This window comes from Gigantopelta aegis, chromosome 11 (assembly GCF_016097555.1).
Source record: "Gigantopelta aegis isolate Gae_Host chromosome 11, Gae_host_genome, whole genome shotgun sequence".
Lineage (NCBI taxonomy): Eukaryota > Metazoa > Mollusca > Gastropoda > Neomphalida > Peltospiridae > Gigantopelta > Gigantopelta aegis.
Window position 1 is genome coordinate 5346821 of NC_054709.1, and position 442952 is coordinate 5789772.

General features: G+C 37.7%; 8 protein-coding genes and 1 long non-coding RNA gene across 15 annotated transcripts in view; 4 read left to right on the top strand and 5 right to left on the bottom strand.

The window, feature by feature from the left end:
- Nucleotides 1–31718, top strand: part of LOC121385512 (motor neuron and pancreas homeobox protein 1-like) — a 37742-nt gene extending 6024 nt beyond the window's left edge. Inside the window, 2 exon segments of the mRNA XM_041516217.1 lie at nt 22302–22462; nt 31347–31718. Coding sequence (XP_041372151.1) covers nt 22302–22462; nt 31347–31718 — 533 coding nt within the window.
- Nucleotides 31719–65954: 34236 nt separating this feature from the next.
- LOC121385645 lies at nt 65955–73582 on the top strand. The gene is made up of 5 exons (XM_041516404.1): nt 65955–66163; nt 66871–66990; nt 67729–67852; nt 69351–69427; nt 73312–73582. The coding sequence occupies exons 1-5, from the start codon at nt 65992–65994 to the stop codon at nt 73503–73505; spliced, it is 687 nt and encodes a 228-aa protein (XP_041372338.1). The 5' UTR covers nt 65955–65991; the 3' UTR covers nt 73506–73582.
- Nucleotides 73583–76390: 2808 nt separating this feature from the next.
- On the bottom strand, nt 76391–89476 carry LOC121385585 (coiled-coil domain-containing protein 12-like). Its single transcript, XM_041516323.1, has 5 exons — nt 89328–89476; nt 86631–86710; nt 83400–83461; nt 79272–79383; nt 76391–76688 (listed from the first exon to the last, which is right to left on the bottom strand). Exons 1-5 carry the CDS (start codon nt 89468–89470, stop codon nt 76597–76599), a joined length of 489 nt encoding a protein of 162 aa, XP_041372257.1. The 5' UTR covers nt 89471–89476; the 3' UTR covers nt 76391–76596.
- A 9479-nt stretch (nt 89477–98955) lies between these two features.
- On the bottom strand, nt 98956–102055 carry LOC121385389. Its single transcript, XR_005959533.1, has 2 exons — nt 101984–102055; nt 98956–99749 (listed from the first exon to the last, which is right to left on the bottom strand). It is a non-coding gene; the product is annotated as an uncharacterized LOC121385389 (long non-coding RNA).
- Nucleotides 102056–106860: 4805 nt separating this feature from the next.
- LOC121385670 (tax1-binding protein 1 homolog) lies at nt 106861–142992 on the top strand. Its single transcript, XM_041516436.1, has 17 exons — nt 106861–106986; nt 107665–107972; nt 109044–109270; nt 111339–111548; nt 113090–113233; nt 120754–120984; nt 121381–121518; nt 122527–122655; nt 124336–124521; nt 126866–127007; nt 130368–130448; nt 131669–131958; nt 134001–134066; nt 135202–135449; nt 137519–137724; nt 138556–138625; nt 139289–142992. Exons 2-17 carry the CDS (start codon nt 107681–107683, stop codon nt 139488–139490), a joined length of 2862 nt encoding a protein of 953 aa, XP_041372370.1. The 5' UTR covers nt 106861–106986; nt 107665–107680; the 3' UTR covers nt 139491–142992.
- A 2259-nt stretch (nt 142993–145251) lies between these two features.
- Nucleotides 145252–330574, bottom strand: LOC121385360 (histone-lysine N-methyltransferase 2C-like). 6 transcript variants are annotated; one of them, XM_041516011.1, is made up of 78 exons: nt 330443–330574; nt 330031–330209; nt 297459–297948; nt 296047–296100; nt 294417–294622; nt 293907–293976; nt 292506–292721; nt 291621–291748; nt 288792–289003; nt 287260–287317; nt 286014–286191; nt 285181–285295; nt 283988–284178; nt 281775–281892; nt 280204–280273; nt 276568–276692; nt 275922–276044; nt 274468–274575; nt 272307–272411; nt 271338–271442; nt 270847–271028; nt 268286–268450; nt 263061–263173; nt 261948–262049; nt 261021–261236; nt 256451–256606; nt 255582–255674; nt 252722–252837; nt 251322–251535; nt 248785–248871; nt 247824–247970; nt 246422–246541; nt 244709–244919; nt 243205–243404; nt 241053–241126; nt 238610–238660; nt 235056–235076; nt 229541–229700; nt 227725–227859; nt 224226–225388; nt 217813–217893; nt 212870–213071; nt 212031–212132; nt 209937–210091; nt 209055–209352; nt 207649–207864; nt 204079–205736; nt 203380–203473; nt 202041–202107; nt 201150–201376; nt 200091–200245; nt 199264–199419; nt 197924–198538; nt 197221–197347; nt 195843–195920; nt 194447–194731; nt 189389–189550; nt 180529–186087; nt 177522–177643; nt 176918–177056; nt 175342–175650; nt 173973–174140; nt 172070–172232; nt 170431–170948; nt 168865–169001; nt 167757–168137; nt 166915–167019; nt 165233–165387; nt 164527–164770; nt 163969–164084; nt 162729–162855; nt 162259–162421; nt 161096–161232; nt 159686–159816; nt 152529–152721; nt 151041–151157; nt 150372–150554; nt 145252–149271 (listed from the first exon to the last, which is right to left on the bottom strand). In XM_041516011.1, exons 2-78 carry the CDS (start codon nt 330035–330037, stop codon nt 149179–149181), a joined length of 20343 nt encoding a protein of 6780 aa, XP_041371945.1. In that variant the 5' UTR covers nt 330038–330209; nt 330443–330574; the 3' UTR covers nt 145252–149178. The 6 variants fall into 6 exon arrangements, with proteins under 6 accessions (XP_041371945.1, XP_041371946.1, XP_041371944.1 ...); XM_041516012.1 differs by having other exon boundaries at nt 152529–152703; nt 176918–177071; XM_041516010.1 differs by having other exon boundaries at nt 176918–177071.
- Nucleotides 330575–351487: 20913 nt separating this feature from the next.
- On the bottom strand, nt 351488–381211 carry LOC121384974. Of its 2 annotated transcripts, none has more exons than XM_041515480.1 (11): nt 381162–381211; nt 378271–378326; nt 376317–376457; nt 372714–372845; nt 369255–369499; nt 364765–364910; nt 363879–364033; nt 361490–361571; nt 359808–359973; nt 359295–359400; nt 351488–352391 (listed from the first exon to the last, which is right to left on the bottom strand). In XM_041515480.1, exons 2-11 carry the CDS (start codon nt 378311–378313, stop codon nt 352156–352158), a joined length of 1452 nt encoding a protein of 483 aa, XP_041371414.1. In that variant the 5' UTR covers nt 378314–378326; nt 381162–381211; the 3' UTR covers nt 351488–352155. The 2 variants fall into 2 exon arrangements, with proteins under 2 accessions (XP_041371414.1, XP_041371415.1); XM_041515481.1 differs by having other exon boundaries at nt 378271–378338; nt 381162–381203.
- Nucleotides 381212–395631: 14420 nt separating this feature from the next.
- Nucleotides 395632–397873, bottom strand: LOC121385513 (E3 SUMO-protein ligase ZBED1-like). The gene is made up of 3 exons (XM_041516218.1): nt 397422–397873; nt 396674–396903; nt 395632–396062 (listed from the first exon to the last, which is right to left on the bottom strand). The coding sequence occupies exons 1-3, from the start codon at nt 397871–397873 to the stop codon at nt 395632–395634; spliced, it is 1113 nt and encodes a 370-aa protein (XP_041372152.1).
- A 22263-nt stretch (nt 397874–420136) lies between these two features.
- LOC121385472 (EGF-like domain-containing protein 1) lies at nt 420137–435215 on the top strand. The gene is made up of 11 exons (XM_041516170.1): nt 420137–420238; nt 422805–422860; nt 425227–425373; nt 425845–425967; nt 427263–427513; nt 428099–428238; nt 428874–429025; nt 429972–430053; nt 431095–431263; nt 432667–432772; nt 433693–435215. The coding sequence occupies exons 2-11, from the start codon at nt 422818–422820 to the stop codon at nt 433926–433928; spliced, it is 1449 nt and encodes a 482-aa protein (XP_041372104.1). The 5' UTR covers nt 420137–420238; nt 422805–422817; the 3' UTR covers nt 433929–435215.
- Nucleotides 435216–442952: the final 7737 nt, after the last annotated feature.

Sequence of the window (442952 nt, forward strand, 5' to 3'; positions counted from 1 at the left end):
ACAAATTACTTGATCTACTCTTTAAAACTCTATTTGGTTTCCTAATATATAAATAAATACGTAGTGTCGCCTCCGTTATCAAGTTAATGTCGCCGTCATGTTTTACAAATATGTTATCTTATTTTGTATATAAAAGGAGAATATTTATTTAAAGGGACTGTCCCGAGTTTGTTAGTACTGATAAGATATAGCCAACTAACAGAGACGTTTTAAGGACTAATATTGCATATTAAAAAAATAGTTTCTGCATATAATATCAGTGGCTATATATTAAATGTATTTCTGATCTTGCTAGTAGTGTTTGTATAATGTCAAACTTCAGTTTGTTACCAAATACATGTAAATGATTTATTTGTTTGTGTCGCCATGGTTTTATAGCTAAACACATGTTCATGAATGTATAATTACATAGTTTCCGCTTTTATACGATTTCCTCAGTTCTGATTGGACAATGTCGAAGAAAAACTGAATGCTATCCTTCGATAAACCTCAGGAAATGACGTCATTACGCCAACTGGGGCGAGACGCAGCCCAGTGGTACAGCGCTCGCTCGATGCGCGGTTGGTGTTGGATCGATCCCCGTCGGTGGGCCCATTGGGCTATTTCTCGTTCCAGCCAGTGCACCACGACTGGTATATCAAAGGCTGTGGTATGTACTACCCAGTATATGAGATGGTGCATATAAAAGATCCCTTGCTACTAATCGAAAAAGAGTAGCCCATGAAGTGGCGACAGCGGGTTTCCTCTCTCAATATCTGTGTGGTCTTTAACCATATGTCTGACGCCATATAACCGTAAATACAATGTGTTGAGTGCGTCGTTAAATAAAACATTTCTTTCTTTCTTTCATTACGCCAGCTTGGACGTTATTACGTTAAAACATGTCATGGAAAGGACGCTAGAAGCTGATTTATGTGTATTTTTAACTAAATAATTTTATGATGTGTCCAGGCGCTTGTGCAGACATTTTAGAAGACGGTGTGGCTAGCGAAATTTATGAGTAGTTAAGACATGCTTCCCGGGAAAAGTATTGTAAAAAAAGAGAAAAAAATTTGCTTGATCAAGAGGAGGGTTCGACTGCCATAACCCACCCTTCGCACAAGTTCCAGTCTTTGTAAATATACAAAATCTGTTTGTCATTTTTAAAATTAATTTATCGATGTACAACTGTCACAAAGTTGAAACTGCATACAATTGCGTAGCGTAGTGAAGGATTTTAGACTGTACACCTCAGAAAATGACGTTATTACATCAAATGGGACGTCATTGTGTAAAGCAGATCATGGGAATGGACGTTAGAAACTGATTTATGAATCACGTGCTGTTTAACTAAATAAGTTGTGCTGTTTCTAATTATAAGAACTGTTCGTCATTTTTATTATAGTACACAATGTATAACCGTCACAAATTTAGTATAACACTGCTTCGCTATGCTACGCGATTTTATACAATTTGTGACTGTTATACATCGATAAATTCGCAAATAAAATGACGAACAATTCTTATATAAATACTGTAATAAATCTGTCCAGTTATTTGTATCTTCTGATGATGCAAACTATTGTAGTATTATTTAAATCTTCATCTATTAATGTCGTGTGTTTCGGTATATTTAATATCATATATTAGGAATAAAAATTGTATTATGCGAGCCTCTAATTTATCAAATTCTGAAAGTATGTGATGTGAAAAATATGTATGTATGTATCTGTATGTGTATGTATGTGTGTGTGTATGTGTGTATGTGTGTTTGTGTGTTGTGTATGCCTGTGTGTGTGTGTGTGTGTGCGTGTGTGTGTATTTCGTACGTACGAAATTATTGTGATACCAAATCCAGTTTGGGCCACTTACAAACATCAGGACGACCAAAAACACATTGAATATACAGACACTGATATTGTAAACAAGAAAATATTTGTTTAACATGTAATATTAATCGTTAAATGATTTTATTACTGGACAATATCTTACAATGGCAGCAAACTCAGGAATGTCCTTAATGTATTTGAGTTATAACAGAGTTTTATTTTGTAAGTTCAAATGGAAAATATACTGAGGTATGTATGCGCGTCTTATAGACTAGAAATATGCGAAGACATGTTCAAGATTTTTATTGCGTTATAGTTTACAACTTATCGGCATTATAGCAATAAAAACATTAATAATGCGGAACTGTTTAAAGGTTAAACAAGGTATGTAAAAATTACATAAAATAAATTTTAAGTAAGGGTATGTAAAAATTTACACATTTTTAACACCACCACTTGAGCATAATGATTTATTAAGCATCAGCTATTTATGTCCAACATAAGGATATACTGATATATAGTATTATAGGAAACCCGCTACGTTTTCCATTAACAGCAAGGGATCCTTTAGATGTATGTTTTCCCACAGATATGACAGCACTTACCACGGACTTTAATATTCCAGCCGACTGCCAATGGTTGGGACGGGGTGGATCTTCGTAAAATGCAATCACTTAGTTATTAAAATTACAAGTGTTTAATATTTTAAGTTAATACGGTTTTTTTTTTTTTTTTTTTTTTAAGTTACACATTCTTTACAACTTGTTGCTTCAGTAATCAATGTTGTCAAATTTAATGTATTGTGGGCTACATTGGTGTATGCATTAGGTCAAAATATATTTAGCGGGAAATAAAAAGGTATGTAGTACGTACTATGGAAACTAGCCATGTTAGAGCCAGTTCCACTCTCAATACTATGTTATTTTTATTTTTATAATGGACTTTTTTCATTATATTATACATGTACTTAACCATCAGCAAAACAGTTTGTTTTCGATTAACACTATTAGAGTACATAGATATTTAAGGTGCGGATTTAGGTCTAACAATATATATTTTAAAATACGCACACACACCACACACCACACACACACACACACACACACACACACTCACCACACACACTCACCACACACACACACACACACACACAAAATGTAACCATCTGTCAAGGACCTTTAAATTCTATTTTCAAAAACAACAACAGGTTTTGGGCTCTCTTTATTTTATTTTTTTAAATCCTGTTTTTGTTGTTTGGTATATATATAAATAATTCGACCAAATATAATATTTAACATTACATCAAGCATGACAACAAGACACACAAAAAGATGATTTGAAGATCAAAGTGTGTTCACCTGATAAAACCGTTTGTTCATGATGTTATCCTAACACTTCGGCCGTTATAGCAATTACCGTTCCCTTTCATTGTTCTTGTCATTTCCCCGATTCTGTTTGCTTTAATAATCGTCCGATTGGATGATATAGTCTTAAAGCCACATTATCGCCGGCAGCACATTGACGCCTGTAAGGTACCACGTTTTTATCTATACCACCGGTGTAATCTTTTATTAGACCCGAATTTCATTGGCATCATTTGAGTATGGCACAATCTGCATTCATCCAGTAGAATGTGTACATATGGTCGTAGCCGCTTATCGATAGTTGGGACTTTCTGTTAATACGACCGTAATTCCATTGGCTTTGAATGGTCGCTACCTTGATTAACCAGGTGCGAATTTAAAGCCGTATTGCCCCCTGTATACTTTGGATTGCATGTGTGGTGGAAACGTACGGTTTAGAAAAATTCATCTTAGAACATCTCGGTCTTCTTGGTTATTCCAATGTCTTTATAGTTCATTAGCTTGAAGACTTTCGGTCTATAGGGATACATTTCTTATACAAATCAATAACATTTGACAAGTGGTGCATATGTGGAGGATGGACAATAAAATATGCTGAGAACGTAGGCTTAATGTATTTTTAAGATATTTACCAATATTACATAATTCTTCTTCTTCTTCTTTTTTTTCTTTTTTTTTTGTTTGTTTGTTTTGAACAAACAATTATTGAACAAATTTAAACATAGATGGTTTGCTCCAGTAGTATTTCCTAATATATATTGAACGTAATTTCATGTACAGTGGACATTTTAAAATAAAGTTATATTCCTCCTCTATATCATTCTGATTACACATCTGACGTGTATTAATTCCAAATACAATTTGTAAAAACAAACTAAGTAATGCATAATCACATTAAACCATTTGTTACTGCAATTCTTTCTACCATAGCTATAAACTCATTCCATGAATTTTCACTGCTTTTTTGCATAATTAAAAAAAAAAACCAGAGAGAGAAAGAGAGACAGACACACACACACACACACACACACACACACACACACAGAGAGAGAGAGAGAGAGAGAGAGAGAGAGAGAGAGAGAGAGAGAGAGAGAGAGAGAGAGAGAGAGAGAGAGAGAGAGAGAGAGAGAGAGAGAGAGAGAGAGAGAGGGAGAGAGAGAGAGAGAGGAGATGGAGAGAGAGAGAGAGATTGAGAGATAGTAGGGAGAGGAGAGAGAGAGAGAGAGAGAGAGAGAGAGAGAGAGAGAGAGAGAGAGAGAGAGAGAGAGAGAGAGAGAGAGAGAGAGAGAGAGATACATATACATATACATATACATGTATATATATATTATTTGGAAAACTAATAAAATAAAGAATAATAAAGAAACTAATAAAATATACAAACAAAAACCAAAACCAAATATTAATACACCTCATATGAATATGTTACAAACATAATATATAACAGAGACTTTTTAAATTAATGTAATGCACATGGAGTATATCTTTCTGCATAAAATATTAAAGGCTGCACATTAAATGTATTCCTGGTCCTCCTACTCTTTGTATTAGGTCAAACGTAATTTTAATTTCTCGTTCCAGCCAGCGCACCACGACTGGTATATCAAAGGCCGTGGTATGTGCTATCCTGTCTGTGGGATGGTGCATATAAAGATCCCTTGCTACTAATGGAAAAATATAGCGGGTTTCCTCTCTATTCATGTGTCAAAATGACCATGTTTGATATTCAATAGCCGATGATCAATAAATTAATGTGCTCTAGTGGTGCCAACAAACGAACGTACAAAATTATCGCAAGATCATATCCAGTTTGGGCTACTTACAAAATATACTTGTATATACACTGAAGAAAATATATTTAACGTGTTATTTTGGTCGTTAAAAGATATTATTTGTCACAAACATCTTACAATGCAGCAGGCTGTATAGCGGTGCTTCATGTAATGGAGAATACATGGTTGACTGTCGATTCTTGAAAAATCAATCTAATTAAAATTAGCTCCACTATTACATGTGGATCTAACAGCAGCCCGTTGGAGCTCATGTCCAGTTGACCTTTCATTCGACCAATCAAAACCTTACTTGCAAAATCATGCCAGTGATTTGAAAAGAATTTGAAAACATTCGGGATTATGCCGAGGGTATACGAAATGATTCGGGTGAATTACGAAGTATGCTGAAAATCGGATAAAATTCGTTTCAAGACGAAAAAAAAAACCCGTGATGGTATAGCTATAAAATCTGTTTATACTAGTATACAATCCAAAGTTTATTACTGCACTTTTCCCCCTGTTTTCTCAATGTTAAAATAGACCAACAAATTCGCCTATTGCATAAATAGTCTCGCCCGATATTTTTAGAATTTGTATGCTCCCGAATAACGCTATAAAAGGCGAAGTGTAATTGGTCGCTATTTAAATTGTTGTTTATAGATGAAATGTCACCTGGACATGGGAGTCCACGCAATGCTGTTAGATCTACTGGCTAGACCCAGTAGAGCTAATTTTAATCAGATTGTTGAAAAATAATCCACGAGCCCCTCGTGGGTTATTTTTCAAAAATCGACAGTTAATCATGTATTCTCCAATTTAATCCAGTATTCATTTAAAAATATTATGTGACTGCTAAATTAACTTCTATTTGATCTTTTTTAATGAAAATATTGGTTAAAATGGCAAAGAATATTTACCAAACTAATAACCCAAAATGGTAGGATCCTTGCGGACCTAACCTGAACGACCTAAAACCTCAACAGTGGATAGCTGGCATTCAGCGTGATGCACGTGCTAAACGTGTAACCTGTGATTTTCGATTTAGTTTCCAACAATCTTCGTTGTGTTCCGCCAGAATACATTACTATCATTATAGTACTGTCGGAAATAGAATTAAAATTATTTTCGTCGATTATTTTTTACATATTAAACAGACAAGTAAATATTTTGTAAATATCTATTTAATGATAGTGTACCTAATTTAGCATTTACTTATTTTTGCTCTCATTTATGTACAAGGTGGTTTTAACTCTTGAAATTAAAAGAAAGATGTCAGTAAACACGTGATTTGTGCACTTTATTGGAACAGACTATAACAAATTTTGGTCACCATGTGTCAATTTCATTGCCGTTACAATATGTGAGGGACTGTTTCCGATGACGGTTTACCCCTATCCCTCTCCAAAACAAAATATTTGTAGACATTTATAAGTACCTTCTGAGCAAAACTGTGAAGAACCATTCTGAGATTGTGATATATTATACCGGTATTAAAGGTGCTATCTCAAAGTTGCATAATGACAGCTAATGCAAATCATGTTTTTATTAAATTTTGCTTAAACATTTAAAGACTACACCTTTAACTATATGTCCATAAATGATTATAGGAAATAATTTTACTAGTAGAAATACATTTTTATTGGAGAATCTTTATCACAAACAGATGTTCATATATAACTATGATATAGCACCTTTAAGTGGTGCAAGATTGCGTAAATTTCTAATGCATTTATATTGAATTTATATTCACTAAATATGCTGGTCATAATTAATAATTTATGCTGCAATTCAAAATAATCAGTTAACTTGCAGTTTTAAATTAAAAGTTTGTGCGAGGGTAAATGAAATTGACACAATGTCATATCGATCAAAATGTGTTATAGTCTGTTCCAATAAAGGTCACAAATCTCCCGTTTACTGATATCTGTATTTTAATTTCAAGAGTAAACACCACCTTGTACATCAATGAGAGCCCAAACAAGTAAATGCTAAATTAGATAGAGTATCATTAAATAGGTATTTACAAAATATTTACTTGTCAGTTTAATATGAAAGAAATAATTGTCGAAAATCATTTTTATTCTATTTCCGACACTACTTTAGTATCAGGTTTATAAGGCTTAAATTACAAGTTCATCTGATGATGCAGATGATTGGTCTCGTGGGCTAATACGTTGTAGTTGTTTACAAGTTCATCTGATGATGCAGATGATTGGTCCCTGGGCTAATACGTTGTAGTTGTTTACAAGTTCATCTGATGATGCAGATGATTGGTCTCGTGGGCTAATACGTTGTAGTTGTTTACAAGTTCATCTGATGATGCAGATGATTGGTCTCGTGGGCTAATACGTTATAGTTGTTTACAATGCGGGCGGGACGTAGCCCAGTGGTAAAGCGGTCGCTCGATGCGCGGACGGTCTCGGATCGATCCCTGTCGGTGGGCCCATTGGTTTATTTCTCGCTCCAGCCAGTGCCCCACGACTGGCATATCAAAGGCCGTGGCATGTACTACCCTGTCTGTGGGATGGTGCATATAAAATATCCCTTGCTGTTAATCGAAAAGAGTAGCCCATGAAGTGGCGACATCTGGTTTCCTCTCTCAATATCTGTGTGGTCTATAACTATATGTTTGATGCCATATAACCGTAAATAAAATGTGTTGAGTGCGTCGTTAAATAAAACATTTCTTTCTTTTTTCTTTCCATATAACCGTATAAAAATGTGTTGAGTGTGTCGTTAAATAAAACATTTCTTTCTTTTTTTCTCTCTGTTTGCTGTTTACAATGTACAAGTTCTGTCGGTAGTGGGTTCGAATCCCTGTCCCGAACTCATAAAAAAAATTGAAATTGATTGTTTCACAGGTGTTGATTCTTGAAAAATAATCTACACCTTTAATAATAGTGTGACGTCACAGATATGGATTAATTTTAGTGAACGATTCTAAATATGTCTCAAGATTTTAATACAAGAGCACATTATTATTATTATTATTATTTTTTTATTTTTTTTTGGAGGGGGGTAATTAAAATTTACCTAACATATTGTGAAGTTCAACCCAATCGAATTCCCCCTTCCCTTCCATCGCTTACTGTTGGAACAATTCCTGATAGTAATCAGATGACGTGCACACGGTAAGCCGGTTTGAATCATCCGACCGGCCTCGGTGGCATCGTGGTTAAGCCATCGGACTACAGGCTGGTAGGTACATGGTTCTCAGCCCAGCACCGGCTCCAACACAGAGTGAGTTTTAACGACTCAATGGGTAGGTGTAAGACCACTACAACCTATTAACCACTAACCAACTAACCTACTGTCCATATAGCTGAGGTATGTGCCCAGGACAGCGTGCTTGAACCTTACTTGGATATAAGCACAAAAATAAGTTGAAATGAAGTGAATTATCGGGAAATACGCAAGTTGGTATCTACCAAACAAATAAATAAACCAATGTAGCCGGTTTCCTCTAAGTTTATAATAAAAAAAAATGTCAGAATTACCAAATAAACAACCGAAGATTGATAAACCAATGTGCTCTGCTGGTACCGATGATGTTAATAAAATCAAATTTTTAACTTTTAACATTCAACGAAAAGTATCGTGCATTATTTTAGAGGACTGGATCACATTGATATATCTATCATGGATGCAAATATTTGGTAATTTTACCATATATTCTTAGAGAGAAAACCCGCTACATTTTGCCATTAGTAGCAAGGGATCTTTTATATCACCTACCACAGCCTTTGATATACCAGTTGTAGTGTAGTGGCTGGAAAAGGAAATAGCCCAATGAGCTAATCATGGAGGATCGATCCTATACCGACCGCGCATCAGCCGAGCGCTTTAACACTAGGCTATACCTCGCCCCTTGGTGAACTATATACCTTTAGGGTGTAAAATTCGGATGCTATTCTTTACTATGAAGATTCAGCGCTAATTTTATCACACACCATTTCCCGTGATAGGGAATCATCAGCGCTGTTTGAGCCTCCACATACGGGAAATAATTCCGCCAAATCCAGCGATCTCGGCGTAAAAACAGACCGAAATACGTCTAAATTAGCTACAAGTCGGGTGTAATATGTGCATAAGAAAACACTGATGGGACGCGATGAGCCGAGTTTTCCAATCCAATTCAATTTAACGATTTGCCTGTTCCCTCCAGTTTGATTGAGATGAATGTTGTGTTGTCGTCTGGCGCGGGAACCAATTTTCCATTTAGCCCAAATTGATCTTCGTTCGTCCTCTTTATAGGCCCAAAATGACCTCCTAATTCGGCTTTGAAGCGCTGTAGAGAGAGGCCATTGGTGTCCGTTATCTCCCGTTTAAAGACAATTTAACCCGCGCGTGCCCATCACGTCACGCGATGTCATCTTCCCGGCATTCATCTTTGCACGAGGATTCAGCCAGAATCTATAAGCGTATCTATATAATAATATACATGTAATATGCAAGACCGTTTTAACCGATTCTGATCGCTTCTCTTCTTTTCATCTGCACTGTCGACTGAATTTTTTTTGTACTTATCCGATGCCCCACTTATTAAGGATGGGTTGTTTTGGGGGTTTTGCACTTAGGTTCAGTTGAATGCCGTACACACATCGTGCTAAATATTACGCGCCATGATGAATTTCATATGGACATCGCCATCTTTGCAGTGTCGGCCAATGAGGGCTGGCTGAAAACAAAAGCGTTAAACAAACTCTTCCATGAGTTTGAGGTCATTGTAAGATGTTCCCCACTAGTATGATATACAATTACAAACTACCCCTTTTTTCTTAAATATAGTTTCTTGTTTAGAATATCTGTGTCTGGATATTAAGGTAGTAGACCACAGTTATTTGTGAATCTTCAGCCCATGGCATCCTAAATGCCCACCTGTGGTTTAAAAATAATGAAAGATACAGGGATTTTTAGTGTCAAGGAAATTACAAAAAGGGTCATAATTATAAAGAGGACTCATTTTAAATATTTTTAGTTAAATACGTGTGTTACTTTCATCATCATGTGTCCAAACTGCATGATTTTGGGTGCATTTTTGACACCCATACAAACCACATCCAAGCGGGAGTTGGTGGATATCACAAATATATTTATGGAAATTTTGCTCATCAAACCTTACAAAACCCCTCATTTTAATAAAGGTTTAGCTGTTAATTTTTCACAAAATCAGCTTGTTTGAAAATTACCCAAAATTATCGCGCTCCACTTTTGTGACAAGGAAAACCCGGTGTATGAATACAAAGCCGCATTACAACTAAACCGTTTACACTGCTGGTGACAAACTAATTGTCATTTATAAAAAAAACACAAAAAACCCCACCTCTATTTATATTAGGAAACAAAAAGTTTTACATAGTACAAGTACTAGGACGATCAGAAAACACTTTTGGTATACAGCCACCGATATTTTGTGCAGAAATCAAATGTAGCTAATATGCAATTGTTGTTCTTAAGACGTCTGTGTTAGTTAGCAACATCTTGACAATGTTAAAAAAAAACTCGGGACAGTTACTTTAACGCTCACTCTTATTTGTTTATGATGTAGGTGTCTGTAATGTACTTGTGGTCATCCCAATGTCTGAATTGAAGAACATCTTCCTATAGCTTCTTAATAAATAGTCCAAGCATCTTTCAATATTTGTTTTAAATAACAAAGTTGTAAAACGGCCTTTATCACCGATCGCGACATCGTGTTCTGATCAACAGGAAGTAATGGCATAGCAATGGCGTACGTTCTCTAAGCGCATGCCGGCGTTACACTCATTCTGTATCCATATTAAACCTGAAAGTAATCTTCCAGGCTTTATTCACAAAGTTCTCTTAGGCTCTGCTAGACAACAAAGCATACTCTTTGCAAGTATTTTAGCATTGCACTGCGAGATCGCAAAATTGCGAGAGTTTAGTGAATAAGGCCCCAGTGATATTTAATTTTTCATTCGAAAATATTGTAAAACGGCTGTTTTCACCGATCGCAAAAGAGCATAGTGACCAACAGGAAGTAATGGCGTACATTCTCTTCTGCGCATGCCGGCGTCACACTCATTCTGTGTGCATGTTAAACCGGAAAATAATCTTGCAGATATTTAATTTTTCCATTCCAAATACTATAATGAACCGTTGTCGAGACGATGTTGACGATGCGGACACAGGGTGCTCACAGGACATGAAATCATCTCAGAAAGTCATTTCAAAGTGTTTAGTTTGGATTCAAGCGAAGCACGCCACGCGTGCAATCCGTCATCCGTCTTCAATCGGGGCATTGTTCCCGCCAGCGGGACAAGCAGCCTATAAAAACATTGTCGTGTGCGTAACGCAAAATGTCTCCCAGCGAAAGATGTCAATGTTGTTTGTACAGTTAGTTGCGACTACCTTGTGAGAATGGCCGTGCGCGCCGAATAGTCGACGGGGACAATGCCCCTCACAGTCGTATCCCCTCGTAAGATAAATTTACACATCTCTGAAAGCAGCTGATATGAAATAAACGCCCATTTTGAAATTATTCTGCGATTTTGAATAGTGATATTAATGTGGAATATTCCAAATGTTTCAACTGTGGTAACCCTCTCCATTCACGTGGGCTGGCACTGCCCCCACAAACACACAAAAGGAACTTGTCACGCGGTACACGGCGGTTAATCTCTTTGATGTGCCAGAACGGTACGCCCCTTGCAGATTACGTGCGCTCAATTCGCGTTATTCAAGCTCGCACCTTGCACAAAATGCGCCTGTCTTGTATAGAACTCTCTGGCGAAGTCAGAGGTTATGCCCACGACAGGCGTACTTGAACAGTTCTCTGATGAAAAGCATGCCAAAAAACTACCCGCACCCACAAAATGCAGCACCGGTCTCGGTGGCATAAAATAGTGGTTATACATATACTTATGGGTTTTAGTTTTATTTCCTGTAAATACAATACTTTTTAAAATATTTCTGATAGTATTTTAATAGTTTAAAAGCCTCTGTTAACTCCATAGGTGTGGATTGTGTGTTTGTATTGTTGTGTTATTGTATTATTATTGTTTTTAAAATCTGTACACAAAGTGAGACGTAAATAACGAATTTGACATGTCTTTTCTACCCGTAAAGTGATATTTCGTCATCAGGTTATATCACGTCATCAGATGATATGGTATGATGACGAGATATGACATGATGACGTGATGTGATCTGATGACGTGATATGACCTGATGACGAGATATGACCTGATGACGTGATATAACCTGATGACAAGGTATAACCTGATCACATGTCGCCATCAGGTCATATCACATCATCAGGTCATATGACGTCATCAGGTTATACCCCGTCATCAGGTCATATCTCTTCCATCAGATGTCTTCATTTAAAGTAATATGTATTAGCGTAGGAAATCGGTTGGAATTGCATTATCGATCATCAGCTATAATCGATTTTCACCAACCGACAAACTTTCGAATAAAATTCAGTTAGAGCTATATGAACTCAAGAAAGAATACTACAAATCGCTAAGTTTTGCCTTTAATACCTAGCTAGTCGATATGTCGTTTACTTACCAATGAACGCAAACCAAAACCACAGAATATTTACATCAATTTTATCATCTAAACTGCAGAAACAGTTAATATTTTCCACAATCGATTATAACATTTTATAATGAACATCGCACTGGTAGGTCCAAACCAACCAATTTACATTGATCATTGGAACAATAACCGGCCTCAGTATTTCTCTCCCTCTGTCTCTCTCTCTCTCTCTCTGTGTGTGTGTGTGTGCGTGTGTGTGTGTATCTCTCTGTATCTCTCTCTCTATATATATCTTTCTCTCTGTCCCTCTCTGTGTCCCTCTCTCTGTGTGTGTCTCTCTGTCTGTCTCTCTCTCTCTCTCTCTCTCTCTCTCTCTCTCTCTCTCTCTCTCTCTCTCTCTCTCTCTCTCTCTCTCTCTCTCTCTCTCACACACACACACACACAAACACACAAACACACACGCAACTCATATACAAAACACACACATACATTCATATCTGTTATGTGTAATGTGGTTATATTTGTACCTTATGAAACAAACTTCTCATGTTCCCGTTTCAATATTTAATTTTACAGTATACATGATGTATATATTCAGTGTTACATAGCTCTTCATAAAAAAAATGTATTTGTATGCGGTTACAACATGTAGTATTAAAAAACCAATTTGACATTTTGATTCTATTTTATAAATTGCGAACATTATTTTCAATGAAATACATGCAATATCTTATGCAATAGTCCTGAGTTTGTTGCTGTTGGTAAGATGTTGCCGACCAGGACAGGCGTGCGCTGCAACAGCCTACTCTGAATGTGCACGTAAAGCCCTATGACATGACACGACTAACAGACACGATTTAATGACTCGGACCTTTTTTCTACAGAAAACATTAGTGGCTCTATATTAAATTTGTTTTTCTGATCGACCAAGAGTTTGTACTAGATCAAACTTCATTTTATTTCCGTTTTCCAACGTACGAAATGTTTGGGAGCCAAATCCAGCTCTTTGCTGCTTACAAACATAACGACAAGAAACACATTGCATATAGATACAGATACAGATATTACACACACACACACATACACACACACACACACACACACAATTATATATATATATAAGTATATATTTTTATTTATATATATATATATATATATATATATATATATATACTTATATATATATATATAATTGTGTGTGTGTGTGTGTCGTTTGTAATTTTAGCGGTTAAAAGATTTGTTTTTTATTAGTCAAAAGCATCTTACACTGGCAACAAACTGAGGACAGTCTCCTTTTCAGGATTACACAATCCGCGAAACTTACATTTTCATTTCACAAAGAAAAAACAAAAACCAAAAAGCGACAACTAAAAATTAGTATTTGATAGAAATCAATAAAAGACCATCACAAATTGTTTTGGGTTTTTTAATTTATTGTATTCAATAGTTAACTTTGTTTTCTAAACATCAAAAAAACAAACAATCTCAGAATAAAATATATTTAGGTTTTTCAGTGTATTTTATTCATGTATTTAAATTAACAGTTGATGCTGTTTCCTATTTAAGTAAAGTTAGTAAAGATATGTGTTAGTATATTTATACACAGATCCCTTTCCACAAAGACAAACTAAGTGCACTACATGTTTACTGTATCATTAAATCATAATATCTAAACATCCAAAAATGGTAATACACTAAATACACATGTATGTATTATTATATTTTCTAACTAAACCACCGAAAATCAATATATGTCGATTTAATATTTAACTAATAATCGATCGCATACTTATTGGTTATAGCCATACGAATATAAATGAAGAGAAAATAAATTCAAATATATCTACTGTAATTTCCGTTATGAAAATGCAGTTATCCTATTTGGTATAAAAAATTATCTAAATAAAAACACAAATAAATATTTTCTTGTAATAGTAAATAGTTATTGGTCCTCATCTCCTAACCCCTGCCTCGCACCCCCCAACCCCAACCCCCACCCCCAATTTTGTTTTAATCAACATATTACTAAGCAAAAATATTAGTGGTGTTTTGTTTTGTTTAGTTTTTTTATACATATATATCCTTTAGTTTAGCATGAAACAGCTTTTACAAATTAACCAAATTATTCGAAGTCGATACATTGATGAATTCGAATATCACAGTTATATTTATAGAAAGCCTCACTACAATTCTGAAAATTCCACGATTAAATTTGCAGTTCGCATTAAACTACTCCGGTTATATGAAGTCAAACTAGGTCAATAAATCATTATACTATTAAAGCCGCACACCCTAGTTCCATCCAGCGAAAATAAATTATAATTTGGTTAATCTACAAACCTGTAACACACTTAGATTACGTTTTTATCAAATGGAGTAAAAAAGCAGGTTTTATATCGATAAATACCATGGGAATCCCCATGTCCCAATTGCTTGAAATAATTTTGAAAGTTAGTATTCTGATGTCACCGGTAGATGTCGCTCGAAGCACAACAATGCCTACGTCACGACAAATTTCACAGAGTGCGCACAGACTTGGGGTGCGTTCTTTTCACCTCTCCTGGACATGTTCCAACTGTTCTGTCCTGGTTGTATCCCCTCTCCAGATATCGTAAGACTTAGCAAAATTATTGGTTTTAAGGGTTTGTAACGTTTTGTATTGAGACACTTACTTGTCTGAACTTTATTGTTACTGAAAATGTTCACGAACTGTGAAGAAAAATCTCACAAATGAACAGCAACAAATCGGATGTTGATTGCGCGAACCGTGCACGAGAAAACAAACCGAACCAAAATGATAACGGTCACGTGGTATACCAACGTCTGTGACATTGAAATGGAAATATCCCGTCTAAAAATAGATTAGACCTTGTCTGCTCAACGATTTTTTCTCAAACGTGAGTCCGTTTTTAAGAAATACGAAAAATGCATTTTGTGGTATTACAAAAACCAGGATTACCAGGATTACCAAAAAACACTTCAGGTGAATGGAAATGTATATTCTAAATAATAAACGGTAAGTAAAGTGCAATTTTATTTGTGAAAAAATGGGTTTAATAGCGAAAAACAACGCCGTAATGGTTAACAACTAGCCGTAACTAGGGTGTGTCCCTTTAATAATGTCCGAAATTACAGTATGCGTTTGTAGACCGTAGACCGGCATAGGGCAACATACGGAAATAATATCACCTTTTAATTTACAGCCGATGACTTATTCAAATAAAATGCACTAACAATTATTTTAGGCAACCATAACTCCACTAAAAGTGAGATAATATTGTAAATTAGATACTGTTAACAATAAAAATTTAAGGTTAAGGACCACACAGACATTGAAAGAGGAAACCCGCCGTCGCCACTAAATGGGCTACTCTTTTCGATTAGCAGCAAGGGATCTTTTATATGCACCATCCCATAGACAGGATAGTGTATACCACGGCCTTTGATATATCAGTCGTGGTGCACTGGCTGGAGCGAGAAATAGCCCAATGAGCCCACTGACGGGAATCGATCCCAAACCTACTGCGCATCAAGCGAGCGCTTTACCATGGGACTACACATTTAGTTTGAAGTCCGAAAATACAGTATGCGTTTGCAGACAAGTAGACCGACATAGAGCAAAATTGGGAAGTAATATAACCTTTACTGCTGATGACGTATCAAATAAAATGCACTAACAATTATTTTAGGCAACCATAACTACTCTACAAAGAAGATAATATTACAAATTAGATACTGTTAATTACTAAGCAATACATATATAAATTAAAATCTAAAAGTCAACAACTAACGTCAACTGCATTTCAAAATCGTCTGAAGATGTATAATCATATAGATAAGTACATTTCCACAATAAAAGAGTGAGACGTAGCCCAGTGGTAAAGCACTCGCCAGATGCGCGGTCGGTTTAGGATCGATCCACAACTGGTATACCAAAGGCTGTGGTATGTGCTATCCTGTCTGTGGAATAGTGCCTATAAAAGATCCCTTGCTAATAATGGAAAAATGTAGCGGGTTTCATCTATAAGACTATTACATAAAAAAATTACCAAGTGTTTGACATCCAATAGCCGATGATTAATAAACCAATGTGCTCTAGTGGTGTCGTTAAACAAAACAAACTTTTAATTTCCACAATAAGTAATCAGATATGAAGAAAAGTGGAATAGATGGACAAATCTAAGTGTTAGAGTACTGTGTGTATCACAGTTATTTACCAGTATGTTATATGGCAATGATATACAGATTCATGATAGCATATATATATATATATATATATATATATATATATGTGTGTATGTGTGTGTATGTGTATATGTATGTGTATATGTATATGTGTATATATATATGTATATATGTATATACATGTATATATGTATATATGTATGTGTGTGTGTATATATATATATATATATATATATATATATATATATATATATATATATATATATAATATTTTAATGGATGTTCCATAATTTCCAAGAGTGCAATTCCACAACTGGTTTAACCAATATTTAGTTCTGTTTATATATTAACAGATGAGGTTGATCAGCACCCGTAGCTTATACAAAGACCTTTCCCTACATTAATAACTGGTCAACTTGGACATGTTGAAAAATGTCAAACTATTGTATTTTTAACCTGTCAGTTCCGCAATTGACTTTACATGTTCAGGCAATTTTGTTTTACTTTCAAATACTTGCGTTTTGGTGTCGTGAGATCACTACGCAGACTTCTAACCAATAAATAAATTAATAAACTGTAGAAGTTGGATGCATACTGAATTCCAAAAGAAACTAATAAATAATAAATAAATTAATAAATAATTTTTAAAAATAATAATTAATAAAATAAATAAATAAATTTAAAAGTTTCATTTCAACTTGTTTTCTTGCTCATATCCAATTAAGGTTGAATCACGCTGTCCTGGGCACGCCCCGGAGCTATCTGGGCTGTCTGACCAGGATAGTGGGTTAGTTGTTAGTGGTTAGCGGTTAGTGAGAGAGAAGAGGGTGTAGTGGTTCACACTCGCTCTGGGTATAAATAAATAAATTTAAAATTGGATGTATGTAGTTATGACCTTTATTAAACTGACTTCTGGCCCACCCCAAAGAGTGCGGCTGTTTGGATAATTGTTGGCATACGTCCATCAGAAAACTGTTCAAGCACGTTTTCCTGGGAACAACCTCTTACTTCGCGTTAGAGAGCCATCCTAAGATGTCAATGCAAAATCATATTAATGTTCTCATAGTCAATCGAGGTTCAAGCACATCCACCCTGGGCAGAACATCTGACTTTGCACAGGAGAGTCGTCCTATGATGTATGTCAATGCCAAACCATATTAACGTACCCCTATCCGATTAAGGTTCAAGTACATCCACCCTGGGCACAACCTTTGAATTTCGCACCAGAGAGTCATGCTAAGATGTCAATGCCAGACACTATTAATGTACCCATATCCAATTAAGGTTCAAGCACATCCACCCTGGGCACAATCTTTGAATTTCGCACAAGAGAGTCATGCTAAGATGTCAATGCCAAACACTATCATCGTACCCCTATCCGATGATGATTCAGGCACGTCCACCCTTGGCACCATCTCTGACTTCACCAGAGAGTGGGTGTGGGTAATTTTTGGCATGCGTCCATCAAAGAACTGTTCAAGCACGCCTGTCGTGCGCACAACCTCTGACTTCGCGAGAGAGATCTGTCCAAGGCGGTAATCTTCTACGATTGAGACATCAACAGTTAAAGCAAGCGTCTGAAACCAAAAAAAAGTGTAGTTCATTCAGTAACTAAATTTCATAATCTTAGACAAGTGGACGTGTAGTCTATTGTGTGGATGCGATTATAAGTCTCCTGTGGTTTACTTTCCCCAAATGGAAGCACGATCGTAGCACCGGGGCATTATGCGCTCTGATAAAAGTAATTGGTCGCTGAAACTGATTAGGGTAGTTAAAAGGAAGCGGGCAGCTGCACGCAGTCCATCTCATCCGGTATGTCAACACATCCAATCATCAACCCGAGATTAAAGCCGCATTTTTCCATGAAAAAGATCGCAATTTGCTAATTTAATTTTCAATTTGCCCGCCATTAGCCAGCCCGGAGTGTGATTCTGCTCGGCGTTTAGTGTCGATTTGTATTCAAGCGGTCCACGCGGAGAAGGCTGCTAGATTAATACGATTACCATATCAATACCTGGAAGACGAGAGGTCCCGTTACTCTATCAAATGAATGGCTTCCCAGAATAGGGCATGTTTCCCCTACTGTAGAGGGAACAAGAGCGGATTTGTCTGGTGCGCTTTTGGCCGGCGATGATGAGAGAAATTAGAGAAGCGACAAAGCCCCCGGTGGCAAATTTCGGTGATCTCGCAAATTAAAAACTTTTTCTTGATTAGTTGTCGAGTATTGGAGCTATCATACTCACAAGTCGAATTGTCGCCTATTACAAGCAATATGGCCGCGCCGAATTCCCGGCCTTAATTTGCGCCTTTTCATCGGGCCCTATTCACCGAGATCAATCAACTATCCATATATATTTCTGTCTAATCTAATAGTGTTCACTTTTGCCATCCACTGAACCTTCCAATTTTCGTTTCCTTCTATTCCGTTTTTGGTGGACTGGCGTTTTTGTGATCTGGGGGAGGGGGGAGGGGGAGGATTCTAATAACAGCATCTTTTAGCTCTTATCGATCCCACATCCGCTTAATCACTAACCGTCAAATTGGCGCGTTTGCCGGCAACGCCAGTAAATGGGTGATTTTATATTAGTGTTTGGCGTTTAAAAGGCAACTTATTTAAGAGTTCGCCGATTGCACTGATGTCGTCGATAATTGAAGATTTTGCCAAACAAACACTTGTTTCCTGAACTGACCGAGCCGCACATTTCGCTGATTAGGCCATGGATATTTGACTGGTGCAGGGCCTGATCTCGACACGCTCCTATTGTCGGACGGATCGTAATTGATTGAATCCGTCGAGGCGCGGCACTTAAACACATAAGTAAATGAAATAGCGAGTTGGAATCAAACGAATATCGCTCTAATAGACCTTGTGACGTGGCTCCCGCGGGCTCCTCTATTCATTCAATTTGAAGTATTCGATAAATACGGCCGAATTAATATGGTAGTTGACGGGGATAGAGAAGACGGCGAGAAGCAATGCCGCACAGAAAACAAATATGGCCATTCATCAACGCCGCGAGTAATCGAGCGAAAAATTGCTTGAGCGGCCGGAAAACAAGTCGATGAAAGGTAAAACTAATAGACGATTTTCCGGCGTGATTTGTATGCATCTAAACAGTGACAACCATCTTATAATAAGATGTCAGCTCGGCGAAATGATATTAAGTCATTAGGGAACATAAAGGAATAACGTGATTAAATTATATTGGAACTTAGTGCGTCCCCAAGGGGCAAAGACGAGACGTCTTCGGGAAAGCCAATTTTCCTCTCTATTGAGGAATTTCTTTATATTACTGTAAAGAGGAGAAGTTTTTACAATGATTAAATGGAGGCGCACTTGGCTTTCACAATTCACACTATGTCACGGAGGCAACTGTGAATTAATCATTGCTCTTAGCGAAGACGGATAAATCAGTGTTAAGTGGTTGAAAATAATTGGCTAATAGTTGCCGCGATTTGGAGATAAACCTAATTTGCCACATCAAGTCTCGGCTCTCGCGGAGCGCGAATCTCGCACCAGATTGCGCACTTCATGGCATTACGTGCTAAACAGAGTGCGGGAATTTCCCAACTGGCCTCGTATCGGTGGCGTATGGTGGATAAAGCCATCGGTCTTAAATGTCTGGTAGGCAATGGGTTCACCTCCCGGTAGACATAAGCGTACGAGACAGAGGGCAAAACCTGAAATTCAGGCAAAAATGATATAGATATTCGGGCAAAATATGCTAACCGGAGGCATTTGTATCATGTATTTCCATCAAAATTAGTGGTAATCCATGAAAAAGAAAAGCGTTATGATTCGTTTGTAACCCGATATAGCTGTTTGGTAATAATGCTAATAATTATGAATAAATGCGCATATACGTAGTATATTGCAGGTATAATATATTTCAGTATTTAATTATTTATTAAAAAAAACAAAACAAACAAAAACAATAATAATTAAAAAAAAAAACACTGTCCTGGACAGATAGCCCAGATAACTGAGGTGTGTATGCCCAGGACAGCGTGCAGGAACCTTATTTGGATATAAGCACGAAAATAACTATACACGAATGAATGAATAGCATTACATGGTAAACAGAGTGCGGTATTTTCCCTGCTGGCTTCGTTGGCCTAGTAGATAAAGCCATCGGACTTAATGGCTGGTAGATATTGTGTTCGCACCCCAGTACCGGCTCCCACCCACAGCGAGTTTTAACGACCTGGTGGGTAGGTGTAAGGCCATTACTACACCGACTTCTCTCTCACTAACAACTAACTACTAACCCTCTGTCCTGGACAGATAGCTGAGGTGTGTGTGCCAAGGACAGCGTGCTTGAACCTTACTTGGATATAAACACGAAAATAAGTTGAAATGAATGAATTAATTGTATTACGTGCTAAACGGAGTGCGGGAATTTCCCAACTGGCCTCGGTGGCGTACACTGTGGATAAAGCCATCGGGCTTAAATGGCTGGTAGGTACTGGGTTCGTATCCCAGTAACGGGTCTCACCCAGATCGAGTTTTAACGGCTTAATAAGGGTGGTGAGACCACTTCACCGAATTCTCTGTCTAACCACTAACATCTAACATTTAACCAATGTCTTGGACAAACAACCGTTACATGTAGCTGAAGTATGTGTCCAGGACAGCGTGCTTGAATATTGAATATTTATGCACAAAAATAAAACTGATGTGTGTGGGTTTTTTTGATAACATTCTGTTATCCGAGGCTGTCCTTAAAAAGACGAATAATAATTTGTAAATAATATATATTTGTGATCTGGAGTATTTAGGTTATTATAGAGGTTTAATATATATATATATATATATATATATATATATATATATATATATATATATATATATATATATATATATATATATATATAAACTCCAATTCATTTAATTAATGTAAAATTATTGTATATAAATCATTTTACGTAATATATATTTATTTATTTTTAATTAATGTTTATTTATTTGTTTGTGTATTGGTTTATTTGTTGGTTTATTTATTGGTTTGTTAATATGTTAAATTATTCCAAGACAGTAAAGCAAAGGAATTTCGAACAAGTTCATTGCATTGACACCATTGATTATTGCTAGTTTTATTTGATTGTTTGTTATTGTTTGTTTAGTGGTTTGTTAACACGTTAAATTGTTTAGGTATAGTAAAACTAAACAAAAATTAAAACCGCCACTATTATTTATTTATTTATTTGTTTGTTTATTTATTTAATAATTGTTTAATTTATTATTTATTTATTCTTGCACTTGTTATAGTGTGAATGTAGTTAATAGTTATATACAATATTGATAAGTACACCTGCTAGAAATGTGTTCTGGCGTTCACTTTCCACTAAAACAAATATTCTGAATTGTTCCTCTTTAAATTTAATCATGAAAAACAATTTGGTATTTGGGACATATCTGTTAATATATTGAAGTTAATCTTTTTTCGTTTTGTTTTTCTGTTTTTCTTTTTCTTTTTCTTAAAAAAACCAGGGTCAGAAACGAAAGGAGATGGGGGGCGGAGGGTAAAAAAAAGTTTATGCGAAACATTAAACAAATAAAAATACTGAATTGACTGTTAAATAAAAAAATTATACAATGAATTTAAAAAGGGTTTATGCAAAAGGTTAAAAAAAAATGAATTGAATTGAAATGTTATTAATTACAGGTGGGAGTCCAGCAGGTGCACTGGGGAAAACGAGGCGACCGAGAACAGCGTTCACCTCACAACAGCTGCTGGAGTTGGAGCGGCAGTTCAAGATGAACAAATATCTGTCGAGACCCAAGAGGTTCGAAGTCGCCACGTCGCTCATGCTCACGGAAACACAGGTTTGTTTTCGTGGGTTTATTTGTCTGTTTGGTGGTTAGGTAATTGGTTGTTTGTTTGTTTATTTTCTTATACGTGTATCTGTATTTGTATTTCGTTATTTATTTATTTATTTATTTATTGGTTGGTTGGTTTATTTGTTTATTTTATATATTTATTTATGTATTTATGTATGTATTTATTTACTTATTTACTTATTTATTTATTTACTCGTGTTTACTAATTTGCTCGTATTTTATTTATTTTTTTGTTTCTTTGTTTATGTTTTTTTTTATTACATACTATGTATTTTATTTATTTATTTATTTATACATTTATTATTTTTTATAAAATTATTTATTTATTTATTAAAATCGAATACAATACTGTTATTAATTAATTAATGCTAAAAGTCACCGATTTATCTGATTTATTAAATATGTTATGCTTAATGTTGAAATGCTATCCATCTGTTATCACCACCAATAACATTTTCCATACACCTGTAGCGTGTCATTAGTTTTGTCCGAAATTTTTTAATTTAGTTATACTCAATATTTTAAAACCAGATTTAATTAGATCTTGTCACAATATTTTCCGAGAATTTTAAGTAGTTTACAAAATATTTCTCTGAAACTTTGAAAACTTTAAAACATTATTCAATACACTCAGGTCGTCCGACGACAGAATATGAGGAGAGTTTGTCCAGTGAATATTTACAATGACAAGACTGCAACAGTTCTTCGAAAAACATAATTTATACATACACACGCTTCTGAAGACATGATGGGGGATTGTACTACATATATATATATATATATATATATATATATATATATATATATATATAATAGAGAGAGAGAGAGAGAGAGAGAGAGAGAGAGAGAGAGAGAGAGAGAGAGAGAGAGAGAGAGAGAGAGAGAGTTTTAAGAATTAATGTTTCATTTAGAAATAAATTATATTAGAGGTTTGTGTTTATGGTTTATTCAATTTGCTTGTAATTTTAGAAATGAATTTTTTTAGCCTTTTTATTTTGGTTTGGTTTGGCTTTGGGTTGGTTTTGTTTGGGTTCTTTTTTGGGGGGAGGTGGGTTTTTATTTTGGGGGGATTGCCCTTTTTTGGGAGGGGTGTTGATTGGGGGTTGGTTTTTGTTTTTGGTGTTGGTTTTGGATTGTGGGTTGGGTTTTTTTTCGTTTAGTTTCGTTTTATTTCATTATGGTTTATGGATGTGGGTTTTTCGTAGATTAAGTTTTTATTGTTTTCATGAGGGGGGAGGGCGACAATGTTTTTTTAAAACATTAACAATATTCGTAAAACAAACCTGAACTAGAAACGTTAACCGAGAGCACACTTATGGACGAGCTTATTCAGTTAATAGGTAAACATTATTTAACACAGAAATTAAAAAAACAAAACATAAAAACAACCTCAAACAACAAAACCAAACCATCAACGGTAACTGACGGCGTCGTCTAATAGCAGGAGCGGGTTTCTTCTTTATTATCAAGTGTAGTGTGGAATGTACGATATCTCGCCGGTTTGATACCAGCCGACCGAATACTGTGCTGTGTTGGGCTATTTCATTTGACTGATTGTAATGTGTGAGGATTCTTTTTAAAGACATTTGGTTCATGAAAAATCATTACATCAACGTCATCGTTTGGCAGTCTTTATTTGTTTAAAAGATAAACCGATATCCGTACGTGCGTCATATAATTATACACATATAACTGTACAATAATATAACTGTTGAACTCCTTGATCATCAATTCATTCATTTATTTAGGTTTGTTTGACGCCCAACAGCCGATGTATTTTTGTGCTGATGTGTCGTTAAATATCAATTCGATCATTCATTTTAATTCTTTGTAAATTGCTTAAATTTGAGTGAATGAGTTCGGTATTATGCTGTATGCATATTTCACATTTTAAAAGAGGTAACAAGTGGCACACGAATATGTTCGACTCATACAAGTGAGAAAGTAATTATGTTTATAAACAAGTGACAGTTGCGCATAGGGTGTGATATAAATGACATGACGCATGATTTTTAAACACGTGTCATATGACGCACGATTACGCACGTTTAACAATTAAACAGGTTTTAAACATGTGTCAGCTGACGCATACTCGAAAATCGGCGTGTTTCTAAAACAATTAACTAGTGACGCCGGCATATACTTTTGCTTGACTCTAAAACTAGTGGCAAGTGAATTAATAAAGTGGAAGGAAAGAAGGAAATGTTTTATTTAACGACGCACTCAACAAATTTTATTACGGTTACATGTATATCGCGTCGGACACATGGTTATGGACCACACAGATATTGGAATCAAGTCAACCTATTTGCATAGAAAGTTATTGCTATGGATTATGTATTGCGGACTACGGATACTTATACATTAACAGCATACGGAATACAGACAAGTTACGCACGGCGACTTTTGGAATCGACATTTTCCGCTGGTCACATGGCGTCGCCTGTGTATATTTTTTCTGTAACAATTGGCCACAGATCACAGTTATCTTCCCATTTAGTTGGCCGGACATATCCTGAAATATATCCGCACAGGTAGTTTGCTTTTTCACTGTGATTATTGTATGGCGGAAAGCTTTGTTGTGGCAACTATTAGACTGAAGTTGAATGGGGAGAGCATAAAATGTTGTCAACATTGAAGACTTCTTCGAGTTAATTCCGGCCCATGCATATATAGTACTGTTAGTGTAGAATTGGTTAACTCCGGCCAGGTGTCGAGGGTGTGTCTGTTCAAACCAATATCATGAGAGAAAGAGCTGGAGCTCGTTTTATGAAGCGATCTTGGGTGATCTTGGCGCTAAGATCGCTTCGTAAAAATGGAGCCACGGATAATAGTTGTCCTTTTCTGGACATGCATGTTTTTAAAAATCCATGAGTCTGCTGATATTAATAAAGGTTCTGTACCCACTAACGCTGCATCATCATCATCATCATCATCATCATCTATACTTATTTTCCCGCTTATATCCAATTAAGGTTCAAGCACGCTGTCTTGGGCACACACCTCAGCTATCTGGTTTGTCTTTCCAGGACTGAGGTATAGGGATTAGTTGTTGATGATCAATGAGAAATGGGTGTAGTGGTTGTTCAAACTAGCTCTGGGTGGAAGCCGGTACCGGGATGCGAACCCAGTACCCACTATGCCACCGAGGCCGGTAACGCTATACAAATTTCATTTCATTTCAACTTATTTTCGTGCTAATATCCAATTAAGGTTCAAGAACGCTGTTCTGGGCATACACCTCAACTATCTGGGCTGTCAGTCCAAGACAGAGTGGCGCAATATAAAAAAAAAACATACAATAGTTTAAATAATCGTTGCTTGTGACAAGTGTCAAACGAAGATCTCGCGCGGAGCTGATCTCTTTAGTTTCGTAAACGTGCCAGACGTCCACTGATGTTGTTGATCGAACCCTTAACTTTGTGTCTTCTGCATCAACTCTTCAATTAAATCAACTTTAGCCGTCCCTCGTTAAATTTCGCGAGAACAATGAGTCTTTGGTGTTTTGTCCAGTGTGTGGATCAAATAAGCACTCTGCTAGATAATAGAGAAATAAACGAGTGTAAATGGTGTCTCAATGGGCTCCGACCGCGCACGCGCAAGTTAATAGAAAGTCACGTCTCGTGGTCCAGCGAATTTACCCGACAAACATTGTGTGGAAAACAGGCACACGGAAATCTCGAACAATAGACGTCGTTGTGTTGCAACTCGATTATTACCTTGTCAAAAGCCGCGAACAGCATCATGGGAAATATTTGAAGACAACGTATCTGTTTGTAATTGTTTTAAATTAGAATTGCTTTGTTCGTCATCTTATTTTTTCGCTGTATATCACCTACCTCTTTATCTCTCTCTCTCTCTCTCTCTCTCTCTCTCTCTCTCTCTCTCTCTCTCTCTCTCTCTCTCTCTCTCTCTCTCTCTCTCTCTCTCTCTCTCTCTCTCTCTCTCTCTCTCTCAATACAAACAAAATGTCTTCAACTTTCGTAAAATAAGGATCATTAATTCAACATGGCTCTCCCGCCCCATTATTAAGGGAAGCAATTCAGTTAAGAAGAACATAGGTATGATTAGTTTTTCTTTGGATATGAGTCCTTCACTTTTATCAGCGCATTCAAAGTGTTCCTCACTTTTTATAATTTGGAACAGACTTCCTTGCCAGAACCATTCTTTGACATCCAATAGAAGATGTATGTTTGTGCTGGGATGTTGTTAAACATCTATTCATTCATTCATTCATTCTTTGCCAGAAGACTCATGCTAGTACTACATTTGGAAATTCTCTCCATTTATAAGAACCATAAAGTCCGTATGTTAGGTGGTATTTCAAGCCAACATGTACAGTTCAAACTGGGTCGTATTGTAAAAATAAGTTTTAGAATATTCTCATACCATAACTTACGGTAATACTGTAATTGTAATAAAGGATAGATCCAGTATGCTGATGTATCTCAATGTAGCATATTCCGCCATATATATATATATATATATATATATATATATATATATATATGGGGCGGGGTATGGCCCAGTCGGTAGATCGCTCGCCTGAAGTGCTTGGGTCGAAGGATCAAACCACGTCAGTGGACCCATTCTCTGATCGTGTTTTTTCCAGTCTCAATAAGTGTATCATGGTATATTAAAGGCCGTGGAATGTGATGTCCTCTCTTTAGGAAACTGCATATAAAAGATATCTTGCTGCTAATGAAAAAATGTAGCGGGTTTCATCTAAAGCTGTATCCTGACCGCACGCGTCCGGTTAAGATAAAGCAATTGAAATCAATGATTTCTAAAATAATCACTCGCATCGCTTGTGTCCGGTCAGGATACAGTTTTAGATTACCAAATGTTTGACATCTATTAGCCCATGATAAATAAATCAATATGCTCAAGTTGTTGTTGTTGTTGTTGTTTTTGGGGGTTTTTTGGGGTTGTTGATTTTTTTTTTTTTTTTTTTTTTTTTTTTTTTTGGGGGGGGGGTTGGTGGGGGGGGTCGGTGGAGGGTTTACAATCGAAACTGAATGTGGGGAAAATTTCGTTACCATTTCATAAATCTGTATCACTATATTAGGTAATTTGTGTCGTTGATGTAGAAGTCATACACAACGATCGAAATCGTCCAACTATACACTGACACGGACCCAATGTCAAACTGAATAACATCTTAAATAAAGCTAATTTTAATACCCTTCCAGTTACATCTCCCGGCGGGGAAAGATGTACTCCCAATGAAACGTTGAAGACAAAAGCAAAATGGCATTAAATTGATGAATTTCTTCCAATTTAACAATTTCAAGAAAACCGAAAACAAATTGGGCTATTTCTAGGATAATAGTATCGCATAATGTCAAACGCAAACACAATTTTGGTCAGACTTTCTTTTGTTATCGAAGATTTAACCGACACGAAATCGGAATGCTAATTACATAAAACGTTCCAGGGATGTGACAATATTTACAAAGCTAAATTAATTTCAAACTGCTGAAGTCTCGAAAGTCCACACGTTTGCAATACACAGCTCTTCTGCTTTTGTCGGTTACACGGTTTGTCCAAGAGTAACCACCCTTGTCCATTTTAAAACTACAAATTTAACTTCATATTGTAATATTTAAAACTACAAATTTAACTTCATGTTGTAATATTTAAAACTACAAATTTAACTTCATATTGTAATATTTAAAACTATAAATTTAACTTCATATTGTAATATTTAAAACTGCAAATTTAACTTCATATTGTAATATTTAAAACTGCAAATTTAACTTCTTATTGTAATATTTAAAACTGCAAATTTAACTTCTTATTCAAATGTAATATTTAAGACTACAATTTTAACTTCACATTTCCTGTCCTAGACGGAGGAGCGGTGCGAGTGGTGCGTTAAAACCATATTTTCACTCATTGCTTCGCAATTCGTGAAAATATAGTTTTCACACATCACGAGTTGAAATAAAACTCGTATTCGACAAACCACAATGAAATGGTCTATTTATTATATACATCTTTCCTAATTTTTGACAATATATTTCGTTTTTTTTATTAATATCTTTCTCTTATCCTATCGAAACCATTAACGCTATGATATATTTCTTCCGATGGAATTTGTCCAGAACATTTACTTGACCATAGACTTTTTAAAAGAAATTTGAATAAAAATTACATTTATTTAATTATTAAATTAACATTTATTTAATAATACTGCTGTGCAAATGTACCTGACAAAGCGATCCTCCACCCCCACCCCCCTCCACCTCCCAAAAAACACAACAACAAACAAAACAAAACGAATAGAACGCCGTTAAATTTTAATTTACACTCAATGACAAGACATTGTGTCATCATTATTTAGCTTCGTATTCAATTCGTTATATATATTTTATCGTAACTGCACTTCATATCCCTTTTTGATCCCTTGCTGCCTGTCGTAAAAAGAGTAGCCTATGTGGCGACAGCGGGTTTCCTCTAAAAACAGTGTCAGAATGACCATATGTTTGACGTCCAATAGCCGATGATTAGATAAAAAAATCAATGTGCTCTAGCGGCGTCGTTAAATAAAACAAACAAACTTTTTTTCATATCCCTTTTTTATAGGTACAATTGTTTAAATTACCTTCTTTCTTTTTTTAAATACGATCAGATGCAAACTTAAATACGAAGAAACGAGACAAAGGGAGATAAGTTAATCATGAACCATTACCAAAAAAGTAAATACGATTTCTATATTTTCACTGTAGCTAAAATACAGTAAAAATATGACTTTTCATCGGATATCACTTTTATGGTTTCTGTAGATCTATATATTTCATTGCCATGTATATAATAAATACTTTTTATCATACATTAAAATTGCAATCCATCAGCTCGTTGGATAAATAGTAGCCATTTTGTTTCGTTTTTAACTGTAAATTTCACAGTATACTTGCTATTATTATGTACATAAACTGGATTCGCTGAATTGTTAATAACAATGATTTCAAGTAAGTCAGTTCTACATCTGACCTGTGAAAATAAACGTTCGAAGCAGTAAAGTATTTTATCACCAGCAGTCAAATCAATCGGTTAATAGGGTGACAAAAGTGACATCCCGGAGTGACCAGTTATCCAACTTTGGGATAAGCATCGGTACACTCTCGGCGGCTCTTTTAAAAGTTAATTTCTTTGCGATAAACATCTGTGAAGCGATCACTAATCTGACTTTGTAGCTAGATTAACACCTGTGGCTGTTGTCAAGCAGGTACCTATAACGCCAGTGCGCAAACTCCAACTGCTTACCCATAATCCTCTGATTAAGCATGTGCACACGTCTGCGCAAATTAGCGATAATTTTCAAAAGATTTGAGATCTGCTTTATCACGGCGATCTGTCGTAACGACAGTGTTAGCAAGATTAATGGGGATTAATTAAATCAAGTACTCCAGTGTTTAGTCAATATATCAGAAGGGGATTAAGGTGGGATTACACGAATCAAAACCGGTGATCGTCTGGGGTCGCAACTAGTAGAGTAATCAAACAATACACAGCCACGCTCGCGCGCGCACACACACACAAACACACACATCCATTGATAGAAAGGAAAGAGGAGATGGCCAATGACTTGTTTAGTTGCTCTGTAACATCGCCAGTGTTCCAGCTTGAGTGGTGTACGTGCTGGGTTCGCATCTCAGTACCGGCTACCGTCGTTTTTAACGGCTAAATGAGTGAAGTATACCATCAATACGCCCGCTTTTCTCTCACTCTCCAATAATAACTAACCACTAACCCACCGCCGTATACAGACTGCCATCATAGCTGAGATGTGCATCCATCAAAGCGTGTTTCAGTATAGGCCTATATAAGCAGGAAAATTAAATTAAATTCAGTGAAAAAATAAAACACGTTTGTCAGTATGTGCTGGAAGCACAAAACGTGAAGACATATTTATTTTTGTCTGGATATATCCGACTCCTAGGAATGATATATGTGAACAGAGGAGGGGGAACGCTATTATGGGGGACGCTATTATGGGGGCGGGCATAGGCACATGTTTAAACACACACACAAAAAAAAAGAATAAAACAAATGTCTTGGGCCTCACGTGGGAGGCATCCCCCCTCGCCACCCCCGTTCTAACGGGCCTGTATATTTATACGTTTTATCTTGAGAAACATTTTACAAATATTTAACACCTGTGTTTGTCTGTGAGGGCAGGAGTGCCTCGTTGTGTGTCCTTCACAGCTCGTTTGACCAAGTACCCGATAGTCAGCCTGGTTTCTCTGCCTACCAGTGGAATGTTGTATATGAAAGAAAAAAAGACTGAGAGAGAAGGAATACTCGTTTAACACATAAGCATACCCGATGGGGGTGGGGCGGGGGGAGGGGGGGGGGGCAAATATCTACCTAGTGCTAAAATTTGGGCAAAATTTATAAGGGATATTCGAGACCTTTTTGCCATGAATTTTCAACATTCAACCCGTAAAATTAGTTGTAAGCCATGTAATAATGCGTAGTGATTCGTTTGCAACTGTTTGGTAGTAATGCTAATATGAATAAATGTTGTTATCCAGATTCGGGACATTTTGTTCTTAATTCGGGCTAAGCCCAGTCTAAACAGCCCCCACCCAACCCTTGCAACGTCCCCATCCAAAAATGGGAGCGCGTACGCCTGTGGTTTAACATATGTTTATTTCGACGCTAAAGGTGACGCCACAGGATAGGAGTGCCTTTCGAACCGAGCCTTTTCGAATGAACGCGAAACATGACGAAACATAACGAAATGTATCGATAAATGTTCACTTTTATCACACTTCTCCCTTTTCTTCTTGGAAGGGAGAAGTCACTTCTCGTACTTTTCTAGATTAGGGCCTGAATTCTATTTAATTTTTTTAATTTTCAGGTGAAGATATGGTTTCAAAATAGACGAATGAAATGGAAGAGAAGCAAAAAGGCTTCGTTGGAGCCGAAACCAAAAGACGGAGAGAGTTCATGCGTTATCGGAACGACCAGAGACAAAAACGAAAACGTGTGCAAGAAATCGGCGGAACCGGCGGAGAACTTTAGTTTCGATTCGGCCGACGAAGAAGTTAATTCTGAAAATATCGACGTCACGGCGTTAGATCTAAACGAAACCGAAAAGGCTAAATCCGACCACCGAGAAGGTCATTTGGTGACTATATCTCACAATTCACCAGACGCAGACGTTGTACAAGGTGGTGTCCAGTTGCATTCGTCTGGACATTGCAATATTGCTCAGGCGGCGCATGCGTGACACAAATAGCATTGACGTTGTGTGTTTATTTTGTTTTGTTTTTTGTTTTTTTTCTGACAGAAATTCTCATGAGAAGGGTGAATATTTAGCAGTGAATCTCATCTATATAGTGTTATTGTGTAGATCGTGACTATTATTAGGTTTAAATGCAGACAGTGTGTGTGTGTGTGTGTGTGTGTGTGTGTGTGTGTGTGTGTGTGTGTATGTGACACAATGTTTGTGTGTGTGTGACACAATGTTTGTGTGTGTTTGCTCATATACTGGATGGGACGGTGTTACAAATGTAAGACGTGGTATACTAGTATTAACAAACTATTCTCTTTTTTTCGTCAGTTTTTAGGTTTTCAAAAAACATGCTTGATGTCTTTAGCCCTCCACAATTTGCTAGGGACTTAATTTGAGTACGCTAGCAGAGGCGGATCTAGGGGCCCCCGCCCCCTCCCCCCCCCAACCTCAATTTTGCGACAGTTATTATTTTATTATATATTAATTTTCATTTGTTTTTGACGATCCCCCTTCAAACCACACCCAAAGTTCCCTTGGCATTCCGCCTCATGACATTGCCCCCCCCCCCCCCCCCGAATTTTCTGTATCCGCTAGCCTAGGGGCGGTTCAACGAATATGTAACGGTATAAGAAGGGAACGTGTATTATTCAATTCGTTATAAAACGTTATAGGGTGAGGGCAGGGGATGTCTGTGAAGACTCTTTTAAACCAATGTCTGATTTAATTCATAACGTAAGTGTAGCTAATGGTGGTCATGGCCAGTTTATGTTTTATCTAGTATTTATTATCACTGAAATCGATGAAATGGCAAAAACGTAATACGTGATCAGGGCCGTATCTGCACAATGCAGAGACGAATGGGCATTTGACAAAATGGTAGCTTATTCCATTTATCTTTATCTAGTGCCTCGTCTATAGGAGGACAGCCACTCCAGAGGAGATCCTTTACTGCAGATGCCATCCTTGTTGCTCCGCCACGCACTCGTGAACCACTGTCATAACAGATGATATCAGGTGTTTGCGAAAGATGGGCCTATTTTGCCACACCGGTGGCACCCGTCATGGGTACTGCCAATACAGCTGTCAAGTCTGTCACTTCTAAACATGTCCCACCGGTGGCACCCGTCATGGGTACTGCCAACACAGCTGTCAAGTCTGTCACTTCTAAACATGCCCCACCGGTGGCACCCGTCATGGGTACTGCCAACACAGCTGTCAAGTCTGTCACTTCTAAACATGCCACACCGGTGGCACCCGTCATGGGTACTGCCAACACAGCTGTCAAGTCCGTCACTTCTAAACATGCCACACCGGTGGCACCCGTTATGGGTACTGCCAACACAGCTGTCAAGTTTGTCTGACAATAAAAGAAACGCCATTGTAACATGTTTCCGACAGAGAGCTTTCTTCACCACTAAAATGACACATTCAATACACTTACTGGTTTACATTATCAATGTTCATAATTATGTGAAGGTATTTCTCGTTGCACTAATGTAAATAAATTAATGAATGTTTAACGACTCCCTCGCACGAAAACTATATCGGCTATTTGGTGTTGTACTGTGGTAAATGCGAAAATGTAGTAAATATCAACATCAATATAAAAATTCACCAGTATTGCTCCAATGTTTGTAATAACCCAAACTGGATTTTATCTGCTGGAAATTTCGTTAACTTTGTACATACAACAATGCAATATTATTAGAAAGTAAAATATAGTCTGAGTTACTACAAACATTACGTGAATAGAAACACTGATATTTTAAAAGGACATTCCTGAGTTTGCTGCACTTTTTAAGATGTTATCGACTAACAAAGACTTTTTAACGATTGTAATTACATAACAAATATATTTTTCTGCATAAAATATTAGTGGCTGTATATTAAACGTTATTAGGATCGTTGTAATATTTGTACTAGGTTAAATTTCATTTTATTTCCAAAAATATAATTTTTTCGTACGTACGAAATTATTTGAAGACAAAATCCAGTTTGGGCTTCTTACAAATATTAAAACGACCACATTTAATATACAGACACTGATATTCTAAACCAGAAAATATATTTAATATGTAAGTTTAATCGTAGAAATATTTTATTAGTCGGATTCATCTTACAATGCAGCAAACTCAGGAATGTTCCTTTAAACGGGAAGATTTACTTTATATGTAAATTACATTGTAATTTTAATCTTTTGAAACAGAACAACTCTTATTGGTCGGGGGTTCATGTTATGGTTAATATGGAGATATTATTCATCAATCTCCACTTTCCAATTCTAAACATTTCCATTATGGTGGAGGTGGTGGATGGGACGGCCTAGGGAAATGAATTAAAAATGGGGCAGACCTTCCCGTCTACTCTCCTCCGACATAAATACCAGATTAACCAGACATATTTTATTGTCAATATTCTACTTTTTACCTAATCATTTGTAGAAACCCTTTTTAACCCTTTGTATAAACACTTTTTAACTTCCTTGTAAATAAAGTTTATTTAACCATTAATTAGTACTTTTATCTAATCAAATGTATAAACGTTTTTTTTTGTTTTTTTTTTTGTTTTTTTTACTAACGCTCTCCCCACCCCTCTCGTTGTGAGCACAGTTTCTGGCCCTAGTCAGAAATCGTGCTCGCAACGAGCGTGCTTGAACATTAAATTGATATAAGCACGTTAATTCCCGACATCTGACCTGACAGTCATTTGTGGGTATACATACATACATACATACATACATACATACATACATACATACATACATACACCACTGAGGTTTCGAGCATGTCTGTCCCGGGTCCCGCCTCTGGATAGCCAGAGATCGGATCCGGGACAGAAATTATAACCGGGTCAATGTAGACATTTACGGCCTAAATAAATATGGACTTTATGAATTTATGTGCGCATTTCCAAATTAATAATAAATAAAAAAATATTTAGGATTTGACGTAATTTATGATCGGGCTTTCTAAAATAAAATCTACTGTGTGAGCGAACAATATTTTGTTACTTTACCACGTGTTTGTATTGTATGTGCTCACGGTACATGTGTGTCTGTGCAATAAAAAACGTATTTCATGATGTGGAAAAGCGATGTTTCTTGGTTGTGTTGTTAGTACTAAAACCAGTAATTATGTTTTGTACATTAAAAACTCCTCCAGTTCAGTACAGTCATTAAACATTGTCAGAAAAAGGTTTGTCAATGGATTTTGTCATTTTGATACCTCTACATGACAACTGAAAAAGTTTACCAAAATCTGATCTGGGAAAATACCTCAAATTAGGTCAAATCCAAGATGGCCGCCTCAAAGTTTGGTGAGGTTTTTATATTTTCTTTTTGGAGGGGGGTGGGTGGGTGGGTATGGCGTTTTGGGGGGATTTGACATAATGTGAGGTATTTCCCCAAATAAAATTTTGGTAATATATATATATATATATATATATATATATATTCCTGTAGATATGAAAAAGAACTAAAATCAATCAATAAAACTTTTCTGACAATTTTGTTGAACCTTCATCATTTAATGACTGAACCCATCATCGACAGGAATGCACTATGTATTGTGTTCATTAAAAAACACCCACAAAGTACGTGTTCATATCAATTCACTGAACATAGCAATACATTTTTGGTACTAGTTAAGAAAAGGTATACCCCATGTTGTACAAAATACAATTAATTCCCTCTAAACCAGACACCTACGGAACAAGTAAGAAAAGTCATTTTTTATGTGTTGTCCGGTCTAGAGAGGTTACGGCCTCACTACACAGTTTACGTTCGGGTGACAGTTCATTCATCACGGTCCACTATAGCTCCCAATTGTGACACATGTTATTGTTCTCATATTCACTTCTAGAAAACGGTGAAGGATTAAAACAATATGTATATTTAATGGTAAGCCTTCTGGCTGTATTTTGCACATGTTATTTTGTAATATTGTGCATTGATCTTTTGGAACATGAGTGTATAGCGCAAGAGACAACCGGAGTTAATCGGTTAATGAACCACCTGTTCAGACCGGTACTACAGCCAGATGTGGCCATATAGCAAAAAATTGAGACGGAAATATGTTCAATATTGGGGTGAAAATAAATGCTTATATAATGTATCTTCACAATGGTGTATTTTGTTACTGTCAACGAGAACCCGTCTATTGGCAGTCGTAATTTGAAGTTGGACAATTTAACATATGGTTCAGTGGCAAATGACATCTGTGTAGTGAGACCTAAGGCCTACATTCAGTCAGCCATTTTTCGCTAAACGTATGCAAATTAGTTGGACTGATTCCCAAAGCGGTCACTCGATTTAATGTATTTAGCAAACGTTTATATATGTAAACGTGTGCCGTATTGGTTTTTACGCTTTACATTAAACTGAGTGACCACTTTGGAAAATCTAAGTTAAATGCAAAAGGAATTAATAATATTATACAAGATAAGTTACAAATTTAAAAATAAATATTGTTTCTAGATTGTCAGTAAATTGTGAGTACAAGAAATGTAATAAAAAGAAATTACAGCTAATGCGTGTAAAATGCAGGTTTCGAAATTGTTGGGGGGGGGGGGGGTCTTCTCATTTTCATTTCTATTCTCTTCTGGATCTTTATTTGTCTTCAAATTCCTATTCTATCGTTGGATCTGTCCGCACATCGCCCTAAAAAATAAATATCGCTTAATAACATGAAAAACTAAAAATATTCATAAAATATTTTCATGCTTAAACACTCAGATTAGATATAAAGATTAATTTTCTTCCAGTGTCTTGTCACTTTTCGATGTAAATTTATTACTGAGTGTTTCGCTTCCAAATTGTCTACCTATATACGGACGAGATTGCAGCTTTAAAAGTAAAGACAATTACAATTTTACTTAATGTTCAGTATGTTTAGTATCATTTATTCAACTTTATGTCCACGACTGGTATATCAAAGGTGTGGTATGTGCTATCCTGTGTGGGATGATGCATATAAAAGATCCCTTGCCACTAATGCAAAAAAAAAAAATGTATCGGGTTTCCTCTCTATGACAGTCAAAAATCATCATATGTTTGATATCCAATAGCCAATGATTAATAAATCAAATGTGCTCTAGTGGTGTCATTAAACAAAACATGTACTTTATGTGTCTTATTTTTACAACAATTATAGGTATGGAAATGATTCAAAGCTCTCCAATCTTAACGTTACCGTATTATTTTCTGGGACAATAAGTAATTTTTAAAACGGATAGCAAACGTTAGCGACAAACGGTTGGCTGAACCTACCCTTGTTATGTACTTGTATTTAAAGAGAGACAGTGAAAACCGTCCGGTTTTAGGGATGTCCTGTTTACTGAGGGTCTCAGTTTTGCGGGATTTCACTGTGTGTACTTATTCAGTTCAGTAAGAACATCCAGGTATCACAGTGTGTGTATTTCAGGAAATGGATTCACACCATATCATTTGAAAAACGATAACTACTGACATATCACTTTGAATCAATTTAAATAGCAGTTGGACATTTGCTTTATTTATTTGTATTTATTGTATCATTATTTGAATGTAAATAAATGCTGTTAAGGATAAAACTATGTGAACTGTTTACACATGTATGTATATTTTGTACAAGTTAAACATTGTTTTGTATATCATGCACGTGCTAATGATAGTAATAAAGACATGTAATCCATGCAAATATTTAGTTTCGTTGCCTTCTAGATTTGAAATGAGTTAAAGTTTGTTTTGTTTAACGACACTACTGGAGCACATTGATTAATGAATCATCGGCTATTGGATGTCAAACATTTGGAAACTCTGAACTCTGACACGTAGTCATCAACTTTTAAGTTTTGCATTTACAATAGTTTGTCACCCAATAGCAGATGTATTTTCCGTGCTGGGGTGTCGTTAAACATTCATTCATTTATTCATTCATTCATTCATTCATGTAGTCGACTATATTTTCCCATTAGCAGCCAGGGATCTTTTATATGCACTTTCCCGCAGACAGGAAAACACATACCACTGCCTTTAACCAGTTGCACTGTTTGGAACGAGAGAAAGGAAAAACAAATCAGCTGATTGGATCCACCGAGGTGGTTCGATCCTGCGACGCAAGCACCTCAAGCGATCACTCAAATGCAACGACTGAGCTAAATCCCGCCCTATTACAAAAGAAGCATGATTAATGTTTATTAACTAATGTTGGACTCCATTTATAAAGTACTGCTACTCGGGACCGGATCCAGGATTTTTGTTGGGGTTTTGTTTGTTTGTTGTTGTTGTTGTTGTTTTTGGGGAGGACTAAGAGAAAAGGGGCACATGGACTAACTCGTGAAAAGGGCAACTCAATGAAATTTTAAATTACAATTTAGGTACATGTAAATTACAATAGAGAATGATTAGAAGTTTAAAAATATATATTTTGAATTTCTTACATTTTACTTAATGTACGTAGAACCAAACAATGAAAAAAACCCACGTTTGTTTTGTTTAACGACACCACTAGAGCACATTGATTTATTAATTATCGGCTATTGGATGTCAAACATATGGTCATTTTGACACAGGCATAGAGAAACCCCGCTACATTTTTTTTTCATTAGTAGCAAGGGATATTTTATATGCACCAGCCCACAGGCAGGATAGCACATACCACGGTCTTTGATATATCAGTCGCACTGGCTGGAACGAGAAATAGCCCAATGGACCCACCGACAGGGATCGATCCCAAACTGACCGTGTATCAAGCGAGCGCTTTATCACTGGGCTACGTTCCGACCCCGCCCCGACCCCCAAACAATGAAGGGGAAATTGATGACAATTTCGATGATTAAAACCAGAAATCATATTAAAGTCCTAAAATTAACTAAGATGTAGCTCTAAGGTGGAAGGGAAGGGAACTCTATTTACGTGCCCATATATCGGAGGCTCAGGCACGACCACTCTGGACTTAGCCTCTAACATCGCCTTTGACCGGCCTCGGTGGCGTCGTGGCAGGCCATCGGTCTACAGGCTGGTAGGTACTGGGTTCGGATCCCAGTCGAGGCATGGGATTTTTAATCCAGATACCGACTCCAAACCGTGAGTGAGTGCTCAGTGGGTAGGTGTAAACCACTTGCACCGACCAGTGATCCATAACTGGTTCATCAAAGGCCATGGTTTGTGCTATCCTGCCTGTGGGAAGCGCAAATAACAGATCCCTTGCTGCTAATCGGAAGAGTAGCCCATGTAGTGGCGACAGCGGGTTTCCTCTTAGAATCTGTGTGGTCCTTAACCATATGTCTGACGCCATATAACCGTAAATAAAATGTGTTGAGTGCGTCGTTAAATAAAACATTTCTTTCTTTCTAACATCGCCAGTGACTAATTCCGGGGCAGGTGGGTTTAAGATGGTTCGCAATTCCTCACAACACAGTCTAGATTCAAACAACAGGTTCATGGGAAATATTAATTTTAAAAGATATATTATATGTTAAGCACACAGAAAAGAGGAACTTTGCTATATTTAGGTTCCAGCTCTGTTCCTTTAGGTCGGGACGAAGCTCAGTGGTAAAGCTCTCGCCTGATGCGCGGTCCGTCAGGGATCGATCCCCATCGATGGGCCCATTGGGCTATTTCTCGTTCCAGTCGACCACGACTGGTATATCAAAGGCCGTGGTATGTGCTGTATTGTCATGTGAGATGGAGCATATAAAAGATCCCATGCAACTAATGGAAAAATGTAGCAGGTTTTCTCTCTAAGTCTATATGTCAAAATTACCAAATGTTTAACATCCAGTAGCAGATGATAAATAAATCACTGTTTTCTAGTGGTACCGTTAAACAAAGCAAATTTTAAAGCTTACAGATGCAGTCTCTCGATCACCATATCCATCGTAGGTCTAGATACTACAACCCATTATCGTTAAAATAAATAATAAAACATTGACCTTTATGCGATTACCGTCTCCTGGAAAATGTATCCTATTGTAGTGACACCCTGAACATTACAGTTCAAATTAAACAGTACAGGAATGCACTGGCCAAATAAAGCAACACTTCATGACAACAACTTTTATCAAATCATATCTCATTAATGACAGGTTAAAGTTTGCTTGTTTTGTTTAACGACACCACTAGAGCACATTGATTTATTAATCATCGGTTATTGGATGTCGAACATTTGGTCATTTTGATATTATAGTCTCAGAGGAAACCCGCTACACTGTTCCATTAGTAGCCAGGGATTTTTTATATGCACTTTCACACAGACAGGAAAGCACATACCACGGCCTTTGACCAGTTGTGGTGCACTGGATGGAACGAGAGAGAAAAAAACCAATCAGTTGAATGTATCCACCGAGGTGGTTCAATCCTGCGACGCAAGAACCTCAAGCGAGCGTTCAACCGCCTGACCTAAATCCCGCCCCGTACTGCAGATTGGATGTTGGTTGTTTTTGTTTTTAGAATCACTGAATGAATGAATGAATGAATGAATGAATGAATGAATGAATGAATGAATGAATGAATGAATGAACGAACGAACGACACCCCAGCACGAAAAATACATCGGCTATTGAGTTTCAAACTATGATAATGCAAACAAATAAAGTGATGATCAACATCAATATAAAAATTCAAGATTTAAATAAAAACAGTGTAAAGAACTGTGCAAAAATACAGATATCACAGATAGATACTGACTTTCACTCAAAATTTCAATTGTATTTCGAAGAAAACAAGGGGATTTGTGCTGTATTGACCATTCTCAAAGAGAATGTTACACCCCTGCACCACGGTGAGGTCATAGCACGCGCAGGGGCAGAATCACTGAGTGCGAGGATACTCGTCTGGAAGAGTACAAGTTAGTAGTTACAACTGTATTGTATTAATATTCATCCATGTTATGTGGAAATCATGATTCCCATAAGTGTGGCCATGAGTGGATTTCATAAACAGATAAAGTTAAAGTTTGTTTTGTTCAAAGACATCACTAGAGAACATTCTTTTATTAATCATCGGCTAGTGGATGTCAAACATTTTGGTAATTGTTCATATAGTCTTAAAAAGGAATCCCGTTACATTTTTACATTAGTAGCAAAGGATCGTTTATATTTCCAACAGATTGGCCGATTTAAATAATTAGTCATCGTAATTAATCAACGAAGACAAATAAAAAAAGAACAACAAAAATACATTATATAGTATCAGTAGAAAAGCAATAACTTTTTTTTATTAAAGTGACAGACCCTAGTTTCAACCCGTGAAAATTAACAGGAAGTTTAGTTAATCTACAAACCTGTAACACATTTGGATAAAGTTACAAATGAGTTAAACCTGAGTCTGTGACTTTGGAATGGTGAATTACCCTCTAAAAATAGACTAAAACTCGACTCCATAACTATCACTTCTCAGACGCACGTGCGTTTTTGAGACGGTACATGCTCTTAATTTTTTTTCGCCTGTGGCGATATTAATTGTTTTAGAAGGCCGTGTGCAGTTCCAAATGCACTTAGCCAGGTGGCAACTTGTTACGTGATACCTTTGCGCGACGGTCGTCTAATACACACCCAGCCAGGTGCGGAGGCCATGTGGCCAGTAGTTACGTAATACCTCCGCGCGACCATGGAATCTCTAGCGAACTGGCGACATTAAGTCTGACGATCAGAGAAAAATATACCGACTCTGGGAGAGGTGGAATATCAGATGATAGGTGAGGTACCGCGTTGTACCCCCAGGCGATATTCGCTGTCTCTGAGAGTTTTTGAATAAATAGCTAGGGTTTAGAGATATCGAGGAGAACCATAGGAAGGTATCCCGGGGGAACGTTGTCCGTCCGGACTTTGGTAAATATATTATTTCTGCTCTGTTGTATAACCTTGATGTGATTGATGTGACTTTAAATAGTTTAATACTGTATTATACCAATATTCTTTAGACAGTGTCTTCGGTCATCTGACGAAGTAAAACGTAGACTTTTTGTTCTAACATTATACGAGTATTTGGTAAAATAAAGCTTAGCCAGTCATCCTAGAAGACCTAGGTAAACTGTAGGTTATTGTCTTTATTGTGATAGGTACCAGTATTAATTCTGTGTTACTAGGTTACTGAATGAGTAGTTAGGGTTAATTAAAAATTAACCAGTTAGGAATAGAGCTGTAATTCCTTTATTAATTAAGTTCCCCTGGAAGCGTTTCTCTATTATCACACGTGCGGGTGTTGTGTCAAGGTGAAGTGATTAGCATATTGTGTAAACTAGACACCTAGAGATTAACTAATTAAGTGATCAGTTCTGGGTTGTTATTATTGTTGTTATTAATTAACTACTGCGGCAGTACATTTGTCAGCGTAGGTTAATACAGATTCCAAAGTGTATTGTGTTTTTGTTGTGTTTTCTAGTGAACTAAACGTGCTATAATAATAAATTATATACTTTATATAAGATCGTATCTCTGATCATACCTAGGCGAGCCACACTCGGGTAAATACTGCTCGATACAGAGAGATCTAATAGATATACAGTTAGGAGAGATATTTGGATAATCGTGTTTTATTCGGTTACGGGTTTTATAGAATCCCCGTGACAGTTTTCAAAAATATGACAAATGCATTTTGTGATATTAAAACACCATGATGACAAAAAACAGTTCGAATGTACGGCAATGGATAATCTAAATAATAAAATGTAAGTAAAGTATGATTTCAGTTATCAAAAACGGCTCTAATAGCCTTAGTGTTTAAAAACTAGTGCATGTACCTTTTAATATCATGTTACAAATAACTGTCCCAATTCAGGGAAACAGAGACAGGTGGTAGATATGATCAAGGAATGATGTGGGTTTTTTTAACTAATAACAATTTTAAATAGCATGGTGTTACAAGAGTTAATAATTGTTGTTTTTTAATTAATACATACTTTCATACAAGACAGTCGCACACTCACATACAAAAGCAATAACTGTTTTTCAGGTCAAGGAATCGGCCGATTCAAACAATTAGTCATCGTAATTAATTAACGAAGACAACTGAAGCGGGTCAATAAAAATACAGTAGACAGCATTAGCAGGAAAGCGATAATTGTTTCACTGATTACAGTGATGGGCCGCAATCAAAAGACTCGCTGGTGTTTACAAAGCATTAGCGTCCTTCCATTTCGTGATGAAATGCTGAACTTGTGGAGCAGACACGGACCAAAAAGCAGAGAACCGTAATCGTCCACGTTTAATATCTAACGACACTGAGCTCATCAGCTAATGACGGTGTAACATCACACAGACGAATTGCACTTCCATTCAAGTTAATTAAACGCAGACTGGAAACGTGTCCGAGTTCGATTCGAGGGCCATTCCGAGATTTATAAGAACCCGTCAAAAGAAAATTAACATTAATCAAAGATAGTCGATCGCCTAAGTCATCGTTAGGAGTTCTCTCTCCCACCTCGAGGAGGAAACAGGCGCAATTTGTTTGTTTGCAGCTCTGTTGTACGACTGACAGGACGAATTAGGTACTTAACTAATGGAACATTTGGCGAGCAAATACAAGATCGTTGATGCTATTTTTTTTCTTCCAAGGACCGAGAGAGCGCAACCAGATCGGAGGTCATTAATCACGGGCCGGATTTAATACAGAAGAAATCTCTGTTAATATAAATAAGCAATAGCCCGCGAAAGCAGCCAAACTATGGTTCGATAATAGACTTATTTAGTGTAATGCATTTCCATTTCCTCTTCAATTGGCTTGTACTTCAGGCTGGAAGCGCCTGTCAATATGTTTTCTTAGTCACCGCCGAGTTACAAATTGCAGATATTACGTTTCACAATTTGCCAACGTCATAGGCGGCGGACGATACAACGGGCTGCATGATTTTTTTTTTCTGATTTTTTTTCTTTTCAATTTTGTTCATGCTTATATCCATTTAAGGTACAAGCACGCTGTCCTCAGCTATCTGTACTGTCTGTCTGGAACAGTGGGTTAGTGGTTAGTGAGTATAAAATAATGCAAACGTTTCAATTAACGATTTATTTTGTTACACACATTTTTTATCACAAAATAAAACATTTCTCCATCACGATAGAACACATTTTTCCACAAAGTTCGAACGAATAATGCGAATGTTTTTATAGCCTGAAGTCATGTTTTCAAAACCGGATATAATTAATGTTTTCGTCTGTTGTAACTTCGTCCCTCAAAAAAAAAGCATTAAGGAATAGTGAGAGAGAATATGGTGTAGCGGTTCTTACACCTACCCACTGATTCATTAAAACTCACTCTGGGTGGGAGCCGGTACCGGGATGCGAACCCAGTACCTACCAGCCTTATGTTCGATGGCTTAACCACGACACCACCGAGGCCGGTTCAAGTAATTTTCCTGTGTATGTATTGCACAAGAAACATTTTACCGGTAATGGAGGATAAATCAAATAATTGTTTCCAAGAAATTGTTTATCGGTCAGTCGTAAACATTATGATACATTTGCACAGTTATAGCGTGTCATCATCTTTGTGAAGCTTTAACCATTTATAAACTTTGCAGTTCTATTGAGATCATTTTATTTGGTTCACAGGAACCTTTTTCCTCGAGTATATTTAAAATGGTTACTAAACAATGTCTGCCGTTATGTTGAGATATCCAGTATCTGACTCACCATTTACGTTCCCCTGCGCGTGCTGTAACCTCACCGTGGTGCATGGGTGTAACATTCTCTTTGAGAATGGCCAATACAGCACAAATCCCCTTGTTTTTTTTAGATAAAATAGAAATTTTGAGTAAAGGTCAGTATCTATCTGTGATATTTGCATTTTTGCACAGTTCTTTACACTGTTTTTATTTAAATCTTGAATTTTTATATTGATGTTGATCATCACTTTATTTGTTTGCATTACCATAGTTTGACACCCAATAGCCGATGTATTTTTCGTGCTGGGGTGTCGTTAAACATTCATTTATTCATTCACCATTTACGTTAGAAGTTTGTTTTGTTTAGCATCACTACTAGAGCACCTTGATTTATTAATCATCGACTATTGGATGTTAGATATTGAGTAATTATGATATAGTCTTAGGTAAGAAACCCGCTACATTTTTCAAATTTTAGCAACGGATCTTTTATATGTACCATCCTAAATACAGGATAGCACATACTAGCTGGAACAAGATATAACCCAATGAATCCACCGACGGGGATCGATCCTAGACCTACCGTGCTTCATGCGAGCGCCTTACCACTGGGCTGAGATAGTGAAATAAATTCAAATTCCGGAAGCATTAAATGTTTCACCTTCCTTGGTGAGACACTTGATTACGGTTCTTTGTTCTAATCTGGTCCAATTCACCGGTAGGTCACCGTTATGCAATAATATGTAAATATACAAACCAGAAAGAGTCATGTTATTGACAATTCTATGAAAGAACAAGATTTCAGAAAACAACCATACATGTAATAGTGTAGGTCTACCAAACTTTGGTTTGTACGAAATGTTTTACTGCCCATCGTATGTCCAACACAGGGGTTGGGTGGGGGTGGTGGCTCATATAATGGGCGTGTACACTGTTGGGATTTCTTCTCGACGTGCTATTTATAGAATAGTTGTATCAAAGAACAAGCTTTCAGAAAAACGCAAACATACTGTCACATTGTAACATTTACAACTACACGTATACTAAAAGGCAAAATTTAATGTGACACACAAAAGACAAAGATAATTGATGATAAGTTTTTACTGCCGTGTATGAACCGTTATAACATGGAAAGAGAAATGTCCGAAGGTATGGAAACGAGCAATAGTCCATAAAAAGGGCGAACCTGCCATATACAAATGAGCCACATCACTAGAGGGGGTCCAGAGCGAAGTTCACACTGTCAGTAGCGAGTGTGTCCATTTTATCACAGACATGTTCGATTGGTGACAAATCCGGGGACCTGGCAGGCCAGGGTAGCACATCAACATTGTTCTGATTCAGATACTGCTGCACAACTCTAGCAATGTGTGGTCTGGCGTTATCGTGTAGTAATGTCATCCCGGGGCCGTTCTGTTGCAAAAACAGTAACACAGTTGTTTGAAAAATTTCATCTCGGTACCTCACAGCATTCAAATTGCCTTCGATCACAACCATCTGGGTCCGGCCTGTGGCTGTAATTCCACCCCATAACATAACGCCACCACCTCCAAAACGATCCCCTTCAAGAACACATGGCGTGACGTAACGTTCATCTTCACGTCTGTAGACACGTGTCCTAACGGGATTCATCAGTGCAGAGGACACGTCTCCAGTCACGTGCTGTCCATCGCAGGTGTTGTCTGCACCACTGGAGACGTCGACGTCGATGTTCTGGCGTCAGGATTGGCCTTCTGACTGGGCGTCTTGCACGGATGCCGTAGATGCGTAGACGTCGTCGGACTGTCCTCGATGATACAACTCTGTTGCCAGGGATGGTTCGGGCTGTGAGGGTTGCTGGCTGGAACCTGTTTCGCAGATGATTGGTTCGGATCCATGTGTCTTGGCGAGGGGTTGTCACGGGTGGTCGGCCGCTACGGGGGCGGTCCCTGACCTGGTTGTTTTGTTGATATCGTTGCCATAAGTGCCATATGGTGTTTCTGTGGACGTTGAATTGACGTGCGAGGTCTCAGATTCAAGCATCCCCATGACTCGCCATCTATCCTTTTCACTGAGACGTAGCATGACAAAATTGCATCAAACAGTTCACTAATGGTGTTTTTCTGACGTCTGGACTCCTGAAGGCTGCACAGAGTGGCGATGATTTGCGACTGAATTTCTGGCCTTTTATGATGAACACTGGACAGGATTTCTCCCGAATATTCAATGTTTCTTGCACGATGCATGCAATCGCTGCAACAACTGTTTGGTTGCATTTCTTCGAGGTGTTTCATGCACATTTTCTCTGGTTTACATTTATAAATCCATTTACAAATGTATTACTCTAAACAATCCATGTCACAATAACTTTTGCCTTTTAGTATATACTAAAATTAAATTTATATATTTAGCTGTTCGTGTACGATTCAATTAATTGTTATTCTGTCATTTCCCATTTACGCAATAACTTAGACCGGCCTCGGTGGCGCAGTGGTAACGCCATCGGACTACAGGCTGGTAGGTATAGGGTTCGCAGCCCGGTACCGGCTCCAACCCAGAGCGAGTTCTTAAAGGCTTAATTGGTAGGTGTAAGGCCACTACACCCTCTTCTCTCTCACTAACCACTAACCAACTAACAACTAACCCACTGTCCTGGACAGACAGCCCATATAGTTGAGAGGTGTGTGTGCCCAGGACAGCGTGCTTGAACCTTAATTGGATATAAGCACGGAAATAAGTTAAAATGAAATGAATTAAATGAACAGTGTCGTACAAAAGCTGCCATCATTTGTAAAGGTAGGTAAAATAGTGAAAGGAGAACACTGCAGCGAATAACGCTAACCTTATTGAAATGAAATAACTTGATATTTAGTTAATTAGGGGCTAGCTATTAGATCATCTAGTGTCAAATCAAATTGCTACAGTCAAGGACATTATGGGTTGTTTTTATAATTTCCCCCAGCTTAACAGCTATGGGTCATAAACCATGGCAATTACGTGTCAACAAATATATGTATCTTATAAATATAGGTTTTCCTATACTTGAAAGGGAGACCCCAGGAGAGCAGCTCTGCTGTTTGTACCCTTGAGGTTCTCAGACGCAATGTCAACTCTATCAGTCATTCACTCAAGAGCTGAGACCTATATTATCTGTATTACTATATTTCACGTTGGAAAGAAAACTACACCTACAATCCATCAATCTGATTAAAATTATCTCTACTGGTCTACCAGTAGATCTAACAGCATTACGTTGACTCCCAAGTCCAGGTGACATTTCATCTATAAATAATAATTTAAATATCGACCAATTACAATTCGCGTTTTATAGCGTTATTCGGGAGCATAAAAATTCTAAAAATATCGGGCAAGACATTGAAACAACAGGGGAAAAAGTGTAGTAATAAACTCTGGATTGTATACTATATAGTATAAACAGATTTTATGGCTATACCACCACGGGGTTTTTTTTCGTCTTGAAACGAATTTTATATTGAAATTAGTTTCCGGCATACTTCGTAATTCACCCGAATTATTTCGTATACCCTCGGTATAATCCCGAATGTTTTCAAATTCTTTTCAAATCACTGGCATGATTTTGTAAGTAAGGTTTTGATTGGTCGAATGAAAGGTAAACCGGACATGAGTTCCAGCGGGCTGCTGTTAGATCCACATGTAAAAGTGGAGCTAATTTTAATTAGATTGGTGACACTTAACATTTAATCTACCTGCAAGAAAACAGGATGTTACATGACATTTAAAAGAAAATCGCTTGTTTTAATTTTCACATTGTAAATGTACCATAACCTGCTGTATTTAGTTGGTATAAAGCCCATTCGACGACAATAATGCGTCCATGTTTTAAAACAACTTTAGTTTTCTTTTGGAAATCGAAACCATGATGTTGGCCGTTTCTTGGGATGCATTGCTGTTACTGTTGCAGTTAAACACTGCGCAGTTAACCATCATATAATTACGTCGACAGTATATAATAACACTAATTATCTTGTAAATTAAATTTCCGATAAACCTGGAGACAAAAAAACAAAAGACGACTAAAAGGCACAACCAAAGAATCAACACGTGTACCGGTATTGCTTGGTAACTCTCACCGATGACGTATTGCCTCGCTTTCGTTCAGATATATGCATAATCCCGCCCACTTCTGTTTTTACCCCAAACCTATGGCGCGCAGCTGACCGGTGCCTCGTAGCGAGCCAGACGTTAGAGTAATGCGGTCTTTGACACTAACTTAATCCATTACACACTACAAGTCTTTTGGTGTCCGGTCTCCTTTAACAATCCACATTGTGACTGCTGTTGTTCATTCAATATACATTCGCCAGAAAATAGGAAAGAAAATGTCATGTCATGTCATAGGGTTTTCGTGCACATTCAGAACAAGCTGTTGTAGCGCACGCCTGTCGTGGGCACAAGAGCCGGCCTTGGCCGGCTCCTCCGTCCATGACAGGAAAGGTGGGGGAGGGGAGAGGAGGGACCGCCTGCACTGGCAGGTGCAAGGGAGCACCAGCAGCCCGATCAAATCGGTAGCAGGCGGGTGGTGGTGGTGGTGGTGCTATGGAATTTGAATGGAGCAGTTAAATGCCAAAGAGAAAAGGGTGCGCAATTTTGATCGAGGGAATTTGGCGCAATTTTGAACGGTCGGTCGAAAGGTAAATGGCCGAGCTAATATAGGTTTTGATATTAGTGAATCGAGAGTAAGGAAAGAAAAACTTACACCGTGTTAATATCATGATGGACCAAACTTTAGTGTCTAGGTCTGCGAACGTTTTGACTGCCCCTCGTATGTCCAAACCAGGTGGGGTGTGTGTCTTATAATGAATAGAAAGGGGCGTGAATAGTTTTCTCCAAAACCCTGTTGGGATTTCTTCACGCCGTTAACCTCCCAGAGACCATTTTACCAAACTACGAAATGGGTCTTTCGGATTTGATCATTTAGTTTGAAAGATTGCGTTAAATGAACCGAAAAATCATGTCGTTTGATTAAATTAGTTTCTGTTTGCTCCACGTGTGTATTTTATCCCTGGGGTTCGGCGAACTGTCAGCTCCTAGAAATCTCTTTATTTGCCCATGTGTTTATTGGTTATTTGCGTTGACCTTTGCAGCGTTAATTTACCTGCTTCGATCGCCTTAACGAGGCCATTTAGTTAATCATTGTTTTAGGTAACCACTTTCAACAGGCGCGGGGTGGAGTTTGTTGGTAGATCTAGAGGCGCGATGGGTCTTAGGATCAATCCCCTCGGACGGCTTTTTCTCCCGTTCCGACTAGTGCTTCACGACTTGCATCAGAGGCTGCAGGGTCGAAGAAGAAGATCACTGTCGATGGACACGGTTTTTTTCCCATTCCAACGAGTGACCCACGTCTATGTAAGTCCTATGTCAAAGGCAATGGTATGTACTGTCCTGTTTATGGGAAAGTGTACATAAAAGATCTCAAAATAACCATATGGTAGACATTAAATAGCAGGGGGCGGGACGTGGGCCATAGGTAAAGCGCTCGCCTGATGCGCGGTCGGTCTGGGATCGATCCCCATCGGTGGGCTCATTCTGCTGTTTCTCGTTCCATCCAATGATCCACAACTGGTGTAACAAAGGCCGTGGTATGTATTATCCTGTCTGTGGAATGCTGCATATAAAAAGATCCCTTGCTACTAAACGGAAAGAGTAGCCTATTACGTGGCGGCGGCGGATTTCCTCTCTCATATGTCTGACTCCATACAACTGTACCCCTGCGTGTGCTGTAACCTCACCGTGGTGCAGGGGTGTAACATTCTCTTTGAGAATGGCCAATACAGCACAAATTGAAGTTTAGAGTAAAATTCGGTGTCCGTAAAATTCTGTGATATTTGTATTTGTATTTTTGCACAGTTCTTTACACTGTTTTTGTTTAAACCTTGAATTTTTATATTGATGTTGATCATCACTTTATTTATTTGCATTACCATAGTTTGACACCCAATAGCCGATGTATTTTTCGTGCTGGGGTGTCGTTAAACATTCATTCATTCATTCATTCCATATAACTGTAATTGAAATGTGTTGAGTGCGTCGTTAAATAAAAACATGTAGGACTTCCTTACATCTAGTAGCAGTAGTTTAAAATGTGCTGAGGTGTCGTTAAAGAAATATACCATTCTTTTCTATTTTAAATCTGAATGATAAAACCCTATTCTGTGATCAGATTCGTATTTCTGCACAAGACATATCGAGGTGGCGTTTTAGGCAAAATCGTGTAGCTTGTCCTTAGGAGGACCGCCACTCCTCTAGGCGATCCCACCGCCTGTAGGAGGACTGCCACTCTCACGTCTTGTCAGATTTGATGAAGAAGCGATGTTGTGATTTTTCGTTGACTGTATACAGTGGCTGGTGATGTGGCACTGTTAGGTAGAACATATTTGAAAAAATATTTATTGTAAAATTACCATATTGTTTTGTTGTTATGCGTTGCACTACTGAGAGCCAGGACATAATGCGATAGGGTGTTGTTGTTGTTGTTGTTGTTGTTGTCTTATTGTTGTTTTGTTGTTGTTTGTTTTGGAGTGTGACGGAACATGCTCTTAATTTTGTTTTCGCCTGTGGCGATATTAATTGTTTTAGAGGGCCGTGTGCAGGTCCAATATGCACGTAAGCCCAGATGGGCACTTTGTTACGTAAGACCGTTTTTTTGGCGACTAGGCGTCATCAAGTCTGGCCATCTAAGAAAAATATGCCGGCTTGATCGCTGTGGAAATATCACTTGATGGGGGAGGACCGCGTTGTACCCCCAGCGATATTCGGATTTTTTTATAAATAGCTAGGGTTTTAGAGATATGGGAGAAACATATTGGAAGGCTTCCAGGGAACGCGTCCGTTTGGACTACTGTTCTATATATATAAAGCTTAACCAGTCATCCTAGAGGACCTAGGTAAACTGTAGGTTATTGTCTTTATTGTGATAGGTACCAGTATTAATTCTGTATTACAAGGTTACTGAATGAGTAGATAAGGGTTAATTAAAAATTAAACAGTTAGGAATAGAGTTGTAATTCCTTTATTAAGTAAGTTCCCCTGGAAGCGTTTCTCAATTATCACATTGTATAAACTAGACACCTAGTGATTAACTAATTAAGTGATCAATTCTGGGTTGTTACTATTTGTTGTTGTTAATTAACTACTGCGGCAGTACATTTGTCAGCGTAGATTAATACAGATTCCAAAGTGTATTGTGTTTTTGTTGTGTTTTCTAGTGAACTAAACGTTCTATATTATATATACTTTATATAAGATCTTATCTCTGTTCATACCTAGAGACAAGCCACGCGGGTATATACTGCCCGATACAGAGAGATCTAATAGATATACAGTTAGGAGAGATATTTGGATAATCGTATTTCATTCAGTTACGGGTATTATAGGATCCCCGTGACATGGAGGTTTCTGGGGGGCTTTTCTTATTGGTTTTTTGTATACTTTAAATTTATTTTGTTTGTTTATTTGTTCGTTCGTTCGTTCGTTAGTGCAATCATTCATTTTTTTTTCTTTGCTGGGCCCCTACGCGTGTAGTAACCTCACCGTGGTGCAAGGGGTGCAACATTCTCTTTGAGAATGGCTAATACAGCACAAATCCCCTTAGGTTTTTCGAGATATAATTGAAATTTTGAGTAAAAGTCAGTATTTATCTGTGATATTTGTATTTTTGCATAGTTCTTTACACTGTTTGTATTTAAATTTTGAATTTTTATATTGATGTTGATCATCAGTTTATTTGTTTTCATTACCATAGTTTGACACCCAATGGTAGATGTATTTTTCGTGCTGGAGTGTCGTTAAACATTCATTCATTCATTCATTCAAGCTTTGCTGGGGGGGAGGGGGTTTCTCCTTTTTTTACTTTCTTGCTAATGATTGATTGATTTATATAATTATTTATTTATTTATTTATTTATTTATTGCTTTGTTCGTTTTCTATTTTTCCCTCCTCTTTTACTTTCTTACTAATGATTTACTTCTTACTAATGCTTGTTGGGTTTTTTGGGGGGTTTTTTGGGGTTTTTTTTTTTTTTTTTTTTACCGGCCTCGGTGGCGTCGTGGCAGGCCATCGGTCTACAGGCTGGTAGGTACTGGGTTCGGATCCCAGTCGAGGCATGGGCTTTTTAATCCAGATACCGACTTCAAACCCCGAGTGAGTGCTCCGCAAGGCTCAATGGGTAGGTGTAAACCACTTGCACCAACCAGTGATCCATAACTGGTTCAACAAAGGCCATGGTTTGTGCTATCCTGCTTGTGGGAAGCGCAAATAAAAGATCCCTTGCTGCCTGTCGTAAAAAGAGTATCCTATGTGGCGACAGTGGGTTTCCTCTAAAAACAGTGTCAGAATGACCATATGTTTGACGTCCAATAGCCGATGATAAGATAAAAAAATCAATGTGCTCTAGTGGCGTCGTTAAATAAAACAAACTTTACTTTTTCTTTTTTTGTTCTTTTTTACTTTCTTATTAATGATTTATTTATTTATTTGTTTATTTACTTACTTATACTTACTTACTTACTTACTTATATTTACTTACTTACTTATATTTACTTACTTACTTACTTACATTTACTTACTTATATTTACTTACTTACTTACTTACTTCTTACTTATTCATTCATTCCAATTGCAATTCCAATTCCAATTCCAAATTGTTTAGCATGCACCATCAGGGCAAGCTGTCCTCCGTCCAGGACAGGAAAGGGTTGGGGAGGGTGAAGGAGGGACCGCCTGCACTGGCAGGTACAAGGGAGCACCAGCAGTCCAACCGTAGTTGGATTCATTCATTCATTCATTCATTTAATGCATTGTTGGTTTTCCTTTTTTACCTTTTTTTTCTTACTAATGATTAACTATTAACCATTGATCTTTAACTTACTGAACTGATTAAACTAAATTTCAAATCCATAACCACGAGAGCTCCACTCTAAATTAATCCTTGATAATAATTTCAAAAGTGCGTCATAAATTAGATTAGCCCGGATTGGTAATATGAGACAACGTTTATTTATCAGCACACAAAACGTGGCGCTATGGCGTCAGCCGACTCTAATTTAGTGAAGTTTACATCAGTGCGGTTCGGCTCGTTTAACACGAATGGATTAGAAATCTCAAAATGGCCGTCGAGTCATTATATAGATATTGGATATGGGATGTCGAGGCATCTCGAGAGTTTTTAGAGTGAAATCAGGCAGATATTTTATCTGAAACGCAACCATAAAAACGTCTCAATTGCCCTGGGAGTGGCCATTTATGGGTTTGATTGATAGAGGTCCGCCATTCTGGAATTAGCAATAATCTAACTAAGTGAAGCACAAGGAAAATGCAATATATTTGGCCGATTCTTACAATAATCACTAGCAATTCCCCTGTCGATAACTGTACAATAAACTTTCTAAAAATTTCTAAGAATACATACGAAAAGAAGTAATTTCAGATTTTGTGAGAAAATAACCAATTGCTTAGTTTTCTGTCAAAAGAGTTAAGCCACTATTTATCCACACTGCCAAGTTTATCCAAGTATCTTCGATTTTCTAACTTATCATTATCATTTATTTATTTATTTATTTATTTATTAAAAGAAGTATTTTCAGAGTTTGTGACAAAATAACCAATTGCTTAGCTCTGTATTAAAAGAGTTAAACCGATGTTTAATTACACAGCCCTATGTCAAAGAAATTTCGATTTTCTCAATTTTATTTTATCTTTCTCATTTCTTTCTTTCTATATTGAATTCATTCATTCATTTTTTATTAATTTATTTATTCATTCATTCATTTATACATTTTTTATTAATTTATTTATTCATTTCATTCATTCATTCATTCATTCATTCATTCATTCATTCATTCATTCATTCATTCATTCATTAATGTTTTAAATGATACATCTATCTATCTGTCTATCTCTGTCTGTCTGTCTGTCTTTCTTTCTATCTATATATATTAAATATCTTACATATTAAATATATTTTCTTGTTTAGAATATTAGTGTGTGTATTTTCATTGTGTTTCTGGTCATTTTAATATTTGTAAGAAGCCCAACCTGGATTTTGTCTTCAAATAATTTCGTACGTACGAAAAAAATATTTTAGGAAATAAAATGAAATTTAACCTGATACAAATATTAGAACGATCAGAAACACGTTTAATATACAGCCGCTAATATTAAACAGTCTCTCTTAGTCGATAATATCTTAAAAAGTGCAGCAAACTCATGAATGTCCCTTTAGACTGAATATTATTTATATGTTTAATTTATTATTCATCGAAATTGCGATATTCAGGAATCTTCTTCTTTTTTTAATTGAAGACACGATGTAACAACCCTATTCTTGTTTTAAATTGAAGACACGGCGTAACAACCCTATCATCGATATGAATCTAACACCAACCTGTCTAAAACTTATCTTCTTGCTGAAAATGGTCATTTTTTCACATTTAGTCAGGTGAATTTTATCCTTAAGTGTTTAATCATTTACAATTTTGTTCTATCTGTCCACAACCAAAAATATTCAAATCTTAAAGTGACAGACCCTAGTTTTTAAACATTAAGGTATATTTCGCATATCTCCACTCTTGTGGCAATTTTTTTTGGTATTCCAGTTTAATGTTTTATAAATCGATAAATGGTTATTTTTGCCAGTGAAATTAAGCATTCCCGGATTTCTGTCTGTTACGCATTACGCTAAGTATTACGCATTTATCGTTTTAATTTCTAGGATATGGCAATTTTTTGTACATCATTTTAATGTCTTATAAATGGTCATTTTTAGATGTGGCAAACCTCGGATTTCATACTTTTATCAACTCGTGCAGATAAATTATGATATCACAAGATACCCGGGGAGTATCCTCTATATCTCCAGTTTTAACTTCTAGGATATGGCAAAAAAATTGGTACATCATTTTAATGTTTTATAATTCGATAAATGGTCATTTGTATATGGCACATTTGCCAATGGAAACAGGCCTCTCCAGATTTCTCTCTGTTAGCTCATGGCACGTATATATTATGTAAATATGCATAATTTATCTCCAGTTTCTACTTCTAGGAAATGGCCATATTTTTTGGTATTCCATTTTAATGTGTTATATTTCGATAAATGGACGTTTCTACATGCCAGTGATATCAAGCAATTTCAGATTTTTTTCTGTTAGCTTATGCCACGTACATATTATGTAAATATTACGGATATCCCGAGTTTTTACTTCTAGGAAATGGCTACATGTTTTGGTATTCCATTTTAATGTGTTAAATTTAGATAAATGGTAATTTCTACATGCCAATGAGATCAGATAATTTCAGATTTCTTTCTGCTAGTTCAGCCTCGTGGTACGTAAATATCACGCATATCTCCAATTTTAACTTCTAGGATATGGCTAATGATTTGGAATTCCATTTTAATGTTTTAAAATTAGATAAATGGACGTTACCACATGTCACCAAGATCAAACAATTCCAGATTTCTCTCTGTTAGGTCAGGACACGTACATATTACGTACATATTACGCATATCTTGAGTTTTTACTTCTAGGAAATGGATACATTTTTTGGTATTCCATTTTAATGTTTTATAATTCGATAAATGGTCATTTCTACATGCCAGTGGGATCAGGTAATTGCGGATGTCTTTCTGCTATCTCAGCCTCATGGTACGTAAATATCACACATATCTCCAATTTTAACTTCTAGGATATGGCTAATTTTGGGGGTATTCTTTTTTAATGTTTTATAATTCGATAAATGGTCATTTCCACATATCACTGAGATCTAGAAATTACGAATTTGTCTCTGTTAACTCATGTTACGTAAATATCATGCATATCTCCAATTTTCACTTCTAGGATATCGGTAATTGTTTTTCGTACACCATTTTAATGTTTTATAATTCGATAAATGGTCATTTCCACATGCCAATGAGATCAAGGGTTGTGAATCTCACTATGTTAGCTCATAGCACGTAACTGCCAGGCGGCCGACATAACACGACAGGCCAAGCCATCATGCGCAATTCCCTGATTAATTTTCCGCCATTCATTGGTGTAAATTTTACAGAATGGCTACAAATTGACATGGCGTCAGCACTTAGAGCGCTGGTAGCGGGAACTCATCGCCACTTCGACTCTCAGCTGTGGCGATATCGGCGAGAATTTAGCGATGTTGTCATTTGCTGCTGATCACTATATTACGAATAACAGAGTGTTTCGCCAGTTAGGCCCGACAGGACAGGATCGCAGTAACACTACATCATTAGGCGAGTGGTCGATGCACATCTAGAAAAACGTTTTCTGTGGGGGTTTTCCTCGTTTGATTAAAAGATGAGAACCAAGTTTATACAGCCGTTAAATTGCTTCTTGAAACTGGACAATAACAGGAACGTGTGCAGTGGGGGAGGGGGTAACACCCCCTCTAGCTCAAGCAATTTTTTTTACCGGCCACGGTGGTATCGTGGTTAAGCCATTGGACATAAGGCTGGTAGATAGTGGGTTCGCAGCCCGGTACCGGCTCCCATCCAGAGCGAGTTTTAACGACTTAATGGATAGGTGTAAGACCACTACACCCTCTTCTTTCTTTCTCACTAACCACTAACAACTAACTCGCTGTCCTGACAGTCAGTCCAGATAGCTGAGGTGTGTACACAAGACAGCGTGTTTGAACCTTAATTGGATATAAGCACGAAAATGAAATGAAATGGGGGGGGGGGGGGGGTCAATATATTTTCCAATAGCTCAAGGAAATTTTTTCAATATATTTTTCGGTGATAATGCTCAGCTATGTAAAAAGAATACAATCAAAATTGGTGCGATATCTGAATTCTGTATTCTGCATTTCCTCATACTGAAGTCAAAGGCCGTGGTATGTGCTTTCCTGTCTGTGGGAAAGTGCATATAAAAGATCCCATGCTGCATTAGGAAAAATGCAGCGGGTTTCCTCTGGCGACTACGTATCAGAATTACCAAATGATTGATATCCAATAGCCGATGATTAATCAATCAATGTCCTCTAGTGGTGTCATTAAACAAAAACAAACTTTTCATACTGAAATTAATGTGCGCAGTAGTTAAGAGGAAAATTCCAGTCTTGACATCTGTTCGAGAGTAAGTGTCCAGACTGATCACTTTCGTGACGCTCGGCACCCTGTACAGATGGCGTATTCAGATCGGGGAGACATCACAAATTCATTAGTCGTGACGCTGGAACTATCACTCTGTTGCGGTCACATCTAAACCATTCAAGAGACATTTAACAGGCTCACGCCTTTCCAATCGTCAAGCCAGCGGCGCGTGCTCTTACCAAAGTGCGCGTGCATCGTAAAACTTGCGCGTGAAACAAGGGTCACGTGGTGTCGGCTTCGACAGACGACTCGGCAAATTAAATGCTTTCAGATGAGTGCCAATTTGCATGCAAACCGGTTAATTAACGTCCGCGATACTTTGTGATGAGTCTTAATTAATTGGTCCGGAGAAGAAAAGAAATAATGGATAGTCGGTGGCAACAACGATTGATTTTAAATTCCAATTAGCTGCGATACTTGACGGAAAGCTGGTCACAGCAGGTTTGAGAAAACGATGATGACGGCAATTTACGGTTCGACTTCGAAACCGTATTATCCTTTCTATGTCCGACTTTGGTTAAGCACGTCCATCCAGGGTCCGATCCCAGGGCAGAAGGGATAGTTAAATGGAGCGGAGCGAATAATTTTATCATGCTCATATGCCACGAAGGTTTCGAGCATGTCTCTCCCGGGTCCCGTCTCTGAACCGACCCGGGACAGAAGTTGAATGGGACAATTTTGATATTATTAAAGTATTAAAAAAAAAAGTTAAATGGGACAATTTTGATACTTTAATAATGGGGGTGGACATTATTAATATACAGAACTTCACATATGTTGTTTTGCACGAGTGCAATAAATAGGAAGCGAAAACAACGTACGTGAAGATCTGTATTTATTACATGCCTTCTTTTGGGTTTTTTTACAAAAAAGGTTTTCAATTTGACGTCATAACTACATTTTCAATACTCATTTCATGAGTTTATTTAACGTTAAGAATCATACTTCGCGGACATCTTGTGTGATGTTTCATATACGATGTGACGTAATTTGTAAATCATTGATTAATTAAAAACATATTTTATTGTGTGTGTGTGTGTGTGTGTGTGTGTGTGTGTGTGTGTCTATATATATATATATACACACACACACACACACACACACACACACACACACACACACACACACACACACAATGACAGCACAAGTTATCCAACTTACGAGGCCTTCTCTTACAATAATGACGATTGTAATGGTCAATAAATAAATTAAAATAATAAAAAAGGCGATAAATCCAGTTAAAATAAAAAAGGTAATTCCCCATTTACAAGTCCTGGTCCAAATCACACATATGTGTGATACAAGATAAATTTATCACACGGTTTGAAAATGTCTTTATCACTATAGTAAGATTGCACAGGTATGTAATAAAATAAATTTCATATAGTATTGATGTATGAATATCTATATATATTTGTATGTATGTCGACTGTTACATACATATATATTAACGCACTGGCACAGGGGATAATTAAATCCTTTTTGGCCTCACAAATCGTCTCATATAGTATTGTTGTCACATACATTAACATTGTCGTCTATGGCATTGTATTTCCTATAGTTGAACCGTGTATATGAATTATTGTTACTAACCCTACAGACGGCGAACAAACGGTTAGATGTCAATTAGATTTCACGACCATTTTATTTCAACAATATGCTGGTTGTAAGATTAATGAAGAATTAGATCGCGCACCTGTTATCAGATAATCGTTTAAAATACAAATATAGTGAAACCACGTTCTGTTAACAAGTAATTAATCACAACTTAGCACTACAGATCTCATAAGCGCTTATCGTTGCGATAAGCAAAGGGGAATACAATCGTGAATTTCCATGACCAGTAACAAGGACTGATGCTGGATGTCTCTAGGTGGAGTGAGGGGAGGGGGGCGCACACTGTTTAAAAAAAGACATCTAGAGTATTCTCATGTACATTAATGTGCATCATATGCATTAAATGAAGTGTATACATGCAGCGTTTCAATCAACATATACACACTATAGATAGTTATCCTATAACTTACCCATAATATCCATGTCAGAAACCTATTTGATATTTACCAGTATTATCTCAGTTAATAATGTTTTGCTGTCAATGGATCATTTGTTTACAGTCAACAAGACTTGTATACCTGAGCGTAACGTTTTGACGAGATTTAGTTAATACTGCGTGACATCAACTACATTGGTGTTAATCGCGATGACGGTGAGTTTGACTGACTAAATATCGAATTAAAATGTTATTTTAGAAGTGTTGTAGGATAAATAGAATTCGTTACTCGTGGGTTGTTTTTTAATATACTCTTCAAAAAAGTAGGGGAACTCTAATAAGAATTTACAGTTGCCAAAATTGTAAGGTATATTAGCTGTGGGGAATGGTTATATGATAATAGTGAATTAATTGGGCAAACATTACAACCGGTAGATCAGTATTACAGTAGGTTTTATGACCACCAAAGATCTTGAAGGACGATTGGGGTTAGACATGAAATTTGAAAGTTGACGTTGTTTATCAGTAAATCGCAAATTCAAACAATAAAAATTACTAAGAGAAAAGATTGACAGAAATAATCTTCCACAGTGATTAATGGACCTTCCTGGAAATTGTCAAAATCGAGAATGACACCTCACGCACGTATCATATCAACCTCGTCTTGGCATAGCCTCGACAAATATGATTAACGTTGACTTGATATTTTCCATATTAAAAAACACTCGTGACGAATCCTCACTACTCCCCTCACCCTTAAAGTAAATAACAGAAACAAACTTGTTTGAGACAAAACGACGAGCGTTTTTGACTATCCAAGTTCCGCACAAAAATTGTCATGCTGTTTTTAGCAGGACCCCCGCACATGTTTAAAGCACAACAGTAGCTGGTACATTGGCACTAGTGCAAATTAATTTTCATAAATTTACTGGCCAGATTAAAGAATATTTTAGCATTACAAACCCTCTCACATTTATCACCAATGGCATGACTGGTAGTGTTAACTGTGGAATGAAAAGTTGGGTGAACTTCGAACTTTGACCCGCTGACATACTATTTGGTGTACTCCAACTAGAAACACCAAATCGACCTATAAATTGCATGTTCCTTGACAAAAAACCAAACAGATATAAATTCATTGTATTCATTTGCTAACAAACACTAGCTGTTTCATTTCACTTCACGGAGCGTGACGTAGCCCATTGTTAAAACGTTCGCTTGATGAACGTTCGGTCTAGGATCGATCCCCGTCAGTGGGTTCATTGGGCTATTTCTCCTTTAAGACTATATGTCAGAATTACCAAATGTTTGACATCCAGTAGCAAATAATTAATAAATCAGTGTGCTCTAGTGGTGCCGTTAAACAAAACAAACTTTAACTTTATGTCTCTTTGAAATGTGTGTGTGTGTGTGTGTGTGTGTGTGTGTGTGTGTGTGTGTGTGTGTACCTCCAGCGACCTCATCTGGAAGGCATCGTAACACAGGGACAATATTTAAAATTCTTAGGTAACCGAAAGTCGGTTCATGTGATTTTATCCAAGGTAAACGATTATTTGGTTACGTGAATTCTACTTATGTGACCAATCAATTGCCTAATCGGTTCCCCACATAACCGACTGGTGGTTCGCGTTAATGTAAAGTCTCGTAACCGACACGCGAACAGAACGATAGTTCGCGTGAAATATTGTGCGCTGTAACAGATGTCTAGGGCTAATAGAGAACTTTATATGGTAATATTTTATATTTAGAAACGCCCGATCAAAAATGGCGACCAAATTTTTTATAAATATTTAATTTATCTTTATTAATTTTATTAGAAATGGCGCATTTAAAATAAAAGCACAAAGCCCCATACCCCATTGGATTAAGTTCAAAATTGACCTAAGTAATTTTGCCCCGGATTGGGCCCTTGGCCTCCAAAGGTCGAACCCGAGGTAGACATGCTCGAAACCGTAGTGGTATAGGAGCATGTTAAAAACATTATGTTATGTTATGTAACAGATGGACAACAAGAGCACTTTTAAACTCAAATTGGGCATTTTTCATATTTTCTGGGGTGACTACTGTTTCGTACCCACCCCATAATTGATACACTGGCGTAGCCAGGATCTTATATTGAGGGGAACACACTATTGAGGGGGGGGGGGGGGCAACCCACATTATGTATGTATGTATGTATGTATTTATGTATAATTTTATAAAATTTGCGAAAAAGTTTGATTGAGGGGCATTGCTCCCGTGCCCCCCCCCCCCCCCTCACCCTCGCTACGCTACTGAGTAGATACGGCCCTGGATATTGGCGAAGTTGGAGTCTGCTTAACAAATTGGTTTCGAACGGGACTTTAATTAGCTAGCAATAGGCAATTTGTCTGGCCTATCCGATAAGCCTTATCGTGCAACCTGTTGCTTGGAATAGAACGAATGTACAAGCATATCGCCAATATGGCGTCTTTCACGATATATCTGTCGAAAAGATTCATGAAATATACGTAGGAGTTAATTTTAAACTAATATGAAAATAAATTATGAGTTTATGAGAAGGCCAGAATAGTGTTGCTGGGCATATAATAACATTATGGGCAGAAAATAGATTTTAAAATCGTGTGTTTTAAAAAATATATATATAACATAAACTTATCTTACACATTGTTACTCCAGTACTCTTATTTAACTCAACTAAAGAAATAAATTAAATAAACATACTTTGTTTTTTGTTGTTGTTTTTATTGTTTGGGGCGGAGGGGGGGGGGGGGGGGGGGGGGCGTTCGTTTTTTGTTTTGTTTCGGTTTTTTTACTCATGTATAGTATTCTTTATTTATAAAAATTTGCATACAGTAGAAACGATGGACAGAAATTTAGTAAATGAAATAACAAATCCTTGTTGAAGGGAAATAACTCTTGGCGATGCTTTATCCACACTTGAACCCATTGCCGATTGAGGCGGAAGGTTGTCCACTGATAAAGCACTCGTGTGATGCGCGATCGATCCAGGACCGATCTTCGTCAGTGGGCTATTTCTCGTTCCACCGATTCCTCCACAACTAGTGCAACAAAGGCCTTGGTATGTACTATCCTGTCTGTGGGATGGTGCACATAAAAAAATCATAGCTGCTAACTGCCGATGGAAGGTTTTCTCTCATTATTTTTGGGATCATTAGCCATATGTTCGATACAGTATAATCATAAAAAGCATATCTCTGCTTTTGTCTGTCTGTCTGTCTGTCTGTGTTTCTCTATCCCCCCCCCTCTCTCTCTCTCTCTCTCTCTCTCTCTCTCTCTTCTCTCTCTCTCTCTCTCTCTCTCTCTCTCTCTCTCTCTCTCTCTGACTTCGTTTTGTACACTTGTGATAAACGATGCCTTTGTATGAACCATAAGTACAAGTCTTGCAAAATAAAAAGCTAAGGTCACCCGATACATTCCCTGGTAATCTGCAAGCTGTTGACCTTCCCAGGTACCTCAAGACATGTTCGTGTTGCTGGTATCTTATCACAGGTATATATTTAAAGACATTACCTGTATGATATGTATAATATAATTCGGTATCTCATCTCTCTCCCTCAAGGCCGTAAGAAGCGGTAAGGCCAGTCAAACTTCGGCCTGATCTATATACCTGGTCCCGGACTAAATAAATAAAGTTTGTTTTATTTAACGACGCCACTAGAGCACATTGATTTTTTTATCTTATCATCGGCTATTGGACGTTAAACATATGGTCATTCTGACACTGTGTTTTCGAGGAAACCCGCTGTCTCCACATAGGCTACTCTTTTACGAAAGGCAGCAGGGGATCTTTTATTTGCGCTTCCCACAGGCAGGATAGCACAAGCCATGGCCTTTGTTGAACCAGTTATAGATCACTGGTCGGTGCATGTGGTTTACACCTACCCATTGAGCCTTGCGGAACACTCACTCAGGATTTGGAGTCGGTATCTGGATTAAAAATCCCATGCCTCGACTGGGATCTGGTCCCGGACTAAGTCACTGGCGAGGTCAGAGTTTAAGCCCGAGATGGGCGTGTTCGAAACCTTCGTGGTATATGAGCACGTTAAACGCACAGACCCTAGTTTCTACTTCTCAGACGCACGTGCGTTTTAAAAAAATATAAAACAAAAATGCATTTTATGGTATTAGAAACGCCAGGATGACAAGAAACAATTCGGTTGTTCAAAAATGGATAATGTAAGCAATAAAATATAAGTAAAGTTTGATTTCAATGATCATAAACGGCTCTAATAGTTTAAAATATCCCTTAGTGCTCAAACACTATGGTCTGTCTCTTTAAACAAGTTACCTTACCTTATACCTGATTTTTTTTTTTTTAAATCATGATGTCATTAATCCTGCTCGAAATATAATATCGTCAAACACTGTCGTTCAAAATACCCCCAGAATATAGAAAAAAATACATCGTCTTAAAACAATGTATGGATGTGGAGGTTTTATCTCATATAATCTATATACTAGTATGTCGTGGAGTCAAAATAGACCTTACTAATAATTTTAGGCTTCTCTCTCTCTCTCTCTCTCTCTCTCTCTCTCTCTCTCTCTCTCTCTCTCTCTCTCTCTCTCTCTCTCTCTCTCTCTTCTCTCTCTCTCTCTCTCTCTCTCTCTCTCTCTCTCTCTCTCTCTCGCTGTTTTTAGAGGAATAAATATTATAAATCAAATAATATTTCTTTACCTATAAGCTGTGATGACTCACTTCCCGATTAAACATATAAAACAATTACTTAGGTACATCATCTTATCCCTCGTTCTTCAGTCGGGAATTGATCCCCGTCGGTGGGCTCATTGAGCTATTTCTCGTTCTAGCCAGTTACACCACGACTGGTATATCAAAGGCTATGGTATGTGCTATCCTGTCTGTGGGATGTTGCATATAAAAGATCCCTTTCTACTAATGGGAAAATGTAGCGGGTTTCCTTTCCTCTCTAAAATTATACGTGATAAAATGACCAAATGGTTAACAGCCAATAGTCGATAATTAATAAACCAAATAAACTTTAACTTTTGTATACGGAAGTTATTAAAAAAAACTACATTTTGGGGCTCCCGTTACAAAGTGGCAGTCCTCTTATAAATGGAGTGGGAACTATATAACGTGAACAAATCCAGCTTCTTTTCTATAGACAAATCATCTGGCAATGATTCATGTTGGAAATCACCCAAGACTGTCATAAGTTGCTTTGGACTTTGTCTTGTGCAGAAATACGATATTAAATATGAAAGAAAAAGAAAGAAATGTTTTTTATTTAACGACGCACTCAACACATTGTATTTACGGTTATATGGCGTCAGACATATGGTTAAGAACCACACAGATATTGAGGGAGGAAACCCGCTGTCGCCACTTTATGGGCTACTCTTCTCGATTAGCAGCAAGGGATCTTTTATATGCACCATCCCACAGACAAGATGGTACATACCACGGCCTTTGATATACCAATCGTGGTGCACTGGCTGCAATGAGAAATAGCCCAATGGGCCCACCGACGGGGATCGATCCCAGACCGACCGCGCATCGAGCGAGCGCTGTACCGCTGGGCCTGGTCTCGCCCCTATATTAAATATGCTAATCATGAAAGATTCGTAATCGTCATGGCACGGATTTTGGTGCACACATTTTAAATTATATATGTTGTCTATGTGTATTACTGGTCAATGGAGGAATCAAGGGAGGGGACAAGTAGTACCTCCCCCCCCCCCCCCCCCCAAAAGATTAAAGTGCCATTTAAAAAAACACAAAACCCCCCACCTATTTACAATGTTATTGATGTGCCATTCTCAGGGAGTTGTTTTTAATTACCAGTCTCAACAAGATTCTCACGACTCCTACATCTAACGACATGGGTCATATAAAAGATCATTTAAAACTTTAAGCTGGGTTTTTTCGGCAGGACTAGCCTATTGGCAACGGGTTTCTTCTATCTTGATCTGCCAAGTGTCGAAGTAAACATTAATAACTTCATCATCTTAATTAACTTGATACTAAACAACCAGAGCTTGAGATGTGCTGACGTGTCGTTAAACAAACTTCCCTTTCCTTTCCTCTCAACCAAGTGTATAAATAACCAAATAATATGGTACACACACCGATACAACCGACATTTGTCGAAGGTAGCAATCGGAATGGACGAGCCTGAATCTGCAGTGGATATAGGCACGTAAATAGAGTTTTGGTTGTTAGGTACTAGGTTCGCAGCACGGTACCGGCTTCCACCCAGAGAGAGAGAGTTTAACTACTCGGTGGGTGGGTTTAAGATCACTACACGCTGGACAGACAGCCCGGATAGCTGAGGTGTGTGCCCAGGACAGCGTGCTTGAATTTGAATTTGATATAAGCACGAAAATAAGTTGAAACGAATGAAAGTTAAGACACCAAAATAGCCGTAGATACAAATGTGCCGAGACGTCGTTAAACCAAAATAACAACCAGTTTCCTTTTTAAGCAATGCTAGCTGTTGTTTCTCATATGACGTCAAAGTTCACAAACCGTTATCTTAACGTCTATATCCGTTTGCCCTTGTTACATAAGCGTTGTTCTTCGGGTACGATGTGTAGTGAAGAAAATAATGTTTCTGCAACTAGTCGCAATTTCCGTTGTATGTTCGCTGGCCCACGCCATCGTCTGCCCACCCAATGTGTGTAGCATGGTGGACTGTATGTCCGTAACAAACTGTAACGGACGCGTCGTCTCTGGCGGAGGATACTGTGGATGTTGTGATACGTGTGTTACCGAGTTAGGTAATTACTAATACTCATATGGTGGTTATGATTGGTAGACGAGAGAGGGAGGGAGAGAGAGGGGGTGGAGGTAAGGAGGAAGAGAGAGGGAGCATAGAGGAAGGGAGAGAGAGGAGGGAGAGAGGGGGGGGGGGCAGTGTCACAGAGGCACACAGAGAAACCTACAAAAAGACAGACACAGAGAGGCAGACAGAGACACACACATAGATACAGACACAGAGAGGCAGACAGAGAGACACACATAGATATAGACACACAGAGGCAGACAGAGAGACACATAGATATAGACACAGAGGGAGAATATTCAGTTTCACAGTCAAATAGACAATAGTTTATCCTTCAAAATGTTTTTTTTATTTTTACTATCATTTCGTAGCAAGCAGGGGAGGGCATAGCTCGAGTGACCTCCAGTCCTGTCTCCCTGACAACATGTAAACAGGGCAGGGTTAGAGATAATAAACCCCCACCCCGTTGAAAGGCACATTAATATCATATATTGCTGCCCCTGCAACTGATGGCATCTTCCGACACCTTTGGCAAGGTAAACTCGTACAAAAATAGCCACAAAAATAGCCGATTGCATAGGAACCGTTGAAGTCGTAATGTTTGTCTTGTAAATTGGCTATTCCCGTGGCTGTTTGGCTATTCCCGTGGCTGTTCTCGTGTCGTGTAGTATCGCGTTATTTGATATTCGAATTATCTTGTAGCTGAGGGAGAGAGATGTGGCTCCATGTTTTTGCTGGGAGTACCTTCTCACGTGGCCTGTGAATCGCACCTGATTTGTGACGTCCATACGATGACGTGTCAGAAACCGCATACTAAAAGAGGTAAGCTTTGAACCTGATCACTTGTAAGTTAAAGCAATGTTACACACGATTTTTCTTTAGGGATGGGTTGCAGCTTTACAAAATGGCACACAAGGCTAATTATAGTCACTGTATTAAATAAACAATTCAAACGTTCATTTACTACACAGACCTGGCCAGACAGCCCATATAGCTGAAGTGTGTGTCCAGGACAGCGTACTTGATCCGTATATAAATGGATATAAGTACGAAAACAAATTTAAATTAAAGTACATGTATACTTAAATGCAATCTGCCAAACGACTATCCTATTGACCAAAATGTTGTTTCACCGACCCCTTTCCTCCCCGCACACTCACACACATTCACCACCCACCCCCACCCCCCACCCCCACCCCACCCCACCCACACACTCACACACACACACACCTCGGATCAAAACATTAATTTAATTGTATTAATTTCCATCAGTTTGTTCGGAGAGAGACAGAGAGACAGACAGAGAGACAGACAGAAACAGAGAGACACAGACGCACGCACGCACGCACGCACGCGCGCGCACACACACACACACACACACACACACACACACACACATCGTTGACTAAAACAATTTTTACAGTGCAATATTACACTATTCATATAGGTGTTAATGAAAATGTAGACGAAGAAGAGGTCCGCTATGTTAATATTCGTATCCCTTCCCAGACTCAGACCCAGCTATGTCCCTGCAATCACCATTGTTTCCTTTGATTTCAGACACCCTGACATGCGCGGAGAAAAAAGCTCAGCTTCAAGGAAGCTCTTCGTCACTTCTTGGAGTACAACATCTGGAGTGTAACTTTGATGGAACCTACAAGGCTAAACAATGTCAAGGATCGCAGTAAGCAAAATGAAAAAGAAAGAAAGACATGTTTTATTTAACGACGCAATCAAAACATTTTACTTACGGTTATATGGCGTCCGACATATGGTTAAGGACCACACAGACATTGAGAGAGGAAACCCGCTGTCGCCACTTCATGGGCTATTTCCGATTAGCAGCAAGGGATCTTGTTGTAAGCAAAATGATTCGCAAGACAAGTACATTCCGTGAAGTATACTGCTTTCCGTAATGGTTACCGTGGCTCGCTTGTCACTAAACTAAGTTGTGTTATTGTTTCACGACACCAATAAAGCACATTGATTTTGAAATATAGTCTTAGAGAGAAAACCCGCTACATTTCCCCAGTAGTAGCAAGGGATCTTTTATATGCACCATCCCACATATTTGAAAGCACATAACACGGCCGTTAACATACCAGTAGTGTTGCACTGGCTGGAACGAGAAATAGCTCAATGGGACACCGACGGGGATCGATCCTAGAACGACCGCGCGTAATTGGGCTACGTCCCGTCCCTCCAGGAATGAAAACATGAAAATGTATTATATACCGAACAACAAAAGTAAATATATATATATATTTTTTTTTTTTTTCATTATTATTTATTTAAATTTAATCAGTTTGTATCTCATTAGTGTTTGTGTGTATTAAAATTATCAGTGTCTGTTGAACATTGTACGCCCATTTTGACAGTCTGTTTACTGAATTAATTTTATCATGAATTTTTTTTATATATATATATATATAGTCAAACCTGCTGCAGCGGCCACCTGTTTTAAGAGACCACAATTTTATTTCCACATATCACCTTGTATAGTATAAACTGGCCCACTGGATTTTATATTGGGGAGGGGGGGGGGGGGGAGGAGGAGGAACAACCCTCACTATGTATGTATTCATGTATGATCTTATCAAATTTAATACAGCGAAAAAAAATGATAACGTGCCCCGCCACCTCACCCCCACACCTTGCTACGCCACTGAACTGGTATGTATTACGCCGCAACCTGTCTTAAAAGACCACCTCAGGACACGCCCTTTGGTGGCTGCTTAACAAGTTCGACTTTGTATTAAAATATTCGCGTTTTGGAGGTTTACGAGTATATTTTCGTGAAACTGAATAAATGTTTGTTAAGTGTTTTACACAGTTAACAACATAGGCGTACGGGCTCCCATTATTGTTTGGGGGTGGGGGTAGGGGGCAGGCTGGTTTTTGCCCGAATTAAACAATAATGCCTAATCTGGATAACAACATTTATTCATATTAGCATTACTATTAAACAGCTATGTAGGGTTGCAAACGAATCACTACGCATTTTTACATGGATTACAAGTAATTTTGAGAGTAGAATGATAGAAATGCATTTTAAAAAGGTCTCGGGTTAACACATTTTTCCTGAATATCTCTATCATCCCCCCCCCCCCCCCCCCCCGCGCCCCACTGTGTCGTACGCTTATGGATGACGACTATAAACGAGTATGTGTATTTTTTTCCAGGTGCTACTGTGTCGACTCTGAGGGCAACGACATTGGGTATCACACCAACATTGGAAAATCTCAACCAATGAACTGTCGTGAGTTAAAAGTCTTTACAAAAAAGTTAAAACTTAGTTTTGTTTAACGACAACACTAGAGCACATTGATTTATTAATCATTGGCTGTTGGATGTCAAACATTTGGTAATTTTGACGTATAGTCTCAGGGAGAAAACCCGCTACATTTTGTCCATTGCTATCCAGGGATCTTTTATATGCATCATCCCACTGACAGGATAGCACATACCGGTAACACAGCTTTTGATGTAACTAGTTGTGGTGCACTGGCTGGAACGAAAAATAGCCCAATGGGTCCACCGACGGGGATCGATCTCAAACCAACCACGCATCGAGCGACCGCTTTACCACTGGGCTACGTTCCGCCTGAGTTGCAATTCTTAGATAGCCTACTCGCCATAAACAGAGGCGTGTTCAGGAGGGCCAACGATTGCCATCGCTCGCTATACTGTTTTGGGGTGTTTGTTTTTTTGTTTGGGTTTTTTTTGGGGAGTTGTTGTGGGGGGTTTTTGGTTCGTTTTCTTTCTTTTTTTTCTTCTTTTTTTTTTTTGGGGGGGGGGGGGGGGGTACAGCTAACGTTGAAGAGACTTCTGAGTTTGCTGTCATTGTAACATGTTTTTGACACAACATTTTAGAATTGGAGCACACTGAGTAATTAATTATTCTAGAGATAAATAAGAAAATATGTTTAATGTGTAATTTTATACTGTTAGTCAGAAATTATCTCACAATGGCAGCAAACTCAGGACCGTCTCTTTAGACGAATATAATGTGATAGGGTTGAAGACGATGGTAGGCCTACCAGTCATATTGTTCGCGAGAGCTCGGCCTCCTGAACACGTTTCAGTTATAGTGAGTGCGAATGCGAATACTTTTTACATGCTCATATACCACTAGAGTTTCGAGCATGTCCGTCCCGGGGCCTGTCTCTGGATAGCCAGGGGCTTGTCACGGGACAGAAAAAAATTAAGCGGACAATTTTGAAATTTATATCCAAAAATTAAATAGTGGGCCTTTAAAATTTTGATGCGCATCTCTAATATAATTAATAAAGAAAATTCTACTCATTAAATTTGGTCGCTAGATTAGATCGGGTGGTCAAAAAGAAATTAGATAAGATCGGTGGCCCGACTCGGGATGGGGTGGGGTGGAGGGGGGGGGGGTAAAGTTGAAAATGGGCAGAATTTTGAAAATAGCAATTAGTAAAAAAGTTAATAGAATTTAAAAAAAAAAAAAAAAAAAAAAAAAAAAATTACAAGGCAAAAATAAAAAGAATTGACTGCTCGGTCGAATATTTATATAATTTGGAGTATTTTAGGACAGTCTAAAAATAAATAAGAGAAAGAAGAGAGGATCGGACTATTTAATAATATTTAAAAAAGAAAGTAATTTCGACATAAACTTTTGAACGAAGGTCTAAAAGTTTTAAAGTCCGATCTATATGTCCACGTGAGTGGCCTCGTTAAGGCCGTTAGGGTGCACAGCTTGTTGGGACGAGATGGGTTGCATTCCGTCAAGAAAACCCCTAAATTGACAGTCAATAGACGTTGAAGGTGTAGTGCTGAGCTGAAATACAGATCTTGAGAAGCAGGATCCGTCTGAACGAGAGAGAGAATCAGTCTAGGGTGTAGTCCAGTCGTCATGGGTTGGTATAGTGGTGCGGACGGGTCCGACTCCGGACGATACGAGATGGCATCACAATAAACAAAGTAAATAGTAGGGGCCGACCCCGCTTCCTATTTCTTCTTAGAGTGGGGAGGTCAATCTTCCAGTGCTGCTAGGGCATGTAGAGACTAAACGCGAACAACCCTGGCGTTCTGCAGAATGGCCGTCATACGAGTCACAAAAAAAGAAAGTCAACATAGTCAGACGGAGAAATGACGTGGAGGCAAGGAATCTCGCTAAAAAAAAGAATACATCCTGGTGGTGCAGACTGTCGAAACGAGAAGCATTCCAGCGTTCAATCAGTTCCAATGGTCGCATACATCCCAGTCCAAAACTTGACAAAAACAACAAAAGTGAAGGATCCCCCAAGTCGAGCCGCGAAAGCACGTGCAATGTGCACAAACACATCTTACCGCGACGAGCTCCAGACTGGGAATGTTCAGTTATATGTGATACGTTATTACGACCTAAAGGTTGGCGCACACATACCAATTAACGCCGACTCGACTGTCGAGTCGGTAGTAGTCTGAAAATGTGTACCTGCACACACCAGCCGACGTTACGGTCTAATCGAGACAAAACTGGAGATTAGACGCGACTGTCACGTCTTTACCTTGCACACACATCGCGATTAACACCGACGAGACAGTCGAAACGGCGTTAATCGGTAGGTGTGTGCCAAGCCTTATTAGTCTCTTTTATGTCCCATCTTGTACACTCCTAGTCCTACTGTAAATATAAGAATACATTTGAAAACTGTAGATACCAAAAAGCTGTATCACTGGCGTAGGAAGCGCGGGGGGGGGGGGGGGGGGGGGACATGTGCCACCCACCCACTTTTCAGATATTTTGCTTTATATTTGCTTTATAATGGTGTGTAAATATAAAAGTGCCCCCCCCCCCCCCCCCACCACCACCACACACACACACTCTTTTTGGCACCTTTCTACGCCACTGTGTATATAGCACTAGGCCTAAGAATATTTACAAAATTACACAATCATGATTTAATTTTTAAATAAACAAAGAGTACTCCGGACGGGACAAAAAGAAGACTATTAATTATATTAAATGCCCCTCCCCAGGTGCGTGTGCAGAGTTGAGGGTGTGTGGTGTGTGTGTGTGTGTGTGTGTGTGTGTGTGTGTGTGTGTGTGTGTGTAAGGTTCGGGGCTCGAAAGTCCTCTTTACAAAAGCAAATTTTTTTTCTTTCTTAATATATTTTCCGGGGGAGCACGTCTCGTCTCCCCCCCCCCCCCCCCCCCCCAAATTCAGTTTATAATCTGTGTAAGCATGGGTTTATGACTATATTAACATAGGCATTTTAAACGACGTTATAACATTTACATGTAATGCTACAAGAGAAGAAGCATCCGTAATCTCAGATAGATTCAGAGGAATAGAGCAACTGTTAAACCAGTACTAATCCGCCTAGTGCAGGGCGCACATTAAGTCAATACCTTTTTTCTTTTCTTTTTTTCATATTCTACTGCCCCCTTTCCTTTCTCTCCTTTAAATTCTATCTCATTTCTTCCCGATCTGGCAACTGCTCCTATCTTTTAACTTCTTTCGCTGTCCACCTCCACATCCCAGTTCTTGTCTCTCCAACCGTGACACGTACTTGTCTCTTGTGTCTATCTGTGCTACACACCTGTCATTCCTCATCAGCTTTTAGCCGTGGGCTTAGTCTGACCACTTCTTAATGTGCAGGCCGAGTTGCTTCCCTCTATTTAGCAAATTTAAAATGGCGGGGACATTTTTTATGTTGTTGTTGGAAGATTTATTTTGTTAATAATGATACAAGTAGTTCTATCGGGATTTAGTGAGTACGGTAGGTTAATACATGTTTGGTTTGTGAGTCCATTTGTTGCACTATTTCAGCTGAGAAACGGTTGAAACATGGCGCCACAGGTGTTGAATACCAGCTATATATAGGGTATGTGACAATATCCGAACGTAGAAAGAACCACAATTTTTACGTTCCTTCGGACAACAATCAGCCTTTCGGTGGCTTCAAAATGCAGCCCACTGTGATAAGCGACCATCTTGTTACTTAGGCAAGTTTATATAATGTTTTAAATTCCTCAAATAACGTATATTTATCATGTTTTTGTGTTTGTTTGTTACGTATTAATATGCTTATAACACGCTTACTGTGGCGCACCCTCTGGTTAAAATCAGGCATTGTTCCCGTATTAAGAAGGGTATATTTAATTTTTTTTAAATAATATGCTATTTTTAGAATGCGCCCGGGACTTTGACGCCTACAAGAAATCTGGTCTGATTGGTCGGTTGTTCAACTGTGCGCCCAATGGGAACTATCAACAGTACCGGTGTTTGGGATCAGTGTGTTACTGCGTAGACGACAACGGCAATCATATTGGAACCAAATCCGTCAACATTGGACTGATAAACGACCTTGACTGCAGTTCCTAAATATCTGATCCCCCACTTGAGGAAGAAAATGCACTCTGTTTGTCCTACTTCATAAAAATAAAGATTTCCATAACAAACAAGCATTCCGAGAGTACTAAAGAAATAAATGTCCCCTACCGGGCCCCAACAAAATTCGTATCTCCTAAATTCAAGGGACATAACTCTTTTGAAAAATAGCCATGAAGTTGTACATGGTCTATAACAGAACAGCTATATAAAGTACAAAATTTCAGTTCAATATGTGCTGAGTCATTGCCAAAACAAATTTTCATATCTACTAAGTTCAAGGGCCATAACATCGTCAAAAAAGGTAAATCGCCACGAAAGTGAAACTTGATCTGTAACAGGTTGTCATAAAGCAATAAGTTAAATTTCAGCTCAGTATCTTAAGGCATTGCAAAAACAATTCCGAAAAACAAATCTGTTTTTATCTCTCAAGTTCAAGGGTCATAACTCGTGTGAAAAATGGGTAAATCGTCATGATAGTCAAACTTAATCTGTCACTATACATGATAAAGTCATATACAAAATTTCACTACAATATTTCAATGCACTGTGAAAAAACACATCCGTCCGGACGGAGATGAAACCTATAGTCCTCCTCCGGTTGGACTGGTAGGGGACTAATAATATTCTGGCTTGTGATCCCTCCCCCCACCCCCACCCACTTCAGATATCGTTCCTGCGAACCTGAAAAATATATGTCATATCCATGTAGTTACTACAGGTTTATCGTGCAACCATACTTCCTGTTGTGGCCCGATATGCCCTATATGATAATTCTAAGTGTTATTCTTTCTATATTTTACTTATTTTCGTGCTTATATCTTACGGTTCAAGCACGCTGTCCTGGGTACACACCTCGGCTATCTGAGCTGTCTGTCCAGGACAGTGGTTACTTGTTAATTGTTCGTGGTTAATGAGAGAGAAGAGGATGTAGTGGTCTTACATCTGTCCAGGACAGTGGTTAGTTGTTAATTGTTCGTGGTTAATGAGAGAGGGTCTAGTGGTCTTACATCTGTCCATCGAGTCGTTAAAACTCGCTCTGGGTGCAAGCCGGTACCGGTCTGTGAACCCTGTACCTACCAGCCTCGTGCCTGATGACTTAACGACACCACCGACGCCAGCTTCGCACAAATATCTCACATTGCATGGGAGGCAACTCCACATACATTAGCTGCAGTGTCATTGTTTGTAGATATAAACCCCCCACAGGTCAGGTCACAGGCCTTAACGTGCACATTCAGAGCAAGCTGTTTCAGTGCACGCCTGTGACAGCCGGCTCCTCTGACCAGGACAAAACCCACCACTGGCATAGCCAGGTTTTTATATTGGAGGGCAGCCCACACTATGTATGTATGTATGTACATGCATGTTTAATTTTAGAAAATAAATTTAAAAATTGATGAGGGGGTCATGGCCCCGTGCCCCCCTCCCACAAATTCCACTGAAACTCAGTCATGGTCATGTAGTGGCTATGCCATAAAGCTTAAGACTGGTGGGTCATGAGTTCGCATCCCATTACAGGTTCCAAGTGAGTTTAAAGGCTTATTGCTGTACCGTATAGCCACTTTTCTCTCACTAACAATTAATAAATAACTCCTGTCCAAGAAAGACAGCCATGACAGCTATGTGCCCAGGTCAGCCTGCTTGAATCTTAATTAGGATATAATGCTAGTCTCAGACTACCAACTGCCAACATTCTGCCCTCACGACTTTCACAACTGTCTAGTTGCTAGTCCGAGCACTCTTACAACTTGATTCTCATTGTACAACCCATTAGTTGTTAATCCGAGTGCATCCGTATAAGTCGGGAGTTGGGGGAATTACAACGTAATCATCGAGTTTGCCAACTTCGTCATGACCGTCGACAGTTTGTGCCTAGCATTAGCACAAAAAATAAATGGAAATTAAAAACAAGTCTAAAAGTGAGATTTACAGTTTTATTAACTCAATAATCCCAGATGACCACCTCTCAATGTCATAAAAAGTGAAATGAATTCTGTGATAAAACTAAATTTAGCTTGTATCCATGGTCACATTTGGGCCAGAAATCTCAGCTGGCTAAAATACATATGAATGAATATCATGTCTGTTCACAAACTCTAAATACATACACATTCACGCTACTCACATATTCCAAGTTCATTCATCATGAATACACACTATTCAACACAGTGGCGTATCTTCGGAAAATAGTGTCCTATGGCAAGCACTGAAACTGCGCCCCTGTCCAAACATCTGACACCAATCTTTTAGATAACGTCCAACTTTAATAGAAACTGCTCTGTGGCGCCCCCCTTCAAGTGGCTCCCAGGGCAGATGCCATTTCTGCCATACCCTAGGTACGCCACTGATTCAACCCACACCCACTAGTCGTGTGGGTAAATCTGTCCCCTATGTGACGCTGTCTGTGGAACATCCACTGGTTCGTGGTTATTCTGCGAGGCTCCAAGGTTACCCATGAGGCTTTGCTTTCAAGCAGCAAAAAAAAATAAAAAAGTTTTGTTTTGTTTAATGACACCCCTAGAGCACATTGATTTATTAATCAGCGGCTATTGGATGTCAAACACTTGGTAATTCAAATAGTCTTCAGTTAAAGATTGTTTTGTTTAATGACACCACTAGAGCACATTGATTTATTAATCAGCGGCTATTGGATGTCAAACACTTGGTAATTCAAATAGTCTTCAGTTAAAGATTGTTTTGTTTAATGACACCACTAGAGCACATTGATTTATTAATCAGCAGCTATTGGATGTCAAACACTTGTTAATTTTGACATACAGTCTTAGAGAGGAAACCCACTTCATTTTCCATTAGTAACAAGGGATCTTTTATATACATTTTCCCACAGACAGGAAAACACATACCACGGCCTTTGACCAGTTGTGGTGCACTGGCTGGGAAAAAAAATAAAATAAAAATCTGTTGAATGGATCCACGAAGGTGGTTCGATCTTGTGACACAAGCACCTCAAGCGAGCACTCAACCGACTGAGCTAAATTCCACCAGGAACAGTTTCAGGGCATCACAGAAAATCTGGAATTGTGGAAACATCCTGCAGACTTTCATCTCTAGTATACACTGATTAATCGGCATCTTCCGCATCAACTCTGGCCATCAAGTCACTAGCATTAACAACACACGCAAGATCTTCCTGGCTGGCTTTCAAACGTTCTCCTGAAACAGATATATAAAAATAAATTAGATAAATGATTAGGCCTATTAAAAAATGTGTCTTTTAGGGGAAAACCCTGACCATATCCAGAAAAAAAAAGGGCTGATCTTATTTTTTTCCCCATGATTTTTAAAAACATTTTTATTAATGGTTAAAAATCTGGACTCGTAGGAATTAATGTAGTAAAAAAAATAAAACACAAATTTGTTTGAGCATTATTTAACATTTAATTTACATTACAGTTCTTAAGTGGGCTATTTATGGGGCACTGGTTGGAATGGAAAATAACCTAATGGGCACGCCAAAGAGGATCGATCTTAGATCTGGTCCTGCATTACATAGCCTACTCTAAAACAGCCAGTCGATTCTGGACATATGACACATGTGCATGGAAGAAGTAAAATTAAGTATGAAATAGAAGTATAAAAAGTTTGTTTTGTTTAACAACACCACTAGAGTACAATGGTAAATTAATCACAGATTGAATGTCAAACATTGGATAACACACTGCTCTTTTTTCCATTAGTAGAAAAAAGATCTTTTGTATGCAATTTTCCATACACAGGGACAGCACATACCATAGCTTTTTATTTACTAGTTGTGGGGCATTGGTTAGAATGATCAAAAAAAACCTAAACAATTAGAGAGTTGGTCAACCAAGGAGCTTCAATCTTGTTATCAAAGCATTGGTTGGAACGAACAAAAAAACCCTAAACAATTAGAGAGTTGGTCAACCAAGGAGCTTCAATCTTGTTATCAAAGTATTGGTTGGAACGAACAAAAAAACCCTAAACAATTAGAGAGTTGGTCAACCAAGGAGCTTCAATCTTGTTATCAAAGTATTGGTTGGAACGAACAAAAAAACCCAAAACAATTAGAGAGTTGGTCAAACAAGGAGCTTCAATCTTGTTATCAAAGCATTGGTTGGAACGAACAAAAAAAACCTAAACAATAAGAGAGTTGGTCAACCAAGGAGCTTCAATCTTGTTATCAAAGCATTGGTTGGAACGAACAAAAAACCCAAAACAATTAGTGAGTTGGTCAACCAAGGAGCTTCAATCTTGTTATCAAAGCATTGGTTAGAACGAACAAAAAAAACCTAAACAATTAGAGAGTTGGTCAACCAAGGAGCTTCAATCTTGTTATCAAAGCATTGGTTGGAACGAACAAAAAACCCAAAACAATTAGAGAGTTGGTCAACCAAGGAGCTTCAATCTTGTTATCAAAGCATTGGTTGGAACGAACAAAAAACCCAAAACAATTAGAGAGTTGGTCAACCAAGGAGCTTCAATCTTGTTATCAAAGCATTGGTTAGAACGAACAAAAAAAACCTAAACAATTAGAGAGTTGGTCAACCAAGGAGCTTCAATCTTGTTATCAAAGCATTGGTTAGAACGAACAAAAAAAACCTAAACAATTAGAGAGTTGGTCAACCAAGGAGCTTCAATCTTGTTATCAAAGCATTGGTTGGAACGAACAAAAAACCCAAAACAATTAGAGAGTTGGTCAACCAAGGAGCTTCAATCTTGTTATCAAAGCATTGGTTGGAACGAACAAAAAACCCAAAACAATTAGAGAGTTGGTCAACCAAGGAGCTTCAATCTTGTTATCAAAGCATTGGTTGGAACGAACAAAAAAACCCAAAACAATTAGAGAGTTGGTCAACCAAGGAGCTTCAATCTTGTTATCAAAGCATTGGTTAGAACGAACAAAAAACCCAAAACAATTAGAGAGTTGGTCAACCAAGGAGCTTCAATCTTGTTATCAAAGCACCTGAGGCAAGTGCTCTCCAGCCATTTTAGTAAAGACAGGATAGTACATCCCACAGCCTTTGATGTACCAGTCACGGAGTATTCAATGGGATGGATTCCACACACCCCACAACCCCAACTCAAGCACACTGAGGGAAATCGATGTTGGACCCATCAAATCATTACCACTGTGTGTACAGAAGAAAACATTAAAAAGTTTGTTTTGTTTAACAACACCACTAGATCACATTGATTTATTAATTATCGGCTATCGGATGTCAAACATTTGGTAATTTTGACATAGAGCCCTGTGGGATACCCACCACATTTTTGCATTAGTAGCAGAAGATCTTTTATATGCACATTCCACAGGCAGGATAGCATATACCATGGCCTTTGATATACCAGTCTTGGTGCACTGGCTGGAATGAGAATTAGCCCAACGGACTCACCGACAGGGATCAATCCCAAACCAACTGCACATCAAGCGAGAGCTCTACCACTGGGCTACGTCCCACCCTGTGCATGGAAGAAGCACAATGATGGCACTGACATCAATTGCTGTAGTTGCAATATGATTTGATGTCAGTCAGGGACTTATGCAACAAATATAAAAACCAATGGCAGTTCTTTGCGGACAGATAAAAATTATTGCCGTCAGTTGACGAGACTACTTTTGTTTTTTTATATTTGTTACATAAGTTACCGATTTCAAATTGTCGTAAACAGGCTTAAAACTGCCGTTGGTGAGCATTTTACAGATGGCAGAAACATTTGAAAATTGCTGTAGGTAACAAATTATTAAGTTCTAGCCCTGGTTTTGCATCTACTTACTAATGAGCTCAGCTATGGCTCTCTGAGTGTGTCTGTCCAGTTTCTCCAGTTTCGGAGCAATATCTCTCTTCAGATCCCAGTCTGGTTTTCGCGGTGCAAGGTTCAACAGATCCTGCAAGTAACAACAATAAAACAACAAATGAGTTCAGAGCCCACCGGCAGGGAATGATCCCACATTGACCACACACCAGGGCCCACTGACGGGGAACGATTCCACAATGACTACACATCATGCAACAATAATGAATGAGTTCAGGGCTACCCAATGGGTCCATCTATAGGGAACGATCCCAGACTGACCGCACATCAGGCTATGTCCCAACCCTACCATTGCTAAAAATACCAACAAAACCCCCCACCGTATTATATGATTACCAATTATGAAAAAGGCAGGCCCATAGGAATTGTATGTCAAATGGAGGATTGGCACATTCTATTTAGGGAGTGTGGAGACAAGCTCATTGCAAAATGAATTTGTTCGATAGACCCAAACACAATTGCTGAGCATCTAAAAAAACTAAATGTTTTGTGTGTCCATTTTCAATAGTTTTAATGATTATTGTTTTTTAATATACTCTTCAAAAGAAGAAACGCAAAACCACATTGTCGTAACATTGGAGAATTGATTTAATTATTGAATGGTGAGTCCGATAATTACCAAATGTTGCAGGATTGTTCACAATTCACTCTAGTCCATTGTAAGTAAGTGATAGGACACACCACCAAGGTCAAGGTCATCTGGAGTCAATACCGGGTGTGGCCTCCGCGTGTGTTGACAACTGCCTGGCACCGCCTGCCCATTGAAGCAACCAGAGTATGGATGACGTCACGGGGGATGGTGGCCCACTCGGCCTGCAAGGCTGCTGCCAGCTCGGGCAGGGTCTGGGGCTGTGGTTGTCGCTGTCGGAGGCGTCGGTCCAACTCGTTCCATAGATGCTCAATTGGGTTCAAATCCGGTGATATCGATGGCCAAGGAAGGACATTAATGTTGTTGTTCTGTAGGAAAGCCGTTGTGAGACGTGCTGTGTGAGGCCTGGCGTTGTCATGTTGGAACACTGCGTTGGCGTTGGCCATAACTGGAACGATGTGTGGCCGGAGGATCTGGTCAATGTAGCCCTGTGCATTCAGGTTGTCCTGCACGTGGACCAGGTCAGTTCTGCCAGTGTGTGAGATGGCTGCCCACACCATGACACTACCCCCGCCGAATCTGTCCACTTCCTGCACGCAGTTTGCCGCATAACGTTCACCACGACGCCTATACACGCGACATCTTCCATCATGACGTCGGAGCAGAAATCGGGACTCGTCACTGAACCACACCTGTCTCCATCGCAGTTGAGGCCATTGTCGATGAATCTGGCACCACTGCAGTCGGAGTCGACGGTGTTGTGGTGTTAAGATGACACCTCGAACTGGACGTCAGGCACGAATTCCTACCTCACGTAGGCGGTTCCGTACGGTCTGGTCGGATATCCTGAGCAAACCTGGTATTGCTGCGGCTATGGAGGTGGCAGTAGTCAATCGTTCCCGAAGGTGGCGTACCCGGATGTAGCGGTCCTGCCCGGGGGTAGTGACCCGTGGGAGACCGGATCTAGGGAGGTCACGTGTTGATCCATGTTGCTGGTAACGGTCCCACAGTCTGGAGATGGTGCTTGGGGACACATGGAATGCCCTGGCAACGGCCGTTCTGGATTCGCCTGCGTCTAGTCGGCCGATGGCATTGTTTCTCTGCGGTTCACTGAGACGTGGCATGTCCTGGATTGTCAACTGTCGGCCAGATACAGAGGCCAGGCAAGCGAACACCCTGCACTTTTATACTGTCGGTGTTCATGTTGCACGTGCAGACAACGCACGTGCAGTGGTGACATGGTTTGCACGTGGCTGCATTTTTGCGAATATTCACATTTTGGAACTTTATTGTACAGTAGCTGCGTTTTATCGAATGTAACCGTGGGAATGTGTTTGGGACATGCAATGACCTTATATTCACAAAGCATGAACCGGTAGGAAACATAAAATCGGAGTTATAACCCATTTGTACCCTTTTGCGTTTCTTTTTTTGAAGAGTATATATACAACAGATATTAAAAACAAGTAAATTCTGTGGTCATTTAAACTGAAGAAAAAAAGTTTAGTTACAAACCATTATATTTATAATATACATACAACTGGTTTATATAAAAGATTGTCCTAAAATGCATTCAGGTATTCTATACTTCATTTTGGACACAACTCTTTGGTTGCATAACTATATTTAATGGTTTATTTAATGATGCACTCAACACATTTTATTTACGGTTATATGGCGTCGGACATATGGTTAGGACAACACAGAGATTGAGGGAAAAACCCGCTGTCGCCACTTCGTGAGCTACTCTTTTCGATTAGCAGCAAGGGATATTTTATATGCACCATCCCAAAGACAGGATAACACATACCATGGCCTTTGATATACCAGTCGTAGTGCACTGGCTGGAACAAGAAATAGCCTAATGGGCTCACCGATGGGGATCAATCCTAGACCGACCACCATCAAACGAGCGCTTTACCACTGGGCTACATCCTGCCCTCGCATAAATATAATTCTCATAACAAGACAATAGGTCACCTAGATAAACAAATCACTTCGAAGAACCAAATTCTTGTACCCTGACATAAATATAATTCTCATAACAAGACAATAGGTCACCTACATAAACAAATCACTTCGAAGAACCAAATTCTTGTACCCTGACATAAATATAATTCTCATAACAAGACAATAGGTCACCTAGATAAACAAATCACTTCGAAGAACCAAATTCTTGTACCCTGACATAAATATAATTCTCATAACAAGACAATAGGTCACCTAGATAAACAAATCACTTCGAAGAACCAAATTCTTGTACCCTGACATAAATATAATTCTCATAACAAGACAATAGGTCACCTAAATAAACAAATCACTTCGAAGAACCAAATTCTTGTACCCTGACATAAATATAATTTTCATAACAAGACAATAGGTCACCTAGATAAACAAATCACTTCGAAGAACCAAATTCTTGTACCCTGACATTTTGAAATGCCATACCAGGGTTTCTGCCAGAAAGAATCGTTTGGGTACGGCCCTATGGAACTGAATATTTACAATGTGTGTGCTGAATACAACCACAGATGACAGGGGGTATTTGGGGGGGGGGGCTCCTCAAGAATGAAAATGGGTTAGGTTTAGGGTTAGGGTCAAGAAAATCATATAGTAATGCTAAGTAATAATTTTGTCAAACAGTTAACTTTAAAAAAATATAATCTGTGGGAAAGTGTTACTAATACCATACTCATTTCATCCTCTGGCAGAAACCCTGCATACTCTGCAAGGACAGTTTAATGAAAACACCACAATCTTATGAATTTAAAGTAAATATAATGATATAGAGAGATTATTACCCTCGTGTATTTTGGTATCGTCAATATTATATATTAGGAATAAAAATTGTATTATGCGAGCCTCTATACATTTTTTTATTCCTAATATATGATATTGACGATACCGAAATACATGAGGGTAATAATCTCTACATCATATAATCTCAAGCTTAATACGTGTTTTTGTAAACTGTACATGTAACTTTAATTCCAGTCCGCCATTACTAGATATTCAAATGACGTAAGAATATGTGGCGGTGTATTTTTGAATGGAAATGAGGTCAAACTCGAATGACATCATTTTGGATGTCCTTACATCAAAACAAACTAGGGCTTAACGTTGTTTTGTTTTCTGAACGATAGACAGCTTTCAGTGTCAAATTGCCATTGAAATGTTTTTATTCGATGACTATGAATGCATGTACGTCAATTATTGAGTGTTACACAAGTACGTTTGCTTAAATGTCAATAAACCTAGTGCCGTGACCTCAATTAATTTACATCTAATTTGCAAAGTTATCCAATTCTTAAAATATCCCATACCTTGATTGCACTGAAAATGTAAGATATTATATGATAAAAAATATTATGTTAATCTTACCACTTCCTCAAACATGTGTTTTGACTTCCCAGCTTCACAATCATGTGAATTTAAATTAAATTACAGGGGAAAGTCTAACATGAAATATAAAGATATAAAATGTTCATTATTAATCTTACCACTTCCTCGATCATGTGTTTTGACTTCCCAGCTTCCAGTTGATCTTTAACTTTGTCTGAAACTATTAAAAACAAGCCAACTCAAGTTAAGGAAGGAAGGAAATGTTTTATTTAACGACGCACTCAACACATTTTATTTACGGTTATATGGCATCAGACATATGGTTAAGGACCACACAGATATTGATGGAGGAAACCCGCTGTCGCCACTTCATGGGATACTCTTTTCGATTAGTAGCAAGGGATCTTTTATATGCACCATCCCATAGACAGGATAGCACATACCACAGCCTTTGATGTACCAGTCGTGGTGCACTGGATGGAGCAAGAAAAAGCCCATTGGGCCCACTGATGGGGATCGATCCAAAACCGACTGTGCATCGAGCGAGCGCTTTACCACTGGGCTAAGTCTAGCCCCCCCCCAACTCAAGTTAAAGACAATTAAAAAACTATAATCTATTAACCTGGTCTAATCGCTGTGATTACAATATTTCTTTCTGGGTGTAACAGACTTTTAATATATATAAAAGATAATAATTAAAACAAGTTAAAAGTGCATTTTGTTTGACATCACCACTAGAGCACATTTTTGCTATTGTATGTCAAACAGATATGTGATTATCAACATCAATTAATTTTTTTTAAATAAAAACATTATTAATAAAAATAGAGTACAAATGTTAAACGTGAAAGAAAGAAAATAAACACTATGGTCAGACCATAAAAAGCAGTGTAAACAAACTAATATTGCACCAAATTATCAACATAAAACGAAAAACATTTGAAATCATTATCACAATTGCTTATGGAAAACTAACCGTAAAATGTTCAAGAGATAGTATTGACACAGGGGTGCGGAACCAACTAAAATTTACTAGCCTGCAAGAATTTCTACTAGTCCGCCAATCTATAGAACTATACATTATTATCACTATTATAATATATAGTGTCTTCACTTCCAACGGAATAAATAGATATATTGATAAAACATTACTAATAATACTTTGTAAGTGATCAACATCACATGTCAAAGGAAGTCAAAAAGACAGATAGACCGATGGACTGGTAGTTGCATTTTTTAAATCATCCGTAAGAATTTTTACTCGCATTTGGCGAGTATTTTCTACAGCTCTGTTGACAATGGGTAATATAACTCACATATTCGATATCTGATACTGAATAATATGTGCTGATACTGAATATGTGAGCTGTATTACGCACTGTCCAGTGTTCAAGATTAACGGTATCCCAATATCCTGGGGATACCAGAATTTAATTTTGGATACCAGACTTCAAGAACCCAGTATCCCATTGGGATACCATATAATGTTGTTGGGTTTTTTAATCCTGGGTTATTATTTTTCACTGAAACAATGAAAGTCGTCATTTACTGGTGAAGTTAAGTAACAGTATTTTTAAGCTCGTACCCAGTCTAATGCTATGCCGTAACAATATCTCCTCCAACTCATACCCAGTCTAATGCTACACTAGAGCAATAGGGAACAATAGTGGCATAGCAATAAAATGGGAATCCCTAAGTCACTATTGTTTTTGTTGTATGTTTCCTCCCGTAAAATTTTATTTGAGATGTTGATTCCACATCTGCAGAAAATTGATACAGGAAGGTTTATCATTAGTGATGTCAGAAACACTACTGCTAAATATTAATTTATGTCAGTATTACTCAAAAATAGATGCAGTAAATATTTTTGCTGATTCTGTTTGATTACGAATTTCACACCATCCACGATTCCGACGCAGAAATAGCATGGGAACGAGGATAGTGTCATTCAAGTTTGTTACAATGTTATTTATGAATTTCATTTAAGTGGGATACTAAATTCTCAGGTGGGATACCAGATTTTGAAATGTTAGTATCCAACTGGGATACTGCCCAAATATTTTAATCTCGAAAACTGCTGTCACGGACACCCATGAGAATGTTGCTGCACCGGCACCACAATGAAGAACTAACGCAGGGGAAACCTGTCACAGTTTTCCATTAAATATATTGTCAACTAACACAGCCTTTTTTATGACTGTAATTACATATCAAATATATTTTTCTGCATAAAATATTAGTGGCTGTATATTAAACATGTTTCTGACTGTTCTAATATTTTTACTAGGTTAAATTTCATTTTGTTTCCTAAAATATTAATTTTTTGTACGTACGAAATTATTTGAAGACAGAATCCAGTTTGATCTTCTTACAAATATTAAGACACTGATATTCTAAACAAGAAAATAATTTAATATGTAAGTTTAATCGTAGCAATATTTTATTAGTCAGAAACATCTTACAAGGCAACAAACTCAGGAATGTCCCTTCAACAATACGAGATCTTTTATAATTAGGCTCTTTTCAATAGACAGGACAGAACAAACCATGGCTTTTGATATACCAGTCATGGCACACTGGTTAGGATGTGGAAAAAACACAATCAGAGAAAGGTTGACCAATGGGAATCAATTCTCCACGTTAGATCCCACCCTTAATTAAAACAAATAAACCACACAGTCATTTAGCAATGCAGATATGTCATGTCTGCATGTATATGGGATATATAAATGTAACATTAATTAACATAGCAAGATAAATAAGTACACATTATGGTCTAGATAATTAAAACAATGTCCATGAAAATACTCACATTACCATTAACACATATGTATGGTGTGAAAAACTAAAATAATAAATTATGGTTTCACAATCACAAGTAATAATAAAATATTTACCAGCTGGCTACTTGTTAAATTATTTTTACAAAAAAACCCAGTTGTTAAAGTAAAGTAAAGTTTGTTTTATTTGACGACGCTACTAGAGCACATTGATTTTTTTTATATCATTATTGGCTATTGGACATCAAACATATGGTCATTCTGACACTGTTTTTTAGAGGAAATCCGCTGTCACCACATAGGCTACTCTGTTATGACAGGCAGCAAGGGATCTTTTATTTGCGCTTCCCACAGGCAGGATAGCACAAACCATGGTCTTTGTCGAACCAGTTATGGATCACTGGTCGGTGCAAGTGGTTTACACCTACCCAATGAGCCTTGCAGACCACTCACTCAGGGTTTGGGTTTGCCTCGACTGGGATCGGAACCCAGTACCTACCAGCCTGTATACAGATGGCCTAACCACGACGCCGGTAAACCAGTTGTTAAAAGATATTATAAAAATGCTGAATAAAACCTGAACATGAGGTATATTACAAATTCAAATACCATCAGGGCGTTTCATATCCACTTGCATGGAGTCTTCCTTCAACTTTTCATCCTGGGGTTTGTAACTTCGGAAAACTGGTCTATATTAAAAACAAAATTATGCCATGTTAATATTTATACTTTAGAATAAAATACTTTTCAAATTTATTGTGACAGCTGAAAATTTCAAAATAAATTATTTCACACGAAATCATTACTTTCTTGTCAACCACAAAAATACATGTAGGCCCTAGAACATACACAAATATTAAAGGGACATTCTTGAGTTTGCTGCATTGTAGGATGTTTCTGACTAATAAAATATTTCTACAATTAAACTTATATATTAAATACATTTTCTTGTTTAGAATATCAGTGTCTGTATATTAAATGTGTTTCTGGTCGTCTTAATATTTGTAAGAAGCCTAAATTGGATTTTGTCTTCAAATAATTCAGTACGTACGAAAATAATATTTTAGGAAATAAAATGAAATTTAACTTAGTACAAATATTAGAACAATCAGAAACAAGTGTAATATACAGCCACTAATATTTCATGCAGAAAAATATATTTGCAATGTAATTACAATCGTTAAAAAGTCTCTGTTAGTCGATAACATCTTAAAAATTGCAGCAAACTCAGCAATGTCCCTTTAACATGGTACCATGTTGTCAACGCCCTTAACTGTATTAGGCTTCAAATCCTGTTTAGTTTGGTTTCCCCTGCATGATTCGACCAATCAACATCTGATTTATTGTTGTCTGCTTGTCGTTCATTTGTGATGTCTATATTCACAAGTCCGGAACATTTTTATTTATAATATAGCTTCAAAAACCCTAAAACAATTAATTGTTATTTTTTTTATTAGGTCTTAAAATTACAGATATCACATCCAACTTGACTCATATAAATTGAGTTAAAAATGTTACATGACATCATACATGCCAGATCAAGAAGGTCAAATCATTTAATTTTATGATTTTCATCCCCCGTTATAATTTTGTTTAGTTATTATATCTGATTCGCAAAAGGTATTCTGCAGTTGAGTGTCTCCACTGTAGTTAGTGTTTCCCCTAGCTTGTTTTAGCATGGTACGGCACCATGCCTCAACAGTCTAGCACCATCTTGCCTTAATAAGCACCATGCTGCCCTGAGATTAAACAAACCTTTTTCAATAATTATTAATTAATAAAATATGCCTTTTATATCTTTTGCCATTCATTTATTAAAGCAAGCACACAAATTACATTAATGTTCATTGCATTTAATTTTTGGGTATTTTTAATGAAAAACAAGTGCCCCTAAAATGGTTAAAATGCCCAAAAAGTCTTTGGTCTAACATGCCTTGCCAAATTTCTAGGGAAATCACTAGTAGTAGTATGGCAGGCTGTACATTTTTGGTTTGTGTATCCATTTGTTGCACTATATCCGTTGAGAAATGGTTGAAACATGGTGCCACAAGTTTTTAATATCAGCTCAGGGGTGGAAAATTATTTTATAAATGTACTCGCCCTCAGGCAAGTAAAAACTAAAAGGTTACTTGCCCTGAATTGTACAATACTTGCCCAGATTTTTATGTGATGAATGTTGAATTTTTAAGTGAATAACATATATAAAGAAACTTTTTTGATTTGCATGATCCTTATTTGTTTACTTTAATCCACTGGTTTTGTTTAAGTTCTTCAGCCGTATCAGATTTTAAAGACAGGATATGGCGTGTACCCTGGGCACTTTGAATGCACTCCCTTACAGCAACTCTAGGGCAGAAATCTTGGGTCCATGTGTCATTATTGTCAGAGTGTTTTCAAGTGTCTCTTGGTTTAGAACAGTCCCGTGGTTCGTCTTGACTAAGTTCATAATAGAGAACATTCTGTCACATATAGCTGTGCACGGGTCATTACGAACATCAGTTAAACTAATTTGCAGATTTTTTTTTTTGCATTAACGCTTGGGAATTTACAGCAAACAGAACATGGGAGACTACTCTAACACTATTGATAGGTGGTTGCACGTAACTAATTAAAACACGTTATCGATCTTTCGTTATTTTGTTGAGTAAGTTATGCACTTTACTAGTTAAATGTATTTTAAGACATAAATACGGGTGAGCCACAGAAATTTTCCTAGCTTAAGGTAAGTATTTTTCCACCCCTGCCAGCTATATATAGGATAATGTAACCATTTTCGGACATAGAAAGAACCACACTTTCTACATCCTTTGGGACTATTTTGTTTACTAACTTAATGGATTTGTTTTACTTCAACGTTGTTGATTTTTTTATATTTACCGAGTGATTGGAATATATTTTACTTCACATACTGTAACTCAAAAATATAGAATATTCTTTGCATAGGTATCGCATACATGTTTGTGACAGTAGCCAAATGCAGTTTCGGATGTATAGATATATATCTTAAATTTAATGTGCAAAAATAAAATGGGTTAAGCAAAACTAGGATTGTGCAACCACCAAGCAGAATTCGTAACGGTAGGACTTTCCTTTGGCACTGTCACGTATATAAAAAAAAAAAACCATTATAAATACTTATCATAGAGTTAGGGTTATTGATAGTGCCAAAGGAAAGTCCTTCCTTGGTAACATTATTGTCATCAGTGGCAATATTGTAACGTGATGACAAACTGGGACGAGATGTTAGGAGCGAGTCAGATTTGAGGCCAGTTGCCTACCACACATGACAGTTTTCTCTGTACAAACCTAGGCAGTTTTTGTTTAGTTTCACTGTCACAGTCCATTGCAGAATGGCTACCATCTTGTCTGCCGGTATGTTTCTCCCTCAATGCTCTTAATCGTTCTTTTCTTTTTCTCGCTTCGTCTTCTAAACTTGTAACGGAAGTCATGCTTGTTTTGTATTAGGTTTTATTACCTCCCTTGGCATTTATTTCTTCTTTAAATTCCGCCTAAGAACTTTTGTAAGATACTTTTGTTTGTTTGTTGGTGGGATATTTTTGTTTGAAGGGGTGGGGGGTGTAGGGGTTTTTTGGTTTGGGTTTTTTTTGGGGGGTGTGCTGTTTTTGGCGATTATAATTGTACATTAAATACATTTTGTTGTTTAGAATACCAGTGACTGTATACCCAGTCTATTTGTGATTCGTGTGCCAATGTTTGTAACTCATTTTTACTTTAATTTGAAGTAAATAGAAGTCTGTTTTGTTTAACGACACCACTAGTGCACATCGACTGTTGGATGTCAAATATTTGGTAATTTTGACATACAGTCTTATAGAGGAAACCCGCTACATTTGTCTATTAATAGCAATTAAGGGATCTTTTATATGCATTCCATAGACAAGATAGCACATACCACGGCTTTGATGTACCAGTCGTGGTGCACTGACTGGAGCAAGAAATAGCCCAATGGACCCACCGACGGGGATAGATCTCAGACCGACCGCGCATTAAGCGAGCGCTTTACCACTGGGCTAGCCTACGTCCCGCCCCTTGTTTGAATATCAGTACAACTGATATTGTGAGTAGAATGATGGAAATACACGGTGGAATGTTTTCGGGCCAGCACACTGTGCCCGAACCATGCGAACGTCTCCATCGTTTTGTCAGAATGCGAAGATTTGCTCTGTACAGTAGTGGGTATATGTGTATGTGTACGCGTGTGTACGTGTGTGTGTGTGACGGTACATGCTCTTAATTTTGTTTTCGCCTGTGGCGATATTAATTGTTTTAGAAGGCCGTGTGCAGTTCCAAATTGCACTTAGCCAGGTGGGCAACTTGTTACGTAATACTTCTGCGCGACGGTCCTCGATCGGTACGCCTAATACACACCCAGAGCAGGTGTGGAGGCCATGTGGCTAGTACTTACGTAATATCTCCGGTAGTGCTGTTTATGGCCAGGGGATTGCTCGCGGTTGGCGACAGCCAGTCTGGCGATCTAAGAGACAGATATGCCGTCTTGGTCGCTGTGGAAATTCAGATGATACGTGAGGTACCGCCTTGTACCCTCAGGCGTTTTCTGATTTTATAATAAATAGCTAGGGTTTAGAGATATCGGAGAGAAGCAAAAAGGAAAGAACGATAGGAAGGTATCCCGGGGGAACGTTAGTCCGGTTGGACTTTGGTAAATATTTTATTTCTGCTCTGTTGTATAACCTTGATGTGATTGATGTGACTTTTAAATATTTTAATACTGTATTATACCAATATTCTTTAGACAGTGTCTTCGGTCATCTGACGAAGTAAATCGTAGACTTTTTGTTCTAACATTATACGAGTATTTGGTAATATAAAGCTTAGCCAGTCATCCTAGAAGACCTAGGTAAACTGTAGGTTATTGTCTTTATTGTGATAGGTACCAGTATTAATTCTGTGTTACAAGGTTACTGAATGAGTAGTTAAGGGTTAATTAAAAATTAACCAGTTAGGAATAGTGTTGTAATTCCTTTATTAATTAAGTTCCCCTAGAAGCGTTTCTCAATTATCACACGTGTGGGTGTTGTGTCACGGTGAAGTGATTAGCATATTGTGTAAACTAGACACCTAGAGATTAACTAATTAAGTGATCAGTTCTGGGTTGTCATTATTGTTGTTATTAATTAACTACTGCGGCTGTACATTTGTCAGCGTAGGTTAATACAGATTCCAAAGTGTATTGTATTTTGTTGTGTTTTCTAGTGAACTAAACGTGCTATAATAATATATACTTTATATAAGATCGTATTTCTGATCATACCTAGACGAGCCAACGCGGGTATATAACTGCCTGTTACAGAGAGATCTAATAGATATACAGTTAGGAGAGATATTTGGATAATCGTGTTTTATTCAGTTACGGGTATTATAGAATCCCCGTGACAGGAGTAGAAAATTGGGGCGCTCGTCCCGGATCTGAAACGGGACATGCATATTTAAAAAAGTATTGTTTGTAAATGGGGGCTTTATAAATTATTTTTACAAATTAACTAGAAGTAGCAACGTTGTTCACTAGAAAATTAATTAATAATAAGTGCGTCATATCTAAACATGGATAAGAATTTGCTGGATAGGCCTACGCTCAGTGTAGTGGAGATTAAGCGAGCACGTAAGGCCGAGTTAGTTGAAATCGCGGGTGAGCGAGAAATTGATTTAACATCAGCTAAAACCTTAGGTGATATAAGGACAATTATTATACAGGAAGTTTTTGGTGATAGTCCTGTTATGGAAGACAGTGAGATTGTTCCAGAGATAGAGATAAATGAGTTAAGTGTGGAACAACAATTAGCTTTTAAAAAGCTTGAGTACGAAAGAGAAGAACGTGCATTAGATAGAGAGAGATAGAGAAGATAGAGAGAGAGAGAGAAAAAAAGAAGATAGAGATAGAGAAGACAGAGATAGAGATGGGGAAGATAGAGAGAGGGATAGAGAGAGAGAGAGAGAGAGAGAGAGAGAGAGAGAGAGAGAGAGAGAAGAGAGGGATAGAGAAAGAGAGAAGAGGGGTAGAGAAGAGAGAGATAGAGAAAGAGAGAAGAGGGGTAGAGAAGAGAGAGATAGGGATAGAGAATTCCAGTTAGAAAAATTAAAAGTGGAACATGAGTTAAAGTTGAATACTGATGAAGTTAGACGTGAGGCAGGAAATGGTTTTAACATGTCGGAGGCTTATAGGTCAGTGCCTGTATTTGACGAACAGGAGGTAGACATGTTCTTCCAACTTTTTGAACGGGCCGCTAAGCAGCTAAATTGGCCGCAGTCTAAGTGGACATTGTTAGCCGTGTACAAGTTTAAGGGGAAGGCTAGTGTAGCTTATAATTCAATGAGTGATGAGCGAGCAAGTCAGCACGACCTAGTTAAGGCGGCAGTGTTGAGGGCGTATGAATTACGACCTGAGGATTATCGTTTACGGTATAGCGAGTTGAGAAAAACGCAGGGTCAGTCTTATAGTGAGTTTGTGGCTAAGAAGGCAGAGATGTTTGATAAATGGGTGGTGTCTTATCAGGTAGAGTCATATACCGAGTTACGGGAGTTGTTGATCTTACAGGACATTAAAAATGGATTACCAGTTAGCTTACGGATTCATTTAGAGGATTGTGATGTCAAAAAGATAGAGGAGGCAGGCATAGTGGCAGATGATTACGTGTTAATACACAAAGCTCAGGCAGTACAGGGTAGCTCTTTACAACAGGGTGATAAGAAGAAATTTCAGCCAGGTTTTCCCCGGGAAAGTAGCTATCGGGGAGAGTCATCTAGTTTGTCAGCTAGTCAGGCAAGGAATGCACCTGGTGGGCAAAGTAAGGATAAACCTGCATTATCAGCCAATGCACGAACTTTTCGTCCACATTGCAGTTACTGTAAAAAGGATAACCATCTTGTCGGGGACTGTTTTAAAAGGAAACGCGATAATGCGCACGTGGTCGGTTTAGTGAGGTCAGCTCCGTTAGCGAGAGAGTTAATGGTTAGTCCCATGGCAGAGAAAGTAAACCCGTATGTGTCCACTGGTATGGTTTGTGATGTGAAACAAGAACTGAGTCCTAAGGCTATATCAATCTATAGAGATACCGGGTGTAGTCAGAGTTTGATCACGCAAGAGTGTTTAGCTGGTATTGAAAATTCAGATTCAGGACGTAGTTTGGCTTTAACCTCGGTTACTGGAGAAAATTTGGTTGTCAGGTTACATAAGGTTTTCTTGTGTTCGAAGTTTGTAACGGGACCAGTCATTATGGGTGTTGTGAAGGACTTGCCTGTTGAAAACATAGAGTTTTGTTGGGAAATGATTTGACTAGTCAGTGTTGTCAGCCGAAATGTGACCAACTGTTAATTAAAGACAGCACTTTATCAATAGAAGAGTGTGAGGTTAATGAGATTAAATATCCTGCGTATGTAAAGACTAGGGCTATGGCCAGTAGGTTAGCACGAGACCCAGAGGATATTTGTGATTTGTCTGATACGTGTGTGAGCCATGAAATTGGAGTGGATGAGGTTGTCAGTAAAATGGTAGATAAGTCAACTGAGGAATTAAATGTGGTGGAACCGGTTGATCTCCCGCAGAGGGGAAATGAACCAGTTGTGTTTGATAGAGGGGCCTTACCTGGTAATAGACAAGAGTTAATCCTAGAGCAGGGGGCTGATCCAAGTTTGTTGGCAGCTCGCACTACCTTGTTAACTGTGGACAAGGGGAGTATTAATGAATAAGAGAGTTAGAGATAGAAAGGATAGGAAGCAACTGAGCTATGCTCAGAGCAAAATAAAATCAGTGTTTGATAGGAAGGCTAAGAGTCGGGAATTTAAACCAGGGGATAAAGTGCTGCTGTACCTTCCCATTAAACGGGGTTCTGTGCAGAACAGGTATTTCGGGCCTTATGTTGTGCACAAACGGGTTAATGAGACAGGGTATGTGATAAACACTCCTGATAGGGTTAGGAAAAGTAGGTATTGTCACATCAATTTGCTAAAAGGTTATTTTGACAGACTGTCGATAGTTCCAGAGTTACCGGTCCAAATTGAGAGTCACTCAATTTCCTGTGATGACGGCAAGACTGCAGAGGTCAAGTTGGCCAACAGCCAGATTCTAGCAGACTTGAACCCCCGGCGAGAAAAGTTGACTACGCTGATACAAGACAATGTTTCCATTTGTCAGAACCTTCCAACGGTTACCAATACCTTAAGCCAGGATGTGCGCTTGGAACCCAACGCTACACCTATTCGACAGCATGCCTATCGGAGAAAACCTGGAAAACGTGCGCCACTGAAAAAGAAGGAAACGAAGTCCCAGTGGTCAGATGAATGCGAGAAGCCATTCAACCATCTCAAGCAGATGCGCTACTCGTCTCCCGTGATGGCAGCACCAGACTACCGAATGCCGTTCAAGCTAGCTGTGGGTGCCAGTGACGTGGGTGCTGGAGCTGTGCTGTTCCAAGAAGACGAAGACGGACTGGACCATCCTAATGAAAGCCACCAACCAGAGAGTTTTGAGATGGAGTCTTCTCCTGCAAGAATACCCAATTACCATTGAACATATCAAGGGCACATCCAATGTAATCGCTGATGCCCTGTCCCGAAGTTGAACGTTATGATAATGTGTTGACATTCTTGATTTCTGTTTTCTTTATATATATTTTATTTTGTATACCAGGGACTCAGAGACTCAGTGTGATTACTGGTAGTCACCTTATTATTACATGTGTTATAAATGCCCGTATGCGTCGGTTAACGCATCATTTTGTTTTATTGTAGTATATTTCCCTATTCCTAGAGTAGAGGAAATATCCCTTTTGAGGTGGGGGTGTGTGACGGTACATGCTCTTAATTTTGTTTTCGCCTGTGGCGATATTAATTGTTTTAGAAGGCCGTGTGCAGTTCCAAATTGCACTTAACCAGGTGGGCAACTTGTTACGTAATACTTCTGCGCAACGGTCCTCGACCGGTACGCCTAATACACACCCAGAGCAGGTGTGGAGGCCATGTGGCTAGTACTTACGTAATATCTCCGGTAGTGCTGTTTATGGCCAGGGGATTGCTCGCGGTTGGCGACAGCCAGTCTGGCGATCTAAGAGACAGATATGCCGTCTTGGTCGCTGTGGAAATTCAGATGATACGTGAGGTACCGCCTTGTACCCCCAGGCGATTTTCTGATTTTATAATAAATAGCTAGGGTTTAGAGATATCGGAGAGAAGCAAAAAGGACAGAACGATAGGAAGGTATCCCGGGGAAACGTTAGTCCGGTTGGACTTTGGTAAATATTTTATTTCTGCTCTGTTGTATAACCTTGATGTGATTGATGTGACTTTTAAATATTTTAATACTGTATTATACCAATATTCTTTAGACAGTGTCTTCGGTCATCTGACGAAGTAAATCGTAGACTTTTTGTTCTAACATTATACGAGTATTTGGTAATATAAAGCTTAGCCAGTCATCCTAGAAGACCTAGGTAAACTGTAGGTTATTGTCTTTATTGTGATAGGTACCAGTATTAATTCTGTGTTACAAGGTTACTGAATGAGTAGTTAAGGGTTAATTAAAAATTAACCAGTTAGGAATAGTGTTGTAATTCCTTTATTACTTAAGTTCCCCTAGAAGCGTTTCTCAATTATCACACGTGTGGGTGTTGTATCACGGTGAAGTGATTAGCATATTGTGTAAACTAGACACCTAGAGATTAACTAATTAAGTGATCAGTTCTGGGTTGTCATTATTGTTGTTATTAATTAACTACTGCGGCTGTACATTTGTCAGCGTAGGTTAATACAGATTCCAAAGTGTATTGTGTTTTGTTGTGTTTTCTAGTGAACTAAACGTGCTATAATAATATATACTTTATATAAGATCGTATCTCTGATCATACCTAGACGAGCCAACGCGGGTATATAACTGCCTGTTACAGAGAGATCTAATAGATATACAGTTAGGAGAGATATTTGGATAATCGTGTTTTATTCAGTTACGGGTGTTATAGAATCCCCGTGACAGTGTGTGTGCGTGTGTGTGTGTGTGTGTGGGGGGGGGTGACCCAGGGACAAACAATATAGGCTATCACGGAATACGTTGCGTTACAAAATACGGGGGGGGGGGGGTGTTAAGAGTTATGTATTGATTTCAAAAGCAATTATTATCTTATTTTGACATATAAAGTAAAATGCAGTCAACCATATTTTATGGAAATGAGAATTAAGACTTGATTGATTTTCTATCTATTTATCTATTTATTACCAAACCAAAACAAACATAATGCAAAAAAAAAATGCAAAAGATATTAGTCTAATTATGTCATAATGTCAGGGTAATTGACGGGGGTATTGATAAACTACTAGTATGCGTAAAACCTAGCACTCTTAAATTCAAAGAACTGTTTAATTGTAATAGAATTAGCACTCTCCGTAAATTGTCAAAATTAATCTCTGAAATTACAAGTAAATTTAGTAAACCATAGATAAACCTCTTCAATATCATTTTATACTTTTAAAAGTACTGACTTATAAAACTTTATCTGCTTTATTTAAAAGTTCTGTCACCATGTGTCTTCTTTTTAAAATGTGTATATAGCTATTTTAAATTATGTCTGTATATATTCTATGAAGAACTCCAGGGCTCGCGCTGTCGGTAGCCAAATTAGCCATTGACTAATTTTTACAAAAAATGGCTAATAAAATTTGCAAGTGGCTAAAATTTTGGCTAAGCCATTTTCTGTCTTCTGATGTGAACAAATGGTTACATAATCTATCCGACACCTCAAACATAATAATACTAGTAATACTACCAAATATTCAATTAGCGTAATAGCCATCTCGCTTCTGGTAACGAGAAACGGTGTCATGCAGAATACAGCGTAGGCCTTATAATGTTTGCTTATGTTAATAATCACGGTTATTAATTTTAACGGCATGCATTCAACATGTATGACAGCAATGTCTGGAAGATCTGTAACTTGTTATTTTCACTTTGTAAAAATCCTTAAACCAAAGTAATAAAAACAGACCGACAATGCGTGTCAATTTCAATACACATGCCAGTTGAGGGCCGAAAGATATGTAGGCCGTCTCAAGGGCTCAGTTCAGCCAGACCGAACGAAAACAAAACGTTCGCTAGACTTCTTGTCACTGTAAATAACTATTGTAAAATATGTCCTCATATGCTGTCGTTTGACGGCCTGAGTGAATCGAAATAAAGTTTGAAAGTAACTTAATTTTAGAGAGAGGAATGCGTTACAAAGCTCTACATGGATGGGAGCGAATATTTAAACAAAATGTTTTTTTAATTTTACGTTCATTGTTGAAAGACTTAGAACATGTCCGAAATTATGAGGATTTTCTTGATGGTTTTCGTGTTATTTATGTTCTAAACTGAATTATGCAGTCAACATAAAGTAGAGGTGTTGGGATTCATAAATTAAATGAAAATTTCGCTTCGCCAATCGACACTCGATTTTGCTTCTACAACTTCTTTTCTTTTCTTTAATGAAAGCTTTGCGTTAAAATTTTACCGAAACATTGGTTAATCGTCATTATGGTTTAATTTGAAGAGTAATTTAGTTTAAAAAGTATTTGTTGCATATAGCCAGAGAAAATAAATGTTGTGTTCCACAATCGGGAATATCCATCATGTGTTTAAGCACAATTTTCTCTTTATCAAATTTCAAACTTGAAATTCCTCTGACTGACAGACTGACTAACTGACTGACAGACAGACAGAATACCTGACTGACTGACTGACTGGCAGACAGATAGACTGACTGACTGACCTGACTGACTACCTGACTGACTGACTGACTGACTGACTGACAGATAGACAGATAGACAGATAGACAGAAAGACAGACTGACTGACTGACTGACTGACCTGACTGACTGACTGACTGACTGACTGACTGACTGACTGACTGACTGACTGACTGACTGACTGACTGACTGACTGACCGGCTGACTGGCTGACTGACATACTGACTGACTGACTGACATACTGACTGACTGACTGTCTGTACATTACACTAGATTTGTATTTTAATAGGAGGTAGTTCTTCTTCAGATATACAAAGTTTGTTTTGTTTAACGAAGCCACTAGAGCACAATGATTTATGAATCATCGACTACTGAATGTCAAACATTTGGTAATTTTGACATATAGTCTTAGAGAGGAAACCCGCTACATTTTTTTTCCATTAGTAGCAAGGGATATTTTATATGCACTATCCTAGATACAGAATAACACACACCACAGCCTTAGATATACCTGTCGTGGCACACTGGCTTGAACGAGAAATAGTCCAGTGGGCCCACCGACGGGGTTCGATCCCAAACCGACCGCGCATCAAGCGAGCGCTTTACCACTGGGCTACGTCCTGCCCCCTCTTCAGGAAACAAAATGAAAAGATCAAAAAGGTTTTATATGTACATATAAGTGTATAAAGCTATGATTTAATTTTAAAGGGACTGTTCTGAGTTTTTAGCTCTAGCAAGACTTCCGTTTGTTCCCTCAAAAATAAACATACATATTGTATTTATTAGGGTTTTTTTAAAGACACTGCCTTATCTTGAAATGTTTTAAATATAAAGCATAATACGGAGAAATACATTTGAAATGACATTTAAAAAAATTATTTCAATTTTTTTTTATCCTTTTGAAGTAAATAATAAATTCGTAGGAACGACATTAGTAGAAGATATTAAGATACAACAATTACGATGTTCAGAAATGTATATTAATTGGTTATAGAGATACAAAATGTATTCATATTCTAAACAAGGAAATTGAAAGAAATTGTAATTTTAACAATGTAAACGATATTTTATTTGCAGGAAGACTTTCAAAATGGATACAAACTCAGACTAGTCCCTTTAATATAGGCCTGTAAGACTAATACTTTTTGTTTGTTCTGTTCAAGAATAAATTAAACAACTGAACACAATATAACATGATCTCTTTAATATACATATCACGATACTATATATGTAGTCTTTCTGGGCTTCTGGCGAATTTTTTTTTCATATCACGATTTTTTACATTCCTGTGAATGGATATGGAAGTACTGAGATGTTATCGGGCTTCGCCAGACACCTCGACCCCCCCCCCCCCCCCCCACCCCTGCAAAATTTCCTGCGCACGCCCCTGTAACACAATGGACTGATATTAAAATACGTGTTCTGCTGTTTGGAAACCTCTTGTGTTGTTTTAACTTTTGTGTATTTATTGTTTAATCCATTTTTTAGTCTACATCAAGAACAAAATTAATTGATTTTAACACCTGCATGCCTTCCGCTCTGTTTGGAACCTTGTTATATTTTCTTACTTTCATGTACGTTATTGTTTGACCCACTGTTTAGTCCAGAACAAGAACAAAATCATGATATGAAAGTGCATCGTCCGCAGTGTTTGGAAGCTTCTTGTATTTTCTAACTTTCATGTATGCCTACTTATTGTGTGATCCACCGCTTAGACCAGGACCAAAATGGGTTTTTTAAAGCGCATCTTCCGCAGTGTTTGGAACCTTCTTATGCTTCCCGATGTTCGTGTATTTGCTGTCCGAGCCGCTGTCTGTTCGACAGTGGAGAATATTTAGAATCTGTCGTCGTTTGATGTAGCACAGGAGGACCAGAATGACGAGAATCGCGATCACCATCCCAGCAATGAGACCCTCCATTGTTGATTTATCCTCCATGACAAATGGCAGACTTGACACACGCCCCGCTGATGCTCTCCGATCTGTTACGAAAAGAAAAGAAAGGAAAACAAAAAAGTATTTATATAACGACATCTCAGCACGATTCAAACTACGGCTAGCCATTTGTCAGACGCGGATCCAGAATTTTGTAATAGAGGGGGCACAAAACCCGTTGTTTTTGAAAATAGACTTTAAAGGTCCTTGACAGGTGGACTGGATAAGTTTGCATTTCTCGTGTATTCTGTGATATCTATTTTTGACCAAACATGGTGTGTGTGTGTGTGTGTGTGTGTGTGTGTGCCTGTGTGTGCCTGTGTGTGTTTTTGTATGTATGTGTTAATTTCGAATTAGCCGATAACTACTGTTTCACATATTAATCACTGATACACACACTACAGGAAGAAACCCGCCATCACCTACGTATTTAAAGGGGGTTGCATTGTTGAAATGGTGTGTTTCTTCCCGCAGTGTGTGTATTATTGGACAATATGTGAAATATTTATAATCGGCGAACTCAAAAATGACCTATGTAATTCCATATTGTCGCTAAACAGTTATATCTGACGGCAGAAAGCGATCGTAACCATTCAAATGTCCGTCTTGATATTGTCAATATTTAAAATTTGTTTTTGTTTTAGTCGTTTTTTGTCCATTAGGATCAATTTCTCATTCCAGCTAGTGTCCCACAGCTGGTGTAACTAATGATGTGGTATGAAATGATCCTGTCTGTGGGATAACGCGATATAACCATAATCTCTCTAGTTTTTTGTTGTTGTCTTTTGGGGGTTTTCTTGGTTCGTTTTTCGTGTGTGTGTGTGTGTGTGCGCGCGCGTATGAGTGTGTGTGTGTGTGTGTGTGTGTGTGCGTATGAGTGTGTGTGTGTACGCATGTATATGTGTGTTATGTGTGTGTGTGTGTGTGTGTGTGTGTGCGTGAGTGTGTATGTATGTGTGTGTGAGTGTGTTTGTGTGGTTTTTTTGTTTTGTTTTGTGCCTTGTGTTTTGTTGTTTGTTTTTCATTTGTTGTTGGTGTTGTTTAAAGAAAGAAAAGGGGAACATTAAAAGGATATACCCTAGTTTTTAAACACTAACGCATATTTTTTACTATTATAACCGTTTTTGATAACTTAAATCAAACTTTACTTAGATTTTATTGTTTAGATTATCAATTTCCGTACATTCGAAGTGTTTTTGGTCATCTTGGTGTTCTTAATATCACAAAATGCATTTCTCATATTTTTAAAAACGCACGTGCGTCTGAGAAGTAACATTTATGGAGTCGAGTTTTAGTCTGTTTTTCAAGGGTATTTTACCATTTCAAAGTGACAGACTCATGTTTCACTCAATTGTAACTTTATCCAAATGTGTTACAGGCTTGTAGATTAACTAAACTTAGTGTTAATTTTCACGGGCTGAAACTAGGGTATGTCCCTTTAAACAAGAAAACAAGCTTGGGGGCTTCTGCGTACTGTCAGTACTGGTGTGGAGGAGGGGAGCAATGAGCAGTTGCACTTTCAGTTCAAACGTGTCCTTTTTATACCTGGAGACAATATTCTATTATTGTGCCCTGGATTCTTTTTGTACTGCCGTATCCTACGTTTTAGGTCCTGCCAGCGTGTGGAGGTACTTAAGGTTTTAGGTATCATGGACATAATTTAAAGTCGGCGAAAAGAAGACCTTGGAAAATGTGTCAGCTAACTTCAGTATTTATTGTCCGCTCTGTGAACGTCGCACTGGTTATCAACTGAAGCCGAACGGAGAAGGGGAGGACAACTCTGTTAGCGTGCCTGTATTCACTGAAGGTTCACGCACGTCTATCCTGGGAGCGAGTTGCGACAGAATTCCTGTACAGGAGTAAAAAGGGGGTGGGGGAGGGGGCGTGGGCGAGGGCGAGGTGGGGATATAAATATAACTGAAATACACATTTCACACCCAAACACTAAACAAAACACCTAGCACAAAATCTTATCACAAAAATATTGTGATGACGATATACAAATCATAATACAAGTTGAAGTGGCTGTCAAAATAATGTATAACTAAACATCTGCTCTCGGGGAATGTTATTCAATATACATATATAAATAACAATAACAATAATAATAAAAAAGAACTAAAACTAATAAAGCAATAATTAGGCTACAAATATCTTTGAGCGGGAATGGAAGTCATCCCCTACCCACCCACCCCCCCCCCCCCCTTTCCGTTATATATGCACACTGTGAAACAAGCATTGAAACTTCAATCACTATTATGCAGTGATTTTCTCATCCTACCTTAATAGACGAACAACTTGGAATGACCTAAAACTGCGTTTATTCATCGACGCTGAAATTACACGGTGTATTGTGTTACATCAACTAAGACACGAAGCTACGTATATATGTGTTTTACGTGCATATATCATGTGTGCTCCTTCAATGAAGTTAATGACCCGATAACCGAGGCGGGAGGGACGTAGCCCAGTGGTACAGCGCTCGCAATCGCCTGATGCGCGATCGATCTAGGATCCATTCCCGTCGGTGGGCCCGTTGGGCTATTTCTCGTTCCAGCCAGTACTCCACAACTGGTGTAACAAAGGCCGTGATATGTACTATCCTGTCTGTGGGATGGTGCATATAAAAGATCCCTTGCTTCTAATCGAAAAGAGTAGCCCATGAAGTGGCGACAGCGGGTTTTCTCTCTCAATATCTGAGTGGTCCTTAACCATAATATGTCTGACGCCATATAACCGTAAATAGAATGTGTTGAGTGCGTCGTTAAATAAAACATTTCCTTCCTCCCTTCCCAGTGGTAAAGCGCTTGTTTGATGCGCGCTTTACCGGCCTGGGTAGTGTCGTGGTTAAGCCATCGGACCTAAGGCTGGTAGGTAATTGGTTCGCAGCCCGGTACCGGCTCCCACCCATAACAAGTTTTAATGACTCAATGGGTAGGTGTAAGACAATTATGTACACCCTATTCTCTCTCACTAACAACTAACAATTAACCCTTTGTCCTGGATAGACAGCCCAGATAGCTGAGGTATGTGTGCCCAGGACAGCATGCTTGAACCTTAATTGGATATAAATACAAAAATAAGTTGAAATGAAATGATACGCGGTCGGTCTAGGATCGACCCCCGTCTGTGAGCCCATTGGGTTGTATCTCGTTTGAACTAGTGCACCACATCTGGTATACCAAAGGCCGTGGTATGTGCTATCCTGACTGTGGAATGGTGCATAAAAAAAAATATCTTGCTACTTATGGAAAAATGTAGCGGGTTTCCTCTCTAAGACTATTTGTCAAAATTACCAAATATTTGACATCCAATAAACATCCGATAAACAAAACAAAATTTCGATAACCGAGATGAGTTCAGGAGGGCGAGCTATCGCGGCCTCTCGCTACAGACTGGTTTTTGCTCCTAACATTAGATGAATTTGATATGATAGAAGACGACGGTATACTAGTCAAACTGTTCGCGAGCGCTCGTTCTCCAGGACCTGAAAACGTCACTGGTGTATGTGGCACTCTGGTTGACCAACCTCTCGGCCTTGAGGCGGTGTAATGCGGTATTTTGACCTGGCGCGATTCCAGAAGTTTGTGAAAGGCAGGGCTTTTAGATTATGGTAGCCCCACTCACATGGCTAGTGATATTCAATGTTGGGCTAATAAATAACTATTATTACCATGCCCGATGGCTAATGAAAACTTTTTTTTTGGGGGGGGGGGGTCAAGTAAAATAGGCCTAGTGAATTATTAATCGTTAATGTTAATTTTTTAAATCACTGATCCCTGCTAGTGGATTTTATAACAATTCTAGAGGCCCTGGAAAGGGGGTGCACCGAATATGATAAGAGGTGTTTGAATATATTTTTTATTATTTTGATGTCGGCTAAAGAGGCGGGGGGAGGGGTGGGGGGTGTTTCCAGGCGCATTCCCCTGCTATCCGTGCATATTGACTTCAGTACAATACTGACTAGGCGTCGCTTTTGTTATGGTATAAGAATAAGTTTTCTTACAGTAGAAAAACAGAATAATCCTCTACGACAGCGGTCTCGCTACATGTCATAAGCAATGGCGGGCCTGCCATCTCTTCAGACTAATTTCCAATACGCCCGCCATCCATTGGCAACGATAGTAATATCCGCCATCCGTTTATTTAGGCCCCCATCCAAAATCACAAGTCATGCCATCGTCTTGAACTACCAGAGTAATCAGGTTCATCGTCGTTTACAAGACATTTTCGAAGTACTTGTACCCTGCAAATCTTAGGTACCATCCCTTCCTATAAGTGGAACCAGCTCTTCCGATTCCCTCTCCTGAATACTGAAGAGACGACTGCTATGACATTGCCCTCCCCCATCTCCAGCCACAAGTTGCAAACTAACCCCATGGAATATAGGCCTATATAGCCTATAACTCCTGTTAAGAGCATGTTCCCAAATATATTAAACAGACACAACGATTTGGCTAAAAAAAAACCTTTTATCTCGTGGTGCGGATTGATTTCATCTTATTTTCGTGCTTATATCCAATTAAGGTTCAAGCACGCTGTCCTGGGCACACACCTCAGCTGTTAGTTAGTTGTTTAGTGAGAGAGAAGAGGGTGTAGTGGCCTTACACCTATCCATTGAGCCCTTAAGAACTCACTCTGGGTTGGAGCCGGTACCGGGTTGCGAACCCTGTACCTACCAGCCTGTAGTCCGATGGCTTAACCACTGAGCCACCGAGGCCGGTCTCGTGGTGCGGAATAATTTATTTTGTTGTTAGTTTTACTATTAGGCCTATATTGCTATTACTTTCCAGATAAAATGTTAATAATGAATACTGTTAAACCATCGATTACTTGTATGTTTTTTTTCCCTTTTCTGTCCGTTCAGTTTATTCAGTCGTGTTTCACAAACATGTACTTTGATTGATTGCTTGATCGATTGATCGACTGATCGCTTGATTGCTGTTTGAAAACTGCAGTCGCCATTAGCGTCCAATTTAGTGTTTGTAATTACGACAGGGCCTCATAAGTTGGACAACCTGTGCCGAATCTCCTTTTGTATACATACAGGGCCGGTACAGTGTAAAAAATAGTGGTACGGCTCGTGGTTGCCAGACTCGCCCGTCAAATTACTTGTAAGGACATTTTCACAGTGTCACTCCTGTCACGGGGATCCTATAATACCCGTAACTGAATGAAACACGATTGTCCAAATATCTCCCCTAACTGTATATCTATTAGATCTCTCTGTAACAGGCAGTTATACCCGCTGACTCGTCTAGGTATGATCAGAGATAAGATCTTATATAAAGTATATATTATTATAGCACGTTTAGTTCACTAGAAAACACAACAAAAACACAATACACTTTGGAATCTGTATTAACCTACGCTGACAAATGTACTGCCGCAGTAGTTAATTAACAACAACAAATAATAACAACCCAGAACTGATCACTTAATTAGTTAATCTCTAGGTGTCTAGTTTACACAATATGCTAATCACTTCACGGTGACACAACACCCACACGTGTGATAATTGAGAAACGCTTCCAGGGGAACTTAATTAATAAAGGAATTACAACTCTATTCCTAACTGGTTAATGTTTAATTAACCCTTACTACTCATTCAGTAACGTGTGATAATTGATAAACGCTTCCAGGAGAACTTAATTAATAAAGGAATTACAACTCTATTCCTAACTGGTTAATTTTTAATTAACCCTTAACTACTCATTCAGTAACGTGTGATAATCGAGAAACGCTTCCAGGAGAACTTAATTAATAAAGGAATTACAACTCTATTCCTAACTGGTTAATTTTTAATTAACCCTTAACTACTCATTCAGTAACCTTGTAACACAGAATTAATACTGGTACCTATCACTATAAAGACAATAACCTACAGTTTACCTAGGTCCTCTAGGATGACTGGTTAAGCTTTTTATAATTATTTAGGACAGTGAGCCTACAGATTACTGCGTCAGATGACCGGCAGCACCGTCTAAATACTATTGCTATAATACAGTATTAAAATATTTAAAGTCACATCAATCAATCAAGGTTATACACAGAGCAGAAAATATATAATTACCAGTCCGGACGGACAGCGATCCCTGGAAGCCTTCCTATGTTTTTTCTCGATATCTCTAAAACCCTAGCTATTTATCATAAAGCCGAATATTGCCTGGGGGTACATCGAGGCACCGAATACCTACAAGTAATATTTCTACAGCGACCGAGACGGGAATTTTCCTTAGATGGCCAGACTTGCTGACGCCTAGTCGCCAAAATCACGGTCGTCGAAACCGCACTCGCAGAGGTATTACGTAACTATTGGCCACATGGCCTCCACACCTCGACTAAGTGCATATTGGATGCACGGTCGCGCGAAGGTACATCGCGGCACCGAATACCTACAAGTGATATTTCTACAGCGACCGAGGCGGGAATTTTCCTTAGATGGCCAGACTTGCTGACGCCTAGTCGCCAAAACTACTGGCCACATGGCCTCCACGCCAGTGTCATCTATAACAACATGTTTCAAACCAAAAATGTCAATATAACTAAGAACATTTTAATTTTAATTTAGATTATTATCATAGTCATTTTAATAGAATACAAGTTTTGTGTCTACGTCTGGCCTGACTGTACATTCAAATTATTATTATTAATCGTTGTTGTTGATGTTGTATAATTTGTATCCCTGTTTGCTGACACCAGATTGGGAAATCAATTGAAATGAATTGAATGTCATCAAGTTGCAACCGGGATTGACCGAACGATTTCCGAAATAAGAACGTGTTCAGCGTTAGCGGGGAACGCTAATCGTTCGTGAATTATTTGACAGGTCCCAAATGTAGTCATTTAGTTTACCACGAAGTACATAAACCAGTTTAGCGAACGTTTTTTCTCTTCAGTCTGCCTGAACTCAACATTGACGTCCAATCAAAATAACTTCCGTGTTAGTGATACTAATAGTAAACTAACAACTGTATTTTAATTCATATTTAAACATTACTTTAAATAAAATAAAATAGTGCTTGGTCTGAATTAACGACAGTGATATATTTTTGAGGACTCTATGTAAAAATATTGCAAATGTAGGACTTTCAATTAATTTTATAATTTACTAAACAAGTATCACTGTATAGCATGTAGTATCTTGACATCAGTAAACAAAAATAGAAACATTGACGATTTCACTAGTCCAAAAGTTGATTGTTATTTGCCAATTTTTGTTACTACGCAGATAGATTGGTTAACCAGGTCATGCATTTTGATAATTAGACAAGGATCCAAGAAGTAGGTGGTATATTTTCACATTAAGACTTTCTGTCATTAATATGTGTTGATAAATTTTATCTTAAATGACAAATCAGCAAATATGGCCACCATTTTAAATGACATTTTGTTGAGTTTCGGTTTCCCTAGACAGTCACTAGTGATCATTAATACTGTGAAACTGTCATTAGGCCCTCTTTTTCAGGATCTTATGTAATATTAAAATGGTTAAATCTGTTGAATCTATGTATTGAGTGTAAAGACTTGAAAACAGTTGTCAGGTTTTGATAGTTTCAGTTTGTTTGTGTTTTCAGTCTTGTGACCAGTATTTACACTGACTCACTTAGTACATTTCCATATATCTATTGCATTTACATGCAACTAGTAGATACCCCAAAGTGGAACTTCAAACATTTATCTCCAATTTGATTAAGGTTAGTTATTTGTAATGATACTTTTTTTTTCTTTTTTACCTCAGCCAGTGCTCCACAAATGGTGTAATAAAGTCTGCAGTATCTGAGTATGTATGATGGCGGCAGATTTTGTTTCTCATTATATGTGTAATCCTTTTAAAACAATGTGTCAGACGCCATATAACTAAATAAAAATGTGTTGTGTATGCCATTTAATAAACATTTCTTCCTTCCATGTAATGACTTTACCTATAAGATAAAAATAAACAGTTTGTTTTATTTTTAGCTGAATCATATCAGAAATGGCGGACAACCAGAATATTGAAATAATTCCATCTTTGTCGGAGGCAAAGTTCCACCGATCTGAGTTTGCTTCTGTAGTATTCCACAATGTTGCGGAGGTGTATCCGGCTGATGCCCATGTAGATTGTATGTACACAATCACTGCAGACATAACTGCCACCTCGCGAGACTGGGTCGGCCTTTACAAAGTTGGGTGGATATCCCCCAAGGATTACATCTACTATGAGTGGGCACCTATGCCCAAAGACTACAAGCCTCAAACAGAAGCAGAGGGAGAGATTTTGTTTCAAGGTATGCCTACTTTAATTCATTTTATGAACCATGTGAAATAAAAATGAAATAAAATTAGTGGGGTATGGCATAGGGTTCATACATCTTGTGCAAATCCTGGAAAGTCATGGAATTTTGATTGGGTTATGAAAAGTTATAAATGGAATAATCAGTCCTTCACATTTGAAAATATCATGCGAGTGATAAATCATTCGCCTTATAAGCTCTAGTTTAGTGATTAGCATAGGAAACATGTATATAATATGCCATTGACAAAAAAATCAAAAACAAATCGACTAGCTAGCACAAATTAAAAATCTCTGTATATATCAGTATTTAATGATATTCAAGCAATATTTCCCCATATAAAAGTTGTCAATTCTGGAAATTTAATTTACAAACAAATAAATACCGACTTCAGCCTAATATTTAAATTAATTGGTGCATCGTGAATTTTAAGGTTTACAAATTACAAGCTGTTAATTAAAGGGACTATCCTGAGTTTGTAGCGATTGATCAATCTACTCAGATGTGATACCTGCTGTGAAATACACAGTGCTCACTGTCTTAATAAATGTTCAAATGCCCATTCATTCATTCATTTATTCATTCATGCAATCAATCACACTCACTCACCCAGTTATTAATTAATTCATTTTATAGCTCACACTATGAAATATCCAGCAGTCTTAATACATTTTCCATTTTCATTGATTGATTGATTGATTGATTCATTCATTCATTCATACCTTCATTCAATCACTCATTCATTTATTCATTTATTTATTCTGTAGCTCACACTGAAATATACAGCACTGTCTTAATAACATTTCATTCATTCATTCATTTATACATTCATTCATTCATTTATATACATTCATTCATTCATACCTTCATTCATTCAATCACTCACTCATTCATTCAATCACTCATTCATTTATTCATTTATTTATTCTGTAGCTCACACTGAAATATACAGCACTGTCTTAATAAAAAATCAAACATTCACTGACTCACTCACTCACTCACTCACTCACTCACTGGCTCGCCTGCTCACTGACTCACTCATTAATTAATTCATTCATTATGTAGCTCACACACTTCCCAAAGAGGATGGCGAGTTCTACCAGTTCTGCTACGTGTCGAGCTCCGGCCAGGTGCGGGGCGCTAGCACCCCGTTCCAGTTCAAGGAGCCGTGTGCCGACGACTTCGTGGAGTTCGACGAGGAGGAGATGGACATGCTCGTGATCCGGTCGAAGACGGTTGTTCTCATGGAGAACCTCAACAAAGTGGAGGACGAAAACAAAAAACTCAACACGGTACGGACACAATCAATTGTTATATACACACGGTTCGAAACTCGCCAAAAAATATGGTGGCCCAAAATATAATGATGCATATTGGCAAATTATGGTAAGCGAACCACGAGCAAGATTTTAATGTGGAATACAAATATTAATAGTGGCCCATATATTATAGCTCTAAAGAAGATAATATTATTTGGGCGACTAGCTCCCATTATATTTTAATATGTAAGTCTCCCAACTAGGATATTGGTCGCATTTGGCAACCTGGCCACAGACTGTTTCGAGCCCTGTATATATATATTTTTTTTTTTAAATTTTTTATTATTATTATTATATTTTTTTTTTTATCCCACTGTCCCCTTTCCTTTTACTCCTTTTAATTCTATCTCACTGTCTTCCTGATCTGGAAACTCCTGACAATCGTGTCTGTGACGCATAACTCGGCTACAAGTGCAATGGCTGTAAATAACTTTTAGTAAAAAAAGATGTTAAAATTTGCTTAAAAGCTTGTTTTTGAGGATATGTAAGAGATAGAATAATACATTTGTGTCCGTTAGATACCATTTATCTCACAACTTGTTGTTTAAAACATATTCAACTTGCTTTTGCTCGTTAGATACATTTTAAAACAGCTCGTTGTGAGATAAATGGTATTTCGGCCACTCATGTATTATTCTCTCTCTCTCTCTCTCTCTCTCTCTCTCTCTCTCTCTCTCTCTCTCTCTCTCTCTCTCTCTCTCTCTCTCTCTCTCTCTCTCTCTCTCTCTCTCTCTCTCTCTCTATATATATATATATATATCTATCTTTTTTGCAATTATTATTATTATTTTTTATCCCACTGTCCCCGTTCCTTTAACTCCTTTGAATTCCATCTCACTGTCTTACTGATCTGGCAACTCCTATTTTTCAGCTTTTTTAGCTGTCCACCTTGTCATCCCAGTCCTTGTGTCTCTTATGCAACAGGTGCTTGTCTCTTGTGGCTATCCATGATACACGTACCTGTCATTCCCTATCGGCTTTTAGCTGTGGGCTTAGTCTGACCACTTCGGGGAGTGTTCAGTAGTTACTTCTGGCATTATTAATAGGCAATTGTAACCACTTACTATACACCCCTACTATCGGCAGTGATTAGTTAGTGCCGTGGGTCAGACCAACTTTATTAGTGGCAGAGGATGAGGATACCAGGTGGGCGCAGGGAAGCACACAAAGACTGCACCCGTGGAGGAAACCTCAGTTATTACCCATAATATGGGCAGAGAGAAGTGGGGGGAAAAAATCTTTCCGTATGATAAACTATTCTCCTACCTTTACTTTCAATCAATTTTTTCCATATTTTGTCCTTACAGAAATCATGAGAAAAACCCATTACAATGACACAAAATCCACATACTGGATGATAACATGTCACCTATCTCAAATTTGCTAAGATCTCCTAGGACAAAAAGCATGCAATGTTTTCGCTGTCTGCCATTTTACTTTTTTTTTAATGGAATATACTCTTCAAGAGGGGTGGGTCGCTCTGAAGTATGTGGCGTAATTAATATGATTGCTTTTATAGTGTAGTGCATGTTATGACATTGATAGATTATGTCACATCCTTTCACCCCTTTTGAAGAGTATAAGAGTAAATTCAACTTAATTCACCAGGCTCACCCTGCTCATGCCAAATTAACCAAATGCAAATGTTTATACAAAGTGGCTACAACATTTAGTGGTTGGATAATAAAATGTTGGATAATAAAATTAGCACTTTTTCAAACACGTACAAGGAAATACTCAATCAGGGCTAGTAGCTCTGGCAGTCGGCAAATTTATTTTAAAAACAATTGACGAAATAATTTCATGTAATAATTTTATATTTTGTTAGAAAGTAACTGGGTTTCTGCACATTTTGAAGTTTAATACCTAATTTGGCAAGCTTTTCTGCTTACCCAGAGCTAACCCTGCTTTATATATTTAAAAAATTGGCTAAAATTAAATAATTTTCAGTGTGAGCTCTTGTTCATGCATTTTTTGTGTGTGCGAAAGACAGTTTTATCATGTTTTAATGGGGTTTTTTCTCCCCCCTCCCCCCATGCAGCTGAAAGAGAAGATGGAGGAGGAGATAAAGAGCCTGGTGGACAAGGTGCGGATGTTGAACAAGTCTCTCGATAAGGAGAAGAAGCAGAGGAAGAAACTGAACGACGCATTGCACGCCAGCGAGGCAAAACTCGAGGAGATGCTGTCCGAGTCGAACGACATGACGCTGGTGCATGACGAACTCACGGCCAAGATCAACGCTCTCACAGAGGTCAGGCACACTTTCAGTCCTGGGCCCCGTTCCACCAAACGATCTTAGCACCAAACTCACCTTAGTGCTGTGTAATGTAGCTATGCACTTAAGGTGATCTTAGGGCTAAGATCGCTTTGTGGAACGGGGCCCTGGTTTTGTTTTTGTCGGACATGTGGTTCAGGCTGGTGCACGACGAACTTATGGCCAAGATCAACACTCTCACAGAGGTCAAGCACACTTTCATTTCCTCAAGTTTTGTTTCGGTCTGATTGAACAACTCTTAATCCTAGGGCTAACCTCGGTACCCGATCACAAATATTAACATTTCCAAATGTGTGTTTTATAACCTTCCATTTCTGGCTCCATATCACTCTCCTAAGACTAGTTCAAGGAGATTAATTTTTAGCTCCCCTTATGATCATAATGATGTAAATTTAAAAAAGAAAGAAAAATAAGTTATACAAAAGTAATAAATATCAGTGCTCATTATGGTGATATCTGAAATGGCTCTGCATAATGTAAAAAAAAACACCACTGAAGTACATTGATTAATTAATTAATCATCGGCTATTGGATGTCCAACATTCTGACTCGGAGGAAACCCGCTACATATTTTTTAGTGCAGCAAGGGATCTTTTATATGCACTTTCCCAACCGTCTGAGCCAAATCCCGCCCCAGCATAATGTAAGTGAAGAGAGCAGATAATAATTCCCCTCAATTTGTTTTCACAGTGAGATCTTTTATTTTCGAAAAAAATAATATATCCAATATTTGGGCCCATACAGTTGTTTTTATTCTAAAGATTGAAAGTGGGGACAGTATGTAGCTCAGTTGGTAGAATACTTCTGTGAGGCACTTGCATCATATGTTTTTTTCCCATTCCAACCAGTTCCGCATGACTGTTTTACCAAGGGTTGCGGTATATGTTCTCCTGTCTGTCAGAAAGTGCATACAAAAGATCCGTCGCTACTAATGGAAAAATATAGCGGGATTCCTCTAAGACTATATGTCAAAATTATCAAATGTTTGACATCCAATAGCCAGTGATTAATAAATCAATGTGCTCTAGTGGTGTCATTAAACAAAACAAACTTTAACTCATAGACAGACAGTTTCTCATTCTTTTGTATGTATGTATGTACAGAAGTTATAGATAAATGTTTGGTGCCCATTACAGTGGCAGTCCTCCTATATGTGGAGTGGGAACCAAATAATCTGAACAAGTGTAGCCGTAAACGCATGTCCGACGCCATGTAACTGTAAACAGGGCTACCTCTGGGTGAGAATTTATTTTTGCCATATCAAATATTAAAAAATTGCAAATCCCCAGTTATTTTGTAATAAAATAACAATTATTACATGAAATTTATTCGCCGAATTAAAATAAAATTCACAGATTGTTTTTGAAATTCGCATTTATCGAATTTGGGGAGTGCCAGAGCGAGCCCTGGTAAATAAAATGTGTTGAGTGCGTCATTAAATAAAACATTTCCTTCCTTCTTTCTCTTCTACAGACAAAGCACCTGGCAGTGATTCATGTCTAACGTTTAACTTTCAGAGTAAAAGCGAGGCCGACAAGAGTGTTGAGAAGACCCAGGAGGAGCTGTTGATCCTGCAGGTGAAGGTCAAGGTTCTCCAGAGTGAGAAGGACGAACTGGATGGGAAGAATCGCACCATCACCGAGGAGATGGAGCTCTACAAGGTGAGTGGGGTCTTTATGATCGGTCTTCATCATGGGCTAGATGAAACTCTACAAGGTGAGTGGGGTCTTTATGATCGGTCTTCATCATGGGCTAGATGAAACTCTACAAGGTGAGTGGGGTCTTTATGATCGGTCTTCATCGTGGGCTAGATGGAGCTCTACAAGGTGAGTGGGGTCTTTATGATCGGTCTTCATCGGGGTCTGGGCTAGATGGAGCTCTACAAGGTGAGTGGGGTCTTTATGATCGGTCTTCATCGTGGGCTAGATGGAGCTCTACAAGGTGAGTGGGGTCTTTATGATCGGTCTTCATCATGGGCTAGATGGAGTTCTACAAGGTGAGTGGGGTCTTTATGATCGGTCTTCATCATGGGCTAGATGGAGTTCTACAAGGTGAGTGGGGTCTTTATGATCGGTCTTCATCATGGGCTAGATGGAGTTCTACAAGGTGAGTGGGGTCTTTATGATCGGTCTTCATCATGGGCTAGATGAAACTCTACAAGGTAGTCTTCATCATGGGCTAGATGGAGCTCTACAAGGTGAGTGGGGTCTTTATGATCGGTCTTCATCATGGGCTAGATGAAACTCTACAAGGTAGTCTTCATCATGGGCTAGATGGAGCTCTACAAGGTGAGTGGGGTCTTTATGATCGGTCTTCATCATGGGCTAGATGAAACTCTACAAGGTGAGTGGGGTCTTTATGATCGGTCTTCATCGTGGGCTAGATGGAGGTCTACAAGGTGAGTGGGGTCTTTATGATCGGTCTTCATCCTGGGCTAGATGGAGCTCTACAAGGTGAGTGGGGTCTTTATGATCGGTCTTCATCATGGGCTAGATGGAGCTCTACAAGGTAGTCTTTATGATCGGTCTTCATCATGGGCTAGATGGAGTTCTACAAGGTGAGTGGGGTCTTTATGATCGGTCTTCATCATGGGCTAGATGGAGTTCTACAAGGTGAGTGGGGTCTTTATGATCGGTCTTCATCATGGGCTAGATGGAGTTCTACAAGGTGAGTGGGGTCTTTATGATCGGTCTTCATCATGGGCTAGATGGAGCTCTACAAGGTGAGTGGGGTCTTTATGATCGGTCTTCATCATGGGCTAGATGGAGGTCTACAAGGTGAGTGGGGTCTTTATGATCGGTCTTCATCATGGGCTAGATGGAGCTCTACAAGGTGAGTGGGGTCTTTATGATCGGTCTTCATCATGGGCTAGATGGAGCTCTACAAGGTGAGTGGGGTCTTTATGATCGGTCTTCATCATGGGCTAGATGGAGTTCTACAAGGTGAGTGGGGTCTTTATGATCGGTCTTCATCATGGGCTAGATGGAGTTCTACAAGGTGAGTGGGGTCTTTATGATCGGTCTTCATCATGGGCTAGCTGGAGCTCTACAAGGTGAGTGGGGTCTTTATGATCGGTCTTCATCATGGGCTAGATGAAACTCTACAAGGTAGTCTTCATCATGGGCTAGATGGAGCTCTACAAGGTGAGTGGGGTCTTTATGATCGGTCTTCATCATGGGCTAGATGAAACTCTACAAGGTAGTCTTCATCATGGGCTAGATGGAGTTCTACAAGGTGAGTGGGGTCTTTATGATCGGTCTTCATCATGGGCTAGATGAAACTCTACAAGGTGAGTGGGGTCTTTATGATCGGTCTTCATCGTGGGCTAGATGGAGGTCTACAAGGTAGTCTTCATCGTGGGCTAGATGGAGCTCTACAAGGTAGTCTTCATCGTGGGCTAGATGGAGCTCTACAAGGTAGTCTTCATCGTGGGCTAGATGGAGCTCTACAAGGTAGTCTTCATCGTGGGCTAGATGGAGCTCTACAAGGTAGTCTTCATCGTGGGCTAGATGGAGCTCTACAAGGTGAGTGGGGTCTTTATGATCGGTCTTCATCATGGGCTAGATGAAACTCTACAAGGTAGTCTTCATCATGGGCTAGATGGAGTTCTACAAGGTGAGTGGGGTCTTTATGATCGGTCTTCATCATGGGCTAGATGAAACTCTACAAGGTGAGTGGGGTCTTTATGATCGGTCTTCATCGTGGGCTAGATGGAGGTCTACAAGGTAGTCTTCATCGTGGGCTAGATGGAGGTCTACAAGGTAGTCTTCATCGTGGGCTAGATGGAGCTCTACAAGGTAGTCTTCATCGTGGGCTAGATGGAGCTCTACAAGGTAGTCTTCATCGTGGGCTAGATGGAGCTCTACAAGGTGAGTGGGGTCTTTATGATCGGTCTTCATCATGGGCTAGATGGAGCTCTACAAGGTGAGTGGGGTCTTTATGATCGGTCTTCATCATGGGCTAGATGGAGCTCTACAAGGTGAGTGGGGTCTTTATGATCGGTCTTCATCATGGGCTAGATGAAACTCTACAAGGTGAGTGGGGTCTTTATGATTGGTCTTCATCATGGGCTAGATGGAGCTCTACAAGGTGAGTGGGGTCTTTATGATCGGTCTTCATCATGGGCTAGATGAAACTCTACAAGGTAGTCTTCATCATGGGCTAGATGGAGTTCTACAAGGTGAGTGGGGTCTTTATGATCGGTCTTCATCATGGGCTAGATGAAACTCTACAAGGTGAGTGGGGTCTTTATGATCGGTCTTCATCGTGGGCTAGATGGAGGTCTACAAGGTAGTCTTCATCGTGGGCTAGATGGAGGTCTACAAGGTAGTCTTCATCGTGGGCTAGATGGAGCTCTACAAGGTAGTCTTCATCGTGGGCTAGATGGAGCTCTACAAGGTAGTCTTCATCGTGGGCTAGATGGAGCTCTACAAGGTAGTCTTCATCGTGGGCTAGATGGAGCTCTACAAGGTGAGTGGGGTCTTTATGATCGGTCTTCATCATGGGCTAGATGAAGGTCTACAAGGTAGTCTTCATCATGGGCTAGATGGAGTTCTACAAGGTGAGTGGGGTCTTTATGATCGGTCTTCATCATGGGCTAGATGAAAGTCTACAAGGTGAGTGGGGTCTTTATGATCGGTCTTCATCGTGGGCTAGATGGAGGTCTACAAGGTAGTCTTCATCGTGGGCTAGATGGAGCTCTACAAGGTAGTCTTTCATCGTGGGCTAGATGGAGCTCTACAAGGTAGTCTTCATCATGGGCTAGATGGAGCTCTACAAGGTGAGTGGGGTCTTTATGATCGGTCTTCATCATGGGCTAGATGAAACTCTACAAGGTGAGTGGGGTCTTTATGATCGGTCTTCATCATGGGCTAGATGAAACTCTACAAGGTGAGTGGGGTCTTTATGATCGGTCTTCATCATGGGCTAGATGGAGCTCTACAAGGTGAGTGGGGTCTTTATGATCGGTCTTCATCATGGGCTAGATGAAACTCTACAAGGTGAGTGGGGTCTTTATGATCGGTCTTCATCATGGGCTAGATGGAGCTCTACAAGGTGAGTGGGGTCTTTATGATCGGTCTTCATCATGGGCTAGATGAAACTCTACAAGGTGAGTGGGGTCTTTATGATCGGTCTTCATCATGGGCTAGATGAAACTCTACAAGGTGAGTGGGGTCTTTATGATCGGTCTTCATCATGGGCTAGATGGAGCTCTACAAGGTGAGTGGGGTCTTTATGATCGGTCTTCATCATGGGCTAGATGAAACTCTACAAGGTGAGTGGGGTCTTTATGATCGGTCTTCATCATGGGCTAGATGAAACTCTACAAGGTGAGTGGGGTCTTTATGATCGGTCTTCATCATGGGCTAGATGGAGCTCTACAAGGTGAGTGGGGTCTTTATGATCGGTCTTCATCATGGGCTAGATGAAACTCTACAAGGTGAGTGGGGTCTTTATGATCGGTCTTCATCATGGGCTAGATGAAACTCTACAAGGTGAGTGGGGTCTTTATGATCGGTCTTCATCGTGGGCTAGATGGAGCTCTACAAGGTGAGTGGGGTCTTTATGATCGGTCTTCATCATGGGCTAGATGGAGTTCTACAAGGTGAGTGGGGTCTTTATGATCGGTCTTCATCATGGGCTAGATGGAGTTCTACAAGGTGAGTGGGGTCTTTATGATCGGTCTTCATCATGGGCTAGATGGAGTTCTACAAGGTGAGTGGGGTCTTTATGATCGGTCTTCATCATGGGCTAGATGGAGCTCTACAAGGTGAGTGGGGTCTTTATGATCGGTCTTCATCATGGGCTAGATGAAACTCTACAAGGTAGTCTTCATCATGGGCTAGATGGAGCTCTACAAGGTGAGTGGGGTCTTTATGATCGGTCTTCATCATGGGCTAGATGAAACTCTACAAGGTAGTCTTCATCATGGGCTAGATGGAGTTCTACAAGGTGAGTGGGTGGGCTAGATGATCGGTCTACATCATGGGCTAGATGAAACTCTACAAGGTGAGTGGGGTCTTTATGATCGGTCTTCATCGTGGGCTAGATGGAGGTCTACAAGGTAGTCTTCATCGTGGGCTAGATGGAGCTCTACAAGGTAGTCTTCATCGTGGGCTAGATGGAGCTCTACAAGGTAGTCTTCATCGTGGGCTAGATGGAGCTCTACAAGGTAGTCTTCATCGTGGGCTAGATGGAGCTCTACAAGGTAGTCTTCATCGTGGGCTAGATGGAGCTCTACAAGGTAGTCTTCATCGTGGGCTAGATGGAGCTCTACAAGGTAGTCTTCATCGTGGGCTAGATGAAACTCTACAAGGTGAGTGGGGTCTTTATGATCGGTCTTCGTCATGGGCTAGATGAAACTCTACAAGGTGAGTGGGGTCTTTATGATCGGTCTTCATCATGGGCTAGATGGAGCTCTACAAGGTGAGTGGGGTCTTTATGATCGGTCTTCATCATGGGCTAGATGGAGCTCTACAAGGTGAGTGGGGTCTTTATGATCGGTCTTCATCATGGGCTAGATGAAACTCTACAAGGTGAGTGGGGTCTTTATGATCGGTCTTCATCATGGGCTAGATGGAGCTCTACAAGGTGAGTGGGGTCTTTATGATCGGTCTTCATCATGGGCTAGATGAAACTCTACAAGGTGAGTGGGGTCTTTATGATCGGTCTTCATCATGGGCTAGATGAAACTCTACAAGGTGAGTGGGGTCTTTATGATCGGTCTTCATCATGGGCTAGATGGAGTTCTACAAGGTGAGTGGGGTCTTTATGATCGGTCTTCATCATGGGCTAGATGAAACTCTACAAGGTGAGTGGGGTCTTTATGATCGGTCTTCATCATGGGCTAGATGGAGCTCTACAAGGTGAGTGGGGTCTTTATGATCGGTCTTCATCATGGGCTAGATGAAACTCTACAAGGTGAGTGGGGTCTTTATGATCGGTCTTCATCATGGGCTAGATGGAGCTCTACAAGGTGAGTGGGGTCTTTATGATCGGTCTTCATCATGGGCTAGATGAAACTCTACAAGGTGAGTGGGGTCTTTATGATCGGTCTTCATCATGGGCTAGATGAAACTCTACAAGGTGAGTGGGGTCTTTATGATCGGTCTTCATCATGGGCTAGATGGAGCTCTACAAGGTGAGTGGGGTCTTTATGATCGGTCTTCATCATAGGTGAGTGGGGTCTTTATGATCGGTCTTCATCATGGGCTAGATGGAGCTCTACAAGGTGAGTGGGGTCTTTATGATCGGTCTTCATCATAGGTGAGTGGGGTCTTTATGATCGGTCTTCATCATGGGCTAGATGGAGCTCTACAAGGTGAGTGGGGTCTTTATGATCGGTCTTCATCATAGGTGAGTGGGGTCTTTATGATCGGTCTTCATCATGGGCTAGATGGAGCTCTACAAGGTAGTCTTCATCGTGGGCTAGATGGAGCTCTACAAGGTGAGTGGGGTCTTTATGATCGGTCTTCATCATAGGTGAGTGGGGTCTTTATGATCGGTCTTCATCATGGGCTAGATGGAGCTCTACAAGGTAGTCTTCATCGTGGGCTAGATGGAGCTCTACAAGGTGAGTGGGGTCTTTATGATCGGTCTTCATCATAGGTGAGTGGGGTCTTTATGATCGGTCTTCATCATGGGCTAGATGGAGCTCTACAAGGTGAGTGGGGTCTTTATGATCGGTCTTCATCATAGGTGAGTGGGGTCTTTATGATCGGTCTTCATCATGGGCTAGATGGAGCTCTACAAGGTGAGTGGGGTCTTTATGATCGGTCTTCATCATAGGTGAGTGGGGTCTTTATGATCGGTCTTCATCGTGGGCTAGATGGAGCTCTACAAGGTAGTCTTCATCGTGGGCTAGATGGAGGTCTACAAGGTGAGTGGGGTCTTTATGATCGGTCTTCATCGTGGGCTAGATGGAGCTCTACAAGGTAGTCTTCATCGTGGGCTAGATGGAGCTCTACAAGGTAGTCTTCATCGTGGGCTAGATGGAGCTCTACAAGGTAGTCTTCATCGTGGGCTAGATGGAGCTCTACAAGGTAGTCTTCATCGTGGGCTAGATGGAGCTCTACAAGGTAGTCTTCATCGTGGGCTAGATGGAGGTCTACAAGGTAGTCTTCATCGTGGGCTAGATGGAGCTCTACAAGGTAGTCTTCATCGTGGGCTAGATGGAGCTCTACAAGGTAGTCTTCATCGTGGGCTAGATGGAGGTCTACAAGGTAGTCTTCATCGTGGGCTAGATGGAGCTCTACAAGGTAGTCTTCATCGTGGGCTAGATGGAGCTCTACAAGGTAGTCTTCATCGTGGGCTAGATGGAGGTCTACAAGGTAGTCTTCATCGTGGGCTAGATGGAGCTCTACAAGGTAGTCTTCATCGTGGGCTAGATGGAGCTCTACAAGGTAGTCTTCATCGTGGGCTAGATGGAGGTCTACAAGGTAGTCTTCATCGTGGGCTAGATGGAGCTCTACAAGGTAGTCTTCATCGTGGGCTAGATGGAGCTCTACAAGGTGAGTGGGGTCTTTATGATCGGTCTTCATCGTGGGCTAGATGGAGCTCTACAAGGTGAGTGGTGTCTTTTTATCTTGGGGCGGGATGTAGCCCAGTGGTAAAGCGCTCGCTTGATGTGGGGTTGGTTTGGGATCGATTCCCGTCGGTGGGCCCATTGGGCTACTTCGTGTTCCAGGCAGTGCGTATATCAAAGTCCATGGTATGTGCTATCCTGTCTGTGGGATGGTGCATATAAAAGATCCCTTGCTGCATTAAGAAAAATGAAGCGGTTTTCCTCTGATGACTACGTGTCAGAATTACCAAATGTTTAACATCCAATAGCCGATGATTAATTAATCAGTGTGCTCTAGTGGTGTTGTTAAACAAAACAAACTTCTTTTTCTTTATCAGTCTTCATCATGGGCTAGATGGATCTCTACACGGTAAGTGGTGTCTTTATAGTCAGTCTTCACCACAGACAAAATCAAGACAAGCTGGCCCTTGAATTTAGAAGATACGAAAATCTGTGGGGCCTGGTAGGGGGACATGTTATTGCTTCAGCTGTAATGCTTGTTGAATCACCTTTTCTTGCCCAGTCCTATCTGTCAAAGTCTGAGAACTCTGCATCGGAATATGTGCACGAGATCGATGTTCTGAATTACTGTTTCAATAATCTTCTTTTCCTCCCCAGTCTCATCTGTCAAAGTCTGAGAACTCTGCGTCAGAATACGTTCACGAGATCGACATACTGAAGGCGCGCCTCGACGAACACAGCGCGACTGTCACGGAACTTCGTGGCCGCCTGGAGCAGAACGAACAGCTGGTGACGAAATACACGGAGGAAATCTGCTGCCTCAAGTCTCAGCTTCTCCAGGAGTCGCAGAAAGTGGAACATCAAGTCAACGTCACTCAGTCCGAGAAGGTATTTTTCACTCAAATCTGTTTTTCATTCAGTCAGCTGGTAGAAAGGTGCCCGCAACATTTAGTGCAGCACCATGCCGTCGTCTAGCACCATCTTGCCTTAACCTGTGCCATGCTGCCCTGAGATTAAAAAAGCCTTTTTCAATAATTCTAAAATTGCCTTGATGAAAAAATTTATTGTTAATTAATAAAAATATCTGTTATATATTTTGCCATTCATTTATTAAAGCAAGAGCATTAATTACATTTATGTTTATTTCAATTTTTTTTCATTGTCTTTAATGCAAAAAACGTGCCCTGAAACTGGTGAAAATGTCCCCAAAGTCTACCATGCCTTGCCAAATTTCTAGGGAAAACACTAAGTTAAAGAGAACGAACGTTTTGTTGCATGTTTCAGGAGAATGTTCGGTCGTTGGTGGAGAAACTGCAGAACGTAGAAGACCAGCTGGAGGCGGCCGAGGGAAGGAAGGAGATGATTTGCAGCGAACTCGTCTCCTACAAGGATGCGCAAGACAAGATGTCTTCCGATCTCGCCGTAAGTCGGAACTCGTCACGGCCTACACAGATTTATCCAGGCAGTCTGTGTGTCCGAATATAGGGCCTTTTCCCCCCAAAAGTGGCACAGAAAATTCCCAATTTGTATGCTAAAAATGTCCCAATATGTGTGTGTGAGTGTTTAATATATGTCTGTTGTAATAAATTAATTTAACAGTGGTGTACTGCATCATTCATTGGCCTGAAAAAATAGTGTTGTTAATTCTCAGCCACATGGATTTGAGTAACGCCACAACATACTAATTATTACTTTAGTGTTATGTAACAGTGACACGTTATCAACCTCTTAATAATATCACGTTTTTAATAAAACATACAGTTGTTTCGTTTAAATTTTATTTCTGGATGTAGTAGTGTTTTATATTAAAATATTATAAATGGAACCAGAATTTGAATGCGGAATATGGTGTTCAAAAAGTTAAGAAATCTACCAATAAATGTTCTTTTCACCTGTTTTTACCAAACTTCTTACTTTTCCGCAGGGAAGGAAGAAGTCGGTTTTTCTACATTTTGAATTCTAGATTAGGGCTTGAATTGATTGTTCATTCCTCAAAGATTATGGTATCATATGCTACTCTACATTAATGTTTTAATCTAAGAGCCAGATGGCATTTACTACTTTTTTTGGTATAGATTGTATGAAATGTTTTAGTTGCCAAATGAAAAAAAATGGTCGTATATGCGACCAAATCGGTCGGATTACTATACATAATTTTACGTTGTCGGAGGGTACTGTAAGCTGAAAAGTAAAAGCATCACGTTGTGACATCACCACACTGAAAAACTTGCATGCAGAAAAATAGCTCATTGATCAACCTTTTTTTTTTCCCAGGGTGCTGAATACCCACACCTGATTCATAGTTGTTGACAGTATCTGAGTATGGTCAGTTTTGTTAAAACTGGTCACCCTTCGTTAATTAGCCGTTAATTACATCAGTGTGCCGACGTTTCGTTAAACAAACATACATCCTCTTCTTGCTGTTTGCAGTCCAGCCGGTCCGACTGTTTGAGCATGAAGGAACAGATGGTGAAAATGGAGCAAGACTTTCTAACAGAGATCGATGTTTTGCAGAAAGAACACAAATCTGTGGAGAGAGACCTCGGGAATGTTCTTAAGGTAGCTACATGTTTTGGGTGTGTCTGTATGTATGTAGTGTTGAGAGAGAGAGAGAGAGAGAGAGAGAGAGAGAGAGAGAGAGAGAGAGAGAGAGAGAGAGAGAGAGAGAGAGAGAGAGAGAGAGAGAGAGAGAGAGAGAGAGAGAGAGAGAGAGAGAGAGAGAGAGAGAGATAGAGAGAGAGAGAGAGAGAGAGATATATATATATATATATATATATATATATATATATATATATATATATATGAAGGGAGGGAGAAATATGGAGAGAAGGAGAGATTAATGATGTACAGATTATGTAGTTGCATGTTGATTATGGAAAAATGGATTTTGCACCTTACATAATTCACACAATACAGAGTTTTATTTCTAAAATTTTGACTTGATGCCCATGGCTTTGACTTTGAATTTAGTGTCTTTTTACTTTAATACATCTTATTAAGCTGTGTTAGAGTAATACTATACATATACTTGTATTTATTCAAATTATTACTTTCCAAATAGCTGTAGTTTAACATGTGCTGAGGTGTCCAGTAGTCCTTTCCAAATAGCTGTAGTTTAACATGTGCTGAGGTGTCCAGTAGTCCTTTCCAAATAGCTGTAGTTTAACATGTGCTGAGGTGTCCAGTAGTCCTTTCCAAATAGCTGTAGTTTAACATGTGCTGAGGTGTCCAGTAGTCCTTTCCAAATAGCTGTAGTTTAACATGTGCTGAGGTGTCCGGTAGTCCTTTCCAAATAGCTGTAGTTTAACATGTGCTGAGGTGTCCGGTAGTCCTTTCCAAATAGCTGTAGTTTAACATGTGCTGAGGTGTCCGGTAGTGCTTTCCAAATAGCTGTAGTTTAACATGTGCTGAGGTGTCCGGTAGTCCTTTCCAAATAGCTGTAGTTTAACATGTGCTGAGGTGTCCGGTAGTGCTTTCCAAATAGATGTAGTTTAACATGTGCTGAGGTGTCCGGTAGTCCTTTCCAAATAGCTGTAGTTTAACATGTGCTGAGGTGTCCAGTAGTCCTTTCCAAATAGCTGTAGTTTAACATGTGCTGAGGTGTCCAGTAGTGCTTTCCAAATAGCTGTAGTTTAACATGTGCTGAGGTGTCCAGTAGTCCTTTCCAAATAGCTGTAGTTTAACATGTGCTGAGGTGTCCAGTAGTCCTTTCCAAATAGCTGTAGTTTAACATGTGCTGAGGTGTCCAGTAGTGCTTTCCAAATAGCTGTAGTTTAACATGTGCTGAGGTGTCCAGTAGTCCTTTCCAAATAGCTGTAGTTTAACATGTGCTGAGGTGTCCAGTAGTCCTTTCCAAATAGCTGTAGTTTAACATGTGCTGAGGTGTCCAGTAGTCTTTTCCAAATAGCTGAGGTTAACATGTGCTGAGGTGTCCAGTAGTCCTTTCCAAATAGCTGTAGTTTAACATGTGCTGAGGTGTCCAGTATTACTTTCCAAATAGCTGTAGTTTAACGTGCTGAGGTGTCCAGTATTACTTTCCAAATAGCTGTAGTTTAACATGTGCTGAGGTGTCCAGTAGTCCTTTCCAAATAGCTGTAGTTTAACATGTGCTGAGGTGTCTAGTAGTCCTTTCCAAATAGCTGTAGTTTAACATGTGCTGAGCTGTCATTAAACAAACATTCCTTCTCCTTTTGTACACAACCCCCCTCCCAAAACTTCCTCTCTTTTCTTTGTTTTTAGGAGAAAGAAGAGCTGCAAGCAAAGGTTTGCCAGCTACAAGATGACCTTGAGAAGATGCAAGATAACCTTGACAGCACGTCGGCTCCGATCTATGCACTGAAGAAAGCGAATGATGTGTTAAAGGAGCGACTGGACAGTGCGAAAAGGATTATTAATGAAAAGAATGCTGAAATAGTTAAACTGCAGGTACGACTTTAGTTACTTATGGAACTTGTGTTAATTAATAGTAACGTCACACAGTAATCAGAGCTTTTAGATTATGGTAGCCCCACTCCCATGGCTAGTGATATTCAATGTTGGGCTAGTAAATAACTACTATTGCCATGCCCGACAGAGCTTCTAGATTATGGTAACCCCACTCCCATGGCTAGTGATATTCAGTGTTGGGCTAGTAAATAGCTACTATTGCCATGCCCGACAGAGCTTCTAGATTATGGTAGCAGCACTCCCATGGCTAGTGATATTCAATGTTGGGCTAGTAAATAACTAATATTGCCATGCCCGATAGGGCTTCTAGATTATGGTAGTCCCACTCCCATGGCTAGTGATATTCAATGTTGGGCTAGTAAATAACTACTATTGCCATGCCCGACAGGGATTCTAGATTATGGTAACCCCACTCCCATGGCTAGTGATATTCAGTGTTGGGCTAGTAAATAACTACTATTGCCATGCCTGACAGGGCTTTTAGATTATGGTAACCCCACTCCCATGGCTAGTGATATTCAATGTTGGGCTAGTAAATAACTACTATTGCCATGCCTGACAGGGCTTTTAGATTATGGTAACCCCACTCCCATGGCTAGTGATATTCAATGTTGGGCTAGTAAATAACTACTATTGCCATGCCCGACAGGGCTTCTAGATTATGGTAGTCCCACTCCCATGGCTAGTGATATTCAGTGTTGGACTGGTAAATAACTACTATTGCCATGCCCGACAGGGATTCTAGATTATGGTAACCCCACTCCCATGGCTAGTGATATTCAGTGTTGGGCTAGTAAATAACTACTATTGCCATGCCCGACAGGGATTCTAGATTATGGTAGCCCCACTCCCATGGCTAGTGATATTCAGTGTTGGGCTAGTAAATAACTACTATTGCCATGCCCGACAGGGCTTCTAGATTATGGTAGTCCCACTCCCATGGCTAGTGATATTCAGTGTTGGACTGGTAAATAACTACTATTGCCATGCCCGACAGGGATTCTAGATTATGGTAACCCCACTCCCATGGCTAGTGATATTCAGTGTTGGGCTAGTAAATAACTACTATTGCCATGCCTGACAGGGCTTTTAGATTATGGTAGCCCCACTCCCATGGCTAGTGATATTCAGTGTTGGGCTAGTAAATAACTACTATTGCCATGCCTGACAGGGCTTCTAGATTATGGTAGCCACTCCCATGGCTAGTGATATTCAATGTTGGGCTAGTAAATAACTACTATTGCCATGCCCGGTGGCTAGTGAAAACAATTTGTCAAATGTTGCAGTTAAGTGTATTTTGTAAATATGAATATCCTGACCTCACCCCAAACTCCCAATGTTGGTGTTTTTAACCTCTTACCTCCCTCTTTAGCTGACATAACTGATTATTAGTATAATTGAGTAAAATTGTATTAACTTAAAGTAGGGCTAGTGAATTTTTAATCATGGCTAGTAAATTTTTTAAATCACTGATCCCATGGTTAGTGGATTTTATAAAAATTCTAGAATCCCTGGTAATTAACAAAATGTTATCTAAAAATGTTACTATGGGAAAGATGTGGCCCAGTGGTAAAGCGTTTGCCAGATGTACGGTCGGTCTTGGTTGGACAGCCATCGGTGGACCAATTAGGCTTTTTTTTTCATTCCAGCCAGTGCACCATGAATAGTACAGTATATCAAAGGTTGTGGTATATGTTGTTCTGTCTGTGGCATGGTGCATATAGATAATGCCTTGCTACTAAACGGAAAAATGTAGCAGGTTTCCTCTCTAAGACTGTCAAAATTACAAAATGTTTAACATCCAATAGCCGATGATTAATAAATCAATATGCTCTAGTGGTGTCGTTAAACAAAACAAACTTTAACTCTACAAGTAAAATTCATCAAGTGTCTATGCATGTTTTTTTTAAAAAATTGCTTTGAGTGGGGACGTGGGTTCGACCCTCAAATGCTACCCTCTGTATATTCAGTTAGTATCTCTAGGCGTTTAAAATACAAATACTGAGGCAAAGTCTGTTATCTAAAACAAACTATTTTTGCCTCAGCATTTGTCCTGAATTGCAAAGGCTGTTATGATTTTTCACACAAAAACTAAAAAATTCTTTCTACAAGGGGCTGGATTTAGCCCAGTCGGTTGAGCACTCACCTAAGGTACTAGTGTCGCAGGATCGAACTACCTCAGTAGATCCATTCAACTGATTTTTTTTCTTCTTATTCTGTTATTAGCTGAAATAAACTACTTTTGCCTCGGCGATTGTGTATGCATTGTTCTGAATTGTGAGGGATGTTATCATTTTAAAGTTTTTTTGTTTTTGTTTTTTAGAAGTATCACACCCGTAGTCATCATGAGTTGACGCGAGAGGTGGAAGACTTGAAGGAGAGGATCCAGATGTGTACGGAGGAATACAAACGCCTGTATGTCGAAAACAAGAAGTGTCGAAAACGATTCGACAAACTGCTGCAGAGTAAGTGGTCATCCTTTAGGAGATAACCATATGGAGTTTTTTTTAGATTTGCAGGTGTTATTGTCTATTTGATCCCACAAATATTCATTTTTGACCAACTGCATTAGCCTGAGGTAAAAAAATGAAACATTTGGGGGAGGGGGGCATCAGATAGACAATAACACCCACAAATCTAAAAACTCAATATGGTTATGTCCATTGTAAACTGAATCGTTTTTCTACGGAACTAACTGTATATTTGATATATAACGGGTGCAGCCATTTTGTACCATCCCAGTGAATACGCCCTCTGGCGAGCTGGTGGTTATTTAATACCTAACGTGTCACGTCAGGAATTAGTCTTCGAACTGAAGAAACCAAACACACCTGATTTTTTGCGGATGCATCGCAATGTTCTGTAATAATATCCATCCCAGTATCACAGCAACGTGTATATGTGGTTTATTTTTCAATACAAAATAAACCACCATTGTCAAAGTGTTGAAATAACTATTACGTTTTGTACATAAATTAACCCACGTACTGAAATAATAGTTGGAGTGTTTTCTTGGTTAATTGGTCTTTTCTTTCCGTGGCCTGTACCTGTGGTTCTTGATTGGCAGGTGTATATTTAGACGGTCCCCAGACACTGTGTCTAGACACACTAAAAAGACGTGCCTCTTTTATTAAGATCACAGGTTATTGTGTGATAATCTCAAATCGTAATGGACATTACCAGCTGTGCTGCTTTATTACTGTAAGTAATTCTGTAAAACCCTTGATTAAGTTGACTTTCCCATCTAAAATCACAAAACTGACCAATTACGTAGTCACAAAGAAAAGAAAATTATCACTTGGGTATCGTGAGTGGTCGTTTTTGCTAGAATATATCCTACCAATAGGCCTAATAATGTGCATTTTTTCTTTGGATTTTTTAAAAGAAAAAAATATGATAACTCCATTTCATTATATTGATGCAAATTGAAATATATTTAGTTAAATAGTTTATTATACTATCAAGTCATTTATTTTGTTTTACAAGTTAGGTTGATGAAAGCGAAGCGCCCTGTTGTAAATTAGAGCGTTTGTTTACACTGTGTTTAGAGAAGTTGGACGGAGCTGACGTCACTTCGCTCCAAGCTATACCACCGGACGTCACAAAAACAAAACAAAATGGCTGCCCCCAGTTAGCAGGAATAATCATGTTTTTTTTATTAACTTTAAAATTACGCGTGTTTCATTTGTTAAAAGTGTCAGTATGTGTTGGTGGTCTGGGTATGCATCTTTCCAACACATAAGGCTCTTGTTGGAGTTTAGTCTACCTTTAACTATAATATGAATTTCCTAAATTGAGACACATTTATAAAATGAAAAAACAGAGAGAAAAATGCGCGATCATTTTTATCAAGGGTCCATGATTTCTAAACTTAAAACCCCCCAAACTGCTGCAGAGTAAGTGGTCATCCTTTAGGAGATAACCATATGGAGTTTTTTTTAGATTTGCAGGTGTTATTGTCTATTTGATCCCACAAATATTCATTTTTGACCAACTGCATTAGCCTGAGGTAAAAAAATGAAACATTTGGGGGAGGGGGGCATCAGATAGACAATAACACCCACAAATCTAAAAACTCAATATGGTTATGTCCATTGTAAACTGAATCGTTTTTCTACGGAACTAACTGTATATTTGATATATAACGGGTGCAGCCATTTTGTACCATCCCAGTGAATACGCCCTCTGGCGAGCTGGTGGTTATTTAATACCTAACGTGTCACGTCAGGAATTAGTCTTCGAACTGAAGAAACCAAACACACCTGATTTTTTGCGGATGCATCGCAATGTTCTGTAATAATATCCATCCCAGTATCACAGCAACGTGTATATGTGGTTTATTTTTCAATACAAAATAAACCACCATTGTCAAAGTGTTGAAATAACTATTACGTTTTGTACATAAATTAACCCACGTACTGAAATAATAGTTGGAGTGTTTTCTTGGTTAATTGGTCTTTTCTTTCCGTGGCCTGTACCTGTGGTTCTTGATTGGCAGGTGTATATTTAGACGGTCCCCAGACACTGTGTCTAGACACACTAAAAAGACGTGCCTCTTTTATTAAGATCACAGGTTATTGTGTGATAATCTCAAATCGTAATGGACATTACCAGCTGTGCTGCTTTATTACTGTAAGTAATTCTGTAAAACCCTTGATTAAGTTGACTTTCCCATCTAAAATCACAAAACTGACCAATTACGTAGTCACAAAGAAAAGAAAATTATCACTTGGGTATCGTGAGTGGTCGTTTTTGCTAGAATATATCCTACCAATAGGCCTAATAATGTGCATTTTTTCTTTGGATTTTTTAAAAGAAAAAAATATGATAACTCCATTTCATTATATTGATGCAAATTGAAATATATTTAGTTAAATAGTTTATTATACTATCAAGTCATTTATTTTGTTTTACAAGTTAGGTTGATGAAAGCGAAGCGCCCTGTTGTAAATTAGAGCGTTAGTTTACACTGTGTTTAGAGAAGTTGGACGGAGCTGACGTCACTTCGCTCCAAGCTATACCACCGGACGTCACAAAAACAAAACAAAATGGCTGCCCCCAGTTAGCAGGAATAATCATGTTTTTTTTATTAACTTTAAAATTACGCGTGTTTCATTTGTTAAAAGTGTCAGTATGTGTTGGTGGTCCGGGTATGCATCTTTCCAACACATAAGGCTCTTGTTGGAGTTTAGTCTACCTTTAACTATAATATGAATTTCCTAAATTGAGACACATTTATAAAATGAAAAAACTGAGAGAAAAATGCGCGATCATTTTTATCAAGGGTCCATGATTTCTAAACTTAAAACCCCCCAGAAGTTTTCTTTATTTATGCCTGCCCATCATGGACAAAAGTTCTCAAATACGTTCCTGATATATTTCATGTGATAAGAACAAGATTTATTATCCACATAACTGGGTTAACAAAAATCATACAAAGCACCGGTAATAATACATATAATGATGTAATCTTGGGAAGCGACGTCATAACATGCTCAGACTGTGCATATGAAATATGACGTCTTCTTCTGGTTGTGGTTGAAAACAATTTGAGACAGCCCTTGTTATTCATAAAAAAATTACAATAATAATAATATGGATAATAAAGAAATTATGTGTGAACGAACTGATTTTATGAATTCAGGATTCGCTCGGGCAATAAAAAGTCAATATGACATATAAGCTTGTTTAATAGTAATCTATGTATGGTGTCGATTATTTTTTTTAGTTTTTCATTTCTATGTTTGAAGTATGTATTAGTGTTGACCACAAAAGAAGTTTAGCTTGACCTGTTAAAGAATCTGTTTGTGTTTTGTTTTTATCAGGGAAGCCCAAAGGGTTGCCGGAGGGTAGAGAACCAGCGATTCACAAGGAGAAACTACTGCAGTCGCCAGCTTCAGAGTCAGGTAGGCGGTCACAGCACCTAGTGAACTAATATTCGGTATACCAAGTTGGTGCACCTCAACTGGCAGATCAAAGGCTGTGGTATGTGCTGTCCTGTCTGTGGGATGGTGCATATAAAAGATTCCTTACTACTAATGGACAAATGTGGGTTTTCTCTTTTAGACTATATGTCAAAATTACCAAATGGTTAACATCCAATAGCCGATGATTAATTAATCAATATGCTCTAGTGGTGTCATTAAACAGTTCCTTTCTTTTCATGGAGTGGGGGCAGGATTTAGCTTAGCTTGTCTAGAGTGCTAGATGGAAGTCCTTGGGTCCAAGGATCGAACCTTCCCAGTGGTCTCATTGGTTGTTTTTCTTTTCATCCTAACCAGTGTTCAAGGACAAATTTTAAAGGTTTTTTTCTCAAAAGACCTATGAGGATGATCATCATCTTGGAGCAGTAGTGTGCTCTAGTGGTGTCGTTATACGAAACAAACTTGTTGAAGAAGAAAAACAGTCCTTTCCTTTTCATGGCGAGAGGGCAGAATTTTGCTTAGCTGGATCGAACATTTGGATTTGTCTGTCCAACCAGAATCCCAGAACAAAGTATAAAGTGGTTTTTTTCACAGAGTGTCGTATTCAGACCCATTGGTTTTTTTTTTTCATCTCAACCATCCTCTCAGAACAAACTTTAACAATTTTTTTTAAACAAAGTGTCATATTCAGACTTTTTTTTTTTTTTTTCCCAATACCATCCAGTGTTCCAGGACAAACTTTTACCTCTTTTTTTCTTTCTTTCTTTCTTTCTCCCCCCCCCCCCCCCCCCCCACAGAGCGTCTTATATGAGTGCTGTTCATTTAATAGCAGCATCGAGATCTAGTGATTTTGTTAAACAAATAAAAGTTACAACTTTTTTTCCACATTGAGTTATAATCGAGAGCACCATTCATCTAGTAGCAGAAGCGTGTTCGAGTAGTGTTTTATTTAATGACGCACTCAACACATTTTATTTACGGTTATATGGTTAAGGACCACACAGATATTGAGAGGAAACCCGCTGTCGCCACTTCATGGGCTACTCTTTTCAATTAGCAGCAAGGGACCTTTTATATGCACCTTTCTCAACAGAGTCATATCTTGTAGCAGCAGCAAACTAGTGTTGTTAAATAAAACAAACGTGGGGGTTTTCCATCCCACAAGAACAAACTTTTAAAATATATATATATATTTTTTACAGAGAGTCGTATCCGAGATCGCCGTTCATCTAGCAGCAGCTGCAGCGAGGCTGCCCTCACCTGTGCAGAGCTGGAGACGCAGGTGTGTGAGCTGCGCGGAGAGCTGGAGAGACAGATGACGAAGAAGGAGAAGTACAAGAAGATGTGTGTGGAGGAGAAGGAAAGCCAGTCGGCGCTGCGCCAGCACTATTACGAGCAGCTGCAGGCCCGAGATGACCAGATCAAACAGCTCACACTGGGCGGGAAGAGCACCGACCACGCGGACATCGAACACAAGCTCAGGATGATGGAGGTCTGTTGTAGTTACCACGGTTTCAGAATTAAATTTTTTTGTTTTTCGACCGCACAGATGTCGAACACAAGCTGAGGATGATGGAGTTCGGTTGTAGTTACCACGGTTTCAGAATTAAATTTGGTTGTTTTTCGACCACGCAGATGTCGAACACAAGTGAGGATGATGGAGGTCGGTTGTAGTTACCACGGTTTCAGAATTAAATTTTGTTGTTTTTTGACCATGCAGATGTCGAACACAAGCTCAGGATGATGGAGGTTGGTTGTAGTTACTATAGTTCGAGAATTAAATTCAGTTGTTGTTCTTTCTCTCAAATTTCGATATCGAACATAAGCTCAGGATGATGGAGGTTGGTTGTAGTTACTATAGTTCGAGAATTAAATTCAGTTGTTGTTCTTTGTCTCAAATTTCGATATCGAACACAAGCTCAGGATGATGGAGGTCGGTTGTAGTTACTATAGTTCGAGAATTAAATTCAGTTGTTGTTCTTTCTCTCAAATTTCGATATCGAACACAAGCTCAGGATGATGGAGGTCGGTTGTAGTTACTATAGTTCGAGAATTAAATTCAGTTGTTGTTCTTTCTCTCAAATTTCGATATCGAACATAACCTCAGGATGATGGAGGTTGGTTGTAGGTCAGAATTAAATTTAGATGTTTTTTTATGGTTTCATAATTAAATTCATGTTTGTTTCGTAAATTGATGGTGATCAATCCAATATCGAGCACACTCTAATAATGATGGTCAGTTTAGTGAACGCAGTTTCGAAATTAAATTTAGATTTTTTTTTGGTATCATTCCAATATCGAACACAAACTCAGCCAGGATGATGGTGGTCAGTTTATAGAGGACATGGCTTGGGAATTTTCAATTTAAATATGTGTTTTTTTCTCTATCAAACTGATCAAAAGCAGCAACCACACAAATACTGAACACAAGTTGAGGATGATGGAGTTTGGTTTTAGTTAACACGGTATCAGAATTAAATTTAGTTGCTTTTTATGTTCGTAAGTGTATTGGCGATCACTCCGATATCAAACTCAAGGTCAGGATGATTTGTTTTAGTGAACATCGTTTGTGAATTTTTTATTTGGCAGGGGTGGGGGGTGAGGGGATACATGTCTTGTCCTCTGCTTTTGATGCCCATGTGTATGTTTTTTGAGGGGATGAGATGATCAAAAACACTCTATATTTGTCAAAATATTATTGATAATAGAAAAAAGTTATTTTTTGTATAAGTAAATAGTAAAAAAGCAGTAATAACCGAAAATGGTGTACATAAGGGGAAGCTTTAGGAATTTCAATTTTGTGTGACGACGGGGCGGCACAAATTGAAAATTTATGCAGATTATTTTTACGTAATCCTTTTTGTTTCTGTAACCCATTTTCACAGTAATATAAAACAATACTTAATTTATTAAATTTCATATAAATGATTAGTGAAAACTAAAGAAAATGTCTGTGGTTGTTGACCCTGAACATTTAGTGGAATGAGTGCAGAAAGAAGCATGATATTGTTCTGTTCCGTACAAAAACAGAAAACAGGGTTCGAACTTAACAACGGTGGGTCGATTGGGCTATTTCTTGTTTCAGCCAGTACACCACGACTGGACTGAAATTGCCAGAGTATCATCAACAGCACTTTTTAAAAGTGCCGTAGGATAAAAGTTACTACTGTCTGTAAAACTCCTCAAAGACAGCAAAATTAATATATCTGGTCTACATTATACACCAGTTTTTAACATTTGTACATTTGAAATATCTCTACATGCAACAAAATAATGTTTCAGCCCTATTTTATTTGATGCAAAAATAATCTTTTAAAAAATGCCTTAGGGAAGGCAGTCTCAAAACTGACACTGGATGAGCTATTTCACCCACGGCAATTAAAAAAAACTAAAAATGCTGTGTGTGTCAAATTCTTATGTTTGAGCCCTGGGGAAATAGTTTACGCAGGAATGGTTCTGCACAACTCCCATGCTGAAATGGTCATTCCATGCAGTCTGTGTGGCCCTGTGTGACGATGTTTTTCTGTTTTACAGAACTGTTTGAACCAGAAGGAGAAGGAGATTGAGGAGCTGACCCAGAAACTCAGAACAAGCAAGCTGGTAAGCAGAGCCGTATTGGTGCACAGACCAACTGGGCCAAGGCCTGGAGCGCCAAACTTTAGTGAAAAAGTAAAATTTGTTTTATTTAACGACGCCACTAGAGTACATTGATTTTTTATCTTATCATCGGCTATTGGACGTCAAACATATGGCCATTCTGACACTGTTTTTTAGAGGAAACCCGCTGTTGCCACATAGGCTACTCTTTTACGACAGGCAGCAAGGGATCTTTTATTTGCGCTTCCCACAGGCAGGATAGCACAAACCATGGCCTTTGTTGAACCAGTTATGGATCACTGGTCGGTGCAAGTGGTTTACACCTACCCATTGAGCCTTGCGGAGCACTCACTCAGGGTTTGGAGTCGGTATCTGGATTAAAAATCCTATGCCTCTACTGGGATCCGAACCCAGTACCTATCAGCCTGTATACCGATGGCCTGACCACGATGCCACCGAGACCGGTCCAAACTGAAGTGGGCACCAGATTTGTTAAAGAAAAAAAAGAAGATTTTTTGTTTAATTTTTTTTTTTTTTTGCACACTGCACGGAATTCCACTTTTTCCACAAAGTAGTAGAAATGTTCAAAACCAAGGACTGAATCAATACAAGTAATAATTGAAAACATAATGTTGACACTTGATTTACAACAATCCATAGATATTCAAATCTAAACTTTATTTAGTTTTTGTACAGTAATAATCGATAGGAAAATAGTAGACTAACCCAGGGTTAATTGAACTGTGCTTTGTTTAAGAATCAAGTCAAGTGAATCAGATAGATAATAAATATATACTTTGTATTTGTCCATTAATGTTTATTTTCTATACAGACAGCTGTCCAGTTTAAAGCAGTTTCACTGTATATGTAGTTAAATGAATCAAAATACCAAAATAAACGTATATTTGTCCATTAATGTTGTATATTTTCGGTCATTAATGTTGTATATTTGTCCGTTAATGTATATTCGGTCATTAATGTTTTATATCCAATCATTAATGTTTATTTTCTTTGCAGAGACTGTTATCTGATTTAGAGTGGTCTCACTGTATATGTAGTTAATTAATCTAAACACACACACACGAAAAAAAAAAAATAGACTGTACATTCGTCTATTAATGTTTTATTTTCTATACAGAGACAGCTGTGGAGTGTTTGGGACGAGACCATGCCTGAAGAAGGATCAAACCCAGTACCTACCAAGAGAACATCTCTGAAGAAACTCGAAGTGTCAGACAGCTCCTGCGAGCCGGCCGTGGCCCCGGCGAGTAACGCCGTCCCGAGCGAGGAGCCGGCGCTCATCTACGGAAACCCATACGTGGAGGAGTCGATGAAGCTCACCCAGGAGGGAGCAGCGGCCGCCTCGGCAGCTGTCAGTTTGAAGGAGTACGTGTGACGGCGTCCTTCTCTCTCTCTCTCTCTCTCTCTCTCTCTCTCTCTCATCCTTCTCTCTCATCCTTCTCTCTCATCCTTCTCTCTCATCCTTTCTCTCTCTCTCATCGTCTCTCTCTCTCTCTCTCTCGTCCTTGTCTCTCTCTCTCGTCCTGGTCTGTCTCTCTCGTCCTGGTCTCTCTCTCATCCTTGTCTCTCTCGATCTCTCTCTTGTCCTCATCTTTCTCTCTCTCCTTGTCTCTCATCCTTGTCTCTCTCTTGTCCTGGTCGGTCTCTCTCTCGTCCTCATCTTTCTCTCTCTCCTCCTTGTCTCTCTCCTTGTCTCTTTCATCCATGTCTCTCTCATCCATGTCTCTCTCTCATCCTTGTTGCTCTCTCTCTCGTCAATGTCTCTCTCTCGTCCTTATCTCTCTCTCTCTCGTTCTTATCTCTCTCTCTCTCTCTCTCTCTCTCTCTCTCTCTCTCTCTCTCTCTCTCTCTCTCTCTCTCATTCTCTCTCTCATCCTATTCTCTCGCTCGTCCTTGTCTCTCTCTCGCTCGTCCTTGTCTCTCTCTCTTGTTCTCGTCTCTCGTCCTCGGCTCTCTCTCTCTCTCTCTCTCTCTCTCTCTCTCTCTCTCTCTCTCTCTCTCTCTCTCTCTCTCTCATCCTTGTCTCTCGCTGGTCCTTGTCTCTCTCTCTGTTCTTGTCTCTCTTGCCCGTCTTTGTCTCTCTCTCTCTCTCTCATCCTTGTCTCTCTCTCATCCTGGTCTCTCGTCCTTGTCTCTCTCTCGTTCTCGTCTCTCTCGTCCTCGGCTCTCTCGTCCTCGTCTCTCTCTCTCTCTCTCTCTCTCTCATTCTCTCTCATTCTCTCTCTCATTCTCTCTCTCATCCTTGTCTCTCGCTGGTCCTTGTCTCTCTCTCTGTCCTTGTCTCTCTTGCCCGTCTTTGTCTCTCTCTCTCATCCTTGTCTCTCTCATCCTGGTCTCTCGTCCTTGTCTCTCTCTCATCCTGGTCTCTCTCTCTCTTCTCTCTCTCGTCCTTGTCTCTCTCTCTCATCCATGTCTCTATCTTGTCCTTGTTTCTCTCTCTCTCTCTCGTTCTTGTCTCTCTCTTCCTTGTCTCTCTCTCGTCCTTGTCTCTCTCTCTCCTGTCTCTCACTCTCGTCCTGGTCTCTCTCTCTCTCTCTCTCTCTCTCTCTCTCTCTCTCTCTCTCTCTCTCTCATTCTTGTCTGTCTCTTGTCCTAGTCTCTCTCTCTCGTCCTTGTCTCTCTCTCTCGTCCTCGTCTCTCTCTCTCTCTCATCCTTGTCTCTTTCTTGTCCTAGTCTCTCTCTCTCATCCTTGTCTCTCTCTCATCCTGGTCTCTCTCTCGTCCTTGTCGCTCTCTCTCTCGTCCTTGTCTCTCTCTCTCATCATTAAGTTGGCAAGACATGGCCCAGTGGTACAACACTCGCTTGCTGCGCGGTCGGTCTGGGATCGATCCCTGCCCATTGGGCTATTTCTCGTTCCATCCAGTGCACCACGACTGGTATATCAAAGGCCATGGTATATGCTATCCTGTCTGAGGGATGGTGCATATAAAAGATCCCTGGCTCCTTAACTATATGTCCAATGCCATATAACCCGTAAATAAAATGTGTCGAGTGCGTCGTTAAACAAAACATTTCCTTTCCTCTCATCATTATTTAGCTAGGGCTAAGTCATAAGCAAATTAGTTCAGCACTGCCTAATACGTATAGTCCTTCACACACCTTGTTTCGTACTAAGGAATTTACTACAAGTTATTTATTTCTGAGCCAGTTGTTTTCGAAATTGCATAAAAAGAATATATATTTTAATTTTTTTTAAACACATTTGCTTTTCTTCTTGTGTCAAACCAAACTAAAATGGTTTACAAAAAACTTGTTTTTTGTAAGAGAATAAGACGGACTATAGGGTAATTTTCATAAATTATCATGATAGGCTGCATATCACAACCTACCCATATCGTTAGACATCTGATTCACATTACGCTGTTATTATTGATAGTTCTAATTAATTACATCATGGTTTCACAGTCATCCTAACCGAATGTTCTTCTTCTAGGACATGTTCCATTGCGTATCCTCCGCAGCCCGTTCAGTATGCGGAGACAGGGGAGATAACTACAGACAGCGACGGAATGATGAGTCCTAGCAGTCAGACTTTTGTTGCTTCGGTTTATTTGCCCATGCCACTTCAGCCGGAGGTCCTGCCGACGGCCCGTGTGGCAGCACTCAAAGCCACACTGCCGTGGATGGCAGACTGCTCAGGTATGTCTTACACCACTGGTGGGGGTGCAATTTAGCTCGGTCGGTTGAGTGCTCACTTGAGGTGCTTGCATCGCAGGATTGAACCACCTCGGGCCGGGGGGGGGGGGGGGGGGGGGGGGGGCGAGACGTAGCCCAGTGGTAAAGCGCTCATTTGATGCATGTTGTAATATTTTCATATACTTGCCATTTGTGACACCCAATAGCCGATGTGTATTTTTGTGCTGGGGCGTCGTTAAACATTCATTCATTTATGATGCATGGTCGATCCTTGTCAGTGGGCCCATTGGGTTATTTCTCATTCCAGCCAGTGCACCACGACTGGTATGTCAAAGGCCATGGCATGTGTTATCTTGTCTGTGGGATGGTGTATATAAAAGATCCCTCACTACTAATGGAAAAATGTAGCAGGTTTCCTCTCTAAGACTCTGTAAAAAATTTCCAAATGTTTCACATCCAATAGGGTTACGATGATGGTAGATTCAACAAAAACTAAATTCATTGTTTGAATAGTGAGTGAAAAAAAATAAGGAGGTCGCCCCTCGAATTGTTGCCGAATCCCACGCAGTCGCAAAACCCACACCAGACGTCACCACAACCACAACAGCAGCAACAACAACCACCTCAATCTCAATCAACTGACCTCCCCAGCCCGCCACAGGCCCCGACCCTCCCCCCTCCACCAAGTGTCACAACCTCAAGCACCCCCTCAGGCTCTGCTTCCGGTCTCCTCGTAATCGTTAATCCATCAAAAGTTTCCCTCACATTTGTAAAATGGACATGTATTTTTTTGCAGCCCTGTAAATTATGTACATTTTTCCTCTCTGTTTTCAGAACGACAGACGATTATGTTCGAAGTAGGAAACCGTTTTCCTTCAGCTCCTCCCGAGTCATTTGCAGAAAGGTAACAACATTCATCTCACTGGGTCATCCCAAAACATTGTTTGTTTTGCATTAGTCTTACCCATCACTCAACCCCTGCAAGTAAGAATATGTACATAGCAAACAAATAATCACAGGCGTTGTCACTTTTTTGTATCTTTATATTAACTCTGAATGTTATGAATGTTTGACAAATTATATGTTTGACAAAGGACATTCTTACGACATGTTATTAATTGATCTGACCTCCCCTCCACCCCGGCCCTCACCTAGTCACAGCCCGCTTCGGGATAGGATTGGCATTTCTCAAGAATCTGAAATTAATTTAAATCTTTACTGTGAGGCCTGGGACGACCTTTCTTCCTAACCTTGGGCTTAAATTTAATTAAGATTATCAGTTGTTGATGAAATTTGTAAATCAGACTAGCCCATCAGTATTTATCGCCACTTATGTAAAAATTGTTAGTATATTTTCAAATTATAATATATTTTATTTTTAGGCGCATCATATCGGAGGTCGGACTCGGGATGGGCGGGTTCGAAACCCCAGTGATATATGGACATGTAAAACTAGTTACCTACCTACCTATTAATTATTTAATTATTTTTTAAAATAAATTAACCAAGATATTTTTTTTAACCATATGAGTAATAATAGAATCTTTGTTCTTGTTTTTTTTAATAGAATTGTTACCGAGAATGGAGACGTGATTAAGAAATGTCCGATTTGTGAGACGTTCTTTGAGTCCGAAAGCATGGACTTTGGCTTACACTACATGGAACACTTCGGCCGAATCTGCCCCATGTGTCGTTACCAAGCCGACGACACAGTCAGTAAGGAAGATTTCGAGTACCACGTTAATTGCTGTATCGAAAAGAACAACTAGACGCAACAGACGCCGATTCTTCGCCGGAGCGATACAGCCATGACGTCGGGACTAGATGATTTCGTTAACAAATCTTCAAGAAAGATCGATGACGATACAACCAGTGTGTAAAGGAATGCAATTATAAAAGAAATCATGATTCTTATTTTATAGACTTTTATATTGAATGAACACTACCATTATGTCATTGGTAAACAGGTTTTATTTGTTTAATGAATGCAGTGTGTTGGAAATATGTCGTCATCTCTTTCCTGTATGTATATATATAGCACTTCCCAATTTTAAAAGCAATTTTTTGTGAATAATGTAATTTTTGTTTCGTTTTCCTATGTTAAGTGCTGTTGTTCTTTTTAATTAGCTATGTTTGTTTGATTTGTTTCATGTCAATATATGTTGGTTTATGTGGTGTATTTGATTTTGTGTGTCATCTCTTTGTCAACCAATTGTTGTGTTCTTATTCAGATAATACAGTTAACTATAATTTGCACTTAAAATGGCTAAAACTTCTGTTACGAATCAACTGGCCAACTATGCGTCAGAATTCCAAGATAAGTTACAAGCACGTAAAGCCTTTTTTAAGTGCACACAGAACCTTTTTGTATTTTATTTTAATTATTTAGTGTTCATCTGCTGTTATGAATGTTTTCCCAGTTATATGTTTCACAAAAACATTATTTTTACTATTTGTTAATTGTTTTTGTGGGGTGTTTTTTTTTCTTCAGTTCATTAATTTTTATCTATATTTTTTCCTTTATTTATTTAGTTTTTGTTTTTGTTTTTATTTAGGATTTTTTTTCCTTTATTATTTATTTATTTTCTTTTAATCTTTTTTTTTTTTTTTTTATAAATGTACAATCATTTGGTCTTTGTCTGTTATTTAATACGAATATTAACTGGGTTATTCAGACTGGTGTCGATCATGATGTATTGTTGTAAAATGTTATTCCATAACATAAGCCTGACCACAATGAGTTCAGAATTTGAACACAGCATACAAACTGATTACATATTAAAATCATTTTACACATTACTGTTACCAAAAGTTAACGATGTGACCCATGGGTATTTGGTGGTGTGTGGAAACTAAATGCTTGTAACCGTAATAGCCAGAACTTTTCATTGTTGAATAAACCATGATTGACTGTAAATCCGTATGTACATGTGCATTGTACAGAGTGTTTCAAGACCACCAGTAGATGTCAGATTTTCATTATTTGCTTCTCTTTTTATTTATGTGTGAAGCTCAGCTTTTTGTCATAAAAGACGTTTTTATTTCGCTTATCCTAATGTTATCAGTTGATGAACTTAAATTCACAAAGCAGGGATCGAATTTGAGGAAAATATTAACCAACAAGCACTGTACAAAACTTTAAATTCTCAGTGCTGAGATTGAATTTGAGAGAAATATGAACCCACAAGCACTGTATAGGGATGTGAAAGGCAAATTGTCACAGACTATCGACTATTAAATGATCTAACAAAAGTATTACCTGCAATGGTATAAATTTGATTTGTCCCTAAATGTACATTTATTCAGCTAGCTGCGTAACCACTATACTCCACTTATTAATGATATTTTGTAAAAATAAATGAATTATGGCAATGGTCCATAATTAAAAAAGTAAAATTGCCGAGAGGTTTGACATGGATTTCACTCCATCATTGTTCAGTTAGGATGATGTGATAGCCAGATTGGGTTTTCAAAAATTAGATGTAATTTTCATTTATTATCCACTTTTAGTGAAATATGATCCTTACATCCGTGACAGTATGCCTTTAAATGGGAATTGTGCAGTAATATTTCACTACAGAATATGTTTATCTATATTACCAATAGACAGTAATTTGTATTTCACCACTAATATGCCATCTAAATTGTACTAAAATAAATAAGATTACTTATCTGCATAAATTTATGTAAATGATTAGTTTAGAATATTTTAACATTTGATTTTATGTTTCTGTTTACTTGTATGTTTAACATAGCCTTTTCTGGTAATGAAAGTATTGTCATATACTTGTATTTTACCATATATTTTGTTGTGTACTTTTTAGAAAAAGTATTTAGTATTAATATTTGCTCTCTTTTTTTTTTAAATTACAATTCATATGAACATTTTTATTAGCTAGACAGTGATTTAGCCAGGTATGCACACACTCCAATTTCCATTATTCTTAAAAAAACACCCCAAAAAACAACAGTTCTGAAAACTGCATTTGTTCCATTTTCTTAGAACAAACATCATTCCTAAACGTTTCTGACTAGATAGCTTCTTAAAATATAATAATAACATTACAGATGATTAGCACCGAATTCTTCCTTTAAGCAAGATTATTATTAATTAGGAAATTGCAGATCATGTCACATTGACCAAATCAGTATCGAGAAGTTATTTTCATCCCCAGACTGCAAGATGGAATTAGTATGAGATGGTATTACGCCAGTCGCCACGAAAACCTGCAGTGTAATTACTTTAATGTCAGAAGACTTGTATTTGTAGTAATAACGTTGAATCATTTTATAATAATACTAATTATTGTTATTATTATTATCAGAAATTAATTTTTAATATAATTTTGTTTTTATAGCGGTTATTATTATTTGTTTTTGTATGTTGATGAGTGCTTAAATTATTTAATTTTCTAGTTTTCTGTTATATATTATTTGATATGTAAACTGTAAATTGGTCAGTTTGCAGTCTTTTTATTTTTTTATTTGTCACCCAGATGATAAAATGAATTCAGTTGGTTTTTGTGACAAATTGCTAAGCCATTAATAGTAGTAGTACAAAAAATTATAATTTTATTTTAAAAATGGTATTTGTTTAAATCAAGCTTTTAGGCATATAGTTACTTGATTTATCAACAGTGATAATGTACCCTGTTCTGTTTCTCATAAAAGTTTGTGTATCATTTTAAAAACTTGTTTATAGTGTTTAATTTGGAACTAAAATCTGATAACAATGTTGTCTTTATGATTGTAATCAGGCTAAAATATTTTAAAATGAGTAATTGACTGCATTTCAATAACAAATATCAAGAATGATGAATAGATTTTTCACCGTTATTTTTTCTCAACATAGGTGCATAATTTAGCACACGTCTTAACAGTTAATCAGTGTACTCTAGTGGTGTCATTAAACAAAACAAACTTTAAAACTATTAGTCTTAACAGTTTGATGAGGAAGCAGTTTTGATATTTTGCAATCTTCTACTTACTAACAAACCCAGTACATATTTTGTAAAAAAAATATAAAAAGTTTAAAAAAAGAAGAAGAAAATTAGTAGTGTTTTTGTCAGTTTTTTTGTCTGGTGGTCATGCTGTCGACGTGTATTTTAACATGCCAGTGTGTGTGGATATGATGAGTTTTACTACGGCTGTGATTTTTAGATTGATTGAATTAATATCAAGATTGTTATGTAAAATAATATTGGTGTTGCATAAGGTATTTTTAATTTTCTGTAGGATTAGTGTCATACTATATTAAATGTCTAAAAAGAATTATACGTTTTTGTCTTAATTTTAGCATTAAGCGATGGCAGTGACATTTTGTATTAAACCTGTCAATGGGTCCCATTAGGCTATTTCTTGTTCCATCCAGTGCTCCACGACTTGTATATCAGTGGCTGTGGTATGTGCTCTCCTGTCAGTGGGATGGTGTATATAAAATTACCCTTGCTACTAATGGAAAAAAGAATTTCAGGAATTTACGTTCAAGCCATGCTTTTTGATTAATATAACAAAGGCTGTGGTGTGTGTTGTCCCGTTTGAAATTGCTCGATTGGCACTGTGTGGCGTTAGACCAAGCACAAAATATGCAGGGTTAAACAGCCTTAAAGACCAAACAAATTTAAAGATTGTCAAAATGTCATTCTTAAAGTTATGGACCCTTCTTTTAAAACACTACAACATATTTTTCACTGTTAAAGTCGTTTTTGATAATTTAAATTGGAAGTACTTCTATTTTATTTAGAATATTAACTTTTGTACATCTCATGTGTTTCTGGTCAGCCAGGTTTTTTGCATTTTTCATAATTCCTCCGAGAAGCAATGGTTATCGAGACGAGCTCTAGTTATTTTCTGACAATATTTCCCTTTTTAAACATCACATACATTAGCTTCTCTCGGTTATAACCTTGTCTAAATGTGTGTTGCAAATTTGTAAATGAGCTAAACTTAGTGTCCATTTCCATGGGTTGAAACTAGGGGTCTTTGCCTTTAAGAGGCAAAATGCGACATTTGTCCATTAGCAGCAAGCATTTTCAAAAGAACTTTCCTACAGAGAACACTGCAGTCACAATGAACTGGTTTTTACACAATCCTAAATTTAATATGTAATTAAAAAAATATTTATTAGCAGTGATGTGTGTGATTGATACCTCAAATTTTATGCAAGTTTTTTTTTTCCCCCATCTTGCAGGGGCAGATTATGCTTTAGGTGGGAGGGGGGGGTTCTGAAACAATATGACAATGTTTACAATTTGAAATTATAAATTTTACGTGGACCAATTTAGATCTACGTGGTGGATATTTTTGTTTTTTGCCGGGAGGGGGAGGGGGAGGGTTCCATGCAACTGGGAAACCCTCCATAATCTGCTTCTGGCTTGTACCACACTTAGGTTTTCCTCATTGACAAAAGTAACAAGCATTTTGAGAGTACTGCTAAAGCAATACATGTGCCCTACCAGGCCCAACAATCTCCTAAATTTAAGGACCATAACTCTGAAAAGTGGGTAAATCACAATGAAACTTTAGCTTGATCTGTAGAGCTATATACAAAGAAAGAAAGAAAGAAGTGTTTTATTTAACGACGCACTCAACACATTTTATTTACGGTTATATGGCGTCAGACATATGGTTAAGGACCACACAGATTTTGAGAGGAAACCCGCTGTCGCCATTACATGGGCTACTCTTCCGATTGGCAGCAAGGGATCTTTTATTTGCGCTCCCCACAGGCAGGATAGCACAAACCATGGCCTTTGTTGAACCAGTTATGGATCACTGGTCGGTGCAAGTGGTTTATACCTACCCATTGAGCCTTGCGGAGCACTCACTCAGGGTTTGGAGTCGGTATCTGGATTAAAAATCCCATGCCTCGACTGGGATCCGAACCCATTACCTACCAGCCTGTAGACCGATGGCCTAACTACAACGCCACCGAGGCCGGTAAATTGCCATAAAAGTCCAACTTGATCTGTAACAGTACATGATGAAGCTATACATAAAATTTCAGTATCTCGAAGCCTGATGAAAAACCCATCTGGAAAACATACGTGGGACAGATGGACACAGAAGGATGGAGATGAAACCTATAGTCCCCTCCAATTGGAGACTAATAAATGTATGCAATGGTTAACTACTTTTAAAACCGCATCTCTCACATTATTCCAAGTTGAAAGTTTGTTTTGTTTAATGACACAACTAGAGCACATTGATTTATTAATCATAGGCTATTGGATGTCAACCATTTGGTAATTGTAAGTCTTCGAGAGACAACACAGACATTTTTTTCATTAGTAGCATCCCTATCTTTTATATGCACCACCCTTTGTACAGGATAGCACATACCATCACTTGGCTGCATGGTAGCAGTCAGTTACCACATAAACTTGTGGTGTACATGGTCATTTGCACTCTCAATGCTTTGACCGACTGCAGATAAACCACCGTGCCATGGCACACCACTCGTACGTTTATGCGTCGACTTTGACACGACTCGTGCATATGCAAGAAACAATAAAAAGCAACTCGTGTATATTATAGGTCTGACCTGAGATGATCGTGTTTATTTACAATGACTATACAAAACATTTGATAAATCACAGCTGTGTGTATCTAGATCAGGGAGTTCTAGTCACTCTTTAATAAAACATACACAAAGTGAAAAAAAAAGAAAGAAAAGCAAAATCGACATTTTATCATTTGCACCAAACCCACAAATACAACTACAATGTCTTCTAATAGGGTGGGTGGGAGTTCATTTTTTAAATACACTTTTCCGAATACCTTTTTCGGAATATATTGCTTTAACTTGATGAAATACAGAACCGTTTCAAAATATTCTATTATAATAGGCTTGCTTCTTTCAATTCAATCCTTTCACCATTCTGTAAAAAGTTGTTTGGCTTAATGAGAAAATAATTAAGGCTGGCCCTTATCTGTTAGTAGGTCAGATTCCCAGAAACACACATAATTTAGTTTTTATGCCTTATGGACAACAGAAACACTCGGAAGGAGGGGGGGGGGGGAAGAGATGGGGGGAAGGTCACTTAGTATTTAATATATTTTCTCAGTATATTTACATCATACAAAGGTATTAAAAATGAAAACCAACACAACACAAGGTGTATAAGCTTGTCCACTAATTGTATGTAAATGCTCTACTTGACAACATCTGTGTCCACACACTACTACCAGCAGAAGCCGGTTGAACAGTATGCAGTGGAAAATGACACAAACAAGTGTATATATAGGTGTGTGTATATATATATATATATATATATATATATATAATGAATTAATTGATGACGAACACAAATCCTGTATGCAAAAGTTGATTATGCCTAATGACATACGCACAATGTTGCTGCCTGTTTGTGGTAAAAGTACCATTACCATATTAAAAAATAGTAAACAACGGGAAAGGTTGCTCACGAACGCACTGAATTATCTAAATCCTGATGCCGAATAAAAGATGTGAAATACTGCAGCTACATGTAAAGATTGGAAGGGGTGTGACCCCCCCCCCAAAAAAAACAACACAAAAAACAACAACACAACAACCCCAAAACAAACTCATCTGCACGAGATTATATATATAATATAAAACTGGTACACAATGTTTAAAATGTAGAAGGAAAATTTCGTAGATATGGAAGATTAGTATGTTCAATGTTTATGCATAAATGTTGATTGATGTGAGAATGATGAATATGACTTATTGCTTTTTTTTAAATAACAAGCTGATTTGACCGCTTTACTTTAATTCAACATATATAGATGTTCGTATTAACATATGTACAACAATTTTCAATGTTAGGTAGATATGGTGAGTGAAATCAAAGGCTGTTACAATATCTTCGTGAAATAAATAGAAAATCTAACACACGGGTCCATCTTATACGTAATTTACTAAACAATTCTGAAAAACTGCAAGCAACACACAATAAATAATTCAGTGTTTAATAACGTACATATTAAATGAATGCAAGTGAGAGATTCTGTTTGTAATACAATGTATAACCAGCAATGTGACAAAAGTAGTATTAAATTTCCATTGCTATTTACAAAGCACATAAACGTGTTTTACCGTAGTTGCCTTTCTATACGATATGCAGACCAACTTGAAGCTGGGAATGAAATGTCACACTTTAATTTACGTTAGGTGCTCAAATGTGACCAATTATGACAATCAACTGCCAGAGTAAAAAAACAAAGAAGAATTGTATTTACTGGGGGTTTTTGGGTTTTTTTTTTAACTGTTCAAAATGATGTTTACTGCAAATGTATCAAGTTACTTGTGAAAATTCCTATAATTTATTTCAAGCCAGATATCTACCTGCATTAATTTTATAAACATACATTGAGAAAAAAAGGAAAAAAACCTTTCTACAAAACTACTGCATATTCAATGGCAAGTGGATTCATGATGAATGTTTATTACAACGAAGGCTGAGTAAAAGATTAATTTGATGTCATAATTATTAATATGATGCACGATCCAAACAAAATAACATTTTATGTACAAACATTTGAAAAGCTTTAATTCATGATTGCAAATCTTTTCTCTGATGATTAAAAGCCATACAGTATGGGACAGGCAAATTACTGTACAAACAGAAAAGAAAGAAAAAAATAATCTAATTGAGACAATAATTATGACTGCAGAAACAACTCGATTATGCACACTTTGTGAAAAAGTTTACCTTCTTTTTCATCAATGGCCGTCATCATCTAACAGAAAGCTAAACTAAACATTTTCCATTTCTTTAAAAAAAAAGAATTATAAAAAATTACATTTTCTAGGAAGTTTTCAAATGTTAAGCAAGAATATCATTCTCTAGATGTTAAGTAAAAAAATATACTAAACTGAAACTAGTTCAACACTACCCATTATGACTACAATCTTAGAACACACATTAGTTCAGGCTAGATACAGTTAAAAGTGCTATGTGCGGTTTCCATTTTACGTCCACATCAACAGACTGATTATGTCAATATGACAAAAAGAGGGTTGCAAACGAATCACTACACATTTTTACATGGATTACAACTAATTGTAAGGGTAGAACGATGAAAATAAATGGTAAAAAGGTCTGAGGTTACCACATTTTGCCCGAATATCTGTATAATTTTTGCCTAAATGTGCTTTTATTAAACATACAGTCCTGGGCTTGGAACCATTTAAGATGTTTGTAGCAGTCCACTGCAAACTAAACAGGACACTTTCTAACACGGCTCTTTGGAAAAAGAGAAATACATAATATGATTTCATTGTTAGAACCAGCTACTGTAACACCCATTACTTGTAATTCTTTAAAAACAAAACCACACATCTGATGTAGTTTCCCCTTTTATTCAATACCCTAAATCCAACATGATATAATCATGTCACTGTTGTGGACTTAAAAGCTAACCAGCGAACATATTACTATACACTATTATTCTAAACTTCCGGCTGCTATTTACAAGTGTATAAAATCTGTATGTTAATTTTTCAGGTGAACAATCATCAAATACCTTAATAAGTACTCGCAATATTTCTCTTGCTATCTATTCATATATAAATACACTATATATGTTTCTGACATGTCACACAAAACACAAATATATCTTCAAGTAGAAAATGAATCTCTGGTATAAAAACCTACTATAAATTCAGCAAGTAATATCTGTTGCCACTGATTTTCGTCTATATCTATTAAATATATTATATATATAACACGATAACCGTAACCTGCAATAACGAGGTCCATAATATTCAATATACTATTATATATATTTTTATAATGGTATTTCAGAGTCCTTAACATAATAGCCTTCCATATGTTCGTTCGTTCCAAGAATCCATCTACCCCCACCCCCTCCTCCAAAATATCCTAGCCAGGGCCCTGAATCTACAATACTCTGGTTTGTGGGAAGTTTTTCTAACAGGTTTGTGGGATTTGTTTTAATTTTAAAACAGATTTGGTGGGTGTTATTTTAATTATGTGCACTATTAATTTGGAGGTTTGACTTGATTAATAGAGATTAAAATATTCATTATACAGCTCCATCTGATACTGTGGTTATACTGACACCATAGATCTTGAACACACACACACAGATACAAAAAACAAAACAAAACTCATGTTGAAAAAATAAAAATCCAGAAAACTTTGCAAAGTTGAAAAGATGGGTGTTATTAATAGCATTTTATCAAACAAGGTTGTGAACTGTTTTCAGGTCCTGTAAATATCTGGAATTCTGGTCAAATGTTTGTTATCAAAATGGAATCACTCTATTGACAACAAATTCTTGGATTGAGCAATATATGCCTTCCACCTGGTCACATTCAGATTTGGTAGCCGATTTTACAAACTCGAGTTCATGTATATATCAAATGAGAAAGGCGATTTAAATAATGGTCACAAGCAGTCATTTTGTGTTTCTGGAAAAGGTCTGTCAATGATTTGGATTGTGTGTTTAGTTCATCCACTTTCGACAGTTCTGAGCACCGCAAAGACATGGTATTTTGTGCTGGTCATCTTCGAAATCAAACTTGTAGTCGTAAGTCAACTGAAAGAACAAAAAGCATATATCATTAGTTGGAAGTAGTCTAAAAGAAAAACTGTAACCCTCAAATTCATCCCAGCTGCCATCGGGAAGTCAGTCTTAGTCACAAAAGGTTGAGTGATCGCTTCCTCGTGGAATGTTTTTTAGGTGAACTGCAAATTGATTGCCTTAAAATTATTGATTAAAATACCCTTTTTCATTACATTTTATTTGAAACTTCCTATAACTGCTTTCCTAGCAGAATATCAGGAGTGTTGATCTTCAGTTCGCCTACATTTTGCTCATTGCAAGTATTTATCAACATGAAAGCTGTTAACCCGGACCTATTTTACCTTTTACAATTCTGCAGAGAGAGAAAGAGAGAGAGAGATGAGAAAGATGGAGAGAAAGAGAAAGACAGACAGAGAAATACAAAAAATTAATCTCTTTTAGTATAAAATTATTTTATCAATGAGGGAGAGTGGTCTGGAGAGAGAGAGAGAGAGAGAGAGAGAGAGAGAGAGAGAGAGAGAGGAGGAGGAAATTAGGGAGAGTGGTCTGGAGAGAGAGAGAGAGAGGAGAGAGAGGAGAGAGAGAGAGAGAGAGAGAGAGAGAGAGAGAGGAGGGGAGGAAATGAGGGTGAGTGGTCTGGAGAGAGAGAGAGAGAGAGGAGAGAGAGGAGGGGGAGGAAATGAGGGAGAATGGTCTGGAGAGAGAGAGAGAGAGAGAGAGAGAGGAGGGGAGGAAATGAGTGAGAGTGGTCTGGAGAGAGAGAGCGAGAAGGGGGAGGAAATGAGGGTGAGTGGTCTGGAGAGAGAGGGGGAGGAAATGAGAGTGGTCTGGAGAGAGAGAGAGAGGGGAGGGGGAGGAAATGAGGGAGTGGTCTGGAGAGAGAGAGAGAGCGAGAAGGGATAGGAAATGAGGGTGAGTGGTCTGGAGAGAGAGAGAGGAGGGGGAGGAAATGAGAGTGGTCTGGAGAGAGAGAGAGAGGGGAGGGGAGGAAATGAGGGAGTGGTCTGGAGAGAGAGAGAGAGAGAGGAAGGGGAGGAAATGAGGGAGAGTGGTCTGGAGAGAGAGAGAGAGAGAGAGAGAGAGAGAGAGAGAGAGAAACTGTTAACACTGACCTCTTCTCCTTTAGGGATACGGCAGCTGGTAATGATGATGATTTTGCTCTCCTTCTCAAACTGTACGACTTCTGCCACACAGTTGGGGGAACACGAATGGTTAATGTAGCGTGCGGGGCCGCCTGCCATTGTGGCATCAACAATGGTATCTTCGTCAATCCGGAACATGTACACGCCACGATTCTGTAAGATACACAGTAAACTTTGGAAAATATTTTCATAAAATCTGTGAAGGAATTCAATGGCAAAAATAACAAAGAAGTAACTTTTTCAGCTATCTGTGTCTGTTCTTGTAAAATAATAGTTTATTTGCCGAATGGATGAGAGAAAAAGACTCATGTGGGATAAAAAAAAGTACACCCCGGGTCGAAATTTCCACCACATCAAGTGTACCTTTTCTATTCCACATGACCACATATGGAGCAGGGTTCATATCCTTAAAGACCAAACAAATTCAAAGACTTCAAAGACTTCAACCTGCCATTTTCAAAGACTTCAAAGACTTTTACCTGCCATTTTCAAAGACTTCAAAGACTTTTACCTGCCATTTTCAAAGACGAACCCTGTGGTGTCTTACTAGTCTACCGTACCATGCCAAATTTCTAGGAAACACACTAAATTTTGAACATTTAATATTCAGTCTTTCCGATCAAATCAGTGTTTGCTTACCTGTATGTCGTACATCTTCTCCCGTCTGTTGGCAACCTCGTTTCGGATCAGATCTCCGATGTACTCAATCACCATCGTGTGTTTCTCGAGGTCGCGAGCCGCGTACAAACCAAGTCCCTGAAGACCAAACATTCTCAGAATGTTAACATTTTATTTATATATCTCACAATTGATGACAAATATCACTAACCCAGTTCCTGCAAGTAAAATGTTTTAATTCTAACACATTCTCAGCATGTTAACCAGTGCTTGTTTTGCTGCCATTGTAACAGGGAACATTTTGTTCAGGATAGTATCACGATTTGCTATCACTGTTGTAACAAAAAAAGAAAAAGAAACTGTCCTTCAATGCTTATGATTCGAAACTTGATGATGAGCAAGAAACTGCTCTCCTGAAATTATGTAGGAAATAACTACTAGTACTCCACTTGTAACAATTCACAGTAATTTTAAATAAATATATTAACGATATTGATGTGTCACGAGGCAAGCGGTTTTTCACCCACGTGGAAAAGGTTTTGCGCTAGTACACGTGAGCGGGAACAATTGCTTGCGTCAAACCATATGGACTATGTTAACATTTTATTTATTTATTCATCTTGCACATAATGACAAATATTACAAACCCAGTTCCTGCAAATTATATATTTTAATTTCTCGTCACATTTAAAAAGAAAAACCACTATTCTCCATGGGTGCAGTCTGCGTACTTTTCCGCACATACAATACACCTGGCATCCTCGTCCTCCTCTACTGCTAATAAAGCTGGTCTGACCACAGCACTAACTAATGAATGCCACTAACTAATGAATGCCACTGGGACGTGGAAATGGACAGCAAAAGAAGTTGAAAGATAGTTGTCGGATTGGGAAAACATGAGACAGAATTCAAGAGAGAGAAAGAAAAGGGAGCAGCGGTATAAAAAAGCAAAAAAAACACTACAAAAACCACCATTAAAGGGACATAACCTAGTTTTTAACCACTAACACATATTTTTTACTATTACAACCCTTTTCGATAACTTAAATCATACTTTACTTCAGATTTTATTGTTTAGATTATCAATTTCCATACATTTGAAGTGTTTTTGGTCATCCTGTTTTGTTTTAATATCACAAAATGCATTTCTCATATTTTAAAAAATACATGTGCGTCTGAGAAGTAACAGTTATGGAGTCAAGTTATGGAGTCAAGTTTTGGTCTATTTTTACAGGGTATTTCACCATTTCAAAGTCACAGACGTATGTTTCACTCAATTGTATCTTTATCCAAATGGCGTACAGGTTTGTAGATTAACTAAACTTAGTGTTAATTTTCACGGGTTGAAACTAGGGTCTGTCCCTTTAATAAGAATCTCACAAACTCGAAGTGAATTCAAAGAAAAAAAAAGGAAAACGGGGCAATGTAATAAAAAACAACAAAAAAAACAACAACACCATTTAGTAAGAAATCTCACAAAGTCAATTTTTTTTTTTTTAAATGTCCAACCTGAATTCTGGATCTTGCAAGGAAGACGTTTGTCTTCCATTCTGTCTTGAGTCGTCGGTACTGCTGGGACTTGGAGTGGACGAACTGCTTGATGTACGGTAGGTTGACGTCACCGGTGATCCCCGTCACCGTGGTGGGCAGGGAGCGGGAACCGCTCGACTGGAGCGTGTGCGATCTGCGAATAGTCACAAATCTGGAGCAATTCCAGAAAAGAAGAAATATTACCTTTCACTATAGGGGCAGGTTAACTACAAGCAACAGCAAACAGCAGTAGTAAAATAAAAAAAGAATTTTGAAAAAGAAGCAAGTGTAAGCACAACACCTGTAATTAAGGGGACATCCCTGAGTTTGCTGCAAGTTTCAAGATGTTATTGACTAACAGAGACTTTTTAACGATTGTAATTACATATCAAATATATTTTTCTGCATAAAATATTAGTGGTTGTATATTAAATGTGTTTCTGATCGTTCTAATATTTGTACTAGGTTAAATTTCGTTTTATTTCCTAAAATATTTTCTTACAATGCAGCAAACTCTGGAATGTCCCTTTAAGAAAAGGTCCATGGCAAAAAAACAACAACATGCCATTGAAAAAAACTCTGAATATAGTCCAAGGCAAACAAAGTGTGGTGTAGAATTAAAAACTCCATGGCATTGCTGGTTGCCGTGAGCAACTGAAGGTGTTGTAAGCATGTAGCAGAACCAAGGGATTTATCTAGGATATTTCACCAGGATCCCATGCCTGATGGGAGTGGGAAAATTAGTGCAAGTAAATCATACTTGGAATATGTTTTCACAGCCGCCACTGAATTATGTGTAGTACACCACTCTTAAATTAATTTATTAGAACAGACATATAAGGAATAACTGGTTACTGTCTTAAGATATCGGCTTTATCCTGCGAAGGTTAGAATGGCGAACGCAGCGAGGCTCTGCCGAGCTACATTCACCATTCGTCCTGAGCAGGATAAAGCCTATATCTTAAGACAGTAACCAGTTATTTCTTTTATCCTGCAAGACTGCAAAAAATATTCGGAAAAGCACTATTTATTCCAGCTTTGTGTACACAAATCGAGTATTGGCAACCTAGCAAGGCGTTTGGCGTATGACGTCATACAAGATACATGACGTCATTATTTGTAAGAAGCTAGCTACATTCCGTCACATTAAAAATGCGTTTCTAAACTCTAATTCATAAATAAATATACAAATTTTGTATTGTTATCGTAAAACTAAGTTATTTGTATTTACTATACTTCAACAAATGATTTAAAGAGTATGTTTATTGAAAATCTACTCTGAAATACTCGAGTCGAGTCAGGCTTATGTCACGTGACCTATATTTTTGGTCAGTGACAGAAAATATAGAGATTTATCTAGTCATCGTATCTTGCCAATGTATACAGTGATTGTGGGATAAAATTAAATACATATACATGTATTGAGAATTTTTAGAATAGAAAATGTGAATGTTCAGTGCCACTTTCTTTTGAGAAGGGGCCTATGTTCAGAACGCCTGAATAAATCCTAAAATCAGAGATGAAAGTGGGCAGAGCCTCGCAGTATAAAACTGATATCTTAAGGCAGTTACCGGTTATTCTGTTTATCCTGCATACAATAGGCATAGTCGGAAAATCATTATTTATTCCAGTTTTTGTATGCAAATGGAGTACCATCAGCCTAGCTAGGCTTTTGCAGTATGATGTCATACAAGATATATGACAGCTTTCTTTGGAAGATGCTAGCTACATTTTGTAATATTAAAAAATCGTTTTTAAACTCTAATTCATAAATGAATTTATCTTTATCGTGACACAAAACATAATTTTTAAATACTGTACTAAAATGAATGATTAAAAGAATATGTTTATTGAAAATGTAGTCTAAAATACTCGAGTCGAGTCAGGCTTCTGTCATGCGACCTATATTTTGGTCAGTGACCGAAAATATAAAAATTATCTAGTCGTATTTTGAAAACATTAGTACCTTTTTTTAGGGCTTCTAGATTATGGTAGCCCCACACCTATAGCTAGTGATATTCAGTGTTGGGCTAGTAAATAATTACTATAACTAGCCCAACGGCTAGTAGGAAAAACACGATGTCATATGCTGTAGTTATGTATTTTATAAATATGAATATCCTGCCCCCTCTTTCCACCCTGATCTAAGGATTTTTAAGCTCAATCTCCCTCCTCAGGTGACATATTTGATTATTACTAGTAGTAACGTTGTATTTATTTAAAGTAGGGCAAGTGAATATTTTATCATGGCTAGTATATTTTTAAAATCGCTGATCCCATGGCTAGTGGACTTTTTTTTGGTTTATTATAAAATTCTAAAAACCCTGCTTTGTAAAACCTTTTTAGTCCAAAAGCGACACCAAATCAAAGCAACAAATTAGTGCACACTATCTTTTAACATGACCCAGACATGTAGCAAAACAAAATTAAAGTTTGTTTAGTTTACTGACTTAACTAGAGCACACTGATTTATTAATCACTGACTATTGGATGTCAAACATTTGGTAATTCTGACACAGTCTTAGAGAGAAAGCCTGCTACATTTGGTAATTCTGACAGTCTTAGAGAGAAAACCTACTACATTTGTTAATTCTGACAGTCTTAGAGAGAAAACCTGCTACATTTGTTAATTCTGACACAGTCTTAGAGAGAAAGCCTACTACATTTGTTAATTCTGACACAGTCTTAGAGAGAAAGCCTACTACATTTGTTAATTCTGACAGTCTGAGAGAGAAAGCCTACTACATTTGTTAATTCTGACACAGTCTTAGAGAGAAAGCCTACTACATTTGTAAATTCTGACACAGTCTTAGAGAGAAAGCCTACTACATTTGTTAATTCTGACAGTCTTAGAGAGAAAGCCTACTACATTTGTTAATTCTGACACAGTCTTAGAGAGAAAGCCTGCTACATTTGGTAATTCTGACAGTCTTAGAGAGAAAGCCTACTACATTTGGTAATTCTGACAGTCTTAGAGAGAAAGCCTACTACATTTGGTAATTCTGACAGTCTTAGAGAGAAAGCCTACTACATTTGGTAATTCTGACAGTCTTAGAGAGAAAGCCTGCTACATTTGTTAATTCTGACACAGTCTTAGAGAGAAAACCTGCTACATTTGTTAATTCTGACACAGTCTTAGAGAGAAAGCCTGCTACATTTGTTAATTCTGACAGTCTTAGAGAGAAAGCCTACTACATTTGGTAATTCTGACACAGTCTTAGAGAGAAAACCTACTACATTTGTTAATTCTGACACAGTCTTAGAGAGAAAGCCTACTACATTTGTTAATTCTGACAGTCTTAGAGAGAAAGCCTACTACATTTGTTAATTCTGACACAGTCTTAGAGAGAAAGCCTACTACATTTGTTAATTCTGTCAGTCTGAGAGAGAAAGCCTACTACATTTGTTAATTCTGACAGTCTTAGAGAGAAAGCCTACTACATTTGTTAATTCTGACACAGTCTTAGAGAGAAAGCCTGCTACATTTGTTAATTCTGACACAGTCTTAGAGAGAAAGCCTGCTACATTTGGTAATTCTGACAGTCTTAGAGAGAAAACCTACTACATTTGTTAATTCTGACAGTCTTAGAGAGAAAACCTGCTACATTTGTTAATTCTGACACAGTCTTAGAGAGAAAGCCTACTACATTTGTTAATTCTGACACAGTCTTAGAGAGAAAGCCTACTACATTTGTTAATTCTGACAGTCTGAGAGAGAAAGCCTACTACATTTGTTAATTCTGACAGTCTGAGAGAGAAAGCCTACTACATTTGTTAATTCTGACACAGTCTTAGAGAGAAAGCCTACTACATTTGTTAATTCTGACAGTCTTAGAGAGAAAGCCTACTACATTTGTTAATTCTGACACAGTCTTAGAGAGAAAGCCTGCTACATTTGTTAATTCTGACAGTCTGAGAGAGAAAGCCTACTACATTTGTTAATTCTGACACAGTCTTAGAGAGAAAGCCTACTACATTTGTAAATTCTGACACAGTCTTAGAGAGAAAGCCTACTACATTTGTTAATTCTGACAGTCTTAGAGAGAAAGCCTACTACATTTGTTAATTCTGACACAGTCTTAGAGAGAAAGCCTGCTACATTTGGTAATTCTGACAGTCTTAGAGAGAAAGCCTACTACATTTGGTAATTCTGACACAGTCTTAGAGAGAAAGCCTGCTACATTTGGTAATTCTGACAGTCTTAGAGAGAAAGCCTACTACATTTGGTAATTCTGACACAGTCTTAGAGAGAAAACCTACTACATTTGTTAATTCTGACACAGTCTTAGAGAGAAAGCCTACTACATTTGGTAATTCTGACAGTCTTAGAGAGAAAGCCTACTACATATGTTAATTCTGACACAGTCTTAGAGAGAAAGCCTACTACATTTGTTAATTCTGACAGTCTGAGAGAGAAAGCCTACTACATTTGTTAATTCTGACAGTCTTAGAGAGAAAGCCTACTACATTTGTTAATTCTGACACAGTCTTAGAGAGAAAGCCTGCTACATTTGTTAATTCTGACACAGTCTTAGAGAGAAAGCCTGCTACATTTGTTAATTCTGACACAGTCTTAGAGAGAAAGCCTGCTACATTTGTTAATTCTGACACAGTCTTAGAGAGAAAGCCTGCTACATTTGTTAATTCTGACACAGTCTTAGAGAGAAAGCCTACTACATTTGTTAATTCTGACACAGTCTTAGAGAGAAAGCCTACTACATTTGTTAATTCTGACACAGTCTTAGAGAGAAAGCCTGCTACATTTGTTAATTCTGACACAGTCTTAGAGAGAAAGCCTACTACATTTGGTAATTCTGACACAGTCTTAGAGAGAAAGCCTGCTACATTTGTTAATTCTGACACAGTCTTAGAGAGAAAGCCTACTACATTTGGTAATTCTGACAGTCTTAGAGAGAAAGCCTGCTACATTTGGTAATTCTGACACAGTCTTAGAGAGAAAGCCTACTACATTTGGTAATTCTGACAGTCTTAGAGAGAAAGCCTGCTACATTTGGTAATTCTGACACAGTCTTAGAGAGAAAGCCTGCTACATTTGTTTCCATTAGTAGTGAGGGATCTTTTATATGCTTGTGGATTAAATATGCTATTAAAGCAGAACATGAATTATTCTGCATTCTATAGTGATAAAAAGAGACGCATGCCAGTGTCTGAAGTTTTATTAATCCAGGCATGTTAAAAGAATCCAGTAACAGCTGTAGTTTATGGACTTCTTATGAACACATATCAGCAACCGCTGCATTTCATTGGAGATTATGATGTACTAAAACAATCGACAACTGTATTTCATTGGCTATTACATCCTCAACTCATTCTTTGTTTTTTGTTGGGGTTTTAGGTTTTTTTTGGCAAGATGTCACCCTCTTTATATGTAAACGGTCACAATGGTCTCTATGCTGCTTATTTCAGTCTTATTAACATCAATGGAAAGTAATTTGATGTAAGACAACCTCTAGCAGATTAAAAAGCTACAAGAGCAATGTAAAATTCTACTGTTTGAATACCGCTACTTAGGGCCTCCACGAGTCCCAAAATATTGGACTGAAGTACTTGAAGGTCAAACTAGACCAGGACCCGAGTACCCAATACTTACACTAGATGATGATGAGATTAAGGAATAAAGTAAAACACTTGCATTATGCATCTCAATTCCAGAGCTAAACATGGATACCAAATCATGCCACTGTACTGTAGAAGTGTTGTGACAGACGGACGGCCAGTTTTAAAACAGAAACTAGCACATGATCATGTAATTATTGTGTAACTTATATCGTTGATTATCTACTGCCGAAATTATTGGCCTACATTGTCCATTGCATTGTAGTTGCTCATTGTATTCCACCTTGTATGGGTACTCGAGTACTCATGAAGACCCTACTGCTACTTTAAGAGGTTCAAATGTGTGCGTTTATAAACAGGAAATTGCAGGGGAGTGATTTTCATAGCAGGATTTTGCATCAACATATCAGACAAACTGTGTTTTTGTGCACTGTGAAATTTAAGAGGTTAAAATAATTGCATCTATGAACAGAACAGAAAACTGTGGAAGTGATTTTTTAGAGATTTCAAGCAATGCAGTCTTTATGTAAGTTGACAAGTTACGAGTGAAAAAATGCAAATGAATATACTACATATACATGTATCAAGGTATCTTTTATTTATTATATAACATTTAGTGAAATATCTTAAAATATCAGTGAAATAAAAGTGTTATCAGTCAATAAGTGACCATAACACATTTTAGAGTGAAAATTTCACTATTTCACTCTAAAATGTGTTATCGTCATTGTAGAAAGTGTTATCTTCACTGTAAGAAAGCCAGAACTATTTTTCTGCTGGCATTTTAAAAACAAAAGTAAATTACCAAAAGTTGTATAATAAATAGAACATTTAATGTTTTTTTGGGTCAAAGATGATTTATATCTCATCTCGTGAATTTTGCAATCATATCACACTCGTCGAGCTTGTTTGTGAGATATGATTGCAAACTTCACTCGACAAGGAGAAATAACAGGTTTACCATGAACCAAATGAACGAAGGAAATGTTTTATTTAACGACGCACTTAACACATTTCATTTACGGTTATATGGCGTTGGATATACATGTATGGTTAAGGACCACACAGATACTGAGGTAGGAAACCCGCTGTCGCCACTTCATGAGCTACTCTTTTCGATTAGCAGCAAGGGATGTTTTATATGCACCATCCCATAGACAGGATAACACATACCACAGCCTTTGATGCACCAGTCATGGTGCACTGGCTAGAGAGAGAAAGATAAACCAAATGAAGGAAGGAAGGAAATGTTTTATTTAATGACGCACTCAACACATTTTATTTACGGTTATATGGCGTCGGACATATGGTTAAGGATTACACAGATATTGAGAGAGGAAACCTGCTGTCACCACTTCATGGGCTACTCTTTTTGATTAGCAGCAAGGGATCTTTTATATGCACCATCCCACATAGAGTATAAAACATACAATGCACTGGCTAGAGAGAGAAATGACCCAATAGGCCCACCGATGGGGATCGATCCTAGACCGATCGTGCACCAAACGAGCATTTTCCCACTGGGTACGTCCATAAAGCAAATGACTTCAGTGTCCTACCTCTTGTAATGTGTTCTCATCTTGGGCTCTGTACGGGCCGATCCGGTCGGGTTGATTGCCAGAGGCATTTCTATCAGGGGAGATCGGCCAAACTTGAAGAAGTAGTTGTTCAATAGGTCTGTGCCTGGCAGCTGTTTTAAGAGAGAAAACAAATTAAAGGTGCATTTTCAAAATTACACATGCCATATTTCTGGGTGTTGTTGTTTTTTTAATCTTTGATGTGTTAAGTTGAAAATGTAACTGCTTTTCACATTTATTTGTGATAAATTACTATAAATGAATCATTCCTACACACAACATTTGCTAAATAACTCGACATTGTAATGTCTTTTTACATTTATTTTTGATAAATCATTACAAATGAATCATTCCTACACAACATTTGCTAAATAACTCAACATTGTAAGGTATTTTTATATTTATTTTTGAAAAATAATTACAAATGAATCATTCCTACACACAATATTTGTTAAATTAACTTGACCTTGTAATGTGTTTTTATGTTTATTTCTGAGTTCTCTGATGTATGTGACATAATTAAGAGGTCATAACAATTGCGTATTACTGTAACATCATGACATTGTTAGATTACGTCATATCGATGCACCCCTCTTGACGAAATGGTAGCCAGAAAAAACATGCAGAGTTTTGTCCTGGGAGATCTTAGCGAAGTCAACTTAGGTAACATGGTTATAAGCTAGCATGTGGAATCTGTGTAATTGTAATGGGTTTCGTCCTGGGAGATCTTAGCGAAGTCAACTTAGGTGACATGGTTATAAGCTAGCATGTGGAATCTGTGTAATTGTAATGGGTTTCGTCCTGGGAGATCTTAGCGAAGTCAACTTAGGTAACATGGTTATAAGCTAGCATGTGGAATCTGTGTAATTGTAATGGGTTTCGTCCTGGGAGATCTTAGCGAAGTCAACTTAGGTGACATGGTTATAAGCTAGCATGTGGAATCTGTGTAATTGTAATGGGTTTCGTCCTGGGAGATCTTAGCGAAGTCAACTTAGGTGACATGGTTATAAGCTAGCATGTGGAATCTGTGTAATTGTAATGGGTTTCGTCCTGGGAGATCTTAGCGAAGTCAACTTAGGTGACATGGTTATAAGCTAGCATGTGGAATCTGTGTAATTGTAATGGGTTTCGTCCTGGGAGATCTTAGCGAAGTCAACTTAGGTGACATGGTTATAAGCTAGCATGTGGAATCTGTGTAACTGTAATGGGGTTTTCATGATCTGTGTTTGGACAAAGTGTGGGGACAATCTAACAGTAATTAAAGGTAGGAGAGTAATTTATCGTTAACAATTTGGTTCAGACTTTAGATCCTGCCATAAACACACACTCACGCACGCACGCACGCACGCACGCACACACACACACACACACAAACACAAACAATTTACTTACTGATTCTATAACTTTGAGGATGTTCGGTTCTGTGAGGCCAAACATTTCTTCTCCAGTAATGAATGATGGAAACATTTTCACCAGGTCTGCATTTTTCCGTTTATCCTGTATTGGTTCTAGAATGAGCTTCCAGACTCCTGAAAAGATTGCAACTTAACATTCACGAAGGAAAACAAACCAACTTACGAGCTGCAACCAGCGACTGCATCCATTGTCAGCTTCGTAACTCTGCTAGCAACCTAAACTATCATTTATTTTTAAGCCATCTTTCTGATAACCCAAGCTGTGCATGTGGAGACAACTGAAGTTACAGTGAACCTCTAAAGACTGGACCCTTTGTAAACCAGAATTACATCAAAACCGGACGTCTTAACCTCTCTAAACTGGATCCCTCTTAAAATGGGACATTTGTCTTGGTACCAAGGGTGTCCGGTTTAGAGGGGTTTCAATGTAATTTAAATTATTTTGTTGTCTGCCTCTGTTCATCAGACAAAGATATGATTTATTTGCATCCTTAAGGAATTACCGTGATATCTTAGACATTGATCTACTATTATCCGGCTCAATAAACCTACCAATTGAAGAAAACTCTTTCATTTTAAAGGCAGTACATAAATATATAGCTGAAAGTAAAAGATTCGAATTGAACTAACTGCATCCATGTTTACTTGTCCAATCGGAAATATGTGTTCTAAAGCCAACCATTAAAAAAAAAAAGAAGAGTTAAAGTTTGTTTTGTTTAATGCCACCACTAGAGAACATTGATTTATTAATTATCGACTATGGATGCCAAAACATTTGGTAATTTTGACAGATAGTCTGCAGAGAAAACCTACTATATTTTTCTACTAGCAGCAAGGGATCTTTTAATTGCACTTTCGCACATACAGGATAGCACATACCACGGCCTTTGATATACCAGTCGTGGGGCACTGACTAGAACAAGAAATAGCCTAATGGGCCCTCTGATGGGGAATGATCCTAGACCAGCTGTACATCAGCCGAGCACTTTGGTAATCGTGACACTGAGTTATCAGAAGAAATCTGCTACATTTTTCCAATTGCAGCAAGGGATCTTTTATATACACTTTCCAACAGACAGGAAAGAACAGTATATATAAATTAAATGTGTACAAAAACCAAGAAATAGTGTGACAATTTACCATTCGGTGTCGTTTCTTTGAGGATAATGTCTTCGTAATCGCGTTCCTGGATCCTGATCGTAAACTCGGGCCCGCCATTCATATCCGAGATGCTACAGATGTATCGGCATCGTTTGTACAGATTACGCGTGCTCCAGTAAAAACGACTTGTCTTGAATCCAACCTAAAAGTACAAACCACATCATTTAGTTTAATTTTAAAACTCTTCTTCATTCACACGTTAAAATTTAGTTAATGTTTGTTAAAACATTCTTTTACTAACACTTTATGCTATGCATCGCAACTTTATCACTTAAATGATAAAAATATTGACATTGCAACTATAAACTCTATACATTACTAAATATGATTATTGTTAAGTTTACTAACTGGGTAAATATAGTCCCTGGTGTTAAACTTGTTGGTCTGTATCTGGTGTTAAAGCAATATTCTATACACTACTAAAAACAATGATTGTTAAGTTTACTAACTGGGTAAATGTAGTCCTTGGTGTTAAACTTGTTCGTCTGTATCTGGTGTGGTAGAAGCTGACCCACATTGTGCAGTGTCAGAGATCCGACTCGTAGGATGTGAGACCCTTCGTCTCGGTGGATCATACTGAAACATAGAAACACAATACTCAACAGAAACAGCAGATAAAAAGTAAACAATTACTCATATATAAACACAACTCAACATAAACAGCAGATAATAATGCAAACAACTACTCAAATATATAAACACAACTCAACATAAATAGCAGATAAAACGTAAACAATTACTCACATATATAAACACAACAATACTAACAGCAGATAAAACGTAACCAACTATTCAAATATATAAACAACATTAACAGCTGATAAAATGTAAACAATTACTCAAATATATAAACAAAACATTCAACATAAACAGCAGACCTTAACGTAAACACCTACTCAAATATATAAACACAATACTCAACATAAACAGCTGATCCTAATGTAAACACTTATGATCTGTTTTGGTTTTTATTATGTACCCTCAAATTATTTTCTGGCAAAAAGCCTGACAATGTAGATTGGTTATTTCATTATAGAAAAGCTATCATATAGATCAAGGGTGGGAATCGATGAACTGTGAAAAAGAGGAAATCTAGAGGGGTCCCAAAAATTCTTGAAAACCTAGGTTAAAAGTTAAAATCTGTGCCATCTGACACATTTTGGAGAAAAGGACGATTAAAATGTGTGGAAATGCAATGTTACATGAGAGAAAAACAGCTGATTGATCCGAGGAGAATTCCCACCCCTGATAAATAAAACTTGCTAAAGTGCCATCATGCTTGAAAAGAGCTGTTATTCTAACTATTACAAAGGACGATTAAAATGTGTGGAAATGCAATGTTACATGAGAGGAAAACAGCTGATTGATCCGAGGAGAATTCCCACCCCTGATAAATAAAACTTGCTAAAGTGCCATCATGCTTGAAAAGAGCTGTTATTCTAACTATTACAATCTACCATATGTTTCACTAATGTCTGGCACTTCATCGAGAAACAAATTTATGCGTACAACCCCTTTCAGTTGCCACGGCAATTGGCAATGCTGTGGAGTTTTTCATTCTCCATGGCATTTTTTGTTTGTTGTGGACTATATTAGAATTTGTTTCCACAACATGTTTTGTGGCCATGGACATTTACATGTGACATATTTCTTACAAATGTTTTGAATTAGAATCCTTTTCTCTCTTACCTAGCTATTTGTTTATCTTCATCCCTGTTGATGTAAACTCGTCGGAAAACCACAAGAGACTCGAGAATGCCTTCCACAGTGTCAGTTTTTGAAGCATGCAGCGAACACAGCAGGGTCTGAAAAACAGAAAGGAAAAAAAGATAAAAAAATTAATGGCTGAACATATCAAAAAAAAGGAAAAAACAACGTTTGTTTTATTTAATGACACCACTAGAGCATATTGATTTAGTAAACATTGGCTATTGGATGTCAAACATTTGCTTATTTTGACATATAGTCTTTGAGGGGAAACCCGCTGCATTTTTCCATTAGTAGCAAGGGATCTTTTATATGCACCATCCCACAGACAGGATAGTACATACCACAGCCTTTGTTACACCAGTTGTAGAGCACTGGCTGGAACGAGAAGACAGCCCAATGGGTCCACCGACGGGGATCGATCCTAGACCGACCGTGCATCAAGCAAATGCTTTACCACTGGGCTACATCCCGTCCCTGGGACTGAATAAATTGATAAAATAACGACACTACAGTCACAAAACAAAGAAACATACATACCTTGTCCTGGAAGAAGACGCAGCCTGTGTTTTTCGCACACATGAGGTGGTAGGAGTGAGTGCATCGGATTTTGAAGCAGCTGAGTGTGGCACCAACCTTGTGACACACGACGCACTCCGCCGCCTGGCCGCGCGAGTACGCGACGTCAACGTTCATCAGGGCACCGTTCACGGTCTCGTACACTTCGTACGACCACAGGGCACAGTTCAGGTGAGTCCATTTGTCGACGTCCATGTTCAGAAGTCTAGGGATGAAAAACAAATTGACATGGTTAAGCTATTGGACATAAGGCAGGTAGGTACTGGCGGTACCGGCATCGATGGTGTCGGGGTTAAGCCATCAGACATAATGCTGGTAGATACTGGTTTTGCCGCCAGATACTGGCTCAGTAGATGTTAGTGAGAGAGAAGATGGTGTAGTGATCTTACACCTACCCAATGAGTTGTTAAAACTCGCTCTGGGTCGGAGCCAGTACTGGGTTGCGGACCCAGTACTTACCGCCACCGAGGCCAGTTATATATTAACTGGCATGTCAAAAATGCATTTATTTAAATAAAAACTAGTGATAAAAAAAAAAAGAGGTGAAAAAAATAGAACTTTACATTCAGATAGAAATTTTATCATGAAAATTGGTTTGATGGACTACAAGATAAAGGGAGATCACTGCGACGTCAACCAGAAAGCTAAGTAAGAAGAGTAGTCTCACCTTGCAGCACTGTCTGTGTGCCCATCACCTTTCTCGAGACAGAACGCACAAACCCTAGTGTCTTCAACGCGGCTATCTTTAGACCGTCCGTCCTCACCTCGGCTATCGTCAGACTTCGGATTCGGTTTTATCAAGTGGACGTACTTTCTCCAGATCTAGAAGAATGAATGAATGAATGAATGAATGTTTAACGACACCCCAGCACAAAAATACATATCGGCTATTGGGTGTAACAAATTGTAAGTAGATCTAGGAGAAAACAAGAACACAAGAAATTATTTATTACAAGTACTTGGATGTGCTTTCTTCAAATCTAAAAAAAGAAGAAGAAATTATTACAAGCACTTGGACATACTTTCTCCAGAGATGTGCTTTCTTCAGATGTAAAAAAAAGAAAAAAGAAAAAAAAAAAAAAAAAAAAAAAAAAAAAAAAGATTTTTTATAAAAATGTCATAAGTACTGGGACATGCTTTCTCCAGATTTAAAAGAAAACAAAAAATTATTACAAGCACTTGGATATGCTTTCTCCAGATCTAAAAAGAAAATAGAAATTATTACAAGTACTTAGACATATTTTATCCAGAGTTAAAAGAAAACAAGAAATTATTACAAACACTTTTTGCATTCTTTACTGTTGACAAGACAAAACATACCTACAGTTTAATCTGTTGTTAGTCAAACATAGTAAAACAAAACGTGAAATTATGCCTTGCTTTTTTTCAGCATCTATATAACGAGTGCAGGGCAGAATATTTAACACAAATTAGTGTTCTGCTCGTTTGTCAGTTATGCAACTAATGGATTACATACTCAACTGTTATATTCAAAAATAAAAAGCTCCTAACTTAGGATCACCAGATTTTTAATCACGTTAAAAAAAACCCATATCACAGTAAAATCAGTTTGTTTAAAATACATTTTGAATGTTTCCCATTCTTACCTTCACAGGATAAAGCAGATATCCGACATCATTAACTAGTTATTCTATATATAATTTCTGCAACTTACAACTAAAGTCTTCTTGAAAGGGATAAGAAAGGAAGGAAATGTTTTATTTAACGACGCACTCAACACATTTTATTTACGATTATATGGAAAGAAAGAAAGAAATGTTTTATTTAACGACGCACTCAACACATTTTATTTACTGTTATATGGAAAGAAAGAAAGAAATGTTTTATTTAACGATGCACTCAACATATTTTATTTACGGTTATATGACATCAGACATATGGTTAAGGACCACACAGATAGAGAGAGGAAACCTGATGCCGCCACTTCATGGGCTACTCTTTTCGATTAGCAGCAAGGGTTCTTTTATATGCACCATCCCACAGACAGGATAGCACATACCATAGCCTTGGGTATACCAGTCGTGGTGCACTGACTGGAACGAGAAATAGCCCAATGGGCCCACCGACGGGGATCAATCCCACACTGACCGAGGGCGTTACCACTGGGCTACGTCCCGATCCCCAGCTTAATGTGAAATTCAGTAGTTTTCGTAAATGCATGTAAAACCCATTGTGTGCAAGATATTAGGGTGTAATGTATCATGGGTCAAATTTTACTGAAACGATGTTTAGAAGTCATCTTTGATCAAAACTTTCATTAATATTATGACATAGCAAGTAATGATCCTTGGTCCTTAAGTATATCCTAGTTTTTGTGGTTAATCGAACCTTTTTCAACTTCTTGGGCGACCGTTGTTCTCTCTTCTCCAAAGATTCAGCGATCGTGATCGTCCATTTTCTCCATCGTATTTCCTTCCACTTCTTCACCAGAGGCTGAGGAAATAAAGATGTCATGTAAAAATTCAAATCACAATGGACAAAGTAAGATTTTACTGTGAACATTTCATCCACGATCAAGAAAAGGAACAATTTTCAGGTGGCATTAAAAAAAATGGAAAGTTAAAGTTTGTTTCGTTTAACAACACCATTAGAGCACATTGATTTATTCATCATTGGCTACTGGATGTCAAACATTTGGTAACTTTGACATATAGTCTTAGAGAGAAAACTCGCTACATTTTTCCATTTGAGGCAAGGATATTTTTTTTTTTATGCACCATCCCACAGACAGGATAGCACATACTATGGTCTTTGATATACCAAAGCTTAAAAGCCTTTAGATTGGGGAAAGGGCATAATATTCATATTTACAAAATAGACTTAAACGCAGAAGTTGACAAAGTTTTGTAGTTATTTACTAGTCCAACATTAAGTATCACTAGCCATGGGAGTGGGGCTACCATTATCTAGAAGCCCTGGTGTTGGGACCCTGAGTTTAAAACATTACACAACTACAGGGCGCAAAGTAATATTTCTAATTAAAACACCAACTGGCTAGTAAATGAAAAATAAATACTAGCCATCTCGAGATTTTTACTCGCAGACTGCAGTTAAGTATTAATAATATACTCACCAAAAGACAACTGTTATGAAAATTTAAATCACCACAGCAGAATTTCACTCGTATAGGCGAATGTTTTACTCGCGATATTGAACCCTGAACTACTTACCTTGGGTGGCCACACCTCTTGTGACGTGCTGCTGTTACGCCGATGTTTCTTCGCCAGCTTCTCTTCAATTTTTGGCTTTGTTGACGGACTCGACAGCATGGGGGACGAGAGTGGTGATTTCGTAATACTCTGATTAGATGACGATGCCGGGGTGGTTGGAGTCGCTGGCTGCTGACCGGTGGATACGGGCGTTACCGGCGGTGTGGTCGAGATGGACAGTGCCGATGTGACAGGGAGGTGCAGGGGGGAGGCCGAGGGTGTGGTGTCACTCTTGTGCTCTATGATGTTAGCCGGTTCACTCTCCTGTTGAGACTTGTTGGTTATGGAGAACTGCATGTAACAGTTCATGCTGCAGAATATCAACTCCTCGTCTTCATTTTCCTGAAGTTAAATTTTTTTATTACACATATGGTTAAAAATATCTTGGTACATATCAAAGTGATACGTCCCACTAGAATTCCAAGTGGGACGTAACACTTTTGACGTCATCGATTGGCGTACTACAACTTTACAGGAACATCAACGAAATGAGATGAGTGATATAAATTAAGATCGATTATGGGTAATAAATAGGATATTAAACTTGCTACCATTTCGTATTATGCTTATGTTCTGAGTGAAATAATTTTCATTGTCACTCGCTAAAGCTCGTGACAACTGAAAATTATTTTACTCAGGACATAAACATGATATGAAATGAAAGCTCGTTTAATATCCTATAAAAACATCAACAGGGTTTCAAACTATAAGAAAACAGGTGGCAATTGCTGCTCAAAAATGCATAGCATTCTTTCAGATAATCAATATGATGAGCAGTTTTTGACAGTATTTTATACCACAGTGAAACTTTGTCTAAAACGCACCCGGAACAAACCGAAATCCTGTCAAAAGAGGCCAAATTTCATAGTCCCCAGTTTTTTAAAATTCTGTAATGCAACGCTTTGAAAACTGAATCCTGTTTAAATCAGGATAAATATTATGTACCTGGCTTGATCCAGTTAGGACAGGTTTCACTGATGTCAGCTGTCAATTATATTCCACCACAAAGAAACATTTTTTAGTAGATGAAAGGAATGTTTGTTTACACAAGATAATTAAAAGAACAGACCTGGTCCTCCTTGGTGAGAAATGCTAGTTCCGACTTTTTCTTTCGGATTGCCGAGCTGAGAACGACCACATCGCAATGACGACAAAACTTCGGCTTTGCCTTGATTAGCGCTTTGATGTCAACGGCTTCTTCCTTGTCTGAAGTTACAAATGTCAGTCCGTTAGAATACATCTCAAGTAGTTTAAGGAAAGAAATACACTGATGGAAAGAAATAAAGGAACACGCGAGTAGTAACATCAAATGTTGCCTACAACCAAAATCCTCGCCCACAAGTATCAGGAAATTAACCGTGTTACTGGACGTCAACCCCACAGTACTGACATGCAGTGCCACAATATATCTCTGAATTTTATACAGAAATAAACACTCCAGTAGTGAATTACATTTGGTCTCAAATACCATGCATTCCTTTACTTCTTTCTATCAGTATATATAAAAAAATTTAACTGACCTGGAAATACTTATGATTAGTCATCAATTTATCTAGGCGTTTTTTTAGTCCGAACATAGGCCCCTTCCCAAAAGAAAGTGGCACTGAAAATTCCTAATATAACATTCCCAATCTCATCAGATATGAGAACACGGCAAAATATCTTGGATAAATCCCTGGTTCAGACAGGCATCACAATTCGCTACTAAAGTTTCAGGAAAGGAAAGGAAATGGTTTATTTTACGACGCACTCAACACATTTTATTTACAGTTATATGGCGTCGGACATATGGTCAAGGACCACACAGATATTGAAGGAGGTAACACACTATCGCCACTTCATGGGCTACTCTTTCCAATTAGCAGCAAGGGTTCTTTTATATGCACCATCTCAGACTTAACATATACATGTACCATGGCCTTTGATATACCAATCGTAGTGCACTGGCTGGAACGAGAAATAGCCCAATGGGCCCACCGACGAGGATCGATCCTAAATCGAACGTGCATCAGGCGAACGCTTTAACACTGGGCTACATAAAGTTTCAGAAGTCACTATATTATTCTAAAACATTAAAAGCCAATAATCAGACCAGCTAGACAAAAGGCACTTTTAAATTAAAGAAGGGCAGTTTATTCATATCAATCAAGGGGAACAACTTCTCATTGCACACCCCCCCCCCCCCCCCTCCTATTAGGTATGGCCTGTCATAGCTAAATCCTAAACAGAAAATTCACAGTGAGATTTACAACATAAATAAATATAACCTGCATCAAATGCAAACAAAAAAAAGTTTGGTTTGTTTAACGACACCACTAGAGCACACTGATTTATAAATCATTAATTAATTTGTTGATTGGATGTCAAACATTTGGCAATTGTGACATATAGTCTTCGAGAGGAAACCTGCTACATTTTTTCCATTAGTAGCAAGGGATCTTTTATATGCACCTTCCCACAGACAGGATAGCACATACCAGGACCTTTGACATACCAGCCATGGTGCACTGGCTGGAATGAGAAATAACCCAATGGGCCCACCGACGGAGATTGATTTCAGACCTACTGCTTTACCATTGGGCTACGTCCTGCCGTCAAAATATTAAACAACTCCATTATATAAGAATCAACTCACGTTTCACGGTTGTTTTGAACGAATCCGGCGACGGGCTTCGCGTCATCTCGTATGTCGGTGGAACAGCGATCTTCAACAAGTCGGCAATTGCAGACATCACGCCACCGATGTCTTCCGCCGCTGTGGCAGACAAGGTCAAGGTCACAGAAACCTGCTGGTCCATCCCTGGGTCCATGAAAGGTCGGGTCAAACTCGACGTCAATGCCGGCATCTTGGTCGTGAGCAGGCCTTTTCCGAGCGGGTCGAACATTTCCTTCTTGTCGGAGATCGAGATGTTGGTGAGGTCGGAAATGGTGTTTGCATCTCCAAACATGGATTCTTCGTCAACGTCTGTTTTTACCAGGCCTTTTTCCAATTTGATGGGAATGGGGTGTAAAATGGGCACGATAGGCGATGAAATTCTGTCCATCTTTTCCTCTTTGGGTAGGTCGATGGGTCGTAGCGCTGGGAAGTCTGGGGCTGGTTCGCTGAAACTACATTCTGGTGATGATGAAGAAATGACAGTGTCTGGACTGTCACTAAAAAAATAAAAACAAAGTTTTTAGCCATCACTAAAGAAATAGTGAATGAATGAATGAATGAAAGAATATTTAATGACACCCAAGCACAAAAATAGAGATTGGCCACTGGGTGTCAAACAAAGTTAAAGAAATAATAAAGACAAAGTCGTTAATCAAATAAAAAACAAGTTAAAAAGTTTGTTTTGTTTAACAATACCACTAGAACACATTGATTTATTAATCATCGGCTATTGGATGTCAAATATTTGGTCATTCTGACATGTAGTCTAAGAGAAGAAGTTTGTTTTGTTTAACAATACCACTAGAGCTCATTGATTTATTAATCATCGGCTACTGGATGTCAAATATTTGGTAATTCTGACATGTAGTCTAAGAGGAGAAGTTTGTTTTGTTTAACAATACCACTAGAGCTCATTGATTTATTAATCATCGGCTATTGGATGTCAAATATTTGGTAATTCTGACATGTAGTCTAAGAGAAGAAGTTTGTTTTGTTTAACAATACCACTAGAGCTCATTGATTTATTAATCATCGGCTATTGGATGTCAAATATTTGGTAATTCTGACATGTAGTCTAAGAGAAGAAGTTTGTTTTGTTTAACAATACCACTAGAGCTCATTGATTTATTAATCATCGGCTATTGGATGTCAAATATTTGGTAATTCTGACATGTAGTCTAAGAGAAGAAGTTTGTTTTGTTTAACAATACCACTAGAGCTCATTGATTTATTAATCATCGGCTATTGCATGTTAAACATTTGGTAATTCTGACAGTCAAAGTGGAAATCTGCTAAATTTTTCCATTAGTAGTAAGGGATCATTTATATGCACCATCACACAAACAGGATAGTACATACCAGCCTTATTTATCATCAGCTATTGGATATCAAACATTTGGTAATTTTGACATAGTCTTAGAGAGGAAACCACAACCGTTGATATACCAGTCGTGGTGAACTGTCTATAATGAGAAATAGCCCAATGGGCCACCGACGGGGATCGATCGTAAACCGACCGTGCATCAAGCAAGCGCTTTACCACTGGGCTACGTCCTGCACACGGTTTTCGTTTCCCATTCAGACGTTCACAAATAAATAACAAGGTTAGTTTTCGTACCTAAGTGGCGGTTCCCCGCGTGGCTCAACCCTGGGGTGGGGTGGGAGGACTGGCAGTCTCATCCTGGGGTCACCCTGCATGAAATGCGGCAACTGCGAACCGGGCGCACCAAGTCCCGAGTTAAGAAACGCTTTTTCCGTCATCAGGTGATACCGCTGCTCCTCTGAAACAAGTATTGTTAGAAACTCACTTTATGTTGGTTGTAACAAGTAAGCCGACAAAGAAAAGTCACCATTAAAATTAAAGATTAAAGGAAGGGACAATCAAGGCATTTGACCTGGTATGCATATTCAACGATATATAATGATTGAATGTTTGTTTAACGACACCCCAGCACAAAAATACATATCGGCTATTGGGTGTCACAAATGGTAAGTCAACGATATATAATGCACATTATTGCTTAATGTCAACAAGTATAATCGTATAGTTAATTAATAAAATGGTTAAATGTGACGGCTATTATATATAACGGGCGCAGCCATTTTGTACCATCCCAGTGAATACGCCCTCTGGCGAACTGGTGGTTACGTAATACCTAACGTGTCACATCAGGAATTAGTCTTCGAACTGAAGAAACAAAACATACCTGATTTTTTGCGGATGCATCGCAATATTCTGTAATAATAGTCATCCCAGTAAGCCAGCAACAATTAATATTACTTTTAATACAAAATAAACCAACATTGTCAAAGTGTTTAAATAACTGTATTATGGTTTGTACATAAATTAACCCATGTACTGAAATAATAATCGGAGTGTTTTCTTAGTTAATTGATCTTCTTTTTTTTCCGTGGCCTATACCTGTGGTTCCTGATTGGCAGGTGTATATTTAGACGGTCCCCAGACACTGTGTCTAGACACACTAAAAAGACGTGCCTCTTTTGTTAAGATCACAGGGTATTGTGTGTTAACTGCAAGGACATCCCTCTAATCGTAATCGATCAGCCGTCTTGCTTTATTACTGTAAGTAATTCTGTAAAACCCTTGATTAAGTTGACTTTCCCATCTAAAATCACAAAACTTGACCAATTATGTAGTCCCAAAGAACAGGAAATTATCACTTGGGTATCATGAGTGGTCGTTTTTGCTCGAACATAGCATACCAATAGGCTTAATATGATGTTATTTTTTTCTTTGGATTTTTTAAAAAAGAAAAATACTGTAACTCCATTTCGTTCTATTGATGCAAATTGAAACATATTTAGTTCCATAGTTTATTATACTATCAAGTCATTTATGTTGTTTTACAAGTCAGGTTGATGAAAGCGAAGCTCCTTGTCGTAAATTAGAGCATTTGTTTACACTGTGCATAGAGCAGATGGACGGAGCTGACGTCACTTCGCCCCAAGCTATACCACAGGACGTCACAAAAACGAAACAAAATGGCTGGCCCCAGTTAGCATGAATAATCATTTGTTAAAGTGTCAGTATGTGCTGGTGGACCGGATATGCATCTTTCCAACACATAAATTTCGTGTTTGAGTTTACTCTACCTTTAAGATAGAGAAATCGCATGTTTACCAGAGCCATTTCTGTTATCATTAAAATTAGAGATTATGAGATAGAAACCACATATTTACAAAGGCTAGTTCTCTCGTCATTAAATTTAATTTGGCGAAATAATTTTATGTAATAATTGATATTTTATTACAATATTACTGGGTTTTTGCAATTATTGAAGTTTAATAGATAATTTTCTGCAGACCCAGAGCTTGTCCTGCCTTTGATACACCAATTGTGGTGCATTAGCTGGAAATAGAAATAGCCCAATGGGCCCACCGATGGTGATCGATCCCAGACCGACCGCACATCAGGCGAACTCTTTACCACAGGGCTACGTCCCACACTTAACTTGATGTAACTTGGAAGTAAACAACATATTAAAGTGATCCCACTATACCTGTGAATGTGGCACCGTCACTCTCTCCAATGAGGTGGCGCCTGGAAGCGATGTCTCCTCCGGGGAGACCGCGCAGTCCTTGGGAATGAGGAAGCTGAAGACTTCCGTAGACGTCAGGAACATTTTCTAGATAAGCTCGGCCATAGCTTCCTCGCATTTGGTTTCCAGCTGTCAAAATATTAACAAAAAAATTGTATTAATAGAGATTATTATACGAGGTTGTGTGTCGTACTGATTTTACAAAACGAGTGTCAGGATTATTAATTCCAAGATGAGTTTCGTAAAATGAGCATGATTAACATACGAGTGTAATAATTTCTTTATTATCCACATTATCCAAAATATTATTTTCGTGAATAGCAAGGATGGACCATGTCAAAACGTTTCAAACGTAACTAAAAAGAGATGACGAAATGACGTCATTTTGATAAGCGTTTACACTGGGGAAGCTGCATTAAATTATGACGTCGCTTCACAAAATTACGTCATTCGTTGTGTATGTGAAATAATTATGACACACGTGGGTCATACTGGTTATATTTCCCTGAATATCTTGAACTATGTGGATAATAAAGAACATTATCAAATGGTAAATTATTATGCAGATGTCACAAACAGAATACCAGACAAGGGCTGATCTAAAGCTTATCATTAGGGTGATGGAAGTATTTATTATGAGCATCAGACTTGGTGGTGTCGTGGTTAAGTCATCAGACATAAGGTAGGTAGGTAGGCTCCCACCCAGAGCAAGTTTTAACAACTCAGTGGGTAGGTGTAATGCCACTACACCAAATTCTCTCCCACTAACAACTAACTCACTGTCCTGGACAGACTGCCCAGATAGCTAAGGTGTGTGCCCAGGAGAGCATGCTTGAACCGTAATTGGATATAAGCATGGAAACAAGTTGAAATGAAATGAAATATTGTAAGCCTGGGCACCGATCCATGAAGAAACTTTAGCCCTAAGATCACCTAACTGCACAGCTAATATATGCACTTAAGGTGATCGCTTTGTGGAATAGGGCCCTGGTGCACCTGCTATGTTCTATTCTGTGCATACATAGTCAAATTTTAGAGAATTTTTTTTTCTAATTTTCATTATGATCCATACTTACCTAGTGCTAGCACTACAAATATGCTATTCAACCGGAGTCATACCTACACACTGCAGAATTCTCTCCCTTGCCGGATATGCGCAATGCTATCCTTGCACGAGCTACCTGTAACTTCATTCTCGGTTCAAAGTGGTGGTGGGCATGTAAAACATTGTTACCCACCACCCTCATGTGTAGATTCTCGAAGAGCACTACGTCCCACCCGTGTTTATTAAACGTTTTACCCTCTACCACAGCTGAATAAACCAGCCTACCTTCCTGACTGGCTCCGTGGAGACTGGTAATGAAGTTATTCACCAGAATGGCCGGTTCTCTCAGTGGCACTGCCGGCATACTCCGCAGCTGCTGCATGAAATTTTCCGACCTCTCCTCTACCTCTCCGTCTTTCCCCTTCTGTTTCTTGGCCCGTTTCTTTGGCACGCCAGGCGGAGCCACTTCCCCACCTTCCGTCTGACGTTTACGGCGTCTTTTAGTCTCGCCAACTCCGACTACTTTCCCTTTCTTCTGCTTACGAAGCTGTTCGTACTCTTTTCGCCTGCGTTCGTACTCCTGCCTTCTTATTTCTGAATGTGTAGAAAGAAAACGAAGGTTGAACCAAATGGCAGCATATTTTAAAAAGGCTGTTAAGCTTTTTTGGTCCATGGCATTTAGATAATAACTGTTGATAGTACCGTATTTGACCGGAAATTAGCCCATGTCTTTGAATAAGCCCACCCCCAACATGAAACTGCAAGTTTGCTCAAAGCTCATTTAAAAGGTCATACCTCCTGCAGATAATTAAACACAAATGTAACACAATATTTTACCACAAGTAAGATTTAGCAGTCTAACAATAACAGTGTATAACATTGTTTCCAATTTCATGCCTGCAGTATTTCTTTGAAGTACTACACAAGCCCAAGTCTGAACCAAAACCAATGTCTATTTTTACCACCACATTGGGTCCGCAGTTAATGCTAATTAGGCAAATACCTTATTCTGATTGGCTAAGAACAATGACCTAGACTAACAATTCTTTGTAGTGTAAGCTGGCTGCCTGTGTCAGAAATGTTGTATACCCTATTGAGTTTGTTGATTGCTGTTGTTTTAAGTCTTCTCAGCATTAATTGTAACATAGAAGGTGTGTTTCTGATAATTAGATACTAGTAAAAAACCCAATTTAATTAATAAACAATTATTATTTATTAATAACAAATGGAACAATAATTAATAGGTGCTACTGAACGATTTTTGTTTTCTTCCTAGTTCATTTAATTATTATTATTATTATTATTTTATTTTTTTCTCAACAAAACTGGCCCCTTGTCTGAGAATAAGCCCACCCCATGCTAAGCTCACAATGAGCTTATTTCCGGTCAAATACGGTAAGAGACTATAGTAGGTGGTTACAGGTGCCTCTTAACAATGCCAGAAGTAAACAATGAGCACTCTCTGAAGTGGTCAGACAAAGCCTACAGTTTTATAGAGTATTTTCTCTCTACCTTTACCGAGTATTTTCTCTCTAGTTTTATCCAGTATTTTCTCTCTAGTGTTACCGAGTATGTTCTCTCTAGTGTTACCGAATATGTTCTCTCTAGTGTTACCGAGTATTTTCTCTCTAGTTTTACCAAGTATGTTCTCTCTAGTTTTACCGAGTATTTCCGAGTATTTTCTCTCTAGTTTTACCGAGTATTTTCTCTCTAGTTTACGGAGTATGTTCTCTCTAGTTTTTCCGAGTATTTTCTGTCTAGTTTTTCCAAGTATTTTCTCTCTAGTTTTACTGAGTATTTTCTCTCTAGTTTACCGAGTATTTTCTCTCTAGTTTACCGAGTATTTTCTCTCTAGTTTTACCGAGTATTTTCTCCTTCTCTTCCGGAGTTTTAAGCTCCCACTCCTCGGATGAGATCTCAGTCTCTTTACAGAGCGGCATCTCGTCAATCATCTCCAGCTGGCGCCGCTGTTCGGGAGTCAGGTTGGGCAGATCTTCGTTCTGAAGACCAGAATTCTGCGAAATTAATTGTGTCGCCTACCATGAACGTATTTCATGTTGGAAACAATTGCAACCAAAGATGTTCATCTCAATGCATGTTAAACAAATAAAATACATAAAAAAATAAATAAAAACGTAAAAAATAATATTAAACTTTAAAAAAAGAAAAAAGAAGTAAATTAAAAACAATGAACTATAGAATTTTTTTTATATATATGGCACAACAATAATGATTCGCCCTAACCATAACCCAATCTTTAAGAAATTATTTTGTCAAAAAGGTTGTTGTTTAAAATTTGTCAATGTACAGGAAATGCAGTTTTCAAGTTCAAAAAATTTCAAACCCAAAATAACCTAATACATATGATTTGCTTTATTCTTATGACCTACAATCAAATTATTTTCTAGCAGAAAGCCTGCGAGTGCTACTAAAATATGGAATTATCAATTAGAGAAGAATCTAACCTCTATGTTATCAGTGTGTCCACCAAGGGCTCCAGTTTTGGCCAGCAGTTGTTTTAACATGGCATTCTGGGCTCTCTCCTCCGCTGTCAGATCTCCAGGTATTCCCAGGTCCATATGGCGTGCTGAAAGTAACCGACAAATACTGTATTAATACAGATTACATCATGAACGTACAATGTCATATTCAATGTACAAATACTGTATTAATAGAGATTACAACATGAATGTACAATGTCATACTCGATGTACAAATACTGTATTAATACAGATTACAACATGAACGTACAATGTCATACTCAGTGTACAAATACTGTATTAATACAGATTACAACATGAACATACAATGTCATACTCGATGTACAAATACTGTATTAATACAGATTACAACATGAACGTACAATGTCATACTCGATGTACAAATACTGTATTAATACAGATTACAACATGAACGTACAATGTCATACTCAATGTACAAATACTGTATTAATACAGATTACAACATGAACGTACAATGTCATACTCCATGTACAAATACTGTATTAATACAGATTACATCATGAACGTACAATGTCATACTCGATGTACAAATACTGTATTAATAGAGATTACATCATGAATGTACAATGTCATACTCCATGTACAAATACTGTATTAATACAGATTACATCATGAACGTACAATGTCATACTCGATGTACAAATACTGTATTAATACAGATTACATCATGAACGTACAATGTCATACTCGATGTACAAATACTGTATATAATACAGATTACATCATGAACGTACAATGTCATACTCGATGTACAAATACTGTATTAATACAAATACTGTATTAATACAGATTACATCATGATGTACAATGTCATACTCCATGCACAAATAGTGTATTAATACAGATTACATCATGAACTTACAATGTCATACTCGATGTACAAATACTGTATTAATACAGATTACGTCATGAACGTACAATGTCATACTCAATTTACAAATACTGTATTAATACAGATTACATCATGAATGTACAATGTCATACTCGATGTACAAATACTGTATTAATACAGATTACATCATGAATGTACAATGTCATACTCGATGTACAAATACTGTATTAATACAGATTACGTCATGAACGTACAGTGTCATACTAGATGTACAAATACTGTATTAATACAGATTACATCATGATGTACAATGTCATACTAGATGTACAAATACTGTATATAATACAGATTACATCATGAACGTACAATGTCATACTCGATGTACAAATACTGTATTAATACAGATTACAACATGAATGTACAATGTCATACTCAATGTACAAATACTGTATTAATACAGACTACAACATGAACGTACAATGTCATACTCGATGTACAAATACTGTATTAATACAGACTACAACATGAACGTACAATGTCATACTCGATGTACAAATACTGTATTAATACAGATTACATCATGATATACAATGTCATACTAGATGTACAAATACTGTATTAATACAGATTACAACATGATGTACAATGTCATACTCGATGTACAAATACTGTATTAATACAGATTACAACATGATGTACAATGTCATACTTGATGTACAAATACTGTATTAATACAGATTACATCATGAACGTACAATGTCATACTAGATGTACAAATACTGTATTAATACAGACTACAACATGAATGTACAATGTCATACTCGATGTACAAATACTGTATTAATACAGATTACATCATGATGTACAATGTCATACTAGATGTACAAATACTGTATTAATAGAGATTACATCATGAACGTACAATGTCATACTCCATGTACAAATACTGTATTAATACAGATTACATCATGAACTTACAATGTCATACTCGATGTACAAATACTGTATTAATACAGATTACAACATGAATGTACAATGTCATACTCGATGTACAAATACTGTATTAATACAGATTACATCATGAATGTACTCTATTTTCATAATAACCAAATCTTTATTTTTGGTTCTAAATTTGAAATATTGCAATACAATGTTTATAAATTTAACAAATGACCATCTCTTTTCAAATGTTGCTATACGAATTTCGAAAACTTGTCGTCCCCTTCAGGTTATTGAAGTTTGGATAATATTATATATATATATATATAAGGAAATAGAATGAAAAAGTTAAAGTTTGTTTTGTTTAGCGACACCACTTTGAGCACTCTGATCTTTTAATCATTGGCTATCAGATGTCAAACATTTGGTAGCTTCGACATAAAAGTATTAGAAAGAAAACCTGCCACATTTTTCCATCAGTAGCAATGGATCTTTTATTTTTAAGCAAGGCACCATCCCACAGACACGATAGCACATACCACAGCCTTTGATATTCCAGTCATGATGCACTGGCTGGAACAAGAAATAACCCAATGGGCCCACCGACGGGGATCGATCCTAAACCGACCGCGCATCAGGAGAGCACTTTACCACAGGACTAAGTCTCTTTCAAAATGGTGAACTGAATATAAACATCAAATGAAATAACCCAATGGGCCCACCAACGGGGATTGATCCCAAACCGACTGCACATCAGGAGAGCACTTTACCACAGAACTACGTCTCTTTCAAAATGGTGAACTGAATATAAACATCAAATGAAATAACCCAATGGACCCACCGACGGGGATTGATCCCAAACTGACTGCACATCAGGAGAGCACTTTACCACAGAACTACGTCTCTTTCAAAATGGTGAACTGAATATAAACATCAAATGAAATAACCCAATGGGCCCACCGACGGGGATTGATCCCAAACCGACTGCACATCAGGAGAGCACTTTACCACAGAACTACGTCTCTTTCAAAATGGTGAACTGAATATAAACATCAAATGAAATAACCCAATGGACCCACTGATGGGGATCGATCCCAGATCTACTGCACATCAGGCAAGTGCTTTACCACTGAGCTACACCCCGTCCCTAGTTGGTAAGAAGCTATTTTCAACACTAACCTTGAGTTTCCTGACTGTCATCTTTGGGCTCCTGTTTGATCTGCATCATGGGCACTGGAACAGGGTGCCCGGGGCCCGATGGCTGCATCTGCATCATGGGCAGCATCGGCTGGGGAAGGCCAGCAGCTGCATTCGGACCAGGTCCTTCAGAATGATCCGTGTTCGAGAGCGGCATCTGGAACGGCATTGGCATCCTTGGACGAAACTCTGCACCTGTTGGCATGCCATCTCCTGATATCCTTCGAGGCATTCGATCTCCCATCATCCGGTCTCCTTGGGAGAACATGTGCGGCATCCGATCTCCGTGCACCAGATGATGCAGTTGCTGTGGCAGCATGCCACGAGGCATCATCATTCCTGGAGGCATCATCCGAGGAGTCAGCTGAGGAGCAGGATGTGCTGCCATTCCGCCCGGGTGTTGTGCATGTCCTGAGAGAACAGCTTCCACTGAAGTGACGGGGCCATTTGCTTCCTCGGTGCTGTCAGATGGCAGCATCCCCTGAGACTGTTGTTCTGAGCCAGACTTGGTCATCTGCAACATGACAGTGGTGAGTCCTCCACCAGGTGATGACACTGGTGGATTCCCAGAACCTGCTGAGGATGGTGGCATTCCTGAGTTATAGGACACTGGTGGCATGCCTCGGTTTGAAGCATTTGACTGCATTGCTGGATCGGAGGGTGTCTGGGGTAAACTGGTCGATGACTGTAGAATCCCACCAGAAACGGATGACACCGGTGGCAATCCAGGTTGAGAGGACATGGGAGGCATAAATGGATGGCCTTGTTGCACTGATGGTCCTTTGGCTGGCCGCGACATTCCATGAGCAAAGGGATGCTGGGTGGAAACCTGCGACATGACTGCTGCCATTTTCTCCAACGCAGAAGGATGATTCCCTGGAACAGACGGGAGATCTGCAAACGCTGGATGATGGAATGTTGGGTGTCTCATTGCAGGCATTTGCTGGTGACCAACGTCTTCAAGTCTGGAAGGCATCATTCCTGGATAGTCACCCGGTCCAGGGCCTCGCATTCTAGGCATCATATGGGGCCTGGGTCGAGGCATCCTCTGAGGCTGCATAGCTCCATGTAGGTCAGCAGGCATCATTCCACCTGGCATTGGTGGCTGGAGATTTCTCGGATGGCCCATCATCCCTGGGATGCCAGACTGAGCTTGGCTCATGTCAGGTCTATTGCCAGTCGGTGCCATTGCCTGCAAGCCAGGAGGGATGCCGGACAGAGATGAACCCATGTTCATGCCAGGCCGATGACCAGGCATCGGCATTCCTCGTCCATGAACTGCCATAATTGCCGAGGCGTACGATGGAGGAAGATGTTGCATCGAATGAGGAATTCCACTTGGCACCGAGGAGTGCTGAGAATGTGGCATCTGCATTCTCATTAAACCATCTTGAGGTATGTCTGTTGAATTCAGAGCTGGTGTCTGAATACTGGAGGTGTTTCTATAGTCCGACGTTTTAAGCCAGTCATCTTGAGAAGATTCACTAGGATCGGGCAGACGGGCAACTGCGTCAATAGTAGCCTGGATATGAGAGCTTACCAATTCTCTGTGCCTCTCCGCAGCTGTCAATGTACTTTCTGAGGAAACTGTTATAGTACCTGTTTTCGCTTTCGAGGCAGCTGTTGAACTTGGTGCACTAACTGGTGATCCCACAGTTCTTGGAGCCTTTGACAAATGAGTGGAAGTAGACTCTGAGACTGTGCTTACAAATTCTGCCATTTTAGACCTGTCCAACTGAGGTGGGAATGTTTTTGGTGATGAACCAACTGGAGCTGCAGTTACCGCAATCACCGATGATGCACTGGTCATCGAAACACTTACAGATAATGGAGCACTAATACTGTGTGAGGATGTGGACACACTGCCCTGTGAAATACTTGCAAGATGAGACGACTGTTCCTGCAATGACACTGTTGGTGCTGCCAGTGTGCTGGCAGGCAAGTGAGAGGACTGCGTCTGAGGTAGATGTACAGGAATGCCTGAAGCTTGAGAATGCTGCTGAGAGAACACCTGTTGAGATGCTGCTGTTGTTGTTGTTGATGATGATGAGGAGGAGGATGTTAATAATGCTGCTACCGATGTTGATAATGCTGATGCTACCGACGATGCAGTTAATGATGGCACTGATGATGGAGCTGATGTTGACACTGATGAAGATGGTGTTGATGTTAACATTGATGATGATGTTGATGTTAACATTGATGATGATGGTGGTGGTGTTGATGTTAACATTGATGATGATGATGGTGTTGATGTTAACACTGATGATGATGTTGATGTTAACATTGATGATGATGGTGGTGGTGCTGATGTTAACACTGATGATGATAATGGTGCTGATGCCAACATTGATGATGATGTTATCACTGTTGGTGACACTGATGTTCCCGACACCGATGATGGACATGTTGTTACTGATTTTGAAGACAATGAGGTTGATACTGCTAACACTGCTGAAGATGAGAATGATGATAATAACGATGAGGTTGAAAATGGATGCACTGCCATGGGTAATGGAATAGACACCGATACTGAAGATGCACTTTCAGTTGAGACAGTATGTGAATGACTAGTGGAGTTAAAATGATGGTATATATTACTTCCGTCTGACATAGATGTTTGTCCTGACGATACAGGTGCTTGTCCTGATGATACAGGTGCTTGTCCGGAAGATACAGGTGCTTGTCCGGAAGATACAGGTGCTTGTCCGGAAGATACAGGTGTTTGTCCAGCAGATGACATTGTCTTCTCCTGCTCCACTTGCTTATGACTTGATTCCTGTGATGGCTGCAACTGTTGTTGAACAAATTCATCCATCTTCTTGATTTCAGATGAGGCTTGTACACTTAATGTGTGTGAACTAGTCGTTGGACTTCCTTCTCCCTGTGAACAGGGGCTTGGTGTAGTTTCTTTAATTTGAGGACCAGATGCTATCGCGCTCTCTGATGTTACCGATTCTGATGAAGTCCGATTTGATGACTCTGATTCAGCAGGTAATTCAGCAGGCACCGCCATGTGTCCCTCCTTAAATTCTTTGTCTTGTTTCTCAATGGCAAAATCCTGTTTCTGAATGTCTGATGTAGCCAGTATTTCAGAAACGGATTCTTCTGATGTCTCTGTCACTTCCATCTGCTGCTGAGTGGAAGCGGAACCTTGTGCTGCTGATGCTACTGATGTTGATGCCTGTGGTAACTGGGAATCTGGCTGATGAAGAAGTCCTTGGTCATCACCATCTGTACCACGAGTGCCATCCTCGAATGACGTACCGTTTGTGTTACCTCCATTAGCTACTTCACCAGAACCACCAGTAGATGTCCGAGTGTCCATGTTATCTGCACCACTACCATGATCAGCTTGTGTTTTATTTTGTTCACTTTTTGTAGCATCTGTTACAGTTGCAGATTGATCCTTTTTCTTTCCAGTATTTTCATCTTCATCATCAGTACCACAATGAATTCCATCTGTACATTTTATCTTTCCAGTATTTCCAGTAGTTTCACTTTCATCATCAGTTCCACAATGAATTCCATCTGTACATTTTGTCTTTCCAGTATTTCCAGTACTTTCACTTTCATCATCAGTACCACAATGAATTCCATCTGTACATTTTGTCTTTCCAGTATTTCCAGTACTTTCACTTTCATCATCAGTACCACAATGAATTCCATCTGTACATTTTGTCTTTCCAGTATTTCCAGTACTTTCACTTTCATCATCAGTACCACAATGAATTCCATCAGTGCATTTTGTCTTTCCAGTATTTTCATCTTCATCATCAGTACCACAATGAATTCCATCTGTACATTTTGTCTTTCCAGTATTTTCATCTTCATCATCAGTACCACAATGAATTCCATCTGTACATTTTGTCTTTCCAGTATTTCCAGTACTTTCACTTTCATCATCAGTACCACAATGAATTCCATCTGTACATTTTGTCTTTCCAGTATTTCCAGTACTTTCACTTTCATCATCAGTACCACAATGAATTCCATCTGTACATTTTGTCTTTCCAGTATTTTCATCTTCATCATCAGTACCACAATGAATTCCATCTGTACATTTTGTCTTTCCAGTATTTCCAGTACTTTCACTTTCATCATCAGTACCACAATGAATTCCATCTGTACATTTTGTCTTTCCAGTATTTCCACTACTTTCACTTTCATCATCAGTACCACAATGAATTCCATCTGTACATTTGGCCTTTCCAGTATTTTCATCTTCATCATCAGTACCACAATGAATTCCATCCATACATTTGATCTTTCCAGTATTTTCATCTTCATCATCAGTACCACAATGAACTCCATCTGTACATTTTGTCTTTCCAGTATTTTCATCTTCATCATCCGTACCACAATGAATTCCATCTGTACATTTGGCCTTTCCAGTATTTTCATCTTCATCATCAGTACCACAATGAATTCCATCTGTACATTTTGTCTTTCCAGTATTTTCATCTTCATCATCCGTACCACAATGAATTCCATCTGTACATTTTGTCTTTCCAGTATTTTCATGTTCGTCATCAGTACCACAATGTATACCATCTGCACATTTTGTTTTTCCAATGTAATCATTTTCATCATCAGTACCACAATGAATTCCGTCATCACATTTGTCCTGTCCTGAAGATTTACCTTCCTCAGTTTGATGATGAACATCACAGTCTGATTCTTTATGTCCTGAATTTCCCTGAGCAACCGTGTTATCCTTTTCTTCTACTGTATGAGTCCTTGATCCTGGTTCTGTTGGAGCTCCTGATGTTTTGGCTTCAGTTCCTGCTCCATCAGATGCACAAACCGCAGACTTTACATCTAAAGACTCTGTGACACGTTGTCCAGATGGAGGTTTAGGATGAGATTTGTCCATTTCTGCAGCAACAGCAGTAACACCAGTATCTGTTGAGCCACTTGATGCTTCTGATGCCATCGATTTCAGAGTATGTGATGCTGCAGATGACACAACAGGAGTCTGTGCTACAGACAACATGGGTTGGCCAGATATGGAAGCAGACTCCGATTGTGACAACGTCACCGTCGGCTGTGATACCGTTACAGACAACTCTGTGGTGGGCAAGTGCATATCTGCCATCCTCTGCAACCCCGAAGATGCAGACTCAATTCTGCCTCTGGGAGCGAATCCCGATCCAGGACTTGATCCAACAGCATGTCCAGGTGCATGTCCTGGCCCTGCCAGAGTCACCGAGAGAAACTGGTGGTGTGGAATTCCGGCCTGACCCATCATATGCTGCTGAACAGAATCCTCCAGGCCAGATCGAGATCCTTCTGAAGACGCTGGACTCTTTCCTCTCGGACTTTTGTTTCCTCCTCCATTGCTTCCAGTGTCGTCCTCTTTCTGAGCCAGGGCTGCCGAGTTGCTGAGAATCTCGAGTATCCTGCGCTCGGTTTCAGACTGCGGTTTGATAGGGAACTCTGACAGAGGCTTGTTGCCGGTCGTAGGAGGTGGAGGACGAACAGGGGGGCCAGACTGAGGAGACTGCTGTGGGGCTGATGTTAGTGATCCACCGTGAGGACCTGAAATGGCAGAAACAAAAATAATAAATAAAAAATAATGTCAAACAGTTGTGGAGCTCTGGTTGGGAGGGGTAAACCCAATCAGAGAATATGTCCACCGATAAGATTTAATCAGGTGCCTGATTAGACATCGAGGGAGGTCATAGCTGTGTTTGAATGTAAATATATTAATACAATATCTATGTACCTAAAACTGGTGCCTGATTAGACATCGAGGGTGGTAATAAATCAATACAATATCTATGTACCTAAAACTGGTGCCTGATTTGACATCGAGCGTGGTAATATATTAATACAATATCTATGTACCTAGAACTGGTGCCTCATTAAGCATCAAAGATGGTAATATATTAATACCTAGACTGGTGCCTGATGAGACATCGAGGGAGGTCATAGCTGTGTTTGAATGTAAATATATTAATACAATATCTATGTACCTAAAACTGGTGCCTGATTAGGCATTGAGGGAGGTCATGGCTGTGTTTGAATGTAAATATATTAATACAATATCTATGTATCTAAAACTGGTGCCTGATGAGACATCGAGGGAGGTCATGGCTGTGTTTGAATGTAAATATATTAATACAATATCTATGTACCTAAAACTGGTGCCTGATGAGACATCGAGGGAGGTCATGACTGTTTGAATGTAAATATATTAATACAATATCTATGTATCTAAAACTGCTGCCTGATGAGACATCGAGGGAGGTCATGGCTGTGTTTGAATGTAAATATATTAATACAATATCTATGTATCTAAAACTGCTGCCTGATTTGGCATCGTGAGTGGTAATATATTAATACAATAATATCTATGTACCTAAAATTAGTGCCTGATTTGACATCAAAAATGGTAATCAGGGTCTCTGCCAGAGGGTAAAATGGGTATGGTGCATACCCAAATATTTTTGCAGGTTTTTTTTGTTTAAAGGGACACACCCTAGTTACGTTTATTTGTTAACCATTACGGCGTTGTTTTTCGCTATTAAACCCCATTTTTCACAAATAAAATTGCACTTTACTTACATTTTATTATTTAGAATACACATTTCCATTCACCTGAAGTGCTTTTTGGTAATCCTGATGTTTGTAAAACCATGAAATGCATTTTTTGCATTTTTTCACAAAACGTGCTGTCGAGAAAAAACCATTAAGCAAGCGAGGTCCAATCTATTTTTAATGTCACAGACGTTGGTATATCACGTGACCGTTATCATTTTGGTTCGATTTGTTTGCTCGTGCACGGTTCGCGCAATCAACATCCGATTTGTTGTTGTTCATTTGTGAGATTTTTCTTCACAGTTCGTGAACATTTTCAGTAACAATAAAGTTCAGACAAGTAAGTGTCTCAATACAAAATGTTAAAAACCCTTAAAACCAATAATTTTGCTAAGTCTTACGATATCTGGAGAGGGGATACAACCAGGACAGAACAGTTGGAACATGTCCAGGAGAGGTGAAACGAACGCACCCCAAGTCTGTGAAATTTGTCGTGACGTAGGCATTGTTGTGCTTCTACCGGTGACATCAGAATACTAACTTTCAAAATTATTTCAAGCAATTGGGACATGAGGATTCCCATGGTACTTATCGATATAAAACCTGCTTTGTCACTCCATTTGATAAAAACATGATCTAACTGTGTTACAGGTTTGTAGATTAACCAAATTATAATTTATTTTTGGTGGATGGAACTAGGGTGTGCGGCTTTAAGTGAACCTTTTGACAAAATTAATTGCTCTTATCATTACTGTATGATTTTCTTAACCCATTTTCTTTCTGGGGGACGTCCTCACACAGTCTGTTGACTGTGGTTGCACTCAATTCCATAGCGCCATACCCATTCCATAGCGCCATTTCTGGCAGAAACACTGGTAATATATTAATACAATATCTATGTACCTAAAAATGGTGCCTGATTTCACATCGACAGTGGTAATATTTAATACAAGATCCATGTACCTAAAATGGGTGCCTAATTTGGCATCTAGGGTGATAATGGCTGTGTCTTAGTGTAAATATATCAATACAATATCTATGTACCTAAACAGGTGCCTGATTAGGCATCGAGTGTGGTAATATATTAATACAATATCTATGTACCTAAAACTGGTGCCTGATTAGACATCGAGGGTGGTAATAAATCAATACAATATCTATGTACCTAAAACTGGTGCCTGATTTGACATCGAGCGTGGTAATATATTAATACAATATCTATGTACCTAGAACTGGTGCCTCATTAAGCATCAAAGATGGTAATATATTAATACCTAGACTGGTGCCTGATTAGGCATCGAGGGTGGTAATATATTAATACAATATCTATGTACATGTACCTAAAACGGATGCCTGATTAGGCATCGAGGGTGGTAATATATTAATACAATATCTATGTACATGTACCTAAAACGGATGCCTGATTAGGCATCGAGGGTGGTAATATATTAATACAATATCTATGTACATGTACCTAAAACGGATGCCTGATTAGGCATCGAGGGTGGTAATATATTAATACAATATTATTTTTGGTGCTATGTACATGTACCTAAAAACGGATGCCTGATTAGGCATCGAGGGTGGTAATATATTAATACAATATCTATGTACATGTACCTAAAACGGATGCCTGATTAGGCATCGAGGGTGGTAATATATTAATACAATATCTATGTACATGTACCTAAAACGGATGCCTGATTAGGCATCGAGGGTGGTAATATATTAATACAATATCTATGTACATGTACCTAAAACGGATGCCTGATTAGGCATCGAGGGCCTGGAGGGTGGTAATATATTAATACAATATCTATGTACATGTACCTAAAACGGATGCCTGATTAGGCATCGAGGGTGGTAATATATTAATACAATATCTATGTACATGTACCTAAAACGGATGCCTGATTAGGCATCGAGGGTGGTAATATATTAATACAATATCTATGTACATGTACCTAAAACGGATGCCTGATTAGGCATCGAGGGTGGTAATATATTAATACAATATCTATGTACATGTACCTAAAACGGATGCCTGATTAGGCATCGAGGGTGGTAATATATTAATACAATATCTATGTACATGTACCTAAAACGGATGCCTGATTAGGCATCGAGGGTGGTAATATATTAATACAATATCTATGTACATGTACCTAAAACGGATGCCTGATTAGGCATCGAGGGTGGTAATATATTAATACAATATCTATGTACATGTACCTAAAACGGATGCCTGATTAGGCATCGAGGGTGGTAATATATTAATACAATATCTATGTACATGTACCTAAAACGGATGCCTGATTAGGCATCGAGGGTGGTAATGGCTGTGTCTGAGTGCTATCAGAATCAGCCTTCTTCTTTTTCTTCCTCGGCTTTTTAGCTTTTTCTTTCACTACTGCTGGGCCCATCTCCGGTGGAATGTTGGCAGAGGGAGGGGCACCAAAGCCTGCAAACAGCCATGGGCATTGAAGCTTGTGAAATGGACAAACATACATAGCAAGGCAGCAAGCACAGGATAACATGCCTAACAGGGAACATCTTGTTCAGTATCGCATCACGATTCACTACGCAACTTTCAGAGATCGCTACTCAATTTTGAAACATTAAACAGTAGTTGCTAATCAATTTGATCAATTGACTATAAATATTGCTAATCAAGATTTTGAAAACAAAATGTTCCCTGTCTAAGAACATCATATAACAGTTTTTTAAATTTATACATGCTGCAGTCAGTATTTTAAACCAGTTAGGGGTTGCAAAGTTAAAAGTTTATATTGTTTCAACGACACCACTAGAACTCACTGGTCAATTAGTAATCGTCTACTGGATGTCAAAACATTTAGTAACGCAATTCTGTCACATAGTCTTCAGAAAATACCTACTACAATTTCCATTAGTATAAAAAGATCCTTTTGCTTTTAACGGACACCCCCCCCCCCCCCCCACCACCCTTACTAACTCTGTTTAGGCTGCTGGTGCTCTCTTGCACCTGCCAGTGCAGGCGGTCACTTCTCCCACTCACCCCAACCCTTGCCTGTCCTGGACAGAGGAGCCGGCCGAGGCCAGCACCTGTGCCCATGACAGGCGTGCGTTAAAACAGCTTGCTCTGAATGTGCACGTTAAAATGTAGCAGGTTTCCTCTAAGATTACAATTTTAGCAAACTCATGGAGGGGTGGGGGGTGGGGGGGGGGGTGGGGGGGGGGGGACAGGTATATTAATATTCTTAATGTTTGAACATGATTTATAATAAATAGGAAATGTTATAAAGGAAAGGACTAAGGAATTTTGTTTAAAAACATCAAACATTTCTGATGAAAGTTAAAGTATGTTTTGTTTAACGACACCACTAGAAAAAAAGAAATGTTTTATTTAACGACACACTCAACATATTTTATTTACGGTTATATGGCATCAGACATATGGTTAAGAACCACACAGATTTTGAGAGGAAACCCTCTGTCGTCACTTCATGGGCTACTCTTTCCGATTAGCAGCAAGGGATCTTTTATATACGCTTCCCACAGGCAGGATAGCACAAACCATGGCCTTTGTTGAACCAGTTATGGATCACTGGTTGGTGCAAGTGGTTTACACCTACCCATTGAGCCTTGCGGAGCACTCACTCAGGGTTTGGAGTCGGTATCTGGATTAAAAATCCCATGCCTCGAATGGGATCCAAACCCAGTACCTACCAGCCTGTTAACCGATGGCCTAACCACGACGCCACTGAGGCCGGTCGACACCACTAGAGAACATTAATTCATTAATTAATCATCAGACATTGGATGTCAAACATTTGTTAATTCTGACACGTAGTCATCAGAGGAAACCCGCTAAATTTTTCATAATGTAACAACGGATCTTTTATATGCACTTTTCAACAGATACCAAGGTTTTTGACCACTTGTGGTTCACTGGCTGGAATGTTGAACGGATCCTGTAACACACACCTTAAGCGGGCACCCTACTGACTGAGCTAAATCCTGCCCCCATTTCTAATGAAGCATATTGTAAAGATCTTAAAAAATAAACATTGCAGCCAAATAGGTAATCTTTTAATACTTTATAACTGGGAGGGAGGGGAGGGGGAGGGGGAGAGAGAGAGAGAGAGAGAGAGAGAGAGAGAGAGAGAGAGAGAGAGAGAGAGAGAGAGAGAGAGAGAGAGAGAGAGAGAGAGAGAGAGAGAGAGAGAGAGAGAGAGAGTAGTCAGACATCACAGAATAATAAGTAATAATTAAGAAAATAAATACTGCAGCAATATACATGTGATACCTTTTTAATATTTAAATAAGGCACTTTAAAACATTAAAAATAGTGTTTGTAAAATGTTTATCTATATTTTAGCAAGAAGATTTGTCATTATAATAAATATAAGTAAACAAATGATGCCTTATATGCTTCTCAGCTCATCTGAGATGAAAGATGTTAAAACATTTTAAAAACAAAAATAACAGTAATTTATAAAAATTTAAAAAAAAAAAAAAAAAAAAGGAAAAGAAAGAAATGTTTTATTTAACGACACACTCAACACATTTTATTTACGGTTATATGGCGTCAGACATATGGTTAAGGACCACACAGATTTTGAGAGAAAACCCGCTGTCGCCACTACATGGGCTACTCTTCCGATTAGCAGCAAGGGATCTTTTATTTGCGCTTCTCACAGGCATGATAGCACAAACCATGGCCATTGTTGAACCAGTTATGAATCACTGGTCAGTGCAAGTGGTTTACACCTACCCATTGAGCCTTGCGGAGCACTCACTCAGGGTTTGGAGTCGGTATCTGGATTAAAAATCCCATGCCTCGACTGGGATCCGAACCCAGTACCTACCAGCCTGTAGACCGATGGCCTACCGCAACACCACCGAGGCCGGTTAAAAAAAAAAAAAAAGAGGAAAAAATCTACATAAATGCAAAGAAAACAAAATATTAATACATTAACAGCAACATGCACAATGTTAGTAACAAGTAAAATGCAGAAAAAGAGAAAAGGAAGCAAACAATATTAAAAGCTTTTTATAAGCAAACACAATCAAGCTGTTGGGGATGACAGGAAGGGAGATAACTGAGATGGGCGTACAGCAGCAGAAACTATCTAGGTTAAAATAACGCAACTCAGAACGATCAACAAATGATACAGCCATAAAATTGTTAAAACACACAACTGCAAAGAAGAAAAACAGCTAATAAAATACAACTAAACATATATATGTATATGTGTGTGTGTGTGTGTGTGTGTGTGTGTGTGTGTGTGTGTGTGTGTGTGTGTGTGTGTGTGTGTGTGTGTGTGTGTGTGTGTGTGTGTGTGTGTGTATATATATATATGTTTTATTTAATGATGCACTCAACACATTTTATTTACGGTTATATGGTGTCGGAGAGTCGGCTGTGAAGTATAAATCTAGCTTAAGGTAATGGAAATGTTTTATTTAATGACGCACTCAACAAATTTTATTTATGGTTACATGGCGTCAGACATATGGTTAAGAACCACACAGATATTGAAAGAGGAAACCCGCTGTCACCACTTCATGGATTACTCTTTTCGATTGGCAGCAAGGGATCTTTTATATGCACCATCCCACAGCCTTTGATTTACCAGTCATGGTGCTTAAGGCAATGATGCAAATTGTTTTTGAAGACTTCTGTTTAGCCATACATTTAACTGGCAGGTTAGTCCTGGCACACAGAAAAGGATTAATACAATACATGTTAAAATAAAAGCACAGACACTAGATTGCTTATTAAAAGTAAAAGATACAGACACCACAAAAAATAGCACCAGTCAAACCTGTCTATAAGAACCACCCAAGTAAGTTAATGGCCCCAGTGACCGAGTCTTCATCTTTGGGGTGGGGATGAGGCGGAAATCCAGGATTTATTTCATTATAACCGAGGGGAGTGGGATGTAGCCCAGTGGTACAGTACTCACTTGATGCACAGTTGGTTTGAGATGATCCCCGTCGGTGAGCCCATTGGGCTATTTCTCGTTATAGCCAGTGCACTATGACTGGTATAACAAAAGCTGTGGTATGTGCTATCGTGTCTATGGGATGGTGCGTATAAAAGATACCTTGCTACTAATGGAAAAATGTGGTGAGTTTCCTCTCTAAGACTATATGTTAAAATTATAAAAAGTGACATCCAATAGCCGATGATTAATAAATCAATGTGCTCTAGTGGTATTGTTAAACAAAAACAAACTTTGTAACTGAGGTTTGTGGCCAAGCCAGTGTACTGGAACTCAAATGCTTTGTTAGCAAGTTTGTATACAATAGTGTATACAAAAAACACTAAAGGAAGGAAGGAAGGATATGTCTTATTTAACGACGCACTCAACACATTTTATTTACAGTTATATGGCATCAGACATATGCTTAAGAACCACACAGATATTGAGAGGGGAAACCCACTGTTGCCACTTCATAGGCTACTCTTTTCGATTAGCAGCAAGGGATCTTTTATATGCACCATCCCACAGAGAGGATAACACATACCACAGCCTTTGATTTACCAGTCGTCGTGCACTGGCTGGAGCAAGAAATAGCCCAATGGGCCCACAAACGTGGATCGATCTCAGACCGACCGCACATCAAGCGAACGTTTAACCACTGGGCTACGTCCCGCCCCTAAAAACCCCCACTAAAGGATGTCTCTCACAAAATGCTCCTTATAGCAGATTTGACTGTAAAGGGTCAATACAAATAAAACTAACATATAGATAGTATACAAAGGTTAAACAAAATAAACATCGAACAAGAACAAATTTTTAACTTAATTTATTAGTCAAAGATGAACATATTCCAAATCCCCTTAAAATTAGTTTACTATATTCCAAACCCCCTTAATATTATTCAAGTAGAATAAAATTTCTGGCAGAAGTCGCACTGCAAATTTTACCTTTAAACAGAAAACTGCAGCTATAACCAATTAACTTTAACACTAAATCATTCTTTTCGGGTTTGTAATCCTACCAGTAATAATTTCTACCAATAGGTAATTACATTTTTAAATTTGAGTAATGTAACTCGACTTATTAAAAATGGTTTAACTAAAATTTGAATGTAATATAAAGAAGCACAATTTGAGTTTTTTGATATAATTGACATACACAAGTGAAATTGTCTGAATAATATTAGTAGTAGGGAACTACTGTTCAGCATCACCATGCAATTCGCTATGCAAGTTTTAAATATTGTTACACAATTTTAAAATATTAAAGAATAGCACTAATCAATTTTTAATTGATTAAAAATATCGCTATCGCTAATCATGATTTTGAAAATAAAATGTTCCCTGATTAGTATTTTATAATACTCAATCTTTTCTTAGACTAACCTGGAGCCATTGGGATTCCCTGCATTCTTATTTGATCCATCTGTGGACTTCCAGCGACTGGGGGGAATCCTCCAGGAAAACCCGGTCGTGGTCCATCGAATGGAGGCCGGCTGCCGTCAAATGGTGGTCGTGGTCCATCAAATGGAGGTCGTGGTCCGTCAAATGGAGGCCGCGGTCCATCGAACGGTGGTCGTGGGCCTTCAAAGGGAGGTCTAGGACCTTCAAATGGAGGTCGATTGCCCTCAAACATATGCCTAGGTCCACCTTCAGCAAAATGTCCTGGAGCTATTTTTCATAAATAAAATCAGAAGTTGTATTAGTAACCTCTGTGAATGAATGAATGAATGAATGAATGAATAAATGAATGTTTAAAGACACCTCAGCACAAAAATACACATCGGCTATTGGGTAAAATGTTTATTATAATATGATCACAGACTTCGTCATTCAAGGGGAGCTGTCGCTTGCTCCCCAACACTCCCCTGAGACTAGTTGAAGGAGAACAATTTATAGCTCCCTTTACAATTTGAATTTATGGTAACAAATTAAATATTATAGTATCTTAAATTTTGAACAGATAATACCGAAAACATTTTGAACTAACATGGAGAAAAAACATCGTACTGACAATAAAAAATCTGGAACTTCAGATAAATCCTGAAAACTTTCATCCCAGGATGATCAATGATGATGAAATAAAAGGAAACAAATTTTGAAAGCAAGAACTTCTAAGCAGAAATAAACTACTGAAAGTCGATATACAAACTATCCACACCACTTCATAATGATATCAATATTACTTTTTACAAAATGTAGCCAGAACACACATAAATAGTAGCTCAATACAGACATATGTTACCTCTTTGAAACCCCGAGGACAGACAATCCTTAAATTGTAGCACAATACAGACATATGTTACCTCTTTGAAACCAGAGGACAGACAATTAAATTGTAGCACAATACAGACATATGTTACCTCTTTGAAACCCCCGAGGACAGACAATCCTTAAATTGTAGCACAATACAGACATATGTTACCTCTTTGAAACCAGAGGACAGACAATCCTTGAATAGTAGCACAATACAGACATATGTTACCTCTTTGAAACCAGAGGACAGACAATCCTTGAATAGTAGCACAATACAGACATATGTTACCTCTTTGAAACCTGAGGACAGACAATCCTTGAATAGTAGCACAATACAGACATATGTTACCTCTTTGAAACCAGAGGACAGACAATCCTTGAATAGTAGCACAATACAGACATATGTTACCTCTTTGAAACCTGAGGACAGCCAATCCTTGAATAGCACAATACAGACATATGTTACCTCTTTGAAACCTGAGGACAGACAATCCTTGAATAGTAGCACAATACAGACATATGTTACCTCTTTGAAACCGAGGACCTTGCTCAAAAGGGCCGCGCTCACGGAAGAAAGCCATATGGCCAAGTCCTTCAGGTTTACCTGTAAATGCAAAGATGAGAGGTAAACATTTATTCAGTTGAGAAAGGTCAATTTATTTCATACTTTTCTCTTACTTGTCGAAACCATATGTTCAGCTCATTATGTCACTTAGACTTCCAACAAACATATTTATGAGTGATGCGTGCGTTACAACAGCTTGCTCTGAATGTGCACGTTAAAACACTCTGACCTGACCTGACCTGACCTTATGGTTGATGAAAAACAATAACTGTTTCCAATTTAATTGCATATCACTAACTGTCACTACTCTAAAACCTATATTAGGAGTTCCATAACTTCTGTTAAGTCATTATCAAATTTAGAGGAAGGAAGAAAAAATGAAATTTTTATTTAACGACGCACTCAACATATGTTATTGATGGTTATATGGCATCGGACATATGGTTAAGGACCACACAGATATTGAGTGATGAAACATGCTGTCGCCACTTCATGGACTACTCTTTTCTATTAGCAGCAAGGGATCTTTTATATGCACCATCCCACAGACAGGATAGCACATACAACGGCCTTTGATATACCCGTCGTGGTGCACTGGCTGGAGCGAGAAATAGCGCAATGGGCCCACTAACAGGGATTGATCCCAAACCGACCGCACATCAAGTTAGCACTTTACCACTGTGTCACCCTTTTTGCTACTAATTTCACCTAAGTATAGAATGAAAAGCCGTCTTATTTTAAAACCTTCAACATTCCTCTAACTGCATCCACCCATCAAATCAAAAAACCTAAAACCATGCTCATTGACAGGAATATTTTAGCTGTAAAGTTATTAAAAAAAGTAAAGTTTGTTTTATTTAACGATGCCACTAGAGCACATTGATTTTTTATCTTATCATTGGCTATTGGACGTCAAACATATGGTCATTCTGACACTGTTTTTTAGAGGAAACCCACTGTCGCCACATAGGCTACTCTTTTACGACAGGCAGCAAGGGATCTTTTATTTGCACTTCCCACAGGCAGGATAGCACAAACCATGGCCTTTGTTGAACCAGTTATGGATCACTGGTCGGTGCAAGTGGTTTACACCTACCCATTGAGCCTTGCGGAGCACTCACTCAGGGTTTGGAGTCGGTATCTGGATTAAAAATCCCATGCCTCGACTGGGATCCGAACCCAGTACCTACCAGCCTGTAGACTGATGGCCTGCCACAACGCCACCGAGGCTGGTAGTTATTAAAAAAGCTGCTCTTTCAAAAAAGAAAAGACCCACTAAAAATTGAGATCGATTCTAGAAAAGTATTTAGATATTTTTAAATGAACACACAACTCTTACCTGCTGCATTAGAGTTATCTCCTCCTGCAGGTTTTGTTGGGTCTATGCGCTGTCGCACCTGGACATGATCCCGGAATCTCTGCAGTTGTTCTCGCTGTTGAAAACCTTCCGAGAATGGGTTGTTGTCCTAGAAACACACACCAGTGATGACATTAAGAATAGAAATGGCAGGTGAAAATTAAATTATACGCTGCTATTACCGTCTGCTGTATATTATATATCACGTGACCTAAAGACCTTGTTGGTACTAAATATGACGTCATCACGACTTGGCAAACACCCAAAATGAAGTCACATAGTTTGTCGCTTGTTAGTGTCAAACCTGTAATAAAATGTTAGTCTAATGCAACCGATATTAGATTCTTAACACTATATAAAATTTTGATTTTTGAAAATTATCTATGAACGTTTTTATTATACTAATTTATAGCACTCCTCAGAAGAGTGTGTAAAGTGGTTTACATCGTTTCTATATATGTATGTATGTGCATGTATATAAAAAATAAAGGCTTTTAGACAAAAAAAACAGCTGGGGTAATAAATACAATAACAAATTTGGTATCAGCTATTATAAAATTTATGTCCCTCGTGAAATAATTTTCACTTGTCATTCGCTAAAGCTCGGGACAACTGAAAATTATTTCACCCGGGACGTAACTTCTGTATTAACTGTTAACTTGTTTATTATCCTCCGTATACTCACCCCAATAACAGTCTGTAGCGGAGTCTGGCCTCGGACATCTGCAGGCTGACCTTTGGGCACGTCGGGCCTCAGCCCCAGTGTGTCAGGGATGGCTGGAGCTGGGGCTGGGGCTGGGGCTGGGGCTGGGGCTGGGGCCGGGGCCGGGGCCGGGGCCGGGGCCGGGGCCGGGACCGGGGCCGGGGCGCGCAGTCTCGGTCCGGGGATTGGGTTGGGTCTCACGGCCTGGCCCTGACTCAGCAGTCTCAGCCTCTGCTGCATGTACGCGTCGTACTCCTGGCGGTCGCTGCGTGTCATGCGCACAGAATTCACCGACGTGCTCGCGGAACGGGGAGCCGATGTTGTAGCCGCAGTCGTAGCCGATGCTGATGACGTAGCAACGATGGATGTTTGTATCTGTTGTTGTTGAGTCGATATTGGAGGAGATTGTGCGGGTGCTTGAGAAACAATCAGTTGTTGTTGTTGTTGCTGTTGTTGCTGCTGCTGCTGCTGCTGCTGCTGTTGTTGTTGTTGTTGTTGTTGTTGTTGTTGTTGTTGTTGTTGTTGTTGTTGAGACGTGGGTGGTGGTGGTGGTGGGAGAGGGGGAACGTTTGGAGGCCAGTTTCTGCCAAACACTTCCTGAAAAGCAAGAATTACATGTCTATTTCTACACATATGGGCTCAAATATAGAGCGTAATAAAAAAAATTGATCTTAGCACAGTGTGAAGATTGCTTATACAGCTACTGATTGTTTGGATAGATTATTGTTTTTCACGGCCATATCTTTTCTTTCATTCATGACTCAGATTGCTTCTACAGCCACTGATTGGTTGGATAGATGATTGTTTTTCACGGCCGTAACTTCTCTTTCATTCATACGTTACATGGACTGTTCATTTCACGTGTCCAAAATACATCTGTGTTATCTTACTACACAATTACTTTCTAATGATAAAAAATAGCACTTTCATTCTAATGATGTATACAGAAAACACTAAAGGAAGGAACGAAAGAAAAGTTTTATTTAACAACGCACTCAACACATTTTATTTACAGATATAAGGCATCGGACATATGGTTAAGGACCACACAGATATTGAGAGACGAAACACGCTGTCGCCACTTCATGGGCTACTCTTTTCGATTAGCAGCAAGGGATCTTTTATATACACCATCCCACAGACAGGATAGTACATACCACGGCCTTTAATATACCAGTTGTGGTGCACTGGCTGGAGCGAGAAATTACCCAATGGGCCCACTGACGGGGATCGATCCTTGACCGACTGTGCATCAAGCGAACGTTTTACCACTGGGCTACCCCTAAACATAATATTCCCTCTAGTGGTGTCATTAAACTAACCTTCTGTTTGGTGCGGTAGTCCTGGAACTGCATCTGGTGTTGGCGTTGCTGTTTGCGAAGAGCCTCCAACTGTTTCTGAAGCCCAGACTGCTCTCCCGATATCCTCTCCAGCTCCGCTACGTCCGACGGGTTCAACTCATTTCCAACTTTCTTGGCCTATAAATCATGTTATTATGTTTAAGATTAAACTTCCGAATTTTGTTTTTAATAGGTACAGTCTAACTCCTCTAAACCAGACACCCTTGTGACCAAGTAAAAAGTCTGGTTTTATGAGGTATCCGGTTTAGAGAGGTTCTCTTCTGTACAGTTATTTAAATAGTCAACAGATTATCATGATTCAGAATTTTAATGCAACATGATATGCATATAATACATAAGAAATCGACAAATATGTTCATGGTGTTTCTTTTTCTTGTGTAAGACTGCAATGACCCATTCCTTCATCTTTAAGAACAACCATCATACTAGTTAAATTAGGATATTTATTTTGAAAACAAAAAACATTAACCCTTAATATATTTAATTTAGTAACTATTACCCCTCAAACTTAATCATGTTCATGGGTGCAATTCCTCTCGGTCTCTTGCTTCTAATTCCGATTCTTTTGAGGGGTGCGATTTTTCCCTCTGAATTTTGAGGAGTGTGATTTCCACCCAACTCGTAAACATTTTGAGGAGTGCAATTTTTAGCACTCCTGGGTTTTTCAAAAACGAATGTCTGAGACAGGGAAATCCCAAGGCTCGTTTCAGACAAACAGTTGTATCTCTCAGGTGGGGATTTCCCTGTCTTCAACAGCCACTCGTGATAAGATTATTTCTGTTTCTTACCTGACGCTGTCTGGCCTGTATAGTTTTCTTGGCTCTCTTTTGTTTCTGAATCTGTTGTTCGAGTAACTTGATCTGCATGTCGAGAAACTGGGCCTGTTTTGTCAGCCAGTCTTCGTACTGCATCATCTGTCGATGGTACTCCGGGCTCAGCTCTCCTGGGAAAGAAAATACCGTCTTTTAGAAGCATTTCTCGTTTTGTTTTCGCATTAAGAGATGGTCTAGTGTTCTGTCCTGCTTTCTGAAAACACTGCTTCTGATCTTTTCTGAGAGAGAGAGAGAGAGAGAGAGAGAGAGAGAGAGAGAGAGAGAGAGAGAGAGAGAGAGAGAGAGAGAGAGAGAGAGAGAGAGAGAGAGAGAGAGAGAGAGAGAGAGAGAGAGAGAGAGAAAAAGAAAGAAATGTTTTATTTAACGACGCACTCAACACATTTTATTTACGGTTATATGGCGTCGGACATATGGTTAAGGACCACACAGATTTTGAGAGGAAACCCGCTGTCGCCACTACATGGGCTACTCTTCCATTAGCAGCAAGGGATCTTTTATTTGCGCTTCCCACAGGCAGGATAGCACAAACCATGGCCTTTGTTGAACCAGTTATGGATCACTGGTCGGTGCAAGTGGTTTACACCTACCCATTGAGCCTTGCGGAGCACTCACTCAGGATTTGGAGTCGGTATCTGGATTAAAAATCCCATGCCTAGACTAGGATCCGAACCCAGTACCTACCAGCCTGTAGACCGATGGCCTACCACGACGCCACCGAGGCTGGTAGAGAGAGAGAGACACACACACACACAGAGAAAGACTGGGGAGAGGGAGAGAGAGGGAGAAGACAGTGCTTGAGAGAGAGAGAGAGAGAGAGAGAGAGAGAGAGAGAGAGAGAGAGAGAGAGAGAGAGAGAGAGAGAGAGAGAGAGAGAGAGAGAGAGAGAGAGAGAGACAGAGAGAGAGAGAGAGAGAGAATGTCTTGTTTTCTAACAGACACTTCCATCTTTGCTCCCACAGTCATCAAGAGTGAAGATGCAGTGTTAATATGGTAACTAAGTATGATAAAAATCACCTGGTGGTGGTGGTATCGGTGGCTGTGGTGGGGGTGGCAGCATGGTCAGTGGGCTCACACGTGGGGGCTGCATCCCGGGGGAGGGCGACTGGAAGGGTGACGGGGTGCGTGGACTCAGCTGTTGGGAGGGAGGTCGACTGGAGAAACCGGGAAACTGGGATGCGTCTCCTTGTTGGGGACTCGTCTGCGATGGGGGGCCAGGCCATGCTGCTTCAGGTGACTGCATCCTGTAGATGAACAAATAATTAAAAAATATATAGAGATTATTATATAAGCGTGGGTGTCTTACTGATTTTATAAAAATGTGTCATAATTGTTGTATTGCACGAGCAAGAGCGTAAATCCTGATACAAGTTTCGTAAAATCAGTACTAATGACACCCGAGTGTAATGATTTCTTTATTATCCATATAATTTTTTTTTATGAATAACAAGAGCCGTCTCAAATGTTTCAACCACAGCTAGGAGGAGACTTTTGTTAACTTTAAGTTATGCTGAACCATATGGATAATAAACACAGAATCATTCATTGTGTTTCAGTTATGTTTTATAAATATATTTATTTAGTAACTGAGTATTTTAATTTGTTTCAAAAAATTTGATTTGTTTTAAAGTCATAACACAGACAGAACTTAGAACAAAAATGCATCATATTATTACTGCAAATAACATGGAACTTCAATTTTTCATTATTATTCATACTTACCTAGAGCTAGCACAACAAAAATGCTATTCAACGCATTATCCACGCATATCCGGCAAGGGAGGGAATTCTGCAGTGTGAATGTATGACTCAGGTTGAATAGCATTTTTGTTGTGCTAGCACAGTAAGCTGAATAAGACTATATTGTATTTATTTTAGGATCTACGGTATTATAACAAGCCAACTGACCGGTGCCCGAGCTCCATTCGAGGACCCATCTGAGACATCGTGGTCATTCCCGGAGGTGGAGCTAAACCTGCAGCAGATACAACAAGAAATATCAGTAAGTATACTTTTACAATCATTCTGAGAGTACTGCTATCCCATCAAGGACCAGAATTCTTTGAAATTTGGGTAAAGCACCAAGAAAGTTAAATTTGATCAATAACAGTACATGATAAAGCTATATGTAAAATTTCACCATAATATCTTCAGTATTGCAAAGAAAAAAAGAAAGAAAACAAATCCAGAAAACAAATCAAAGCCAAAGGGCCATAACTCTGGAAAAAATTGGTAAAGCGCCATGGAAGTTAAACTTGATCAGTAACATGATTAAGCTATAGACAAAATGTCATCTTAATATCTTCAGGCATTGTCCCCCCCCCCCCCCCCCCCCCCCCCCCCCAAAAGTCCCAAAAAACAAATTTTCATATTTCAATGGCAATAACTGATAAATGGGTAACTTGCCATTAAAGTCAAACTTGACCTTTAACAGAACATGATAAAGCTTTACACAAAATTTCAGCTCAATATTTTGAGGCACTGCAGAAAAAAGTCTGGGAAACAAAATTTCATATCACCAAAGTTCAAGGGCTATAACTCTGTCAAAAATGGGTTAATCGCCATGAATCGTCAAACCTGGTACCTAATTCACTAAACTCTCGTAACTTTGCGATCTTGCAGTGCAATGCTAAAAGACTTACAAAGAGGATGCTTTGTTGTCTAACAGAGTCTAAGAGCTCTTTGTGAATTAGGCCCTAGATCTGTAACAGTACATGATAAAGCTATATACAAATTTCAGGTCAATCCATATAATTAAATTTCAAACATACTAATAATAACACTGAAAGTCCATATTTTATTGCGAATAATAATTTTGGTACTTAAACAATAATGCGACATCATCAAACATGACGTTCCCAGACAATGTTATTTTTGCATTTAACGAGAAATGACCAGTGGGATGATGTTAAATTATAATAATTAAATTTCTGTTTCCCACTGGTCCAAAAGTAGCAACAGGAGTTTGTTCATTTCTCGATAAATGCAAAAATTATGTCGTCAGGGAACGTCATATCTGATGACGTCATTTTATATCGCTATTTTGTCTTATTAAATGTCATTGTTTAGAACTGACAAAATAATTAAAAAAGAAATATGAACTGTTAATATTATTACTAGTAAGCATGTTTTAAATTTAATTATAAGGATTGTGTGTTATTTCATTTAAGTTTATCTGGGTATGCAAAAATAAGCAGATATCGGACGTCGTTAACTAGTTATTCTCTACTGAGTTATTGTGAAATACCTGGCCGGAGTCCTGCTGGCATGTCCAGCTTGCCCGTCTCGCGGCGGTGTAGCAGAGCCTGTTGTTCGGCCTGTCGTTTCTGTTCCTGCTTCTCCTGAAACACAAACCACTCTCAATATAACACACACACGACTCTGAGAATTAAAAACTAAATTCAAATACTAGTGAAGGTATTGCCAAAATTTTCTTATTGCAATATAGGAAGCTGAATATTACTGCTCAATATGGTAACATCATAAGTGGCTCTGCATAATTTAAGTTAAGGTAGCAAATAATTAGCCCCCTCTTATTTTCTTTTACAACAAGATCTGATGTGAATGTGATCATTTTGAGGAAAACAAGTTCAATCCAGTAACAGCTCAACAGTAAAAAAAAAAATGGAGGGAGGGAGGGAGGGAGGGAGGGAGGGAGAGGGAGAGGGAGAGGGAGAAAGAGAGAGAGAGAGAGAGAGAGAGAGAGAGAGAGAGAGAGAGAGAGAGAGAGAGAGAGAGAGAGAGAGAGAGAGAGAGAGAGACAGAGAGAGACAGAGGGGAGGGGGGGGGGGGGAGGGGGGAGAGAGAGAGAGAGAGAGAGAGAGAGAGACAGAGGGGGGAGGGGGGGGAGAGAGAGAGAGAGAGAGAGAGAGAGAGAGAGAGAGAGAGAGAGAGAGAGAGAGAGAGAGAATGAGAGAGAGAGAGAGATATAGCTTCCAACTCTTACCTGCTCTAATAATTCATCCAACAGTGTGTGCTGCTCCTTCTGGGGCATTCCCGGTCGCACCTTTCCCTGTGACCCTGGTGGCGGACCTGGACCTGCATTGACCCCAGGACCACCCTGGAAACCAGCCATTCCTGGCAATGGCTGCCTCTGCATCCTCATACCCGGGTGCTGCAGCCTCTGCTGCATTGGCCCAAAAGGTCTTATCCCCCTCGGACCCTGATTGGCCTGGACGTGGGCCAACTGCTGCTGCAGATTCGGGTGAGCAGCTCCAGGCATTCCCATGTCGGGTCTCGAACCCATCATCCCTGGGTGCAGACCTGCTGCCGAGGTAGCTGGCAGGAGCTTCGACATCTCCTGTATCCCCTGCAGTGTCTGCGATGCGGTGTGCTGACCCGCGCTGTCCATCAACAAACTCAGACCGGGCATTCTCTGAGTCTTGGAGGACGACGTCATCTGACCGTCAGCCTGAGACTGAGCCAGATCTTGTAAACCCTGCGATGCCGCTGCCGCTGTGGCAGTGAACGCAATCCTCTGCCCCGGACCCTGGAGTCTGATCATGTGCTGCGCAGCAGCCGACTGACCGTACAAAATGCTCTCGGGAGTTGGTGTCAGCGTGTTTCTTGGCGTCTGAGACGGAGGCTGTCCGTACGTCCCCTGAGCATACTGGTTGGTCGGAGTTATGGTTGCTCGCGGAGAGTGCTGAAGAGGAAACGGAGGGTGGCCTAGGGACATGCTGGGTGGGGTGTTTGCGAGGGAAGGCTGTGGAGCCATAGTGAACATAATGGATGGCTGTCCCCGATTCACTCCGGACGGTGGAAAGGGCGACTGGGATCCAGGCATCATACCGGTGTTGAATGGCGAATGCGAAGCGACTGGCGGACTGAAAGGCGACTGTCCGGCAGATGAGAAGGGAGACAACTGCTGGCCTGGCGTCACCGGCTGGCTGAGCGGAGAGTGACTTGGCATCAGCTGATTAAACGGAGATTGCATGTTCGGCGTCCGCGGCGATTGCTGGCCACTGCGCGGAGAAGACAGCCCCGGCGTTCCGGGGTTTTGAACTCCCATCGCTCCCGGAGACATCTGAATTGGTGTGTGCTGTCCCGCCTGCAGGGGCGACATCACGTGAGAGAGTCCTGGTCGTGGCACCATGCCCAAGGAAAGAGAATCCGGACACATTCTCTCGTCTCTCTCCTGCTGGCTTCGAATCGGGTCCGTTCCCTGTAGCAGAGCCGCAATGTGACTTATGTTAGCCTTGCTGTCCTTCATGCCTTTTTGTTCGTCCTTCTTTTCATCAGTCGACTTTGATTCCTTCAGCTTCAGACTCTCCTCTATTTCTTCCGCCCTCTTCTGACTGAATTCCAGGAACTTGGCCTGGAAGTCGGTAATTCCCTTTTCTTGAGGTTTCTCATCCGAATCTTTGTCTCCGTCCATCGGTGTCTGGTCGTCGGGTTTGCTTTCGGTGCTTTTCGTTTCAGATGTCTGCGGGTCCATGCCTTCAATCTTCGGCAGGTCTTCTTCTGTCTTGACGTCCGTGTGCGAAGTTTTTGTCTCGTCCATGAAGTCCAGAGTTTCCTCGAGGATTTTGTCATCGTCCAGGTTGAGTTCGGGATCTGCATATTTTAAGATGTCAAAAGTTCCATCGGCTCCAGTGAAAAAACCTGAAATAAAAACAACAAACGACAACATTAGTGCCAAATAGTATACTCAACAACGAAAGTTTAGCTAATGTTAAAAGAAAAGGCATAACATTTATAAATTAACCTATTTTTATTAATTAGTATTCACATCTGAAATGTTTACCATTTACAAACAACATAAACTCATCAACCTTTGCCTTAACACAACAGGAGGACCTGGTTTTCTTTTAAGTTTATTCAACCATGGCAAACTGAGATGTCATAAAAGATATTTGCTAAATTCTCGTTGTTGAGTATAGTACTGTCATTAAGAACAGAAATAGCAACTCCAGAGTTGTTTCTGTCAGAAGGTACAAAGTGTAAAATTACGTACTCTAAAATCTTGGAAATAATTGGATACATTTTTTACAAATTTTAGATTGATTATAGTAAGAGAACTGCTGATTAAAGTTTGTCAAAGTACATGAAATACGTTGACCAATTTTAAAGGGACATTCCTGAGTTTGCCGCATTGTAAGATGTTTTCGACTAATAAAATATTTCTACGATTAAACTTACATATTAAATATATTTTCTTGTTTAGAATATCAGTGTCTGTATATTCAATGTGTTTCTGGTCATCTTAATATTTGTAAGAAGCCCAATCTGGATTTTGTCTTCAAATAATTTCATATGTACAAAAAAATATAATATTTATATTAGGCAATAAAAAATAGGCAATAGAAAATATATTGAAATTTAACTTAGTACTAATATTAGAACGACCAGAAACATGTTTAACATACAGCCACTAATATTTGATGCAGAAAATTATATCTGATATGTAACTACAATCGTTAAAAACTCTCTGTTAGTCAATAACATCTTTAAAATTGCAACAAACTCAGGGATGTCCCTTTAAACGTTTTAAAACACATAACCACCTAGAAGGGGCATTTTGATCTGCTTTGTTTTTATTACGTACCTCAAATTATTTCTAGCTGAAAGCTTGAACTCCAAGAGGTACTTGTAATAAGACTTACAGAACAGATAATAACATTTATAAACTACACCCTATAAGCTATTAAAAAAGTAAACCATGCACGTACCGATGATTCATCGATATATATTAAAAATTATCTTCTTAATACAAGAAAAACAAGGAAAAATCTCTCCACGAAGAAAACCAAGGCTACATATCTCTACAAGACAAAGTACACGAGACATGTGACAAACTGAAGAAAGACACGGCTACATGTCACTATAAGACAAAGTACACGAGACATCTGACGAACTGAAGAAAGACACGGCTACATGTCACTATAAGACGAAGTACACGAGACATCTGACGAACTGAAGAAAGACACGGCTACATGTCACTATAAGACAAAGTACACAAGACATCTGACGAACTGAAGAAAGACACGGCTACATGTCACTATAAGACAAAGTACACGAGACATCTGACGAACTGAAGAAAGACATGGCTACATGTCACTATAAGACAAAGTACACGAGACATTTGACGAACTGAAGAAAAACAAGACTATATATCTCTTACAAGACGAAGCCCATGAGACATTTATGATGAACTGAAGAAAACAAGGCTAAATCTCTGTACAAAAGCAAGTCCAAGAGACATTTATTATGAACTGAAGAAAAACAAAGCTACATCTTTCTGCAAGACAAAGTCCTCGAGATATGACGAACTGAAGAAAAACAAGGCTATACATCTCTACAAGACGAAGCCCATGAGACATTTATGATGAACTGAAGAAAACAAGGCTAAATCTCTGTACAAAAGCAAGTCCAAGACATTTATTATGAACTGAAGAAAAACAAAGCTACATCTTTCTGCAAGACAAAGTCCTCGAGACATTTATGACAAACTGAAGAAAACAAGGCTACATCTCTCTACAAGACGAAGTCCAAGAGGTATTTACGACCAACTTACTGAGCAGGTCATCATCTTCGTGTTTCTCGTCTTCAGACATGGAGTGTTTCGAGACTTTGACGTCGATGTCCGGCAGCTGGAGCTGATCCCCATCTGTGTGCGTCAGATGCGGCTGATCCGAGCCTCTCTTCAAATCGGCGTTCTGAAACATGTCATCCTCACTCCCAGCACCACCTTCGGAAAGCTGTTTCGGAAACGGGGATACGCCATCGGTATCTGAAAGGGGAGGGGAAAAAGAAAAGGTTTGAATTTATCTTGGATAATCAACCATCTCTTGTGTTTTCTTGCAAGATGGTGCTGGTGTACATGAGTGTGTGAACGTCTTTGTGACATACCTGTGTGATAAAGATGTATGATATACACGTGTGTGATAAGCATGTGTGACAAAGATGTGTGATAAGCGTGTGTGACATACCTGTGTGATAAAGATGTGTGATATACACGTGTGATAAATGTGTGTGATAGACATGTGTGATATACCTGTATTTCTATCTGAATTAATTTTTAGCTGGGCGTGGGACGTAGCCCAGTGGTAAAGTGCTCGCTTGATGTGATCCTTATCGGTGAGCCCATTGGGCTATTTTTTCGTTTTAGCCAGTGCACCACGACTGGTATATGAAACGCCGTTGTATGTGGTATCCTGTCTATGGGATGATGCATATAAAAGATCCCTTGCTACTAACCGAAAAATGTAGCAGGTTTCCTCTCTGAGACTCATGTCAAAATTACCAAATGTTTGACATCCAATAGCCGATGATTAATAAATCAATGTACTCTAGTTGTGTGGTTAACAAAACAAACTTTAAGTTTGATAAAAGAATGACAATTTCTCCATTGCAGGTGGCTTCACTCGTCCTGTGATGGACTCGCCAATGAAGACGAGGCTGAAGTGGCTGCTGATTATGGATACCACTGTTTGTTTTGCCGTCCAATCACTAAACATCCTGGTCCATATAAGTCTACAGTCAGTCTACACTGTTTGTTTTGCCGTCCAATCACTAAACATCCTGGTCCATGCAAGTCTACAGTCAGTCTACACTGTTTGTTTTGCCATCCAATCACTAAACATCCTGGTCCATGTAAGTCTACAGTCAGTCTACACTGTTTTGCTATCCAATCACTAAACTTCCTGGTCCATGCAAGTCTAGTCAGTCTACACTGTTTGTTTTGCCGACCAATCACTAAACATCCTGGTCCATGTAAGTCTACAGTCAGTCTACACTATTTGTTTTGCCGTCCAATCACTAAACATCCTGGTCCATGCAAGTCTACACTGTTTTGCCATTCTATCACTAAACATCCAATAGCTGATGATTAATAAATCAATGTGCTCTAGTGGTGTTGTTAAACAAAACAAATTTTAAACTTTGAACTATGTGAACAATACCAAAAAAAATCTTTCATACCGTGCCCCATTTTTGGAGAGAAATGTTGGCCAGCTCCGTCAGCCGAGGTCTGTCTCTGGAGCTCAATAGTAGCCGTCCCCTGACGAGCGCCGTGTAGAAACTGCTGGTGGAAGCTTGTAGATGGTATTGAGGTGCTGGGCTGCTGCTGCTGTTGTTGTTGTTGTTGCTGTTGCTGCTGCTGCTGCTGTTGTTGTTGTTGTTGACCCAGCAGGGCCAGTAACGGGTGACCCGGTGGGATCAGTCCCTGAGAGTGCAGAACCTGGATAAACTGTATCCGCTGGGCAGGAGGCATCTGCTCCTGGAAATAAAACATAATACATCAGGGCAAGGCCACCCTCTCCCACAGAGTTCCTATGTTCCTGGGCATGTAGTTAAGGTGATCTTAGTGTTAAGGGCTATGATCAATCCATCTTTTTCATGTATGTCTTCCAAATTAACTACATTTACGGGTGAGATTATGGGTGTGTCTCCCGTGTGTAGGCCTCCACATTGGGGATGATTACCCGGCATGCACTGCCGATTCCGTGTATCCTGGGCTTGGGTGATACCGAGGTAGGTCAACTGACAGAAAGCATGGAGCACGGCCCTGTCAAGTAGTCCCATACCGAAATGGAAATACTGCGGCTTCACCATTCATCTCATCATCATCCATGTTTGTAATGCTCAAAAAAACAGAAAAAGTCTTTGTAACTGTGTTAAATGTTGTGGCGTTTTTAAAAAGAAAATACCTACCCCCCCCAAAAAAAAAAACCCAAACAAACCCACACCAATTACATTAAAAATGTTTTAAATGGACTACTGTAATTTCTTTTAAAGAGTAGACATAAACGATTTATGGTTGTCAACCCTCTTTAGCATGCTCTTCAGTGGGTCTGGTCTTACCAGCTGCTGTGGGGTCGGAAACTGACCCGAGCCCTGCCCTGGGCCTTGCGGGGGTTGATCTAACATTGGTGGATGTACCGGTCTCATTCCCATAGGAAACCGCAGACGCATGCCCTCAGGGAATGGCCCTCGAGGTCCAGGGAAGTTTTCACCATCTAAACAGAAAGAAAAAATATTAATATTTATTATATACACAGCTATGAAATATATGGATCTACAGAAACCATAAAAGTGATATTCGTAGTGTGTGAAAATATGGTTTTCACACATCACTTGTTGACTATAGATCTACAGAAACCATAAAAGTGATATTCGCAATTCGTGAAAATATGGTTTTCACACATCACTCGTTGACATAAAAATTGTATTTGAAAAGAAAGAAATGTTTTATTTAACGACGCACTCAACACATTTTATTTACGGTTATATGGCGTCAGACATATGGTTAAGGACCACACATATTTTGAGAGGAAACCCGCTGTCGCCATTACATGGGCTACTCTTCCGATTGGCAGCAAGGGATCTTTTATTTGCGCTTCCCACAGGCAGGATAGCACAAACCATGGCCTTTGTTGAACCAGTTATGGATCACTGGTTGGTGCAAGTGGTTTACACCTACCCATTGAGCCTTGCGGAGCACTCACTCAGGGTTTGGAGTCGGTATCTCGATTAAAAATCCCATGCCTCGACTGGGATCCGAACCCAGTACCTACCAGCCTGTAGACCGATGGCCTGCCACGACGCCACCGAGGCCGGTGTGTATTTGAAAAAGACAACATGAAAGCTTCTATATAATATGTATGTGTGCACCAGCCTGACAAGATAAACATTTTAAGGGCTATGTGTACTGTTGATTTTTTTTAACCATTATTAAATACATTAATACACATCATTTATAATAAACTGTTATAAAATAATAAATATGGAAGGTTTTTTTATCGGTATATTGTATTGTATATATCAATATAATTTCATTTGTGCTGTTATACGAGTTACTCTGTTCTGATTGGACAAAATTAAGGAAGGAAAGAAGGAAATGTTTTATTTAACGACACACTCAACACATTTTATTTACAGTTATATGGCGTCAGACATATGGTTAAGGACCACACAGATTTTGAGAGGAACCCCGCCGTCACCACTTCATGGGCTACTCTTTTCGATTAGCAGCAAGGGATCTTTTATATGCACCATCCCACAGACAGGGTAGTACATACCACAGCCTTTGATATGCCAGTTGTGGTGCACTGGCTACAACGAGAAATAGCCCAATGACTTGTAGTCATCAGAGGAAACCTGCTACATTTCTCCTAATGCAGCAAGGGATCTTTTATATGCACTTTCCCACAGACAGGAAAGCACATACCAAGGCCTTTGTCCAGCTGTGGTGCACTGGTTGCAAAGATTAAAAAAAACAGTTGAATGGGTTTACCGAGGTGGTTCGATCCTGCAACACAAGCACCTCAAGCGAACACTCAACTGACTGAGCTAAACCCTGCCCCTTCATTATATCAAATGCGACGTCATTACAAAAAACATGCCATGGAAAAGGACTTTAGAAACTGGTGCTTGTGTATTTCTACCTGTGTTCTTTGTAATTATAAGAATTGTTGGCCATTTGTTGTGCATTTATTGATGTATAACAGTCACAGATTTAGTACAAAAATTACTTCACTATGCTACCCAATTTTATATAATTTGTGACAGTTATACATCGATAAATGCACGCAAAAAAAAGAAGAGAAAGAAATGTTTTATTTAATGACGCACTCAACACATTTTATTTACGGTTACATGGCGTCAGACATATGGTTAAGGACCACACAGATATTGAGAGGAAACCCGCTGTCACCACTTCATGGGCTACTCTTTTCGATTAGCAGCAAGGGATCTTTTATATGCACCAACCCACAGACAGGATAGTACATACCACAGCCTTTGTTACACCAGTTGCGGAGCACTGGCTGAAACGAGAAATGGTCCAATGGGACCACCAACGTAGATCAATCTCAGACCACTGGTCTACGTCCCGCCCCCTCGATAAATGCACAAGAACCGACAACCAATTCTTATATAAAAAAAGAGTTAATATACCAAAATTAACTGGATTAGGGGGTCGCACAAGTCTCTGTCCCAAGGGCCAGCGTTCGGGTGGAGAACCAGGTACTGGCTGGTCTGTCAATCCAGGGGCGGGACCTGAAAAAACCCACAGAGGGTGTAACATGCATTTCGAAACAATGATCTAGACCTAAATAAAATGTTAAAAATTATAACAAAAGTATTTTACAGAGATAAAACAATGATCTAGACCTAAATAAAATGTTAAATATTATAACAAAAGTATTTTAAAGAGATAAAACAATGATCTGGACCTAAATAAAATGTTAAAAATTATAACATTAGTATTTTAAAGAGATAAAACAATGATCTGGACCTAAATAAAACGTTTAAAATTTAATATAACAAAAGCATTTCAAGAGTTTGTTTTGTTTAACGACACCACTAGAGCACATTGAATAATTAATCATCGGCAGATTCTAACACACTATCCTGGCCATCCACCTAAGCTGTTTGTACAGGATAGTTAAAGTTAAACATTTGTTTTGTTTGACGACACCACTAGAGTACATCCATTAATTAATCATCGGCCATTGTAGTCATCAGAGGAAACCTGCAACATTTTTCCTAATGCAGCAAGGGATCTTTTATATGCACTTTCCCACAGATAGGAAAGCACATACCACGGCCGTTGACAAGTTGTGGCGCACCAGTTGGAATGAGAAAAAAACCCAATCAGTTCAATAAATCCACAGAGGAGGTTCAATCCTGCGACGCAAGCACCTCAGGCGAGCACTCACCCGACTGAGCTAAAATCCTGCTCCCACCCCCTAACAAAGAACCAAAAACAAAATTATAAAAATTAAAGTAGAAACCTTGTGGTCTAGGTCCCATAGCGCGCGGCGACCCATCAGGGGGAGGCCACTGCGGGTGTCCCATGTGCGCCTGCTGAATCATTTCCTCCTTCTGTTTCTTCATGCGCTGCTGTTTCATAATCTGCTGAGCCAGGATTTCACGCAGCTGCTGGTGCGGGATATTCTGCTGGCCGCGGTCACCCTCTGCCTGGTCACCGGTTCCCTAGAGAAACCAGTGGACAACAAACATTAACTCATTTTATGAACATGCTGGGGTTTTAGGGGTTTTTTTTTTTCAGAAGCCGTTGACAATTTTCAACATTTTCAACACTGTACAAATTATAACCTAAGTGGGATCCAGGCTTTCTGCCAGAAAATAATTTGAGGGTAAGTAATAAAAAATTAAAAAATAAAGGAGGGGGAGGTAATTTTGGAGACATTGACAATTTTGTTTACAACTGTAAACAAAAACATACACTGACTTTCTACTACAAAATAACTTGAGAAAGAAAGAAGTGTTTTATTTAACGATGCACTCAACACATTTTATTTATGGTTATATGGCGTCAGACATATGCTTAAGGACCACACAGATTTTGAGAGGAAACCCGCTGTCGCCACTACATGGGCTACTCTTCAGATTGGCAGCAAGGGATCTTTTATTTGCGCTTCCCACAGGCAGGATAGCACAAACCATGGCCTTTGTTGAACCAGTTATGGATCACTGGTCGGTGCAAGTGGTTTACACCTACCCATTGAGCCTTGCGGAGCACTCACTCAGGGTTTGGAGTCGGTATCTGGATTAAAAATCCCATGCCTCGACTGGGATCCGAACCCAGTACCTACCAGCCTGTAGACCGTTGGCCTGCTACGACGCCACCGAGGCCGGTAAATAACTTGAGAGGCCGTAATGAAAATAAAACACACACTATTAAGTCATATATGAAAGTGGGTTACCAAAAAAGACCCAATTTTAACATTGGTGGTTGGGGTACTGGGATTAGCCGGCCCGTATTCAGAATGTATGCAAAACATCAGCCGAAGTTTTAGAAAGAGAATATGGAAAATATTGGACAAACAGCTGAAAACATGAAAACACTGTAAAGAGGATACAAAAATTTAGAAAATGTTCATCTCTGATAACTATTCTTTCTAGCTGGATCTGGGTTTGAAATGTTTTGGAAAATTTTGCCCATATTTCATAATGTTAAAAGTTTGTTTTGTTTAACGACACCACTAGATCACATTGATTTATTAACCATTGGCAAATGGATGTCAAAATTTTGGTACAGTAATTGTGACATATAGTCTTAGAGAGGAAGGAATGAAATGTTTTATTTAACGACGCACTCAACACATTTTATTTACGGTCATATGGCGTCAGACATATGGTTAAGAAACACAGACATTGGGGGAGGAAACCCGCTGTCATGGGCTACTCTTTTCGATTAGCAGCAAGGGATTTTTATATGCACCATCCCATAGACAGGGTAGTACATACCATGGTTTTTGGTGTACCAGTCGTGGTGCACTGGCTGGAGCAAGAAATAGCCCAATGGGCCCACTGACAGGGATCGATCCCAAACTGACCGCGTAGTCTTAAAGAGGAAAACCATATCACACATTAATTGCCACAATTTTTGACTATATGATTTTATTCTTGATATGTGCCAAGAGGTAGCAGTTAAAGCCAGTGTATGTTTTTTTTTAAAAAGAAAATGTTGACACAAATATCACTAGAAAAATCAGTTTGATGTACACTTGTAGTAAAAGGGGAATGAACAGAAAAAAACAACAAAAAACCCAGAGTACACCTGTAAAAATATCGACAATTGTCAATGGTTGTCGAACTCATTTATTTTTTTTGAAAATATATTTGCAGGACAAAAAACTTTTTCACACTTGAATAACAACTTTTGTCTGTAGTAGAAATTTTTTTGCAGTTCATCAGTGAATGCATGAGCCATTTATAAAAACAGTGATTTAATAACAAATAGCAACAATTAGTTTTAAACAAAATAATGATCAAATTAAACTATCTAAAATATGTGCAAGCTGTGAAAAACACACCTATACTAAGCCAAAAAAAAAAAAAAAAAAAAAAAAAAAAACATTAATCACATTTATGGCATGCAAGTTAAAATATAACATAAGCAAGGGGATTAATTGAACTATTTCATATACTGACGAAATACCCAACTCCATGTTAAGTTAAAACCTAGTTTAACTTTGGGGAATGTATTTGTTATATAGACAGACTTCTTCATAGAATATTTATTTCTTTTAAAAATCTCAACCTTTCATAATGAATAAAAGTCTGAGACTTGAGATAATTAGAGGAGAAACTCGCTGTCACCAAACTATGGGCTACACATTTCCATTAGTAGCATTAGGGATCTTTTATATACAGTCAGACCTCGTTACAACCACCATGTCTGTCCCTGGGTCGCTTTGTCGTTATATCGAAATTGCCGCTGTATCGAATTGTCATGAGTTTGCCAAAATAACGTAACAAAAAAGACTAATTAATATTAACTGATGACTGAATAGCATTTAAATAATTAATGTATTGCAATTATTATTAAAAACAACAAATACATGTACATACATTAAATATGTTTTTAAAAAACATCATGTTATATATATATATATATATATATATATATATATATATATATATATATTAAACAAGGTGCATTCAGCGTTAGTCTAATCATTGCTTGGTTACAGACATCTACGATTGGTACCTGTTTTGTTTACAAAATACCATGGAAATAGAAGATTTTTATTGTTCGAAGTCAATCCTTTAATTGGTTAACTAAAGGCTTATTTGCAAAAGCAATACATGTCTACAGATTTCGCAGACATCAGTAGCTCGGACAGCATGTGACACAGCTGGCTCACTACAAGATCAAGGATTCTAAGTGGCTGTGTGTGTACTGCCAACGTGCTACAGTATCTGTGTTTATGTAATGTCATTGTAAAGAGGTGTTTTCAGACGTTGGATGCCCGTTTGTTCCTAATTTGCTCTATCTGTTTCGGAAGGTGTGAATTCCGGTGTAATGAACAGAATAACACTGATGTATGTTTGTTCCCAATAATTTGTGGTCGGATGGTGTAAATGTCGCAGTAACAACGGTCGTTGTAACGAGGTCTGACTGTACACCATCCCAAAGACAGGATAGCACTTATCACAGCCTTTGTTATACCAGTTGTGGAGCACAGGCTGGATTGAAAAATAGTTCAATGGGTCCACCGACTGGGACGCTTTACAACTGGGCTATGTCCCACCCCTCGGACCCCGTCCCGCTCCTCGGACCCCGTCCCGCCCATCGGACCCCGTCCCACCACTCGGACCCCTGAAGGTGAGAAGCAAACTTCAGAATCTTCATTCTAAATTTTATTATATTTTGTTTAAATGTGTCTGTTACACTCACCAATCCCTAACTTATGCTAGTGGAGCATATAAAAATTTATTTTTCTTTCTTTCCCCCTCCAATATCACTACTTAAGGATTTATCCACAAATACATTCACACTAATAAAAGCACCTAAACCAAATGACAAAAAAATAACAAAAATAATAATAACTACATGTATGCTAGCCCTTGCAATTCAGAAAACTGCCTCAGCAAAAATAAATGCTGAGGCAAGTCTGCTTCAGCTAAAATACACTGTGCTTCAGTTAAAGTCTAGTGCTTCAGCTACAATACACTCTTGCTTCAGCTAAATTACACTCTGCTTCAGCTAAAATGCACTGTGCTTCAGCTAGTCTAGTGCTTCAGCTACAATACACTCTTGCTTCAGCTAAATTACTCTGCTTCAGCTAAATTACACTGCTTCAGCTAAAATGCTGTGCTTCAGCTAAAATACACTGCTTCGGCATTTACATTTTAAATGTAGATGTATTTTCTCACAATAACCTGAGTCACAGGCCATAGGATTTAAAATTTCATGGGGAAAGACATCTTTGGTTCCTTGTGATCATGGAAACCAATCCAGCCCTTTATGTTAAATTTTCAATCTAGGAACCAGATGGTGCTTACTGGTATTATATATATATATATATATATACACACACATATACACATATATACATACAGTATGAAATATTTCAGTCGCCAAATGAAAATAGTAGTCGCATATGTGACCAAATTGGTTGCAATGTAAAGTTCTGCCATCAGAAACTGGTTTTTGACAAAAAATTAAGTATATATATATATATATATATATATATATATATATATATATATATATATATATATATAATCATAATCATAATCATGAGAAACGAAATTTCGGTTCCATAATTTTACTGACATGATACCGAAAATAACTGTTTCCATGAAGTCGGAGGACCTCGAGTTGGTAAAAAACCAATACTGATGTTAATCCGGGCCTCTGAAAATTGCGAGCACAATCGTTTCATTCGCGCGTCGCTTCGGCAAGTCTAGTTTTGCGTAACCCATTTTTCGTCCGCGCATTGAATTTAGGACATCATTTAGTCATGGTCATGACGGGTTACGCAAAAATTAAATGTGTTACCTGAATTGGATTTTAGGGAAACCCAATCAGTCATGGCTAGCTCTGGTACTTGCCAAGTTCGCCAACTGCGAATTTTAAAAAGATTGGCGAATTTTATTTTCATTTGGCGAATAAATTTCATGTAATTCTTGTTAATTTATTATAAAATAACCTCTTTTTTTATTATTATTGAAGTTTAAAATAGATGATTTGGCAAAATGTTCTGTTCACCCAGAGCTAGCCATAAATAGGTTGCATAGATTTTCAATTCTCAGGAAATGTTTTATTTAACGACGTCTCAAACACATTTTATTTACGCTTATATGGCGTCGGTTCAATTCTCAGAGGCGTGTAAAACATTTTACTTCAGCTTTTACATCGGCATGGCTGAAAGTCAGTCAACATGAATTGCAAGGACTGTGCGGTGCAGATCTAACTTACCAAAACAGGGTGCTTATAAGAGAAAGGCCAGTTCCCAGAAGGTAAGACCATAGCCCGCCGTCTGCCAAATAGTTGCTCGTGCTACACAACAAGGATACGAAGATTTTAAATCAAGCATCTACAAGCCTAGTTCTACTACACAACTATAAGTTAGGAGCTATGTTTAGTGGTTAAAATGTTGGCAATCTGATTAAAATCAGCTCTACTTGTCTACCAGTAGATCTAACAGCACTGCGTGGACTGCCATGTCCAGGTGACATTAGATCTATAAATAACAATTTAAATATCGACCAATTACTCTTTGCTTTTTATAGCGTTATTCGGGAGCATACAAATTCTAAAAATATCGGGTGATAGGCAAACTTGTTGGTCTATTTCAACATTGAAAAAACAGGAGCAAAATTGCAGTAATCAACTCTGGATTGTATACTAGTATAAACAGATTTTATGGCCATAGCATCACAGGTTTTTTTTTCGTCTTGAAACAAATGTTATATAAAATTTTATATTGAAATTAGTTTCTGGCATACTTCATCATTCACCCGAATCATTTCGTACACCCTCGGTATAAACCTGAATGTTTTCAAATTCTTTTCAAATAACTGGCATGATTTTGCAAGTAAGGTTTTGATTGGTCAAATGAAAGGTCAACTGGACATGAGCTCTAACGGGCTGCTGTTAAATCCACGTGTAATAGTGGAGCTAATTTTAATTAGATTGAAATGTTGGTTATTGTATACAACAAGGATCTTGTTCCACCCTCTACAAAACCACTCCCTACCCAACCCACCCACCACCTTCCATGACATTCCCCCATCTCAATTTTTTTTTTTTTAAATAGCAATTGCATATTTGTTTTTAGCCACATGTAGGCCTATATTCAATTAGACATCTTTCAAATTTGTAATCTCATTGTTTTGTTTACTCTTTATAAACTTGTTTTGTCTGGATATAAAGAGCTTTAGAACTGATAACATATTATTTTATGAAAGCAGCACATCATTAAGCAAAGAGTAACTTTAACAGTCTACCGACTTGCATGAATATTTACTTTTTTGATTGGCTTTAAGTTGGTAAGTTTTACAGAGATTAAAGAGAAAACTTCAATAGTCTTATTCTATTTCCTTTTTGGTTTGGTTTGACAAGTTTTATAACAGATAACGGTCTTCACAAGGCAAAAAAAGGAGAGTGCCAAATTGATCGCATTGCAGTAAAAAAAATTCATTTAATTTTATTTCAAACTGCATATGATTGCTCGCCTAGCACCATTTCAGGAGAGTGATCTGCAGCTCACCTTGATTTTGTTCATGGTGAGTTTGTTTTAACGACATCACTAGAGCATATTGATTTATTAATCATCGGCTATTGGATGTGAAACATTTGCTAATTTTGACATAATAGTCTTAGAAAGGAAACCCGCTATATTTTTTCTTTAGTAGCAAGGGATCGTTTATATGCACCATCCCCAAGACAGGATTGCACATACCATGACCACAGTCTTTGATATATCAGTAGTGGTGCACTGGTTGGAACAAGAAATATTACGTTTAAAGAGATAATTTGGCGGAAAAAAAAATTCTCACCAAGAGTTAGCCCTGTAAAGATACTAAAAGATGACGAGACACAGCCACATGTAGTGTTATAGTGTTAGTTTCTAGGCTAAACTAAAAGCTATTCCAGAAGTACGAGTGCAAGAGGTACGAACAGCTGTGGATGAGATGTAACACAACATAAAATGATGTAAAATAATGTAAATATTATCACTACCATGAGACAAATATAAGGAGAGTCATTTTAGCTCCCTTAGTATATATGACATTTTTTTCTAAAAAGTACTCAAAATTATTAAAAATCAATAAGAAATATGCTAATATCATAAATGGCTTCTTAGATTATTAACAACTACCTTTAATTAATTATACTGGCAATATTATTAAATAACAAAACAAACAGCGCCAATTCATATTCTGTGTTCTCTGCAGAAATCAAACTCAATAAAAATTCATACTCTCGAAAAAAAGGTTTCGAGTATGGATTTTCACTATAAAGAATTTTTCACTATTGAAGCAGTTTTTGATAATTTAAATTAGAAGTACTTACATTATATTATTTACAATATTACTTTTCGTACACCTGAAGTGATTCTCGTCATCCAGGTTTTTATAATACCCCAAAAAATGGATCATTTATCCAAATTAATATAATTCAGCGAAACTAGAAAGTCCATTGAAATGTAAAAACTAAATTTCACCATAACGTCATTTAGAATGACAATGAAAGTCAATATAAGATGTTAAGGATAATTAATTCAATAAGATGTTCACCATGCTTCAAAGTAGTAAAATTACTGTTTTTCCTAATAAATATCTTGTACTACACTATATAATATAAATGAACTCTTCTTAGCTGTTCTCAAATCTAAGAATTTTGTTTTTGAAGATATAGACACTGTGTATGTTCCCTTTGAACTGCCTATTTTTGGAATAGCTTGCAACATTTCTTAATGCAACTAAGGCCGAACAATAAACTGCATTCTACAAAAAATATATTAAAGTAACAGACCCTGGTTTTTAAACACAACGAAGAATTTTTCACTATTAAAGCTGTTTTTGATAATTTAAATTAGAAGTACTTACATTTTATTATTTACAATATAAATTTTCGTACACCTGAAGTGGTTCTGGTCATCCAGGTTTTTATTAATATCCCAAAATGCATTTATCATCATTCTAAAAACGCACTTTCGTCTGAGAAGTAATGGTTAATGAGACACACTCTAGTTATTTTTGATGGTATTTCCCTGTTTAAACATCACAGACTTTAGCTTCTCTCAGTTATAACTATATCCAAATGTCGTCTAAGAAGTAATGGTTAATGAGACACACTCTAGTTATTTTTGATGGTATTTCCCTGTTTAAACATCACAGACTTTAGCTTCTCTCAGTTATAACCATATCCAAATGTCGTCTGAGAAGTAATGGTTAATGAGACGAGCTCTAGTTATTTTTGATGGTATTTCCCTGTTTAAATATCACAGACTTTAGCTTCTCTCTGTTATAACTATATCCAAATGTCGTCTAAGAAGTAATGGTTAATGAGACTCACTCTAGTTATTTTTGATGGTATTTCCCTGTTTAAATATCACAGACTTTAGCTTCTCTCAGTTATAACTATATCCAAATGTCGTCTAAGAAGTAATGGTTAATGAGACACACTCTAGTTATTTTTGACGGTATTTCCCTGTCTAAACATCACAGACTTTAGCTTCTCTCTGTTATAACCTTATCCAAATGTGTTGCAGTTTTGTAGATTAACTAAACTTAGTGTCCATTATTATGGGCAGAAACTAGGGTCTGTACCTTTAATAACAACTCAGTTATCAATACACCTCAGTTATCATCACAGCTACCCGTAATATACACATAACAGTATTTTACAATCTTGCAAAACCGAATAAATTATACATTTTGGGGTTTTTTACGGTTTGTTCCAGAATAGATCAAATGGAAGGGGTATGCAGAGATACGTCTGGTGAGCAAAACAATTTGCCAAATTGTCTATTGAACTAAAAAATTGCAGAAATCAAGTTATTTTCTAATAAATGCCAATTATTACATGAAATTAATTTGCAAAATTAAAATAAAATTCACCAACTGCTTTCAAAATGTAATTACAAATTTGGCAAGTACTGAAGCTACCCTGGATATGAGATGGGAGGAGGGGATGGGGGGTGGTGGGGGTGGAGGCTGTAATTAATATTTCATGGGTGTGTTGCAGTATGTATCACTGCTTTAAATTTAATTTTAATTTTATCGACAGAGATTGAAATATTGCCGTCCCGACCTGTTTTTTGCCGGTCAATACCATCATGGGCCAGGAGACTTTTTTTATTTTTTTGCCTGTTATTCAGTCAGACCGGAAATTATTTTATGTTTTATTCACACATTAGTTTCAGTCAATCATGTCTGGTCTGGCAGGTTTTGATTTGGGACGGCAGAATTTGTAGCTTACTGTCCAGATCAAATATCTGACAGGGATGTTAGCTAATTTTGAAACCTGATGGGTGTGGGTATATAAATCACATTACACCACCTATCCCCCAGATGTGGTTAATTCTGAAACAACCGTAATATGCCGAAAATAAATATACTGAACTTTACGGATGGATGATATTATTGTTTTAATGATACCAAAGTCCCGATATGACATATCATGGTACAATATTTGAGAACCAGTTTACATAGTATGTTGAGAGATTTCCATTACTTTGACAAATTAGTCCTTTACTAATTTTTATACAGCATGGATAGAACATTTAGAATTTGACTAATAAAATGTTGTGTGAATCGGACACCTTTTAATAATTTTTAAATATCTTACATATCTGAAAGGACAGGTTAAAACTGTGTAAAATACTGTTGCCTGGCACCCAGAATTATCTTTTATTGTGAAATACTAGTCATTAAATCATTTACTACACCAGGGCTTCTAGATTATGGTAGCCCCACTCCCATGGCTAGTGATATACAGTGTTGGGCTAGTAAATAATTACTATAACTAGCCCGACGGCTAGTGGAAAAAAACCTCTTGTCAAATGCTGCATTTACATACTGTGTAAATATGAATATCCTGCCCACTCTTTCCGCCCCAATCTAAGAATTTTTAACCTCAATCTTCCTTTTTAGGTGACATATATGATTATTACTATTAATAAAATTGAATTTATTTAAAGTAGGGCTAGTGAATTTTTAATCATGGCTAGTACATTTTTAAAATCAATGATCCCATGGCTAGTTGATTTTTATAAAATTCTAGAAGCCCTGACTACACACACAGTACAAACTCTGAAAAACAAGTTAAAATGTTATACATATAGTTAAAATTTAAATAAGAGACAAAATACATTTTAGCTTAAGTGGAGAAAGAAAAGAAATATCACGCTACCAAGCATTTAAATTCGGTGATTTTTTTCTTTTTTTTGACGAATCCACCGAAATCGTTAAAGGAAGTATGGAACAACCCTAGCTGTCAGGTTGGTTTTTTCAAATATGATTTGATCACAAACAGCGAAAACTGTATTGCCAAAGAAACATGATACACATAAGGTACATGGTCTTAAAGCCAATCATTTTACAATAAATTGAACACAAGTCGCAAGATTTTGTTATTTTTTGTGCATGTTATGAATTATAGATATTGCTGCATTCACCAGGCCTTAATTTAGAATTGAGAAAACATAAGTGACTTCTCCCTATCCAGGATATCTTTATGAATTATAGATATTGCTGCATTCACCAGGTCTTAATTTAGAATTGAGAAAACATAAGTGACTTCTCCCTATCCAGGATATCTTTATGAATTATAGATATTGCTGCATTCACCAGGCCTTAATTTAGAATTGAGAAAACACAAGTGACTTCTCCCTATCCAGGATATCTTTATGAATTATAGATATTGCTGCATTCACCAGGCCTTAATCTAGAATTGAGAAAACATAAGTGACTTCTCCCTATCCAGGATATCTTTATGAATTAGGCCCCTGGCTCCATATTCATAAAAATACTTAAGTGAATGTATGATACTTATCTATGTACTTTAAGTATGTATTTAGGTATAATACATTGACTTAAGTATGTTTATGAATACGGAGCCAGGTGTCTTCCATTTCGCCGGCTAGATTAGGGTCTGTTAACTATGCGACTGGTTTTAAAATTAAGCCAAATGTTTTTTTCAATATATAATATAACGTGCCAGAAGGGAAGGGCAAAGTCTTATATTATTTTTAATAGAAAAAAATCCAGTTAAATGTCCAGTTAGTGATCAGTTTAATTAAAAAATAAATAAATTAAAAACAAAAATAATAAAACTTATCAGCATTTCTAATGAATGAGGTGCAAGTTAAGAGTAACAATGTTTTTTGAAGCAATGCTGAAGTTTCATAAGCTTAACATTGAGGAAACAACTGAAGTAATATTTAAACTTCCGAACATAAATGTATGTTGCCTCTTTTTAAACATTCATCTACGTGACCAAAGCTTTCTAACACCAAGCTGCTGTATTAACATAAAATAACAAAAGCAATACAATAACCAAATGCCACAAATAAAGACAATGCAAGATTCATGCATTTGCTTATGTATTTAACCCATTATTCTTTCTTAAATCAATGTACTTACGTATGTTCTCAGAAAAAAATTGTTAATAAAAGCTGCTATGTTGATAGAATCTACTAGCTAAGACTTTAAAAAAAAATTGTATTTATATTTAAAAAATTATAAATATATATATATATATATCTTTTCAGAAATTAAAAAGAGAAAACAAAGACGTTTTGTTTTTATACTGACACATCAGCATAAACAAAATTATAAAAACTAATTTTATTATGTTATTCAGGACAACAAAATTCTTACCAATGGTGATTCTTGCGGAAACATAGGTCGTGGGCCCCTCTGCATATGCTGTATGGGCACGCCCGGTCCCATCTGCGATACCGATCTGGCTACCATGGAAGGTTCCATTCCTGGCTGAGGGGTGCCAGGCTGGTGACTGTAAGGATCTGGAAGACTCTGTGATCGAACTATCTGTGGGTGGGGGTGCCGGAACGATTCCTGTCCCTGTCCCCCAGGAAACGAGAGATCCAAATGGCGGAGGACACCGGGAGAGTGAGGAGACTTCCCAGCAGTCGATGGTAGTGGTGTCTGCTGAGGAACTGCAGACGTTCCAGACGTCTGCACCTCCAGACCTTGCTGCTGCTGCTGTCCGAACGTTTCTGATGGCACTGAGGTGACCGACACCTGCTGAAAATGCTCCGGTGTGCTGGCTTTCACCCCGGGCGACATCTGCTCAGGTGAGGAGAATCGTGGTCTGGGACCCATCATGACCGAACGAGGGCCTCGCATGGAATGCATGAAGTTATCTTGTGGGCCGACAGGTCGGGGTGCATCGGAAGGAAATGCGTACGGGTCGGAAACCGGCAGTCGAGGGCCGGACACCATCTGTTCAGCTGAGCCAGGACCTCGGAGCAACTGTCCATGGAACGGCTGATTTGGACCGAGATGAGGCGTCCCCGGGGCTGAAGCGTACGGATCTTGTGGACCAGCCATTCTCGGTGTCCCTGGGGGATGAAGGTAAGCATTCGCCTGCGATGTGGCCTGGTTTGGAGACATCTGCTGTGCTGCCTGCTGTGGGTCAAACGACTTCCGTAGCTGTGACATTCCTGGCGTCCCCTGAGGCTTTGGATAACCGCCTTCCTCGGGCCCATGTCCTTCGGCGTGGGGCGTGCCTGGGGGATGGGCGTACGGATCGAAATCCTGCGGCGTCCTGGGTGGGTGACTCAGTCTTAATGTTCCCGAGCCCTGAGCAAAGTCAGGTCTCGGCGTGGATGGTTGGAAAGCGTACGGGTCAGGATTTGGCTGTGGACCCGGAGTGCGTGGATCAGGGGAGAGAACCTGCTTCACTCCAAGAGGATGTTCGAAGGAGGATGGTCCTTCTACTGGTTGGCCTACAGGCCAAGATGGTGGCATGTTTCTAGGACTACCCAAACCACCAGGACTGTGAAGTGGACTCCCATCACCTGAAAAGAAATAACATTTGTATGCTGTATACAATTTTTTACCAAAATTATTATTTACAATTGTTTGTACTGTATGAAATATAATTAACCTGTTTTTGTGTAATATAGCCTAAAAATAAAAGACTTCTTTGAAAATACATATTAAATCAAATTCAAACACCCCCCCCAAAAAAATAAAAAAATAAAAAATAAAATAAAATAAATTTATAAATAAAACAAATAAATAAAATAACAAGTATGGTCTTATGGTGAAGTTGTGAAGTCACAAGCAGGGTTCGTACAGAAAGTGTGAAATCAAATTCAAGAACATTTGCGGGGGGAAATAGAACTTTTTCAAGAACATTTTAGGAGTGTATGTACAATAAAAAATTTCGCTGTTGCATACGTTTCTTATGCAGGTCTGACTTCGCATGGCTTTCTAAAGCATACTTCCCAGCCAGCATTCACAATGCTTAATCGTTTCTTGCAAAGATTGCATACTGCAACCTTGTCATCTGCGCAACCTTTCACTATCCAATCTTTATATTTGGGATCAACAAGCCACTCATCCCGAAACTTGCAACTTCCATGTTGGCGAGGCATGATCGAAAATGTTCCAAGAAACTTCCAACATGTGCGAATTAAAAATCCAAATGGCATCGCGTAGAAAATAAAAAGCAAACATGGCCCTAATTGGTCATTCGCTCTTGAACGAACCAATAGAAAACGTAGCATTAGCCTATATCAGGTGGCGCCATCCCCGATCTCCGCTATTTTGTTTGACATAATTCGCCAATTTTTTCATACAAACATTAGTAATGATTGTTTGACAAAATGCCAATAAATATTATCCCGCCATACAAATTGTTAGTTTTGTGAAAATCAGATTCAAGAACATTCAAGAACATCCAGTCAAATTCAAGAACATTCAAGGGTACTCGAACGAAAAAATCAAATTCAAGAACATTCGAGACTTTCGGCGCCCTGTGCGAACCCTGGTCACAAGATTTGAGGCCAGTAGGTAGGGGCTTTAGATCACACCAATTTGAGCACAACAGGTGTGTTTTTTCTAACTGTTCTGAGCACACACCAAGGTCTTTTTGGTGCAGTAATGTTAAAAATGTCATACACCTACCCACTGAGCCTTGCGGAGCATTCACTCAGGGTTTGGAGTCGGTATCTGGATTAAAAATCCCATGCTTCGACTGGGATCTGAACCCAGTACCTACCAGCCTGTTGACCAATGGCCTAACCACGACGCCACCAAGGCCGGTAGCTTGTAAAAGAGTCATACATGTTCAGAAATTCATTTCAAGTTATTTTAATCCAAATGCAGCTGAACATTCCATTCATTTTGAGATGAAATCTTTTATGGTCAGCATGTTTGTACTTAAAGGGACATTCCCAAGTTTGCTGCATTGTAAGATTTTCCGACTAATAAAATATTTCTACGATTAAACTTGCATATTAAATATATTTTCTTGTTTAGAATATCAGTGTGTGTATATTCAATGTGTTTCTGGTCGTCTTAATATTTGTAATAAGCCCAAACTGGATCATGTCTTCAAATAATTTCGTACGTACGAAAAAAAAATATTTTAGAAAATATATTGAAATTTAACTTAGTACTAATATTAGAACGACCAGAAACATGTTTAACATACAACCACTAATATTTTATGCAGAAAAATATATTTGATATGTAATTACAATCATTAAAAAGTCTCTGTTAGTCGATAACATCTTAAAAATTGCAGCAAACTCAGGAATGTCCCTTTAATTTGTGCCTACTTAATTTGGGAAGACTCTTTACTGCCTCAGATTTGGTGCAATCTAAAGATTTGTACGTACTGGGTTCAGCTGTACACTGTATACAGTGCATTCCCCAAATCATATTTCCTGCCGTTTTGCAGATGACACTCACCAGAAATCCATTTATTAACAGGAAACTGAAGACAACTCGGCTTCCTGTGTTTTTAGATTTTAATTTTTAGTGGAAAATATGTTGGAATTTTGAGTTGACAAAGTGGTTTTCAGCAAGTATTTTCACTTGACAACAATGGTGGCATGTCACGGTCATTTTCAGGGCTAGCTAGCTGATTGTGACAGCTATTTTAATAATAAATTTGATTGTTTTACCAACAACGAAAATCATCAAATATTGGGATATGAATTGTAGTTCGTTTTTTAAAAAATATTCTGGTCAGAAAGCCACTGTTATTGGGAATAATGGACATAAATACTGGAAAGCTGGCACAAATATCTGTAAGTAAATGCATGTTTTTTGTCCAAAATTAATCCAGTAGTCTTAAGGTTAAATGGTTTTTGCATCAAAATAACATAGCACACAGATGTACCTTCTGGTGAGAAGCCTGGAAGAGATACGATCGGAGTACCTTCCATTCCAGGTAGCGGAGACCGGCCAGGACTCAGTACGCCATGCTTTGGGGACATCGGCATCATCGGCAACGGCCCTTCAATAGGTCGACGGACTAAAAAGACAACACACAACATAAAACGCTAAACCTTTGACAGGAATATTGTATCTGTTTAAAAAATAAGTTAAAGGGGTGGGATTTAGCCCAGTGGTAAAGCATTCGCTTGATGCATGGTCGATTTAGGATTGATTCCTGTTGGTGGACCCACTGGGCTAGGGGGCGAGATGTAGCACAGTGGTAAAGCATTCGCTTGATGCATGGTCGATTTAGGATTGATTCCTGTCGGTGGACCCACTGGGCTAGGAAGTGAGATGTAGCCCAGTTTTAAAACATTCACTTGATGTATGGTCGATTTAGGATCGATTCCTGTCGGTGGACCCACTGGGCTAGGAGGTGAGACCTAGCCCAGTTTTAAAACATTCACTTGATGTATGGTCGATTTAGGATCGATTCCTGTCGGTGGACCCACTGGGCTAGGAAGCGAGATGTAGCCCAGTTTTAAAGCATTCGCTTGATGCATGGTCAATTTAGGATCGATTCCTGTCGGTGGACCCACTGGGCTAGGAGGCGAGACGTTGCACAGAGGTAAAGCATTTGCTTGATGCATGGTCGATTTAGGCTTGATTCCTATCAGTGGACTCAATGGGCTAGGGGGCGAGAAGTAGCCCAGTGGTAACGCATTCGCTTGATGCATGGTTGGTTTAGGATCAATTCTTGTCGGTGGACCCATTGGGCTATTTCTTATTCCATCCTGTGCACCATGACTTGTATATCAAAGGCCGTGGTATGTGCTATTCTGGCTGTGGGAGTGCATATAAAAGATCCCTTGCTACTAATGAAAAAAAATGTAGCGGGTTTCATTTCTAAGACTATATGTCAAAATGACAAAATGTTTGACATCCAATAGCCAAAGATTAATAAATCAATGATTATGTGCTCTAGTGGTGTCATTAAACAAAACAGACCTTTTTAACTTCAAATGATATTTAACAAGATGAACACTCAAAGATAATATTTCATCATTTCACATCAAATGCAGTGTACGTTGTGCAAATTATTTTATGCAAAAAAAAAAAAAAAAAAAAAAAAAAAAAAAAAAAGAGAGAGAGAGAAGAAAACAGAATCAAATCAATGTCCTGTCCTTTGTTGTCATTTCCTACAAACTATACTAACGTCCAAAAGAAACTTTACTAGGCTTGACATTCTAATTATTAAAATCCCATAAACGGTATGGTGGGATATGAAAGTATCACAAAGTTCAACATATAAACATCACAACACACTTCATGATATATTTATTTTTATAAAATTAATCAAATTTGATGTATGTAAAGTTTCTCTTGGCAGGACTTCTAGATTATTGTAGCCTCACTTCCATGGCTAGTGATATTCAATGTCGGGCTTGTAAATAACTACTATTGCCATACCCAACAGCAAGTGAAAAAAAAAGGGTCAAATGTTGCAGTTAAGTCTATTTTATAAATATGAATATCCTGGCCCCATCCCAATACCCAATGTTAGTGTTTTTAATCTCCCTCTTCAGCTGACATATCTGATTATTACTATTATGTAGTAATATTGTATTAACTTATGTAAAGTAGTGATAGTACATTTTTAATGGTGGCTAGTAAATTTTTAAACTCACTGATCCCATGGTTAGTGGATTAAAACAAAATTCTATTAGTCCTGACTTTTGGACGTCAGTGTTAAAATATAATAAGTGCTCTATTTATACCTTCCTGTGGCGGCAGCTGCTGAAACTGGTCTGGAACACCTGGTATCTGTCCGGCCCCAGGGGAGGGCAGAGGAGGGGGAGCTGGGGGAGGGGGCATTGCCTGACTGTCCTCACGCATTTGCGCCTCCTGCTGCCTGCGTCTCAGCTCTTGAGAAACCTGCTGGAATGACAATCAGGGATTGAAATTAAGTCTGAAGTTAGACAAACAAAAATGTATTCGCAATTTTGTCGACATTTTTTTACCCAACAGTCATGAAGCTTCAGTTTGGCAACAATTTGCTTTGTGTTTGTTTATTTTTTTTTTATTTTTTTTTTGGGGGGGGGGAGGGTTATTTAGCAACCAATACCCACCTGGTAAAGTCTGTACGAACCACCCAGACATTCATCAGGCCCCGTGCTTATAAACCTTAAAGTCTAGACTTTAATAATTAAAGTCCAGACTTTTAACGTCATGGCAACACCATTCAGATAACATTACGTTAAAGTCTGGAATTAAAGTCTAGACTTTAAGTTTTATAAGCATGGGCCCAGGTGGGTGATTACTGGTTTGAAATTTAACGTCATGGCAACACCATTCAGATAACATTACGTTAAAGTCTGGAATTAAAGTCTAGACTTTAAGTTTTATAAGCATGGGCCCAGGTGGGTGATTACTGGTTTGAAATTTAACGTCATGGCAACACCATTCAGATAACATTACGTTAAAGTCTGGAATTAAAGTCTAGACTTTAAGTTTTATAAGCATGGGCCCAGGTGGGTGATTACTGGTTTGAAATTTAACGTCATGGCAACACCATTCAGATAATTTTAAATTAGGTTCTAATATAATACATGCTAGACTTTCATTCAATGTTTTCAAAATGGCGTCTTACTGTGAAATCTTATTTTATATTTTAAGAGCACAGGAAATAAACGCACATTGAGTAAATACATTTTTTTTTTAGGGGGGTTTGGTCGGGGGGGGGGGGAGGAGACCTTAACCCTTGGAGCTGGGATGGAAGGAAGGAAATGTTTTATTTAACGACGCACTCAACACATTGTATTTACGGTTATATGGCGTCAGACATATGGTTACGGACCACACAGATTTTGAGAGGAAACCCGCTGTCGCCACTAAATGGGCTACTCTTTCCGATTAACAGCAAGGGATCTTTTATTTGCATTTCCCCTCAGGCAGGATAGCATAAACCATGGCCTTTGTTGAACCAGTTATGGATCACTGGTCAGTGGAAGTGGTTTGCACCTACCCATTGAGCCTTGCGGAGCACTCACTCAGGGTTTGGAGTCGGTATATGGATTAAAAATCCCATGCCTTGACTGGGATCCGAACCCAGTACCTACCAGCCTGTAGACCAATGGCCTAATCATGACACCACCGAGGCCGGTTGAAGCTGGGATGGAAATCTATTATTTATTTTATTACATAGCAGGCATTGAATTTGCTTTTTTTTCTCTTTTTTTCAAGGATTCTACCAGAATCATAAAGATGATTTAATGTGAATATTTTGGAATTCCCCCCCACCTCCCAAAAAAAACCCAACTGGGATTATCAGAAACATGGAATGGTACTAAATTTGCAGCCTGCATAGGGTTATTTCCTTGTGCGTATTATTCTATAACTTTCTTAATTATTAGTTCTACAAAGTTCACAACAAACACAATTTTGCTGTATGGTATATAATTTTTTTAGAAATCATATGTAGTCATATTTTTTTTGTGAAAAGGGTTATCAACTTTTGTTGCTTGTTCATATGCATACAAATGCATCCACATATACAAATGTATAAAAAAAATATCTTAATTATACCAATATACATAAGCATTAAATATCGCTTGATATGCATAGCAGTCGAAAAACCTTACCTGGATGCTTTTAAGTGATAATGAAAGTGGACACTTTATATAATTAATCCATTTGATTCAATAATGGAAACAAAACTGGCTGCATGAGACAAGCATTTTTATACATGTCAGAGGCGGATTTAAGGGGTGGGGTGGAGGCCAGGGGCACAGCCCCCGCCTAAATTTTGCGATAGTTATAATTTTATTATACCGGTATATTAATTTTCATTTTTTTACGATCCCCCTCCAAACCTCCCACAAAGTTCCCTTGGCATTCCACCTCATGTCACTGGAACACCCCCCCCCCCCCCCCCCCCAAAATGGATTTTCTGGATCCGGCACTGCATGTATATACTTTGTCTTCAACAGACAAGTAGTTTTCCCCACAGATGACTTATACAATACATGTATTTATAATGAGCAGGACTTTGAGTATTAAAAACCGGCCTCGGTGGCGTTGTGGTAGGCCACTGGTCTACAGGCTGGTAGGTACTGGGTTCGGATCCCAGTTGAGGCATGGGATTTTTAATCCAGATACCGACTCCAAACCTTGAGCGAGTGCTCAGCAAGGCTCAACGGGTAGGTGTAAACCACTTGCACCGACCAGTGATCCATAACTGGTTCAACAAAGGCCATGGTTTGTGCTATCCTGCCTGTGGGAAGCGCAACTAAAAGATCCCTTGCTGCTAATCGGAAGAGTGGCCCATGTAGTGGCAACAGCGGGTTTCCTCTCAGAATCTGTGTGGTCCTTAACCATATGTCTGACGCCATATAACCATAAAATAATGTGTTGAGTGAGTCGTTAAATAAAATATTTCTTTCTTTCTTTGAGTATTAAAAATTTGCATAGGCGTAAAAGGAATTTGAGGCAACCATTTCCTGTTTGCATAACCTATCATGAATAATGAAACATAGATACAGAAATGTGGTAATATACATGTGCTAACGTAACCAAATTAAAATGAAAATGTGGTAATATATATCTACATTGTGACTAAATTGGTCGCATATAAAAAAAAATCATTTGACGATTAAAACAAAAAAAGTTTGTTTTATTTAACGACGCCACTAGAGCACATTGATTTTTTATCTTATCATTGGCTATTGGACGTCAAACATATGGTCATTCTGACAGTTTTTTTTAGAGGAAACCCGCTGTTGCCACATAGGCTACTCTTTTACGACAGGCAGCAAGGGATCTTTTATTTGCGCTTCCCACAGGCAGGATAGCACAAACCATGGCCTTTGTTGAACCAGTTATGGATCACTGGTCGGTGCAAGTGGTTTACACCTACCCATTGAGCCTTGCGGAGCACTCACTCAGGGTTTGGAGTCGGTATCTTGATTAAAAATCCCATGCCTCGACTGGGATCCGAACCCAGTACCTACCAGCCTGTTGACCGATAGCCTAACCACAATGCCACCGAGGCCGGTCGATTAAAACATTTCATACTATCTATATAAAAATACAAGTAGACGCCACCTGGCTCCTAGGTGGAAAAGTTAATGTAGAGGCCTGATATATGAATTGTAACAAAACTTTAACCTGACAATAGTCTGTTTGCATCACTAAGGAACTGATGAATTGCAATGTAACTCTATAATGAATAAAGTTAAAATTTATGTAAAAAAATATTATTAAGTTTTAAATCACACACCAACTCATATATCATTTTAAAAAACCCTCTTTTTCGAGTTGGTATGGGTTTAAAACTTAATATGTTTTTACATGAATTTTAACTTTATTCATTATACATGTAGTTACATTGCATATATATATATAACTTTATTCATTATAAAGTTCTATGCCAACTCATCGGATCCCTTTTGACAAAAATGGACTATAACCAAATGTTGGTGCGGTCGGCTGGCCAGACAGATATTGCCATTCTCCTGACTCATAGTGTCATTTCATCTGCGATCATCAGTTATAAGCAAATCTGCACCAACTGATCAGCTTTCTATTATGCTAGGTCAGACTATCAACTGTCATGTCAGAGTTGGTAAACTCAACAGATGTGTTGTAATTTTCCCCATTCTCAACATAAGACGGGTGTGCTCCAACCTCTGCAGTTGCCCACGGCTTGGACTAGATTCAGGTGTTTTTTTCCCAATGGCATGGGTTTTTTTTTTGCCATGGACATTTTCTTAATTACAGGGGTTGGTGCTCAGATTAACAACTAATCGGTCGTATGAGTTTGTAAAGTCGTAGAAATCATGAGACTGGCGGATGAGTTGGCCAACTCCATCATGACAGTTGGTAGTATTTGCCTTGCATTACACAATTGATTAGAATTATATGATCATAAGAAGGATTTGAATTATAAGGACAATGCACCTATTGCCATGTTCACTGGAATAGAGCCTATAAATCGGTAATTTTACCTTTAATAACTATTTCATTTTTCGTACCTTTTTTCCTTTACGAAAATAAACCCCAACCCCAATATATTTACCTAAAATTCCATCATCTAAACTAGGGGAAAAATTACAGTTAACATTTTGCCACACAATTGATTAAGGATTTTTATGATCGATCATCACATCGGTAGAGCCATACCGATCAATTTCAGGTTATTATCGATCACTGGAACATTATCACTGGAACATTAGTACTAGTGACTCACAATAGGAGGAATTGCACGACAGCCAAAACTAGTTTAAACACACAGAAGTATGGACAAATGGAACACTATACTAAAAGAGAAATAACTATCAAAAAATACATGCATCCTCTGTTAATAAGAAAAAACAACAACTTGTTACATGCATAAATATGGTTATTCATGCAAAGGTAAAATAGACCTATATTTTGGTAGCAATCTTAGTGCTCCAAAATTATAAAGCAATCGTAGGCTATGACATCACTATAGTACATGCCATAGTGATGTCATAGCTTACAATGGTTTTATGATTTCGTAGTGCTAAGGTCGCTTCGAAAATATGGGCCGTTTATTAATATGACAATAAGAGACTGCATTCAAATATATTTCAATCAAGCGGAACAGGTAGTTTGTTAATTTACTTCTCCAATTTTTATTCCCAAGAATTCATATCTGAATATGACTCCAAATTAGATTCTAGGGCATCTGTGACTAACATGACACCAAACGTAGAAATGAATGTCATATGCACTGATAAAACTTACACACTGAATACATTTGGGTCCAGGGAACGCCCATCTTAATACAACTCTTTCTAAAAACAATTATCCTTCGAAGCTAATTTACTTCCCCTAAATAGTTTTTATATTCCCAAGAATTCATACATGAATAGGACTCCAGATTGTAGGGCTAACATGACACCAGAACGTAGAAATGAATGTCATAAAACTTACACACTGAATACATTTGGGTCTAAAGGGAACACCTACCTAATACAACACTTTCTAAAAACTATTATCCTTCGAAGCTAATGTGAGAGAAAGTTGTTTTTTTACTCAAAGGTGAGCTAATAAGGGTTAAGAATAAACTAATCTACTCATGCCATCTAAAAAGTAAAACAAGTTGTATGTAATAAATGTAAACAAATTAGTGTTTTGGCTGGGTCGCTTATTACTGATTGATTTTCGTAGCGTAATGTAACAGAAAGCAGGTCAAATAAGCAGAAAAGGGTACAAAATAAAAAGGTGAATTTAACAAATAAACAAAATTAAATGTTGTTTTCTACCAACCTCTACATCAAATTCACCGGCCTGTAAAGCAATGAAATGCCAAAAGAAACATTATTTCCAAACAAGATACAAGAATGGTATTAAATTTAGCAAAACATCACACACAAACTCTTTTCATCCATAAATATTCTATTACTGTGAAATCGTCAGCAGTTTTCTGTTGTATAATTTATCCATATCAAACACTTTCTTTATACTGATCACATTTTACAAACACAGTAATTCTGTAACCACGGCGATTGATTGGAGGAGAAAGTAATGCGACATAGATTAAGAGAACAGAGTTTTTATCATCTACATGTATGTTTCTAGACTTAATAATCAGCATCATTCCCCACCATTCAGTCTATGTCGATTTTCATTCACAATTTTGGAGTAAAAAATCTAAATAGGAAAATGCATGTAATTCCTATTTTCTGGGGGGATATGTGTTTTTTTTCAACACTTTTGGTGTTTTTTTTAATTCTAACTTAGCTTAAACAGATGTTTTTAAAATGAAACTGAAAATTTACTCTCTTTTTGTAAAATGACGGGAAAATTCCCAAAATCTAAAAAGCATGGGCATCAATTCAAATTATCAATAATCAACACCAACAGCATAACATTGTCTTAAACAGTAACATGCTCCCCCAATTAATTTTTTTTTTTTTTAAATTAAATGATTCCTTTAAAGCAGTAAACTCTGGACAATACTTAAATAGAGGTAATTTCTGTACAGTTTGGATCAAATCTAATCTAGTTTGTTAAAATTACTTGTCCCCAAAAAGATAGCTAAAACCAGAGAAAGTGAAAAAATCAACTTGTGGATTAAAATAATAAAGTTTAAAACCATAATGAGATTTGATTTCAAACAGATCGATGTAAAAAATATTAAAAAATGCATTATATCCCCATTTGAATTTAAAAAGGTAAATTACTCGCAGATGTCTTTTCGCCTTGAGCATACATCACAGCTTTCTACAACTCAAAAGTTTATTTAGTTTTATTAATTTATTAATTATACATTTCCTTCTCCCATTTGAAACAAGAATGGTAAATTACCTGCAGATGTATTTTTGTACTGAGCATATTGCTAAAAATTATTTTACGGGATTGTTACGGGATTTAAAAATGCAGGGCCAATATTTTTGAAGCTATCTTAGCGCTATGAAATCGTAAAACCAACGTAGGTTGTGACGTCATTACAGCACACGCCATAGTGATTTCACAGCTTACGTTGGTTTTACGATTTCGTAGCAATAAAATTGCTTTAAAAATATGTGTTCAGATCCCTTCCTAATCTGTAATGTTCCATTAAAACTGACTTATGCATTAGACATTTTAACGAAAGTGAGGTTAGGTATAAAACCAACTTTTCCATGAGACATTTTAACAAACGTGATGATAGCGATCAAAAACAACTTATCCACGTGACATTTTAACAAAAGTCATGTTAGGTATCAAAACCGACTTATCCATGTGATGTTTTAACAAATGTGATGTTAGCCACCTAAACCGACTTATCCATGTGACATTTTAACAAACGACATGTTAGCCATCTAAACCGACTTATCCATGTGATATTTTAACAAACGTGATGTTAGCCATCTAAACCGAGTTACCCATGTGACGTTTGAACAAACATGATATTAGCCATCAAAACCGACTTATCCATGTGACGTTTGAACAAAAGTCATGTTAGGTATCAAAACCAACTTATCGATGTGATGTTTGAACAAAAGTCATGTTAGGTATCAAAACCGACTTATCCATGTGACGTTTGAACAAAAGTCATGTTAGGTATCAAAACCGACTTATCCATGTGACTTTTTAACAAAAGTCATGTTAGGTATCAAAACCGACTTATCCATGTGACATTTTAACAAACTTGATGTTGGGTAGCAAAACCGACTTATCCATGTGACATTTTAACGAAAGTCATGTTAGGTATCAAAACCGACTTATCCATGTGACATTTTAACAAACTTGATGTTGGGTATCTGTGGAAGCATTTTCATATCAAACATATTTTTCAAAATTCCCTTTATGAGATTTAAAATGCCGTTTCAGTAGGCACCAAACTGACTTATCCATGTGACATTTTAACATGATGTTAGGTATCAAAACCGACTTATCCACGTGACATTTTAACGAACGTGATGTTAGCCATCAAAACCAACTGAACCATGTGACATTTTAACAAGCGTGATGTTGGCCATCAAAACCGACTTATCCATGTGACGTGTTAACAAACGTGATGGTAGATATCAAAACCAACTTATGGATGTGATGTTAGCCACCAAAACTGACTTATCCATGTAACGTTTTAACAAACGTGAGGTTAGGCATCAAGTGAAGTAGTCGACAGGTTTAACAGCGTTTAGTTTCATTTCATGCAAAGCATTCAGTATTTTCTTAAGAGAAAGGGTCACTCAGATTCTGGCATCAAATACACACATATTATATATATATATATATATATATATATATATATATATATATATATATATAGCTCAGTAACACATCTAATCTAGCATAAATGTAGCAGGGTTCTGAAAGAAAGAAATGTTTTATTTAACGATGCACTCAACACATTTTATTTACGGTTATATGGCGTCAGACATATGGTTAAGGACCACACAGATATTGAGAGAGGAAACCCGCTGTCGCCATGTCATGGGCTACTCTTTTCGATTAGCAGTAAGGGATCTTTTATATGCACCATCCCACAGACAGGGTAGTACATACCATGACCTTTGATATACCAGTCGTGGTGCACTGGCTGGAATGAGAAATGGCACAATGGGCCCACCGATGGGGATCGATCCCACACCGATCGCGCGAGCGCTGTACCACTGGGCTAAGTCTTACCCTGCAATTATCAGAGGCTTGTTTTAATGGTCATTTGGGCAAGAACCAGTTTTAATGGTCTACTTAAAAATTAAACTACTATATTACTACTAATGAATAAAATCTAGTGATAAATGTGTCTTAATGTGTACCGCCATTCGCCAAATATGAAGCTGAATTTGGCAATAAAATGTTCCAGTAAATGAATGAAATGAATGTTAAACAACATTCCAGCCCAAAAGATAATTAACTACTGTGTTAAACAAACGTTAACGTATGATAAAATTATCTTCATTTAATATGAAAAATGCAATAAAAGTGTAAATTCAACAACCCACCCCACCCCAAAAGGCCAACTAGGAATCGAGGATTACCAAGCTTGATAACCTTTGTTTTTGTTGCATTTGACTAACAAAAACACTGGTCTGTTACCCACATTTGTAAAAAAAAAAAAAAAAATTAAAAATTAAAAATTAAAAATCAGTTTATTACTAACAATAGTCGTTGTCCAGCTTAAAATTAAACAATGACAAAGGAGTGTGCGTGTTTTGTTTTTCTCTTCTACTGATGAAAAGACAGAAATGTAACTGAGCAAATAAACCATCTATATTTGATGCCAAAATCCTAAGACTGGTTCTTTTAAACAAGAGAGCACCATGCGTTTATGCATTACGCACTACCAATCTGAATCGTACATGCACCGCAACATTCATCTCTGGACTTACTTTCTGGGCCTTCAGAACACGACTGCTGGTTCGGTTTTTACGGGCCTTTGCCTGGAAAAGAAGACATTAAAACTGGTCAAAATATTAAAAGAAACACTTAAAAAAGAAGAATTTAATTATCAATCTTTAAAAATTGCATTAAGAAAGAAAGAATAAAAGAAATGTTTTATTTAACGACACACTCAACACTTTTTATTTATGGTTATATGGCATCAGACATATGGTTAAGAACCACACAGATTGCATTAAGAAGACAATTACATTTTGGTCAAGATGCCCCACTACAAAATATTAAAACTAAACACTTCAAAAACAATTAATGATCAATCTTTAAAAGTTAGATTAAGTGTTTTCTACAAGAAGTAGTCGCAACTAAATGACACACTATCAATTTTGGCATGTATAATGTAAAACGGATGGATGGACATGCAGACAGCAGGTTTTTTGCCAGAGGATAAAACGGGTATGGTGCCATACCCACGTTTTTTTTGGCAGATTTTGACCAAATTTATGATTTGTCATTACTGTATGATTTTGTTAACCCTAACCCTAAATCTAACCCCATTTTTTTTGTTCTGGGGGAGATCCCCATACCCAGGGATGTGAGTGACCAAATGTCAAAAACTCTGAAAATTGTTCGGTGGTGTCTGGGGCCGATCAGGGAGGATCAGGGAGGATCTATTTTTCCTATTTAGATCACAAAAATGGTCATGTAATGGTACTTAACAACAAATTTATGAAGTGTGTTAAATCACTGTGTTAAGACTTTAGTATTCATATTTACCTACAAAAAGTGAACTTTTTCAATACCTACTTACCATAGTTGTCTTTCATCCATTTCAAATCTTTCATTTCTTGTAGATAAAACAGTAATGCCACAACTTATGTACAGTGCATTTAGTAATTAGTATGCACTATTTACAATGACAGTATACAATAATGTCAAATACTGCTGTTCAGTCCATGTAGCATATTTTGTGTCTATTTACACAATGAGATCTTCAGTAAGTTCAGTCCCTTTAGTATTTACAGTCTATTTATCATGACAACCTTCAAATCTAAGACTTCTTCTTAGATGCCACCTCCTCGTTGTGGTCCAGTCTAACTTTCTTGGCAGCAAGGAAGTATGAGTCACTGGCCTTTCTCTTTGTCACTGGTTTAACACTAGATGGCACTATGCCCTTCTCTTCCACTTTTTTGCTAGCCATTCCTATCGCCAGGGATTTTTTATGTTGACGTCAAGTTTTAATTTATCCGATTTCTTCATGATATCTTTGCATCGTGTTGCCACTGCCGCTTCACAAATGGCGGGCTAATTGTCTAACGCTATACATGGTTGGCGAAAACGAACCAATGAAATGTCGCCTAACTACAGAAAACCTCGGCAAACCTCGTTACTGTTCGGTGCAGGAAGGGAGATAAGTCGAATGACTTCCATGTTGATTAAAAGACGGAAATACTGGTAAAAAGCTTAAAAGTCGGACAAAACCGTTAAATTTATATTTTTATTTATTTGCGGAAAAAATATATAAAAATGAGGAAGTTGGGTCATGAAAACGCGGAATTCCGCCTCGGAAATCTCACATCACTGCATACCCCCTTTTGACTGTGCTTGCATTCAGCACACACACTGTAAATATTCAATTCCATAGCGCCATACCCAAAAATTTCTTTCTGGCAGAAACCCTGGAAAGGTAGGCAGACAGACAGACAGAATGATGGCAGACGAAAACTATAGTCCGCTTGGCTGGACCGGTAGGTGACTAACAACAGACTCACTTTTAAGGGTAATCAAATGAATGAAGGAAGGAAATGTTTTATTTAACAACGCACATTTTAGTTATGGTTATATGGCACCGGAAATATGGTTACGGACCACACAAATAGTGAGACAGGAAACCAGCTGTCGCCACTTCATAGGCTGCTCTTTTCGATTAGCAGCATGGGATCTTTTATATGCACCATCCTACAGACAGAATAACACATACCACAGCCTTTGATATACCAGTCGTGGTGCACCAACTCTGTATATCGGGAAGGATATGAAATGGTTTATTTAACGACACTCTCAACACATTTTATTTACGGTTATATAGCATCAGACTTATGTTCGAGGACCACACAGATATTGAGAGAGGAAACCCACTGTCACCACTTCATGGGCCACTCTTTTCGATTAGCAGCAAGAGATCTTTTATATGCACCATCCTACAGACAGGATAACACATACCACAGCCTTTGATATACCAGTCGCGGTGCACCGACTAGAGCGAGAAATAGCCCAATGGGCCCAACGACGGAGATCGATCCCAGACCGACTGCGCATCAAGCAAACGCTTTACCACTGGGCTACATCTTGCCCTCAAACGAAAGAATGAATGAACAAATGTTTACCGACACTACAACATTAAAAAACGTGATCTCACATAGGCTGTTTACTCACCAAATATGGCTGTTTCTCTTCAGGCGTCAGTTTCCTCCACAACTTGGCTATCTGTTTAGCTCTCTCTGGCCAGTCTGTAAGACAATTGGTGCAGACGTACAGTAACTGATTTCCAAATCACACAATATATACAGTGAAACCCCTCTAAACCGGACACCCTCGGAACCAAGACAAATGTCCGGTTTAAAGAGGGATCCGGTTTAGAGAGGTTAAGGTCTGTCCTGGTTTTCTAAAAGGGACTTTGTAAAAGGTACGGTTTTGAGGGAATACCGGTTTACAGAGGGTCCAGTCACTGAGAAGGTTTTACTGTAATTAACTCTGTAAAAATCGGTTCATTGACAAATTTATTACTTTTTAACCACAAAGATTGCCAATTTTCAATACTTCCAAACCATCCACATGCACAATCATTTAAAAAGACTTTAAAAAAAAGACAGGTGGTGTTAAGGTTTCATTAAGGTTGTTCAAAGCTGGCTTCTGTGCCATTTTAAGATATTTTTATATAATGGGCATTATATTCAGAGCTCGAAACAGCCTGTGGCCAGGTCGCCAAATGTGAACATGTTCTGTTTGAGCTACTTAAATATTTAAAAATAATAGCATTAGTTGCCCAAATAATATTATTTGGGCGATCTTCATTAGAGCTATAACATATGACACACTATTAATATTTGTATTGCATATATTTATTCCACATTAAAATCTTGCTCGTGGTTCATGGTTCGCCTACCTTAATTTGTCAATATCCATTATTATTTTTTTGGCCACCATATTTTTTGGCGAGTTTCAAGTTTAGATGGGGAATGGTGCCCTTACACTGGACTTCCCACTGCCTCCAGATGACGGCCTTGTAAATAGCCAGCCCTCATTTTCCACCATGCAGGGCTCGAAACAAGAAGTAAACATGGCCTGCTGTTACGTTTAAAAATAGCTGGAATTAGGACAACGTGGGGCGTGGGTAAATTTTGGAGTGTGTGGAAAATCAGAACCCCTGGGATGTATTTTAGAGCATTACTGTATTAAAATTAACAGAATCACGAGCTAAATAGCAGATGAGATAATGGTACATACATCTCTCTTACAAACTGACCTACAATTTGTTTTACAGTTTTAGGTTGGTGAATTTCTATTGCACCAGCTAAATCTAAAAAATGGACTGCTTTTTGCAGGCCGCTATTTCGAGCCCTGCCAGGTTTATACGGTGTTTATATACCTTGGTATTATACCATGTTTATATACCTGCATATTATAGTGCTTATATAAATGTATATTATACTGTGTTTATATATCAGTGTATTATACAGTTTGTATACCTGTTATACCGTGTTTATATACCTGTGTATTATACCGTATTTATATACCTGTGTATTATACCATGTTTATATACCTGCATATTATACTGTTTATATATCTGTGTATTATACCGTGTTTATATACATGTGTACTAGTGTTTATATACCTGTATTATACCATGTTCATATACTTGTGTATAATACCGTGTTTATATACCTGTGTATTATACAGTGTTTATATACCTGTGTATTATACCGTGTTTATACACCTGTGTATTATACCGTGTTTAAATACCTGTGTATTATACAGTGTTTATATACCAGTGTATTATACCTTGTTTATACACCTGTGTATTATACAATGTTTATATACCTGTGTATGATACAGTGTTTATATACCTGTGTATTATACAGTGTTTATATACCTGTGTATTATACCATGTTTATACACCTGTGTATTATACAATGTTTATATACCTGTGTATTATACAGTTTATATACCTGTGTATTATACCGTGTTTATATACCTGTGTATTATACCGTGTTTTATACCTGTGTATTATACCACATTTATATACATGTGTATTATATCGTTTATATACCTGTGTATTATACTGTGTTTATATACCTGTGTATTATACTGTTTAAATACCTGTGTATTATACCGTGTTTATATACATGTGTATTACACCTTGTTTATATACCTGTGTATTATACTGTGTTTATATACCTGTGTATTACACCTTGTTTATATACCTGTGTATTATACCGTGTTTATATACCTGCGTATAATACTGTGTTTATATACCTGTGTATTACACCTTGCTTATACACCTATGTATTATACCATGTTTATATACCTGTGTATTCAGTCTTCAAGTTGGGGTGGTTCATGTTCACATAGAGAATGGAGGATATGGTGGCGTTCAAACCGAGCGCTTCATCAGCCTCCCACTTGATGATATTCCGCCGACTACTCCCCTCCTCTGAACCGCCCTCATCCAGCACCCACGGAGGAGGCTGCTTGGATTCAAAACCTCCAGGGCTCAGCTGCTGTGTGCTAAATTAATGAAAATATATTTTTTAGAATAATGTGTGTCAATCAGGTTTCATCCGTTTGATACTATAAAAAAAGATAAAGTTTGTTTTATTTAACGACAAAACTTGACAACATTCATTTAGTAATGTTTGGATGTCAAATGTATGATAATTCTGACATATGGTTACATTTTTCTATTTTAAGCAATACATGTTTTATATCCACTTTCCACACAGACAGGACAGCACATACCACATATCAGTCATGGTTGAGAATGGGTTCACCAAGGTGGTTTAATTCTACATTCAAAGCACTATGGCCGAATGCAATAAACCTCGATGGCATGAAATGTTAACAATGTACTCAACATATTAATCCAACCCACATCTGCCACCGCATAATGGGCTACTCTGTCCAATCAGCAGCAAGGGATCTTTTATATGCACCGTCCCAGACAGGATAGTACATACCATGTCCCTTGTTAAACCTGTTGTGGAGCACTGGCTGGAATGAGATATAGCCCAATGAGCTATAACCGAGTGGTATCAATTCTAGATCAGTCGCACATTAAGTGAGCTAGTCCTGCGATATGTATATAATGAAGTGTTTTATTTAACAATGCACTCAACACATTTTATTTACAGTTATATGGCATCAGACATGTGGTTAAGGACCACACAGATATTGAGAGAGGAAACCCGCTGTCGCCACTTCATGGGCTACTCTTTTCGATTAGCAGCAAGGGATCTTTTATATGCACCATCCCACAAACAGGGTAGTACACACCACGGCCTTTGATATACCAGTCGTGGTGCATGGACTGGAATGAGAAATAGCCCAATGGGCCCACCGACAGCAAGCACTTTACACTGGGCTACGTCTCGACCCCGAATGAATGAATGAATGAATGAATGAATGAATGAATGAATGAATGTTAAATGACACACCATCACAAAAATAGAGATCAGCTATTGGGATGTCAAACAAAGTTATGTACATAAAGTTTGTTTTGTTTAACGACACTACTAGAGCACACTGATTTATTAATCATCGGCTACTGTATGTCAAACATTTGGTAATTTCGACAAGTCATAGAGAAGAAACCCGCTACTTTTTTTCCCATTAGTAGCAAGGGATCTTTTACATGCATCATCCCAGACAGGAAAGCACACACCAGTTGTGGTGCACTGGTTGGAACGAGAAAAAACCCCTATCAGTTGAATGGATCCACTGATGGCGATTCAATCCTGCGATGCAAGCATTTCAGTCGAGCGCTAAACCGACTGAGCTAAATCCGGCCCCGTTATGCACACACAGACACTTACCCAAAGCCAGGTTGAAATGGTGCGTTTGCGCCAAAGCTTGGTAGAGGCCCACCACCAGGGGTCTGATTGGCGTCTGGCAGGTGTTGCTGGTTCGGTCCGGGCATCGACATCCCCATCATCTGTGTGGGCCCACTTTGATTCGGCTGGAACATCGGAGAGCCAGGTGGGACACCCGGGGGGTGGCCTAACTGGAACTGATTACCTCCAGGCACTACAAAGACAAAACAAGCATATACAATATATACATCAGGGCTTCTACAATTGCTTGTAACATCCACTAGCCATGGGATCAGTGATTTTAAACATTTACTAGCCACAATTAAACATTCACTAGCCCTCCTTTACTTTTTTACTTAATAAAAGTAAAAATTGGACATGTCACCTAAAGAGAGAGATATATAGCTTAAAAACACTAATATTGGTGTGAACTTGGGGGACATCCTAGGATATTCATATTTACAAAATAGACTTAACTGCAACATTTGACAAAAAAAAATCACTAGCCGTCGGGCATGGCAATAGTAGTTATTTACTAGCCCAACATTGAATATCGCTAGCAATGGGAATGGAGCTACCGTAATCTAGAAACCCTGTCTGGCATGGTAATATTAGTTATTTACTAGCCCAATATTGAATATCACTAGCAATGGGAGTGGAGCTACCGTAATCTAGAAACCCTGTACATATATGTAGAATGAAAAAAAAGTATTACCATATCTGAAAACATGTTTGTATAATATTCATGGATATATATTTTGTTTTAATGTGACAATCAATAGTTTTGTGTAAATGTACTGTATATATTTAAGTATGTGAATGCAAGATCGAATAAAAATGAAAATGAAAAAAAAGAAAAAGAAAACAAAAACAAGCTAGAATAGATGTATAACACCCCAATTGATTACGTCCAGGCACTACAAAGGTAAAATAACAAGCATTGTGAGAGTACGGTTAAAGCAGTACATGTCCCCTACTCTGTGGAAAACGGGTAAATTGCCATGAAAGTTAAACTTGATCTGTAACAGTACTTTAAAAAGCTATATACAAAATTTCATCTCAATATCTTGAGGCATTGCAAAAAAAAAGAAAAGAAAAAAAAAAACAAAAAAAAACATGGAATTTTTTTTTTCTTATCTCCTAACTTCAAGGGTCATTACTCTGTCACAAATGGATAAATCGCCATGAAAGTCAAACTTGATCTGTCACAGTACTTGATAAAGCTATAAACAAAGTTTCAGCTGAATATCTTGAGGCACTGCAGAAAAAACATCTGGAAAACTATATTTTGGACAGACGGACAGCCGGAGAGACAAACAGGCGAACAGACAGACAGATAGACCAAAGGACGGAGATGAAACCTATATTCCTTTCTTCAGTGTTATCAAGTTTAAATTTAATGGTTATTAGTCCTCTACTGGTAATTCTGACATATAGTCTTAAAAAGGAAACCTGCTACATTTTTTCCATTAGTAGCAAGGGGTCTTTTATATGCAGACAGGATAGCACATACCACTGCTTTTGATATACCAGTCGTGGTGCACTGGCTGAACAGGAAATAACCCAATAGGCCTATTGATGGGGAAGAAAGAAAATAAACTGAAATGAATTGAAAAGATTCTGTGAGACAATGTGCTGACTAAATATCACCAAAAACGTCCTACTCTGAAAACAATCAACAAACCTTTTCCACTGAACGAGAATAAACTATTTTACCATCTGCAGAAGCTGAAGGGGTAGCATCTGGATCAGTTGACTCCTGTCCTTGTAGAACTCCTTTGAATATATCTTCCACCATTTTGCTGTCAATCTGATCAAGATGGGGACCAAGGTTTACTTAAAAAAAACAAAAATTAAAAAATTAAAACAAATAAGTTAAAAGTTTGTTTTGTTTACAGATACAGAATATCGATTATTTCAAATTCCGACATGTAGTCTTCAGAGAAGGAAGGAAATGTTTTATTTAATGGTGCACTCAACACACTTTATTGACAGTTATATGGCGTCGGACATATGCTTAAAGACCACACAGACAGAGAGAGAGAGGAAACCCGCTGTCGCCACTTCATGGGGTACTCTTTTCAATTAGCAGTAAGGGATCTTTTATATGCACCATCCCACTAACAGGATAGTACATAGCAAGGCCTTTGTGACACCAATTGTGGAGCACAGACTGGAACGAGAAATAGCCCAATGGTACCACCAACGAGGATTGATCCTAAACTAACCACGCATCAAGCGAGCACTTTACCACTGGGCTACATCCCGCCCCACAGATACAGGATGTCGATTATTTAAAATTCAGAGAAAACGCACAACAATTTGCTATTAGAAGAAAGGGATCTTCTATTATGTAATTTCCCATAAGTAGGACAGTACATACCATGGTCTTTGGTACATCAGTTGTGGGGGACTGGCTGGGAGGGGGGAAAACCCTAATACTGAATGGGTCCACTGTTGGGGTTCGATCCTATGACACAAGCTCCCGAGGTGAGTACTCTACCAACTGATCTAGATCCCGCTTGGGATGGGTAAAGGTACAATAACTATTTTACACCTGGTGGGTCTAGCATGCAACCCTCATGCCCCCCTCCCCCACCTGCATACAGGCCTGATGGGTCTAGCACGCACCCCTCATGCCCCCCTCCCCCACCTGCATACAGGCCTGATGGGTCTAGCACGCACCCCTCATGCCCCCCCACCCCCCACCTGCATTCTGTATTTAAATAATTTTAGTATTTTGTGGGCAATGTGTGTGTGTGTGTGTATATATATATATATATATACATACACACAAGTTAATTTGTTTTGTTTAACACCACCACTAGAGCACATTGATTTATTAATAGTTGGCTATTGAATGTCAAGGTATACAAGACTTAAAGAGAAACCTGCTACATTTTTCCATAAGTAGCAAGGAATCTTTTATTTGCACTATCCCAAAGACAGGATAGCACATACCACAGACAGTGGTGCACTGGCTTTAACAAGAAATAGCCCAATGGACCGACCTAGCGATGAGGTTCGACCCTAAACTGACCATGCATCAGGTGAGCATCTCATCCCATTCATTATGTAGAGTTAAAAAAGAAACACTCAAATCTAATTGGCTTCTCACCATCGGATAACATTTTGTCCACATCAAGATTCTTGTCAACACCAAGGCCAGGAGACAACATGTCAAGGTCATCTTTGCTGGTGGTTTCCCTCATCTTATCTGATGCTGAATCGCCAGGATCTCCTCCATCGATGGAGACACCAGATGCTAGTAAAGAAACAAATTAAAATAACTTATGATTGTTTCCATACAAAAGAAAAAAGGATATCACAGAAAAAGACAAGAAAAAAAGGGAAAGAAGATGTGCATTATATATGTGTGTGTGTGTCTGTGTGTGTGTCTCTGTCTGTCTGTCTGTCTGTCTGTGTGTGTGTGTGTGTGTGTCTGTATGTGTGTCTGTGTGTGTCTCTCTGTCTCTGTCTCTGTGTGTGTGTATATATAAAAGAATTCTGGGTGGCAGGTAATAAAAAAAGTAGGTTACAGACGAGGTTGAAGCATTGGATATTGCATGTACACCAGCCTTTTACTCGGAGCTGGTTTCGTTGCTGACAGAGTCATAAAGAGGAAACCTGCTAAATTTTTTCATTAGTAGCAAGGGATCTTTTATATGCACCATCCCACAGCCTTTGGTATACCAGTCGTGGTGAACTGGCTGGAGCAAGAAATAGCCCAATGGGCCCCACCGACAGGGACCGATCCCAGACTGACCACACATCAGGAATGTGCTTTACCACTGGGCTACGTCCCGCCCCTGTTGAAAAGATATTATTTTGTTTGGCCTAATAGTGAAGAAGGAAGGAAATATTTTATTTAACGACACACTCAACACATTTTATTCACGGTTATATGGGGTCGGACATATGGCTAAGGACCACACAGATATTGAGAGAGGAAACCCACTGTCACCACTTCATGGGCTACTCTTTTTGATTAGCAGCAAGGGATCTTTTATATGCACCATCCCACTGACAGACTAGCACATACCACTGCCTTTGATATATGGCATAGATGAGAGTATTACCTTCACTGTCAAACATTTTAAGAATGTCATCTTCTGGTGGCAGATCACTGAGGTCACCGGGAAGTATGTCTTTCAAATCACTGTCATCTGGAATAGACACAACATAACAACTGATAAATACAAGAAATATTTGGCAGGGCTTCTAGACTATGGTAGCCCCCACTCCCATGGCTAGTGATATTCAAAGTTAGGCAAGTAAATAACTACTATTGTCATGCACAACAGGGCTTCTAGATTATGGTAACCCCACTCCCATGGCTAGTGATATTCAATGTTGGGCTAGTAAATAACTACTATTGCCATGCCCGACAGGGCTTCTAGATTATGGTAACCCCCACTCCCATGGCTAGTGATATTCAATCTTAGGCAAGTAAACAACTACTATTGTCATGCACGACAGGGCTTCTAGATTATGGTAGCCCCACTCCCATGGCTAGTGATATTCAATGTTGGGCTAGTAAATAATTACAATTGCCATGCCCGACGGCTAGTGAAAACAAAATTAAGTTAAGTCTATCCTGCCCCCACTCCCAACGTTAGTGTTTTAATCTCTGTCTCCCTCTTTAGGTGACATATCTGATTATTACTATCATTTAGTAAAATTGTATTAACTTGAAGTAAAGTAGGGCTAGTGAATTTTTAATCGCGGCTAGTAAAGTTTTTAAATCACTGATCCCATGGCTTGTGGATTTTATAAAAAATTCTAGCTCTGTATTTGGTTAATGAAAGGAAGGAAGGAAATATTTCATTCAACGACGCACTCAACACATTTTATTCACGGTTATATGCCGTCAGACCGTTAAGGACCACACTGATATAGAGAGAGGAAACCCGCTGTCGCCACAGATAGGATAGTTGGTTAATGGCAACCATAGCAATATTTAATACTATGGCTATTCAGGATTTCTGCCAGAGGATAAAATGGGTATGGCACCATACCCAAATGTTTAGATTTTTTTTTTTAAAGTTAACCTTTTGATAAAATTAATTACCCGTATCATTACTGTATGATTTTATTAATCCTAACCCTAAACTTAACCTGTTTTCTTTCTGAGCCCCCCCCCCCCACCACCCCATACCCCAATGCTGTGGTTGTATTCAATTCCATAGCACCTGCGCGTGCTGTAACCTCACCGTGGTGCAGGGGTGTAACATTCTCTTTGAGAATGGTCAATACAGCACAAATCCCCTTGTTTTCTTTGAGATACAATTGAAATTTTGAGTAAAAGTCAATATCTATCTGTGATATTTGTACAGTTCTTTACACTGTTTTTAGTTAAATCTATAATTTTTATATTGACGTTGATCATCACTTTATTTGTTTGCATTACCACAGTTTGACACCCAATAGCCGATGTATTTTTCGTGCTAGGGTGTCGTTAAACATTCATTCATATTCATTCATATTCAATTCCATAGCACCATGCCCCCCATGCTAGTATTTGCTGTCTAAAATGATTGCAACACTTGGTCTAGATCAAACGAGAGAAAAGGTGTGTTACATATGACATTACATCACAATGTCTATTACTGACCTATATTCCACTGATCCCTGCCACCCCCCTTTTTTTCTCCATCGTTTCTATGACACTGGAACTTACTCATGTTATGAATTTCATCAGTGTGCCCCATGGAAGGCAGGGAGATATCCTGTTGTCCAGCCGGCAGTGACTTCACAATGTCTATTACTGACCTATACCACCCCCACCCCCATGCCTATACCTTTTCCTCCATCGTATCCATGACACTGGAACTTACCCACATTATGAACATTGTTAGTGTGCCCCATGGAAGGCAGGGAGATATCCTGTTGTCCAGCTGGCAGTGACTTCACAATGTCTATTACTGACCTATACCACACCCACCCCCATGCCTACACCTTTTCCTCCATCGTATCCATGACACTGGAACTTACCCACATTACGAACATCGTCAGTGTGCCCCATGGAAGGCAGGGAGATATCCTGTTGTCCAGCCGGCAGTGACTTCACAATGTCTATTACTGACTTATACCACCCCCACCCCCATGCCTACACCTTTTCCTCCATCATATCCATGACACTGGAACTTACCCACATTACGAACATTGTTAGTGTGCCCCATGGAAGGCAGGGAGATATCCTGTTGTCCAGCTGGCAGTGACTTCACAATGTCTATTACTGACCTATACCACACCCACCCCCATGCCTACACCTTTTCCTCCATCGTATCCATGACACTGGAACTTACCCACATTAAGAACATTGTTAGTGTGCCCCATGGAAGGCAGGGAGATATCCTGTTGTCCAGCTGGCAGTGACTTCACAATAACTGACCTATACCACACCCACCCCCATGCCTACACCTTTTCCTCCATCGTATCCATGACACTGGAACTTACCCACATTACGAACATCGTCAGTGTGCCCCATGGAAGGCAGGGAGATATCCTGTTGTCCAGCCGGCAGAGACTTCACAATGTCTATTACTGACCTATACCACCCCCACCCACATGCCTACACCTTTTCCTCCATCGTATCCATGACACTGGAACTTACCCACATTACGAACATCGTCAGTGTGCCCCATGGAAGGCAGGGAGATATCCTGTTGTCCAGCTGGCAGTGACTTCACAATGTCTGTGTCGACTGCACCCCCGTGAGGGGACTGTCGAGATGACGAACACGACTTTTCTTTGTCCGAATCGGAGCCCGCTAGGAGCTCTTTGTTTTCTTTGCTAGAGTCCAACAGACTCTTGCCGAAGAAGGCTTCCTGTGATTAGAAAAACAAAAGTTTTTGGTTGTCCTGGCTACAGATTTTCGAAGCTGTCTTAGCTCTACGATATCATAAAACAGTTGTAAGCTATGACGTCACTACTACACATGACATAGCCTATGACAGTTTAATGATATTGTAGTGCTAAGATAGCTTCAAAAAGCTGGGCTCTGTTTATCTCAAATATCATTTTATGATGTTAAACATATATATATTACTGTATGTACAAAATTATTGGGAGGTAAAATTCAGTTTAAAATATGTTTAGTTAAACAACACTAGAGCACATCGATTAATTGATAATTGGCTATTGGTTGTCAAATATTGGTAATTCTGACATGTAGTCATCAGAGGAAGGAAGGAAATGTTTTATTTAACGACGCACTCAACACATTGTATTTACGGTTATATGGCATCAGACACATGGTTAAGGACCACATAGATATAGAGAGAGGAAACCCGCTGTCGACACTTCGTGGTCTACTCTTTTCGATTAGTAGCAAGGGATCTTTTATATGCACCATTCCACAGACAGGAAAGTACATACCACAGCCTTTGTTACACCAGTTGTGGAGCACTGTCTGGAAATTTGCCCAATGGCGCCACCGACTAGGATCGACCCTAAGCATCAAGCGAGCGCTTTACCTCTGGGCTACGTTCTGCCCCGTATTTTTCAGAGGAAACACACTCCTAATTACATTTACATGATCAAAAACAATCTGAATTTATAGACACGGATTTTATCAAAAAGAAAATCATTTAATATGTAATTCTAGTTTTTAAAAATGTTCTATTCATCTTCCCATGACAGCAACTCATGAAAGTCTCTTTACGTACATAAGATAATAAAGTTTGTTTTGCTTAGCGACACAACTAGAACACATTAATTAATCCTCGGCTATTGGATGTCAAAATGTTTGTAATTTTGACAGTCCTAGAGAGGAAACCTGCTACATTTTTCCATTAGTAGCAAAGAATTTTTTATATGCATCATCCTACAGACAGGATATCTCGTACCACAGCCTCCGATTTACCAGTCATAGTGCACTGGCTGGAATGATAAATAGCCCAATGGATCCACAGACAGGAATTGATCCTTGACCGACTGCACGTCAAGTGTGTGCTTTACCACTGGGCTATGTCCCACCCCTTTTAAGATAATAAAAACCATGGAATACCATACCTGTAAATATGTTGGGAAACTCTCTTCTAGTTTACTTTTTCGTGATCGGCGTCGACGTTTCTGTTTCTCGGGAACATGTGGTGCCCCATCAGGGGTACTGCCAGGATCACCTTCAACTAACAAAGACGACAGAGTAAGCATTCTGAGAGCATTCTGAGAGAAACTGCATATGTGGGGCAGACGAACAAGCAGACAGACAGACAGACAGACAGACAGACAGACAGACAGACAGACAACGGACGGACAGACAGACAGACAGGACAGAAGGACAGACGGACATACAGACAGGACAGAAGGACAGACGGACATACAGACAGACAGACAGACAACGGACGGACGGACGGACGGACGGACGGACGGACGGACGGACGGACGGACAGACAGACAGACAGACAGGACAGACAGACAGGACAGAAGGACAGACGGACATACGGACAGACAGACAGACAGACAGACAGACAGACAGACAGACAGACAGACAGACAGACAGACAGACGGACGGACATACGGACAGACAGACAGACAGACAGAAGGACAGAAGGACAGACAGACAGACAGACAGACAGACAGACAGACAGACAGAAGGACAGACAGACGGACAGACAGGCAGAAGGACAGACAGACAGACAGAAGGACAGACAGACAGACAGACAGACAGACAGACAGACAGGACAGAAGGACAGACGGACATACGGACAGACAGACCGACAGACAGACAGACAAAGGACGGACGGACGGACGGACAGAACAGAACAGAACAGAACGCACGGACGGACGGACGGACGGACGGACGGACGGACGGACGGACAGACAGACAGACAGACAGACAGACAGACAGACAGACAGACAGACAGACAGACAGACAGACAGGACAGAAGGACAGACAGACATATGGACAGACAGACAGACAGACAGACAGACAGAAGGACAGACAGACGGACAGGCAGAAGGACAGACAGGCAGAAGGACAGACAGACAGACAGAAGGACAGACAGACAGACAGACAGACAGACAGAAGGACACAGACAGACAGACAGACAGAAGGACAGACAGACAGAAGGACAGACACACAGACAGACAGACAGAAGGACAGACAGACAGAAGGACAGACAGACAGACACACAGACAGACAGACACACAGAAGGACAGAGAGGAAACCTGTAATTAGTTGGACGGGTAGTAGATCAATAAGAGAAAGACAAATATTTGATATTAATTTATCAAATAGAATAGAATAGATGTTTAACGACACCCCAGCATGAAAAATACATCGACTACTGCATGTCAAAATATGGTAATTCAAAACATGAAATGATGATCAACATCAATATAAAATTCATGTCAAATAAAAACACAGTGTAAAAGATTGCGCAAAAATACAAATATCACAGATAGATCAAATTTAATTTAAATTTCAAGTAAAAGTCAGTATCACGTAAAAATAGTAATAAAAATTCTAATCAACTCGCATTGATATGACGTCATATATTACCAATGCCGTAATACTCCCCATGTTAAATTCAATGACGTCATAGCCCATGCAAGACAGATTTATTCCACATGGGCTGACATCATGGAATGGGTCTGTCTTGTATGGCTAGGGATGGAAGAACATCTGGTCTTGAAGGAATTTTGTTTTACAGAAAATCCAGTTACAAAGGGTTGCAATGTATAATGATAGCAAATTGTACAACTATGCATCTGGTAGCAAAGTGATTTTATACTAAATTTGAAAACATCGTTATATTTGCAATCACAAAAAAATTACAATTCTTAGAACTACAAACGGCGCCACATTCAGTTCACACACAAATTATTTTTTTTCCACGATTCTCTTTATTGATAACAAACTTCCCGCCATTATATGATTTACTTTATTCTGATTGGACATCACTAAACCACGGTTTATTTAACGACGCACTCAACACATTTTATTTACGGTTATATGGCGTCACACATATGGTTAAGGACCACACAGATTTTAAGAGGAAACCCACTGTCGCCACTACATGGGCTACTCTTTCCGATTAGTAGCAAGGGATCTTTTATTTGCGCTTCCCACAGGCTGGATAGCACAAACCATAGCCTTTGTTGAACCAGTTATGGATCACTGGTCGGTGCAAGTGGTTTACACCTACCTTGCGGAGCACTCACTCAGGGTTTGGAGTCGGTATCTGGATTAAAAATCCCATGCCTCGACTGGGATCCGAACCCAGTACCTACCAGCCTGTAGACCGATGGCCTATCCACGATGCCGGTCATTGAATCAAATGGAAAGTCATTATGTAAAATATGTCATAGACCGGAAATTTAAAACTGATTTATGTGTATTTTAACTAAATAGAAGTGTTGTTTGACTTTTTTTTGGTGAATTTATCAATGTACAACAGTCACAAATTCTTTATACACTAATTGTTGTGATTGTTATACATCAATAAATTCACACAAAAATATGTCAAGTATATAAATGAAGGAAGAAAATGTTTAACGACACACTCAAAACATTTTTATTTATCGTTATATGGTGTTGGACATATGTTTAAGAACCACACAGATATTGAGAGAGGAAACCCGCTGTCGCCACTTCATGGGCTACTCTTTTCGATTAGCAGCAAGGGATCTTTTATATGCACCATCTCACAGACAGAATAGTACATACCACGGCCTTTGTTATAGCAATGGTGATGCAATGGCTGGAACGAGAAATAGCCCAATGGGCCCACCGACGGAGATCAATCCCAGACTGACCGCACACTAAGTGAACGCTTTACCACTGGGCTATGTCCCTCCCCCATATATAAATGATGTCCCACTAAGTACAGACATCCCGTCTGTATTCTATTAAAGGATAACGCCGTACCTTCCATACTGAGATCTTCCTGAGACTGATTCTGAGTCTGCCGTTTCCAGATGGTGGTGCGTGACCGCTGACGAGCTACAAATCCTCCGACACCTGAACAAAAATGAAGTTAATCTGTCTTAAAAAAGCAGTTTTGTTGGCAGCATTTTGAAACAAAAAAACAAATGATAACATTCTCATTTTAGCAAGTAAACATTCTAAGAGTATTGCTAAAGCAGCGTTCTCATTATGTGTTCTCATTTGTCGGCCCTACAAAAAGCAGAACGTACAAGACTAAAAGAAAGAAAGAAAGAAAGAAAGAAAGGTTTTATTTAACGACACACTCAACACATTGTATTTACGGTTATATGGCGTCAGACATATGGTTAAGGACCACACAGATATTGAGAGAGGAAACCTGCTGTCGCCACTTCATGGGCTACTTTTTCCGATTAGCAGCAAGGGATCTTTTATATGCACTATCCCATAGACAGGGTAGTACATACCACAGCCTTTTGATATACCAGTCGTGGTGCACTGGCTGGAATGAGAAATAGCCCAATGGGCCCACCGACGGGGATCGATCCCACACCGACCGTGCGCTTTACCACTGGGCTACGTCTCACCCCTGTATAAGACTAAAAGACAATATGATTCAACTATACTACTGGGGTTGGAAAATTGTACTGAGACATGTTTGTTTTCTGGGTTTCTCATAAGTAGACTATACCGGGGCAAGAAAATCGTACCGAGACCCTCCACAAGCAGACTATACTCGGGCAAGAAAATCGTACCGAGACCCTCCACAAGCAGACTATACTGGGGAAAGAAAATCGTATCGAGACCCTCCACAAGCAGACTATACCGGGTTAAGGAAATTGTACCGAGACCTGTTTGTTTTCTGGGTCGTCGTTTCTTCTGTCCATCCTCCTGTTCTTCAGTCCTCATCTCGAGGCCAGGGAGAGACGGAGCCGGCGGTATCAGACTAGCCATCGCGAGCGGGTTTTCCGTCATATCCGAGTCTGGGGTTTTCAGATCATCCGTTTCTGTCAACGTGAAGAGAATAAGCATCAAAATAAATACTGACTGGCCTCTGTTAGTCTAACTAGGTTCAATATCCTTTTTTATAAACCCGCAAATGGAAAGAAAGAAATATTTTATTTAACGACGCACTCAACACATTTGTTATGGTTATATGGCATCAGACATATGGTAACGGACCACACAGATATTGAGAGGAAACCTACTGTCACCACTTTATGGGCTACTCTTTTCGATTAGTGGCAAGGGATCTTTTATATGCACCATCCCACTGATAGGGTAGTACATACCATGGCCTTTGATATACCAGTCGTGGTGCACTGGCTGGAACAAGAAATAGCCTAGTGGGCACACCGGCTGTGCATCGAGCGAGCACTGTACCGCTAGGCTACGTTCCGCCCCTCCCGCAAATGGATGACAATAAATAATTATTAATCAAAACATGTGGGTACACAAACCTTTTTCTATGCACATTTTCTTAGTCAGCAAACAAATTAAATGTGTTTAATAATGGTTAAAAGTCACACTAAAATGGATGCAAATGCATTATAATCTAAAGGTTTGACAAAATAATATTAATTCCTGGCCTGTTTACAGGATGCAGGATGTGTCAGAATTGTTGATAATTTTTGGTGACTTCAGTAAATTTGTTAAATCGATAAATAAATTAAAAATTACAAAATTCTTATAATAATTACAAACACAACTTTGTAAGCTGAAAATACACATAAATTAATTTTTAACATCCTTTCCATGACCTGTTTTAAGTAATGACGTCCCATTTGACATGATGTCATTTTCTAAGTTTTAAAAAAGAATAACATTCAGCTTTACGGTGATAGAAATAAGCTCAAAATGCACATAACTGTCAATATTTTTCCTTGTTCCCAATTTTTTTTAATAACTACTTAAAATGAAACCATTTATAATTTTTTACTTGTCCATCGGATAACCATAGAGGTACATTTTGCTTATCCGAACTGACAAGTGCTTATTTCGAACACTGCTGTATTAATGACGTCGTTCAATCAGAATACACTAAACTGTATAAAAGTGGAAAGTTTGTAATGGTAGAAAAATCACTCTGTTGCAATGTTCCTTTTACCAACTGTGCTAGTTTCTATCTATAACATGGACTGACAAACCTTAAACCGACAGTGTTAGTTTCTATCTATAACATGGACTGACAAACCTTAAACCGACAGTGTTAGTTTCTATCTATAACGTGGACTGACAAACCTTAAATCGACTGTGCTAGTTTCTATCTATGGAGTGGATGACAAACCTTAAATCGACTGTGCTAGTTTCTATCTATAACGTGGACTGACAAACCTTAAACCGACAGTGCTAGTTTCTATCTCTAACGTGGACTGACAAACCTTAAACCGACTGTGTTAGTTTCTATCTATGAAGTGAACTGACAAACCTTAAACTGACTGTGTTAGTTTCTATCTATGAAGTGGACTGTCAAACCTTTTACCAAGTGTGTTAGTTTCTATCTATAACATGGATTGACAAACCTTAAACTGATAGTGTTAGTTTCTATCTCTAACGTGGACTGACAAACCTTAAACTGACTGTGTTAGTTTCTATCTATGGAGTAGATGGACAAACCTTAAACTGACAGTGCAAGTTTCTATCTATGGAGTGGATGACAAACCTTAAACCGACTGTGTTAGTTTCTATCTATGAAGTGGATGACAAAGCTTTTACAAACTGTGTTAGTTTCTATTGATAACGTGGACAAACAGTGTTAGTTTCTATCTATAACATGGACTGACAAACCTTAAACTGACAGTGCTAGTTTCTATCTCTAACGTGGACTGACAAACCTTAAACCGACAGTGCCAGTTTCTATCTATAACATGGACTGACAAACCTTAAATCGACTGTGTTAGTTTCTATCTATGAAGTGGATGACAAACCTTTTACCAACTGCCCTGAGTGAGTGCTTCGCAAGGCTCAATGGGTAGGTGTAAACCACTTGCACCGACCAGTGATCCTAACTGGTTCAACAAAGGCCATGGTTTGTGCTATCCTGCCTGTGGGAAGCGCAAATAAAAGATCCCTTGCTGCCAATCGGAAGAGTAGCCTATGTAGTGACGACAGCGGGTTTCCTCTCAAAATCTGTGTGGTCCTTAACCATATGTCTGACGCCATATAACCGTAAATAAAATGTGTTGAGTGCGTCATTAAATAAAACACTTCTTTTTTTCTTTTCTTTTTACCAACTGTGTTAGTTTCTATTGATAACGTGGACAAACAGTGTTAGTTTCTATCTATAATGTAGACTGACAAACCTTAAACCGACTGTGTTAGTTTCGATCTATGAAGTGGACTGACAAACCTTAAACCGACTGTGTTAGTTTCTATCTATGAAGTGGGATGACAAACCTTTTACCAACTGTGTTAGTTTCTATCTATAACATGGACTGACAAACCTTAAACCGATAGTGTTAGTTTCTATCTATGGAGTGGATGACAAACCTTAAACCGACAGTGCTAGTTTCTATCTATGGAGTGGATGGACAAACCTTAAACCAACAGTGCTAGTTTCTATCTATGGAGTGGATGACAAACCTTAAACCAACAGTGTTAGTTTCTATCTATGGAGTGGATGACAAACCTTAAACCGACAGTGTTAGTTTCTATCTATGGAGTGGATGACAAACCTTAAACCGACAGTGCTAGTTTCTATCTATGGAGTGGATGACAAACCTTAAACTGACAGTGCTAGTTTCTATCTATGGAGTGGATGGACAAACCTTAAACCAACAGTGCTAGTTTCTATCTATGGAGTGAATGACAAACCTTTTACCAACTGTGTTAGTTTCTATTGATAACGTGGACAAACAGTGTTAGTTTCTATCTATAACGTGGACTGACAAACCTTAAACCGACTGTGTTAGTTTCTATCTATGAAGTGGACTGACAAACCTTAAACTGACTGTGTTAGTTTCTATCTATAAAGTGGACCTGTGTTAGTTTCTATCTATGAAGTGGACTGACAAACCTTAAACTGACCGTGTTAGTTTCTATCTATAAAGTGGACTGACAAACCTTAAACTGACTGTGTTAGTTTCTATCTATGAAGTGGACTGACAAACCTTAAACCGACTGTGTTAGTTTCTATCTATAAAGTGGACTGACAAACCTTAAACTGACTGTGTTAGTTTCTATCTATGAAGTGGACTGATAAACCTTTTACCAACTGTGTTAGTTTCTATCTATAACATGGACTGACAAACCTTAAACTGACTGTGTTAGTTTCTATCTATGGAGTGGATGGACAAACCTTAAACCGACAGAGCTAGTTTCTATCTATGGAGTGGATGACAAACCTTAAACCGACTGTGTTTTTTCTTACTATGAAGTGGATGGACAAACCTTTTACCATCTGTGTTAGTTTCTATTGATAACGTGGACAAACAGTGTTAGTTTCTATTTATAATGTGGACTGACAAACCTTAAATCGACAGTGCTAGTTTCTATCTATAACGTGGACTGACAAACCGTAAATCGACTGTGCTAGTTTCTATCTATAACGTGGACTGACAAACCTTAAACCAACAGTGCTAGTTTCTATCTCTAACGTGGACCGACAAACCTTAAACCGACAGTGCTAGTTTCTATCTATGGAGTGGATGACAAACCTTAAACCGACTGTGTTTTTTCTTACTATGAAGTGGATGGACAAACCTTTTACCAACTGTGTTAGTTTCTATTGATAACGTGGACAAACAGTGTTAGTTTCTATCTATAATGTGGACTGACAAACCTTAAATCGACAGTGCTAGTTTCTATCTATAACGTGGACTGACAAACCGTAAATCGACTGTGCTAGTTTCTATCTATAACGTGGACTGACAAACCTTAAACCAACAGTGCTAGTTTCTATCTCTAACGTGGACCGACAAACCTTAAACCGACAGTGCTAGTTTCTATCTATGGAGTGGATGACAAACCTTTTACCAACTGTGTTAGTTTCTATTGATAACGTGGACAAACAGTGTTAGTTTCTATCAGGGTTTCTGCCAAAGGGTAAAACAGGTATGGCGCTATACCCAAAATGTTTTGCAGATTTAATTTTTTTGACAAAATTAATTACTCTTTATTATTACTGTATGATTTTCTTAACCCTAATCCTAAACCTAACAAATGTTCTTTCTGGGGGAGGCCCCCATAACCCCTGTTGACTGCAGTTGTATTCAATTCCATAGCACCATACCTCAAAAAATGTCTTTCCGTCAGAAACACTATCTATGGCGTGGACTGACAAACCTTTTTCCATCGATTCTTCTCCATCTACTGATGACATAGAAAGAAGTCTTGCCACATTGGGGTGTTTAACCAATGGCGTGGATCGACAAACCTTTTACCAAATGTGTTAGTTTCTATCTATGGCGTGGATCGACAAACCTTTTTCCATCGATTCTTCTCCATCTACTGATGACATAGAAAGAAGTCTTGCCACATTGGGGTGTTTCACAAGTGGATCTATCAATGGCTGATCGGGTTTTCGCGGCGTTCGTCTTTGTCGAGGTTTCTTTGGAACTGGCATGGACATACTCTGAATCTGTTCAATACCAGAGGCCGACAAGTAGACTCCGTCCATGAGAAACTGTTTCGGTAGTTCTGTTTGTAAAAAAAGAAGAAAAAAAGAAAAAAACAAAAGTATAGTTAGTTTTGTTTCATTATACAAATGCCGGGGTTGCTGGCTGGAACAATGGGCCCAATGGGCCCACTGACAGAGACCGATCCTAGACTGACTTCGCATCAGGTGAGCGCTTTAGCATTCAGCTACATCCCGCCCGAATACACATATATACAATGTTGAGGCTAGAACGAGAAATAGCCCAATGGGTCCATCGACAAGACTCCATTCGGTGCGTGTTTGTGTGCATGTCAATGGAACAATAACAGATTTTGTTTAATACTGAAACAGAAAAATCTGAAAATGAAAATCAGTGTCTCTGTATACCGGGAAGGAAATGAAATGGTTTATTTAAAGTTGCTCTCAACACATTTTATTTATGGCGTCAGATTTATGGTTGAGGACCACACAGATATTGAGAGAGGAAACCCACTGTCACCACTTCATGGGCTACTCTTTTCGATTAGCAGCAAGGGATTTTTCATATGCACCATCCCACACACAGGATAACACATACCACGGCCTTTGACATACCAGTCGTGGTGCACTGGCTGGAGCGAGAAATAGCCCAATGGGCCCACCAACGGGACTCGATCCTAGATCAATCACGCATCAGGCAAGTGCTGTACCACTGAGCTACGTCCTGCTCCACTGTATATTGGATGAAAGGTAATGAAATGTTGTTTGCTTACCTGGTTCTTTTGGTGTAGGCAGCTGAATTGGTATAGGTGGAGGTGGCGTCGGCGGTTGTATTTTCTCTTCCGGGGGAGGTGGGGGTGGCGGAGGTGGCGGCACTGGAACAAAAACAGTAAAAGTTTAAAATTAACTACTATACACAGCTGTTGTCAAAAAAAAAGAAAATAAAGAACATCTGTTTAACGAATACATTTGATAATTCTCACGTAGTTTTAGAGGATACCCATTATATTTTTTTTCGTTGGCAGTTTAGACTAAATGTAACGACTTACATAGACCAGGATGTTTAGTTATTAAATGTAGATGTTGACAGAGTAGACTAAATGTAAAGATTTACATAAACTAGGATGTTTAGTTATTAAATGTAGATGTCGACAGAGTAGACTAAAGTAAAGACTTACAGGGACCAAGATGTTTAACGATTGTTGCTCTGACAGTGTAGACTGACTGTAGACTTACATGGACCAGGATGTTTAGTGATTGGACGATAAAACAGTGTAGATTGACTGTAGACTTACATGGATCAGGATGTTTAGTGATTGGACGGCAAAACAAACTGTAGACTGACTGTAGACTTACATGGACCAGGATGTTTAGTGATTGGACGGCAAAACCGTGTAGACTGACTGTAGACTTACATGGACCAGGACGTTTAGTGATTGGATGGCAAAACAGTGTAGACTGACTGTAGACTTACATGGACCAGGATGTTTAGTGATTGGACAACAAAACAGTGTAGACTGACTGTAGACTTACATGGATCAGGATGTTTAGTGATTGGATGGCAAAACAAACAGTGTAGACTGATTGTAGACTTACATGGACCAGGATGTTTAGTGATTGTATGGCAAAACAAACAGTGTAGACTGACTGTAGACTTACATGGACCGGGATGTTTAATGATTGGACAGCAAAACAGTGTAGACTGACTAGACTTACATGGACCGGGATGTTTAATGATTGGACGGCAAAACAGTGTAGACTGACTGTAGACTTACATGGACCAGGATGTTTAGTGATTGGACGTCAAAACAGTGTAGACTGACTGTAGACTTATATGGACCAGGATGTTTAATGATTGGGCGGCAAAACAAAAACTGTAGACTTACATGGACCAGGATGTTTAGTAATTGGACGGCAAAACAAACAGTGGTATCCATAATCAGCAGCCACTTCAGCCTCGTCTTCATTGGCGAGTCCATCACAGGACGAGTGAAGCCACCTGCAACGGAGAAATTGTCATTCTTTTATCAAACTGTTAAAGTTTGTTTTGTTTAACCACATCACTAGAGCACATTGATTTATTAATCATCAGCTGTTGGATGTCACATACAGTCTTAGAGAGAAAACCTGCTACATTATTCCATTAGTAGCAAAGGATATTTTATATGCATCATCCCATAGACAGGATAGCACATGCCTTTGATATACCAGTCATGGGGCACGGGATGAAACAAGAAATAGCCCAATGGGCCCACAGACAAGGATCTATCCCAGACCGACTGCGCATCAGGCAAGGGCTTTACCACTGGACTACATCCCACCCCTCTTTTATCAAAAAGTTAAGTAACAGAGCACATCAATTAAACACTGGCTACCGGATGTTAAACATTTGACAATTCTGATGCATAGTTTTCAGTTTTAAGTTCCTTTTCTTTATTCAATCCACTATAGCACATTGATTTTGTAATCGTTGGCTATTGGATGTCAAACATTTCATGATTATGATACATAATTTTATCATTGGCTATTGGATGTCAAACATTTCATGATTATGATACATAATTTAATCACTGGCTATTGGATGTCAAACATTTCATGATTATGATACATAATTTAATCACTGGCTATTGGATGTCAAACATTTCATGATTATGATACATATTTAATCATTGGCTATTGGATGTTAAACATTTGACAATTCTGATGCATAGTTTTCAGTTTCTTTTCTTTATTCAATCCACTAGAGCACATTCATGGCTGTTAACAAAAGTAAAATGTTGTGACTGAAATTTCAAGGTACAGGGCATTTCCCTGGTTGGGGGTTTAGATGGCGGATGTCAGTGCCATGATTATATCACCATTCAAAATGGTAGTGTTTTACATGACAATTGTAGTCCACTTTAAACATGTATTTCTCCCAACCCAAACCGTTACTTTTTTTTTTATTGGACAAAAACATTAATTTGATGGGTCCTGCAGGGAATCCTATATTAATGAATATAGTCCTATTAGGCTGACATTTGCTGGGGTGTTCTTTCACAAGCTACGGACATTTTTTTTAAAGTTTGCATTATTACTTGATATTATTTATTTAGGCTTGACCACCAGCTAATGGACAGCAAATCAAATATTCAAATACATTTACATCGGGTCGCCGCAAATTCATTACGGTCGTTACAAATTGGGGTAAAAGCCAATGTCTGATACTGCATTACGCTAACTTTGAATAGTCCTCTGTTGATCTTTGTGTCCATTTAACAATACGAAACGCAAAATCTTGCAGTTTTAATACCCCTCTCGCTCGTGCAACGTTTTGTGACCATGTCATATTTTACTTTGGGGTCTTTAGTAATAAACATGTTAAAATAAAACGGCAATGACTGGATGCATACTTTATTAATTAACATTACGTTGCACAATAACAACCCCCACCCCCCACCCCCCCAATTACGTTTTGTCACACATCCCATAATTCCTATTCTCCTTAGTGCACGTTGAGTAGTTCTCGATTGACCCCATTATTCAATCGTAAATAATAAAGAACATACCACTGGTCGGTAAATATTAAGTTTTCACCGGATCAATTTTTATTAACTCTCAATATCTATAATATGCAATCTAATAATCTCCCAGCAGAACTATTACATTGTAACAGTGTTCAAACTCGCACATGCTGTTCGTCACATGGTGTGACATCGGGTACAGCCATTACTTCAAAGGGAGTGAGTAGCACATTTAAATTAGGGGGGTTTTCACTTAATTTACAACTACTGTAGTAACAGGTTTTTTTTAGGGGGGTTTAATTACAAAAACCGTACCAAACATGATTTTAATTTTTTTTTAAATAATAATAATAAAATATCTGAAAAAAAAGTACGAAACATATGTACACACCTTTTTACAAAATAAGATCGTCTGCTTAAAATAGCACAGCAAATGGTAGTGCAGGATGCACATTAAGTCAATACTTTTACTTTCTACGTCCGTAAATAGCAGATTGGACGTGTTGCGATAGATCCCAAATATGTGTTAACGCAAATGGATGGATTAAAACAAAAAGTTATATTCTTCTACCAAAAATATATTATATCAGACAATGTGAATGTAGGCATTATTACTAAAAACCACAATACAACAGACTGTATCAAAACAGGATACACCTAATTTGCATATCCAGGTCAGAGTTGTTCGTCACGTGTTCATAATCGATCGGAAAACCAAAACGAAACTTTTTCGATGTCATTTTTGAAAAAAATATACAATTAGCTAAATTTGTAAACATTTTTATGAGTTCAAGTGTCCACGATAAGAGCAACTTTGGGAATCTTTATTGGGAAACTGTTGGGTCGAAGGGTCTAATTGGGGAAAAGTTTGATATTGGATTGGGAATTTACGTTAGGGGAATGGGGCCGTTCACCGGCCCCAAAATGTATAGTAGTTTATAGCCTGGGATGGGTCCCTAAAGAGGGTCAGTGGGGTAAAGAAAACGTCCTAAGCGATCGGGTTGACATTACGGAAACCGAAAACGGCCGAAGTGATTCTCATTTAAAAACAAAACAAACAAAAAAACCTGACTGCAAAAATAATTTCCACAATTTCTCTGACGACGGAAATCCGTCTCACGACAGACAGTTAACAGCCATGCACATTGATTATTTAATCATTGGCTATTTCATGATTATGATACATAATTTAATCATTGGCTATTGGATGTCAAATATTCCATGATTATGATACATAATTTAATCATTGGCTATTGGATGTCAAACATTCCATGATTATGATACATAATTTAATCATTGGCTATTGGATGTCAAACATTCCATGATTATGATACATAATTTCATCGTTGGCTATCGGATGTCAAACATTTGATGATTATGATACATAATTTCATCGTTGGCTATTGGATGTCAAACATTCCATGATTATGATACATAATTTCATCGTTGGCTATCGGATGTCAAACATTTGATGATTATGATACATAATTTCATCGTTGGCTATTGGATGTCAAACATTTGATAATATGATACATAGTTAGTATAATGATGCACCTATCACACTGTATACACTGAATAATGACGCACCTATCACACTGTATACACTGACTAATGATGCACCTATCACATTGTATACACTGAATAATGATGCACCTATTACATTGTATACACTGAACAATGACGAACCTACCACAATGCATACACTGAATAATGATGCACCTAACACATTGCATACACTGAATAATGATGCACCTATCACATTGTATACACTGAATGACACACCTATCACATTGTACACACTGAATAATGATGCACCTATCACATTGTATACACTGAATAATGATGCACATATAACAATGTATACACTGAATAATGACACACCTATCACATTGTATACACTGAATAATGATATACCTATCACAGTGTATACACTGAATAATGACGCACCTATCACACTGTATACACTGAATAATGACGTACCTATCACACTGTATACACTGAATAATGACGCACCTATCACATTGTATACACTGAATAATGATATACCTATCACATTGTATACACTGACTAATGATGTACCTATCACATTGCATACACTGAATTATGATGCACCTAACACATTGCATACACTGAATAATGACACATTGTATACACTGAATAATGACGTACCTATCACATTGTATACACTGAATAATATCACATTGTATCCACCGACTAATGACACACCTATCACAATGTAAACACTGAATAATGACACACCTATCACATTGTATACACTGAATAATATCACACTGTATACACTGAATAATGACGTACCTACCACATTGTATACACTGACTAATGATGTACCTATCACATTGCATACACTGAATTATGATGCACCTAACACATTGCATACACTGAATAATGACACATTGTATACACTGAATAATGACATACCTATCACATTGTATACACTGCATAATATCACATTGTATCCACCGACTAATGACACACCTATCACAATGTAAACACTGAATAATGACACACCTATCACATTGTATACACTGAATAATATCACATTGTATACACTGAATAATGAGCACCTATCACATGGTATACATCGAATAATGACGCACCTAACACATTGTACACACTGAATAATGACGCACCTATCATATTGTATACACTGAATAATGACGTACCTACCACATTGTATACACTGACTAATGACGTACCTATCACATTGTATACACTGAATAATGACGCACCTATCACATTGTATACACTGACTAATAAATTACCTATCACATTGTATACACTGAATAATGATGCACCTATCACATTGTATACCCTGATTAATGACGCAACTATCACCATGTAAACTCTGAATAATGACGCACCTATCACATTGTACACACTGAATAATGACGCACCTATCACATTGTATACCCTGATTAATGACGCAACTATCACCATGTAAACTCTGAATAATGACGCACCTATCACATTGTACACACTGAATAATGACGTACCTACCACATTATATACACTGACTAATGACGTACCTATCACATTGTATACACTGAATAATGACGCACCTATCACATTGTAAACACCGAATAATGACGCACCTATCACATTGTATACACTGAATAATGACGTACCTACCACATTGTATACACTGACTAATGACGTACCTATCACATTGTATACACTGAATAATGACGCACCTATCACATTGTAAACAATGAATAATGACACACCTATCACATTGTATACACTGACTAATAAATTACCTATCACATTGTATACACTGAATAATGACGCACCTATCACATTGTATACCCTGATTAATGACGCAACTATCACCATGTAAACACTGAATAATGACGCACCTATCACATTGTACACACTGAATAATGACGTACCTACCACATTATATACACTGACTAATGACGTACCTATCACATTGTATACACTGAATAATGACGCACCTATCACATTGTAAACACCGAATAATGACGCACCTATCACATTGTATACACTGAATAATGACGCACCTATCACATTGTATACACTGAATAATGACGCACCTATCACACTGTATACACTGACTAATGACGTACCTATCACATTGTATACACTGAATAATGAGGTCATCCTCGTGGTACATTATGCGACACGCCGGACACGCGACCTTGCTAGCACACGGCGCACACTGGGTGTAGTTGTTCTGCCAAAGGCTGTTGAATCCCGGAGACTTCGAGCCACAGTATTGGCAAATCACACACCTGAAGAAGAAGAAATAGTGCACACATTTATCTCAATTCCATTTATTTCAATGCTTATATCCAGTTAATGTTAAAATCTTACATCGGCATATCAGTTACTAATTGAAAATATCTATCTGAAATTAAAACACAATTTGTGTCATTATTTGAGGAGGGGAGGAGAAGGGGAGGGAGAGGAGAGAGGGAGAAGGAAAGAGGGAGAGAGAGAGAGAGAGAGAGAGAGAGAGAGAGAGAGAGAGAGAGAGAGAGAGAGAGAGAGAGAGAGAGAGACACATAGGCAGAAGTGACCGAGAAAGATAGAAACAGAGACAGAGAAAGGCAGGTCGGTACAGACTAAGAGACAGACCAACCGCAGAGATAGATACAGAGACAGACACCATCGGATACACGCGCACACAAATAGATAGAAACAGACAGTGGAAGGTAACGTCGAGAAGTTGGGAAAGCACTACATCCTATTTACACTTCCAGGTTCCCTTTGGCACGTGTTCTAGGGGTGGATCGAGACAGTAGGTGTGATAGAGAGACACAGACATCCAGGTTCCCTTTGGCACGTGTTCTAGGGGTGGATCGAGACAGTATGTGTGGTAGAGAGACACAGACATCCAGGTTCCCTTTGGCACGTGTTCTAGGGGTGGATCGAGACAGTAGGTGTGATAGAGAGACACACAGACATCCAGGTTCCCTTTGGCACGTGTTCTAGGGGTGGATCGAGACAGTATGTGTGGTAGAGAGACACAGACATCCAGGTTCCCTTTGGCACGTGTTTTAGGGGTGGATCGAGACAGTAGGTGTGATAGAGAGACACACAGACATCCAAGTTCCCTTTGGCACGTGTTCTAGGGGTGGATCGAGACAGTAGGTGTGGTAGAGAGACACACAGACATCCAGGTTCCCTTTGGCACGTGTTTTAGGGTTGGATCGAGACAGTAGGTGTGATAGAGACACACAGACATCCAGGTTCCCTTTGGCACGTGTTTTAGGGGTGGGTCGAGACAGTATGTGTGGTCGAGACACACAGACATCCAGGTTCCCTTTGGCACGTGTTCTATGGTGGATCGAGACAGTAGGTGTGGTAGAGACACACAGACATCCAGGTTCCCTTTGGCACGTGTTCTAGGGGTGGATCGAGACAGTATGTGTGGTAGAGACACACAGACATCCAGGTTCCCTTTGGCACATGTTCTAGGGGTGGGTCGAGACAGTAGGTGTGGTAGAGAGACAGTAGGTGTGAGAGAGACACACAGAGATATATAAAGCACTACATACCATTTACACTTCCAGGTTCCCTTCGGCACGTGTTCTAGGGGTGGGTCGAGACAGTAGGTGTGGTAGAGAGACACACAGACATCCAGGTTCCCTTTGGCACGTGTTCTAGGGGTGGGTCGAGACAGTAGGTGTGATAGAGAGACACACAGACATCCAGGTTCCCTTTGGCACGTGTTTTAGGGGTGGATCGAGACAGTAGGTGTGGTAGAGAGACACACAGACATCCAGGTTCCCTTTGGCACGTGTTTTAGGGGTGGATCGAGACAGTAGGTGTGGTAGAGACACACAGACATCCAGGTTCCCTTTGGCACGTGTTCTAGGGGTGGATCGAGACAGTAGGTGTGGTAGAGAGACACACAGACATCCAGGTTCCCTTTGGCACGTGTTCTAGGGGTGGGTCGAGACAGTAGGTGTGGTAGAGAGACACAGACATCCAGGTTCCCTTTGGCACATGTTCTAGGGGTGGATCGAGACAGTAGGTGTGATAGAGAGACACACAGACATCCAGGTTCCCTTTGGCACGTGTTTTAGGGGTGGATCGAGACAGTAGGTGTGGTAGAGACACACAGACATCCAGGTTCCCTTTGGCACGTGTTTTAGGGGTGGATCGAGACAGTAGGTGTGATAGAGAGACACACAGACATCCAGGTTCCCTTCGGCACGTGTTCTAGGGGTGGGTCGAGACAGTAGGTGTGGTAGAGAGACACACAGACATCCAGGTTCCCTTTGGCACGTGTTTTAGGGGTGGATCGAGACAGTAGGTGTGGTAGAGAGACACAGAAATCCAGGTTCCCTTTGGCACGTGTTTTAGGGGTGGATCGAGACAGTAGGTGTGGTAGAGAGACACAGACATCCAGGTTCCCTTTGGCACGTGTTCTAGGGGTGGATCGAGACAGTAGGTGTGGTAGAGACACACAGACATCCAGGTTCCCTTTGGCACGTGTTTTAGGGGTGGATCGAGACAGTAGGTGTGGTAAAGGGACAGTAGGTGTGAGAGAGACACACAGAGATATATAAAGCACTACATACCATTTACACTTCCAGGTTCCCTTCGGCACGTGTTCTAGGGGTGGGTCGAGACAGTAGGTGTGAGAGAGACACACAGAGATATATAAAGCACTACATACCATTTACACTTCCAGGTTCCCTTCGGCACGTGTTCTAGGGGTGGGTCGAGACAGTAGGTGTGGTAGCTGATATCACACTCATCACACAACAGGAGGCGGCCCTCATCATCTGGTCGACCGCAACCTTCGCACACCGTGCAATCCAGGCATCGCCAGCCCTTCTTCAAAACCACTTTCGTCACCTGTTGACACAAGAAACCAGCATTCTGAGAGTACTGCTAATGGGGCGTTCTCAGTATGCGATTAGTCTCACCGACTTGTTGCATGCAATTGAATCGAACTGAGAACACCTAAATCAGAACAACTTTAGTCTTATATGACAAGTCAGTCGGAATCGTATCAATTGGAACATATTCTATTTCTCATGACAAATCATAAGCTCTCAGCCAATCAAATCACATTAAAGTACAACCGTTTAGTTTTGTCACTTCCATGTTCTTGTGAAATATTGTGCCCTGCAATATGGAAGGTAGTTGTGTGCCTAAATTTACCTTGACACTAGCACAATAGGGATGGTAGCACTGTCCACACTGGGTACAAACAATCATCTTCCCTTCTTCACCACGACCAAATGCACCACAGCTCTTACAAACATCCTAAAAGAAAAAAGAAAGTCAAATAGCTTATGTGTGTGTGTGACAATATTTAATCAATTTATGTGTTAATACTTCAAAAATATATCTGAAAATATTCAAATTGGATGAGAAATGAAGTCATTTGAGCAGTGACATTTTATTTATTTTCAGTAGCAGTGACCTTGACCTTTGATGCATCATCCTATTCCTATGTAACAAGTTTCACGAAAATTGGATGAGTAAAGAACTCAATAGAGTGTCGATGCCATATGTCACTCGTTATGAGAGAATAAAGATAAGTCTCCATATTGGAAGAAATACGATGGAAAAAAACACGTAAAAGGGGGCAGTGTAATAAACATGAACAAATACCATTTGAAAACAAATTATACAGCAATTAGGAGAAGAAATGACATGACAAGAAAGAAAAAAGAGACAGTGTGATAAAACCTATGAAAAATACAATTCAACTGAATACGGCAATTATAAAGTGAATGAATGAAGGAAATGTTTTATTTAACGACACACTCAACTCATTTTATTCACATGGTTATATGCTGTCGGACATATGGTTAACGACCACAGATATTGAGAGAGGAAACCTGCTGTTACCACTTCACAAGCTACTCTTTTCGATTAGCAGCAAGGGATTTTTTATATGCACCATCCCACAGACAGGATAGCACATACCACGGCCTTTGATATACCAGTCGTGGTGCACTGGCTGGAGCGAGAAATAGCCCAATGGGTCCACCGACGGGGATTGATCCAAGACCGACCGCACATCAAGCGAACGCGTTACCACTGGGCTACGTCCCACCCCTATAAAGTGAAAGAATGAATGATTGATATCCCAGCACAAAAATATGATTATAAAGTAGTTACCTGATCTAAGGTGTAGTTATCTTTTGAATTCATCAAGACAATTGTTGATGGGTGATCATCACCGCTGTCGTCTTTAGACGTATCTGTTTCAACTCGACTGCTTCCCTGTAAATATAGTACAGTTTTACAGATACATTTCCACACTCGTCTCCAGGGCTCGAAACTTGCCCAAAAAATAATAATGGATGTTGGCAAAGTATGGTAAGAATAGTGGAATACAAATATTAACAGTGGCTCATGTTATAGCTCTAAAGAAGATCACCCACATAGTATTATTTGGGCGACTAACGCCATTATTTTTTTAATATATTTAAGTAGCCCAAACAGGACATTGGTCGTATTTGGCGACCTGACCACAGATCATTTCGAGCCCTGCATCTCAATGGCATCATGTAGACCATCAGGTTTAAAGTTAGTAGGCACCTAGTTCACATCCCAGTACTAGCTCATACCAATTTTATATAGCTATACTCAATAACGAATGTTTAGCAAATATCTTTTGTCTAAATTTGCCATTGTTGAATAAACTTAAAAGAATACCAGGTCCTCCTGTTGTGTTAAGGCAAAGGTTGATGAGTTTATGTTGTTTGTAAATGGTAAACATTTTAGTTGTGAATACTAATTAATAAAAATAGGTTAATTTATAAATGTTATGCCTTTTCTTTTAACATTAGCTAAACTTTCTTGTTGAGTATATATATATATATATATATATATATATATATATATATATATATATATATATATATATAATAAACAAAATCGTGTCTTGTTTAATAATACCACTAGAGTACACTGATTTATTCATCGTAGGCGTCTGGATGTCAAACATTTGTTAAGTCTGACAAATGGACCGAGAGAAAACCCGTTACATTTTCCCATTAGCACAGAAGAACAGTACATACCATTGCCTTTTGCACTGCTTCCCACATGTGATAGATTGTGGATCAGCCCTTAGTAATATTATTCAGATATTAAGCTGCTGAGCAGCACATACCATTGCCTTTTGCACTGCTTCTCACCTATTGGTGAAAAGTTAAAAGTCTGCTTTGTTTAACGACACCACCAGAGCACATTGGTCTGTAAATCTTCGGCTATGGGAGGTCAATCATTTTGGTCATTTTTAACAAATAGTCTTAGAGAGAAAACCTGCTACATTTTTCCATTAGGAGCAAGGCATCTTTTATATGCACCATCCCTCAGACAGGATGGCACATACCACTGCCTTTGATATACCAGTCGTGGTGCACTGGCTGGAACGAGAAATAGCCCAATCGACCCACTGACGCGGAATCAATCATAGACCGACCGTGCATCAAGCAAGCACATTACCACTGGGCTACGTTCCACCCCCAGCTCTTGATGAAATACATTTTACAACACACCTTAGTAAGATATAAAGACATAAAGTTGCTGAACTTACCAAGCTGCTAGTACTAAACTCTTGTCTTTGGGCCCATTAAGACTCGCTCTGGGTGGGAACTAGTACTACAGGCTGTGAACCAACCACCGAGGCGAGTGGCCTCCAGCTAAATTTTCCCATTAGCAGATAGGGATCATTTATATGCACTTTCCCACAAACAGGACAGTACAGTACATACCACTGCCTTTTGCACTGTTTCCCACCTCCCCATTTAATAAATTTTGGAACATCCTTTAGTAATTTTAATAAAACATAAATCTGCTAACTTTGATATATCAGTCGTGGTGCACTGGATGGAACGAGAAATAGCCCAATGCACCAGCCGACGGGGATCAATCAGACAGACCGTGCATCAAGCAAGCACATTACCACTGGGCTACGTGCTACCCCCACCTCTTGATGAAATACATTTTACAACATGCCTTAGTAAGAAGGAAAGAAGGAAATGTTTTATTTAACGATGCACTCAACACATTTTATTTACAGTTATATGGCATCAGACATATGGTTAAGGACCACACAGATATTGAGAGAGGAAACCCGCTGTCGCCACTTCATGGGCCACTCTTTTCGATTAGCAGCAAGGGATCGTTTATGTGCACCATCCCACAGACAGGATAGCACATACCACAGCCTTTGATATACCAGTCGCGGTGCACTGACTGGAGAGAAAAATAGCCCAATGGGTCCACCGACGGGAATCGATCCATGACCGACCGCGCATCAAGCTGAACTTACCAAGCCGCTAGTGCTCAACTGTCCAGTTTTCACTCGAGTCTTCGGGCCACGTCGTTTTTCTCCAAATTGCAGTGGGCGTCTCCGTTTTTCTGGAGCAAGGGGACGGGTCTGAAAAATTCACAATATTAATAAAAGTGTGGAAAACTGGATTAAATATTGTGATTAGTCGTCTTGCACAAGCAGATCAATAACTAAAGAGGCAGTTTTAATGTTGCTTTAATTATTAAGATGTTTCTGACTAATAATAAAGCTTTATAATTAAATTTCTTTTACATTCATTACAATATAACTTCATCCCATTGGTAGCAATGCAAGTTTATTCATTTCACAATGAACGTAAAAATTACATTTGATGATGTCATTTTACATTGGTACTTTCTCTTCTTTTTTTGTGGGGGTGGGGGTATGTCTTATTGAGTGTTATTGTGTATTGGACCAAAACTAATTCAATATAAAACATAAAACGTTTAATGTTATCGTTAGTAAGTATGTTTTCAATTTAATTATAAGAACTGTCTGTTATTTCTTTTATGTTCATCTGCGCTTTCCCAATTCAGAGTTTGTGGATGATTTTTTTTTTTTTTCCATACCGCGATGAACGTAAACAAAACAAGACAACCTTTAATAACAACTGAATTTCATATCTATTGTATTTTAGTTTAGAATATCAGGGTTTCTGATCATCCCGCTCATATTAACTCAAAACTTTATTTGAATTCCTAATATACTTTTTCGTACGTACAAAATGAAACCGAGGTAAACTTGTGTTTTGGGTTACTACAAATAAACGATAAACGATAAACCTGAAATATAAAGACATATTTATTCTAAACAATATATTGTATTTAATATCATGTAGAGCGAAGGAAGGAAGGAAATGTTTTATTTAACGACACACTCAAAACATTTTATTTACGGTTATATGACGTCGGACATATGGTCAAGGACCACACAGATATTGAGAGAGGAAACCCGCTGTCGCCACTTCATGAGCTACTCTTTTCAATTAGAAGCAAGAGATCTTTTATATGCATCATCCCACAAACAGGATTACACATACCACTGCCTTTGATTTACCAGTCATGGTGCACTGGCAGGAACAAGAAATAGCCTAAAACAGGTCCATCGATGGGGATCGATCCCAGACCGACCACACATCAAGCGAGCACTTTACCACTGGGCTGCGTCCCACTCCTGTGTAGAGTGACTCCTGGGAACTCGCCCCAGTGAGCGACATCTCACCACAAAATGGGTTGTTCTTTAAAACAAGGTCAGTCTGCTAACAACAAAGGTTAAGTTTAGTGATTCAGAAGACTCTACCAGCGGCAAATTCAGACTGGACTCAATTAATTGCAACATCATTAGTGGATTTTCAAACTGGGAATACTTAACTTCAAACTGCATTTGCAAATTCCAAGACTTGATCCGTATAAAGTACCAATGATTTTTCTTACCCGTGGACGTCCAGCACCTATTTTCTTGCGCCCAGGGGGAAGCCTGCCTGCTCGCATGTGACCCTCAAGCATTTCAGCCTTGGCAGCCATGTAGGTGGCCAACCCAGATGATTGGTGTATACCCTACAAACGGTAACAATATAGATATAAACAGATCTCCCAGATGACTGGTGGTTATACCCTACAAACGGTAACAATATAGATATAATTACAAATGTCCCGCTGTTATACAATTTACTCAGTTCTGATTGGATGACATCGCTTAAAAAAACTAATGTTATCCTTTGATAAACCTCAGAAAATGAAGTCATTATGTCAAATGCATCAAACAGTGACAAATTTAGTATAAATCGCTTCCCTACATTACGCAATTTTATACAATTTGTTACGGATAAACATAAATAAATTCAAAAACAATTTGAAACAATTCTTATGTAAACAAATCACAAAGTTTCTTCATCACAAGTCAAACAGAGAGAGAGAGAGAGAGAGGGAGAGCGAGAGAGAGGGAGAGAGGGAGAGAGGGAGAGAGGGAGAGAGAGGGAGAGAGGAGGGTGGAGAGAGAAAGAGCGAGAGAGCGAGAGAGAGAGAGAGAGGGAGATGGAGAGAGAGAGAGAGAGAGAGAGAGACAGACTGAATACTGTACCTTCTCCATGTCTATGTCGATACTAGAACTAGAATCCTCACACGTGTAGAGCGACTCCTGGGAACTGGCCCCAGTGAGCGGCATCTCGCCAAGAAACGGGTCGTCCTTCAGAATAGGGTCAGAGTCTGCGAACAACAACGGTTAGCTTTATAATAAAATAAAGTTAAAACCTGACCAAAAAGAATGTGTCATAACAGGGATTTATCAAGGTATTCTGTGGTTCCAAACATAGGCCCCTTCTCAAAAGAAAACGTGGCACTGAAAATTCCCAATTTTTGTACTGAAAATTCCCAATTTCTGTACTAAACATTCCCAATATATATTATGTCTACAGGTAGGTTCTAGTAAATTAATTTAACAGTGGTGTACTGCATTATTTAGTGGCCTGAAAACATATGCCAAGTATGATTTACTTGCGATATTTTTACCCAATGCCATTAAACATGGGACTCTGACAAAATATTGTGGATAAATCCATGTTTAAAGTTGTAGTCAAATATGAGATGATATCATGTATATATTTTCATTTTCAATAAAAGGATAAATATTTTAGTTTTCTGAAAAATTACTGAAAATCTAGAATCAAAATTGCTTAAAGGAAACATGTCACGTAAACCATATTTGGCACCAACCATGTACAATTAATTATAAATTGAATCACCTAAAAAAAAAAATTATAAAAAATTAATTACTTAAAATATCTCCATAAAAGAACCCCAGATACGAGCTCTTAGCGGAAATTGCCGATCTTTAATGAGCAGGGCAATCACGAGGTCCGTGACGTCAAAGACGCGTCGCTTGATCTGACGCCTTACACTTAAAAGCATTAGTCCGTACCACGCATAAAGAATCTAAGACTTGCACAGCTTACCAAAACAATGAGTGTTCGTTCGCAAAACGTTTTGCCGTATCAATATGAGCTGTTAGTAAATGAAGAAAGACACACATTTACTTACAACAGTGATACTGAAGAAAAAACGGATAGCGAGTCGGAGGGTGGAGAAACTGATGGTGCCAGACCAGACCGGTCGACCAATTTACAGCCCGGAGCCCGAAAGTAACCCGGAGACAAAACCAAAACTCGGATGCTAATGCCGAGGTGTATACTGTTCATATTTAGCATAAAGATACACCTCGATATGATGTATTTAAATATGTAAAAAATATAAATGCAGGACAAACGTTTTTGGGTGGGTTTTTTTAGAAAATATCGCATTTTTTATGTTCGGGCTGTACATAATGAAATCTGTATGCACAGTGTAAACATACGCTCTAATTTACGACAAGGCGCTTCACTTTAATTAACCTGGCTTGTAAAACAACATAAATGACTTGAGAGTATAATCAACTTTTAAACTAAATATATTTCTATTTGCATAAATAGAACGAAATGGGGTTATAGTATTTTTCTCTCATAAAAAAAAGCAGCATATTATTAGGCCTATTGGTTGGGTGCGTTAGAGTAAAAACGACCACTCACGATACCCAAGTGATAATTTTCTTTTCTTTGGTACTACGTAATTGGTCAATTTTGTAATTTTAGATGGGAAAGTCTACTTAATCAAGGGTTTTACAGCATTATTTACAGTAATGAAGCAGGGCGGCTGATAATGTCCATTAACATTGTACTATAGTCGCGACAGGTTATGCCACAATACCCTGTGATCTTAAAAAAACTGGCACGTATTTTGTACGTATGTCTAGACCGTGGTAATCACTTACCTGGTCGATACCCTGCAATATACACCTGCCAATCAGGAATCACATGTGCAGGCCACGGAAAGAAAGGACCAATTAACTAAAACAACACTCCGATTCTCAAGTCAGCCCGTGGATGAAAACATAATAGTTATTTCGACACCGACAGTAGTGGTTTATTTTGTATTGAACTTCGTGTTGCTTTGGGGCTTCGGGCGATGAGGAACGTTTTTGTGACGTATTCCGCCCGAAGATTAAAAACATTATTTAAAATTATTATTGTTTTCTACACGTTTTTTAAAACATATTTAAATACATCGTACTGAGATGTATCCTCATGCCAAATCCCATGTTTGTATATGCCATATTTAATTACTTATTGACGTTTCCTTCTTCGGACGGTGAATACAGATTTTGTTATGTAGGCCTACAGCCCTAACATGAAAAATCTTTTTTTTTCCCAAAAAATAAATAAATAAAAAATTCTACATTTTTGTTTTAACATATATAAATACATCATGCTGAGGTGTATCTTTGTGCCAAATATGTACAATGTACACTTCGGCATTCGCAACCGAGTACTGTATTTGTCTCCGGGTAACGTTCGGGCTCCGGGCTGTAAATAGGCTGACACCAAAGTACTATGCGGTGTTGGTGTCCAATCTTTTCTTTTGCGATAAAATACATGCGTCTTTCTTCGGATACAATCCTTTGGAAAACCATAAAAAGACAATCCCGATCGTTTAAAGTGTTTATTTTTACACCCAAAGGCCGCGCAGTACGGCACTGTTGGACTGGAAAGATCGTAAGCCCCTTACTCCATATATAAACAGTTAACAACAATGGAAGAGTACAGCGGCTCTGACGTCACTTCCCTTTTTTTCCGAACGCTCACGAAGAAATATGCATAAATCGTACTTTGATACTGATTAGCGTAATTTCTTCATTTTAAGTTAACTACACGTATTTTATTGTTATAAAGTTATTTGTATATTATTTTTATATCATTTTTCTTTTAAAATGAGCTATAATATGGTCTCGTGTCATGTTTCCTTTAAATGACCACAAAAAAGTTGGAAATCCACAAAAAAATTGACATTCCTTGTTCCTAGGACATTAAGATATGCTATAGAAATATCCACTCGCAACAACAGATGTAAAGCAAAATAAGAATGTCCAATTTAGAGATTTCTGGTAGAAATTCAATTACAAATTTTTGTCAAAATGGCCCTAAATATTCACAAGACAACTGCAAAGGGACATTCCTGAGTTTCCTGCAATTTTTAAGATGTTATCGATTAACAAAGACTTTTTAACGATTGTAATTACATATCCAATATATTTTTTTCTGCATAAAATATTAGTGGCTGTATATTAAACGTGTTTCTGATCGTTCTAATATTTGTACTAGGTTAAATTTCATTTTATTTCCTAAAATATAATTTTTTCGTACGTACTAAATTATTTGAAGACAAAATCTAGTTTTGGCTTCTTACAAATATTAAGACGACCAGAAACACATTGAATATACAGACACTGATATTCTAAACCAGAAAATATATTTAATATGTAAGTTTAATCGTAGAAATATTTTATTAGTCTGAAACATCTTACAATGCAGCAAACTCAGGAAGGAAGGAAGGAAATGTTTTATTTAACGACGCACTCAACACATTTCATTTACGGTTATATGGCATCAGACATATGGTTAAGGACCACACAGATATAGAGAGAGAGAAAACCTGCTGTCGCCACTTCGTGGGCTACTCTTTTCGATTAGCAGCAAGGGATCTTTTATATGTATCATCCCACAGACAGAATAGTACATACCACGGCCTTTGTTACACCAGTTGTGGAGCACTGGCTGGAACGAGAAATGCAAACTGAGGAATGTCCCTTTAAAAGATTAATTGAAATAAAGACGTAAACTGAACTTACCCTTGAATGGATAGCTTTCTAAACTCTCTTCGGTTCCATAGGAACTAATTGGGAACGTACCCAGCTCGGCCTGAAACAAAATGAGTCGTAGAATATTAAAAGTTTATTTTGTTTAAACACCACTAAAACATTTTGATTTGCTGTTTGTTTAGCAAACATCTGGTTAGGGATTTTTAAAGCTATCTTAGCACTACGATATTGTAAAACCATCGTATACTATGACGTCACTATAGAACATGCCATTGTGACAATCTAGCCTACGATGGTTTTAAGACATCATAGCGCTAAGATTGCTTTGAAAATATGGGCCCTGGTCATTGTGACAGTCTGAGAAAAACCCTCTGTGTGTTTCCATTAGCAACAAGAAATCTTCTGTATGCAATTTCCAACAGACAGGACAACACATACATGGTGTTTGATATACCAGTCACGGGACCAAATGCATCAAAGAGGTTACTTTATAAATGCTACTCACTTTAGTTCACTGTACAGCAAACCCGACAAAAACAGGAGACATATGAAAAAGATATTACGGCAAAAATCTGATGGACGGAGATAAAACCTATATAGTACCCTCCGGTTGGACTGGTAGGTGAATAATAAATAGAGGATAATAAACGAGTTACCAGTTATTATCAAATTTATGTCCCGAGTGAAATAATTTTCAGTTGTCACGAGCTTTAGCACATTGTATATCGTATAACGCTTGTGTAATCCGACTCATGAATGGAAACATTAAATGAATGAAAGTGAAATTCCGACCATGGCGAACCAACCAACCAAACATTGTGATGTTTAAGCCAGCCAATCAGTGGCTGTAAAAACAATCTGCACACTGTGCAATTATTGGAAAAAAAATATTATCTCGCCTTCATGTAAAATTCTTTAATCTCATTGGTTGTTTGCCGTTGGACAAATCCCGTATCCCCCTGTGGGCGGAGCCAAATTCTCTGGGTAAATTTCCCAACAAAGCCGCCCCAGTTAATGCTAAAGTAATTAGATTATAAATAACATTGTAATCAATCAAGTATACATCATTAATTTAATTTTTACTATAAAATACACTATTTCAATACTTTTAAAAGCTCCTCGGCCACCTAATTACGGTCTGGTGTTATTGTCTTTTTATTTTTTAATATTTTTTTTTTTTTTGCTACATACATTTCTGATACATTTTTTTTTTTTTTTAAATTATTAATATCTGTTTCAGACAATTTCATATTAAAAAATTTGAAGTTAAAAACTCGTTTATCGATGGAACTATTTTTCGTCACTGGCAAGTGATTTCGTTCGCGTCCGCGTGGTACGGCTCCGTTAATAAATTGTTAACAATTATTGTCTGGCGTTAATTTGATTATTTGGCTATAAAAAAGATAAATTCGTTGTATCATCTCTCGGGGTATATGGCAGTACCCTCTGTGTGCTCTTTTACCCCCTCGCCTTCGGCTCGGGGTAAAAGAACACACAGAGGGTACATAAAAAGCCATATACCCCTCGTGATGCTTCTACAACTTATATTATCCCATATATTTGAGCCCAAATGTGGGTAATAAAAAGTAAATGGTACTCACATCCGGGTCTATGTCTCGACATACTGAACAAATATAGTCGGTCTGTCCCGTTGGACTCTCTTTCAACATTTTCAGCAAACCGGCATCGATTGCAGAGTCGCACTCAATGTGCACAGACCTGTGAAATAAATTATAAAATCAAATAAAAAAGTGATAAATGTTTGTTAAAAGTCTGTTTGGTTTAAGCAGGTGGGTAAGCAGATTGGTGGGTGCGTTAAAAAAACCCATCACACAGTAAACTTATCGCTACAGATTGTTATCGTCGAAAAATAAGCTAAACTTTACTTTGTTTAACGACCTTACTAGAGCACATTGATTTATTGATCATCGGCTACTGGATGTCAAACACTTGGTAATTTTGACATGTACATATAGTCTGAGAGAAGAAGTTTGTTTTGTTTAATGACACCGCTAGAGCACATTGGTATATTAATCATCGGCTACTAGATGTTAAACATTTGGTAATTCTGACATTTTATCATAGAATGGAAATCTGCTAAAAGTTCCATTAGTAGTAAGGGATCATTTATGTGCACCATCCCACAGACGGGATAGCACATACCGTGGCCTTTGATATACCAGTTGTGGTGCACTGGCTGGAATGGGAAATAACCTCTGCTCATCAGGCAAGTGTTTCACCACAGGGCTATGTCCCACCTAATAAAGTTACATGGATTATTTAAATAAAATAACCAACAAGATTAAAAACTGTGCGCAATTAAATTACATTCCATTAGGTACCTAATAATTAACAGATGTAAAATTCATGACACCCAAGCACAAAAAAATGTCAGCTACTGGGTGCCTAACAAAGGTAAGTGCATGAAAGAATTGAAGGAAGGAAGGAAATGTTTTATTTAAAGACGCACTCAACACATTTTATTTATGGTTATATGGCGTCAGACATATGGTTAAGGACCACACAGATTTTGAGAGGAAACCCACTGTCACCACTGCATGAGCTACTCTTCCGATTAGCAGCAAGGGATCTTTTATTTGCGCTTCCCACAGGCAGGATAGCACAAACCATGGCCTTTGTTGAACCAGTTATGGATCACTGGTCGGTGCAAGTGGTTTACACCTACCCATTGAGCCTTGCGGAGCACTCACTCAGGGTTTGGAGTCGGTATCTGGATTAAAAATCCCATGCCTCGACTGGGATCCGAACCCAGTACCTACCAGCCTGTAGACCGATGGCCTGCCACGAATTGAAGGAAGGAAATGGTTTATTTAAAGACTCACTCAACACATTTTATTTATGGTTATATGGCGTCGGACATATGGTTAAGGACTACATTGATATTGAGAGGAAACCCGCTGTCACCACTTCATTGGCTACTCTTTTCAATTAGCAGCAAGGGATCTTTTATATGCACCATCCCACAGACAGGGTAGTACATACCACAGCCTTTGATATACCAGTCGTGGTACACTGGCTGGAGTGAGAAATAGCCCAATGGGCCCACTGACGGGGATCGATCCCAGACCGGCCGTGCATCAAGCGAACGCTATACCACTGGGCTACGTCCCGCCCCCGTAAGTACAAGAAGGAATTGATGACCAAATTAATATAAATATTCTAAAGTTAAAACAGTGTAAAGAGCTGTGCAAAAATATCACATGAAGTAAATTATAATATGGAATAAAAACTTTAGAAACCCACACCTTTTTTACATTAGCAAGATAACTTCTTTTGATGCTTGATACTAAATGCTGATATATTCACGAATTGGGATCAATTACGTTTTGCACCGACTGCCTGATACTAAATGCTATATTCAAGACTTGTTATTACCTGCTTTTTGCACAGACTGCCTGATACTAAATGCTATATTCAAGACTTGTTATTACCTGCTTTTTGCACCGACTGCCTGCTTTTTGCACCGACTGCCTGGTACTAAATGTTATATTCAAGAATTGTTATCACCTACCTTTTGCACGGACTGCCTGGTACTAAATGTTATATTCAAGACTTGTTATCACCTACCTTTTGCACGGACTGCCTGGTACTAAATGTTATATTCAAGACTTGTTATCACTTAATTTCTGCACTGACTGCTTGGTACTAAATGTTATGTTTTATTTAACGACGCACTCAACACATTTTATTTATGGTTATATGGCGTCGGCTAAATGTTTATATTCAAGAGTTACCTTTTGCCCTGACTGCCTGGTACTACATGCTGAAATATTCAGGAATTGCTATCACTTACTTTTTACACTGATTGCATTGAACCATGGTTTTATTATGGAAGGTGCGGTAGGCCCTCCCACACAACGCACAGCACAGTCCCTTGTTCCGCTGTTGATAGCAGCTGTCACAGACAGAATAATTGAGATGCCACCGCGAGCTGGGGCCATTTCCAGGAGTTCTCGCCCCACAGTCCGTACATATTCGACAGTTCTGAAATAAACAGTAGAGTGGATTTTAACTTCCATGTTTTATCATCCTTCATATCCGAGATGTGTGAACATGCTTGGACAACCAAAGAAAGAAATGTTTTATTTAACGACGCATTTAACACATTTTGTTTACGGTCATATGGCATCAAACATATGGTTAAGGACCACACAGATATTGAGGAAACCCGTTGTCGCCACTTCATGCGCTACTCTTTCCGATTAGCAGCAAGATATCTTTTATGTGCACCATTCCACACAGGGTAGTACATACCACGGCCTTTGATATACCAGTCATGGTGCACTGGCTAGAGCGAGAAATAGCCCAATTGGCCCACTGACGGGGATTGATCCCACACCGACTGCACATTGAGTGAGCACTGTACCACTGGGCTACGACCCTCCCAAAGATTCTGAGTACTGCTAAAGCAATGCATGTTCCCTACTGGGCCCCAACAAATTTTCATATCTCCTAAACTGAAGGGCCATAACTCAATGAAAAATAGGTAAATTTCCATGTAAGATAAACTTGATCTGTAACAGTACATGATAAAGCTACATACAAAATTCTATCTAAATATCTTTAGGCATTCAAAAAAAAAAAAATCTGGGAAACAAATTTTCATATCTCCTTTGTTCAAGGGCCATAACCCTGTGAAAAATGGGTAAAATGCTATGAAAGTCATACCTGATCTACAAAACATGATAAAGCTATACACAAAATTTCAGCTCAATAATGTGAAAAAACCCATCCGAAAAACTATATGTGGAACAAATGGATGGACGAACTGACAGACAGACAGGACAGAGATGAAACCTATAGACCGGTAGGGGCTAATAATCTGGAGTTTACAAGTGATTTATATTCCTCTTAAATGTAAAAAAAAATAAGAGGATTCATCACGAGTTTCAAATTGAAAATATCAACAGAGTCTATACATCTTAAATAGTATTTGTCGAGGGTCTGGTATGGACTATTTTAATGATAAATCTAACTACTACATACCTTGCACTTCCATCCATTTTTCGGTATGGTGGTCATCGCCGGTTTCAAACAAAATGTATGGTAGCCTTTGTCACAGATGTCACACACAAGCATTTTACTGTCATCCCCTGGTTTCCTGCAAAATAATAAATTAATTTATTACCCACATGGTTAAAAAAATATCTTGGTTCATATCAGTGTTACGTCTCAGTAGAACACCAAGTGGGACGTAACACTTGACGTCACTGATTGGCACACTAGAATCAGACTGAAACGTCAACCAAATGTGATCAATGATATTTATTAAAAACGATTATGGGTAATAATATATGAACGAATGGATGTTTAACGACACCCCATCACAAAAGAAATGTTTTATGTTAATGATACACTCAACACATTTTTACAGTTATATGGCGTCAGACATATGGTTAAGGACCACACAGATATTGAGACATTAAACCTGCTGTGGCCACTCATGGGCTACTCTTTTCGATTAGAAGCAAGGGATCTTTTATATGCACCATCCCACAGACAGGGTAGTACATACCACGGTCTTTAATGTACCAGTCGTGGACCGAGAAATTGGATGAAATCAAAACAAAACAAAAATCACTGATGAAAGAGGGTGCATCAATGATTCAAACTATGGAATAAGAAATACCCCAATGGGCCTTTTTTAACAATTAAAATTACATAGTAAATAAAAAAAAATTGCTGTTTAAAACATCCGTGTCTCTCTGTAAAAGGTTACACAAACACGAAATAGGTTACCTGAATTTTAGATTTTGCCAAAACCCTTTAATTGTTTATGCAAATTAGATGTTGATGGCTCTAGTGTAAAATACCATTACCTGCAGGTCTGACAGATTTTACAGTTGGGGCACTGCCAGCCTGCTCGCACCGTGGGCTTCACTTCAACCGGTGGACACAGACAGTTGCCGTGGTAATGCTGCCCACAGCTGGTGCAGAACAGCTGCTCGGCAATGTTCCCCTGGGTCCCACACTGCACACACAGAGCTTCGGGTCCAGCTACAGAGAAAAAAAAAAATGTTAATAAAGTAACAGACACTAGGTTTTAAACTCTATGACATTTTTTTTTTTTTACAATGCATTTTTGTATTAAAGTGACAGACACTTAGATATTTAAAAACTAATACATTTTTTACAATGCATTTTTCATAATTCTAAAATCACACGTTTGGCTGAGAGGTAATGGTTATCGAGACGAGCTCTGGTTATTTTAAGACAATAATTCCCCGTTTAAACATCACAGACTTTAGCTTCTCTCTGTTATGATGATCTTATCCAAATGTGTGTTGCACATTTGTAGATTAACTAAACTTAGTGTCCATTTTTACGGGCAGAAACTAGGGTATGTGCCTTTAATAACTCCTCAGTTATCAATACACCTCAGTTATCGATACACCTCAGTTATCAATACTCCTCAGTTAACAATACACCTCAGTTATCAATATACCTCAGTTATCAATACACCTCAGTTATCAATACACCTCATCATAGCTACCCGTAATACAGACTACAATGTGTGTTGCAGGTTTGTAGATTAACCAAACTTAGTGTCCATTTTCACGGACTAAAACTAGGGTCTGCGTCTTTAATAATGGAAACAGAAAGGAATACGTGCTTACCAACATAACTGAATTTTGTTCCATCTCTCACTATAATCAAAGTTTTATCTAACAGATATTGCAGTTGAAAGCCAGAGCACATTGATTTATTAATCATCAATGTCAAACCGTTAATTGTTATGTACAGTCTTAGAGAGGAAGGAAATGTTTTATTTAACGATGCACTCAACACATTTTATTTACAGTTACATGGCATCTGACATATGGTTACGGTCCACACTGATATTGAAAGAGGAAACTCGCTGTCACCACTTTATGGGCGACTCATTTCTATTAGCAGCAAAGGATCTTTTTTACATGCCCCATCCCACAGACAGGACAGTACATACCACAGCCTTTGTTACTCCAGTTGTGGAGCACTGGCTGGAACGAGAATCCACAATAAAGTATCACACTAAAACAAAACAGATGAAAAAAAACTAGGTATAATCAAGTGTGTGTTACATACCTATAATTTCAGCTTGATCAAAGTGTTCGCCACAAAGAAGAGAAAGTGTTTTAATATCCTGAAAAATATAAGAAAACATTACACATCTAGTTGGAATATTAGTCCTAGGGTGTATCATACATAATTCAGTGAAAGAAAATGTCTGTGACCTATGAGCTTTCTATTACGAAGACGCCATCTTGAAAATGCAGTCTCCATCATCAGAGACCATCATATTCTTTAATGCATATGTAAGTCTCGCTTACTGAGAAGCACTGGTGTAACTATGTATCAATCTCCCACCCCCCCCCAGTAAATAGACCGATTTCAGCTGAATGTACTTTTCACCCTCTTTATTATCTACTTTTATCTGTACTGTTATAGTTGATGGTCAGCAATAATCTAAAAGAAAAAAACATGTGTTTCCAAACCGACCGTAATGTTTTTACAATTTATTAAAAAAAAATTGCCCCATTGTTTTTTAACATGAAGGTGAAAAGAGTAAATAACATTTTATCTAAACAATCTGAACTGACAAGGGTAATGTAGTAAAAAAAAATATAATATCTATATATATATATATTATAACTATATTTATAAATATCTTATACAAAAAACATGAAATATCCTCTATAATTTCCTTTACAATCATTACAACTTAACGTCATCTCATTGGTCAAGTTTGTTCACTTCTCGATGCACGTAAAAATTATATTGTCTGGGAATGTCATATGTGATGAACTTTACAGTGAAATTCCTCTATATTTGACTCAATTGAATTTCCTTTACATTCATTACAACTTAACGTCATTTTTTCTCATTGGTCAAAAAGTTTTTCGTTCACTTCTCGATAGCTGATTGTGACAGCTAATTTGATAATAAATTTGATCGTTTTATCAACAACGAAAATTACCAAATATTGCAATATGAATCGTAGTTCGGGTTTAAAAAAAAATTCTGGTCATGTTATCGGGAATAATGGACATAAATACTGGACAGCTGGCCACAAATGCCCGTAAGTAAATGCAACTTTTTAGATTTTTTGCCTAATTTTAATCACCATTAGCCGATCTAAAATACCAAAAAATTTTCAAAATAAAATTCATGAACTTTATTAGTGTAGTAAAAAAAAATATAAATATCAACGTGTTTTTGTTTAACGTACACCCAAAAAAGCAAAATAAAATATGAATTTTATTTAGTAAATCAACGACACCATTGGAATATTTATCATCAGCTATTGGATATCAAACATTTGTTTTGACAATGTCTTAGAGAGGAAACCACAGCCTTTGATACACCAGTCATGGTGCACTGGCTGGAATGACAAATAACCCAATGGGCCCACCGATGGGGATCGATCCCAAACCGACCACACATCAAGTGATTGCTTTACCACTGGGCTACGTCCTGTCTCCTTATTAATAAGTATGTTTCAAATTTGATTATTTGTATTATCTGTTATTTCTCTTATCTTTCAAAAGTCAATTTACCCTACCTAATTTTTCTCAAAACATTCCTCTAAAACAGACAATTTTTATTTTAAGTCCCACCTGAAAACACCCGCCAGCAGATGCACATGGGTAGTGAAATCGTTTCCTGCACTGCGGTCCTCGACACGGGATCGTGGCTCCGAACCGTCTACAGTAGGAACACTTCTGTGTGAGACCGGTGAACACAGCCTGGTCGACAAACTGCAGTTTCTGATCCTCCAGAATCACACCTTCGGACCACGCCGCACAGCAGTGGTGGGACCAGCAGTGACCTGTGATGTTAAGAATTGGAATGAATATTTAAAGACACCCCAGCACCAAAAAACCTACATCAGCTGTGAATAACACAGGGCTCGACAGGCAGTAAAATGTGGCTGTTATTACCTTTTTAAAATAGTAGGCCAAAAACAATAAGAAAATTTATTTTCCATATGGTTCAACATAACCGAGTTAATAATAATCATACGAAGCACACGTGTAATAACAAGTGTAATGACGTAATTGTGGGAAGCGATGTCATAACATGACATTACTTCCCCAGGCCTAGCTCAGACTGTGCATTTAAAATATGCCGTCATTTCGTTCCTAGTTGTGGCTGAAACATTTTGAGTTGGGTTCATAAAGAAAACAACAATAATAATATGGATAATAACGAAATTATTACCCTCGCGTGTGAGTCGTACTGATTTTACAAAACTCATGTCAGGAGTCATGTATTACCCTCGCTTTCGTTCGGGCAATACAAAATTCCTGACATTCGCTTCGTAAAATCAGTACGACAAACAACAAGGTTCTTACACTCGAAAAAACACAAAATTCAAGGACATTTCTAGGACATTTTTTAAAAATTCCATGACATAAAATGTTCAATGAATGAATGTTTTTATAACAAATTGTCTGAATATAGACAAGTTACGACGACAACAAAAGTAAAGATGCGAAAAAAAAAAAACTACCACATGTTTGGCCTAAATTTCCAGGACACAATGAAATTTAATGCCAGGTCTGGATTTTAAAATCACAAAATTTCAGGACATTCCAGGATTTCCAGGACGCATAAGAAGCCTTAACAAGCTTGTATAATAATCTCTATATATGGCCTGCTGGAATGGAAATAAGACAGCTCAGTCTCAGATAAATAGAAGATGGTACATACATCTGACTCTTGGAAAATTATCTGCAACTTTAAAATTTTTTTATTTTAGCAAGTTAATTTTTATTTGAGCTGCTAAGCTTTTCCCGTTCAAGTCCTGCAACATCAATAATATTTTTTATAAAATTATCAAAACATAGTTTGAACACATGATGAAAGACATAATATGAAATATATCAAAAATAAATTCTTGAAAATGACAAATACAATTGAATGGCTGTTTAACAGCATCCCAGTACCAAAAAATGCATCAGATATTGGGTGTCAAATAAAGGTAAATAGTCTCAGATATCCGTATGTTGATTATGAAAATGAAACGACAGAATCTACTATAAGTTCGAGATACTGAATGTTCAAAATAAGCATCACAGAGTCAGTTATTAGTACAAATTATAAGGGATTTATCCAGGATGTTTTGCCAGGGTCTTATGTCTGAAGGCATTGGGAAAATTAGCGCGAGTAAATCATACTTGGAATATTTTTTTCAGGTTACACCAGTTATATTAATTTATTACAACCAGGCTTTCTGCCAGAGGGTAAACGGGTATGGAGCCATACCCAATTTGTTTTTGCAGATATTATTTTTTAAGTTTACCTTTTGACAAAATTAATTACTCTTATTATTACTGTATGATTTTCTTAACCCTAAGCCTAAACCCATTTTTGTTCTGGGGGGAGGTCCCTCCATACCCCGTTCACTGTGGTTGCATTCAATTCCATAGCGCCATACCCAAAATTTTCTTTCTGGCACAAACACTGACAACAGATAAAATTAACTATATATATACTCTTCAAAAAAAGTAGGGGAACTCTAATAAGAATTTACAATTGCCAAAATTGTAAGGTATATTAGCTGTGGGGAATGGTTATATGATAATAGTGAATTAATTGGGCAAACATTACAACCGGTAGTTCATTATTATTATTACCACCAAAGATCTTGAAGGACGATTGGGGTCAGAAGTGAAATTTGAAAGTTGTCGGGTTTTTTTTATCAGTAAATAGCAAATTCAAACAATAAAAATTACTAAAAACAAAACAATAACAACTGTATGTTAAACAGAATCAAAAAGACTGACAGAAATAATGTTCCAGTGATTAATGGACCTTCCTGCAAATTGTCAAATAGAGAATAACACCCCATGCACGTGTACCTGGGCAAGTGCAAACTATGGAATGTGTTTCGGTGTGTTGATAAACAGACCTGAACGTTCTTTACTAGGATGTCTGTGGTCAAAACGTATATTCGGTCTAATAGTTGATATTAACATTAATATTTCAGGTTCCCCTACTTTTTTTAAGAGTATATGTCATCTCGTGAAGTTTGCAATCATATCACTCTCATCGCACAAGTGCGACTCGTGAGACATGGTTGCAAACTTCACTCAATGAGATATAAATCATATTTGACAAAAAACATGAAATATCCTCTATACATACATTTGAGATTATATTGGGAATATTTAGCACAGAAATTGGGAATTTTCAGTGCTACTTTCTTTTGGAAACGGGCCTTATGTTCAGACCCACAGAACACCTAGATAAATGGCTGATTATGTTCTGGAGCCAATTTTCTACCTCGAAATACGTTAAGCCAATGTGATAATGACAAAAAAAGAAAGAAAAAAAGTTTCTTTTGTTTAACACTACCACTAGAGCACACTGATTTATTAATCCTCTATGTGATAATGAAGTCTGGTATTATATAAAAGTATCTTGTACTAGGAACTACAAACCTGTTGACTCAAAAACTTGACTGATCTCAATGTCTTCGGGAAAGCCAACAACATTGAGTTCGTCAATCACTTGCTGACAGCCAGTTTCATCTTCAAACGACGAGTGACGGGGAGAGCGGCTTCGCTCTCTGCAAACAAAAACAATGGCAAAGTTAGCTTAGGTGTCCTCTAGTTGTTGTCGTTTTTATATTTGTGTTTAACATGGTTAATACCTCCATTGAATAATAAGGTGATAGGTGCTTCATGTGATTAATATCTGATCGGGTGCCGCGTGTTTAATACGGTTAATACCATGACTGTTTTATCAGGTACCGTGTTTAATACCGTGACTGTTTTATCAGGTACTGTGTGTTTAATACGGTTAATACCATGACTGTTTTATCGGGTGCCGTGTTTAATACCGTGACTGTTTTATCAGGTGCCGTGTGTTTAATACAGTTAATACCATGACTGTTTTATAGGGTGCCGTGTTTAATACCGTGACTGTTTTATCAGGTGCCGTGTGTTTAACACCGTTAATACCATGACTGTTTTGTGTGTTTAATACGGTTAATACCATGACTGTTTTGTGTGTTTAATACAGTTAATACCATGACTGTTTTATAGGGTGACGTGTTTAATACCGTGACTGTTTTATCAGGTGCCGTGTGTTTAATACGGTTAATACTGTGACTGTTTTATCGTGTGCTGTGTTTTTAATATGGTTAATACCATGACTGTTTTATCAGGTGCCGTGTGTTTAACACACGACTGTTTTATCGGGTACGTGTGTTTAATACTGTGACTGTTTTATCGGATGTCGTGTATTTAATACTGTGACTATTTTATCGGATGTCGTGTATTTAATACTGTGACTGTTTTATCAGTGTGCCGTGTATTTAATACCTTGACTGTTTTATCGGATGACGTGTTCTCCTCCAAGTCAAAGGCTTTGGACTTTTGTCTCTTCCCCGTTCATCCTTATCAGCCGATCCGCGGCGCGTTTTCTGCAGCACACGTTTGAAGGGGTTAAATCCGGATGTCGGCTCATAGTAACACAGCTCACCTTGTCCAAGCAGACTCCTCTCTCCACAGTTACAGAATGAACACAGGTGAACTTGACTAAAATAAACATGAAAAGAAGATTCTAATATCCAGCGCTTATGATTTGAAAATCAACGGTGAGCAAGAAATGACTCTGCTGAAATTACGTAGGAGAGAAATCACTCTCCGCGCAACAATTCACAGTAATTTTAAATAAATATATTAATGATATCGGCGTGCGACGAGGCGAGCAGTTTTTCGACCACATGGAAATGACTTTGCACGAGCACATGTGAGCGGGAGCAACTGCTTTACTCTTTACGATTAGCAGTAAGGGATCTTTTATATGCACTACCCCACAGACAGGGTAGTACATACCACAGCCTTTGGTATACCAGTTGTGGTGCACTGGCTGGAACGAGAAATAGCCCAATGGGCCCACCAATGAGGATCGATCTTTGACCTACCGTGCATCGAGCAAGCGCTTTACCATTGGGCTACATCTCGCCCAGAGTTTCAATGAACAATGTAGATCAATTTAGACTAAATAATAAAAAAGAAAAGAATTCTGTAAAATTAATATTTTGCCTGCCACATATGGTACAATGTACACTGTGATGAACATCCATAGGTGAAACTACACACCAAGTTTCATTGACCTTGGACGTACAGTTTACGAAAAAGGAGAATTAATATCTTGCCTGCCATATACGATACACTGTACATTGTGATGAACATCCATAGGTGCAACTACACATCAAGTTTCACTGACTTAGGACTGATAGTTTACGAGAAACTGATCTAAACATGAAACTTTAAGGTTAAACTTAATTCATTTTAAGCTGATGTTGCTGACACCCTCGGAAAAGTAATATTTATATCTCATCTTTTTACTTCATAAAGGCAAGACAAATGGTAAATTCTAATAATCAGGGTGGGAATTGGTGAACTGTCAAAAAAGAGGAAAAGAGGTTAAAATCCATGTCATTTGACAAATTTTGGAAGAAAGGACGATTAGAATGCGAGAAAACGCAATGTTCCATGAGAGGAAAACAACTGATCCGAGGAGAATTCCCACCTTTCATAAATGCATTTTCCCACAGACAGGAAAGCACATACAACAACCTTTGACCAGAACGATAAAAACCCCAATCAGTTGAATGAATCCACCGAGGTGGTTCAATCCTATGATGCAGGCACTTCAAGCGAGCACTCAACTGACTGAGCTAACTCCCACCTCGGTTCACATTTAGTGTTACTTACCCTTGTGTCTCAGTCTCCTCTCCTGAAGGTTCACCCAGACTGACATCTACACGGTCCACAGACGTACTGGCTGCAAAACAAGAATGAAATGTTTTATTTAACGATGCACTCAACACATTTTATTTATGGTTATATGGTGTCAGACATATGGCTAAGGACCACACAGATACTGAGGGAGGACACCCGCCACTTCATGGGCTACTCTTTTTGATTAGCAGCAAGGGATCTTTTATATGCACTATCCCATAGATAGGATAGCACATACCATGGCCTTTGATGTACCAGTCGTGGTGCACTGGCTTGACTTTAAAGAAATGTGTGTAACGACCGTTCCCAACTGAAATAGCCCAATGGGCCCACCATCCCAGATCGACCGCGCATCAAGTGAATGCTTTACCACTGGGCTATTTTCCACCCCAAACCTATCCAGAGTCATCAACTGTATTAAATAGCTTCCCACTGTGACTGGTTAAATTAAAAACATCAACAGAGAGCGCCTAGTCTAGTTACCCAGCGCCATGACTCTGCTTCGTCCTTCAGGGCTGGTATCACTGGCACTGCTCTCCGGCCGAGGTTGGAACGCCCCCTGACGCAGGCCGACAGTGGTTGCCGATGATGGGTCTTGTCTAGACGAGTAGGGTGGCGACTGAAGGGCTTGTCTGTACGCTAAACTAGATGCAGCCGGTCGCCCTCTTCGTCCTGTCCCACGAATCCGTCTGAAGAAAAAAAAATAACGAATGAATAAATAAATGAGAAGAAGAAAATGTTTTATTTAACAATGCACTCAACAAATTTTATTTACGGTTATATGGCGTCGGACATATGGTTAAGGACCATACAGATATTGAGAGAGGAAACCAACTGTCGCCACTTCATGGGCTACTCTTTTCGATTAGCAGCAAGGGATCCTTTATATGCACCATCCCATAGACAGGATAGTACATACCACGACCAGTTGTGGAGCACTGGGATGTTCAACGACACACCAGCACAAAAATGGACATCGTCTATTGGGTGTCAAACAAGGTAAGTGTACACCAATACGAAAGAAAATATGAAAGAAAAAAGAAGGAAAAAAACGTTTTGTTTAATGACACCACAAGAGCACATTGATTTATTAATCATCGGCTATTGGATGTTAAACGTTTGGTAATTTTGACATAGTCTTAGGAAATCCGCTACATTTTTCCATTAGTAGCAAGGGATCTTTTATATGCACTATCCCATAAACAGGATAGCACATACCACAGCCTTTGATATACCAGTCTTTGTGACAAAATCCATCTGAATATATGTGTAATCACTTTTCATGAATAACTGATCCCAGTACTCTGTTGTTCGAGAGCTAGACAGACATTTGGACGGATATGATCACTCTCTGCCATCAGAGCGAAAACACAGAATAAACAAACGAACATGTTACTCCGAAACCAGAGAATCATAGTGTCAAGTTTCACAACTATCTGATCAAAACTCTAGAAGAAAACAATTTCAAGATTTCAATTTAAATTTAAAAACAATTCAATAAAAATAAATTGAAATCCAAAATATCTATTAAATAGTTTGAGAAGGTCCAGAGGGAAAAAAAAGAAAGAAATGTTTTATTTAACGACGCACTCAACACATTTTATTTACTGTTATATGGCGTCAGACATATGGTCAAGGACCACACAGATAGAGAGAGGAAACCCGCTGTCGCCACTTCATGGACTACTCTTTTTGATTAGCAGCAAGGGTTCTTTTATATGCACCATCCCACAGACAGGCTAGCACTTACCACGGCCTTTGATGTACCAGTCATGGTGCACTGGCTGGAATGAGAAATAGCCTAATGGGCCCACCGACGGGGATCGATCCCAGACTGACTGCACATCAAGTGAACACTTTACCACTGATCTACATCCCGTCCCAGGTTTCTTAGGAATATTGTACCATGTTTTAGAACAATGCAATCAAAATTGATAGGAAAAGAAAGACATCAAATTCAATGGAAAAGTTGACGGACAAACGGACGAACAGACACCAGACAAATTGGTATTACAAAAGCTCTGCTGACAATCGTCATAGCGGAGCTAATAATTAAAACACATGGCATACGTAAGGTTTTTATTTCAGTATTTATGTGATTTACAGTACTTACGGACTTCTGCTAAGAAATGTTCTTGTGCCTCTTCCAAATTCCCCTGGATGGCTGCTACAAAACAAAAAACACAGCAACGTATTTCACTCATTGGCCAATATAACACACTACAGAGCACAAATGTAATCAGGGTTTCTGCCTGAGGGTAAAACAGGAATGGTGCCATACCTAATTATTTTGGCAGATTTTTTTCTTTTTTTTAAGTTAACATTTTGACAAAATTAATTACTCTCATCATCACTGTATGATTTTCCTAACCTTAACCCTAAACTTACCACATTTTCTTTCTGGGGGAGCCCCCCTCCATAACCCCTGTTGACTGTGGTTGCATTCAATCCACAGCGCCATACCTAAAAATTTCTTTCTGGCAGAAACACTGGTAATATAAAGACTACTCCTCGACCTGAACTTAATGTCATAAAGTCTGGATCTAGAAAAAAATATTATCATTAAAAAAGAAAGAAAAAAAGAAGAAAAGTAAGTCTACTAAGGTGTGTGGTAAGATTTGATCCTAGAACCTTCAGAAGGAAACACTATCACAGACAGGAAGGAAGGAAATGTTTTAGTTAACGACGCACTCAACACATTTTATTTACGGTTATATGGCGTCAGACATATGGTTAAGGACCACACAGATTTTGAGAGGAAACCCGCTGTCGCCACTACATGGGCTACTCTTCCGATTAGCAGCAAGGGATCTTTTATTTGCGCTTCCCACAGGCAGGATAGCACAAACCATGGCCTTTGTTGAACCAGTTGTGGATCACTGGTCGGTGCAAGTGGTTTACACCTACCCATTGAGCCTTGCGGAGCACTCAATCAGGGTTTGGAGTTGGTATCTGGATTAAAAAACCCATGCCTCGACTGGTATTCGAACCCAGTACCTACCAGCCTGTAGACCTATGGCCTAACCACGACGCCACCGAGGCCGGTCACTATCACAGAGTCATCAAATCATATTCCTTATGTCAAGGCACCACAGATTAAAGGTTCAGAGCCTAATGTTTTTGTTAATTATGTAAAATATACTAACACAAAATAATTTTTAGATAAGTTAAAGTTTGTTTTGTTTAACGACACCACTCGAGCACATTTATTATTATTATAATTAATTAATCATTGGCTATTGGATGTCAAACAATTTGTAATTCAGGCATATAGTTTTAGAGAGGAAACCCACTACATTTTTCCATTAAGTAGCAAGGGATCTTTTCCCACAGACAGAAAAAGCACATACCACAGCCTCTGACCAGTTGAATGAATGAATAAATGAATGTTTAACGACACCCCAGCACAAAAATACACATCGGCTATTGGGTGTCACAAATGGTAAATACATGAAAATAATGACCAGTTGTGACACTGACGTTTAAAGTCCTGAAAACAACGACGGCGATGACCAGAAAACTCACCGATAAATAGTTTTCCTTGGTACGGGGGATAGACCATCCTTTCTGGGCCTTCCTGGCCCTCGTCGGTTTGGCTTGATTATCGAACCAGCCGTGTAATATTTGGCTAGAGCGCCCGATTTGGAGGTCTGCGCGACTTCAAGTCCGGTCTCGAACGGTAGCGGGGGCACAGCGGATGGAACGGTGATGCTTTCTAACACCTCGCTACCGATCTGGGATTCATCGTACAGCGACAATTCCAATTCGGGTCGAAGTTGGGCCTCAACTGCAGTCAGTGTGTCGGACGCGTCCAACGCAGATACCGACGAGTCTAAATCAATTTCGGGAGTCGAATCATCGTCCTCGTTATACTGTGAGTCCACAGTGGAGAGCGCGACGTCATCGTGTTGGATTATTTCCTCTTGGTCGAAGGCATCGCGGGTCTCTTCAGACTGAGATGGCCCCGGTGGTTCAACGTCTGGTGCTGATAACTCGGAGAGGGCTTCAGAATCAGCTACAAATAATAATAAAAGAAACATGTTTTAAATATTTTTAATTCTACAATGCTAATCAACAGGGAACGTTTTGTTCAATATCGCATCGCGATTCTCTACGCAACATGGAGAGGGCTTCAGAATCAGCTACAAATAATAAACAAAAAATGTTTTAAATATTGTTAATTCTACAATGCTAATCTTCAGGGAAGATTTTGTTCAATATCACGCCACGATTCACTACGCAAGTTTCAAAGATCGCTACACAATTTTTAAACATTAAACAGTAGTCGTTAATCAATTTTGAATTGACCAGAAATATTGGTAATTAAATCAAGATTATGGAAACAAAATGTTCTCGTGGGATTCTGATTAGGATGAGAAAAATTCTGTCCATCGAGGGCGATCGCCTGGCCCTCCCATAGTCACCACCTTAATATATGAGAGAGAGAGAGAGAGAGAGAGAGAGAGAGAGAGAGAGAGAGAGAGAGAGAGAGAGAGAGAGAGAGAGAGAGAGAGAGAGAGAGAGAGAGAAAGACAGTAGGAGACAGACAGTAGGAGACAGACACATAGGCAGAAGTGACCGAGACAGATAGAGAGATAGATAGAGGGAGGGGAGAGGGAGACTGTGACACAGATATTACAGACACAGATACAGATATTACAGATACAGATACAAATAAGTATAGAAATAATAAGCAAACAAAAACCCAATATATATACAGTTGAATCCCACAGGCTCGAACCCTGTCAGTGCTCGAGAAAGGGTTTGGCCCATTGGGTAGTTCGACCAAACCATTCGGTCAACAATGTGTAAGTGTAACTAGGGACTCCTTTTTCTTCCTCATAGTAATATTTAGCAAGGTATGCATATCTAGGGTTGGAAAATATAAAATAGCATTGGAATAGTGGTAGCTTTTGAGTATTATCACCCTTTTCCTGACCCTACCCTAAAATTATCATTTTAAAAATACTACCAACACACGGTAAAGCGACCTATTTCAACCCAGTGCTACTTTATCATTAAGCAGTCCTTGTCAATGACATTTGTCACACCTGTGGTAATGTTAAATAGCATTTCAGAATTTTTTTTTTTTTAAATGTTGAAGTCGAAAATTTTAGCATTGGTAATACATACATTGTACTAGTAGTGCCTAAATTTTGAATAATGCAGTATTTCAGTTTTAGAATTTGTTTTAATTTATCATTCAATTTTAAAATGTTAAAGGGACACACCCTAGTTACGGCTATTTGTTAACCATTACGGCATTGTTTTTCGCTATTAAACCCCATTTTTCACAAATAAAATTGCACTTTACTTACATTTTATTATTTAGAATACACATCTCCATTCACCTGAAGTGCTTTTTGGTAATCCTGATGTTTGTAAAACCACGAAATGCATTTTTCGCATTTTTTCACAAGACGTGCAGTCGAGAAAAAAACGTTAAGCAAGCGAGGTCCAATCTATTTTTAGAGGGAATCTTCCTGTGTAAACGTCACAGATGTTGGTATACCACGTGACCGTTATCATTTTGGTTCGGTTTCTCGTGCACGGTTCGCGCAATCAACATCCGATTTGTTGTTGTTCATTTGTGAGATTTTTCTTCACAGTTCGTGAACATTTTCAGTAACAATAAAGTTCAGACAAGTAAGTGTCTCAATACAAAACGTTACAAACCCTTAAAACCAATAATTTTGCTAAGTCTTACGATATCTGGAGAGGGAATACAACAAGGACAGAACAGTTGGAACATGTCCAGGAGAGGTGAAAAGAACGCACCCCAAGTCTGTGCGCACTCTGTGAAATTTGTCGTGACGTAGGCATTGTTGTGCTTCGAGCGACATCTACCGGTGACATCAGAATACTAACTTTCAAAATTATTTTAAGCAATTGGGACATGGGGATTCCCATGGTATTTATCGATATAAAACCTGCTTTTTCACTCCATTTGATAAAAACGTGATCTAAGTGTGTTACAGGTTTGTAGATTAACCAAATTATAATTTATTTTCGCTGGATGGAACTAGGGTGTGCGGCTTTAATAAAAGTTTTGGAATATATACAGTTACACATGTATGTCAATCTAATTCAAATTAGCACCACTGGTTAATTACTATTACTCTAACCCTAACCCCGTTGGAGCTCATGTCCAGTGGACCTTTCAGTTGACCAATCAAAACCTTACTTGCAAAATCATGCCAGTGAGTTGAAAAGAATTTGAAAACATTCAGGATTATGCCGAGGATATACGAAATAATTTGGGTGAATTACGAAGTATGCCAAAAACTAATTTCAATATAAAATTTGTTTCAAGACGGAAAAAACCCAGTGATGTATAGCCATAAAATCTGTTTATACTACTATACAATCCAGAGTTTATTACTGCACTTTTCCCCGTTTTTTTAAAAGTTGAAATAGACCGACAAGTTCGCCTATAATATTGCATAAATAGTCTCGCCTGATATTTTTAGAATTTGTATGCTCCTGAATAATGCTATAACAGGCGAAGTGTAATTGGTCGATATTTAAATTGTTATTTATAGATCTAATGTCACCTGGACATGGGAGTCCATGCAATGCTGTTAGATCTACTGGTAGACCAGTAGAGCTAATTTTAATCAGATAGTTACACATGTTTGTGGCTATTTTATAGAGGAATCCAAATAACTGAATATATTTTATGCAATTTATATATTACAATCAGTATAACACAACTTTTTACTCCTCCCCCAAATGAAAAAAAAACAAACAACTTTTTGATTATTTTCATAAATTGTATTTCATTTCCCTGCTGCTGTTGAAGCATATTCTTTTGACCCGTTTATAGTAACATGTTGTAATTATTGTAAACCGACCTCAGTGGTGTAGTGGTTAAGCCATTGGACTTATGTCTGGTAGGCATTGGGTTCGAATCCCAACACCGGCGGCTCCAAGCCAGAGTGAGTTTAACGACTCAGTGGATAGGTTTAAGACTGAATTATCTCTCACTAACTACTAACCCATGTCCTAGACCGACAGCCCTGATAGTTGAGATGTATACGAGATGTATACCCAGGACAGCATGCTTGGACCTTAATTGAGCAGGAAATGGAACTGTTTTATTTAACGACGCACTCAACACATTTTATTTACGGTTATATGGCGTCGGTTAATTGAGCAGAAGCACGAACACAAGTATGAATGAATGAACGAACCACCGTAAGCAATGTAAAGTGTTCAGGAGAAATATGATAATTATATGCATTTCCCTCATCCTCATTTGTACTTTTCCCATAGTCCAGTAGTCTACATATCAGTGTAATTTATTGGCAGTCTATTAGCTACATACACACAATTTGGCACTGTACTCGTCTTTAGGGACGGCACGTAGCCCAGTGGTAAAGCACTCGCTCGATGCACGGTCGGTCTGGGATTGATCCCCATCGGTGGGCCCACTGGGCTATTTCTCGTTCCAGCCAGTACACCACGACTGGTATATTAAAGGCTGTGGTATGTACTACCCTGTCTGTGGGATGGTGCATATAAAAGATCCCTTGCTGTTAATCGAAAAGAGTAGCCCATGAAGTGGCGACAGCGGGTTTTCTCTCTCAATATCTGTGTGGTCCTTAACCATATGTTGGAGTCAGTATCTGGATTAAAAATCCCATGCCTCGACTGGGATCCGAACCCAGTACCTACTAGCCTGTAGACTGATGACCTAACCACCGAGGCCGGTGAATTGCGTACGAATGCTCACGACTGCTGCAAGAACTAATACGATACCAGTACAATCTTAAACCTGATTCATTACGAATTGTGACGACCTACTACGTGTCCCCTAGGATGCCTTCCCGAATACGCTACGAATCATTATGATTAATGTAGAACGTGTCAAGAATTACTACGACCTGCCTACGAATCCACACGACTGCTACACGAATCAGTGCGATTGCCTCAAGAACCAATACGACGCCTATATGAAGGTTGCCGAACAGGCCAGATTTCATTCGACGTTCTGCCTGCAAGCAGTGAACATCACCATGCCGCTCTTCAAGAAGTCAGCAACCGGCCGCACGGGACGAGGGAAGAGCCAGCATACCCGTGGAGAACCAGAGGCAGAGAAAGAGCCAGAGGTAGAGAAAGACCCTTCATTAGTCATACGAATACCCCACGTTTAACCACGTATATCCCGAATGCGTTTACGAACATACTACGGTTACGCACGATGCCCTCAAGAATTCGTAAGATTGAGTCATGATTTCAACTTTATTCACGATTACTCCCGACAGTTTTGAACATGTTCAAAACTGTCGGGAGTCTATCAAGAACATTTAAGAATACTGAATTAAGAATTTAAGAATATTGCAAGTCATTTATTTCTGATTTCTAAATTGCACAAAAAATAGTAAATTTCTTTGTTATTCCTAAAACACTTTTACTTTTCTTTTTACGTCAAATCAAACTGACATTATTTACAAAAATAAATAAAATTAAAACATTATTTAGACAGTAGTTGCTAATCAATTTTCAAATGACCCCTCCGTACGGCGTGATTGACAACCGCGCTGGACCAATCATGTTTCGCGGTTCAAAAACCGCAGGGCCCAAATTTGCTTGGACGCCATTAGGTTAGACAACATAATTTTTTTCGATGTGTAACGTTTTTGTATAGTTAGCATTAAAATTAGTTAAAACAATTGTCTCCTCCAACTGAATTATAATCATAGTAAACATATACTTCTGCTGACAAGTGTTAACAGTGATTGACGTAAAATCAGTGTTTTCCTGCGAAACCCGTCACATGGTATTGAAAGTGAAGTTTTGCCGAAATCCATCAACATTCAACTGATATATAAATTGTACGAAGGTAAGAGTTTAAGAATCACTTTCCCTCCAATGTAATAGAATTTACCGACTCATTTAATCAGTTTTCGATGTATATATTGTTAAGAATCCGTCGTTAAACTGCACAGTCAGACAAATGGCCAAAATAAAAGTTTGGGCAAGACTTCCGATCGTTCCAGCATTCAGTTAATTTAGGCTTAAGTTAGGTTTAGGGTTAGTGATAGTATTAATAAGCATGCTGGAACGTTTGGAAGTCTTAGCTTTTTTCCCTTTTCTTTTTGTTTGCATGTATGTAGGCGTGAGTATGTGCATCTGCTTTTGTGTGGGGAGTGACTCGGTGAGGGAAAGATAACAGGCGGAATGGTAGGAAGATTACGGGTGTTGGGAAGGGAGGAGTAGTGGGGGAGTTTAAAAACAGCAAAAAAAAAAAAAAAAGAAAAAAAAAGAAAAAACAGATAAAAAAAAAACAAAACAGAAAATAAACAGGACGAAAAGACCACCAAAAAAAACAAAATCAACTAAATAAAAAAAAAAATAAAACCAACCCAAAGAAGAGAAAAAACAAAAACAAGAAAGAAAAAAAACTAAAAGAAAAACAAAGAAAAAAAAAAAAACTTAAAAAAACAAAACCTCTGAAAACACCATAAATTAAGAAAAGAAACGTGGGAGTGTATAAAGAAAAGAAAAAAAACAAAATAAAAAAAAAAAAAAAAAAAAAACGCAACAAAGAAAAAAGAAAAAAAAAAAACCAAAACAAAAAATACAAACAAAACAAAAAAAGAAAAAAAGAAAAAAAAAAGAAATCAAACAAAAATAAAAGCCAACAGTAAGGGAGTAACCTATATGGTTGTGAGCTTTAGGGGGATAAGGAAGTATTGTCTGGAAAGTTATAAATTAGTTGAATTATGTATGGACCCTGAAATGTTTTGAAGCAAAAAAATAATAATAAAAAAGAAAAAGAATTGTGATTTTTTGCAATCGGAACAGATCTGCCGGTTACGGTTTCTCGGTTTGATTATATTTAAGCCAGTGCATCACGACTAGTATATCAAAGGCTGTGGTATGTGCTATTCTGTCTGTTGGGTGGTGTATATATATAAAAGATACCTCGCTACTAAAGTAGCAGGTTTGCACTCTGGACTATACATGTCAAAAGTACAAAATGTTTGACATCCAATAGCTGATGATTAATAATTCAATGTGCTCTAGTGGTGTCTTTAAAAAAATTTTTTTTAACTTATCCATTAGTCCCCCTCCACCCCACCCCTCAATTAAAACAACCCAATTTTACCATAATATATATTAAAACAATTCCTCAACTAACAGCAGATCAATTACCAATCTTCGGTAATTTATAATAAATACTGGTAAGATATTTTATTATTCCTGTTATTCTTAGAATTTTCAACTTAATGGTTTCTGCCAGAGGCTACTGAGGTTAAACTTATGTACCCTAAAATCTTGGAAAGTAATAGTTATATTTATTAATGTTTAGATAAATGATAGTAAAAGAACTGCTGTTTATAAATGGTCATGTGCTTGAAATATAATGTCCTAACCCTAATTTTAAAACATTTCAAACCCATAACCACCTAGATGAGGCACTTACATCTGTTTTGTTTTTATTATCTACCCTAAATATGATTTTCTTTTGGAGACAGTAGTTTTGTTTTTCATCATTATTTTATACCCCAAATTTTAGCAAAGCATAGGCATTTTTCTTCTTCCACATGTCATCTTATATGTAGCTTTGTGCAACTTTCTAATAGAAATCAAATAACATCATCAAAGTTAAATACATTGTTTACTACTTTTCTTAATTTACTGCTATACTTTTTAATTTTATACTTTGTTCAGTCACATTGATTTTGTTTCCTGTTAAAAAAATGTTTTCCTAAAATTAAATTAAACTTTAAATTAATACAACGATATGTAATTAAGTTACAGACTAATAATGTACTTCTTCAAATGGATGTGAAATACTTAACATGTTTGTTTTTATATATTTCAGCAACTGGACCAATGGATGTGGAGTCATTGATTAGATGTCGAAAATGAGATTCTGAAGACAAACTATTAAACAAATTACATTGCATCTTGATATTGAGAACAGAATGATAGAAATAATAGAACAGTTTCAACTGATATGTGAAAGAAAAACTGGGGCAGGGGGTGAAATTGCTGCTGAAAATGAAACACTTTCAACAATTTCATTTAATACAATTGTTTTTTTTGTTTTTTTAGTGTTTGACATTGCTGCTAAGGAGTAATTCAGACTTCCAAGACTTGGGATTCAGTTTGACACCACCCATCAAATGGTAATCCTTAATTGCTCAGTTGACTGTACAAGTTTCGAGGATAATGATTTGGAGATGGATGCCACAGAAAGATACATTTTTGAATAAATATATTTACCTGTACCAGATTGCATGGGGATTAATATGTAAAGACCCTCTCTTTGAGAAAAAAGAAAATGTTAGGAAGTATTCTCATAATAAATATTAAACAAATTGTGCAAACTGCAATCTGTTGTTTAGTTTCATGTTATGATATATATATATATATAATTTTGCTCATATATACATTTTTTAAATTAAATTTTTATTTTGTATTATTATTATTGTTCTGTAGACATGGGATGTCTTATAATATTTATTACTATTTTTTATCTGCCTATGCCTCTAGAACAGATAAAGCTTTGTGAGTACATTTTTAGTGACCGTAGGACAACTAATGAGCGGGGTGTGTGAGATTGGGGGGGGGGGGGGGGGGGGGGGGGCAGAAGCTTCAAGTTTGATTCCCAACAGTTGTTGCCACAACACATGAGTTTATAATTTATTTAAACACTGTTGTACTGGCTTAATTGGCAAATATTTTACAGACTGTCCGGCTATCCTACTTTTTCGGACTTTTTGGTCTTTGTCTTATTTTTCCTACTTTTTCTTCAGAATACTTAGTTTTTCGTACTTTTTTGTTTGAAAATGCCACGAATTGCTGTTAAAGTGTGCATATTCCTTGTGTTATTATAAAAGTCATCAGTTATGGGAATTATTTTAATTTTTCTTGGCAGCAAGATATATCTCCCAATTTGTGGCACCATATATATATTATAATCTCAACATATTAAAATTACACCCTCAAAGCCAACATATTTTCCAATTATTAATATGATTATAATGTACAATGTGCATGTATGACTTCAGAATCTATAATACATTATGGGAAAACTTAAATTAATCATGTTAACTCTGTTTTACTGTGCATCAGCATTCCTACAGTATGCATGTAAATATGTATATTGATTAATATAGTGTACAGTAATTTGAAGTAACTGTATAACGTGACCGTTATATAAGATTCACATTATTTTTGATGGAACACAAAATACATGTACAAACTAAGCACCACATAAAAAGGTGTTTTGAGCATGAATAATGTCGCTACATACTGTTTCAGTCCTACTTTTGTTCTACAATTTCCTACTTTTGTCCTACATTTTCTATATTTTCATTCCTAATTGTGTCCAACTTTTTCAAAAGGGTGTGCTGGACAGCCTGATTTTATAAAAAGGGGATGAGACACCCAAACAGCCCTAATATGTCTTGTCAGAACAGAGACGGGCCAAAGATGTGGTCCCCAGTTGTGGTTTGTTTTTTGTTTTTTTAATTTCGTGTATGGCTTTGGTTTCATAAATAGGGCAAGTGTCGTATATCGGTTGATTCAAGCAGTGCAGCTATGTAAGAATACACCCCCATAAACATCGCAATCCCACAATCTAAACCACTGCCTGCATAATTTTGGCACAGGCGACTGTATCCTGCTATAGTTTTGTAACCTTTCGTGCATAAAATTATGGTACACTGATAGCATTCTCACACGCCTTGTATTTTAATGTTACTGCTCACGTCCCCCACCCCACCCCCCACCCCCGTTTTTTTTTTAAACAAAACATTTAACGCAACCCGACCAAAAATAAAGACGCCACAGTTTTAAACGGGTCGAGGCCTGGTCGTCGCCGCGCATTCCATTCTCTTGTTCATCGGCATATCGGGATTCCATTAATATCAAAGTCGAACAACAACAACAACAACAACAAAAATGAAGATGAAAAAGAAGACGAAAAAAGAAACAAACAAGACATTTTAATTTATCAGTTTCGACAAGAAAAATGAGCATAGGATGTTTTAAATGTTTTCTTTGGTTACATTCGACGTTCACTTCCGGGTTTTTGTGCTTCGATAAAATTTATTGAAGCAAAAATGGTTTCGTCGATTTAAATCACGGTGTCATCGTAAATGTACCCTGTAGTGAAATACTTGAATGTCTCCTCTTGTCAGCTTTTTATTTAAACAGCGATATTTGTAAATAAATTAAGTGAAAAACGTAATCGGCAGATCGGTTGATTTTGCTATCGACCTATGCTAATTGGCAGCCATTATTGAAAGTTTGTCTAACCTTACATCACGTGTCACGGTGGGCGTGGTTAACTCGTCATACGGAGGGGTCAATTGATTAGAAATGAATAAAGTTAAAAGGCGGTAAAATATCGCTCATCAAGATTTTGAAAACAAAATGTTCCCTGTAGCAGCCTACAATATTTACTAGTTCCCCCCAAAAATCACCAGTCATGTTACAATCTCACTGGCTCTTCTCAAATTCAACTAGCCCTCCAGTTATCACATTGAAATTTAACTACGCACCCAAACTCAAAACTTGAATGTTCCTTGTTGAATAATAACCATGTGCTCACCGTATATAGTCTGTTTGCTTCAAAAGGAAACCAATGAATTGGCATATAACTTCATAATGAATAAAGTTAAAAGGCGGTAAAATATCGCTCATCAAGATTTTTGAAAACAAAATGTTCCCTGTAGTAGCCTAGAATATTTACTAGTTCCCCCCAAAAATCACTAGTCATGTTACTATCAGCAGGGATGAAAATTAACATGAACACCATGGTCGCCAGCAGGGCCAGTTGAAGAAAAATCTCACTGGCTCTTCTCAAATTCAACTAGCCCTCCAGTTATCACATTGAAATTTAATTGTGCACCCAAACTCAAAACTTGAATGTTCCTTGTTGAATAATAACCATGTGCTCACCGTATATAGTCTGTTTGCATCAAAAGGAAACCAATGAATTGGCATATAACTTCATAATGAATAAAGTTAAAAAGGCGGTAAAATATCCAGGAAAGGATTTCCTCGGAACTGGTTGTCCTCCTATAGATGAAGCACGCACACGTGTGCTTTTAATTTGGTTATTGTAATTTATATGCTACAGTAGTAGGCTACTAATATAGAAAGAAAAATAAATCTGTGAAAACACAACAAAAAAGATACATTTTACCAAAATATATGATGTACTTAGTTACAATATTACAAAGCATTAAAAAAATGTACTTATTGTTTATTACAGTAATATTTGGATGGTTATGTCTTCATGTAAGTCTCAGTGTGCAAATCACTTAAAACTAAAAACAATACCGACAACGACAATCAATTAACTGACCTTTGGAATAAGCCCCGTAGTAATGGAAAATTTCATGCTTATTTTTATATGTGCACATGCACTCACCGTAGTGTCAATTAAAACTACAAGACAGATGTTGATGTTGTCCCAGAAGCTAAGGCCAAAAAAAAATTATTACTTGTTTCCTATTACATGCTGGAAAAATATAGGGTAGGTAGGTAGGAAAAACATTTTATTTTGGAAAATAATTTTAATTATGGATATTAAATAAAGGTGTTGACTACCGGTATTCAAAATAACTTCTGCATGTATAGAAATGCATTATGCAAACCAACAATACCATTCATCAGTGTTTTCCCTAGAAATGAAGTAAGGCATGGTAAAGTGACATTTTGGGGGCATATTTTATGTGCAGTTTTAAATATAAGTGGGTTTTTTTCCATTATGCAATTTTCAAAAGGACAAAAACCGTATGGCCATTTTATTTTCTATATCTATTAATTAAAAAAAGGAAAAATGGTCACATTTTTCAAAAATGATTGCCACACAACTGCTTGGCAAACTGCTGCACGCAGCCATAATATTAATAAATATGACGTCACGTTTTCTTTCTAGTAAGCATGAACTTTTTTAGCAGAAACCCACGAAGTTCCCAGTGACCACTTACAAAAAAATAACGAAACGCATCGAGATCTTACTGACATATTTAATCATTTGATTTGGCAGTAAACTCCATCAGTATCGGTAAACATTCCCTCCCCTAGTTTATCATCAGGTCATTAAATTTCTACAAGGCGAGTTTGTCGCTGGAGTAAATCATTAAATCATTAAATCATTAAATATAGTTATTATTATTATTATTATTAATCGGAACACCTCGCTACGCTAGATGTAGAGTAAATCGGAAAAGATCACATATATTCATGAAATTTTTTTTCCGAATCTTCGCCCGATATCTCACGAAAGTTACCGAACTTCAATTTGAAGGGAAGTAACTCCATCAATCAATTGTTAGAAGAAAACATTTCGTGGTTAACGGGTCGCCAATAAAACTAAATTTGCGACAGTAAAACCACCGATATACGTCCGCAAATCGGAAAACACAGTAGGGTTATCCGCTAAATGACACCAAATTAGTGCTTGTGACAGTTTTTGAATCTTTTCGTGGAAATCGTTGTTATATTAAAAAAAAAAAATTTGGATATACAAAAAAAGTTTTAGGGTCGCCAGGTCCAAATTAGGGTTGGTCGGGTAACCGGAAACAAACAATATTTTATGATACGCCTAATTAAATAGGATTCCTTTTCACCATAACAACTGTCATATAGTAGCTCTGCTAGATAATTATGACGTATCTAGTTCATTCCAATAAGCTGAAGACTTCCAGGTTTTAAAAATACATGCACTGTTTTCAAGGTCAATACCAGGGCTCGAAATGCAGTGTTAGTACATGCACCGGTGCATGCTGATTTTTGCGTGTGCAAGTAACTTTTAAAACTGGGTGCACGCGGTGCATGCTAATATTTTTCAAGTACTGTGTATTGCGTGTACTAGTATCCAGATTCAGACTCAAGTTGTTGAATTTTGCACATGCATTTCGTAATCTGTTCGCCACATGAAAACGATAACTTTTATCTTATGGGCGCATCCATTTTGTATCCCATAATCCTACTTACAACAATGGCGCCCGTTCGGTCATTTCCGTGAAATATATTTGCGAAAATTGCCGGCAATATCTCGGTTATATCCGTGAACGGTATTAGGGAAGGCGGTCGAGACCGACTTTGGGGTATCCACGCGCATAACACAGTTGTTGTCGTCACTGACAAATTGAACTCCACCAGATCTGTGATCAATATAAAGTACCATATCTGCCTTGAACATTTTCGACCTCAGATATGGGCACTTTATCAGATGATTTCGAACGTGCAGGTGCGTTACTCGCGTACTTGACTCAAAGGCAGCCAGTGATTATTTCAATCGCAACTTCTCGTCGAATTCTGTAGGCTAATTTATATTATATCAAAAGATCTTATCGAGTTGAAAAAGTTGACAACTTGCTTAATACAAAACACAAATATTCGTACGTTTTTGTAATAGGCCTATTATAGATTTCTGTAAGGCCTTTACGTTTGGTGAAATATTCAAATTCGTTCAAGAATCAGTAATAAACGCAGTTGTATAACGTTCCGGTACGTTAATAAATAAATATAGGTATTGCCGAATAATTCCGAATAGCTTCGTGTAAAAAAGAAAAAAACGACGTTGCCTTATTTTTGGTGCATCAGAATTTTAATGGTGCATGTAACTTTTTTTTCAGCATACACCTGGTGCCCTGAATATGTATTGCATTTTTAGAAAGACCTTGCCCAAAACCACAGAAGTTGAGTCTGGCGTTGTCAAAATATAGAGCATAACTTCTGCTGCCAAATCTGCAGTTCGCGCCAACACAGACGCAGTGTGTTTGTCACATTCGATTCAGTTTCAGTGTCTTTCTTTTCAATTGGTACCTTACTTGCCAGACCCTAAAATCGATGGTCGCCAACGGGCTACAGGTACCCTGTATTAGAACATCCAGAGAAGCTGAAACCTATACGAATTCTAGCAAACTGTTGAGAAACACGCCGTACCTAGATGTAGTGTACCATGAAACCTATACGAATTGTAGCAAACTGTTGAGAAACACGCCGTACCTAGATGTAGTGTACCATGAAACCTATACGAATTGTAGCAAACTGTTGAGAAACACGCCGTACCTAGATGTAGTGTACCATGAAACCTATACGAATTGTAGCAAACTGTTGAGAAACACGCCGTACCTAGATGTAGTGTATCATGTATCATGAAACCTATACGAATTGTAGCAAACTGTTGAGAAACACGCCGTACCTAGATGTAGTGTATCATGAAACCTATACGAATTGTAGCAAACTGTTGAGAAACACGCCGTACCTAGATGTAGTGTACCATGAAACCTATACGAATTGTAGCAAACTGTTGAGAAACACGCCGTACCTAGATGTAGTGTATCATGAAACCTATACGAATTGTAGCAAACTGTTGTGAAACACGCTGTACCTAGATGTAGTGTATCATGAAACCTATACGAATTGTAGCAAACTGTTGAGAAACACGCCGTACCTAGATGTAGTGTATCATGAAACCTATACGAATTGTAGCAAACTGTTGAGAAACACGCCGTACCTAGATGTAGTGTACCATGAAACCTATACGAATTGTAGCAAACTGTTGAGAAACACGCCGTACCTAGATGTAGTGTATCATGAAACCTCTACGGATTGTAGCAAACTGTTGAGAAACACGCCGTACCTAGATGTAGTGTATCATGAAACCTATACGAATTCTAGCAAACTGTTGAGAAACACGCCGTACCTAGATGTAGTGTATCATGAAACCTATACGAATTGTAGCAAACTGTTGAGAAACACAATGTACCTAGATGTAGTGTATCATGAAACCTATACGAATTCTAGCAAACTGTTGAGAAACACGCCGTACCTAGATGTAGTGTATCATGAAACCTATACGAATTCTAGCAAACTGTTGAGAAACACGCCGTACCTAGATGTAGTGTATCATGAAACCTATACGAATTGTAGCAAACTGTTGAGAAACACGCCGTACCTAGATGTAGTGTATCATGAAACCTATACGAATTGTAGCAAACTGTTGAGAAACACGCCGTACCTAGATGTAGTGTATCATGAAACCTATACGAATTGTAGCAAACTGTTGAGAAACACGCCGTACCTAGATGTAGTGTATCATGAAACCTATACGAATTGTAGCAAACTGTTGAGAAACACGCCGTACCTAGATGTAGTGTATCATGAAACCTATACGAATTGTAGCAAACTGTTGAGAAACACGCCGTACCTAGATGTAGTGTATCATGAAAAACTGTAGCAAACTGAGAAACACGCCGTACCTAGATGTAGTGTATCATGAAACCTATACGAATTGTAGCAAACTGTTGAGAAACACGCCGTACCTAGATGTAGTGTACCATGAAACCTATACGAATTGTAGCAAACTGTTGAGAAACACGCCGTACCTAGATGTAGTGTATCATGAAACCTATACGAATTGTAGCAAACTGTTGAGAAACACGCCGTACCTAGATGTAGTATATCATGAAACCTATACGATTGTAGCAAAGTGTTGTGAAACACGCCGTGTGTAGAAACAACGAATTGTAGCAAACTGTTGAGAAACACAATGTACCTAGATGTAGTGTATCATGAAACCTATACGAATTCTAGCAAACTGTTGAGAAACACGCCGTACCTAGATGTAGTGTATCATGAAACCTATACGAATTGTAGCAAACTGTTGAGAAACACGCAAACTTTACCTAGATGTAGTGTATCATGAAACCTATACGAATTGTAGCAAACTGTTGAGAAAGCAAACGTTGAGAAACACGCCGTACCTAGATGTAGTGTATCATGAAACCTATACGAATTGTAGCAAACTGTTGAGAAACACGCCGTACCTAGATGTAGTGTATCATGAAACCTATACGAATTGTAGCAAACTGAAACACGCCGTACCTAGATGTAGTGTATCATGAAACCTATACGAATTGTAGCAAACTGTTGAGAAACACGCCGTACCTAGATGTAGTGTATCATGAAACCTATACGAATTCTAGCAAACTGTTGAGAAACACGCTGTACCTAGATGTAGTGTATCATGAAACCTATACGAATTGTAGCAAACTGTTGAGAAACACAATGTACCTAGATGTAGTGTATCATGAAACCTATACGAATTGTAGCAAACTGTTGAGAAACACGCCGTACCTAGATGTAGTGTATCATGAAACCTATACGAATTGTAGCAAACTGTTGAGAAACACGCCGTACCTAGATGTAGTGTATCATGAAACCTATACGAATTGTAGCAAACTGTTGAGAAACACGCCGTACCTAGATGTAGTGTATCATGAAACCTATACGAATTGTAGCAAACTGTTGAGAAACACGCCGTACCTAGATGTAGTGTATCATGAAACCTATACGAATTGTAGCAAACTGTTGAGAAACACGCCGTACCTAGATGTAGTGTATCATGAAACCTATACGAATTGTAGCAAACTGTTGAGAAACACGCCGTACCTAGATGTAGTGTATCATGAAACCTATACGAATTGTAGCAAACTGTTGAGAAACACGCCGTACCTAGATGTAGTGTATCATGAAACCTATACGAATTGTAGCAAACTGTTGAGAAACACGCCGTACCTAGATGTAGTGTATCATGAAACCTATACGAATTGTAGCAAACTGTTGAGAAACACGCCGTACCTAGATGTAGTGTATCATGAAACCTATACGAATTGTAGCAAACTGTTGAGAAACACGCCGTACCTAGATGTAGTGTATCATGAAACCTATACGAATTGTAGCAAACTGTTGAGAAACACGCCGTACCTAGATGTAGTGTATCATGAAACCTATACGAATTCTAGCAAACTGTTGAGAAACACGCCGTACCTAGATGTAGTGTATCATGAAACCTATACGAATTCTAGCAAACTGTTGAGAAACACGCCGTACCTAGATGTAGTGTATCATGAAACCTATACGAATTGTAGCAAACTGTTGAGAAACACACCATACCTAGAAGTAGTGTATCATGAAACCTATAGATCTATACGAATTGTAGCAAACTGTTGAGAAACACACCGTACCTAGATGTAGTGTATCAAGAAACCTATACGAATTGTAGCAAACTGTTGAGAAACATACCGTACCTAGATGTAGTGTATCACGGCAAAATACTGCAAACCGGATTAACATTGTAACATGTTATTTCCATCGAATACGCACCTTAGCACATGTTCACGACATTTAAATGTTGGAAATGATTGTTGGCATCTGTAAAACATAATGCGTGTGAAACATAATGTACATATTTGTGATTTGCCTAGAAATTTGGCAAGGCATGGTAGACCAAACACTTTTGGGGCATTTTCACAATTTTTGGAGCACTTGTTTTTCATTACAAATACACAAAAATTAATTGAAATAAACATTAATGTAATTTATGTGCTTGCTTTAATAAATGAATGGCAAAAGATATAAAAGTCATATTTTATTAATTGATAATACCTTTTTGGGTGTTTTATATTTAAAGGCAATTTTAGAATTAATTGCTGAAAAAGGCTTGTTTAATCTCAGGGCAGCATGGTGTTGATTAAGGCAAGATGGTGCTAGACTATTGAGGCATGGTGCTGCACCATGCTAAAACAAGCTAGGGAAAACATTACGTATAAATTTCACGACTTGAGGTTGAGCACGAATGATGTGATATTAATAAGCACGCAATATTTTCCTGGTTTACAGTAGCCTGACAGTTTGGTTCACACCTACCGTATATCTTCGCCTATAAGTCGAATTTTTTTCACCCAAAAATTATTTTATAACTTGGGGGGTCGACTTATAAGAGGGTAAAAAAAATTCACCAAAAAATATTACTGTTTTGAGGATTATTTTACAAGTTTTACTGTTGAAGTATGCCATGTATTTATACTCAAATATGTTAATTTGACACATTTATTTTTTATAACCTATTTTTTTTGGCATTAGAACGGTTTTGGTTATGCGAAAAGGCGTACGATCTCACTCACATGCCAAGACAACAGTCCACTTAGTTAAATTAACAGTCATCACTAATAGTAAAAATGTAAACAATACTAACTACCTGTTGCCTGAGTTTATTTTGAAATCTGGTCACTGGCATTAATGGTTGTTCAAACAATGTTTTGGCGGTGATTAACTTCATGAATATTACTGAGCTTTCCCTTAAAATAGACTGATCTCTGCAGTTCACTATCTAGAGCAATAGGGACACACATCATTTGGTACAAAAACCAGTGTACTTTCCAGAGTTATCCTCCTTACATGTATTAATATGGCGGCAAAACGTGATACTTTCAGTTTTATCGTAGTGATCTGTTGTCAGTGGTTATAAATAAAGTTGTTGTCTGTGCACAAAACCATCTGTACAATACTATACAGTAACAGTCAAACAGCTTTCACTCTCTACTAAGGGAATATTTTGTTTTGATGCTATGTAATAATGATAGTTTGACTGGAATAGTCTGATTATATTGCGATGTACAAAACGTGAAAACCGAAGTTTGTAAAATAATTTTCTTTTGTTCAAATATTATTGTTCTCATGTGCTGAAAATAAGAAATATTTCAATATTTATAAGTAGTTTTTCATGGGTCGACTTATAAACGGGTCAATGAAAAAATAAGTTTTCAGGGCTTGAAATTAGGGACTCGACTTATAGCCGAGATCGACTTACAGGCGAAGATATACGGTACTTGGAATGACAGACTAGTGTACTTTAAATTATACAGGCATCGAAATAAGCATTGTGTCTGGTAACCCATTTACAGGTTATCACAAAATATAGCCTGGTAACCTATAGGTTACCACAACTATATTGAAGTTAGAAATGAATTTCTGTTATCGGTACGACTAACGAAATCTGGAAGTAAAATTATCTAGTGGACGCTGCTTAAACGTGGATTGCCGAAATTGCTTTGCAATTGCACAAGTGCACACGAACATCAGTGTTATTTCGTACGAGAAAACGAAACGCGGAAGTAAATTCATCTACGCGAAATGACTATAATTGCTTGCAATTGCACGCGAATATCGATGCAATTCCTTACAAGAAAATGAAACACAGAAGTCCGGAATGCATTGCCTGGTTTACATTCAGAAATGAAACAACCGTTACGTTGAATTTTTGTCGAGAACGAAACACTGTTCTCGACTTTTCTTACATGTGGTAACCTCCCGGTAACCTTAATGACCATGGAAAAGATCGCTATTCAAGACTGTGGTTTCCCAGGATTTTTAGATATATGTTGACCGTGTCATTTCGAAGAATCAATGTAATTTGTCCAAATAATTTTCACAAGCCATGTGGACTCGTATGCTAGCCAAGCTAGAGAGTCTTATATGCATGTACATTTAATAGTGCTTAAATACATGTGCAGTCTATACACAGAGAGCATAGAACAACAGATAAACATATTTCAATTTGAAATTGCTGACTAATGAAACATTTTCCACCTCCAATTTTTTTATATGTTGTAGATAACATGTTGGGCTATAATTTTAATCAAAGGTCATCTCAAGGTCACGTGTCCCACAAGGTCAGTTTCAAGGTCAAAATATAGGTCAAACGGTCATCAGCCCAAAAGTAACCCAAATATCAGGAATAATGCCACATTTGGATTCCCTGTAATTCCCCCTTTCCAATGATATCTCATTTGTCAAAATTGGACCATTGGTTGCTGAGTTATGGCAATTTAAAAAAGGGTGGCCACGCCCTTTTTTGACAAAATTTAAGAAAAAGAAAAGGCCATAACTCGGAAACCGTAGGTCCAATTGAGCTGAAACTTGGTATTTCAGGTTTTTTGGCCACAATAACTCTATATACAAAAATTCATTGAAATTGGAGAGGGTAGGGTTTAAATTACATCTGACGTAAGTGTTACGAGTGCCTTGTGTTACAGGGCCCTGGAGTGTCAACACAAGGACAATCAGACACACATTTAATATATTATTTATTTATATATATACATACTCTCTTCAAAAAAAGATGGGGAACTAAATAAGAATTTACAATTCCCAAAATTGTAAGGTATATTAGCTGTGGGGAATGGTTATATGATAATAGTGAATTAATTGGGCAAACATTACAAGTTACAACTGGTAGTTCAGTAGGTTTTATGACCACCAAAGATCTTGAAGGACGACTAGGGTCAGAAGTGAAATTTGAAAGTTGACCTTTTTTTAATCAGTAAATCGGAAATTAAAACAATAAAAATGAGTAAAAACAAAACAATAACAACTGTATGATCAACAGAATGAAAACGATTGACAGAAATAATGTTGGGACACAGTGATTAATGGACCTTCCTAGAAATTGTCAAAATCGAGAATGACACCCCATGCACATGTACGGGGCAACTGCGTAACGCATGTGCAAACTATGGAATGTGTTTCGGTATGCTGATAAACAGACATGAACGTTATTTACTAGGGTGTGTGTGTGTGTGTGTGTGTGTGTGTGTGTGTGTGTGTGTGTGTGTGTGTGTGTGTGTGTGTGTGTGTGTGTGTGTGTATATATATATATATATATATGTATATATATATATATATACTCTTCAAAAGAAGAAACGCAAAACCACATTGTCGTAACATTTGGAGAATTGATTTAATTATTGAATGGTGAGTCCGATAATTACCAAATGTTGCAGGATTGTTCACAATTCACTCTAGTCCATTGTGAGTAAGTGATAGGACACACCACCAAGGTCAAGGTCATCTGGAGTCAATACCGGGTGTGGCCTCCGCGTGTGTTGACAACTGCCTGGCACCGCCTGCCCATTGAAGCAACCAGAGTACGGATGACGTCCCGGGGGATGGTGGCCCACTCGGCCTGCAAGGCTGCTGCCAGCTCGGGCAGGGTCTGGGGCTGTGGTTGTCGCTGTCGGAGGCGTCGGTCCAACTCGTCCCATAGATGCTCAATTGGGTTCAAATCCGGTGATATCGATGGCCAAGGAAGGACATTAATGTTGTTGTTCTGTAGGAAAGCCGTTGTTAGACGTGCTGTGTGAGGCCTGGCGTTGTCATGTTGGAACACTGCGTTGGCGTTGGCCATAACTGGAACGATGTGTGGCCGGAGGATCTGGTCAATGTAGCCCTGTGCATTCAGGTTGCCCTGCACGTGGACCAGGTCAGTTCTGCCAGTGTGTGAGATGGCTGCCCACACCATGACACTACCCCCGCCGAATCTGTCCACTTCCTGCACGCAGTTTGCCGCATAACGTTCACCACGACGCCTATACACGCGACATCTTCCATCATGACGTCGGAGCAGAAATCGGGACTCGTCACTGAACCACACCTGTCTCCATCGCAGTTGAGGCCATTGTCGATGAATCTGGCACCACTGCAGTCGGAGTCGACGGTGTTGTGGTGTTAAGATGACACCTCGAACTGGACGTCTGGCACGAATTCCTACCTCACGTAGGCGGTTCCGTACGGTCTGGTCGGATATCCTGCGCAAACCTGGTATTGCTGCGGCTGTGGAGGTGGCAGTAGTCAATCGTTCCTGAAGGTGGCGTACCCGGATGTAGCGGTCCTGCCCGGGGGTAGTGACCCATGGTCGACCGGATCTAGGGAGGTCACGTGTTGATCCATGTTGCTGGTAACGGTCCCACAGTCTGGAGATGGTGCTTGGGGACACATGGAATGCCCTGGCAACGGCCGTTCTGGATTCGCCTGCGTCTAGTCGGCCGATGGCATTGTTTCTCTGCGGTTCACTGAGACGTGGCATGTCCTGGATTGTCAACTGTCGGCCAGATACAGAGGCCAGGCAAGCGAACACCCTGCACTTTTATACTGTCGGTGTTCATGTTGCACGTGCAGACAACGCACGTGCAGTGGTGACATGGTTTGCACGTGGCTGCGTTTTTGCGAATATTCACATTTTGGAACTTTATTGTACAGTAGCTGCGTTTTATCGAATGTAACCGTGGGAATGTGTTTGGGACATGCAATGACCTTATATTCACAAAGCATGAACCGGTAGGAAACATAAAATCGGAGTTACAACCCATTTGTACCCTTTTGCGTTTCTTTTTTTGAAGAGTATATATGTAGCCACTGATTTTATGCCAAACATATTTTAATATGTAATTATATAGTATTTAAAACATTCGTTCCAGCCAATGTGCCACAACTCTTGTATCAAAGCCCACTGTATGTGCTATTCTGTCTATGATGGTGCATATAAAAGATTTGTTGCTACTAATGGAAAAATGTAGCGGGTTTCCTCCCTAAGACTGTATGTCAAAATTACAAAATGTTTGACATCCAATAGCTGATGATGGCTAGTGATATTCAATGTTGGGCTAGTAAATAACTACTATTGCCATGCCAAACAGGGCTTCTAGATTATGGTAGCCCCACTCCCATGGCTAGTGATATTCAATGTTGGGCTAGTAAATAACTACTATTGCCATGCCAAACAGGGATTCTAGATTATGGTAGCCCCACTCCCATGGCTAGTGATATTCAATGTTGGGCTAGTAAATAACTACTATTGCCATGCCAGACAGGGCTTCTAGATTATGGTAGCCCCACTCCCATGGCTAGTGATATTCAATGTTGGGCTAGAAAATAACTACTATTGCCATGCCCGACGGCTAGTGAAAACAAAATTGTCAAATGTTGCAGTTACGTCTATATTGTAAATATGAATATCCTGCCCCCACCCCAACCCCCCAGTGTCAGTGTTTTTAAGGACTATCTCCTTATTTACGTGACATATCTGAGTATTACTATTATTTAGTACAATTGTATTAACTTAAAGCAAAGTAGGGCTAGTACATTTTTAATTGTGGTTAGTACATTTTTAAAATCACTGATCCCATGGCTAGTGGATTTCATAAAAATTCTAGAAGCCCTGATTTTATAAAATTTTTAGAACCCGTTAACAATTGCAACAAACACACAATAATCCATATAATATATACGAAGTACACATGAACAGTGAAAATGGAAATAGACTTGCCAAGCATTTTAACACTGATAACATTTAACAATATTACAAGATTTTGAACCACGTGAACAGTAACGAACCATAAGATACAGAGTACAACACTCTTACCACAAGTTTACAGATACATGCAGATTACATGCTTTAAACATTAAATATTAGGACCAACTGTTATTTACTGGTGTGTATGTACATGTATGTTTCATAACTTACAAAGGTGTAGCCCCCATTACGCACAGTACGAACGTGCGTAATGCAATAAAATCCGGGAATAGGTTGAGGCTGTCAGTAACTGTTAGAACTGTAAAATATCCTCTTCCCTGTCTCAGTAATTAAGTTTTCCCAATAAAGAGGTGTGCGTAATGCTAAAAAGATTTCTGGCTATGCCCCCCGGCTTCATGTACCGATATTCAGAGATTTATCCAGGATATTTCGCCAGGATCCCCTGTCTCATTAGCGTGAGTAAATCATATTTGGAATATTGTTTTCAGGCCACTGAATGATAACACCACTGTTAAATTAATTTATTAGAACAGATATAATTAAATATAATATATATATATTAGGAATTTTCAACATAGAAATTGGGAATTTTCAGTGCCACGTTCTTCAGGGAAGGGGCTATATTCGGTCCCACAGAACGCATGGAAAAAATCTCTACATATTACTTTTTACTATTATTTTTTAATTTATTAAAATTATGGGGCTACTAATTTTTACTGAGGGTTACCAGATTTTATAACCACCGCTGAAAAAAGTTACGATCAAGGCCTTGTCTACCACAAAATAAGGATCTGGATCCGTCGTCATAAATCGAAACATCGTAAAACACCATACGAAGTGCATGCATATGTCACCATTAACAATTTGAGTCCAGATATGGGTCCCATTTTTATGAAGTGATCTCAGCACTATGCATAAGTGCACCGTATGCATTTACGGTGATATTAGCACTAAGACTGCTTCGTAAAACTGGGCTCAGGCAGGGCTTCTAGATTATGATAGCCCACTCCCATGGCTAGTGATATGTTGGGCTAGTAAATAACTACTATCGTCATGCCCGACGGCTAGTGAAAAATAAAATAAGTCAAATGTTGCAGTTAAGTCTAGTTTGTAAATATGAATATCCTGTCCCCACCCCAAACCCCCAATGTTTGATAGCTGAGGTGTGTGCCCAGGACAGTGTGCTTGAACCTTAATTGGATATAAGCATGAAAATAAGTTGAAATGAAAAGAAATGACTAACGTCAGTGTTCTCGCTGGGTGAAAATTAAAGGAGGGCGGCCGCTCGGCACCATACCCTTCAAAAAACCCAACCCCAAAACCCCCAATAAACGAAAAGCAAAAAAAAAAAAAAAAGTGGGGGGTGGGGGTTGGTTACCATATTGGTGTGTGTTCGTAGAATTTGTGAAAAGACATACTCCTTATTTTGCCTACAAAAAAGATTATAAATATGAAATACAAGCAGACTCGTCTTTTAATTGAACCAAAAATTATGGTCCGACATTCATGGGCAGTTCCGTTTTTGCTGAATCGAACAAAGTTTTAATATTATTATTCTTAATAAAGATTTCAAGATATACGAAAAACAATAAAGATGTTTGTAAAGTGATCCCCTAATGTCGGATACATTTTTGGTTATTTCCATCTTCATCAAATGAATCGATCGCCAGCTGATAAAAAGTAGTTTCGTTTTTGTAAAGGCGGAGTATATATTATTTGGCACTGAAGATAAATTATTTTAATGATAAACACTACCACTTCCATTGTTTTTATAAGCGTTCATATCCCCCCAAAATGAAAAGTTTACAATATTTTATAAAGAACTGCTAAATAAACAAAATGACAGAAATGACAGAAATGACAGAAAGTAAAAAGCATCAGTTACAACGAATTATATTGGCAACTGAGGACGAAATATTGTTAGTGGAAACAAGACAGAATAACCGTTCTGATCATGTGACAAATTTGTCTTTTTCAATCGGAGATTGCCAAATCCGTAAAAAAAAATAATGTTTTTATTGCTCAAATAAAATATAACTTTTATTGTGTCTATTAAACATACAAATGGATACAGATATGGGACAAAATAGAGGCTGTTAAAAATACTGTTAAATTATGTTACGGTAACTGTCGTAAATGTTTCGTCAATTGCTTTTTCGTACACAACGTGGCTTGTTTCCTTTGATGTCCAGTGTGCAGACTGATCGTTTCTTGTGTGGAAAAAGTGTGCATTTGGAAATATTAGCGGAGATAGGTGCTGGAAAATAAAGAGGGGCACACAAAAATAAAGGAGGGCGGCAAAATGGAATAGCAGGGAGGGCCGCCCGCTTAAATGGAGCAGCGAGAACACTGAACATTTTATAAGCACTGGCCCTGATAAACTACAAGAAATAAGTTCTCTCCCTTGACTACAATAAACTGAGAAGTCATAAATAGCCAACCGCCAGAGATTTGTCATTGATTATTTAATAAATATTTGCCAGGTACAGAATTACAAAAAGTAATTCCCAATTGAAATGTTAGCAAAGCTCACTGGGACATTTTTTGGTTTAGCTCATTTTCAGAAATTTAGAGTATTTCCTTGAAATTTTTTAAAATATGGTTAATTTAATCAAAACATTTATAAACCAAAGATTAAATTTTGTAGCCCTTTTTTAATATAGATTAGAAGTTGGCTAATTTAGCAATGTACAGGGTGACCCCTGCGTTAATATTTTTACATAATCTGTGCATGCCGATAACCGTGTGATATGCATAATTTGTCACTGATTTAGGTCAGTTGGTTGATTGCTCGCTTGAGGTGTTTGCATTGCAGGATCGAACCACCTCAAAGGTCAAAGGCAGTGGTATGTGCTTTTCTGCCTGTGAGAAAGTGCATATAAAAGATCCCTTGATGCATCAGGAAAAATATAGCGGGTTTCGTGTCAGATATACCAAACGTTTGACATCTAATAGTTCTAGTGGACTCGTGAAACAAAACAAACAAACTTTGTCCCTGATAGGTTAATCTAGCTGGTAGTTAATGTACAAGATAATATTTTAACATAAATCAATGAAATTGCATGATTCTTAGGCTTTAGTACACTCATCAACTTGTTTAAAATGACAGATTCAAGTGTTTAAACACTAAGGCCTATTTTTCACTATTCGAGTCATTTTTGACAACTGACAATGATCAGTTTACTTGGATTTTATTATTCAGATTATCAATTTTTGTACATCCCAAGTGTTTCTGGCCATCCTGGTGTTTATAAATTTAATATCACAAAATGCATTTTTCATATTTTTAAAAACGCATTCATGTGTGTCTGAGAAGTAACAGTTATGGAGTCATTTTAGTCTATTTTTACGGGTATTTTACTGTTTCAATGTCACAGTCTCTTGTTTTACCCTGTTGTTACTTTATCTAAATGTGTTACAGGTTTGTAGATTAATTAACTAAACTTAGTCAGGGCTAGCTCTGCCACTCGCCAAATTCCCCAATTGCGAATTTTGACAAGAATTGGCCAATTTTATTTTAATTTGGCGAAAAAATATTGTGTTATAATTTATATTTTGTTGGAAAATAGCTATAGGTTTTGCATTTTTTAGATAATTTGGTGAAATTTTCTGATCACTCAGAGCAAGCCCTGCTTAGTGTCCATTTTTACGTGTTGAAACTAGAGTCTGCAACTTTACGCAGTGTTCAAGATTAACGGTATCCCAATATCCCGGGGATACCAGAATTTATTTTTGGATACCAGACTTCAAGAACACAGTATCCCACTGGGATGCCATATAATACTAAATTCTCAGGTGGGATACCAGATTTTTTAATGTTAGTATCCAACTGGGATACTGGCCAAAAATTTTAATCTCGAACACTGTTTAAGTCATATTCCTTTCACTGGTTTCAACAAATTCTGGTCTGGGATTGTGGCCTGTATTATGAACTGTATTACTATAATACATAATAGGGCACTAGCCAAAGCTTCTGTGTGGGCTAGTGACTTTCTCAAAAAGTTGTCAAACACTGCCTTTCACAGCAAACGGTAATAGCTGGCAATAATTTAATTCAATAATTCTTTGAATTTGTGAGAATATTTTTTTATTACTCCAGTGGGCAGTCATAAGCAGGAAATTCAAAATGGTGTAACTAATGACTTTGTCAGTACTAAATTTGACACCATCATAATTGGCAATCATATACAATGACGTCACAAAGTTTAAAGTCAGCTTTTAGTTTTTACTGTTAAATCTGCATTTTAATAAATAAGAGGATTCGTCTTAAGTATTTTTAAATATGAAAAATATCAACCTAATCTGTGTTAATCGGTATTTGGATGAAGTTGACATTGTACATTTTTAAAACACGAGTACCGAATTCTGTTTATTCTATAAGTTATAAGTATAACACTTCTGAAATAGCATTTTAATTCAATATTCAGTTTTTTAAATCATAGTTCAAATGTCACCACCACAGTATTACTGATGTCATCGTGATTAGCACAATTGTAGTTTTACATCACATAACTAAATCTTATTAAAACGATATGTACAAGTCTTTTTGTTGGTTCGTAAATAAATGATCTACTGACAGGGCTCGACCGTAGTGGTAGCCCAGTGTGTTTTGACTACCAGTTTATCACTAAGGCTACCAAATGTCTAAACCTGGTAGTCTGCCGGGCTACTAGATGTTTTGCACGTTTGATTTAACACCCAATAGCCGATGTGTTTTTGGTGTTGGAGTGTTGTTAAATATTCACTCAGTAACGTAAATTGCTATAAATGTAGTTTTCACAGTATACTGCTTATGATTTAAAACTCAGGACACAAATCTGATAATTAATAGCAGTACTGGTATCTCATTTATTATCCTCTATAACAAACACAAATGTGCTTAACTCAAGATTCGTGTTAAGCTGTGCACCCAAACAGCCTTAACGAGGCCACTCGCGTGGACATATCAATCGGACTTTAAACTTTTAAATATGCGTTCAAAATTTTATGTCGAAATTACTTTTATTTTTTTAATATTATTAAATAGTCCGATCCTCTCTTCTTTCTCTTATTTAATTTTGGACTGTCCTTCTAAAATGCTCCAAATTATATAAATATTCGGTCGAGCAGTCAATTCTTTATATTTTTGGCGTGTAACCTTTTTTTTTATTTTTTTTTTATTCTATTAACTTTTTTACTAATTGCTATTTTCAAAATTCTGCAATTTTTAACACACACACACACACACACACACCCCCACTATCCCGAGTCAGGCCACCGATCTTATCGGAGGTCGGACTCGGGATGGGCGTGTTCGAAACCCTAGTGGTATATGGGCACATTAAACTAGTTATCATCATCATCAAGATTCGTACACTTTAGTATTACATTTTAACAAGAATTCCATGGAAGTAAATGTCAGACCTACAATAACCGTATCCGATAAGTTGGAAGTTGCATCCATAGATGTTTATCCCAATGAATGTAATAAAAAAATATATATATGTAAAAAATATTTTAAAAAGCATTCTACAGATCTAGATTATGGTAGCCCCACCTCCCATGGCTAGTGATAGTCAATGGTAGGCTAGTAAATAACTATTGCCATGCCCGACAGCTAGTGGAAAAAAAAGTTGTCAAATGCTGCATTTAAGTCTGTTTTGTAAATATGAACATCCTGCCCCCACCCCCACCAGTCTTGGTTTTTAATTGCTATCTCCCTTTTAGGTAACATATCTGATTATTACTATTAGTAATATTGTATTAAATAAAGTAGGGCTAGTGAATTGTTAATTACGGCTAGTAAATTTTTAAGATCACTGATCCCATGGCTAGTGGATTTTGTAAACATTGTAGAACCCCTGATTCCAAGAGTACTGCTAAAGCAATACATGTTCTGCATTGGGCCAAACAAACCTTCATATCTCCCATCTCCCATGTTCAAGGGCCCATAGCTGCGAAAATGGTTTTGAAATTAAATTTAAGTTAAACTTGATCTGTAACAGTACATGATATATATAATACAAAATTTCAGCCCATTATCTTGAGGCATTGTAAAATTTAAAAAAAACTATATGTGGGACAAACAGAGAGACAGACAAACAGATAGACTGCACAAGACAAAACATATAGGCCCCTCAAGACAAAACATATAGTCCCCTCTAGTTATGGGACTAAGAATAACAGGCATTGAAATGAGCAATGTGTCTTGTAGCCCATGTACCGGTTACAGTAGATTATGGTAGTCCCACTCCCATAGCTAGTGATATTCAATGTTGGGCTAGTAAATAACTACTATATATTGCCATGCCAGACAGGGCTTCTCGATTATGGTAGCCCCACTCCCATGGCTAGTGATATTCAATGTTGGGCTAGTAAATAACTACTATTGCCATGCCAAACAGGGCTTCTAGATTATGGTAGCCCCACTCCCATGGCTAGTGATATTCAATGTTGGGCTAGTAAATAACTACTATTGCCATGCCACACAGGGCTTCTCGATTATGGTAGCCCCACTCCCATGGCTAGTGATATTCAATGTTGGGCTAGTAAATAACTACTATTACCATGCCAGACAGGTCTTCTAGATTATGGTAGCTCCATTCTCATGGCTAGTGATATTCAATGTCGGGCTAGTAAATAACTACTATTGCCATGCCCAATGACTAGTGAATTGTTTTTGGGTCAAATGTTGCAGTTAAGTCTATTTTGTAAATATGACTAACCTGTCCCCACCCCTTGTGTTAGTGTTTTTAAGCTCTAATGACTATCCATGGCTCGCACTGTCGGTAGCCAAATTAGCCATTGGCTAATTTTTACAAAAAATGGCTAATAAAATTTGCAAGTGGCTAAAATTTAGGCTAAGCCATTTTCTGTCTTCTGATGTGAACAAACGGTTACATAATCTATCTGACACCTCAAACATAATAATACTACCAAATATTCAATTAGCGTAATAACGATCTCGCGACCGGTAACGAGAAATGGTATCATGCAGAATACAGCGTAGGCCTTATAATGTTTGCTTATTTTAATAATCACGGTTATTAATTTTAACGGCATGCATTCATCATGTATGACAGCAATGTCTGGAAGATCTGTAACTTGTTATTTTTACTTTGTAAAATCTTTGAACCAAAAACAGACCGACAATGCGTGTCAATTTGAATACACATGCCAGTTCAGGGCCGAAAGACATATAGGCTATATCAAGGGCTGAGTTCAGCCAGACCGAGCGAAAACAAAACGTTCGCTAGACTGGTTTGTGCGCTTCACGTTAAACCAAATGGACATGACAGACACCAATCAAATAGTTCGCGAACGTTAGGAAGAACGTTTGTTAGCTGAAATGAGGGGCTCTCGGCACGAATATATGTCACGCTTCAGAGTCGGCTGACACCTGCGTGTCAAGAGACATCGTTGTGGACATTAACAATACGATTATGCAAAAGTAAACCTTGATGTAAATTTGTAGAAAAACAATAGTTGTTCGCAGCAATGAATACCTAACTGCAGTTTTTGTTTATTCCTTTGTCTTTGTTAATTTCGCACCCATGGTCGAGAGCACGCATGCAGATCGCGATCGCCGGAAATGAACATGCAGTATTTAAATTGCAGTTAAATGTACACTGAATAAAATTAGTTCACAATAATCATATTTGTTAGATAATTTTAGATATAAATTTGTAATTTTAAAAAGACTGTAAATTTTAATTTTATTAAAGGTTTTTTGTTTGTTTGTGGTTTTTTTTTTAATAAATGGAGTATTCTGTGAAGTCGGCATTCTTAACCGAGGTATTTTGTAAGCAGAAATCAAAACAAGCATTTAACTGCGTAAAACAAATTTGGGTAAAGCATTTTCAATATGGCTATTAAAAATTCCATTTGGCTAATATTCTGGCTACAGGTATTTTTGATCCAGAGTGAGCCCTGCTATCTCCCTCTTTAGGTGACCTGTCTGATTATTACACAGTAACTATTATTTAGTAGAACTGTATTAAATCACTGATCCCCTGGCTAGTGGATTTTATAAACATTCTAGAAGTCCTGGGTTACAAACAAAATAAAGACTCAGTAACCTAGGTTACACAAGCCCTAATCTAGAATTGAAAAAGTAGATGTGACTTCTCCCTTGATGTTGGCATTATATAACTTTTATAAGAAATGGAGCTATTTAAATAGCCATGATTAAAAATTCACTAGCCCTACTTTACTTTAAGTTAATACAATTTTACTAAATAATAGTAATAATCAGATTTGTCACCTAACGAGGGAGACAGAGCTTAAAACCACTAATATTGGGGAAATGGGGTATTCATATTTACAAAATAGACTGCAAACAAAAATCACTAGCCATCGGGCATGGCAATAGTAGTTATTTACTAGCCCAAAATTGAATATCACTAGCCATGGGGGTGGGACTACCATAATCTAGAAGCACTGCAACCCCCACCCCCCCAAACATCAACACTAAGTTTAGTTTACACACCTGTAACACATTTGAATAAAGTTACTTAAGAGTGAAACACGAGTCTGTGACACTGAAACAAGAAAATATCCTTTAAAATAAGACTAAAACACGACTCCATAGCTGTTATTTTTCAGAAGCATATATAATGTGTTTTTAAAAATACGAAAAATGCATTTTTGGTATTAGAAACACCAGGATGACCAGAAACACTCTGATGTACATGTATATGAAAATGGATAATCGAAACAATAAAATATAAAAATAAATTGATTTCAGTTATCATATATAGTGTTTTCCCTAGCTTGTTTTAGCATGGTGCAGCACCATGCCGTAATAGCCTAGCACCATCTTGCCTTAATCAGCACCATTCTGCCCTGAGATTAAACAAGCCTTTTCCCACAAATTAATTCTAAAACTGCCTTTATAAAAAACCAAAAAAGGTATTATTAATTAATAAAATATGCATTTTATATCTTTTGCCATTCACTTATTAAAGCAAGCACATAAATTACATTAATGTTTATTTCTATTAATTTTTGTATATTTTTAATGAAAAACAAGTGCCCCAAAAATGGTGAAAATGCCCCAAAAATGTTTGGTCTGCCATGCCTTGCCAAATTTCTATGGAAATCACTAATATATAAAGGTTATGACATAAGTGTTTTAAACTGTCTGTTACTTGAAGTTAACCACATTTTAATAGTTTACAAGGAAATACACGTCGGCGAACATTTTGTTCAGTATCGCATTGTGATTTAATGTTCCTTGCATGTTCTTGGATGCCTTTTTTTCCCAGTAAGTTCTTTAAGTAGATACCATCTATATATGTTTATCTCAAACCTTTGGGGTGGTAATCTTCTCAATTTAATTGCTTATATTTTAGACAAATCATTCTAAGGCAATAAAACTGATGTATTAACAGTAAAATCACACAGCCAAAAACCAGTTATAAATTTATCCACTAGAGCACATTGATTTATTAATCATCGGCTATTGGATGTCAAACATTGGTGAATTCTAATAGTTTTAGACAGGAAACCTGCTACATTTTTTCATTAGTAGCAAGGGATCTTTTATATGCACCATCCCACAGACAGGATAGCACATACCACTGCCTTTGACATACCAGTTGTGGTACATCGGCTGGAACGAGAAATAACCCAATGGGTCCACCGATGAGGATCGATCCCACACCAACTGCGCATCTAGCGGGCGCTTTACCACTGGGCTATGTTTTGCCCTAATCAAGACTGAGGCATTGCACATCCACAAAATTGTCCCACTTGTATGACTGATCAATTCATTTAATTTCTGTCACCCGGCGGATAACCTTTGACGTGGATTTGAATCGCCAAACATACCATGCAACCTTCAAAAATTACAGTAACAAACTGGAAGCTATAATTGCTGTAAACAGTCAATTAATGATTGATTTGATCAGTTCCCGCCCCATCACATTAATTTTTTAACATTGGTACAAACACCAGGCAAACAGGACAGAGCTTTGGTAACTACTGAATTTTACGACCATTTAATATATGAATTGGTTGTCAGATTAAAAAAAAGAAAGAAAAATAAGTAAGGCGTATGGCTGTCCTCTAAGCTATATTGCAGTTTTATTAAAGGGATGTCTCAAAATCAAATAAATTTAACAGAATGCACACAATGCTATGCAGCACTATAAATTATAATAGGTATGTCACACATCCAGGGCTTTATTAAATTATTCTTACCCTCCATTTAGAACTGCAGAAGTTTGCTGTGACAAGTGATTTTATCAGTTCTTGGCACTGAATCCATGTCGGATGGCTTTAGTCAGGACTACGCAACAAGCCAGCCGACAGAATTTTTGCTTTTTTCAAGTCTTTACTTGACCCAGCTCAGGCAGCTGGCGACACCGGGGATTTTACACCTATGATAGAAAACAAGCAAATAATAACATTCAGAGAGATAGAAAAAAGAAAAACACAGATTGAAACAAACAAAACAAAGAATAATAAGCAAGCAATATATAACAACACACGACCACTACGAAACTAAGCCAGTTACACGAATTATACCAAGCCCAACTGTGTATCTTTGTCCATACAACATTGATTGGGGGGGAAACAAGCGAGATGCAAACCACAAACAAGCAATACCTACCTGAAATAATTATGGATTTGAGAAAAAATAGCACTGATAGATAAACGTGGAGCTAAATTTTATAAAAATTTAAGTACTGTAGCGTTGTAGTGTTATTTAGTCTTGTAGTTTTCAACGGGAGCATAATCCCTGCACAAAACTCCCAATTCGAGAGTCGCCATGTTGGCCTTTTCACGCACTATACATACACGGTTAAAATAGTTCAAAAATATAACCCTTGGTTTATCTACCGTGTGTATTTTTTCCAACATTTAAGCAAATACATGTCACTAATATGATAGTTCTATTATTTTCGCTTTACAATGCATGCTGCATTTTTATTAGAAACAGTTGACCCCGTAACCGGCGGACTAATATAACAAGGTGCGTGTCGTGATTAGATGCAAAAGGGGGATTCCGACACAAGCTAAGGCGAAAGGGGGCTGGGCATTTCGGCAATTTGAATAGCGGGATATATTTAATAAAATAAAGCCAAATACCTGTCTTTAAATATACAGACGATTCTTTTGTTGTTTATACCAATTTAATAAGTTTATAGAATATTCTTACAAATGAACTAGCCATTAATTAATGAATATTTATTTGAATAAGCCAGGGCTCGATTGACCTAAATCTGACTTTCGTAGAGCACCGTTAGATCGGCTTCAGGATGATTCGTCCACTGTACATTTCGTCCACGGACGATTCGTCCACCACAAATTCGTCCACCGATGAACTCGCAAACAAATCCTCTACAACCACAAATCACATTTGGCCAATTCGTCACTAGAGCATTTTGTCCACAGAGTGATTGCATTTACGTAAATCATTTTAACACCCGTTAGTCACACTGATCATGCAGATGAAAAAAACAAAATAACAATAGCGGACGAGAGATTGCAGATACGGGGGGGGGGGGGGGGGGGGGGGGGAGGCAAAGGTAAAGTGTCGATTTCAAGCAATTCTCCCGTATTTGTGTTAAAATGAGTTGAGAGTATTATCACAGTATATTTCTTCATGTCTATATAATATTAAGATAAAGAATTTGGTATTTGAAATGAGAGAAGGAAGGGAATGTTTTATTTAACGACACACTCAACACGTTGTATTTACGGTTATATGGCGTCAGACATATGGTTAAGGACCACACAGATATTGAGAGAGAAAACACACTGTCGCCACTTCATGGGCTACTCTTTTCGATTAGCAGCAAGGTATCTTTTACATGTACCATCCCACAGACAGGGTAGTACATACCACAGACTTTGATATACCAGTCGTGGTGCACTGGCTGGAACGAGAAATAGCCCAATGGGCCCACCGACGGGCATCGATCCAAGACCGACCGCGCATCGAGCGAGCGCTTTACCACTGGGCTTCGTTTCGCCTCTTGAAATGAGAAGAAGCCATGCATTGCATCCATATAGTTGGCTAACATATTTACACCTGCTATTGGTTGCATTTTTGTTCATAATTAGTGATACATAACAGGCACTTGTAAACAATTAAGGATACAGTTAGTGCAAACAAATGGTTAAAAGATAAATATGAGTTACAGTGATGTAGAATGTATTACACGACATAAATCGACGTTTTTCTAAGTGAATGTAATATCTTTTCGATTAAAGCATTTAGCGGATAAAACATTTATAGCAGGGGCGGCATGGCCATACCACTTAAAATTGTGTGTGTGTGTGTGTGTGTGTGTGTGTGTGTGTGTGTGTGTGTGTGTGTGTTATTTGTTATATCTGTGAAAAAAGTTCTTACACTGTGCCGCCCCTGTATAGAGTAAATAATTGTGCGGATTAGAGTAAAAGATTGTTATTTATTTGTTTGCAAAATGTAGCTGGTTTTCTCTAGATAAGACTTCGTGTCAAAACTTACCTAATGTTTGACAACCAATAGCTGATTGATGGTTGATTGATTGAATGAAAACTTAAAAACAAGTCGCTAATTTCTCACTAACATAATACAGTCATTTGATCCCGTTAAGTACAATTTGCGTGATCCATTACTAAACTGTCCGTTAAAAGCTTTGATATTTTGTTCAGTCAGTTATTTAAAGTCACGGTGGCCATATCGAGCTATCGTGCAAAAAACAAGAAGAAGAAGGGTTTTGCATACCCCAAAAGATATACTTTTTTAAACCCAAAATATCTGTAATACTATCATTGATAAGCATAAAAACCAAAAACACTTTTTCAAAACAGAATGCCTTATTATATTACATTATATTTTATAGTGGATGGGTAAGCAAGCAAATATGCAATTTAGGACCAAGAATTCTGATCGACATGTGATGCTAAATCCAGTTTTATGCAATAATTGTGGAAAAATAGTAAATTTATTTTGCATTACATTAATGATTATGTAGATATTGCTTACTTTAATTCATTTTGTTTAACATTAGATGAAATAAATATAAAAATAGATTATTTGCACGCACATGCAATGGTTTGTATAATCTTTGTTTTCTTAAATACTCTTAAGTTCCTACCTGCAGTAACTACCTGTAAACACTTTTATATGCCCTCAGTTTGACTTTGGATTTTGGTTCACCATGCTCCACTGTTGAAAAAAAAAGAGTTTGTTCTTGTACTCTGGATCACGTGGATAACTCCACCATTTTGAATTCAAGATGTCAGTAATTGTTACAGAAAAATACAGATGGGATTATTATAATGAATAATACAAGCATCGTGTAGCCTACTCGTCCAACCATTCGTTATATTCAACCCCAAATTAGACGTCTATAACATTAGCAGACTGTTAAAGGTTGCAATATACCAAAAAAGAATACCATAGATGACAAGGTTCACATACATGGTTAAAATAATATATTATATGCAATATATGAAGCATATTACACCTCCCTAACGTATAGTAGTTACTGAAAAATTTCTGACTAATTTTTTGATATAACGGGATGTAGTATGATAATATGTATATAGAAACGACGTAGACTACTTTAATGTTCTGGGTATTGCTTTAACTTTGAATTTTATTCACGGTTCACGGATTATTTTCAAAACCCAAATTTTATTTCTTCTGTAAAAAAACAACTATAATGAATTGCATTAAACTACCATTTTACCAGTTTAACACTGAAACCAGAAAGACGTAAACGTACAAATGTTTGGTTATTGGTTTTTATTTTGAAATAAATGTTTTGATAGCTCTTATTAAAGTGGAATATTCTAAATATATTACGCACTTCATAATCCATAAATTGTTCTAGCTCATTCAATAAATCATGTATAAAAAGGATGCCATTTTAAATATAGTTTTTGTACAATATGGGTTTACTATCTTTAATGATATGACTATTATACCAAATATTTGTAGACCTACTCATTATTTCATCATTATTTTCCCAAGTCTGTTTTTGTTGTATCTTTAACCAACTCTGTAATACATTTTTCCAAAACAGATTTTTAATTACTTTTTGTTTAGTTTTTCTGAAGGAAATAATCTTCGTAATTCAACATAGTTTCTGTCTTAAAAACTACGAACACATTTATCCGTTTTTTTTCCTCCCGCACACGTTATCCGTCGTCCCTTTTGTACGAACACACCTGTCATGTGTTTAAGCAAGATCGCACGAGAACATAACAATGCAAATATTTTATTTACACGTGTGTTGTAGGCTATACAATCTAATTAAAATTAGCTCCACTATTACATGTGGATCTAACACCAGCCAGTTGGAGCTCATGTCCACCAATCAAAACCTTACTTGCAGAATCCTGCCAGTGATTTAAAAATAATTTGAAAACATTCCGAATTATCCTGAGGGTATACGACATGTTTCGTGTGAATTACGAATGCCTTAAAACATGTTTTATTTTATAAAATAAATAATTTGTAATCTAAAACTGAAGACTGATTTAGTTGGGTTTTTTTATAAATAAATAAATAATTTTTAATGTAAAATTGAAGACAGATAACTCACCCCGTACGTATTGGTATGGTTCGCTGTACTGCGGCCACTAAATAGACTCGCCCGATATTTTTAGAAATGACGTTATAAAAGGCGAAGTGTGATTGGTCAATATTTAAATTATTATTTACAGACGAAATGTTACCTGGGCATTGGGGACTACGCAGTGTTGTTAGTTTTAAATCACTGGCAGGATTCTGCAAGTAAGGTTTTGATTGGTGGACATGAGCTCCAACTGGCTGGTGTTAGATCCACATGTAATAGTGGAGCTAATTTTAATTAGATTGTAGGCTATATTTTTCGAAATAAACAAAATCTCCATAATTATCTGACATGTCGAAATTTCTACAACTCAGCTACAACACTGATGATGATGCTGGTGATGTATTGTTACTGTACTGATATAGATACAGAGGAAATAAGAAGATAAAAAGGTTGATTAGAAGATGGCAGGCACACCATATCAATATGAAACGCAATGACCACGGAGAGTACCACAGACGTATTAAAGAACTACAAATGGATGGATATAGATTCCACCAGTACAGAACAGTTTGCACAAATGTTATACTTAGTGGAGCCCCACATTGCTAAAGAAAACACACTGGGGGATGTCATATCAGCCCGTGAAGGACTTGCTATTAATTAATATATATTAAAGGCATGTGGTCCTATTATAATTGTGTGATATTTCTATCTAAAATTAGTTTGTTAATTAATATATTAAAGGTATGTGTCCCTGTTACAATAGTGTAATATTTCTTTCTATTATTCAATATATTAATTTAATTAAAGTTGATTTTTCCAAGATTAAACTTGACCTTTCCAAGATTAAAGTTGATTTTTCCAAGATCATACATTTTAACGGAAATATTCACATACAAAATTAATGTGATAAAAGCATTTATTTGAAGTTCAAGACCAACAACCTATATAATTATATAACTTACCAAACTATCGTCGCTGAACTAAGAAAACCTCGTATGTGCAGTTTTGGCAATTTTCACTTTTTTATTCTTTCAGAAGCAGAAATCTATTATATTTTTGTTGTCAAAATCTCGTACATGTCCAGGCAATGGAAAGTATGGAAAATGTCAAATAAGTAAAACATGTATTTGAAAACCAATGTTTATCTATTATGAAAACCTCGTATCTACCAACTGATTATTTTTATCCTCATCATATTTCAACCTTTTCTATCGGGTAAAGGTAAATTTTTAGTGACCAAAGTGTCTATATTGTATATATCTACATAATATGTATTCAACTGGTGGTCAAGGAAAAGCTACCATACAAGAAAAGAAGTGTAGGCCCACCAGGTATTTCCGTATTTAAGGTCCAAGCTTAAATACAAAAAAAAAAAAAAAAAAATAAAAAAAACCCCACCATCTTGGAGAAAATAAAGGTTTATCTAAAATTAAGTCTGGGACTTACATTAAGAAGCTGAAAAAAATGTATCTATACATGGACATATAATAAAGGGGAAAAGTCCAAGTTAGGATAGCTGCAGACAACATACATGTAATATCATTCAATGACGAGAAAACACATGTTTCAATACCATTATGTAGGACAGGAGGAACAGTTATTAATTTTAATTTTAAATGATGAAGGGCAGTGCTTATATATATTCTAGACATCAAGCTGTTTCATAGTTGAGGAAAGGGGAGGAGGTATACCCGACGCCTATCGATATAACTGGGTTATTTTAATGGAAAGCTGATGTTTACTGCATGTAAAATTTCAGTTTTTAGGTAACGGATTCTTTGGGAAGCCACTTCACAGGTTTCACAATATTGAGTTATTATATACGCAAAAATTATGTATGGTATCGATTAATATGTAGGTTTATTTGTTTATTTTATTTTATTTCGTTGTTGTTGTTATTTATGTAAAGAAAGCAAATATGATGATGCATCTTTATTTAAAGTTCTTTTAAAATATCTTGTTATAAAATTCTTCCAGTTACATAGTAATTAAGATGTCATTTGTTAGCCCAGGGAACATTTCTATTAAAATAGTATTCGAAAAAAAAACACAAAAAAAACAACAACAACAACAAATAGTATTCGAATTCATGCCAATAGTCTTAAATGCGGTGAATGTTCCTGTTTTTAAACCTATGGGCTTCATTTTACATAAATACCAGTAACCTTGGAATGAAGTAAATGAAGTAATGAAGTAAACATTTTAGTTTATTCCGTGAGACAAGTATGTTCAGCTAAAACAAAATGTATTACTTTGAAAATATTTGTGGATAATCTCTTAAAAGACACATTTTCTAAACCATTGATGAATATTCTTGTTAGTTAAATGGACAATGAACAATTTGTATATACATTATATTGTTATACACCCTAAAAAGTGGCAGACAGCCACCCTATAGGAAACCTACCATGTAACTTTTAAGATCTAATATACAAGGTTTATTAAAATGTTGACATCCTAATCTATTGGTGACACGGGGCCAGTTTCACAAAGACATTTATTGTAACCATCTGTTAAGCAATCGCTAGTGAAAATGTTTTATTTGGTCATTTTTTAAAAATAAATTCATTATTGTGCCACATTCTTGAATGTAGCAGGCAATACTAATGAACATTACAAATCGTCATTTATAGAAAATACAGTTTTAAAATTTGACCCTTACATGTTACAGTCTTGTTAAGAAAGTGGGGGTGGAGAGGAGGCTTTGTTGAACTGCTCCTGATTTAAGCATTTTAAAAACAAAATATTGTCCGGAGAAGTGTTCTCTAAACATCGCTAACCACAGTCTAGGCCCCCGCCCCTGCACAATGTCCTGCATACGTACCTGCAGGTCAATTTCAGTTTGTTTTACCAACAGCAGATTAACAGTCAGATAAACTGAACAACCTTTATGCTGTTGGTCCCTGACTGATTGGGCAAGACATGTTTATTTTATTAATTTTAATGAAGAATTTCTGGTCCAGCAAAGGGCACCTGGCCATGTGCGCGGCTTAACAGTTAAAAATTAGTACAAGTACACATGGCAAGTACGCTAACTGATTCAAGGCATCGTTCCATGAAGCGATCTTAGCGTTAAGATCACCTCAAGTACATAATATAGTTATTCACCTTAGGTGATCTTAGCACTAAGATTGTGTTGTGGAACAGGGCCCAGGACACAATTGAGACTGGCAGTGTTTATAATATGATACACCTTACATGGCTAGATTTAAACGCGCTCTCTCACAGATGGTTGACCTAATTATTGACCCAACAAGGTATTATATGACAATATATACATTTGATTTGTACCTAAAAGTAGCCTACTTTATGGAACCATCTACATAACCACCATATCACACTTATTATTGATATTTTATCAAAATAATTGAGTTATGGGTACGGTCCATAATTCTGAGAAAAATAACGACTATTTGGAGAGCAGAGGTGTGACGTATTATTTTTAGTCACGTGACGGGCATTCCCCGAATAATCGCAGTGCCAAAACGATTTACCAAGCTCGTGTAACGAGAACGCTTGGCCGTCCTATGCGACGTAGGGTAAATAGAAGAAAAAAAACCCCCCAATAAAAATAAGTTATTAAAAAATAATAAAAACATGTACTGAATGATACGGAAGCGTATTAGTGCCACCAAACGAAATAAAATAATTCTATTTGCCTACATATAATCTTGGAAAAATCAACTTTACCAAGATTAAAGTTGATTTTTCCAAGATTAAAGTTGATTTTTCCCCAGATAATATGTAGGCAAATAGAATTATTTTATTGCGTTTGGTGGCACTAATACGCTTCCGTAGAATTATAATAAGCCGATACATTAATTTATTTTAGTAACAGAAGCATGTTAAACGTCGACAATCTCGACTAGTTAGGCCTTTGCATCTATAGGTAAATTTATCGTTAGTCGTACGCGAAAAACTCTAAACATCTGGATCACAAACACCGTCATTTTCCACCTTGTCAAATTCATTATTATAATTATTATACAACAGCTGACTTGGGATAGGAATTGTTACATTTTTAAAGAATACTCTGAACTAGACTGTGTTTATATACGATGTGACTATATATACGAAGGCCGTGTCTATAGCCTCCACTAACGAGGGCTGGCTATATTCACAGCAAAACTGTATATAGGCGGTAAATAAGTACATGTATTTGACTGATCCATATTATCGAACCCTCTGGACAAGGAGGAATACATACTAAATACTGTACGAACAGTGCATTTTCTGAACAGGGGAGGGGGTGGGGGAGTATATGAATTTAGCGGACCCTTTTGTGTACAATTTCCATATATATATGAATAGCGTCATATTGTCCCTACAGTACTAACAAAAAATTAATTATAATAAATAAATAAATAAATAAATAAATAAATAAATAATAATAATAATAATAATAATAATAATGAATAAATAAATAAATAAATAAATAAATAAATAAATAAATAAAAATAACAATTACAAATTATCAGGTGCTGAGGTAGATTAACTCAAAGAGAAACTAACTACGGACAGTACACAAACTAACAACAGGGTTTGAACTTAATAATTTTTCACTGATTGCAATTTTGAGGCTGCTTACGTAAATTTTGTAAAAAAAATAGTTAATTTTACTGTAAATAAATATGACTAAAAGGTTATTTTGCTGTATTTAGTCACATTTCAAATGCTTAAAATTGCAAGGGGCAATAAAACTCAAAATACATTTTTTTTAAAGGCTAATAGTAAAGCTGAGACCACTCCCGCGTCCCCCTCTAAATTTATGTAATGTTTCTGTAACAACCGCCCCCACCCACCCCACCCCACCGCGACGTGATTTTACCAACATTATAATACATGTAATAATAATAATAATAATAATACACAATTATTATTCCTATTACTACTACTACTACTACTACTACTACTACTACTACTACTACTACTACTGCTACTATTATTAGCCTACTACTAATTTTTTGGGGTGGAGGGGCGATGTTTTATCTGGAGGAGTTTTGGCTATAAAAATGCAAGTTAACGTGCGTGCATACACGCACAAACGGCAGGCTGAACTTGTCCATGCACGTAGAACTGGATTCAACTGGTTTAAGTAATAATTAGCCAACCTTTGGACAAAACATGCAACAGTACACTGTTTTTTTACGCTATACATTAAAACCGAAATACCACTTTGCGAACCAGTCAAAATAATTTGCACACGCGCCTAATAATAATAATAATAATAATAATAATAAATGGTGAGTTCATGTTCCGACTGTTTATTATTTTATTTCAGCGTATTCGCGGTTATTTTCGTCATGAAAAATAATATATTTTTTATTATTGGCCATGCATATAGCCGGCCGTCATTTGCCAAGTCTCTATACACGGCGATCGTTTATATAAAATCCAATAGGACCGTTGACATAATTCAATTATTTTTACAAAATATCAGTAATTAGTGGGTTATAGGAGTTATGTACATGTTTAAATAAAGTACTTTTAGCGACAAATCAGATGTGTATATTTTAAGATAATGCTTTGTTAGGTCATTAATTAGGTCAACCATCCGTGACAGAGCGCCTTTAACAACTTATCATTTCATCGTGAAATTCATTGAATACTGTGACTTCACGTGTAGATGTATCCTGTTACAAAGCCTCGATATCACTTACTGAGGTGGGGTTTGTTTGTCCCCCACCCCAATACAAAATTATGCCTACGTCCGTCAATGTATTTACATTGGGGTATAAAATCAAACATCTATGATATATAGAAGTAACTTGCTAATAAACATTTCATAGCATTACGCCTAGGCTATAATTGTGAAGGGGTTATACACTAAGGTCAGGAAACACCCGAATATGACGTCACAGTGTGGGGATCTGTGGCGATATTAATTGTTTTAGAGGGCCGCGTGCAGTCCAATATGCACTTAAGCTCAGGTGGCCAGTAGTTACGTAATACCTCCGCGAGTGCGGTTTTTACAACCGTGATTTTGGCGACTAGGCGTCATTAAGTCTGACCATCTGAGAAAAAAATACCGCTTGGTTACTGTGGAAATATACACATCATAAGATTCGGTTCCGCGTCCTGTCTCCGGACCAGTCTGGGATTTTATAATAAATAGCTAGGGTTTTAGAGATATCGGGGAGAAACATATTGGAAGGCGTCCAGGGGGAACGTTAGTCCGTTTGGACTTGGTAATTATATATTTTCTGCTCTGTTGTATAACCTTGATGTGATTGATGTGACTTTAAATATTTTAATACTGTATTATACCAATATTATTTAGACGGTGCTGCCGATCATCTTACGCAGTAATCTGTAGGCTCACTGTCCTAAATAATTATGAAAAGCTTAACCAGTCATCCTAGAGGACCTAGGTAAACTGTAGGTTATTGTCTTTATTGTGATAGGTACCAGTATTAATTCTGTGTTACAAGGTTATTGAATGAGTAGTAAGGGTTAATTAAAAATTAACCAGTTAGGAATAGAGTTGTAATTCCCTTATTAATTAAGTTCCCCTGGAAGCGTTTCTCAATTATCACACGTGTGGGTGTTGTGTCACGGTGAAGTGATTAGCATATTGTGTAAACTAGACACCTAGAGATTAACTAATTAAGTGACCAGTTCTGGGTTGTTATTATTTGTTGTTGTTGTTAATTAACTACTGCGGCAGTACATTTGTCAGCGTAGGTTAATACAGATTCCAAAGTGTATTGTGTTTTTGTTGTGTTTTCTAGTGAACTAATATAATAATATATACTTTATATAAGGTCTTATCTCTGATCATACCTAGACGAGCCAGCGGGTATAACTGCCTGTTACAGAGAGATCTAATAGATATACAATTAGGAGAGATATTTGGGACAATCGTGTTTCATTCAGTTACGGGTATTATAGGATCCCCGTGACAGGAGTGAAAATTGGGGCGCTCGTCCCGGATCTGAAACGGGACATGCATATTTAAAAAAGTATTGTTTGTAAATGGGGGCTTTATAAATTAATTTTACAAATTAACTAGAAGTAGCAACGTTGTTCACTAGAAAATTAATTAATAATAAGTGCGTCATATCTAAACATGGATAAGAATTTGCTGGATAGGCCTACGCTCAGTGTAGTGGAGATTAAGCGAGCACGTAAGGCCGAGTTAGTTGAAATCGCGGGTGAGCGAGAAATTGATTTAACATCAGCTGAAACCTTAGGAGATTGTGACGGAACATGCTCTTAATTTGTTTTCGCCTGTGGCGGTATTAATTGTTTTAGAGGGCCGTGTGCAGTTCCAATATGCACTTAAGGCCATGTGGCCAGTAGTTACGTAATACCTCCGCGAGTGCGGTTTTTACAACCGTGATTTTGGCGACTAGGCGTCATTGAGTTTGGCGATCAAAGAGAAGGATATGCCGTCTTGATCGCTGTGGAATATCACTTGATAGGGGGAGGACCGCCTTGTAACCCCAGGCGATATTTGGATCTTTTAATAAATAGGTAGGGTTTTAGAGATATCGGAGAAACATAGGAAGGCGTCCAGGGGGAACGTTAGTCCTTTTGGACTTGATAATTATATATTATTTCTGCTCTATTGTATAACCTTGATGTGATTGATGTGACTTTAAATATTTTAATACTGTATTATACCAATATTATTTAGACGGTGCTGCCGGTCATCTCACGCAGTATACTGTAGGCTCACCGTTCTGATATATATATATATATATATATATATATATATATATATATATATATATATATATATATATATATATAAAGCTTATCCAGTCATCCTAGAGGATCTAGGTAAACTGTAGGTTATTGTCTTTATTGTGATATGTACCAGTATTAAGTCTGTATTACAAGGTTATTGAATGAGTAGTTAGGGTTAATTAAAAATTAACCAGTTAGGAATAGAGTTGTAATTCCTTTATTAATTAAATTCCCCTGGCAGCGTTTCTTAATTATCACACGTTACTGAATGAGTAGTAAGGGTTAATTAAAAATGAACCAGTTAGGAATAGAGTTGTAATTCCTTTATTAATTAAATTCCCCTGGCAGCGTTTCTTAATTATCACACGTTACTGAATGAGTAGTAAGGGTTAATTAAAAATGAACCAGTTAGGAATAGAGTTGTAATTCCTTTATTAATTAAGTTCTCCTGGAAGCGTTTCTCAATTATCACACGTGTGGGTGTTGTGTCACGGTGAAGTGATTAGCATATTGTGTAAACTAGACACCTAGAGATTAACTAATTAAGTGATCAGTTCTGGGTTGTTATTATTTCTTGTTGTTAATTAACTACTGCGGCAGTACATTTGTCAGCGTAGGTTAATACAGATTCCAAAGTGTATTGTGTTTTTGTTGTGTTTTCTATTGAACTAAACGTGCTATAATAATATATACTTTATATAAGGTCGTATCTCTGATCATACCTAGACGAGCCACACTAGGGTTTTAAACTGCCCGTTACAGAGAGATCTAATAGATATACAGTTAGGAGAGATATTTGGACAATCGTGTTTCATTCAGTTACGGGTATTATAGGATCCCCGTGACAGAGATATAAGGACAATTTTTATCCAGGAAGTTTTTGGTGATAGTCCTGTTATGGAAGACAGTGAGATTGTTCCAGAGATAGAGATAAGTGACTTGAGTATGGAACAACAGTTAGCTTTTAAAAAGCTTGAGTACGAAAGAGAAGAACGTGCATTAGATAGATAGAGAGGCGGAGAGAGAGAGAGAGAGAGAGAGAGAGAGAGGAGAGAGAGAGAGAGAGAGAGAGAGAGAGAGAGAGAGAGAGAGAGAGAGAAAGAGAGAGAGAGATAGAGAGAGAGAGAGAAGAGAGAGGAGAGAGAGAGAGAGAGAGAGGAGAGGAGAGAGAGAGAGAGAGAGAGAGAGATAGAGAGAGAGAGAGAGAGAGAGAGAGAGAGAGAAGATAGGGATAGAGAGAAAGAAGAGAGGGATAGAGAAGATAGAGATAGGGGAGAGAGAGGAGAGAGAGAGAGAGAGAGAGAGAGAGAGAGAGAGAGAGAGAAAGAGAAGATAGGGATAGAGAGAAAGAGAGAGACGGATAGAGAATTCCAGTTAGAAAATTAAAAGTGGAACATGAGTTTAAAGTTGAAATACTGAAGAAGTCAGACGAGAAGTAGGAAATGGGTTTAACATGTCGGAGGCTTATAGATCAGTGCCTGTATTTGATGACCAGGAGGTAGATATGTTCTTCCAACTTTTTGAACGGGCCGCTAAGCAGCTAAATTGGCTGCAGTCTAAGTGGACATTGTTAGCCGTGTCTAAGTTTAAGGGGAAGGTTAGTGTAGCTTATAATTCAATGAGTGATGAGCAAGCAAGTCAGTACGACCTAGTTACGGCGGCAGTGTTGAGGGCGTATGAATTACGACCTGAGGATTATCGTTTACGGTATAGTGAGTTGAGAAAAACGCAGGGTCAGTCTTATAGTGAGTTTGTGGCTAAGAAGGCAGGGATGTTTGATAAATGGGTGGTGTCTCACCAGGTAGAGTCATATACCGAGTTACGGGAGTTGTTGATCTTACAGGACATTAAAAATGGATTACCAGTTAGCTTACGTATTCATTTAGAGGATCGTGATGTCAAAAAGATAGAGGAGGCAGGCATAGTGGCAGATGACTACGTGTTAATACACAAAGCTCAGACAGTACAGGGTATCTCTATACAACAGGGTGATAAGAAGAAATTTCAGCCAGGTTTTTCCCGGGAAAGTAACTATCAGAGAGAGTCATCTAGTTGGTCAGCTAGTCAGGCAAGGAATGTACCTGGGTGGCAAAGTAAGGATAAACCTGCATTATCAGCCAATGCACGAACTTTTCGTCCACATTGCAGTTACTGTAAAAAGGATAACCATCTTGTCGGGGACTGTTTTAAAAGGAAACGCGATAAGCGCAAGTGGTCGGTTTAGTGAGGTCAGCTCCGCTAGCGAGAGAGTTAATGGCAGAGAAAGTAAACCCGTATGTGTCCACTGGTATGGTTTCTGATGTGAAACAAGAATTGAGTCCTAAGGCAATATCAATCTATCGAGATACCGGGTGTAGTCAGTCGCTGATCACGTCGGAGTGTTTAGCTGGTATTAAGAATTCAGATACAGGACGTAGTTTGGCCTTAACCTCGGTTACTGGAGAAAAAATGGTTGTCCGGTTACATAAGGTTTTCTTGTGTTCGAAGTTTGTGACGGGACCAGTCGTTATGGGTGTTGTGAAGGACTTGCCTGTTGAAAACATAGGAGTTTTGTTGGGTAATGATTTGACTAGTCAGTGTTGTCAGCCGAAATGTGACCAATTGTTAATTAAAGACAGCACTTTACCAATAGAACAGAGTGAGGTTGATGAGATTAGATATCCTGCGTGTGTAAAGACTAGGGCTATGGCCAGAAGGGTAACACGAGACCCATAGGATATTTGTGATTTGTCTGATACGTGTGTGAGCCATGAAATTGGAGTGGATGAGGTTATCAGTAAAATGGTAGATAAGTCAACTGAGGAATTAAATGTGGTGGAACCTGTTGATCTCCCGCAGAGGGGAAATGAACCAGTTGTGTTTGATAGAGGGGCCTTACCTTGTAATAGACAAGAGTTAGTTCTGAGCCATGCTCAGAGCAAAATAAAATCAGTGTTTGATAGGAAGGCTAGGAGTCGGGAATTTAAACCAGGGGATAAGGTGCTGCTGTACCTTCCCATTAAACAGGGTTCATTACAGAACAGGTATTTCGGGCCCTATGTTGTGCACAAATGGGTTAATGAGACAGGGTATGCGATAAACACTCCTGATAGGGTTAGGAAAAGTAGGTATTGTCACATCAATTTGCTAAAAGGTTATTTTGACAGACTGCCGATAGTTCCAGTGCTACCTGTCCAAAAGAAAATTAACCAACAGCCAGATTCTAGCAGACTTGAACCCCCAGCGAGAAAAGTTGACTAAGCTGATACAAGACAATGTTTCCATTTGTCAGGACCTTCCAACGGTTACCAATACCTTAAGCCAGGATGTGCGCTTGGAACCCAACGCTACACCGATTCGACAGCATGCCTATCGGAGAAAACCTGGAAAACGTGCGACACTGAAAAAGAAAGAAACGAAGTTCCAGTGGTCAGGTGAATGCGAGAAGTCATTCAACCGTATCAAGCAGATGCGCTACTCGTCTCCCGTGATGGCAGCACCAGACTATCGAGTGCCCTTCAAGCTAGCTGTGGATGCCAGTGACATGGGAGCTGGAGCTGTGCTGTTCCAGGAAGACGAAAATGGACTGGACCATCCTGTAAGTTTCTTCTCCAAAATGTTTGACAAACACCAGGTGAACTATTCCACTATAGAGAAGGAAGCTTTGGCCATGGTACAAGCTCTGAAGCATTTTCAGATCTACGTGAAATCGGCAGTGCATCAAGTGGTGGTCTTTACTGATCATAATCCGCTCACTTTCATTCAGAGAATGAAAGCCACCAACCAGAGAGTTTTGAGGTGGAGTCTTCTTCTGCAGGAATTCCCAATTACCATTGAACATATGAAGGGCACTCCTAATGTAATCGCTGATGCCCTGTCCCGAAGTTGAACGTTATGATAATGTGTTGACATTCTTGATTTCTGTTTTGTTTTTATATATATTATATTTGTATACCAGGGACTCAGAGACTCAGTGTGATTACTGGTAGTCACCTTAGTATTACATGTGTTATAAATGCCCGGATGCGTCGGTTAACGCACCTTTTGTTTTAATATAGTATATTTCCCTATTCCTAGAGTAGAGGAAATATCCTTTTTGAGGTGGGGGTGTGTGACGGTACATGCTCTTAAATTCTTTTCGCCTGTGGCGATATTAATTGTTTTAGAGGGCCGTGTGCAGTCCAATATGCACTTAAGTCCAGGTGGCCAGTAGTTACGTAATACCTCCGCGAGTGCGGTTTTTACAACCGTGATTTTGGCGACTAGGCGTCATTAAGTCTGACCATCTGAGAAAAAAATACCGCTTGGTTACTGTGGATATATACACATCATAAGATTCGGTTCCGCGTCCTGTCTCCGGACCAGTCTGGGATTTTATAATAAATAGCTAGGGTTTTAGAGATATCGGGGAGAAACATATTGGAAGGCGTCCAGGGGGAACGTTAGTCCGTTTGGACTTGGTAATTATATATTTTCTGCTCTGTTGTATAACCTTGATGTGATTGATGTGACTTTAAATATTTAATACTGTATTATACCAATATTATTTAGACGGTGCTGCGCCGGTCATCTGACGCAGTAAATCTGTAGGCTTACTGTCCTAAATAATTATAAAAAGCTTAACCAGTCATCCTAGAGGACCTAGGTAAACTGTAGGTTATTGTCTTTATTGTGATAGGTACCAGTATTAATTCTGTGTTACAAGGTTACTGAATGAGTAGTAAGGGTTAATTAAAAATTAACCAGTTAGGAATAGAGTTGTAATTCCCTTATTAATTAAGTTCCCCTGGAAGCGTTTCTCAATTATCACACGTGTGGGTGTTGTGTCACGGTGAAGTGATTAGCATATTATGTAAACTAGACACCTAGAGATTAACTAATTAAGTGACCAGTTCTGGGTTGTTATTATTTGTTGTTGTTGTTAATTAACTACTGCGGCAGTACATTTGTCAGCATAGGTTAATACAGATTCCAAAGTGTATTGTGTTTTTGTTGTGTTTTCTAGTGAACTAAACGTGCTATAATAATATATACTTTATATAAGATCTTATCTCTGATCATACCTAGACGAGCCAGCGGGTATAACTGCCTGTTACAGAGAGATCTAATAGATATACAATTAGGAGAGATATTTGGGACAATCGTGTTTCATTCAGTTACTTACCGGCCTCGGTGGCGTCGTGGCAGGCCATCGGTCTACAGGCTGGTAGGTACTGGGTTCGGATCCCAGTCGAGGCATGGGATTTTTAATCGAGATACCGACTCCAAACCCTGAGTGAGTGCTCCGCAAGGCTCAATGGGTAGGTGTAAACCACGATGATAAGATAAAAAATCAATGTGCTCTAGCGGCGTCGTTAAATAAAACAAACTTTACTTTACTTTCATTCAGTTACGGGTATTATAGGATCCCCGTGACAGGATCCTTATCCGCATCCATTGTCCGCTTTAGGCAAAATCGGTCCCGGAACGATTTGTGCGAATGCGGATGCGGACAGGTCTGTTCGCACCAATTGATTTCAATACTATCGAATTTGGCGGTCAATGGATAATGTGTGCTGAAGCGGGAGTGAATAAAAAAAAAAAAAAAAAAAAAAAACGGATAAAAGTGTTCGCGGCATTTATAATTTGAAGTGAAAAGTCTTCTTACCCAAGAGGCTTTTAATGCAATCATAAAATTAGAAAAATGTAACATTTTAATGCCTCCATGTTTATACTCTTTTGTACCAATACTTCTCGTCATTTTAAAGTATACAACATTGTATTTATTTGTTTTGTTATTGCTTCCGATGGGTAATGAAATAATTAAATGAGTTATTTTTGGTACTATTAAAGTTGTAACAACAATAATTCGATCTAAAACAGTCAACTTGCTTGATGACCATTGTTTTATTTTATTTTAGTTTTTTTTTCATTTGAAGTAGATTTTGTGCAAAATTGTTTCTACTAATTTGTTCAATAATAACAGAAATTTGTACACCCAATAGATTAAAACTTTTTCGCCCCAAGTTTGTTTCCATTTTGAATGATGAAATACCTCTTTGGAAAACTTTCTTCTATCAATCCAAATAATTTTAGTTTTTGAATAGTTAATTTTCAATCCAGAAACATTAGCATATTGGTATAATATTCTTAGTAAAGTTTGTTTTATTTAACGGCGCCACTAGAGCACAGTGATTTTTTTTATCATATCATCGGCTATTGGACGTCAAACATATGGTCATTCTGACACTGTTTTTTTTAGAGGAAACCCGCTGTCGCCACATAGGCTACTATTTTACGACAGGCAGCAAGGGATCTTTTATTTGCGCTTCCCACAGGCAGGATAGCACAAACCATGGCCTTTGTTAAACCAGTTATGGATCACTGGTCGGTGAAAGTGGTTGACACTTACCCATTGAGCCTTGCGGAGCACTCACTCAGGGTTTGGAGTCGGTATCTGGATTAAAAATCCCATGCCTCGACTGGGATCCGAACCCAGCACCTACCAGCCTGTAGACCGATGGCCTAACCACGACGCCACCGAGGCCGGTAAATATATTCTTAGAGTCCTGTACAGAGATTTGGGAGATCCATCCAAAATGAAGGTTGTATCATCTGCATACTGAGATATATATTCTTCACCGTCTATATTAATACCTTTAATTTCTTTGGAATTTCTTATTAATATTGCTAGTATATCAGCACACATTAACAAAAAATAGGGTGATCGCCTTGTCTACAGTCTCTTTCTAATTGAAAACTTTCATATAAGAAACCATTTTGCATTATTATAGATTCTGAATGTTTATAAAGTATTTGCACCCATTGTTTTATTGATGTTTTAAAATTAAAAAGCTTCAAAGTTTGTTCAATAAATTTCCACGAACCAAAATCAAAAGCTTTTTTAAAGTCAAATAAAAGCAACAAGCTAGGGATTTTATGTAATTCAGTATATTGCATAATATCGTAAATTAGTCTAATGTTTTCACCTATGTATCATAGGGTTGGGTCAACTCGAACAAGAGCCTTATGTGTTGGAAAGATGCATACCCGGACCACCAACACATACTGACACTTTAACAAATTAAAAACGCATAATTTTAGAGTTAATAAAAAAACATGATTATTCCTGTTAACTGGGGGCAGCCATTTTGTTTCGTTTTTGAGACGTCCGGTGGTATCGTTTGGGGCGAAGTGACTTCAGCTCCGTCCATCTCCTCTATGCACAGTGTAAACAAACGCTATAATTTACAAGGCGCTTCGCTTTCATCAACCTGACTTGTAAAACAACAAAAATTACTTGATAGTATAATAAACTATTTAACTAAATATATTTTAATTTGCATCAATAGAACGAAATGGAGTTAAGGTATTTTTCTTTTTTTTTAAAATACAAAGAAAAAATGCATATTATTAGGCCTATTGGTAGGGCAAATTCGAGCAAAAACGAACACTCACGATACCCAAGTGATACTTTTCTTTTCTTTGGGACGACGTAATTGGTCAGTTTTGTGATTTTAGATGGGAAAGTCTACTTAATCAAGGGTTTTACAGAATTACTTACAGTAATAAAGCAGGACGGCTGACAATGTCCATTACGATTTGAGGGGTATCTGTGCGGTTATCACACAATACCCTGTGATCTTAATAAAAGAAGCACGTCTTTCTAGTGTGTCTAGACACAGTGTCTGGGGACCGTCCAAATATACACCTGCCAATCAGGAACCACAGGTACAAGCCACGGAAAGAAAAGACCAATTAACCAAGAAAACACTCCGATTATTATTTCAGTAGATGGGTTAATTTATGTACAAAACATAATACAGTTATTTCAACACTTTGACATGGTAGTTTATTTTGTATTAAAATATAAAATATAATTGTTCTGGCTTACTGGGATAGCTATTATTACAGAACATTGCTATGCATCCGCAAAAACAGGTATGTTTTGTTTCTTCAGTCCAAAGACTAATTCCTGACATGACACGTTACGTATTACGTAACCACCAGCTCGCCAGAGGGCATATTCACTGGGATGGTACAAAATGGATGCGCCCGTTATATATAATACCCCACCCGCCTGATACCGATTTGATCGGGCTGCTGGTGCTCCCTTGCACCTGCCAGTGCAGGCGGTCCGTCCTCTCCCCTCCCCCCACCTTTCCTGTCATGGATGTAGGAGCCAGCCAAGGCCGGCTCTTGTGCCCACAACAGGTGTGCGCTACAACAGCTTGTTCTGAATGTGCACGTAAAACCCTATGACATGACATGACATATATAATAGCCGTCACATTTAACCGTTTTTTAATTTCACTGCTTAATGTTTCTAATTAATGTATTATTATCCACTTGATAATTGATTTCCAAGTAGCTCCAACAATATATCGATTATGTGCAATTACGAGTTGGGGTGTGTGGGACGGTGCAGATTGTTTATAAATCGCCAGAATGCTCTCCGCTAGGTCAAGTCGTGTTCACAATTTGAAACTTGGGAATTCACCATATTTACGAGGACCAAATGAAAGCAGCATAAACACAGCTGATTAAAAATAAACATAAACACAAACATAAATATAGAATTTAATATGAACAAGACAACTATGCTGCAAAACTATAGCACTTTATTATAGGTATATATATATATATATATATATATATATATATATATATATATATAATAATAATAAGCATGTTTATGTAAAGAAAAAAACCCAATATAAAATACCCAATAGAAAATTGTATATTTGAAAACAATATTATTATATGACGGTAATATTATTTGGAAGTTGTCTCTCATTAACCAAAATATTTTATTCTCTTCTGTAATGGTGTTTTCAAACTACTGGACAGAAGCCTCAAACTTAAATATATTAATTATTATGTGAAGTTTTAAACATACCTACTCCACTCAATATGTGATGGAATTCTCTTTCAGTAATTTCGTTATTTTTGAGATCTTGAAAAATATTGCATCAAACTTCAAACGCATGTTATTTCTTTTCTAGCACATCAATTACTGAAATGTCTTTGATCAATATATATACAATTTTCATGTACTATATACAAAGTATGAACATTTACCGGTAATGTAGATGCAATATTTTATACCCTACAATCTATAAGCATAATAATAATAATAATAATAATAATCTCCCAAATGAAAATACCAATTATTTTCCCTATCACCAATGAACAATATTTGATGTTGGGTTTTGTAAAACCTAAGGGGCCGTCCACAATTTTCAACATTTTCACGAACGTACAAACCGTACGCGGGGGGGGGGGGGGGGGGGGGGGGGGGGGGGGGTTACGGGGCCAGCGTACACTTTTTATGAAAATGAAAATGAAAAATGTCGATCAACATTTTTCATTTGGGGATGTACACTTTTAGGGGGGAGAGGGGTGGTCAAAAATGTACTCTTTGTTGAAAATTATGGACGGCCCCTAAGCGAATTGCAAAAACAATTCTGAAAGTGTAAAATCATGACTTGTGTATTTAGTATTTTAATGTTTGCATTTAAAGTTACATGCAAAAAGCAGACCACGTCTACAACTATAAAATTTTATATTTAATACATAGCATTTCACTTCTAAATATATAAAATTATATTCAAAACACATGAGGCATTCAACACTAAAACAATCTTAGAAAATGGTATGGTTACGATAAAACTAGACAAAGAATGTAATACTTGGAATCCCACTGAATTAGCATTAACATAGAGATCTACATAATATAAAAAGTGATATATATATAAGCTACTAACATTTGCAGAATCAAAGTCCATTGAGCATTTCAGTTTGCCATAGAAATTGACCACCATAGTGACCACATCCCCTTCAGTAAGACCATATTTACCACCCCAACCTCCCCCAGAACAAAGACCCTCTCCCAAGAGACCACAGGTCTGAAACATTAAAAAACAAGCATTCACTGTTTATATGAAAGAAAGCAGTTATTCACAAATGACATATGTCAATTCATAAACAAATTATAATTTAATGATTGCAAATAATATAACATTTCACTTTACGTAAACAACCGTTTACAATTTTTTATCAATCTGTGAAAATAAAGGAACCGCCATACAGAGGAAGCTGTATCAATATCAACCAGATGTGATCAGACTGGTCGGCCAATTTGAATTTTCGAAGTTCAAAAGTTGGCATTCATCTTCCTTGGAAGACTTGTGGTTGATGACGAATCCATCTGGTGGTGTTGGTACACGATGACGTCACGACGATGCGCTAGAATAGCTCGGACACTCAGTACAATGACCAGTACCATCAGAAGCAAGATGGCGACCGCCATGGCAACGAGACTGGCAGTTATCTCGGTGGTAAGAGTGCATTCTTTCTGGTCACTCATTTCATCCCTCAAGTTCTTAATATCTGAAATGTCACCACAAATAAATTACGACCCCTCCACCATTTTTCTACAGAACGTCAATGCTAAAATACTTCTAAAATACGACCAGAGGCAAATATATACATTATTAAACAGTAATTTGTTTATTACATTAATACAAATATTTAAATAGCCAAATATGTCAGAGTTTTTGGGTGTGTAACCAAGAACGTGTGGTTGTATGATATATTTTAATTTTATTATTTTTAATAGATCATCAGCATTAATTGTATTACCACTGCACATCATGTGTAACGTACGCCGTTGTGATGTTACCACATATATTTTAGTATACATATCATATATAGGGGTCACTATTACGGTCAGTTTTACTATTGCAATATATTGCGTTTTCAAAACAGTAATATGAATAGATATTTCGCAAAACTATTTACCTCAGTCTTCTAATATGTGTGTATGTATGTATGTATGTATGTATGTATGTATCTATGTATGTGTTGGTGTGGGTGTGTTTGTACATGTATGTGTGAGTATGCATGCGTGTGTACGTATGTTTGTGTTTGTATGTATATCTGTGTTTGTACTTAGTTATTTATAATAATATTATTAGGTAGTGAAATCATGCATTTGTCCTAGATCATATTGCACTATGCATACTGTCGAAACTATCGATAGTTGAGCAAACAATTGACATAGTTATCGACAGTTGAATTAACTATCGATGCAGTGACTATCGCAGCATATTGATGTATTGTTACACCACTAATCATAATAGTAGCTAATGGTTTAATACATTATCAGGGCCAAGGTGTTCAAAGCATAGTTAAATTAACCCATGGTTAGTCTAATATTTTCCTTTTAATTATTATATTATTTTTAAAATATTGTTTGCACAAATAAAAAAATAAACTTTAGAATTGATTATGTATGGATATATTTCGTTCTTCTAAATCAGGTTTCAACATTATATTTTCAATTACTATTTATATTGATTAAGTACTTGGCTTTGAACATTTCTGTTAACCACTGGTTAAGCTAAAGCAACTAAACGTGGGGTTTTGATGTGTTTTTTTGTGGTTTCAAGCATTATAATTATGGAAAGTGTATATAAAGTATGAACTTTCTGCTAATTACATAAGTTCAAAGTACAGAAAAAGCAAAGTGTGTCTCAGTAGGAAAAGATCCATCTATTAATCTTCGCCAATACTCATATCATTTTCTAGTTGCTTTATTTGTTCACGTGACCTGATGTAATATTTTCGGTTCTTTTCGAATTACTGGAAAATGGTGAACTTTCTACAAACCGAATTCGAGTTTTTTTCCTCGATTATCATAATTATATGGTAGAGTTTGAGCACGCAAAATTTCCAGATTGGTAAGTAAATAAACGATGTACAAACACAGGTTTATTTTATGTGTTTTGAAACATGAATTAATACCTGAAAATACGTGTTTAGTTGCTTAACTAACGTTTGAACAACTGTCCCCTTGCTTTTAGCTTTGCTACTGATTATATATTACTTGGTCTGTTTACATTTTTTAGGTTGGTGTATAGTTACAATGGGTAGCTGAATGTTGGCTGTACATTCAATTCTGTTTTAATTCACAGTGATAACACACGTGCATTAAAACTGTTGATACGTTTGTGTTTTACATGAGTAAAATTAATGATGTGGTAATGTAGTGAGTCTAAATTCATTTGTATTTTGCATCAGTAAAATTACTGATAAGGTAATGTAGTGAGTTTGTTATTAATGTTGTAATATGGTGAGTCAAGATATGCTTGTATTTTGCATCGGTAAAATTAATGATGTTGTAAGATAGTGATGCCAGATAGTCATTTTAAAAAGCTGTAGTTGTGTTTGTATTTTGCTTATTAAATGATGCTATAATACAATGAGGTCAGATTGTGACTTTATGGAAACTGTAGTTGTGTTTGTATTTTTTTTTAATGAGTAAGTGATGTTAAAACTGTAGTTGTGTTTGTATTTTTTTTATGAGTAAGTGATGTTAAAACTGTAGGTTGTGTTTGTATTTTTTAATGAGTAAATGATGTTAAAACTGTAGTTTGTATTTTGTACGAGTAAGTGATGTTAAAACTGTAGTTGTTTGTATTTTGTATGAGTAAATGATGTTAAAACTGTAGTTGTGTTTGTATTTTTTTATGAGTAAATGATTTTAAAACTGTAGTTGTGTTTGTATTTTGTACGAGTAAGTGATGTTAAACCTGTAGTTGTTTGTATTTTTTAATGAGTAAATGATGTTAAAACTGTAGTTGTTTGTATTTTTTATGAGTAAGTGATGTTAAAACTGTAGTTGTTTGTATTTTTTAATGAGTAAATGATGTTAAAACTGTAGTTGTGTTTGTATTTTTATGAGTAAATGATGTTAAAACTGTAGTTGTTTGTATTTTTTAATGAGTAAATGATGTTAAAACTGTAGTTGTTTGTATTTTGTATGAGTAGCCTAAGTGATGTTAAAACTGTAGTTGTTTGTATTTTTTGATGAGTAAGTGATGTCAAAACTGTAGTTGTTTGTATTTTTTGATGAGTAAATGATGTTAAAACTGTAGTTGTTTGTATTTTTTATGAGTAAATGATGTTAAAACTGTAGTATTTTGTATTTTTAATGAGTAAATGATGTTAAAACTGTAGTTGTGTTTGTATTTTGTATGAGTAAGTGATGTTAAAACTGTAGTTGTGTTTGTATTTTGTATGAGTAAGTGATGTTAAAACTGTAGTTGTGTTTGTATTTTTTTTATGAGTAAATGATGTTAAAACTGTAGTTGTGTTTATATTTTGTACGAGTAAGTGATGTTAAACCTGTAGTTGTTTGTATTTTTTAATGAGTAAATGATGTGAAAACTGTAGTTGTTTGTATTTTGTATGAGTAGCCTAAGTGATGTTAAAACTGTAGTTGTTTGTATTTTTTAATGAGTAAATGATGTTAAAACTGTAGTTGTTTGTATTTTGTATGAGTAAGTGATGTTAAAACTGTAGTTGTTTGTATTTTTTAATGAGTAAATGATGTTAAAACTGTAGTTGTGTTTGTATTTTTATGAGTAAATGATGTTAAAACTGTAGTTGTTTGTATTTTTTAATGAGTAAGTAATGTTAAAACTGTAGTTGTGTTTGTATTTTTGTATGAGTAAGTGATGTTAAAACTGTAGTTGTGTTTGTATTTTTTAATGAGTAAGTGATGTTAAAACTGTAGTTGTGTTTGTATTTTTGTATGAGTAAGTGATGTTAAAACTGTAGTTGTGTTTGTATTTTTTATGAGTAAGTGATGTTAAAACGGTAGTTGTGTTTGTATTTTTATGAGTAAATGATGTTAAAACTGTAGTTGTGTTTGTATTTTGTATGAGTAAGTGATGTTAAACCTGTAGTTGTTTGTATTTTTTAATGAGTAAATGATGTTAAAACTGTAGTTGTGTTTGTATTTTTATGAGTAAATGATGTTAAAACTGTAGTTGTTTGTATTTTTTAATGAGTAAATGATGTTAAAACTGTAGTTGTTTGTATTTTTTAATGAGTAAGTAATGTTAAAACTGTAGTTGTGTTTGTATTTTTTAATGAGTAAATGATGTTAAAACTGTAGTTTGTATTTTGTACGAGTAAGTGATGTTAAAACTGTAGTTGTGTTTGTATTTTTTTATGAGTAAATGATTTTAAAACTGTAGTTGTGTTTGTATTTTGTATGAGAAAGTGATGTTAAACCTGTAGTTGTTTGTATTTTTTAATGAGTAAATGATGTTAAAACTGTAGTTGTTTGTATTTTTTATGAGTAAGTGATGTTAAAACTGTAGTTGTTTGTATTTTTTAATGAGTAAATGATGTTAAAACTGTAGTTGTGTTTGTATTTTTATGAGTAAATGATGTTAAAACTGTAGTTGTTTGTATTTTTTAATGAGTAAATGATGTTAAAACTGTAGTTGTTTGTATTTTGTATGAGTAGCCTAAGTGATGTTAAAACTGTAGTTGTTTGTATTTTTTGATGAGTAAGTGATGTCAAAACTGTAGTTGTTTGTATTTTTTGATGAGTAAATGATGTTAAAACTGTAGTTGTTTGTATTTTTTATGAGTAAATGATGTTAAAACTGTAGTATTTTGTATTTTTAATGAGTAAATGATGTTAAAACTGTAGTTGTGTTTATATTTTGTATGAGTAAGTGATGTTAAAACTGTAGTTGTGTTTGTATTTTGTATGAGTAAGTGATGTTAAAACTGTAGTTGTGTTTGTATTTTTTTTATGAGTAAATGATGTTAAAACTGTAGTTGTGTTTGTATTTTGTACGAGTAAGTGATGTTAAAACTGTAGTTGTGTTTGTATTTTTTAATGAGTAAGTGATGTTAAAACTGTAGTTGTGTTTGTATTTTTGTATGAGTAAGTGATGTTAAAACTGTAGTTGTGTTTGTATTTTTTATGAGTAAGTGATGTTAAAACGGTAGTTGTGTTTGTATTTTTATGAGTAAATGATGTTAAAACTGTAGTTGTGTTTGTATTTTGTATGAGTAAGTGATGTTAAACCTGTAGTTGTTTGTATTTTTTAATGAGTAAATGATGTTAAAACTGTAGTTGTGTTTGTATTTTTATGAGTAAATGATGTTAAAACTGTAGTTGTTTGTATTTTTTAATGAGTAAATGATGTTAAAACTGTAGTTGTTTGTATTTTTTAATGAGTAAGTAATGTTAAAACTGTAGTTGTGTTTGTATTTTTTAATGAGTAAATGATGTTAAAACTGTAGTTTGTATTTTGTACGAGTAAGTGATGTTAAAACTGTAGTTGTGTTTGTATTTTTTTATGAGTAAATGATTTTAAAACTGTAGTTGTGTTTGTATTTTGTATGAGAAAGTGATGTTAAACCTGTAGTTGTTTGTATTTTTTAATGAGTAAATGATGTTAAAACTGTAGTTGTTTGTATTTTTTATGAGTAAGTGATGTTAAAACTGTAGTTGTTTGTATTTTTTAATGAGTAAATGATGTTAAAACTGTAGTTGTGTTTGTATTTTTATGAGTAAATGATGTTAAAACTGTAGTTGTTTGTATTTTTTAATGAGTAAATGATGTTAAAACTGTAGTTGTTTGTATTTTGTATGAGTAGCCTAAGTGATGTTAAAACTGTAGTTGTTTGTATTTTTTGATGAGTAAGTGATGTCAAAACTGTAGTTGTTTGTATTTTTTGATGAGTAAATGATGTTAAAACTGTAGTTGTTTGTATTTTTTATGAGTAAATGATGTTAAAACTGTAGTATTTTGTATTTTTAATGAGTAAATGATGTTAAAACTGTAGTTGTGTTTATATTTTGTATGAGTAAGTGATGTTAAAACTGTAGTTGTGTTTGTATTTTGTATGAGTAAGTGATGTTAAAACTGTAGTTGTGTTTGTATTTTTTTTATGAGTAAATGATGTTAAAACTGTAGTTGTGTTTGTATTTTGTACGAGTAAGTGATGTTAAAACTGTAGTTGTTTGTATTTTTTAATGAGTAAATGATGTTAAAACTGTAGTTGTTTGTATTTTGTATGAGTAGCCTAAGTGATGTTAAAACTGTAGTTGTTTGTATTTTTTGATGAGTAAGTGATGTCAAAACTGTAGTTGTTTGTATTTTTTGATGAGTAAATGATGTTAAAACTGTAGTTGTTTGTATTTTTTATGAGTAAATGATGTTAAAACTGTAGTATTTTGTATTTTTAATGAGTAAATGATGTTAAAACTGTAGTTGTGTTTATATTTTGTATGAGTAAGTGATGTTAAAACTGTAGTTGTGTTTGTATTTTGTATGAGTAAGTGATGTTAAAACTGTAGTTGTGTTTGTATTTTTTTTGTGAGTAAATGATGTTAAAACTGTAGTTGTGTTTGTATTTTGTACGAGTAAGTGATGTTAAACCTGTAGTTGTTTGTATTTTTTCATGAGTAAATGATGTGAAAACTGTAGTTGTTTGTATTTTTTATGAGTAAATGATGTTAAAACTGTAGTATTTTGTATTTTTAATGAGTAAATGATGTTAAAACTGTAGTTGTGTTTGTATTTTGTATGAGTAAGTGATGTTAAAACTGTAGTTGTGTTTGTATTTTTTTTATGAGTAAATGATGTTAAAACTGTAGTTGTGTTTGTATTTTGTACGAGTAAGTGATGTTAAACCTGTAGTTGTTTGTATTTTTTAATGAGTAAATGATGTGAAAACTGTAGTTGTTTGTATTTTTTATAAGTAAGTGATGTTAAAACTGTAGTTGTTTGTATTTTTTTATGAGTAAGTGATGTTAAAACTGTAGTTGTGTTTGTATTTTGTATGAGTAAGTGATGTTAAAACTGTAGTTGTGTTTGTATTTTGTATGAGTAAGTGATGTTAAAACTGTAGTTGTGTTTGTATTTTTTTTATGAGTAAATGATGTTAAAACTGTAGTTGTGTTTATATTTTGTATGAGTAAGTGATGTTAAAACTGTAGTTGTTTGTATTTTTTAATGAGTAAATGATGTTATTTTGTAAGTAGCCTAAGTGATGTTAAAACTGTAGTTGTTTGTATTTTTTAATGAGTAAATGATGTTAAAACTGTAGTTGTTTGTTTTGTATGAGTAAGTGATGTTAAAACTGTAGTTGTGTTTGTATTTTTTATGAGTAAATGATGTTAAAACTGTAGTATTTTGTATTTTGTAATGAGTAAATGATGTTAAAACTGTAGTTGTTTGTATTTTTTATGAGTAAATGATGTTGAAACTGTAGTTGTTTGTATATTGTATGAGTAAGTGATGTTAAAACTGTAGTTGTTTGTATTTGGTATGCGTAAATGTTAAAACTAGTTATTTTGTATGTGTAAATGATATTAGTACAGTGATGGTAGACTGTAGCTTTAAATATGAACGACAAAACCGTTATCCGCCATCGAGAACGTATCTCTGTACAACGCAGAGTCGAATGAAAACGTACTTCGCTGCAAGTCATCTCTGACAGTGAACCCGACTCCGAGTGTTGCAAGATCTCCGTCGGCCTCCCTCTTTCGTCTGCCACCACCACCTCCTGTACAGTCAGGTATCTGACATGAGTTAAAAGAGAAATGTCAATCACAGTGTGAGCTACAAAAATAATTACACAAAACACACACACACACACACACACACACACACAGCAACAACAACAAACACAGAGAGAGAGAGAGAGAGAGAGAGAGAGAGAGAGAGAGAGAGAGAGAGAGAGAGAGAGAGAGAGAGAGAGAGAGAGAGAGAGAGAGAGAGAGAGAGACACACACACACACAAAAACACACACACACACACACACACACAACAAAAACACTACAAAAAAACAAAAACAAAAAAACAATTAAAAACAACAAAAACAATTAAAAACAACAAAAACAAACAACAACAACACATATGCATACACATATAAAACAAAACAACCAACAGAAAAGGAAAAATTAAATTACATTAAGGGAGACTTACTGCGCATTCTGCTGCATGGTCGACGGTACAGACCTTGACAATAAACGTGTAGATGTTTTTGTTAGTACCGTCCATTATGATCGGCATTGTCTGCAGCGTGATGATGTTATTATTAGATCTCGTAGGCGACGTCTTCACAACAACTTTCTCTGAACTAGTTGGGCAGCTGTAAAACATAAAACAGAAATCTTGGAGAGAGAGAGAGAGATGTAATGATATGTCATTCAGAAATTGAATACTTTTGAGCTTATCTCTCGCAGCGGACGTCTTCACAACAACTTTCTCTGAAGGAGTTAGGCAGCTGTAAAACAGAAATATTGGAGAGAGAGAGAGAGAGAGAGAGAGAGAGAGAGAGAGAGAGAGAGAGAGAGAGAGAGAGAGAGAGAGAGAGAGAGAGAGAGAGAGATGTAATGATATGTCATTCAGAAATTGAATTATTTTGAGCCTATCTCTTGCAGCAGACGTCTTCACAACAACTTTCTCTAAAGGACATGGGCAGCTGTAAAACATAAAACAGAAATCTTACAAAGAAACGAAATTACGTTATTAAGAAATTTGCTTGTGATGTGATTATCCTTTTAACTTTTTAATGTTTTTAAATTGTTTTCATACTCCTGGTTCTAAATGTTTCCCTCCTCTTTTTATCGTTTGTTTTCTCCTGCAGATGTCAATACCTTTACCCTGTCGTTTTAAGCAGAGACTTATTTTTATTACATGTGATTACTCTACATTAAAATATATTGTCCTGAGTTTGCTTTGATTTTAAGATTCTCCCAGTAATATAGCCTTTTTTAACAACTAAAATTACGTATGAAATATATGTTTGTTTAGAATATAAATGTCTGTACATAAAAGGTTTTTTGGTCATCATAAGATTTCACAAAAGCTCAAACTGAGTTTTATCTTCCAATAATTTCGTTTATTTATTGGTAAATAAAGATTATTAACATACATTAGGTATAGGACTGATATTCAGAACTAGAAAATATATACTGAAGACCAAAATAAGTGCCAATCAGAGTCATGGTTAGTTTGTAATGCTATTATAATAGGTTTACTTGATTACATACGCTCAGTTATGTTAAACAGTAAATGCTATATTAACCTGTCATTCTCCTGAATCTCAATATGTGTTAAACCCTTCTTGAAATAGAAAAGGAAATGTTACATCTAAACATTATTTCAGTATCCTGAATTTTTAGTGCCTAATTTTATGTTATAAAAATTCTTAATTAATGGAATAAGAACAAAAACAAGATATTCTCTTTAATGTTATTCAATGTAAATGAGAGCAAAATCTGTTATGAAATAATATGAACACCTCCTCCATAAATATGAAACCCAGTATTACCTCGGTGGGGTCGTGGTTAAATAATCGGACTACAGCTAGCCTGTTAGGTACAGGGTTCACAGCCCGATACTGGCTCCAACACAGAGCACGTTCTTAAGGGCTCAATGGGGAGGTGTAAGGACACTACATCCTCTTCTCTCACTAACCACTAACAACTAACAACTAACCCACTGTCCTGGACAGACAGCCCAGATAGTTGATGTGTGTGCCCAGGACAGCGTGCTTGAACCTTAAATGGATATAAGTACGAAAATACGTTGAAACGAATGAAAGGCAAATTAATTACAACAAAGTTCAGAGCCTTAATTTAACACAGAAAATTAAAACTCACCCGTTGGACACTAAGTCTATGGGTACGGTATCTTTAGCCCCATTTTCTATCGTAAATTTTACTAACAGGATGACTTTGAATTCTGAAAAATAAATAATAAAATATAAAAGGGCTGTCACGACCCCGCCAGCTTCCGCTTTCGCCTTTCCCTCCAATAACAAAAAAGGGAAACAATAAATGAAAAACTTCAACGTCACAGAACTTAAATGACACATTCAGTGGTTAAACATAAATTTCATTTTGTTCATTTGTAAACATTTTCACGTCTTTAATCAACAATCGAAAAACAAACATCATTTTATAATCAACTTACAGTTATTTACCCCAAGTAGATCATTGAATTACTGTTGCTAATTATTTCTCGTATATATATATTTTAAAGCTATCACTAGACGTTTTGTAAAAAAAATTTTTTATGTGGTTTACTATCGGGGCAATGCCAAAAACATTTTATACCAAAAGCAATTTTGAAAAATAAAAAATAAATAATATGATTGTCACTAGCTATAACTTATGATACAATTTCTTTTCAAAATAAAATAACATTGACATATTGGTATTGATAAATCAATAAGGAATTAAAATATGAATCGATACATGGTCAATATGTGCATTGATATACAAGCAAAGGTATCGTGTAATGTATCGTCAGCAGTAGTATCGTGATACATCGATGCGTCAGGATAACACAGGGTTTGGTAAGATGCACTGACAGTTGCATTGATGTATGGTGACACCCATATTGTGTACCCTGGGATATTTGATCTTATTAATACAGAACATGGAGTTCCTACAACATTTGCAATTTGTTTCAATAATAAAAAGTATGCTTCAGACAGAGAAAACAAAGATTAGGAATGGGTCAAGAAATGGGAATCGGGGTTTATCCCAACCATTATTGAAACTGAATACTTTAAATATGAGAAAAACATATTTTATTTTTTGTAAATGTTTTTTAAACAAATATTTTAAAAAGACTCTCCTAAGTTTTGTGCCATTGTTAAGATGTTGCTGAGTAACAGAGATATTTTAGAGACTAACATAGTATATTAAATATTTTTTTCGGTATAAAATATCAGTGTCTGTATATTAAATGTGTTCCCGATCGTCCTATCGTTTTCAATAGGTCAAATTGCATTTGATTTTTGTAATATATATTTTTACGTACAAAATTTCTGTGGAGAACAAGTCCAGTTTTGAAACATTAAAACAACCACAGCACATTGAATGCACAGACACTGATATTCTAAACAAAACAAAAAATTACATTTAGTGTCAGACTTCAACGGTTATAACCGGCCTCGGTGGCGTCGTGGCAGGCCATCGGTCTACAGGCTGGTAGGTACTGGGTTCGGATCCCAGTCGAGGCATGGAACTTTTAATCCAGATACCGACTCCAAACCCTGAGTGAGTGCTCCGCAAGGCTCAATGGGTAGGTGTAAACCACTTGCACCGACCAGTGATCCATAACTGGTTCAACAAAGGCCATGGTTTGTGCTATCCTGCCTGTGGGAAGCGCAAATAAAAGATCCCTTGCTGCCTGTCGTAAAAAGAGTAGCCTATGTGGCGACAGCGGGTTTCCTCTAACAAAATCTGTGTGGTCCTTAACCATATGTCTGATGCCATATAACCGTAAATAAAATGTGTTGAGTGCGTCGTTAAATAAAACACTTCTTTCTTTCTTTCAACGGTTATAACTAGTTTGCACCAATCAATCAACTTTCGATTACACAAATCAGTTACAACTATCTGAATATAAGATGCTTAGAATGCTTGTTCATGACAGTTGGTCAATTGAACACACAATGACATTGGATATTGTTAGATTCACTACTGGAACCCCAAGGAGGAACCAACCAAGTGAAAATCGATTTTAAAAGTGCAGTATTCTGTAAAATAACTCTAGTTATTCTTATTCAGGAATAGCTAAGTAGAGTTGTCTACACTTAACTATAATACATGTTAGAAATACATGCTATTTAATATGTGCCAGATCACTCTAGTTTCTCTTTTTCGAGAATAAATCTAGTGGAGTTGTCTACCTTTAACCATAAAATTATTTTAAAAAGAAAGACGTTTTATTTAACGACGCACTCAGCACATTTTATTTACGGTTATATGTCGTCAGACATATGGTTAAGGACCACACATATACTGCGAGAGGAAACCCGCTGTCGCCACATAGGCTAATCTTTCCGATTAGCAAGGAATCTTTTATATGCACCATCCCACATACAGGGAAGTACATAATACGGCCTTTGATATACCAGTCGTTGTGCACTGGCTGGGACGAGAAATAACCCACTAACAGGGATCGATCCCGCTCCGACCGCGCATCGAGGGAAGACTGTACCACTGGGCTACCTCCCGCCCTAAACATTATTATTACCTCCAGTATTGTCCAGAGTTAGAATTACATCGATGGTCGTTGTCAGAGAATATGGATGTGTAGTGTCGAGTAAAACACCACCCACTTTTAATTCAGCAGTTACGTCTACTCCTGTAGGTGTGTTGCTCCTGTCTACATTGTGAAGAACTGCAGTACTATTTAAATTAAATTAAATTAAATTAAATCAAAATAGTCAGGAAAGTCAATAAAACAGAAATATAGTCCCTCGAATATGACTAAAAATACATTGATTGCTATGAGTGACTCATAAATATACTCCAGATGTTTTTCAAGGATCAATTAAATAAAAATAAATTTATAGTAAAATGATGAAATGAAATAACAAGAAATAAAATAAAATAATTTTTGAAGAAATATTAAAGTAATTTAAGCTATAGCTATCTGTGAATGGTTTAACTCAAGAGTAATTGCATGATAAAGTAAGTTGAAGCAGTTGGCAATGAGAAGGGTGGGGTGGATTGATCCTACAACGTCCTGGACCTAAGAAGAGCATTCTTTATCATCCATTCCACCTGCAAGGACAGTCCAAAGGCGGTGGCGATCAGGGGTCCTTTTACGACAACTTTAGAGCACTGGTTTATTTTTTTATTTGAATTTTAGAGTTAAATCACTCAAAGAAGTCTAGATTAATATGTTTTTTATTTTAAGTTGTAAGAAGCATACATATTAACTCTGCAATTAAAAAAAATATTTACAGTAAACATCCCCCCCCCCCCCCCCCCCCCCCCCCAAGAAAGAAAAGGTGCCGTAGAGAATTATAAACCCCACGATAATCCACACGACAATGCCGATTGCCCTGGACAATTGCAGAATTGCAAAATTTTTGAGATGTTTTCCTTTTTGCTTTGCAGCAGAAATAACATACGTATTGGGATCATGAGTGATTATGTCTCCAGTGACAGTGACAGTGACAGAAGAATCAGATGGGCTGCATTTCGCTGTTACTCTGAAATCAGTCTTAGGTGACGTTACGCCTGCTCTAAACCGAACAATGAACTTTCGGGTGTAGACCTGAAGTAAATAATAATAATAATAATGATGATGATGATGATGATGATGGTAGTAATTCACAAGCCATAACAGGTGTACATTACTTGGATATATTTATATGTTATTTAATTACTGCAATAATTACCCCTACACACACACACCAACCCATACACACGCACACTCTCAACTAATGAACTACAAACTTTTAACCAAATCAGTCCAGAATTTTATTTACAAACAACAATAACATTTCACATGATAGGGTACCTTCAAGAATAAGGCTGACCTTACAATGATTTTCGGGTTTTAGAAAAACAAATGCCTGAAACAGGCCGGGATCAACATTAGAAATAGCTATTCCTCTGAAAGTAGGCTCTGGATTAATTCAATATTTTGAAACTTTTTTGTAGATAGGCAGTTGAAATTCACAGAAACTGCCGTACAAACCGAAATTATACATAATTCGCGATAGAAGCCAACACACATCATCTATACACACAAGATCATTCCCCCAGAAGTACCAAACTACCTACCAAATTTCTTATAAAATGACACAACAGAGGCGACGAAAAATTATAAAATATATTAAAGAAACAATATATATATATATATATATATATATATATATATATATATATATATATATATATATATAATTATTATTTTATTTTATAATTTTTCTGTTATCATAATAATAATAATAATAATAATAATAATAATAATAATAATAATTATTATTATTATTATTAATGTTACGTTACGTGTGATTCCATTTGAAATAATATTGAATTGATTATGATTTTTTGATACATCCTAATATTGCACTAGTTCTGGTATAAAACGGGGAATAATAACAATAATAATTATTAAAAAGACATAACTTTATTTAATGAGGATGACATCGGACCCTCAGCAATACATTGGTAAAATTAAACACCCAAACACACACGTTATTTACTGGAAACTTTATTTCAGAAAAAGTAATTTCACTATTAATTTCAGCGTCATTATCTGCAAAATACTGTTCAAACTTTGGAGTGTCTTCGTAAAAAGAAATTGTTTTTTAAAAACTTATTTCCAATAGAAGAGTCTTTACGCATTTTCTGGATTTTATTTTGCACATAAATTTGAGGGGTTTTTAAAAATGTTTTTTGTATATTTTTACTTGCAGTAGTTAAAAAACGTTTATTTTCATCCAATTTATTTATTTATTTTATTATTATTTAAAAAAAAATTAATAATTTCCCCAGTGATTCTTGACAGTGTCGGGGTTGACGAGCCCCGAGCTCACTGACTTACAATTATTAATATACATATATATATATATATACATATATATACATATATGTATATATATATATATATATATATATATATATATATATATATATATATATATATATATATATATATATATATATATATAAAATTTCATATGTGTACACACCCACATGATGTACATCAGTAGTAAAATCTTTTACATACATATAATGATATATCATATCATGTGTATATACACACACATCATATGTGTACACACCCACATATTGTACATCAGTAGTAAAATCTTTTACATACATATAATGATATATCATATCATGTGTATATACACACACATCATATGTGTACACACCCACATATTGTACATCAGCAGTAAAATCTTTTACATACATATAATGATATATCATATCATTTGTATATACACACACACATACACAAGCGCACAAGCACACACAATGCGCATATATGACTACCTGTAGATGCATATATTTTAAAGATATTAATCAAGTATGTATTTTTTTTTGACGCAAGAAGTGGACAAAGTTGAAATGAAGTGAACAAGACACAGTAAAGGAAAGAAAAAAGAAAAGAAGAGAAAACGAATTAAATAAAAACTGCAGAAATGTGATGTAAAAATCAATTTCCAAGCCATGCATAGAAAAAACACCATAGTGTACTTATATATAAAAGTAGAGTTGTCAGTAAAATAAATTATACCACTTTATCCAATATTTGTTAAACAATTCATATTGACAATTTTTAAGCAGAATACATTTTTCAATTTCTAATTTTTTTATGTACCCTTTGTAATTTTTTTAAAGCTTAGCTTCTGTTTTTGCATTTTTGTAGAATATATATTATGTAATATTTTATTATTAATAATCAACCAGTTTACCAGTTTATAATGCCTATACATATTCCTGGCAGTGTGGTACTTTGATATTGCAATTTTGCATTTCATACCATGTCGTGGTTTATGCTTATACTTTAAAACAGATGGTGGTAGTTGGGATCAAAACGTTTCATTAGCTGATAACTTAAAACTATTTTCAATTTCTAAATCAATATTATTTACAAACAATTCACCATAAAGTTGTGTATGATTTTCTTTCCATTTACCAACTTCCTGCACATTGTTTTGTAATCTATCAACATATATTTTCTGATAACATCTGAGGTTAATTGACTAAGACTGACAGAACAGAACTTTATTTACTCTCATGGCCCCCATAAATAATAATAAACATACAAATTGTTAACATGCAACTCAGTATACAGTCGTTGTAATTAGCGTTAAATATCCAATATGGTCGACTTCCTTAATGAAAACGGCTAACTTTTGTAAATGTATATAACGAACTACTGGTATAACGAACCGATGTTCCTGGTCTCTTGTAGTCCGTTATAAGAGTACTTAATAACGAACTGCATATACATGTATATATATATATATATATATATATATATATATATATATATATATATATATTGTTTTGTTTTTTTGTGGGTTTTTTAACTGGTCTCTCCGACTTTAGGTATCCGTCATTAGGTCTTACTAAACCCAGTGTTATCGCGTGCCAATCAGACTGATTTCAACACAGGTCTATGACTATCATAATGAACTCTTATCGTACTTGTAACTCCGACTATAGATCTATGTCAGTGGCTCTCAAAAAGCCCAGATAAAGTAAAGGGATTAAACTTAATACAATACGACCTCAAAAAGTACTTTGTGTGTAAATAGAGGAGTCACTGACTTAGACTATACTAACATTAAAAAGGTGATTTCAAAATTGGCCTCTACAATCTCACTTCTCAGGAGACTTAATAAATACTTAAATCAAGCTGCCAAGACAGTTTTTAATTTTTTTATAATACATATATATCATTCGAATTCTCGACTTTGCTGCTACAGTTTGGGGACATCGTGCTAAGGAACACGTAAATCAAATTCTAAGAATGCAAAAACGTGCAATGACAACAATTTTAAACTAGCCATTGTTAACACTTTCTACATATATGTTCAGGGAACTAAATATTTTACATTTCCCCGATATAACAAAATACCACATCGGAATCATGGTGTATAAAGCACTAAATGGTATTTCCCCAGAATATATTACATCACTCCTAACACCAATGTCTGAAACTTGTTATATATACGATTTCAACATTATAGACTTACACCTTGCTGAAATCAGTCTGATCGAAATAACACAGGGTTTGGTAAGATCCACTGACACAGACCTAAAATAGGCCTTGCCAGTAAGATAAGAATCCAATATGATAGACCTGTGTGAAAATCAGTGTGATAATCTTGACACGCGATAACACTTAATTTTAAGAAACCAACTAACAGATACCTGAAGTCAAAGTAAGTTAGCTTGTCTTGTTTAACGAAACCACTAGAGCACATTCATTTATTAATCATCGGTTGTTGGCTTCAAATATTTGGTAATTGTTTTTCAGTCTTAGAGGGGAAACCTGCTACATTTTCCCATTAGTAGCAAGGAATATTTTATATGCACCATCCCACAGACTGGTCAGCGCATACCATGGCCTTTGATATACCAGTCGTGGTGCGCTGGCTGGAATGAGAAATTATTACCCATATGGTTAAAAATATATTGGTACATATCAAAGTGATAGGTCCCACTAGAACGCCAAGTGGGACGTAACATTTCAACTTCACACGATGACGTCATCGATTGGCGCACAACAACATTATCGGAACGCCAACCAAACGAGTTGAGTGATATAAATTAAGATCGATTATGGGTAATAAATAGGATATTAAACTCGCTACCATTTCATATCATGTTTATGGCCTGAGTGAAATTATTTTCATTGTCACTCGCTAAAGCTCGTGACAACTGTAAATTATTTCACTCGGAACATAAACCTGATATGAAATAGAACCTCGTTTAATATCCTATAGTAGCCCAATGGGTCCACCGTTGGGGATTGATACCAGACCGACCGCGCATCAAGCGACCGCTTTACCACTGGGCTACGCCCCGCCCCTGAAGTCGGAGAGTCCACTAAGACGTATAACATTTCAACAGTTGAACATTAATGACTTACACCATCTTCGACAGTAGCCTGGTTACAGGTCGGTGACTTCTGATCTACTGTTTCATAATCATTGGTTACTGTTAGTGTACCGGCTCCATGCGTTCCGAAACATTCCTTGTCCTCAGTGTTAGTTGGGTCAGCACCTTCCACGATCACCTGACCGTTAGCCTTATCAAACCCAATGATGCTATTGACATCAATGCCCATAGTGCTAGTACCATCTGGTGGATTGGGTGCTCCACAAGTAAGAGAAACTGCAAATGAATGAATTAATGAATGTTTAACGACACCCCAGCACAAAAATACAAATCGGCTATTGGGTGTCACAAATGGTAAGTATATGAAAATATTATTTAGCTATATCTATGTAAAACCACAGTGTAATGAGCCATGGGGGGAAAGTATAATACAATACATAAAATCGAGATAAATAAATTTTAAAACTTTATATAGAAGTCAAAATGTTTCAAATATTTTACTATTATTTCTGAATGGAATTTAAAGGATTCCAAAACATTTTTGTTGCCAAATATATACTTTCTCGTCGGATTGAGATGATTACACTCCACCAAAATGTGGCGCACAGTCAGTGTACACTGACAATGTTCACACTGAGGAGCAGGGTCCTTCTTTAAAATAAATGCAGTTGTTAAATATGTATGGCCGATGCGGGCACGGAACAAGACTACTTCAGCCTTCCTGCACCGCCTGCAGGACGACTGCCACTCTTCCAGGACTGCCTTGACAGAATGAAGCTTGCCAAGTCAAAAACATATATTGGTTAATATGGAATTTAAAATCACTGTATGGGACACGAACATGGACACGGGGCAAGTTCAAAGCAGACTTGGCAGCAACATCTGCCTTTTCATTACCCTTAATGCCAACATAGTTGGGTACCCAACAAAATATAAAATCTGTATTGGCAATTGATAAAAAGACACACTTTCGTATCACCATCCCAACTAAGGGATGCTCCAATTCCATGTACTGTAAAGCTTGGAGACAAGAAAGTGAGTCTGTAAAAATAATATATTTGGATGCACATGAATCCTTAATCTGTTTCAGGGCTTTAATGATTGCCCAAATTTCAGCAGTAAAGATTGATGCTGAATCTGGAAACCTCATGGAAATTATTGCGTCTGGTGGAAAAACTGTAGCAGAAGCCACTGAATTCCCATCCCGTGATCCGTCTGTGTAAACAGGGATATAATCTCTTTGATTTCCATGAAATGTTGTTTATAAATAACTGCATTTGTACGATCTTTCTTTAGATGCACAAGATCGAATACAATTTTTGGTGGTTTGATACACCAAGGTGGCAAAATAAAATATGAAGGCGTTTCCAAAATGTCTGTTAAATCAATGTTGGAAACTGATAAAAACTGCTTAATGCAAAAACCAAATGTTCGAATCGCGTTCGGTTTCGCATCAAATAACTTCATATATTTGTTATCAAACAGAGCATTGTGTGCAGGATGTTTTGGCACTGATTTAATCTTTGTAGCTTACTGCAGAGAAAGCTTTGCACGTCTAGCACCCAAACTAGTTTCATATGTATCGACGTACAAGCTCTCCACAGGAGATGTTTTGAAAGCACCAAGACAAAGCCTAAGTCCCTGGTTGTGTATAGGATCTAGCATTTACAATTAAGACTTACGTGCTGATCCATACACAATGCACCCATAATCAAGTTTAAACTGAACTAAAGATATATAAAGTCGGAGCATAACCTTTCGATCTGCTCCCCATTCGGTCTTGCCAATAACTTTTAAGATATTGAGGGTCTTTAAGCCCTTCTTTTTCACATACTGTAAACTAAATAAATAGCCCAAAACCCAGTAATGAATACTTGAATGAATGAATGAATGTTTAATGGCACCCCAGCACAAAAATACATATCGGCTATTGGGTGTCAAAAAAGGTAAGTATATGGAAATTATATGGAACGTATTTACATTAACAGTAAGCAATATTCCCAAAGTAACATCTCAAAGTTCGAATTTTAAAGTTTCTGTTGTTTAACATTGATTAATTAATCATCGGCTATTGAGCGTCAAACATTTGGAAATTTTGACACGTAGTCTTCAAAGAAAACCTGATATATTTTTCTGTTAGCAGCAAGAGTTATTTTATACGGACTCTGGCAGACAGAATGGCAAATACCACTGGGTTTATATATATATATATATATATATATATATATATATAATTATATATATATATATATATATATCTAATATATCTATCTATCTATCTATCTATCTATCTAGATCAGTTGTGGAGCAAGAAATATTTTATACAGATTCTCCCAGAGACAGAATGGCACATACCACTGGTTTTTATATATCAGTCGTGGAGCAAGAAATATTTCATACGGACTTTCCCAGAGACAGGATGGTACATACCACTGGGTTTTTTTTTATATCAGTCATGGAGCAAGAGATATTTTATACGGACTTTGCCAGAGACAGGATGACACAGCCACTTTTTATATATCAGTCGTGGAGCAAGATATATTTTATAGAACTCTCCCAGAGACAGAATGGCACATACAACAGGGTTTATATATATATATATATATATATATATATATATATATATATATATATATATATATATAGTCGTGGAACAAGAGATATGTTATACTGACTCTCTCAGAGATAAGATGGCACATAGCACTGGTTGGTTTTATATATATCAGTCATGTAGCACTGGTTGGTACTGAAAATCTCCCGCAACAAATCAGACAATGTGTCTACCAAGAGGGTTCGGTCCCCCTCTTAAAGTTCCACGTGCACTGGTTGGTACAGGAAAAAAAAAAAAACTCCATAGGGCATGCTCTCCGCAAAATTGTAATAAAGATGCCTATAGGGTTTTACTACCAAACCAATCCCATAGACGATAATAGTAACATATGTAGCTAAAACGCCTACCTGCCGCGTATCAATCAAACAAACACCACGGATATAAATACTACCAACCCTCATCCTTAAAGTGAATCAGAAAAAAATGGGGGTCAAGCTGCTCATTTCAGAGATAACGGGTAGCGTCTATGACTACCCTAGTTCCGCACAAAATTTAAGTACTTTTTTTTACAAGTACCCTATACATATTTTAAGCACAAGGCTACTTGACACAGTGGTACTAGATGAAATAAAGTTGCATACATTTTTTGCCCAAATGAAACTATTTTTTTTACAACCATCACACTCACATTTATCACCAATCACAGGACTTATAGTGTTAACTGCTCTATCAAACACTTTGACTCAGCCAGAAGATATTTGGTTGAGTACTACCCAGAAACGCATTTTCAAGACAGTTTAGTGTTATATATTGTATAAAAGCCATTAAAAAAAGGCACTTCAAACAGATGAGAGGACCCCAGTAACACCACCCCCACGTCTGGACCCGCTAGATCCCTCTGGATCTGTATAGACTAGTAGCACTGCACTGTCCACTTACTTCTGGGTGTCTGACACTGGTAACCGGTATAGTCAGGAGTACATTGACAGGTGGTGCCGTCCACCAACAGACACGATCCTCCATTCTGACACTTGACTGAGCAGGTGGCCTGATCAGGATTAACCTTAGAATCTAGAAGGTAAACAATATACTCATCTAACCTAATAGTTTTATCGTTGTGGGCAGTTATTTATCAAAGACAAACGACCATCGTTCTTTGTTTTCCATGCTAGATCGTTCGTAATCAACGAGATATAAGAAATGGTATCTTAAGAATATTAGTGAAATATGCTATTTATTACAACTAGTAGATAAAATATATTATTACTCATACGTGGTAATGTTTTTTGGATCTCTGCACAGTGTGCAGATTGCTTCTGCAGCCACTGATTGGCTGGCTTAAAAATCACGACGTTTGGTTGGTTGCTTGCCATGGCCGGAACTTCTCTTTCATTCATATAATGTTTTCATTCATGAGTCAGATTGCACATACGTTATACGATCTACAAAGATTTACAAAAACAAATGGACTCATTTGTTTCGTAAACATGAAATGGTATATTTTCATAAGCAGCGGCTTTAGTAATATATAAAAATAATTATTTTCAAAAGCAAATACAGTTGTAATATTTTGTACTGTAAGCATTTGGCTGTGGAAGGAACGGCGTTATGATATGACGTCACTTACATTACGTCATGTAATGCGCGTAAGGTTATATGACGTAATGGCTGATGGATTTGTTGTAGACTGCAGAGGAATTTTTACATTAAAATCAGTTAAAACTGACAATGGGTAATAAAGAGAATAACCAACTCGCTACGAGGAGTTACAAATTATCTGTCCCTCGTGAATGAATGTTGTAAAACATTCATTCACTCGGGACAGATAATTATAATTCCTCGTAGCTCGTTAGTTATTCTCTAAGTATATTACATATATCTCAAAGAGAGAATAATACACTGACCACTTGGTGAATAATTTATTAAGATTGTTCTTACTAAGATAAATAAATTTTTCTACTTTATAGATTTGTTTAGCTTCGTTTTTTAAGTGTATAATATTTAATTGGACCCTTTGCACTTTACATTTATATAAAAAATATTTAGCTAATAATAGCAGCAGGTCAAAAACATTATCTGTTTTAATATTATCTTTACATCCAAATATCACTAGCTCAAGAGAAAGCTTTAAATTACCTATATGCTTACATGAGTTTGATAACCAATTTAAATAATCATTCCAAAGGTTCTTAACAATTTTACATTCCCAAAATAAATGCACTATAGATTCTTTTCCTTCATGACAAAACGTACACGTTTTACTGTCAATTAATTTTAATTTATATGCGAAACTATTAGTAGTTAATATTCTATGAAGTATTCTATATTGGAACCATCTAAGTTTTATTTCTTGCGTGGTTACAAATGGTTTTAAATAAAATAATGTGCCAATTAAGGTCTGAAATAAAATAATTTTGCCATTTTGATATTGCAGAATTTGGCTTTTCAGAAGTTACAAGTGTGTAATAATATAGTAATAATATAGTTTCGTACCATTTCTGATAGAACAAAGTTTTCTTTGAACAGGAGAATCATAGAATGGTAAAGGATGAAAGTGTGTTGTTTTTTATGCGTGAGAGAAAGATAAATGGATAGCTACATTGATTAGATATGTAAGAGAGAGAGAGAGAGAGAGAGAGAGAGAGAGAGAGAGAGAGAGAGAGAGAGAGAGAGAGAGAGAGAGAGAGAGAGAGAGAGAGAGAGGCGCGGGGATGGAGAGGGGGTGGGATGAGGTGGGGTTTGCAAGCCAGTACCCTAAAGTATTATATTATGTTGTTTTATTATTTTTATGTACACAACCCATGTTTTACCCTTGGCATGTGTTGTTCTAATTGTAAACAAGGGGTTGGCAATAAAACTTGTAAAAAAAAAAAAAAAAAAAAAAAAAAAAACCTTGTTCGGTGGATAACTGATTGGTTACCTCAAAGTTACGTTGAAATTATATTTTAAGTACATAATTTTTAGCTCAGACATAAAGTTAAAACAAAAGAAAAAAGAAAACGTTTTATAAAACAGTTTCTTTAATGCTTGCAAATCGAAAGAAGTGACTTGCAGATGTTTCTTCTGTTTTCGTACGATCGTAGCGTTGTAGATGTATTATTATTATTATTATTATTATTATTATTATTCACCACTTGCCATCGAGATAGCAAAAAGCAATTTTTAGTTGCCTGAATCTAAAAACCACTGTCCTCGGGCATCGGGCCACCGTATTCTAGAACCTTTGTGCAGCTTGCGGAAGTTAACACTATTGTAAAAGGATTAAATATCAGCCCAGTACTGAAACAAAATTGATACATTTGGAGAAAAAATGCCCATTCCCTGGTGCATGATTAGACTAATAATGTTCTTTTATAAATAACAAATAAAGGCTACCATTTGTCACTGATATGTAAAATTTAGTATACAGTAGATTAAAAAAAAAACCCACCAAAAACCCAAACAACAAATGTCCAGTTCCTCTGAACTATAAAACAGGCTACTCATTGGTGCATGATTAGTTTAATAAAAATAAATCTTATAAAAAGAAAGACCACAATTTGACACTGATATTTTGCGGTGGCGATGCTACTTTCACTTTATCGCTGGTACTTCTATACTACAGTGACGTTCCAAATGTTTGTTATATAAAGCTCATTATGCGATGTTAGTATTTTTTCAGCTTTTGCGACATTTTTGGATTTTTTTAATGTTAAAACCGTTTTCAACCTTTGAAAAATTATAGGTAATCCAATATTATGTCTACATATATTCCTTTAAGAGATAAAATAGCAGCAAATAATTTAGGCACCTTAGAGGTCCGTGCACATTTCTTTAAAACCTTTGGCTCGTCTCTATTCTGAGCCTTCGGTCGCAAGTTACAACCGTTGCAATATACCGTTGTCTACTGGTTTGCCGCGCATCAAGTATGTCTGCATGAATAAACTTCAGGTAATCGTGAAGTCTGCAGGTTTTAATTTCTGAACGTCTACAGGTCACGACGTAACCGATTTGCGGTTCGCGTAAATTTAATTTTGCGTAATCGACACGCGAACAGAATGGCTGTTCTCGTGACATATTGTGCCCTGAGATTAAGTCCTATTCTTTCACCCCCTCTTGAAGAATATTAATTTTTTTTTTTTAAATGACAGCTGGCACAAAATTACATGCTTTTTGCCCTATGCGCTCTCAGCGAAGTCGATATAGGTGACATAGTTATCATCTGGTATGTGGAATCTGTGTCATTGTAATGTTTGTTTCAAGATTTCTGTCTGGACAAACTTTGGAGGAAATCTAACGGCAATTAAAGATAGGAGAGTAATTTTTTGTAGTCGTTAACAATTTGGTTCGGACAATAATTAGAAATAAGCACGTAAATAAGTTAAAATGAAAAAAAAAAAAAAAAAAAATTCACCAAATATGGCGAATAACCATATAGTAAATTGGTAGGAAACATCAAAGTTACAGTCAACATACTGTTTAAATAATTCCATATTCAGTAGGGTTTTTGGTTTATGGAAGCCACTCGATATAAACAGAATACAGAACACACGAGCTACTTACCAAGATGACAGGCGTATCCATGCATTCCGAATGGACAACCTGAGCATATTTTTTCAGTTGTATCGCAGGTAGCAGGAGCAGGACACTGTTGCGCTGCTCGATTTACACAGTCGAACAGTGGGCTAGGAAACTGACCGTGCACTGAAAAGTGAAACAGATTATTATTAACTAAGGGGACACAACCACGCGTCATCTGTCAAATCATTGGTAAACGACAGTCAAATAGTATTCTAATTCAACACATTTGTAAGAACGAATCTGATTGGTTCTCTACTAAATATTTCAGGTGGTAAAATCACCGATATACCGGTCGCAAATTTTCTGGCAGAAATACGTCATAGGTTAAGCAAAGAACAGGGTTGTTTTGTAATGACGTCATAACGACAATTTCTGTAGCGTTCATTAAATACTGAGAAGTTTTTATGTCAGAAATGAACATATGCTTTTTAGTCGTCATCTAATCACGAGAGTTGATTAAATATGTCAAATTACACATCTATGTTCGAGCCGCTAACTGTCCGACGTCACCAGCTGGGGACGTTTATATGCTTATTCTTACTAAAAATGTGACAATTTCCTATTTAAAATCAACCAGCAAACAGTTGAATAGGGATAACCCTAAATCCTCGTCTGGCAACAGTGTATGATTATTACAGTATATCATGCCAACGATACGATAGCACATGCTATTAGTTTCTTAGATATGCAACCCGGGCTATTAGACACGGACATCGGCAAATTAAACTCTACTTTAACACATTAACGGCAAAATTGCCGTGAAGATCTTTTCCTACGACATAATTTTCGTCTTGGCCATTGTCTTAAGTGTCAGGGTGTGGATATGTGAAGTAGTTCAGGCGCGGATCGAGGGTGGGAGGTGGGTGGTCAGAGGTGTTTGAACAGGCTTTTATTTATTATTTTTCGTTTACGCCTGCGAACAAAAAAAATGGGGGTGTGCGCCTCCTCCATGTCCTATCCTGAATCCGCTCCTGTAGATTTTTCTCTATTTTCAACTTTTGAACGTAGGATTTTGGGATAAAGCCACTGTCATTTCATAGTACTTAGCAACACAGTAACATAACGCTAGAGGACACTCGAGCTAAGTACAATGTCGATATTCTCGAGTTAATCTCGAACGTATTGCATTAGATTAACTTGTAGTTCTTTCTCACAAACACACGCTAAAAGAGCGAAATATGACACTAACATATATCACCACACCTTTAAAGCTTCTACCCGAAAACCATGATGCATGGCCAATACATATTAGTTAATTTTAGTATTTTGTTCAGTTACGTGTAGTCTACAATGATACCAAAAATACATTTCACTGCGCTGGAACCGTTTAACTCTTAAATAAGTTAACACGGTTAACATGCACTCAGTATTTATACTTACAGGGGTCGAAATACTGCCGTATCGAGCGGTTTTTGCCGGTCAACATCACCACGGGCCGGACGATTTGTTTTGTCTGTCGTCCTGACAGACTGGCAATTATTCACACATTTGTCCGAGTCAATTATTATATTTTGACAGGTTTTGATTCGGGTCGGCAGAATTAGTACGTTGCTGGACCGATGATCCGACAGGAATTTCAGACAATTTCGACCCATGATTTAACAAACATTTTAATACTGATATCAATATTAAATAGAATGTTTGAAAAACTTTGTGGAAATAACAGGTACGGCGAAAACAAGTAGACATTGGGGGGGGGGGGGGGGGGGGGGTTGCTCACTGAAATCGAGGGCGTAGAGCAACGTTTCTAGGGTGTTGGTGGGTGTCACGTGTGCTCCCCCGTACATTTTGAAAACTAGATGTTCTGAAATTTCCTGCATTCTACAAGTAAACTTCATCTCTGCCTTAAGATTTATTACCAATAATATTTTTGGGGCGAGGTGGCTCCCCTTCTCCACCGTGCGTGAATATATTAAAACAAATGAAATGAACTTACCCGTGGAAATCACGAAGATAGACAAAAGAACCAGACGGAACATTTTGTCTTCAAATCTGAAACGAAAACTAAAAAATAGGCCTACAGCACAAAATAAACTGAAAGCGAACATTCATGGCCGTCAGAACATGCTGGTAACTAGAGGGGCGCAAAGTCGGGGGGGGGGGGGGGGGGGAGTTAATAAAACAGTTTATTATAATCTAGAAGTGTTAAAACAGTGTTTTAATAAGAGATAATTATATGTTCTTGCGAAATATCGGAGTAAAAACAAAAAAAACAAATTACTAATGCAAATCCATGTTTGGATCACCTCTCAACTTGGAGTGAGTGCATCGAATAATCTGACCCACCTGTTACGCCCACCCTCACCCGCTCCCGATACCTAATTGCTAGGATCAGACTGTCATCTGTCACAACGAAGTTGGCCAACTCGACGGTTGTATTGTAAGTTTCCCAATTCCCGACTGGTGCGCTCAGATTAACATATAGTGGGTTATGCGATGGGAATCGAGTTGTAAGAGCGCTCAAACTAGCAACTAGACAGTCGTAGAAGTCGTGAGAGCAGAAAGTTGACCAATTTTGTCGTGGCAGTTGGTAGTTTGAACCTAGCATAAGTTAATAATCATATTCGAATTGTGACCATGGCGGCACCAAGGAAAGTTTTCCTCTATAGTCCCCGAAATAAAAACAAGACCAATTTGTTAACCATTTGTTCTCGTATTTTGTGTCTATCTGGCGGTAGACCAGTGGTAAGGTCAGCTAGCAATTTGTCACTGGGAACCAGTCAAAATAGTTTGCACTGGAACACACTGATTTATTAATCATCAGCTATTGGATGTCGAACATTAGCAGCAAAGGATTTTTAATATGCACCATCCTTTGATATACCAATCGTGGTGCTCTGGCTGGAATGAGAAATATCCCAATGGGCCCACCGAGGGGGATTCATCCCAGACCGACTGCGCTTTACCACTGGTCTATGTCCCGCCCCCAAATATTTAATAAATTGCTTGAAAGCTTTAAGAGAAATTGAGGTTTGAAGCAGCTGTGAAGACAGCCAGACAGACATACAGACAGACAAATTACAGACACAGACCAACGTTTCAACAGGAATATGGATCACAATCACCAACCCAATAACAAACAACCCCAAGAAACCAACAAACACCAAAAACACCAAACAAACCCAGTAACAGCAACAACAAAACAGTCAAACAAATAAATAAATAATTTTTGTCAAGTTCTTTAAACTTTTCGAATGCAAAATGTAACATTTCTTCAAATTCCTTAAACTTTCCAAATAGTTATAACTAAACATTTTTGAAAGTTTTATTTCCATTTGTTTTTCATGCATTAAAGTTACATTATCTGGTTACCATATTATAACATCATGTACAAATGTGAAATACAAGCTCAAATGCACTTTTAAAAAAGTTGTGTGTGTTCGCTATGAACGGATATCGTCAAACGTATACGCTTGATTCGTCGCCTGTGCCGCCATAGGTCGGAAAAGCACAAACGACAGCCTGTTGTCAGTTTCAGTTAACACGTGCGTTTGCCGATTGCAAATTGTAGGGTTCGTCTCAAACAATTAAAAGAGAAATCTTGCGCTGTAGTTAAAACCGGTTTGATACTAGTAACACATTAATCATGTATATATTTTTAGAATAAAATATACTAAAGTAGACAATGAACGTTTTCACTTCTTAATTTTACATGTTAAAATCGACACATTCAAATAAATATTATTTCGTTTGGAAATGGTAAAGTTGAGGTGTGTGTGTGTGGGGGGGGGGGGGGGGGTGGTTAACGACATCAAAGATAAAGCATATTGATTGAATAATCATCCGACCCCATACAACCGTAAATAAAATGTGTTGAGTGCGTCGTTAAATAAAACATATCCTATCCTTCCTTCCATCTGTTTTTGGATGTCAACAATTTAGTAATTTTGACCTATAATCTTAGAGAGGAATCGGGTGCATGTGCAGGGGGAGGGTATTGGAGGTCGAAACCCTTACTTGCCCAAGCTTAAAAAAAATTTAAATATATTTTTTGGGGGAGCATGGCCCCATATAAACTTCGCTTAACAGTCTATAACCCCAACCCCGCTGAAATCCCTGCATACGCGCCTTGGAAAACCGCTACATTTTTTTTTTTAGCAAGGGATTGTTTATATGTACAATCACACAGACAGGATATCACATACCATGGTCTTTTTGTATACCCGCCGATGGGGATCGATCCTAGACTGACCGCTCATTTCCAAAAAAAACCTTTTTAGGTCTAAGTAAATAATAAAAATAACATATAGTCTTGAAAAATGTTACGTAAATCGAACACAGTACCCTCTTCCTCTACCCCTAGAGCGTTACGTAATTAGTAACACCCCCTTACATGTAACGCGTATGCCAACAGCCGACCACTGTCAAAATTTCAAGGCAAATCCCCCACTCACCGACCCCTGGAAAGGCGTTGTACCATACCTCTATGGATATAAATATGTTTTGGAGATATGAGACGACCCCTCAATCAAGACAGTTAAATTTGTTTAAAAAATTGCGAATCTCACGTGAACACTTGTTGGGGAATTCTATACTTGTGATAAGCCAATGAAAACCGAGATCGGTACGAGCCCGTCAAAAGTGTTCCACTTTCAAAATCATGGCTTTGTTTTTGACCTGGATAAACCAGCGTAGTGAAACCAATGCGGGGTGCGGCGTCATATATGCACCAAACGTAATTGGATTTTCTGTTCTATATGCTTAAATAATAAAAAATATTCCAGGAAATGTAGTTTTAAACTATTTGATAGCAACAGAAATAATAGGGTATAGCATAAGACATCCTTACTAATTCTAAACTAGTAGCGTGTACAACTAAAACCTTACCTTTCAGCGAATTTGTTGTCAAGTAACTATTTCTCGGAGCGCACCAACACGAAGAGAAAATTTGCTCGCGCGTGTCAATTTATGGCAACTTAAAGTAGGCGGGGCAAAGATCTCCTGTTCTCTTATCGCTCGGGAAAAATAATCCATGTTGTTGGATTGGTGGCGTGTGGAACAAAATGCCCATTCATATTTATTTTTAAAAGGGTATAAATTGAAATTTCTGTGTCACGGTCTCCAAGTGCCGATAGAAAAACTTTCCACACTACCACATATATGGACATGGTTTTAAACATATAGGCCTACTTAATAAAACTATCGATAGCTTGAATTGCATAACACTTGATTGCTTTTAAAACAAAAGCGTTAGGTAAATGTATCGTCAACAACAATAAATTTTAGTACTAGTACTTTGTCTCTTTGTGACCGGCCTCGGTGGCGTCGTGGTTAGGCCATCGGTCTACAGGCTGGTAGGTACTGGGTTCGGATCCCAGTCGAGGCATGGGATGTTTAATCCAGATACCGACTCCAAACCCTGAGTGAGTGCTCCGCAAGGCTCAATGGGTAGGTGTAAACCACTTGCACCGACCAATGATCCATAACTGGCTCAACAAAGGCCATGGTTTGTGCTATCCTGCCTGTGGGAAGCGCAAATAAAAGATCCCTTGCTGCCTGTCGTAAAAGAGTAGCCTATGTGGCGACAACGGGTTTCCTCTAAAAAAATCTGTGTGGTCCACAAATGGTGTAACAAAGGTCGTGGTATGTACTATCCTGTCTATGGGATGGTGCATATAAAGGATCCCTTGCTGCTAATCGAAAAGAGTAGCCCATGAAGTGGCGACAGTGGGTTTCCTCTCTCAATATCTGTATGGTCCTTAACCATATGTCCGACGCCATATAACCGTAAATAAAATGTGTTGAGTGCGTCGTTAAATAAAACACTTCTTTTTTGTCTCTTTGTCTCCGCTGTCTACTGTCAGATTATACACCAATAAAATTAAAATTAGCCCCACTGGTTAATTATTATTACCTGTGGATCTAACATCAGCCCGTTGGAGCTCATGTCCAGTTGACCTTTCATTAGACCAATCAAAACCTTACTTGCAGTGATTTGAAAAGAATTTGAAAATATTCTGAATTATGCCGAAGGTATACGAAATGATTCAGGTGAATTACGAACTATGCAGCAAAGTAATTTCAATATTAACTTGTTCAAGTTTCGTTTCAGGACGGAAAAAAACGTGATAGTATAACAATAAAATATATTTATGCTAAGCTTAGTACACAATCCAGAGTTTATTACTGCACTTTTCCCCACGTTTTTTAATGTTAAAGAGGCCGTCTCTGGTTTCAATCTGATAAAATCAAGTCCTAAATTCAAATATAAGCATAAATGCACTTTTAATTCACTTATCCAGCTTATGAAAATACAATATAATTTAAAGGGACATTCCTGAGTTTGCTGCATTGTAAAATGTTTCCGACTAATAAAATATTTCTACGATTAAACTTATATAATAAATATATTTTCTTGTTTAGAATATTAGTGTCTCTATATTCAATGTGTTTCTGGTCGTCTTAATATTTGTAAGAAGCCCAAACTGGATTCTGTTTTCAAATAATTTCGTACGTACGAAAAAATATATTTTAGGAAATAAAATGAAATTTAACCTAATACAAATATTAGAACGATCAGAAACACGTTTAAAATGAAGCCACTAATATTTTATGCAGAAAAATATATTTGACATTTAATTACAATCGTTAAAAAGTCTCTGTTAGTCGATAACATCTTAAAACTTGCAGCAAACGCAGGAATGTCCCTTTAATACTATAGACATTTTATCCTATAAAATGGGGAAGAGGGATTGCAGCTTTAATACAATAACAGAATGAAAAATCATTGCTGATTGTTTCGTAAGGGTCAGTAAATGAAACAAGAAATCATAATTAGACACTATACCCACCCATCCATTGAGTCTTTTGACTTGCAAGTATGTTGTCTAGCTTCATTCGTCTTGGATGTAGAGTGGAGAACTTTTTGATGACATCTGCCTTTCAATGGTGTGGTTGTAATGGATATGTGTCAGTGCAAGTGCTGTCAGGCGGGTTTCTGACATGCATGACCTCATGAACGACAGTGACTGGCCGTGGTACGTTCGACAGGCCCTACTTCATACATAATAAATATCGCTGGCTATATGCTAATAATTTTAAGAATATCGAACAAGTAGCTGTTACCTTTATTTTTCCTTGTAATAAACATGCTATCTATCTTTTACCAGCGTTTTGCTGCACGTTTTCTGTCGCGCTGTCCTTGTTCAGGTCTGCCCATGTTCATAGGTTTTAAAAACGTGCCGCCACGTCACTTCCAGAAAATGACCGACGTCTGCAGTGTCTGCGTTTAACTTTTTTTTTGAGTTGCCATCCGGGTAAGTGGTGACAGCACTTTCACTTGCCCGGTTCTATTTTCACTTGCCCGAATAATATTTTCTAATAAAACAACAATATTGCAACAGATTATAAGAGAAGACATTTATTTTGAGTATTTTCCTGCACTCAACCAACCCACTCATTAAATTAATTTAACACCCACCCCATCTCAATGAAATAATAATAATTAAAAAAAACCCCTAAAATATAATGTTCAGTGGATACGATCTATGACGTGTACACATAACCAGGGCTGAATCTTGTCGACATAAATTTGTGCCCAATTTTACATGCCACTTAACTTACCTTACACCTATTCTTATATTGGGCATATATTTATATGTAATAGCACACCTACACTTTTTCATGGTGCAAAGTAGGCTACATAGCTGTACTTTTATTTATTTATTAATTATTGATTAAAAAAAAAAAATCGGTCGCCAGGCGGGCAACCTTACTGTGGGTTTTCAGTCGCCCGTCGTCGTTTTCAGTCGCCAGGGGCGATCGGGCGACCGTTAAGTTCGAACCCTGCGTCTGTCGAAGTGTTCCGGAATTCGGAATCTGTCACAATTCGGGCGATTCCGTTATTAACAAAGTGCTTCGAAATCACCGAGTAAAGACTTACTCGAATGGCAATGCGCTGAAGCCGAGAAGTAATACATTCCTTCCCCCCCCCCCCCCCGAATGTATGAGGTTTGATTTTAGCACCCATCGCACCCACTTGGCTGCGGGCCTGTCGAGTACTCGGAAGGTCAGACTCGACCCGGATCCGAGTACCCGACACTTACACTAGATGATGATCCAATCTAATTAAAATTAGCTCCACTATTACATGTAATAGTGGAGCTAAGTTTAATTAGATTGATGATGATCAGATTAAGGAATAAAGCAAAATAGCATTATGCATCTAAATTCCAGCGCTGGACATGGATGCCATATCATGCATTTGTATTGCATTTAGAAACCGGTTGATACGTTCAGTGTTGTGACGGACGGACGGCCGGGTTAAACAGAGAAAAACTAGCGCATGATCATATAATTATTGTGTAACTTATATCGTTGATTATCTACTGCTGAAATTATTGTCCTACATTATCCATTGTATTATAGTTGATCAATATTATCCACCTTGTACGGGTACTCGAGTCTTGTGAACGGACTCGAGTCTTGCTAGACTCGACCCGCACCCGAGTACTCAAGTACTCGTGGAGACCCTACCCTAATGTTAGATAATCGGGATTCTAGTCAGTGTGTTGGCTGTATTGAAATGACATTGTCGTCGGAATACGTTGTGCCCGATACATATCGCACCCATGCCATTTAGACATGTTTTATTTATGTCAGTACTACAAAGAATAAATGAATGTATGGGTAGGCCTACGTAGCGAAATGATAACTGCGCAACAGTTTGTTAATTGAAACTTACAGTCGGCTGCGCAGCAATCGTGTTTTCGTTATGCATCCGTACATTTATTCATTTTGATCTTTTCTCACACATAAACTAGCCTTCTCAGAACGAAAACACAGCATGGGAGATCGGGGCTGGTCGTCACTCCTTTTACGTCGTTGCATTTCTACAAGTTAAAGGGCCATTCCTGAGTTTGCTGCAAGTTTTAAGATGTTATCGACTAACTATCGTTCTAATATTTGTATTAGGTTAAATTTCATTTTATTTCCTAAAATATATTTTTTCGTACGTACGAAATTATTTGAAAACAGAATCCAGTTTGAGCTTCTTACAAATATTAAGACGACCAGAAACACTTTGAATATAGAGACACTAATATTCTAAACAAGAACATATATTTATTATGTAAGTTTAATCGTAGAAATATTTTATTAGTCAGAAACATTTTACAATGCAGCAAACTCAGGAATGTCCCTTTAAAATCTCATAGTCAGTTGACGTTCTTGCAAAGTTAAAGCCGTTTATATCAGCCGTATTGCTACCAGTTCATGCAACGTCTAAATGGCGTTGACAAAATAGGCAGGGTTTTTTTAAGAGCTTCGATTTTTCAAAGTTGTTGTTGCGTCAGTTAAGATTTACTTGCACTTAAAAATGTATATATCTTTTCACCACATTTTATTAATTCTGTAATTTGTGGAGCCAGAAAAAATGCAATATTCATTTTAAATAACCACCATCGAACTTAAACTTTTATCTCGATGTAAAACAACTATTGTTCGTGACTATGCTGATACAATATAAAACAATGTGAAATATATTTTAATCCTGAAACTTACATGTACCTATTTTGCTTTTTGTAAGTTGCTATTGAGTTTCCTCTTCTTCTTTTTTTTTTTTGGGGGGGGGGGGGGGGGGGGGGGGGGTCAAATAAAAAGTGAAATAAATCATTTTGTATTTAATATATAACTATCTATTTCACACATAGCAACACTCATAAAATAGATGTTCAATTGTCTCTGGCATACGATTACAAAAAGTACATTTATTTGAATTAATTTAATGTATTGTATATAGAAATGTGTTAGTAGCGAGAAATCTGTGTAGAATTTTATATTGAAACCAACGTAAAGTTGTATCTCTAACGCATTTAAATGGTATATTGTAAAATATATTCCATTCTGCTGGTGAATAACAAAAACCTTTATTTTTATATTTTAATTGAGACTTTGGAATGGTTTTTGTGTAACATAACAATTTATATATTTCTCTACATCCCGTTTTGTCTTTAAGAAGTTGTTTTAGCTTGTGGGGGTAGACTGGTTTTTCGTTTGTAATTGACTCGTTTATTTCATCATTATGTTTTCCATATATTCCTCTGAAACATTTCACTGCATTAATTAAAGAAGCATACTCTAGAAAATTAGTTTTTATATTAAATTTTGCAATAAAATCGCATAAATTTAGAAATCCTCCATCAGTATTAACTAAATCACTAATGAAACAAACTCCATTTTCTGCATATTTTTTTATAAAAAATAGGCTTCTTATTTATTAATATTTTACTGTTAAACCAAATGTTTATACCAGCTATATCTTTTTCATTTTCTATTGGTTGTTTACACTGGATGTTTCGCCAGCTATCTAGAACATCTTCCCAAAAAGGGTTAGTCATATTTTTAATTTTTAAATTAATAAAATGATCACCATATATAATTAGTTCTTTGATCGATATACTTGTAACTGACGAGAAGAGACATGCCAGTTTTGTGTTGTTTAAAAATAACCGTATCCACGTTGACTTTAATGATGTCATAAACGTAGATAATTTAATCATTTTTAATCCCCTGCTTTTATGGTCCTGAATTATAACATCTCTTTTAACTTTGTCAGGTTTATTTTGCCAAATGAATTTGAAAAATCGCTTATTTAACTTTTCAACTAACTGTTCTGACGGGGATGGTAGCGAAATTAACAAATTTGTTATTTATGGTAATATTAGTGATTTTAACACTGTGAGTCTGCCTAGTGGTGTAAGTTTACGGGCACTCCATGCTTTTAATACAATTTACATTTCTTCTATTTTTGGCTCGAAATTATCTTTAATAATATCTTGTAAATTAAAAGAGAAATTAATACCTAATAAAGTAAATTGAATTGAACCCCATGCTAACTTCCATCTAGAATGATGAAACACTTCTTTTGAATATTTGTTCCTGCGTATCCATATTATCTTTGACTTTGAATAATTTAGCTTCAGACCAGATATTTTTGTAAAGAAATCCAGTGTAGTAAGTGTATTATACAGGGAATTTGGTGATCCATCCAAGATAAAGGTAGTGTCGTCGGCATATTGAGAAATCAGGAATTCTTCTCCATCAATATTTATACCCTTAATGTTTTTATTATTACGTATTAAAATGTTTATAACTTGAAAATAAAGTATAAAATTAATTAATATTATTTAAACCATCTTAATAATAAAACAAGGAACTTTAAAATAATATAAAACTATTACAGATGCAATTAAAAATCAAACTAAACTTTGTATTCGCTGTTACATGATTTTCGTTCAAATTACACATTTAGATTAAAATTCTTAACCGCCATTTTTGGCCATATATCAGTTGTGTTTTAACACAGTCGAAAATCACGACTGACACGAATGTCGCTTACTCAGAACCCCGAATTTCTGCATGCATTTTCAAACAATGTTTAAAGTAAAGGAGACCGTCTGTAAATGTTACAATTTACGACAAAATACGGCATCTGTCAGTCGAATAATGTACGTATTTCCCCATTTGTAACATTTAATAGCCGATAATTATCAAATTGTTAATGAGCAAATATACTTTCTTCTGCAAAAATGAAGGATTATAAAATATCTACGTAAACAGCATTTAAGGACCCCCCCCCCCCCCCCTCCCCCAACGGAATTCGAACCCCACCGCTACAAATAAATAGCAAAGGCCTGGCACAACGTCAAAGTGTAAAGGTAAAGTTCGCCCAGCTTAATTTGAATATGGGATTTTGACTGTTGAAAATACTAAAGTTATGGGGTTGGTTGTCACAGGGCCTGAGGTTGGTTGTCACTATATTTTAATGTATGAAAATACAGTAACACAATAAGTTGAAGTTCTTGTGACTGGATATCATATTGAATATTATATATTCAGTGTTGTTAAATTTTACACAGTAATTTAAAAATAAAGAACAGTATTAAAACTCTTGTTTTAAAATGGCAAACTTTGCTATTCAGATGCCAAGAAAAGGCCTTTAAAATCATTCAATTCAAAATATTTTCTGGCGGAGCATACCATCGGGCCACTCTAGACGTCTCGGGTGCTGCGTCCTCTGGATTAATAACAACCCTGATCATTGCCTCCCCCTCCCCCTCCCCCAATTAAAACAAAATGCTCCGACAGGGTTGATGTTGGATTTTCGGGGCACTTCAAAGTTTGAGAGAGAGCATCCCCTTGGATCTGCGCCTGTTATTAAAACGATGGCACCGGCAGTGAGCAACAGCATAATAATCTTTTATGAACTTTTTTTGAAGTCATTCCAGGGGCGGAATCTAGCTTAGTCGGTAGAGGCTTGCCTGAGGACCTTGTGTCGAAGGATCGAATCCTCTCAGTGGACCCATTCTCGGGTTGAGGAGAGGAGATCTAAGTCAGTTGGTAGATCGCTCTCCTAAGGGGCTTGGGTCGTAGGATCGAATCCTCTCAGTGGAACCATTCTCTTATTGAGGGAGTGGAATTTAGCTCAGTTGGTAGAGCGCTCGCCTGACAGGCTTGGGTCGTAGGATCGAATCCTCTCGGTTGAATGTAGCTGTTGGTTGAGCACTCGCCAAGGATGTGCTTGGATGAAAATTACCTACAGTTTCACACGCACCAGCCAATGTGCTCTAGTGGTGTTGTTAATATAAGAAACATTTAACTTTAATGCACACCAGCGCTGTTTTGTTTGGTATACAAGGTATTAGGCTCAACGCCCATCTTTCAAATCACTTTTTACTTTTATTCTGTTTATAAACCATCTGTGCTAGTCACCAACTACTAAATAAACCCTCAGTTTTCACGCCAATCGCTTCACCGATCTATAACTATCGTTTTACACACTCCGTTAGGTCGGATATCAATAAATCAGTTGGATATTGTGTACGGATACATGTAGTTACGTGCATAGAAACATAACGATGTGTTGTTGATACAGGTTGTTACATTGCCGAACAAGGCTGATGGCAAATAAAGAAATGTTTTGTAATGGATATATATGTGTGTATATAGATGGGGCGATTACTTGACAAAAGTAATCTAGAATTTAGTAATTTAGAATGTCACGATTACGATTACGATTACAAGATAATTGAAAAAATCGATTACGATTGCGAATACGTTGTCTAGCAATCATGATTTCCACAAATCTACACAAATAATGAAATAATGTTACCACCATGAAGTTATGCACTTTGTGTTACAACCATATCGATTTCATTCATTGAAAGACATAATCGATAATTTTGGATTATTTATTAAATTATTTCAAACATTTATAAATGTATGTATACTGCAGGGAGGGAATCAGTTTCGAAAACCAGATTTATTATTCTTAAATTTGGATTATTGACGAAAAGGTACCCACAATCATAGGTATAATTATTGTATCAATGCATAACATATATATTTTGTTACATTATTGAAATAAGCCATAATTAGTTATTGAAAACTGTCTGATCACTATTACTTGGGTGTTTTTTTTAATTGTTTGTAGAACGTATACCATTTAATACCATCCACAAATTATTATTATTATTTTTTTTTAAATCAATAAATGAAGAAATAAAGAACGAAATGACTATTATTAACGAATCGATTTGCAGTCATGCTTGCTTTGTGCCGTATTATAAGGATCCAATTGTATCGGTGAAATTACAAGTATCTTGGTCTGGGTGTGTTTATTTTGGTATCATTAGAAGCGCCGCGTTTCGTAGAACATCTATTAAAATCAGCTTTCGGGAATTTTTATTAGATGTATTAATATTTTAAGCTATTTTAAAGGAAAATAAACCAAGGTTTATCGTGATAGACTACTTTCAACTGGGTGTTTGCTTAATTAGTTACGTTATTTGTGGTTGTGTCTGCGACAGGGTCAGGATGACTGGTCAGGTCAGGTCATAGGGCTTTACGTGCACGCCTATCTTGGGCACAAGAACCGGCCTCGGCCGACTCCTCCGTCCAGGACAGGAAAGGTGGGGGGGGGGGGGGGGGGGGGGGGGGTGGTGGTAATGGTGCTATGCGCAAGTTTGATTGAGGAATTTGGGCGCAATTTTGAACGGTCGGTCAAAAAGAAAGTTCCGGAGCTAATATAGGTTTTGACATTAGTAATAACTAAGTAAAACCGATCAGCTAGGAAAACACGTTTGCAGGACGGTCAATAAATATCATGTTTCAATCCACAACTTCTTTAATCGCAACATAAAAATATCAATTTATTGAAATCCAGTCCAGCATAATAAAACTGACTCATGATGACACACACACACACACACACACACACACACACACACACACACTTTATTACAGATAAACAAATTCAAAAAAATGAAATTTATGTTAATTATATTGACACATTGAGACACCTTGTTGCGTCAGTATTTGTCACCCCGAAATAATTTGTCACCCAGGTGAAAAACCGTGCCGGCATTACTACACGATTTGTCACCCAAGCGAAGCTGACAAATTGCGTAGTGACTGTACCTTTCTTGTAGATTATGAATATCAAAGTTTACTTAACATATTTTTATTTATGGTTGTATTGCGTCGGAAAGTATCAAACCCATTGGATTTTCCCGCCCCACCCAGTGCAACGCGACTGGTACTAAAGCCGTGGTATGTGCTGTCTTGTCTGTGGAGAGGTGCATATAAAAGATCCCTTGCTGGTTAGGGACAAATGTAGAAGATTTTCTTCTAAGACAACCAATAGCCAATGGTTAATCACTCAATGTCGTATAGTAGTGTCTCTAAAGAAAACAAACTTTAAATCTAATATGACGTTCAGACATGTGGTTAAGGACCAAGCATAAATAAGAAAGGTCATCCACTGCCTCAACTCCATGCGCTACGTTAAAAACAGGTTTTTTTCTTTCGTTTTTGTTTCCCTTTGTTGTGTATTTGGCGTGGTATACTCTTTAGATTCTCTCTTGAACGCTGATAAATAGCTACACAAAACTGAGGTCTTTACATGAGCGAATATATTATAATTCACGTAAACTACTTTCAGTCGCAATAGTCTGCTGCGTAGCTATCGTTTCGTTAGGCATCCGTACATAATTCAAGCTGTGCAGCAATGATATGAAACATGTTCGAAGATGATGCACACTGGGTTCATTTTCTATTTCGTTTTGGATGAGATCACTGTCTAAATTATATGTATTGGGCACGAAATATTCCGACGGCAATGTCATTTCATTTGATGACACGAGGTTAGGGTCTCCACGAGTACTCGAGTACTTGGACACGGGTCTAGTCTAGCAAGACTCGAGTCAATAAACAGGACTCTAGTACCCGTACAAGGCGGAATATAATAAAATATAATACAATGGACAACGTAGGACAATAACACAATGTCACATTCATGGATACTAATTAAGTGTTAAGTGTCTGAGAGTTCGAAGCGATACTGACGCCACAAAATCATGCGACAGACTCACAGATAGGCGTTCCAGCTCAGACAACACCCGTATCTGGCACTAAGTAAATAAAGGTGGGCCTACATATGCTACTGGCTGTTGACGTGTATATCATTAAATCTATTCGCAGGCGTGAGTGCTGGAAATTATACACAGGTGGGGATCTACACAATGGCGAACGAACGAAATACATTGTAAAAAAATGTTTCGTTTGGGGCATCAGTGATTAACAGATTTCATAAAACTATCTCATAATATAAATAGAGGTTATCACCAGAGTGGTTTTCGGTATCGTTAATATCAAATGTTAAGTTGGCAGGCTTGGTTTTGTTGCATATTGAGGTTATGGCAGGTTTAGGTTTTAATATAGTTAATTTAATATAGTTTGATAAAGTCTAGGTTTTAATGTATTTATTGAAATTGATTTTAGGCAAGTCTAACTTAAATAAAGCACAGACCGTGCAAGAGCAAAGTTCACTAGCACATGAACTCTTTCTTTTGTCTGAACATGAGCTTTTCCTTTTCTTTCTGCCTCAAGTCAGTTGCTATGGGCAGTTGACTTGCTGACTTCAGATGTGTTGGTTGTGTTTTACTTTTAACATTATTTTATTCTGAAGAGATGGAAAACCGAGTTTCATCTGGTTAAAGTTGGACCCAGATCCCATATATTTGGTGCGTTATTTGCAGTTAATATATATTAATTTCATTACACTTAGACAATACTAAATGTAAATGTTAGATATAACAATCACTTAGGTAAAACTATTATATGTATGTAAGTGCGGGAGTGTATTTAAAGTATTCACATGAGTTGTATTTATTGTGTAGGCTATGTGTAAGTATACATTATGATACATTGTCATAATTGATGTTTTGATATTAATAATATGGATGATGTTATACACGACGTGATGGCCATGAACAATATGTATGTATATGTGTAATATGTCGTGTTGGTCGGATATATATTTATATATTTTATTTTAATTATTTCAGGGTCTTTAATTATTATTCCGGACACGACCCGAACCTGAATAAACGAGTTCTGAACCCTGAGCAGCTTTTGCGTTTTTGTGAACTAAAACCCATGCTGCTTGTCACGGGGATCCTATAATACCCGTAACTGAATGAAACACGATTGTCCAAATATCTCTCCTAACTGTATATCTATTAGATCTCTCTGTAACAGGCAGTTATACCCGCTGGCTCGTCTAGGTATGATCAGAGATAAGATCTTATATAAGGTATATATTATTATAGCACCTTTAGTTCACTAGAAAACACAACAAAAACACAATACACTTTGGAATCTGTATTAACCTACGCTGACAAATGTACTGCCGCAGAAGTTAATTAACAACAACAAATAATAACAACCCAGAACTGATCACTTAATTAGTTAATCTCTGGGTGTCTAGTTTACACAATATGCTAATCACTTCACCGTGACACAACACCCACACGTGTGATAATTGAGAAACGCTTCCAGGAGAACTTAATTAATAAAGGAATTACAACTCTATTCCTAACTATATATGTTTTGATTGCTCTTATTCTAAACAAATTGATTTTATATCATACGTTGCTTTTCACACTTCATAATCCATAAATTGTCCTTGCTCATTCAATGAATCATGTATAAAAATGGCCCATTTTTAATATAGTCTTTGTACAATATGGGTTATTATCTATAATTATATGACTATTATACCAAATATTTGTTCTCCCCTGCGTGTGCTGTAACCTCAACGTGGTGCAGGGATGTAACATTCTCTGTGAGAATGGCCAATACAGCACAAATTGAAATTTTGAGTAAAAGTCAGTTTCTATCTGTGATATTTGTATTTTTGCAGTTCTTTACACTGTTTTTAGTTAAATCTTGAATTTTTATATTGATGTTGATCATCACCTTATTTATTTGTATTACCATCGTTTTACACCCAATAGCCGATGTATTTTTCGTGCTGGGGTGTCGTTAGACATTCATTCATTCATTCATTGTTGTATCTTTAACCAACTCTGTAATACATTTTTCCAAAACAGATTTTTAATTAGGTTTAAAAAAAAAAAAATCTTGTTTGTTTGAAGGAAATAATATCCGTAATTCAACATAGTTTCTGTTTTAATCCTGTTATTGCCTGGAATAAAATGTCCATTTTTAATTTCAAGTAAAAAGTCTTCTTATCCAAGAGGCTTTTAATGCAGTCATAAAATGTATTTGAAAAATGTAATATTTTAATGCCTTCATTTGTATACTCTTGTACCCATACTCCTCGTTTAATCGTTTCTGGTTTGTTCTGCCATATAAAAGTATGCAGTATTGTATTTATTTGTTTTGTTATTGCTTCGGACGGGTTTGGTAAGAAAATAAGTAAATGAGTTATTTTTGGTAATATTAAAGTTTTAACAACAACAATTCGACCCAAAACTGTCAACTTTCTTGATGACCATTTTTTAAAATATTTTATTTGAAGTACGGTAGTTTTTGTTCAAAATTATTTTCACAAATTTGTTTCATATTAACAGAACATTGTACACGCTCGCTCGATGTTAGTTTCTATTTTGAATGATGAAATACCTCTTTGGAAAACTTTCAACTACCAATCCAAATAATTTTAGTTTTGGAATAGTTAATTTTGAAACCAGAAACTTTATCATATTGATATAATATTCTAAAAGTCCTGTCCAGAGATTTTAGAGATCCATCCAAAATGAAGGTTGTATCATCTGCATACTGATATATTATACCCAACAACAAAAGTTTAGCAAATATCTTTTATGACGTCTAAATGTGCCATGGTTGAATAAACTTAAAAGAAAACCAGGTCCTCCTGTTGTGTTACTGAGTTTATGTTGTTTGTAAATGGTAAACATTTCAGATATGAATACTAATTAAGGCATTTGGCCTGGTATGCATATTCAACGATATATAATGCACATTATTGCTTAATATCAACACGTATAATCGTATAGTTACTTAATAAAACGGTTAAATATGACGGCTATTATATATAACGGGCGCAGCCATTTTGTACCATCTCAGTGAGTACGCCCTCTGGCGAGCTGGTGGTTACGTAATACTTAACGCGTAACGTCAGGGATGAGCCTTAGAACTAGAGAAACACAATCTACCTGGTGTTTGCGGGATGATAAATAGTCATACATTGCAATGTTCTGTAATAATACACATCCCAGTAGGCCAGCAATAAGTATATCCAGCACTATATATATTAGTTTTCAGTACAAAACAAGTCGAAACAATTAACAATGTTTTGCCAGTGCATTAACCTACGTACTGAAATAATACACGGAGTGTTTTCTTAATTAATTGGTCTATGCTGTTAGTTCTACCTGTGATTCCTGATTGGCAGGTGTGTATTTGATTGGTAACCAGATGAGCCAATTAATTGTCGCTGTCTAGACACACAAATACATACCGGTATTGTGGAATATTACCTGTCGCCCCTAAAATTGTAATGGACATGGTTTATTACTGTAAATAGTTCTGTAAAACAATTGATTAAGTAGACTTTTCCATCAAAAACCACAGAACTGACCAATTACGTAGTCCCAAAGAAAAGAAAATTATCACTTGAGTATCATGGGTTGTGGTTTTTGCATATCAACAGGCCTAATTTTGTACATTTTTCCTTTGGATTATTTAACAGAGAAAAATACTATAACCCCATTTTGTTCCGTTAATGCAACTTGAAATATATTTAGTTAAATAGTTTATTATATTATTACGTCATTTATGCTGTTTACGGTCAAAACCGTATTGCGATATATTGCGATATAAGAAACCGTATTGCAATATGTATTGCAATATATTTGATATTATTTAAATTTAATATTTATGGGGGTTTTTTTTTAATAAAAGCAGAAGGCATAAACTTTTTAATGATCTTTATTATTTTCAACTGTCAGGCTAAATGTTTTAGGCCATATTATTTTTTCAAGAAAATCAACATGTCTACTACTTCAAGATTGAGTACGGCCCTCTGTGCTGTTACAATGTCCCCAGCTGTACTGAATACACGCTCGGGTGGTACCGAGGTCGCTGGAATACACAGCCATTTCTTTGCTAACTGGGAGAGAAGGGGAAACTGCCATTGGTGTCCTTTCCACCATACCAATGGGTCTTCTGACACTGGTATTAGTGCCTGTCCCTTGAACACATCAATCTCAAATATAGCCTGTGCCAAATTGGATTTCTGGGGTAACATCTCCTCCTTTATAAAAACAACATCACCCAAAATAGAGGCTATACCACCACCACTAGCACAACCAGACTGAGTAGTGAGGTCATTAGTAATCTTTGTCGTGATTGCAGTGACAGACTTGACATCATCTACTAGTCTGACATCGGACTGTAAATCTGAAATATAGTATTGGAACAGCCCTGTATTTCGGCCTAGTGTAAAGAATTTGCCGCTAAAATTAAATTTAAAAAGAAAGTCAACAAATGTAAATACTAAATAAGGAGCCAATTTCTTCTGATATTTAATATAAATACAATTAAATATCAAGAAGATTAAATGTCCATGAAATAATTAACAGTAAACAGTGAGTATATTTCTCACATTCCATAAAAATATATAATTTTACAATTGGCCCACATGTGTCTCATATTGCGACTGTATGATAATGAAAGAATAGTTTTAATTACTTTAGTGATTATTAATGTGCAAGATCCATGATCTCTTTAAATATATAAAATTCTGGAATTATTTCTTATTTGAATTTTGAATTGTTTTAATTAAACAAAATATGTTCATATGCCTTGTTATTATTTGTTAAATAATAATTTTAAACCAGTAATTATTGTGTGGGTACAGGGTAACATTAAACATTTAAAAGTATTCATTATTAACTCTAATCTGACAATTTTTCAAGTGTCTACGCATGTCATAACGTTTCGTCACCTTTATACTTACAAACAAAAGAACATCTTTGGAAAAAGGTAAATAAATGAAAGACAACACTTACCAGTTGATTCAACATCTGGCAAGCCTGGTAACGTCGGTAGGTCAGTAACTGTTGGGGTTGATGTGCTCGGTTCTACCGATACAGGTAACTGAGGTTGTAGCTTCAAACAAGCTGCTTCGGTAGCAAGTCTGTCATACACCTCATGTTGCTGCTCTGTAGTGACACAGGATGCTTTAAAGCGAGGATCCAAAACAGTACACTCCTGCAGAAACACCTGCTTATTGGCATACCTGAAAGTATTATTTATCAAAGGAACATCGGTGGGTGTATTAGTGTAAACCCCCCCCCCCCCCCATCCCCTTTGGTAGACTACGTAGTGTACAGAATTTTCAACATTTGGAGCAACACATAAATTCAGTAACATTCTCTTTAAAAAAATGTCAATACAGTATTCAGCTCAATTAAAGAGCATTTATCGCTTGATGATAACAAATTTTAAGTTAAAATTCAGTTAAAAGTTTGTTTTGTTTAATGGCACAACTAGATTGTATTGATTTGTTAATCATCGACTATTAGCTGTCAAACATTTGGTAATTGTGACATATAGTAATAATAGTATTAGAGGAAACCTAGTATATATTTCAGTTGCAGGAAAAGATATTTTTTTCATTTTCCAACAGACAGGACAACACATAGCACAGCTTTTGATATTCTAGTCATGGAGCAATAATTGGGACAGGAACGCTTACAGTTACATATTATGATTATGCAATGCACTCCAAGATTATATTCATTAAAACATTCTTACCTGCTATCCAGATCAGAAGCCATGGCCTTCTTCATCTGTTTAATAACATCAGAATCCATCTCTTTAGAAACCAGAACACTTGTCAACAATTTCCTCTGGAGTGGAAGAATGATAGCTACAGTAGGCATCTTCTCTGTGCATAATACAGTTATAATTGCTTTCAGTGGAAGAAGGCACGCCACACTGTCCTCTGCTATCGTGATATTTGCCTCAGATAATGTTGATATGTCATTCACATTTCTACGAATTTCTTTAGCCACTAGTACAGCGTAGATTACGGGCTGCAGTTCAAGAAACCTCTCCAGCATATCACACGCAGAATTCCACCGTGTAGGTACATCTTGCAGTAACTTAACAGTTTTAAGTCCTAACTGTTTAGTTTTCACTTTTAGCAAAGCTGCAGCAGTCGTACTACGGTGAAAAAAAGGACACGACGCGCCGTACACGAGCATGAATTCGAGACACGGCGTTCACCTTAAAGGGACACACCCTAATTACGTTTATTTGTTAACCATTACGGCGTTGTTTTTCGCTATTAAACCCCATTTTTCACAAATAAAATTGCACTTTACTTACATTTTATTATTTAGAATACACATTTCCATTCACCTGAAGTGCTTTTTGGTAATCCTGATGTTTGTAAAACCACGAAATGCATTTTTTTTTGCATTTTTTCACAAGACGTGTTGTTGAGAAAAAAAACGTTAAGCAAGCGAGGTCCAATCTATTTTTAGAGGTGATATTTCCATTTCAATGTCACAGACGTTGGTATATCACGTGACCGTTATCATTTTGGTTCGGTGTTTTCTCGTGCACGGTTCGCGCAATCAACATCCGATTTGTTGTTGTTCATTTGTGAGATTTTTCTTCACAGTTCGTGAACATTTTCAGTAACAATAAAGTTCAGACAAGTAAGTGTCTCAATACAAAACGTTACAAACCCTTAAAACCAAGTCTTACGATATCTGGAGAGGGGATACAACCAGGACAGAACAGTTGGAACATGTCCAGGAGAGGTGAAACGAACGCACCCCAAGTCTGTGAAATGTGTCGTGACGTAGGCATTGTTGTGCTTCGAGCGACATCTACCGGTGACATCAGAATACTAACTTTCAAAATTATTTCAAGCAATTGGGACATGGGGATTCTCATGGTATTTATCGATATAAAACCTGCTTTTTCACTCCATTTGATAAACACGTGATCTAAGTGTGTTACAGGTTTGTAGATTAACCAAATTATAATTTATTTTCGCTGGATGGAACTAGGGTGTGCGGCTTTAAGGCCCTTTTGCGCTGCCAAGTTGAGTGTATGAGCGTATCATCCAATATGAGGAAAACAACACGCCTCTCTCGCTGCAACTTCCATATTTGCCGCATTATCAGTGACCAAAGGAGGCTTCTTGTTAAGGCCCCATTCAGAAACTGCGTCAGTTAAAACTTGGGCGATGTTTACACCTGTATGGCTCTCTGGTCATTCTCTAGTTTGAAGAACGAATGATTTAAGGTTCCAGTCTTCGGTGATGTGAGAAGTTGTTATAGTAACACAAGACTGGGTTGCTCTACTTGTCCATCCGTTAGTCGTGAGTGCTACTGGGACATTTTTGAGACTAGAAATAACATAAGCGCGACATTCCTGGTACATGTTAGGTACGACAGTTTCAGCGAAATAAATGCGTGATGGTAACTCGTACTCAAGTTGTTCAATCATATCTTTGAAACCTTCGTTTGACACGATGCTGAAAGGTCGGAGATCTTTAACTACGAATCTGCCGATAGCTTTAGAAACAGTTTTATGTCTAGCTGGTAGTTTTATATTTCGTTGTCTGTAAACAAATGCTCGGTATGGTTTGTGTGAGCATTGGTACTTTCTTCTGTGTAGATGAAGTAGTCGAAGATTTACCACTTTGTGCAATCATTTTGTGATGACGACTCAGGTGTGTGCTAAGATTAGTAGTTCCACCACTAAAGCGAACGTCCATCTTACACCTTTTACAAACTGCCAACCCCTCCTGGATTTCGCCCGTGTCTTTTCTTTTTTTTCAGTTGAAAATTTTCCCAAACAACACTTTTTGCCTTTTTGTTAGAAATTAACTCAAATTCCATTATCTGTTATCTGTCCTGACTGGCACAACAAGTCATGAACACATCTCGGTAACAAATGCAAATAATGTAAAAAAACGATTGGCAAAGAATTAAAGTCGGAAAAGAACTAAAGACGGCGGAATTTTAGATCATAAACACCAAACGCATCATCATGAACATCAAACACATCGGCGTTTCTTTGATGGTCAGTTGCTAAATAATTGTTGCAGGCGTTTTTCTTGCATAAAACTTAAAGGAGCTAGTTTGAGTTAAATAAGTAATACTAAGTATATAAATAGAAATATTTGTAATATTGATTCCACCATAGACCTAAATGATTATACAAACTAAACCACGACATTTATTAATTATTAGCATAATGTTCTTCGTGGTCATTTTTATTTTTTAACACAATACTAGAACACCGGTGCGACGGTATCAAACTATTTATAAGTTGTCACATTCGGAAATCCTTACTATCAGACTTTTCCGTTGCTGCACGCTTGATACGGAAATGTACGTATTGAGTCGAAATGTTCCGGCAGATCGCCCGAGGTGTTTTGAACGATCGGCCGAAGTATTCCGAGTTCAGGGAAAAACAGTGAAGTGCGATTCTCATTTGTTGGTTTATTTCTTTGAAGATGATAGCCGTAGTTGTATTCCAACGTAAATGAACAACGAATAATAATGTGTAAGTAACAAAACATTTATTTGTAATTATCGTTAACTGGTTATTTTTATTGGACTTTTAACACGTTTTGTTTAGATGTTAGAACTAAGTATAACTGACCTGTCACTTAGTATGCTACCAACAAGTAAGACGACTACGCTTGACGAGATTGTTACATTTCCTGTCATCGCCAATTAATAAAGTGATGTTTTTTTTGTTTGTTTCTTTGTTTGCCGATTTCAAGTCAAATAACTTGAAATAAGATACAAGGGAAAAAATAGTGTGTGAAAATCGCGATACGCAAAACTGTACCGCGGTTCGTATCGAGCTGATCAATCGTTTATTGTTGGAGCACTATGCTATTGTAAACTGTTTCTGACAAATATAGCCTTTTTAGAGACTTAAATTACATACCCAATTAGGGCCTCCACTAGTCCAAAATATTGGACTCGAGTACTCGAGGGTCAAACTCGACCCGGACCCGTGTACCCGACACTTCCACTAGATGATAACGAGATTAAGGAATAAAGTAAAATAGCATTACACATCTTAATTCCAGCGCTGAACATGGATGCCGAATCATGCCATTGTATTGCAGTTAGAAACCGGTTGATACCTTCAGTGTTGTGACGGACAGACGGCCAGTTTGAAAAAGAGAAACTAGCGCATGATCATATAATTATTGTGTAAGTTATATCGTTGATTATCTACAGCTGAAATTATTGTTCTACGTTGTCTATTTTATTATAATTTATTATATTCCGCCTTGTACGGGTACTAGAGTCCTGTTTATTGACTCGAGTCTTGCTAGACTAGACCCGTGTCCAAGTACTCGAGTACTCGTGGAGACCCTAACCTCGTGTCATCAAATGAAATAACATTGCCGTCGGAATATTTCGTGCCCAGTACATATCACAACCATGTCATTTAGAATGCGATCTAATCCGAAACATATAGAAAATGAATTCAGTGTGAATCACAAATGAATCCAGTGTGCATCACCTTCGAACAGATAGAATTATGTACGGATGGCTAACGAAACGATAGCTACGCAGTAGACTGTTGCGACTGAAAATAAAATATTTCATAATTGTAGTCTACGTGAATTATAATATAGTCGCTCGTGTATTTTAGATTGATTAAAAAAAAAAAATCCATAAAGATCTCAGGTTTGTTTAGCTATTTCTCAACATTCAGGCGCAAATCTATAGAATACACCTCGTCAAAAACAGAACAAAACGAAACAAAAACGAAAGAAAAAAAATCCTGTTTTTAACGTAGCTCATGGAGGTGAGACAGCGGATGTTCTTTCTTATTTTATGCTTGGTCCTTAACCACATATCCGAACGTCATATTAAATTAAGTTTGTTTTCTTCAGAGACACAACTATACATTGAGTGATTAACCATTGGCTATTGGTTGTTGTCACGGAACATGCTCTTAAATTTGTTTCACCTGTGGCGATTTTAATTGTGTTAGAGGGCCGTGTGCAGTTTCATTGCCCGTAGCCCAGGTGGGCAACTTGTTACGTAATACTTCGCGCGATCGGGCATTCCAATATGCACTTAGTCCAGCTGTGGAGGCCATGTGGCGAGTAGTTACGTAATACCTCTGCGAGTGCGGGTTTTACAACCGTGATTTGGCGACGATGGCGTCAGTAAGTCTGACGATCAGAGAAAAATATATCGACTCTAGTAGAGTTGGAATATCAGATGATAGGGGGAGGTACCGCCTTGTACCCCCAGGCGTATTCTGATTTATAATAAATAGCTAGGATTTAGAGATATCTAGGAGAACGAGAAAAGGACGGCTCCCAGGGAACGTTAGTCCGTTTGGACTTTGGTAAATATTATTTCTGCACTGTGTATAACCTTGATGTGATTGATGTGACTTTAAATATTTTGATACTGTATTATACAAATATTCTTTAGACAGTGTCTTCGGTCATCTGACGAAGTAAATCGTAGACTTTTTGTTCTAACATTATATGAGTATTTGGTAATATAAAGCTTAGCCAGTCATCCTAGCGGACCTAGGTACACTGTAGGTTATTGTCTTTATTGTGATCGGTACCAGTATTAATTCTATGTTACAAGGTTACTGAATGAGTAGTTAGGGGTAATTAAAAATTAACCCGTTAGGAATAGGTGTTGTAATTCCTTTATTAATTAACTTCTCCTGGAAGCGTTTCTCAATTATCACACGTGTGGGTGTGGTGTAACGGTGAAGTGATTCGCATATTGTGTAACTAGACACCTAGAGATTAACTAATTAAGTGATCAGTTCTGGGTTGTTATTATTGCTGTTATTAATTAACTACTACGGCTGTACATTTGTCAGCGTAGATTAATACAGATTCCAGAATGTATTGTGTTTTTGTTGTGTTTCTAGAGAACTAACGTGCTATATTAATATATACTTTATATAAGACCGTATCTCTGATCATACCTAGAGACGAGCCATACTAGGGTTTAACCGCCTGTTACAGAGAGATCTAATAGATATAGAGTTAGGAGATAGATTTGGATAATCGTGTTTATTCAGTTACGGGAAGTATAGAATCCCCGTGACAGGAGTAGAAAATTGGGGCGCTCGTCCCGGATCTGAAACGGGACATGCATATTTAAAAAAGTATTGTTTGTAAATGGGGGCTTTATAAATTAATTTTTACAAATTTACTCGAAGTAGCACGTTGTTCACTAGAAAATTAATTAATAATAAGTGCGTCATATCTAAACATGGATAAGAATTTGCTGGATAGGCCTACGCTCAGTGTAGTGGAGATTAAGCGAGCACGTAAGGCCGAGTTAGTTGAAATCGCGGGTGAGCGAGAAATTGATTTAACATCAGCTAAAACTTTAGGTGATATAAAGACAATTATTATCCAGGAAGTTTTTGGTGATAGGCCTGTTATGGAAGACAGTGAGATTGTTCCAGAGATAGAGATAAATGAGTTAAGTGTGGAACAACAATTAGCTTTTAAAAAGCTTGAGTACGAAAGAGAAGAGAAAGAGAGAGAAAGAAGAACGTACATTAGATAGAGAGAGAGAGAGAGAGAAGAGAGAGATAGAGATAGAGAAGAGAAAGAGAGAGAAAGAGAAGAACGTGCATTAAATAGAGATAGGGATAGAGAGAGAGAGAGAGAGAGAGAGAGAGAGAGAGAGAGAGAGAGAGAGAGAGAGAGAGAGAGAGAGAAAGATAAGAGAGGGATAGAGAAGATAGACATAGGGATAGAGAATTCCAGTTAGAAAAATTAAAAGTGGAACATGAGTTAAAGTTGAATACTGAAGAAGTCAGAAGAGAAGCCGGAAATGGGTTTAACATGTCGGAGGCTTATAGATCAGTGCCGGTATTTGATGACCAGGAGGTAAATATGTTCTTTCAACTTTTTGAACGGGCCGCTAAGCAGCTAGAGAACTAACGTGCTATATTAATATATACTTTATATAAGATCGTATCTCTGATCATACCTAGAGACGAGCCATACTAGGGTTTAACCGGCTGTTACAGAGAGATCTAATAGATATAGAGTTAGGAGAGAGATTTGGATAATCGTGTTTATTCAGTTACGGGAAGTATAGAATCCCCGTGACAGTTGTCTTAAAAGAAAATCTTCTACATTTGTCCCTAAGCAGCAAGGGATCTTTTATATGCACCTCTCCACAGACAAGACAGCACATACCACGGCTTTAGTACCAGTTGTGTAGCACTGGTTGGGGCGGGAAAATCCATTGGGTCTGCCGAGGTTTCATACTTTCTGACGCAATACAACAATAATTAAAAAATGTGTTAAGTAAACTTTGATATGCATAATCTACAAAAAAGGTACAGTCACTACGCAATTTGTCAGCCTCGCTTGGGTGACAAATCGTGTAGTAATGTTTGCACGGTTTGTCAAATCGTTTCGGGTGTCTCAGTGTGTCATTATAATTAGCATAAATTTCATTATTGTTTACCTGTAATCAAGTGTGTGTATGTGTGTGTGTGTGTGTGTGTGTGTGTGTGTGTGTCAGTGTTTGTGTGTGTGTGTGTGTTTGTGTGTGTGTGCGTGCCTGCGTGCGTGTGTTTGTGTGTGTGTGTGTGCGTGTGTTTGTCTCAGTGTTTGTGTGTGTGTGTGTGTGTGTGCGTGCGTGCGTGCGTGCGTCATCATGGGTCAGTTTTATTATGCTAGACCGGTGTCACATATAATTTGTACTCCCCTGGATTTGCACTCCCTAGTCAAGATTATACGTATAATAAGCACTCCCCATTTCATATTATACATGTAATATACACTCCCCCAATCTATATTATATGTATAATATGCACTCCCTCTGAATAATATGCACTCCCCCATTAGACGTAGGTTATAATAATGTTTAAGCACTGACATAAATATATTTTTTGACCTTTTTATGTTTGTATGGCCAGTGCACTTTGTAAAAGTTGGTATAAATCTCAGTGGCGAATCTAAACAAGGGTGTTGGGTATATGAATAAGGGGCGGACCCAAAGAGGCCAAAACGTTTCTGGATCTGCCCTTGCAAATTTGCAGAATAAAAATAATAATTAATCATGTATGGTGATCGGATAGATCCCAGAATCTCTTCACCCATCCCTTACTTCCCTTACTTCCGATTAATATGACAGGAATTATGTGGAAATCTTGGTCTTAAACAGATTCACCCCGACGGTGGGTCCATTGGGCTATTTCTCGTTCCAGCCAGTGCACCACGACTGGCATATAAAAGGCGGTGGTATGTGCTATTAAGTCTCTGGAAAAGTGCATATAACAGATCCCTTGCTGCATTAGAAACAATGCAGCGAGTTTTCTCTGATGACTATGTCAAAATTACCAAATATTTGACATCCAATAGCCGATGATTAAAGAATCAATGTGCTCTAATGGTGTCGTTAAACAAAGCAAAGAGGTTCATATTTTATAACCCAAAACTAATTACATCAGACCCACCCCACCCCAGTTAAGTGCCACCTTGTTTGTTCAGAGATCCGATATGAACAACTATTGTTTGTTTAAAGACAATTATATTTTTTTAACTAACAGAAGTTAGATGGACGTTCTGAAAAACAAAGGAAGAAAAGCGAATTTTAGACGACCTTGAAAACGATTTTCCGTTAAAAAAGGATTATTATACATATAACCTACCCTCAACATTAATTAATATACACATAATCCGCGCTTCCCGTTCATTATTATACATATAATCTACACTCTCCATTTATTACTATACCTATACATGTACCGTGCACTTCTCATTCATTACTATACATATAATATGCCCTCCACATTCATTATTACACATAATCTACACTCCCCATTCATTACTATACATAAAATATGCACTCCAATTCATTATTATATATATAATATACACTCCCCATTCACTACTATCAATTAACAATCCTGCCAAATGACACGTTGTGTTTTTACATATACATATAATCTGCACTCCCCATTCATTATTAAACATATAATCTACCCTCCCCATTCATTATTATACGTATAATTTACACTCCCCATCCATTACTCTCTCTCTCTCTCTCTCTCTCTCTCTCTCTCTCTCTCTCTCTCTCTCTCTCTCTCTCTCTCTCTCTCTCTCTCTCCATTACAAAACATTTCTTTATTTGCCATCAGCAATGTAACAACCTATATCAACAACACATCGTTATTTTTCTATGCACGTAACTACATGTATCTGTACACAATATTCAACTGGTGTATTTATAGTCAACCTAACGAAGTGTGTAAACTAAGGGTTTATTTAGTAGTTAGTAGACTAGCACAGCTGGTTTATAAAAATAATAAAAGTAAAAAGTGTTTTGAAAGATAGGCGTTAGGCCTAATACCTTGTATGCCAAACAAAACAGCACGGGTGTGCATTATGCGCTGCATAAAAGCTGTCAGCGATGTTTTAAAGTTAAATGTTTCTTATATTAACAACACCACTAGAGCACATCGGCTGGTGCGCGTTAAACTGTTGGCAATGTTCACCCCAACACGAAAAATACATCGGCTATCAACTGAGCTAAATTCTACTTCCTTAACCTGAGAATGGTTCCACTGAGGGGATTCGATCCTACGACCCAAACTCTTCAAGAGAGCGATCTACCAACTGATTAGATGCACTCTCCTCAACGTGAGAACAGTTCCACTGAGGGGATTCGATCCTACGACTTGAAAGATAGGCGTTTGGTCTAATACCTTGCATACCAAACAAAACAGCACGGGTGTGCATTATGCGCTGCATAAAAGCTGTTCTTGATGTTTTAAAGTTAAATGTTTCTTATATTAACAACACAACTAAAGCACATCCTTGGCAAGCGCTCTACCAACTGAGCTACATTCCACTGAGAGGATTCGATCCTACGACCCAAGCCATTTAGGAGAGCGATCTACCAACTGACTTAGATCCCCGCTCCTCAACCTGACAATGGTTCCACTGAGAGGATTCGATCCTACGACCCAAGCCATTTAGGAGAGCGATCTACCAACTGACTTAGATCCCCGCTCCTCAACCTGACAATGGTTCCACTGAGAGGATTCGATCCTACGACCTAAGCCCTTCAGGAGAGCTATCTAACAACTGACTTAGATCCCCGCTCCTCAACCTGAGAATGGTTCCACTGAGAGGATTCGATCCTACGACCCAAGCCCTTCCTATCTAACAACTGACTTAGTCCCCGCTCCTCAACCTGACAATGGTTCCACTGAGAGGATTCGATCCTACGACCCAAGCCCTTCAGGAGAGCTATCTACCAACTGACTTAGATCCCCGCTCCTCAACCTGACAATGGTTCCACTGAGAGGATTCGATCCTACGACCCAAGCCCTTCAGGATAGCTATCTAACAACTGACTTAGATCCCCGCTCCTCAACCTGAGAATGGTTCCACTGAGAGGATTCGATCCTACGACCCAAGCCCTTCAGGATAGCTATCTAACAACTGACTTAGTCCCCGCTCCTCAACCTGACAATGGTTCCACTGAGAGGATTCGATCCTACGACCCAAGCCCTTCAGGAGAGCTATCTACCAACTGACTTAGATCCCCGCTCCTCAACCTGACAATGGTTCCACTGAGAGGATTCGATCCTACGACCCAAGCCCTTCAGGATAGCTATCTAACAACTGACTTAGATCCCCGCTCCTCAACCTGAGAATGGTTCCACTGAGAGGATTCGATCCTACGACCCAAGCCCTTCAGGATAGCTATCTAACAACTGACTTAGATCCCCGCTCCTCAACCTGAGAATGGTTCCACTGAGAGGATTCGATCCTACGACCCAAGCCCTTCAGGATAGCTATCTAACAACTGACTTAGTCCCCGCTCCTCAACCTGACAATGGTTCCACTGAGAGGATTCGATCCTACGACCCAAGCCCTTCAGGAGAGCTATCTAACAACTGACTTAGATCCCCGCTCCTCAACCTGAGAATGGTTCCACTGAGATGATTCGATCCTACGACCCAAGTTCCTCAGGCAAGCCTCTACCGACTGAGCTAGATTGGGCTCTTGGGATGACTTCAAAAACGTTTCTTAAAAGATTATTATGCTGTAGCTCAGTGCCAGAGCCCTTGCCTAAAAAAACAGGCGCAGAAGCAAGGGTATGCGCGCACTCTCTCTCTCTCTCTCTCTCTCTCTCTCTCTCTCTCTCTCTCTCTCTCTCTCTCTCTCTCTCTCTCTCTCTCTCTCTCTCTCTCTCTCTCTCTCTCTCTCTCTCTCAAACTTTGAAGTGCCCCCAAAATCCAAATTCAAGCGTCTGAGCGTTTTGATTTAAATGGTGGATGGGGAGGCAAAGATCAGGGTTGTTATTAAGCAAGGCACTTTGTGCCTTGCCCGAGGTCGCAGCGCCGAAGACGTCTAGAATGGTCTGTATTTTCATACATTACAATATAGTGACAACGAACCGCAGGCCTGTGTCAATCAATCCCGTAATTTTAATATTTCCAACAAGCAAAATCCTATTATTAAATGAAGCTCGGCGAACTTTACCTTTATACTATGACGTTGTGCATGTGTAGTGCCCCGCATTGTAATAAATTACCTGAATTGTAATACCTGCCTTGAATTGTAATAAAAACTGCCCTGAATTGTAATAAACTAGCTGACTTAAATTGTAATAAAGAATTGCCATGATTTGTAATAACCAGAGCTGCCTTGAATTGTAATAAGATACCAACTTGAATTGTAATAACACAAAAATGGAAAGGAACATGTGATTAAACGACACCGCACCGCATTTCTTCAATTTGAGGCTGTCGAGTTTATTGTATTTAAGACAATCATTACTGCCACATAGGCTTCTCCTTTCGACTATCAACAAATAGGTGTGTTACTCGCACTCACAAATAGCGTATACCACAATGTTTGATATACCAACTGTGGAACACACAATAGCGGAATGGACCATTTGAGAATAACCTCAGGTGTTTGATGGGTTATATCTAGTCTAGTAGTAGAGCGATCAATCTAGGTGCTTTTGGGTCATGTGATCGAGCCTTTTCGGTGGACTCATTGGGTTTTCTCGCCCCAACCAGTAACCATGCTTGTTATATATATTAAATACCGTGCTACTTGATATTATGTCTGTGCATATGAAGATTATTTCTCGTCCCAACCAGTAACCATGCTTGTTATATATATTAAATACCGTGCTACTTGATATTATGTCTGTGCATATGAAGATTATTTCTCGTCCCAACCAGTAACCATGCTTGTTATATATTAAATACCGTGCTACTTGATATTATGTCTGTGCATATGAAGATTATTTCTCGCCCCAACCAGTAACCATGCTTGTTATATATATTAAATACCGTGCTACTTGATATTATGTCTGTGCATATGAAGATTATTTCTCGCCCCAACCAGTAACCATGCTTGTTATATATATTAAATACCGTGCTACTTGATATTATGTCTGTGCATATGAAGATTATTTCTCGCCCCAACCAGTAACCATGCTTGTTATATATATTAAATACCGTGCTACTTGATATTATGTCTGTGCATATGAAGATTATTTCTCGCCCCAACCAGTAACCATGCTTGTTATATATATTAAATACCGTGCTACTTGATATTATGTCTGTGCATATGAAGATTATTTCTCGCCCCAACCAGTAACCATGCTTGTTATATATATTAAATACCGTGCTACTTGATATTATGTCTGTGCATATGAAGATTATTTCTCGCCCCAACCAGTAACCATGCTTGTTATATATATTAAATACCGTGCTACTTGATATTATGTCTGTGCATATGAAGATTATTTCTCGCCCCAACCAGTAACCATGCTTGTTATATATATTAAATACCGTGCTACTTGATATTATGTCTGTGCATATGAAGATTATTTCTCGCCCCAACCAGTAACCATGCTTGTTATATATATTAAATACCGTGCTACTTGATATTATGTCTGTGCATATGAAGATTATTTCTCGCCCCAACCAGTAACCATGCTTGTTATATATATTAAATACCGTGCTACTTGATATTATGTCTGTGCATATGAAGATTATTTCTCGCCCCAACCAGTAACCATGCTTGTTATATATATTAAATACCGTGCTACTTGATATTATGTCTGTGCATATGAAGATTATTTCTCGCCCCAACCAGTAACCATGCTTGTTATATATATTAAATACCGTGCTACTTGATATTATGTCTGTGCATATGAAGATTATTTCTCGCCCCAACCAGTAACCATGCTTGTTATATATATTAAATACCGTGCTACTTGATATTATGTCTGTGCATATGAAGATTATTTCTCGCCCCAACCAGTAACCATGCTTGTTATATATATTAAATACCGTGCTACTTGATATTATGTCTGTGCATATGAAGATTATTTCTCGCCCCAACCAGTAACCATGCTTGTTATATATATTAAATACCGTGCTACTTGATATTATGTCTGTGCATATGAAGATTATTTCTCGCCCCAACCAGTAACCATGCTTGTTATATATATTAAATACCGTGCTACTTGATATTATGTCTGTGCATATGAAGATTATTTCTCGCCCCAACCAGTAACCATGCTTGTTATATATATTAAATACCGTGCTACTTGATATTATGTCTGTGCATATGAAGATTATTTCTTGTTTTTTAAGGGCGGGACGTAGTCCAGTGGTATAACGCTCGCTCGATGCGCGGTCGGTTTAGGATCGATCCCCGTCGGTGGGCCCATTGGGATATTTCTCTTTCCAGCCAGTGTTCCACAACTGGTGTAATAAAGGCCGTGGTATATACCATCCTGTCTGTGAGATGGTGCATATAAAAGATCCCTTGCTGCTAATCGAAAAGAGTAGCCCATGAAGTGGCGACAGCGGGTTTCCTCTTTCAATATCTGTGTGGTCCTTAACCATATGTCCGACGCCATATAACCGTAAATAAAATGTGTTGAGTGCGTGCGTCGTTAAATAAAACATTCCTTTCCTTCCTTCCTGTTTTCCAGTAGAAAATGTAGCGGGAGCAGATATCTTCCCTCTCTATCTAGACCAAGTGTCACAACCATATGTTAGACACCAAACAGCCGTGATTTAAAATGTGCTCAGGTGTTGTTAAACAAACAATTCCAGAATGACAGCTTCTCGTAATTTTAAGAAATCGAAATACATCTCGTGTTGCCATATCTAGACGCCATGATGCTGCTGATGTCTTCTGACCTTGCAGAAAGTCTGGAATATATCCAATGCCGTTTCCTCTTTTATAATGGGGTTGGAGGGGGGGACAATATCGGGGTTTTTACCACAGGGTACTGAGGGTAACATTACGTACCCTTAAATCTTGTCAATTACTATAGGTATAGCATGTGTGACATTGTAATTTTGTATAAATCGTGGTGCGGAAACTGCTGTTCAAAATGTATTAAAGTGGACAAAAATGCAGTGTCTAATTTCAAAATAATTCCTAACCCAATGCCTCTAGTACGGCAACTTATGGTCTGTGGTGTTTTTAGTAAGCATCCTCAATTTATTTTCTATAAAAAGCCTGAATATCAATGTCGCAGTTGACAAAAAAAACCCAAAAAACACGTAAATATGTATAAAAAAACCCCGTGTAATAAGGAAGATAATAGTTTATTAATGAACAGTTTGACGAAAATCAGATTATTAAAATATATACAGGCGCGGGATTTAACGTGTAATAAGGAAGATAATAGTTTATTAATGAACAGTTTGACGAAAATCAGATTATTAAAATATATACAGGCGCGGGATTTAACGTGTAATAAGGAAGATAATAGTTTATTAATGAACAGTTTGACGAAAAGCAGATTATTAAAATATATACAGGCGCGGGATTTAAGCTCAGTCGGTAGAGCTCTCACCTGAGATGTTTGGGTCGCAGGATCGAACCTACTCGATGGAGCTGGCTACCACTGGGCATGTTTCGTTCCAACCTGTGCAAAACGACTGGTATATACCAAAGGGCATGGTATGTAGTGCCCCGTCTGCGAGTAAGTGCATACGAAAGACCACTTATTGCTTATTCAGTAGTAGTAGTCCATAAAGTGGCGGCATCAGATTTCTCCTCTCATTATCTGTGTGTGGTACTTAACCATAAGTCCGTCGCCATGTGGCTATAATAAAATGAGGTGAGTGCATCCTTAAATAAAGCATTTCTTCTTCTTCTTAAAGTATTAACTGATTGAATTTTAGTCATATGTATGCATGTGTGTGTATGTGTGTATGTGTGTATGTATGTGCGTATGTGTTATTGTGTATGTATGTATATATGTATGTATGCATTGATGTATGAATATCTATATATTGTATGTATGTCGAGGTTGACTGTTACAGTCATAGATATTAACGCACTGGCGCAGGGGATAATTAAATCCTTTCTGGCCTCACAAATTGTCCCATGTCGTTGCTGGGACTCGAACCTGTAGCACCAAATCGCCCGCAAATTGCAAGACTAACCACGATGCGCTCTGAGCTATAAAAAGGACGATCTTTAACTCAACCACATGTATGGGGCCTACAATCTACGCGGTCGATACCGCTTACGTGCACGAAACAGTGGGCAGACCTGGCACTTGCTAGTATGTATTGATGTATGAATATCTATATATTGTATGTATGTCGAGGTTGACTGTTACATACATAGATATTAACGCACTGGCACAGGGGATAATTAAATCCTTTCTGGCCTCACAAATTGTTCCATGCCGTTGATGGGACTCGGACCCATGGCACCGAATCATCCGCAAATTGCAGACTTGCCACGATACCTTCTGCGATATTGAGGCATCCATAAAAATGTATGTATGTATGTATGTGTGTGTATGTGTGTATGTATGCATGCATGCTGTAACCTCATCGTGGTGCAGGGGTGTAACATTCTCTTTAAGAATTCATTGTGTGTGTTTGTGTGTGTGTGTGTGTGTGTGTGTGTGTGTGTGTGTGCATGTAAGTAAGTAATGCAGAATGTTCTAGCACCAGTTATCGCGATTAGTGTCCTGATCCAGTAAAATATGTAATACCGGTTGATATTGTCGTAATTAAATCAATAAAACACAAATATAAAATGAAAACATATTGGTATTGCACTTGAACGATGTTTTTTTAAAAATATTTATTCGTTTACACTATATTTTGTAAGACGTACGATTTAAATAAAGATAGTATTGACCATAGTTTTATTAACTCTCGGTTCCTTCTAAACATTATACATTTTTTGTATCAAAATAGACCAAACGGAAATTATTAAATTAGAATGGGGATAACTATGTTGTATTTGATCGTTTGACGGTTGAAAATATATACGTTTTACCGTCTCCGCTTTGCGTCGCTGATAAAACAATTTGCGACATTAAAACCAGCAATAGCGTCCACAGATGGTCAAATACAACATAGTTATTCACTAATTATTACAATAAGAAAATAAGATATTGCATTCGACAATATTTTAGAAAGGAAATGGTCTCATATGGAGTAAATATCCTCAACAAAATTATGTTTGGACATCATTTACTATTTCTTAAGTATTATATAACTCAAAATGTTGTGAAATTGTTTAAAATATCAGAAGGGAGGCTAAGTCAAAGTTTGTCTTAGTAAAAAAATCCCCAACCATTGTCTGCAAACAGTAATTTATTTAGTTTATGGTTTTTTATGTTTTATTAAGACAAACTTTTATTTATTTGTACTTGTGTAATTAGCAGAAAGTTCCTAACTTTATAAAACCGTGTGTTTGACAGCACACATTCATAACTCCGGTTAATTGGGCTTCTATTTTTGTCGAAGACACAGTGGCCGAGTAGTTGTGGTCGCGAGCTGTCAAATGTCATGCGAATCGGCGCAGTAGTGTGTAATTAGCAGACAGTTCCTAACTTTATATATATACTTTCTATAATTATAATGTTCGAAAGGGACTATAACACCTATAATCGACCGAAATCTACGTCATGAGGCCCTTTAAACGATGGCTTTAGTCTAAAACCCTTTACCACATTGTTTTCAGCATATACAGAACGTTGTATTTATATCAAATTGTTACCAATGTTGATAGTACTTCTATCATGCCTTTCTGTAACAGCCAGAAACATACACAAAGTAAACACAATGCATTCAAAAATATTTATTGAAAGAAATGTAATGACATAACAATAAAAAATAAAACGTATAACCATAAATTATGGAAACTTAGTAACAAAAATGTGGTAAATGGCAATTCATTTAGTGTGTATATAAAATTATATAGTAATTTTATACACACCCTACCACTCTCAATACGCACACAGTTATGGACATATTGCCCTTTCCATGTACGTGCATAATTATAAGTTGACATAATTGCTCGAATTCAGTGATGTGATGTAATAATATATAACAAGATAGAAAAGATCCCGATACATGGAATGCATCCAATGAAACATACGTATATCACTGTTGTGAACCAAACATTGCTACAGGTCGCTACTGAAGTGATCATTTCACTGACTTGATATAATCAATTATTTTATGCAAAATGAAATAAGCATATGCATGACCAAGTAGGCAATGGGTTAGGTCCCAGTCCCTCTTACGTTTAAGGCACCCATACGCTCTACCAAAGACACTTCCTCCCCAACTCCGTGTGTACATACTAAATGAACTACCCCTGAGCCGATTCATTGGCTTATCAAATTACATACACACATTCCAACAAACTAATCCCAATAACATGCTAATATTTAAGGGAAGGTAGAAAGTTTAATTCAAAATGGCCCATGTATACACTACAATAAATGTCACACATATTTTGTTTTATGTTATCTAGTGGTGTAAAACATAATTTCTGTTATGCTATTATTAACTGAATAAATAACGTAAAATATATATATATATATATATATATATATATATATATATATATATATATATATATATATATATATATTAAGACAATGTTTAAGAGTAAGACAACATGGCTAATTAATGTGTAGTGGGTGATTGTGCTATAGTCCTATCCCATCGATCTACCAATGGTATGCAGTTATAAAATTAGTTCCGGGGAGAATGTCCAAAGGTGCCGAGTTGTAACGGTTGAATAGTTGGTAAGGGATTCCCTTCCCAGCACAACCCAGAGAGATATCAGTCAAACCTCTGTTGAGCAATCATTTGTCCTAAATTGCCACCGTATTGTACTCCCAAATCGTCTAAAATAGAACAAACTGACCTGTAAGAAGCAGCCACTTGTCTTAAAAGGCTTCACTTTGTATTGCCTTGGGTGGCCGACTAATACAGGTTTGACTATACATTATTATACACACACATACACGCACGTACGCACGCACGCACACACACGTAAATACATACCCATACATATACATAATAAAACCCCATAAACTTTGTATAGTACTTTGGGTATCTAGGCCTAAATTATGGCTGTAATACTTGGTATAGATGAGGGTAGGAAAGAAAGAAAGATTGTTTTATTTAACGACACCACTAGAGCACATTGATTTATTAATTATCGGCTATTGAATGTCAACCATTTAGTCAATGTCACACGTAGTCAGAGGAAACTCGCTACATTTTTTCATTAGTAGCAAGTGATATCCATAGACAGTACATACCACGGCCTTTGGTATACCAGTCGTGGGGCACTGGCTGGGACGGCAAAAAGCCCAAATGAGAGAATTGTTCCACTAAGCGGATTTGATCCTATGACTGACACACCTCAGGCGAGCGCTCTATCGACTGAGGTAGATCCCGCCCCCGACATGGTTAAGGGCAACAAAGATACTAAGATAGAAAACATGCTACCTCCACTCCTTGTGCTACTCTTAGCGATTAACAGCAAGGGATCTTTTATATGCACCATCATATAGATAGGATAATGCATACCATGCCAACTGTGGAGCACTAACTGGAATAACACAGTGGGTCCACAAACCTATTTGTTGATAGTCGAAAGGAGAAGCCTATGTGGCAGTAAAGATTGTCTAAAATACAACAAACACAACAGCCTCAAATTGAAGAAATGCGGTGCGGTGTCGTTAAGCACACGTTCCTTTCCATTTTTGTGTTATTACAATTCAAGTCGGTATCTTATTACAATTCAAGGCAGCTCTATTGAAGCCCAAAATGTCCCAATTGCCCAAGATGTCCCATTTGGGACATCTTGGGCCGAGCACCGGTCCAAGATGTCGCAATTGGGACATCTTGGGCAGTTGAGACATTTTGGGCTTCAACATATCTGATTATTACAAATCAGGGCAATTCTTTGTTGCAATGCAAGTCAGCTAGTTTATTACAATTCAGGGCAGTTTTTATTGCAATTCAAGGCAGGCATTACAATTCAGGTAATTTATTACAATTTAGGACACTACAGCATGGCGTTGCTACCAAGTTGTAGCGGTGGTGTTCGGATTCCGTGTTTTGATTCTTTTTAAATGCTGTTTACGTAAATATTACTTAATCCTTCATTTTCGCAGAGAAAAAAAAATTGCTCATTAACAATTTGGTTAATTATCGGCTTTTAAACGTTACAAATGGGGAAATACGTGCATTATTCGACTGACAGATGTCGTATTTTGACGTGTAAATTGTAACATTTACAGATGGTCTCCTTTCTTTTAAACATTGTTTGAAAATGCATTCACAAATTTGGGGTTCTGAGTAAGCGACATTCGTGTCAAACGTCTCTACTGACATCACATGATTTTAGACTGAGGAAAGTTAAAAAAACACAACTGATATATGGCCAAAAAATGGCGGATAAGAATTTTAATTTGAACGAAAATCATGTAACAGCGAATACAAAGGCTAGCTTGATTTTAATTGTATCTACAATAGTTTTATATTATTTTAAAGTTCCTTCTTTTATTATTAAGATGGTTTAAATAATATTAATTAATTTTATACTTTATTTTCAAGTTATAAACAGAAAAAAGAAGTAAACAAGAAAAGCTGTTGCGTAATGTGTGAAATAAATAGTTATATATTAAATACAAAATTATTTATTTCGCTCTTTATTTGCCTCTCCCCCCCCCCCCCCCCCAAAAAAAAAAAATAAAAAAAAAATAGAGGAAACTCAATAGCAACTTACAAAGGGCAAAATAGGTACATGTAAGTTTCAGGATTAAAATATAATGAACATTGTTTTATATTGTACAAGCATAGTCACGAACAATAGTTGTTTTACATCGAGATAAAAGTTTAGGTTCGATGGTGATTATTTAAATGAATATTGCATGGTTTATGGCTTAACAAATTACAGAATTCATAAAATGTGCTGAAAAGATATATACATTTATAAGTGTATTAAAATTTGAAGTAAATCTTAACTGATGCAACAAGAACTTTAAAAAATCGAAACTTAAAAAAACCCTGCCTATTTTGTTTACGCCATTTAGACGATGCATGAACTGGTAGCAATATCTTGTGATATAAACGGCTTTAACTTTGCAAGAAAATCAACTGAGTATGAGATTTTAACTTGTAGAAATGCAACGACATAAAAAGAGTGACGACCATCCCCGGTCTCCCATGCTGTGTTTTGGTTCTGAGAAGACTAGTTTTTAAACGAAGAAAAAACACCAACACTTCACACAAAACACCGTTAATGTGTGAGAAAAGATAAGAATAAATTAATGTACGGATGCATAAGGAAAACATGATTGCTGCGCAGCCGACTATAAGTTTCATTAACCGGAAAATTAGGGTTTATTTAGTAGTTGGTGAATAGCACAGCTGGTTTATAAAACGAATGAAAGTAAAAAGTGTTTTGAACGATGGGCGTTGAGCCTAATACCTTGTATACCAAACAAAACAGCACGGGTGTGCATTATGCGCTGCATAAAATCTGTCAGCGATATTTTAATGTAAAACGTTTTTAATATTAACAGCACCACGAGAGTACATCGGTTGGTGCGTGTGAAACTGTTGGTAATGTTCACCCCAACACGTACTTGACGAACGCTCTACCAACTGGGCTACATCCCACCTAGAGGATTCGATCCTACGACCCAAACCCTTCAGGAGAGCGATCTACCAACTGACTTAGATCCCCGCTCCTCAACCTGAGAATGGGTCCATCGAGAGGATTCGATCCTACGACCCAAGCCCTTCAGGTGAGCGATCTACCAAGGGGATGCTTTCTCTTAAACTTTGTACCACAAAAATCCGGAGCGTTTGGTTTAGTTTGGGCGGGGGGGGGGGGGGGGGGGGGGGGGGGTGGAGGGCAATGATCAGGGTCATTATTAAGCAATGCACAAAGTGGTATTCTCTCCCGGGAAGTATTTTTAATTGGATGACTTTAAACGCCTTTTCTTGGCATCTGAATAGCACAGTTGCCATTTTAAACAACAATTTGGTTCATTATCGGCTATTAACCTTTAAACATAGGAAATATGTTCATTATTCGCTCAATATATTACTCTTGTTTCGGACATCCTTTCAAATGACCGTGCAGCACTAAGGTATAGTACGTGCAAGTGCATGGAAAACGTCAAGGTCATGCATGCTGGCTCATGGTAGGCTATTAAAGATCACTGACCTGTTTTGTTTGTTTGTTTAACGACACCACTAGAGCACATTGATTTATTAATCGTCGGCTATTGGATGTCAACCATTTAGTCATTCTGAAATGTAGTGTTAAAGACAAACCGATAATTTTTAAGGGTTTTTTTAACGACACCACTAGAGCACATTGATTTATTAATCGTTGGCTGTTGGAAGGAAGAAAATGTGGCGACAGCGGGTTTCCTCTCTCAATATCTGTGTGGTCCTTAACCATATATATGACGCCATATAACCGTAAAAAGAGAGAAAGTTTGTTTTATTTAACGACGCCTCTAAAGCACATTGATTTTTATTTTATTATCGGCTATTGGACGTCAAACATATGGTCATTTTGACATATTTCTTTTGAGGAAACCCGCTGCCGCCACATAGGCTACTCTTTCCGATAAGCAGAAAGGGGTCTTTTATATGACTTACCCACAGACAGGACAGCACGTACCGCGGCCTTTGATGAACCAGTTGTGGACCACTGGTTGGAACCGAAAATAGCCCAAACTGCAAATGGGTCTACTGAGAAGGATCGATCCGATGACCAACCGCTTCACAGGTAGACACGCTACCGCTTGAGCTACATCCCGCTCCCCCATATAACCGTAAATAAAATGTGTTGAGCGCGTCATTAAATAAAACATTTCCTTCCTTCTTTCGTTGTTTTTAATGACACATACTTGTTAACATATATACGTGCACTAACATTTTAAAGTTTGTTTTGTTTAACGACACCACTAGAGTACATTGATTTATTAATCACAGGCTATTGGATGTCAAACATTTGGTAATTTTGACATGTAGTCTTAGAGAGGAAACCCGCCACATTTTTCCATTAGCAGCAAGGGATCTCTCTATATGCACCATTCCACAGACAGGATAGCCTTTGATATACCGGTCATCGGGGGGGGGGGGGGGGGGAGTGAAGCCGTGTCAGGATGTGTTAGGGCATAGGCGGTCTCGGCCTTTGGGTTTGGCTGGCAGGAGGCCGTACCCCCCCCCCCCCCCACACACACACACACGGAGCGCCCTACCCATGCAAATCCGGCCCAACAATTTTGGGTACTTTCCTGGTATTTGAACGTCAATAACCTGTCCGCGAAGCCCACACGTTTGCGAAACGTTCTTCCAGAGCCTAATATATAAATGATATTAATTAAATACATTAATTAGAGCACCGGCCAAAGATGTCCTAATTGGGACATTTTGGGCTTCAACATGCCCCTCCATATCCGATGCATGTCAGCAAAGCTACATATGGATCATGCCATCTGCTACAGATACAGACATAGTTGCCTTAGCTATTGCAACAGGGGATGTACTTGAGAGATGTGAACAGTGGGTGGCTTTCAGTACAGTGTATACACATCTGCTCACATCATCCCGACCAAATTGGTAGGGCAAAGGGAATGGGGATCAGTTCTTCTCCAATTTGAGAAAAGAAAAAACGACCTGTACATGTGGTGGCCTGTATTTATGTGTTGGATGATTACCTAGATGAATGTTATAGTTTGGTTGATATATTGCATATTGTGTTTTTAATCACAAACGTCAACGTTGTTGCCTATGGGATAGTATATGGTATAGTATAACCTAAACGGTATCCCAGTCGCATATCGAGATAATAAGTCGATCGATCGAGATAGTAAGTCGATCGATCGATATATTAAATCGACCGATCGAGAAAAATAATTTGATGTGATATCCTTTCCCAGCCACCGTAGTTATCGATAGTTTTATTAAATGCACGCTTAAAATCAAACCCATACGTGTTCGGTTGTGTGGAAAGTATTTCTGCTATCACATGACAACGGTAAGACAGAATTTTAAATTTATACCCTTCCAAAAATAACTATGCACTGGTACTTTGTTCCACCCGCCACCAATCCAAGAACATGGATTATTTTTCCCGAGCGATGAGAGAAAAGGAGATCTTTGCCCCGCCTACTCTAACGTGCCATAAATTGACACGCGCGAGTACATTTTCTCTTCGTGTTGGTGCGCTCCAAGAAATAGTCACTTGACAACAAGTTCGCTAAAAGGTAAGATTTTAATACTACGCGATACCAGCATTAGTAACGATGTGGTATGCATTATTACTATTAAGAAGTAAACGTTTGTTTTATTTAACAACACCATTAGAACACAATAATTTATCATCGGCTACTGGATGTCAAACATTTGGTAAGTTTGACATATAGTCTTAGAGTGGATACCTGCTTAATTTTCCCATTAGTAACAATGATCATTTTTGTGCACCACCTCTTTGATATACCAGTCGTGGTGCACTGGCTAGAACAAGAAATAGCCCAATGGGCTCAACAGGGCATCAAGCGAGCGCTTTACTACTGGGCTACGTTCCGCCCTCAGAATTGTTAAAGACATTAAGAGATTTGTGTTTTTATGTTTTTATGTTTTTTTGTTTGTGTTGTTATTGGAGGGGTTGTTGGGAGGTGTGTGTGTGTGTGTGTGTGTGTGTGTGTGTGTGTGTGTGTTGATTTGCTTGTTTGTTTTAGTGTCATCAACCACTATAGAGAATAAGCCACTCGGCTATTTACATCTTGATCCATATGGCTGTTGAAATATTTGTCTGTATCTGTAATTTGTCTGTCTGTCTGTGTTCGCTTCAAAACTCTATTTCTCTTGCAGTTTTCTAGCAGTTTGTTAAATATTTATTGTTGTATTTGTATGAACTTAAGGTTCACGTTCGTTATTAATGGTATTCACCTCAGTTATCTGGACTATCTGCCCGTATCAGATGTTATTGATTAGTGAGGGGGAGTCGGGGTGGGTGGGGAAGTCAGCTGGTTTTTGCCCGAATTAAACGAAGATGCCGGAATCTGAATAATAACTTTCATTCATATTAGCATTTCTGATAAACAGATTTGTAGGATTCCAAAAGAATCGCTGCCCATTTGTTTTACATGCATTACAACTACAAATGTGAGTAGAATGATGGAAATACACGTTGAGAATGTTTCAGGCCAGCTAATGTTTCACGAATGTCTCCATCGTGTTCACCCGAATGCGAAGGTTTCCTCCAACACTGGGGTGATGTGGCGGGCGGTGGGTAGGGCAGTTGATTCCACACTGATATCATCACTGTTTTGACAGTGACTCATAAGTGCATTAATCCTACAAAGTGATTGGGCGAGACGTAGCCAAGTGGTAAAGCGTTCGCTTGATGCGCGGTCGGTTTGGGGTCGAACCACGTCAGTGGGCCCATTAGGCTATTTCGCGCTGCACCCAGTGTACCACGATTGGTACATCCAGGGTCGTGGTATGTGCTATCCTGTCTATAGGATGGTGCATCTAACAGATCCCTGCTGCTACTGGAAAAGAGTAGCCCATTAGAGTGGCGACAGCAGGTTTCCTCTCTCAATATCTGTGTGATCCTTTAACCATATCTCAGACGCCATATAACCGTAAATAAAATGTGTTGAGTGCGTCGTTAAATAAAACATTCCCTTCCTTCCTACAGAGTGATAGGAATTAGCTATGTGTTGGTGATGGATCCAGAATTTTGTGAAAAAGGATCTATAGACGATGATTAATAAATCAATGTGATCTAGTGGTTTCGTTCAACAAAACAAATTTTAACTGTTAGTCGGTGGCAACAAACATTATCTGGAGCACATTTATTAATTAAACGTCGGCATATGAAACATTTGATAAAAAAAAATTTCACACAAAATTCAGAGGAAGCCTACTACATTTTTTCTAATAACAGCAAGGAATCTTTTGTATGCACTTTCCCACAGACAGGACAGAATATACCACGGCTTTTGATATACCAGTCTTGAATACCGATGCTTTTAAGTTTTATACAGTGGACCCATGATGTCGTTCCTATTCCGGCGTCACTAAACCAGATTGCCATGGTAACAGCCCGGTGAGGGGTATACAAATTATTGCTCAGTCAAAGCAATGAATTTCGTTTTCATTTCATTTCAACTTACTTTTGTGACTATATCCAATTAAAGTTCAAGCACGCTGTCAAGGGCACACACCTCACACACACAAAGACAAAAGGAAACAACACAAACAAGAGAAAGAACTGTTTCATTTAACGACGCACTCCAAACATTTATATTTACAGTTACATGGCGTCGGACATACAGTAAATGGTCACACAAATAATAATTTAAAAGAAAGAAAGAATATTAAGAGGAAACCCACTGATGGGATCTACTATATATGCTATCCTTCAGACAGGACAGGACATACCACGGCCTTTGTTACACCAGTTGTGTAGTAGTGGCTGGATCAAAAATATAAAGCAAAATACCCCAATGGGCCGACTGACGGGGATCGATCGCTACTCGACTGTGTATCAGGCGAGCGCTCTAACATTGGCCTAAGTTCAGCCAGAGTTGATTATAATGGTATGGTATAGGGATTGACGTGCACATTCAGAGCAAGCTGTTTTAGCGCACGCCTGTCATGGGCACAGTGTCCAGGACAGGAGTTGATTGTAAATATTATTATCTCTTTTATTAACAGCCCAAGAGGTTGAACCCCTCCAGTTACCGCCATCTTCTGACACCTATGAATGTTCAATTTCAGTTTATTTTGTGCTGTAGGTCTATTTTTGAGTTTTCGTTTCAGATTTGAAGACATCATGTTTCGCTTTGTCCTTTTGTCTATCGTCGTGATTTCCACGGGTAAGTTCATTTCGTTTCTTTTAATTTATTTCCACAAAGTTCTTAAAAACTGTATTTCATATCAGTGTTAAAATCTCTGTTAAATCAGGCGTTGAAATTGTTTCAAATTCCTGCCGGACCGAATCGAAACCTGCCAGATAAAACATAACCGACTAGTGCGTGATTTATTTGCCGGTCCGTCAGGACGACAGATAAAACAAATCTTCCAGCCCGTGGTGATGTTGACCGCCAAAAACCGGTCGGTATGGCAGTATTTCGACCCCTGTAAGTATACACTGAGTGTATTTTGGTATCATTGTAGGCTACAAGTAAATGAACAAAATTATGCATTGACCATGATAATGGTTTTCGGATAGAAGCATTAAAGGTACATGGTGATAGTTGTTAGTGTCGTAGTTCGCTCTTTAACCGTGCATTTGTGAGAAATAACAAAAATTAATCTAATGCAATATGTTCGAGATTAACTCAAGAATATCGATATTGTACTTAGCTCGAGTGTCCTTCTAGCGCTGTTTTGTTATATGACATATAATAGAATAACGCAAGTGGACACACGAACGACATTGTACTGTGTTGCTACTCTGAGTATTCCCAAAATTCTGCGTGCAAAAATAGAAAATAACAGAAAGATCTACAGGGGCTGATCCAGGGGAGGGTACGGAGGGGGCGCACTCCTTTTTTTTCGAACACGTGGACGAATAATAATAATTAAAAGCCTGTTTAAACACCTCTTACCACAACCCCCTGGATCCGCGCCTGAAGTACTCGTACGTCACCCTGTAATGGCCGAGACGAAAATTACATCGTGGGAAAAGGGTGTTCACGGCAGTTTTGCCGATTGCCGTGGTTAATTGTCACGGTTGCATTTCTAATGCTAGCATCAAGCTGTCAACAGTCACGACGAAGTTGGTTAACCCGGCCGTTGCGTTGCATTTCCCCCAACTCCCGACTTACTGTAATAATCATACAATGGCCCCAGATGATGTTGACACAGACGAAGTGTATCAGTTGTAATAGAGGCTATTCCTTTGCAAAAACAACAACAACAATTTAGGCAGAAACCCGTATCATTTCTCCTAATTTCGGGCGGGACGTAGCCCAGTGGTAAAGCGCTCACTTGATGCACGGTCAATCCAGGATCTAAGATCGATCCCCGTCAGTGGGCCCATTGGGATATTTTTTTGTTCCAGACAGTACTGCACGATTGGTATATCAGAGGCCTGGTATGTGCTATCTTGTTTATGGTATGATGCATATAAAAAGACCCCTTGCTATTGATGGAAAAATGTAACGGGTTTCCTCTCTAAGACTATGTCAGAATTACCAAATTTTTGACATCCAATAGCCGATGATTAAAAATCAAGGTGCTGTAGTGGTGTCGTTAAAGAAAACAAACTTCTCCTTTGTACCTTCATTTATCTTTACCTAAGTCTTGAAATATAAATATTTGCAAGTATTAATAATTATTGCATGGTTATTTTCCTTTAGTAAATAAATAAATATTGAAATATAAATATTTGCAAGTATTAATTATCGCATGATTAGTTTCCTTTATTAAATAAATAAATAAATAAATAAATAATAATAATAATAATAATAATAAAATAAACATAAACAGTTTCCTAACACGCTGTTTGTGTGAATCAAAGATTTGACAGATGACTGTTTGTATCCAACAATTATCGCGTGATTATCTCCCCTGAGTAAAACGAAAAAAAGTTTCACATTTTCAGTGCAGAGCCAATCTTTTTATTCGCTGTATGAATAATTGAGACTTGGCATTTCTGTTTAGCAATTCTTATAACTTCTAGTAATGATTTGAATAATAACGTTTTGCATCAATCAGTTATTGCATGGTTGTCTCCTCTTACTAAATAATAATTGACTGTTTCACTTTTCAGTACACAACCAGTTTATTTATTTTTGACCAATGATTTGACAGTTAACAGTTTGTAGCCATTGGTCATTACATGGTTGTCTCCCATTGGTTAAAAATAATATATTTCACTTTACAGTGCACGACCTGTTTCTTAGTCCACTGTATGACTCTAAATTGACGCCATCATTTATTTTTACCAATGGCTTGAAAGATAACTCTTTGTAGCCATCAACTATGGCATGATTATCTCCCCTTAATAAAAACAAAACTGGTTCACCTTTCCAGCGCACGGTCCGCTGTGTGAATTAAGACTTAGCATACTTTTATGTTTAACAATGATTAGAATTTGTAGCATATATTTGATGGACATAACGTAGTTAGTAATAATTGCAATCCTCCGGGGAAGACAGCGGAAAGATGCCGAAACATTGCGAGAATTCTATTACGTGCTTGAGGAGATATTCAAATAATTTGTTTTCCTTTTCAGTGCATGGCCAATTTCCTTCTCTGATGTTTGACTGTCTAAATCGAGACGACCAAAAGTGTCCTACTCCGGCTAGCTGCGATGCAACTAAAAAAAAATGCAATGAAGGAACATGTCCGAACGGGAAGTTTGGATACGCTTGTCATCTAGGTATTTCACACCAATTACTACATGGATATTTACCACCTTTAGTGGCAGTTTTAGGCCAATAGGACAAATACTGTGAAATAGCAACAGATTCAAAATTGAAATTTAAAAAACGAGACACCACACAAGAGGGAAAAAAGTGCAGTATTCTGTTGTTATTGTTGTTTGTTTGTTATTTTTTGGGTTTCTTTTTGTTGCTATTTTTTTTCAGAATATGTATTATATTACATTTTATGTACGGTACTCGTTGTAATAGTTAACGTACTTCACTAATGTCCATAAGATGCTGTCTTATACTCGTTGTAATAAATAGGATAATATACTAATGTTCGTAAGATACCATTTATCTTACATCTTGTTATGTAAACACGACCTGACACTGAAAACAAAGAACGACGGTCGTTTTGCTTTCATAAATAATTGCCCACAACGATAAAACTATTAGGTTAGCTGAGTATATTGTTTATCTTGTAGATTTTGATGTTGCTTATCGTCCGATCTGCTTAGTCGGGTGTCAGAATGGAGGATCGTGTCTGCAGGATTCCAGCTGTGGATGTACTCCTGACTACACCGGTACCCTGTGTGAGACACCCCGAAGTAAGTGGACAGTGCAGTGCTACTAGTCTATACAGATTCAGAGGGATCTAGCGGATCCAGATGTGTGTGGGGATGGTAGGATGGTGGGGGTGGGGGTGGGAGAGGTTACAGAGGTTCAGTGACCTCCCGCCTGTTTGAAGTGACCTTTTTAATGGCTTTTATATTTTTAAATTCATTATCCACAGCATACAGCAGTAAACTGTCATGGAACCGAGCATCTGAACATGTTTATTTGAAACCTTTCCAGGGAACTTGCTTACAGATCTCGCTTGCCTTCACCAATGTCAGATTATCGCGTTTTAGAAATTTGTGACATAACAGACCACTTTACAAAATCCTCGGCTATCTGGCCAGTCTGTCCCAGACTATGGGTTGGAGAGAGATGTGATCTTATACCTACCCTTTCAATTCATTTCAACTTAGGTTCGTGCTTATACCCAATTAAGGTTCAATCACGCTGTCCTGGGCATACACCTCAGTTATCTGGACTATCTGCCCAGGACAGTGCATTAGTTGTTAGTGGTTAGTAGAGAGAAAATGGTGTAGTGGCCTCATATCTACCCACTGAGTCGTTAAAACTAGATCTGTGTGGAAACCGATACCAGGCTGCGAACCCTGTCCCTACCAGCCTTATGTCCGATGGCTTAACCACGACACCACCCATAATTAAGCCATTAAAACTCGCTCTGGGTGGGAACCGATACCGGGCTGCGAACCCTGTACCTACCAGCCTTATATCCGATGGCTTATCCATGACACCAACCAAGATTAAGCCGTTAAAACTCCCTCTGTGTGGGGTGGTACCGGACTCCCCCGTCCTAATTTTAGTACATGTTACAAGTACAGTACTAGCTGGCCCATTGATGCTAGTTCAAATCACATTATGACAACAAGAACTGTCACACTGATCATCAGAGGCAGATGTGGCCATGTTTAATGCCACATTTAAAGTTAGGTGCACCTGGAACCCTGAGAGAGGGAGATTTGCTGCTAATTGAAAAATGTATTAGGTTTTCTTTGAAGATTACGCATCACCATTACCAAATGTTTGACACTCAATAGCCGATGATTAATTAACCAATGTTACACAACAGAAACTTTAAAACTTTGAAATGATATTTGGTAATATTGCTTACTCTTAATGTAAATACTATTTTCATATACTTACGTTTTCTGACACCCAATAGCCGATATGTATTTTTGTGCTGGGGTGTCATTAAACATTCATTCATTCATTCCTGTATTCATTACTGGGTTTGGGGTGTTCATTTTATTTTTTGTTTTTTTATTTTCAGTTGCTCTTACTTGTGGAGGACCCAGCCCACCAGTTGCTACTAGCACCATAGGCATTAATGTCAGTGGCATCATTGGGTTTGATAAGGCTAACGGTCAGGTGATCGTGGAAGGTGCTGCCAAAATTTATGACATCGATGACACAGCATGTTTCGGGAAGGCTGGAGAAGCCACACTAACAGTAACCAATGATTATGATGACTCAGTGAAGTCACGAGCCTGTAACAAGGCTACTTTGGATGAAGGCACAGGTGTAAGTCACCGACGTTCAGTTGTTGAAATGTTATATATCTTACTGGTCTCTGTCAGTGGATCTTACCAAACACAATGTAATCGCATGCCAAGATTATCAAACTGATTTCAGCACAGGTCTATGTCAATCATATTGAAATCTTATCTTACTGCTGACGCAGGCTTTAGGATTATGTCCGTAGCAAAGCCATCTAAAGTCGAGGGATTCCCCGTTTTACACAGAACCTAGTGTAATATCATGATGTATCAGAAAACCACAGAGCAGTGCAGTTATATCTCAAGCGGAATTACACGTAACGTAACATTAAGCAAGCGGAAGTCATCTAATATGTGCATGATGTAACAACAACAACAACAACAACAATAATAATAATTACAGATGACGTCTGTCCTCGATCAATATCTCTCTCTCTCTCTCTCTCTCTCTCTCTCTCTCTCTCTCTCTCTCTCTCTCTCTCTCTCTATATATCTATATATATATATATATATATATATATTGCTCCTTAAAACATCATATCGGTCTCATCACAGTGTCATAATTGGTTATCATTATTATTACTATTATTATTATTATTATTTACTTCAGATCTACACCCGAAAGTTCATTATTCGGTTTGAAGCAGGCACGACGTCACCTAACACTGATTTCAGAGTAACAGCCGCATGCGGCCCAGCTGGTTCCACCGTCACTGTCACTAGTACCACCATACATCATGATTTTCTTACGTAAGTTATTAATGTTGCAAAAAAAAAAAAAAAACCAGAAAGAAAAAAAGAATCCCAACCCCTTTGCAACCCCCGCAATTGTCCACAGCACGGCCGTGTGTTTAATTCTCTGTGCTACCTTTTTTTTCTTTTTTTTCGGTGTGTGTGGGGGAGGGTGGGGTGGGGGTGGGGAGGGGTGGGGGATGGGGTGGGGTGGGGTGGGGTGGGGTGGGGGAAAGGAAAAATTAGGTTCTCCAAAATTGTCATTAAAGGACACTTGATCACTATTCTCTTTGCGTTGCTCTTGCAGGTGGAATGAATGATAAAGAGTGCTCTTTTGGGGCGCAAGACGTTGATTCAGATATTCTATTCGTGTTTTCAAGAATCCACTAAAATAATTTGTTGAAGAGAAATTTAAATACACTACATGTACTTAAAAATCTCTTCAAAATATTATAGTATTTTATTTCGTTTTATTTCATTTCATCATTTTACTGTGCATTTGTTTTTATTTAGAGGATCCTTGAAAAAATAAGGAGTATATTTATGAGTCACTCATAAACAATGTGTTTTTAGTCATATTGGAAGGACCATCTTTCTGTCTTATTAACCTTTCTAATTAATTTAATTTAATTTAATTTATTTAATTTAAATAGTACAGCTCTTCAGAATATCGACAAGAGCAACACTGTTGCGGGGGCAGCCGTGACTGCGAAGTTAGAAGTGGGCGGTGGCTTACTCGACACTACTTTAAATTATGGTCTAGCAACGACCATCGATGTAACTCTCACACTGGACAATTCTGGAGGTAAGAATAATTTTATGGTTAAAGGTAGACAACTCTACTAGACTAATTCCCGAACAAGAGAAACTAGAGTGATCTGGCAGATATTCGCATTAAATTATTTCTAATATGGATTATACTTAAAGGCAGACAACTCTACTTGGCTTAACTAGAGTTATTTCAGAGAACACAGCTTGAACGTGATTGGTTCCTCCTTGGTGTTTCCATTAGTGAATTAGTGACAACGTTACCTGGCTTATTCCTGAATAACATTAACTAGTTATTTCACAGAACATGATTTGAACTTGATTGGTGTTTCCATTAGTGAATCAAATATGATCCATTGCCATTTTCTGTTCAACTAACCAGCTGTCATGAACAAACATTGAATCTTTGGTAGTTATGTAACAAGTGTCTTGGTCGATACTACTGCTTATGAATCAATACACGATACCTTTGCTTGTATATCGATTCACATTTTCACCATGTATCGTTTAATACTTTAATTTCTTATCGATTTATCAATACCAATTTGTAAAGGTTATTTTGTTTTGAAAAGAAACTGCATCATTACTAATAGCTAGTGACAATAATACTGTAGTTTTTCTTTTGCAGGATTACTCGTCCTATAAAATGTTTTTGGCATAGTCCTCGTAATAAACAACACAAAAACCAATTACAAAACTTCAAATGATAGCTTTAAAATATCTATATAAGAAATAATAGGCAAAAATAATTCAATTATCTACTTGAGGTAAATGACTGTAAGTTGATTATAACATTATTTATGTTTTACAATTGGCGAGTAAGGACGCGAAAACGTTTGCAACTGAACAAAATGAAATTTGTGTTTAACATTTTAGTGATGTTGAAGTATTTCATTTGTTGTCTCACTTTTTATTATTGGAGGCAAAGGCAGAAGGTAGTGGGGTTGTGACAGTCCTGATATATTGTATTATTTATTTTGCAGTATTTAAAACCATCCGGTTAGAGAAATTTACGATTGAAAATGGGGGTACGTCTCTCAAATCCATGGTCTTGGTGGACAATGGGTGAGTTTTAACTTTCTCTGTTGAAATAAGGCTTTGAAATATTTGCACAATTTGTTTAATTCATTCACGGGTATCTGTTTGTATGCAGGAAACACGTTGATAATGCTGGGATTCAAATAAAATATACATTTATTTAAAAAAAAAAAAGAGGTGTTCATATTATTTCATATCAGATTTAATAACCTTAAAGATAATGTCTCACCTAATTCAGCCTTTTTACAACATAAAATTACGTACTAAATATGCATGACACCGAAAGAAACGTCAGATATAATATTTAGAAGTAACATTTAACTTTAGTTTTCGAGAAGAGATTAACAAAGAATTGAATGTTTGTAATCAAGTAAATCTATTCTAATTACAAATTAACCATGATGCTGATTTGCATTTCTTCTGTTATTCAGTATATATTTTCTTGTTCTGAATACCAATCTCTACACTTATTGTGTTGTAATAGTCTTATATTATAGTAGATGAAATTTCATTTCTATTTCTTAATAAATATTTTTTGTACACGTGTACGAAATTATTGGAAGAAAAAGCTCAATTTGAGCTTTTAGAAACCTTAAGACGACCAGAAACACTTTTTATAAATGGAAATTTATATTTTAGCCACAAAAATGCATTTAATATGTAGTTTTAGTTCTATTACCAGGAACATCTTAAAATCACGGTTAACTCAGGATAGTATCTTTTAAGGCAGAGTAATCACATTCAATAAAAATAAGTTTCTGTTTAAAACCACAAGTTTAAGATGTCAACGTTCGGTCAACTAAATGTTGACAACGTCAGGAGAAAACTAAACATAAAAACAGGAGAGCAACATTTAAAACTAGAAGTATAAAAACAGTTATAAAAAAAGCAAAAAACAAAATAAACAAAAACAACAAAACAAAAACAAGAACAAACAGCCAAAAAAAACCCCCAAAACAACAACAACAAAAAAAGTATAATCACATCACAAGATAAGCTCAAATGATTAACTTTCTGAATGACATATCATTACGTCTCTCTGCAAGGTTTCTGTTTTATGATTTACAGCTGCCCAACTGCTTTAGAGAAAGTTGTTGTGAAGACGTCCGCTGCCAGAGAAGTTGACAACATCGTAACGCTGCAGACGGTGCCGGTTATAATGGACGGTACTGCGGAAAACATCTACAAGTTTGTTGTCAGGGCCTGTACCGGCAGCCAGGCACACGCATGCCCAGAGGTAAGTGTTGTTTAATGTAATTTAATTTATAGATGATTGCTTACTTACTTACTGCTCATTACACCCTCTGGCGTTTAGGGCAGCAACGAAATTTCTCCATTTCTCCCTGTCTCTGGCCATTCGCTGTATGGTGCCCCAGGTGTGGTTAATGTCTTTTAACTCTGCTTGCACAGTTCTTCTCCAGGTTGTCATTGGGCGCCCTCGCTTTCGCTTGCCTTCTGGTGTACACCATATGGCTATTTTTTGTTATGGAATCTGCATCCATGTGGAGGACGTGTCCAATCCACTTCCAGCGTTTTCTCTGAATGATGGTAGGCATATCTTTGTGTTGACACCTGACAAGCAACTCGTGATTGGATATGGTTTGTGGCCAAAAGATTCTGAGATTTTTTCTGAGACAGGTCGTGTGAAAGGTGGACAGTTTTGACATGTCTTGTTCTGTCATTCTCCAGCTCTCTGCCCCATACAGCAATGTTGATAGCACGCAACTCTTGTAGATTCTGAGTTTTGTGGTGGTACTCTATTGATCTCCAGATTGCGAGTAGGCTCATAAAATTATTTCTTGCTTTGTTAAATCTGTTGCGGATGTCTATGTCAGCTCCTCCATCGTTGCTAATGACACTTCCACGGTAGATGAATGTTTCAGCGCTAGAGACGTCCTTGTTGTCCACCGTATGGTATGTTGACATTCAGTGTCATGATTTTTGTCTTCTTCTGGCTGATTCGTAAACCAACTTGCCTGCTAAATCTGCTGAGGCGTGTTGTTTTCTCCTGGATATGTTTGTGTGTGTGTGTGACAGGAGAGCAAGGTCATTGGCAAAGTCCAAATCCTCTAGTACAGAGAAGGGACTCAATCGAAGCCCTCTTGGCATGTCTTCTGTGGTTTGTCGCATGACCCAGTCGATGACAACATTGAACAAAACAGCTGACATAACGCAGCCCTGTCTCACACCTGTCTTAACCTCGAAGTGATGATTGCTGTCACCAACACTGCAGGTGAAGTTGGTGTAGAAAGCTTTGATGATGTTGACGATGCGTTGTGGCATTCCGTATGATCTGAGGATGCGCCAGAGGGAGTCCCTATGTATACTATCGAACGCTTTCTCAAAATCGATAAGATTTATGAACAGCTGTCTTTGCCACTCCGCACATTGTTCGATTATGTTCCTCAGGTTACAAATCTGGTCGGAACATCCCTTTCCTCTGCGGAACCCAGCTTTATGTGTGTGTGTGTGTGTGTGTGCATGTGTGTGTGTGTGTGTGTGTGTGTGTGTGTGTGTGTGTGTGTGCGTGCGCGTGCACGCGTGTGTGTGTATATATGTGTTTGTGTGTGCTTGTGTGTTGTGTATAATTATGTTTGTAGCTCACACTGTTATTAACATTTCTCTTTTAACTCATGTCAGATAACTGACTGTACAGCAGGTGGTGGTACGAGACAAAAGAGGGCAGAAGACAATGATCTTGCCACACTCGGGGTCGGGTTCAATGTCAGAGATGACATGCAGCGAAGTAAGTTTTTATTCATTTGTATTTTCCCAAATGCCCATTCGTCTCTGCATTGTACAGAGATACGGTTTTGATTGCAGATAATGGCTTTGTTCAGATTTAAAGTTAGAGTCTGCCATCACTGTAATAATATCATTTATTTTAGCTTAGTTGCTTTATCTTAATCAGTGGTTAACAGAAATGTTCAAAGCCAAGGACTTAATCAACACAAATAGTAATTGAAAACATAATGTTGAACTTTATTTAGAAGAACCAAATATATCATAATCAATTCTAAAGTTTATTTTCGATTTGTACAAACAAACAAAATAATTAAAAGGAAAACATTAGGCTAACACAGGGTTAATTTAACTATGCTTTGAACAACTGAGCCCTAACAATAGATTAAAGCATTAGCTCATAATATTATATGATATGTATACTAAAATATATCTGGTTACATCACAGCGGTGTAAAATACACACGTCTCCTGCCATGTGTTTAATATTATGTAACAAACTTTAGAGTAATGCCCCTTGTGCATAATAAAATGGAGAATAGTATATGTCCATTTGACGCAGATTAGTTTCTATGGCTAAATGATGTCAAATCATGTGCAGCGGTAATACCATTAATACTGATGATCTGTTAAAAAAATACAAGTATTATATATTCGACATTCCAGGTTTATAATAATAATGAATTATTCTGCTCGTCCTTTTGTTCAATTTAGATTCAACCACACTTTCTTTGCTCTCTTTGACATCTTTGGCTATTTAAATAATAATAATAATAATAATGCTGCTGTTATTATTATTATTATTATAAATGTTGTTTAATAATGTATATATTTGTTCGTGATCGCATTTTTAGAAGTATTTTGGCATTGACATTCTATAGAAAAATAGTGGAGGAGTCGTAATTTATATATGGTGAAATTTCAGATATGAAGAACTTGAGGGATGAAATGAGGAACCAGAAAGAATGCACTCTTACCACCGAGATAACTGCCAGTCTCGTTGCCATGGCGGTCGCCATCTTGCTTCTGCTGGTACTGGTCATTGTACTGAGTGTCCGAGCTATTCTAGCGCATCGTCGTGACGTCACCGTGTACCAACACCACCAGATGGATTCGTCATCAACCACAAGTCTTCCTAGGAAGGTGAATGCCAACTTCTGAACTTCGAAAATTCAAAATGGCTGACCAGTCTGATCACATCTGATTGATACTGACGCAGCTTCCTGTGTATGGCGGTTAATTTACTTACACAAATTGTAGATGGTTGTTTACTTAAAGCATAATTTTACATTATTTTCAATTATTAAATTAGAATTTGTTTATCAATTGACGTGGATGTCATTTGTGAATAACTGCTTTCTTTCATAAGAACATTGAAAGCTTGTTTTTTTTAATGTTTCAGACATGTGGTCTTTTGGGAGAAGGTGTTTGTTCTGGGGGAGGTTGGGTGGTGGTAAATAAGGTCTTACTGAAGGGGATGTGGTCACTATGGTGGTCAGTGTCTATGGCAAACTGAAATGGACTTTGATTCTGCAAATGTTAGTAGCTTATATATATACGACTATATCTAGTTTTATCGCACCCATACCATTTCCTAAGATTGTTTTAGTGCTGAATTCCTCATGCGTATTAAATATAAACGTTTATAGTTCTAGACGTGAGGTGCTACGTTTTTGCATGTAACTTCAAATGCAAACATTAAAAAACTAAATACACAATTCATGATTTTAAAAATAAAATGATATTGTTGCATAACTCGTTATATTACATTTTGTTTGTCTTTTATAAATTTTCAGAATTGTTTTTCCAATTTGCTTAGGTTCTGCAAAACACTTATATCAAATATTGGTCATTGGTGATAGGGAAAATAATTGGTATTTTCAATATGGAAGGGATATTTTTTCCCAAGTAATCACTATTATGATTTTATTATTATTATTATTATTATTATTATTATTTTGCTTATAGATTATAGGGTTTAAAAAATTGCATCTACATTACCGGTAAATGTTCATACTTTGTATATAGTTAAGGAAAATTGTATAAATATTGGTCAAAGACATTCCAGTAATTGTTATCCTAGACAAGAAATAACATGCGATTGATGTTTAATGCAAAAACTTTCAAGATCTCAAACATAAGGAAATTACTGAAAGAGAATTCTATCTCCTATTGAGTGGAGTAGGTATGTTTAAAACATCACACAATAATTAATATATATACCATTGAGGCTTCTGTCCAGTAGTGTGAATACAACTTTACTTTTGAAAACACCATTACAGAAGAGAATAAAATATTTTGGTTAATGAGAGAAAACTTCCTAATAATATTACCGTCATATAATGATATTGTTTTCAAAATATACAATTTTCTATTGGGTCTTTTATATCGGTATCATTTTCTTTATATGAACATGCTTATTATATATTTTTATATACCTATAATAAAGTGCTATAGTTTTGCAGCATAGTTGTGTTGTTCATATTAAATTTTATATTTATATTTGTGTTTATGATTATGTTTAATCAGCTTGGTTTATGCTGCGTTCATTTGGTAATATGAATTATCAAGTTGGAGAGCGTTCAGGCTATTTATAGACAATCTGCACTTTCACACCAATCTCACTCGCACCCCCAACTCATAATTGTACATAATGAATCGTTGGAGCCACGTTGAAATCATATATGTTAATTAGAAACACTAAGCAGTGAAATTGTCTCTTCAACTGTGCATATATCAAATGACTGTGCGATAGGCCTACAAATGAATATCAACCAACCAAAAATTGCAATTCTCTCCCAAGATTTACCGCTAATAATTTATGTTTGTTCCTTCATTTTTGTCCACCCCAGTCCATGCCTAAAATGCATTCTATCTATTTATCGATCTATAAGTATATATCTGTCTACCTATCTACCTATCTACCTACATCCTACCTACCTACATATATATATATATATATATATATATATATATATATATATATATATATATATATATGTGTATATGTATGTATGTATGTATGTATGTATCTATCTATATATATATATATATATATATATATATATATATATATATATATATATATATATATATATATATATATATATATATGTGTGTGTCGTAGTGTTAATATAAAGTGCTCCTACTGCAGGAGCTAGTGGGAATTTACCTATTAGCTCAGTTAGTAGAGCACTGGACTCTCGTATTGAGAGTCTGTGGTTCGAATATCCTAAGTGGAGGTTGATTTTTCTGTTACATTTGGAGACGACTTATGGACCGGGTGTGTTCTTAACACAAGAATACAATTATAACCTAGTTAGAACCCGCATCAGTTCACCTGTCAGTAGCCCACAGCTCCGGGACGTAGCTTCACCTGAGGGTGGAATATATAGTAGTGTTAGTATAAAGTGCTCCTACTGATAGTCTGTGGTTCGAATCCCATAAGTGAAAGTTGATGTTTCTTTATATATCTTAATGCACCAACAATAGGGTACTATCAGAGACTGTCCTTCAGATGGCGTTTGTGCACTATACAAAATTCTGATTTCTAAATTTGTATTGTCATAACGCACCGATCAGTATATCCACTCTATTATTACCGACCTAACTATGAGCATGTATGTAACTGAAGCGTAGAACGCCTAAAAATTAAAGTAAATAATAACAATCTACGAAATTCCACAGTTGGTGGTAAAACAAAAATTAATGGAAGAAAATAAAGTTGCAGTGAAATCGTGGGTTTCCCCAACAATGTACGCTATTCCCTACCGTTCTCACAACCTTCTTACAAATATCAAAATCCATTAAATATACTCTTCAAAAGAAGAAACGCAAAACCACATTGTCGTAACATTTGGAGAATTGATTTAATTATTGAATGGTGAGTCCGATAATTACCAAATGTTGCAGGATTGTTCACAATTCACTCTAGTCCATTGTGAGTAAGTGATAGGACACACCACCAAGGTCAAGGTCATCTGGAGTCAATACCGGGTGTGGCCTCCGCGTGTGTTGACAACTGCCTGGCACCGCCTGCCCATTGAAGCAACCAGAGTACGGATGACGTCCCGGGGGATGGTGGCCCACTCGGCCTGCAAGGCTGCTGCCAGCTCGGGCAGGGTCTGGGGCTGTGGTTGTCGCTGTCGGAGGCGTCGGTCCAACTCGTCCCATAGATGCTCAATTGGGTTCAAATCCGGTGATATCGATGGCCAAGGAAGGACATTAATGTTGTTGTTCTGTAGGAAAGCCGTTGTGAGACGTGCTGTGTGAGGCCTGGCGTTGTCATGTTGGAACACTGCGTTGGCGTTGGCCATAACTGGAACGATGTGTGGCCGGAGGATCTGGTCAATGTAGCCCTGTGCATTCAGGTTGCCCTGCACGTGGACCAGGTCAGTTCTGCCAGTGTGTGAGATGGCTTCCCACACCATGACACTACCCCCGCCGAATATGTCCACTTCCTGCACGCAGTTTGCCGCATAACGTTCACCATGACGCCTATACACGCGACATCTTCCATCATGACGTCGGAGCAGAAATCGGGACTCGTCACTGAACCACACCTGTCTCCATCGCAGTTGAGGCCATTGTCGATGAATCTGGCACCACTGCAGTCGGAGTCGACGGTGTTGTGGTGTTAAGATGACACCTCGAACTGGACGTCTGGCACGAATTCCTACCTCACGTAGGCGGTTCCGTACGGTCTGGTCGGATATCCTGCGCAAACCTGGTATTGCTGCGGCTGTGGAGGTGGCAGTAGTCAATCGTTCCCGAAGGTGGCGTACCCGGATGTAGCGGTCCTGCCCGGGGGTAGTGACCCGTGGTCGACCGGATCTAGGGAGGTCACGTGTTGATCCATGTTGCTGGTAACGGTCCCACAGTCTGGAGATGGTGCTTGGGGACACATGGAATGCCCTGGCAACGGCCGTTCTGGATTCGCCTGCGTCTAGTCGGCCGATGGCATTGTTTCTCTGCGGTTCACTGAGACGTGGCATGTCCTGGATTGTCAACTGTCGGCCAGATACAGAGGCCAGATACAGAGGCCAGGCAAGCGAACACCCTGCACTTTTATACTGTCGGTGTTCATGTTGCACGTGCAGACAACGCACATGCAGTGGTGACATGGTTTGCACGTGGCTGCGTTTTTGCGAATATTCACATTTTGGAACTTTATTGTACAGTAGCTGCGTTTTATCGAATGTAACCGTGGGAATGTGTTTGGGACATGCAATGACCTTATATTCACAAAGCATGAACCGGTAGGAAACATAAAATCGGAGTTATAACCCATTTGTACCCTTTTGCGTTTCTTTTTTTGAAGAGTATATGTTCATATGTTCAATACGTGAGTGTTTGCAATAAAAACCTGTAACAGTATTTAATAGTTTTGATTTATAAAAGGCCACGCTCCACTCTTCGTTGTTTACTTCCAGTTTCTATTCAATGTTGTCGCGATTTAATATGATATTTTAAAACCACACATCATTTGTTTGCAGAGCAGTGTAAATTCTACAATATTTTTCAACATATTTATTGCAATAAATTATTTGAATGGAAACAAAAAACCCAACCCAAACACAATTATTAAGGTTAACACAAGTATAAGTATATAAATAAAATGTATATAAAATAAAAATTAAAAAAATATATATGTATATACAGACACGTAATAAAAAAAAAATCAATAACATACATACTGTTACAAAAATAAATATTAGATTTTCAAATGATAAAAAATAAATAGGAAATTTATAATATTAAATATATTGTGTGGGTTTTTTTTGTTTGTTTTTGTTTGTTTTTTTTACATGTAAGAAGAAATATAACAATGCCTTTACATGCACATTTACATGAAATTAGAAATGATAGTGGTATTGTTTTGCAATATTTATAATTTTTAATGTAAATAATTTAATTTGAGTGTACAAAATGACAATCTGATAGGAATTCTGAATTCACTGAGCCTGTATTAACTTAAATGTATTTGACATACCTAAATATTCTACTTTTAAGTACTTATATTAAGAAAAGTCCACTGTAAATTATCATAATCATTGTTAAGACCCTTATTCATGACATTCGATGATTTCCACTGATAATGAAATTAACAGCAATTGAAAACTGCTTTAGACATTACACTTTGTTCTCTCCAAAAGTTGTACGAGTAATACATTATAAATTAAATAAACAAAATACTGGTATTTTAAACGTGGATTTCTAAAACTAGTTGCAGCAAAAAATAATTATGACTCACTTAACATAAGGTTTTCTTCTTCACATACCTGTACAAGTCTACTAAATGTCTATGTATAAAAGTACACTTATAGTTTACTAATAGCTTAAAGTGAATAGAGGTACAAGTTATATTTATCTCATCCTTTTCCGAGAGATTCGTCTATAGTACTGTCGGAAATAGAATAAAAATGGTTTTTGTCGATTATTTCTTTCATATTAAACTGACAAGTAAATATTTTGTAAATACCCATTCAATGATACTTTACCTAATTTAGCATTTTCTGATTTGGGCTCTCATTGATGTACAAGGTGGTGTTTACTCTTAAAATTAAACTAAATATGTCAGTAAACAGGTGATTTGTGACCTTTATTGGAACAGACTATAACACATTTTGATCGATATGTGTCAATTCCATTTACCTTTAAATACACTTTTAATTTAAAACTTAATTGCGAAAGCCCGCTGTACTTTCGTTTAGTTGTTCTGTGGATTCGAGAAAATCATTTATTCTCTTATTTAAAATTGATCTAAATAGTTTTTAAAAACAACTTTCTATTGTAATGGGTCTGTAAGATTCGGAATCTTTTGGGCTACCTTTCTTTTTTATAAATTGGCTTAATAATTATATTTAGCCAATCATCTGGTAGTATGCCGTGTTGAAAATGATATTAAATAGTTTTACTGAGATTGGGGTGAGTTTGCTTTCTCCATATTTAAGGTATTCATTTGAAATTTCATCTGAACCCATTGCTTTATTGTTTTGAAGGCATCTAATAGCTTTCAGTACTTCATCAATAGTGATTTCATTATTTAGGATATTGTTTTCAAAGGAAATATCTATGTTGATGCTTTCAATATCATTAGGGTCTGTTTCATTTATTTCTTTGAAATATTCAAAAACTGTATCCATTTCTATATCAGAAGGTGTTTGTTTGGGTGTTGTTTTTTCATTTATTGAATTTAATAGTTTCCAAAATTCCTTGGGTTTGTTTGTTTTGCATTTTGCGTATTTTTTGTTCGGATGATTTATCGTGTTTACGTTTGTAAAATTTGATAGTTTTCCTACATTGCTGGCCCAAATCCATCATCGAGAGACGATCGATATTACATTTACTTTGATTAAATTTAAGTCTTGCTTTGTACTTATTTGAGCATAAGTTACTACTGTCTTTTTGGCACTCTTTTTCATGATGTTCGCCAAATGGTTTACTAAACTGCTTATTGTTTCTCTATTTGGTGTATCAGAATTGTGAAAAATAACAGATCAATATAAAGTGGGCAGTGGATATTAGAAAGTGTTGGATTAAAATCAAATATTTTAAACTCATCTATATGTTTTATCATACCTGTACGAAGTGACGCGACAACTCTACTGTACCAACAAAACTGGTGCACCTCTGTACGACAGTTACCAACGTTCACATTCTGAAATATATTCAAAGCCAACACTGCGCTGCAGCTCTTACTTGTACGAAGTGACGACCATTCCTAAGTGTACCACCGCTATACATATGATCTGAGACTGGTGCACCTCTGTACAGCAGTTGCAAACCATGCGCAAACTAACAGTTGTTTATTAACCCAACAGATTGCTCGAATTATCATCTGTGAAATAAGCATGTACACGGAAAATGTTACACTACAATTCATAACTGTACAAGGTTGGACTACTGTTCACATCTGTATACCACATTATACATTGATGTCAAAACACCTACATACAACCTGACCGCTAACAGTGGCGTAGGCAGGATTTTGTATTGGGGGGGGGGGGGGGGGGGGGGGGGGCTGTGTAGTGGGATATGACATAGGAACCTTTTTAATGTTATTAATAAGCGAAAAGGTAAACATTTCCCGAGATTGGGTGGGGGGAGGGGGTCATGCCCTCCCCCCACCACCAACTAAAGCTTGTTCTCATTATCTGAACTTTGTAATAGTAATACCGTGCTAACTACATTATGCAACAAAATTTGTACTGTACTATAGAAACTGTAAATAAGTAATGTACTGATTGATGTTTGGAACAGCGGAGAAGTTTATGGAACTTGTAAAATTGCTCCACGAATGTTTCTGAAACATTTCTTCAAGCCAAGTTCGTTGAAACGTACAGTACACCATCACAGAATATATAGGTAACTGGTTATTTTTAACTTCCAATAAAATAAATTAGTGTGTGATCTTGATTCAGCTTTCAGAAAGGCGTTAGTATAACTCACCAATTGGTTGTACTGGTTGTGGGGATTTTATCTAGTTACAGTTTGAGGGAGTAACTGCAATATGGTTACCCTGGCAGAACAGAAGAACTTTATTTCACTCAGGCCGTTCCACAGCGGCATTAGAGGAACATACATAATAAATATAATAAACATGGCAAGATGGTTTACAGGAGGATGAAATAATAACATATAGTATTACATAATGTACATGTATTTACCTGTACATGGTATTAATTAACAGTAACTGTAACAGTATTAGTACTAGTGATAATAATAATTAATAATAGTTAATAATAATAATAATAATAATAGTAATAAAAATAATAATTGTGCTAGCAGTAATAGTAGTCGTAGTATAATAATAATAATAATAATAATAATAATAATAGTAGTGGTAATGGTAGTATCTGGTTCAGTAATAATAATAATAATATTAATAACAATAATAATTGTAATATAGCTAGGAAACAGTTTTGCTTGTGTCATGAGTTATTCAGTCGCCAGGGCGTTTAAAAACCTGGAAAAGTACATTTATAAATTTCGCCAACTTCTTTAATACACTTATTTTCTTACTGCTCATTAGTTCTTTTAATTTGTAGGTGCTTGGTCTTGTATAATAATAGGGATGAAGAAACTGAAAAAATGTACATACAAATAAATAATGGAATTCATCACCGATGTCACTTTCATCAAATAAAGTACACAATCTGTCTTCAAATAATATGTTATTCCACCTTCCAGTTTCGACAGGTAAATAGTGATATGACGTTCTAAATTTTATAATTAATCTCCACAACCTTTCGGGAATTATATTTAAATATTTTTCAAAAATAAGTTCTTCTTTAAAAAGTTGATAGGTTTTGCCTCTTGATGACATTGATATACTATTATTCCATGTTGGTAAATATTGATCATTTTGTCTAACTTTAATTTGTTGTGAGAGCCAGGTTAACGATAGAAAAGTATGTGATATCCAACATCGTTCATTCCTAAATGCTCCAAAATAATTTTAATACTAGTGAGCCAATTATATTTTATTATATTTGTGACATGATACTGAACCTTTGTCTGTAGCGGTCACATAACGCTACTCGACGGAGAATTATCTCACGTGCTCGCTCTTCGTCTGCGTTGGATCTGTTAGTTTCCTTACCCCCAACTGAACGATTAGATGTAACGGACGGGTCTCCACAATACATCGTTTCAAACGAGTTACATGCATATTTTTACTCCCCCCCCCCCCCCCCCCCCCCCTCCCCTCAACCCCTAATGCCGAGAAGATGTTACTGTTTATAGCAATTAAAATGTTCTGGATGTCGTTGAATGTAATCCTGCATTCGCCGTATCGTCAAAGTCCCCAACTGCGTCATGTTCCCAACTCCGTTCAGATTATTTTCCCGTGCACGGTTCGCGCAATCAACATTCCATTTATTGTCGTCAGCTTGTCTTTCATTTCTGAGGTTTTACTTCACAATTCGAGAACATTTTTATTAGCCAAGATTTTAGTGTGTGTGTGTGTGTGTGTGTGTGTGTGTGTGTGTGTGTGTGTGTGTGTGTGTGTGTGTGTGTGTGTGCGCGTGCATGCGTGTTAAACACACTCTATGTATGATTTTATAAAATTTAAAAGTTTTAAAACAGTTTTAATTGGGGGCATAGCCCCGTTCCCCCATCCCTACGTCACTGCTTGATCCATAGAAATGACTTAAATGGAGGAAAATGAAGTAACATTCGATG

Coding starts and splice junctions, on each gene's coding strand:
- LOC121385472 (XM_041516170.1), top strand. CDS start 422,818: ATGTTTCGCTTTGTCCTTTTGTCTATCGTCGTGATTTCCACGG. Junction 422,861..425,226: donor TATCGTCGTGATTTCCACGG/GTAAGTTCATTT, acceptor TTTCCTTTTCAG/TGCATGGCCAATTTCCTTCT. Junction 429,026..429,971: donor CACACTGGACAATTCTGGAG/GTAAGAATAATT, acceptor TTTATTTTGCAG/TATTTAAAACCATCCGGTTA.
- LOC121385645 (XM_041516404.1), top strand. CDS start 65,992: ATGTTTCTGCAACTAGTCGCAATTTCCGTTGTATGTTCGCTGGCCCAC. Junction 66,164..66,870: donor TACGTGTGTTACCGAGTTAG/GTAATTACTAAT, acceptor ATTATCTTGTAG/CTGAGGGAGAGAGATGTGGC. Junction 67,853..69,350: donor AAACAATGTCAAGGATCGCA/GTAAGCAAAATG, acceptor ATTTTTTTCCAG/GTGCTACTGTGTCGACTCTG.
- LOC121384974 (XM_041515480.1), bottom strand. CDS start 378,313: ATGTTCCGTCTGGTTCTTTTGTCTATCTTCGTGATTTCCACGG. Junction 364,911..369,254: donor AGGCTACTGTCGAAGATGGT/GTAAGTCATTAA, acceptor TATTTACTTCAG/GTCTACACCCGAAAGTTCAT. Junction 359,974..361,489: donor ATAGACTTAGTGTCCAACGG/GTGAGTTTTAAT, acceptor TATGTTTTACAG/CTGCCCAACTAGTTCAGAGA.
- LOC121385360 (XM_041516010.1), bottom strand. Junction 252,838..255,581: donor GGAAGATCTCAGTATGGAAG/GTACGGCGTTAT, acceptor CGTCTTTGTTAG/TTGAAGGTGATCCTGGCAGT. Junction 235,077..238,609: donor GTGTTCTGAAGGCCCAGAAA/GTAAGTCCAGAG, acceptor ATTGCTTTACAG/GCCGGTGAATTTGATGTAGA.
- LOC121385670 (XM_041516436.1), top strand. CDS start 107,681: ATGGCGGACAACCAGAATATTGAAATAATTCCATCTTTGTCGGAGGCA. Junction 124,522..126,865: donor CTGAAATAGTTAAACTGCAG/GTACGACTTTAG, acceptor TTTGTTTTTTAG/AAGTATCACACCCGTAGTCA. Junction 127,008..130,367: donor ATTCGACAAACTGCTGCAGA/GTAAGTGGTCAT, acceptor TGTTTTTATCAG/GGAAGCCCAAAGGGTTGCCG.
- LOC121385513 (XM_041516218.1), bottom strand. CDS start 397,873: ATGCTCGTGTACGGCGCGTCGTGTCCTTTTTTTCACCGTAGTACGACT. Junction 396,904..397,421: donor GCTTCTGATCTGGATAGCAG/GTAAGAATGTTT, acceptor TAATACTTTCAG/GTATGCCAATAAGCAGGTGT. Junction 396,063..396,673: donor GCCAGATGTTGAATCAACTG/GTAAGTGTTGTC, acceptor ACTATATTTCAG/ATTTACAGTCCGATGTCAGA.
- LOC121385585 (XM_041516323.1), bottom strand. CDS start 89,470: ATGACTTCCGTTACAAGTTTAGAAGACGAAGCGAGAAAAAGAAAAGAA. Junction 86,711..89,327: donor ACTAAACAAAAACTGCCTAG/GTTTGTACAGAG, acceptor TTTTTAATATAG/ACCAGTTTTCCGAAGTTACA. Junction 79,384..83,399: donor AACACATGATCGAGGAAGTG/GTAAGATTAATA, acceptor TGTTACTTGCAG/GATCTGTTGAACCTTGCACC.